Genomic DNA, 502,274 nt, shown 5'->3' on the forward strand with positions numbered 1-502,274 from the left:
GATAGGGAAATAAGAAAGATAATGAGAAGGGGAAGATGGGGAGAGATCATGAGAAAGGCATGAAATAGGGCGAGATAAAGAGGAGGAAAGATAAGGTTAAAGAAGAGAGGGAAAGAAAAAAGGGGAGAGATAATGGGGAAAGGGAAAAGCGATTGTATGTGTTTTCAAGTAAATGTGTGGCTGAAAGGACAAGTGTAAGTCAGTATGTTTCTGTGTAAGTGTGAGCTTGAATGTGTGTGTGTATGTATGCATGTGTGTGTTTGTACAGGCATGTGTAAGTGTAGTGTGTATGTGTGTGTCTATTGATGAAGTGGCAGAAGCATGTGCATTAATACACAATGCTAGACTGTGTGGGTTGTCAATGCACAGTGTTAGAATGAGCATGTGTGTGGGGGGTGTCATTGTGCAGTGTAAGACTGTTAGACTTGTTGAAGTTGGAGCACTTCCCTAAAACGGTGGATACTCTGCTTACCCACGTTCCCTGGATTGGAGGAATGGGGAGAGGCTGTCCCCATGGGCCACGCCGTGGCTCCACTTTTTTGTGTTAGTACTTCAAGAGGCCAGAATAATGTAGAGAGATTTACAGAGAAAGAGAGATGCAGAAACGCTTTTCTTTCTCTGTGGATCAGTCTGCCACCCTGTGATCACTAAGAAAGTAGACATTTATAAGCATCTGATGTCATTCAGCTCAGTCCACTCGCCTCCTGGTTCGGAAAACTCCCTCCCTGACCCCACCACTTAAATTACCCTCCAGAGGCTAGTCTTGCATGTAACGTATACTGACTAAGTGGCTCTTTACAGTTATCGTTATCCTATATTTTTCACTTTATAATATCTGCAGCTCAGATCCTCAAGATAAAAACTAAAAGCCAGATGCCCTCTTCTGGATAATTCACAATATATCTCCTCCATGCACTAACACATTTTAAATTCTAGTATATCTGCTTCAAAATCTATATGTAATTTGTTGAATTGTATGTAATGTGAGGTGGACCCTCGGTGCAGGACCCTGGCCAGAAGAGCAGTCACTGGCAGAATTATCAGGCCAGCTAGGATCTCTGGAAGGAAGCTAGTCTATGTTCTTCTTGGAAACACAGATGGATGCTGAGGCCAGAGAGCATGCATGAGATTCTGATGGACAGCCAGCAGCGACACAGACAGGTGGAGACGTGTAGATAATAGTCGGTTAGAAGTGTACTAGTCTATCTTTGTCAGAGCAACTTGGTGGTAGTCAAATAGAAAAGTATTTTGTGTGTCTGAGACTTTGTTGGCTAGAAGGAACTCTTGGTATAGTCCTGCCGTAACTGGGCGGTGACTGACCTGATGGAACATACACAATGGACAGTGGCACCTGTGGTTTTGGTAGTTGGGGTAGCAGGAGAAGGCAAAGCCTATGAGCAGATGATGGGTCACTCTGGTAGAAAACAGCTGGAATAAACTAGCCGAGGTCGAGATTAGAGACGGTCTGGAGTAGGTTTGGAGAGAGATCAATAAGCAAGCCAAGGTCAGGACTGGAGACGGTCAGGAGTAGTCAAGAGCAAGCCGAGGTCAAGACGAATCGAAACAAAAAAGGAAACCACAAAGGAGCCAAGGATGCACAAGGCACTATCACAGGCAGCCCTCCAAATCAAAAACCCCACCTCAGAGGCTGAAACGAGGTATGAGAAGCAAATGGGAGTTTGTGGCTTTTAGAAAGGCATGTACCGAGAGTGCTGCGCCTCTGTGCGGCATACAGCTGGCCGACAGGGACACGTATTTGTGAGCCATTACTAGGCCTTGGGTCTCCATGTTGGAAGGAGCATGGAGGTGCTGATCGGCGTCACCGGACACAAAGGGGCTGCCTGGTTGAAATGGAAGGCATGTAGGTAGCGTTCATTACAGTATACTGGGGTTATATACGCCGAAAACCCCTGGCATTCGAGGTGTTAAGCACAGTTATTGATGAACAAGTCTAAACTTTTAAACTGAGCGATATCCAGTACAAGTAAGGTTAAAACTTTCCGAGACAGATGGTGGTACACGCCTTGCTTTGCTGAGAATTTCACATCCTTCTAGTTGTGAAAGAGTTAAACAGTTTAACTCTTATTTTTCTCACAAGAGGAAATGCTTTCTGGTTTCTTTTATACGGCAGAAGTTCATTTGATATTTTGGATCGGTTACAGAAAGCTCATTTGCTCTTCTTATTTAATCCGCTGTGTAAGTAGGTCTGGTTTCAGACACTTCCTTCTCAGAGGCTCTGTAATTTTCCCAGTTCGCGTATTTATTTGGCGGGTTTTTGTTGTTGCTAAGGGCCTGCTTTCATAATGCCGGGCTTGATGGTTTATCAAACTTCACGTTAATTAGGCCTGATTACAGAATCAGAGACTCCCAGATAATAGCGGCGGATTCCGACTCACACGGTACAGCTGTCTCAGCCCTTGTTCGGTTTGATTCTTTCACGTTACGGAAATATTCACCCGCGAGACAGCTCGAGGCAGTCCCTATTGTTACCGTGCCAGATGTCTTGAGAGCGCCACAAGAAAGCGAGACCGATGGAGTAAATAAGCAACCCTTGGCATACGCAGAGGCATGTCATTCATCACAAAAACTTTTTTCTTAAAAAACAGTACATTTGCCTAAATTGGGAGGAAAAAAAACAAGATTGCCAGCGGGCAACCCCTTCATTCATAGAGAAGCCAGCGGACATCACACTTCCATGTACTCTGGTTCAAAGACTATGTTCTTGGACCCAGGGCTGTCTGGTTACTATGGGGCCCTGCCATAAAACTTGATTCTCTTTGTACCTCTTACAGTATAGAGTAGAGCTGCTGAGAGCCGCTAAATACATTTGCGCATGTTTTCTTTATATATTAAACCCATCAGAGACTACTGACGGGTTGGGGGGCGGCCAAACACATGGGTCCTGGAGCTTGCCCAAGTTTTATGATTAACCTCCGCGGTGTTGGACTGCTCACAGCCTGCTACACCTAATCTGTTTTTAAACACTTTCGCTAATTGAAGTCTTGACAGAAAGAGCATCCTCTCCATCATTATTGAGAATGTCCATGGACAGACATTTTGGGGGGATTCGTGCCATAGTACATTGTATAGCAGTACTTGTGCACTTGTATGGAATGTCACAAGAGGCTTACAATTAAGTAAGGATTTTAAATTAAACAATTTCTGAAAAATGCTCTTTAAAGGAACATCACATTTTTTAATGGATCTGTCAATCAAATATTGCTTTCTTCACTCTCCCTGTCTTTCCACAACAGCAGCTCATTCCGGTAGCATTTGACTTTGACTGGAGATCTCAAAGGTGGGTAGAATAACTCAGAATTGCCCCATCAGGCAGCTAGCTTGCTAGACAGGAAGGGTGCCAGGATCAACAAAGGGATCATACACAAATTGTATTTCTTGAAGACTAAATGGAATGTCCCATCCACTGCAAAACAAAAAATTGAAATACTGTATTTTTTATAATTGATTTGAACTTCTTCCCAAGAAGATATGGGAATTATGAGTCACTGGATTGTTTTCCAGGTTCTGCTAATGATGTCTCTGTCGAAATAAGTTCAGCTGTGTTTTTGTGTCCACAGTAAGAAGGCTCCTGAAGGTCTAGCTGTGTCTCTAGTCGGAATTTGGATTGGGAATGTCTAATTACTCACGCAGAGCACAATGTGACAGTTCAAACATGTTCATTACGACCGTTGCGGGGCGAAAAGTCTTAAGTTTAAACAAATACCTTATTCATCCGCATTTGGCCATCAGTGATTGGAAGCTCTGCGGTCTAAATCTCTGATTTCTTTCACGTAATCCTTTTCTTTACCTCTCGGCAGGTAGTGGTAGATGTTAACAGAGTAAGGGAATCTAGACCTGCATGGGACAGGCATATGGCTCCTGAATCTAAGACGAGACCAACAACTGATTAGGGTATGTTTCTATGCTATTAGACAAAATTACAATAAAAAGTGACATCCAATTTGATCAAAAGCCCAAGTGGTGCCAGCATTTTCCTAACACGTAATCAACACTTGTTGTTTCTGAGCAATGTTCTACGGATCATTGTGAAAAGCAGTTGTGATTGTGGTCCTCAAGCACCGAGGTTAAGCATTCATTAACAAGAACGCAACCTCTGATCCGTCAACCTACAAAAAAGTCAGATCATTTTGTTCTCTTGCAACAGACCTGGAAAATTAAGATCTACTTCTTCTCAGACCCGTTGGAATGAAGAATTGAACCATAGCCAATCTCTATAAACACCTCTTGTTTACTTATTCAGTTGGAATGATGTGGTTGGCGCCTTTAATGCTTATTACAGCAAGTGGAAGAATAAAATAATGCCTTTATACTCAGACAAACCTTAACTCCTTAACGTTGCCCTCTCCTGTGGACAATCTTAGCGCAGGCAACGAGGGTTGAGAATTTAATGATTACGTCTGACATATTTCTGAAGCATGGATCACATCGCACAGTAAACTGTTTATTCCTCCTTGGCAACGTGAAAATAAGTTGTTTTGTTGCCTTTATTTTTATAGCTTCAGGCGTATTAAATAAATGAAAGAATAATATGCCCATGAGCCTTTGAAAAAGAGAAACGCCTAGAAAAAGTAGCTGATGTATACATTTGAACAAAAAAATGGCATTGGTGTTTATATGCATCAGCGCTTACAAGGGAGTTATTCACCGAACGTGGAACTGATCTGAAAATAGTCCCGCTATGTTAATTCTTGGGAATTATCCTTGACTACGTGCAATCATCAAACCAGATCGCTGGGATAGTTGTGCAACTTTTCACGTAGACAGCCATCTCCCAAGACAAACACTGGCTGTAGAATGGGTCCTGAAGAGCCTTTGCCATGAGTCAGTTTGTGAAATTTCTGCCCTGTCCAGGTCCACAGTAACTTCTATTATTGTGAAGTGGAATCATCTAGGAGTAATGACAGCTCAGACATGGGGCTAGGACCACTCACACTCACAGAGCGGGGCTGCTGAGCTCAGAAGCGCATAGCAAGAAAAAAAGGCTCTGTCCTCTGCAGCATCACTCACTCCATAGCTCCAAACTGCCTCTGGAAGTAACATCAGAACAAGCAATGTCCATGGTTTTGGAATGGGATGTCCAACAAGCTCATATAGGTGTGATGGTGAGGTGTCCACATACTTTGGTCACTTTTGAGTCAAAAGAATGAAGCCTACTTTGTAGTATACAAAATTACACTGTTTTATAATATTGCATGGCTTAACTTACAACCTAAAAGGATGCTATATAGACAGAACTGGGCTTTTGTTTCATTAATCTTCCAAATGCCATAAATCTTAGCAATCTTTGGTAGAATACTAAGCAAAGAAATGTAAAAGAAATATCCGAAGGCAACTCTATGAAAAAAATATATTACATACATTTTACAAAACGTAAGAAAATGCAGGACGCCTAAGTGTCCCCATAGAGAACGTAAGAAAGGACACTCGCCTTGAGCCCCTCCGCTGCTTAGAAATAATTGCTCATGGAGCCATAAGTGAATATTGCCTTTTTATTATCTGGAGCACTTGTTGCAGAGGGGGGTAGATTGCGCAATTATTAAACCTCAGCACCAGCTGTTCCTTTGAACTGAGGACTGTTTTCTAACAGTGAAAGCTTATTTTATAAACGTTACTCAGAATGTGGATATATTATAACCCAGCAAACAAACATGTTTTATGTTTACTCAGAAAAAAATTCTTTATGATTCATGGTGATACATTGATGATTTGTTTCGTAGTTTCCCAGAGGGTAACAAAAGTGAGATTATTTTTCGGAACAACCAACAGGGTAACATACTGGTGGATGGTCATTTCTTCTACTACATCACCCACCACCATATGAAGGTGTTGGCAGGAAGGTGTTCTCTTACACATAATGGTCTGTGAGACGTAGGGGTACACGTGCCTCCTCTAGCCAGTCTTATCCGCACCTAACAGCCTCACTCAGGTGCCAGGTCATGATTTTACCATCTGGGCATTGTTGTTAAACATACAGATCATAATGGAATAGCAGGTGAGAGACCTGGACTGGACACGAGGATCCCTGTTCCTCAAAAACCTACCAGATAAGGTTCACAATCTCTAAGCCCCTATAATTATACCAAGTTGATCTAATTCATATTCCATTAATGATTTAAAATCATATATTTCTGCATGTTTGTCATGCATTCTTTAAAAAAGTCCGACCTTGAAATGTCCTGTGGGCCATTAAGGTCTAAGGCATAACGTTTTCCCAACTCCGCGTGTCTAATGTCCGTAATTCCATCTATTTTGACTTAATTTCCCTTAAAGAGATCCTGATGAGATTCTTCAACCTGTACAGATGTTCTAGACATGTCTACACCTTATTTACACCACTGCTCCCAGGTAGTTTATAACATTTTTGTATTTCACTAACTTTAACCTTTCCCTTGTGGCAGTAAAAGATCTCCATTTAATGACAATAGATGAGGATCCATCAAAGCTTTCTGGAGAAATATAAACATTCCAGGGTGAGTTTCTACTTCTTTCTCATCCTTACATCCAAGAAAGGGATTCTGTTGGGGATTATCTGCCTGAGTAAAGGGCAGTTGCTGTTGAGGCCATATAACACAATGAAGCATTTATTACTGCTTTCAAAATGTTTGGAGGAGCGATGCACTGGCTAGTCAAGGCGTGCTATGGAATTTAGAAGACAGGGTTCTACCCTCCATGAAAATTGACTCAATAAGAAACAGCCCAGTAGAGTGAGAATTGTTATATCTTCTTATTTCATGAATGAATTTCAAATTCCATTGGTTACCCAACCCCTGATATAAGCATGAGTACAGATGGCGCTTGTCTATATCAGGGCTGACTCGCCTCTGGCACTCCAACTGAAGTACTTTTCAAATGACGTCCAGCATGATTAGTTTAACATGTAATGTGAATACTCCGATGTGCTATAAGCCATATTGATGCAATAGAAGAAAGAGTAATAGGTAACAGTCCTAGCTAAAATATTTCCATTTTTTCCAAGGATCTGGATGATCAGTCTGCTGCTTGGGTGTTCTGGACTATTGCATTGTATCCCGATTAGACTCCTCCTGCCCTGACCGTCAATCTAGTCTTGTTTGTATTCTGCCCTGACAACGGGTAAAAACACCCACTCAGACATCCCTGTCTCCGTTCTTTAATTAAATAATGATATTTGCTCAGGATCCAGACCTCCAGCTTGTGCTTAGCTTAATAAACCCCTTTTCCTGCCCAATTTAACAACCAATGTATTCGAACAATCAATGCTCTTTACACAGTCCACACACACTGCTTCCGATCACCACAACGGCTCTTTTACTCTTAACATGACATCTGGAATTTTTGTTTAATATATAGCTAATAAAGTTAACACTTTTGATGCTTACGCATTATGTTTTATGTATGTATGTATATATATATATATATATATATATACATATATATGAAATAATTTCGTGTTTCTGTTCACATGGTTACAGAAATTGCTTGGAAACAGTTGCTTAGAAGTCAATAATAAATAGTATATACTGGAAATCATCTACATAAAGCTGTCTAACTATATGAGGAGGAGGAATGTATACATAAGGAATGGTTACAGAAGGAATGGATACAAGTTTGTTATATAATTACTATGTTATATATTAGACAGAATTCTCTTCATTATTTGGTAATCAGCTGGTTAAAGGGTTCTCTTTGCTAAGTGCCAATTGATTTTTTTTAATGCCCAGGATTAATATTTTATTGGAATAGTGGTAGGTGGATACTTTGTACGTATTAACGGTTTGAGAGAATAAATTGGTACCTTTACCTACTCCACCGCTTCATCACATGGGTTGCCTTAGCAATAGCCCAGCTTCAGTTAGATCTGCCATCAGCTGGAGGCAATACAATAACTACACGCCATTATTTATTAGTGAATAAGCCCCGGGGATTTCCATGATCCACTTTACCCCAAGTTACCCGTTATCTCCCCCCCTGGTATTATTTACAGATCCACTCATGAATTTGAACACACGCAAAGCATACGTTCATGCTAAAATATATACATGAAAATGATACAAGAGAATAATAAATCTGTGTCGCTTATCCGTCTCCCATTCTTCCACTGATGGGGGTCCCATAGATCAATGGGAGTTGATTAAGACCCTCTGAGCCCCTAGGCTCACACACACACACACACATAACACATCTTCTTAACTGTCCAGCAGGTGGCATGAGCCGTCCCTATAGTTTCGCCCACCTCTCAGTTACTAGAGCCATATTGTCTATAATGGCACAATGTCCCCTAGAGCCCAGGGGGCCCCTAGACACGTGCCAAGTGTGTCTATTAAAAATTATGGGCTTCCCTGAACTTTAAGGCCCACAACCACCTGATGATTATGTTTTTATTTACGTAGCATGTGGCTAGGCACATCCAGCCACTGGCCAGGAACTGCACATTGGGTAGGTGTGTGGCTCTATCGGCCATTAGACCACTAGCCCCTTGTGCCAGATGGCCAGTCCATACCTGGTATCATCTATGGACCTTCAAAAAACAACTTGTCATTATGATATATGCCATAAAACTTGTCTACATTCCCACATTTTTTAAATCTTGGTATTTTTAGGGTTCAACCCCGTATAAATAACAAACAGTTTCCATTTGCACCAAGAAAAATACAGTATTTCATTTTATCTATCAAAGGTCTTGAAATCTTATGTGACTCTTTTATCTTGTTCTGTCAAAACACAGACCCGCTAAGTTATCACATTGTAACTCAAAAACCTATGATGTGTGAAATATGTCACCTATGATACAAGAACTGAAATGAATCCAAGAACTAATTGTCTGATCCTGATGGTATAATTTTTTTTACGTTATTTTTCAAAAACGCAGTTTTCCGATGTTATATTTTTTACAATTGCCACAAGGTGGTGCTCTCCAAAAAGAAATCCGAAGGGAAAAAAAGAAGAAGAATTTGTATGCGGGGGATGTAAGTAAACCATGTAAGTTGGTTGAGCGAGTCTAATGTACAGCTTGTGAACAGTGAGGTTATTTTTTTTTTAATGTAAAATGTATTGCAACTGGCAGCGGCTAATGGCTGAAAACTGGCGAGTGTCTGCTTAGCGCTAATGAGGTCAATTCTTCCTTGATTTTCCTTTAGGCATTTTTCCTAGCTGGCTAATGTCATCATTTTTGCTTATCAGAAATACAAATGTGTACATTATTATTTAATTTGTTTATCAAAAATATAGGATACAAGAGAAAAATGAGAAATTATTTAGAGCCAATCTTCTGTTATCGCCATGAAAGTTAACTGGTTATTCCAAACCAAGGATGCCTAAGAAATACCTGAGAAATTAACCAATTGAAGGGCTAATACTGGAAGCAAACTGAGGAGCTTGATCAAAGTGACATAATATGGTTTAAATAACAGAATTTAATTAGTAGGGTAAGTAGGAAGTGGTGGCTTCTGTGGTCAGCTGTGATTGGCCATCGCTACTTACATTGACTTCTAAGAGAAGTGTACTTAAGTATGCTTCCTGCTTTCTGGAAAGGCATCCTGAAGGAGGAAGAAATGAGAGAGACGTCTAGTTTTCTAACCCCAGTACCTTATGAATGCATTCACTGATTTGTGTTGAAGTCTGTGCTATATGGACTTCAGTAAATGTAAAAAATTTAAAAAAAATAATGGAGGGGCTAGACTGTCCCTTTAGTAAACATCATAATATGGATGCATAGCATTTCACCCTGTAACTATCTTAGTGCACCAAGACTGGGAATGTGGTCCTGGTTGGTCCTGTGAGGATATGATGCCAGGTCCAGACAGGTAGGTAGATCTATTGTGGGCTGGTAGGAGCCAGAGGTCATCATCATCATCTAGGAGAATAGTTGCCCCCCCCCTTGGGATCAGTTTTGGGTTTCCAGAAGATCACCAAGGATGTGAATTGGTGGCCTGCTCATGAAACCGCTGATCGTTCTAATGGCCATACACTGGTTAATCATTTATCTCAGCTTATATTACAAACTACAGTCCTGATCCCTGAAGGCATAAAACATTGAACACAACATTTATTTTGTAATGTGTTAGTTAAAGATTCTCGCTTACTGCTAATGCTCCATTTATCCTGCTAGTGTAGGAAATATTAATATTTCATTTCTTCTCCCATAAGGCAGTATAATATCTGCCAGTGTACATTAGTTATTATTATTAATATAACCAAACGACTATAACCATAATTCAAACTGATATATACCATTCTTATTATTATTCTCGTGTACATATTTTGATTATTTGCATATTAAAGTTTTAGTAAATCGTTATGGTTTGGACCAGAGAAATGGAAAAGGAGCAAATCACCCAACTTTCAAATCACGCACTTTCGGTGCCAGAGGTAAGTGACACAGGAGAAAACGTCACCTGGAGCTCTACCTATTCTGGGGGAGTGGCTTTGTGTGGGGGCAGGGCTATCCCTGCATGGAGGCGGGACTAGATAACATCTCAAACTGCATGGAGACTGCAAATCCTATCATGCCCATCTGCTATGCACTATAACTCCCATTACTGCAGCTATGAACTACAAAGGCTGTGGACTGCATGTCCCGTCGAAAATAGTTAAGCAACTCTTTCACCCCCATCACCCTTAGCTAAAAGCCGTGCAAATTGGGGGTCAAGCCACAGCCGCAGCGCTAACCCATGTGTGTCCCTAGTCACATGTTCTGTAGGCGCTAGATTGGTAAACATGAGAGAGGCATTTGCAAAGGGTCCGCTCTCGCTCCAATAATTATCCAAAATATTAGGAGTTTTATATTTACTCCATTTAATCATTAACAAGTCTCCAAAAAATACCCAGTCATAGTCCAGATCGAACGGCTGACTCGTGCAACACTAGGTTATCGAAGAGGCCACAACAACTTTGGAGGATAACCTTGTTCAGAGTTTATGAGGTTATTGCCTAAAATTCCATTTTCACAGGAGATCACGGCTTAAAATTCATCTGAAAGTGTTTAAATATTCCAGACCAACGAATGACTAACATCCAGAAGTGTCCAGCTCACCCCCAAAACATTGTAAACGATGTGATCCTTAAATTATGTGACCCTCAGTGCACTCTCGCCTCCGCAAGTGAGCTGGTCCAGGACAGGCCTTGCTTGAAGAATTTGGTACGCTTGTGTTCACCAGGAGGTGTTACGTTATTAGGGGCCTTTACAGAATTAATTTCTTATTCTTGCAACCAATATGTAGCTAATTTCCAGGACACACACATACTGTCTCTATTATTTGAATGTAACGGCGTGTGTGATTTGCTCCCTTTTCCATTTCTCTGGTCAACAAAATGTAAACAATGTTGATAAATGTGAAATAATCCACTTGAAAATCCAAAGACAAAATAAAGCACTGGACTGAAGGCTTTAAGGTGGGCAGACACGCAACTCAACAAAGTGGCGGAAAAGGCAAGTAGGGCGCTGGGTTGTATAGCTAGAGACAGTAGTAGCAGCGAGAAGGAGGTGGTTATAACACTTTTAAGGTTTGAGTCTTGACAGTAGAATTAGCAGGCTGACTAGAATGGTCAAATTCCAAGCTTAATGTTTTGTCTTCGATTTAGGAGCCATATGCCTGTGCCATGCATGTTTAAATTCCCCCACTATATTAGCCTTCACTACCTATGCTGGGAGGCCACTGGGAGGCTGTTCCACGCAGCATTACACTTAAAGAGCGTCAATCAGCCAAACTCTACCGTAGGGAGACCCATATACCAAGTAACTCAATGCCGTCATACTATGTTAATTTTGTCAGTTGCTTTAAAAGACCTCACATATCAGTGGTTAAATAGTGAATTATAAACCAGGAGATCACCAGGAAGGACTGCCTCGTGTTTTTTTCCATTTCCGATACCGCTAAGCGCATGTGTTAATATTGAACAAATTATCTACGGGTAAACAGAACATTGTGTACTTGTTGGTTGATTGGTTTGCCTTTTATATTATATATTTATGCAATATCCAAGCCAAGAGGTTGCCTGCCACCCACCTACTAATAGATAGCATCCATACGCTCGATCCATCATTTTACAGCCATATGCACAGAAATATCTCTTTAATTGTGCTAAAAGGTAAAATATACATATTAAAACCCACCTAATGTACCTACTAAGGGGATAGGCATCTTAATTTCCTTATCCCTGGATCTGCATGATGTTTTCTCCGTATTAAGTAACCATTGCTATATTGCTAAGCTGCTGATTGTTGTTGACTCTTTTTCCGTGACCATATAGTTTGAAGACATTAGCCAGCAGTACTATACATACACCACTCAGCAGTATATAGAATCCATATGCATCAAGTGAAAAGGGGATAAATTGGACCTGTAGCCGGGAAGCTTCGATGAATGTCTTAGTGGATTGCGGTAGGTTACAATGGACAGAAATAATGAAGTGAAGTGGCTATAAGTAAGCTCAGCTGAGGAATGGTTGGTAGAGGTGATAAAACACTAAACAGTCCTACCTTCCAACCTTTTTGCAGCGTTAGTATTTTTCTGCTGAGAGGGGTACATCGCCCAAGACAATGCTGCTGATCCATTTACAGGCACTTTATTGTGTTAAAGGCTTCATGCTGTGCTATATTCTGTCACTCGGAATCTCAGGTGCTAACACTCAATAAGCATTAGGCGATGAAAGTAATAAAATAAACACTGACAGGTATTTCTATGGAAATCTTTGGCACCCCTGAAGTCTACAGGATGATTAAAAAAAAGACTCCAACAGGGCGAGCTCGGCACTGGTCATCAATCACTTGATAAATGTTACTGTCAAACAGTTCCCGGTTGCATCCCTCTTTGCTTGTAACAAAGTATTGCTATTTCTCTTGAAATAATGACATCATTGGCTCTCCTCAAGCAAAAATCGCATCCGCAGCTGTCGCTGTCTATAGTAAGTTTGTCTGCACTTTGCAATTAAATAAGAACATCTTCATTCAGAAAGAAGGAGACGGGAAACCGGCTAACAATAAGCATGTTCTTTTATATTCATGCTGTGATACTCAAAATATTGAAATCCCTCGAGACGTGAAGTATTTGACGTCTGTGATTTATATTGTATATGACTATTACATCGTATCTTACATTTCTCTTTAACATTTTAAAATGAGTGGCTGAACTTAAGCGTTTCGAGAAAAGTCTAGAGAGGACCACCGCGATTAAACATTTCCCTCCTGTTTAATCACTTCCTCTCACTACCATTCTGTACTTACCTTTCTCCCTCCTCCTTTCCTTTTCTTCCATCTCTTTCCTTTTTTGCAAAGTCTAGAAATACTAGATTCTGAATTTCTTCAGCTAGTGATCATTTTTCGCCTTGAAATATCATCTGCTTTGACCCCACTCCCATCGTCCTTCCTACCTTTCTCCTTTCCACAAGGTCCATGTTGTATTATCTCCAGCTCTCACTCCCGTTTTACCTTTTCCTTCCCATTCTTTTTCTTCCCTTCTTTTCTCTTCCACTTGTATTTATCTTATCTACATCAATCTTAATTGTATCAATCTCCTTTTTCTTTTATCTTTTTCTGAACTTAATGAAATATAAAAGTAACCCACCCTTGAAAACGGGCCCAAAACAACCATAAATAATAAACTACAGGTGATGATCCCCTTCTTTCCTGACAATAACGTATTCCTGTGTTTTTTAATTGAATGTATCTTGTTATTAACCAGACACCTGGACACCAATATAGTTTCTTTACACGAGATTAGTAACAGTGCAGTTAACATGCGCACACCATCCCTGCACACCATCCCTGCTGGATCCAATTACACTGCAACTGGTTGTTTGAACTAATTTGTATCATGTTGATTAGTGGATTTGATTGAAGTGCAATTAGTTCTGCGCCAAAAAAAGACATATTTTCCAGTTGAGGATTTTAGTGTCTTCTGTAAAATATAAAGTTAACCATTAACAAGTACAAAGTACACAGTGTTTCGGTAATAATATAGTCATGCTTTTCTTGGGCAGGAAAGTGCCCTTTTATTATGCTTAAATGTATATATTTCTGTGCACTCCTTACTGTGCTGTGCCCTCCGCTTTCTGGTTAACCATCAGTCATCATTATAATATCCAGTTTAATGGGGCACTCCAGCCACTACATGCCCTTTAATGCATACGATAGCTGAGTGGTCCCATTAAATTTGTGTGTGGTTCCCCTTTACAAATGCGTGGAGGGGGTTATGTGTTTGTTTATTTCCCATCCTCCTTATAGGAGATATGTTCTTGCCTGTTATTGATTGGCTGCTCTAAACAACCAATCCGTGGTGCGAAAACCCACAGAATTAGTGGAGCTGCAGCTTCTCCGGAAGGTAAGTCGCTTTTATTTTTTTCCATACAGGTTAAAGAATGCATATTAAAGTACTTACTTACCATCCCTAGACGGTCCCATCAACAAACTGACATGCTAACAACAGACTAGAATGAGCAGATCTCACGTAGCAGAGCAATGACAGCAATCTTTTTCATAGATTGAAATGTTGTGTGATACATTTTATAAGCTTCCCTAGTTAATGGAGTCACCCTATGTTAAATAAACTCACTCATCTCCTATAAAAGCAGGTCTGGCCATTCTGATTCTTCACGATATAACAGTCCATTACTAACTAGACACAGGTTTGTTTTCCTACTTGTCTTCTCGGTTGCATTCATAACAACAGCCTATCTGTACTTGGCAAAAGGTTTATCAGTAAAAAAACAGTTGGATAGAATGCGCTGTTCTGTAACTTCCATACCCAGATACGGGGTAAATGTCCAATGGGTTTCTGGACCTATTTTTGGATCCTCTGATGTATGGAAGCTGCCAAATTTGTGCAATCCATATTCTAAAAATGCTGCAAATTGTTACTTTCTCACTGGCAGAGCAGCACGGAAGACATGACTCTTCCATCATATGACATGATATTTAGGTCGTGATGTTTCCAGTGTATCAGGAAGTAAATCAACTTTTTCAATGCATGAGTTTTATGAATAAACAAATAGCCAGACATATCTTGAATCATAAAGGCTATGAAAAAGCAGGAAGCTCGAGATCCAGACCACATTTCAATGAAACAGCCAGGAAACCGAACCCTGTTTCATGCCTGAGTCATATATTTCGATAACATTACCCAATAAACCAGGACTTGTTTCATGACTAAGTCACCTTCGGGAAGGAAACAAAATACAGAAAAACTAATGATGAGACTGATCTTTTAGAAGGAACTTGATACCAGAGTTACCTTGCTTCAAAACATCATTAATCACCAAACGATATAAAGAATACACAATATTAAGTAAGCAACAAGAAATAGAAAAAGCAGCTGACTGACGGAGATCAACCCAAAGTTTTGGCAAAAACTTTTTCACTATTTTAAGAAGAAGACATTTAGAAGGCTGCCCAACTTTTTTTTGACTTGAATACCAGTTGAAAAGTAAAAAAAAAAAGAAAGAAAAGCAGCCATTAGAGATGCATATGAAGGACAAAATTACAGAACAGCGATGTAGTTAATATAGTCCTGCAGTATGAGTTTTCTATATGTATCCAGAGATACATATTTATGAGGCTTGGCCAAATACCTAGGGACGAGATAACCAGGACCAGATTACAATCACTGCGGTCTATCCAGATTCCGGAGCACTTGTCATAGGCTTAAGTGGCCGCATAGTAAGTGTAAACTATACTTTTAGTTATATGTTCCATTTGCCAAGATGCAGAATATAAATGGACATAAATCCCACTTGCCAAATATAAAAATGTAGCACTATATACATTACTAGGATATTGTGCCTCACGTACAACACAATTCACTGTAAAAGGCTTCTGGACAGGCAGTGTAACCTGCGGTTAATGATTGATGCCCCCTTTAACTAATGAAAATCTAAAAATCCACTATCGTGACCAAGCAGAGGTCATTTTACACTGGAACTGCCATTTCAATGTGAATCTCTATTAAAGGGCAACTCACATCATTTCTTTTATTACTAGATTAAAAATACATTTTAGGTAATATTGCATTCATTTCTTTCTTAAAGCAGTTGTGGTTTCTGAATGATGTTTTTAGGCAGCTGCATATCAACCATTTGTTGCTGTGTTATCTGAGCCCGATCTTCAAGACAAACACTCTGACTCGTTATCATCCTGCCTTGTAGTAAAACAATGGAATGGCTCAGTCTTAATCACCCAGTCAGACACACAGACATTCTATACATAAAGTCTATGTAGCAACTAACTTCATTAGCATTGCCTTAAAGAATCAGCTCGGTGTGTTGTTTGAGCAGGAAGTCTCCCAAAATATCACATGACTCACAACGATGGCGGCCTCCAGGTCTTCAGATAAAGAAAATTATTTGAGAAAATTTAGATAAAACCAGGATTTTTGTCCATGTCGAACTAGAGAAAAGAACTCTTTAAGGGCCAAGCTGACTTTTTCTGTAGTTCTCACTGTGTCCCTGCCAACAGGTGTGACTTTATTATTAGCCTCAAAAGTAAATGAACTCCTTTCTGTTGGTAATCCTGGGCTTTGTAAATATTTATAAAGTGGCCGTTCACCTTTATAGAACAAACACACATAGCTGCCTGGCATTTCAAAACTGTTTAGGGGGCGTGGCCAGGGGTGTGTATGGGGCGGAGCTTTACCATGTTTTTTTTTTATATGACCTCCAGATATTTATGTAACCGGGTGAGGCGTTTAGAAGAAGAATGTATTTTATTTACACAATTTAATTTAGAAACCTATTTCTTCCCGTTACTCATACATTATCGTGACCTTCAGGGCTGTAGAACGCCGGGATATGTTTATACCCACCAAACCTTCAGAGATAATAGAAAAGAGGGATGTCAAGAGAGTAACCAGGGGGTTGAGGCCAAAGGAGGGACTTCCCCTCATAAAGAGGGACACTTTTGCGGTAAAACATGTTGGTGGTAGCATTGCATTTCTAGGAGTATTCAGAATTTTATTATTTTCGGTCTACAAACTAACTTTTATAAAAAACTTGGAAGCGGTTCTTGTTCCGTGTCGTACCCATCATGGTTTTACTTGACTGCTGGAAGCGAAGCCAGTTGGCATTAGTTGTGAACCGGGATTTGGCGGCAACGTCAGGGTTATGCGCCATGAAGCTTTATTAATAACATACAATGACGCAAAATGCCACAAAACTGGGCCGCCTGTTATGATTAGCGCTGTACGGTGCGGGCGTATTATGCAGCCGTTTTAGTGGAAACACCCAGCATATAAATAGTAGGGAAAATATCATTTTTTTTTACAAAACTCTGTTTTGAGACAAAAGCTTACAGTTTTGGTTAATAACGTGTGCTACAAAATAGCAGCTAAGGAGATGTTAAAGGCTAATTACGCTTTTTATACTGACACTTGGCTTTGTAAAACGTGAGAAGCACACAATCACACGTTCCTTACGTGTGTAAATACCCCGGTGTCCTGCGACCTGCCCCTGCCGCCTGTCTATTGTAGAGGCTGAAAGGGGCTTCCTGCAAAGGGAAGGTATTTGAAATTCTCATTCGATAATAAGTTTGCTCCACAAACATTGTTCAGAAAAAAGGATGCGATAAAACTTCTGCCCCCCCCTCTGTATTTGTATCTTTCATCATAACCATATTTTGCAGCAGTCATTTGGCCCCAAAGGGTAAATATTTAATTCTGAAATTTTATATATATATATATAAATATTAAAAAATATATCAGTTCTGGTGCAAAGCTATAAGCTGGACTCGTTGCTATAGCAGCCAGTGGAATATTTCTGCTAACTGAACCATTTTATTTGGTTGCTAGGGTGATAAGACCTATTTTATGCCTTTCCGCTAAAATGTCTTTATCTATTTTTTTCAGAATTCTTGGGTATTCATGCTTCCCATAAACATGTGAAGAAATGAATGCGTGTGTCGCCCTTCTAATTGCATTAAAATGTCTCAAGAATAAATAACCCCGGCCGTTCCTGTATTTACAGATTTCTTATCCAGTCACATTTTTTATGATCTTGGTTAATGATTATTTGGGATGGTGGTATTTTTACGCTACAACAAAATATAAGACAATTGCTTTTCCAGTTCAAAGGTCATTTATGGGATTGTTTACAAGCAAAACCGGAGGAAGGACACGGATGAGGGTATTGGAGGTTCCAGCAAATGGCCCAGTAAGACATAGAAACTTAGAATTTGGCCCCATCTAGTCCACCCTTTCCTGGTCAGACCTTAATCAGTCCTCAGCCTCGTCTTATTTAGGATAACTTTATGGATATGCATGTCTAAATTTCTTCACAGTATTAGTCTCTACCACATCTGCTGGGAGGGTGTTCCACTTATTTATAACCCACTTGGTGAAGTAATAGCATGCAAATGCAGAATTTGAAAATAATTGTCAATAACAAACTGAAAAGACTTAAACTTGATGAAGAAATCACCACCACTCCTCTTTTTTTCGCAATTACAAACAATAAAGCAGCTCAGTCGTTATTAATGAGATTCTGTTAAATTTCAGTGTATTTTGTGTAAGGGGGAATGACCCAGCGGTGAAAGCTTGTATAGTTTACATAAGTTGTGTATTGTAACATGTATGTATATAAACCCCGTGGTTTATTTGTTAACCGGAACCCTTCTCTACAAGGAAGTCATGACCTTTCTATGAATATGAAACCATGACTTAGATCACGTTGTTCTGCGTTGTTGAGAAGTAGGGGCAAAGAGATGTCGTGGCAGATATTGAGTCATATTTAAGGATGGTCCCATGGGCCGCACACCGTGTATATGCCAAACTCTTGAACCTGTGCTGGGCGACCATCACGTAGCGAAGAGTAGTTGCTGGGTGAGGATGACCCAATTTACTGACCACTTCCATGGTCTCTGGTCAGAGCGTCATGGATTCCAGATTCCTCTTGTAAGCGATAGAGAAGGCAGAAGCAGGTTCCTGTTAATATCTAGCGTTTCTGGACTTTTCTGATATATTTCCACTCTGCATCCCGTTTTTAGACAGATCTCACTTCACCAAGCAAGATGAATGGACAATTACCCCACATAATTCCCACTTACACTACTTACTAGGGCTTCATATTGATGCCGTTACCCATTCTAATGGGGCGCTCTTTGTTGTTTTAAGCTGGCCTGTTCTTGAAGTAACTATAAGTACATTAAAGACTCCAACGCTACAAAAACCCCTCTTAAAAAATTTCTCACCATCTGTGCCTATTTCCATTATCTTGGCCATTGAGAGCATTTATATTTTCAGCCTCTTTTCTAAAGAGGAAATTACAGTTAAAGCACATAAATAATAGCCTTTTTATGTACGTGGTAGTCTATGCTATAATTTCATCCATTAGATGGATTACAGTTAGTGTTGGCGTGTGATCCGCGTGGACTTTCGCCTACCATTATTCCAGAAAAGAACGATGAAGAATATCAGAGGATTAGAACAGAGCACGTTTTTTGAACATTTGGGGCATGTTTGCGGTTAATTATTATAAATATATATATTTATAAATATATATTTATTTATTTATTTTTATATTGACAAACGTGTAAAACCAGTATATTTCTTGACCTCTGTTCAGTGGAATTCCATGCAGACGAGTAAAACAGTAAAAACAGTGCTGGTAAAGAGTAAGCGAAAGAAGCGAAACAAGTTAATGAGACTATAATCAGTAACCAAATCTAATATGTTGCATAACCTGTCAGGGACAACACCCCACAATGTTTCAGCCAATCAGAAGAAGCTAAATGACATTCCTCTGCATGACATCACCTTTCCGTATAAGCACACCCCACCTGATGATGTGACACACAAGAAAAGTAGATGTTTATACGCTGAAAAACCAGTAGTAAACGAGTTAGAAGCGTGCGCAGGATGGCACCGATCTTAGCAGAAAACAGCAAACCCAACTTGCCCGATGGCGACAATTATGTTAAGTAAGTATATTACACAGCGAAACGCACAGTAATGCTTGCGATCAATAAATATATATGTAAAGGGATAACTCTTTTATATATTCAGTTTCTACTAATATTTTTTGCAATTTTGTATTTTAAATGTGAACAAATATTTGCACGGAGAGATGTTTAACTAGGAGATAAATCTGCTTAATGTATTTGAAAGATGGTGATAATTGAAAAGGAATTTGATCAGCTGTGTTGAACGATGAAAGTCTAAGTATGCCATTCTCGAGTATATATGATTTGGAGTATGTATGTGTGACTGTATACATGTGTGTACACACAACATCAATGTAATACACTTAATGTGTGCAATCAATATATCTTCTGTGATCAGATAAAGAGTTAACTTTTTAAAAATCGTATGATGTCATGACATATTAAGCTGCGGAGTGTTCGACCATAAGATGTGGATTATGTGAAGCTGTTGACTCAATACCCAGTATATGAATATTCAATTTTCTTAACGTATTTCTGAGCCACTATATTTAACCATTTCAGGTGTGTCTAAATTCAACCCCCCCATCTGAAATTCATCATCTATCCAACAGCTCAATGCTCACCCACATAATAATAATAAATAGTACTCCTTAATGAAATCCCACCCATGAACCAGCATGATTTAAAAAAATGATTATAAAGATACTGGTGTGACACCAATTCCCTGTTTACCTTTTCAGCAATGGCTTTGTGAATATTAAAAACCCCCACTTGGACTTGCTCTCTGAAGACATCCTCTACCATTTTGACTTGGGAACTAAAACGCACGACCTGCCCTTGATGTTTGGCGATGTTAAGGTAATGGGGGGAACTAAGACGCATAACCTGTCCATTATGTTTGGCCATGTTAAGGTAATGGGGGGAACTAAGACGCATGACCTGCCCTTGATGTTTGGCCATGTTAAGGTAATGGGGGAACTAAGACGCACGACGTGCCCTTGATGTTTGGCCATGTTAAGGTAATGGGGGATTTAAGACGCACGACGTGCCCTTGATGTTTGGCCATGTTAAGGTAATGGGGGGAGATATCATATTGATGGCAGGTGTATGGAAATCACAGGTTTAGGGGGTTGTGGAAGCTCCATCTTTGTGATGAATGGAAACGTATTCATTAACGAATATCAGATAAATAAATCCATGCCGGCATTCTTATTTTCAGCAGCACTTTGATAATGTTATACATATATTGAGCAGAGAGTTCGCTTATAAAAACATTCGATTTTTTTGCAGTTTGTGTGTGTTGGCGGAAGCGCTAACAGAATGAGAGACTTTGCAGTTTTCATTCACAAGGAGCTGGGCTTGGAAGGAGATGGTAACAGCATAACAGACATCTGCGCTGGAACAGACAGATACAGCATGTACAAAGTGGGGCCAGTGCTTTCAATTAGTGTAAGTATCGCTTTGCTCAAATACAGACAGATAAGACCCATTCATCCCGTCTAGGCGGCCCATTTTTCTTGCCGTAAAGACTCAAACCGTAATCAGTTAGATTCAGGAGCCAAATGCCTGTCCCACGCATGCTTAAATCCCCTCACTCTATTAGCCACTACCACGTCTGGTGGGAGGCTGTTCCATTTATCTACCACCCTCCCAGTAAAGTAAACGATAGATTTGTGCGACGTGCAGAACTTCATAATTATTCTTTAACATGAATAGTTCTGCAGGACCAGGCAACATTCGGTCATCCAACTCTATTCTCCGTCACCCTCAGCTAGATATTGTTGTTACATTTTCTACTTTTGAAACGCATTCCCATGGACGTAGGTCTGGATTTCCGCCGTGTTAAAGCAAGCATGTCATTAAACGTTTCAGAGCTCTGGTTTCCTGGCCACGAGCCACAGGCGGATACAAGTTCAAAGGCAAATACATTTTGTGTTTGAAGTGCCGCAGGGCAGCGGTGTGCAGGGACGGTCGCACCAGTAAAACCGGCATTTCTGCTTCACATAAACCTCCCATTGTTATTTTATTTCCAGTCTGCAGCAGGAGGGTGCCTAGAGCTTTTATTAGCAACGAATCCAGCCCAGATTATGATCCGACATATATCTTATTCTGATACCGAGGCTTTTCCGACTGGAGCAGCCTCCATATCAGGTGTGAGGGGCCAATACATGAGTTTAATCTAGAATTCATTTGTACTTTAATGGTTGTAGATAAGTGGAACAGCTTCTGATCAGAAGTGGTAGAGGTTAATACAGCGAGGAAATTTAAACACACATGGGACAGGCATGCGTCTCCTAAATCTGAGACGCGGCCAACAACTGATTAAGGTTTTAGGAAAACCCAGGCAGATGAGATGCACTGAAAGGGTCTGATCTGACGTCAACTGCTTGGTTTCTTATATAGTTAATGCTTCATTGGGTGTCAACTTTTTATGAACACAATCTAATTGTACAGATCTGAGAATTAATTGACACTTTATGAATAATAAAAATACAACAATCACTCTGCGCTTGGATTAAACGCTTAAAATGACCTTTTGTGGTTAGATAATAATTCTATGTTTTTGCCTTAATAGCATGGGATGGGAGTCCCATCCATTTCCATAATGCTCCATGAACTCATCAAACTTCTCCACCACGCAAAGTGCCGGGACGTCACCATTATACGCATCGGAACTTCGGGAGGGATAGGTGAGCACTTCTCCTTCACCTGTTCGGAGCTCTGCGGAGGGGAGAATACTTTCATCATCTTAGATTATTAGTACGTCACCTACAGGTCTTAGTACATCTTGCCCAAACAAAGTTAGAAAGTGAAACATTTAACACCCAGATACACCTGTTGTTTGCCTGTCATTTGCCGATTGTCCTTTGAACACCGTTTAGTTGGCATTGCCTGAACCCGTTGCCTCTTTGTGTTGCAGGCATCGAGCCGGGCACTGTCGTCATTACAGACACAGCCGTGGATGCCTTTTTTAGACCTCAGTTTGATCAAGTGATTTTGGATAAAGTGGTCGTGAGAAACACCGAGCTCCACCGGGAACTGGCAGAAAACCTACTGCAATGCAGCACCGAGATCCCTGACTTTCCTTCGATTATCGGTCACACGATGTGCACGTACGACTTTTATGAAGGTTGGTACAACCCATAAGCTGTATTGTTAAATGTTTTCTTAAATGGAAACCCCTGTCGTAGGTTTTACGGCTAGTTTTACAGCAAAAGATCTTGTAAAAACATTGGGTCATCTTCTCTTTCAAAAAATCATGGATTTCAAAGAACACAATGTTACAGGAACTGCATATTTGTCTCACGGTATAATCCAAAGACACCAAGTCCTTTTCATACTGAATTAAAGGGGAGCAATAGAATGTCTCTCCTTCTTCTTCTTTGACTGATGGGCTTGAGCCAGGTGTTTGACCGTACGTTGGGTACATTGAGTCCTACAGGCTTAGATCTAGTTCTAACTGTTTATCCCCCCCAATGGCAAATGAACGTCAGGGGTAATTATGTTTTTCAGAAGATCAGTAGCCTACGCACACCATTAGCCATAGATCCCCCAGTTCTGCTTATGCTTCAGCTATGACTTCCTAACAATGTATTCAGGCTGTATTCATTAAACTGCATACACGCGAGTTGGACATTTCAGCTTCTTAGCATAACTATGCATTATGAAGGGCCGCCCACAGAAAAAACCCTCAGCCGGCCCTGTGTAATGTATAGTTAACTCAATGAGCTCTTTTTCCAGATGTGTACCCACATTGTTATGTATTGGGCAAAACTCAGCTCTTCTTAAAAGAGAAGTCCGTTGGCGTTGGCACTGCCAAAAGCATGATGAAGCCAATGAGTCGACACGCTCAATGCGCATGCAAACTCCAATTTAAGTCAAAAAGACCTCTTTTTAGGGTTGTTCGCTTGTACCTGGCCAGTGATCCAATACATTGAATATTCAGAGGGTTTGCTTTTATTGATTAAACCTTTACTCTCACTAAGCATGGAGCGCTTCTTGATTTCGCAAATTAAAAATTCTGGAACACACATATTTGCCAAACTCTAAAGCAGTGGGCATTATTTGCAAAGAGGTTTTTCTTCCTGATTTTGAACAAGCTGCTTAAGAGGAATTTGATTACAAAAAAACACATCAGCCTAGTATTTTTCTTTGCACTTGTGAAATTGTAATTTTTTAAGAGGTATGGCGGTTCCGTACCGGAATAACGCTCATATAAACAAAAACATAATGGTGTATTTGTTTGAAAGTAATGAAATATGTACAAGGAGGTAAAAGTAATTTATTTTTAAGGTCAGGGAAGATTGGATGGCGCTCTCTGTTCATTTTCTAAAGAAGAAAAGTTAGAATATCTGCGCAAGGCATACGCTGCAGGCGTTCGGAACATAGAAATGGAGTCAACCGTATTTGCTGCTATGTGCCATCTCTGTGGACTTAAAGGTATCTTTATTCCTACCATTTTTTAAATTCAATTTAATTTCAACCAGTAATTGCTTTTCGTTTTGTATTTTGTGCATAATGCAGCAAGTGTTCTTCAGACATCTGCCACGGTGTAGGTTACTTGACAATTCTCTGGTTCCTAACATGTCTGGTATGGGGTATTTTTAACCCATACATTACCTAGACCTGCTAATTTCCCAAAAATCTAAGATTTTTTAAAGAAAAGAAATATTTTTCAATGTCTTAATTCAAGTTTTTTAATCACCCACATGCACCAAAAAATATTTATTTGTTGCTTCCGTCTTAAGGGGACATGGAATTAAAACATAATTTCCATTATTTTAGATCCATCACCTAAATAATTGGTAATATGTTATATGACATCGTCTATGTCTTCCCAATTCCTCCTACATATTACAGACTATTCTTGGAATCCATTTGGTTCTATTATTTAATTCTCCCAATGCATTGATTAATAAATAATACCTACTGGAGAAGCATAAAAGGGTTTCATGATCACAATTTATCTTCTAAGGGATGATTCTCTAAACCATCTATCTTGTCCATTGCACTTTTCTAGACTTCAAGACCCTGTTTTAAACATATATATATATATATCTAGAGCTGAATTCAATGGTCCATCTGCCGATAATATATTTACTAAGTTAACATTAGATGATGTAAAGAAGACCAGGCAGACAATCGCTGTTGTGCTACATCACAACGTATTCATTTGTTTTTAGCGGCGGTGGTGTGTGTGACCCTCCTCAACAGACTAGAAGGTGATCAGATCAGCCAAAGTCACAACGTTCTCAAGGAATTCCAGACACGTCCCCAGCAGCTGATTGCCAAGTTCATCAAGAAGCAGCTTGGCTTGTGCACATAGCTAGGTGGCAACAATACACACGTCTCCCATACATCACAGCTATGTACAGTGTATGTGAAATATATATATATGTTTGTATAGTGAGTAGCAATTTTATTTGCACATCATGATTATTTTTTTATTTTGTGAACGGATTGACAGGATCCCCAGCGGGGCTGCCAATCTATGTAAAGTACACACGATGACAAAAACAAAAAGGTTCAATATGTAGTTCAAGGTTAAGTCTGAACTCCTCACACAGGTTCTGGTTCATGCACATTTCCCAACATTTCACAACCACAAGTTCTACTGCTTCTATACACATTAGGAAAGAGGGACAGGGGATATGAGACCAAAAGTGGGACACTTGGGAGGTATGCTACCACAACTGGAGCAACTCAGATGGCTAAAGTAATTTACTGTCAGGGTGCAAGCCCCCAATTGCCCCACATACGATATTGCCCTCTGTCTTCTATGATCTGTAAGGGGTTTTTACTATTTAGGCAATTGGTGAGAATTCATAATAGATCCACCAGCCAGTGAATTGTCTCCAGTTCCACCTCTCTTTATTTCACTTGGCAAAACAGCGTGTTTATGTCCCGTCAGCTGGTTAAAGCTAGTTAAGGGTCACTGACTTCCATGATTAATGAATAATGCAAAAAGAATGCTGCCAGCAGAGATATTTTTCCTGGCTGGTGTTTGGCTACATGTTGTTTATTCACAGCAGTGGTGCAAGACACGTGAGCTTTCACACTATCTTCTGTCTGCACCATCATTTCACATCTTCATCAGCATGATCCTAAAACTGGATGTTATCTGTACATTTTCACAACAAATACCTTTCCATAGGTGGAACTTAAATTTCTATATAGCAGGTCATTGTACGATTTGTGTTTTAAATATTCAATAATACAATAGAAATATGGAGGTATAGTTTTAGTTACACTTTTAAACCAATTTTAATTACTTACTTATAAAATACATTTTGGGCCCAATAGGCGAGGAGGAGATGAGGGACCTCATGATCCACCACTGTAGGTCACTTCAGACCAGGGGTCCCACTCTTTTGTTCATTTGACGTGTATCCTCATTCTGGAATTGGGTCGATACGTGTGCCTGTATCTGCTGTCCGATGCTAGTACTGCTCAATGACATGATACTACCCCCCCATTAAGGTTAAATTTTGCTAAGATGTTGGTGCTAAATAGGTTAAAAAAATAACAAAAAAATAATGGTGCTTTTTCATGGCAGAACATGCAAAACTGAAAATCCTACACCAGTAATAAAGAAGAAAATACATTAATTTTATTAAAAAGTTTAACATATCACAGCACAATTACAGCATTTTTTATTATTTTATCAACATTTTTAATTGTGAGGTTTTCTGAAGAGATTTTGAAAGACGAATTGCATTCATGTACTGTATGATATCCACATTTAAGTATTTTTGTATATTTATGTTATTTACGATTTAATAAAAATATTGTCCTACAACATGTGCTTGTATCATTCAGAAAAATGTGTTGGTCAAAAAGGTGAGCAATTGAGTTTCATTCAGTAGATGAGGCAACAATTAATGTCACATCGACCCATACAAAGTAGAAAGAAAAAGTATTTTAATCAAGGGCAGAATAATAGAATTCTGTAGATTTTAAAAGTGTTGGGGGTAGAAACAACAATATGGGTGACCATCATTGTTGCAATATGGACTAACACTTACATTATGGAGTGTAGTAACAATGTACACATAAGGGGAGGAAAATATGTTCACGTGACAGGGCTTGTGGAAGCCGTTGGTGAGGCCTTTAAAGCTGTAGATGTCTACGCCGGAGCTACGAGGACGAATTCTTCAGAATCTGGCAGATCATAAGAGGAGCTGCAGTCCAGTTGGATGGATGCGGTGTCACCTCCTATAGTTCACACAATCTGCTCTTTCTGATATTTAGTGGCTTCTGTCCGCCATGCTTTGCAGCCCCAATTTCCACTTAATCCTTGTAGATATATAAAGTGTGTCTTTACTACAGGAGGCATTGAATGCAGGTACAAACATCCCCTTTTCAAAGTGTATTGCAAACTAAACGGGTTCATGATGTTAAACTAGTTTAAAAAAAAAAATAAAAAAATACATCTTTTTTTATTTTAGTATTGCCAACAAAATCCCGAGTTACAGTAGATTGTTTGGCTTTTTAGAACTCTGATGCCAAGGACTACTTATGTTCTCTAATAACCCATTCGTTCTCACTCTGACAAAACGTTCTCCCTCACACAAACTCCACCACTGTCATCCTTAAAGACGTGCTTTCACCTTTGAGTTATGTTTGTGTGTGGATCGCTTGCTCTTTATCTCATACATGTTCAGCAATATTTTATTTCTGTCCAAACTGCATTTTGTTCCATAGTCTTGTCTGTATGCTTGTTGATATTTCAGCTTTTTGGTTGTACCTTCCTTTATAAATGAGTGATATATTTTCTTATTGCGCCAGATTCCTTAAGCCCAGGATTTAAGGAGCGAACTATAATATCGTGTTGATGGATGAACATTTCTGTGAGTCAATCAATCAATTTCTTAAGGATATCATGTTTCCATATCACTCATTCTTCCTTCATAAGCCTAGACGTTTCAGGTAAAACATTGTATGTATGATTTCCTTTTATGTTTTTGTTAAGAAATTCTATACTATGAAAAGCAAGCAGGTGAATAATGGAGCTTGTGTTGCCTGTGCGACACCGCAATGGATAATAGAGATATTGTCATACAAACACGTCCCAGCACATGCTCCATTATCCACTTTTATAGTTGTCCATAGTATGGAATTAAAAGAAAAAGATTAAATAATTTAATTGATATTTAAATAACCCAGAAAATGTTAACTACTAAAGGGTAAAAAGTGGTGGAAAATGACCTCATCACCTTATCAACCAATGGAATGTTCCTATCAGAAGGGACATTGTAGTGGCTGCTATGGGGATAAGACCACTTTTCAAATGTTTCACCGTTTTTAGACACAGACCTCTAATTCCCTTTTTTCTGCCTTTTATTTGTATGTCACACATGGCCGGATTTGATGAGTACCGGTGAGACGGGAGATACTCGTGTACACTGCCCGTGTATTATGGGGGCAAAGAATTACATTGACATCTCCTGGGCTAGTTCCTTATCACTGAAGAATGTTCGCCCGCCCCTGTGCCACACTATTAGTCTACACTGGTTGGAAGAATGTTAAGTAATATACAGAAAATAGCATACAAAGGATGATATATTACAACTTGCAACTTTTTTGTAATGAGAAAAAAAAGAACAATGTATTTTTTTGCAACAATGATAAATCAGTAATACTTCCTGTAAATCAAATTAGAACATCTAGAAAGTAACCTGGGATAAACACAAAGGGCTGCTAAATTCCACGGGAGCAGCGCAGCTGTCACTTCGGTGCCATCGCTCATTGGAAAATCCTGCCTCGCTAATCTGACACTGTATTAACCAATACAGCCTGCTGAGATTTATGTAGAGAGCAAAGCCTGGCTGTATAATGCAAACGGGAGGCAGCAAAACCCTTATCTTAAAAAACCTTTAATCATACAACTCAAAAAAGACACATTTGTATTTAGGAGGAATGAGCTATTTTGCAAAAACTGTGGACTTCATATCCTTTCGTGGAGGTTTGGGTGGCAAGATTTTAGGTAAGATTTCTTTAGCATATTCTGTCTTATGAAGTCCAGCTTCCCGAAGAGCCATCTCTACCCGAACCCGCTGGTCAGAAATGATCTGTTTGGCAAGAAGAAACATTGAGTGTAAGACTAGAACCTACTTTGAAATGCATTCAAGATGGCCAACCTTAGCAGTCAATAATGGGGCAGCTGAGCCAAGCCATTCTCCGGGATATTGTCTCACGTGTTTAAATGACCGGAAAAGTATTTGTTTTAATAAAATAAATATAAAACAGGAGTTGCTGCTCATTTAAATATTGCTACGTACCTGTTGTTCATTGTATGTACACAATTGGAAAAGTGGCTTTTGTAAGACAACCTCCTGCTCGATTCCTATACCCATCTTAGCTTTAAATGACTTTGTGTCGCTCATCATCCTTACAGGATCAAATTCAGCTATTACAGCAACCTGTGAAAATATATTCCATGATAAGCAAAGTATGCCCACATTATCTATACAAACACGTCTTACTGAGAAATATTGTGAATTATACCATTTAATGTCTTGAGCAGCTTCTGGTATACAAAGAGTTACGAATATTTTATTTTCAGCAAGTGGAAAAAGTGGCCGAACTCAGAACATGAATGACTGCAACATTTAACCGACACACAAATAAGTCTTAAAGATGCTCTCACAACAAGAAGAAGAACTAGGCTCGGAAGCCTGTGGAATAATGGACACATATTGTACAATATAATGAAGCAGGTTCTAGAAGTAGACATGATCTAGAAGCTTCCACCAACATTCCTAGAAATAAATAAGAGGGGCGAAGAGAGTGAGAGAAGGCGATTTATAGAACAATACCTGCTGTCGGAGAGCATCAAGTCTTCTCTGTCTTTCTTCTTCTTCCTTCTGCTCCAAACGAGCCAACTCTTTTCTTTCTAAAAGGCGTTGTTCCAACACTTGTTGTCTATATAAAGCTCTGAAAAAAACATTATGTTATTAGTCTTTAGTTAACAGTCAGCACAACTCCCGCTCTCCATTTCCATCCCCTTACAAGCAAAGAAGCAGTTGGACACCAAGAAACGCAGCTGGACGCCTCTCGGTAATACATTGTCCTGGGCTGGACGCCTCTCGGTAATGCACTGTCCTGGGCTGGACGCCTCTCGGTAATACATTGCCCTGGGCTGGACGCCTCTCGGTAATACATTGTCCTGGGCTGGACGCCTCTCGGTAATGCATTGCCCTGGGCTGGACGCCTCTCGGTAATACATTGTCCTGGGCTGGACGCCTCTCGGTAATACATTGTCCCGAGCTGGACGCCTCTCGGTAATACATTGTCCTGGGCTGGACGCCTCTCTGTAATACATTGTCCTGGGCTGGACGCCTCTCGGTAATGCATTGCCCTGGGCTGGACGCCTCTCGGTAATACATTGTCCTGGGCTGAACGCCTCTCGGTAATACATTGTCCTGAGCTGCCCACCGCTCTGCCTTCCCTGAAAGCAGCTCTCAGTTTGCTAGTAAGAATTATCGGTAAGAACTCAAAAAGTTCAGCCTCTACAGGCGACTCACAATACGGTTACAAACTGGTTACAAACTGAGTCATGCGAATTATATTGAAAAAGGAAAAATCCATAGCAAAAAACCCATTTGTGGAAAGGTTTTCATTTTCTAATTTGTTTAAGTAATTTGATTTGAATTTCAATTTACTATATTATACAGAACTTGGCATTATTCAGTCTAAATGTTATCATATTTAATTTAAAAAAAATACAAAAATATAAAAAAAAACGCTGCCCCGTGCACAGCTGAACACGTGCATACGGCCCAGAGGTAATGTTTTTAAACTGTATAAAAGCTCAGCTTCTCCTAGGAGCTGTGTGATGTGATTCTATCTTCTGGTGGGCAGGAGATCAATATCAACCTTTTGTTAAGTATTTCTTGACATCTCAATCCGCAGCATTACATTTTTAATTTCTCCGAGGCGATATGTGTAACCCATTGTTGCCTGGGAGTCCCACCACACACGGTTCTCTTTTAGAAAGAGTATTTGAGTGTTGGAGTGGTTACCGTTCTCTGTCTCTCTGAGCTTGCTCCGCCATCATTTCCTTCAGCTGCTCCAGGCGCTGGAGATCCCGCATTTGTAGTTCTTCCCATGCTTGCTGTTTTTCGGCTTTGTATTTCTGTATCTGATACATGGGGGTAAACATTTTTTTTAAACAAACGAATATGTGCCAATATATGTGACAGAATCAGTTTAAAATAGAAATTCCAAAACACTTCTTCTCGTGAACAGCAAAGGGCTTACATTTTCTAAAATGCTTGAAATATTTTTGGGTTCATTTCCAGTAAAAAAAAAACAATGCTTTTCAGAATGCCATCCACCCGCTCTTTCTTTAAAGGCAGAGCTGCCAGTACTCTACACTTTTCCTGAAAGACCCCTATAGTTTTCCGCAATGGTTATACATCATCACATCAAACAGGGAGCGATATCATTATTTCCATAGGGGCCATTACTGGGGTCAATCAATCCCATTAATTGTATGTAATACTGTTCATAACAATGTATACAAATGCATACATGGCAAATACAGATATTATTTCAGTATGAAGTAAAATGATGCAAAAACAATGTTTGTGTGACTTCTTCACAACTCCATCAATTATTATCTTTTCCTATCCCAAGCACAAAAAAAATAAAGTATTATGAAGCTAAATGGCGGTCTATATTCTACATATCATTATATATATATATATATATATATTTACACACATACACACACAGTATATATATATATATATATATAAGGATATACTATAAAAACCTATAGGGTTCAGCATGAGCACACAGGCTTCTTTATGATGACTCAAGCTTTTTGGTGACCCTCATTCCCTCGGTAGGAGGCCTAAGTTAAATTAGTTTTTGATACATATGGGAATATGGAATAAAACCTCTGCTAACATGTCATTTGGCGGGGATTTGCCGAGTGGTGAGAATGGTGTACTCTGCACTTTACTGTCCCTCTCGGAGCATTCCTACAGAGCCTCTAGAGCTGTCGCAGAACACGTATTTATGAAATCATTCATAATCGGTTATGTTGAAAGCACAGCGCGGCAGGGTACGGCTTAGCTCCTCCGAGGCATTATTTAGCTGTGATAGAGTGCTGTATAAACACCGGCATCCAATACGCTGCCAACAGTAACAAATAGCTTTAATAAGGATACATCTACATAGTCTGTGTAATCTCTTAACTGCTAAATGCAAATTATAAAGAAAATCCGTACCCTGGCTCTGTCGTCTGCTCTGTGAAGCTTTTCTTTCTCTCTCTGTTGCTTTTCTCTTTGTGCTTCTCGCTCTTTATTCCTGGCAGCAATAGCCGATTCTAATCTCGCAACTTCTTCATGCTGAGCTCTCAGATGCCTGACCTAGAACATGGAAGATTTCAGACCAGTTTAAAAAAAGGCAAACAAAATGAGGAATGACATGTCTGCACTGGCTAACGTCAGTTTGAATAAATTTCATTATTAGGAAAAATATAATTGAAGCACAAGGTGCTTAATAAGTACATTCTGTGTGCTTTACTCTTGATTTACCCAAAAAATGGTGTATTAATGGTATGGTCCACGCACAGTTGGCTTTATTATGAGCTCACAGCAACCTTTAACTGTAGGCTGAGTGTATGCAAAGGTCCTTAAATCCTCAACCCAACTGCAGATCCATCCTAATATTCTGTATATTATTCTAAAATATTTCTTTGTCTCCAGCCCGTTCTTTCAAAAAGTACTGTATTCACCGTAAATTTTAATCTGCACACTTTGGTATGAAAATATCATGGAACTTTGTACCAATCAATCGCAAATGTTACCCTTTGTTCCCAGTGGGGTCATGTTATACAGGACTCTGTTAAATGAGCTTTGCTATGCGAACAGCTGTACTAAATGTTTTACTTTATGGAAAAATACTGCTTTGCTTGCTCAGAAGGCACAAAGAATGTTACAAAGGACAATAATTAATTGACCAATATACAAAACCGTTCTATATGACATAATAATTTACAACATGACATGCAGGTTAAAGCTATGAGTTAAGATTGTCCATCTGAGGAACCTACAAAGCAGAGATAAGTAGAGCTAGATTGGCCAAAGAGTCTAGCGGATGTCACAGGTAGAAGTTTTTTGTAGACAGCAGGTTCTTCCCTGAATCCAGAATGTTTTCATGGGCATTTTGGGATCAGTCTTTTATTGAAATATCTCCTGCTATTTAGTAAAACAACCCCAGTCCTAGTGGGTTGCAAAAATGGCCAGGGATTATGTGGATTATGTCCAAAGATGAGTAGTTTTTTAATAGAAATGCCTATTGCCAGTCTGGGATATCCCAAAAAAACATCTCCTGTTTGCAGACCTCTTGGAATAGATGAAGCACAGGTTGGATACACAAACAAATGGCAGAAATTACCTGCAATGCCCTCATGTGGCCATATAATGAGCTAGAAGTTCAAAAACATTTTGGTAAATTCGGTGTTTCGTACAAAGCTCAGAAAAAAGGTCCAGACCCCGCCACGAAAACAGAGCTAAAAGCTTGGAATTTTTGTCCGAAATTTGGTCCACATTCACTCACACTCTCTCACATTTGCATTCTTGGTCGCTTTCTTTCTCACACGTCTTGGGTAGTTGGTGCTGTGGAAATTTGCCCCGTATTCTACTAATTTTAGTCGGTTAAATAGGAAATCCTTTAAAAAGTATCGAGCTTTTGCATTTCTTTAAAGCAAATCAGAGTTACAAAATAATCTTACTTTTGTTACAGGGTATTTTTTTTTCCCTTTTTTAAGAAATTAATTATATCCATTTGTAACATCAAAAAGGTACAAATTTGTACAAATAATGTACAAGACTACGAAATGAGCAGATATTATCTTCAAGAAACTGGTCTCTATGTAGAAGCACGAACAGAAAAGAACGTTTATTAGATAATCATAGCTTTTTATCTGTCGCAATAGGCGAAAAAAGAAAGTTAACAATGAATCCACAGCGATACGTGTGAGGCAATCAATTCAAAACAGAAATCCCAAAGCATGTTTTAAAAGTGAAGGGCTTTAAATCACTGAGATGCGTCTTTATTTCTGATTTGTGAATTGATACTGGTTATCAATCAATTATATGCAACAGTGTTTTGTAAGTAGGCGTTTTGCTTTTCCGTTTGAAAACAATGATATACTGTCCCCGCCCCTTACTTGGCTCCGCCTCACGTTAGTTACCCAAGTCTGTCTTATTATAGAGATTAGTATGAAATGAAATATTGCTACATTTAAAACACTCTATTAGGTCGCAAGCTATCATTTATTTAACGTCTAACTAAGGCTGTGTGATCTTGACGGAGAAAATAAATTCCTTATTGATTGCTTCCCATATGAGAAGCACCAGATTTTTCTCAGCTTGGTATAAAAGATGAATCTGACAAGAGAGATTTTCAGGAGCTCGGGGTGTTGCTCAACAGATGTTCTTAAGATAAATTGTACAGAGGAAATCTTGGTGTTTGGCCAATATTTCAAATAACGAGCAAATGACAAACTAACGAAGGTTTCTTAAGAGCAGAATCCGTCAGGGAAAAACAGTATGTGGGCAAAAAGAATCGATACTAAAGTTCTTTTCAAGAGGAGATTAATCAGACAAACTGTATCTTCCAAATATTTGTCAGAGAAAAAAAAATGCTACACTTTCATGGGTCAATTTAACACATTTAGAATTCCAATGGATCGACCAGTATGCTGTACAAAAGATTTTATTTGCCCTAAATCACTGTTTCTCTTGCTCAGTATTCATAGCTAATTTCAGCAATATCTTCTCACGTTCATAAATATTTTTTTTTTCTGTGAACGATACTGTCATAAGTTATAAAAGCTTTTAAAGAATAACAATGATGTTATTGTTAATAACAGAACCAAACACAAAACATTTAATTAAAAAAATCCATTAATTATATTTATTGTCACTTGGGTATCTGAATTATTGTGAATATAAATTCTGTAAATGCTAAAAAGCCTATTATTGTAATTCCTCCTTCCATCCTTTAGAATGAGTTAGGAGGAGTTCTTTTAAAAATATACTACGTATTCAGATTTACAACTCATGCCCCCCTTGGACAAAAGAGTCCGTTATCAAAGTGAAAGATGTAATGTGACAAGAGTGCACATATACTGTATATGTTGATGTAGGTGAGGGGACTTTGTAGCCACACCTACAATATCTAGCCACACCCACAATACCTAACCATACCCTCTAGCCACACCCACAACCTGTAGCCACACCCAAATAATTCTCCAAAGAGGGAGGACGTCTTCTTTGCCATGTTTTGGGGTAAAAAGGGGGAAATTTTTTGTCTATATCCAGAAATCTGGCATCTTTTCTCACCTTTTCTTTCAGCTCACTACAGATCTCTTGCTGCTTTTTCCTGTCATTTTCGAGAATCCTTTCTGTTTCGTATGCAGAACAGGCTTCATTGATGGCCATTACTGCCTTCATGATAAAGTCCTTCCTACACCGAGCCCAGTTTTCAGTCAAAGCACTTTTTTGAACCTTTGTGAAATGATGCAAGTCCCAGATCTTTTCATGGTTAACCTGGAAAAGGAACACGTAAATGTCAGAATAGCTGTTTGTCCCCATAATGAATTCTACAAATACGACCGGTTTGAAAAAAAAAACCCCAAAAAAACACCTGCCATGAAAAGATATCATGGTAAACTCAGAACGCTATTGTGCCAGTTTGTGTTGTGATCACATATTCAATCTCATATGGTTCAGAAAACATTTCATGTGATTATTAAGCTACCCAACTTTATTTGTAAAGTATTGGAAATTAATTAAAATGAAAAACATCGTCGGAAGTATGTACTGACCAGTTCCTGTCTTGATTTGTCTGGTAATTGCCTTGACATCATGTCTAAATATAAAGCTCTTCTGTTGGGAAGGTCACGTGGATATTGGCTAATAATGGACCCAAAAATCCAATGGTGCTCATCGCTCCATGTGCAGTCCCTGAAAGAAAACACAGATCTTAATGCTATCTCTATGCTACAAAGCACAAACATCAAAAGATGGTTTTATCAAAAGATATTTATTACAGCTAATTTAAGAAAAAAACATCCTTACATTGTGGTAAAAAAAAAAATATGCTCAGTTCGCAAAAGAAGAAAACATACTTAAATTCTAAGAAACTGTAAGAAAAAAAACATAGCACCTGATTTTAGTCATATTTTATCTCCCTGCATGGATAAAACTGTCACTTATTAAAATCTCAGCCTCCTACATATGTCTGCGTCCCTGGAGTGGTTTTAGAACAATCAGCGTTGGTACACTGTGTTCACGTTAGTGGGATCTCTGTTCATAAAAGGCATGTCACCATGGGAATTGTTAATAATGCTGGGAGGCAGGACTGAGGACGGTGAGACGGCCACCAAATGACATAAGTGACGCCAATGGCTGGATATGAGATGCCCCACATTACGCTTTTCTGCTCAAGCATTGTAGGGGCATTTGCCCGGGGGCTTAAAGTTGAGCTCATGGAATCACTGCTCATGGAAGGGATCGTTTCTAGCTCTCAACTTGTATACACTCACCACAAGCCCAGCTTATGCCCTATATGACAAAGCCCATAGACACCAATCCCCTGACCCTCTTTATATACAATATGGTAGACAATTAAGCCTAGAAAAGGCTATAGTCTCAGATGTCTAAAAGCATGGACATGAGGTATGGGAGCCAGGCTGCGGATGTTGTGACTATTGTCTTAGGTGTTAGTGATGTCATATCAAGTGTCAACTCCCAGGGTGACACATCAGGGCATTCTGTCTTCAAAATGACATGGCACAATGTGACTGCCAAGGAAAGTTGGGTCTGGTGGGGGGTACACGTCAGTAGAAGGAGACTTAGGGTAGATGTTGTGTTGGTGGAGGAGTGGAGGTAATATGTGAGGAGAGTGGAGAGGTATGAAGAGATATGGGAGGAACCTAAGAGATAAGATGATGTGAGATATGGAAAAAAAGAAACAAAACATAAAAAGCCAATAATTCTGCTTTGAAAAAGCCCAGTTTTTCATTGATTGTTATTTGTACCTAACTGCATATACCGTAATTAATGGCTTGCTAAATTAGAGACAAAACCTATATATGGAGGATCCATTGTTCTGTAAAACAGACAACGCTGCAAACCAAATAATTTGGACTTAAACAAAAGAGGTAGGAAGACCCTGTTCAAATGAGTTTATAATATAAGCAAAAGGTCTTCTTAAAATGTCAAGTCACAAGACTAAAATGGATTAATATATATTGTACACCATATTTAGATTGTACAGACAATAATGTATATGGTCGTGAATGACCCTGGTCATATCCTTCAGATAATACATTTCATCACAATGTCATTCTGGAGGTGTAGGTTATTAGAATGTCTGGACTGTGCAGGATTCCTAGAAGCGTTTCTTTAGGGCTGCCGCGTTATCTCTCCAGATCTCTGTGGAAATGTGATGCTGGGAGTTGGTCCAACATATAACCGCCTCATGCATTTGCATGTTCATTATCATGAGTGCGGGAGGGACACGCCAGAACAGAAGAGCTTCAAAGTGGATGCTCTACTGCTCGTGTTCTACAGAACATAGACCAGGGGTTTCCCCTGATTTAATAGGTATAATAAATAATATATAACTGGTTTAATATACACTACATGGACAAAAGGATTAGGACACCCGACCGTTACAACAGGGACTTTTATGACATCGTATTCTAAATACTGTTGGTGTAATGGTCAGCAGTCCCAATACTTTTGTCCATATAGTGTAGTTGCTACAGGAATAAGACTACATTTTAAACATTAGACTTTAATCTGTAACTCCTCTTTGGTGGTTATGTTCGTAGACATGTGACTTGAATTAGATTTGTGCATCAAAGGTTCATCAGGTAATTCAAAATGTGCGACCCCTGGCAAGGCAGCAACACAGTACATCAACATATCACTCATCATGAAATGTACTTTGCAATGATGGCGGTTCATATGATTTATGTAAAACGTCTCCTATTTAGCGCTCTCCGCTTTATATAACGCTATCTCGTAATAAGCAATTCTGAATATTTGTTTCTAAGGACACCGTTATAACAAATCACAAATGTCATTCTAGTTCATAAAGTAGAATATAAATGATTCCGTTTATTGACTGATAAATTGAATTCCATCTAGGTTGTGCTCCTAACCTGTCCTTTAATATCATTATTTCCGTGGTGACTGGCAATAGAAACATTTGCAATTCTTTTGTCTTTACAACATTAATGATTGAAAATTAGATAACAAGCCTCACTATTTCGTCGCAGTGGCGGCTCTGGTAATTGAATTTCAGATGTTAAATCATTATTTCCTATAATACTCTGGTATTAAATATAATACTCTAATTTGTCCTAAGTGAAATGGAAACATTGTTTTGCATCTATTTTGTGGATTACCTAAAATACAATTTTTGTTAATCCTTTTACAATTACTGTAGAGGAGAATTTTATATTATTTTGGCTTTCGGATAAGAATGAAGAATGCTATTATTTAATTAAGGAACGGGTCAAAAGTAATAAATATAGAGCCAATATATAAAATGTCAAGCCCTTGTATCATACAAAAAGGTAAACCCACACAAATTCCTATGGTGAATATTTCTGATAAGAAAAAAAAGGAATTATTTCCCGGATTAGACATGGCAGTCCGTGGAACCTCACGTTCACTGATGAGCAGATTATATTAACTCAGAAATGGTTACCATCCAAGGCTGTCTTTATTGATGATGGGATGGTTCACAATATTTGGATGGTGGCTCTCAAACCAGCATTTTGTGATCACCTTGTAATGTAAAAGCCTTTGTCAAAGTATTTTAACTATTTCATATTTTCTATGACAAAATAAATGATCAAAGCAACCTACAAACTTTATTTACTGAATCCTGAACTCAAGTTGTAACAGTTGTATTTGTAAGAGTTTCTATTTGTTCTAGCCATCTGGCCCATTTACATTATGAAGGACTGTAACTAGCCAGCACAGCCTCTACAGACATCATATCCAACATGTCACCACTGTAGGTACTGAAGACGCATTTGGTTGAAGATGGCTGTCTGCAGTTTTAGGCTTCTTACTTGTTATCGTCTATAGAAACAGGACCGGCAGCAGGCAAATGGCAGCAGGCAAGGGAACTGGCAGGTAATAGCTTTACAAAGGAATTGCAGATTGTAGACAATCTCTAGCACCGAAGCCAAGTGCATAGTCTGCTAAAACAGTGCAGGGAGAATCTAAAGAACATGGTTCTTGTTGTACCTGATTGTAAAACAATCTCAGTGAGAGATTGTGGGAAATTAACCCAAATTTCAAGAAGAAATTCCCTGGCTATGCTTGTGGCTGATGTCAGAAATTGAAAGTATAAATCTGAACAATGTAAACAACAGAACATTTAATAGAAACAGTAATAAAAGTGATCGATGGTTTTCAATATCTCAGCTGATACGGATCCCGTTATCTTTTGTATTTCCGCATCACATTAAATGTAAATTAAATAGTCTATTAATATTCCAGCATTGCCCTCGATGTCTGTTAACCCCGCTGAATACAGATGGGATACAGTGCTCCTGCCGTCAGTTCATACATTTGCATGTGAAGCCGCAGGGCGCAGGGAGCAGAGATAAGCCAGAATTATTCTGACCCTCCGAATACACATCAGAGGCAAAACTCACAGTTTGCCATTAATGAAATCTGTGCTGCGTCTGGGCATTGAAAGGCCTAAGGGTAACATCAGCAATCCCTTAATTAATTGTAATGTATTTTATTAGATGTGCAGGTAGAAATACATTCTTAACTCTTAAAGTGCCAACAAAGAATGCAAAGTAATGTGCTCAACGAATAGCTTTAGAGATGCCAATTCATATGCTAGATATCACAAGCTTTATTGATCTTTGTATTATTATATATATATGGATTCTTAAAAGGGGATGACAAAGCTTTTGCCATAACTAAATATAACTTTTTAAAACTACATGTAGTTTTTATTTTATCTTTTAGGCTAAAAACAATCAATATAATTTAGTTTGAACGTTCATCATGTGGATGCTGAGACCTGAGTCTGAGAGTCTTCCTAAAGTTCCCTCCCTTCTCCCCACAAAGGTTGCCCGACCCAATGCACAGCTATCAGCAACTTAACAGTAGATGAGAGATAATGTGATGGGGCGGGATAATTGTATATAATTGTAGGAATTTAGCAGACACTGGACTTAAAATGTCAGGCCTGGAGGAATAGAGGAGGACAACGGAGGATATCACAAAGGTAAAGGGGTAACGATGTTTTTTTAAGGCTGAAAATGGATTTCTATGGCTTCTCCATGGTGCTCTGCTGTCAGTGGCAACAGGACAAGAGGTATCTGAGCATGGACTTGTCCTCTAAGTACAGTGCCAAGCGCTTTCAGAATCACTTACCGGTCTATATCCTTCACTTTTATCTCAAGTTCATGAATATTCGAGAGATATCTTTCAGCAAGGCTCTGATATTCACTTAGCACAGAAGACTTCAAATCGGGATAAGGGCATTGCAAGTCCTGTAGCACCGCAGGGACCTCATTGCTTCCCTCTGCGCTTGATAATTCCTGATTAAACAAACATTTGAATGTTAAACCAGTCCGCTCTGCCTCTTGTACTTTAATAAGCCTGTTAAAATGTCTGTTCATCTTACCGTTGCTTCGTAGTCCTTAAGAGCCTCTTCTAAAATATGTTGTTCTTGATCAAGATTTGTAATCAGCGTTTTCTGCTGTTCCTTCACAGATTCTATCTATGAAAATAGAGAAATATAAAATCATCCATGAAAAGTTCCCCGTATACACCGGCAATGATACCAGTTATTAAAAATCAGTATTAAAATCACATTCAGATTTTCTATATTCTCTATATTATCTATTAAAAAAAAACATATTCCACCAGAAAATGTTATGATAGGAATAAAAATTCTAAGGAAACTAATGGTTATTTTTATTCTCATAATAATAATCATGAAAACACATCAACCTAATGATGAAACCAAATATGGTTCATTTAATTTATTCAGGCCGATGGCATTTTTATTCCTTAAATAAATGTGGGATAAAAAAAAATGTATAAATCCAGTTAATCATTTTAAGCTCTGTGATAGCTCTGATGCAAACTAATTTTATATTCATACCAACCTTTTAGCAGAAAAATCATTCCAGATTTAATAATAAGTACCGTAATGCTGAAAAAGTAATATTGTGTTATGGAACCATCAGGCTGATGTATAATTTTTAAAGAAACAAAATTTGCATGTCGGAGCTTAAAAAGCCTTAATGTTCTAAAAAGTCACACTTTCGGTGATTGTAGACGTAGCAGCATTTAACTATGTCCTATACCTTCTTAGCATCGCTGAAACCTGCTTCACTCGCTCACATGCTGGTATCTGCTGGAACATTAATTGCTTCCCTTCTTCTCCATTCATTCTGTAACTGCTAATTTAAATATCCTTTAACCCTAAGTGTGCCAAAAGGAGGCATAGCAGATGGTAAGGCCCCTGGCACTTAAACAGCCGCTATGCCTCCTGCCTGAACTGAGCCAAACAGAAGCCGTTGATCCCTCCAGGTTTGTGGTCTTACTGCTGCTTAATGATTGTAACATGTTAGCAAAACGGGAACATATGAAGTCAGCAAACATTGCTACGGACAAGGAGCGAGAAACGCCAACCTGCTGTATGATGCCGTCTGGATGAAAGTCACTTTCCATCTGCGTTTGGTGGAGAGAGTGATACCGCAGTTCCCCGATCCTGTGTTTTAAATCGTCCCTTAGTTGCCAGATGGGATGCACTGTGCATTCTTTATAGCGATCTCGATCCTCCGATAATCGCAGCTCTGCTTCCAAACAGAAAGCTTTATCACTTAATGGCAAGGAAAAAATGAAGTTGTTGAGTTCCTGCGGGACTTGGTGTGTGGCAGCACTAAGCTATGAGCTCCCTCCGGGGCCACAAGGGCACCAAAAGTTAATTATCCAATTCTTTTTTCTCTGAAAGGTTCCTTACTAACTTAATTTATACTTATTTAACAATTTAACACTTCTGCACACTCCAATGGCAATATATTCTTGTGTTCAGTTGAATGCATTTCACACTGTGAAAGTATATATATATAAATATATGTTATTTTCTACTATTTAGTACAGTAAAACAAATCTGATTAATGTATCCACCATGTCCATGACACAATCCAAGCACAATCCTCTGGCAAGATCTTACATGGTTAACTATGCACTATTTGGGTCCCCTCCTCGCAGGAGAAACTCAACAAAGTTGGCTGTAAATACAAAGTTTAGTTGGTGGTTTGGTATATTTCATATCCCCTCTGTCACGTTGTTCATGGAATAAGCCCCAATGTGACCTCAGAAGTTCCAAGTGCATCATGTGGTGACCGTACCCACGGATGGCTTTGAACCACTTCCCTGCAAAAATGGCAGATCAACCACGAAGCCGCATCTCTTGCTGATCTAAAAGCTGGGATAAATATAATGCAATAACTGATCTGAATTCTACCTTCTATTTCACGCTCACCTGCGGTTTCCAGCAATGTACTAATTTCCCTCCTTAGGCTAGTTTTTATTAGAATCGCAGCTACGCCGCGCTCCCGCGTATTACTGGCAATATGTTGTGCTGATGTAATTCCACACTCTCCTGTATCCAATATTCCCTTGCTGCTTCTCAGAAGTTTTCCTTATTGCATTGAATGGTTTCATTTTTATTTACTTTGTATTGGATTTATTCACGTTGGCGCTGTTACATACAGCTTGGATGTTTTTTATCCACGTAACGCAATAAGACATGATAAAGTGGATTTTCTTTGTATCATGTCATTCCTGGGAACTCTCCGGATGTGCCCTGAAGGCAGATGCTTGCCAGGCCTCCGAGGCAGGCTTTTGGGGATAGTTAGGTAGATTATTGAACGTGTGGTGCCAACGATTGATGTGCATTTAGATTACATCGTTTTCATACTTTTGTCAGCCTTTTTAACGTGTAGAGACGTACATACAGAAACCTAGACCAAAATTAAAATGGTCTGTTTGTGCCGGTTGACCAGATGCTAAAAAAACAATCTAGCAATATTTTCATGTGAAATTAAATATGGCGGCCATTCTGCTTGGAGTCCAGTGCATTTTTCATGCATTCATCAGTTACTGGAGTAAGAAGATAAGATTTCTGTCTTATTTAACTACTCCTCCAGCTGCATCTACGGGAAAACAGGGTGTATACGTCGGTATGCTTCTTAGATACGCTCAGCCGAAAACCCAACGCTACTCAATGAGAGCTGAGCTCCTGTTATGATTTGGAATAGCAGCAGCCAATCACGTGTATGCTATCAGAAAACCAATGACCTGCTAGCATACATTCCATTGGCCGCTGCTTATATTACTTAGTAATAGTAGTGCTACTGAGCATGTTACTTACATACTATTTCTTCTTGATAGCAATGGGTGAAGGAAAATTAATTTTCATTTTCTACCTCCAATAAACAACTCATGCTCCATATTGCGTGCAGTAAATTGCATTGAAGTAAATGTAAAATGGACTCCGATATGCATCAAAAATGAACTCGCAAGCTGATGAATGCCTGATATGCACTAAAAGTCAACTAGGATGCAACTTGGTCAACCCTAGGACTGAGCCTTGGCGGGATGAAGAGTTGTTCAAAAACTGGAGCAGGTGGGAGGGAAAGCCAAGATGGAAGGGGCAGTAAAAAAAAAAAAAAAAAGAGAAAAGTTGTACACACGGGGTAGAGCTGTAAACAAATGGATGAAAAAAGCTGAGCAGCTGCACTGGTATGTTCCTAGGGTTATTTAAGCACACAGACTGATTACGTGCCATTCATTTAATAAGGCAGTTCGGTAGCTTCGCAGGCAGTGAATTGGCTGATAAGCTGGACGTCCGCCTACATCTCTGAGCAAGCTGTCTCCGAATCCTGACCAAGTAGCTGGAAGCTGCAGCGCTGTATCTGTTATATTCTAAATCAGGGCTCGTGTTGTAAATGTGTCGGTAAGGAGGCTGTTCCATCTTCCAGCAGCCCGTCGGAGCCACGGCTTCACATAAGGTGGAATGCAACAGGAGCCATAAAAAGGTGCCGCTGGAACCCAGGATTTTCATCAAACTATCAACATTCCTATCTGTACCCCATAGAATTCTTTCTTCATCGCTACTGTTAAAAGATGTGAAAACCTCGCCGTGGGAAGTTTAAAGCAGCGCACTTGTAGTCATCAATGCCTAATTGAATTACCCGTATCTACATCTGGTGGTTTTCTTCAAGATTGCATTTTGATTTATTGGACAGTAAATCTGTATATCAAGTTTATTGAATTGGATTTAATTTAATTTGGCTTTCAGAAAGTTAAACTGGTTAGCTGGCATAATGAGCTTTATTTCCTAACATCTAAAATGGACATGAATGCTCATTTACTGAAATTGTCAGATTCAGGATAAAATCACAATTTCACAATTTTAATGGTAGATACTTGAGGCCATTGGGAAAGTTTGGGCTTCAATTCTATTAAACACCCAGCGACATGTATCTTCCGTTGCGTTACAGCACTGTGTGTATCAATTATCTCGATCAGGTAGGCTCTCAGTGTGCATTGTTGTTGTTTTATGGAGCATTTAACACAGGGTATGAAAAGCCCGTATAACAAAATGGCGGTACCTACCAAGATCATTCATTTCTGAAAAGAACTGGGATGTCAGACCACCTTCTTCCAGGAACTCCTTGAGTTGTTTTTCTACTTTATTTCTGCAAAAAAAAAAAATCAATATAAATTCACAATATAACAGAGGTTTATACTAAATATTAATGTAGAATTTATAAGAAGCCAAACAACTTTTGAAGCCAGTCGAACATCTTTTGGACGAGAGCTTAAGCTCATCAAACTATATATAGGCCACAAAGCACAAACGTTTCAGGGAGCGCTTTCTCTTTTTTTCATTAACATAATTATATAAAATTAAATAATTATAAAATATGAATGTTTAGTAGGTGGAAACGTGGCAACAATGTTACACGTTACCGAATTAATAATTATTACTTCTTAGTTGTCCTGATATTTAGGTAGAGCTTGAATAAAAAATGATAAATTTAATGGTTGCAAAATACACCCTGGGGCTCCCCACTAGAAATTTGTTGTCTTTTTTCGCTTGCGTTTCAAGCAGATGGACACTAGAGGGCAATCATTTTCTGCTGTGGGTTTAGCCCCCTGAGAGGGCAGATCTGAAAGTGATGATAACCAAACATCTTCTTCCCCGACCTTCTCACCCAGCAAATAAGCCTGCATCATATGAATGTAATGTTATTGGCTTCCCTCTGTCTAAATTCCAGAGTCTTCCAGAGAGTTCTTGCTGGAGGCAGGAGCTTAGTTAAAATTTAGACTTTTGGAAAGCCAGCTTTAATCTTTTAATAAAACAATAAAAATGTTAAAGTGTACTCGGTGCCAACGTGAGCAGAGGATATGTCAGACTTCACTCAAAAGAAAGAAATAGAAAATAGTACAGATGTTTATTTACACTCAAAGGTATAGAAAAGAATACAGATTTAAACTATCTCACGTGTTAAATTTCCAGTTGGATAAAGAGCTCTATAATTGTCCGTAATAACAGACAAAATTTACATCATAATCCAAAATAGCTTGGGCTGCGTTTCACCTCCAAAGGCTTCTTCCAAGCCTTTTTTATTTGTAACACATTGTACGCTATGATATTGTTTCTTTTTTCAAAACAAATGTGTTGTAAGAAGTTGTAAGAAGACTTTCACCTACAATATATGCTACCAGGTTATCCAAGTTTAACTGATATTTTTCTCATTTGCACTTTAGCACCAAGCGTGATTTTAACATATTTATTGTATTATTTGTTATATTATTTGTTTTGGGGGTAATTGTTCCTGTTGCTGCTGGGTAGCTTTATTCTTCTGATCCAGAATTAAGAGTGGAAGCTCTATGGCCCACATGCAAAACTATTCTATCCACAGAGCTGAACACCAGAACTATGTTTTTATTTCCAGTCAGTTCTTTTCCAGTTGCTTCTAGCTTTGTGAACTGGTATTTTCAGTTGCTTATTTCAATGTGGGGTTCCATTGAGAAAATGGACCATTAAGTGACCTTTCTAGCAGATTAAGCAAATAAACCTGGTCGTTTTATTGTTTAGTCTGAAGGTCAGCTTATTAGTTTGTGTCACATAATAATTTAGTGTACCCAGCAAACAATATGAATGAATTATGAATACTATTGTATTTTTTGGGTATAGTATTATGTAGTTCCCCGACATTGTACGGTAATAAGACCCTAATGAATTCACATTTGAGTATAATAACAGCAAAGGTTTGATGTCATGGATTTTGCAATGTGTATTCATACGGAAATGTTCCTCTGTGTAATAGATTTGGTGACTGCTTAGACATACAAATTATAGGTGGGAAATCTGGCCAGCAAACTAATTAGCAAAAAGCCTCAGTAACACCACAAGACATTTATGGTCTAATTAAATCACAATTTGTAACAGTGGTTTTGCTATAAAGGTCTTGGAAAGTACATTTGGTTTAGCGTAAAGTTTTATGTAGACCATGTCCCCAACCTGTCTTAAAACAGCATGTCGATCTACCGACCTTAAACTACGAGCGTTACATATTTTAGAATGTTCCTGTATACAAGGCGATAAATAAATGAAGCCATATGACTCCTGCATACAATAAAATAAAGATAAAAAGATCTGAGTCCATCTGAAACAAAAGACTGTTGAAGATCTGAGAACTGTCGTAAGTCCCTCTTTTGGACAATGCTAGATGCTAGAACTACTGCAGAACCTTTCAAAATAATCAAACTTATAAGATCCCGGCAATGATCATAATTAATGTAAGCATAAAGGACTTCATGGCAGAGGCTACACCTAATGTCCACAAATGGGGAGCTGGAAGGAGCTTGCAGCCTGGGTTCTTACAGCCACTTTTTGGTTTCTAACCCAAATATCGAGGGAAATATCGATTCAGCAAGCCCTTTGGAATCCTTAATGTTTTGTCTCAACTAAAGAAAATGGATAATGAGGATCGCAACGGCCATCTTTAAAAGCAATGTTGGGTAAAATCCTGGATGATATTGTAACAGTTTTTCATAAATTACATGAGCCCTTAACAGTCCATATGAACTTAATCACTCTGCTTCTCGGGTGGATTTCTCCTCTGTTTTTAGAGCCAGTGTCTTATTGTATAAATCTATACACAAAACTGGCAGATCATTTATTAAATCATGACCACACAATAGGTACCAATACACAACTCCACTGACACCACAGCTGGTAAGAAACCAGAAAAAAACACACAAAAGAAACAGAAACCGGATCAATTACCAGACACGCTATAATTATGGGTTTCCTTTGTCTTACCGACTTTCGTTCAGTCGTTCGTATTCCTTCCACCACACCTGTGACTGCTGTTTCACAAGCATTTGGTCTTTTGATATCTTTGAGGCATGCTGGGTTTTCTTGATCTAGGTAAGAAAATAAATAATTCAAAGAGGAAGTCCCATAGCATTTTTTTTCTTCTGAATATAAACCCAGCACTGTATACAGTAATGTCGATCGGCATTGACAAAAACTTGGTTTCATCTCATTTTGTTCCAATAAACGTCCTTTATCGGCAGACCTGGAGGCTGCCATTGTTGCATGTAATGTATTGACTTTCCCTGTTCAAACAGCACATTCAAGTGGTTCTTTATGCCAATGCTAAGGGAGTCTGTTGCGCCTTAGACTGTTAATTAATCAGAGTGTCAGACTGGGTGAATAAGACTGAGTCATTCTATTACTTGCCACAAGGCAGGATGATAATGAGTTAGAGTGTTTGTCTAGTAGATTAAGCCAAGATAATAGAGTGAGAACACCTACAAATCGCTAATATGGCTTAAAAAAGAAACCTATTTTTAATCTGATACTAATTCAAGAAAAAAATAGAGTGAGCCCCTCTTGAAAAGTGAAAATATATTGGCTCTGGACATTAGCATATAGATATATATATCCCCTTCATGACAAAGCCCATACATGTACAGGCTCACAATGCATTGTCCTTAATGGGTTTACGGACAACCCATTGTCCTTAAGGGGATTTAGAAGCTCAACATGTTCTGCGTTGATGAAGGAGTTAATGGATGTTAAAATGCAGGCTTTGTACGTTGGGATCTGAGACGTGTTGGATCCGTTGTATCTGGCAGTTCTCCTTACAGCTCAAACAATGGATCCATTCATTTTAATGCGGGTTCTTGTACTCCAGATATCTGGGAAGTCCCTGTACGGTACAGTATGTTATGTAAGCCGTCACTGCACCTATGTATTAAAAATATAAGCTCTTTTGTATATTGCCACCCCACAAGATTGTGATTGTACAAATTCCTAACTTTCTTCCTGCTGCACCCACCCAAGAGCTTAAAAAACACAAAACTCCTTTTCGTGGTTACTTTGAACGAATAATGTTTGTATTACATAGCAGAATCCTCTGTCTAAGGGTGTGAATTGCCCCTTTCAAAAGCCCAACTGCCAAGAAACTGCCCTAAAGGAAAAAAACGAGGAGCTTTTTCTTTATAAGAATGATAGTAATCATTAATAGTAGAAACGTAATTATCAATTAATTTGAGTATTACATTACATTTTTTTTTTTAAGGAGCCCCAGAAGATTCTGAAGGCATATAAAATTAACAGTATGTGAATATGAAGTTGATTCAATATGTACAAAAATCAGATCTTCTGAAGTCATCTAATTAGATCCTTTTGGTTAAAACGGCACATCTGGCACAATGGGCAAATGCTCAATGGACCGCTGGCCAACTCAATGTATGGCTCCAGTTGCAGATTGGGTTTAGCGGTGGGGGCCGCCGGCTGGATATACCCGACGGACAGCCGTGTATATCCAGTGCGGTCCTGGATACAAACGTGAGTAACAAGAGACCTGTGACCTGTGTTAGGAATTATAACGTTTGGCATTCACTTAAGTCACAGATAAAGAAGCGGGGGGGGGTTGTTTTACTTTAGCCTAGTGATTAAAATATATTGAATGCAATTCCAAAATTCCACAAGTAACCCAGCCTCGGTCACATGAAACAGCATCACTTTTGGTAAGGAAAACATAGTTGTAATGGAAAAAAGAAGGTTTCTTCTTCTTCAATAGAAGTGATAAAAATACAGCAGATGGTGGTGGGTAAACACAGATGGTGAACAGCCTTACGCATTTCGCACTAGAGTAGCGCTTCTTCATAGGCCTGGTTGTTGTGCCGGCCAGATATCCTGGAGACGATCCATGGAACTTATTTTTAGCCCAACCTCATTCAACACCTGAAATTTTGGGGGTAAGTTTAACTTGATATTTGATATATGAGTTACTTTCTTTTCAGGCCATTCTGTCACCCTTTTCCATTCGTCTGATTGCTCTCCTAATACGTTCTCTCCCTCTTCATTCATCTAGTCCCGGGTAATGTGTACCTCCTGAAACCTAGTGATCTTTTTTGACAGTTACACAAAGTCTTTGGATATATTACACTGTTTCGCTTGTAATGTGATCTCCTCTCAGCTTCCAAAGTATTTGCTGATGTAAGAAGGAAAACATATGCCGTTCTTGTTTGACACGGTAAAAATCATTCCTCTATTCACATACAGTACGGGGCGGACCGCTGAGCCCCATGAAAATAAATCACCCACACACGGGGAAGCACGTTTGCCGTGAGGTATTGAATCGAAGATGGATTGTCTCTTCATACAGCGCACCTGTACTTTGTAATAGCAACTTACACCTTACACCTGTTTAAAAAAAACAATGTTGGATGAAAAGAATGCATCTTTGAAATCAACATTTTAAAGAACCAAAAATTTACATGCAAGGAAAAACTTAAATTGGAGAACCGAATAGCCAGTGAGTGCAATCATTGATAATGTGAAAATTCTACAAATAATGCCGACCCTTATGTGTCTGGTGAACATCCCCCATGGGTACACAAGAGTGTGGCTTATCTCTAGATTGTAAGCTCTTTGAGCAGAGCCCTCCTCACCGGTTTCTGTAAGTAAAATTATTATCTTTATTATCTTATATACTATTTATGTCCTGTCTACCCATTGTACAGCGCTACAGAATATGATGGCACTATATAAAACAATAGATGATAATAATTTACTAAAACTTGCGTGCAAGCTGATTACATTTTATTTAAACTTTGCATTTTATGCAGGGATACCCCAACAATTTTATTTGTTTTGGGTCACCATAGACGCTGAGATGTTCCAACTGTCCTACAACTCAGGATTCAACGGATAATCTTCATAAACACCCAGAGAGGTGCTACACTGGAAGTTTGATTGTATATATCCCAGAATAGCTGAAGATGCCATCAGTTCTGTAGTGTCTCCCTCAACCTTAAGCTTTCCGGGGGAATTCAGACCTCTACGTTAAAAGACTGGATAACACGCCTATAAGAAACGACAAGCAAGTCCACAGAGGTCAGTAAGGTCCAGCTGTGGTTGATCGTAGCCCCTCTGGGAGATGGCTCGCTGCCAGCCATTTTTACATTAGCTGCGCATAACGTGACAGCTGCGAGCCGTGGTGGGTTATTGTGATCACAGAATGATGTCTTTTTTTCTGTTATGCTTCATGAGAAACCTCAAAGGCTTTCTTATATTGTTCATCGGGCCGCAGACCTCTTTGTAGCCGTCTTCTACAAGTTGTCTATCATTTCATCAAACTGAAAAATAATTGCTCCCTTCACACCTGACAAAAGGTACACCGTGATAGAATTCATCTAGAGCAATCCAACCTTTAGTTAAATACCTGCCGACAAGTCCATCAGCTAAATGAAGCACATTGGGACACTAAACGTCAACTGTATTATTAGGCCCCTCGATTCCATCCGTATTGTTGCTTGGATTTAGAAGAAATGTATTTTACGGTAACAAAAAATGGTTCAACTTTTAATCGAATAATTTTTATTACTACAATAAACTTCGATATGAACGGGTCCATTCTACAAACTATTTACAGTGTCTCACGAGCTGCAATTTCAAATTGTTTGCAGAACGTACAATTATGTACATTTTTACCAGGAACGCCAGTGACTTTCTCGGAACTAAAAAAAAGAATAAAAGACCGGCTTATATACACAACGGCTATTTAAGAAGGTAAATCTTTTCTGCGATTTTACTCATGAAAGGACCTCTATGTTTCGATGATGGAGGAAGTAGAAGCACAGAAAAATGTTTTAACTAGTAATCTAGAAAAGAAGAAAATCATAAACATTACTCCTTATCTGTACTTTTATTAAGATTGAATGTGTTTTAGTTTTTAAAATATGTTACCAAACTCTTCTTGGGTACTTGGTCCCAAATAAGGATTATAAATAGAAAATCCTTAATACATGGTTTTTGCAGAACCTTCATTTTGATATGAAAAAAATATACTTTTTCTTATTATCTTATTATTATTATATATCAATATATCTTATTTATTGCATGTATAATTTGTCACTGTGTTTTCTGGCATCTTCCATACACTGAAAATTATTTTTTATTCTCTTTCATGGCGTCCTGCAGCTGCCAAGTTTTAACTTTGTAAATACAAAAAAGAGCCCTATCGTTTCTGGCAAACTTTAATGAATCTCATTTTTCTCTCTAGCTTCCTTTCCATCAAAGCTGCAATAACAACGGGGGATGTTGCGCTGTGAAGAATCTTGTGAGCTTTACAACCAGCATTTTTCTGTCTGTAGACAAATACACAAACAAAAAAAAAACCCCAGTTATCGTAATTTCTTCTGTCTGCCCCTTTATGCGACATGCTGAGATACGACTGGTGGGGGGGGGCACCCCAGGGGATTGGGCTTTCTCTGATACATTGGATATTTAGAAAACCAAGAGACTGACCATCCCTCGACCAAACAGTTTAGGAAGGTAGATTCAGGTATAAGAAATGGGGGTCACTGTCTGTAACCAACCCCTACCCCCACACACGCCTTGTGTTACTAACAAATACCCTCATGTGGGGTTGTAAAGGAGGAGGACATTACGCAGGCTTTTTTGTTCTGTTTGTTTGACTTACAAACTATAGCAATTACAGGACACAAAACCAAAGCTCTCTCTGGTAGCTTCCTGGCCAAATAAGTGAAGAGGTTGAGATAAGCGAGACAGGAACCGACATCTCAGAGGAGCACGGAGTTCTCCGGCGTCTGTTGACAGCTGCCTAGCAAAGAGGCAGGAGGCCGTCATCCAAAGTGGCCATTCGCGTCTGATTTCTTTGACATGGATTGTTCTGCAGTCCCAAGGAAGAAAAATAAAATTCCATCCACAAGGAACATAAATCAAGCAGTTTCGTCGCTGCAAGGGGCATCGTGGAATCTGAAAACCTAATCCATTGTTCAGTTAACACGCTTAGGTTCTAGATGGCTACTAAACTGAAATCAATCGCTTTATAGACTTGTCGATGATCTCCGTAGAGTACAATCTGCTGATGTATCAAGCAGAGTTGAAATCCAGGGTCCAGGGAGCCACGTTTGGGAGTGAATAACTGATAATAGCTTCATTGTAATCTAACGAATCTGAAGTAAACACAGCATAAGGATTTAGTGAATAGTCCAATCTATCCGGTACCTATGGCCATATACTACTGTATTAATACACAATGGATTACAGAGGACCATCACAGATTCGTACCATTGCCGTTTTTATGTAAATATTAAAAATACTCTAATTTACAACTTAATTTTAATAAAAGACAAATTCAACTTTTAGTTAAATCACAGAAAACGATGTTGAGTTATGTTGAACTGAAGCTTATTGTAGCGGCTTATTGGAATGTAAGGTATTAAAGGTTTCTTACAGCTGGATATTAACATTTGCACCTGTATTTTAATATACTATTTTATTCGATATGGCGAATGTCTTAATATTATGCCATATTATTCATAAAATATCTCGTGGATCTTATTAAAAGGTAAGGTATTCTGTAATGTATTTCTCAGAAATCCCTCCGACGGGGCTCTGGGTATGGAACAGAGATTCTTTCATCTATATTACTAATTTTACCAGGTCAGGTTCATTTTTAATGATCCATAGCTGGATGAAAAAAAATATCAGCTTTCAATTTCACAGAAAGGTATGTTTCAAGGGATTATGTGCCAGTCGCTTTACTTCATTACAAAGTATTCTTTACGAGTAAAACTAAAGAAAGCGTGCAACGTGAAGCGTCGGGTCCAACGTGGTATAATGACTTCAATACGCAGATCGGAAAGGCAGAAGCCATTCGTTTTAAAAGAAGCCATTTTCTATATCATACGCTTCACGGTAGATCCATTCCAGAACCCTATCATCAATACACTGAATTCACAGTTTAAAACTACAAGTAACATTACTTTGGGTTAAAAAACATAATATCGAAACAGGCTTGCAGGTAACTAAATGTCCCTTAATATGTCACATTCCAAATCCTAACATGGCAAGAGTTACCCCAACGTACTATTCTCAGGATCCACATAATTATTCATCCTCGTTGATTCGTTGCTGGTTGTTTCTGATTGGTTCATGCTGTGTTTGCAAGAATAGGTGAGGAGAATAGAGAGAACTTTGGGAAATGGATTAGCATACCTGGGAACTTCTGGGCTCCGGCTACCCGTAGCCTTCCCTTGTGGGACGCGGCCAGTACTGCACACTGATGTTAGCAGGTGGTCCCGCTGACGTTGGTGGGCGGTCCCGCTGACGTTGGTGGAGCGGTCCCGCTGACGTTGGTGGGCGTTCCCGCTGACATTGGTGGGAGGTCCTGCTGACGTCGGCGGGCGGTCTCGCTGACGTCGGGGTTTTTTAAAGGAAAAATGGGCGTGGAGCGGGGCGGGTCAAGACTCCGCTCCAGCGACCCGGAGGATTCGGGTCTTCACTCGGAGAACCGGAGGAGCAGTGCTCACCCGGAAATCCCGGGTCAAACATGGAGAGTTGCCAGGTATGCTGATTAGATAATGCTGGCTCTGCCACAGGATGCCACTGACTTCAGGTATGTAGCTTTAATGAATATGCTTCATTATAGTTGCTCTTGCATTTGCTGCTGTAGTATAAATGTATTTTTGGACAGAAAGTATGGTTGCCCTTCTGGACATTTTTTCCAAGGCATACCTAATCTTTTATATGTTTCTGACCAAAGTTTATAAAAGGTTATAACAGTAATGCTTGTCCCGAACATTTAAAGGCTTTTCTCAGCTTTGCACATGATTTATTGCAGTGTTAACATGAGTGGCGGCCGGCTGTGTTTGTTGTATACGCTGCCCTATTGTATATTGTTGTACTTTAAGGTTTCAATTCCACGTGGCCAGCATGATGGATCAGTGAATTTATACATAGGATGCAAAAAAAAAAAAAAAAGGAGAAAAATAAAGAAACGTGATTGTTTTCTTTATAATCCACTTCATTTCATTCCAATTATTATCTCCTTTTGAAAGTGCTGTGCTGGCAAAATTATTAGGAATGAGTTACAGGCAAATTATTGCTTTATTGCTCCGTAACGAACATCTTTCCTTAGAATGAGTACCATTTAAAACTCTATAAAAGTCTGATCGGTAACAAAATGACATATTTCTTTAAGACGGAATATATGTAAATTTACAGCCTGTGCCGCCGCTTCGTTACTGAGTGTGTAATGGCTGCATTATGACTACATTATGTTATACAGATTTGACATATTGTAGGAATATAATGAAATCAAAGGAGCCTGTGGGTTATTCGAGTGTCAGTTGGAATTGTTCGCTTCTGTCCCGGTAAGACTTGCCAGTGAGATGACAAGACGTCTGTGGATTCTACTTTATTTGTGTGTTTACCCTCCAGCGTGGGAAAAGACAACACGAATCACCGTGTTATTGGACACTAGCTCGCTCCTGGCAATTAGAATGAAAAGACAAGAAAGCCGATACCAACTCACTACTGACAAGCGGCTTGTGTTCACTTCTTACGTTCAGAGCTTCAAGGATGAAGGAGAATCATAAAGTAACATTCTGATTCTTGTGTATTTAAAAAGTTCCAGGGGGGATTTAAAGAGCTGCAGAAGCAAAACTACTAACAGGGGGCAGATCAGTGAAGATGCCTTTTCTGATTATTACAATTCTTTTTTATTTATGGCGCGCTAACCCGTTCTGTCACTAGATGTGAAGTAAATATGTGATGCCAAAAAGAGTCACAACACACACTAACACTGTAAGTGGGCTTTATTTACTAAAGTGGGAGTTGGCAGCAGTTATAATTTCCAATCAAGAGCTTTGATCTCCATTTAGATAAAATCCTGATGAGCCTTAAATGTGTGGGCAGTTATCTAGAAATCCATCTTGAGTTGGGTTTCAGTACTTGGAATCACATTTTTAATAAAAATAGGGATCTGGATAAGCCACCCTTAGTCTACCTCCAGCCCAAAAGGCATCTGCCACAGAGTGATGGAGGTGGACACAGACCTCTTGGCTCTGGGATAGACTGTGAAGGAAGAACCACCAGTGGAAAAGTCTAATACAACTATTGTACAGAGTCCAGACCTCCTCCTCCATTGCTGCCTTAGCCTAACCCTGGCATCTGTTGAAGGGCCCAGGAGACACCAGAGGAAAATTGATATATGTGTATTGGTCCAAGAGAAGATGGAGTCTTTAGCGAACACTGATACTTTTTAACAGGCCATCACAAAAAAAGATGTTACATAAGCTTCTGGGACCTCAGAGGTCTTTTCTTTTTGTACGCTGCTTGATAAAAATTAATAAACCAGAAGCTGTTAATATTCACTTTCTTTAAGAATGTTCCATGTACCCCTGCAAAATGTTTATGGGAGAAAACTTATTGGAGCTTTCTGAACAGGTTATAGAATACGGAAGAACAGGCTGATGTTGATTAAGTTATTCATCAAAGACACTCTAATCCAATAATTAACTAGACAGCAAGTTGTAAAATAGAATAGGGATAGAATTTGGATGTAAACTGTAATGTTCTTTTGTGTTTCGCTCACAGGAGTATTAGGAAAAGATAAGATTTAATACACGGAGCCGGTGGAAGGCAGAGAACATTAAATATGCAAGCAGTTTCTACAGCCTCCAGCGCACGGTTTACATTCACTGCTTGATTTCATTGTGCGCCAAGGCCTTAAGCATTTAGAAGATAATATCGTTCACGCACGCAATTTCTCACATTCACTTTGTAAGAGCAGCCATTAGTTACTGAGCTGAAAAAGGTCAAATAAGGATTTTTCCTTCATTTCCAGATACCCCTCTATAATTCTGACTGTCATATGTAATAGGAGTGACATCATGATGACATAATCACACAGCGTGCAATCAACAAACTCCGGCCGCAGCCAACGACAATTGTCCACATTAACAATAATCAATGCAGCTTAAAGCGGCCTATTATTTCCATTATTACTTTTAACGCACCATTTATAGTCACAGAAAAACATCTAGAGGGCATGCTGCTGCAGAGCGCAGATCCTTTAGCACTCACTTGGCTCAAGGAGGAAGAACGGTAGACGTGGAGAGGTTATTATCAAATACCGCAATGCAAAGTGATAAGACTTAAGTGTGTGCTGGTCAAGCAGCCTCACATGTCAGTCCGTGGAACATATACCAGTACGCCTTAACATGTGTTATTCCCATTGTCAAGTCTAATGTTTGTTTGTTTGTTTACTCTTTGCCTATTGAGACTCAACAGTCTTTTAAATGAAAACTGGGGCCACAATAAACAGCCAGCAAAATGGCACATTCTATCGGGTATCTGGAATGGTTTCAATGGGAATTGTGAATTGTAGAAGCTCAATGACACAGACAAAAGTCAGAAACGCTGAGGATGAACCCATATTCATTTAACAATAAGAATATTTTCTCTCCTTGGGCTGCATTGAAAAAAAAACTCTACGAGTAGCAATAGACATCTACGGAAAAATAGAGATCCATTAATGGAGATAGAAAACATCACTGTTTTGTGTCATTTTTGCTGCTGTACCCTATGTACGGTTTGCTGATAAACTAATTTTAATAGATTTATCTCTGGTATTGAATCCAGCTCCTTATCTTGTTAAATAATATATACCTATAATATGACCGTTACAAACAGTCCAACTGATGTAGTCAGATAGAGAGAGTTCATGCTGCACAATCTGTCACGTCAGGTTATGAGAATGGTGGCATAATGTGAACAAAACAGAATGGGAATTTCAAAGAATGATGGTTTTGCATGATAAATTTTCTATAGCATATCTAGGTTCTTATAAATACAAGCTTTAAAACCTGGAGGAACAATTCCTTGGCGGCCAAGATCCAAGGATCCAATTCTTGAAGCCCTAGTAACATCTTTTCCTTATTGTGTGCCTACAACCAGTGCCCTTAGCTTTTAATTTCATTTGATGATGTCATAGTAATTCCAAGATGCTAACCAGGCAGCGAGACATTTTCTATGGACATAAGGTTCTAGACCTCACGCTTCCCAGAGGTTCTAGCATAGTCAAAGTTCAAAAGAAAAAATACTTGTACGGTGGAGCAATGTGGGTATTTCACATGCCCTTAACATTTTGCTATGGTACTATAAGCATAAATTAATAACATTAAATAGGAATTGTATCTACATCTCTTATTTTCAAAAATAGAATAATGTTGAAAAAACAAAGACAGCCGGCGAGCGTAGAATCCTACCTTTAATTGTATGCTAGCAGATGCTAACTTTTTGGCTTCAGTCTCTGCACGGAGTTGATGATAGTCAACAGGTTTATATTTTGAGCTGCCAATTCCATTTTTCATCCGAACCACCAAATTATCTGCCCAAAATGCAACATTCTTAACATTAACAAAATCAAGACTTTAGATACATTAAGATACATTGTTACCGATTCTCTCTTGTGGGTAAGTATTGTATCAAACAAGCAATCAGCAACAATATGAAGAAAACTGGCAAGCGAAATTGGTGAGCTGTATTCAAGACGGAGCGAAACATTATTTGTATAGAGCTGCTGCGAACTTCGATCGAATGGATGACCTAAGGGACAGCTACTTCAATGATTTGTAGCAGTAAATCAATGGCAGTCAAACGGATGTTACCAAAAACTCCACCGCTAAACAGTTTATACTCTTATTTTTATATTTGATCTAAAATCTAATGTCTACAATCCATAAAATGCATTTACCAATCCCAATAGATGAATCTCTTGGAAGGGAGATCTCTGGTTTCTCCAAGCAGCCCATTATATAAGCCGAGGAACCGGATCGCCCCATAAGAGCCTATGCCATGCATGCTCAAATTCTCTGATTGTATTAATTTATGGGGGTAATTTGTTCCACTTATCTCCCACCAAAGTATAACTTCCTTACATCATATCTGAGCCTCTGATCATCTAGTTTCAGACTATTATGCCTGGGAATACTAAAATTGTCATGTGACACAACAGCAGGCATTGATAGGTGGTTTCCATGGAAACTGATAGTGTCGAAGATTTCTGCGTTGTTTTAATGTTCTTAAACCTCCAGAGGAAAAATTCATATGACAGATCTACTGAGATTTATTGGCCTAACATACAATTCATATTTTGTCGAAGAGCAGCTTTAAAGATAACAAAGGGAAAAAAGGACGTTGTACAATTAAAAAGTATCATTCTATATATCAGCCTTTTAAACGAGGCACGTGAGGTTTTGAAATACACCAAATTTAATTAAAAAGAGTAGGAACATACCAGGGTTTCCGGCTCTGTGACTAGTTACGAACATCTTTCAGTGTCTTCTAGTTCTGCCTCTGTAAGAGAACTGCCAGCAAAGATACATAATAAATGAACGGGAAAGGACTAATTCTCATCTCCATTTCAAAAGGACTGGCTATTCTACTTTCTTTTCAGATCAAACCACATCATCCCCAATAGATTTAATGCATGCAGTTATTAAAGAACGGGGCTGAATTGGTTGACTCAATAAATCACCTTCCAAAGCAGAATAATATTCTACACCTTCTTTTGACATTTCATCGGTTTAACTGCGGCTTCGAGTACAACAAAGGATTGCATGCTTAACGTTATATACACACATACATAAACATGTGATCCTGGTGAAACATATCAAAAGTGGTCTCATCACCATAGCAACCAATGGAATGGACCTGCTGTGTCCACAGGTTGCTATAGTGATAAGATCGCTTTTCAATATATGAATCGGAAAGGTAAAGGTTGGGGATGCCCCCTTAAGACCGTCTCGCATTATGGAACATTTTACAAGAGATCAAGGAACCATCTTCTCAGTAATCTCTTCTTGATGGGGGCTTTGGACTTGTTTGTTTCTGTGTTTAGAGAAGATAAAGGGTTAAGCAGGAGCAAAGGGCACACAATCAGCTATCCCCGTCATGTATGATCTATTCAGTGTCACCAAGTATCACATTTTCTGTGCTTCTCCATTTACCACAAGAACAAGGATACGGAATAAGCATTAGTTTAAGCAATTTACCCAAAGAAGCCTTTTACGGTGTTAGACATAGATTCAATATATATGTGTATGTATGTATACAAGTGTTATATATATATATATATATATATATATATATATATATATATGCACACACACACTGAAACTAAAGTTATCACTGCATCCTCAAGCTACCCAGAACGTTCCAACGAGAGATGTGTATATACGTTGTGGCCTAGGGCAGCAGGTCCATGGGGGGCTCCATGGCCACCAAAACTAGGCCCTCTTGTGCTGCTGCTCAATGGCTCAGTCACAGGGGAGATCTCTGACTACATTAGAGCGCATTAAAAGACACGGAGCACTGGCATATGATGTCATATACCTGCATTATGTCAGGCCTGGGGCAGCGCCACAGCTAAATACATCACAGGCTCTACCAACTGTTTATTAGGGGTGACGTACCGTGCCGCCACTAGCAACTCGCGACTTAGGCAGCTGCCTAGAGGACTCGCCTAGCGGGGGAGCACCTTAGAATGACTAAATTGCATCATGCTCCTGACTTTCTCTGTCATGTTCCAATTTCCCTATTAAAGTTGAACTATGGACTATGGGGTCCTCAGTAGTGCTATAAATTTAATACAAGAAACAAAACCCACCTCATTTGCTGTTAATTTTTTATTCGCCGTGACAGTCTTTACTGCCTAATCTATGACAGGCCATTTGTCCTGTTCCTGCGTGAAACACGTTTTCCACGAGCACTCGGATCCCGCAGCGTGCAATAAAATGTCTGCTGTTAGGAAGTAATGCGTCTAGAATGTGTTATTATCTGCTGCCATTTGCTCAAAATAAACAAGTGAGGACAACGCTGCTCTCTCTGATGTTCTTTCCTTCGGAGCGGCTTCCAGTGGCCCCTACAAACCATTTTTCCTTCTGGTTAATAGAATCAGTGGGTTTGTCTGCACAGGATTCTGCCCTCTATACAGGGCTAACGCAGAAAAGAGCTACCGGGGAGGGGGCTGCTCTGATTTAAACATTTGGGGTCACTGTCCTCCCCCAGGCTTACATAGGGATCTCGGGCAGAATACGACAACTGGTCTTAACATAGCACCCAAAACGAATCTTCCTGCTGATTAGGGCAATCCGGGGCCCGTCTGACGAGGATGAGGCGGCCCTGCCACTTTAAGGCCAGCGGCCGGTGGATGGCGTAAGTGTGGCCAATGACTGGATATGCATGGTGGCACGCTACGTTTTTATGCTCACGTACCACCCAGCCAGGAGCAGCATTCCGGGGGAATGTCTGCCGCTGTTTGCCCGGTGTGCCGTTTTATTTAATTCTGTTACAAACCTTACATTTCAGTCCTAAACGCATCCGTGCAGGAGAGACACCGAGGTGCTTTTCATTGAGACAGAATAAGTCCCAGTGAAAATCAATAACACAATAAAATCAGGCTTACGTTTATACTCGCCACGGCACGGAGCTGCAGAGCGTTTCAAAGGAGCCAAATATGATATATACTTATATTCTAACATTCTAAAAACATGGCCTTGTACTCACCGGATATTGAACAATCTGTAGCGTTACGCTGATGATAAAACAAGCCGTCTGCTTTAACTTCAGTGAAAAACATGCAAGAGAGAAAAAAAATACTGCATTAGATCAATCAAAATATTATGGAAAATAATATTCCTTTTTTTGTGATATTCACACATTTAAGTATGTAATGTACTAACTATTTATGTGCTGACGTGCAAGGGAGTCTTACTTTACTGAGAGGTTGGTAGATGAAGGGAACAGCCATCCAGCAGAAGCGGTAGCGCTAAAAGGTATCGCTAATGCTAACCGCCATCCTTTGTTTGGGGGTCCCTGTGTTTATTCTATCATGTTTTATATCGAGTTACACTAATAGCATTCAGCTGGATGAAACTAAGTGCCTATTGTCGCTAATTGGCCAATAATTGAAAGAAGTCGTATAAAACGATATACATCCCATTGTATGCGCTTTGTAACGGACTCGAGTAGTCATTGTCCGGGAGACGTGAGCTCAGTTACAGTGAGATTTCAGCTAATGGATCGATGTTAAAGTCCTTTATCCCGCACAATTCGCTATCATTATGATTCTGTACCTTCCAGTAAGCAGAACGCCGGTAATTAACCTTTGAGACGCCATCAGATTTGCTAAATGGTTTCGTTTTAATCGTTGAGGGCAGGAGAAGCAACACTTTGCAGTGTATGCAATACCCAATACCTCCCATGTGTCCTTGTTTAAGAGGGACAGTCCTTCATTGGGATCAGAAACCCTCCATTCCTCCTCTCAACTGTTTGCGAGTATAAGCATGTTTTACAGCAATAAAAGCCACAAGAATGTGCATAAAACAGCCGGGAATATATTGTGCAAATAATCTACATTATTCTTCTTCTAGTTACACAAATGACATACACACCTCACAAAGACACACAAGATCAAGTGAGGTCACACCCCTAACCACACCCCTAACCACACCCCCAAATCCAAAAGTGTCCCTCACTGGTCATTTGTAATGGTGGGAGGTATTCACGCATACAAACCGTGCCTGTGAATGGGTGAGGATGGGCTTTAAATTCTGTATGGTATACGTATAGGTGCACTCAAAATCACCGGCTGACTGAGGGTCATGGGGGTTTGACTTCCGGCGGGTAAAACCTGTCTCTGGTTTAGCACTTTAGAAAAGTCCTCAAGACTAAAAATATAGGAGAATAAACTTCTGATCTGAGATAGTGTAATACCCTAACATAGAAAACACACAAATGGTGAAGTTCCTATTTGTAATCCCTTTACCCAAAAACATATAAAGTTTGATGATATTCGGTAATATATAATTCCAGAGTCTGCAACAAAAAGGGCTTTCTTTACATTCCCAACTTACATTAGAGGAGATCTGACATTAACCCACTTCTGTATTTATCTAGGACTGGCCTAGATTGAAACTCCCAGATGTCATTTCACAAGTTCCATTTTATTCCTTATTTCCTTTAAAAAATATAAAATTAGCCGTCTGTACTTATTTCTAAGCATAACGTTTTATTTCCGCAGTTGAGTGGATTTACAGATCTCACATGGTGGAGAAATGTGCAGAATATCTGAACGTTCAGCAGTTGGTATCCTGTAAGTCGATGCCGTGTCTCCAGAATCTAAGTTGTGAGTGACAGATATCATAAATCAATCATTTTAACGTTGGGCTGTTTTCGCTGCTCTAACAAAATGATCCCCACCTCCAGAGCTTTTAGTTCTTGACAGCAGGACAGCTGATTTCCTCTTCTGAAAGATGTTTACCGATAAGTACTAAGATGTCATCATGGGGTTTAAAACGTGTATAGGTGTGTAGTAATGAGATGACTTCTCCATAGCATTAGAACCCACACCCTAAATCATGATACTCCAGCTGGCTCTGGGACAGTTGGGAGCTACCGTGATCCAAATCCAACCATATGAACTCTTGATGGAAAGGGAAACACGTTTGAAACATTTTGTCGTCACCAGTGTGTTTCATAGAGATATGGAATTTGTTTGTTCTGATGTTTCTGGCCATAACGTATTCTAGAGCGGCAGCCCCTTGCTGCAGAACTGGGGGACAGATTGCCTTCTTGCCCAGTCAGGCTCCCTGGTGAGCGGCTGCTCGATCTCTGATCTCCCCCATAAGCGACCCATTTACATTATGGAGCCCATGTACCGGACCAGCACAGGACTCCATAGGCTCACTCCGTTAGCGGAAGGAGAACCTGGAAAGGGTGGCTTAAGGTGCTGCACTGGGTCAGGCCTATGATAAACCTGGGGGGGTTTCATGTACTTCACCGGCATATTGAACATTTGCTTTTCAATGCCATTGGCAAGTGACCGCATTCTGCAACTCAACTGCACACCACGGCTGGAAACCTAACCTGATCCAGACATGACTATCTCTACTGTGAGGGCTTTTGTGGGAGTTCCGGGGGGCAAAGACGAGCTGTGTTCCCAGAGCCATGCTTGAACATTTTCTCACCAGAATTGTCCTTATCCGCCATGCCTTCTTTTGCTCTTATCTGGGCAGAGGACCTTGATCTTTCACTGCTCTCTCCTCCACTGGCTTAATCAATAATAAAAGCTTACTCATAGGAAAGCCCAACATAAACACAGATGGTGATAAGTATGCGGCGAGCTAGAAAAATCCAGATACTTCAAGAGATCTTGCTAGAAGTTCAATCTCATACCAATAAATTGATACAATATAATTTTCTTTCCAGTTTAGGTTATGATGTTTTTACACAATTATTGTGGGTTTACACACTCATTCATAAACACAATGTTGTGCTTTGCTGTTGTATCGAAACATTATTATGACTTTTAGGACTGTAGAACACAGTGCTAGCCTCATACCCACCAAACATTCTAGGCTCTTAGAACGGAGGGGTATTAGTGGAAGAAAGGGGGTAGAGAAGGATTTTGGTCCCAACAGGGCGATCTGCTACCAGGCCCAGACTGGCCATCTGGCACATCAGGAAAATGCCAGGTGGGCCGCTGTCCGAAATCCCTCCATATGCACCCGATCAGCTGTCCAAGTGCATGGGGTCTCTCACTACCAGTCGTAGACATTTAAGTCATTAGATAGCCACACTGTCCATTGCTAGATGACTCCATGACAGCGTTAGCATGCGATCACTTTCTGTTATCTCTGTGCGACACGGAACAGAAATGTAATCAGATTTAAGCTGAGCTACCGTACAAGATGATTGAACAGCTGCCGGAGGCCTCTGGTGGCCGAAAGGGCTTCTTAGAAGATGAAGGCGAGAGACATTCAAGAGTGACACGGATTCCTCATTAACTTATATCACTGGAATGTATTCCTTTAAAACTAGTCACATTTTATTGCTGGTGTTAATGATAGACCCCTAATAAATGTTTTTCCTTAGGACCCCTAACAATCTAGAGCAGCCTCCGTCACACATACAAAATAACATGCGATTTATAAACATATGAAAACAGATCAGCTTCAGCGAAACGTGGAAACACTCGTTCTGGATGCTCTTAATAGCAATATTAAAAATCACAATATTAAATTAGATAAATTAATGTGTTTATTAAAATGGGATAATATTACAGGTCACTCTACTTTAATACAGGATATACACTGAATATATTCCAGAATATTTATTACACTCTATGGGCCATATTCCAGAATATTTATTACAATCTATAGAATATACTCCAGAATATTTATTTCACTCTATATAATATACTTTAGAATATTTATTACACTTCATGGAATATATTCCAGAATATTTATTACAATCTATAGAACATACTCCAGAATATTTATTACACTTCATGGAATATATTCCAGAACATTTATTGCATTCTATGGAATATAATGCAGTATATTTATTATACTCTATAGAATATATTCCAGAATATGGATTTTTCTGGACCCCCTGTATAGAAATATTTCAAATCACCATATCCAGCTGTGAAAGGGGGATCATGGAGCATTCTGCTGGGACTGGGGTGAATATTTTAAGACTCAGGGGCACTGAGCATTCCCTGGTATGGGTGAGGAATAAACATATTTAAAAATATTTATTTAGAGGTAATTAATTTCCTTATTGAAATGGGGTAATAAAACGACTCTTTAATGCAGAATATATACGGATTTTAGTCCAGAATATGCATCACTCTATAGAATGTGGATTGCATTGTTGTTTTATTCCAAAATAATCCGGTACTATGCATTTAATGGTATGCTCTTTAACCCTTTGAGTGACCGGGGGGGGTGTCCATGGTGAGTATAATGATAATAATCTCTTATCGTTTCGGTTTCCGCTGCTACATTTTCTAGCAGTCGGACGTGTGGGGTCGCCCTAACAGCACGATCCCCGGCTCTCCGGCCCAATAACCCACCTTCTGTAGCGATACCCACAGCGGAATGCTGCAACGGGCATGGTGGTCACTGGAATCCCTTCCACTATCGTGATATCAGTCCCGATCGCGACACAAATCCCGTGCCTGCGCTAAACCTCCTCTCGCAACTCAACAGCATCAGTAACCAAGACAACTGTTGCCCGGAATGTAATTGGACCATTTGGATGAAGGGGTGGGCCTTCCATTGAGGCGGGTACAGAGGCAGACTGGTTCTCCCCAATCGCTTTACGGGCGGAGCGCGGCTGCGCCGTGACGTTTTGGGGCGGAGCTGTCCGTGCTGGCTCCGTGTGCTCGGGAGAGGGCAGTGGGCTCCAGCGCCGCATCATGGACACGGGCTAAGCACGGGCTCGGCGGGGGGATCCAGTCCGCCCTGGGAGTGGGGGGCACCTGAAGCCGCGGACACTCATGACGCTGTGGATTCTATGAGCTGGCGGAAACTTGAGCCGACAGGTAAGTGTGTTTTACCCGGGCTGGGATCGGCGCTTATGCGGAGTTTACCTCACGGGGCACTGGCGCCTCTGTAGCTGCTGGGGACGGGGACTTCAGCCTCCCGCTCGCCTACCTTAGGCGAAATCATGTAACCCTTGTCTCTCTGACTGCTGCGGACTTACTCCCATAACCCTCAGCCAAACTCCTGGTCTTATAAGGAAATGCAGTAATCTGCCGTGTCCTTCCAGGATGTGTTCCTTAGCATCATGGGAGTTGTTGTCCCCTGGCTTAGTGGCAGAGGGTTACATGTCCCTGGCTGGCACTGGGGCCTCTCCCCTCCCCCTGGCCAGCTTCACACAGGTGACAGTGTGGGGCAGTCTTATATGTACAGGGTATGGGGTGAATGCATGGGCACCGGGTACAGGACCCGCCTCTCTTAACATGTTCCTACTTTGCCAACTTTGTGTGCCATCTTCTGTTAATCTCTACGGAGACGTCCCGGGCTGCTTAAAAAATCCAGCTGCCATCTGCAAATCCTGCTCTGATCCCGAGCCTCGCTGGACCTGTCCAGCCGTACCGGTGAAGGCGGCCGTCACGCTCAGCCGTGGATGTGCACAATGGGTGTGTGTTTGTGCAAAGCTCGCACAAGTCGCGTTACTGCGGTTCTTAATGAATATGTCTGGAATGCCGTGTTTTTTTGCTGGTTGCATCACATACTCTTTTGCCGCTTAAAAGGTTAACTGTGAATGAGCTTCAGGGGGATCTGTGACCAACACGCTGAAGGCAGCTAATGGTTACGCTGTATACTTAATGCTCAGTATACCAACTTGTGCCGCAGGTAGCCCCTTGCCCGCTCGGGCGCAGGTAGCCGCTTGGCCGCTCCGGCACATCCTAGTCCCTGCGATGAAGGTCACAACTGGCTGCCGTACAATGTGCTTCACTAAATATGCTGATTTCCCTTTGGCTGCGAATCCAGATCTCATCTGACGGCTTCTTGCTGCTGTAGATGATGATGATTGCTTCTGAGAGTCCCCGTCGGCCGTGTCCTTTATATGCTCCCAAACTATGTCCGTGGGCTAGCAGGGTTTTCCACGGTTGGCGAGCGCACAGACGCGTGTGCAAGAAACGAGCGCAGCGCTCCTCACCGCTATGCAGAAGGGAACGTGGTCGTTTCCAGCAGGTGTGCGTCTCAAGGAATTCCAAACATGCCTCGGGAAATATATCCTTCCCGACGGATCCGTCTGCAGACGCTGCGCCCGCACCATCCCAGAGAGCCATCGCAGCCGCGCAGGATCGCATTATTCCTGGCAGTGTACGGCAGCATCCCGTACGCTGCGTTTTACTCGCCGCCTGCCAGCTTAATGGCAACGCTTCAAACTAATATCGGCAAATGCACATTAACGACTCTGTAGCTTGTGAAGGTCACGGTCTCCTCTAGCAGCTAAAGAGTTAACAGGTCAGGAAGGCTGCCGTTACCCCAGACGCCTCTCCTGTTATTGTTCAATTGATGCTGATTCATTCTTTACGGAGAGATCATTTGCCAACTTCGCGCGTCGATATTATTGTACGATCCATTTGTGTGTGTGCGCGGGGCTGTGTGTGTGCGCGGGGCTGTGTGTGTGCGCGGGGCTGTGTGTGTGTGCGCGGGGCTGTGTGTGTGTGCGCGGGGCTGTGTGTGTGTGCGCGGGGCTGTGTGTGTGTGCGCGGGGCTGTGTGTGTGTGCGCGGGGCTGTGTGTGTGCGCGCGGGGCTGTGTGTGTGCGCGCGGGGCTGTGTGTGTGCGCGCGGGGCTGTGTGTGTGCGCGCGGGGCTGTGTGTGTGCGCGCGGGGCTGTGTGTGTGCGCGCGGGGCTGTGTGTGTGCGCGCGGGGCTGTGTGTGTGCGCGCGGGGCTGTGTGTGTGCGCGCGGGGCTGTGTGTGTGTGTGTGTGCGCGGGGCTGTGTGTGTGTGTGTGTGCGCGGGGCTGTGTGTGTGCGCGGGGGTGTGTGTGTGTGCGTTGCTGCGGCGCTGTGTGTGTGCGTTGCTGCGGCGCTGTGTGCGTGCGTTGCTGCGGCACTGTGTGCGTGTGCGGGGCTGTGTGCGTGTGCGGGGCTGTGTGCGTGTGCGGGGCTGTGTGCGTGTGCGGGGCTGTGTGCGTGTGCGGGGCTGTGTGTGTGTGTGCGCGGGGCTGTGTGTGTGTGTGTGTGTGTGCGCGGGGCTGTGTGTGTGTGTGCGCGGGGCTGTGTGTGTGCGCGGGGGTGTGTGTGTGTGTGTGCGTTGCTGCGGCACTGTGTGTGTGCGTTGCTGCGGCACTGTGTGCGTGGGTGTGCGGGGCTGTGTGCGTGTGCGGGGCTGTGTGCGTGTGCGGGGCTGTGTGCGTGTGCGGGGCTGTGTGCGTGTGTGTGCGGGGCTGTGTGCGTGTGTGTGCGGGGCTGTGTGTGTGCGGGGCTGTGTGTGTGCGGGGCTGTGTGTGTGCGGGGCTGTGTGTGTGTGTGTGTGCGGGGCTGTGTGTGTGTGCGGGGCTGTGTGTGTGTGTGTGTGCGGGGCTGTGTGTGTGTGTGCGGGGCTGTGTGTGTGTGCGGGGCTGTGTGTGTGTGTGTGTGTGTGCGTGGCTGTGTGTGTGTGTGCGCGGGGCTGTGTGTGTCTGTGCGCGGGGCTGTGTGTGTGTGTGCGCGGGGCTGTGTGTGTGTGTGCGCGGGGCTGTGTGTGTGCGCGGGGCTGTGTGTGTGCGCGGGGCTGTGTGTGTGCGCGGGGCTGTGTGTGTGTGCGCGGGGCTGTGTGTGTGCGCGGGGCTGTGTGTGTGCGCGGGGCTGTGTGTGTGTGCGCGGGGCTGTGTGTGTGTGCGCGGGGCTGTGTGTGTGCGCGCGGGGCTGTGTGTGTGCGCGCGGGGCTGTGTGTGTGCGCGCGGGGCTGTGTGTGTGCGCGCGGGGCTGTGTGTGTGCGCGCGGGGCTGTGTGTATGTGTGTGTGCGCGGGGCTGTGTGTGTGTGTGTGTGCGCGGGGCTGTGTGTGTGTGTGTGTGTGCGCGGGGCTGTGTGTGTGCGCGGGGGTGTGTGTGTGTGCGTTGCTGCGGCGCTGTGTGTGTGCGTTGCTGCGGCGCTGTGTGCGTGCGTTGCTGCGGCACTGTGTGCGTGGGTGTGCGGGGCTGTGTGCGTGTGCGGGGCTGTGTGCGTGTGCGGGGCTGTGTGCGGGGCTGTGTGTGTGTGCGGGGCTGTGTGTGTGTGTGCGCGGGGCTGTGTGTGTGTGTGTGTGCGCGGGGCTGTGTGTGTGTGTGCGCGGGGCTGTGTGTGTGCGCGGGGGTGTGTGTGTGTGTGTGCGTTGCTGCGGCACTGTGTGTGTGCGTTGCTGCGGCACTGTGTGCGTGGGTGTGCGGGGCTGTGTGCGTGTGCGGGGCTGTGTGCGTGTGCGGGGCTGTGTGTGTGTGTGTGCGGGGCTGTGTGTGTGCGGGGCTGTGTGTGTGCGGGGCTGTGTGTGTGCGGGGCTGTGTGTGTGTGTGTGTGCGGGGCTGTGTGTGTGTGTGTGTGCGGGGCTGTGTGTGTGTGTGTGTGCGGGGCTGTGTGTGTGTGTGCGGGGCTGTGTGTGTGTGTGCGGGGCTGTGTGTGTGTGTGCGGGGCTGTGTGTGTGTGTGCGGGGCTGTGTGTGTGTGTGCGCGGGGCTGTGTGTGTGTGTGCGCGGGGCTGTGTGTGTGTGTGCGCGGGGCTGTGTGTGTGTGTGCGCGGGGCTGTGTGTGTGTGTGCGCGGGGCTGTGTGTGTGTGTGTGCGCGGGGCTGTGTGTGTGTGTGCGCGGGGCTGTGTGTGTGTGTGCGCGGGGCTGTGTGTGTGTGTGCGCGGGGCTGTGTGTGTGTGTGCGCGGGGCTGTGTGTGTGTGTGCGCGGGGCTGTGTGTGTGTGTGCGCGGGGGTGTGTGTGTGTGTGTGTGTGCGGGGCTGTGTGTGTGTGTGTGTGCGCGGGGCTGTGTGTGTGTGTGCGCGGGGGTGTGTGTGTGTGTGTGCGCGGGGGGGTGTGTGTGTGTGCGCTGCGGCGCTGTGTGTGTGCGTTGCTGCGGCGCTGTGTGTGTGCGTTGCTGCGGCGCTGTGTGCGTGGGTGTGCGGGGCTGTGTGCGTGTGCGGGGCTGTGTGCGTGTGCGGGACTGTGTGCGTGTGCGGGGCTGTGTGCGTGTACGGGGCTGCGGCGTTGGCGTGTGCGTGCATGCAGGGCTGCGGCGCTGTGTGTGTGGCACTGTGTGTGTGCGTGCGGGGCTGCGGAGCTTTAATGCACCTGTAGATATTTCCTTTGGGCTTTATGGCAGCAGTATATCCCCGTAAAGGCCGGCCAGTATCTGTTGATTTGGCTATGGTGGCTGTTTGTGGGGAAGCCGCGTCCGGGTGGTATCTGGGCTGTAGACAGTCGCGCGCGGTGTGGTGTAACGCTCTGCGGGGAGTAGCGGTGTGGGCGCACAGGCGGAGGACTGTCTGGCGCGGGTAAATGGCCGGCCGCGATGATTAGCATCTGAAACGACACGGCGGCCCAGCAGGACACGGCGACTCCTGCGTCTCCCGGACTTAGCACTTCTGTAGCCGAGGGCAGGTCTGGCCGCTCTCTGCATAATGCGTCGAAAAGGGCAGAAAGCAGCCAGATAGAACTTGCGGATTTCTTTTGTCGAATTCGCGGGAATTGCAGACAGAGAGAGAAAAAAAAAAGAAAACATCGGTCACAAAGAATGGGAGGAAAAATGGTGGTTTTAGTGAATGAGGAGGATACGTGCGAGTGATTGGGACTCTGAGTGGGTTTTTATTGTGCCGGTGAGAGAAGCCGCATTCCCTCTCTAGAAAGGATGGATGGACACAGTTGGACAAAGTTCTTTTGTGCCAGGAGGATCGGGGTTAAAGCCGTTTGCTAGACCTCGGCGTGAAACCCTTTAATAAACCCTTTTATTCTTACTTTATGTGGACCGAGTTAATTTAGTTTTTTTTAGAGTTTTTAATGCTAATTGTGGCTGAAATAAGCACATTATACCAAAATATATTTGTGTTCGTTAGGCAGAACTGTTTAATATCTGTACAGAAAAGGCATAGTTAATTTGGTGGGACTGCAGTCCTAGTGGTTTCATATCTATTAATGTTTATTTTTTAAGCAGTCGCTATCTTTTGTCAGCATTTTATTTCAAAGTGTTGAACATAACGTTTCCATGGTTTACTGTGAGGGTGTTGATAAGTGGAACAGCCCCCCAGCAGGAGTGGTAGAGGCTTATAGGGAGTTTAACCATGCATGGGACAGGCACATGGCTGTCGTGAATCGTGAAGACGAGCGCTGTTAAGCAGACAGCCGGAATTCTGCTACATGTTACAGCCATGGGGCGGCCGGCTGCAGCTCCCCATCTATCCTGCACTACAAGTCCCGCCACTCTCAGCCATTGCACTAAAGTCGCTGAGCCAATGGCTGGCTGAGCGTTATGTGATATACTGTCTTTTTCACTGTTATTTTGGTCATTGATTAAGAACCAGGAGAGCGCGCGTTCCGACATCATAAGGCTTGCAGGGAAGGATGCTGCTGCTTGAAGGCCGCTCGGTTTGGTATGTCTTCTCATGCGCGGTTGGGTGCTGTGAAGTGAGCAGCGTGGTATCCGTGCCGCGGGGAGAGACGGCGAAACTCGGCGGGATGCTGCGTGTCGTATGTTTCTGTAAGCCGTGCTCTGCGCATGTAGCCGAGTTGACCTCTTCTGCCTCTGAGGGAAGCAGCTGGATCGCGTTCCGGGGAGAGCGAAGCCAAGTGGCTGTTGGCTCGGCCGTCGTCTTCCCCTGCATGCTCTTTGCTGCGTCTGCTGATATCGTGTGTAGCCGCCGGCTTACAATGGGCACTCAACACGGCGAGGGGGGCTCAGTCCGATAACCTGTAGAATAATCCTTTTCAGAGGCGGCGTGTGGACCTGCGCATTGATTGTCTCCGTGGCATTCCCTTCATCTTTACAGATATTGAGTAGCGGACACATAGACAGTAACGGAGTGATTACATGAACAGGGCGTCACGCGTCGTTAAGAGGGCTCCCAAGTAGGGCATCGTATAGCTTGTGGCCCGTGGCAGAGGGCAGTACCCGAAACTGTCTGCTGCCACTTCCTGTGGCGGCATCTCCAAATATGCCCGTTGTGTCCCAAAAAAACCCCAGAATATTAAAATCAAGTATAACTGTCAGAGCTGGGCGCCATTTATGTTGGACTTCATACAGTTAATGTAGCAAGAAATATCAGCAGAATCTGCACACTTTTTCTAATTTTTTTGTCGTTTTCCTTGAATTGCAAGAATATATGTTGTGGTTCATCGCGTAGCAAAGAGCGAAGCGCATGTGATGTGATATAGCGGTCTGGCCTGGATCTTCTAGTTAAGCTGATTTTGAATATTATTATTAGTAATATTTATTATTTATTATTAGTATTTGAGAAGAAAAGCATTCAGGCTCTGTAAATATAAATATCACTGATGTATGTGATTGGCGTTTATAGAAATTGTATGGCTGCCGATGACGGATACGTTTGTTTCTTGTTGGGTGTGCGGTTATGTGGCACATTGTTTCATTTTGTTACTCGTCCCTTGGTGATTTCATCGGCTATTACCTCGTTCGGGCTCGTTGGTGATGTCATCATACAGTGTTTACTAAATAAATCCCGACGCCAGTTGGGTGTCTCGGTATTGGCACCGGGCAGTAAGGCTTTCTATTTGATATAAAGGGGAATATAGATTTTATTTATCCTGTGATTAAACCTTTTTTTTTCTCACTTGGGGCGCTTTAGCAATAAACAATAATAGCCATGCTGGTGGGGGGGGGCCTGGTTAACAGGCTGCGGGATGTCGTTTGTCTCTGTAAGCCTCTTCCCTGCACGCCGTGTAAGTTTGCGGAACGCCTAATGGTTATTTAAATAAGCGGTATAAGCAAGAGATGGTCGGCGAAGACTACGTAAGAGTAAAAGTGTGCCCTGTAAGGGTTAAAATACAGTCTAGAAAGTCTTTACTAAAAGTGTGCTTTCTTTCAGCCTCTGGAACTCTGCCTTCCGTACGCTTTTGCCCCGGTGACTGCTGTTTGCCCTCATTAATGACCTGATGAATAATCCGTGTACCCCCGAGCGGTCACTTTCACGCCTGACGTTCTGCGGCTGTTGACACGGATGGCGCTGTACGTTTATCACGCATTTCACACGTTATCCCCCCGGACGCTCTATGAATGTTACCCGCTTTCTCGTTTAGCGCGCGCTGCATGGTTAGAGCCCGCTGGCGGCTTATGGCGCTCTCTGGAAGCTCGCGCCGTTGCATTTGCTCGGATGGCGGGGTCCCCGGGGAGCGTATCTCCCGGTAACGTTCATTTACTCGCTGACTGCTTTTCGGCTGGTGTTTTTATTTTTTTGTTTGTCGGCGCGGACAGCTGGCTGTGAAATAAGATCTGATCGACAAAAAAAAACGAGCTAGTGTCTCTGGTGCAGGTTTTTCACAAATTATGTATGTTATCGCGTGTGTTTATATATAATGGTTGGCGTGTACTTTCCTGCATACATATTTCTTTGTTCGGTGATATTGGAACATGCTGGAATTGCCAGTCGATGTTAGCATTAGAGGCGGTGAAATTGTCCGTCACCCGTTCTCGACAACCCGGTCAACCGCGCTTCTTAAAATCTTAATGCTGGCGCCTCGATTTTTTTTGTAGATGGACGTCTGAATTCTTCCTCCCAAGAACCTCTCGTTGGTCTCTCGATTCCGTGTATCTCGTGAACCTTTAATCAGGGGATGACAAAATTGGTTTAGAAATTAGAAGCCGCCCCCGACACATTCAGTCAACAGACCGTGACGTCAACAGCCTGCGCGATAAAACGCTCCAGACGGCGGATCCCCGCAGCTTTTCCCATTCTAATGTAACAGTACATCTTGGTACCAAGCGCTGAGTACATTGTTGGCGCTGTATAAATAAGAGAATTCATGAACTCGCTGCCAAGCTGAACATTTCAACCGCCATATCCGTTTTTTGTTTTGCGTTAACGGCGCTGTGTTTTATATTTGTGTTACCCGCGTGTTAACGGGCGGCCCCCAGGACAAGTGTTTCGCTGGTCCCGTGCAGCGCGTTGATTCGCTGCGTGGCCGCGTTCGTCTCTACATGCCGCAGTAGCGTGTTACTAAGTACCTGTGTCTACGCGGGTACCGGTATCCTTCGCGTGACGGGAGCTTTTATCATTGTAAATCTGTTATCTGGCTCTTAAAGTGTGAACCACATTGAATCCCGTTGTACAGCGCTACGAAATAGGATGGCGCTATATAAAATAATTGATTTCTGAATTCTCTCCGTGTCCAAAGGCTTCTGATTCTATCCGCTCTACAGATTCTACGATGTCTTTAATGTTTTCTCGTGGGTTGGCTCAATCGATGTTTTTATTCTGAGCGTGTAATTTATAGGCTGAGTTTAGAAAGTGCTGATTGCCATCTTCCCAGAAGTAACCAAAATACCGCAAAATGACCCCGGCTTTCTTTTGGGATATAAATGCGCGTTCGTGACTTGAGCCGCGGGCTGTGGCTTCTCTCTCTGTTAAAATGCCGTCCGTGGAGCTGGGGATGTGTAATAAAACGTATTCCTCGGTCTCATGTTACGCTCGCTCGCTGCATCCTGTTGCTATGGATATTTGGGAAACGGGTTATTCTGTAGCCTTTCAAGCCATAAGTTGGCTGGAGAAAAGATGCGGCGACCCTTTACTTTCCAGCCTCCGTCGGTATCGCTGACGGGAAGCAATAACCTGAACGAGCTACCCAATGACGCGTGATTTTATTAAATAAAGTTGTTGTTTTAAAGGGGTACTCCGGGGGTCTCAGGGCGCACGTGTGTATCTTTCAGCGTCTCTCCTATAGAACAACGTTAAACGCGCTGGAAGGCATCGTAACCTTGGAGCCATACTGCAAAGTTCTCAAGGGCACTAAATAACTTTAATTGAAAAGAGCAGGATATTTGGCAAAAATAAGCAGAAACACGGCGCTGTGTGTTCAAGTAAACACAAAATGCCCCAAGCCGTCGGCTCGAGCCAAGTGCCTGCGACCAGCCCGCTTTAGTATTTTGGCGAGTTACCCGGGCCCTTCCCGGGGGAGACGGAGATGATTAGTTTAATCTGCGAAGGCAAATATTTCACGGCGGGATCTGTTTGCGGAGCTGCAGCTTGCCTGCGGCTCGTATTCCTTCCGCGTTTTGATACCTGAAGGATCTCGGCAGGTGAATAAAGCGAGAGGAGTCCTCAGGCCGCCGGGGCCGTTTGTGAAATATGTAAATGGCCGCTCTTTGAGTACTCTGAAGGCTGCAGCTCGGGCGGGAATTCTTTCTCGTAATCTCGCAGCAACCTTGGCATGGGAATTAATCCGAGTGATTGTGAAAGCGGCGCGGCGGCAGATAAACGTCTGGGAAACGGCAGCTGTTTTGTGCAAATATTCCACTCTTCACGGTCGCTCCCGCGAAGCCCCCCAGGACCCACCTTCAGCTATTGGTTTAGTCGTTTCAGCAATGTTTGAATGAACTTCTGGTTCTTTTTAATGAATGTAAAGAATAATTATTATTGTAAAACGTTCGGGAATCTCCCCTGGTAACCCGGAATCCTCGATAACTGAAATAGTATTAGGATGTTTCATTCATGAACATCTTATTGTTTAACATGGCGCCGTCGTATTCCACAGTGCTGTACAATGGCATAAAAAGGCAAGAAGCCTGCTAAGCAGTCGCATCTCTACATTGTGCCGCTCCAATTACCAGCAAGTGTAAATGTGTCACGAAGAAGCTGCAGCTCCAGAGCTGAAGTACAACACCCCCTCCTGGTACCAATAAGTGTCAGAAAATCACCCCCATTGAAATCAGGGGCAGCGATCTGTGCGCATGCGCATCGGCTGTCATTAGATCCCCCGAAATGCTCTCCCATGCGGGAGCCGAGGCAGAGGAGAGGTTTGGCTGGACGGAGATGTTTCTTTAATTATCCTTTGGGATGTAATTTTATACAAATATTGTGTGTTTTCTTTTTGTATTTTTACTTTTCTTACAGCGTGGATGTTTTAGATGTCAGGAAAGATTAATTCGTCCGCTGCTGCGAACCTCCGACACCATTTATCAGAGGGATATAAAATTCCTAGGCTGATGAATTATCAATCATTAGCGTAGCTTCATAGAGAGTCTCGGACGTCTGCATCATGCATACAATATCAATCCACACCTTATTTACCCTGAATAAGGAATGAGAGGAGATGATGGTGCAATGGAGAGGTTGGGAGAATTCACCGGCATTATGAAGTCTGCTGTATGTATACAGACTATATGATGTTCCCTTAAGGTTTTCATGCGCAGCCAATTCCTACATTCTACTCTTTTAGAAGTTGTCAGACTACACATGTTGCCCATAACTCATTTTCTTAAAGTGGAAAATCTTCTATTAAAAACATTTCTAAGGTTTTTGTGAATAGAGTAGAGCGTTGGCTTTGACCTCTTTTAAGTGGTGATACCCAAAGAGTTTGCAGGAGAACGGTTCTAATACGGAAGGAATATTAGTAGTGATGTCACCAGGTGTGATGGGTTTAGACTAAGGGTGTATGGTGTAAAGGGGATGGTATACATTTAAATATGTAGGGCTAAAGTCTTCCAATGTTATAAATACTGCTACCCAAAGGGAACATGGTGACGGTGCCCATCTAAATCAGATTAATTTGCTTGATGGATCAGAAATGTCCTTGCGTGTGTGATGGGTCGTTTTTATAAATGCTTGCAGGCTTAGATAACAGGAGATAAGCGAAGGTCAGACTGGGTGGGACAGCAGCCTTTATCTGTAGTCTGATTCCATCAATGGTCAAGGGAGTAGCCACCTTGGGGCTATATAGATTTGCATATAGTGCTGCCACGCCTATGGAATGTGTAACTGTCATTAAAAGGAGGTGGCCGGCCACTGATAAGGCGGATTGGACTCCCTTTAGCTGCTGTTTAACCATTTGAAGTGCAGAGATTCTTTTTGCTGTTGCCCTAATATGCTGGCACAATGCGTGCACTAATTAATACCTGATCAGCCTTATACCAGGTAGTCCCAGCCTTACCCATTATTTGCCAACGGCCTCTTTAACAAAACATTCATGACCAGGAAAGCATGTTTTCTTAACCCTCCTAATCTGTAGTTTGTTTAAGAAACACTCCTGGTAAACTCACCCCCGACTGCCTCCTGATGTCATATGTTTGGTGAATGCTTGCATGTATTCCCAGTGCCTTGTGGGGGTAGATGCTCCCCATGCGCATCTCTTCCAATGCACACGTCTGCTTGCAGAATGCTGTACTGGGAAGAATTGTTCCAGTTCTATCATAACGCAGCTGCGTCTTGGTTCCTCTGTAATCTCTGCAAATTACAGTGTATTTAATGCAATAGTCTGCAGTCATGTCCTGCCTTGATTATCTTTGGGTGTCACATTGATAAATGAAATGTTATGCAGCAGTATAAATGCTGACCATTATTGGTTCTCGTAATATTTATTGGGCAGACACCAAGTATGGCTGATCCCAAAGCAATGGGAAACAATCTCACCGTACATCATGAAGGTCCATCTCTAGTGAGCTTCTGCAGCAGGAAGAGTTTAGTTGGCCCTGCGTAATGTATAGTTAGATTTAACATTAAATTATGCATTATACAGGGTGAGGTCAACCCTCCTTGCTGGAGTCACTTACCATTGTTGGCCGTTCATAATAAGTAACGAAATGGAGCTAAAACCGAAACTCTCTCTTCAGCGAATAAACCCCAGTGTCTGATTCCTGCTGGTATGCCAGACACGCCATATTTAACGTGTTCCTGGAGCTCTACACCTGGCTTTTTAAAGATAAACTTGATACATTTTTCGGAAGTCCACAGTACTTTAAAAGCCGCGTGATGTCACTGTTTGTCAGGGAGATATATTTTGTACAGTCTCTCCTTTTGATGTGGACCATTTGCGAGTGGTATGTGTTGACGTACAGCATGTGTTTCGTCCAAGTAAATTACTCGACAAATACTTAAACCGGCATTTTCCTTCCCGATTTGTAACTCGGTTGAGATTTTCATCTTTTTGCATTTTATGTCGGAATGAGACGCGTTGAGTACTGAATGATGGGTTTTCTCCCCGTTTTGCGCGGTAGATCGTGTTTTGGCTGTTGCAATATTCTAAGGGTTTACCAAAGGCCGGGATGGGTTAAACATGTCAAGAGCCATACACCAAAAACCATAGGGGGGTGGTTGCTATACCTCTAAACCCACATCAGAACTGTTAATAAAGAAACCCTCATGTTATCAGGAGCACATTGTGTATCAGCTGCTATGTGATGCATCTTTTAATGTGTTGTGTAGATTATGTTAAGAAACAGATTCAGGATAGAGTTGTGCAGATTCCAAGCCTAAGACGAGATCCGATTATGGAGTCTTTACATCAGGAAGAACTAGACTAGATGGGGCCGAGCGGCTCTTGTCAGCCCTCATATTTGGTGTGTATAGCAGTTAAGCGATAAGACCTTTTTTACTGTACAGGCCTTAGAGAGAATCATCCTCCTGGATTTGATTTGTTGAAGGGAGATTAATACTCTCGAAAGTCCCCCCCACACACACATTTCTACCCCTGGCAATCCTCAGGAACGCTACATAGAGACATTTTAAAATTCTACATAAGATCCTACTAGATGATTGAGGCAGACCGGTGGGGGTATTCTTTCCTGGGTCCTCTGCCATGAAACCGGGGGCCACTCGCGTTATTGGACGGTCAGGCTCCCCATAGAGCCACGCAACAAGGAGCCCTTTAATAGGGGCATCTCAGTTCTCCCCGGTCATCCTTTTAGCTCCTCAGAACTCTGCGCCAAGTCCCAAGAGTCCTTCGTAGGGTCCTTTTGGCTGGCGCAGCCTTAAAAAGTAGAGTGCTGGAATATGACATCCTAGCCCGATGCAGTAAGGATGGTGCGGGGAGCGACTGGTGGCAATGCCTGGGACGGCACCGAAGGTAAATATGACCCTGAGGTGGATAATGAGACATTCAGTCATCGCTCTCGTGCCAGTCATCCAGAGGAGATCGGAACTAAAAACGAAATGCAACGTTGTGTTAATAAAAAGCAGTAACGATATCTTTGAAATGGATGTCAGGCCATGTTGTCCGCATTCACAATGTATCCATGATTATCAGCACTCGCTACTTGTAGCGGATCATTGACGATCAGCAGTCGGTGCGGGAAGCCGTTTAGTTGGCTGCGGTCTCGCTCGGGGGTGACAGTCCTTTCCATGGCACAGTTTTCCTTTTAGACCGTTTTCCTTTGTAACTTTTTGGCCGACGTTTCTTTTCTTAAGTATTTACTTTGCTTCCCGTTTCTTCCCCGTGAAGCCAAATGTTTTTCTTTTGCAAAACTAAACGAAGCGGGGAACGACTTTGCGGCCTCTTCATGATTTGGTTACTTTGTAACTTTCCAGAATTAAATAGTTTTACTGCCCTGTTACCTTTCACAGATATTGAAATCGTACATCCCTAGCAGAAAGCGTCCAGCCTGCTATAGGACTTGTAAAGATTTTATATACAAATATCCGGTTGGCTCGTTGACCTCTCTATAAAACCTACGCATGGCAGGGGGCAGCAGAAATGGGTTGATAATAAATACGAGTTAAGTTTGCTGCAATAAGGGAATACATATATAGATATATATAGATATATCTATCTATATATAGAGATAGATAGATATCTATCTATCTATCTCTAACGGCTCCGTTTTTGTCGGATGTGGGATGTAAGCATGAACCCGTTGGGTGAACATAAGCGCCTGTGATCTTATAAATGGGAGCGGGTACGTCACGGGGGCTTTGTTTATCACGTTTCGTATTACTCCGTAGCAGCCACATTTGTATGATGCCGCGCGCGTTGGGGTTTCTACAGTTATCACGGTTGTTGTGTTTCATATTGAAAGGGTAAATCTGAAATCCGTCTCCAGGCAGGGAACGCTGAGCCGTGGAAAGAGTGACAATTTCCTCCCCTGCTCCGGTTACTATCAGTAACGTGTTTAAACAGGAAGGCAGACGCACCCTTTAAACAAAGCTGCTTTTTTTTTCTCTCCCCTAAACTGTATCTCATCCAAATGAACCACAGCGGCTCGCATGCCATGGAGCTGCAGATCCGTGTTATGTTCCCGTCCGCCCCGTGTTAATGTGTCAAGGCGCCCGAATGTAATAAAACGACACATTCGCAGTATTATTATTATTTTTATTCTCTGATAAGGCAATGAGCCCCGTAGACACCAGATGTGACCTTCAGCTTATCCGTTCGCATTGAGAAAACCTTTAGTATACATAGATGCCGGAAGTCTCAAATTTGCCAAAGCAGTCCTGACAAGGGTTAGGGTACATTGTCCCACCTGGTTCCTGTTGGGGTACCAAAAATAAGTATCGTGCATGTGAAAAATAGGGGGTCCTTCTGGAAAACTCTTTGTAAATACTTCATGTCCTATATGGTGTCCTGGGAAGGGAGCCTGAATATTGGTTCCTAAGACCTAATCTCCTGTTATCTCAATGAATGCTTTATGAAAGTAGCCATAGTTATCAACCCCAAAACGACCTGTTTTTATTATCGAATTGTAAAAATCTGCATAGATTTAAAGGATATTAAAACACCCATTTTCTAAAAAAAAAAAAAAAAAAAAAAAAGTTTAATAGATCTCTGCTCAGTAAATTCTCCAGATAATCTAGTTGTTTGTGATGTCACGCATAGCAGAGGGGAGATAAGGTTGTTGGTGATGTCATGCTTAACAGCGGGGAGATAAGGTTGTTGGTGATGTCACGCTTAGCAGCGGGGAGATAAGGTTGTTGGTGATGTCACGCTTAGCAGCGGGGAGAGTCACATCAGACGATAATGAATTTATAGAAATCTGCGCGCTTCTATTGATTTATGACACATTGTTACACGGAACCAGCTAAACCTTTCACAAGATCAAACATTAGCAGAGCTACAGCGAAAACAGTATTTTTAATTTAAATGGTTATTCCCCTAATGGACGCTCGTACAGACAGTAAACCAATAAAGCTCTCAAAAGACGTTGGGATTTTTCTAATGAAGCATTAAAGGTTGAGAGAATAAAATGATACGGCTTGATATTAAATGTTTCTGCTTTTTCTTGCCCTGGTTCGGTTTGGCCCTGACAGAATAGTCTGATGAAGAGCCAGACGCCGTGTCACTGAGAGCAAATCAAAGCGTCTTCGCTAATAACTAGTTGGAGAGAAATTGTTTATGTCAGCAGGCGAGACTAAGCAGCCGATCGAGCCAGGATTTCAAAGAACTTCGGGCGCTGGGATATTATAGTCTTATCCAGATTCTGCTCCGCACTCGTAATTTACATGCATTTGGAAATATGACCCAAGACATAGGCGTGACGGTTACCCTGCGAGCGAGAACCAAGCGAGGAACGTCCCCTCTGGGCAGAAGAAAGGTGCGGCGCACTTTATCCATACTCCTGTTTAAAGGGACAGTGTAATGCCCCATACACCCCACCAACAAAGAGTGCGTCTTAAGGAGATGGTCTAATGCCCCATACAGCCTCCCCAACAAAGAGTGCGTCTTAAGGAGACGGTCTAATGCCCCATACACCCCACCAACAAAGAGTGCGTCTCAAGGAGACGGTCTAATGCCCCATACAGCCCCACCAACAAAGAGTGCGTCTTAAGGAGATGGTCTAATGCCCCATACAGCCACCCCAACAAAGAGTGCGTCTTAAGGAGACGGTCTAATGCCCCATACAGCCCCACCAACAAAGAGTGCGTCTCAAGGAGACGGTCTAATGCCCCATACAGCCCCACCAACAAAGAGTGCGTCTTAAGGAGACGGTCTAATGCCCCATACAGCCCAACCAATAAAGAGTGCCTATTGAAGTACAGGTACTAATCAATACTGACTTACCTGATGAAGCTTGAGGGCGAATCATGGGGCAATAAAGTGCCCCTCCAATAAATAGAAGCACTTTCTGCTCTTTAGAGTCTTCCTCAAACCCCGTGGAACTCCCCGTGTACCTTGCTGGCTGTTGGCGTTTGCGCATGGCCGTGACTGTGCAGGGGAGGCAGGGAGGAGAGCGAATGCGTAGAGGGGATTCTCATGAGTGCCTATATGCATTCGCATGGAGAAAACGAAGGAAAATCATTTAAAGGGACCTCTCGCCCATTATATGTATTGAAGAAATGCACACGATGCTCGTAGAGCCCCTTTATAATGTCTACAAAAGCATAGACATAGCAGTAATGTTAATTCTCGTGATTTACTTATAAAAAATGTATATAAACTAGAAGATTGTATGTTATATCCATTTGATGTTTAAGGTCCCCCACCCCCCAAAAAGTAAAACAAAAAAGGATTTGCGCTTAATTAAGGATATGGCCAGGTAATTTCTAGTTTAAGCATGAAATCCGGCTGCTTAGCTGTATTTAAAATGGAATTATTGGCACGTTTAATCTATAGTCTATTTAATTAAGGGCTTTCGCTGGGCTTGTTGGGAGTTGAATGTATTTATATTTACAAGCTTTGGAAAAGTATCTGTATCCGAGTCTGTGCAGGGGGATAAATCTCCTTCCCGTCATAGACAAAGGATATTAAAACACCCATTTTCTAAAAAAAAAATGTTTAATAAATCTCTGCTCAGTAAATTCTCCAGATAATCATTTTTTTGGCGGAAGGAAAGCAAATTCTGTGTCCCTATAGATAAGACCAAATAAGATTTGAGGTTTTTTTTTTTTTTTTTTTTTTTTTTTTTTTACAGCTGGAAAAACACTATTTTTTGGGGGGGCTACAAAGTAACGCATTGGGATAAAAAACACAAACTGTATGTTAAAGACGACTGAATTTAACTTGATTGTTTAAAGGTTTTTTTTTTTGTTTTTTTTTTTATTAAACAAATATGCAGTTAATTAAATACATCTTTAGCACAATATCATTAGTGTTGTACGGGAAAAATAAACATTTGTCTCTTCTGCTTTTAAAAACAATAACAAATTACAATACAAAGACATACATAACATACAATTGATTCCATTTGTCTTTACTAAATTATTATCGATACCCAAAGTGAGTGATTTTTAGGGAATTATCTTAATAGATTACTTTCGTTTTCAGGGTCTAATTTACCGTCGGCCACAAAGTTTATCCACTCTTCCCAAAAATTATAGGTTTTGACATTCCAAACGGTTTGCACTAATATTCCTTTTTCCATATGACATTGGTGTAGTAGCTGTGATTTTATTTTAGCCCACAAGATTGGAGCAGCAGATCTCCAATTTCTGGCGGTCACTATTTTATGTTTAAAGGTTTTTACTTCTAATGCGATAGACCTCTTGAATCGGTCCCGTGTTCTTAGTGTTCCAGAACATGCATGTTTAGGAATTATTAACCGCAAATGCCAACTAAATGAGATAAAAGCTGGGCGCTGGAGAGCCGGAGGAATTTAGGAACAATAACAACATCGCTGGATTTCCTCTAGCGTGAATATGCCAGATAATCCCGGAAAAAACGCAAGCTAGCACTTCGTTTGTTCTGCTTTATAAACGTTAAGCCCGCTCTCTGCTGAGCTCGCTGTGTTTTGCTGGGGCTGCAAGTGCCATTCCTTCTAAAATCATACGGGGTCCGGGACACGCGTTGGGCTTCACGAGGGCAGCGCCAAATAGCGGCTCAATTAATGCGCAGACTACATGAAAAGATATTCCGGGGGACTCGGCCATGATGTGACGCCAAAAGCTGAACTATTTACACTCAATCCAATTATATTGGAGCTTGGGATGTACGGTGTCTTATACCTACAGAAACACAAAATACTTTAATATTGTTACTATTGGATATTTTTTCATAGGTATAGATGATACGTTGCGTGTAAATGTTATTAAATTGCTTTTACAGTCCAAATTTCACATTTGCTTAAATTGCCTTTTCTGGTGTAGCTTTTAGGAAGGAAATAATAACCGTTGCTTATTGCGCATGGTAAGGCAGACATTGCTACCATCAACATTTCCCAACGTTTTATGGGATAGACAAATTTTTGGTTGCATGGAATAAAATGTCGCTGCTCTCGGCAAATCTTCATTTATCTACAATATCAAAACTTACATAATAACAAGAAATGGCCCTGACGTTAAAAAGTATACGTTTCTCAGTGATTTCCTTAAAGAAATTTCAGGCAGGTTCTTCCAGACTACGATATTTTGCATTGGAATTAAAATTTCTCGCCGTAAGCTCATAACCTGCCAAAGGCTTTTGGAACAAGTTGTTAATGTATTAGGAACTCCGCAGGGATGGCAAACAGCTCTGAATCAAGCCCAGAAAAGTATTTTTTTAAATGTTTGTGTTCAGTCCTACAAAGGCTTCGGGGAGAAGAGTTTCTGGCGTGTGCCAAACATTTCCCAACTAAATGCTAATTTTATTAAGATTTCTGTAATGCTGGTTTTATTTTTTTGTAGAGGTCATACACCGACGCAGGATAGATCCTGTAACGTAGCCATATTTTTTATTCCTTCCTCCGATATTCTGTGTTTACTACAACCTTTATAGTCCTGGCCAGTAATTTAATTTAGCTTTTTTTTTTTCATCCAAGAAATCCTGTGTTTTACTTCTCTTAAGTTAAATTCTAATGTGGTTCCCCCCCCAAGGGTAAACATTAGCTGTTATATGTACTTAGCGTGTTATTAGGATGTAATATTAAGCCTTGACATCCTTATGTTGTGCCCATTTTTGCATTGGATTAAGTTTTGATTACATTTTGATTGGCTGTATTATTGTTTAATCTGATAATCATGTTTAATATCCTATTCTGAATGTTCTATCACAGGCGGAACAAGATCCAAAAGCAAATCTGAGTTTCCTTTTAACTATGTTAATATACAGTTTAAGAGCGTCCTCTCGGGAAAAGGACTGTGGGATGCTTTCCATGCCTAAAAAATTAATCTATGAATACATTTAAATAATAAATACCTGTTGAAGCGTCCATTTAACTCAGTGTAACACCTGTTTGGCTGCCATCTACTAAATAATTGAGATACATCCTAAAAGCACGTCAGATACACGGATACGCTGCTAGGGCACAATACATTGCATTATTAATTATTCACACAGAAATGGGAGCAGGAACGCCAATCCTCTTACACCTGTCTGTATAACGGGGGGGGGGGGCTGGCTTGGGAAATTTAAACCTATTTGCCAATATGTTTCCCAGCATGCATCTGGTCTTCCCGTTTTATTGGGGACTCATTTAGTTGCTTTTAAAGATGCTATTGCAAGATTTAGAACTTGTACAGGAAGCATGGCATTCAGATCAGTGCCCATGGTGCCCAGCGCCTAGGAGCAGGTAACTTGAGTACCTTTTACTTGCATCTTCCGAAACACATCTCTAAAGGTGGCACAATCCAAGGCAGAGAAAAGAAAACGGCTCAATTGTTTCGATCCTCCATTTCATGGAACGCTGAGGCCCATCGCTAAAATATAAGGAAATAGTTCCAGGCTGTGAGTTTAGCGGGGTCTTCAGGGTCTTCCGGAGTGTTCTTCTGCAAGGTTTCCAAAAATGCAACCTAATAAACCCCTTTTTGGAGGGGCTGTCCCAACGTGGGATCCAAACCCCCTCTGTCCCTCCTTCTTCAACGCTCAGAATGTGTTTGGTGGGTATGAGTGTATCTCCAGCCCCAAAAGTCACCATAATGTGTATTTACAATATTTAGGGGTTAAATAATGTAAATACAATCTCACTACACTTCTAACCGCAGCCGCTAAAGCAGATGTCCCTCTTTGGCCGCTATGATTGATGAGAAGGATGAGTTTATTAATCTTATCAAAAAATTATTCCCGATTTTGCTATCTTGTTGTTTGTGCCTTTATCGCTAATGTTCATCTTCTAAGCCTGCGATGAAAATAAAATATATCTGAGAAAGTTCTCTCAAGTTCAAAAAGAAGCAATAAACCAGTTTGCAAATTAGCAGCTTTGATGAAAATTGCTTGGAAGAGAACTCTGATATTTTCTGTTTTAATTGGATCTATTTGTGGATCAGAAAAAAAAGCTTCTCGTTAAAGAACATAATTTACCAATAATTTCAAATATACCATAAAAGATTTGTACAAACACGCTATTTGCGACTGTGCCCGCTTACCTCTGGGCGAAAAGGAGGTAACAAAGATGATGTGACCTCCTAAGGTATTCATGCCTATACCTAAGAACCCCTGGGTGAGCTTGGCCAAAGGCCTACCTCCCGATGGGATGGGGCTGGCCATGCTGAATGGCAACGATAAGGCCTAGAGCTGGTCTTATCTTCCATAACCTGGAACTCAAAGCCTGTGTTGGACCTACTCCCTGAGTTTAGTGACTGCTCCCAGGCATGCATGACTTGCATTAGAATTCATTTATTTGTCTGATAATGTCCATACTATTAATCATTTTCACCTTTCATTAATCAATGTCATCTTAAATGTTAACTTTCCTGGTGCCCTTGACTGATTGTGTTGTCTGAGACCTGCCGTTCACTTCTGTAGAAGGTCTGCAGAAAAAATAAACCACAAAAAGGTCTCCAGCCCTCCAAAACCATTTCTAGCGGCATGGTTTTCTTTGCTATAATTCATTGAAGCAAACAATCGGATGTTGAGGTCGTGTCTCAGAGGTTCTGTCGACTAATGTGGGTCCGTGTGGGAAGGACAGGGCAAAGATGTAACATAAATATGTACGTAGTGGTTTGTAGGCATGGAGTAACTCCCAGAAAGCACCATGGGATGATAAAGCAGGTTTTTGACCCAGGTCACCAGAGAAAGTTATGTCTGATTTCCTATTAGACAGCTTCTTCTGTATGGGCGGAGACCACTCACCATCGCCGACGCTTGAAGTAGGGCAACTCATCGTTATTAGTGGTCAAACCCCTGTAAGGGGGGCTCCGTAGAGTAACACAGAAGCTATTTTACTAATTACCTTTTTATATGTGATGATAGGGCTGAATATCCACTACACTGTCGTGCAGGGCTGGAATACAATGCGACAACAGATCAGACCCATCCGGCCTGTCTAATCAGCCCATTTCTCCCGTTATAAAGACTCAACCTAATCAGTCGTTGGTCTCATCTTATATTAAGGAGCTGTATGCCTATCCCATGCATGTTTATACCCCCTCGCTGACTTTGTAAAGTGTGTAAATGCATTTTCCCGCAGTGTTTGTCGTATAGACGGTTATCCATTAATTTCGACTTCCAGTAAACTCCTCTGCATCTATTCGTCATCCATTTAAATTACGCTTCTAATTTCTAATATCACCAGTTTAGCAGCAGTGTCACATTTATTATTCCCCGGTGAATATTACCGACAAACGACTTCCTACCATCAGAGAACTTTCCTTCATCAGATTAAAATGTTTGTGACAAGCGTCCCTTAAGACACTGACTCTGAAAATACAGCATATTCTTTTTTACATACGTACTGATTTTATGTATGGAATGAAGAAAGGTTATCCTTGATCTAACATCATTCTGCCTCCTGTAAAATGCTTTATTGAATTTCACCTTCAAGGTAGAAGATACATTTGGCTCCAGTTTGAATAAAGACATCGGTGGGGGCAAAAGGATATGTTGTCTGTGTGAACGGAGCAAAAACAATTAAGGGACATGATTTTTAACCTTCCCGAGGTAACTAAAAGGTGTTCCGCAGCTGACTGTACAGATAACAAAGGCTCATTCATCCTCATGATTCTGAAAAGAATGTTTGTAGACAGCCGAAGCAAGAATGATGTGCATTTACTACAAGGTGGGATTCTAGAGTGGTGAAAGGACACGCTTGATCTAATTTGAGAACTGATCAGGATCAATTAATCTAAAAAAAAATATTTTTACAATTGACTATGTTCCAGCAACAATTTTTGGCCCAATTTCAGATTTACAGACTTTTCTGGATGCGTATAATACTGCATGGATAAGCAAAATCCAGAACCATGCACGACCAGCTGCCCTGTGTGTACCCAAGTGGCACTTATTGTGCTATACAGAGCCTGGGGGCCAAAAGGCCAATAACACGACCTCTAACGTGTTCAGAGTCGATGGCCGTGCACGTTTTTGTATGAGCGACTGCGATTGCTGCCGGTCCTGCAGGTTAATACCCAGAAGAGAACGGCATGAAGCTATAACCCTGAAGGTTGACGGGGTAATCGGGGTATCTCTGGCCGTTTATTATATGCCTCCTTACAGTAGCGAGTCAGCACGTGTTTTTATTGCATTGAGTTTTTTCTCATTCATAATCCTATAACAGTAGCGTCCGATGTGTATGTATTTACACTGTTTAACGTGTTGTTGGGGCTGTTCTGGAGTTTATTAACGTGTACTGAATGTGTATTTGCTGGTTACTGCTCCAGACACTTTGTTGGGTTACAAGTTGCCGGATTAGTTTGCCCTACTGGATACAGCATGTTGGCTGACGATCGGGTTCATTCATTTGTTATGCTGTATGGTTTATCCCCGTTCTCTTGGCTTGTCTCTGTTACGGTGTAAAATTCCTTATTTCATGGTTTCCTCGCATAGGAGTGTAATGTAAACGCGACTGGTAAGTGGGGTCCTGGGTAAACAACCACAATTTGCTGTTAAAACAAGAATCACAAACGCTCCATCCGGGTATGGTGACGCAAAACGTGTATCGTATTGATGTGATTTTTAATAGGATCAGAATGTTGCTTCACCAGTTTAATGCGTATGATATCCGAGAGCTCCCTTTTTTGTGATGTCGGCCCTCCTCCTCTTCAAATGCATAGAAGTATCCTACTGAATTACCCCATATTGCCCCTTCCCCCTGGCTATTTTTCATGGAGTTGATGTGTTCCGCATGCGAAATACTCGCCTCCAGTCACCTTCAGCGCTGTTTTGGCAAACGCTCAGGGCGAGGGGCCGTTGCCCAGAAGTGCTCCTATCAGTTTCAAGCAGCCAATCAGTGGCAAGTATCTTGGGACCGCGGAGGAGGAGCCTGGCTACAGCGTCTTTTCATTATAGGGCTGTTAATAGACGGCAAACTTCCCTTCTGTACAATGTTTTATGGAGATTTTGGGTGCAAAACCCCTCAGGGGTCACACCTGACTGGGGAAGAAGGATTTAATTCAAAACTCTGATATAAAGCTAATGTAACCTGCATATTGGCAGGGTGCTGGTATTATGAGCCCGTGAATCTGGAGCATCCGCTGGTATAAATCACCCGTCGGCACTCCGTACATCACGGCAGCGAACAGCCCCATAAACCTCAGCCTCCCGTTCCAAGGATTTCCTGATATTTCAGCGATGGGCCTCGGCGTTCCATGAAATGGAGAATCAAAGCAATTTCCGGCGGCAGCAGCGGATTGCTTTCATTATCGGTGATTTCAGTCGAATAAACACAATTATAGGTGGGATATATAAGAAGATTAGATTGAAGTTGCTACCTTGTACGTTCCGTGTGCACACATTTCCCAAAGGTCAGCCGTTCCTCATCTCTCCCTCCGATTACTGACTTCCTTCTAGAAATTGTCTTAACCAGTTACCTGCCAGATGGAACCCACAGCCCGAGATACGCCATGTGCCGATCGGCGTGATTACCGGCAGGAAGAATGATTGCTTTATACAGTAACCGGAGCTGGGACGTCAAAGTCTGACATCAACACTGTTCAGTTCACGGTGTTTGCTGAACTATAGCCCTCAATGGTTACAGCAATGTTCCCAAGGGGGAATATATTTTGGATGTGTTCCCATTTGATCCAGAAAATGGATCTGATGGAGTGACGTGACCGCCTTAGAGGTGAGAAGATGGGGGGCCTCGTGGGCCTCTCTTCTACAAGTTCCTGTATGAGAAAGGATGAGGTGCCTCCTCGCCTGTGGCAGATAAGGTCCCCCTTGTTACATCTGATACGCATAATGGCGCTTTTTATTTCAGGAGGTTGCAATAGGATCCGTACTGGACATAAGAAGGAAACGCTGTGACCCGATACCCCTGATCGCTGCTTAGAACCACTTCAGACGGGCAGATTTCAGTTAAATATTTTGTATTGAAATATAAAACATCAGGTTTTTGAAGGCTCATCTATAGTGAAAATGTATGTCCAGGTTCTACGGGGAATGATGGATTACCCCAGCCCTGGGCAGCATGTAATCCTAAAGGATGCCATAAAAGAATCGGGTTGTGTGGACTGCAAAATGTCAACTAAGATAATTATTTGGTATAATAGACTAATCCGTCAGCAAACATAAGCAACGCTTTATCTTTTTCTTCTGATCACCCATGCATTTGCGTCACTCATCACGCCGTCATTAAACCTGTTGCTGGACACGGGTTGTCTTTCCAGCAGCCTGCCGGAACATCATGGCAATCTAGGCGCCTGCCTAAGGATTTGGGGGGCTTTATATATAAACTGCCTGGTGTGTAAAGTGATTGGGAGGGGGACACACATTGGTACCTTGCCTAGGACCCCGTGAAGCGTTAATAGGCATCTCTGCTTGTGCCGGCTGGCATTAATCTGAATCCATGCTAAGCCTCAGCGGTCTGCTTGACAGCTAAAGCAGACTGACGGCATTCATGGGAGGACAGGAACTCAAAATGACTGATTAGAAGTCATTCGCCCCCCATTTCTGCTGCTCTCCGGAATTCTGAGGCTGAGGGGGTTTTTTTTGTTGATGTCTGTACATTGCGCTATATAGGCTTCTAGCTGATGTATATACATCGTTCTAAACCTTGTGGCGCTCGGTTCCTTAATTTTATAATGTAGATTTACTCTTGTATTTCCCTGCCCCTCTCCTTGCTGTCCTAAAATCTCTACCCCTTTCTGTACTTTTCCCTTTTTATGCCCCCCCCTTCTTTCAAAACCTCTTTTATCCATACCCACCACCTCTCTACCTTCTCTCACCCCGTCTCTCCTGTGATTTCTTCTTCTGCCCTCCCTTGCTCTCTCTGAACCCCCGTGCTAGAAATTATTCTGCCTTTCTCTATTCCAAGGCTTTTTAAAATTCATTTTCTTTTACGTGCGCTCGTAACGTTTCTCGCCGCGTTTCCTTTTCTCTGTTTTGAAAGGTGCGGTGAATGCGTCTGATTGGCTCATTGTGAGGAAGGATTGGTTTCCTGCGAAAGATTTCGGAAAGTAATTTGCTTTAATGCTTCCGATAGCCGCGCAGGCTGGGGAGGATTAATGCGAGTTCACCTGGCTCTAATGCGGATTGGAATTGTCTTATTCACAGCTGGCAGGTGTGTGACACAAGCAGGCGTCTGACTGCTGACGTTGCGCAAGATCCTTTTCCAAGTGAACGATGTAAATTAGCTACTGGATATGTATGTTTTGCTGCTGGTTGATGAGTCTGGCATCCTAGGCAATGGCCTTAATATGCTTTCAGTACCCCCCTTTTAGGAGAAGCTGTAGCTCCAGAGCTGCAGATCAGCATCTCCTCTATGATCCGCCGCTCACACCACGCGGGGTTCTCAGAAGTTGCGGCGGGAGCACTGGAGCTCACTAGCGTCCCGTCTACAGTGTGGCAAATGTTCAGCCGAACACGTCTCATGCGTGGCAAATAGCTGGGGGTATTGGGGAAACCATCCATGCATCTGCAAAAGGGATGACAAGAAAATGTAACAGGATCACTAGGTTCTCGTGTGTATTAATGCGCCTATCCTTGAGTGTCCTTTTAAATCAAGTGTCATTGGAGACAAATATATTCCATGACGGTATATTACGTGCACCCATTGGTTAAAAACAGTGCATATATATATTATAATATAAAATCCGCTCAGAGGATATCTTGAAGAAGCGGCGGTACTTCCTTGGGATTTAACCAGAGCTTTTCATTAGGAGGAAGAAAAAAAAAAAGACGAGAAGAGGCAGGCAGTTATCTCCCGGTAATTATCTACAATTTCCATAGCGGTTCATCTGCAGCGTCTTCATTCTGCATTTTTTATCATTTGTAATTTTCTCTGTAATGTATTCCGGAGCCTTTTTTCCCTGAGCTTTTGACCTTGCAGTAATCATCAAGCCTTTTTTTTTGTCAGGGAGGCTCTGCTGCGTTTATTTTACTTTTATCGGCTACTGAGGGAGGTTAAGACGACACTTCATGTTTAATCAGAATGGAAGCAGCTATTCCGCCCCACCTCCTGCGCAGACTGCCTCCCGAGAAAAGCCTCCATGTGACGGCAAACAGATCACAATGAGTCGCCCTGCTTCATACGTCCGGGAGCGTCTTATACAGACACGTATATTGCATACGCTCTCCGTATACAAAGTACCAGAGGGAGATCACGTTAAAGGAGTTGAAATGTTTGAGCGACAGGTCAGAATCTAAAACTAGAGGGTCAAAGACTTGGATGTAGTGTACAGAAGTTTAACTTGACTGAGAGAGTGGTAGATAAGTGGAACAACCTTCCATCAGAGATGGTAGCGGTTGCATGGGGATAGGCATCCTGAATCTAAACCAAGACCAAGGACCGAATAGGACTGAAGCTTTTCTCATGGTTAAACGTTTTGGGCCCAATGGCTGTTGTCTGCTGTCTGCTGTCTCGTTCTATGTTTCTGTGTTGACACGGTCATTAGCCCACGTTATTGACGGACAAGGTGAATCACGCCATTAGCCATGCTCCGTGGCCCTCCGAATACGGACTCGCGAGGTTTATAGCCGTTTCTCTGTCTCCTGTATAAAATACGAAGGGATCTGCTTTTGTTTATTGCCCTTGGGGGGGGGGGCTGAGAAGGTTTGAGGCTGAACTTTCCATTGTAAATATTTGAATGTATTTTCAAAGATTTGCATTTGAGCGTCTCGCTGCATCCTTTATCAGAAATGTCATTTGTGTGAATCCATAACAAATTCCCAAATAAGCGCGGAACGCGGGATAATGAATTTCTGACCTCTCCTGCCCCACAGCTGCGGATTTCATTTCCAGCCATCAAATATAAACTATTCTCTGTCCGCGTTCGCTGCCGCACCTTTCTTTTTAGAAGCGCACAAATAAGGGTGATTGGAAATGTTTATTCTTTCAGATTGCGGCACGCATGCATTTAGATTTGTGTTTCTGCAGATGCAACATCCGTTCACGCAGCGGCTTAATCGGTCTTTATCCTGAAATCCAACTGTAGCAGAAAGGCAGTTTAAAAAAAAAATCGATACAAAAACATTTTTCTCAATCCACTTTTAAGGCTATTTTACAGGGACCGGGAGAAATAATATATTCATCTAAAAATAGCAATCATAAAAAAAAAAAAGTGAAAACTGACACAACTTTTAACATTTCAATACGTACTGAGCATTTTTATTCTGCAGACCTGGTGGTGGCGGCCACCACACTGAGCTGTTTCTTTATGGCAATGCTAATGAAGTCCGCTCCATAGACTTCTATTAGTCAGAGTGTCCGTCTGGCTGATTAAGGCAGAGTCAGTCTAACATTTTGAAATGTAATTAGTGTTGGTTTGGAGACATCGGGGGTCTTATTTTTTGATTTAAGTAGCACTAACAATAAACACAGTGCTACGTACAGTAAATACATTCAAAGGCAATAACAAGACTAGGATTAGGTGATTTAACGCTTGGGTAATCTTGGATTACATTTTATTTACGGAGCGCCGTTAGCTTCTATAGCTCTGATACAAAAAGGGAGAATAACATTAAAATTGACAATAACATGAACAGAGGATAGGACCTACCGGGGCATCGTGGTCAAAAACATCCCCGAAGCTTGTCAACCATGACATGGACGCTGAATGTTTCTCCCTCTGTCGCTTTGGGTGATTTATCGTAAAATGGATTATGCGGAAAGATGCGGAGCGCGCAGACATTGGGTCCGAGGCTCTTCACGTTATGGCGGAACGTGGACTCTTCCTCTCTGACATGGAATACAACACCTCATGTTTTGCCGAACATGTCCGCTCTTCTCTTCCAAAGATGACGTTTCTATTAATACTATTCTTTGCTCGTTCTGTATTTCTAGATTTGGGTTTGTAACGTGTTTAAGCTCTTCATGTATGTAAAGCTGCCTCACAGACTGGGGATTTTACTGAAAGACCATTTTTTTAATTGATCCAGCAGCAGTACACTGTGTTTTACCTGCAATGCTGCTTATTGTACAGATAAATTGAGTTTTTATTTAATTTTTTTCCCCTTTTCATTCCCCACACACAGTTCTGTCTATTAGTAGATTAGATTAGTAGGTTTATCTAAATCAATCAGCATCCATGCTTCCGACGCTAAAGTGAAACACTTTTTTTAAAGATTTTAACTGAATAAAAAAAAATGCAGGAAATTAATATTCACCTCCGATACATCGAAAATATGAAAATGGGGCGCCTGGCTTGGCCGTCACTCTGCCTGCGTTCTGCCTCATTCTGTAAACCATGGAGCGCGTTTCCGGTGCGATTGCGAGGCCGTCCATGCATGCTGGAAGAATCTCTCTTTCTAGGAATTGCTGAATTTCCCTTGAATGTGGGATTATTCTGTTTGCTTTAGGACTGTGAATCTATTTAGCACAGTTTCCCGCATTTGCTTTTCGTATCTTTAACCCACATATTGACGGCAACTATAGGAGCATGTTTCAAAACTAACCTTTTCATGCTACAGAAACCGTACTACAGCCCTTGGGGTTCTCTTCCTTCTCCTCTCCCACCATACAAAACCCCCCGGGACCGGTCAACAACCTAACACTAGAGATAACCGAATGCAGAGGAATAATCATTCGTATTCTGGAATGTGGTGACTACTTTTATGGCTGGGTTGTATAGTAGTATTGTGTTTTTATTTTAAATATGTGATCCCAAAAGCTTTAAAGAAGTTCCGTTTTAGTGTGTTTATCATTTGGTAAGACTGGACAAAACCGTGATGTCCATAGTTCCCGAAAGCTTAATGCTGAGGCCCAACCTTTTGGTGCTACCTTGGAACCTTCAAAGAACAGTTCTGCCCCGCTCACTCGCTTTGGGTCCCTGCGGCATTTTGGTGGCTCTCCTTGAAGACGTGAATTTTTTTTTTCACATTGTCTGCTCATCCCCAGGAATCTCCTCTCTCCGTTCCCGCCGAGCCCGTGACTCGCGTTGCTTCCTGGATCTCAGCGGCTTGTAACACCGTGACCTTTTGTCCTTGTGCGCTGGGTGGTACAGCTTCATTCAGCCTGAATTAGTTTACAGTTTGGCAAAAGCATCAAAATTCTATCTCCGAGGAATTCCTTCACATCGGCTGCGCTGTGTTACTCCCAATAAGAAGGAGCTTCTGGTGTTTCTAACTTAGAATGTTTGACAGAACTGCTAGAATCTGCTAAGCCGAATACAAATTTCCGACACCGCACCAGGCCTTGAAGATGTAGATATCTTCCGTTACGTTGATTGCTGAGAGGCCGACACGTGGATTTGTTCAAACTTGCCCCGGTCAAGCCTCTCAGAACTGTTTGCAAAAGAAAGCGAAAATATCCATAAGTTATATCACACAATGGGGGGGGGTGATTGTGCCTCACCTCCCCCGATGCGATGCGTTCGGCCGGAGAAATCTCTGCGCACGTCGTATACTTACAGTCCGCGCTGGCACTGGGTTGTGAGACCCCCATGTGAATGAACGGCAATCGCTACCATTAAACTTTAAGCCGCCCGGAATCGTCAGACCGCGGAGGAGGAGGAGAGCTTTTGCTTCTAAGGATCCATATTAAAGTACGTAAATATATGCATCCTTCAGTGGGGGTGTCGGGGACATTAAACTGCCCCTCTAATTGTTTAAACAAAGGAAGCGAACACTAATAGTTTTTACACTAAGGCACTCGTTTCCCTACACAATTAATACATGAGATGTTAACAGCCACATGAATAATCTGATACCTAGAATATATGTTAAAATACATTATAATTAGATTTAAAAATAATGTAACCTCATTAATAAATGGGTAGAAAAAACATAGAATACATACATAAAGAATACATAGAGCAGGGTTAAAAGGGTTGCGGAACATGTAAATACTGAACATTTTTTGAGAAAGTGGGTGGAGTTAATGTAAATATAAACCGTTGTTTATTATAAGCTTTACTGTATGGCAGCTCTCTGTATTATGTGTTTTATGTCGTATGGAAATAACGATTGTCAGAGGAGAATAGGATTTGCATTGAAATCAGTAGCTCAGCGAATGCACATGAGGAACACGCCAAAGACTGAACACGGAAGAGAGGGGGGGCCCGTTGACTTTAAACTGTCCCTTCAATCATATATTCTTCTGGGAAGGAACACTTATCATGTGACATGAAAGCAGGCACTGATAGGCTGTTGAAGTAGTAACAGAAGAGGCTACTTAAAAGCTTGCATTTATGTAGTTAAACCTTTAAAGCAATAAATCGACGGACATACTAAGGTTTATTTGCTTGACATTTTAGGGAGTGCCATTAATGGAAGAGCGACTGTTCTCATCCGCCATTAAGAGAAAAGTAACTTTTACCAAGCGGAGCGTTTCATTTCCTTATGTTATAGAAAGCTGTGTACATGGAGGGTCCATCCTCTCTAAAAGAGCACGGTGTGTAATAAGCCAGTCACAGACGTGTAAATGGCATGTAATATGGAGAGAACAGCCCACAGCCTTTCTCCAGTGTGTGTAAACTTGTCATAGAGGTTAATGATTACTCTCTCGTTTTGATTGCCAGGGCTAACGAGTAACAGGGAAAGTGTTTGGGCTTGCCCTTCTATAATGATGTGATCAGCTTGCTGGAAAAAGACATTAGTTGGTTCATTAAACTCTTTAACTCTTTGATTCCTGGGGGAGTGTGTGTGTTTTGCGCATTTTAAGGAAATCTGTTTTCTTGCCCTTGCTGTTCAGAGGTTAAATAATGGGTGGAAAACGGTTATTGCAAAATCCAAAGCCTTTCAGAAAGTGAATCACCGTCCCGGAGCATTGTTAGGAGTCTGTATGTTTTCAGGATGTTCCAGGCAAAACCTGGAGGACACATGACCTGGTGTTCAGATTCTAGAATATTTCAGGCTAACACGCCACCGAAGCAGATGCCGTGCACATGGAAGTACACATGAGATGTTTGCATGTGTTTGTCTTAGCTCCCTCTGCCAAAGTGCTCTACAGAAGATCGAAAAGACATTTAATATATAAAGAAGTCCAGCTGCTTCGAGCTGTTAAAAGAGAAAGCGTAACATAAGTTTGAGTATGACTCAACAAGCGCTTCCTCATCCTGTACGCCATGCATATGATGGCCAAGTGTTCCCTCTAAGTGCCGCCTCCCAGCTCCTTTGCAGGAGATCTGTTTGGCTGGATGCCCTGCGGAGTGCTTTCCTGCCTCTGATTGGCTGCTTGATGCCAACAGCGGCACATGGACAGATTACGTGTAAACCATGGTGACAGGCATCTCAATTCCCAGTTCATAAGAGCCATGCGATCGTTCTTTCCCCTTAAATTATTCCTCTCCTGTTTTTAAATTGTAATTTGTTGTTTGGCTTGGTTAGTCTTTGAGGGAGGATGAGATGAATGGAATGACTTCCCAATGAATGAAGCAGGACACTTTAGTTGGGTGGTTGAAGGCAGGGCACTGGAGCATCAAGCTGGGATATGAAGTCATATTACGGCACTCTGCCTCAAAACATTGCAAGGTGGCCATGTGGGGGCTGCATATGAGGTCTTTGGTGCAAATGCCCAGACCTGGATGTATTTCAGAGCTCTGTGAGACTGGCACGGGAGATCCTCCGATCCCCGTAACCATCCTATGATCTCTGTTCTCCGTAACATGCTATGATCTCCGATCTCCGTAACATGGTATGATCTCCGATCTCCGTAACATGCTATGATCCCCCGCTTCCTGCGTTAGAGCCGTGGCAGGTATGGACTTGGCTGATGTGTCAACGTTTGCCAAGTAATTCATCTTCCTTGAGGTTAGAGTCTCTTTTGTAATTAACTTCCTTGGAACAATTATACTGATTAGAAAAAAGGCAAGCTATAGTTACTTTAAATAAACTGAGATATTGCAGTAGATGTGAAGAAAACAGTTCCGGTATAGATCTGCCTCCCTGCCAAAAAAAATGAGTCTTATTCCGCTTAATGAATCTGATCGATCACGGCCCCTCTGTATCTGCTGTTAGATCGCGTCCTGTTGTGGAGATCTCGTCACCTATGTGATGTGACGGCACGCCGGTATCGTCTGGAATGAGGGAGTGGGGTGAGGTATTGGAAAGTTTGGAGCGTGTAAGAGAGGAGCAACGTAGGAGGATCATCCATGTTAGGTCTGCAGAAAGCAAACAAGTTCATGGTTCGTTACACCTGCCGTCACAAAACCGTTAAACGCCTAGGATGGAAAAATGAATGTGAAAATATTCTACGCTTGGTTTTGAAGTGCAGACCCAGGTTTATCTTTTGAAATATGTTCATTTAATGATTCTTCTTTGGCTTTCTGGAAACTGCAGCATGAAAGCTTAGGGATGTATTTTATTTTTAGTATTCAGTAGATCAGCGAAGCAGACAATGTTTGACCATAACTGTCTGAGAACCAGGGAACAGTTCTGCTTCCACCAGTTGCCATAGTTCAGTGAATGGCCACAAATGGGGTGTCGGGGTGTTTGCTGGTTCTCTAGATTGGTTTCACCATAAGTCAGCATATACAACGTGTTCACAGTGGGGCAACTGGGTCGCGGGGTGTGGAAGAAGGCTGAAGGACCATGGTGCTCCACAGAGTCCATAGTGAGATGGCCACATCAGAGCAACCACACAGGCCTCCACTGATATTCGGCTCCCTGGCCGGAGCATCTAACCAACCAGCCCCTGATCCCTACTGTCCTCATTCTTGAGGATGCCCTCTTAGGATCCTGTCTCTGTCAGCTAAACACATTTCTTGCTCACCGTGGCACACATGGGCTCTACACTCCAGCACAAACTCACATGATGATTCCACGGGGTCCAAGCGTTTTCCTGACAGCGATCGGCCAAATTAGGCAGCAGAAGGGCCGCTGTATGGGGGGCTCTTTGCTCCTTAAGCAGAAATGGAAAATACAAAGGCGAGCCACGCATTTATTCCAAACATCTCAACACCCTCCTGTGCCTGCAGCGAGGTGATTGATCTGATATGCCTCGTCCGCATGTTGGCTTCATTAGGCTAATGCTTTTCTTTATCAACACAAAATAATTAATGCATCGTTAATCTGTTGCCTTAGAAACCATCCCTGTTCACTCACTTTATAGTTTGCGCCTGTCTCTCATCTCCCTAGGACTGCCAGGTATTTATCTGTCCGAAACAGCGATCGAAACCGCTGGGCAATAATCAATCAATGTCACATTCGCTGCCGTATTAATGGAAAGCGTCGGCAGCGGAGAGCTGATTTCCTTGTTTTGTTGGGAGGCTGGAAGATCTTGCAGTGCATGGTGATGACAGAATAAAGACCCAGCTTTCTATTAAATGGAATCTACAACGTTATTTAAAATAAAAAGAACCACTTTGCTTTATTTGTGAAAATCTATTGTGTGTGTGTATATATATGGCTGGCCGGACACAAGAATAACACAATGGCTCATCCTTTCATATGAGGAATATTTAGTTCCTAACTATATGATTAAGCTAACGAAGTCACAGAATATAAACAGGCTTGTGTAAAATTCATTAATTGCTCTCGTGTTGCTCAGTCCTACTGGGTAATCTCGCACGAAAGTCTCTGGAGCATTCAAGAATGATGACCTCTGCTATTAACCATAAACGTAGCCATCTGAGTCATTTTTGTGCATTTATAGTGAGATAAGTTGAGGGGAAAGTCCAGTTCGGTGTAAGCTTAACCCCTTAATGACAAAGCCCGTACATGTACGGGCTTAAAATGCATTGTTTCCAATGGGTTTAGAGACCGCCCATTGTCCTTAAGGGGTTAAACAAAATTTTTTCATGCCTGAAATAAGTTGCAATAAAATAAGTATATAAATGAAACTTCTAGCAGTTAATGTAGGCTTTTGGGAAAAACTCTCCAATATAGTAACGTTTTTAGTGTTCTGGTTATATCTCCCTTCTTATAGGCTTCCCCATCATATGTTCCCTTAATATAAAATGAGAAAACACACAGTGAGAAACTCCAAACACACAGATATATGTGTGTATATATATATTTACACACACACACACACACACACAGACTCTGACACTACAGTATACACACACTACTCTTACCTTGCAGAGATTTGTTGCCTCTCTAGCACCTTAGTGTCAATTTTATGTTCAATAAAATCAGTATGTGTGTGTATGTATATATGTTATATATATAAATTTGTTTTTGTGGGTTTTTTTACATTCCTACATGATGACAAACCCAATCTATTACTAATCTGTTTTCTTTATAAAAGTGTTGTGTGGGATGTGTGGTTTCCCCTTGTGGTAACCACTTATTCCTAATTTTAAACCCTGAGCTCATTGTGACTAAATACAACTTTTTTTTTTTTTTTTTTTTTATGTAACTAGCCTTTTCTGCTTAAGTATGGTGTTTATATATAGATATAACTTTTTTTATATAGTTATATAGCGTCAAGAATTTACATTAAAAGGGAATGGCAAAGACAAACCACTGCGTTAAGAAAGATGGCCTGGTTCACAAAGCTTGCAATCTATCATATGGTTTGAGTTCTGAGTGCGTACTTTGTCTGTGTGTGTATATATGTATATGTGTGTGTGTATATGTATATACACACACACACACACACACACACACACACACACACTATATGTAATAATTAATGTTTCTGTAAAATATAGCATTTCTGTGCCTTAAAAACAGGCTTTTAATTTATCGCTATGATAGCTCATTTCTGCTGCAATTAACTTGGAGCGGTAGAAGTTTTCTTGGCACTCCAGCGCACCGTGATCCTTGCTGCTCGTTAGGCTGTCAGCGGGGTTCGGTTCATTACGCTGTCCGTTTGGGGACGTTGAAGCTAGAGGCAGTGGCGCGGTGTCTCCTCATTAATTTCTTATGATGGATCCGTTTCTCCGGCATACACACGAGCCGTTCTATTTATTAGAATCCCGTTACCTGCTTCACGCCAAACCGCCGGCCTCACACATGGAGATCGGGAGCCGCTATTCACAAACGCTTAGGAAGTTCGCCCGTTCCTGGTTAATGATATATATTTCATATAGCAGAAAACAATATTAGATATGTGCATTAACACTTTGCAGTTTTGTTAGGATTTAGACTTCCCATTGTTTTGAAAATAAACTATTTTAAAAAAAAAAGTCAACTTTTTGTAGTTTTTCAGATTAATCTATCATGGGGGGGAAAAAGTTCAATTTTAAAGTATGTTTCTTCCTCATTCATGAAAGATTAGTCGAGTTAGTTTCGGATACGTTACGTCTTCTCATCTTACAAAGTGTTTGCAATGCAGATGTGCAGAGATAGTATATCCATTGTGACCGCAGCACGGAGAGCAGTCCTTCAATGGGGGATCTGTATAGGAAGGACCGTAATAACCTATTAGTACTAATTCCTCCCTACTACACATCGCTGACGGGGGGGGGGGTCTTGTAACTGATCACTGCATTCCAGATGCATAGATTGGTTTTTATACATGTGCTCCATGTCTTAAAGGCACGCAACTCTCTCTAATACGGCCTATGCAGACTGTTGACCTGGCACAGCCTCAATAGCGTAAAGGGGTCAGTTGGGGAGCTCAGTGTAAGCGACCCATTGATTAGCGCACCACCGGGGTCCTGATCTCCCAAGAGGGCAATATGCCCCCCAGTATTGGCAGCAAGGGGACTGGTGACGGCCTGGGTTACTTTACTGTATGTGTATAAATACAGTGTATATTATGGTTTGTTTTGTGTGTAGTGCCCAGCTTTGTGATGCCCAGAGGTTCCTTCTTCAGATAGAGTAAAGAATTAGCCGAGGCTTTAAAGGTTTGCGTTCTTCAGCTACATGCGTTGGCTGCCGTGGGTCGTAGTTGTCTTCTGTAGCCCTGTCTTTCCTTCAATTGCAAATGAGATAAAATCTTTGTGTTTATTGATGAATTTAATGTTTTCAACCAACATGGAATAAAAATGGTTCAAAAACAAACCTCGGGTTTCTGATTGTATTATAAACGTGTGCAGAGTCAGCATCTGGTCCTTCGCTTCTTAACCCGGTAAAATTTAGGGAGAAAAAATGTTTTATGCATAAAATGTAATGGGGTTGTTTAGTGCTGAAGGTTGAGTATCTCGGCTTTGTTTTGTGACGTTGTGTCTCGTTGCCCATCGCAGGTGCGATGCCGGCTCCGGAGCAGACCCCTCTGATGGAGGACGGCCACCAGAAGGTCGCGCAGGAAGCTCCCCCCAACGCTGGCATGGAGCCCGAAACAACCGCCACCAATATTTTGGCATCCGTAAAGGAACAGGTAAGACTTAGACACTACTTTCAGTTCAGTCATTTTTCTGAAGCTTGGCTAAATCTGTTTTATGATGTCATACTTCCTACAGTTGTACCTTTTCTGTTCTTCTGCTTTGCTTGTAGCCGCTCCTATAATATCAGATTACATTGTTGTGCAATAGAACCCCTGGATGCAATATTGCTTTACAAAGCAATTATTCGTTTAGTAAGCACAGGTGTGTGGGTTTTTTTTTTTATATGCCGGGTTTTTAACATTAAATCCAACAAATGTCTTTGTTACATTTTATTTTGAAACATTTCTCCGTCCGTAGCCTTTGGTGCATTCGTGGCGATTAAGATCTCTGGATCAGAGTATTTAATTTCTCCAAACTGTGTGTTTTAGCATCTGGCGTTTCCCACCCAGAGATTGGTGAATTTATTGCTGTATTTTTGTAGATAAATGGTGGGACAGAATACTCCATTGTACAACTAAATGGGAGCAACATGGCTTTATCACGATGTAGAAGAAGCCAACTTTTCTTGGACTGGGAAAGGGATCATGAAAAAAAACAGAGAACACGAACAGCGAAAAAGGCTGCTTGTTTTGCTTTTAATGCAGTGAAAGGACAAGTTTGACGCTATTGTCGTAGCCGTCTTATACTAATTATATTTTAGAAGGACACCCCAGCCATTATATGCACCTTAATGCATGCGGAAGCTGAGTGTCTTTACCAGTGTCCCTGCGCGGTATCTTCCCGGACAGTAAACTGGAGACCCCCAACGCGCATTACCCCCCCAACTTCAGTCAGAGCACTTTGGTGGCTGCTGCAGCGCCTCTTCTCTACAGATTAAGAAGCAGGCTGTGTGGGGGGGTTAGACTGTCTCTTTAAGGCCTTACAGTAAGCAGATGCAAGGACTTTGGCAATCAATGGAAACAGTGATTTCATCTGCTTTGTATCCTGGCTGCGACGCTCCATTCTTGTACAATACCTGGGTTTGGTATGGGGACAAAAATGTTATCTGGCAACGAGCTCATAAAACCATATAAAGCAGACAAAAAAAACCCGAGAAATTATAACCTTTCCAAAGCAACAGCAACGTTTGTATCATCAAAAATAAACAAAAAGAAGCATCGTTTTTTATGTTTAAATGATTTGAGTTTGCGGATCCTGTCTGGGTTTCCGAATCTCTGTTTGCTTTCATTGCCTCACGTCTGTTCCATGCGCTCCATATAGCGAATCTGTTCATGTATTAGAAACATGCCAAGTATGCCTGCCACGCCAGTGACCATCTTGACATCCTGTTTGCGTGATTTCTATGATTATTCCTCCCCGTTCGCTAACTAGACTTTGGAGGAAGGACCAGCGTAAGGATTTCTGATCCGAGAAACGATATGCTAGCTTAGTCACTATTTGCCGTTGGCAATCTACTCATTGTAGACCAACAAGCACAAGCTATATCTACTGTAATAAACTCATTTGGCTGTGAAGCTGACACTTCCCCTTTACGTCCTGTTACTTTGTTTACCTTTACCACTTCTGCTGTAAGGATATTCTGCCAATCCACCACCCACTCAGTGATTCAGGTCTCAGACCTGCTTGTTCGGGCTGTGTCTGCTCTTCTTAGTGTTTCTCCTTCGTTTAGCCCCTTTCTGATTTTGAATGTTTTTTCTGTCCCGTCTCTCTTTTGTGCGGCAGAGACTTGGATGCGGATTTTGTATTCCGCCTCCCCCGCCATGTTTAATATATGTATATAATATACTCCTGCCAGCCCGCAGCAGCAGCTGCCCATGACCTAATATTATAATAAGCTTAATGCCGGGGAGACGGGGTAACTCCGCAGGCCTGTGTCACTGACACGCCATTGTGCATTGTTCGCAAAGAATGATCTTTCCCTTCCCAATTTGTTTTTAACCAACAGCGTTAAGAAAACAAACTGCAGCTCCTGCCAAGTCGGCTCTCGTACTAAGACAGCCGAGGTCCGCGGCTATTCACGGCTTTCTCCCACACAATGTATTTAGTATAATTGCTATGAAAAGGCCGCCTGTTCTTACCGAGATGCTGTGCGCTAAATGAGGAGTTGGCTGACTTCTGGACGTAATTGTGGGAAAAGTGTCGCTATGTTAGATTGTGGACTTGTATCTGCGCCGCAGGCCCGCGATGACACAAATTAGAAAAATATTCCGTTTCCGCGTCTTAAGAATGAACGCAGATAGTCTGGCCGGGTACCCCTGAGCCGCCTGAGCAGGAGCTGGTGCTGCGAGGCTAGACGTTGCCATAAGTGCTTCTCCGTGAACAGGTTGGGGTTTTTACTGTCCCGCAAATAAAGAAAGAAGAGACATTGTAACGATGATCCCCCTACAATTAATATAATAAAATAACAGATCGTGATTCCGCACCGTGGGATTCTCCCCCCAAAATAGCCCATAAAAAAAGCTAAAAATATGCTATTTATTACAAAATAAAGCAGTACTTGAGAAAAAAACATAAATATGCATATTCTTGCAAGTATAAAAACGTTTCGGTAGACGTTACAGAAACATTTTTGTATATGTTAATTTTTTTTTCTCTTGATGATGAAAATAGTTTTGCGCATGAAGTGCCGTTCTACTGCCAAACCAGACTGCCCTCTACTTTAATGGACAACTGTTTGGTTTTGAGCCATTTCACTTCTGCTCATGCGGTTCCCGGGCCGCTGCCAGCTCCGGTTACTCAGCTTCCCTTATACTTAGTGTGTTAATGATGTGTGGCCCCTGCTAACACATCGACTCTTCGGCTAGATGAATCCTTCTGACGTTTTGATGAGCACCCTAAGTTGAAGGCATGTTTCGCCTTGGAACACTTGAGTCCTTAGTGAGAAGACCCTTGGCAGCTTTCAGACGTTGCTACGTGTTCTGTTGAACCAAAGTCTTCCTCCAAAACCCTTTTGGACGGGTGCACTTAACCCGGGACAATACATGGTGACAGAGTTATAATTTACACACTTGGCAGTCGGATTTCTTTGGCAGACACCCAAGGGGACCTTTAGTGATTTGACCTTTGGTTATGGAATCTCAGCCATCACATTGTTTGCTCAGCTGTCTGTGGTTCTAACACAAGGTTGGGTCATTCTCTCCAAGCAACAAGGAAATGGAGACACGTCGATGACTGTCCCGGGGACTTGCTTGTAGAAAATGTATCTGTCATTCAATATCAATAAAACAAAGTTTCAGTTTTCAAGTATAGTTCGTGAAATAAGCTTTCAACCGGTTATCGAAATGCTCGGTGGGCTCGGCGATCGCATGGGGTAACCTCATGGGACTGATTCATTAGCCGATCATCGGGACCTGAAATAATTGTGTCGGACATGTTACTTCATCATAGGAAGGAAACCGTAATCTGTTAAGATAAAAATAAAATAGAAAAAAATATTCATTCTTAATCACATTAATCCAGTTTCCGTGTCTCTTCTATCTCTTTGGGGATAATCATCATAGACAGAATCGCATGAATCCGGTTAGAATGTTGCCCTTGATTTCCCACTTGCCTACTAGTAGATTATTATATTAATTTTGTCCCTGTATATTGTTCTAGGACTAGGTAATTTCAGCATATTAACCATTATTAGTCTTTTTTGCCCCAATCACTCATGAGGAACTTAATAAAGAAGCTGAAAAAAATCTTATTTAAAAAATAAAGCGTGATGTGAGTTTTTAAAAATGTGAAAATATTTCTTTATTGGAACACGCAGATTTTTTATTTTTTTTTTAGTATTTGTTACTCTCTATTAAACTGGCTTTCGATTTTCTTCAGCAAAGAAGGAAAAATGTAACTGCCTAATAATTTGTATGTAAAAAGATTGACTCCTCCAGAATTATTTTATTAAATGTTTGCAACAGCAGAGGAGGGAAACCATATGTTATGCTGCGGTCCTGTCATATCATGTAATCTCGAGCAGCGGTGTTTTTGTCAGAAATAATAAAATTTCTATCATTTTCCACCAGCGGTTCCTAGAGCGCTGATAATTATACCAAGTAGAGTGAAGACTAAGACAGCTAAATGTTTTTTTTGTTCTTGCCTTCTCGCTCAAATACCCATAATGGCCTTTTTAATACTTATTTCAAAATCTGTGTGAGAAGAGTGCTGTGAAAGAGATTGTGAAAAACATTAGTTTTAATACAGGGGGAAACTTTATTCCGCCCCCATCTTATTTGCGTGGCTACGTGGGCCATAAACGCATCGGCAGAGCACATTTCTAACTTTTTGATGTTCTTTCTCGTGTTGTTCCTCCAAAATCTGTGGCGATTGTGGGATATCCTTTGATTTTCTAACGCTTGTAATTTTGAATTATGGTCTGTCCAGGCTCCGGGTTTCTTCCACGAGCCCCGTGTCCTGTACGGTTTAATCCCAGACCGATGCCACATCATTTGTGACTTGGCTTCAGATGGACCACGTCTGCGAGACTTATTTCACAACTGTGATTTTGCAACATTTCGCACGGGATATGGCTGCTCTCCAGCTGTTTTTTGAGCATTTGGCATTAATAATCATAGTAAAATATACGCAATGCCCAGCATTCCTCTGATAAACCGGATCTGCCCGGGTCCATAAAATGTTAGTTGCCCGCTGTAGTGCCCATTATAATTGATAGTGACATCCGTAATTGCCCCTAGTTTGTAACTCATGTCCTTAGCACACAGGATCAGTTTACTACGTATGCCATTTAGTTAAATTAGTTTTATACTTTAATACTTTTTACTTTAAATCAAAGTTTTATGTGCTGTTTCAAAAACGAAGGCCACCCATATGGATCCCACCTGTACCTTTTGATGTTGAAAAGCCCTGGGGGGAAAAAAAACTCAACACCTGGCTGACAGTCCCGGGGCACACAGATCAAAAACCCAACGTTTTAGACACACGTGTGTGGTTTAATAATCGCAAGGTGCCAAGGAGCAGATGGACGCTGGTGCTGCGACGCTCAACCTGTTTGGTGTCCCAATTATCGTTTTGTTTTTCATTTTAACATCGAGTTTCCACCAGCTTTACAAATGATTAACGTTATTGTTGCAAAGGTTGGTGTTAAAACACACAGTTTATGACAAAGGATGTCTGTCTGGAATACGTGCTGTTGGCTGCCACTCAATTATGAGAGTTGGACGCCCGTTGGCTGGAGTGGCCCTCTTTTACAATGTGTCTGAGTGTCACTCGGAGCGGAGTTTGAGTGGCGCGATATTTCAGCTTTGTTTTGTAGGTACAGTGAACCCGGTGAAATAAATGAAGCCGTGTGGCAATCACTTGAGTTAATTATGCATCAGAGAGGAACAGTGTCGCGCAAACGCATCTTTTAGAAGCACGAGAGGGTATTCAGCTTGTGACTTGGAGGTTTCCTGCAGCTCCTTAGGCCCTCAGATGCCTCTTAAAATACCAAGATTTGATTTTTTAAAAAAGCGAAGAAAAGAACAACGTGGAAAATGTGTAGCTTAAAAATGATTACATCATAATGCGGCTCTTGAGACCTCGATGAGATTTGACTCCGAGGCGGCTGAAGTGGTCCTCGGCTCTGTCACCGGGTTAACGGCTAATTGCCACACATTCCGCTCATCGCCTGCGCTTTGTAAAGCAATGTTTGGAGTAGTGCCCGGTATCAATATTTTTTAATTAAGCTATATTGATGACTTTAATCTTTTACCTGTCATGGATATACATGCAGATCAATAAGGTACACATGGATTAGGGATATGTTTCACTTGCTTTCGGCTCCCTTTTCTTCCCCCATACAGCGAGCCGCATATTCCTCTGCTGGAATAGATGAGTTATACCCCTGCCCCGGTTATGTGGAGCAGGTCGGCAGCACCAGAGGGTTATTAATTTCATGAGCCCATAGATAAAAGAAACAGGTTTTAAAGAAAATCCTTTGACAGGACCCCATATAGGACTTGCTTGTTTTTTTTTTTGTTTTTTTTAAATTAGTAATTAAATGCATTCTTCTTCACTTTTCATTAAATTGTTATAAATGTTTATGGCTTTTAATAAATGCGCAGCAACATTTAAAGTTATGAAGTTCTGAGACTGTTGCTATGGAAACTGCAGATGCAGACATAAGAGATGCATCCTTCCAAAGTACGTCTGCGCTCGGGTGGCGTATGCGAGTGCGCTCGGATGGTGTATGCGAGCCTTTACGCAGTTCCCATTGGCAGAGGCATTTGATACGGGGGGCACGGGTTGAGGCTTTGCAGAGTATTTGAGGGACTTTTATGGGGGGTGGTTCTGCATAATACTATCATATACATTTGTCCCGTTTAATGTATATTTATGTAACGCATTTGGAATCAGAGCCCCCACCTGCCTTTGGATGCTGTACCTTCACAAAACAAAGCAAGAATTTGCCGCGCACCCAGCGAATACCATTTAGCTGCCCATCTGGAAATGTGTAATTCATTAACTGAATATAGCTCTCCATTATGAGGCTTTTTGTTATATTTTGCTATTCTTATTTATTCTATTTCATTTACATAATAATAATCTGCGTCCATTAAAATAGATTCCCAGAACAATTTCCCCAAATTCCGATCCCCGCTTGGGCTCTGGGCTATTGGCGAGTATCCGACGGTACATCGAGCTACGTTTCCCCCGTGCGTTACTCTTCAGATGTTGTGACATTAGGTTGGACCTTCGAGAAGCTTCTCTAACAAGTCCCCTGTGATTGTGCCAAAGAAACTTGTTTATCATGATTGCTTACAAGATATAAATATGCACAAGCGTTAAATCTTCATGCCAGCGCCTGATTGCTAAACGTACAGAAAACATTTAAAATATTTTTCACAAAAAAGAAACGAAGCCTATATTTAGCTTAAAAAAAAAAAAAACTCTAAATGCAAGAAAATCACCAGCAACCTTTACTGCCCAGCATTTTAATGAGTTATGTTCTGTTCCTCCTGCAAAATACATTAATTGACCCAAACGGTTCTTGCATCACATGCAAATTACAAAAATTAATAATAGCGCGTTATTTTCCTCCTCCTAATTCTGATTTCTAATCTCTTCTGCAAACAATCATTCTTTAGACTTCCCAGCAAGTAACCCGGAGGACGTTTGCAGAATAATAGGTGAAGAAAATGTTAACCTCAGCAGAATTCAGTGTTTGAGCGTTCAGGGGGAGAGTAGGCTTTTGGGGTAGGGGGCAGCGTAATTGTTGAACTCATTAGTTTGAATTATGAATATTTTTGAGTTCTCTCAGATATTTTTCTCTTAGAAACGGCCTCCCCCCGTTCTTCTGTTCATAAAGAATGCGGGAAATGCAGTAAACTTCAGCTAGACGGATGTTCTAGTCGCCCTGAACAAGTGTTCCCCCCCCCCCCCGGAACCCATCTTTAAGGAAGGTAACCGCTAACTGTGAACGTGAGAACCTTTCACGAAGGTCAAAGGTATTATTCAATGTCCTTTTAGTTTTAATTATAATTAGATGCACTATCGGTCAGGAGTTTTTCCATGGAAAACAAGAACATTTCTTGCTGTAACACAAGGGTTTTCCAACGATCAATTAACTTTTTATACTTAGACCTGGATTAGCGAACACAGCGTGCCATTGGAACACAGGAGTGATGGGAGTGATAAAGGGCCATTGGAACACAGGAGTGATGGCAGTGATAAAGGGCCATTGGAACACAGGAGTGATGGCAGTGATAAAGGGCCATTGGAGCACAGGAGTGATGGGAGTGATAAAGGGCCTCTGTACACCTATGAAGAGATTCCATTAAAAATCAGCCGTTTCCAGCTACAATAGTCATTTACAACATTAACCCCGTCTGCGCTGGGCTCGATCCATTCCATGTTGATGGGAGTTGGTATGGTTACTGTGCAACCCTTCCTCATTTTCCTCCTACATCCCATTAAAAGCAAGGCCATCTAGGTATATGAATAGACTGTAAAGCAGGGCTTAACAAATTTCATGGACACACATGGACCAGCCACAAAAGCAGGGGCTACGGCCGCGGGGGTCATAAGCTCCAGCTGAGTGCCTACATTACATACAAAGCAAAAGCTGGCTGTGGAAAAACTAGACTTAATTACTAAACATCCTGAAAGTACTAAATCCAGATTTCAATCCACAGGGCAGAAAACCGCATTGCATCCCCTCCAATACTCCAGATTCTTATCAGTTCCCATTGCTTCACACCAGCAGGGTCCTGTTAATGGAGGTATCGCTCTGAACGCAGCCCGGCAGTATGTGGGATGAGACCTGGGTGGGTACGTGGATTTGTAAATTAAAAACCAGTGCGTAGCCTCCCCACATTCTCTCCCACCGGTGTAGCCACTAGTGCCGGATACTCTGCACCTGCGCAAATACTGAGAACTGCTGGCTGCTTCCCTGGCGAAATCATTAAAGGGGCAAAATCTGTTTGCCAAGGTAAGGATATTTTTCCTTTTTTGTGATATCTCTATAAAATGTCATTTATGGGGATAAAATACTATTACACACAATGTAGTTCTTTGTCACAGTCGCTAACATGTACAGATAAGGGGATTCAGGTGGGGAACTCCATGGTAGCCTCAGCAAGTGTACAGGACTCCAATAGCAAATGTAGAAGGTATCCAGCGATTGTAACAACTATAATACGCGTAAATGTATTTCATGGAATATATATATATATATATATATATCACAGAAACACACCAAGTAACTCAGGTTTTGCCCTTACCAATTGTTTTGTAACGCCAGTTCTTAGGACCACTTGGTTCCCACTGTTAGTGATGGGCTGCTAAAGAGACTGGTGGTCATCTCGTTTAGAAAGTTTCAGGAAAGGCATACAGGATTTTAATGTATCAACAAGTTCCTTTTTAAATGACCCGACGGAACGTTAACATTTAGTAACGTTTTCACAAGCAGCTGCAGGTTTTGCTCTGGAAGGGAAAGTATTCCTGTACAAGTCCGCGCAGAAGCCGGGGATTCCTGCTGTATGTGCGGTTGGAGCGGCGGCGGTCCGTAATGCGTGTCGTGTCCTGTTTACCTACGCATTACTTTTATTTTCCTGTTTGCGGATCAGACCCTGGAGTAACCGTTGTCATTCAGCCATGACGTGACACTCAGTGTGTGAAGACTTAATATAATACTTTGTTTTTAAAACGTTACGCACAGCAATAATTCTGGAAAAGGCACTATTGTCTTGTGCCATGGCTGTGAAGGAGAGTTCAGGGACTTCATGGATCCGTTGAGTTAATGTGGGATGAGGGGCTACCTGCGCCTACATGCCTTCATTGTTAGAGAAGGCTTCAGCTTTCTGATAAAGCGTTTAGTGAAGAGACCCCCATTATCTTGTTTCAGAAAAGGTTTGAGTTGTGCGTCACAGAAAGGTGGATGATGGGGACCGCACACAGGAACATATCCCTCCTTACATGCTTTGCCTTAAATGTTATTTTCTCTTAACTAGAAGAGCCTGAATCCCAAAGCATCCAAACCAGCAAATACCGAATTTTGCCTGTCATAAGCTTGGGAAAAGAAATCTGTTTCTATACGTATTTTCTTTCCATACCCTGCATTTTTGATGACTATCATTATTATAACCATTACTATTCTCATTATTATAGTACTAACAATAGTAATTATTTTATTTATTACTATATTATTATTATCTTATTAATTACTATTATTATATCTAGGATATAAAGCGGTTCTGGGGGATATCCTTGTATCTGCCTAGATCAATCAAGAATTGGTCAATACTGGGGTGATTTTCGATACAGAGAGATATGTAAAACCCATAGTGCCGGGTGCCCCGAGGGCTGGAATTTTGAAGTCTTTGGGGGAGAATACGGGCTTCTTCATAGGCACTTTCTACTTCAAATAACGGACGTGCCTAAACCGTATGCACTCCCTTGGGGCATTTACAGTCCTAACAGGGCTGAGCGGAGTCCTATGAAATATACATGTTTAGTTTTTCTGCGGATAGCTCTGCGTTCCGGCGTTTGCTTTATGGTAGCTGTTCGGATGTCTCCTTCCATTCTTCACATACCTGCCTCGAGCTCCCTGAGGTTTCACAATTTGTTACGTGCGAAATCTAAAGGTTAAGCTGAGATTCCACGTTTCTGGTTTGTATCATTAGAGTAGAAATGTTCCTTTGTAACTGGAGACCGTGAAGAATGTAATATTAAAGTGCTTTATGAATTTACATGAAACAAATAACTTGCTTTATAAAAATCCAGTGTATTGATTAGTCTCGGATCTGGTTTTGTCGGACCCTTTGACTGTTAGAAGCGTTGCGGTAATTGTTGGTGCCATATAAAAAAGATAATAAAGGGAGGGCTGCTCCTACTTAAGTAATAAAGTAGCAACCACAGTTCCTATAAACATGCTAATAAATATGTGACGTGTTTTTGTTGCGGCTCGGGACGTGCACCCGCTAACTCGGGGGGCGAGCTGATTTTTCACCCCCTCGCGTTAATGATAGAATGTGGCAAGCCAGCCATGGGATTCTCATCTATTTTGTTCGTATTTCAGGAGCTGCAGTTCGAACGGCTCACCAGAGAGCTCGAGGTGGAGAGACAAATCGTGGCCAATCAGCTAGAAAGATGCCGGCTCGGAGCGGAGTCGCCGAGCATCGCCAGCGTCAGGTACGTTAACGGAGTTTGCTCAGCTGCGAAATGGCCAAATCAGTAAAGCGTCCGCTGTGTGGAATAACTTGAAGGGTTTTCAAGCAAATGCAGCCATTTCATCTGAAAGCACTTAAAGGGTTGGGTTTACTTTGTGAAGGTTTGAAAGAGTCGGTCTGTTTGGCGCAGTGTCTGGTTCCTGTTCTGGTTCCTCATGTCTTGGCTGAACAGGATTCTTTGTATAAGTTCATTGGTGTCTTTAGAAGTCATCCAAGTAATTCTCGGATCAAACGTTCTTAGAGCTGCTCTCTGTCTACATAAGGGAGCCCAGAGAGTCCGTCGTGAAAGAGCTCCAGCCTTTGTAGCACGGTGGAGGGATTTAGGGTGAAGAGGATGGGTTCGGTCTCTGTAAACGTAGTGTTTCTCCTCATCATCGTTAATAAGCATCATGCAGGGCCTGTCGACAGACAGCCGGCCCCTTATAATGTGTATTTATGCACTGACCATTTTCCAGGGCTAATTCTCTTACCAGTGAAACTCATAAGGCCCATTCATTCATAATGCAGAGTAAGTGTTTAAACCTACAGGGTCTCACAGCTTAGTGAATAAACCCCCAAGGTCTATATTATAAGCTTTGACTCATATATCTTCTGAAATACCAGCACGTATGTTCTGTGTATATGGATAAATTCCTGTGTACCGTATACAGAGACAGGGCTGGACTCATCAGTAGCATGAAGTCCCAGTTCCAAGTAAGCAAAGCACTTTGACCAATATACCCACACTGGCTTTATGTAAGACTATTTGTGGCACTCCTGCTGTGACCCATGGACAGGCTGAGCCACTGATATTTTTAGCTGAGAACACCAAAAACAGGTGCTTTTAAGTAACCCACTCCATGAGGATTCGTTTTGAGGAGGAGGAACCTAGATTGACTACCAGGCTAGCGTGGCAGCTCCAAAGACAGAATGCCATCGGGCTTCATTCTAAACCCATTCATGGGGTCAATGAAAATGAATGTTCTCTCCTAATAACCGCTTGTGTGAAGTCTACCTATGGGTAAGTGAACCGTTACTTAGGGAAGTATAGCAGCCTGCCTCACTGATCCTCCAGAAAAGAAACTGAGGGTTACCGTCCCTTTAACAGTCTATTGCTTTGTCTTTCGTCATACGCTTTAAATGTTTTCTAACTTCCCGCTTGCTTTGGAACATATGATTTATCATGTGGTTTCAGGGTTACGGGTAGTTCGTGGTGTAGCCGTGTCAGCCGACAGTCGCTGCCCTCAAACAATTGATCATAGTATTTTAGATTGGCTTTCTTATCCAGCGAATATTCCTCCGTACTCTGGGGCAACATTAAATGGATTAGGTGCCATCCGTATGGCCGCTCTGACAGTATGTGGTTATATGTAGGCAAGGAATTGTTGTGAAAATACATTTTAATAAGATGTAGCCTTGCAAAACATGAATTATGATAATAAAAGGACAGTCTGCATTTTTAAAAAAATATTTAAATTTTTTATCAAACTTTCTAAGGTGGGAAAAATAAAGTGACGAAAAAATGGCACGTGAGGTGAGCGACAGCACATTTGATTTTTCACCTGCTTCTGGGGTAACTTTTGCTGGAGCAACGACATGGTAAAAACGGGTATGACCTCACACCACATGTAATGCCTTGATATATTGCATGCGTGGTGATGTCACAAGCGGTCGCGTGACATAAAAACTACCGAAACAGCGTTTCCTCCACAGGAGCTTCCCTTGAATTTTGAGGAGGCTCAAAGCTTTTCATCCATCTCTATTAACAGGCAGGTTTCTTCACCCCCCTAGGAAGCAGTCTGCATGCTCCCAAGAGCCGGCTGGATGTAGAATAAATCTATTTCAATATGTGGTATTTATAAGATAGCAGTCTGATCAGCTATGGGGAGTAAATGTGCAATTTATCATGATTTATTCTGCTCTATCTCAAAATTATTTACTGTCAATGTAATATATTATTTCTAAAACATGTGCAACAGCGCCCATAGCAAGCAGACCTGTTCTAATAATGTTCATTATTTTTTACTTTCTTGAAAGTTTCATATTTTTCTGTGTAAAAATCCGTGCCGCGTGCAGAACCCGAACAAGCATACAGTAGCCAAAGCCGTAGCTGTATAGTTCTAGAGAAAGCAGTGTCTTTTTAAGTTATTTTTATATTCTATTTATTATTATTATTACGCCGCTGACTAGTGTCTAGAAGGCATTTCTGATTACATCTCCTCATTACCATGCTGATCACAAACCCTCCTGCCACAACTCAATTTCTTCCAGGATGTGTAAAGCCCGAACCGTAATGGTCCACATCAGCTGGAATTAAAAATGCAAATCGTAATCTCCTGCTGGACGGCCTTTTGCTTAAGGTGTTTGCTTGAGTCACTAACTTTTTATTAAAACGGGATTTCGGCTAACTGAAGCATGCGATTACTACTGTATCAAAGAGGAAGCGTTGGTTCTAAATCTTTGCGGTCTTTAACACGGTGTTGCTTGAACTGAGTTCTGCTGGTAACATCTTGCATATTAAGTTGCCCCGAGGACCGGCCTTTGGCTTCAACCCCGTTCTTGAAGACTCTCAAACATTTTCTAGTCTGTCTGATTAGCATGTAAGCCACTAATTAAGGCTGCGCGTCACCATATCTGGTAACAGATTTGCCCCGCTGCTCTGGGTATGGTAGTCCTTTTGGTCTCTGGAACGGTCCTTTTGGTCTTCTCCACTACGTCAGATGCCGCCACTTCAGAGTTCCGCTTTTTGCCCCGTCAGCATCTGACCTTAAAAACCCCACACCACCCCGTCCCTTGCCCTGTCACAGATCTGACCGTTGGGGCAGCATACCTGGAAAGTTCCTGGGTACGTGCCTCGCCATAATCGGCAGCCGCACCTTTCCAAAAGCCTTTTGTCCGTTCCTTGAGGTTTCCTTGAATGCACAAATCCATGCTTCCTACCATTTCTCATTATATTTTACAATAAAGGGGGCATTTTCCAGGCAGCATGCCCCCCGGCTGCAATGCAGTTTGAGAAGCCCTACCCTAAGCCTGAAGGCTTTGCTCATCTAATAATACAAACTTTTAAGATGCCTTTTTTTGCTTTTTGTGCCAGCAACCTACCAGTTCCTGCTTTTGTGACAATTATGTGTTTTTGCAAACAATACAAACGCAGCAAAATCTTACTTAAAGATGTTTTTCCTACTAGGAATGATACATTTAGCTCTAAAAGTTTAGCAGAGTCAGTGGAACAGCACCTTTACCATTGAGAATTTATATTGCGGACATACCTGTGCCACCCTACTAAAGACCTTCAGACCATTACACTTTGCGCGGGATGCCGAGCAGGTACTATCGGTGGATATCGAGCTGTTTCACTTATTTCATACCAAGATAATTATGTGAAAATGTGTGCATAATGTAATCACTCGTAGTCTGTCATTTATAATGCACATTGTTACCAATACAGCTAATTAGCACTGCCTTGTGAAAAAAAAAGTATAGTCTTCGCAGCATTGGTGCTTCCACGCAATATAATCATGTAAACAGAATTAAAAAGAGAAATACTGCTCATCCGATGTGCTATGGAAACACGCGGCTCGCTAACGAGTATTTTCCTTTTCTCGGTTTAATAACTGAGTGGGGACGGGCAGGGAACGTGATAGCATCCAGTGATTTATTAGATAAGACTTTAGGGCAAGATGGAAAAGGGGTACCTGTAATTTTGGGCCACGAGCAGCAAATAAATGCCCCAAAATAGGGTGGCCAAGTTCGCGAATGCTTGGCAATAATCAACAGAGCGTTCAGAATCCTTATGCTTTAACACATCCCGCATAAAAGAGTCACTAAACCCTGCTGGAAAGTCCACTTAACCACATAAACCAGCCATGTATGCCTAGACCACCCCTCCACCCTGGGGGGTTTACTGCTTAATCGTCGTCTGCCTCTATATTGAGTACTTTTTAACTATATTTATATATACGTTACCCAAAAAACAGTATTCACCATAATTAATTGCCACAGTTTTATAATTGTTCGCTATATCTAGAACATCCGGCCCGCTCATAGCAGGTTAGTTCCACTCCGTTATCCATAATGCAGCAAATTTGAATGTCCGTTCCTGCTTTGCTCCACTGGGCACAAAATAGAGCAATATATCGCGAAATTGATTTAAATTTAACCGGCTTGCATTCTTCTCCTTTTCCGGCAGATCGGCTTCATTCATTTTTATGGTTTAGAAACGTCAGACTGTGTATCTAGATTATGTATTATACACAATTTGGTTAATCAATGTATGTTTGTACATAATGGAGAGTTAACCCAAAAATACTATTAAATCATAGTAGACATGGCTGGGGGGACCAAAGTGATCCAAATGAATAGAGGTTCTTCCTGGTAGGGTCATCAGCTGAACAAATCAGACTAGGCACTCGCCAAAAGCAAGTATTTTATTATAAAAAATTTATTGGCACCAATGGAGGCAAAATGGAGGACTGCTCATGGCTTTGTTCTTTGCCTGCTCTCCCATATACCCTGCCTATTTTTATATACCCCCGGCTTGTTTTTTCCCTATCTACTATAAGCCACGCCTGGCCTACATAGCTTTTTTGGTTTTGTTTTTTCAAAATTGTGGCGGAGTCTGCTGGAACCGGGAATATGGATGCCGGGGCAGAGTTCTGTCTACTGATTTACATACTTGCGCTGTGGTGCCTCATGCTGTTACTTTGTTGCAGATGTAAGTTAGGCTACAACCAACGCAAAATTATTCCGAGACACAAGCGGCTTATCGCCATACCTGAGAACTTCCCAGGGTCGGCTGCCCGGAGCTCTACCTCTTCTGAGGGAAAGGGGGGTTATCCCCAGAGAGCTTTAAGCAGGCAGGGAGTTGGAGGGGAAGTGGGCGGGGACTGGGCGTGACCAAACAGTGCTATCCTGCTTGGAGAACAAGGAAACTGACCCAGAGACCCAGGGAAATTGGGCTTAACCCTGAGACTCCGTGCCAAACCCGGAGAGTCCCCAGGTGAATATCAGTTATGCAAGAAGACGTCGTGCTTAACACATCCCCAACGCAACTCATCAACTAACTTACATTCTAGTGGGAGATAATGCCGCCTTTCTCAGTTCTGCGTGTAAATATGAATTTAACAATTTTAAGCCATTTGCACATTTCAGGAATCAATTTTAGCTCTTCGTATCCACTTTAAATGTATTATGGGCTGAACATCTGTATAATTTCCTTCTGAAAGATACAAAGCTGTCTGCGTAACACGTGGAAATTTCCTTTAACTGCCTTGCTGTATGTGTGATTACGTTGTTTATTCTCAGTCGACCGTGAAAATGCGTGGTTACTATCTAAATTATTTTGTTTTTAATGTTTTCTGTTGTGAATTCTATAATAGAAAACTTTCTCAGCACATCCTGACAGAATACTTTTTTCCTCCTTTACATTTTGATGTTAATGTTGGCAAATAACTTATCTAAGTGCAGTTTTTTTTTTTCTTTATTAGGGAAAAATGTACGATTCAACAAAATGGAAAAAATCTGCATGAAAATAATTTCTTTGTAAAGGCTCGTTATTACTATGTTGCATGAGTATAATTGGGTTTAATCTTTTAATTAGAATAGGATCAAGGCAAAGGCTCAAATACATCGGAGGAATAAAATTATTCGAAACTGACGATGTTTGGGAGAGGTGGCACGGCGGGATAAACAGCATGGGAGATATTCTACAAATCTACTAACCTAAAAATGTTTTCATCTTTATTCATTTCATAAAAGCAGAAGGCATTCCTGGGAACTCTCTGGTTTTGACCCGGAGTCTCCAGGTGAAGTGCTGCTTCCCTGGGTCTCCAGGTCAATCTCATTGGAGTGGCATTTCATCACACCCACTTCCTGTCTACTTACCCTCCTACTTCCTGTCCACTTAATATTGCTTGGATAGCCCCATCCCTATGCTTGGCTAGCTGTACATGTCTAGTTCTGCCCCTTCTCAAAGTAACCAGAAGAGGGAGTGCTCCGTGCAGCAGAGAAATTTGCAGGTTCTAAATGTGGAACAATCACCATGGAAACCAGTGGGATATTTGTTCCAATTGCTCCATGTTTCTCTATGGGTATAGTATATAAGAGGATCCGATACAATACGCAAATCTAGTTTAGTTTTGCATGCCAGAATTGGCAGATTCCAGTTTGTCATTAATGGATTTTTCAACAGCAAATCATGGTTTTAGGTGGCTGGGTTAATAGTACTTCTTTTGATCCATACACGTGGAACCAGTCTGGCCAGTTTATCACACTGCAGTGTTTGCGGGAGGCAATACCAGCATTCAGATTGAGGGAAATACAGAATAAGGAAGGAAAATGTTCTTTTTCCACGCTATAGATTAGCACTGACGATTATCAGGATTACAGTCGGGGACGTTCCATGACTTTATGAATATGAGACTGTACAGGAGCAAGCGAGGTGCGAAGACTTAATGACTCCAGGACATAACATCACCAGGTAGAAGAAGTGATGTCACTTTGTGGAGGGCGTATCTTTGCACCTGTACATTGTGCTAGCCTATTGTCTAGGTGTTGTATGGGTGAAGAGTTTCTCTTTTATTAGGTCTATGCTGGGGTAGGGGTAAAAACTCCAAATGTGACTGCCGGGTGTGCTGCACACGTAACCACAATCTTCTCTGCTATGTCACATAATGCCAACCACCAGGAACCTTCATCCGCATCATTCAGGGAAATGTAACTTTTGATGTAAGTGTTTGCTTGCGATTTCTCTAGCTCGGGTGTGCAGTGGTTCTGGCTCATTGAAACACGTACTGTGCTTATCTTGTATGTACAGATAGTTTGTACTTATGTCTAGAGTACACATAAACCTGACTAATGAGGTGAACGGTTTGCTTGATTACAACAAAATTAATAACTATTGCAAGATCTGTTTTATATTGGGTTTTCCAGAAGGGATAACGCTGTTTTGTGGCCAGATGCCCGAGGAAAGTCACCCGGAGTCCCCGGGAAGCCACGCATAATCTGGAGCCTCCAGGTCAACCCTGGAGAGTTATCAGACATGCATTTGATCAAAGTAAATATACAAAGTAAAGGTTAAGCTATAACATGAATAGAGTTACAAAAACATCTGGCTTTCTGTAAGTCGTTATGACAAACACTTGTGATATATTGTCAGTTATGTTGTCCGGTTACATGGTTCTAATTTATGTATTTTTAACTATTTAATTTTGTTCTCTGAAACAGATTTGTTTTTATCTAGTTTGCTGCCAATAATCTGCAGGAATAACCTAATCCTTGGTCCACAACTCCAGTCCTCAAGGGCAATAAACAGACCACCGTTATCTGGATATCCCGTCTTGATCAAACAGCTCTATTAAAAATGAATTAAGCTACTTGTACAGACGGGATACACAGAATTCCTGGCATGCTAGTGGCCCCCGAGGACTTAAGTTGTGGAGCCCTCATCCCACAGGGGTAAATGTTATCCTGCCTCTTATTGGCTTTTCTGAATACCTTTGCTATAATGACTAGATCGGTCGTATGATTAGGTTGCACAAGTGACTGAACGTGAAGGAGCTGAGACTAAGCACTTCATATTAACCCTCATAGGGATATCGCTCTGAGCTTGTATGGTTTCCATTTTTTTTAACGATAGACGCTGGGATTGTAGACCAGATGTGTTACACTTGTTCCCTGCTTACAAATTATTATTTCCGTGATCTGCCTCTGGGTTTTGTTGGTCCCCTGGGCACGTACATAGCATGTGTTATCAGGGTTTGCAGCAGAACCTTTAGTAAACAGAAAATGGTTTGATTAAAGCACCATCTGGACCTGCATGTTCTGCCTAAGAATTGTGTTAATGGAAATGTCACGGTGTTAGCATCTTTGTTTCCGTAACGAGGAGGCAGTAATCGGGATTAGGCCACGTTCTGAGGAGTTGCTGTTGAATACCCCGGACAGATTTTTGAGGTTTAGATTAATTTTTATAAAGCTATACTTTTAATACACTTTTTTTTTTTTTGAGTGCAGAAGTACCAATAGTAGTTTTTAGGATTTTTGTTTTAAGTCTGAAGCACTAGGTAAGTAGTCCCCAAAGAGCTACGTGACTGACCATGATGTCTGTATATCCTGGACATGTGAGTAATTTAATGACTTCCAACCATTTTTATTGAGTTGCCTTTGCAGAGGCTGGGATATCTGAAGGTCCCGGTGTGTTGGTAGCCCTCGGGGCCTGGAGTTTGGCCCTTTGTGCATAGATCTTAGTTCAATGATAGAGGTGGGCCTATGATGTCACACATTTAAAAAAAAATGATGAGTAAAAGCCACATGATGCCCAGAGAGGAAGAAGAGAATTTCTATCGGCAGTTATGTCACAATACACTTAATGTCTGAGGAAATAGTCATCGATTGTGTTGTGGTATCGGCGCACCTGGGAACTCTCCTGGTTTGACCTGGAGTCTCTGGGTGAAGCGCCGGTTCTCAGGGTCTCAGTGACCCCTCTCTTTTTCCATTCAGTGGAAGCAGTGTTTAGCGACATCCACTCCTCACCCACATTCCCTTCTACCCCATAGTGTTTGGGGCTAGCCCTGCCCCACAGAGGGCTAACTCTGCCTAAATGTCCAGTTAGCCCCACACCGTGGGCATGAATGAGCAAGTGTTACGTCTCCACGCTAGTTTTGCAGTTGACGGGGTTCCTGTGGTCAAAATCATGCAATTACTTGAAGAAAACACTCTACTCGAGGGTGCGAGCGATAACTGCTGGGAAAGGAAAAAGCTCCCACACCTTGTTTGCCGACTGGTTACAAAGTGCACCAGGCTTACCGTGATAGGTTAAAGTTACAAGGGGATTGTTAAATTTACACAAAAGGCTATATGTGTGGGGAGGGGATCCTGGCCCGTAAAGCCTTGAGTGCACCTTAAATGACACCGTGTTTTAGGGCTTTAGACGTGTTCAGGCGACGCCGGTTCCTGCGTCTTCATACGTTATAAAGCAATGATTGACTGATTCCTTCCTGTCGTTTATCCAGGATCTTGTAGCAGACAATGTATGTTTCTTCTCCCAAAAATAGATGTACTTTACAGCCTGTCTGTTCATGTAATGTTTACTGTGATCACAGCTCGCTTCAAAATCTCTTATATATGTCTACCGCGTTAGCAAGTTACACTCGGTTCTTAGGAGGGTATATTATACCATTAACCAGACCTGTTTGATAAAGCGCTATCACATGCCGCAACGCTGTACTATGGGAAGACAAGACAACAATTTGATTGAAACCAGATAACACCATCCTATTCCATGGAGTTGTGCAATGAGAAAATCTGCTGTATTAAACCGGATCCTCCAGCATAGTTTTTAATGTTTCTTATTTGCATTTCCTTATTCAAAGGGCTTTAAAAGTCCATGTTTTGGTTAATTGCAAAAAAAAAAAAAACATTTGCAGTTTGGGCCAATTACAGCGTATGTTACAAAACGCCGTATATTGACCTGCGATGCAGAATTGTACTTTTGATTACAAAACAAGCAACTTGCATCAATCTGTTATCTAATTTTATTTTATAAGTGGGAATTCAGTCAGTGCTTAAAAGCTGAACCCGTTGTAAATCCACATGGCGCTGCTTTTTATTTTCTGATATTTAGGATAAAGCACAGCGAAGCGATTTGGCCACATGACAGATGCAAGAGGCAATCTTTTATCGGTAAATGAGGTTGCCTCCCCTCCGTGCCCCCTGCAAGGAAGAAAACACAAGTGGAAATAAAATCAATTTTCCTTTTCCCCTTTCGCTCTTCTTCTCCTCTCGAGCAGAAGTTCATACAAGGAAAGCTTTTCAGCGCATATTACAGTACGATTCAAGCGCTCTCTCTCTCTGAATAGAATGATTATGATAACCAATAACAGGCAGTAAAACTACACCTTTATTACTATTTATTTTATATGGCGCCATCATATTCTGTAGCGCTGTATAATGGGTAGACACGACATAAGTAGTATATAACAGAACAATTGTACTTACAGAAACAGATGAGGGGGGCTATTACTAAATACAAAAAAAATATATTCCTCCCTGACACAGGAAAAAAATAGAACATTGGAGCAGTGGTCACTGGTTTCTTTTATTTTTGTCCTGTGTCGTGGAGGAATATATTTTTAATTTTTGTATTTAGTGATAAAGACGGACCCGCCGCGCTGTTGTGTAGTATTGTGTGCTTGGCAGACCCGCCGCGCTGTTGTGTAATATTGTGTGCTTGGCAGACCCGCCGCGCTGTTGTGTAGTATTGTGTGCTTGGCTAATGTGTAATCAGCTCGAGGAAGTAACCTAGCCACCGGAATTTTTATAGGCAGATTAGAAATGTTAAACACCCCCACCCGAAATTTACCAGGCTGCGAGGTTTAATAGCGCCCTGCAATGTTGTTTCAACATCTACAATTCAAGATGTAATCAAACCCCCCTATCAAAAGATACATTATGAGGCTATTTTATATATATTTTTATTTTAAATTTTTTCTACATTTTATTTTCACTACTCTTAAAATATAAAACCATGGAATACAAATATCTTACATTATTTTTTATGTGTATAATTCCTCCCACGTCCCTCTTAAAATTCCTGTAAATTAACTGCAATGCAAAAAGTTTTTTTTCTTTTTTTTCTTTTTTCTTTTCATCCTTATTCTGCTACTGACACTTTTTTTTTTTCTTTCCTTTACAGCTCCACTGAAAAGTCATTTCCCTGGAGATCTGCAGGTATGAGCTTTCAAATGCACAATGTCTGGACATGCTTTGGTTTTCTTTTATGATACGGAGTAAAACATCGGGGCTCAGCACGACAATAATGGTTTCTGAAGTACTTTTATGCTGGCGGAATTTAACGACAAAATGAATGCAGAAAAAAAAAATCTATTTCATGATCTATAAGAAATCTCCTTAAAGTTATAATTACGGTTTATTAATAGTAACTCTGATCACAGGATTTGTGCGTATTTTAGGTACTATTTGGTGGTATGCGTCCATATATCATTTAGAATCATACCAAAAATCTGTATTCAGTCTGATTCCTGGCTGGTGAAATGTTAAAGTGCGGATTTGCTCACAGCAGCGACGGCCTGATATTAATATTATTATTTTTTTTTTCGTCATCACAAGCTTTTGTAACTTGGCGTCGCATTAAATGATTTATAAAAGTGTCATGGATGCATTTTATAGTTGATGCAATTTCTTCTTTGCATTGTGCTTAGGAGGCTGTTAGCTACGGTATAAGTGAAAAGATAATGTGAATCTTAAGTGCTTAAGCAGTAGATTATATACCGGCAAGCAGGCATGGGGTATATTGTACTCCCTGGTGTTTTTAAAAGCATCACACAATCGTTACATTTGTTTTATACATTTACTGTCGGCTTCGGCAGTGCATGGATCTTCCTCTTTGCAGGGACTGGCCATGTAGTATTACCGCTCTGACAGCCGGACATACCCTGTAACAGTCCTGTAATTCCAGCGGCATTAGTGTAGGTTAAAGTATTAAACGTTACCTAATGTTACCGTATCGTTTTCATCGTAAGCCCCGATAATTCTGAGTAGCCTGCCATCTGTTGTGCTGCTGCTGCTTACTGTGTAATAATGTGTTAAGTTAGAATTAATGAGCTTCTTTAGCGGCAGCCTGATCTTTAACCTCAATATAAAACCTGAAGCTGTTCATTTTCTCAGAGAGGTTTTTCATTTTTATTATCATCACGTTAAATGGATTTAACTTCACCGCCACGGCCTTTTGTACACAATGGAAATATATTTCCAATAAGTACTCTGCTGTTAAACTGTCCGTTCATTAGTACGAAGGCCTGGATAATGGTCTCCGGTGGCTCCCCTGTGTTTGCATCATCTAAATGTTTTCAATTAATACGTGTTAGCTTAACAGTGGGCTTCTTCTCGAAGTTTGTTCTAGGCTAGGGCTGTAATTGTTGCTACTGTAAGCTGTAAGACTACAACTCCCACAATGCCTAGCACCAATGCAGCAATATTTTTCTCCCCCCCCCCGAAAAAAAACTACGCTGTTCCTGCTTTTCTACCCTAGGTCCAACAGTTAGGACTAGATTTCCCTTAAGATAGGTTCAGTATGCGCCAAACCCCCCATTTTTATTTTACGGGAACCCTCGATGTGGCTTCATGGTACCTCTCCTCACCTGGCTAGTCATTTAAGCACGTTCTGCCCATCTTTGCTTATTTTATGGCCATTTAACCTACAAAGCCACTTAAACAGCAATAAAAAAAAAAAAACAATGTTGGACTGCAGTATTTTTTTTCATGCACCTGCAATATAAAGACCAACTGTGTAGGCCTGCGCCATGCCCCAGATCACTGCAAGGCGTAACATGGCACAGAATTATTTACCTTCATGTATGCATATGGTTTATGGGCTAGGTGGCTTTTAATGCTTCATATTAATTGTATCGTCTCTATATGTGAATGTTACTCACGTCCGTCACATTGGGCTCATTTAAATGTATGTAATTAGTGTATTTGTGCTGCTATTTCCAGCTCCCTGAGTGCTGATTATTCATATATTGATTGCCAGAATGAAGCTATGAAGTCATTTGATTGCAGTTTTCTCTGCCTGCCAGGTGGAGAGACCGCAGCGTTCTCACGAGACCGCATCGCAATGCCAGGCTTCTTTTTCCTTCTGAGTCTAAACGTGTATCCAAACACTCGCACTTTCCCTGCTCAGCAAATGCTGCATAGGTGAAATAATAATAGACAGTATCATACAGTATCAAAGTATAGCATGGATACATTTATTAGGGTTATCAACAAGTAGCTATCCAGCTGGAGCGGAAATATAACCCGAATTATTCCTAGCCACTCGCTGGCACGCGTTTTCTGTAGGATGTTGAGCAAGCTCCGTGGGAGTTTGGCTCCCTGCTGCCTGTCCCAGTGCTAAAATCATTGAGTTTGGTGCTTGGAGACGCCAGCCATAGACAATGAGACATACATAGCGCTCCTTTATAGAGAGCGATTAATACTCGGCTGTACTGGCTTTACTTGCGTTACTGCATTTCATTATGCTGCACCTGCATTTTCAGCTGTAATATTGGCATGTATTCCAATACCCTACTACTGCCTCTTGGCTAGTGCCCATCCTCCGCTATAACCTTCCACATGTAGGTCCAAACCCCTGCCAGACTCTTAGGCAAGTTACAACAGCTGCAATACAGCTGCATTCTCATTCACTAATGCCTTACCACACACTAATTCATTTACATATGTTTATTATTCATTTTAAAGAGCTTTAATATTCTGCTAGATAAAGTTGTAATATATTCATGTTTTTCTTTTACTATTGTCCTGGTGTCCTTGCATTAGTTTTATTAGGAAGAAGTCAAGTCTCGTCGTACTGCGTTGCTGTAAAAGATGCATTACCCGGATCTTCTTAGCGTCTTTTTGTATAGAATTGTGTGTAATATCTAAACCTTGTCTCTACCCATTGACCTCAACGCAACTTTCCTAAGATGCTTGGGAATATAGATCATTCTTATGTTTTAACATATCCAGAAAATAATATAATAACCAAACCAACAAATTCCTTTCAACGTGGTGTTTCAGCATTTAAGTACATGCAGTCAGCCTATTTTTTTTCTTAGACTCCATTCTACATTCAGCTCCTGGGCACAGCCATCTGGTTTTGGTGAAATGCGTCGGTTAGGTTGGATGTTGTCTTTCTCCTGACCTCATCCCGTAGCAGTGCTGGGCACAAATTATTTTAGTAGTTGCAAGTAATATTTATTATCCATTTTCTGTTTCTGTAGAACTTTCTTTAGAAATAATTTTCTTCCCCTGAAGTGCTTCCTGATTTTTTAGCAGGAGAGCAAGGGCTTAGTGCTATTCTGATCTCTCCTTAAGGTTATTCTACGCAGTCATCAGACCTGTATCAGCAACCCTTACACCTTCATCTGCCTAAAATATTTGCATAGCACTTCAAGACATCAAGCAGCAGACCTAAAATTAAATCATCCGAATGGGTTCTTGGCATTCCGCAGAATGAGTTCATTTAAAGAAATGATCCAGCGGAGATCGTCGAGCCCCCATCAGTTATATTTTTTGAGCCTTCACAGCTTGCCTGTTTCCAATTTACAATCATTTCAGCAGCAATTCAACTTTCAGAATTTGAGTGATGTTTATAATCATCTTTCTACATACACACTTCAAAGCATCTTTTGGCCCAGCGCATAAGAAGAATTGTTGTAAAACATGCAAATCGTTGTCCTCAATTCACTTTATTTTTTACTTTTCTTGAACATTGCTGATAATGTGTGTTGGATGAATTGTATATTTATCTCTTTTCCAAAAAAAAAAAAAAAAATATGAAATGGTACATGCTTATTTTTCAGTAGCCTGGGGGAAGCAGTTGTTGTTTGCACCATATCACTTCCTGTTGCAGCATCTGCTTGTACAGGAAGTGCTTTTAAAAGCAAGAGTGCAGGAAATGTCTATGCTTAAAAAAAAAAGGGGCAGTAAAAAAAACCAATTGTAATATCAAGCGTATCCGAGGAGCCAGTCGAGTGCCGTGGATTTTACATGTTTTGGTTATGTTGAAGAGAGTATTTATCAGTCTTTGGTGATGTCACTGACGTGATAAAATATAGCTTATTCCACAGATTTCAAATGCTTATAATAGGTAAATCCTCATTTCTATTGGTTTTAGTTACATACAGATGATATATTTTATTCGCAGATGTGCCAAGTGGAGGTCCAACCAAGCAGAGGCTGTCAGACTCAACAAATCCCAATCACTTCCTCATAAGATCTGAGCCAGAACCAGTTGCCATGTATTCCCCAGAGCAGACGTCGCTTCATGAAAGTGAGGGTCTGTCCTGTGTTTGCTTTCACTTACAAATTTAATTAAAAAAAAAAAAAAAACATTTTGTACGCTTTACTTCCCTCATCATAAAACTAATCTTCTTGTGGCTTTCTTGGGTCTTGTTAGGATCCCTCGGAAACTCGAGGAGTTCAACACAGATGAATTCGTACTCTGACAGCGGATACCAAGAAGCAAGTAGTTTCCACAATCACACTGTAGGGAAGTCCGAAATAAGACAGCATCATTCCTTCATGGGACCCAATAGTAACCACGTGCTGAGGAGCTCGAGGGCAGAAGGACAAACCTTTGTTCAAGTAGGTTGCCTGTTCTGACCGCTCACTTTACTCTTATTACTATTTACACCTACGTGTAAATAGACCATTGCAGTAAGAGCGTTCTCTTTCTACATGGTAGGAGTGACATACATGTTTCTATACCTATTGATTTGCCAAGCAAGGTGGACGTTCAGTGTAGGTGTTCGGTATAGAACTGGGAACAATGTCTTTGTCTACACAAAAAGTATCTTTGGGACGAGCTTGAAGGTTTAAACTGAGGTGACAAGTCTTAGGCAGCTCTCAAGTGTTGTTCTGAAAAAAATAGAGTGTTACAGCTAATCAAAGACTACACCTAGTAAAGGGTTCAAGCCAAATACCAGGATAAAAGATAATGAGGTTCCATGAGAGTAAAAGCACGGGCATTGAACATTTAAGACACAAATACATGTCAATGTTACAACACTGTAACATGTTCAAATACATATTCTACATTCCTTAGTATCTGTTGTGTTAAATCAATCTATTGTGATACAAATGAAATGCCTAAGTCTTATTTTATGTTAGGGTCCTTAAGATCCCAGCACCACTCCCAGGAAGAGGTGGGACGGAGTCATTTTGTCAGGTTAAATCAGTAGTATATGTGTTATAAAATGCTTGTAAATGCTGTGTTATGACACCTCTGTCTTTGACATGTCATAAGTTATAGTTAGGCGCCTGTATTTACATGAAAACTTACAAAAACCGATTAGTCTGTCAGGATCGGAGAAAATAGGTTCATCAATCAAAGCAAAAGCCAGTTAGTGGTTTTAAGCTACAGCTTGGCAAATGAACCGTGGGTAATGCGTCAAAACAGAATACTAGATGTATACCCCTTATTGTAATTACTGTTTAATCTGTAGTTTAAATTATAATTAATGTATAATACATTTTTGTTAATGCAGCCGCAGAACAGTATGGCAGCTAACAGAGCTGTGAGGCGTGTCAGCTCTGTTCCATCCAGATCCCAGTCACCATCTTATGTCATTGGATCTGGAGTTTCTCCATCTAGAGGATCACTGAGAACTTCTCATGGAAGTGGGTATGGCTCCCCATCTGTTACAGACCCACGGCTGCTTCCCACTTCAACCTCGTACTCTTCTACTACATTGCCTTCTCAGAGAGCAGCTTCTCCGTACACCATGCGCAGGTCTACTTCACCAACATCGGTGAGAAGAATGGGTTCCATAGCTTCTCGACAAAACTCCAACCCAAACAGCATGACTTCATCTTACCAAACCTTAGGAACCTCCGGCCGCGTTGGCTCGCCTCTAAACTTATCTGATGGGCAAAACAGAATTAGTTCTTCGTCGCAACTGCCTATGAGCTCCACCTCTTCTCCAAAGCGGGCTGGCATGACTGCTGTTCCACAACATCTCGGGACATTACAGAGGAACTTGCACGACATTGACCCATACGGTCAGCAACCTTACGATGTTTATGAAAGAATGGTTCCACCCAGGCCTGATAGCCTAACAGGTCAGTACAAGCATACTTTGTAAAGTCAGGTTGTACTTTTGCTAGAATATGGAACAACTTGGTTTATCTGATCAATTATTGACCTATACATTTTGGTAGCAGAGTTCCAGTTGAAAGTTGGTTGCATTCTCTTTATGCAAAGTGATGATTCTTCTTAGGAGAGCCAGCTTGCATGTGGGGGCTTCGAAAAGCAAACATCTGGGACCAATGTGTTTAAATCCATTCGTCCTGTCCACCTGTGCCATTCTTTTCAATCCCATTGGCCCAACGCGATATAACTTCCTATTTCGTATCTACAGCTGCTTCTAATCTTCATTTTAAAAAGCTATTCGATTGTCAGTTCCTGCGTAGCCATAAAAAAGGAAACTAGTGTATATGATCTGCAGTGATGACTCCTTACAGTGAGGTTTTTAAATAAGAAGGTATGTCTAGTCGAAGCGCTCTATTGCCATCATCTTGGCTGGACGCCCACTTCTAGGGAGAGGATCCACAGTACTAAATTGTCTCCATTTGTGGATCTGCCCTGTGCCGTGTGTGGGGATGTATAAACTCATGGAATGGAATCGTCGTTATCCATTCCTCCCATACCGCTGGTCATCAATATATAGAAAGTATACATGTCCTGGAAAATCGTGATTCTGCTTTTATAATCTATCAACGTTTCACTTCACCCATCACTGGATCTCAATTAAATTGTGAAGGATTCAATGGCTACTCAGCTTTATCATAGGAAATTAAACAGGCTATTACACGGGCTCATGTTCTTTTAATAGCTAATTCTGCATTATGACAGACCCTCTGTTATTCTGCCTTGGGGCAAAAATGTACAGTATTTCCAAACTGTAGCACATCATTCTAGAAACAATTATCCGGAAATGCAGATCAGAAAAATTAGGCCAGGTAGGAATCGCAATTATCGACAATAAATTGCTTTATTCCAGCTAGCTATTTTATTTTTCATGTAATTGCTTTTAGATAAATTGGATTCTCTGTTGAGAAAATAGTTTGTTGACTGTAATGACCGGGTGTGTATAGAAAAACAAGTATGTGTCTCATAGTAAATACCTACCAAAGCGCTTATGTACGTCCTCTTAGTATAGTTTTATAAAACTCTTGATTCGTCCAGCGAAAAGTACGCAAAGCTTTTAAAATGCAAATGCAAGGCTTTTGTTTGTTGAAAAAAAGTTATTTGGATTTTTATTAGTAACTAATAAGGAAACTGCTGTTTAAGCAGCTCGCGCTTACACTGTTTTTGCTGCAGTCTGCGCTTTCCTTAATCAATTGTCATTAGACGCCTGAGAATAGCATTACTTAATAATTAAAAATCGTTAGTCGCAAGTGACCCCGTTGGGTGTGTCGTGCGATAAGGACTCTGCTGGCTCTGTGTAATGGAAAGTGAAATACCGAGGGACTCCAAAAGAAGCACTGCTTCCCCAGGTCTCCGGGGCATTTTTTTCATCAGGCAGGGGTGTGGCATATGACCACACCCACTCCCTGCCCACATTCCCAGCCTCCAAAGCTGCTCTGGGCCTAGCTCCACCCCACTGTGTAACCACTCCCCCACGAGAGGTAAAAGTCTGCCAAGAGAAGTACCCGTGTATGTCAGACACCATTTCATAAATCCCTGCGCATTATCTATGTATTATATGGGTCAGCTCGGCCCTTCTTGCAGGAAAAGCTCAGTGAGGTTGGCCAATCATAATGCGTAGTGAACTCGGATAAAATGTCACAGTCCCCTGCCAAAGCCCTGATCCGTGATAATACTTTGGAGGTGTTTGAATTTTTTTTAAAATATAGCAGAAGCGCGTACTTCTATGTATGATTCATATTTTTCAGAAAAATGCCCTGTGTCTCCTTTTTTCTACATTTTCCACTGAATGCCCTCCCTAGGGTGCTGTCTAGGTTGATATCCCTTACTGGATTGAGCCTGTCCTATACTGTTACAGGAAAACAAGCAACTGGGGGATCATAATTTATAATTATATTATTGAATCTCACATGAGCTTGGTGTAAGAAAATCAATATATATAAATATATGCATCTGGCAGGTTTCCTGCATGTATGAGCTGCAACGCCTTCAATCCCTGCTACCCCGCACGGCACACAGGGGGGTCTCAAAGGAAAGAAATGATCTCACTGATGTATTTAATTTTTTTCTGATTTTATTTTTTTAGGCTTGAGGAGCTCGTACGCGAGTCAGCATAGTCAGCTGGGACAGGACCCGCGTTCTGCGGTATCACCTGACCTGCAGATCACCCCCATCTACGAGGGCAGAACGTATTACAGCCCCGTCTACCGCAATGCTAACCACGGAGCCGTTGAGCTACGGCAGGGCTCACAGACCGCCATTTATCGCACAGGGTCAGGTGGGTATGCTTGTTATTTGCCTGGGATTTATTTCCTAAGCTGTGCTGTTCACCATACAAGCCATTTAACTAAAAATGTATCAATATTATCCCCTACGGGCTCAAAATGCATTGTTTTCAATTGGTTTAGGGACCGTCCATTGTCCTTAAGGGGTTAAAATACTCTGTTATGTTTAGCTACTGGGCAGCAAATCAAAAGTTATCAATAGGAAAAAGGAACCGCACAGCCAGGCAGTATCAGTGCCGACCATCGAAAGTACCAAGGTGACGTCTGGATGACCTGAGTATAGAGGAGGATAGGTGGGGTAGAGTGATGTATTCTGCCCTCGGCCAACTAGCGGAGGGGGGCAGATGGCGCTTTTGGGTGATCAAGGTGTCGTGTTCCTCAATGGGCCGGTTACGGAGGTTGATCTCCTCAACCAGCCTTTTTTCCCTATGGCTGCTATGTGGAGAGAAATTTACTTAAATTCGATAAGTTCTCATGGATCTTCTTGAACCACCGATGAAGTATCAGATACTGATTTAAAGTAACTTGGGTCATCTGCGTGGTTGAAGCACTTAAATCAATATGTAAATTGAAAATTATTATGGGAAAAAAAGTGAATTTGTTTCTCCCGAAGGCCGAGGTTACATGCAGCCCGATTGTGGAAGTTAATTGATCGCTGCCCTATGAGTTTGTTTAGTTGCCATAAACCTCCGTGCTTGCGCAGCGCCTGACACTTCGATGCCGTGGGGCCGAGCTGTAATACAAGCAATTTGCAATATATAATATATTGGGTGTGAAGATGCCACGCTGCACAAAAGTCTCCTGCGCTGGACCTTCCGTAGCAAACCATTATCATGGGACCGGTAAATCAACCGGCACTGATTAAACGAGGGCCCCGTGGTAAATGATTTAGAGTAATGGTTTGATGGATGTGAAAGCAACGCGCTCCTGACAAACAGCTCTGTCGTAGGCTCGGGTTTTTAAAGAACCGTTCGGTTCTACAGGGTTCTGCTAAACTCCGGAATGATTGCGGCAAATTCCTGCGTACAGCTGGGGGGGGGTCAAATCAGAAATTAAATACAAAAGTCCTGGCTGTTAATAAATCTCTGGGGGTAAAATCTCTGCAAGCTTTATTAACTTATCAACTTATGTTCTAAAAATGACAGGAGACAGGTCTAACAGCATTATTCACTAAAGGTTCTTCATTCAGCGGGTATTTACTAACCCCTGTTCTAAGCGCTCATACTTTATCAGATCTCTCCAGCGTTTAAAGCTTTAAGAGCTTCCCGCAGCTCGTCTCACGTTAAGTTCTGGAATGAGCTCTGCAGCTGATAGTCCTGCATAGTGCATACGGAATATTCTATTATTTTAATTTTAATACACCACCTTATATGTTTCCAAGTTAAAAAATATATATATATTTTTATTGTGTGGTTGCGATCTGAGCTTTTACTACGGATACCAGGTTTATATGTTTTATATTATAATTATTATTTATATTTTTGTCAGATATATACACACACACACACACACACACACACACACACACACACACAACCTTTTGAGGTTTCTAATAGCGGGAAAGTCACATTTAGCTTTTTTTTTTTTAAGTAAAATGTGGAGTTCTTGTACAATTGCTTGCGTTTGACATGCCCATTAAAAGGTTTATCCGCTCTCGTGTGTGCTGATCCTTGACCACAGTCTTCTTGCCCACACCATTTAAATGTCTCATATTGGCAACCCCGCCAGTCTCTTCAGTGGTGTCCGAGACGGCCCTTCCATTAACCTGGCTGACCCCATGCAAATCAGCTCCCCTATTAAACATCCATTAGGTGTGATTGCCTGACAGCAGCGACTGTAATTATACCCCTGTGAGCACCCTCTTTATTTCCATCAATGACAAGTTTAATACATTGTATTTATTACATTCCCCGAAATAATTTACAGTTAACACCTTTATAGCTTTAAACATGCTGTCCTACTTCAATAAAATATCTGCTGAGCTCTCTAGTATTTTAAGCAACTCAACCTTAAAGTATCTGTCATTTTGGTTTAATCTGCCTTTGGTCACATAAAATGACTGCGTTTAGGTACAAAAGTGTTAAATCCAGCAGTGTGGGAACAGCACGAGTTCCACGGAGAAAACGAGTTGTAAGAAAAACGTTTTGTTTAACAAAGAAGTTTTGGTAATTACTGCAAACTACCATTTCTGATTTAGACTCCCTGCAAAGACACGAAGCGTGTAACACGCAAGGGCAAAGATACCGGGACAGAGACGTGAAGTGTGTAAAACACACACAGATACCGGGACAGAGACGTGGAGCGTGTAACACGCACATAGAGACCGGGACAGAGACATGGAGCGTGTAACACGCACATAGATACTGGGACAGAGACGTGAAGTGTGTAACATGCACATAGATACCGGGACAGAGACGTGGAGCGTGTAACACGCACATAGAGACCGGGACAGAGACATGGAGCGTGTAACACGCACATAGATACTGGGACAGATGTGAAGTGTGTAACACGCACATAGATACCGGGACAGAGACGTGGAGCGTGTAACACGCACATAGAGACCGGGACAGAGATGTGGAGCATGTAACACGCACATAGATACCGGGGCAGAGACATGGAGCGTGTAACACGCACATAGAGACCGGGACAGAGACATGGAGCATGTAACATGAATGGGCAAACAGATTAGTACAGAGATTTTCATGGGAAAGCGGTGTTTTGTAGCCAGCGCAGCACCGGCCCCCGGAGTGCTCAAAAGAAATCAATAACATTTAAAAAAAATAAAATAAAAGCATGTGATGTTTCTTTTGTAACGCGCTGAACTGCGTGACCCTGCTACCGAAATACACCGCGCCGAACATATCTTCTGTCATAGATTTATTCTCACTACACGACTCAATCTGGGGACATAATCGATGTGTAATTATTACGCTGCGTTCTAAGCCATTTTTTACGCTTTCAACATCCCGCTGATTTTCAGACAATGCTGGATCCTGCAAACGTGCCACGGCCAGTAGCTGCGCTGAACTCCAACTCACAGAACACTCAGCCGGCAGCAGCACTGCATGGAGTCTCACGACATTCACCATTTCGCCCTTTATTCCCAAAAATCAAATATGCCCTGCGATGGCTATCGTGAATCCGGTTCCCTTTATTAACTGGTTTCTAATGCAAGACCGTTACATTCCGCGCAGCGTTCTGAATCACTCTGTGATGAGAACCCCTTTTTAACGTAGATAAAGGCGTCCGTTCTTATACAGGATCAGAATGTTTTCTGGAATTCACCATAGGTGCCCAAATTACTGTTGGCGTCCTTGATATTGTTTTATTTTGCTAGGGACTGGTAGCCTCCAAAGAAATAATTCTGTTCTCAACACCACAGCTACCTACGCAGAGACGTACAGATCGGTCCCGTACCGACGCGCAGAACCCAACTACGGCAGAATGCCCCACGCAGCAGCGGCCGACGACGGGGCGACGAGGTCTCCATCCATCGACAGCATCCAGAAGGACCCGAGGCAAGTACTGCATGCAGATAACCCAAAAGAACCATTAAACTGCTTGGTATATGTAGCGTTAACGCTCCCCGTCTGCGGTACAGACCTGGATATCCGTTAGAACGCAGTCCGGATCCCGAGTCGTCGCAGCCTGGGGACATTTCAGTGTTGGCTGACACTTTTAGTAATAAAGAAAAAGTGTAACATTTATTTGAAAGAGACATAAAATCATGACGTATTTGTAGCAAAATTAAATTTATGGCTTTCTGCCAAAGCGCTGGAAATCCGTGCTTGTGCCATGCTATGACATGAAAATCCAAAAGAATTGGCAGAACCTGGCGGGCTGTTAAGGGCAACGCTGGCTGCTTATTAAAAATTCCGGAAAGACCTGGCTTTTTATTTATTTTTTATAAAAATGTATAAAGACAGAGCGTCCCCGTGTATCGATTTAGTCATTATGTCTCCTTTAAGCCGTGTTGTGTGGCAGTGCATGGCAGGCCAAATGGTTTTCTATGTCTCCATGTAAATTTATGGCCGTATAATCAGCGATATTTCAGTTCTATTGAACAGTCAACAAACCATTGCTTAAAGACCAGAATGAGGCCACTAAACTGATTGGATTCCACTTAAAACCATCCTTTGTGACCTTCCATCAGAATCATTTGCCTATTATAGTCCTTTGTAAAGCGTGCTGGGTTACAAGTGACACAATTCGGGTTAATCCCGAGGAAATCTCCTCCAGCAGTCGGAACAGATTGTCACCGGACAGAGTCATACAAATTCCCCTTATTTGTTGGAACCGAAGAATATGTTTTGCCTTCGGCCCCCGGGGCCGCGCATGCTGCAGCCGCTTTAAACACACATTCAAAAGAGCCAGCTGTAATCTGTCAAATTTAACTCCGTACGTTCTAAAAATGTTCCTTTTGATGTAACATCTAAAAAGTTGCCTAAATCCATCGCTTTTGTACATAAAAGGAGTCATTTGCTGCTTGAAGCAGCCACGGTATCTCCTCGCAAGGAACTCGCTGCAGTAAAAGTGTTTAATCTGCGATTAATGGGAATGTGGATTAAATTTACGGAATCCCACTGATACTGAAAATGGTTTTAAAACCAAAATCTTTCTTTGAGTTTTCCCATTGTGACGGACGAGGCCTTTACATTATGAAGTTAGAAGACTTTACATTTTTTTACTCATTTGCAGATCAATTAAACTTTTTCTGTTTAGGATATAAATAGTTTTAATGGTTTCACTTGTTATGTTTACCAACCAAGTATAATATGTCTATTAACTGATTGCAATAGAGTATGTTTACCTAGTGCGCAAATCTGTATCGTAAAAATAGCCTTTATATTAAGTATTCATCTTTTCCCAGCACTTTCAGCCTAGGCCCTTTCCTCCTGTACGGGGTGGGTGTATGTGTAATATATATATATATATATATGCACACATACATTCACGCGCACGCATACATTCACGCGCACGCATACATTCACATACACGCGCGCACACATACATTCACACACCTCCCGGTTTACACGGGATAGTCCAAATTTTTCAGACACTGTCTTGTTGTGTCAAGTAGCTGACCTGCTATCGCACTTTTGTGTGATCCTCTGCTCTCCCCGAGGAGCTGTGCAATGAGTGTTGCAGCTCCCACGTCTCTCGGCTTTAAAACATCATCCAGGGGCTCTTGGAGTAAAGTGACTGAATGGCCATGCCTCTTGCCCCCCTGAACACAGCATGTATATACACCGTGCTGTAATCATTCTTTTAACGCTTTGTCCCCAAAGAGTTCCGTTTTCCCGGAGTGTTCTTCTGGATTTTGAAAAGACTTTTCCGCTGTAACCGGTATCCATAATGTTTGCTTTCCTGCTGGCATCGCGACCCCTTTTCGGGGGTTTTATCTCAATCTAAGGTGCTGGGGCGCTCTGGGCCAATTTGTAGAAATGTCTCGGATAAACATAAAACGATTACTTTGAAAAGTTCACTTCTCCAAAATAGTTTTCCAGAAATGACTGACCTTCAAGCAAAGCTGCTCAATTTTCACATAAGCCTGTAAAGAGATGTTTAAACCTCAACGTTTTATGCGACTGCCCTTTCTAAACTTTTCATTTCATTTTATGTAGCATTTCGTTTAGACAGCCGTAGCTGGGGATATATAATCAAAGGCATCTCGCATACCGTCCGCCTGCGGCCCGGCGTCACACATTTCTTATTTCTCAGAACTTGGAACTTCCTTCATTATAATACAAATATATATATATATATTAGTAATCGCTTATAACACTAAATGACCTTAACCCTTTCTTAATGCTCGTTTTCAGATCTCAGGAATGTCTGGATCTTAATGTGGATCATGTTTGTAAATTTTCTGCAGCTCTAATTTAATTATTATTTATTTGTTATTATTCCAGCCAATTACACCACGTTTCTGAGCGGTCCTCTACAATCCGCCTTTCATGGCTGTTTTTTATGGAACGGGGCGATACACCATGATTAACACATTTGAATTTTATAAATGTCACGATTGAAACTTCTAGAAAGCCAGCCGGCAGAACTCTGTATTTTTCTGCAGGAAGGCAATTTATTTTCGCTGTTTAATATTACGTGATGTCAGAAGCGCCGTATGATTTAATATGCGTCGCCCGGCACCTTGTAACTCATTACCTGCTGAGAAATTACCTCGGCTGCACGCTCTATTCGTCTTTTCAAATTCTGAAACGGTACTTTATTACGGGGAAAGCTCCAGATCCATATATTTATATACCGTATATTTTATTTGCTTTCGTGATATTAGGTTCGTTTAGGAAACCTCTTGACCGCTGGAAAAGCTGGATCCGATTAACCGCGGAGTTGAGCGAGTTACACGTATAAACTCAAATTCGTGTTTCTCTTGATTTTTGACCTTTTAGAAGATGCCGCTTACGGAAATGCTACAAAGAGGTTCTGCAGCAGCATTAATGTTTCATTGTCCCATAAAACACTTTTGTTTTGGTGATTTGTATCTTTGACTAGAGCTGTTATTGAGCGCTTGCCAGCATTGCTGTGAAGTTAAATGGGCTTATTTATTTCTCTCTGCTTTCTAGAGAGTTTGCTTGGCGTGATCCAGAACTGCCGGAGGTCATTCACATGCTGCAGCATCACTTCCCATCTGTGCAGGCCAATGCAGCCGCCTACCTTCAGCACCTCTGCTTCGGAGATCACAAGATCAAGCTCGAGGTAAGCGTATGTTCGTAGTGACCTCTCAACCAATCTGTGCTCGCGCCAGGAATTTTCTACTTTGCCTAGAAAGCTGGGCTGGATCAGATTGATGTGAGTTTTGCAAAAACCAGATGAAATATCTTCGTTTTGCCGATTCCGCTCATACCTTCTAACTTGGTGATTAATAGTAATTATGCCAACCAGATGTTTTAAAGTCACTTGGAGTCTATAAATACGAATAACAGCTGTTAGGGTGGCAGCGAAGCAAATTACTTTATTTTCCGCCTTTAAGCTCACAAGTACTGATATATTTTTTTGGTGTTTGGGCTGAAAGGATTACCGTGATTTCTGCTTTTTTTTTTTTTTTTTTTTTTTCACGTTTTATTGATGAAGCAAAGAAACAAGTTTTCCGGCTCCTTCATTCTTAATTCTCTGCAGTTATTATACACGTGAATGGCAGTCATTCATATATGTAGCGAGAGCCGTCGTCATTCTTGCGCTGTGAATGGCTGCTGAGGGCGAGGACCCCGCCAGCATTCTCGAAAGGTTATGTCGCAAGCATGGAAACTGTATAGTGGATGCACACGCTGCCTCCATCGCACCTCTGACCTAGGCGTATGCGGGTTATTTTTCTACGAATCCACCAGGTGTTGTTGTGACGGCGTAGCTTTCGTTAGAGAGAGCAGATGTCTGGGTGTGAGAAACATTGCAAAGGGCACGCTTTGTGTGTACAACATTGTATACCTTAGTGTAGCATGACACGTCTTTATTGCTATTAATATTACTACGCTTTGTTGCAACAGTACTAGTCTAAAAAAGGTAATTGCTCCTTTATAATGTTAAGGATAACTGAAAATAAAGGATTGGGCTGTTTTACATCATGAAACATAATAGAAACAAGCAGTCGGCTCAAAATAATCACCTAAGTAATAAGTAAAATGTATAATACCCTAAAACTGAATTATGAACCGGAAATATCAAGCAAGGGTATAAGATGTGGGGTAAATGAGGGGTCATGCTCACGAACCCCCCTGTATTATCCTTGTTTTATGCTATATTTAAATCATGTGATGGCTGAAGACCACTTGGGGTTTAATCCATGAGCGAGTGTTCTCTGGCCATTAGACAGCAGGGGATGGATAATAAATAAATACGAGAGTGGAGGAACTTCACCATGGGGGCTTCCATTTAATAGGAATCCTGGACAAATGGCCACGGCGTCCGAAATGTAAAGTGTGTTAGTGCCTCGCGCCTAATGCTCGTACCGGCAGGGAACCCTGTCAGCAGCGCTAAGCGTTTTTAGTTTTTCATTCAAGCTGTGATGAGCTTGTCATTTCCTTTAGCACATGTTGTATTTGATTGATAAGCTGATATTGCTTTGAATTTCTCAATCTTTATAACAATCACTTATCAATAAATACTAATAATATGATTTGCTCTAGGAGGCTTGGGGAGCCCTTTAAAAGCTGTAAGCTGCGGGTGACCCCTGCATTTAGACGCGAGGAGAGCGTAAAGATCATCCAATCGATTGGTCTCTCGCTCTTTCCCTGCCACTGTCTGATCCAGCATGCAGGAAGTGACATCACATCCATTTCCTGCATGCTGGGTCAGGCTGCACAGAGGGAGAGAGAGACACTGGGAAGCAGTTTGGAGGGCTAAGGTGGCACAGAGAAGCTGTTTGAGGACAAAGCTGGCACAGAGAAACTGTTGCTGGGTGAAGTCGGGCCGCTCTATGGTTACGCCTCTAGTCATAAAATGAAAGGCATTTTGATAAAATCTGTAGGGGTGACGTTTATCCTTACACATTCTGGCTTTTCAGCTTGAGTTTTGTTTTCTCCCTAGGTGTGCCGGCTTGGAGGGATCAAACACCTAGTCGATCTTCTTGATAACAAAGTCCTGGAAGTTCAGAAGAATGCTTGCGGAGCTTTGAGAAATCTAGTCTATGGCAAATCGACCGATGAAAATAAGATTGCCGTGAAGAATGCTGGAGGTATTCCTGCCCTTCTGAGGCTACTGAGAAAGACGAGTGACCAAGAAGTCAGAGAGCTTGTGACCGGTACGTATCCGCAGTACAAAGTAAGCCGTGATCAGCACATGAACACGCATCGACGGACGTTTTTTATTTAGCGACTCCATATATAAAAGACTCCCATGTCTGGTTCCCTAACCAGAAAAGAATTACGCCTACCTTAGGGAATCTTTAGTAACTTTATGTAGTTAATGCTAAACGCTCTACTGGACTACAGTCCTAATTATTACACCAGCATTCCTGTCCATAGCATGACACTATCCTTTTTACTTTATTATTTGTTTTGTGTTTTTTTTTTTTGTTCCATTATGTCTATCGTATTTTCCTTCCCCCTCCAAGCGGTTCTTCTTCAGTCTCATGCAGTATTATACATTTATGTGAAAATGACAGAGTACATGGCATGGCTTCCAATTAAAATGTTACAAAGGGTCCGCTGCATCGTATTTTTGTGAAAGTGGCATCTTTTTCACTATTGTTTTTGGTAATTTGTTCCCTCTGTAATTTTCATCATTTACGATTATTTATTTAAAATCGTCGCCAAGGCCAAGTACGCTGATTATCTAAAGCATTAACACTCGCTTTCGAGCTGCTATGATATTGGCAAAAAAATAATTGAGTGTCATTTATGAATTTTCCGACCTAATGTTCTTTTCAGCCCGGTTCACAAAGGAGAGCTGCAGACTTTGCAAGCTAATGATCGATTTAACTCCCGCGGGGACTTGCGCGTTCTTTAGTGGGACGTCCACAAGTCACGTTACAAGCATACAAATGATTTGGGTTTCAGTAGTATAATATATGAGCCATTATATGAATACATATCTAGAAAATACCGTATACGTTTCTCAGAGGAGCAGAAATAAAATCTTTTTTTGTTTTGTAATATTGTATGGAGTGATGGCATTTTGACTAACTTTGTTTCTGCTATATATATATGTATGTATATGTGTATATGTATGTATGTATATATATATATATATATATATCCATGGAAAAAAATAGGAGCACTCGCAGGACTTCATATTAAAGCGCAAAAATATTTATTAGTTTAGGTCATAGCGACATTTCATGTATATTTATATATATATAAACACACACGGCTGTGGGCCAGCCTTCGGCGACGCGGTAGATAGTAGGGGGCGAGACGTTGCTCGTTCCTGCAGCCATAGAAAGACGTTATGTTGCTGTTAATGTATGTATCCAGCGTGGACGGGGTTCCCGCCTGCGTCTATCGTGCGTTTGCAGATGTCAGGTTGCCTAGCAACACATTAGGCTTGCTGATCACAGATAGGTATGCGCCTGCGTTTGTTCAATAATTCGCCTTAAAAATTAAATTAGTCATGGCGGAATAAAGTGTGACGGCCGAGTTGTACCCGATGCGCAGGGCTGCCTGATGTAGATGCATCTGCGGTCATTAGCCCGTGTTTTCATCCGGTCTGTTTCGCCCGTAACGTGTTATTCCCCGGCCGCGTGCAAACACGTGTCACGCTCGCAGTCTCCATGCACCCCTTACACATTTCATCTCTCAGAAACGGGGTATTTGAACTTATCCCAAAAAAAGCATTTCAGTGAACGCCGCCCCGCTGGGGGTGATTGGACACCCCGCACGTCATACTGTTCCTTATGTATAATTGTATGTTTAGTCCAACCGTATGTAGCATTTATATTCAGAATTTAAAGAAATGAAGTTAAGAGGCTGATGGCGCTCTTTTGTTTCTTGTCCTTTTTGCTCAATAATGTTTCTCCCCTTTTGCTGGGAGGCCGTTCCGCTTATCTACCGTCCTCTCCATAAATTAACATTTACCGTGTATGTTCATTGAAAGTCATCACACGTTACGTTGCAAATTCCACTGGATACAACTGACAACAATGAAATCCTAAGTAAGACACATTAAAAGGTATCCGCTTCCTTGTAATTATTACAAGATTACCCTCCGTTTACGCTAACATCGGGGAGAAATAAATCACTGCCGTGTACGCTTCCCGTCATTACCTGCGAGTACAAAATAACTCGTCTTCCCGTTTAATTTCTCTTTCCTAACGTTACACAGCGAATAATTGGTTGTTAAAGAAGAAAAAACACGCAAAGGAAAACGTTCAGTTCCTTCACAGGCTTATCTCGAAGCGGCCCTCGCCGGCCCCCCTCGTCTGCGCATCCTACGTATATTTTTAGTATTGAGCCTGTTATCCACTTTGGCCAATTTGGCCCTGAAGACACTTATTTTCTGTAATAACCTGCAAGATAATCCCCGCTAATCCTCACCAGCGCTTCCCAGCGTAAGGATTCTGACCTCTAATCGGTCGCCGCACGTTAAAGAAAAAACGGATCTCCTGTCCAGGATTCGCCGGCCGGTGCGATATCAGCCCTGGGAACGGGTTAAAAAGAGCCGATTTCTTCTCCAAGCTCATTCGCTCCTCTTACATTGTATGAGGTGATGGTGAGAAACGAGGCCGTCTTCGCGTGGTGTTTTTTATGAAATCGATGCATTTAGGTGCAGTAAGATCGCTGTCTGGAAGAACGCGGCGTCAAACATCTCAAATATTTCCCATTATTCTCGCTCTCCTGACTCCTCTTTTTTCCGTGTGCTTCAGAGCGTGCCGTGAATTATTCCATTCTCCACGACAATGGAAACCAAATGAAACGAGCCGGCGACTACAACAACAAGAGATCCACGGAGAAAGCTTGTAGTTGAAGTGTGTCTGGCGGAGAGCATTCTAGAAGCTGCAGCTTCAGCTAAACATGTAACGCGGGGTGGCAAATGTTCAGTAGACCTTTCATAGTGCCCACTAACGCTGTCCTCCTTTCCTACCGGAGTGCCCACTCTCCTGGCCTCTTAGTAGATGTTGATTTTCAAGGTGGTGAAGCACGGCCCCTCCTGGCTGAGGATTATGGGAGCTGTAGTTCAGTAGCAGCTGGAGACCCATTCTAGATGCTAAGAAGCTCTTCTGAAATCCTGGAGATAAATCAGTTTGTAGATCTGCAATTTCCACGCGTCGCTGAAAATGCCGCGTGCGTTAATGTCAGTGCGGCTTCGCTGTTAACGTGACCGCACTCTTTAAACGCCACCGCTGGTGGCCATGTCACCGCTGACCGTCTCATGACAAACATCATCGTCAATAATCATCAATAATAATCAATCATCATCATCTCTAAAGGATCTTTTTACTTATTTTAATTCAGTAAACTCTACCTGTAGATTGTAAGCTCCTTTGAGCAGGACTCCCCTTGCCCCTCGTTTCTGTAAGTCGAATTGCTATGTTATATGCAATTTGTTATTTATATGTATTACCCATCATACAGCACTGAGCAATACCATGGCGCTATATAAAACAATAAATAATATGCTAACTTACTGGTTTTTTTAACTCTAGAATATGATTTTTTCTTAGTTTTCAGGCACATGGCCCGGAGGAATATTATATAATTAGCTGTATGTTGCAGAGCGAGCTTCATCTTAAATGATGGGTTACGATTACAAACACAGCTTTTACTCAAGATATCTTTTACTTTGCAGCCGGAGACGAGATCCCAGAAACCGTCGTAGAAATCTCACCTCCTTTATAAACCGGATTCTAGATCATAGATTCACAAACTGAGTTTAACTAACGTGTAATTCTTTCTCTGGATAGACTTGATTGATTGAATTGTGTTTTGACTCCTCAATTTGAACCACGTAGCATGAAGAACACTGGAGGTGATTAAATCAGTCTAAATTCCAACATAGAACATCAAATTAAAAGTCAATTAAAAGTTGCCCTGGAAGTGAGCCAGCCGCGGGAAGCGAGCCAACTGCATTGATAACCACGGTAGCGATCGCTGGCGCAACGACTCCCAACAAGCCCCTGCTAGAAACGACTGGAGACGGCGGTTGTCTGATCTGATTATCGAAGTATAACATGACTTAAGGGACATTAAGAACAAACCCAGGAAGGGCGAGATGTCAAGTGAGGATTTTAATAATGTGTCTGTCAAGTCCGGTGATATTCAGCTAAGAAATAAGCAGACTAATTGCGCCGACACAATGCAGCTAAACTTCTTCTACGCTTTGTAAAACTCCTTAAAGTTTATATCATATACGGCTGGGTTTACACACTTAGTCCACAGGGTTCATCCTCAGAAATATGCATTTATTAGAAGTAAAAAAAGAAAATAATGGCTCTGTTGCAGCTTTTCAGTGGAGTACAGAGAGAGAAGTGCTGTGCAGATCCACTGAATGTTTCACGATTAGAGATCTTTTATATATTTTTAAATAGTCTGAAGAAAATCCTAATTACGTTTTTTTTTTTTTGCATAGTTGCAGTAAACAGAATCTCCGACTCCTCCGTGCTGCTGCTTAATTGGGAATTTCATACACGATAAACCTTTGTTTGAATAATAAGGATTCTGTACGCAGTTTGGGGAAATAGACGCCACTGCGTAAATATGTGGTGATAAAAACTTAAGGAGACCACCTTGGCTACTGTAATAATTTCTGATTGGAAACCGCTTGTATTCATTGTCTGTTAAAGGGACTTTTCCCTTCCTCCTGAAGATCATTTAAGCTGCTTTTTTGGGGTCTATTCACTAAAGTAGAGGTTTTTAACTCCTTCTCTTCACTATACACTATGAAGGTCTGAGCCCAATGAGCTTCTGCTGCAGGGAGCGCTTGGCTGGCCCTGTATAAAGCATAGCTGAATCAATGTCTCCTTATGCATTTAATTATGTATTATAGAGTCCCTGTCCGGCCCTTCTTGCTGGAGAAATCTACTAGCTTAATGAATAGTGACGTGAGAGAGTTGGAACCAAACTGCCCGGCCAGCTCCACCTTTAGTGAATAGACCCTCTCTGCCGGATTCAACAGCATCATTAAAATGAAGAACTATATAGAGTATATCTTATAGAAACAACGCGGTGTATGGTGGCCAAGGAGAAAAAAAAACTATTTTTGTTACTGTTCCTTTAATTCCTGCAGGTTTTTTTACTTACAATATGTTACTTTGTTACGTTGTATAAATAGCATATGGGGAATAGATGTATATGTCACGTCTGTAGAGTTAATGTGTAGCGCTTCCCATTTTATGCTTTAAAAGAGAATGTTTGGGGTAAAATGTATTTGACGAGCATAGACGACGCAAACAAGCTGCCCCCGACATGACCAAAGGACCACGTTGTCTGAGTCCAGCTGTAACTCCTGAAGCGTTCTCGGCAGACCTCGCGGTATGTTGGCTCGGCATCGGCTTAATAGAGCAGAAACTCTCAATATATCTGGCTGCCAACTGAAGCTTGCCGGAGGGCTCAGCCTTAAACGCCACTCCGCTGCCGGGATCTTTCACGGTAAATCCATAAGTAGGCATTAAGCGAAGGCTCTGAGGTAGCCAAGGCCCAGGGTTTTGGCTTTCGGCCGGGCACATGGAACTCTCCTAGCGTTGGTGTTTACGGGGGCAGCTAAGCGTATGCGACAACAGCACATATGCCGTGTTCAACGCGATGTGAAATCGCTCTGTCGGATAACGCTCCGTGCCTTGGCTGGGATTTGTGCATATTCATGCATTCGCGATTCACAGGGATTCGGGAAAAACGGCGATCAAAATTTACATGTTTATCTAGTCCGGAACCGCAGGGAGCCGCGCTGCCTCTCTGCATAATTGAAGACCAATTTTCCTCCTGACAAGTGTGGTTTCAGCATGAAAAGCAACTGGCAGCTTTCGTGGCGTCGCTCTTTCCACCGTGCCTCTTTATGTAATTAAGCTACTGTTAATTCTACCTGTGGGACAGAAATCATTATTTCCCCTCCATGAAATGCTGTCATTCACAGGAATCGGGAAACTAAGTTAATTTGTTACAGCGTTGAAGACGTGGCTGCTGTTCTTATCCAGAAAGAGTGATCCAAATGCTCCTAATTATCAATTTTTGATCTGGATTTCTTTTCTTTTTTGTTTTTTACAGGGGTGCTGTGGAACTTGTCCTCTTGCGACGCTGTGAAGATGACCATCATTCGTGATGCTTTATCTCCTCTCACCAACACTGTGATAATCCCACATTCCGGGCTCAATAATTCTTCTTTCGACGACGATCACAAAATTAAGTTTCAGTCGTCTTTGGTTCTCCGTAACACCACTGGCTGTATGAGGTGAGGCGACCGCGTAACCTTACTAATAAAAGGAGTGCTGCCTGTTTGCATCTGAAGACTCAATGAAAATCCATGAGGGGTTCTGTATACAAAGGAATTCTTGTGTACAGTTAGAAAACTGGTTTTATCACCATAGCAACCCATTGAATGGTCTCTGGTGATGAGAGCAATTTTGAAACTGTTGTGCCAGAATTGTTTTTGATACATAATAACTCCTACCATGTGGTGGTTCACCCCCAGTGCCACACGCAGTTGAGCGTGAAAGGTGCAGAGAAATGGCTGGGCCAGCCAGTCATGGCTCTTTATCAAAATGGGGATTTATGGATTGGAGCAGAATGTCATAAGGAGCCCTTTTAACTGTTTCTGTGCTGGACTGCTCTCCTTTTTTAAGGGACACTGTGCAGATAGTGTTCAGCACACTGGTTGCCAGTGAGTCTGGATCTTGAAGTGTTTGAGATAAAGCAGAAGCAGTAGATTTGGGAACATTCACGCTCCCATTCATTGACTTCCAGACACTTTAGAAATGTAAAAATGAGTTTTTGGTTTTTTGGCAGCCTTCATTTTCCGAGTCTCATGTTTATTCCTTTTTCAGAAACCTGAGTTCAGCGGGAGAAGAGGCGCGCAAGCAGATGAGATACTGCGAAGGGCTCGTGGACTCCCTGCTCTTCGTGATTCAAACCTGCGTGAACACATCTGATTTTGACAGCAAGGTATTTTAAATTCCTGGATAAAATAGCCCATTTAACACAGCTTGATCTACTACGCTTATTTCCTTACTCCTTGAATCAAATCACGCTCCCTCCTTTATGTCGGCCCGCGTCGCGCTGCACATATGCAGCACAGATTGTAAAAATAGACAAAGCTTTCCTGTGTAGTCTGCTGCCACCATCTGGCAAACAAATAGTTAAACATGCCTTCATGCTGTCGTCTCTGCTAAAAAGGAAAGACTTGTCGTGTTCTACGACCCCACAAAGGAGAACCCTCCGGCCTTTAAACCGTTAAGAGGGGGTTCATTATAACGTGCGCACGCATACAAACTAATTCCATTCGTGCGAAAAAATGCTCAACACCCCACAAAAATACTCTTACCTGTTACCCTGATCACCTTAGAGGGAACATTTAATTTTCTAGTGCCAATGTCGAGTGCCACCTTGTGCCTGTGTTTACACGCCTGGTCTGAGATCACGTGTTTATTCTCCATCTCCCCGAATCTGCCGAGACATGCACCAGGCAATAAAATAATGTGGAGGATAATTCTACGGGTCCGTCAGGATAAGTACCTCCAGCTAAATAACGTTTTGGAAGGGGGCCGACTCACTTTAATGGTATAGAGCCCTGGAGCCCCTATAACGCGGCGTATTTCTGCTGAACCCGATGCGGTGGTTTTTACACTGATTTTAGACTCCTCGAGGCTTTCATAAGAATAATTCCCACTTGCAGCCGAGAGACTTGTAAATGACCGTAATATCCAGACACGATAACATCTCCTCCTTCAGAAGATTGTCTTCCGCTGCAATGGGAAGTGTGGGAGAAACGGCTGGTTCTGAATTTCAAAGAGCGACACCTAATGTTTGCTAAAAGCGTTATCTCTCCCGCCTGCCCCAGACCGTGGAGAACTGCGTGTGTACTCTGAGAAACCTGTCGTACCGCCTGGAATTGGAAGTACCTCAAGCGAGAATGCTCGGAATTAACGAAATGGACGATTTCTGTAAGGAGTCCCCCAGCAAAGACTCAGACTCCAGCTGTTGGGGGAAAAAGAAGAAAAAAAAGAAAAAGCCGCCGCAAGAGGACCTGGTGGGTATAATAAGTGCATTGCAATCAAATTCATTAACTTCATCACCCAGACGAGTCAGTTCCGGGAAAACGTCTGTTCAAAACTCCTGTGTGTTGTGTCAGATGCATCTATCTTTTAGTAGGTTAGGGGGTTTGTTTGCCGCAGTACTCTATCATACGTTCCAGCGTTTCAAGCGGTTAGTGGTTAGTATTAGAGGTAGCCCAGCGGGAAATCCCAGCCAGGTGACCCAGTAATAAAGCAGCTCAGAGTCCATTGCAAGAAAAGAACACCCGTTGTTGGCGAGATCTAAAGCACATTAACAGAGCAGAAATGTATAAAACACGTAAAGGGATGCGGTCGTTGAGTACGTTCTTAACTAAAGGGCCAGTTATTCTAGTCTCCCTAGTGGCTGTGTTTGGAATTGCAAGTAAACATGCGATAAGGCTTCACATAGTGGCTCAAAGATCTTATTTCAGAGCAGCCCTGGTGGACGTTGCCCCGTCTGTGAAGCTTTCCCTCTCCCAGTTTGTATCCCTCCATCCATCCTCGTGTCCGTAGCATGACACTAAATTTGCTTTGGTGCCTAAAATGTGTGTTACACGCAATTTAATATGTGACATCTAAGAGTATAATGACATATGGCCATTTTCTCTTCAGCTGTGAGTGTGTTGACGGCTTTGTGTTCTCCATGGATAATTCCCTGCACTATAATCAGGCATAGGTTTAGCCATATTGCTAATGTGTATGCAGCCATCAAGTGCTTGTGTAATGCATTAGAATGAATAATATGTATGTAGCCATGGCAGCCGGTATATTATATGTATGTATATGTGGCTCTTCTGTTTCAGTGGGACGGGGTCGGACCGATTCCTGGACTCTCCCAGTCTCCAAAAGGCGTTGAAATGCTCTGGCATCCCTCTGTAGTGAAGCCGTATCTGACTCTTCTAGCCGAGAGCTCCAACCCGGCCACGTTGGAAGGTTCGGCCGGCTCTCTGCAAAACCTCTCAGCTGGCAACTGGAAGGTAAAGGAGCGTTTCATTTATTATTCACAGACCCGCATAATGCTGTCTGCTGTTCCATAATGTATGCAGAGGCTCCGGATTACAGGGCACACCAGCTCCTGGTTAAAGTTGCAATATGATTCTTACGCAGCAGATCCTAGCCTGATGCGACCGTGTATTTTGTCCCCTAGTTTGCGGCGTATATCAGGGGCGCAGTCAGGAAGGAGAAAGGACTCCCCATCTTGGTTGAGCTTCTAAGGATGGATAACGACAGAGTTGTTTCTTCGGTTGCAACTGCATTGAGAAACATGGCATTAGACGTACGCAACAAAGAGTTAATTGGTATGTATTACGTACATTTGGTTTATTGAATATGTGTGTTTGGGTGTTACAGGGAAGCCCAATTCCGTAACGAAAGGCTTTGAAAGCAAACAATGCTTTACATTGAAACACATTCTTCAAAAAGTCCTTCCTGGTTGGGTGTTTTGAGAGTTGTAGTCCTTAAGGACTGTTGGTCACTTTGTTGCTCGTTGGCACGTTCCGTGTGCTGTCATAGTGTCCCTTCCCGCTTTACAGGTAAATATGCAATGAGAGACCTGGTGAACAGACTTCCCGGAGGCAGCACTCCTAGCGTTTTGTCTGATGATACGGTGGCCGCGATCTGCTGCGCTCTGCACGAGGTCACGAGCAAAAACATGGAAAATGCCAAAGCTCTGGCGGACAGCGGCGGGATCGAGAAGCTGGTTAACATCACTAAAGGGAAGGGAGACCGGTAAGTACTCCGTGAGCATGTCATCTAACGTATCGAGCAGTTATCTGTTCTTTTACTTCTCGTGATAAGCCGGAACCCCCCTCCCCCCAGCCGCCTGTTGGTTTTAATTATTCATTTCTGGACATTACTCCTCCACGCGGGGTTTTGGTAGTAATGGACATGAAGTCATCTGGAGAGCAAAGAGTACCAAAGATAGTATCATACAGTGATATTTTTTCATGAATTCATGACCTGCCTACCTTATTAAACCTCAATGCATTCGGATCCACAGCGGGGTCTAGGAGACAAAGATTACTTCTGATTAAATCTACATTTCCGTGCCTTTTCTTAAGTTTGGATGGCAGTCATATTATTTTTCTTCTTCGAGTCCCTTTGTCTTTTTTGTTCCCTTGAACAGCTTGTGCTCTTTTTGTGCCGTATTAAACGTGATGTTTGGCATTTGTAGATCTCAGTGTGGCCTTCGATCTCATGTTCTATTTAGTACGATTTACACCCCATAATGGAAGGTGTTAATTACATTGTCCTAATTATCTTGCTCTCCCTTTTCATTCTGCAGATCATCTTTAAAAGTAGTTAAAGCTGCAGCCCAGGTCCTAAACACACTTTGGCAATATCGTGATCTCCGCAGCATTTATAAGAAGGTAAGAGAAGCGTGATGGACGGAAGGAGTTAACTTATTTTATCAGCTTTACCCTGCGTCCCGCTGTAGGCACTCATCACCGTGGCCCTCTGTGCTCATACTTCATAGACAAGTAACTTGTTTTTGGGTTATTTTATCGGTTTTTATTGAGTTTGACAGGTACCTGTTGCTCGGTTTGTGGTGCCTTTTTGTGGGAAGCCTTGGCCCAGACATACAAAGTAAATAAATGGTACTTGTTAATATATAACAATATATATATATTTCAGAATTGAGGAAAGAAAGTAAGGCTTTCCCAAGCTATTGGACCGTTTAAGGTGTTAATGGGTAGGGGTGCAGCAGGAATTCTGTCCCCGGGGCACAGATGCTTTTCTCTAGAATATGAAGTAATGTGACTGCTAAGCAAAAGAGCTTCATATTGTTTAACTATACCCAGTATGTCCTGTTAGCTCCTACTTACATAGTGATGACTTCTTTCTTTTTATAGGATGGTTGGAATCAGTCTCATTTTATTACGCCAGCATCAACATTAGAACGCGAACGGTTCAAATCGCATCCGTCATTATCCACCACCAATCCGCAGATGTCTCCTATGATGCAGTCAGGTTAGTGGCAGTTTACATTTGTATCAAACTAGGTTTCTCCGTATTGTTAGGGGACGTGTTGCGCTATGAACCCAAATGTTCCCGATAGCTCCCCATGGGGAGAATGGAAAGTGTCCCGTTTGGTTTCCACTGTGGCAGTTTTTGTAGAGAAGCAGAAGAATCCATCGGTGCCAATCCTCATCATTTAAGTGAATAGAAAAACCAGCCCTGTTTAGGTAAAATGCCATCTTTAATAAGCGGTTTAGCCGAGCTGCTGATTTTTCTGGCCGCCAGCGGGTTCCATACGGCTCAGTTTTATTTAATTTGATCTGCATCGCAGTCTGCCAGTCGTAACGGGGATTATAACTAAATCGCCACTTTACAAAGAGTATTTAGTCTGTCTCGATTGTTTGGAGCGTTGTTTGGCAGTCTTCAGAATTATTTCAGTCTCTCTCTAGAGGGTTGGCTGTACTCTCGCTTTAGTGAGTGTCCGTCTTCTGCTGCGCATGTGACAAAATAGCAATATACGCTCCGGAACGGACAAAGCAACAAGCGGCTCCATAAAGGCAGCCGACCGCCTCGGCCATTTTCAGTCTGTCGCAGGAGATAATCCCGTTCTTGTGCGTTTCTTGCCCCGGCTGTCATTACAGCCTCTCCAGGCTCTTTCCTCTCATCCGCCAAGCGCTTCACAAGAAGAGAGTCTGACGGCGAACAGATCCACAACTCTTAAGACTTATTTCTAGAACAAACAAGGACTGTCTGACAGTATGCCTTTCTTACCTGGCCATAATTTCTCTGTCCTGGAATTCAAATGATCTGTAAATAAACATAATAGTTAGTATAGGGTAATAGTTTTATGAAAGTGATTCTCGTGTTTAGTAGAAGCACATTTACTTAAATACTTTTTATAGTTTTTTGCGGAAGAAAAGTGTGTTCTTTTGAGTTCTTAGTTTTAAATATTCACGGCTTCGTCGGAGTATAAATGCGGCTGGATCAGTAAGCACGTGTACCCCGATCTTTTCCTCCAGTGGGAAGCACATCGTCGTCGCCAGCGTTGTTAGGAATACGAGAGCCTCACTCGGGGTATGAGAGAACGCAGCCCTCTATGCAATATTACAACAGCCAGGCAGACGGCGCCCTCAACAAGGACATGTACAGCGGTGAGTGGCTTCTGATCTCGCCCGGATCACATCCCTGCACCGGCTCGGCCGCCCTTATTACACCCGCTCGGCCGCCCTTATTACACCCGCTCGGCCGCCCTTATTACACCGGCTATTTTTTTTATTAGCAAAGTATTACAATACTTGTAAGAAAAACAGTAACAATGGCTACCCACAGAAAGACCTGTCCTGAAAAAAAGCAAATTGCATATTTTTAATATTTTTTATCATTTTAATGTCTTGCTGAAGTTACATACAGAGCTTGACTTTATAAATATAAATGTGGAAAGATGTTTGAACTTTAAACTTAGGAATTTAAAGACTTTTGCTCTGATACAGCTTGACAGGTGGCAGTTTTTATACATATTTGTTTACATTTTTGTAACAATTATTGAATTGTAATTACTTTGTATCTTACATAATATAACTTGTAACTTTTTTTTTACAACTACAATTTTAATAAAAGTAGGAAAATTCTTGACAAGGTTCATGATAACGTACTTTGCCTAGAAATTAGCAGTGCAATGAGTGGTGCGGAGAGCTTACAGTCTAATTTGGTTCCTTTGAGTCAGGCACATTTGCGCTGCATGCTGATACAGATGTTGATTCACGCCAGCCCAGTTAATGAGGTTTCTGATATGGTTTTACCCCGAACACTGTGGGAATAAAGCAGGGATGGAAGGCAATTCATTGCTCCTCTCGTAAGTAATGAATTGTGACAGTCGTCGGATTACAGTGAATTTGCGCAGCTGTCGGATACGTGTCTCTCCTGCAGCTTTCCCTGCAAAGCTTAGACTTAAGGATTTCATTAAGGAGAAGCAGACCCCTGGGATAGTAAGATGGCGATGCGGTTAGCGGGCGGAGTGTGATTCGTTTAAAAGACCTGGTATATTGTCTCCTTGCGTTCATAATTGGGGTGAAATATGCATAATCCACCGGATCGTATACTGAAACTGCCCTGGTCTGTTTCCCGGGGATCTACTAAGAACGTCTCATCTAAGGTGATGCTCTATGTATAAAGTACAGTCCAGCTGCAGCCATTGGTCTAAATGGGAAGTACAACCAATACCCAATGTCTGTCCATTACCTTAAATTATATTCTTTTGTGCCATTTTTGACTTTTTTTAGCAGCATTTCCAGCTTGTCCTCCCCTGTCTGCAGACAGTAGCGAGAGGCAAGGTCCAGGTAGCTGTGTGCATCAGAATTCCATAGGACAGTTTTTCGAGCCTTGAATATAAATTAAAGCTTCGAGGGTTAAGTTCTGTTATTTTTTTCAGGTTCCAGCAAACCGTCTCCCATCTACATCAGTTCATATTCATCACCAGCGAGAGATCAGAGCAGGCGGCATCAGGTGAGAAACGCTCTCTTCTGATTTCACCCCTTTGCCACAATGCTTACAGAACATACGCCATGATGAGATACTTCTCTATCGTTTGAGGTGACCAAGCTTTTCAGGCAATCAAACGGTTAAGTATAAGATGTACATGACACGGAGTAATAGTATGTTTCTTTCAGAAAGATGTTAAATTCTGTTCAGAACATGGGATTTATACTTTTAAATACATTTGTTGATAACTCCTTTGTAAATCGCCAGGTTCGGGAAGCTTTGTGTTGAGCGTAGAGAGGCGCTGTTGCTGCTTTATGTTGGTAAATGTCATGAGTTTGTTTCTTTACTGTAAATGTCACATGCCTGCCATGCTGCCTTATCCTGCTTAGATATAATCTTAGAAAACAGACTTTACCCCCTTGGTGCCAGGTAAATAATCACCATTATTATGTGTTTTTAGTACACAACCCATGTGTTAATAGTGAAAGTGAGTGCTGATCAATCAAAGTAAATGCGCCACCTACTGGCAATTAATTGTATGACGATGAGCTGGACAAACTAGCAGCGTTCAGCATCCCGTTAATAGAAAGGAGGCTAGCGTGCGGAGAGCTGTAGGGAGCCGCTGCGACTTTCTTGGAGGACCAGAGAAATGTTTAGCATCTTTTTAATTCCAGTAATATTGTTTCATTTGTTACTAGCCTCACCAGCTGTACTATTGTCACGAAGACTCAAATAGGAAAAACTATGATGCATACCGATTGTATTTGCAGTCTCCACACAGCTACGAGGACCCGTATTTCGATGAACGCGTTCAATACACATCTGCCGCAGATCAGAACGCGCAATATGGACTCAAATCAACTACAAACTATGTAGACTTTTACTCGACTAGAAGACCTTCCTATAGATCGGAGCCGTACCCGGGGTCTCCGGATTCCTGGGTGTGACACGGAACAGATGGACACTCTGCCAATAATCATGCTTGATCTGATTTATTTTTTTTCCTTTTGAATGGCCTTATTTACATTTTTATTTTATTTTACTTCTGGTTTTGTTATGATGAAGGAAACTGAAAGTGAAAATATAAGAAGGATCATGGAGAGGATCTTTTTTTCTTGCTTTTTGGAAGGGTTATCGGGAAGGAGAGAGAGATTTCGGCGAGGAAGGAGGGTGTTTTTGCTCTGTCTAGATTGTAGGTCTCAATGCTTGTAGCGCTGTAGTTTGGTGATGGTGCAAGCTATGTGAAAAATGGTATGAGTTTGGAGAAGTCGATTTTGGGGAAACTGTTTAAGTCGAATCAAGTCTTGGTCTATTTTTCTTTCCTTTTTTTCTTTCATTTTTAATGTGAATAAAGTCTTGTTCCAATAGTTTGTACAGAGGTATTGATGAAACGAATGCTTTGTTTTACCGTTATTACTAAATGTCTCCGCTATATGCTGCTCCGCCTTGTAAATTTCTCTCACTGATGTAAATAGGGTTATGCTATAAGAGATTGAAAGTGCCATCAAACTGTACTGCAGTGTCTTTCATTTTTGAATCATTGGAAGAAAAAAAAAACAAAGGTATTTAAAGCTCTATATAAATGCTAACAAAGGATCATCATTTTTAAACATAGTGTAATTCCAGAGCAGAAAATATTCTCCACTTTTCTCCATTCCCTGCCTTTCATGGAATGTTTCACTGCCATTTTCTATGCACACGGAATTCAAAATAAACGTGGAGGATTCATCCACAGAAAGCTGATCCATGGATGTGTTTGTGTTCATTCTGCTTTTATATGCGAGGAAAAGACGACACGGGAGCTTCTCTTCTATACGAAATACATGAAATTAGTTACCGAAGAGGTCGGGTATACACGAGAAGGTATTAGGGGACGAGACTGTTAAGGGCAATATTTTAATGAATCCAAAATATCGCTATATAAAGATAACATTTAGCAAAACATAACACCTTTTCTTTTAACTAAAAAAATGTTGGAATTGATTTGGGCGATGTTCACATTAAGCGGCAGTGAATTGGGGAGAGTGCACACGCGAGGCTACATTAAAGAGTTTCGCACAAATATCTTGAAAGTGAAACTTCTAAAAAAAAAATATATATATATAATGCTTTTGGTTCAATGTCAAACTTGTAAGAATCGGAATACTCGCGTTCTGCCCGACGAACAAATTCTTTGAGTTTTCAAGTAATATTCTCCGGTAACACAAAGAGAAAGTGTTTGCTGTGAGTATCTCTGCACCTGAAACGGGATGATGTCTTATTCTGGAGCGGCCGCAGGGACGGTTGTGCGCACCGATACCACAGAATGGGCAATATCCGGTATCGGGGGGGGGGGTATACAAAATGAGTAGGAGCCCGAGCTATACAAAGACATAATAGAAAGTGAGGACGTAGTCCGGTTCACTTTAGTAACCCTGTTCTTTGTTTACGAATAATTCCCTCGAAGGGGTAGATTCTGTTCCCGTTCCAATGGAGTAGAGTCTTTAGTGCTTTGCGTTTCCCACAAGCGTTATAGTCCAAGTACCCCTAAACACCACGTATGTGCCATGCTTTAGAAAAATAAGTTGAACGTGCTTTTTGAATGGACATATTCATAAAATGGGCATCGACGATGGTCTGAGAGCTTCAAGGCAGCAGGTTTGACAGCAAATGCAAGATTACAGGGGTCCGTTCATCATGGGGGGGGGGCTGAATATATAAAATCCAATGTCATTGTGCATTATTATCAGCAAACCCCTTCTGCAAGAAGAGATGAGCTGTGCCCTGTATAACATATCTTCACTGATTAAACTATACATTATGCAGGGCCAGCTCAGCACATCTTGCAGGAGAAACCCCCCCAGGGTTATCAGCCATAATGCTGACAAATGTATCACTCTGTACCTGAAACCACATCGCTGTTATGCTAAATACATTTGTGTCATTTCGAGCCATGATCATTGTTAAAATGGATACAAATAGCCATAATGGCTTCTAATTACAGGGTCACAGAGTTCGGCTTCCCCGCTATCTGCCGCGTTCACAGGTTTCAATTACATACTGGAATAAAATCTTAAAATGTGTTCCGTTTACAAAACGCGCCTCTAATTGCCACTTGTTCTCGACAAATGCTCTTGAATTTGCAAGAAGAAAAAAATACGCTCCAGATGTGGAATCTCTACTGGAAGGACGAGCGCAAGAAAAGGTTAATTGGTATCTGGCAGCTACAGCTGTGCGCTCGGCGCGTTGGGCAACGTTACCTGGCGCATCTTTCTAGAGAATGCAAGATTTATTGCCTTGCGTACAAGTACTTGATCTTTCCAGGTTGCTTCACTCGAGAGGCTTGGCGCGGTAACTGCTCCCAGAGAAAGCCGCAAGACATATTAATGATAAACCTGATTCAGCAAAGTTTCCCGTCTCATCATGGAGCATCGAACAAGGGCAAACACGTAGCTAGGGGCCAAATCAGAATAAGAGACGGGCAAACTCTCTAACGCATGAGGGGCCCAACACTTCAGAGCTGTATCTCAGGTGAACTCCCGCTGCTCCGCGACACGTCCATGGTGTTGGTTTTCTTGCCATCTTTAGTATTTTATTATTGTAGCCCATAATCCTCATAGTTTTTGCAGAACATACCAGGAAAGATTTTAAGGAAGACCGTAATTATGTACACCACGGAAAAGCAAAGGGAGAAAGGAGGCATGAAAGGAACATTCAAATATGTCAAGGGTTTAAATAGTGGAATAGTGAGGAGTAGTGTGCAACAATTCTACTTGACAGAAAGAGTAGTGTATACCTGAAATAGACTTCCAGTGGCGGTAGCAAACACGGTTAACGATTTAAATAAAAACCTGGAGTTTGCATAAAGCCATCCTAAATAACATGTAAAAGTGATTTAAAAGGGCAGATTGGATAGGCAAATTGTTGCTTTTATGCCATCACAATACTTGCTGATATCATTTATAGCTCTAAAAGTTCCTTTTTGGAAGCCAACCTAGGATGTACTTCCGATAAATTACACCAGGTGGCGCCGTTGTAGCTACCTGTTACCTGTTCTACTTTTCTTTTATCCCCAAATGATTTGTCCTGTACGGTACGGGAAGTGATACATTTCTAAAGCATTTCAAACTGGGGAAGAAATCCACAGAAAAGGACAGCGGCGTGGGGGCTCTCACAGGACTGAGTAGCACACAATATGCCAGCTGGCACAACTCATTACAAACCACTGACAGAGTGCAGTCACTGTCTGATAAAATAGCCTTTGTTACGTTTTTAAAATCCATTACATAAGCACATTACGCTGCGATTACCATGCCGTAGAATCTCACTTAGAATGTACAATGCAATAATTGGAATGATTTAGCCGCTGGGAGGTACAAGAATTTATTTTAGATTTCACGCTGGAATGTCATTTTAATTAATTAAATGGCTAAATTGAATTTCTCCCACTAGTACTTGGCTGCTATCCCCCTTTAATGACTTCAATGGTTCCCCTCTTTGCAGGACGGAGAGACCCAGAAGATCCCGTCCTCCTCCTTCTGGCCTGTTAGCAGGAGAGGGAATGAAGTGGGCTCTGTATCCCTCCGGGGACCCATGAAGAAGAAGACTGGGGACTCTGTGCTGGTGGAGCACTAAGGCTCTTCCACAAAGTTTTTTCACAATGTCTCGTCCCCTCTCAATTGAAGCTCCGCACCTTGGGCTACAAAACCGTGTCACCTTTATGAGCTGCAGGTGCCCTTGCTGTGGAACACACCTGGTTGGTGTGCAAATTCCCAGTTGGTCTCTTCATGGGCAGCATTGGGGACATTGCCTCGCACTGGCGGTACAGTTACATAAGAGTCTTGTTCTGTGGTTACACCCGGGTGCTCTTTATTGTCTTCCTCCTGTGGCTACTATTTGGGACCCTGTTTCTCGTTATTTGACCCTTAGCTCCCCGATCCCTTGGCTGATACACTGCTGCCTGCCTTGACCTGGGCTGCCCGGCTTCGGTCCCTGGGATAGCCCCTCGGTACCTCATTATCGGATCAGCTCCTCTTTCATATTTTTGGTGCCGGACCCCAATACACCAGAACCACCAAGAGAAGATTCTCTCTAAAAGAAATATGCTGCACCCCAAAGTCCTTTCTTTTCTTGGGATGGTTGTGTGCGGTCCTCGTATTCCTCTCACAAAGTCACTGTTACCTGTGGTTATTTTATTCTTCGAGGATGTTAAGGTTCTGAATTTTCTGCATCTTTTTTCAGAGGTTATTCCAATTTTTCTGTCACGGCGGCAGCGTCGTCCTTATACACACAGTGTCTGTTCTTCTTATGCCGCCAGCTTGTAAATATTTTGTATTATAAATAAAAAACAATAATATTTTTGTACAAAACAGATAATCCAACAAAAATATTGTTGTGATATTTATTTATAATAGAAAATGTTTTCTGTTTTGAATAAGAATCCAACTTCAGCATCGTCTAGTGACTGCAGGGTACTATGCTGAGCTCAGGCCCAACATTCCCCAGCTTTTAGGCATAGCGTGTGAGGGAGCAGACCTCGGCTTCCGCGCTCCCTGATCACTATGTGCCAGCGATGGATGCCAAGCGCCGGGGTGTGATGTCATATTTCTATGACAAATGTTATTCTGTTCCGGGTGACTCTGGTTACGTTACTGTACTTGTGCATGTATGTGTACTGCCGTGTTGGAGTCAGTATGTCTATAAAACATTCTTGGTGCTCAAACACCACAATGAGCTGATTCTTTATGGCAATTAAATGAAATCTTCGATCTAGACTTTCATAAGTCAGAGTGTCCAGCTGGGTGATTAAGACTGAGCCATTCTAGTGTTTCCCCACAGGCAGTATGATAAGGAGTGAGAACTCATACAAACGGCTGATATGCAGCTGCCTGAAAACATTATATTATGGGTCAAAAACTAGAAACATTTGTTCAAAAGAATCGGCGCAATGTGTTGGAAAGTTTCGTTTAGTCTGATGCGAGGAATAAGAACCGGTTGCGGTTCCCCTTTAACTGCACGGAACGGCTCAATGAGGATCTGGCCCCGCCCCCTCCACGTGACCTCACTCTGCTATTGTGCCCACAATCAAAACAAGATTCTGGGACCCCCACCAAGGGGGGATCTCAACGCGGAAGTTTATGTAAAATATCCTAACATCACAAAATCCAATGAAAAGCAACAAGGGTCTTCAGCGGCTGTATCTGCGCATGCGTGAATGCAGGAGAGGAAGAATCAGTAGTTGCAGAGTGAGAATTACAAAAAGGTCGAACATCACAAATCCCCTGCAGCCCCCACCCCGTTTCCTCTATAAAGCCTGAGAGCAGGAGCAGGGAGTAAACAAGTGTGAGGAGCAAGCAGGGTGCAGAGCAATGGGGGTGAAAGAAGCGCAAGGGTTTCCACTGAAGGGAGGGCACCTTCCCGCAGGTGAGTGGGGTGGCAGGTTAACCCTTGCACAGAACTGGGGGGTATTATGCTGTTGCTGGGTCTCAAGAGTCTTAAAACTTTTACAATTTACCTTTTTGTTTCTGTACCCACTACGTGTATCCTGTTTTCCCCCTTTGTACAGCGCTGCAGTGTATGGTGGTGCTATTTAAATCAATAAATAGTGCAAATATAGTGTAAATATGTGTTTATTCCGCCTTCCTGTTAAGTGCGTGTAAGGGGAGGAGGGCTGCACCTCCTTTGTGTAACAATGTTTCCAGTGCACACTCTTTACTGAACGCACTTGCTACGTTAATATGTAACGGGTATAATGACATCACTTATTGATATGGCGCCATCATATTCCGTAGTGCTGTTTCAACTTGATATTTTGCTGTAACATCGTAAGGGTTAAGAATGAATTTCCGTCCTGTCCATGGCATTTATTTCCTTTTGCCTGTGGCTTTCCTTTATATAAGTTTATATAGCGCATGCAGTAGCTGTCTCTGCGGGCTGGCGAGGGATTTCTCTCCTCCCTCTGATCGCTCTGTGGCGTACACGCCGTGCTGTACACGGGCCATGCGTGTCCCTCTAGCGGCAAAGTGTGAATATGGTTTGTTTGCGGGGTTATGGAACTTCTTGCTTGGGTTTTATGCAAAGATTCTTCTTGCTCCAGCAGACCACGGCTGCCTAAGGGCCACGGTGTGGAACACGCAACGCAACATGCACTGGCTTCCGGTGTCTGATTTATGTTACTAAAACCTGCATGTGCCGTGCTAGACGTGCCCACCTCTGAGGATAAGAGCGGACATGTCTTATTCTGCGCCTCCGGCAGGGCATGTCCTGGCATAAGATTGGTTACTGAACAGGCCTGGGCTTGGAGCCTAAATGTTCCTTAGTGTTTATTAATTGGGACGTCTTCTGTAAAGGTTAATGTTTCCGCTTTTTCTGTTGCAGTTAAAGCTGGTGGGATGAGAGTCTCAAAAAAACAAGGAAATGAAGAAAACAGCGCTCCAGAGAAAAACGTTAAGAAACCCATAAGCGAAAAGCCAAGGTAGTGCATAATGTGGCCCTTCTCCTCTCGTCATGTCATAAAATCGCTTGCATGATCGCTTATGGCTATGATGTCATGAAGATCTGCATTGTGGCCAATGGTGAGGCTGCTGGTTGCCTACGGAAGTCTCCATTATGTTTTAGGCCGCGGTTATGGTCTAATTGGGATAGTACTCTGTCATGGGCTATTAGAATAGAGTGTTCCTTTGCAGTGGAACATATTGTAAGGATTATTGTTTGCTCGTCTGTAATACATGTAGCTCAGCAGATCGCTGTTTCATAACTATTTTTTTTCTCTCAGCTCTTTTATGAACATGTCAAAGCTGCAAGCAATGAATCTCCTGGCAGGAGCCATAGAGAAGGTACATTCTCGTCCATTAAGCGGGTCTGTTTATGTTTCCAACCGCCCCCCCCCCCGTAACTAAATGCGGTTGCATACATGTCTGCATTTAAGAGAAGGGGAGGAAATGCATAGGTATTTACATGAAATGCAGAAGCATCGTGGTTAATATGGAGGTTTTGTGCCGGTACAGAATTCTGTTTTTTGGGGGGTTTTTTGCCTTGCAGGCGACGTGTAGCATAAGTGCGTGTTATATTCCTCCAGCGCTGGTTCACATGATGGGTCTATAGACTCTAAGCAGGGATTTATCTGTTGTGTACTGGCACCCGTCTACAGACTTGCACACTCACACCAACACTCACGCTCAGACCCTTGTACATACACGGCCATGCTAACACACGTACTTATGCTCTCGCTACACCCTTTGGTATTTGCAAGCTGCCTCTTGCATTGTCTTGCTTTGCGTGATTGGCCCAATGTTGGATGTTTTGGACTGGCCCTGGGGGCAATGGTGGCACCAGGAGCCCAATACATGATCCATATGCATACATTTGCCGCAGCCACCACATGCATATGCCCAGATGCATGCGCATAAAACCGTACCATGTGGCATTGAACACCCAACTGTCTAGGGCTTTTCTGTGGTGCTATAACTGAAGGGTAACTAATGTTAGCATTAGAATCATATATTTTTTTTTGTCTTTGTAGCTCAGCTATGAGTTTCCGGCAGAAGCTGCCCACCTGGCTCACCAGAAGCCACGGCCAACATTGGAGAAGATAGTCTTGCCGAAAAGGCTCTACATCATTCATCAGCCGCGTAGATGTTAGATAAAGCAGGTTTTGTTATTTTGTATTATCGGTTCTGCTGCATCTTGTAGATTTTTTTTCGTAAAAGGACCCTTATACATGGTTTTTGTAATATGTAATAAAGCACTTAAAGAACATGAATCTGACTCGTATGACTCTCGTATTGGTTTTCACTTCTCGCTAATGCTTTGTCCCATGTGTGGTTCTGTAACAGAAATACCGCTTGACCTGCCAGGCAGCCCTACATCTTAGTGGAAGAAGATGGTACTTAAATTCAAGAAAATCCTTGACATTCAGCTACCAATAGTCAACTATTTACCAAGCAAGTCGCCTGGAAGAAAATGTTTGGTTTTTGCTTCTGGTAAAGGGGTTGTGTGATGTGATTTCAAGGAATGGCCACTAGAGGGGGCTGACATCACAGGAAACGCTTAGTATGTATGAATAACTTCATAAACAGTCTGATGGATGCAGTCAGTGGCATTGCAGGAGACAAAGTCCCAAAATATGAGAGTGCTGAGAATAACAATGTAATGCCTAGGTATGTATCACCGATTCCCTGCCTCTGTGGTCATTCCCATGTTTTGGCTTCTTGCAAAAGATAGTCATTCGAAGTAGAACTTTGTCTCCTGCGATGCTGCTGCCTGCCTTCATCACACTGCTTCTTTATAAAGGTATAAATGCTGCCAAAAGTTCTAATCAATCTTACGTTCCATAATTAGTAATTTAAGACTTGCAAAGAAACTCAAAGTTTTCTGTGACGGATCAGACTGCGCTGAATACCTGGAGAGAGCTTCTTTTGAAGACTTTCCAAAATACCCAGTGTGTTAAAACATGTGACAACTGTAAACCCCAATTATAAAAGTTTATTGGTGCTTCAGGACAATATCCTGCGCCTTTTCTTTGTGTCTCTTAAATGTGAAAATGAACAAAGGAAAAGCCTGATCTCTTTCTGGTATAAGACTCAAAGTAACTTTAATAGCATGCAAGCAAGAGATTTCACAACCTGCAGGATCAGCCCACAGCTTGTTCTTCAGATCCAAAAGGATCGTTTTCTGTCTTAAATCCCCAGTAGGGGGAGCCTCCTTCCTTACATATAATCCTTCCTTGCTTAACCTTGGACCAACAAAGGAAGAGATATAAAGTCACATAAGCATTTGGGACCTCAGAGCTACTTTATCATTACGATGTCTTTGTTTAACTGTCTTAATGGACTGGTTTGATGCATCCCTATCTAAGAAAGCTAGAGCCAAAAATGTTTCCATACATGGACCTCCTATGTTAAATCTCTAGACTCTCACACCCAAACTCGTCTTCAGGTACGTGTCATGGTATACAACTCAAATCCTCCACAGCCATGACCCTATCCATGGAACATGACCATCGTAGATTGGCCATGACCTTCTCCATGCAACACAACAATCATAGGTCCTCCATGACCCTCTTCATGGAATACGACAATCTGTTGCATTCCAGCTGGGTGACTGCTGAAGGTTTTAAAGACTTTTGCTTTTGAATACAAGGGATCTGGGGGATTGCATTGTAGTTCTGTTTTGACTTTGCATATTTGTTCATTCAATCAACAACTTATAATGCATACTCATTACTCTTAGACAAGGTGATCGGATACTCTGTTGCTTTTCAATATGCCATTGAAATGCTTTTTTTATTATTGTAAAAATTTAATAAAATATAAACATAAAAAATGACTTTTTTTTTTTTACAGGGTCAATCTCTATATATCGCCACCCTGCAGTCTGGGGCAGTTACTTCTCTACAAAGTTCAAGAATGTTTGTCAGATGTTACACGTTTCATTCTGCATTTAATTATCCGATTTCTGGCCGGGTCCGGTTGCAATGAAAACAGTAAATGAAGTGTAATTGTAATACGATTTCAGTGTTGTTTTGTGGGATTTGATAGCAGGGGTTGGGGTAAGAGACAGTTAGGTTAGTAGGAAGTGTGTTTGTAGTTTTACCTTTCCAGGGCTCTTTGAAATTGTGGCCAAAACAAATTCTTTTATTAGCCCAGCAACAGATTATTATCTTCGTCCAAACAAGAGCCTGTTTCCTCTTGATATCAATGAATGCTGAACTTTTCAAGAAGCGCTCAGAGAAGTTAATGTCATGAGAGCTGCAGAAAAGCTATTTTTTTGTTGAAAAGGCCAAATGACCTCAATATCTTAAAAAAAAAAAAAAAAAAAAAAAAAAAAACTTAACACAAAATACGAAATATAAAAATTATAAATAATTTTAAATATTTCATTAAAATATTATTTTTTGATATATCATTTTAAAGTTATATTTGTTGCCTCTGACATCCAGATAGTAAAGTGAGATTTATAGATTTTACTTTAAAAGGAGGTTTAACCCCCAGTCCTCACTCTCCTAACCCCCCCTGTCCCTGGAACTTGTGTCATGTGTATGTTATATATATATATATATATAAGGGAAGATCTATGCAGTGACTTTCTAGATGTATATAATTCCAAGAAATGTATGTACCCAGTTTTAGATGCGTCCTTACATTCTTGACAGTTGCAAATATAGCTGTGATGGGTCCCAGTCCTCCATCAGCTTACATTTTATACATGTTTGCAGATAATAATGTTTAAAAGGGACCTCCCTCCATCATATGATAGCTTCGAATTTGAGCGTTATTTATTTTGCAAATGCATAGGGGTATTCTGCAGACCCCCCATATATGGGGGATTTGCCCCATCCCCCATATAGTTGTAGTACAGGAGATGTGTTTGGCCAAACAGTATATGAGAAGATTGAGCCGGTTCAGCATTGAATTTATTGTATCGAGTTTACATTACAATATTAAACACAAAGAATAATTGTACAGATTTTTTCAAATGGATCATTAGGTATCGGATTTTATGTAGACAGTCAGCATTGGATGAATGTAAGAAACGTTTTTAAAAACTCTTGAATTGCCTGCTTTCTTCCCTCCCGGGATATATATTTTATTCTTCGGCAGCTGCACTTAGATATTATTGGCAAGCTTAAATAGAAACATTTACGAAGTAGCTTCCAAAGGACTCTTTTTTTTTTTTTCCCGAGACGTACTTTGATCTTCATAGAGTTCAGCTACTCCTTGCTGTTTATTGAACAAAGTGAGAGCAGTAAACATTGGGAGCTCCCGGACATGCTTTGAGGTGCTGCGGGAAAAGGCATCTGTGGCCCCCACTGAACAGTAACCGGTAAAATATGCATTTAGTCTGCTACAGCTAAAATTATACAGAGGCCAGACAGTCCGAGGCTCGCCAAAATAGGAATACTTAAATAGTACACATGGAGTATGTATCAAGACTCCAAGAGACCAAATGCCTCTAGTGGTGTCTTTCAGTACAGCGATGAGCTAAGATCAGGTTTATTCAGCCCTGCATTTTAATGACCAGTGGACTTTGTTGCATCACAGATTACATTTAAGTCCCCTGGACAGGGGCAGAGGCAACATTACCCCTACAATACAAGCAGGACCCCTCAAGGTGGTTCTTGCTCACAGATAGCAACCAGTCAAAGTAATGAAGTTTACTGAGAAGGTGGTAGATAAGTGGAACAGTCATTCAGAAGAAGAGGTTAATAGAGTGAGGGGATTTAAACATGCATTGGATAGGCATATGGCTTCTGAATGTGAGACAATAACATCGACTGATTAAGGTCTGAGTCAAGATCAGGACACAGGAGAGTCCTAAAGTCATAGTTTATAAGTCAAAACACAACAATAAAGTTAAGTAAACAAAGTCATTCTTTATCGGACAGTCATAGATTGAAAAGTGAATTAGTGGTTGGGAATCCAAACTATAAATCACCTTAATGGCAGTAGATGGATAAACCCAGTTGTCACTTGCAACCTGGACATTTTTATCCATGTTTAATAGAAATATATATATTATATACATAAACTGGACAATTTAAAATGCAATGAACACAACATACAGCCTTTTGTTCTCTATTGATTATGGTTAAGTTTTCTTTGATGATAATCTTATTCTAACCCTCCCAAAAGGCCAACTCACCTGGGTGTCAAGAAACTGATTTATTGCCCCGTTTGCACTTTACACAGCTGGGGCTACTGGGCCTCGTGGCAAAAAAAGGTGAAAAAAAATCCTGGGGAAAAAGTGGTCTTGAAAAATGTAAGCGTCGAATTATCCAATAAATGTGTTTTATGAAAATCGTGGGCTTTCTCGTTTGGGGGGCGCTCTTTGGTTTTATATCACAGGGTTCAACAGCCCTAATGTGTACAGAAAGAGCGAAAAATGAGTTTGTGGGACAAAATGTTAGAAAACAGTGATTTAACTCATTACATTAATAATGATCACAATGTAACAAAGTTGAATAAAAGCTCTTAAGACACTGGCCCCCGGGTGCCCCACGAGGACTGCAACGGCATATGTTTCACGTCTGATCGCTGCATACATTTATGTGTCACGCTGACTGATATTGTACATAATATTTACACGGATATAAACGAGGGGTGGTTGGGGCGCAGTTAGTTGGTTAGAATAGTTACACAGGCACCCAACGCTAACCCAAAAAACAGGTTTGTTTGGCGTTCAATTAAAGGTGCAGTTCCATGAAAACATTGATTTTACTCTCATCTTAACTATAACCCTTAGTATAGCTGTGATTTTGTTTTTCCTTTGAAGGTTTAATCAACAAAAATAAGCTTTTCAGTTTCTATGGTAACAACCTATCCATGCCTCCTTTTAGGTCACATGACGATTAAGTATCCCCAGCAAATATTATGAAAGAAGCAACATTTTACGTGATTAAATATTTTTTTCCGGGAAGAGTTTGATGATATAACAATACTAGGAACAATGCCACACGTCTTATCTTTTTCCTTATAATCTTCGTGTTGTAAAATATACACATATTCTGCTTGTGAGCTTCTGGTTCGTGTTTTATGGAAACCGTATGATCATTCTTGGTAGATAAGGCCCATGTGCTTGCTGCTCGAGAGACAGATTAGATGTAATTGAGGTTCTTATGTTTGCAATGAGCTGTTTGAGCTATAGAAAACACAGTCAGTAAGAACCACCGATTATAAGCTATGCGAAGGACTTCAGCTGTCCTGGTTAAATACTGTACGTTTTGTTACGTGCTTCGATCGTTCTCTGGACCTCTTTGACCAGGGGTGGGTTACAGAGATCTAGAAAAAGGTGAACATTCCCAGCTTTGGTTCAGCCGTCACTGTTGGATAAACTCTTTGGGGAACTTTCAATGCCCGGGTTAGTAAATAGAGATGTCATCACCATTGTTTGGTAAATGTGTGAACGAGACGTCGTCTACCAAATATTTGAGGGTTTCAGTGTGTGAGTCTGTATGGGAAAGGGCACATTGCTTTACAAATCACGGAAGCCCTCCGAATTATTTGAAAGGGAACCAACAATTTAAATGAACTCAAATGTACTTAAATAAGATATATACCTTGTTACATCTATAAAACATGTTTAGGTGGCCGATGGACCATGCAATGGGGTGTTAGATGCTTCCCGTTAATGTAGAATCAGGTTTGAACATGGGGGGGGGTTGTTCACTGTTTAGTGGGTTTGGGGGCAAGTTGAAGTCTTTTGCCCATATAAATAATCCAGCAGCCCCGTAGCGGTACTGCGTGAGCGACTGTAACCAGGAGGCGGCTGCTCAGCGGGGTCCTGTAAGGTGACCCTGCAATAGGAAACGGGGCGACCAGCGCAAGAGAGGGTGTGAGGAGAACCATGCCTGAGATTTTAAGAGTTAGTGTGAGTCTGGGGACCCCAAATGGCAATATGTCAACGAATGGAGCAGCGTTTTGGTTTCCTTGTTCTTGATGTAACTATGCATGACCTGCGCCATGTCCCGTCATACAGCGCTGCGGAATATGATGATGATGATGCTCAAAATCCAATCATAATCCCATAAATATGGCCGACGTGACTCCAACAAGCGGCCGCACGCCTGTCATTTATAGGCTGTAGGGGTCTATGCCTCTGGCGGTCCCAGCAGCTCACCTGTGTTCTCCCCAAATGTCAATTTTAAATAAAGATGTATTGTTTTCAAAGTGGGGGACTGGAGGGGGGAGGGTGGCTTTAGAGGGCCAGAGCCTTACAAACATTGTGAGGGGAATTGGAGGGCAGCCATTTTTATACATGGGGCCTTGCCCCGGGGATGACAGCTGCCAGCCCACCGGATCCTGGATTTTTGCCCCCTGGTTAGTGCCCTACCTGCCCCTGTAATCATTCTTTCCCGAACTAACAGTTTGAAGCTTCCCCCTAGTGGCCGCTGGCGATACCGCAGGAGGCGGTGCGTCGCTTCTCCCTGCGCTCCCAGAGCCGCCCGGTGGGACAGAGCAGCCGGAGGAGAGAGAGTGGGAGCCGGGGACTTCCTGCGGTGCTCCGGCGGGGAGAGAAGGACACAGACGGACAGACAGACAGACGGACACGGGGCAGCTATAGAGAGTTACAGGAAAGTTGGGGCGGAATCAGAGGAGTTGGGGTATTGCTGGATAGAGAGGAGAGGAAGCCGGCAGCGAGGAGTCTAAAGCGGGAGCTGGAAGTGAAGCCGGGGTATAAAGCCAAAGGAGGAGACTTTAAAAGTGGGTGTCGGGGGTATTAGGGGGTCTTTGGCGGTATTAGGGGGTCCAGGAAGAGACCAACTGAGGCCAGGTCATAAGATTAACCCCCTTCGCTGCCGCCGGGAATGTCACAGCAGTGAGGAAGCCAAGGTGTCCCTTGGGGTGAGGACATGTCCTGACTGAACTCCTGCTAACCCTCCCCGGCACTCACCCGGTGCCTCTCCCCCAAGTCATCTCTCATTCCCAGGACTTCAGCTCAAGGTAAGGACTACCTCTGTGTATCTGTCTAATCCAGCTAATGAATGGACTGTAACTCCCACCACCCTCAGCCAGCGTCTGGAGTGCTAACCCCCCTTTATACTAATCAGTGATCAATGTCATCATGGAGAGTGTGTATATAACCTCTTATTATAAATATATATATATATATACACCCCTTAGGGCGAGCTGTAATATTCTGCCTCCTGGGACTGTTCTTTCTGTTTTTGCGCCCAGAAGGTCCCAGCTCAGCTGCCTCTTTAAATCAGTAGGGGTTACTACATTGGTGATTCTGCCCCCGGGGTATCTTCCCTGGACATTTCATTGTATTTAATGCTTTTTTCACGGGAATTATCGGATTCCTGAGATTCCTCGGTGGCAGGTAGTGATCCCCTCTCTGCCGGATAATTGACTTTTTTGTTTCATGTTCTTTCAGTATCTTCATTTTGAGCTTTTTAGGAAAAAAAATAAAGTCTGCACTTGTGTCTGTAATCTGGGACAGACGGGGGTGTTGGTTTATAGCAAATAATTGCCCCTTTAGCTGTTTACCACCCAAACACTTTTATTGCTGGCATTTTCTCAATATTTACGTATTTCACTCACGGATTGCGCAAGAGCTTTGGCGCAGGAATGGTTAAACACGCTTGCATTCTTCAGGGTCCGTGTCTCACTCATGTTCCTTACTATCAAAGGGCTGCAAACTCTGACAGCGACCTTTCATGTTGACTTTGGAGACATCTGTTGGGGGGGACGGGTCTGGGGTCCGCCGAGGCCGTGCTGTCATTCTGGAAGTGCTCCTGAGGCATTTGCTTTTGGAATATTACTAGCCGCCTTGTCGCTGTATCCATGAGCTTTTCTTCCCACGCGTTGTGGGTGGATGCGTGTTATCACGGTGCCCATGCGTGATCCTTTACGTCTGGATTGCGTCCGTGTGCACTCGTGCGGAATGATGAGCTGGGGGATCACGTTGGGGTTTATTCACTAAGGCAGGATAGTTGTGGTTTGAGCTCCTTGACATCATTATACGTTATGAAGGTCTACCCCCGGTGAGCTTTGGTTTGTCAGGCCCTGTATAATGTATAGTTAAATCAGCTAGATTCCTTCAGTCTCCTTACATATTGATGTATACATGAAACAGGGCCAGCTCATGCTGGAGAAACTTGCCAGTGTTGGCCCTTCATAATGAATGGTGGAGCGGGAGAGTCTCATGTCTGTCTCTTTACTTGTTATAGTTATATCCAGTTGTGTTCTTGAGCCGAGCTATCATTGTTTCCAACGTGACGGACAGAACGTTGCCGCGCATGCATACAGGGACACTGGATGCTCATCCAGGCTCTAGGTCGTCCTGTGATGTTCTTTATCACCTGGGATTTTCTGGTATAAATAATCCGGGCTTTGAGACGTCTGACTTTTACTACAGTTATATAGTGATGGACGACCTCCGGCACATTGGTGAACTACAACTCCCATCATGCTGGGAGGAAAATTGACAGTCCCGGTACCGGCACGTGCCTTTCCCTGCTTTGGGTTTGTTACGCATGAAAGTGTGGCCGGTGTGTGTTTTGGATGTTGTCGATATAAATCGTGATTATTACAGATAGAAAGATTCACTCTAACTAATCCCAGTCATGTCTGTCGTTCATACAACCCGAGCCAGATCATGCCAAGGCAAACTATGTGCCCGCATAGACTCTGATGTATGATGTAATGATTGTACGATGTAACTATTGTGTGATGTAACGGGCAGAAGGATGGCCTTCCATACGATAATGTGTAACCCTTTGAGAGGCAGATCGTCGCAGCAATGCTTTCTGTTAATCATTTTTCCTAACGATCAGTGAAAGTCACACGGATGTGCTGCTGTCCATCTCCCGGCTCTGTCTTACGTCGGTGGCCTGCTACGGCAGCAGCTCATGGTTTGACGGGGCGTGCGCTGGTAACGGCAGGATATATCGATAATTCTCTTGCGTTGTATGTATTGTAATTATAGCGAGCATCGGATGGCATATCACGCTGTTAAAGTGGGTCCGTGACGTTTATTCCACACGCTTATCTCACTTGGTTGAGCAGTACCTGAACCGGGCTACACGTATGACGGCGAGATCACACGCTTCCCCCGAGTCCTGCTTTTCGTCTCAGTGAAGCTCTCCAGATCCGTGGTAGTTCTGTGGATTACAAGCAGATTTCTGCCATGGACCATCAAATGTCAACAAGAACATGTAGCGGTGGCTCTGTTTGGAGAACTCCACCGGCAGGAACGTTGTCAGAAGGGAAACGTTATTTACAGAGGAATTTGATTTCCTTTCTTCATAAAGCAAGCAGCCCATAGGGATCTCCCCCAAAGAGACTCTTTTGGAACCAACCACATGCTCCACGCTATAGAAACCTAGAATTAAGGCAGATAAGACCCTTTTGCCCCCATCTAGTCTGCCATTTGTTCCTGATGTAATGGCTCGGTCTCGTCTTCGAGTCGGGAGCCATATGCCTATCCCATGCATGATTACATTCCCTCGCCGTTTTAACCCCTACCACTTGTGCTGTAAGGCTTGTTCCACTTATCTACCACCCTCTCAATAACGTTAACCCATAACTATGTAATAAATAAATGGGGAGAGCCTGCATGTGCCCCCCTGTATGGCGCGGTAGAGTTATAAGGGGATAGGACATACCAAGCAGTTCTCATAACGCTCAGCCACCCACATCACATGACTGGTTAAGTATTATATAGTTACAGAGATGCCTGTCGCTGACCGTTAACCTTTTCGGTTAGGATCAAGGTTCCTCTGATGATTTCCCCCCCCCCGCTCTCTCTCTGTACCATGTGGTTTGCGAGCAACATGTAGTAACAAGGAAAATACCTGTTAATAAACCCAATAACAATAGGTGCTTTTATAATAAACGCGCGGCGCCCTCCAGCCAAATAGGTGTCAGAAAATGTCGGTTTTATCTCTGATAAAATATTCATGGATTCCTAACGCATAAAAGACACAATGTCTCCAGTGTTCGATTATCACGTATCAGCCGCAGCAAAACAAGTCGCGCACAGCTGTTGCATTTCTGGTTTTTCGCTCCTTTCATAGATACCCGCGGTTTTCCGTTTAACCCCTTCTGACGCGCGGGGGCTGAGAAAAACAAAAAAGCACCAAAAATGAGTGCTAATACTTAAAAACACTTTAAATTATTTTTATTTACTTATTTTTTTTTTAATTTTATTTATTAACAGAAAACATTACTGAATTCAGAGGGAATACCTTTCGTAATTAGGTGCTCTTACTGGCTACATTTAGAACCCTTTCCAGGCCGTAGGATGTTGCTTCAGGGCCCCAAAACTCTGAGCTTCTTTCATCACAAGCTGCGTTCGCCATAAGAGCGTAAAGTCATTCCCTAAAACCAGGGCCGGCCGAAGACTTAACGCCGCCTGGGGCGAAGTTTAAAATGCCGCCCCCCCCGCCAACGCCGGGGGGGGGCGGCATTTTAAACTTCACCGACGGCCCCCCCCGCGGTGCTTACCTTTAAGGAGTCCTGCGGCGAGTCTCCCTGCTCTGCCACGGTGCCGGCTTGTAATGCTGAGCACCGGAAATTGACGTCACTTCCGGCGCTCTGCATTACAAGCCGGCACCGGGACCGAACAGGGAGACTCGCCGCAGAGGAGAGAGAGAGAGGGGGGCGCCGAGCGGGTAAGCGAAAACCACTCGCCCCTCTCACTCGCAATTGCCCCAGTCTGCCCCATTATAGGGCCGGCCCTGCCTAAAACCCGAGTAACGCTAGGTTTGGGCTCAAGGTGATTGAAATCCACCAGTTAGCATCGTTGGAATTCGCCAGTCAGTTACAAACAAAACTAGTAGAATCTTGCATTAAAGGTGCTGTTCCACTTAGTCCAGATATTAATCGCTCTCCTTCAGATGTAAGCAAATAGATATGCCATTCTATTCTTTCCTCCGAAGGCTTAATCACAAAAAACAGACAATTTAAGGTGCCTCTTTTTGTAACACGTGACAATTAAATGTTTCTGGCTGAAATCTATGAATTAATATGTTATTATTTTTTCACATTTATATTTTATTTGCTTTAATAACTCCTCTTGGGAGTTTGACAGTGCTTGAGATGCTGTTCTAATCTGTCATTTGGTAGGAACAGCACCTTTGAGGCACAGATTGAATATTTTAGCAATGGGTTGGTAAATTACAATGTAGTAATTGCATGCAGGAGTTTCATGATGGAATTGCTTTTGTAGACTATGATAATAAAATATGGCGCTCGTGTGGATGGTTGGAGAGCAGACCTTTTGGCTTACTTCAGAGGAATGCTCAAACTTTGGCCGGCTTGCCCTCGACACTCTTAATGAATTGTATGTTAACATGATCGCTCGGGAGGGAAGCAAAATAAATCAGCCAAGTACTGAAAGCTGTTCCTTCCTATAGGCTGCCAGCAAACAGCAGAGTAACCGAATAATATCAAAAATATACTAAAGATAATTTATTATTAAATAGTACTTAAATTATATATATTTTTAAAATAGCTTTTATTTCTATCTGTTTGGAGCATCTGAAATTTTTAATTATTTTTGCAGTATATTATTATCTTAAGAAACAAAATACTTTGTTTTATATCAATTTGTTAGACATTGTGTCAGTGATGCCAAGTACACCTTTCATCTATACATCTATTTGCACCATTTAGTATATACGGCATTTCTCTGTACTTTTATGCTTTTGTTTCTTAAACATCTGAGGCTATATTTTATAAACTAGCAGAACCAACTCTACTGGATCCTTGTCTGAGCTCATCCTATCTCCACCATCCTTCTTCTAAGGCCAACGGAACCATCCGGCTTCTGCTAAAAGGTCCATTAGAAATACCCACTCTGGTTCTCCGTGCCATGTGAATAAGAAGAGTAGACACAGTGTCATTTTCATAGATTCACTGTCAATGTTAGATTTGCGGGGATGGCTGCCGTGCAGCGGAATTTATCCTATGAATCCGTATTTCTATTTGACAACAAAGAACAAAGTTTCAAGGACAGCCAAACACGCTAGAATCTGTATCTCCGTGGAATGCGAGGTCTCATAATATATATCCTTAATATTAAATAGATGTTACTCACCACCCCAGTGGCTCTCAGGGGGGGTTACATGCTGTGTTCTGCCTGTAATTATTATTATTTATTGCTTTATGTAGCGCCATCATACTCCACAGCGCTGTACAATGGAATGATTGTTTCCCATGGTATGTGCCCAGTGCCCACCCAAGTTACATGGAAAATTTTATTAATGAGTGTGTTTTGTCATTTTAAGTGGTCATCTTTTTTCACAGACATGGAAACTTTTTTAGGCCGTTGTCCAAATTCTTTTGGTTTATGCCGTCCAAAACTCTCTCTTTTTTGGTTTTGGATATGTGATATGTTTTGCTCGTTTTAACGTCGTTTTTTATTTTGGCAGGTTACGGTTTGGTGGGTCCTTTTCCATTTCTTTCTCTAAAACGTCAGTCCTGTTGCTTAGCTGTTGTCAGTGGGGGTACCTGAGGTCTGCTAGGTGCAATACAGGGTCCCGCGGAGAGCCAAACAAGCAGAAACCTCTCCATCTCATGTAGGGTGCAAATTTCTAATACTGTTAAATTCTCTTCCTAGAAATAATGCTATAAGCATGTAAAATGTTGCCTCTCTCATCATTATTGCTGGGAACAGTTTATTGTAAAGTGACACAAAAGCATGCGCTGAAACATTGTTTCCAAAGAAGCTGAAAAAATTACAAAGTTTGGGGCACTTGGCTGTTTTCATTGAAAACAAGGAAATTTCTATTTGTAACATAATTGCAAAAGGGTTTTCCAACGATCAATTAGCCTTTTAAACTTAAAAAACAACGTGCCATTGGAACACAGGAGTGATGGGAGTGATAAAGGGCCATTGGAGCACAGGTGTGATGGGAGTGATAAAGGGCCATTGGAACACAGGAGTGATGAGAGTGATAAAGGCCTCTGTACGTCTATGAAGATATTCCAATAATAATAAGCCATTTCCAGCTACAATAGTCATTTACAACATTAACCCTGTCTGCTCTGGATTTCTGATACATTTCATGTTATTTTAATGGACAAAATTTGTCAAAAACATTTCTAAGTGACCCCAAACTTTTGAACAGTAGGGTCTATGGAATATCACCAGTAAATATGAAGTGTGAATAAGGAAGTCACAGGTGGTATTTGAGTTGAGCCGAGCTTGTGTCTTGCTCGAGTTGCCTTCATCGTTAACTAGGAATGAAGATTTGAAGGGAGTCCCAAGGTGACGCGGTATCGTGTGAGACATCCATTATATGGCTGGAGAAACCGATCCAAACCTTTAAATAATATGTTTATTCTGTCCTGGTCCGTTTTGTTCTTTTACAAAACCCGGATGCTTTGTAAATTGTATGGTGTGTGTTCGTCTTGACTTTAATGTTAGGCTTTTGAGCCTGTTGGCAAATCTGTTAAACATCCCCTTAATCTTCCAACAATGTTAAAAATAAGACTTTATAGAAGATAACAGAGGGTATTGCTGCGTGTGGTTTAATGCACACAACAGATTAAAGTTATGATTAACCAATTCTTCTTACATAATCCTTTATTCGGCTTGTCTATCCCATAATTAGAGCCCTCATTTGGTGCGTTTGATTCCTGTCCTATGTACAATTTTTGCTCGATTATAAGCTGACACTCCAAATTTTGATATTAATGGAGGAAAAGAAGAAATGTCCTGAATATAAGATGACCCAATTGGAGAAACAAAAATCGCTGTTTTTGCATTCGTTGCTCTCTTGCTCTCATGTAGTGAAAGGGAAGCCTTTTTGGACCTCCTGTTTCTCCGCAGATCCATCTGCAGTATTCTGGCCTCCTTGGGTTATTTCCGGAAGTAGGCAAAGGCCGTTTGCGGAGGCACCTGAAGCTGAAATCGGAGAGATGCAGACGAAGAAAGAAGACAGAAGAACAACAAGAGAAGCTGCGGAAAAGGAGGCAGGGAGACAGAAGTGTTCAGTGAGAGAGAGCGTGAGAGCACGAGCGAGTGTGAGTGACAAACCCCAAGGCTTCTGAGTTCTGAATAAAAGTCGACCTTGATTAGAAGGCAAGGTCATTTGTTCAGATAGTTTTCCTTTGTGTGGTATTTTGGTATCTGTTGTTTTGTGGGTCTGGGGATCAGTGTGCTCGGTTCATGTAAGTATGTAGTAAGCACCCCTGTTGTGAAACGCGTGGTGTTGTCTGCATGTTCGCCGCTTTCCTGTGACTTTGTAATGCTGGGCAATCTTAATCTACTTTTACTGGTGATGTCACTTTTTCTTTCAGGTAAGAATTTGTTGTTCCTATATAATATTTGATAATGGTTGCTAATTAATAAACATTTAGTGACGGTATCACTGCGCTGCTTCCTCGTGAGATTGCTGGGTATACATTTAAATGGACAATTACAGGAAAATTAATCCAAATGAATGTCTAAATCTCATTACTATCTCGACTTTAAATATATCATGTGGCTGCTATGGAAAAGATTGCATTTTATTAATTCTATTTGTATCAATCATCCCAAACAAAATATCTCAGGATAATATAATTGTAAGAGGTTATTTCTGTTCATACTCAGTTTTACGTGATTTTTTATCCACAGATTTGATCGCAATTTGGCTTCCACAATGCATAGGTTAAAAAATGAAGAGTTCCTCTATGCTCTGTCTTCGTGACGTGCTGACACAATTCATTAAGTAAGGGCCTGTCCAGCGCTGTGGGGCCTGTCCAGCGCTTCAGCTGTTTTAATTAGGAAAACTTTGAATTCCGAGATTTTGATGGACTGTCGGATAATACCGTTTGTTTTGGTCTTTTGGGGCTGATATCTTTTGGCAGAGGGTGCTGTGGTGTTTAGAATGTAGCGCCAGGAGTATCCTGATATTCCGCTATTAGCTGAAAGCATCCCGTGCCGCCGCGTAGCGTGCCATCACATTGTGTGATGCCGCGTAAAGTCCAGCACATGGTATTTTGCAGCACTTTGTAAGTCCTGCTTTGGGGTCTGGGAGAGTCTGCCTTCCTTTAACTTTATATACCAGCTGAACAAAGTGAAAATTCTTGCAACTAACTGCCCGGTTTAATCATTAATTATGGTTGCCGTTAATTGAATGATTTAACTCTGGCAAGCGTTTCTTTCTTCTTTTTTTTTTCTTCTCCCAAACAAAAATGTAAATGATTCCTTCTTTTCAAATAGCCTGAATTATAAATAGGTATTGATGTATTCAACAACTTAATCAAAATCTCAAGTGGGGGGGGGCATATACAGGAGTCAGTGTTTTAGGAAAGGAATAAACTCTTTTCTGCGGGTTGTGACATTCCAAAGGGCAAATAGTTGCAGGCATCGGGAGAGAGCTGGATCTCACCCGAGTGAGAATGGCAGAGGAAGCTTAGGAATGCCTGTCAGAGAGCTGGTGACAGATCCACATGATGGATTGGCCACTGTCTGGACTCCTCACATTTTATCATATCATTAAAATTATTTTCTAGGCTTTCTGCCCATCTCTGCTCCTCTAGCTTATCTTTAGAACAACCCTGCCAAAAGTGCTGGTGTTGTCTGGTCCCTTTGATATTCCTTGTCATGTCTGCTAGAGTCATCCGAGCCACGACAACTCAGGACTTTTATTTTGCTAACCAAGTTCGTGGTTGGTGTTACCGGATCTCTGGTGTTAAAGTGAGCCTGTTACATGGAGTCTATGCAGGGCCAGCATTGTGGGTCTGCTGCATGGGGAGGGAGGTGCGGCATGGTCAAAGTGACTGCGTGGGACCTCTTGAGATCAATGCAGGAGCAAAAGACAGACAAAAATGATGGAGGTCAAAATGTTGCCTGGAGGTGTTGGAGTTCTGTTTATTTGTGTGTTCCTGGGATGGCAGTGTCTGTATGTATGAATCAGTATTTATGTGTATAATAGTGAGTGTGTGTGTGTAAGTGTCTACAATTGCCCCATACATATATCATGCCTACAGCGCGAGTGTATGTGTGTGTGTCTGGGTGACTTTTTTTATGGATCTTGCCTAAGAGGCCTAAATGCAATAATGCAAGAGAACTATCTGCATTGAGAAACATGTTATATCTATATACCATATATATAATATACACACACACAGCCATCTACAGATCCAATAGTGCTCATGTTGACCATTGATGGTGGATTCACTAACATTCAGATTTGGAGGCCAACCAGTAAAAAAAGGATAAAAGGGTCCAAAACTATAATTATAAATCATAATTTAAATATATGGGGCACTGCATCCCATCATGTAGCTTCACGTTCATCGAGAACCGAATTACCATCGCTCACTGCGGTCTCTGAAATAGCAGATGGATTAAATAATGTAATCGATGGGAGTTTCTCCAAGTTTGAACTTTGGACATTTCCGTGGAATAAAAAGTACAAAACATGCACGTAAATCAATCACCTGGCTATGTTGGGATTAAAGCGCTTTACAGATAGTATTACATAAAAGGCATCCACTTATCTAAATAAGAAAGAAATGCAGGAATCTGGTGGGAACGGTTGTCATGGACATTCCGTAATCTTAAATTATATTTTTTGGAAAGCAGTTTCTTTCTGCAATGTCTCGGTTATTGGATTATTTTTTAACCTGTTTTTAAGCACTTTGAGGCTGTATATGGCATTACGGACACAACATCTGAGGATGATGGGCTTGTGATAAACAAGATTGTAGGAATATTCCTTACCCCGTGGCATGTAAGAGGCTGTATATAAGCCGGGCAATTAATAATTTAGTGAGTTGGGCAGATGTCGGAACACGTGTGCTGCTCTCGAATACATTGCATCAGCGTGTAGGTCGCATGTAGTCGCTGGTAGGTGAATAGAATTTAAGTCCAATTCGGTAATGTTAGGTTTTTGGGAATTAAGGTAGATAAATGTTAGGTTTTGGGGAATTAAGGCAGATTAATGTTAGGAGTGAATGTACTTTCAGGTGTGTCTGCGGTCGTTGGGGATGTTACAGGAACAGAACATCCAGACATTTCACAGATACTTACGAAGTTGACTGTTCCTTCCGTACAGTTTTAATACCACAGATTGTAACATTTTAAGTGCTCGGTGTGAAATAATTACATAGCTTATCTAAGACCGTAGGAGAGGACTGCTTGGATGTAGATGAGTTGATTGAAGCAAGGATGATACGTAGAGGTTGTTGCTCTTGCAGGTGGCTTGAATAGAATGCTGGCTGAGAGTGTTAAGAGAAAACGTTGTGTGCTTCTTGTAAAAAGGTGGGTTTTTAGAGAGCTTTTGAAATTTGAGTACAGGAGAGAAGGTCTGACGGAACGAGGGAGGGAATTCCAGAGAGCGGGACAGAAATCCTGAATACGTAAGTGTAAAAATGTAAGGATGGTAGAAGAGAGACGCATGTCATGTGGGGAACAGAAAGGCGGTGAATTTGGATGCAAGGGTAGAATGTAGGGGTGCAGAGTTGTTATGGGCTCTGTAGGTCAGGGTCAGAAGTTTGAATTTGATTCTTGAGGGTATGGAGAGCCAATTGAGTGATTGGCAAAGAGGAGCGGCAGATGGAAAATGAGTCTAGCTGCGGTGTTCGGGATGGATTGGAGCGGTGAAAGGCCGGAGAAGGGGAATTGCTCTTTAAAAAAAAACCCTTGCATATATTTATGTCATCACATTTATTTTTAGTGTTAAATTATTTTTAATGGAAGACGTTATGGGCAGAACTACACTTAAGATAAACCCACTTGACCTTAGCAATCCTAAAAATAGTCAGGGTACTTAGTTAACCAAATGGAGAATTTGACCCTGGATGTTCTCATTCTCCTGGAATTCTCTAAAATGAAAAGGAAAATTACCCATAAAATCCCATTTAATTTTGGTTGCTCCAGAGTCTCCAGATGAGAGGCATGTTGCTGTTTCGTGATCAGTAGAAGGAACATCTAAGGAGGCTTTAATCTCCCTCCCTGAACAAGATCACAAAGATAACCCAAATAGACATGCCGTCTTTACCTTGAAATATATAGAAAGTTTTTTTTAACTCCCAGAGGAGCCAACAGGGCTTTATTTTAAGTGGGTGACTGGTTCAGTCTTAAAAGGGGAATAGCCAATTACTGTGACGATACAATGCACCTCCTGGACAAAAGAGCCAGCAAAAAAAGTTCTAGAGGAGAAACAAGTTCTAGATACTTTCTTCGTAACATAATTACAAAAAGCTACATTTAACTTTCTCTTTCCGGTTAAAATGATGTTTTATTTGAGTTCCTCTTATTCATGCTCGTAAGTAGCACTCACAGGGGTAATTTTAACGCATTGTAGAATATTTTCATTTTAAGATTAGGATTTTGGCCGTGTTGGAGTCACCAGCTGAGATTGGTTTGCTTTGTGGTACTTTACCCGCGTATTAGTCACTCGCCTCTCAAGAACTTGTGACATTTCTTGTGGTTTCAGCTTCAGTAATGGAATGAAATAAGTCGATGGGGTTGAAGAACTGTGCAAATAAAGGCAAAATGTAGGCCTTCCTGGCACATGGGAGAGGTAGGCCCAATGTAAGAGCTCCATCGCACGTTCCAACTAAACAGTTTGATATCTCTGAATAAATCTGAATAAAATAAAAACCCGGCATTTTTTTTTCGAATTATACATCTCCGTTATGTAGCTTTAAAGGGGGTAATCATGCCTGTGCTACTTTTATTTCCTCTGAGATATCAGTGAAGTAGATCTTTCAAGACCTACTAGAGGTAGAAGCTGCAGCTTCCTTCCTCTTCAGTGGTCTGATGATTCTTGTCACTTATAGGCTCCTTGAAGCAACCAATCAGTGACCTTAAAGTGCTCCCAATGGGGAGCCCTGATCTCTGACACTTTGTTTCTGTGTATGTATAGAAGCTGCAGTCAGAAGCTGTGCCAGCCGGCCCCTTCTTTAATAAGCCCGTGAATGGATCTGGTGATACGTCAATGTGTGCATCGGAGAATGTGGCTTTTTATAAACCTCTGCTGGTATTATACCGACGTGGAATGTGATGGTGCTATATAAATCAAAAGATAATGTAAATTACAGAACCAGCTCCCAAACCAGGATCAGGCTTGATTCCGTGCATTCTTCAGTAATGGAAACCATTGCTTCCTAAATGTAATTAGCTAATCAAAACCACATGTTCCGCGTCTGTGTTTTTTAGATGATACGCGGTGATTTTTATAGCAGAAGACTACAATTGATTTTATTTGTGTGTTTCGGTAAAGTACAAAGCTTGGAGCTATTTACTGGAACAGGCTGAGAACGGCGTATATTAAGTTAGAATACTTCTAAAGGGTGAAGAACTTTTTTATTTTTTTTTATCTTCATGTTGGGGCATGCCTGAAATTGGGCACTCGGCTACCATTCATGATTTTCAAAGAACACACTCCTGTTTTTAGAAGCATACAAAAGCCACGTGATTTGTATGTAAAACATGTATATTCGTATATATTATATATATATATATATGCTGCAGAGTTATGCAGCATGTGTGTGAGGCTATTTTGTAAGGAAGAGACGGGATAAAAACTTTTAAAAGAATATAAAGCGGAAACTTGTATTATATAAAATATAAGATCTCTGGAGTGCATGCCTATCAGTTTTAGTTTTGTGAAATCCTTTAAATGTATGCATAGTAAGGAGCGCTGCGGAAATTGTTGGCGCTATATAAATAACATATTATTATTATTATTATTATTATGATTTAGACAGCTCGCTTGTTGCAGAGATCTAAACAAAAAAAAAAGTGTAAATAAAACGACAGCCACAATCTGTGCAACGGGGAAAAAGTTACCGAATTCCCTTCTCTGAAGCACAAAGCGTTCACAAATAGTAGGTTAGCAGTGACATTCCACACAAAGTGCTAATGTTTGAAAGGTCCCAGAACAAACATATAGCTGGACTGGTTCACTGAGAATTATTTGTTACGGCATATGGTATGGAGAATCTAAACACATACCGTACAGTGAATTAACTGTAATACAGGGGCAGTATTATCAGTGGAGTGTTTTATACTTCCTCTCCTATACATTATGGCACACACTACGGAATGGCTGATACTTCCTCTCCTATACATTATGGCACACACTACGGAATGGCTGATACTTCCTCTCCTATACATTATGGCGCACACTACAGAATGGCTGATACTTCCTCTCCTATACATTATGGCGCACACTACAGAATGGCTGATACTTCCTCTCCTATACATTATGGCACACACTACGGAATGGCTGAAACTTCCTCTCCTATACATTATGGCACACGCTACGGAATGGCTGATACTTTCTCCTATACATTATGGCACACGCTACCTCAATGCTTGTGTTTGTGACGTTAAGGCCCAGCATGACAGTACAGAGTTATGCAGCATTGCATGACCCTTCAGCATTGAGCTCCGGTCTACCCAGTGCAGAAACTGGGTGTCTGGTGCTCATTTACCAATGCTACCTGCGCGCCACACTGTACATGGGCAGGGTTTTTATGCCAGGACAGACCCGAACTTGACGAGACAGGCCTGAAAAAAATAGGAGTGTCCCAGGAAATTCAGGACCGTTGGCAACTATTTACTTTGTGACATGTTACTACTGACAGACACATACACTTAATGTCTGTATACCTAAGCAGTGATGGTAAGATCGTCAAATGTTTTAACCGTGGAACAATCAGCCCTGCTCTGTACTATTCTCACCCTCCAGACCTCTAATTATTCCTTAATAATTAACGCAGTGCTTCTTCCAGCCCCTACAAGAACTGACGGACGAGGGCGAGCCGATGCATAAAGTAAAGCAGGCCCGGCTCACAAGCTTATAATCTAGAGAAATCAAAGCCGGAACTTCATTACTTATGAGCAACGCATTGCCGCGGACCTCTTGGCGTTTCAAGGGTTACAGCAATTAAGTCAATTTAACAAAAGTAAGAGGGTGACTAATTAGAAATGTTTAACCAAGAGCTGTATGTAGATGATTACCGCTTGCGTTCAGATGACCCGCCAAAGCCTGGAACTGGTCAACGCCAAAGGAGACACCCTAAAGGAGGTTTGTTTGATGTGCGATCTTCAGAGAGGGAGTGCGAGTTCTAAAGATCAGAGGTCAACACTTTGTTGTTGTTTTTAATAAAATGCGTGGCTCTGTTTTTGTCCATGTGCAGTCTTTCCGAACAGAAGCAGTCATAAAATCATGCAAATCATGTAATCCTTTCTGTGGTGGGGAAATTATGATATGCCATACTATCCAGCCACTGAAAATAATGATAATTAACGGCCAGAGCAGGCGCTCTATGCAGCTTACCTTTTATTCTGGATAATTCAGGGCAAAATAATGTGGAAAACAGAATTTCCCCTTGCAGTCGGGGGACCAGATCATTTCTTTATTTAAAAAAATAAACAACTTTTAGTTGTATGTTTGTTGCACCCTGAAAGGGTTAAATGATCACATGATCTAATTGCCAAGTTTCCTGCTAGCCGATCGATGCAAAGCAACGCACACAAGCAAGCACATAGTTTAAATCTGCCAATGTTTGCCCTTCCGGCGTGACTCCCACGTTTGTTTGCCAGACTCCAGTCATCGTCCGCATTAATGAGACGGCAATAGAACTAATAGAGGAGCTTCTGGTGTTTTTGTTGTCCGAATCTATTTTGTGGTCACTGAATACTCCTTAGATTTCTCCTAATCACACATTAAACTGCAGGCTTTTAGTAGGTTGGATACATTTGTTTATTTTTAAAATGTATGAAAAGAAAAATATTAGTTAATGTATGTGCATCTATAATACAGACCAGTCTCTAAATACATGCCCTCTTAACCTTTTCATTGCCAAAGGGCTTCCCGACACATCAAAACAACACATTGCGCGTTCTAAACGCATACCAAATGTGAGCGGTTTTTAGAAGCCAGGATCCCATTTATAGCCACTGGAGGGGGGGGTTTAGATTGCAGAGCGACAAGATTAGCTGAAAGAGCCGTCCTGACGCCACTCGCAACCCCAAAAGTTATAGCTTGGCGGCCATGGACTTGAGGGGCAGCCATATGGGGAAAATACCGCTAGTAAATATCCATACAACTGAAGTGTTATTACAGCAGCTGCTACAGGGAGAGAATTCCTCAGACCCGTCCCTGGTTTCCTTGTCGTTGGCGGGATCGGCTGCTGTAATATGAATCCAAACTCTGTAAATGTTTACCATGTGAACTGGGATTTTCTCGATCATTTGTTTCTCCAATTATAATCCAAAGCCTTTTGTGGCAGCCCCGCTAAAGATGAATGCATGTTAAAGTACTCTGTGACCAGCGATGTATTCTGACCCTGGGCGCCAGGTCCAGGGGGGCGCGAGTCCTCCTGCTGCCAAGCAGGGGGCCATATCACCCTCTTGGGCGATCAGGCCCCCCGAGTATCCCGCCGAGTATTACACTACAGAGGCAGTGCTCACTCGGCACAGCCCCGATAGTGTGCATTATTGCGCCTTTAAGACTCTGAGCTCAGAGATATGACATCATATGCAGGGACTTCATGTCTTAAAGACATGGCACACCTTTTAAGGCAATTTCTATTGAAATGCACACAGAAATCTAAATAGGCAGGCAAAGGGGCAGCATACGGTGGTTTCTGCAGAATATTCTTATGCGTTTGCAAAAGGGACGCAACAAAAATTTAAAGGGACAAATATATCCCTTTAAAATGATCAAATAATGGCTGGAATGTCCCTTAACACAGAAGAATAAGGTATCGTTCCAGCATTCAGGAAGCAATCACTTCAGACGGGAAAGTAAAACTGATGTATAGGACGGAAGCTCGTCGGCTATATATCCCTCTCAGGACTTAAACGCATGGAAAGGATTGTTGGGTGTCTTTAAAAGTCTCGCCAGTCATCAGGCCCGGTGCTGTCTAGCACAGAGTAATTCTTCGTAAAATCTATTTTTAATGCTGTAGAATTAATCTAGAATTGCGCTGGATCTTCGCCGTTATACCCGACGCGTTGCTTACTGGTAAACAAGGCTAATTGGTTTATAACGTGATAACTCAGGAAGCGTTAAGACTGATAGGATTACGGTCTGTGGAGTGGGTGTGGGGAACTCGTGTATTTTTAGCTTTTTTTTATCCTTCCCGATAGAGACCAAACATTTCAGTGCTGTCGTGAAGTTTCTTGTCCTCCATACCACCTAAGTGTCCCTCTTTAGGAGGGGCAGTCCCTCTTATTGTTCCAAGTCCCTGTGGAGAACACTGTGATGCACCCAACAAACTTCACGCTCCTAGAAAAGTGACGTCGGTGGAGGAACGATGGTTTTGGGCTATAAGAATGTATTAAAAACAGACCAAACATAAGACCTGCATTTTGATGCAGCTTTTAAGGGAAGACCAGCTTCTAATTATATTTTGCGGATGTATTTGAGCCCCAGTGCTTGGATAGCAGTCATGCTTACATATTAATCTGTTTGTATTCATGCTGCAGTCTAATTTAGTCCCAGTCGTATTTTATCAGGGAATTAAGAATTCTGGGCTATAGTCATGTGACACAAATAGAGCCCTTGGCAGGATGACATGTTTGATGTCCTTGAACCAGGAACATTTTGTATTTTTCTGTATTAAAACCTATTGAGATAATAAAATGCCAAAACGATCAGCAGTAGATCCCTTTACCATACGCTATCATGAATTATTACGTTATCATATACAGTTAACTCTCCAATTAGAGTGTCGGCTCCTCCCGGCTGTTTAATTGGATTATTAATTAAACTATTGCGTAACGTTTATGATCCTCGAGACTCGGTGCTCCGGGGCTTATATTTCAAACGTTATATATTCACCCGGGAAGAACGAGACGTGTTTGTTACGGTCTGTGTGTATAATTATCCGTTTCCTGGGTGCGATCTGTTTGCCGTGCTGCGTAATTAAAGATCGGAGTCAGGAGGCCAAGAGACGTCTGTATGATATGCAGTCAGCAGCACCTTTTTGCTTTGCTTCACCTAATAAAGTGCTACTTTAATCCATTGTACAGCGCTGCCGAACATGTCGGCGCCATATAAAATAATAAATAATAATGCATATGATAGCTGTGTGGCCCCTTTACATTTTTTGTGATGTCCCCCTTGTAAATGCAGAATCCCCCGATATGCCTTTGTCGCTTTGCTCACAAACCCCTGCTCTTTATCGGTGACAAACCACCTGGGGCCTAGATGTGGTATGTCACCGACAGGAGTATTAATCCATTTGTCTCACAATATAAGTTTAGTATTTTGTGTTATCACAACTTGTGCGTTGATGTTTAACTCATGAAACAAAACATATCCGTTGAAATATCCACTTTAGAGGCATTGTTTGATACATTGTCTCCAAGTCCCCAAGTACATAGCGGATGGCCAACCATGAGATGTTTTGAGGTTCCTCCATCCACCTTCTGCGAGGATCTGACTTCTAATTATATTTTTCACGTTACTCTACAACTAACAGACACAAAATTGAGTAATAGCCCAGACCTCTTCCCATCTACCGGTATGTCTGGCAGGAAATTGTTACCCCAGAACCAAATATCCTTTGTTTTAACTTTACATACATAACATGCAAACCGTACTCTTTACAGTACGAGGATATGGAGTTGGCTCGTGGCCGGCAATTGTTTTGGTCAAATAAAAGTCTCGTGCTTTTAGTTTAGTGTCTCAAGCAAAATGGTTTAATCCAATCACTCTGAATATTTATATTTATAACCCATTCTGTAAATCTCATAAAACCTGTTTAATATTAATTGCAATATCAATCTGCTCTGGCTAACAATAGGCACATCAGCTACAGTAATAGCTCACAGTGTTTCAGTTCAATACCGAAGAAGTAAGAGGCCCAAAGAGAAAGAGAGAGAGAATAGAAGATCAAAGTAATTAACATTTCTTTATTAGAAAGATTCTTTTATCCTTTATATTCATAGACAATATCATTCCGAACCCTTTTATAATATATGTATTTACTTTACAATGTTAAATGGAAAGGCTGATCTGTATTTATTGGCGTTTTTGTGTTTCCCTGGGGGAACGGTCCAATTTGTTTAATAGACGAGGCCTCTATAGTGAGCGGCATTGAAATTGCTTCCAGTCTTTCAGTACCTACTAAATAAAAAAGAAATAACGTAGAGAATGCTGTTTGACTTCTGCAAGGGTCAGTCGAGAGCTTTCTAAATCACTTCGTAATTTAAAGTAGATTTATTTATTTTTTGTACAGTCTGAGGCCAGCGTAATTAACAACAGATGATTTCAGATGTCGGAATATTCTTATTTATTTATGAGGCCATCACCCATCAGTAATGTACGGCAATAAGTTATGGTATGTTAAACACATTCATACCCTTGGTCTAAACCTTTGCAGCCTTCACATGATGGATACAAATCCCAAGCATTCATGGGCCAGTAACAGGTCGGAATGCTGGACGTTTCTATCTGATCTGCTGGTTCGCACACCTGTTTGCAAAGGAGAAAAATTCAATGCTGCTTTGTGATCCCCCCCCCTCCATCATCTTGCATTCAAAGGTTTAATATGTAGAAAGTTGGTATGATCCAAAAAGCAAAGACTAGATGGGCCCACTGGATCTTCATGGCACTTTATGTATCAATAGTAATTTATATTTAATTATTCAGTTATTCGATGATGAAATAATAAAGTGCCAACGCACGGCTAGCCCCGGCCCCTACGCACGGCTAGCCCCGGCCCCTACGCACGGCTAGCCCCGGCCCCTACGCACGGCTAGCCCCGGCCCCTACGCACGGCTAGCCCCGGCCCCTACGCACGGCTAGCCCTGGTCCCTACGCACGGCTAGCACCACCAACATGTTACTGTTGGCCCTGCTCCTTCCTAAAGCCACTCTGTTTTTGAAGACCTGACTTTAATGTTGCAGAAATCCCACCTTGGTGTCCCCTTCCTGGTTAATTAACCCTTGAATTCTGCAAACCAAGGAACTTTTTGGGCAAAATCAGACAGGGAGCTCTGGCCATTTTTTGGGGCCATGTTGGGCCGACCTGTGTCTATATAATACCCATGTCTTGACTGTACCAATGATTGCTGCTTTGCGTTCCTAAGATAGTAATCTCCAAACACACTGCCAGAATTAGATTGATATAGCCATCGAGGTCTGCGATCCAACCTACTGAAAGCTTTTGAAAAGTAAAGGAAATATCAATCACTTCTTCCAACACATTTCTCGTGGAGCAGGCAGCGCAGGGATTAAGATCGTCACACCGTATAAACTTTGGCTAACAACAATTTGAAGGTATTTTGGCTCTTGGCGAGTAATTTGATAATTCCATTGGTGATCTCTCAACACAGTAGTTATTGTCAGGGAAATATGATACGGCTTGAAGAATACTAATTAAATGGGTTTGCAAATTATTGCTGTGTTAACCGTGCCTTAAAAGAAGCCTTTATAATGATCCACGAAAGAATTCAGGAGTTTTACCCCAAGAGGGTAGAGGTTGTGGGGAATTCGTTAAATGTGAGTTTAATTTTCCTTTTGCAAGCCAAAGTATGGATTTATTTTCATTTTGGTTACATTTTACTTTAACCCTTAATAAGTCAAAACATATTTTCAGGTTTATTGACAAATTTGGACATGTGGCAAAAACAAATCATATTTTAAAATTGTGTGTGTGTGTGTGTGTGTATATATATATATATATATATATATATATATATATATATATATATATATATATAATGTATATGTGTGTGTTTGTATTTATATACAGCTGATCTCTACATGTGTTCACTATTGTAATGGAGGTGTCCAGATTTTATTATTATATTATTTTAACCATTTGAATGCAGGAGGGGTGTTGTAACTGGTTCTCAGGCAGTGGATCTACACTACAGAGCATTTGGATGCAAGGAGGGCCTGCTCGCTTGGCCCAAAGATTAGTGGCATTTCACCCAAGTGGAGCTAAGCCCCCCATGCGCTCCCCCTGCAAACATCTGCTTAAGCCGTAGAAAAGTAGCAGTGTCCCCTGCCAGCTCAGTGGCGGCTGCCTAGTTAGCGTATGGTAGGACCCTAAGAGGTTCTGCAGCAGCTCTGCGTTGGCATTGCAATGAACAAGCGATTCCGCATGGCAGCCTAAGCTGTTTAAGTTTCTTCGAACCACTGGGTTTCCCACTCACAACGCCATTGATACAGCTTCTCATACCTCCGCTCATTGTAACAGAAGATAAATCGCAGAGTCTCACAGTCCAAATATAGACAGGGCAGGCTCAGCGCGATTACCCCCCCTCCATAGTTGTTTGCGTTGCGGTCCCTTTAAGGCAGTCATGACAGCGTACAGGATGGATATTACATCATGTAACAGGAAGAATAGCTGTAAATCACCGTCCTCCATAAAACACGAGTCGGCATTGTGCTTATAATCTCTGTAAAGCACAAGCGAGAAGTACTGACTTAGATCTGTAAGAGCAGGCAGACGCACACCTTCCTTTTTCTGTAGCTCTAGACAATAGAAAGATGAATGACTACATGAATAATTACACAAATCTCCCTTTTCTTACATCTGGTTTTTCTTTTACTTTACAGGATAGGCTATTCTTTTTTCTCTTTTGACAAATCCCTGAATTTATACAAATACAACATAATTACTGCTAAACTTTGGGTATAACCTGCACATGGTTACTGTGCGTACAGCCTGTCGATGGCACTTGGGTAGTTTTCATTTTCTGGAATAAAGATTTTTTTTTTCTTAGCACTTTTTGCATTATTGTAACAGATGCATATGAGAAATGCATTAAAGAGTTAACTAGCTGGGGTTCAGGAAGAGAAAATCTAAAAAAGGACATCTAAATTCCATTGGGGGGAGTGAATTCTGTCCTGAAAAGAGAAACCGGTTCACCGGAGATGACATTGTTTCTATATGTATTTCTGTAACTTCCTTGTATGCTGCAGACTATTGTGGGCATGTTAAATAATATCCCCTATATATTGTTTCCTAAATGTTTATTTCTAACTTTAGGCCATGAAACATGTAACAACAATACTTCCTGAGAATACTTACTGATAGCTGAACACTATTGTAGAGGAAATAATATATATATTATATATAGAATTCCTTATATTTCAAGGATTTTTAGTCTCCAGTTTTATATTACAGAGAAGTTGGTTTTCGAGATAAAACTTTGTACCTTTTGTCAAATATTTTCATTATGGTAGGTACTAAATATCATTACTGCAGCTTCTGTGCCACTGTGACAGGAAAGCGTTCTAATTGAAATCAATGGGGATGCTTCCCAATAATACATAACGTGGGTCTTGTTACCCCCCATAAAAGTGCTAGCTGGCGGTAAGGAAATCTTGTGTCAGGAGATGGGTGGGAGATCTGCATATGGGGGGATTCTGCAAGAACCATGTATTTCATGAACACAAGGGACCTCCCATGTATCCTATGCATTAAAGTCTATATGATAGCTGGGGTGTCCCTCTAAATTCTGCAGAGTCAGTGGAACGTCTCTCCTAAAAGGTTATGTTAAATAAAAAAGATTTATAATGCATAAAAGAATAAGATATGGATAATAATCTATAGGCAGCTTGGCTTCTTTTAAACGTAACAAAGACAACATTTTCAGAATCCTAAAATACTTTTTCGAAGTCCAATCGACGTAAAACACAACAAAAAGTATGAATTATATTCTCTTGAGGGACTGACCGAGTTCATCGATGAATCAATAATTCCTGTATACGTGATTTTTTTATGTTTTCACTTTTATCACTTTTATCTCATGTCACAGCAGGCTGTATGTGGATGATGGGAGTTATAGCCCCCTGTTTCCATTGCCAGTTTAGCATAGATCAAGGTGGTCCTAAATTAATAAGGCTTTTACTTGTGCACAAAAAAACCCTCTCGCTCTGAAGATTAGTCCACATGCTTGTGCTTTATTTGACTTTATGAAGACTTGCCGAGAGGAACAGGATATTTAGTTAACAAGCACAGCGCCCCAGGCCTGCTCTAGTTTTTCATTAAAAAGAAAAAGAAAACTATATAAAGGAATTTTTCTGAATATAATCCCTTCCTTCGCAGTCTAATCAGAAAGTTATTTTCAATAATAAAGCATGATTGCAAAGCCTTTGAATAAAAGCTGGATTCTATTACACGCACACGCATACACACATACATATATACATACACACACACACATACATACACGCACGTATGTTTTCAGCTTAATCGCTGGCATCTGATGCATACTCTCTTCAGTCACAAGAAACGCATATCCCCACCTACCAGATTTATTAAAGAATCCTAATACTAACCGTAATGGTCCATCCGACAATTACTGTACATAGAAGATGCAGAGGCGCAGCCCCATCAACGAAGATTGCATATGAACTTTTGCAATTTGCACTCAGGGTTTGCAATTCTAACACTTTGTCTTCTTCTTCAGCACCCCTCATATTTCTACAGACTATCGTTTTTAACCCTTTATAACTCGTGTACAATCATAATTAAGTTTGCTTTTCACAACGCTAATTGTTAGCAGCCAAAACACATCAAATTGACCCACATTTTCAATTAAATCGTGCAGCCCATATTAGTTTTTAAACCAAATTTTATTGAAAGATGGAATAATAGCTGGCCATTTTAATTGGAGCTCAGTTACCAAAGCCGGTTGTTCTAAAAGCTACGTCACAAACATTTCCCCTTCAGTTCTCTATAGGAGGAAAGTTAAGTAACTTTGTGAACCATATTTCTTGACCTCATCTGTGTCTTAATCAGAGGGGTACAGCTTATCATAGAGAGTATAGTCGAAAGTTGTGTGGGAATTATCCATCCTCGTAAACCAATAAGCGATCAGAAGCATCAGTCCAGCCAGGATGCCTCCTCCAATGAACCCGATGAGGATACCATTTACCAGAGGCAAGACCCAAGCTGTTGGGCTTCGAGTATAGGGAGGAAGCTGCTCTCTTTCGACAATTAGTTCCCAGTCTTCTTCATCGAAGCTGGTTAAGTCTTTCTCTATGCGTGAAAGTCCTTCAATGTCGTTCTCATGAAGTATAAGTGGTGACTTTAAGTTTTTCGAGGATTCGTGATAACTTTCCACGTACTTCCTGAGCTCCAGAAGCTTGTCCTCATTCATGTTCCTCTCCAGTTCTCTCGCCATATCTGAGCGTCCCACCATAGTCAAAGCAGTTGAGATGTGATCCCAGTAAGCAGTCTCTCCTTGGGTCTCAATCCATTGCTTTAATGCCTCCTTGCACTGTTCCGTAGTCACAATCTCCCTGCGCCTGCGTCTGAGTCCCTTCTCTGGTTCAGACAGGGAATTGATCAGTTTGTTAAGATCTGCCTCAGGTTTCTTGATTCTTTCGTAGAAATCTTGGCATTGACGCGGTGTAAGGAGTTGGGAGATGCGCATAATCATGTGAGGCCCTATATCCTCTGATGCTGTGTCTTCGCATGAAGCGTAAAATAGGAAAGATAGCAATAATGCTAGTCTCCAGTAAAGACACATTGCTGATGTTCTTCTGTAAAGTCTTCTCCTCAGAGAAAAGAAGCTTCTCCTTTCAACACTGACTGATCTCAATAACCAGTGTTAAAAAAGCACCAATGTAGACAAAAAACACCAGTATCGCTTTGTGCTTCGCACGTCGTCACCTGCTCTGTGAGCAATGACTTGTTTATGAATTTCACCCTGTACTCCTCTCATCTGCTCTTTATGACATCACAATGCAGCTGCTGGGTTGCTTTATGACATAACAGACAGGGTCTTGAATAGGCCACGCCCACTGACTGAGGCTTTTTTGACACTAAATATTTCAACTCCATTATAGTGTTTCCAATTAAATAAATACATTTGCCTGTTTCTAGCGGTGTCGGGGTTTAAATGATCTCACTGTATTAACACCTGCCCTCCTGGTGGGGATAATAATAGCTTTTATTATCATGTCAGTCAAATAAGGAATGCCATTGTAATGGAGATAAGTGTACAATGACACATGTTAATGTAAATAAAAAGTTTTTTATTCTGCTGTTTGTTTTTAACACCCAGTTTGTTCATTAAATGATTTTAAACAAATGCACCTTTAAGACATTATGGAAAACATAAGAAATGCATATATATATATCCCCTCCTTCCAGATTTATTAAAGAAGATTTATTAAAGAATCCTAATACTAACCGTAATGGTCCATCCGACAATTACTGTACATATAAGATGCAGAGGAGCAGCCCCATCAACGAAGATTGCATATTAATTTTTACAATTTGCACTCAGTTATTGCAATTCTAACACTTTGTCTTCTTCTTCAGCACCCCTCATATTTCTACAGACTATAGTTTTTAACCCTTTATAACTCATGTACAATCATAATTTAGTTTGCTTTTCACAACGCTAATTGTTAGCAGCCAAAACACATCAAATTGACCCACATTTTCAATTAAATCGTGCAGCCCATATTAGTTTTTAAACCAAATTTTATTGAAAGATGGAATAATAGCTGGCCATTTTAATTGGAGCTCAGTTACCAAAGCCGGTTGTTCTAAAAGCTACGTCACAAACATTTCCCCTTCAGTTCTCTATAGGAGGAAAGTTAAGTAACTTTGTGAACCATATTTCTTGACCTCATCTGTGTCTTAATCAGAGGGGTACAGCTTATCATAGAGAGTATAGTCGAAAGTTGTGTGGGAATTATCCATCCTCGTAAACCAATAAGCGATCAGAAGCATCAGTCCAGCCAGGATGCCTCCTCCAATGAACCCGATGAGGATACCATTTACCAGAGGCAAGACCCAAGCTGTTGGGCTTCGAGTATAGGGAGGAAGCTGCTCTCTTTCGACAATTAGTTCCCAGTCTTCTTCATCGAAGCTGGTTAAGTCTTTCTCTATGCGTGAAAGTCCTTCAATGTCGTTCTCATGAAGTATAAGTGGTGACTTTAAGTTTTTCGAGGATTCGTGATAACTTTCCACGTACTTCCTGAGCTCCAGAAGCTTGTCCTCATTCATGTTCCTCTCCAGTTCTCTCGCCATATCTGAGCGTCCCACCATAGTCAAAGCAGTTGAGATGTGATCCCAGTAAGCAGTCTCTCCTTGGGTCTCAATCCATTGCTTTAATGCCTCCTTGCACTGTTCTGTAGTCACAATCTCCCTGCGCCTGCGTCTGAGTCCCTTCTCTGGTTCAGACAGGGAATTGATCAGTTTGTTAAGATCTGCCTCAGGTTTCTTGATTCTTTCGTAGAAATCTTGGCATTGACGCGGTGTAAGGAGTTGGGAGATGCGCATGATCATGTGAGGCCCTATATCCTCTGATGCTGTGTCTTCGCATGAAGCGTAAAATAGGAAAGATAGCAATAATGCTAGTCTCCAGTAAAGACACATTGCTGGTGTTCTTCTGTAAAGTCTTCTCCTCAGAGAAAAGATGCTTCTCCTTTCAACACTGACTGATCTCAATAACCAGTGTTAAAAAAGCACCAATGTAGACAAAAAATACCAGTATCGCTTTGTGCTTCGCACGTCGTCGCCTGCTCTGTGAGCAATGACTTGTTTATGAATTTCACCCTGTACTCCTCTCATCTGCTCTTTATGTCATCACAATGCAGCTGCTGGCCAGGCTGGGTTGCTTTATGACATAACAGAATGGGTCTTGAAAGAGCCACACCCACTGACTGAGGCTCACTGTTTTTTTGACACTAAATATTTCAACTCCATTTTAGTGTTTCCAATTAAATAAATACATTTGCCTGTTTCTAGCGGTGTCGGGGTTTAAATGATCTCACTGTATTAACACCTGCCCTCCTGGTGGGGATAATAATAGCTTTTATTATCATGTCAGTCAAATAAGAAATGCCATAGTAATGGAGATAAGTGTACAATGACACATGTTAATGTAAATAAAAAGTTTTTTATTCTGCTGTTTGTTTTTAACACCCAGTTTGTTCATTAAATGATTTTAAACAAATGCACCTTTAAGACATTATGGAAAACATAAGAAATGCATATATATATCCCCTCCTTCCAGATTTATTAAAGAAGATTTATTAAAGAATCCTAATACTAACCGTAATGGTCCATCCGACAATTACTGTACATAGAAGATGCAGAGGAGCAGTGAGCTCCAGTGTCCAAAGCAGCTCCAGCAACGAAGATTGCATATTAATTTTTACAATTTGCACTCAGTTATTGCAATTCTAACACTGTCTTCTTCTTCAGCACCCCTCATATTTCTACAGACTATAGTTTTTAACCCTTTATAACTCGTGTACAATCATAATTTAGTTTGCTTTTCACAACGCTAATTGTTAGCAGCCAAAACACATCAAATTGACCCACATTTTCAATTAAATCGTGCAGCCCATATTAGTTTTTAAACCAAATTTTATTGAAAGATGGAATAATAGCTGGCCATTTTAATTGGAGCTCAGTTACCAAAGCCGGTTGTTCTAAAAGCTACGTCACAAACATTTCCCCTTCAGTTCTCTATAGGAGGAAAGTTAAGTAACTTTGTGAACCATATTTCTTGACCTCATCTGTGTCTTAATCAGAGGGGTACAGCTTATCATAGAGAGTATAGTCGAAAGTTGTGTGGGAATTATCCACCCTCGTAAACCAATAAGCGATCAGAAGCATCAGCCCAGCCAGGATGCCTCCTCCAATGAACCCGATGAGGATACCATTTACCAGAGGCAAGACCCAAGCTGTTGGGCTTCGAGTATAGGGAGGAAGCTGCTCTCTTTCGACAATTAGTTCCCAGTCTTCTTCATCGAAGCTGGTTAAGTCTTTCTCTATGCGTGAAAGTCCTTCAATGTCGTTCTCATGAAGTATAAGTGGTGACTTTAAGTTTTTCGCAGATTCGTGATAACTTTCCACGTACTTCCTGAGCTCCAGAAGCTTGTCCTCATTCATGTTCCTCTCCAGTTCTCTCGCCATATCTGAGCGTCCCACCATAGTCAAAGCAGTTGAGATGTGATCCCAGTAAGCAGTCTCTCCTTGGGTCTCAATCCATCGCTTTAATGCCTCCTTGCACTGTTCTGTAGTCACAATCTCCCTGCGCCTGCGTCTGAGTCCCTTCTCTGGTTCAGACAGGGAATTGATAAGTTTGTTAAGATCTGCCTCAGGTTTCTTGATTCTTTCGTAGAAATCTTGGCATTGACGCGGTGTAAGGAGTTGGGAGATGCGCATGATCATGTGAGGCCCTATATCCTCTGATGCTGTGTCTTCGCATGAAGCGTAAAATAGGAAAGGTAGCAATAATGCTAGTCTCCAGTAAAGACACATTGCTGATGTTCTTCTGTAAAGTCTTCTCCTCAGAGAAAAGAAGCTTCTCCTTTCAACACTGACTGATCTCAATAACCAGTGTTAAAAAAGCACCAATGTAGACAAAAAACACCAGTATCGCTTTGTGCTTCGCACGTCGTCGCCTGCTCTGTGAGCAATGACTTGTTTATGAATTTCACCCTGTACTCCTCTCATCTGCTCTTTATGACATCACAATGCAGCTGCTGGCCAGGCTGGGTTGCTTTATGACATAACAAAATGGGTCTTGAAAGAGCCACACCCACTGACAGGCTGACTGTTTTTTTGACACTAAATATTTCAACTCCATTATAGTGTTTCCAATTAAATAAATACATTTGCCTGTTTCTAGCGGTGTCGGGGTTTAAATGATCTCACTGTATTAACACCTGCCCTCCTGGTGGGGATAATAATAGCTTTTATTATCATGTCAGTCAAATAAGAAATGCCATTGTAATGGAGATAAGTGTAGAATGACACATGTTAATGTAAATTAAAAGTTTTTTATTCTGCTGTTTGTTTTTAACACCCAGTTTGTTCATTAAATGATTTTAAACAAATGCACCTTTAAGACATTATGGAAAACATAAGAAATGCAGATATATATCCCCTCCTTCCAGATTTATTAAAGAAGATTTATTAAAGAATCCTAATACTAACCGTAATGGTCCATCCGACAATTACTGTACATAGAAGATGCAGAGGAGCAGCCCCATCAACGGAGATTGCATATTAATTTTTACAATTTGCACTCAGTTATTGCAATTCTAACACTTTGTCTTCTTCTTCAGCACCCCTCATATTTCTACAGACTATAGTTTTTAACCCTTTATAACTCGTGTACAATCATAATTTAGTTTGCTTTTCACAACGCTAATTGTTAGCAGCCAAAACACATCAAATTGACCCACATTTTCAATTAAATCGTGCAGCCCATATTAGTTTTTAAACCAAATTTTATTGAAAGATGGAATAATAGCTGGCCATTTTAATTGGAGCTCAGTTACCAAAGCCGGTTGTTCTAAAAGCTACGTCACAAACATTTCCCCTTCAGTTCTCTATAGGAAGAAAGTTAAGTAACTTTGTGAACCATATTTCTTGACCTCATCTGTGTCTTAATCAGAGGGGTACAGCTTATCATAGAGAGTATAGTCGAAAGTTGTGTGGGAATTATCCATCCTCGTAAACCAATAAGCGATCAGAAGCATCAGTCCAGCCAGGATGCCTCCTCCAATGAACCCGATGAGGATACCATTTACCAGAGGCAAGACCCAAGCTGTTGGGCTTCGAGTATAGGGAGGAAGCTGCTCTCTTTCGACAATAAGTTCCCAGTCTTCTTCATCGAAGCTGGTTAAGTCTTTCTCTATGCGTGAAAGTCCTTCAATGTCGTTCTCATGAAGTATAAGTGGTGACTTTAAGTTTTTCGCAGATTCGTGATAACTTTCCACGTACTTCCTGAGCTCCAGAAGCTTGTCCTCATTCATGTTCCTCTCCAGTTCTCTCGCCATATCTGAGCGTCCCACCATAGTCAAAGCAGTTGAGATGTGATCCCAGTAAGCAGTCTCTCCTTGGGTCTCAATCCATTGCTTTAATGCCTCCTTGCACTGTTCTGTAGTCACAATCTCCCTGCGCCTGCGTCTGAGTCCCTTCTCTGGTTCAGACAGGGAATTGATCAGTTTGTTAAGATCTGCCTCAGGTTTCTTGATTCTTTCGTAGAAATCTTGGCATTGACGCGGTGTAAGGAGTTGGGAGATGCGCATAATCATGTGAGGCCCTATATCCTCTGATGCTGTGTCTTCACATGAAGCGTAAAATAGGAAAGATAGCAATAATGCTAGTCTCCAGTAAAGACACATTGCTGATGTTCTTCTGTAAAGTCTTCTCCTCAGAGAAAAGATGCTTCTCCTTTCAACACTGACTGATCTCAATAACCAGTGTTAAAAAAGCACCAATGTAGACAAAAAACACCAGTATCGCTTTGTGCTTCGCACGTCGTCGCCTGCTCTGTGAGCAATGACTTGTTTATGAATTTCACCCTGTACTCCTCTCATCTGCTCTTTATGACATCACAATGCAGCTGCTGGGTTGCTTTATGACATAACAGACAGGGTCTTGAATAGGCCACGCCCACTGACTGAGGCTGACTGTTTTTTGGACACTAAATATTTCAACTCCATTTTAGTGTTTCCAATTAAATAAATACATTTGCCTGTTTCTAGCGGTGTCGGGGTTTAAATGATCTCACTGTATTAACACCTGCCCTCCTGGTGGGGATAATAATAGCTTTTATTATCATGTCAGTCAAATAAGAAATGCCATTGTAATGGAGATAAGTGTACAATGACACATGTTAATGTAAATTAAGTTTTTTTATTATTATCTTTTATTAATATAGCGCCAACATTTTACGCAGCGCTTAATACAATACATATATTTAAGGGGTCTGACAAGACGATAATTGACAGGCTAAGACAAACCGATACATTAGGTGGAGAGAGTTCTGCTGTTTTTTTTAAACACCCAGTTTGTTCATTAAATCATTTTAAACGCACATTTAAGACATTATGGAAAACATAAGAAATGCTTTAGGGGACAGCATTCCATCATTATACCTCATGTGCAATACCGGTGGGGAGGGTTTCTGCCACTTCGCTGACCCCGTAACGCTTTTAATTGACCCAGCACTTTTTTATGACGGGAGGCAGCAGGGAGCGAATATTCGATAACCGGTTTCTTTTAGAAATTTGCCACCATATGTCACCTAAGCGGCTGACTACACTGCCGTGTACCACCGCAACCCCAGAGGTCTTTTCCCGAGCTTGACAGCTACTTAATGGTAGGTTAAAAGTCAAGCTTATGTAAAGACGGCGGTGAATTGGAGAGCCGTTGGATTGTTGCTGTAGGCAACAGACCATTTACAGCACATTGCAACATAGTGTATAAATATGGCCCTACTACACCATATATTTAGCCTGAAATTTAGACTAGACTTGGAGAATCTAATTACACATAATATAGCTTCGTGCCAGAAACCCAGCAGAGGCCATATATTGCACCAAAACACTACAGTCAAATTACATTATTTCTGTTACTCTGTGGGGGTCCGCAAAACCCAAGCACAGTTGGCTCAGGAAAGTTAAATGAAAATGTCCATCTAAGTGTATGTTTTACATTTTTAAATTATAGTCTTTAGTTGCCGTTGCCAAAATCGCACACAGTTACACAACATGACTCACAGCGAGGGCAAGTCCTGCTGATGAAGCGGATTGCGAGTTATCTCCGTGTGGATGTTCTGCAGATTGGACCTCGGGAATTATTTTAATTATGGCTCTGCTGTCCCGCGATCCTTTAATTACCGCACAGAGAAGACCCTTGCCAAGTTCTTTGCTGTTGGAGGGGAAAAAGAGCAATTTTTCTCCAGACCAAACAGTGCCAGTGACCATGACAAGTTGGAGAGGTTACAGGGAGGCTGACGCTTTATAACATTCCAACATCTAAACTTTTTAATTAATGTCTGCTAGATCGTCAGTCTGCTGATTGCATGTATTACGTAAGAACTGTCTGGAAGTTCTTTTAAGGGGACAGCTTGGAAAGGTAAAAATGTTATCGGTCTACTTTCTTGGATGGCTGGGGAGAAGAAGACAATTATAAATTATTCAGAACATTGAACATGTACACATCTGTCAACTCGTGGGGCAGAAATACATGGAAATGTTTTGTTGTCATTCATACTAACAGAGTATGTTGGCTAATGTTTTAATAAATTGTCGGTTCGGTGGTTATTTTTTCTACACATGCTTAATGTAATCCAGAAACAGTAGACTTGAGGATCCATCCGAGTTTGGGCCAGAGATTGGTTTCATGGTCTTATTTATTTAGATTGTGGACAGATTTCTTTATGCTGCTTGGCGGTATTGCTTAAGTTAGGGTCTGCCAATGGGGCACATGTGAGGATTAGTGGGCTTATTCTCTGTCCTCCCTCTGTTGTAACAGTAAGAGTTTGATTTACTGCATTCATCTTCTGTACATCAATCAGTAGAACCTTCTCCATCCCTGAGTTGCTCACTGGAGAATAAAGTTACTAAGTGTGTAAACAAGTTGTATTGTATATCTAGTAAATTGGCTACTAAACCCCTTACGCTGCGATTAGTGAGTAAAACACACCTATGGTTTATTCACTGAAGTGTAAGCAACTCTCCTGCTAACTCCCATGTAAGTGAATAAGACCCATTATGGCTGCCTGATGATACAGACTGTGTAGAGGATCTTGATATTTGTACGCCCATCTGCCTAGATTAGTGGTAACAATGTTATCGTCGTTAATACGTTTTTAAATGAACATCTCCTCTCAAATGCTATTGCATTGGGTATTTTGTCTGCTTGCACTGATAAAGGATTCCTTGGCCCCGCCAGTGACGGTATAAGTCTTGGGCCAGTGAAAAACCTTTCAAAATCTGTAACTTGTGCTTTTGTCCAGATGAAAGTATCACTAATTGAGGGTCACCTTGTTTGACCTTGCACCCTCCTTCAAAAAGCATGTGCCCGGTGCAGACGATAATGTCATGGAAGTAAGTGGGATCATTTGATACTTTAGAGTGGACTTTCTTTGTGGCATTTGATGGATTTTCAGACAGTGTGACCGGAACATGGTAACCCGGAGCACACGCGTGAATTGGCCCCGACTCGTCTCATTTCATTCACTGAGCCATGGCCCCTCACCTGGGCACTTTGGTCTGTGCAATGGGAATGGTTGAATTTTCCACTGAATAGTATCAAAAGAAAGAAAGCAATTTATCAGTTGCTTATGGGAACTGTAGCCAGATGCTGGAGAATTATTTAAGGCATTCCATTGTTACCAGCATTCGTAAGCAGTTTCAATAATCACTTTTCAAGATCACTTTTGCTCGAAGTACAAAGAAGTATTTGCCGAAGGGCAAGGTGTAAATGTTAATAGTGTGAGAAGAGATATCTGAGAAGAAAGTGTCAGAGACTCCTGCATTTGCATAGCACCTTTTAAGAAGCACTCCAGTACAATGTTAAATGCATATTGAAGTCAATTTTGCATGGACACTGGTGCATTTTTCTGCATGCAAATTGGTGCAGGCATTTTTTAGTTATTAGCATTATAAACTGAGACTGCTGTTTAATTTAACTCCTCCCCCTGACGCCTCCACTAAAAGCAGGGGGCATACTGCAATATGCTTCTCGCACATGCTCAGTAGAACCCACATTCTGATCAAAGTCTTGTTTTCTGACACTGACAATGTATTTGTTTAATAATAAACAATATTAAATAATAATCGTTTTCCACTATAGCATTGACCTTGCATGCGTTTTGTCAACTAGGTTACTATATAAATTTGTACCCTTTCACATGAATGGAAGAAGAAAGGAGAAAAAAAACATACAAAATGAATTATCGGTTTGGAGAATTTATGGGTTTTTTCAATGCATTTTTACTAGCGGTGCAGCAGATTGCAGAACTGATTTTTTTTCCTGGTTCCTTTTTATGTCACGGAAACAGATATAGTTTATTAGAAAGAACAGGAACATATGTCACAGCCCTCTGGATCCCTCGAGCAATGGAACATTTGATAATATTAAACAGATCAGACTCTCCTTCTATGCGTTTTGATCTCCGGCTTTGTGTTCTTATAGCGTTGGTCTAATGCCAAGCATTTTATTTCTTCACCAAGCTTCTAAGCAAATGATCCGTGCTGAGCCCCCGAACCCTGATAACATGTGGTATGCAGAGAACGCAGTATATGTTTTTTTTTTTTTCACCGTTTTAATCTTTTTTTTAATGTTTTACAGAGCACTACTCTGATAACGTATTTTTTCTTTAATTCTACGTTTTAAAGACTTGCTGACTTGAGTAACTCTCACAGATATGGGATACACTGGTGTTTGGAGGCTTTCTACTTATGACCGATAAGAGCTATTCTGATGGTTTTCCAGTGCATTAGGCATTTATCGTTTTAATCAAAAATGTAAAAAGCTTGAATGCTTTCTTCTTCTTTTTTTGGCATCTTATACAAAAATGCATTTATTTTTGCCCTTCACGCTCTCTACTCTTATCTTTGCGTGAGAACTACAATCATGGTGTCCAGATTTCTGCATCTGAGCAAAATTACATTTTAGTAAATAGCGGGCTTATGGCACATAGTCCTGTTTAACCTGAAATACATTAAAGCTGAGATAGCTGTTGTTTTTACAAGACAGTTGGAGTTTCTTAATGTAAGTTGTAAGCGTTATTGTTCTGTACCCGTTTCTGGTTTAAATAGAGAGTGTTTAACTGATAATGTCGCTTTATGCTCCCTAAACCTTTCTGAGGCTACTTGCTGCTAGATTTTAGCAGATAAAGACGCTTTTGTGCTTCTACTTCTTTCATCAAGGACATCTGGAGTTCTCGCTAGGGATGTATCAGAGTTAAGGCTAATGAGTGTCTCTATGAGTCCTCTACTGGGGACCACACAATAGCAAGATCTCTAGCAACATCTCCAAGTCGCTGTATGACAATGTTCGCAAAATATAAGTGAGAAATGTGGTGATGGATTAGCTTTTGCTGAGTTTTGCTGCCATTAACGTTTGCATTGCGGACCACAGCGGTGATGATTTTTTGCAAACATTCCACTACTATTTTTGTAGGGGAAAGATAAGTCCCTTTTGCGTTCCATTTGTATTAACATGAGATAAAGGGCTCAAACCACTGGTATTTGGCCGATTAAAATTATAACCAATCACATAAACACCCAAACATCAAGCACTTCATTCAATCATGACCCTAGTCCTGAAGGACCTGTAACAGTTTAGTGGACTTTGCCTTTGATGCCCCACTCCTCTGCCCCATTATGTAGCATGAAAGCTTCATTGATTGAGCTTCCAAATCCCAAGAGAGCCGCTTCTAGTTTTACTGAATCGACCTTGGTGTCGTTAATGGGCAGGTGACCTCTTCCGTCGGCCACGAACTGCATCGGTGTAACATGACATCTGGTTTAACAGTTTCCATAAAACCCGACCTACTAAGAGTAGAATGAATTCCCAAGCCTATTATGGCTTTGTGACTGTTATATTTAGCATGTGTGAATATATACAAGTACAATACTTATAACAAAACCATTTTTTTTCCTCTTCAGGACAAAGAAAGGAAAAATGTTGAAGGCCGTTCTGAAAAAGAGCCGGGAGGGCGGGCGACCAGGCAAGAAAGACTCAGGTTTGTAGTATACCAGAGCAGTTATGGTTTTAATTAAAGTAGTTGTTTTTACAGAACATAGTTTATGGAGCATGTAAACGGCAAGAAGAATTCTAGAATGTGTTCTTTTTTTTTTGTAAGCAACATGTTTTTGTCATTTGTTCCAAACGAGTTGAATCCCATTAAAAAAGTATTGGGTATTTTAAATGACTGCTCAACTTTTTATGATTAACTACACAATAGAGAGAAAGCATAATGTGGGGAATGGTCACCCCGCAGTGCTTGGGCACACATGACCAGATACTGGGATTTAGCTGACATGGTAGCCATCAGAAAACGAATAAGCAGTGTTTCCAAGCTTTGGAGAAATACTGTTAGATAGTTGGCTTCACCGTTCTCCGTGCTTCTTGTGTAGTTTAAATTGGTCTCCTAGAACGTTGGAGCCATCAACTTATTGGACATCATAAGCAATCAAAACCATCCCTTTGAGGACTAGAGTGACGTATATTGTTCAATAATGGATTCTGTGTTATTAAATAACCCGCGTGTAGGATAGAAATAAACCTTTCTTTCCGTTCAGTAAACCTGCCGTGGAGACCATTTGGGAAAGGTGTTATTAGGCTACATAAAAAGAGCACGCTTTAAAAAATGATCTCTGGAATAGAAGAGCCTCACACAACCTTGTAGCCTGTTGAGCGAGATGCTATATATAGGCACTAATCGCTCTTCCCCTGTCTAGGACGCCGTCTCGTACGCTTTTTCTTTTGGAAATAAAACTCTGCGAGAGCTGAACAGCTGTCAAAAACCATGAAAAGAAGTAATGTAATATTGGCGCAAAACCAAAATCATTTATCAGGTGTGAAAATGGAGATCGGCGGTAGGAAGGGTAGCTTTCGGAAAACATCTGTCCAGCAAAACATCCCCGTATGCTCTCAGTGTGCCTGTGTAATTATTGCATACGAGGCATCAGAAAGATAGCGGAAAACCTAACCCTATGCAACGTTAAACGGTGACACAAGATCAGGCATAGGCACCAATGTTACTCAAGGTGGCCGTTTACAATTCGCCGCCCCAAGGCATGTTCTTTTGGGGTAGATTCGTGAAGAAAGAGTAGAATTTCTGCACCTCTTTCTATGCAAATCTATCTGCATTAATTTGGTCTCTTGTGACACTTCTGCAAATGGCGGCAGCTCTGCCCTTTTGTGAAGGACTGGATCAGCCTTTCTGCGGACGAAGAAAGAAGACACGGGGAGAAGCGAACAAAGAAAGCAGACACAGGGAGAAGCAGACGAAGAAAGTAGACAGAAGAACAAGAAGAGGCAAGAGAACAACTTAATGTTTTTCACGTACAAAAATACAACTGGACTTGTCTAGTCGTTTATAAAAGTGTATCCTTCCAGGGCGACAGAAAATCATCTAAGTACCTGATAGTGTGACAAAAAGTATATCAATACCATGTTTTATTAACCTTTTACAGTTCCACTGTTGGGACAGCGTTGGTAACAATCCTTTCAGCTTTGTGTCCTGTTCGGCCCCTTGGTGTAGTATTGTGAGGGTTGATAAAGCAGCAGGGGTTGTGTGAGTCTGTTACAAGCAAAGTTCAGATCTTTTCCTGCAGCCTTTGCAGCCTACAGTAACTTAATATAAAAAAAAATTCCTAGAACAAAACTTCCTTTGTTTAATTTGAAGAACGTCTCACTGTTCCTGGCTTGTTCTGTGATGCTTTGCCCAGTTCTCTATGGCTGTAACCAATTATGGCGCAATACCCTCCCCAACTTCTACCGATACGAAACAATTGTACGACACAGGGCCGCATTTATATCGCTGGCTTCAAAGCTCTGTTTCTGAGCCATTCATTGTTGTTTTGGGTTCTTCTTATGTAACTCCTTGAAAATTAATTATTCTGCTGCCACATCGGATTCTATTTGGCTTTAATATCATGTTAAAGTAGCTTGTGATGTTTTAACCCATGTTTCAGATACAAAACATATTACGCAAGCCAAGGTTATGTATACGGTTTAGATTGAAATGAATACTATATATATATATATATATATATATATATATATATATATATATAGTTTGTGGTAGGGGTTAAAACCGTGAAGGACACTTTTACTATCCCGCGTTATTCGAAAAGCTACAGTAAATTATTTCAGGTAAACGCAGACTAAGGGTGTAGTTGCTTAATTATTATTAATTCTTTTTTTAATATAGCACCTTCCTATTCTACAGTGTTGTACAATGAGGCTTATAAGGTCTTATTCCACTAAAAAGCATTATTTTTTACTTTCATACATCCCCTGCTTTTTCAGCAGGAATCATGTGTGAACTCGCCTCTAGTATGTCACATTATTGAATCAGAGAAAGCTGACATGACACGACATGAGGACAGAGCTTGGTCACACCATAAACTCATGAGTCAGGTAATGACTCATAAACAGACGAAATGACTCGTCAGCCTTGTTAGTGACCGGTGTCTAGCGCTTCGAACTTAAAGACAAAGCAGAGAAAAACATTTATTACACTTTGTATGATTTTGTGGGCTTTTTTACATTACATTTTATCTGAATCTTTGTAGTTTCACCATTTGTACTTTTGATATGTTAATTGGGTGCCAAACATTCCAATGCAGTATGCCACACGTAGTTGATAATGCCAAGTAAGCTCGGTTAAGTAGACATTTAAAGCAACTGTATAAAACTCAAGGATGCTTGTGTCCCTGTCACCAACCTCCCGGCCGATTATAGGCTGTTTATAGGACCTTAAACACGTCACGGGACGCAATGGATAGAAATGGTTTCTCTGAAAGAACAGTTTTAATTTCTTTGACTTTTGTGGCTAATCTGGGCCCGCTGCATGTTGACAGAAGACGTATACGTCGCACGTTTCTATGATTCCATCACCAGACTTGGGACTCTCTGGGTTTGGCTCGGGGTCTCTGGTTGAAGCTCCAGTCTCCGGGCCACTTTCCTCTGTCTGAGGCTAGGCACGCCCCTACGTGTGACTAGTCCAACCTATGCATGCCTTACCACGCCTCCACATGTAGCTAGCCCCACCCACACACAAAGCCACTCCCCCAGAAGAGGCAGATGCTGCTACTTAAACTAAGTTCAGCTTGGCCAACTTTGAAATAGAGAAATTTCTTTTAGATATCGTGTTGTGGTTACATCACAGGACTTCCAGATCTTCTCAATCTCATTAGTATCAGTTTGGGTTAGCCAACTACGCATGGACAGTTTATTCCAAGACCCAAATCCCATCATTCCCAGGACCACTGCTGGAAGCGCCGGCATCTATTGGAGGAACCCAAACATTTAATAAAAAAAAGAAAAAAACATAATAGTGTCGGTGATAGGTATCCGTGAAAGGCGTTTGCTTATTTGTTTCTTGGAACGTGATCCGTTGCCTCTTTGTTCTAAACCATGTGGAACAGTAATTGATGGTCTATTTCCCGTGTTGCGCTGCTCCTGTGTACCACTTAGATCTCCTTTTCTAGTCAAATTGGAGAATTAAGGTTGGGGTTAGCAAGTACCAGTAATTTAGCTCAGAGTTACATGCACAGCGCCAATAAGGTAATAAATATCTACAGGAAAGGGTCTTGTTACTGTGGCCCCCGAAGCCATCTGGTATAGAAAAAGGCTTTGATTTATTATTTGAAACCATTCTTTACGTGGCCCTTGTACAAAAGAACGATCAAAGTCCCCACAAGGTTTCTGCTATACCAGCCTCATTAGACATTGTCAAACGTACCTAATAAATTCTACTCGGCATCGCTTTCTCTTGAACCTCCTCGTTCACGCTGTGGTTTCTCCTGAACCGTAACTGGGAAGAATGTGATTCTCATAGAGTTTCATGTGTCCCCTGGGGCACCGTGAACTGACGTTTCCACTTGTGATTAGTGAATAATATTTAAATGTAAAATATCACATACATAGAAGCGACCTTCATTATTATTAATGGTTTGATATTCTCAGTGTGTTTCAGGGAACAAGGTTGTGATTGTTTATACGAGGCTGCCGTTTCCACGTGTCACATTCAATCGTTAAAGTTCCGCTTATGGTTAGTAAAGCATATGGCGGTGATTATGCGTTTATATGATCTTACAAATAGAACGCTTTCTTCTGCATACCAACAGACTACCAAAGCCCAGCGGACAATACATGAGCAAGAATACCGGGCTTGTGTGCGTATCTTGTGTTGCCCCCTGTGTCTTGGCCAAAGTATGGGGCCATTTGTATGAGGTCCCCATGCTGGACCAGATAAATCTGCTTCTCTTTGGGATTCCTCAATGTTTTTAGGTGAACGTTATTTGCTTTTGAGGCCAGGGCGCCTCCTAAATTCCATCATTTGTAAAACGAACTGGCAAGGAAATGTCACGGCAAGATTAATCACCGCTGAATGTACACACGATATTGTGTTTATTCAAGGCACGCATAATACACGCAGGATGCCATTGTACCCGAGCACCGTTCGGAAATATTGACATTGTTGCTATAGATGTTTGCCAGACTTGTTACTGGGGAAATGGCTTGGTTTCCAGCTCTGGAGCTCTGATAAAATGCCGTGAGATACCTAGGTGGATGGAGACGGAGCTCTGACATTAACATGGAAGAGTCTCGATTGGGATAACACAGCGGCGGGAAGGGAGCCAGTGGAATTTGTGAGATGCCATTGGAGGGAATCTATTGGAAAGAATCATAGAAAAGCACAAAAAAAACAGTGCGCGACTCCAAAAAAAAAAGCAAAAGGGATGGGGGGGGTCTGCATTTTCCACCTGAGAAGCAGACACTGTGTCGCCTCTAGCGCTGCTTGTCACGCGGGGGATATTTCAATCGTCTGAATTAAAGGGTATAATTGGGTATAATTGCCAATATAAAGCACACGCTTGCAGCCTTTTTTTAATCTGATTTACCTGGATGTTGACAGTAAAATGATGTGAGTGGTTTGAGCAGGACCCTTCCAACCTTACGCTTTTGTTATGCAATCTACTACTTGCTCTGCCCTGTTCCCTCATTGTACTGCACTTCGGAATATAACTTGAGTACATTTGTAAAACCAGTCAGGGGGGCTCGCCAACTATGACAAGGCGAGGATTATGGGAGTTGGGGTTAGTGAAGCTTTTATGTGATTTTTGTTTTTTTATGGATTTTTTTTTTCCACACTTGGATTATTTCCCTCTGACTTTTGGGAACCAAGCTCTTATAATGAAAATCCATGCCGTGTATATAATTCTCTTCTGTTCTTGAGCGGGCGCACAGATACAGAGTTTAATACGTGTAACAGGCCGAGGGAGAGAGAACAAAGGGGGTCACTTGATCTCCTCTTAGTCACACTTTTAGAAGCAGCGGAAAAAACCCAAGGATAAAAATGCTATCTAAGTGAATTTTAATTCTATTGTTTATCCAAATTCCTTTTGTGTTAACAGAAAACTCCCTGAATACTAACATTATGAGAACTTTTTCCAGCAGAATAATAAAAGCCTTTGGTGACCCTGATCACCAATTAACTGGGATATCGTGTTTATTCTTTCAGTGAAACTATTTTCAAGATAGAAAAAAAGATGGAGGATTTATCCTCAAACTATGCGTTTTTTTGGATACGGTTTCATATACGATTAAACTCATTCATCTGCACCCACCGGCTCCCCAAAAATCAATCAGTACAAAAGCATTTATATATATATATATATATATATAAGGCAAATCTACTAGATACATATCTTGACTCTAAACAGTAGAATGGCTCGGTCTTAATCACCTAGTCGGACACTGACTGGTATAACGTATCGCTTACTTTAACACCAGCATCCAGTATAATAAACCTGTCGGTTGACATGGGTGTCCAAAATGTTTTGAGTTTTATCTGTGTGTTTGGAGAGGAGCGTTGGCTCCATTCTTGGGTCTCGGCCAAGCCAGAATTAGATGGCTCTGTCGGGAAATGTTTGGGGGGATTGGGGGGAGACCGGGAGACGTAATGCTAGATAAAACAGACGTGGATGGTAAAAAAAAAAAAAAAAAAAAAACTATAGGCAGCCACTTTGCTTGAGTTTATTTTATTTTTTTAGATTTATTTTCCCATCCCTCCGGTAAATCTTTCACCACTTCTTCAGGTTCAGGGGCAAACATTTTCTTCGGTATAATAACATGAGCCGTGTATTGTATTTTTACACGCTCTGCTTCCCGACGCAAATGGATTTCCTCCCCTCTCTTACTTCCTTTTTCTAAGGAACTACAAATCTTACGCTACTTTTGCTCTTATTTTACTGTACGCCTGGGACGCGGTTCTTTTATTAGACTTTAGATTTTGGAGACTGAAAGTTGCAGAGCCAAGAACTTCTATATTTGTAGAACTCCTCGGCTTAAGTGCGCATTCCGATAAACTGCTCTGCCCTATAAACTGCTCTGCCCGGACATTTAAACCGAATTATACGCTGTAGTCTGCTGGTTTCATTATTATTGTAACGGGAAGCCCCTCATACTAGCCCCTCGTCATGGCTTCTTCTTAAGGGTAAGGTCCTGGTTCCGTCTTATGGAAGCTCCTGGCTTGGCTACCAGTCAGCGCTCGTAACAATAATAAATCATGACAATTATCGCTAACTTGTAAAGTGCTAATATATGTTGCAGCGCAGTTACAAAAGTCAATGTATGAAACCCAACGGTGCAAAGTTGGGGGCATTGCGTCATTATTCTAGAATGCGGTGGGAGAGTTGAGTGTATGCAAAGATAAATGAAGACCTCAAACATGGCCACTGTCCTATAAGTCATGGCTTTTTTTTGGTGGTTCGGTATTTGTATATGTATCTCCATGGCAACCGTGAAATTCTCTAAGTGGACTATCCCTAAGGGGTCATTATTTGGAGACAAAACTCTCAGGATTATCTGGCCCCAAGGCTTAGCTGTCAAAGATGAGAAGATGGTGAGGGAAGAAAATTGACACACTCTTAATCCCATCGTAACCTCTTCTAAAAACACTTTTATTGTGTTTACGCCAACAGGAGAACCTTTTTTTCTAGCATTTAACCTATTAATTACAAGGTCATCTTTAATGTATGGGAATGTTGGCTCATTTGACAGATTATTCTTACCTTTTACCAGAAAAAAAATCCATATGTTTCTTTTGTATAAAAATGTAAATCTGTAAATATAAACTGATGTTGTTGGTCGTTTTTTTTTTAAGAAAAATGAATAAATCTTGAATGCGATGGTTTGATATTTGATTCTTATGATTCTGTTTTGGTTCTGTTTCGTTTAGTTGATGAGAGCCCACAGAATATGTTGTTCACCGGTCACAATGCAGATTTTCCGATGGGTAACCCATGCATACAAGACGATTCGTACAGAATGGGGTTCTCGAGAGGAGTTTCCGTGTCGTTACCGTCATCACCGCTGCTTCCTCGTCAGACGTACTCCGTGCAGCAGTGCAGTCACAAGAAATCGCCAGGTACGCTTTTGTAGTTTCTGAGTTATCTTCCACAATTATTTCTCATTTTGATTAAAAAAAAACCTTAGATTCAGTTTCACAGAAAACCTATACTTTAAATGATATTTTGCGTATTGAATTTTCAATTATACTTAAATTAAGTGACAGGAAGTGATGTTAACTAGAGTAACAAAAAAGGAAGTGATTAGTTATGCAGGTTTGGCATTGCATGCCTCTGAACATGATTCTGACGGGGTAAGAATTCCCCTAGATATCTCTACGACAATCACATTGGAAGTTCCAGTTGGTTGTGTTAAATCTCTTGTGTATTGTGGGTCTTCTATAGGCTGCGTTTGGCTTGTTATGCGGTGAGGAATGTCAGGTTTGTGAAGCTCTGTAAGCCAAGAAGATCGACCTGATACATTTTTGCATTCCGATGTCTGAGATTTGATACTTTTGGTAATATAGTCGTTCTGCCTATCTGAAAAGTTGTCCTACTTGTCTAAGTATTATCCCTGCATATACAGCTACAGTCTTCGGATATCAACCTGGAATGTTACCAAGAAGTGAGGTTACCGGAGGGCTGTGAGGGATGACAGTTGCCCCATTAGGCAGTTTTCTTTTTTTGCCTCCGACATGTTGCTTGTGGCTTCTCATAGAGTCGTTGGTGCCTAGTATGACACACACACAAAAAAAAAAACATTCTGGGGGAGTGGCTTTGTGAAGGGGCAGGGCTAGCTTTATGAATTGGAGGGGCTATGCCCAGAAAACCTTTTATGGGGAGGAAGTGGGAGGGAAGTGGGCATGGCCTTCTAGGAGACCCGTGGAGTGCTCTTGTGGAGACTCCGGGTCAGTCCCAGAAAGTTATGGGAGTTTTGCATGGTGTGTGTTGTATGATGATTGTGCATGGTGTTGTGTTGTATGATAAATGTGTTCCGAGTTTCTACATTACCGGCCCTTAGGGGCGGCCAAAAGGTTGCTGTAAAGAGTCTTATTGTCCTTTTTATTGCACGGATCAAGTAGAATGAATGCTTTCATCCCCATGAACAATGCTTCATAACCTCTAAATAACATTGATTGTTCGAGTGTCAATAACAGGATTATTTAATCTTTATAATACAGTAATACAATATTACTTAGTTTACTTAGACTTTTAATACTATTTTTGTATATCTGTATATGTCACAAAAACATTAAATGGACTTACATCTCAATAAAATATTGCGAGTGACCGAGTTCTGTGACCTTTGAAAGATGGACGTAACCCGTCTATGGCGGCAGCCTGAGACATCTTTTATTGATCAAGGGTTTAACAAATCACCTTGTGTAGATGCCGTTACCTGAGCCCAGTCGAGGTCAAGTACCTCGGCCGCGCGTTAGACTGGAGAACCTGTCGGGTGTAATGCATTCTGTCTATTAGAACACATCGTGATAAATTATAGTGAATATTATACTTGGTTACATGATTCTGAAGTCAGAGTTTTAACCATATCATATGTTACTAATGGACTGCGTTTGGATTTTAATGTAATACCCCCGGGCATTGGCTTACATGCCCTCGTACCTGTCTGAACTGAACCTCTCATCATCACCAGCCGGCACTTGGTTGTCTGAAGATGATGACAGTTGGGGAATGGCGCTCTTGAGCTGGTTTAGAATACATTGTTTTAATCATTTGGCTAGAGATGCAATGCTCATGCCCTCTGGCACCCGAAGGCTAGATAGACAGTGTTTATCAAGGATAATAACTCTCTATCTCTCACACATCTACACGTAACGCTTTAATCCTTGGAGAATGGCGTGAATGAGTCCAAGAAAATAGTCATTAGTGCCGCACAGTGACAAGAAAACGCAACACTTAAAAGTGGATTATTTCGCATGTTTTTCTTGTGTGTTTGTCTGGGCGGTTAAATCCATCCCTCAAGGGTCTTCGAGTAAATACAAGCTGGGGTTAATGTAGTTTCACAAGTAGCTCTGCTTTATTTAATCTTCAGAACCTTGTATCCTAATTTGTAGAGTGTTCATCAGAATGGGGAAGAGGTTTGTGCCAACGGACAATGTTTGGTCAAAAGAAAACCGTATCTGCCATCGCACTTCTTAACAGGTGGGATGGTGAGCACCTTCTCATTCTGCAAATATGTGCCTATCAGGTTATCTAAACATTAGACTCTAAATGCAAACGTCTTTGGCTAAAAATGGTGGGAGTTGTGGTCCGGTAACAACTGCAGGAACTTCCAGCTGTCCAGCCCAGCGCTTGTAAAAATAATACCGGGATATGGTTAGGATCAAAGGCCACGAGTGTTATTACAGTCGGCTGTCCAGTCTCTGTAAAGCAGTACCAAGGCACACGGAATGGGGCGGACTGGGTCCGGCCGTTGTGTCTTTAACATACCGACTCATCTTGCATATTTGGATGAAACCTGTTATTTTCACTAATGGGCTTTACAAAAAAGGGTTAACAAGTCTGCAGCTGCGGAGAAGGCTTTAGGGGCTTTTAGGTCACAGTGGCGGGATCTGCCTGGTGGTGCTTGAGTGCGGGCATAGCCGGTGCGTGATGATAGACGGCTTCTCCATGGTTCCACTCGATAGCGGACTGGCATGAATAGAGCCTGGGCACAAAAGTATGTAAGCGATGACAGATTCACTTACAGTATGCTCTATAATATATATATAATATAGTAAGTTTGTATCGGTTCGTCCAAGTCTGTCAATTCTAGACCTTTTGAATGCATGCACTGTAAGAAGTACTGGGGAAAATGTTGGCTCCATATAAATAAAAAGAATAATAATAATAATAATATATCTGAAAGAGACAGGCCCTTTCAGGTCATAAATCAACCCTTGCACAAGGTACAATGTTTGTTTGCATTTTTGTGCCAGCGAGAGCAGCCGTCCGTTGTGTTTACCGTGAATTTGTCAGCTGGAGAGGGGATGATAGCCCCGCTGTATAAATACCGCCTTTTGTAAAGTCGATCACAAGAGGTAAGATCGACAGCCTTTTCCTTTTGGAGAAAGTGCGGGTGTTTAATCAAAGCATGTGAGATAAACGTGGAGCGCATTAATCTGCACACAGGTGTAGCTGCAATTCAAGGTGCTTTTTTATATACTTTAGGGGACGTTATTTTTTTCTTAATCTTAAAGTTCCCAGGTCCCAGTGGGTACCCCAACAATAGTAGAAAGGTTGGGTATTGTCAGCACACAAGTGTTGGTTTCAGACCTGCAGTAAAATATATATATATTTCCGGTAATGCTTATACATTGTTAGCATTGTACAAAGTTGTGAGTGGCCTTGCAATGACCTTAAATTTGTTAGTTCAGCATGTTTAATAATAATAATAATAATAATAATAAATATTTTGGAAATTATGTTTACATTTACTATGTGTGTTATATGTAGTTTTTGTGTAAGATGTATATATCGCCATCTAGTGGAGAGTATGTGAATTGTTCTTGGGTAAAATCCCCTGATCTGATTGATTCTGGCCAGACTGGCAGGCAAACTGTTTTTTGCACCAATGCCTCAACAATATGAACCTGCCGTCATGTTAGGTGTCTGCGGGGCCAAGAAATGTCACGTGACAACACACAAGGCTCCATGAAGCACACGCTCTGCCGTCCATGCACCGTTAGTGTGCATTCTGCAGGGTTAGCTTCATCGTGTCTAGGAAAGGCCCGGCCCTTGGTAATGGCTCGGTGTCTCGGTGTCTGGGTTGCTAAACTTCCATCTACAGTACTGCACCGTGATAAAGAGCGACATTTTTCCTAATGTAAAGACTCAAACCTTAATCAGTCGCTGGTCTAGTTTTAGATCCAGGATAGCTTTATGCCTATCCCACGCATGTTTAAATTCACTATATTAACCTCTACCACTTCCGCTGGGAGGCCATTTCACTTATCTACCACCCTCCGAGTAACGCTACGTAACTGAAAAGCAATAGGCTCATATTTGGAGTTTTTAATACAATATGAAACTTCACAAATGTAATTTATTTAAGTAACTTGTTACATTTACGCCCAAACATATTCCACAAATATTTATGGTGCAGCAGGGGGAATTCTAACGCGTAACGCATTCCTTAACCCTTTCGGTTCCCGAGCAAAGAATGAAAACGAAGCATGGACATTAGATTTACGACGCCTTCCAGCTGCTCGTTTTTACACGCTTTGTAACGCTTTGCCGGAAATATGATCGTCATTCTTTTCTCACCATTCTCTCTACCATAAAACTGCATTGAATGAATATCGGATCACAAAATGCTGAATATGGTAAACCCCCAAAACAGCTTCTTGGGGAGGAATAACGCACAAAAGGCAAAGAATTTAATCTTCTAAATTCCCTGAGCAGGGGGCCGCTTCTCTCCCACCTCGCCAGTAATTTCTGCTGCGTCGAACAAGCAGCGCCAGGTGTAAAGTTACCCCGGTCAGCAACTGCAAATATTAAAAACAAGCAAACCAATTACACGGCCAGTTCTTTTCTCGTAAACATTGTGAATGGGGAGGAACAAGTGGGTTCATGGAGTCTGAAAGCCGATCTTGAATTATGTTGCTGTTCTGGCACTTTGAGCTTAATGTGCAGTCAGTGACAACAATAAAGCTGTGTTTAAAAAAAATCTAATAAAAAGCATAATTAGCAGCATATTGTTTTTAACCATGTGTGGGAAGCTTTATCCAGCAATTCTTCCATCTCTAGAATGATTATTGATTTATACAGTAAAGCGTCATATCCCACAGCGCTGTACAATGGGGGTATAAACCTCTCTCCCTAATATGAAACAAATACTGGCAAAAATCATACATTTCTGTAATTCATCAAAAAACTAAAATTCCAGCAGAAACCTGGTTATGGGGGGAACTGGGGAGAAATGATTATTTTCTTCCAGCGGGTACAAATACATCATCGCTTTCTGCTTCAGTAGAAACGCAGACATCTGCAGAAGTAGTGCGGAAGTGTCTCAGGAGTCAGGATATTCACTTAATGACATCAAGCTGCGGATGATGACGCCACTTCCTGTCGTGATGCAGTGATGTCACGCATGGTGAAACAAACTTTTTTTTTTTTTGTGGGTGGAATTTTCTGTTTTCACCCACCTCTTCCCACGCTTTGAGAAGGGCTGGTTCAAAATAACAAAGTAACTTGTAAGGGTTACAATTGATAGCCGGGACAAAGTTTGGTAATTTTGCCGTCAGCTTCCATTTCAATCGACATAAAAATGTAGACTACGTTTCTTCGATATCTAGTTGACCGAAGCCTGGCCCAAGAACAAAGGTTGTTTTGTGTTTACTTTAGAGGGTGGCATGTTACCTGCAGGCCTTGTTAGTCACATATAGACCCGACTTTAATGAGAACACCTTTAATAGTTTCAATGGGGAGAAAAACTCACCGTCAAGGTAGTAACATTTATCTGTTATCTTGCTGTATTCACTAATCTCCTGTGGATATTGGATAATGGGACTTGCATTCATCAGTAGCTGGGCAGCTGCAGCTTACTTTAACCCTACCAGCCTTGGAATGCATTTAAAGTTATTGCTAAACTGTTATAACTCATAGCACTTTTTGTATGTAGATGTATGTATACGTAATTAGGACCGAAATCCTTTAAAATGCAAAAATTCAATTAAGAACATAACTATGCTTCTAATAAAATAATAATAATAAAAATAAGCTGATGCTATCTTCCAAAGTAAACCTATTTAAAATACCATTTTTTTTTTTTTTTTTGCATTCTGTGCATTGCCTAATTTACACATTGTGCTAAAATGTATAATTAATTGGGGCTAACTTTATCTAGGTTTAGTTTGCTTTGAAACTGGGAACGTATTATATGGAAATAATGTATATGTAGGAATGATGTTATATAAGAATATAATATACGAGCAGTATACCCGTTTATGCGCGGAATGGTAAACATAGAAAAATATTGGGTTTTGGCTGGGGCCAGATTCTTTTTCTGTTTGTGATTTTCAGATAGTCTTGTATTGTGTTACGTAGTCTAAAGTGACGATTTTTTTAATTGAATTTGTATTTTGGGTCATTCATAAAACACAAATGGAAATAGTTCCATGTGTGGAAAGATTGATTTATTTTTGTTATTTTTATAATTGAATGTATTTTCATCCGTGTTACTGCGCATGGCCACTAGGCGGCAGTGCAGCTTGTAGTCCTTTCCTCGCCCCACAGGAAGACGTCTATTGTGCTTCTTAATTGCTTCCAGCCATTGTTATGCATTCCTTCCCTGGCTGCCGGTTAAATATGGTAACAAATGGTTAACCCTTCACGTCCGGGTAGAAGGCCAAAGGATGTTGTGTTTCTTTTCTTTATAAGGATAGATAATATGTAACATGGTTTTGTTTCTGTTCCATTGATACAAAGTACTTTCCTAAATGTTCGCTGGGTCCTATAAGTGAATTATGTTGTAAACTCTTTTTGCGATAAACTTTTAGCATAAAAATCAATACATACAGAAAGAATATTTTTTATATGTAAATTCATAGAATCCCTTGTGGGACCGGTTCACTCCCATAAGATCAATGAAATCTTTTATCCTTCTTTATAATGACTCGTAAAAGCCGTATATTAGGGAACGCTGCCCGAATTCTTGGAAAGCACTTGTGTCAGCAGAAATAATCATTGTTAATATTATTATTATTTTTATTATTCAGGATTTTATTGATAGCTATACATTTACCTTTCTGTGTCAATATCACCACAGTTTCACTCATATGAATGATAAAGGGCTCTATTCACTAAAGGGAGAGTTGGAGACTTTATAGGAGATTTGTGAATAATAATTTTCTCCTTACACATTGAATTATGCAGTATACAGGGCCAACTCAGCCCTTCATGCAGGGGGAAGCTTGTTGGTCCTTTATAGCAGATAGTGAAGTGAATTCTCTTACAGACTTCCCTGCAACCTCTCCCTTTAGTGAATAGACCCCGAAGTGTAAGAGTCTGCCCCCCTCTATTGCTATGGTATGTAAAAGCAACCCCCCTCTGGAACTGAAAGGGTTAATTTCAGCGTGGCACATTTTTATGGCTAAAGCTGTTGGTACTGACAAAATAAGAAATGGACCCCGAGATACAAAAAAAGCTCATTTTTTCTCGTTTAATTGCTGTGTTTAGATCCCGCAAATAATGTCCGAACCGGGGGGGGGGGTGTAATAAGTGCTACAAAGTGATGCTCGCAGCGCAGACGGCGTTCCCCGCTCGCTCCTCTCTGGAAGCAGTTCAAGATCCTTTCAGTAGGCTTAATTGCTTGTCATTTTCCGGAGCACGCTTACATACCAGACGTGAGCAGCCCTCAGACGGCACTCGGCTGTCAGCGTTCGCTCAGCACTTGCTTGTTGCAGGAGAAACCCTCTCGGCTTAATCTGAGTGTGAGAACTCGGGGGCCGGCGTGTAATGAAAGCTCTCGCACGTCCCGTCTGGAAGGAATAAGACATGTCCCAACCTTATTCATTGCAGGACCAATCAGGAAGCCAAAGTATGTTGAAAGTCCCCGAGTTCCAGGAGACGCCGTTGCAATGCCATTGAGAAAAGTCTCAGAGCTGCCGGATTCCAACCAGAATGGTGAGTGCTTCCCGGCTTCTGCTTTCTTTCTGCTGTAATATAACATTTATTGGAGGGGCATTGATCAGCAAAGTGCCTCCTTAATCCGCTCTGTGCCTCGAAGGGTTAAAGTTACTGCCGCACCAGACAGCTTGGACATTAACCCAGTTTTTATTTTTTATCGGAGATGCCCGGTGATTAAAGTTATAGTCGCGGCTGTAATCACAGCACCCTGTTTATTTAACTGTTCAAGTGCAGGAGCTGGAGAGCTGCATTTTCTTTAATGCAAAACTTTGTGTTTTTAGATGTTTTTATTCTTAGAAGTTGCTTGTTTAGCCCCGTACACCAGTCACCCTGTAAAGTTTGGGGAATGTAGATTGTAATGTCAGCGCAGCGTGACCGGTAAGGATAATATTAATAATCTGGGGTCGGGGTGGTGCTGATGAAATCGGCCGCATGGGACACACGGTTTAGATCTCCCACCCCCCCTTTGCACTATTTTCTCTGTTGCTACGGCACCTGTTTCTTACAGGCTCTCCCAGTCTGTCAAAGGGTTAATTGTTGCAGTTAACCCTTTCAGTCCGCCGCGGCACATAACACATTGCGAAAAGTGGCACTACGGCTACACCCCATTAATACAATTCCCATGGCAGCGGGGGCCAAAGAACATCGCCCGGAAACCGCATGACAACTTAGTGCTGGCAGGAGTCTCCGAGGCTTTGGCTTTCTGGGAGGAGAAAGAAGGAAGAGGAAAGAAAGGGTTGGGATGAAACTGTGAATGCAAATATCTGGGGCCCGTGGGAACAGCCCTGTACAGGAATAGATTTCTAGAAATGATGAAAAATAAGGTTTGTGGGGTTTTTTGTTAGTTGTCAGAATATACGAAACCATAAATGTCTGGGGAAATCCTGTTTTTTTGTTTTTTGTTTTTTTTTTAAATCTCGCAAACTACAGATTAACCACGATATTGCTGAGTCTTATGATGCCAAGCATTGCTACAGACAGCTGCTTCCAGGGGAATTCAACACCAGTGCTCGTACCTTACTCAGAGGGGCGGTAGATAAGTGGTACAGCCTCCCAGCAGAAGTGGCACAGTAAAGGCATTTAAACATACATCGGATAGGCAAATGGCTCCTGGGGTCTGATCTGCTGCTAATCCTATGATTCTACGTACTGTTAAAGGGACAGGCGCGCTGCTTTACTTAAAGATAAAACACGGCTGCCTTGGGGAGGGGAGTCCTGATAAAATGGCCCCCCGTATCCCGAACTTTATGAGCGTCCCTGTCCGGGGCTCGCGGTGACACGTCCTTCCTTTGTTGCTAAGCAGACATGTAAGCATTTTCTTTTTCATATGTGCCGGTATTTACATTATTATTATACATTGTGTCTTTACATTAACCGGCTTCCGAGTTATTATATACACAGCGTGTGATTAATGGTTTGTTAGCGCGCCCTGTCGGCCCCTCCGGCACTTAAGGAATCGGGGTGTCTGTGTGCGCGGACGGTCTGTGTACACATCGGTCGGGTTATAAATAGGGAAGTGAAGTACAGCGTTTAGATTCGCTTCCCTTTTATCTCTGCGCTTCCTGTTCCCCGGCTGCTTGCGTTCTGTTATCTGTTGAAAGCACCTGGGTACGTCCGTAGACCCCGGCTTCATCCTTTTTATGTTTTTTTTTCTGTTTATTTGGTTATTTTGTGCTCAGCAAGCAGTCTGCATTAAACTTGCCTGTCTAACTTTATCCCGGCACAGATAGGAGATGTCAGCCGGTGACAGGCGGGACGTTTTATAATCTTCTTTTGAAGTTCTTCTTCTTTCTTTTTTTCCCCCATCTTCTTTTTGAGCGATAATTAATTCGGCTGCGCAGGCTCGGCGTTCACGCCAGCATCTCCCTGATCTGACAGCGAAGCAGAGACATAATTGGAATACAACTAATGAATGTGTATGTGGGAGCGGGACGGGACGGGACTCGCAATGAGGGCTGCTTCAAGTCCTCGCCGAGCTCTTAACCCTTCGTTGACCCGCTGTGCAATGCAAGGGTTTGCCCAGCGCTAGGACCTTTCATGCAAACTCAGAGGTCTATTCACTAAGCTGGGAGTGTGCGGAAGACTTCAAGGTTTAATCTTGTCTGTTTTACCATGCATTATAAAGGCTAACGCCAAAAAGAGCTGAGCGGGCCCCGTATAATGCATAGTTAAATCAGCAAGAAATCTCATTGCATGAACTATGGGTTATACAGTGCTAGCCAGGCTAATGCATCGTTTACAGGGCGTTGAAATGTTTCTCACCCGCAAGCTCCCCGGTTAGTGAATAAACCCTTAAGACCCTCTAATGAACTTCACCACAGCCCAAGCTCTACAATAACCCCTGGATAAGTTCGTATCGACAAGAATACCGAACATCCCCTGGAAATACGGTTTGTTAGGCGTCCCGTTGGCGTCGGATGCTACATGTAGCGCATGAATGGCGGTATTATGCTGCCCGTGCGCAGTATGATGCACGCGTTGCCTTCGCTAGAACCGGTAGATACGGACACAATGAGCGCTTTCACCGCTCCTAAGCATGTGCCTGCGGAGATAACGAGCTGTTCTTACTGCCGTCTAGGATAAGTGTGAAATGTTTTGCTTACATCGTTTTATTCTGTTTAACTAGATGATTCTTAAACTGTTGGATTTCCTTTTTTCCCCCGGATCTTGAATCCAGAAGGACCACTCGATAAAAGCTCCAGCTGTTCTCCTGCAGCCCGAGAACTGATGACGAGACTGGGATTCTTGCTGGGGGAAGGCATTCCGAAATCTACTCGAGCATCCATGGAAGAAAAAAATGAAATGATGGTGAGACCGATGTGTCTTTTATAAGTTGGGCACATAGTCTACGTCCCTAATGCCCATCAATGCCTTGGGTACACTGTCTGCGGCTGGACACTATCGCCCTTCTAGGAAATCCAGGATTACAGTGTGGACAGAATGTTATTCTTCTCGTTACCGGCGAGGATTATTAAGACAAAACGTCATATTTAGTACTTTGACCCAAGAATCAGTCCAGTTGGACTGTAATATCGCTAAATGTTTGTAGCTTACAAAAGATGCCATATTTTCTGAGGCCCGCTAAGATGGTCGGTGTAGGTTGGGAATCATTATATCTACCATATTTGTGACTTTACGAAAACAACGTAATATTTTATTGCCGTCATCTCCATTCATTATCTGACCATTCACAAGCCCCCGTATCGTGCTAGCCCTACGTGTAGGTAAAGCTTTATTTTTTTTAATGCTGTTCAGAGGGTTTTCATGGTTTTCATAACGGGGTTGTGATAAAGTACGTTTTTTAGTGATGAACACTGAGCAACTGTATGGAAAATACACACAGGTAACCTTGCCTCTTTTTCATGGTAATTATTCCTCCCCAGTGTACAGTATCGAGCCATGGGATCAGTCCCTGCTCCACACTGACAGACAGCACGGCGTCTCCCTGCAATGCCAGTCCATGCTCAACCCTGAACAGCGGCATCAGCAAGACAACCACCAACAAAACCAGCCCCACCGGGACCATTAGCAGCCCCAGTTCCACGCTGGAAAGCAAAGACAGCGGGATCATAGGTAAGAGTCTGGGTCCACGTGCCAGCGGCGGACATGCGCGGGAGCCCCGCCTCAAACTTTATTTTTGCATTCTATTTTTTCTTTGATGACTCAGCCTGTCGGTATGTAGAGAAGTATAGATTTTATTTTTGAGATACCGGCTTATTTTGTTTGCAATGCTGAGGTTTACTTAGCAACGCACTGGGGGTCCCTGGAGAAACGGCTCCGTTTCCCAAGCTTGGCAGGCGACCTTGGACTTCTGCATCAGAGGTCAGAGCTTCAATCACTTGGCAGCGTCCTCTTTTTTACTGAACCGTCCGCGTCTTCGCTGATGTTTCTCCCACACAGGAATCTAGAAGCGTTGGTTTGACATCGTGTGATGCGAGAAGACACAACCAGCGTGTTGCACACAGCTCTGGCATTTCAAGTGTTAACTATAAGTCTTCCAAGTTAGGGGAGCTTCGGGAGACGGAGACGTAACGGGTTTAACTGGGAAATGCCACCGCGGGGCTACGGAGGGTCTTCACGGCTCAGAGCGTTTCATTTATCGCCTTATGAGATTTAGCTTGTGTTTGTGTCCATTCTTTCCACGTTATTTCGGTTGCGCAGGGTCACGGCTTACAGAGGCACAACTCAATGTTTCACCAAGTGGCACACATGCATTCTCATAAGGTATCGTATTCACTAAGGCAGGAGTTAACCATTTCATCCCCTCTGTCCTCACTCTACATCATGAAGGGCGACCCAACTGGGCTGCGCTGACCCTGTATGACGTATTGATACGTCAATCAGACATCACTGATTAAGCTAGGGATTACACAGGGCTCTTGGGTCTGTGGGTTGAAATTGCAGCTCTCCTGCTAGCCCCCTCTTTGATGAATACGGGTCCCCTTAAGGGCAAATTCAATAATAAAAGGAAGGTCTTTTATATCTGATTCTACAAATTGTGATAAATGCATTAGTTTTCCCTGCAGTAAAAACAATAGCGATACTCAATAATCCCCAAAGCTATTACAACAGGTTTGGGATCAGATCAGCGGGGTTATCTCCTCCTTCAGTATATGATTCCAGAATTGCAGGTGGAATTATCTTCACACCAGCTGTTTTACACTTTCTATATAGCGTTATCTGTATGCCCCACCTGAACTGCAGTTATAGGGGGTCTTTTATTTAGCCAGGGCAATCGTGCAGTCTTTGCATCGCCCGTTGCGGTTGCACTGAATGTATTTGGGTCATGAGATAATACAACCTGTCACAAAAGCAATACAAGATGTTCAGACATGCCTTTTAAAACTTGCCCTTTAAGTCTTTTATTGCCGGAGGGCTGAGCGGTCGCGCGCATCTCTAATACTCAGAAGGTTAAGTGAGTTTAAACGCTGCCGACATTTCATCTGGGTGCATTTTTTCCGGCATTTCCAAACTTCAGCAGCTAAAAACCGCGTAACGATGAAATGTAATTGTTAAGTCAGTGCCCCGGTCATGGTTACCCCGGGGAGAGAGTATTTAAATCCTCAGACTGCCTCAACCTGGGATTCATGTTTTGGGATTTTGTAACCATTATTTTATGATCATAAATATTAATACCTGTAATAAAAAAAACCACACGTTTTTGAAAGGTTTTTTTTTTTTATGTTTTATGTTTCAGGGCCAAAAAAAAAAAGTTTCCCATTTTATTTCTCAGGGGAACCTGCAGCGCGTTGTAAACCAGAACGTTTATTTGGCCGTTTTGTAATAGATACTCGTACAGAAAATTGTGAAGTGAAACAATATGAGTCTTAATGGCCCTGCCGATGATTGCCTGATTAATAACGCGTCTCGGCTAGGATAGAATCTGTAGCGTTCCACGGGCTGGCGCTTATCTTAAAAAAAAAAATAAAATAAAAAAAAGTGTAGACTCCTCTGAGCTGCGATGAAGTTTTATGTGATGGTACGCAACCGTCAAAAGTTTGGGGTCACTTAGAAATTTCCTAGTTCTTTAAGGAAAAGCACATTTTGTCCATTAAAATAACGTGAAATGGGTCAGAAATACAGCGCAGACGGGGTTAATGTTGTAAATGACTATTGTAGCTGGAAACGGCTGATTTTTAATAGAATATGGTCATAGGCGTATAAAGGCCCTTTATCACTCCCATCACTCCTGTACTCCAATGGCCCTTTATCACTCCCATCACTCCTGTGCTCCAATGGCCTTTTATCACTCCCATCACTCCTGTGCTCCAATGGCCCTTTATCACTCCCATCACTCCTGTGCTCCAATGGCCCTTTATCACTCCCATCACTCCTGTGCTCCAATGGCCCTTTATCACTCCCATCACTCCTGTGCTCCAATGGCACGTTGTGTTCACTGATTCTAGTTTGTTTAAAAGGCTGATGGATCATTAGCAAAACCCTTTTGTAATTGTGTTACAGCGAGAGATGTCCTTGTTCTCCATGAAAACAGTTAAGTGACCCCAAATGTTTGAATGGTGGTGTAAATGTGGGTCTTGAAGCATGATGGCTAATTAAAATGTGTCACAAGCCAACAAGCGGCCTGAGCTCTGGTTCATGAAAGGTTCTCTTCCTCCACCTATTCTGTTGGATGTTTTATTCTCAGCATCAGGAACAACATTTCTATAAGTGATGAATGCCCAAACCTTTCCCAGAAATAATTACTTAATCGTGTAAAATGTTGCCTCTTTGATATTTTTTTTTTCAAAGGAAGACCTCCATGGGTTGATCGTCTAGGAATTTAATAGCTTCTTCATAGTTTCTGTGTTGTTTTAAGTGATTAACCCTTCAGAGGAAAGCGATAGAACGACTGCTTAGGATTTCTTAGCATACTAGTGCATGGAGGTACTGGTTGAGTGGAACAGCGCCTTTTTTAAGGGGAAGGAATCCGCTGGTCGTGTGTGTCCTTCACAAGATGTTCTGTAGCAACTGGTAATGTTTTGGCGGTCAACCTGATTCCTTGTGGTGCTGTTTCCACCTGCACATAGATACAAGCCAGCAACCATAATCTTCTGCCCGTAGACCTACCATGAGAGAAGAGCTTGGTCTTTTTACTTTGAACTCTTTAAAGTATTGGAGCAGATGTTAGAGCTGCCCAGGGCTAAACGGTGTGCAGGATGAGCGTGTGAGAAAGTTCTCTTTTTGCTTGTAAGCAGATAAGTATCCTCCGAGTATCGCTGACAGCCTCGCTTGCCTCATCCATCTGCGTGTAAGCGCCCAAGACTTTTTTATTTATTTACATTCCTGCAACTTGAGTCTGGTCTGCTGTTGTGGAGGAGTACGATCTTGTTAGTTTCTAGAGCGAGTCTCTTATGGAAGAGCTCATCATAATGATTTCATCGGCTCTGAAATACAGCAAAGACTCGAGGGCTCCAGCCAGCAAATAACATTCTTTTAACGAGGAACAATCTCAAATACATATTAGTCATCTGAGGTTTTTCTTTTCTTCGTTCATTAAATCATGTCTATGTGTCTTCATCCATTAGCAACAATCACAAGCTCTTCTGAAAATGATGACCGCAGCGGATCCAGCTTGGAATGGTGTAAGGATGGCAGTTTAAGGGCCGGAAGCCATCAGGGGATGATTCACGAGAGGAGGATAGATAATTGCTCGCCCGTGTTGGAGGAAGAATCCTGCGGCACCATGGACAACTTGCCAAAAAACGACTCACCTGGTGGAGAAGGACCAATTTCATACACACAAAGCTCCAGCTCGTTGATGTTGCAGAGACCCAACTCTGTGGCAGGTAAAGGCTTAATCAAAGTAGAATTTTGCTTTGTAGTTTTGGGCGCATGTTGTTAGTGTAGCATTGTGGAATGCTTGGCAATTTGCAATTAAATAGATAACTTTGGTATTGTTGCCATCACTTTTACTTGTTATGAATATTTTTTTCCCCTTCCGTGACGGCTCTTATCTCCTGATCACTAGAAAGCCATACGTTGAAATCCTCTGAATATTCCATCAGTTGACCAAAGTTTGCGAATCTTAGGAGGAATCCTGTTATTGTCTGCTGAGTGATCTAATAAAGCCATCCAAAAACTAAGATTGAAAAGCTAATACATGGGAAAGGTTAGCGAGAATTAGATCAGGTCTCCGGCAAGCTTTACGTAGTGCGATAAAGGGGGCTGCCATCTTTAAAGGTCTTCTTATGTAGCGGGCGGCTTGGGGATTGTCTCTTTGATAATGCCGGGGAATTGGACATTATTTAGATGACAATGTGGCAGAGTTTTGGAGTTTTTACACAGAAAGATCTGTTCCTAAAATATCATTCTAGAAGCAGGCGCCCAGCAGTTAGCTCTGTGCTTTATATCAGGCCGATATAACTGATAATTACTGGTACTGGTAATTACTGGTGTTGACGGGACAGAATAGAGGCACACCCTGCTCATGAAAAGCCAGGGTTAGAATGGATAAAGCCTGGCGTCCCAGTCTGGTCTGAAATGTTCTTTTAGAAGGAAGAACGGAATGTAGAATTCTTGCTAGGATGCTGCAGATGTGTTATAAATAAACATGAAGATAACATAAAATACCAACACAAAAAGAATTCTTTAACCGGACCCCTTAATGGTGACCCCTTAGTGTTTGATTTGTATAGCAGTGTTTGTGTGATGGCCCATCTTGTGTGCTTAACGCTGTCTTGTGACAGTGGGGGAAATGCACATTTTAAACCGTATTAATTGTGCGGCATTCCTTCGGGATGAGCCGTCGCTGGGATTCGGTGGCTTCTGAAGGAGAGGGCCTGATACACTGGGAATTGAGTAGGTGTGTGTCTGCCCTGTTTGCTTTCTCTGCTTCATGCTGACTTAAACAGACCCGTCCCTAAATTACCGAGCAGTTTGTGTAAAGGGAGGAGAGCCGATCGAGGGGTTTGAACCACATATCAAGGAAAGAGTCTGAATAATATAGGTGGAGACCTAGTTGTTTCTGAAAGTCTTCTTGCTTTGACAAGCTTGTTGACCCACTTTATCCCGAAGGATGGCGAGGAACTATCAGTCGTATGAATGTATTCTTTGTTTTATGGAAACAAAGTGTATGTTTCAATGCGTATTCCAATACAGGGCAGGCAGGGTGAGTGCAGAACATATATGGGAAGATATATTTCAAGAATACGGCATGTTAACGGGGATCAGGAGATGTAATACGCTTTTGCAGTTAACATCACTTAAGATTGTTAATTGAGTCTTGACAAATGTTGACATGCATGGAGGCTGCGGGGCATTGCAAGGTGTTAGAGAAGATCTATCACTTTCACAAATCCTACCTTTTACAGTTCAGCAGACTTTATAAACCCATGGAATGGCAGCTGCAGGTTAAAACAGCACCGTGTGTGTATCAGAAGCTTTCTGTTCTCAGGTTCGCATCATTATTCCAACTCTCTGGTGGAATAAGGCTGGTTCTGGCAGCGATGGGGGGCATGAAGTCCACGCATGTCATGGCAAAGAAAATAAATTGTGTTCCCTTTTATAGCGTCTGCTGATGAACTCATCTTGCCCCTATTTATTAAATCAAAGAATCCAACGTTGCCCACAACAGTCATAAAGGCTGTGAGCAGTATGGTTTCCAAAATATTTCAGGTATAGACATTTCTTAATAGGACAACTTCAAGTAAAAATGGTATTACCTGGAATATTATTTCCATCATAAAAAGTATAATTTAAACAAGTAAATGCTACACTGAATAGTCAACACCAAAGACACCATTTTCCTTTAATGGATGATGTCATCATCAGAATTTTAATTAATAAAAACTGAAAAGGCTCCATCAGCCAGTGTTAGAAGACCACTACTCCGGCCAGAACACCTAAGGACAGTATTGAAGTCAAGGTCTTGATGCTCTTGGAAAGAAAGTCTACTAGTCTTTAAGTGCAAAAGGTAGATCTGCTGTCACTTCACCTGGAGGTACTTCATCTGGCCTCGGCTTCTGTTGGTTCTTTCACTTGTACTCAGCTGATACATTTATTTATTTAGTTTGCCCCAAAATAAATTGATGGATGTAGCCGGTCTCCTCGAGTACATGGGAATGCTGATGTGAAGAGCATCTGTGGGTGGGAAGCCGGCCAGAGAATGCTTGGATAATTGATTGTTATCACTTTTGATTTATCCAGTCGGGAAGCCAGAGGCCACCCAGTGTTAGGGAAACGAGGGGAACGGAAGATTGATATGAAAACCAGGAATATTTCAGCGAGTTTACGTTGGAAGCCACTCGATAAGACAGCGGTATATTGGCCAGGAAAGCTTAAGCGGAATACTGCAGTTTAATGGAGTCTTCAGTATTTACGTTGGGTTCTCTATTGTAATCGCTGCCGGTGTGTAATATCATGACAAGGTATCGGGCCGCTTCATATAACTTCACAAGCAGGGCTCGGATCCAGGATTTTTGATGGACTTTTGCTTAATTCTCCATAGGAAGCAAAGACCCCCAGAATCTTGAACCTTTACCTCTTCCTGGTCTAAAGTATAGTTTTGTGTTAATTTGTTCAGGGTCAAATGCAATGTGATTAACTTTGCCTAGCATGCTGGAGCGGTATTCTTTTAATGTTTTGTGCGGGTGAAACGGTGCTTCGTACGGCGGAGTGTGAGCTTAACACCTGCCGTTGTAGAAAGATACAAAAACTCACACAAAGGCTTCTGATGAAGAGTAACTTGACTCAGCTTTTAAGTATATAATTTTCCTTTAATAGAGCGGAGTGCATAGATTAATCACACCCAATGTTGGTTTCACGTAAGGGAAATGCAGTTTTGTCCGTGCCTGTGCGAGGTTTGCAGAAACCACACATGTTTATATATTGCACAGAAAGGAAATATCGTTGTTCTTGCAGCAACAAGCTCAACAAAACTGGAAGACTTAAGCTACCTGGATGTGCAGAGAAATGCTCCGTTGCGGACTTCGATCAGGATGCCGTGGCATAATACCGCAGGGACACGAATGCAACAGGACATCAAAGGTAAGTCCAGCTATTCAATATACTGGGGTTCTATTTACAATCAAAAGAGAAAAAAAACTTCAACCAAGTCCAACATTGTTTATATAGAGTAATCGACTAGAGTCTATTCAACTTAATGCTGTATATATGTGTATGTGTGTGTGTGTATATATATATATATATATCTATATATATATATATATATATATATATATATATATATAATATATGAAAATGTTTGCCAAGGTGGTTGGCCACCCCAGCGGCTTGACTTTAGATGCGGACCTATATTGCAAGTCTTAATAAATTACACTCGTAGAAATGACTTCTAGCATCAGTCTGGCTTCTTCTGTCGGCTGTTAAGCTGATTTATCCGGTTTTACCCCCAGCCCTCTGCCCTGCTGCTTCTGATACTGATATTTTTTGCCTTGCAGCGCGGTGTATCCCCTACAAACCCCAAGACATTCTGCTGAAGCCTTTATTGTTCGAGGTGCCGAGCATAACGACCGACTCTGTGTTCGTCGGAAGAGGCTGGCTCTTTCAGGAGATCGAGGAAACGCTGAGGAGCTCCGAGCTGCCAGACAACAGGGGAGCTGTGATTGTTGGCAACGTAGGATTTGGAAAGACGGCGATAATCTCCAAACTAGTAGCACTTAGTTGCCACGGGACGCGCATGAGGCAGATTGCTTCCAACAGTCCTTCCTCCTCTCCCAAGGGTACGTAGACAGACCGCTTAAGATCTTCAAATTAGACCTTATTGCCCCCGGCGTATTTTCTTCCAAAGCAAAGAAATGTGTATCGCTGTGCATGCGCACTCACACGCGGCTGCTGTGTCTTCACGTAAACAGGCATCGACCGCAGTCAGGAGATCCCTCTCTCCCAGACCTCGCCGCTTAGTCTCACCATGTCCAACACCATGAAGACCTCCAGCTGCCGTGGAAGCCCTCAGCATCAAAAGCTTATGGACGATTCCCTAAAGCATCTTGCTTCAAAGGTAAAAGGACACCATTTGTAACAAACAGGAGCTCAAAGTTAATGTTCTTGCTGCCCTAGGTTACTTTGTGGTCGCCCGGGGGTTGATGCCAATGCGCATGATCCCTGTAATTAGTGACCAGGTGACGTACAAAGGCTGCTATTGGTCCTCGGCACATGGAACCCGCAGGAGCCTTCACTCCTCCTTACACCACGCTAGGCTTTAAAGCCATGAAGGTGTGATGGGATTAACACGTAACTATTTATTGCAAAAGAGGTATTTTACAGCGAATTGCATGTTCCGTTTGCCATCTTCTCACATGCGATTTAATAACATTGGCGCAGGATCCGCAAGGACCCCAGAAACTGGCTGGTTTAGGATTACAGGATCGGCCCCTTGTGCCCAAGTGGTGCTTGTATTAGATCATTGTTATTAGTGTTTACAGTGTTTAAACATGAGCTTCATCAATAAACCATAACGATGGAAAGAATAAACATGTCAAGTGCACTAAACAGTGACTTAACCCTTCATGGTACACATCAGCGGAAGCCTGCCAACATCTTGCAGTGTTACTTTGAGGTTGGTCTTTCTGCTGCGTTTTAGGCAAAAAAAAAAAAAAGAAAATGTGGATTTTTCACCCTCTTGATGCTCGTTGTGTACAGGTTGTTGCGTATCATTACTGTCAAGCGGACAACACATACACGTGCCTGGTCCCGGAGTTCGTACACAGCATTGCGGCTCTGCTTTGTCGGTCACAACAGCTGGCGTCCTACAGAGAACTTCTGATTAGAGAACCGCACCTGCAGAGCATGCTCAGCCTGCGATCCTGCGTCCAGGACCCCGTGTCAGCCTTCCGAAGGGGAGTCCTGGAACCGTTAGTAAGCCTTCGACGAGGTAATAAATCCCCTTTTACACAGTTATTTTATACTTCATCGTAAGAAAAGGAAATTAGGTTTTGTTTGTGGTTAATGCATTTAATTTCCTAAAATCCAAAAAATAGTCCCTGCTGGTGTACAGTTTGGATCCCTAGAATCAGAGTCTCTTTGCTATGGTACCTCTTTATGGAATGTATTTTCTCAGATTGTTGCCAGATTTTGCCCTTTAAAGTTTATTGTAACATTATGGAGAATTCTGTAGTTCGCTAAAAGAAAAGCCCAATCGGGGGAGTTAGCTAGTTTTGCAGGTTTTATGGGTGATAACAGTAGAAATGTATTTGCTCTGCAGACGTTATCTTGCAAGCTGTAAGTCCCGGATTTATTGTGGAAGAAAACATTGCGCAATCGCGTGACATTTTCCTGTGTTTATTATTTGAATCGCAGAAAGAAAAATCCCAGAGGATGAATTCATCATTTTGGTCGATGGCTTAAATGAGGCTGAATTTCATAAACCTGACTATGGGGACACAATAGCTTCTTTTATAGCTAAAGTGATTTGCTCTTTTCCTCCTTGGATAAAACTTATTATGACAGTGCGGACAAATTTTCAGGTAATATAACATATATTTTATTTTTTTAATTATTATTGTTTATTTTATTATTTTTTTGTTATTTTTTTTCTTTAACCTGTAAATTGCTTATTAAGCCCAGATTCTTTGGAGAAAGAGGTCATATAAACACTTTTATAATTTCCAGACTGAATCATGTGTCAAAGTGTTGCTTGTTGAAACATGTTTAATATAAGCTCCTTTGAATGGAAGCGTGGGAATTAACACAGAACTTGTTTCACGGCTTTATGTTAAAAAAAAGAAAGCTTTATTTATTATTTCAGTGTTTAGTATACATTGAGTTTTAATCGTACAACTCAAATCAGTGACTGTGACCACTTTTTAAAAAAGCTTTCTGTGACTGTGCAGTGTGGAAGCTTCTGTGAATGTCATCAACGGATCCTAAAAACTCCGAAACGCCAAACTGCGGTAGAATCGAAGGGAAAAATAATCTTAGCCTAGTTGAAGGCTAATTGTCACAGGCTTGTCTTAAAAGCAAAGGAAAACGGGCAGCTGAGCGAAATCCAGGTGCACAGAGAGAGATTGCTAAGGGTGTCGGAATTCCGGTGGTCATCTTTCTCCTACAAGAAAATGACATTGAATATAAGAATTTTAAAACCCAAAAGATTTAAGCCTGCTGGTTTGTGGCGTCATCTGGATGAGAAGTAGAAGCCATTAGAATAGTTTACCCTGCCTGTCGTTGTAAAGCCCGTGGTCCGGCAGCTTGTCTGGGTTATTGTTATCCCGGTAATTCTGCGTTACTCGCCCAAATACCTCCAGCTCGTTGTGGGTCCCAGGGAACACATTACTTCTTGTTTGCCTGCCAGGCAATTTAGTAAATGCAGTTCAGGGAACAGAAAACCATCAAAGAGGGTAATCCTAAACTGTTCTATAGCACGGCTGTCCTGTAGATTAATATGTCACGTAGAAAAGCAGTTTCACTGGCTGCCGATTAAAAATAATGCTGTTGCTTTTTTTTATTAAATCGCAGGAAATAACAAGTTCACTGCCCTGGTCCAAGATTTCCTTGGATGATTTTCCAGAGAACAAAGAAATCTACGACGACCTCAGCGCCTATATCCAATACCGACAAAGCACAAGCCAGGAAATTGTGAACAATATATCTTTAAATGGAAAAGCAGACGCTGGGACCATCGGCAAACTGGCCGACCATCTGGTGACGCGGAGCCAGGGTTCCTATCTCTACCTGAAACTGACTCTCGACCTTTTCGAAAGGGGCCATTTAGTCATCAAGAGCTCCAGCTATAAAGTTGTGCCCGTTTCTTTATCCGAGCTGTACTTGCTTCAGTGCAACATGAAATTCATGACTAATTCCGCCTTTGAGAAAGCGCTTCCCATTTTGAATTTGGCCCTGGCTTCCCTGCATCCCATGACTGATGAGCAAATTTTCCAAGCCATTAATGCCGGCAATGTTTATCCAGAGCTTGCCTGGAAAGACTTTCAGCAGCGAATGGATGTCCTCTCCAGCTTCTTAATCAAACGGAGGGACAAGACGCGCATGTTCTGCCACCCGTCGTTTAGGGAATGGCTTGTGTGGAGAGCCGACGGGGAAAGTGCACAGTTCTTATGCGAACCGCGGTAAGAGAAGGACGTTCTTTATAAACCAAATTCTTGTCTCACAGTGCAATGTTTTGATGGTCAAATCCATTACGTCCTAAATGTTATAAATGAGACAAAAGGAAGCAAATAGAGCTTTATTCTGCAGAAACACCATTCATAATGTGTGCATATTGCTTGCAAGTTGAATGTCTGTATACATACTGCATTTATTGTACATCTCCTCCAGGGTAAAGTGCTAAGTACACCTGCTCTACAAAATGAACATGTTTTCCTTAGAGTATTAGCTACAGTATGTGAGAAAGAGCTGCACTCCTCCCCCTCCATGACCATGCATTGTAGGTCTGTTTTACGCATGGTTTGTAGTACAGTGACCTGCTGGGATCTCCGTGAATCCAGCGTCCGTCCCGTAGCATTAGGAATGTACTCCATGCCTGATGCGGAGGACCCGGTGGATGAGCGATGCCCTCACCTTCTGCTGCTTCCGTCTCTGGGTTTAAGGTCACACTTTGAGCTTTTAGTCCATTGTATTTTTATTAGTAGTGACTTTAAGTTCTTCCTCTTCTCCCGGCTAGTTTCAGATGCTTCCTGCTGCAGATGTCACAGTTTTCGAGCTCTGGGAAACTTTTGTAACTATGACATCAGCTTCCATATCATCTGGAGGATGGTGATGTCACAGCTTCCTACGGCATAAACTTTGGCAACTAATCTAGGTTATATCTCTGAGGGTTTACGGGGATTTAAATAATGCAGATCCACCAGGAGATTCAAAATAAATTCATGTGGCTCAAACGCACACATCTGAGCTTGTTATCCCTTCAGTTCTAGTTATTTATTTTTTGCTGTTTGTATCATCGCAGTATTCTCATTTATTGAGCAGAAAAGTAACTTCTAGGATCCCTGTAATGTTTTTAATGAGAAACAAGGTTTATACACAACAATCTAATCAATCTGTAACCTTTAACTCAAACTTGAGTATAAGGTGGAGAATCAACATGGCAGCTTTTCCAGGAGGTGGAAGACAGAGCTGTTAAGGCTCAGCCACCCTGTAGGGTCCATAACGGCCCCGCTTAGGAATAAAAGTAAAAGAAACATTTTTTGTGTGTCGTAGCTTTCATTCTCTTAGCTCCCGCAAAAGTGTTCTTAACATCCATTCTCCCCCCTTTACAAACTCCCTGCTATGCTTTTATTCTTTATAACATCGAGTCTTTTTCTTCCCGTTTAGAAGCGGCCATGCACTTTTGGCCTTTATGTTCTCTCGACAAGAAGGGAAGTTAAATCGTCAGCAAACAATGGAGCTTGGACACCATATCCTTAAAGCCCACATATTCAAGGTACGGTGTTTCCTGAAAATGAAATCCCTTTTGGGTAAAACGTTTAGCCGATTTGGTCTTTTCTTCCGTTCTGTTTGAAATGGTAACTCTGTTGGGAACACTCGTGGCTGTCATGAAGATGCCTAACAGCTAGGATGAGACGGATGTCCTATTGTGCGTCATATGCACCTTGACACCTAAATATTGATAGCCGTGTGAATGTACAGCATTAAGAATCAGCCATATGTTCTGACGGTATTCCAAGTGGACATCGATCGAGAGATGTCTTCATGTTATTCACAATGCCATGATGCACGTCATGATGTCACTTAATGGTCAATGTCTCAATTACAATGTTCACTCACAAGATTGCTATATAATGTTTCCGTATTAAATGTGTAATTTGTTTACATGTTGAATGCCAATTCTGTAGACATTTAATGGATTGCTAAAAATAATTCCGCCCCAAAAGTAAATGCTGCATTCCCGCCGTCAGCTGTCTGGCCAATCGGTGTTTGCAAACCCATCAGATGGATTTACAACCCATATGTGTTACATTTACAGGACAAAATCAATACAATGTATTTAGCGTGTGTTTAATCCTGTCTTTCAGGGTCTCAGTAAGAAGAACGGCGTCTCCTCCAGTACTTTGCAAGCCCTGTGGGTGGGATATAGCACTGATGGATTGTCGGCGGCCCTCTCTTCCTTGAGGAATTTGTACACCCCGAATGTCAAGGTATTGAAAGCTCTTTGAAATATGCTGGCCGGGCACTTTTCGAAGAAGGTATTTAGAAAATGCCCGGAGTGAATTTCCGCTCCAGTTGGTGAAACGGAGCACAAAGACCTGGCTGGCAGTCTGGATGCTCCCCGTCCCTTCTACTCTTTGGATGGTAGTCAACTGAGGAAACAGTGGGGATGTTCATCGGGATTAAACAATACCCCTGTACATCACTCGAGACGTTATGTCAGCAGAACCTGTATAACTTCACTCAGCGTGACTGAGCCTCTAGGGGAGATTTATTTTATATCGATCCATACTTTTGTGACATCCTGGTAGCCTCATCTAAGAGACATTCAGGATTAGGAATTAAGGTCAATTCTCGGGTTATATTCTGAACAAGTAGCAATCAGTGGAAACGTCAAGATCATTGCTCCATTTTAAAGCCCTTTGCACAGAACCCTGTTATATTCAATGCCATAGAGGTAGCATGGCTGGGGTATTTTATTATTACTCTTATGTGAGCACTTCGTAGCAGATATATATCTGTTTAGCCCTTGCCTTATTAATATGACTGTCCCTTTTAACTTAGTGCTGAAAGACAAACGGCCATTAAAGGGCTAGTAAAGTTTTGTATGGGATAGTTTGCTTTCCAGAATGCAACATAATTTTCCTTCCGCTTCATCTTTTTTGATGAAACCCAGGGTGCTGAATATTCCTCGGTGGGGCACTCGGCTGGTAAAATCCACGCGCCTTCCATGACATGCCTCGTTGGTAGAAGCTTTCGTTACATTCAGAGGTGGTTTATAATGAAGGCGTCTCTCTAGATTTCTAATAACAAAGCTTGTATGGATTCGGTAGAACCAGTCTGCTCTTTTTCGACAAGCTGCTCCTAATCTTTTGCTTTAATGTTCCTTTAAATGAACCAAAGTGCTTTGTATTGTTAGCAGTTCTTGTTTGTGTTGTGTTTTCCTTCCTTGTTCGCTCGCTGAGGGTGTGTAAGCAGTTTGTACAGCACATAATGGCCAATCGGAAGGGAATGTTAAATCCTTTTCCTTTTTGTCCCATTTCAATGTCAACTTTTTTATCTTTTCTTTCAACACCTTCTCCCTGTATCTCACGCTCCTCCGTGTCCTGAACCGTTTATCTCATAACCCATTCCCTTTTATCTGCCAAAACCCAGATTTTCACAATTCCGATAATACAGGGTTACGGTTACGAGGGATCCCTCCAACTGTGTGTTAATTGCAGTGTTTTGACGGGCGTGCGTTCACTATGAGTTCATCGGTTGTTACGAGCGACAATCGTATTAGCGACAGATGAAACCTTAAGCTGATTTCGTTCAACCAAACAGCCCAAGCCATCAAGATTTAAGAGATCAAATTGATCTTTTTATCATTTTCATCGTGTTTTAGCTCATCCAGATCACAAAACTTACAAATATTCTTTTTGCTTTACCAAAAACATGTGTTTCTCAATGCTTTGTGGGTGCAATTAATTTCATTTTGCCAGTTTGAGGATGTCAGAAATGGAATTCCTGTCCAGTGTTGCAACCACTGCTACGTTTATGTAGATGGACATCGGTCACGTGTTATGTTCATACCTGGGCTACCCGGAGCTCTTCTGCGTTGTGGTGCTCACCATCCATGGTGGTGGGGCTAGCCATGCCTGTTGCGTGTGAGCAAGGGGCAGGGCTAGCTCCAGACAGCCTTAAATGGGCAGGGAGTAGGAGGAGAAGTGGGTGTGGCCAAACACCCCCACCACCCCCCGCCCGGAGAGTTCCCAGGTATGGTTATGTGAGGAGAGCCACATTAAGAGGCCGGTAATATAGATTTAAGTGCATGGATGCCTGGAGTCCCTGTACCCAAAATCAGGCCCATTTCTCCTAATCAACAAAGTGGACACTGCCGGGGATTCACCATGAATGAGGACCCCTGCTGTCTAAACCAAATCTTCAGAGAATGGGATTTGCAGCAACCCCCCCGCTAGCCCCCACATCAGTGACAAAAAAAAATATTCAAGAACAGAAGGCTTTCACTTTTAAGCGGCGCGCTGGCCGGGGTGTCCGCTGCCTTTAAAATCGTTGGCTGTATGAAAGTATTCTTCTGCAGGCTTCGTTTCGCTGGATGCCGGGTAGACTTGCGGAGAGAAATTGGCAGTTGGCTGCTTCTGGATAAAAGCTTGAGAACGTTTAGTTGGAAAAGGCTGGATATAAGTTATGTGCTTTGCGGAACGGTTATTGAATTGGCATGGAAATGTCTTTTTAGTATATTCTCGCATATCGTGCTTCGCATTCCTTCGTAGTGTCTGGCAAACCTTACAGAAATGTTACCCCATGAATTCATGGAAAACACATTTTTCTTCTCAACACCTTATCGTCTGGTTCGTTGTGTTGATGTAATTCATCTAATGGTTTTGTACTTTATGAGAATATAATCCCATCTTTTAAAACTAACCAAAGGCTCCGTTACGCTGACAGCCGTTACACGATGGGCGTCCTCGTTTCCTTCGCTCATAACACCAAACGGTCGCGTTACTGTAAGGTTCTGATCCTTGGAAATATGTATTAATAGAAAAGATAGAAAACTATCTTTACTCTAATCCTAGAAGGCATTTATGGTAACATTTTTCACGCTGGAAGAAGTTGTAAAGGCAGCGGCCATTGAGACCGAGTAAGAGGCCCCAGAGCGACATCCCAGATAATGTGTCGTAAGAATTTAATCTGTCGTGTAACTTGTATTACTTTGTTACTATCTTTCCAGGTCAGCCGCCTTCTCATCTCAGCCGGAGCAAATGTTAACTACAGGACCGAAGTTTTAAACAACGCCCCGATACAATGCGCCCAGGCCCACCTTGGGCACGAAGAGATGGTCAACCTCTTGCTGGAATTTGGGGCGTCCGTTGACGGGGTGTCGGAAGGCGGCATGACCCCTCTTTGCTTCGCAGCCGCTGCGGGTCACATGAACATTGTATTGCTTCTGTGCAAAAAAGGAGCAAAGGTAAAGAAATACTGTAGATTAGGGCCATAAATAGAGCAATGGGACAGTTTCCATGGGATTTGCAGCAAAACGCCCCCGCCCCCTCGCTAGCCCCCACATCAGTGACAAAAAAATTATTCTAGAACAGAAGGCTTTCACTTTTAAGCGGCACGCTGGCAATGGGACAGTTTATGGCTTCAGAAAGTAACCAAACATTCAGAAAAGGCATGTGATTTAATCTGAGATAAAGGACATTTGATGGAGTGTGAAGTTTCGTAAGCTTTTTTAAATGCGGTTTTCATCCCCCCCCAATATAAGTGCTAGAATGATATATATATTTTAGCTTTTTATAAATATAAGGGAACTTTAATGAAACGTTTATAAATGGAGTACTATATAATGCTGGGCTCCCTTGATGTCCACGGCTTGGCCTGTGATGAATCCAGACTGCGATCACGTGTGGCCTGTGGCCAGTTCAGCTGATATGGAGGAACATGACAGTTTAACTTGATTTGGGCATTTACTTTACTTTGGGCATACTTGAAGTAAAAGTCTCGTGTTTTATTGCAGGTCGACCACGTAGATAAAAAAGGACAGAGCCCCTTGGTGCACAGCGCTCTGAGAGGACATTGTGACATCCTCAAATATTTACTGAACTGCGACTGGACGGCGTCTAAACCGCAACAAAGCCACGTGCAAAAAAGCCACGCAATGCAGCAGGCGCTCACCGCTGCAGCCAGCATGGGCCACACAGAGGTAATTCATCTTTCCTTTTTCATATATATACACACACACACACAAATGTCCTTGTTTTTGAAAGAAATGTAATTTTTGTCCGTTACAATAACATCAAATGGATCAGAAATCCAGCGTAGACGGCGTTAATGCTGTAAATGAGTATTGTAGCTGGAAACGGCTGATTTTTTATGGAATCTCTTCATAGGCGTACAGAGGCCCTTTATCACTCCCATCACTCCTGTGTTCCAATTGCCCTTTATCACTCCCATCACTCCCATCACTCCTGTGATTTAAGTTTAAAAGCCTAAAAAAAAAGCAAAAAATGTCCTTGTGTTCTGTAAAAACAGCTCAGTGACCCCAAACTTTTGAACAGTAGCCTTTGGATATATAAATATAATATTGTATCCCTTTTGTTTATTTATATAACGCCAATCTGTTCCAAAAGGATTTTCAATGGGGGTTATATGACAAGTTGCTTTTGAAATAATAAAACAAGTGTATTGATAACGCTCCAAGGAGGGTATTATGAACAGATGCCCCCAGCTGGGTGGAGAGATTCTTATTTGGCAATTAGTGCCTCGTTCTTGAGGAATTATGACTTAATTACAGCCCAGTGCGCTCCAGATCATTCCCCGCTGAGAGGAAGATAAAGGTAGTTACTGCACAAGAATAATCGCTCCATTCCTCAATGTTTTTTTCACTGAGCAGTCGAGGAGCCATTAGCGGACAGGCTCATATTTCAGAAACCAGAGACTAAAGCTTTATGGAGCCGTTGGTTCGGGGCTCAGATCAGACTTCCACGCCATCTGATATATCAGAGGCTTCAGTATAACACAATACGCAGCACCGCATGGTCATAAAAGCAGCCGCAGAGGAACATCGTAACATTAGAAGTCGCCTAACCACCCGCTCTGCAAACACTGCCAGATTTCTCTAGTACCCATTTTATAGCCATTTTAGGGGTTTATTCACTAACGTGTGAGTTTGTAGTGTAAACTCCCTGAATCCACTATAGATTATGAAGGATGAACCCCTGCGCATTTCTCCTTTGAGAAGGTCTGAGCTGGCCCTACATAAGCCATAGATAATTAATGGGCTCACAGATTGAAGTATACATCATACGTGGCCAACCCAGCCTTACTTACAGGACAGACTCGCCTGGACATTCAGTGAAGTTTCCGAGTTCAAACTGCAAATTTCTTCCAAACTCACTATTCACCAGTGTAGTGAATTAACCCCTTGGACTCTTCATTCCTTTACCTGTCCTGTGCTAGCGAGGCATGGCATATTTTGCCTCCAGTGACATCATACTCATGAATATTTGATGTCATTTCCAGCAGAGAACCGTTTCCAGATTAAAATAGGAAGTATGGAGGGGAGGGGGAGAGGGCACCTTCCAGACGCGATTGTGCAGAAGATTTAAGAGCCAGACAGAGAAAATGAGCTCACAAACTTTAAAAAGGAATCGTAAAAGCTTGGATTTTCTTTCTGTGGCACGGCGTCAAGAGACGGATTTTATTGGGAAGTCTGCCTGCCCCTCCTTCCCTGCGTTCACTACACACATCTGCTGGACTGTGTGCCCCCTGACATGGTTCAGTCTCTTATTTCACCCCGAATGCTGCTTTACATGCGCAGAACGCAGGTTTGTCGAAAAAGCCTTTCCAAACATTAAGGATACCTTGACCCATAGATTAAGATGTCTAGTAATACGTTAGTTACACTAGATGGACTATTTTTGGATGATGGGTCTGAGATTGCGCTGGTGTGACAGTGGACTTGAAGTAAGAATAGATGGCATACCTCCCGAGTGCCCAGATTTTTGTAGGACAGTCAAATTTTTTGGCCACTACTCTACTGTTGTGTGTTTGCGGGCAGTGAGGATCATGGGCTAGTTGGGAGGATCCGCTGATGTCCCTGGCCGGCCCCGGGAGCTGTAAAATCAGCGGAGGTCGGAGCTATTACGGCTCAGACCCCCATTGAAGCTCCCGTGAGACCACCTCGCGGCTCTCTGAAGCTGACTCTTGGGAATGGTGGGCGGGCCTTCCCATTTTGACCACACCTATTCATATGTCTGGCCACACCCCCTGCTTCTAGCTTCACGCCCCCTCAAAGGTGTCCCGGAAATGTTGGGGGTATTAGATGGAACGCGACCCCCACTCATGGAGGGCAAACAGCTCAGTAAAGGGGCAGCTTTGTGAGTTTTTGTAGTTATTTCTCCTACAGCTCAGTTTTACCCCAAGTAAGAAAATAAAATTCAAACCAGCTTCTAGATTTTAAATTGAAAACACTTCTGAATTCTTTAACTCCGAACAACAAACAAACGCATCCGGTTTCCATTTATCTGTCAAAAATAAAGCGACTGCCGGGGGACGTGTATTATATATATTATTATGGAAACAAATCTGCGGCAATGGACTCAAGTGAACTTGGGAGGGAGTGAATGCGGCTCTGGGCTGTAGTCGGTACATTGTATTCAGGGCTCGGCGGTAACCCGGGGTTACGGGGTACTTTGCAGCGATGAATACTGCGGCCTGAAGCTTTCAACGTTCCCATTGATGTAGAACGTCATGCCCCGTCCCCTGCAATATATATTTTCACTGAACTACAAATCCCATTGCTCCAAGCCGACTTTCAGTCTCTTTGATGTAGAGTCATGAGAGTTGTAGTCTAGTTAAGAGTAGCATCTAACGTTCACAGCCCCTCTGGTACCCACGGTGTTAAATTTCCATTCTATTGGGTGGGGCTGCGAGAAATACCCCCCATGTCACGAAATAGTTAAATCAACTTGATTTTGCTCAATAAGCTGAAATAGTCATTTACGTGATGTGTTTCTATGTTTTTTTTTAGGTGGTGGAATGTCTTCTTAACCATGAGAGAGATTACCCCGTGGATATTAATGAAAACGACACGCTTTGGGGAGAAACAGGTACAGTGATTCCTCGTATGCTTTATCACATACGTTGGTGACAGTTATAATGTATGCATTGTACAGGGTCAGCTCAGCCCTTCTTGCAGGAGAAGCTCACTGGAGTTTGGCCTTCATCATACATAGTGATGGAAACCTAGAATTTAACATCCGATAAGGACCATTTCAACTCAGTCTGCCGGCCAGTCGTTGGCCTCGTCTTATATTCAGGAGCCATATGTCTGTCCTATGCATGTGTAAACCCCTCTCTATATTGGCTTCTACCACGTCTGATGGCAGGCTGCTCCATTTATCCACCACCCTCTCAGGTCCTTAAATTACATTTAAATCTCTGACCCACGACCTCTTGTTTTAACTTTTCTCTGGTGTCGGGGAACTCTTAGAAACTCCCTTTTTTCCATAAACAGCCTTATTTTTCTGCAAACTGCAGCTTCCCGATAATAGAAAAAAGTACATTCTGATGTAAAAAAAAAATTCAACAATACAGACTCCTCCATATATATATATATACAATTCCGCATAAATGTACTTCCCCTTGAAGTGTGTGTTTAAATATTTAAGTGTTCGATGAATAATATCGAGGAAAGACGTGCAAATAACAGGGTCGTGGTTTATTATTATTATTTATTATTATTATTATAGTAACGCTGCAGGTTTCTTTAACCCTTGAGAGCGCAGAATGTTGTAATCCAGGTTAGGGCGGCATCTGGACACGACTCCTCGATAATCCATGCAGCACGCGGACCGATCGCTCGCCCCGATTCTCTCATTAAAGGACTCATTTAAAATGTTTATGGTTGAAACGAGAATGATCGGTTCTGGGAGGGGGTTGTGGGAGAGCCGGGCCGATTCATTAACCTATTTCCCTGTTCTGGGTGTATAAATATAACCCGGTTACGTGCTGTTAGACCTGTTCTTGCATGTGTTGCTTCCATTACACGTCACATTACGTGCGCTGTGATCGAGGTCATCTTTTGACGTGTAACGAGGACTCTTTAGAGCTTTTCTCTGGCGTAACACGACGTTCTCACGCCACACCTGGAACCTTCGGCACTCGAAGCTGTGATAGCCGATGCCGGCTCAGCAAAACATACTTGCAGCGAAACCTTGCGTTAGTCGATGAGCCTGAAAACCTGCACCCTCCACCCGTCGGAGAATGCAAACAGGGAACACGTTTCCATTAATAGTATTTTTGGGTGGCGTAAAACAAGGTGCCGCTCCTGTGAGAACGTTCAGCGAGAGCCCTGCTACCCGGTAAACACGCGTGCTGACGAAATGAAGAATGCCCACGGCGGGTCTGCCTTCGGACCCTCAGCTTCCGCTTTTGCCCACTTACTATAAAGCATAGGAAAGGGGGCCGCAGGATAAAGCGTCCTGTGGAGCAGGAGGAGATAACGCGGGCATTAAAGCCTGATTTAGATCTTAGAGTGTGAGCTCTTTAGAACATATTCTATCACAGAAGGTATCCTCGTTACAAACAACGGCTCTGTGGTCCCAGGTATCATCTGTTTTAGACACAAAGCTCGGCCCGTGAGCTTCCAGTCTAGATGTGTGTCACAAATGTAATGCCCCCCTCTCTGATCGCATTCAGTATGTATCTCCTCGTAATCAGTTCCCTGGTATAATGATGTCACTTGTAGCCCACGGCAGCTGCATCGCCAGATATTGGATAATGTTGGGCAAATTCACTAAATCAGACACTCTGGTTTATCACGGACGGTTTACACGAGAGGTTTTTTGATTACCGTACGAGCCCCATAGTCATCCACCAAATGTACCCTAAAAAGGCTTTGTTTTCTATTAGAGTGGAAAGTTCATAGAATATATAACTTTTTTTTTTAATACTAAAGCAAGGAGCAGAGCTGCACATTCTGGCCCACAAAGGGTTAATCGCAATGCCTAAAACCTATTGAAATAATTACCCTTCTGGAAATAGAAGCTTGCGTTAAGATCTGTCCCCGGGGCGATGCGTTTTTGTGTAACGCTGCCTCCTCTTGTACTAAACTTTGTGCCAAAAAAGGCAAAATAGGAAATTGCCAACTAATTGGCGGGGTCTCGTGAACGGACTCTGAGCAGGAATGTTTCACGCATTTAATGCCGTTTCCCGTTTTTTCGGGACATCTGTCTTTCTATCAGTCTGGATTCCGGTTGAGCAGATTATAAAACCCGTCTGCAATATCCATCAGAGGAGATTTTGGCATCGCAGCCCCATTAATCCGTTCCCGCATTAAATCGCTTTAATAATGCGAGCAGACGGGGATGTCGTATAAAAGCGAACGCGTATTAAACCGGCCGACCTCGTTTTAGATCGCCGCGTCTCTGAACGTTTTAGATCGCCGCGTCTTTGATCGTTTTAGATCGCCTCGTCTATGATCGTTTTGTATCGCCTCATTAGAAGATGGTCGCCTTATTATGTTTGTTTTGTTAGCTTTAACCCTTATGATGAAAGTAAGTTTAGTTTCTTCAATTTCTTCATCTATTTTTATTATATTTGGGTCGCTGTCATTTTTTGGGGCTAGAAACCGTCCAAATTCCCCATCTAGTTTTTGTCGTATTTGATTAAATTGTTTGTTAGCGGTTCGTCTTAGTCCGTCGGTTCTAGATCTGTCATGTGTTCTAAATGTGCTCGCTGTAAGAAACGCTGCGTTAATGACGCTATATGAATGAAAGAAGAATAATAATAATTAAACAAATTCTATCTGCTCGCGCTCCCCATCTTGCTACAGCTTTAGAGGCACAAAGAACAGTCTTTGCCGCGTTCCTTAAAGGGTCTAATCCTTAATGTACACAATGTGTTAAACTAAACAGATTTGGGGCACTCGTTTACAGACGTCCTCTTAAAATGTGACAGTAGCGGTAAGAGGCATGAATGGGGTAAATGAATGTGTCGGTGAGCTGCCATAGTTCCTGTGATCATTAATCGTCGCTGTTTACTTTACGCTCGTGTCAAAAGCCAGGAAATGTAAGCAGAGGAGCGCGATACGTTACGAGAGGAGCGTGATACGTTACGAGAGGGGCGCGATACGTTACGAGAGGAGCGCGAAACGTTACGAGAGGGACGCGAAACGTTACGAGAGGGACGCGATACGTTACGAGAGGGGCGCGATACGCTACGAGAGGAGCGCGATACGTTACGAGAGGGGCGCGATACGTAACGAGAGGGGCGCGATACATTACGAGAGCAGCGCGATACATTACGAGAGCAGCGCGATACATTACGAGATCCGCACTCCAAACGCCATCCTCACCAGTCCTTTAATCCGCCTGCCAGACAAAAACAGCCCCCCAAAACAGTTCCATCGGCGCTCCCTGTGAGGATTGCCGGCTCCGGGTCACCGATCGCATTAATCGTTTCCTTTTGGTGGATTCTCATGTCTTCTGCGGTGTAATCATCGCTATATTTAGTTCATTAGCAATAAAAATGATATAAAACAAAAATTCAAGAAAAATCAACCCTTTGTGCTCCGGGCACGGGCGCTCGGTTTGCTATCAGTGTGCGGAGGGAACGTCATTGGCATCCAAGTGGTTAATTTGAAATAGTTTCAGCCGGGGAGTCTCTGATAAGAGGTGGTTCTCGGTACAAGAATAGCCGGAATTCCTGAGCATAGCTTTGCGGTGATCCTGTTTATTTAGGAACGCTCCGGGTGAGCCGCTTTCCCCATATGGCAAACTGGATTTAGGGTGTAGCTGGCGGCTGTCGCCATAATCCACGCTAAACAACAGCCCGTAATTATCAGGAACATTCTTTCTCTTTATTGCTTTTACTTTTTTAGCTGTTTTTTCCTGGAATTCGTTTTCATTTATTTTTCTTCTAAGCAGAGCATTTTCTGTAGTTTTGGTAATTTGGCCCCCGGACCCGCTTTTGGATTTAACCTTGCATTCTTTATTATTAAGATTTTTTTTAATTGTATTAATATTTTTGGCAATATTAATGAGTCCCGCGCTGGAAATAAGCGCTCTGTGTGATGTAAGAAGGAGAGCGAGCTGTGTGCGCTGTAATGATGATGGGAGATAGTGTGTGTATAGTGTGAGCGAGTGTGTACCTGTATCTGTGTTGTGAATGTGTGCGTTTCGTATTAGTGTACAGTGTGGATGTATATGGTGTTAGATTGTATGGTTTTATTGTGTGTCTGTATGCTTGTGTATGGTGTTAGCATGAGTGCGTGTGTCAGTGTATGGTGTTAGAGTGTCAGCGATGAGCCTAGGGTTAGTGGTGAGAGGGGGATAGCGGAGGAGATGAGGAGGCTGTGAGTGTCTGTCTAAGCGTATAGAGTGAGTGTATGGGTGTTTGGACGGGTGAGTGTTAGGGTGAGTTTGCATGTTAATATGTGTATGTTGGTTACAGAAGGTGGGATGAAATACAGCACCCCTAGTCTTACCCTTTCCCACCACACCAAAAAGCCAGCCCTGCTTATAGAAAGAGCACACGATGGATCCAGGAAGGTTGCAGTGCTGCCTAAATCAGGGCTAATGTTTTATCCCTGATCTGAAAAAGTAATCAAATTCCTAGGGGCTTTTTCTTTTAAAAACACCAATAACGTGTTTAACCCGAGCTTTTCACAGCATTGTTTATTTCTCTCGTTTTCTGTGTTACCGCGTTAACCTGATTCCCAGCGCGGTCCCTCGAGTCTTATTATCGGAATCGGAGCGAGACGAACGCAGCGGTTAATGCCCCGAAGCACCCGGGGACATTTTATAATGAGCAAATTTCCAAAAGTACACAAATAATCATTACAGGAACATAATTTAATGCAAAGCTGTAATCCTACATAACACCACCCTTTCAGTGCCAGGTGGCTGTGTGGCCCATTGAAAAATGCCTGTTAACCCTTTGTCGTTGACAGCCAGTGGATCGCACACATGGCGGCGCGTCGTTTCTATCGCCACATTTACACGGATGTTTAAGATGCTTTCATGACGTGTTGTTTTGGTGTTTAAGGTCTCACAGCCGCAGCGGGACGCGGGAAGCTACAGGTGTGCGAGCTGCTTCTGGAGCGGGGTGCCGTCTTATCCCGTGTGAACCGGCGCGGGGTCTCCCCGTTATTCTGTGCTGTGCGACAAGGCAATTGGCAGGTATGAGTCTGGACTATATCTCTATGGGTGTTTCTGGGTATTTTACAGGAATAAATAGACTGATGTCTGTGGCTCTGAATAATGCATATTATGTGTAATTTACCCTAAATTGGAGAGGCTGCGATCAGCGATTACTTCTGTTACAGAGCCTGCTGCTTGAAGTGTGACTAGGAGTAATCTAGATTTCATTTCCAGTCGCGGTGTAGCGGGATGAGAAACATTGTGGAGCGTTTAGACTGCACGGGTTTCTGGAAAATCTGAATTTTCTGCAGTACAATTTGCGGGCAGCTGATAATCCATAAATGTTATTGTTTAGCGAGGAAAAGCACGTTTTGGCACAAATTTACTCTAGAAACACGATAGGAAGCATTTGTTATTCCTCTCCGGCAGAAATACTGCGATTTCCATGGGAGTTTTTTTATATCCCCGGATCTAATATATTCAGGTCTCTGGGAGCCCCATAAAAGCCGGCCAAATAATATTTCGCACCGAGAAGGGAATGAAAGGCTCGTTTGCCATACACATTCTAATGAGACAGTCCAGCTCATTGTGTCAGCAGAGTTCTCTCGCCCTTCCTTTTTGTCCGCTCGCCTCTTAAAGTGCTGACAGATCTGTTCACAATGCTCCATACAGCTCTGGGGGCAACACACGGAGCCGTATATAATGCTGCGAGGCTGACCGCTGGAGATGGGCGCTTGGAGCTCGGCCATCAAGACGTCCTAATGACCTCCAGAGCCCCATGATAAAACCCATCAGCCGCTCTACCTACAGATGACGTGTTTGTGTGACGTTAACATCCACAGATAAAAGTCATTGACCTAACATATAAAACGCTAGCGCTTTCTCTGTATAGTTTTTTTGTTTGTATGCGTTTTTTCTTATATGGTTCTCTTGTTTTGAGGGGACGGCTGTCGGCGGGGAAGGAATTCTCATCTTATTATTCAGTCCTTCTGGGCTGGAGACAAACATGAGCGTTAGCGGAACATTTGACATAGCAATACACGTACAAGCACTTAGACGTAGCAGTAGGGCGATGGCCCTGCTATGGACAGCCCTGTATATAATGTGCCCCCCGCTCTCTGCAGGTCGCCAGGTTGCTGATGCAGCACGGCTGTGACGTGAATGTGAGCGATAAGCAGGGCAGGACCCCGTTGATGGTGGCTGCGTGTGAGGGCCACTGTGGAACCGTCGAGTTCCTCCTCTCCGAGGGTGAGTAACAGATCTTCATGCATAGGATATATTTCCAGGGTCTCGTGTGTGGAATATATTGTATATTGGTTCCTCAGCCACATAGGGGTTATGTATGTGTAGATCAGTAAAGCCATTGTGTGACTGCAGGTCAAGTATGAAGACCGCCAATACCTGATGATCAGGAGAAGTGTTACGTCTACATTTCACAATAATTTACCACCTTGTAACTTAATGCCTTGGATGATAAGTTAAAGTAATATTTGAGCTGCTTAAATTATTTGACCACGTATAGTCACTAAACCACCTCATTCTCGTATATGACATCATCATCAATCCTAGTAAATTCTGATGACTGGTAGACATCATGGTTATTGTCATTCTTTGTTCCATTTGATACCAGAGACCTGTTTGTTTTTCAATTAGCTCAAACGCTGTAGCTGAGGGTCCCTGGATTGTAGACAGAATGGCAATCAATAAAATGGCTGCGTTGGAGTGTAAACAGTGTTTGTAAAGCACGATACCTGCCTGCTTGATTTCAGGTGCAGACATCGCATCTTTAGACAAGGAAGGGCTGACCGCTCTGAGCTGGGCTTGTTTAAAGGGACACAAAACAGTGGTGCAGTGTTTAGTAGAAAGAGGTTCTGCGATCGATCAGATGGATCGGAACGGCCGGACGCCTCTGGATTTGGCCGCGTTCTATGGAGATGCTGATATTGTAAGTAACCTTTTGAACTGTATGGATGGTTAGAGCTTTGAAATGTTCCGGGTCTTTACATGATATATTAGTTTTTCCACAAAGCTTGCGCAACCTCCGTGGATTGTAAAGACAGGAATTCTGCTACTGGAGTTCGTATCTAATCTTCTATTTACACGTTGTAATGATGCCAGTACAGCAAATTCCTTCCCTAAAAGCATCTCTGGCACCGCCACGCATCCCGTTAAAGAGGAATCCCCGTTATCTGTTCAAGGCTGAGGATGATACGACTTCTGTTGTTAATAGAAGTTTATCTCCAATGCTCGCCAGCAATCGCGGATATCGCAGAACAGAATAAAACATTAACGAGCAGTTCTGCCGTTACAATGACTGCCACATGAAAAATGTATTAAGAATGCTCTGTGTAGTCCGCATTAGATCGTGGCAAGGCATGGCGCTGCTTCAGGTGGCGATGTATTTATTATATTTTTTGTATTGAGGAGGTGTAATTGATTTTTCCTGTGCCGAGTTGCCCATGCGTTGCTATATAAATCCGGAGGATCGGTTAAGCTGAACCCCCCTGTCTGTTTAGGTTCAGTATCTGGTGGATAACGGCGCTATGATAGAGCACGTGGACTACAGCGGGATGCGCCCCTTGGATCGCGCCATTGGATGTCGAAACACGGCTGTTGTTGTAACGCTTCTCCGGAAAGGCGCCAAGTTAGGTAAAAAAAAAAAAAAAATTCTCAAGTGTTTATTTTGATTTGTATTTGTATTATACTTAAATATTAAATTCCGGTTAGTAGAGTTAAGACTTTTAAGGTAGTGTAATAAATTTTCAATAGGTCAGCATAAAACAGTAAATATTCCTAATCTAATCTGATGGGAAGCGTGATAAAATGATCAATTTCAGCAAGGAGCAGCGAAGTCCCTATCAGACCTGATTATATGAAGTCTTATCTATTATCGCAGTATTTATCACTCGAGTGTCTTACATATATATATATATTTCACTTCTTAAACAGGGAACGCGGCTTGGGCAATGGCCACCTCCAAACCAGATATCCTGATCATTCTACTACAGAAATTAATGGAGGAAGGGAATATATTGTACAGAGTAAGTAGCCCTCAGCGTTATACATTCTTATCACTGTATATGAGAGGCAAGTTATTCTATAGGTACAGCATTTTGTACATTTTGCTTTATAAAGTAAAATGTATGTTTCTGCTTGCAGAAGGGGAAAATGAAAGAAGCGGCCCAGCGATACCAGTATGCGCTCCGGAAGTTTCCACGGGAAGGTTTTGGTGAAGAAATGAAAGCTTTTAACGAACTTCGCGTTTCTCTGTATTTGAATCTGTCAAGGTGTCGAAGAAAAACCAACGTGAGTCGAGAACGTTCAGTGCATTAAAAAAGAAACGACACAAACGCTTGCGAGTCTTTAGTATTATAGAGAATATAAAGTGCTTTTTGGTTTATATCGTATTCATTCCTGTATGAGCCGCCCCTCTGTCCTCCGTGCATTCACAGCGATTACCTGCTGCCCGATAAACATTATTATTTACATCAGATGCTAAAATGGAAATTGAGGTGAAATATATCAGAATAGTCAAGGACAATTTTGACCCCACTCCATTTTCCCTTCAAGTTCCCTGATACCCCCCCCAATTATTATATTTAATTCCCTCTCTATAGGGTGCTGCCATGTTCTGTAAACTAGACAAAAGGGTATAATTTCTCATAGTGCACCTTAGAGTATAACGAGACCGTTTCCCAAACTGTGAGCCGAGATGCAGATATATGTTTATTCTGAAAATAGGGGGCTCCAGAACGGCCTGTAATATTGGGGTACGCAGTTTAATCATATATTGGTGAAGTATTAAGTGAGCCAAGATGATGATTATTTTTCAGGAAGAACCAGTTAACGATACACTATGTCCCCCGGATCCCTCCTCTATGTCTTGTGATTTGAAGGTATTTTAAGGTGTTTTGAAGAAACTTCCCAATATTTGAGGTCTGCAGTGTCAGAACTAAATCATTTACCGACTTAACTTCGCTTTCTTCCTCACTAATTCTTGTGCTCCGTGTTTTTACGGTCTGTCATTTTAACATCAAGCCTGTTCCCGTGAATGTGCCGGGGGGGCTGTGTTTGCAGGGTGGGCAAAGAATGAGTAAATCTTGACACAGATAAAAAATATGAATTATGTTTCCATACTGCAGGACTTTGGGTTGGCAGAGGAATTTGCCAGCAAGGCTCTGGAACTGAAACCAAAGTGTTACGAAGCGTATTACGCTCGGGCAAGAGCAAAAAGGAGCAGCAGGTAAGGACTGGAATAAGCAGACATATTAGACACAGACATAATGTATACTGCGCATGGACCTGGACCTGCAGGTCCAATTTAAAATGTTAAATGACCCCAAATAATATAATATAGTAAATATATTATTATTTTTATGTCTACTGACCTGTTTGTCGGATTACACTGGCTGAGGTCACCATGGAGTCTGTGCCTGCTAGATCTCCAACGTATAACTAGGACAGTTAAAAGAAAGATGTCCCCAACTGGCCCGTTGACCAGAATCACAATGGATAATCTTTTTGAAGGTGTTACAGACAGTTCACTCCCCCCGTCCATGAAAAGGATCAATGGGTTTTATCCATAGTGCGTTGGGGGAATGTCCCGCCGTAAATGTTGTATGAATGTTTAGCTTTGTAATGTAATTGCTCTGGATGACATATTTGAAAATTAGAGAACGGGTTATGAATGCCCTGAGCTTAAACCTGAACATCAAGCAGCAAGCAAGTAGCTAGTTCTCTGATATGTTTGTTCCCAACAGTCCTTACATGTGCTTTCTCTCTGTAGGCAGTTTGTTGCTGCTCTTGCTGATCTCCACGAGGCCTTAAAGTTGTGTCCAAACAATCAAGAGATCCGGAGATTATTGTCCCGCGTGGAAGAAGAGTTCAAGCAGCAGCAGAGGTCGCAGCAACAGAAGCTGTATCCGCCACCTCCACAAGCCAGTAACGACTCTGACCGCGAGGAGGACGAGGAGAGCCTCAGCAATCATCTAAGCTTTGAGGAGATACAAGAGGAAGAGTGTCTACAGAGTGCGGATAAATACCAAGGAATTTCACGCCCGCAGGAATCATCCAGCAGAATAGCAGAATGTGTCAATCAGAAATACAGGCCCGATTCTCCTGAGGAACACCCACCTCAGAATATAGGTCTGCAGCAAGCGCTGGTACAGAGACCGACAAAGCAGGCCCAGATTGTAAAAACCAACCAGCACATGAATTCTTTACAGTCACAATCAAAGACTGGAGGGAATATTTCTGCCATGAACAGTCCGGTCTCATCAACTTTAGCACCACCAAGCCCCCTTCCTGCAAGACAAACGGCAAACGTGGTCAACAGCAGAAGTTCTGTTGCCGAAACGACAAAGTCAGCTTCCTCGGCAGCTCCTACAACGGGACTCCATGCCTCGGTGTTTGTTGAAAAAGTCTCCACGGCTCATGCCGTTCACAAGCAGCCGACGGAGCGCTTACATCCTTTTAAAGCATCCGCATCCTTCACAAGTGCGGCCAAGACAGCCGAGAGACTTGTGGGTCACCCTGCACCTCAAGATGTAAAAGCGCCATGTAATGAAAAACAAGCTGGAGTCACAGATAGCAAAAGAATAGTATCCCACGGCTTAACATCAAGCAATAGTTTTTCAGAGGGTGTTAAAAGTCCTGATGTCCGAAGCAAAGAAAGCAAAACCAACCAGAACCTTGGTGCTGCCACCGAGCAGAGAACACGCAACATTCCGTTCATGGGAATCATGGATAAAACCGCGAGATCCTTGCAACAGAACACTCCATTGGCCCGTAGCTGGCATAATCAGCCGATTGAAAGCTTACCAGTAAACACCACCTCGTCTGGACCCATACAGCCTGCAAACCTGGAGAAGTTCCCTGCCAGGCCGGTTCTTGGTTATGGTAATCACAATAAAACCATGCCGAATGTGTATGGTGGGAATGTCCACAATGGAGTGCACCCAAAAGACACGGAGGATGGAAAGTGTCAGGCACCAAGCGTCCCCCAAGAACCAAGGGTGTCCAAGACTGTTAGCCAGTCGTTCCAAGAGGCGATGGCCTGGTCAAAATCTCTTATCTCTAAAGAAGCAAATCTAAATTCAGTTCCCTCGACAAAACCAAAGAGATCATTCATAGAGTCAAACGTGTGATACCTGCTCTCATCACAAGGCTCAGTGTGGACTGAAAACATCGTTTTGATTGCATATTTTTAGTTGCTGGAATTAATACCATTCTCGTTATCTCTGTTTTATGAGCCCTGGATAATTAACATGAACCGCAGCCCGACAGGTTGTGTACAATAAGCCTCGGTGTATTTCCTATCATTGTTTTAGTGGCAGAGTTTGGCATCCCTGTCTGTTGTTACGAATAGCGACAAGGCTGAGCAAACATGACTTCAGTGCAGCGAAATGTTATAAGTCCGAATACTTTATGTAACTACGCTGGAATTTATAGCATTTTGAACGCACGATCGTCTTTTAACGTAAACTACGCCACAAAAAAATGGAAGCGGCTGCCGGGATATTCAGCGCTGGCCGGTCTGTTATAAACCTTCCGCAATGTGGGGTTTCGACCGTTGTGTATTTCTACAACCAACGTGCTTTACGCTGCACCCGGAATGAGCTTTAAAGGGAAATTCTTGATGTGTAAGAGGAGCTTGTGTTTATCCGAATAGCAATTTGCACATCAAAGATGTTTTAGCAGCCCGCAGATTCATGTTCTGTGCTCACCGGGTATCTGAGGCCCGCGATCTGCAGGATTTATTGCCTCTCGTGGCCCATCTATGTATACAGTATGAGAATGAATGTTTAGCTGGAGGATGTCTGCCAGACAGCACCAGGGTAAATATTAGCCCCCCAGTGGCCGGCCCCCTTAAATGTGCCCTTTGACTTTAGCAAGAATTTCTTGTGCAGCTACAAATGTATTACGGCAATTCTAAAAACCACGGTGCTATCGAGAAACAGGTTAATGCGCGTTCTCCAAGCCGTGTCCCCCCAAAGTGTATGTCACAGCCGTGTCCCCCCCAAAGTGTATGTCACAGCCGTGTCCCCCCCAAAGTGTATGTCACAGCCGTGTCCCCCCCAAAGTGTATGTCACAGCCGTGTCCCCCCAAAGTGTATGTCACAACCGTGTCCCCCCCAAAGTGTTTGTCACAGCCGTGTATAGAAACTGGAAAATCAGTATTCCGAGAGATTCTGTTGGTGCCTTTTTTTTTTTTTTTTAAGAAATTTAAACAGAAAAGTAAATCTCATTTCATTTTCCCTGAAAAGAAAACGGATTAAAACCAGTATTTATTGTGTTAAGCAGAGTGCCTTAGGTTAGGAGCTATTAACCCTTAAAGCGTCAGAAGGTGTGTGCAAAGCATCACTCTCTGGCACACAGAGAGTAAAAACAGAGGGATTATGGGTTTTAAGTAAAGGATTTGTCTTTTTTCTTTTTAATTGTGGCATTCAAAGAACGGTGCAACTTTTCTCTTGCTGCCAGAGGACTGGGAGCCGAAGGGTTAGTTCTGGAAAGAAAAAAGACCACCTTAAACTTAAACAATATAAGAATTTTAGAGGAGAAGACATTAATCTCTGATCTTTGTGAACAGGTCATACTGTATAGATTGTAACATAAGTTATATTATTGCTATAAGACACGTTTGGATATTATGTTTTCACGCGTGTGGATACGTAACCTTATTTTAAATGTATAAGGAATCTATACATAGCCATATAACGCACGCATTTTTTTTCCTAAGCTTCAACCATACTGGTTATTGCACTGAGTAATATATATTGACGCAAATATCAGTTCTAACGATTATCGCACTTTATTTTTGTTTCATATAAACACCTTTTAAGGTGTTATCTAAGGAGATAATTGTATATTCATAAAAAGGTACAGGAGTATGTTAATGGAAATGGGGGAAATTAGTTATATATTTTGGCTAAAAATCTATTTTTTTCTGTAACCCCTTTTGATTGGCAGACGGGTGAGCAGATGGTTTGCAGGTTGCGTTGTTCCGGTGCGTTCCGCGCTGTTTTGTGTTTTAGGGGAGCTTTTAAAGTCTGTCAGAACTCCTATAGCATATATTTTAAAACCGGCTCTAAAATGCTTCGATTTCTGTATACATAGTAAGTGTTTAGCTTTCCTCCTATTTTTAGGACTGCGTGTATACATCGTACGTCTGTTCAGTGTAAAAATGTTAACAGAATTTTCACAGATATGTATGGTTTCTCTATATAGCTTATTTATTTTTACAACTTCAATATAATGTCTCTTTTTCATTTGGTTTGTAGCTCTCTTTGCACATCTACTGTATTTCCATAAGGAATAAAATAGCATTTTTGTATGATAACGGAGTGTACATTTTTACTTGTTTTCGTGCTGGCGATATACGATCTGATACCCAGTACTGCGATGTATATTTAAAGGGATGTTATCCTTATTAGCAAAGAATGAGTATTAAAGTACTTACAAAATACTTTAATATACTTTAGTATGCATTCATCTTTTCAGACACTCACTCTTTAAATGATCTGCAAATAAAACGTACCCCCGGCCAGTCGGCCACGCGGTTGTGTCCCCTGTGATTTGGGGCCCTTTGGCTTTGGTTCAAATATTAATCGATAGGCATGTTAATTGATATACTCCAATATCGTACCGTAATTCTTCTTGGATTCTGGACGCTATTTTAACCTTTTTACATCACTACAATATTTTCATGAAAAATAAGACAAAAAAAGTTTTGGGATTTGCCACACAATAAAACATAAATACAAATTCATTATTGTCATTAAATAATGAACACAAAACATAAACCCAATGAGAGCGTAGGAATTGTGGAGTGAAATTACTTTGTTCATTTTATTATTACACATCACACTTTAATTAAATTAACACAATATTAAATTCACTAGAAGAATTTACAAAGGAAAAAATGTCCTCTTCAAACACGATATCTTAAAATCTCTTTGTGGAAGTTGGGTGTGAGAATTAGTGCAAAATCCTGCCATAGCCGTAACATTTCCAAGTAATGATAAAAATAAGACAAACAGCCTGTTTTGGGGTGTATTATCTGCCATGAATGGCTTCTCATCTGTGAGACGGAATGTGTATTTAAATACTAGTTTCTGCTTTATCCGGATTCCTTGGTGAAATGCAGAAAAATATAAATGGCTGGTGATTACAGTTATACCCAAACTGAGTATTTATAGTACATTTTTATTTGACCCCCTCCATAAAGAAATCAAAGTTTGAAAAGCTTTTAGGAACAGAAGTATTTCAAGTTTTACAGGTCTGTCTTCATTTTCAGAGAGAATCGTTACGTAGTAGTTACATGGGATGGGATCTCCTGGCTGGTAGCCATTACTTACATGTCATCATTTGCAGTTCACTTGTGGCTTGTGTCCAGCGGTTCAGGGCCATTTTTAGTGTCCTGTTAGGTGTTAGAAGAAGATTCTCCAGAGGAAGGTTGGTCATGGGACTTGTCCGCTTAGTACTGATCCAATTTTCTATTGCAGTTCTTTCATAGGAATAACCATCTGAAAAGTAAATGAACAAAGATAACATGGCATGTCTGATTCATACAATAACTCTGTACATTATATATGTTTGGTTTAGTAATGATGTAGAAGAGGTGAAACTCAAGGTAAGATCAGGCACGGCCAAACCCATAGGCCAGGTGAACTGAGCCAAGCTAGGCGTTGGGCTTAAACCCCCACATCAGCTTGCCCTGTTTATCATCGTGGTGTTACCATCCAACGTAATGTAAATGTGATGAATAAATACCCAATACTGCACTCTGTGGGGTAAAAAGGTGTTCAGCAAAAGTCGTTTTACAAGCAGAGGTCATTTCTGGTCATCTAGCTGGCGTATAATTATTATTCTAGTATATAATGCACTATTCTATTTTATTGAACCTTTTAATCCACACACAAAACATTTAGTATTAGGCAAACATGACTTTTTCATTTTCAAGGTTAAATATAATATCGTTCCACTTATTATTATTATTGCCTCCTGACTCGCACATTGTTACTAACACATTATTCCCTTTGCGATCAGATGTTTGGCAGAAGCAGTGATAGGGAGACGGAGTGAAGAATTCTCAGTACAAATGCATTTCCATTCATGGAATAAATAATCCCCCCCCCCCCCGAGCGTTTGATAAGTGAGAAGAAAAAGAGATCCTGAGCAGATCTTTCTCTTCATTAATTACATTTCAATGTGAGCTTCAAATTGTTTTGTGAACATCCATCACAGATCTGTCAGCCATAATGTGAGCCCCCAGTCGCTCCGCGGCTTTCTTGTGTAAATAGGAAGCTAAGAAACAATGTCGTGACTTGCTGGTAAATTGTCGCTGAGAATCTGTCTGAAATTCTCATACGTGGCTGGAAAATAAATGACCTCCTAGTCTATCGCCACACGTCGTTAATATGAAGAGCATCAAATAAATGTATTAAATGGCTTCCTACACAGAACAAAGCACAGGGTATACAACAGCCAGGTTGGTATAAAATGCTGATAGGACTATTTTTAAGTAGCGACGTATTCAGGCTTGACCCCCAGCTGCCCCTCTGCAGGGTACTGGGATGGGACATCGTATCCTGGTGCTCCGTCTCTTGAAGACATGTGACGGTGGATAAAGCGGTGGCAGAGAGGCTGATGCCCCCCACCCGTCCTGCCCCCTGAGGCCAGGGCCAGAGTACATCATTGCTTTTAAGGTCAAACCGTTCATAAAATCTGTACACTTGTCAAACTTTGCCTATTATTATTATTATCACTACTCACAACACCTGGAGGCAGGGCCAGTAAAACCACTGTCCACAGGGATCAGACATCGCAAGGTTTATCACAAAGGCTCGTAAGTGAAAATATTTTGTAGACTCTGATATTAAGAGTCGCTATTTCTTTATCCCAAACTGTAAAAGCTGTTATCATCCAATACATGTTACCTGATGCCATTACAGGATCCTTCATCACCTCCCAAGTGATAGGGCAGAGAAATTCCTCCGGGACGCTGCCAGAAGCCATCTTCATTTTGCTCTTTACCTCTTCAATTTTCCTTAAGATCTTATTCCGCAAGCCAAGGGACTCTGCAAATTGGGTTCAAATAAATTAATATTCTCTGTTCAAAGCAGAGTTAAGGAGCAATTACACAGAAAAGGTCCCTTCTCTGGATTTCCTATCTTCAGCAAACTCTTTATCCTTTTTTTTCTCTGCTTTCTGCCTCTTTCGGTCTTTTTTCCCTTCTGTTGTATTCTTTCTTTTGTCTCTTTAGTTGCGCCTCACTCACGGACACCTTTTCCTCACCTTTTTGTATTTCCATTTTTTGGAACTTGCTTGTCTGGGTTTTACATTTCTCATCCTCTTTCAAACTTATATTCTGCCCCCAACATACACACGTCCAAATATAAACCAAAAGCACAAATATTAATTAAATAATTGGGAGCGTGTGACTTGGTTCTGGTGGTAAAAGGGTTAAAATTCACTGTCTGCCCTAGACCGGAAATAGCGATAAAAAAAAAAATATCCACCCTTAATACCACCTGCAATTAACTATAATGATATAACTAATTTAACGCTGCCACCACCAAAACAATTTATAAATGGGGTGTCTTGGTCCCCCAAATTAGATTAAAAACCCACACAATATGCTTTACCATAATAATTATGTGATTTCACATTACCAATAAAATGGTCTAATCAGGTAACGAGTCTTTACCAGACAAAGGCAGAACTTAATAAAGGAATATTTATTATGAACAAAAAATAGTCACAGTGCATACAAAAAAAATGATAAAAAGATTTATATACGCACACATATACACACACACACAATATATATATATATATATATATAAATGTCTGTGTGTGTGAATACACATATAAATACATACACACACAGATATATATATAGTCATCCTAGTTCATTGACAGTGTACGCAAAAAAATTATGTCATGTGATGTCATGTGGCAAAGAGGGAGGATGATTGCCACACCTTGCGGGACCCGGTCGGATCGCCACTTCATGGGACAGGTGATGAGAGGTATGGACCCATCAGAGACCCGGGGTCTTAGAGCAATTGCTCCGTGTGTTCTGCCATTAATCCGGCATTGTCTGTGTTCCCTGTGCAGCCTTCAATCATTTGAATGAAACAGTGTCCTCTCCTGTACAGGACAAACTATTACCCCAATACTCCAAATGCAGATACCTGGGGCAAATACCTACTCCGTGACAGGAGGACATGTAATAATCGGCGTGGTGTTCTTACCTATTTTGAGATCTAGCAGCAGGCTGTCCTTTGTCAGGTTCACTAGTTCTTTCCCATCAATGTTATTCGCCTGGAAAACGTTTCCCACTTCCGATAGACCTTCTTTAGACAGCCAGGTCTGGACATCTTCCTCTGACCAGCCGTCGATACGCGACACTGCCCTGCTGTGTATTCTGCCTACTGGGGGGAAATGGTTAATTAGTAATTATATATACACACACACACACACGCACACACACACACACACACACACACAATGTTTTAAATAAATAAACTCATATTTAAATATCCATTGACCCGAGGCAAGTATCTAGAACCATTTTTATCATATGAAACATGAAATGGCAGACTAAGTTGAAGCGATAAATGAGGTAAACAGTAATACAAACATCAGGACGTGCCTTCTGAGTCATGCTCCTGTTCCATTTTCCAGATGGCTACGGTCTTGTCCATGGATCCCGTGGCTAGCAGTGGATGGCTGGGAGCGAGGGCACATGCTGTGACGTATCTGTGGGGAAATAAAGCAGATCTCATTGCATTTATCAAACACGTTGAAACAGGTGGCTGTCAGCAGATACTAATCGTGCGTGGGAGATTATCGCCTTAACGCAGATATTATTATTACTATTAATATAATTTATTTATATAGCGCCAACAGTTTACGCAGCGCTTAATACAATACATATATCCAAGGGGTATGACAGACTAAGACAAACCAATGCATTAGGTGGAGAGAGCCCGGCTCGCAAGCTTACAATCTAGATACTGAACAATAACAAAAACCCTCCCTTTCCTCGAGGCTGACACTTCTTTTCCGGGTCGCTCTGCCACCGCTGGGTCTGAAATGTAAAATTCCCAACGTGTGCAGGGATCAGATTACCGTTAGAACCGTTTAATCCACACGCATATTACTCTGCATAGAAATTCTCATGTGTTTTGCTGTAAAGGTGACCACATCATCTCCCCGAACGCACTATGCAGATACAAAAGCCAACCCCAGCGAGCTCCTCCTGCGTGATGCAAAGTTAATGTGGGGAGATTCGTGAAAAAAATAAAAAACCATAACTTATTAAATATGACTATCAATAAAAGTATATTTGAAAAGAGAGAGAGGTTAAAAACCAAGAGATAGAACAACCATCACCAATACACCAAAGCGTGCGGATATTCAGCAGCAGAGTATCCAACAACTACCTCTGATGAAGTACCACGCAAGGGTATTTATTGCACATTTATTGTACCAGCTGCACAAATGGTGGACATTTAGTCCCTTATGAAGCCGGTGCATGTCAGTGAAAAGCAACTTGGGTGTTTTGTTCTGTTGGGTGTCCCGTCACATATACATTATTCAATTCAGCATTATCAAAAATACACAAGGATCTTGGGCGCACTCAGCATTGCAATATATACTATATGCACAGAATTATTGGGACACGACCATTACACCAACACAGATTTTTAGGACATCGCTGTAGGGGATATACCAAGACATTTTGGAAAATGTGCTGCTTCCATCTTTGCGGGAACAGTTTGGGGAAGGCCCTTTTATATTCCGCATGGCTGCGCCACAGCGCAGAAAACAAGGTCCATAAAGATATGGCTGGATGAGTTTGCTGGGGAAGAACTTGGCCGGCTGCAGAGAGCCCTGACCTCAACCCCATCAAACACCTTTGGGATGAACTGGAATGGAGATTGTGAGTCGGGCATCTCGTCCAATATCAGTGCCTGACCTCACAGACGCTCTACCGGATGAATGCGCAAAAATTCCCACAGAAACTCTCCAATGTCTTGTGGAAAGAGTGGAAGCTGTTATAGCGGCAAAGGAGGGACCAACCGCATATTTATGTCTTTGTATCTAGAACGCGATGTCCTCAAAGTCCCTGTTGGTGTAATGGTCAGGTGTCCCAATACTTTTGTCCATCCAGTGTAGGTTGAACCAAGATGATATATTCGGCTGGTCCGCCAAATTAACCCCCCACCAACCACCAACAGCCTTCCCCCTTACTGCGCCAAATACACTGACCGTGTGTGATGAGTCAGGGTGTGAAGAACGCATCTGGCTTTCTGGGGAAATAAAAAATACAGACCTCATATTAACGCTAAGCTCTTTCTACAAAAGTAATTTTATTATAAACTTAAAATACAGAAATCCTGCTGAAACCTCTGCATTTATAATAAACAAAAAAAGCCTTTCGGCACTCAGAAGGGCTCAAATATTGTTTCTGAGTATCTATTAAAATCTTTGGCCTTAATGTATGGACTGGTCAGTTACGCGCTTGGTAGGGTCGCGAAGCAGTGACCTTTTTTTACGCCATGTTTTTTGCACCAAAACCTTCTTTTCCCAGCTCATACTCGCTCCCTGATGTAACATCACTCCTTTCCGGGATCGTCTCACCCGCACTTACAACCCCTCTGCTAGCTTTTGTCTCGGTGAGAAGGCAGGTGTTCAGCGATGATCAAGTTCTATCCTGTTCTGGATTAGAGAACAGATCCTGATCCAGTGTGACTTCCATGGCTCGCTTACAAGGAGCCCACGGCACAGACATTCCCTCGAAGGGTGGGGAGGCCGGTGTATGCGGCAAAAGCACCCGCCTTCCGCGAAGTCTGACATACAGCTTGTGAATGCGCTTTAAACTCTCATGTGTGAGCTCAATGTCAGTACATCTGGGGGAATATATATATATATATGTAATTATAAATATATTATTCAAAGCCCCTTTAATTCCACGTGGAATCCTCGGGGCAGACAACGCAGACTAAAAGTCCTGTTACTGAATTGTAAGAATGTCATCTGATAATAAATGTAAATATTGGTTTGAGATATATATTAAATAAGCCTAAAAAGAATCGGTTGATGACATTTTTTTTTATTAGAACACTATTGTGTGGAGATCAGATTGGGTGCAACAGTTTTTAGGACTCAGGGACTCTATTGTGAGAAATATTGTCTGCTCCTCGTACTGCACAATAACGCTACATAGGGGTGAATTATCACCATTATTACAAGGCATAGGGGTGAGATCAGGGTGTGGGAACACGGACAGCTCCCTTCCACCCCATTTATTAATGCTTACATCACCCAATACAAAATTAACATCTTTGCTCAATGAATAAAATCTTCTTATTTTAAACATATCATTTGGTGATATATATATCTATACGCCAGCATTTGTTTCCATAACGCAAAGACCCCTCTAACACTTTAAGCATCATGTGAATCAAGACGCGATACTTACTACTTTGTAGATGATAACAGATTTGTCAACGGACCTAAATATATTAAAAAAAAAGAAGATAGGGTTAGGATACAAATGAGAGATATGAATGATTACAAAACGTTTTGAGATTGCTCTGTCCCGAAACCCCCCAAAAAAACATCACTTCTGTAATTTAAAAGTTTTTTTAAACTTGCAGTATTTGGTTCGGCCATGAGATTTTGAGTGTTTTTACCAGATTTACACAGAATAAGCTAAGTAACTGTGTGCTTCGAGTGGCCGATTCGTGAATCCCGGCTGCGGACTGTGCAAACAGGCCAAGGACTGGATCGGTCAAGATGCGGCCGTTGTATTGTGACAGGTATCTTAATTCCCACAATACCTGATTACCCTACAATTTGCCAATAGGCCAGAGAAGATTTTTTTGGTAAGGTGCTAATGGCTTGAACCAGCCCGGCTCAACTGAAATAGTAACATTCTGGTATTTATTAAATGTATTGAGGAACATTCTGGCTGTATTGGAACCATGGGGCTATGGCCACATTTAAAAAAAAAAGGTGTTAAATTAAGTTGATATTCAGGAATTTTGTTTTTACATGAACCCCGCTGTATTAATATGATCATCAGAAACATATTATTTACCCCAGATAATAAATTATATCTCTCTCTTTTTATGTGTGTTTATTCACCAGCATTACTAAAATATCTCGCTGACAGATGGCTTCGTTCACCTGAAGAACTTCTTATCTAATTATCATGAAAGTAAACATTGAAAAATGCAAGCTAAGCGACCATGTTCACCTACATGAATGACAATGTGAGTATGCAGTTTAACGGCATATTATACAAAACTAGTTTGAGAAGATGACCAAGAACAGACGGCCGCTCCATGGCCTGTCCTACGGTGGGTCCAATTTTGGGAGTCACCTTTACAGTTTGAGTCACCTTTACAGTTGGTTAAATACGACGCATAACCTGTCCTACTGCGCGCCCCCGCTTGGACTCAAACTTGTTTTGTATGGCATTTCACCCTTTGGGGATCTCTTGGTGCTCACCCCAAGTGTAAAGGGGAGTCTGGACGTGGATCAACTTGCTCTCCTTTGCCTAGAAGGATACCGAACGGCCCTTACTGAAGGCCGAAGAGTATGTCTGGGGTTTTTGGTTCCCTTGTGCACAGAAGGTTTGCCTTGCACGTCGGCTCCATGGGCAGGATCAGACTGATATGTTGATGGAGATTTTTCCTCCGTAGTGGCTCAGGAGAGCTCACCTGCTCGGTAAAAATCATCTTTACCCCCATGATAATCCATTGGGAGCAATGCTGCTGCTTCTGAGAACGTGGCATCTGTAGCCTTAGGACCCATCGGCTCTCCTGCTCCTCCTGGCAAACTGTATGTATATCTGTAGCCATATATATTACATCGGTCATTTCCTTTTAATGATTGGGTATAAGCTATTAATACACAATTTTACCCGCAATCATTCCTTTTCATCCTCCAAACCCTTTAAAAATACAGTTTTAACTTGAAAAACTCCCTACTCGTTTTTACACAATCAACAAAATAAGTTCTGCTTTTGTCGGTAAGCAGGAAACACGCGGGCTCGGGGCGGAGGCTCCTTTTGGTTTGCGGTAACATGGTGACATTTTTCTGGTTTGTGGCTTTTTAGACACATGTCAAGGAAATGTTATTGAAAACAATGTTTTTAGCAGAAAATTAACTCTCTGAATACTGTTACAGTGTACAATGCATTACAGAGCAGCTTTGCGGCACCAGGATTAGTGTTCCTTTTCCGAGTTTCTATTTCTCCATCTTCAGAGAGTCCGTGGCGTCTGAGGAAGTCTTTGGGGTCTCGGCTCAACCCGCTCTTGTTTGAGCAGAAAGTTAAGGACATGTGCTTATGTTCTACAGTATCTGAGAAGCGCTTCTCCCTCTTGACCTCTAGTTAGACTTTATTTTTGACAATCGCTTCCGTTATATTTCAAGCTACTAAGTGCTGGGCAGATGGCATTTTCTGCGCTCAATTCTATATTGAGTTTTTTTAATACATTCTGCCCAGTACATGTACATTCTGGAAAAGTAGAAAGATGCATTTGCTTCAGAAGCGAGTTTTGTATCTAAGAGGAGCATCTTGTGTCCTGAATAGTGATTCAAGGTATAAGGAGTAGAGCGATTCCATCAGCGAGACGAGTATCTTGTCAGAAGGATGCAGGAAGGGTCATCCGCCATTTGGAACCATAGATCAAAGAATTCTATACGATGCACATCGTAGGGAAAGTGATGGCCAACTATATAGAATTCTTTAACTCAGGGAATGAATAAAACACGATGGGCAGCTTAGTTCTGACTACTTCGTCCTCATGCCTGATGATTTATGTGTCTTATCAGCACGTACTTCTGACTGCCAAACCTCAAACTCTGCTCAGGAACAATGACACTTATTAAAAAAAAAGGATCTTTGACCCACGCGGAGACAACGTTCCTTAATCAGACATTGTAACAGATATGAGTCGGCTTCAACAATAATATTAAGAAAACATTTGTTTGGGTTTATCAAAGTGTTTGGTTACAAACGCACGGATTAATAACGTCCATCTGCATCCGATCACAGAGCATCGTTACAAATATTCGACTGCAGGATGTGGCAAGAGACGAAATCAATCTGAGGTTGTGAAATATGGTTTCAATTTAAAGGAGAACACTCCAGCGGGACTTATACTGTATATTTATATCGGTATCACTTCATGTAATCTTACGTAGTTTTATAATGTCTCCTACTGCATCGCGTACGGGGTTCCACTGTCTTAATCTAACAGATGATATGCGTCTAACGACGTGTATAGAACGAAATGACTACCTAACAATGACATAAAGCACAGCAAATTTGGGATCGTGGGAGCAAAACATTTGAGATCACATAAAACGGGGAACTCCAAGTGAGGAACTAAAGTTTAATGTAACCATCATAATCGAAACATTTTAATTAAAAGGTAAACTAGCCTGCAATTCACGTTGTATTCTATTCCCAAAATCCCCTATCCCCTGATGACCGGTTACAAAATATTCTGCTAAACATACGTGTAAACCATGTGCATAATGTATGTAGATGGCTGGATATCTATACAATCTATAGTAATGAATTCCATAACAATAATACGGCTATAGCAGGAACCCCGGATGCTTTTTACAAACACAAAGCGGCTGAGGCCCTCTGGTGTTACAACTTTGCAAAATGTAACATTAGAGGGCAGTGTCTGAAGTCACATGTACCAAAAGACACTAAAAGAACCCTGAAAACCGTATTTACGTGGAGATTTCAGAACAATTTACATGTAATTAGTGGGTGCGTTCCCCCTGTTGCTACGGCGATTTCTATAGCTGGCTCATCCACGCTCATCTGGGAGAGAGTAAAAAATCCCTGCTTTTTCCCTACTTACAAAATAATGTCTGGGATTGAAAAATGACCCCAAAGGGCAATCATATTCCACACGGCAGACATGTCCTCAGCATTTTTTTAATGTATTTTCATCAGAATTAGAAGGGACCTCTCCGCTATCATATGCATTAAAGTGCACTTCAAACCAAAAAGAATCACTATATTAACTGTAACTGTTACCTCTTACCCGGAGACAAGCGTTTGACCATCAGAAGAGAGAGAGCAGCACAGAACGGGAGCAGAATGTCCACCGACTGTCACTTTACACCACATTTCAAAACCTAAAAGAAAATGTAAAAAGCTTTGTAGTCGGCTCCAGCGTTCACTCTATTAAAATGCAAAGAGTGTACTTCATGGTAATAAGCAGGAAAAATAAGGATCCTATGGTTCCCTCAGGGCTGGAACCACGGGTACAGCTAAGTGCCCCCTCAGCCCATTGCTTCCACCCCAGTAACATACAAACTCACATACACACCCACTCACCACAACACATACACACTCACTTACACTAGAACACACTCAACTCCATCACACCCTTACCTTCGCTGCATTCATTCCGTACCCTCCGTCTGTGCGAACAGGCCAGTCCAAGTTGGAGCGGCACTGAAGGTTTTTTGACCAGCCCAGGGAACAACTGCCCCCAGCTGCCCCTTTGGGTCAGCCGGCCCCTGCGTTTCGGTGAATTTTGCACCTCCTAACCCGCGCAGTGACCTGTTTTATGGTGTATTAATCCTTCCAATACAGCTAAACTAAAAATAAATAACAGGTGATTAAGACTGATCCATTCTGTTGGTTACCACAAGGCGGTATAATAAGGAGTCGGGGTGTTTGTCTAGTAGATTGGGGCTCAGATAACAAAGCGAGAAATAAAATATTGTAATCTGATGCTAGCGACAAAAACTATTGGGAGCTCCCCTTTAAAGTGCAGCACAAGCATGTTTTTGGATCTGTTCTTCTGATTTTGCTCATCACGTACCTCTCACATTACTGAATGAGATCAGCCACAATCTGATTTTGTTGTCTTGCCCACACGATGCCATTTGGAAACATTCAATGCCGCGTTCCGCGTCTGGAAAACAAAGCAGTTATAATATTATAACAGTTGGAATCACTGATACGATAGCACGCTATCATTATTACCGACCGCATGTTACAGAATACACCGGAAATTCTAAACGCCTGCAACAAATAAATTACTAGAATAGCTAAAACACATTACTTTTCTGTAAAAAGAGAATACCCACTGATGATGGGCTAAAAAAAAAAATCAAAAGACTTGTTTAAAGAATCATTTTTAAATTAAACAATGTATATGAATGGGTTTATGTTTTTTGCCTAGGGTCTAACTCAAACCATATATTAATAAGAAGGTAATATGATTTATTGATGATTCATTTATATATGATTTAATTCTGCCATGATGTAACTTGAGGTCTGGTCTTCGATAGAAGCTTGGCATTGTTGATGTAAAATGAGAACCACCTGCACATGGGTTTCTATGTTTAAACGCACAGCATTAGTAACAGATTTTGTACCTCTATTGCTAACCTTTCACCCCAACGAGGATCCCTGACGATAAATACTGCTAGATATCAGTCCTGATATTAAAGATGAGGGTCCCCGACATTGCGTGAAGAAGCCAAAAAACAGCAGACACCTCAAGTTAAATTCGGTTTATTTTTGAAAATCTGTTATTTACCAAATATTGGTTGCGAAGAAAAGTTGCAGCACGTGACGCCCAAGTCGTGCGCTTTCTCGTTGTGTAAACACTTCATGTTCTCGTCCCAGGCTGTTATGTCTCCACACGACGAGCCAGTGACAAAAAAATTGCCCCTGGGAGAAAAGGCACATGCCACCAGCGAGCCGTCCTTCACGAAGCTCGACCTGCAGACAAGAAGCATTTAGGATAAAATCTCAACGACAGCATTCCTCGTGCAACCTCCAAATATTACCCACCGGATACGCGGCGGCGGCAGATCGCGTGGCACATTAGCCCTTGTGCCAGATGGCCAGTCTGGGCCTGTTCTGGACAGCTTAGGGGGTATATCTAAAGAGCGTTTCTGGTGCTGGCCATAGCAATCAAAGGAATGTTTCTGTAGATTGATAGAAATGAGCGAGAGGAAAGGACACAGGACGACGCGAGATGTTTATCGAGTGTCCGCTCTCATCTGCACTAAGTGAGTGTGAAGAACTATAGTTTCAGGAGGTATCTTTAGACCTGGTGCCTGCTAATATACGGCATAATGCCGGCCTTTTGGCTCACCGAGCGATGAAGCCACCATCTACTGGCGAAACCCAACGTCGGAGACCAATCTGATAATTCTATTCCATGAATGGTAAAGCTCCCCAGTAAACATTCTGTCCTGAAGACCGAGATTATTAGTTAACACTTACCTGTGAAGCTTCAATAACGGCAAATCCCACAGGACCACGGCGCCGTCGGCCGCACCGGATACCAGATACATGGAATTGGGTGAAAACCTGCAGACTCTCACTGCGCTGCCGCTCGGCTGCTCCAAGGTAGACAACATCTTCCCATCCTTCATACTCCACACGATGGTTTTACCGTCCGTGGAGCAAGATGCCAGGATGGGCTTATCCTCCGAGAAGCAGCAACAGTGCACTCCGTACGTGTGTCCTCTCAGCGGAGAGAACGGCGCCTCTTTGAAGTCCTTCAAGGAGTAAATCCGGATGGTTTTATCCAAGGAACACGTAGCGAGGAAGGAGTCGGAGAAGGCACAGGCGTTCACGTCATCGGTGTGATCGGCGATGGTGTGAATTAATTCCCCCATTCTAATCGGTCTACAAGAGGCAGGAAGAATGGAAGGTTAGCGGTGTCTGTGTGTTATTAGTGTAAGCGCATTGTGTGATTTAGATGTAGATCGGATCACATTTTATGAACAGCGGGGCCGGTGTCCTGGCTCTGTTAGGGCCACTACGCAAAGGGGTGATTCAGCAGATGATTATAGCAGATGCATGCTGCAGGGCTGCCTTGCGTGATATGCTTTTTCCCAGTAGCCATGCGGTCACCATGCTGTATCATTCTGCATGAGTCAGGCGGGGCGCATTGGGCATTACACGGGTGATATGTGATGTCACAACTACACCCACATTTTACATCACGGACTTCAGGACATGGGGCAGAATATCAGCAAACATAGCATGGCATCAACAGAAGACTGCCTCTGCTTGAGGTTTCTTGCATACATACCTCCCAAGTGTCCGGTGTTAGGAGGCACAGTCCCTCGCCTGCCCCTCATTCATACTCTGAAGCCTCTCTTTGCTGAATGTTTGGTATATTAGTGCATTACAGCGTGCTGCAGAAATTGTATTGGGAAGCCCCGCTTACACCCCAAAAACCGTTTAGAAGATGTGGCGCAGGCCGCGGTTATAGACACTTTGTGCGTAATTAGTGGGGCCCTGATATACACAGTGGGTGACACCACACTTACACCAAAGCCATGTGAGCCCCTAACCTGCCTCATAATTAAACTAAACTCTCCAATAACACTATTTCTAATGTATATCTAATTATACTGAACTATAGCGTATAAAAGCACGATAAACCGTTAAACCTGTGTCCATAAACACAGTAACAACACACACTAGCAACACAACACAAAACAAAACAAAACAAAACAAACAAACAACCAACAACACTAACAAACACATAACTCTACCACATACGACGCGGCGGGGGGCTGCTATCATTGCCTGGGCTTTCCCCACATGTCCCGTAAAGGGGTGGAGTGGGCGGGGCATAAGACCGGTCTATTTATTATTAGGCCTTTTGGTAGCATGGATGTATTTTCAGACACTAACCATTCAGGATATCAGAGAGCGAGAACACCGGATTTCCGCGTTGCGCTGCTCCTCACTGCATCCGTTTCTAAGGTTTAGAAATATAACTCCCCCTCCCGTAACGGTGCGAAGTGGGACAGTCCGGACCCCGTTGCATAGAGCGCTTGATTTACACAGCGACTGGAAAGTGCAAGGGGCGGGGCCTGCGGCTCCCTGACATCATCAACCTTGTGCCTGTCAGTGTCATGTTCAGGCACCACCCGGTGCTGTGTAACTAAAACTAATAAACTTTATCAATTCATTCTGTGCAAACACAATGCAAAAATTTATATATATTATTTGTATACGGCTGCGGTGTACAACACGATAAAAATAAAAATGCTAAACATCTGGGGTTATAATTAGCATGCAGGGCACAGGTTGGCTCATCACCCTGTACTTTGTAATAATAATTATGAGTCTGACATCATTTATATATAATATATATATATATAATATATATATATATATATATATACTGTATGTCCAACATATCATACCTCCCAAGTGCCTCTTTTCAGGAGCGACAGTCTCTTTTTTTCTCTCCCTATGTTCTATTTCCAGGAGAAAGCTGTAGAAGCGGTGAGTGTTCTGCTGCCTTAAAAGTCATGTTAATGAACCCAGCAGAACATATATTCAGAAATTAAACCATGTAAATAAAATCAAACCGACTTCTACATCCGGCACAGTTACTCCATCGGCTGCTCAGCAAGTCACAGGAACCCAGGGAAGGATCCCACAACACAATCCAGCACACCACACAACACCACAGCGCAACACGAAAGTGTTACAACAAAGAGTTTGGAGAATTAGGGTAAAGCGGGAACTATGTTTATGTAACACACACACATATTATATATATATATATATATGCATACACACACAGCACTGTTTTAGGCAGGTGTGCAAAAATGCTGTAAAAACAGACAAGTTTTATAGACATAATTGTTTATTCATACCCAGGGCCCTCCATTTGTTTCTGTAAGTCAAATTATGTTATATACTACTTATGTCCTGGTCCCTCATTGTACAGCGCTATGGAATATGATGGAGCAATATTAAAAATAAAAAATAAAAAAAATCATACACTTAACTATGTATACGCCTGTGAAAGAGTACATATAAGAATGGATGGTGCTTGGAAAGCAAAGGGTTTTATAAAGCTCAATTAGCCTTTTAAACTTAAACTTGGATCCGCGAACACAACGTGCCATTGGAACACAGGAGTGATGGGAGTGATAAAGGGCCATTGGAACACAGGAGTGATGGGAGTGATAAAGGGCCATTGGAACACAGGAGTGATGGGAGTGATAAAGGGCCATTGGAACACAGGAGTGATGGGAGTGATAAAGGGCCATTGGAACACAGGAGTGATGGGAGTGATAAAGGGCCTCTGTATGCCTATGAAGAGATTCCATTAAAAATCACCCTTTCCAGCTCCAATAGTCATTTACAACATTAACCCGGTCTGCTCCGGATTTCTGATCAATTTCATGTTATTTTAATGGACAAAATTCAATTTTCTTTCAAAAACAAGGTCATTTCTATGTGACCCCAAACCTTTGAACGGTAGTGCGTATATATATTTTTTTTATACGTACGTTTAGCAGGACAGGCCCACATCTCAGCTCCCCTGAGATAAAGCAGGCCCCATTTGAAATAAATCTCCAAAACAATTACGCTGCTTAAAAAAGAAAAAAAAAGTTACACGTAGTTTTGATAAATCACTTTAGTTCTGCTAAAAGCTACAAAGGTGACGATATTTCCATGGAGTGGAACAGATTATACGGCTTCTACCGATGCCCCTCTCCGTTCCTACACCAATACAATAGATCCTGCAGCAGGAATAATAAAAATGAGGTTCAAAACCAAAAAGAGCTTTTTGTTTATTTTTAACTGCCATTCACATCATTTGTAGATAATACAAAGTGTTGAAGTTTCGTATCATCGGTTGTATGCGGCAGAATACAGATGTGGGGAAAAAAACACACAAAAAATAAATAAAAAACGACAACCCGAGCAGATATTGCAAAAGTCTTTTTATTGTATCCGTGCCACACATACTAGTGAAAAAAAAACTATCCTTCTCACAACATTTTTGTTTTAAATAAAAGAACTTCAAGTACAATCGGTACAAAAAAGGTCTGATCGTTTTGCCTCCAACAGGCCACCATACCACACAGTAGATAAAACACAGTGGTCACGAATGCCTTTGTCTCGATAACTCTGTGGAGAGGCGAATGAAGGGAAATGTATCTATGAAAAAAACACTGTGTGTAGGAAATTGTCACAAGTTTATTTCACATGGATACAAATGATTATACTTTTCAATTTTTAGGCCCAGTTGGCTCAAACTCGTAAAACAAAATAGAAAAGAAAAGTAACTATGAATGAAAAAAACAAACAAAAAAAACGTATATCCCCCTACACCCTGTTTTGAAGGCAGGCACTACCAATATTTAAGGAGACTCCACAGTTTTGGTAGAGGATACTGTACAAGCTATAGAGTTCACCTGAAGACTAAAATTAAATGCTACAATCCTTCTAAGGCAGACATCATCATCAAATGTCTACAAACAATATGTACACATCATACATAAGACTTAATATAAACAATAATGAACACTATATACATATTTCTCAATTGGCTTCACCATCTTGAAATACAATTTAACTACACAAGTGATGCAGCAACATATGTAGATTTATATAAATGTACTTGTAACTCTACAGTAAAGTCCCGTTTCTGTGCTGCTCCAGCACGTCAGTGTAAACAGTTTACTTGGCTTTTTTTTATTTATTTTATTTTATTATTTTTTTATTTTTTTTAAACATTCTTCTTGTATCTTCAAGATTTAAAGCAATTTTTTTTCATCTCTAGTCTTCCTTTTCACAGAAAACGAAGATTCGGTCTATTGTGTAATTATAAATAATTCATAAAATTAAATACATTCACTAAAAAAAGCTACAAAATAACATAAAAAAATGGTCTTTATGGAACCGGAATGGAGATCCATTGCCTCGGTACAGCTCTGGCGGTTGACGATTCAGTGCGTTTTTATAAATTTTAATAGCTATTGCACTAGGACACCCCCCCCTTTGAAAATCTGTGAGTGTGTGTCCTTGTCCTATATTGACAGTAGTTGAAAAAGAAAAGAAAAACACACACAGACCAAAAAACATGGGCTCTGGTTTTGTTAGAAGTACAAACTTGACATTTATCTGTCTTTTGACAACGTATTTGTTGAGAAATATTCTAATAGTCCTCGCACCCTCTTGTAACGCGTTCACATTGCTGGTCTTCTTAAAAGGTAAAAGCTCGAAGAACACTTTCAGCTCATGTTGAAAATTTCTGTCCATCGTTTCTCAAAGTGAATCCTCATTTTGTGTCCGGCTCGACCAATTTCGGAGTCGTCTTCGTTGAAGGTTTCACAGTTGTTGAAGACAAGTCTGACATCGAGAGCAAAAGCCTCGAAATTAGAATATCTGATAAAAGGTAAAAGAACAAAAAAAGGTGTATGGAGGAGGAGCTACACAATTTTGCACAATTTATTTCTGAAGTTAACCAACAATTCTTTGGCAGAGCTGCTATAGCTGGAATGCAATTTCCATTAAGCGACTGTACCCTCTCTAACCTACTCTAGAAGGACATCTCGGGTGGGAAAGCATAAAGCCCCAGAGAGGGATACTCCGAGTCAAATGGAGTAGGATAAGTCATTTAAATACACTGAAAAAATAAGAATAAGTCATGGTATAAAACCAGTAGGCCAGGCGTCATAGATGTAATTTAAGAAGGCATTTTGCCACTAAGAGGGTGGCAGGTATGTAAAAGATCATGTCTTTTTGGTATCCCTCTAAAGATTTACATTATAAATAAAGAACCTATCACTGGCTACTTTTGTGTCACCTGATAATGGTGTTCCCAGCAAAAATTATTAATGCGCAAAAATTCAACTACAAAAATACTAGGGACTAGGAATGCAGAGTAAATGGAACAGCACCTTTAAAAAGATTCAACAGTTTATATTATTATTTGTTTTATATAGCGCCTTCATATTCTGTAGCGCCGTACAACGGTTATATAAGTTTGATATGGGCCGCACCTTAGAGAAAATGCAGAATAATAATTTGCCGAAGCACTAGGTTATGGATTGATTTTACTTACTGTCCGTTACTCAGCTTCTCTCTGATCGTGGCAAAGTCCATTGGTTTCTTGATAACTTTTTTGTAACCAGGAACAAGTTTCAAGTTTACAGGAAGTAGGAAAGGCCATGCATCCTCGTGGGACTCCATCTCAGCCAGGATCACGCTGCCAAAAACAACAAACAAGCCCGGTACACATCACACATAAATCTACATATAAGATTCCAGATCCCCAAATACTGGATCCGGGTTTCCAGGTTTACGTACCTGCACAGGGTTAGATCTTTTAAATCCTCCTTGGTGGATTTGGTTTTCTTAGACGGAGAACATTCTTGCTTTGAGGGGCTGTTGCTGTCTTCAGTCTTGCGCTTTTTGCTGTCCTTGCTACCCTTTTTTGCAGAACCCCCAGTCATTGCAGGATCTTCATCTTCTGTATCCCCTGGTGATTTTTTGCCTTTCTTTGGATCAGAACTTTTTTTGCCCTTTAGGTTAGCTTTCTTCATTTTTAGTGAATGCCCACTTGCCTGTGGAGCAAGAGAACATATTTTTCTAGATGGGTACAATTTGAGCTGGGACTGGTTCTTTCCTTATAATACAAGGTGCTAGCTAGTACAGCCTCCACAGCATGATATAGTTAATACGTGTAGTGCCAGGATATGACATCATATCTCAGCAGATAAGACGTCGGCCCTGGAGGTAAGTGTCAAGGGGTGGCCGACCTGCTGCAAAGTCCTGGCACACACGAACCTGCTCATTAAATATTTCCCCGTCAGTAATAATAATAAACAACAATACTAATAATCATATTATTTACCTTGGCAATGCAAGCAGGACAAAACCAGTCACCCTCGGGAATAGCTGTGATTTTTGGCCTATGGCAGTAAGTGTGACATCCTTTATCGCAGCCATCACATAAGAGCAGCAATTCCTCATTATCTCCTTTACGGCAAATTTGGCAGTACTGTAATTAATGGAGAGAAGATATACATTACTGTCATTGGCAGCCAAGGATACTTGTGGAGCTTCTAGCTTGTAACGAGAAGCTTAGCAACACCTACCACTTTCATGATCGACTTCTCCCATGCAATAGATTTTTGTAATTGCTGAATACACAGTGAAATTTGAGCGGCACTCCGGGCCTCGGAAAGCGCCTTCCTCCACACCTTCAATCCTGGGGCAATGTCATCTTCAGTTCTGCAAAAGAGATAATTGGATCCAGATGAGAATCGATTTTGCTTCCAGTTTCACGCCACGTAACGACACTGAAAGCCAGGCGGTGACAAAGCATAGATAAAACAGCCAATATGTACAAAGTTGATGCAAATTAATTCAACGTAGAGCACAGAGCAGCCGTCCGCTTTGAAGCTTAGTCACAATCAGATAAAAACGTAAAGATATAACTTTGCAGGATTATTGACATACAGAACGAAAACACTGTACAAAGCACCATGCAGCAGGACAATATCTGTTGAAGACACACAAGAAAAGACATATAAAACAACAAGCAAGAAAATATAGGCTCCAGAGACAAATAAGCAGGGTAATTGGTTATATTAATTTCAATGACCTACCCGTCACCATCACCACTAATAGATGGTGCAGGAGCAGGGACAGTAACTGTTCCCACATTATCCACTTTGATCTGAATGGTGGTACTTAAGGGACTCTTCAGGTACCTTCGCTCTATGTTCCTCTCCAAGTCAATCAGCCTGGTTACAGCTATATCTAGAGGGTTGTCACTCTTCCGTTCTAGAATATTTGAATTGTTTCCTTCATCTGCTGGTTGTTCCCCGTCATGTTCCATGTGCCAGTCATTGACTGATTTATGTTCATAATATACCAAGTCTTCTCTTTCAGAGGCAGGCTCTGGACACATCCACCCCTAAGCAGCAACAGATATGTTAACACCAACGTTTACAGATTTCATGTTATTTCCCGTTATCATTATAAAAACTGCCATTGACATGAAGTAAAATTATTGTATTTTGGAGATTTTCTATTATGACTTATTTACAATTAGTGGGACGTTTGGGAGACAATTTCCAGTTTTCACGTATCATCCCTCATGTAATTCCCTTGCTATGAGCTCTCTGACACCTAAATTGTGGCCTACGCTGAGTTCTAAAGATACTGCCTCCATTCTAGGTTTCAATAAACAAAGTTAAGAGGCATTTTATGGGGTGACTTTCTAATTTTAGTCTGGCCAGTCAAGCTCTGCAATGATACCTTTGGTTCCAGTCTCTTCTAATTAAACAACATTGTAAACATGATACCTTTATTTGCAGGCTAGCAGAAGCAACTCTCCGTTCAAGATCTTCCACCTGTTGTAGGACAGCCATGTCTACCTCCATTTCCTGGTCCTCCACACACCAGTTCTCGAAGATGTCTCGGCTCAAAGCACATTCTTCTGGGCTGTTCATTTCTATGAGAGTAGCTGAAATAGACGGAGCAGAGGGAAAGGATATCACGGCATTAAAGCGAAACAATCAACAAAAGGCAACAAGTTCTGCACTTAAAGCTGTTGTGAATATTATGAAAAATACTGTCATTGTTTTTGAAAGACATTGAGTTTTAAGTCAAAAGATGACATATATATAATGTCCTGTAGCTTTTGAGAGCCCAGATGTCTTTTCGTCAGATCTTTAACCACTTACCATCTTTAATTTTCAGGCAGGTCTGAGTGATATAATCCAAGTGCTTCTGTAGCTGCTTCTGTAATGACTTCTCACGGATTCCTCTGATATGAAGAACTTTCAGCAAAGATTTCAGATCCTCTGCATCTGTTATTCTCCACCAACCATACTGCATTTCTATTAGGATTACAGCAAAAAGAGCATAATTATGTTAGCGTGAAATTAAAGTAGACCTTTTATTTAAGTAGTAGGTAATCTATTCTAACCACATAGAATTTAAGCTAGAAAACTTCTTTTACCTTCTGGTATGGGTCTGGCACTCGGGAAATCTACTGGTTTGGGTAACTCCACGGCAGATGAGCATGCGGATTTGTCGCTCGGTGGCACTGGAGATTCACTTTTGTTTGCAGGAATGATTGGTGTCAAGAAGGAATGGCTGTTCCCTTCTGATAATCCAAGCCCTATTGCTGACATTGGTGATGAAAATGATAGGTTTGACGGCATGACTGTTGGTGGCCATCCACAGAACTGAAGTCCCAGCAAAGGCATTCCAGGCTTTACCTGATCAGTTAAAAATATGAAGTTTGTGAGATTTTTTTTATTGGCACATATAAAGTGGAAAAGTAAATCGTAATAAATCAATGGTGGTAAGTATTAACCTATATCTTATTTTTAAACTCATAAAAAAAAAAAAAAAAAAAAATACATGCTCTCAGTTTTTGTGGTCAAAGTTAAAAAATAAGACAAACAGTGAGAAAATCACAAGGTATATTTATATGATTTATAAAAAAAAGCAAATAATGCTTCAAGCTTTTGTGTGGTTAATTAAAAAAATATGTAACAAATTACTAGGTATACTTATATATTTTTATACAGACACACAAACAAACGTTTAGAAAATCACACTGAAATGTGCCAGATTTAGTTTTGCTTCCATTTAGTCTCAAGTTCGAAAAGACTACAATCCAAAAACAAATGCATTCGAGTAGGTCCTCTTACCTGGAGCGGAGGCATAGTAAATGGGTTTAATGCCATCGGGCTCTGCACGGATGATGAATTTCCAGCTGGAGATAAAACGGGTGATGGCGGCTGGGAATGAACCCGAGGCTGTGTCGTGGGTGGAAGAGGTGTGGATGAGTCTATGTGTGTTAGAGAAGTGTTATCACACGGTGACCTGGGGAGGAGGCTGAACCATTGCCTGCCTTTGTCCGTAAGAGTTTTTAGCAGCTGTTCGTTGGGAATTATTGAAGAGTTGTAAAACTTCCCAGATCCGCAAACAGGCGGAGTAAATGGATTCAAGTCAGTTTTCTCAGGATTGCTCTGAGATGTACTGGGTTGTAGACTAATGGGTGTACTCCTTGCATTATTCTGGTAGGGTAATGCTCCACCATTTGGAGAAAGAGATGCTTTTTGGAGAACACAATCCATTTCTGGAGTCATCTTTGCTACTTCGAGTAGCTTGCTAAGTTTTGAGAAGGAGCCAGGCTTTTGGAGGAATAAATTTGTGGTGTCCTTACTATCCCCATTCCCTGGGTTCAAACAATTGACCTTGTCTTGAAAGCCTTCAAAAGACTCTTCTTTAATCTGGATATTTTCTGCCTTCCTTTGTTTCTCTTGCTCTTTAGCCATTTCCTCTGGACCTAAAATATTTTAAAATGCATTTAACAAACAATAATTAAATTCACCTCCACAGCATTAATGATAAAATGTAACAACTAGGTTCCTATATGCACACATAACATATTCATTATGGTAATATGGTAATCCCTAACCACAAACATTCTAACAGAAACATATTATCGGACATAACTTTTTCACATAGCTGTTAATATAATGTATTTTATATAGCTTACCTTCTCCACTCTCCATGGCTTCCACAAAGATACCGCCGCACTGTGGCAGAACCCAGTATCTGCGTTTGTAGCGATCTTGACCAAACATCATTGACCGCAGGGAATGGGATGATTCAAATAATTTCTTCCTGATCTGATTTTGTTGCTGTTGGTACAATATATAGACATTAGAGGAAAGTTCTATTATATTATGGCAGCAGCAGACCACAAATAAAATCAGCCACATTGCTAATTTTCATTCCTGTCTTTGCATTGAGGTCACAAGTTAATGGAGGAAAAAAACAATGGTAGATCTCCAAGGAAAGAACCCTGAAGCTGATTTTGATTTGCCTATGAGCGTGATATGCAGTGCCAGATTATATAGTAAACACTTGCCTAGGGGCATCTAGCACGGTACTGAATAATTTGGCTACTGTCCGCATGGTTTCAGTAGCCGTCTAGGTATTTAGTGGAGACGTAGGGCCAAGTGCCAAGTGAGTCAGTGTTTATCTTTTTTGCCAAGGAACAAAACCAAGAGCCATACATCTAGGGGCCTCAAAAAGTCTTAATCCAACACAGATGACATGCATGGACACACTAAGTTGACCACACTTTAAAACAGCCTGTGAATGCAACTTACTACGAAACACTGTAAATGTGTAAGAGAAACAAATAATTCATGTTCTTGATTCATTACAGTATAAGTTACCTTAAGCATCTTTTCAATCTGTTTTTCCAGTTCCTCCACTGTGGCTGTTTGGTCCCCATCGTCCTAAAATAACAAAATGCCACATATTAAGACCCAGAAGATAACTACTGGAAAACCAACTTCAATAAAATAATAAATTTAAAAAGTCTAAAGCATCAAGTAATAGAAAAAAAAATGTATTGCTGGACAAATAGGATACATTCTGTCATAAGCAACGACTGACCAGGGAGAAAATATATTCTTTAGAAGGAATAAATCCTCACTTAGGGTGACTGACCTTTACTAAATATTAAATGTTTAAAATATAAAAAAATGTTTTTACCTTTACAAAAAGATATTTCCCTTTATTGTTACAATGAATTCTCGATATATGCCTGTAACCATATTTTAAAGTCTATTGCTATACCTCATCATCACAGGTTTCTGATTTTTTTCCTTTTTTGTCTTCTTCGTCCTCGTCATCGTCTTCTGCTTGTTCATCACTGTCATCATCCTCGTCATCATCATAGTCACTGTCAGCTCCCTTCCGTCTGCGCTTTCGGACAGAAGCTGGTGTTCCAAGAGAATGCTGCTCGTCTCCTCCATCTCCGCCACCTACTGAGTCACGTTTTCCTGTCTTTTTAGCATGTATCATTCTTAGCCTTTAGATGAAATAATTAAACGTCAGCCCTGCTCAATTGAAGGAGATTCAATTGTTGTTGAGATTAATACAAAATCAAGAAACACACTTACTTGCGCAGCTTGCCTTCCACCATCCATTTATCACGCCTTAAATTGGCCATGTGGTCAATACTTTTATCAATTTCACTATAAATTGGAAAAAAAAAAACTGATAAATAAAAAAAATACCAAACCATGCTCAATTAGAACATATTATTATTTTTTATTGTTTTATATAGCACCATCAAATTCCGTAGCGCTGTACAATGGGTAGACAGAAAATTGACTAACAGATATATATATATATACACACACACACACACACACACACACACACATCATCATCATCAGACAGAATTACCTGACCACGCATTTGCTGCATGCAAGTTCGTTGACAAGGAAAGCAAGAACGGAGGCCTTCTGTGATGGAGTGTGCGCTTGGAAAGCTTTGGTCTTAAGACTCTCAGTAAGTTCTGTTTGCCCACAATGAGCTTCCATAAATATCTGCAGAATCTCTGAAACATTGTCGCGGTTTATGCCAATATTCATTAAATGTTCCCCGAGAGAGGTTTTTGCCTGAATAAGAAAAATACATTTTTAAATTACCAAAAATTTATTGTATTCTTTAGTGTGCTTAGTATTCTTTACTCTGGATGTTTCATCATGTAAAAGCAACAGAAACTTTTAAGAGCTTTTTACCAACACTGAGATGAGTTACAAAGGAGTTAAGTTCAGCATTGAAACAGCCCCTTTAAACCATGCACACGTTTCCATAGATCAGTAATTCAAATAGAATGTATGCAAGGATAGGATGTGGCCAGAATATAGAAAATGTGCTAAAGTATTTAACAATAAGGATTTACCTAGATCACAGATGAGATGCTGTTTCTGTAAGTGATGATCTAATGTAACTGAATTTAACACTAAGGAAGAATATGGTGCTTTAGTTAACGGGGACCGCTATGAGTTGGGCCGATAGGCAGTAAATGATGTGAGCCCCTGGATTATTACCTTGTATCCTGGTGGGACTCCAGGGTCACAAACGGCAGCAGACAACAGCCTCACCAACAAGTCCTGTACCTCTCCCATGCTATCGGCCATATTGAGTAACCCTTCTTGGAGAACACTCAGTGAAGGGACATCGTTGTGCACATCAAAGTCAAGCACTTTGCCAAAGTTGCGCAGGAACTGGATCACCATGAGGCAGTCGGAAAATGTGTTACCAGAAAGGACTAGTCCAGGGATACGTGGAAGTTCTGGCAAAGGCTGTGAAAGAGCAGACACCTTAGATGTTACTTAGTGGCAAAGTTTTTCTTTAAGATGTTACAGGGCAAATATGGAACATATATAACTGTAGTGAATTAACCATTTATCTGGCCAACTGTAAAAAAACAAGATAATGTGAACGAGCAGCGTGGGAATTTATTGGGAAGAACGACGAACACATAGGAACCCAACACAATGCTATATAGTTTAGACTTCATTTCCCACCCAGCAGCCGATATTGCTCAAAGAGAGTTTCCCAGGGTGAAGATTTGGTGCAACTTTATACCTTGTGATCAGCTAAACACATGTCCTCTGCGGGCTTCTTTAGCTCTTTGGCCAACTCAAGCTCTAATCTTCGCTGTTCTAGTTTGCGTTCTTTGTTAAGCCTTTTTTCATCCTGTTTTTCTTGTTTTAAACGTTCTCGTTCCTTAGGAGAAAAAAATGAAAACACAATCAGAGCCATAGTACTGACTAATAATTCTATATTTATAGCTTTAGAGCGAAAAGTACAGCCTCCATGAGGAATGTTCAGGTCCCATCAGAAGAAACACTCAACTGATCATTCATACGGCGTCACTCCCCACCACTTACCTCGGCCTTCTTACGAGCCTCCACTGCCTTCAGCAGCATTACATGTTGTCGTCTCCTCTCTCGTTCCTGCCAGATGAAATAAAATCAGACCAGGTTCAACGCACAACATGCGCTATTCAGTGAAAACAGAGCCAAGAGTTGCAGACTTGGCTCCGAAACACGATGAATACTAAAAAAATACAGGACAGGTGAGGCTGAATGCGTGCTGTTTTAGTAGTGGTTTAGAATGCAGGTATACAATCAGAAGCAGCAAAGGAACGTGATGAGTAATGAAGACATATAACGAAAAGCATACGGAGTATACTTGTGGTCAGTTATGGTGTGATGCTCCTTTAAAAGCTTGCTAGCAGGACATCAAAGCATAAATATCGGCCAAAACGGGCTGATTACCTTACATCTGCTTCTGGAAGCTTGCAGACATTTTTTATTTATTTATTTATTTTTTTAAAGCCAATTGATTAAGGATCTACCTGACCGTATTTGCAGCCAAACGGTATAATTTATAAAGATACAGGTAATTGCGAGATTACGGTTTTCTTTGTTGTGGACTAAGTGACAGAAATGCAAATACGTATGGCTCGACATGCATGAATGGAAGAAGACTATTGAGAAGAACCATCCTTGGATGCATTGCATAAAACAACTAGAGCTGCAGCTAGCCTGTCTACAGAGAACACAAGATTTTCAGGATGCCTACAAGGAACAGACTCTAACATCCATATCCGAAACTACTAATGCAGAACAGTAGAGATATGTAGCATTCTGGATATATAGAAGACGACCTTACTCTGTTACGGAGTGTATAATTTGGGTGGAATTAAAACTAATTTCTACTTAAGGGAGAGAAGTGCGCCTCCGATATTTTTGTCATTTTACAAAGAAATCATTCTGTATCCGATATTTTCGTTATTTGACATTTTATTTTTCCGTTATCTTTCTGGAAGGTGATGTAGCTTGAGACGTATTATTAAGCAGCAGATGTATGCAATGCACTGTGCTGTTAAGCCATGCAGGGGGTATGCGGTATGACAGCAGCCGGCGTTTAACTTTATGCATTGCTATGAGAACCATATCACAACCAAATCACGATGCGGTGTTAGACGTACAAAAATAAACATACCCATACCATATCTAGTCTATGCCTCTCCAACTCCTGGTAGAAAGAGTTGGCACATCATTACGAAACAGAAATGAACAGAGATAAAAAAAAATACCACTTTATAAAGAAGTCAACTCCCCAAAGACCCCAATACCAAAGCAAGCTAATACATACAAAAGCAGGAATCTTTACAGAACGTGTCATAATTAATAAGACATTGCTGATTTGCTTGTTGTTGGAGGGGTTATACCCCAGCAACCTCAAAGTAGCCAAATTAAAAATTGATTGCAATGCTAGTTAATTCAGATCTAGTATGAACAGGTACAGACCTGATGTTTCAGAAGGACTGCCTGCTGCCTTCGCATTTCCTTTTCCTTTGGAAGAAAACAGAAATAAGTCTTACGATCAGCGGTCAGCCGTCACAGATAACGCGGTTATTACATGTAATCACGATCCAAGCTTTGGTGGTAAACAATGCTATTGATGACTGAGATCTGCACTAAAATACATGTATCAAGGTGATAATTGAACATTCTCACAAGAACTGATGTATATATAAAATAATAATGTACAAGCTGATCTTTTTCTAATGCGGTAAATTATACTGGAACTCCATCCTGTATCAAATTGGCTCATTTTACGCCTCTAGCAGGCAACGACGTTTAAATTGCTCTCTTTGAAATCCTGGCAGATGTTTCAGCACACCTGCACAGAAGATTTATTTGACAATCTGCAAAGCTTTTTTTAAAATATCGTTAAGTATTTAAACTTTGATGCCAATCCCAATATCCAGTTCAAGGTCTAACGCATCGGAACAAAGTATGAGTATGAGGTCTGACACGTGTTATTCAGCTGATCTAGTCTGCCTATTTTTTCTACCTGTTCGTTTCTGTTTGAGGACAACCTCTGGACATAGCAGTCATCAGGCCTGTCTCCAAGGACCTCCAGCAAGTTATTACTAACATAAGTGTGCTTATTACTAACACTTTTCTACGTCTGAAATCGGTAACTAATCATTCTGCTTGTTATTACCAAACTGGAACAATAATATTGACTGTGGCACTTTAAGGCCAATGGCTGGATAATCGCATGCTACATTGCAGAGATTGCGGCGGAATCTCGCATAAGGCCAGGCACAGGGGGAGTTAAAGGGGAGGCGATGGCAAGTACTGGCCAGCTGGGCAATGGTCTATGCCCATTACCAGTGAAATATCCCCAGTAAATGGATGGACAATGAAACATCAACACAATAACCTCCATGGCTCTAGGACCACACTCCTTTCAACTAATTTTTCAAGAATGTGCGTGTTGGTGATGGAAGGCTCATTGGTCTGTAGTTTGGTTTCTCATTGAACCTCTCATTCTTCAAACTCCACACTATGGGAAACATTGCATATTACTCTTGCTTGCTTACCCATGCTCTTGTTAGCTTTACCAACACTTGCCTTTAACAAATAACAAATTGGCTTGTACAACTTTTGTCTATTCAAGTATTGCCTATAGAAACATCGGAAGGACACACAGATGCAGGCTATACACATAAACACGGTATATGTCTGAATACACGGTAATACCTCACTAGCTACAACTTCATTCTTGGTAATAAAACAAATAATTGGATCTCAGTTCCTTCTCATAGAACCCAACGCATATTTGTTCGTAATAGACGTTTGGAATGAGAGAGGATGCTGGTTATCTAAACTAACCTTTATACGTTTCTCGGCTTCCAATAATTTGGCATTTGCTGCTTCTTCCTTCTTTTTCTTTTTAGCCTGTGCATGCAAAACAGGTCTCAAGGTCATGCAACAGCACAACTACAATCTTCAAACTTTATCAGATTCATGAAAAAAGGCTACATGCCTTCCTGGCTGACAGAGAACAATATATGATACCGCACAATGGAGCAGAATCCCTCCCGGCACGCAGCCGTTCGATTAAACAAAGTCTGTACGGTTAAAAGGTCAAACGCCTATTAGCGGAATAAGAATATCTGAATTAAAAAGACCACAAGGGCAGAGTACCGCTTACGTTTCTTTACGTAGGTGCAGCAACGTATTTAATGAAGTTCACGGGGTAACTTCATGGGTGTTGTTGAACTACAACTCCTATAATCCTTTGCTAGCTGTTGGCTAAAATACATGGGGATTATTGTTCGCTATCCACTTGAGAGGTCCTGCTTAGCTACCTGTGCATAATATGGCATCAAAATGCCGAAAGTTTCTAAACAAATTATTTGAAGGTGTTTCCCAAGTAAATAATTTAGGGTTTAAGACACAAACTTTCTCCATCAGCTACTGGTTGTGTTCGCTAATAACGTAAGTGTTTTTACTAGCAGATAAGTAAAGTGCGGCTGCTCCATTAACACACGGGACAGGTGACGCCACAAATTATGTATTAATACGTACTAAACATAACATGCAGAAGTTAAAAAGAGCAATTGTAAAAATGATCAAAACCGCCAAAAAACTTGGTTACTTTTTTACCTCTAGAATTTGTTGGGCACGAAGTTCTTTCTCCATTCTTACTTGCTCAATCCTTTTGATTTTTTCCTAAAAATTAAAAGTTCATTAAACAAGTTAATATTGAAAGAAGGAAATGCTTGAATGCTTGTTTGTATCTATATAAACAAGGCCCAGAAGAACAGCCACATACATATATAATGAACTCAACCTTACCTGTTGTTTCAAAATTTTGATTTGTTCTTTCTGTTTTCGCTTTTCTTCGGCAGCCATGATAGCTGGGAAGAGATAATTTCACATTAGAATGCGTGTGAATGAAGAATAAGATGGTGCAAGCGTCACTTTGTTCTGATGCTAACATGTCAACGGCAATCAGAACCTGAAATATTAGGGTCTCAAAGATACCCCTGAAAGACTTTGGGCTAGAGACGTCACATAACCGTAATTCAGCCAGATCTTCGCTGTGTCCCCTTTTAACCGATGCACTTATCTGATGACAGGCAGCCATGTTTGGCGCTATTACTACACATTTTGGATAGGTTTCAGGGCAGGTTCTCACAAATATAACATTGCGTTTATACCTTGCTGTTTTTTGGCTTCCTTCACAGCTCGGGCTTGTTCTTGTTTCTGAAGCTTTCGAAGAAGTTTGATTTGTGCTGCCTGTCTGGCTATTTCTGAAAATGAGGAAAACTAGGATTAATAGATTGGTGAAAGCAGAGGATCACAAGAATTATTAACCAGTTCGGAGCGTAACATACTTCTGCCACTCCGGAAACACAGAGGACCTTTACGGATTAATAAACATTGATATAACCAGACGAGAGGGCCCATTATGTGATATGGGGCTTTTCAGGGATCCTTTCTTACAGTAATTAAAACAAATAAATAATACAAACATTAAAGGGCCAGTTATGGGCAATTAACTGGCAATACTGAATATATTCCAATAACAAGAAGAGGCAGAGAGGCATAATTAAGCTGTAACGAGCACCTTGGGCTTGAAGTTTTCTCAATAGTTTAGCATCGTCGTTCATTACAAATTCAGCGCTGCCGACGTTCGGTGGTCGGCCTTTTCGCCGTCTCATCCGCGACTCTTCTCGCGCCTGTTGTCTCTCGGGATTTGGCGGCCGTCCTCTGCGGCCTTCCATGGCTCGTATACGCGGAACTATTTCTTCGTCTTTCAGAAGATACCACTGCATTCCCTTAAAACAGGTTCACAGAGACACACTGAATGAAGACTATACATGTAACCATAACACGCAACCGCACATGTGACGTTAGAGCTGAGATTTACCATGAATACAGAATACTATAATGACTTCATTTTCTATCTCGCAAACACGTGACTGTCCACCCCGTCTAAGGTAGCGATGAATGCTTTGTAGTAGTGATGTGATGATACAGAGTTAAAATATGGACAGTACAATGGGTATGACATTTTGAAGTTTGCTGCCACAATCCTTAAAAATAAAGTCATTTCTGATAATGTACATTTGGTAGTAAACCGCTGAATATATACAACCCGGGGGTTTACAAAACTAAACTGGTTAGGGTTTATGTACCAACAAAAATGTAAACATTTACAAAATGTAAAGATGTAATCAAGAAATAAAGCAATCAAGAGCATCCTCTCTATATGTTGCCATGGTGATTTAACCGCAGTTACTTATATAATCACATAGCTATAACATGGACATGGATATTTAAGGCCTTCACCCCTACAATCAAAGTTAAGTTAGGATTTCTTTCCCTCCTTTTGCAAATCATTAATATTTTAAAAAATTTTGCGAAAAACATTTTATCCCACAGTGAAAAAACAATTAGTAAGCAAACAGAAGCTACAGATGTTTGCACCATTTCAGTAAAAAAAAAAAAAAGATAAGTAAATGCAGGTAAATTGACCTTTTTATAAAGTATAGGAAGTATATTCCTTTAAAACCCATAAACAACCTCATAAGATCTGTCTTAAAAATTACAAAACCCAATATAACCCCAGGGAAATTCAACATTTGGAAAAACAAAAACATGCCCAGTGTATTTTACTTTAATTGCCCCCAATGTAAATGTTTAAACAATTAAGTATGGTGTAAAAAATTAAAAAAAATCATACATTTTCAATGAATTTTTCATTTGAAATTGTCCTTACTGAAATAAAGGGCTCCATTTTGTGTGCGGAGGCCGCAGACACATCCCCGACGCCTGCGATCCTTCAGGGTGCCGGAGTTCCAAGCGGTTAGGCAGTTGGACCTCACGGGCACCCCGAGTTTTTTTTTTTTCTCAATCTATTCAAGATTGGAAAACTTTATGAAGGGAACGAGGAGACGTAACAAAGCTGCTCCTACACCACGCAAGGGTAGTTTTATAATAATAAGCGCTGGTGCTAACGATAACACGCGCTGTTCAACATTATCTGTAAACCGAAGATCAAAACGTAAACTCCAATCATCTTTCTCCAAATTGCCGTCTAATCAGAGGCTGAACATACATCTTTAAAGCACTCATTTTGCTTAGATGTTTTTTTAATATATTTTCTGTAACCTTTCCCATGTTCTTTATTCTCCACGAGATTCTATAGCGCGTTTCCGACTTCTAAGCAATCTTTGTAAACTATCTTGTGAGATTTCTCTTAGCGCGGACTTCACCGAGAAAGGAGGTCCGTAAATGAAAATGTCACAAAATAGATCAGAAACAAATCACTGATTGCAAAACCCAGACTCATTCCTTTTAAGTGATAACTTTTAGTCTTTCACATTGTTTTATCTCCTGCCCCTGAACCCGCCAACAGTACAATCTAAAGTAGACATTGACTGAGACCTCAAGACCACCGGGCACAAGCGAACACACATTAAAATGTCCGAGATACTTTGCTACAGGCCATGATACTATAGAAAAGCCTCTTTATAAGATCAGCATGAGCCTTTACACTTATCCGTTAAAAATGTCTGCAAGCCTTCAAGAACAGATAACTGATCAGGCATTAACGATCATGGCACCAAAGTAGCATTATTTAATTAATTATTCATTAAAGGGGCTAATATGTTACAATTTATTAAAACTTGTCACTATTACGGAATAAGTGATGCTTACAGGATCTTCTAACAGTGGTCGGTCTGTCTGTCCCGAGTTAAAATTCTCTGCTTTTGAGATGGGTATTGAACTGTGATAAGGCAAGATACCCCCCCCCCGCTGCAAAACTCACTGGGGGCATCCGAAGTGCGGCCGGTGAGCGCAGGGCATGAAAAAGCAACTAGAAGGTTTATCTGTCCATAGAACCCCTACGTTTTGACTTCAGTCCATGGGTTTGATCCGGCGCAGTACACGCTACAAATACCGTATATTGTCCTGAATAAATGGCAATTTTTCCCTGCTTTTATTCACCCCTAAAACGAAGGTGTAGTTTATACTCAGAACATCCTTGCTGTAAATCAGACGTTTCCAAAAACTAAATAAAATAACATTAATATGTTTAACAAATAAAAATGTTGCATTTTTTAAATTAAATTCTGTTTCTCAAATAATTATTGCACATCACATGATTTATACAAAAGTTCAACAATTTGCGGTATCTAAACGCCTAATTACATGAACACAAAACAATACTAAAAGACAAAAAAGCAACATCACACCGCTAACACTACCACACACACACTCATTTTTATTCTAATTGTGACAATAAACCTATCACAATGGCACAAATCTAGGCTTTGAAACTTTACGGCAATCTGCATAAAATTGACGAGTAGCCAATATGGAAAAAAGGCGCATTTTTAAGAAATACGGCTTTGCAACTAATTTTTTAAACTACGTGGACTATAAAATTAAGTTTGGTTTTAAGTGGATACCTGTGGTCCATCTCGTGCTTCATAGAAGTCACCCACTCTTATTTTTGCACTGAAGCTGAAATTGTCCCTTGTGATATCCATTATTCCATTTCTGGAGAGATACTGAAAAAATCACAGATTTTTTCACTTCAGGTCGGCATGCTCTACTGGCAACGTACATACTAACACTAGAGCGTGTTATCGAAGGACTTATTGTTCTACATTCTCCCTCAGATATAGAACATGCTGAATTTATAGCTGAATAAAACCTTTACAATACTCAGATTTAAAACACAAAAATGCTTCAAAAGTTTTGTGTTTTTATTCTGAATATATATATAAAAGTGTAACAATTTGTACCTTCCAGAACAGAATACCAGGCAGCCAATGGGAGGCCAGCAGGGGAGATTCCATCTCTCATTGGCTACAAATGTGTGTATAACAGCTTATCAGCTTCCATGTCTTTAAATGGTTCTTCATTCATTATCTTTTAATATTTATTTAATCTTAGTAGTTAAAATAAAATGATCTTAATATATAGCAATTTGGGGGCGACCTAGTGTTACTCAATGAGCAGCATGTCTATATCCAAGAAAGGAATATATTCTTAGCAAAAAAGTCTTTTTTCACATCTGATTCGCACATACAAGTAGCACACCAATTCTTAAGAAATACATTATAAGAACAGCTACACCCAACAAGAAATTGTACAACACAGACATACGGAATTACTGCCCGTTTTTCAGTAGACCACGAGCTACATGAATAAAATACCTTCATTACTTCTGGGTACTGCCTGAATTTCTTTCCACATGGAGCGTAATAAGCCACTTCTCCTTGAAGACGTCCACCAAAGTTCTTAATTCTTGTTTCCCTTTGCCAGCTGTGCGAGATATGTTTGTGGTGTTAAAATAAATACTCATTCTGTACATTTCTGCAAGGGTCTTAGAAAGATTCCGCACTAAAACAACACCGTAATTCTGTTTTTTTTCTAAACCTCAAGCTGACCTGAGTGGTACCTCATGTGAAAACAGTTATAAGAAAAGGAACACGCCAGTTTATTTGGTCAGCTTCTGGAACTCAAAGGACCAAAAGATGGGACAGAGAGAGGAACACCTGCCTATGACCCATGAAGAATGTCTTCTTTGTTTTTAAGTTATTGTAACTTGTTGAGTGAGGAATGGGTATTTTAGCAATGATTCATGTTTTTTCTCTCTATTAATACACCTGCAATGCTGGCCTGTTAAAAACCCTGCAAGTTGTTAAGTTCATCCAAGATACCAAGACATTTTAACGACCCCCCCCCCAAAAGAAGGTCACCCCCCAAATATCCATGCAGACAAAGTCACTCAGAACCCACCACCCCCATGGAGGTATACTCTCATCAGCTCCTCAACGCACACACGTTCACTCAGAACCCACCACCCCCATGGAGGTATATTCTCACCAGCTCCTCAACGCACACACGTTCACTCAGAACCCACCACCCCGATGGAGGTATATTCTCATCAGCGCCTCCTTGCAGGCACATTCTCTATGCACCTCCGCATGAATATTCTCGGCTGACCCTCTGCCCCAGACACGCTCTCTTCATACCCACCGACAGCAAATCAGGAACGAAATAAATACAACAAGGTACAACATACCCATATTCCAATGGAATCCGAAGGTCCTGTTCATCAGTTACTCTTCTTTTCTTTCCAGAACCTACATGGAAATGACGAATGAAAAAAGTCACCTTGCGATACATTCTGATTATCAAAAATCTGAATGTATAAACTAACACTAACCAGCCAAAAATGCCTGTCTATTAAAGAATTTAAGTAATTACAGCTACTTTAGTTTCTCTGCATATAAGTAATTACATATAAATTAAATTTTCACTCTATTTAAAAAAAAAGGGTTTCAGATTTTGTACTGGATTCTATGGTGCTGTTATAATATTAGCTATTAGCTTTTTTTTTTTACATCAATGATTTAGGATTCAGTCTTCTAATCACACGTTATATTCGCTCCTCTAATTACATAATATTGGAGATATTTTTTGTTGAAGGAAATAGGATCCAAGAATTATTTTCTGCTTGGTTAAGATTTAAAGCTATATTCTCAAAACGTATACCTATAGTTAAAGTGTTTTTCAGGAAGCAAAATTATCTGTTATTGGTAATTTGGATACACAGGAATAAACTACCAAGACCTATATATATTTAGAAGAAAAAGAAAAAAAAAAAGGGATAATACCGCAAGGTGTATTTGGACTGAGAGTTGAAGACGTGCCGAGGAAGTCTGGGGATTGAGTCTCAGGTGAGAGAGCAGCCGGAGCAGAGCTAGGAGTCCTGACAACCTGCAGGTTGAGGGGTGTGGAGTGCGATATAATACTGTTGTTTGTGCTGTTTACAGATGGAGTCATTTTGCCAATCTTCAGCGGGGTTTTCTCTCCCTCCGTATCACTGTCTGAGATGTCTTGATCTTTATCATCATCTTCTTCCGATCCGTCGGACTCAGATTCTGAGTTTGTGTCCGATTCTGCATAAAACAGATGCAACGTTTGCTGGATTTGTGACACTTTCACAAATCAAAAATATTAAATGTCTAATATTAAATATAATACCTGTAAATGTATTCTCTGAATTGTGATAGAGCAGAATGTAGTGTGAATATTTGTTTAAAGACTAGTACATAGGCCAATACTTCTTGTCCCCGTGTCCTTTAGTTAGGGCTATAAATAGAATTCATATTTTAGAGCCTCTTGATCAGAGGAGAAATCAGATTGCCTCTTGGAGTCAAGAAGAAATTTTCCCCCCTGATGGCAGAATTCGAAGTAGCTTAGAGTTTTTTGCCTTCGTATGGATCAAGAATAGGAAGGTTAGGTAGAAGGGTTGAACTTGATGGACTTAGGTCTTTTTTCAACCTTATGTACTATGCAACCTGATATCACTACTCCTGGTAGAATAGGATGGCAGTATATAAATAATAATACATCTGTCCTTGTGTATGATGGTATGATTCATAACCATGTACACAATGAATTAGAGTATTTCTTCAATAAGTATATGTATTGTTCCATATATAGGATTATGTGACCTGTTTGTTGTTTAATAATTAATACAAACTGCACATTCTAAAAAAATAATAAAAAAATAGCGAAGTAAAGTTAACAATAGTTCTGTTGTGCAGCAAAGCAGTTCCACCTGGCAAACTAAAGGTTAAATTAATGTAGGTACTGTGCCTATTAAGATATGCACTTTGGCATCTTGTTAACTAGTACCTTTGCTCTTACATGTTACAATATACAGTAATTACACATCACATCATATTAAATATTATATTGTAATGCTATAGATGAGTAAAGAGCTTGGGCTTCAATTGTTCATTATTACTTATATTCATAGAAAAAGCACCAACCTGATTGACTATCAGAATCATCTTCATCCTCTTCACCATCATCTACATCATCCTCATCATCCTCGTCTTCGTCGTCATCTTCTTCATTGGAGTCATCTGAATCCTTGCTGCTGGGAATGTCCGAATCCGTCCCACGGAATTTGTCCAGCAGTGACTTTGCGACATTGTGACGGTGGGAAGGCTTTATTGCTGGTGTTGAATTATTGACCAGGACTTTATCTTTGCAAAAGCTTTGTACAACAGGAGAAGTGGATGTCCCAAGGACAGATTTGTTGGATGAAGAGTTCTTTTTCACGCATGAGCTTAGATTAATTGGCGAGGAAAAGGGGGATGACGGAGATGGGGAAGGGCCATCATTTAACTTGCCCTGGCTCTTTGTCTTGGTCGTAAGTGCAAGGGGGGCATCTTGGATAACACATGGAATGACTCCATTTGGTTGGTGGTTGCCCAACAATGCATTTGCCAGGAAAGGATTAGAGTGGTTGTTTTCTAAAGATGCTGGATGATGACCTAAAGAGCTAGACACAGCACTGGAGACTGGTAGACCTACAAGTGTCTTCTTCTGGTGCTTGGAACTCTCATGTGTCTTCTTTAACTGTGCTGGGAATGTATGCTTCTGCTGATCCTACAAAAAGAGAAGACAACAAAATGAATATGTATTTATGAGCAGTTATTCAGCAAACAGAAACATCAAGCTATCGATGAGCCTTCTACCTACACATGTGTTTGTCTCTTGTTTCCAAGAAGAGGGGACCTCTATTGCCAGTATCGTGAGAGTACGGTAAGTGGAGATCTTACATGTGGTAGGTTATAAATCTAAAAACCATTTGACATCAGATAAGACCCATTTGGCCCATCTAGTCTCTTGATGTAGTCTCACATGTTCCTTTGGTCATATCACTGTTGGCTTTATGTTTGGAAGATACTTTAATACTAGTAATGATACTTCAAGCCAGTGTTCAGATGACATTCTCCAACCATAAAAATTCACGAACAGAATATAAGTAAGGAGACTGTGCTGGGACACATAAAAAATAAATAAATGAGGCCCCAGTCATATTTAACACGATGCGCTCCTGTAACCTTCTCATTCCGCTCTCTGTGAAGAGGGCAGGCTTGGTTAGGAGTCACAGCTGAACGTCTCCCAAAGGGACCGTTTGAGGTAGAACCAAGTAAAACAGAGCCTATCGTCTGTAGTGTTTGAATAAATTATTTTCTCAAGAGTCATTAGCCACTGAGATTATGTTTAGATTTATGAGCATGTCAGTGATTTGATAGCAATACTGCAATTTCCTTAAATGTTTCTGTGCTGGGAATACGTGCAAAAAATAGCTGCTTTTAAGTGTTTGTCTAAATAAAGACATATAAAAACAGTCTCGCCGCCTCAAATCAAAAATGTCTGGAGCATGAAAAACACATCATAAAGCACACTATTCATTAAAAGCAGTAAAGGGGATTTTTGAGAATATTTTTAACCCACCTGCTTGAGAATACATTATTCTAATGGTATTTATGCCACCTAATTAATTCACACAAGGTTTTAACATAATAATGCAAATACACAAACATGTACCGTGTTACCAATACACAGCCGATCAATAAAACCCACAATTAAAAAGAAAATGAATCAAAGGTATCTTTTTTTTTACGATAAACTCTGAACTTTGGAACATTCCTGAGATTCCTAGACTGATGTCTAGGAGTTTTTTATATATATATTAAAGGGAGCAGAACATAACACGGGCCGCCACTTTCTACATACTATCTATGAGAAAAGCAGTGATTAAATCATAAAGGAATGTTGCTTGGCATTAGCCACTACGAATGCAAAGCGATTTTACCATGAAATAAAATGAATTCAGTAAAAAAATTAAAACAGATAACCATCAGCTCCAAATTACAACAATTATTAATTCACTGACATGAACACAGTTCTGTACCCTGACCTTTAACCTAAACAAATGATTCTGCAGATCAGATACTGCCGAGTTTATTGTTAATTCCACCGGGAGCTGATGGGTCCGGGAGGACCTGGCAAGGACTTTCTGCTACCAAGATTTCCTTTAAGAAGTAAATATATATACTTGTCACGTAGCGACTAGACAGCTTTGGCAATTAGCTACAAAGGCCAACGCATGAGTTTGGAGATCCGCTTTATTGTTTTTACTTGTTGTACGCACAATTCTTAAAATAATAATAAAAGCGACACGACGTTATCTTAAGAGAAACCGATATGTTTCTATTCGAGCAATTCTTCACATATGCAGATGGACAGTTGGACAATTTAAAATTTCTAGCTAAAATGAATGAGCACAATCCCATTAATAAAATAACACAAACACTCGTTTCTTACCCTTTTTATTCTTAAGTCACTGGGTAACTGGGTAGAGTCTTCAGAGGTATTTTTGTTCCCTGTTTTGAGTCCATCAGAAGAGGGAGCTACATGCTTCAAGCTTGCGTCCTTGTTGGACTGACCTAGTAAAGATACAGGCTTTGCGCTGGAAACCAGCCCCGTACTCTGGATTACACTTGTGTGTTTGTTCACAGCCTCCTCCTTGGCCTGAGAGCTTTGGAAAACCAGCGGGAGAGACAGAACCTGAGTGTGTTTCTGCTGGGACGGGAACGGTGAGTGCGCTGGAGGGTCAGGAAGAAGAGGTATCTGCTGGTGTGGTCTTTTCTCCTGTGACTTCTCAGCTTTAGTTCCCTCCGTTATTAATTCTGACATATTATGTAATAGCACCTAGAAAAAACAACAAAATATCAAAATAATTCAGAAAACCCTTGTAACATTGGCCTCATGGAACACAGAGTACCCGAGATGTGAATACATTTAAAGGGACAATCCAGCCTTCGCATGCACTTTTTCTGATACATGAAAGAATTCATCATAACCCATTCGCATGGTTTGCCTGGACCACAGCACCTCCGGTTAATCAGTACATCTGCTATACTCATGCAAGAGTTTTAGGGGGTCTAATGAGACTCCCCACGCAGCCAACACTGACGCAATCAGCAGAGAAGGGGATAGGTATGCAAATTGATTAGCTTCATATGAACACAAGATTATGAGGAATTGAAGATATTCACTGTAGAAATATTATATAAAGAGTCTAGAGCAGGGGCACTTAATACATAGGTGATCCTCCAGGACAACTGAAGTCCTCAGAAAGGGCGACAAGAACTGGAGCATTCTATTAAATTGAAGCCATTATTTAATTTATAGTTTTCCCCCTGATAATAGCACATAATAACAAAGTGAGCCTTGGTGTTCAATGTCCTTTAAAATGGCTTAACACTGTAAGGTTCAGAGTACCGTTAGATCCCATATACCAGAAAGGTGAAAAGGATGCAACATATTTTTAGGAGGAAACGCAATGCCGCACCTTGTTTGTCGCTTTATTTTGTGCTTCGGTCTCAGAATCGGAATCATCATCGCTATCGTCTATACTCGGGTCCTCCTCCTCCAAGTCATCAGAGTCACTAGTACTCACTCCATCGCTTGAGGTGTCAGAAGATGATCCAGAGTCACTGGAACTGGAACTTTCAACCGCTTTCTTCCTCTGCTTTTGCTGGAGAGATAAATTCATTATTCCGGTTTTTTTCCCCACCCACTAACACTCGGCATTACGGTTCCCAGTCCCACATATTTACTCTTTCCCCCATATCACTATGTCTAAGATACACTATGCCGTCTGTAATTAGGAAAGAAATACCTTGTCTTTAGTCTTTTCACTTCTAACATCCATCTTGCTCTTCTCTTGGTTACATGGCCGACCCACGATGCCCGGGGACACGCTTTTAGCTTGTCCTACAGTACTTGTGTTAGTTGTTGATAATACAGATGAACAGTTACTTGTGACTAATGTTGGGCTAATTCCATTCAAGGATCCATTTATCCCTTTAAAGAAAAAAAAACATATTTAGATTTTGCGCAATGAGATGGGCTTAAATAAATAATCTAACAAATCTAGGAATACCTTATTATAACCTACAGGGCATAAATAGAACACCATGCTGATTACCAAGGTACAGATCCATTCTATTGGAATCCAAAAAGAAATATATTTTTTGATACGTTAAATATCAAAACCCCTATCTTTATTACATGATCAACTGACCCAAAATCTGAAATACTACAAGTAGCAAAACGCAACAGAAAATCTCAGACCATAGACATCATTTTTTTGTAACAAAGGGCACATTGTACTGGTCCTAAATATAAGGTACATTTTATTCATCCTAAAGTATCTGGTGTTAAGAAAAAAAACCCCAAAACACTGCTTTCTAGGGGAAAATAAACTTTAGGCACAATTTTATTTTTAGAAAACAAAAGTTTACAAAAAAGCCGTGAATATAGAAAGTGTGCCATTTCTTGGATCTGAAAAACATCTAACATCAGGGCAGTTAACAAAAAAAACATATCTGGGCAAAAATAAAGCAAGATTGCCAAGAAGATAACACAAGGAAAACAAATCCAGCCAATTACATACCGTATTGGAGCAAATCAGAGAAATTTGCTGGAAACAAATCCTAATTACATTTCTATAGTTTAACTAATAACCATAATTACTGCGGAAACAAAGTGACTGTAACTACAGTGATAACTAATCATTATGGATGCTTATTGCATTTAAACCACCCAAATTACTATCGAGCCCGTGGAAACTGAATATTACACAGATCAGCATCACTTTTTGTTTTTTAATCTGCGGTCCGATGTCCCTTACTGTACCTTTTTCCGCGCTGCCGCGTCCATTTTTGCCTGCGGTTCGGAGGTGGAAAGAGGAGTCGTGATTTTGTGCCGGAGCACTGAATAAAGGAGGGATCCCTAGCACCGGGGGGAAAAAAGCAGCCCGGGTGTGAGGATCAGTAGCACGCCACCATTCTACACCTGGAAAGCAAACAGAAACAATTACAAGGTATTTAATTAGTAATTGATATTTATCATTATTATCTTTTATTTATATATAACAATTTATGCAGGGATTCAAGGAATTGAAAAGGTCTGACAAAAAGTGACAGATTAAGACAAAGAGTCGCTGTGACTCCTGTAAGAGAGGACAGGGGGTAGAGTGATCCAATGTCCGAATTTTGAGGATAAAGTCTCCTTACTGAGGTCCAACTCCTATTTGTGCCCAAAACTGTCCCTGCACACACCCCCTCTAGCACTCAGACGCATATACACTCTCATTCACACATCTTGCACTGAGCCTGTATTCAAAGCGGCCGCATGATTACAGAGTAAATGGGCACTTTGGAAGGGGTAGATCGGGGACCACAAGCCTGTAATCCAGGACATTTACAGATAAAAGGAAAGGATCAATTACAGCTCCATAGGTAAAGACCACTGCAGAGCGGGAGCCCCCACAAGAGCTGCGGTTTTGGAGATGCTCTGACCCAGTCGTCCCTCCATCGCAATTTGCCGCTTGTCAAAGTCGCTCAGATGCTTACGCTGTCCGTTTTTCTGACGCATCAACTTTGAGGACGAAACGTTGACTCGCTGCTTAACATATCCCACCCCGTGACAGGCGCCATGATAAGATTATAGGTGTTATTCACTTAGATAATAGGGAAAATGCAGTAAAAACCCTGCTAATTGTACATTTGCTCTATAAATGAATGGAAATCAACATATAATCCGGTAAAACTGCATCTGTGAATAAACATGTTTTCATTTTAACAGTAAACAGCGGTGGGGCAGACTTTTCATACGACTCTGACCCATCGATGTAACAGAATAAATTATAATGATACTTATTTTAATACATTTGTGGAGACATTTTCCCCCTGTTTATATACACACACGTTATTTTGAGCTCAAGTTTCAGTGATTTTGTTAAAAAGCCAGTCTAATGTAAGTCACTGCTGCGCCAACAAGCAGTTCCTCTCCCCGTGCACTAAAACCCATACATTATGGATCCTACAAGTGCTCCCGGAGGGCCACTACGCAGCCAATGACTCCAAATGTCTTCAGAGAGTCGAGGCAACATTCATTTTCTCCAAAGAGGTGGAAATAAGCAAAAACAATAAGCGGAGATTTGATAGCTTCTGAGCGTGTGTGTAAAACTCTAGGGTGCCCGAGGAGCGGTATAACACGGCACGGGGGGGGGTCGTAACAACACGCGACATAAAGAACTTCATATACCATTAAACAAGGACAAGCTGTCTACAAGCAGACGGGGATGGAGATTCACCCTTTGGATCCGGGTCTACCGCTTGTGTGTAATTTAGTAGGTTCTCTTCTTCCAGAGGCATCAGCCGGACCCATCTACAGACTGAGTCCACCTGACAGTATTTATACGTTATACTAATACAAAAGTTAAGTTATACTTAATGTATTGAGAAAATAAATGAAGTAAATGTAGTGTTTTTTGTCATCAGACGTTTTGATGATTCGGATATTAACGGCAGGTACGTTAGACAGATATTCATTATAAAACAGCTTGTTAAGTATTACAGATCTAATTCCCCGGCTCCTGAACCTCCACAGTTGCCGTGCCGGACTTGTTGAGCCCACAGAGTAATGGCGCTGGCGGCTTCACCTGTCCCCAGAGCGGCAAAATGAACACCACAGATGCCTCATTAATGGTGTCCAGAGTAGGCTTAGTCTCTTTTGGGTTAAAATGCAAAGCAGTCCCACTGATTCGCCAGACTTGGGATACTTTGACATAGTGTCGTGCTGAGCAATATATGGCGGCATAATGTGACGGAATCCCAATACATATGCCTTCTACAAAGAACAAAGCAAGAATTCAGAGCGAATACCCTCCAGAGAAGTCTTACCTGGAAAAGGTGCTAGCTGGGGGTGCGCTGCCAAGGCCGTGGCTGCCCCAAGGGTTCCCAAACCACCAAATTCGGAATGCCCTGAGCTGGCTGCGTGAAGACCGAAGACTGGATGACTGACCATTGGAAAGGCACTCGACAGATTGAACGGCAAGTGTCCTGCATTTGTGAAGAAGCAATAGATTAGTGTGATCAGCAATCCGGAAATAACAGACCAGCAGCGATGTATACACCTGCAGCGAACTGTGAGGGACATGCGGCAGAGATCCATACGGAACTTTGTAGAATAAAGAATAAGGACCTTTTGTTCCAGTTAGTTGATTTGTTATGTTACACACTACTTGTTGTGCCCGGTTTACCTATTGTACAGCGCTACGGAAAAGGATGGTGCTATATAAAGCAATACATAATAATTTGGTCAACTGTCTTCTCCAAAATGTAAAGCTTCCGCCCGGCTTTCCCGCTCACATTATGTAGCTTCGAACGTCTATTTCTCCTTGTGTTTTTTGCACCGTGTCTAGACAAAAGATCTGCGTTCGGGCAGAATCCAAGCAAGACACATAATTACGGCACTGGACCCTTTAAACCTCTGTCTGCGTCCCTTTGATACACAAAGATCATGGGATCAGGGGATCGTGTCATTCTTTACATTTATGGCGAGAATGAAAATACTCGCTGAACTTCCATAGTAATTAGCTTTCATTTTCAGTCGGCGCCTGCAAATCCCTCTCTCTCCAGCTAGAATTTTAAGATTTGCAAAGCAAATGTAATGTCTGCTAAACAGCTCGCCACGGCCCAAAACACCTTCCACCGGGAGCAGACAATCCTTATCGATGAGCAGATTCGTATCAATAGACTGCCAATATTTTCCTATCAATACACTTGGGCAACACCATCAGATAAAGCAATGCTGGGGTATTTAATAGTACAATCTCACTACTGTTTAATCCCGTTTTGGTTAAATAAATATTCAAGTAGTTTCCTTCTTTTATAAACACAGCACCCATCGCTGTTAGAAAGTCACAAATCATTTCTTGCACAAGCATCATCATGTTAATAACAGCAACAATAATATTTATTAATAATTAATAACAATAATAGCAACAAAGTTCATGGCCAGGAAAAAAAGTGTTTATTGATTTTTACACAACCAGTTCACATTTTTTTTAACTGAATAACTTAATATTGTTTTTATGATTACAGCGTAAGGTATACGGCGCTACGTAGCAGCAATACACAAAACACATGGAGAAGAGAGAAAAGCTATCGATAAGTTCCCCCCGGATACGTTTTATTTATCACCGTTAATATGGATTTATTGCTGCGATCCCTCCCTTAAAAACATGACCTAACGTAATTGTCGCTGCGTTCCTCCTAGATCTTGTTTTGCGGGTTTCATGTTGAGCTTCAGAAACATCTTTAAAGACACCGTAATGACTTTGTTTGCATGGGCTGCATCCTCCGCCGGGGCGCGGAGCCGGAGACGCTCCCAGATCTGTTCTTAATACGGAGGGGAATCATTTCCATTAACAATTATCTTTTGGTGAAGGAGAGAGTTATGGGTCCCAAAGAGGGCCTTGTTGTTTCTTCTAACCCTTTGCTCCCCGTCGCTAGTTACACACCGAGACGAAAGTCACTTAAAGTTTAAGAGCCAACCGATGCTGTGTGCCTCCTCGAATTCCGGATCGAGAAGAGTTTTTACAAGCAGAGATTCTCTTTGAAATGGGGATTTGTTTAAAGCGCGTAGTAAAAATCAGAGTCCAGACGCTCACACCCTCGTGTACTCCGCATTCTCTAGGACCCCACTGTTGTCAGATACATTTCTGCTGCTTTCTGTCATTTAAATGCTACTCCAAATGCATTGGATATACCATGCACATTAATGTACGTTATGTACAGCTATTGGGGCTTATTCACTAAATGTAGAACTGGCGGCTGTGATGTGTTTTAGGTCCTTTTCTTCACACTACATTATGAGCTTGGCTTGCCCCGTATGATGTATATTTAAGTCATCAAGGTTTCCTTACATATTGCATTACACATGGCCAGCTCAGCTCTTCGCCCAAGAGAAATTTGTTGGGGTTGGCCATTTATAACAGTGAAGGGATTTACACCGCAGCTCTCCTTTCAGTCAATAAACACCATTTTAGCGTCATCATAGGCCACTAGATTGAAAGAGTGGATTGAAAGCATGCAGTGGGTTAAGATCTAACTCTGTATCTGTGAAAACGGACTATTTCAGTCCTCTGATCGGTAGGCAATCATTGCTTTGCACAGAAGATGGGCATACAAAGTTCATTCTTGAAGGAGAAGTAAAGTGAATTATATGCCATTACCAATAAACTATCGTTTGCCAGATAATCGAGTTACACACGATTACAAAAAATCTAGTAACCCGCGGCAATGACACGGTACCTTTACCAGAACCGGTACTAATGTGCATTTCCTATGCAATGCATTTGGTTTACGGTCAATACTCCATGCAGTTATTCACCGTAATGGCTTTCTCCAGCGGGATGAAATAGAGATGTGCGCAGACTTAAACACTTTACGCTTTGTCATAAAGTTTTATAGCATGATTCATGTAATCATATTTTTGCTTATTTGGACAGACTTAAAGGAACGTTAATGATTAAAGATCATACGCCGTGCGCGCTAATGCAGCATACAGGTCATGTTATTAAGACGATCATCGGCACGGACTTGCTCTTATGTGGGTCACCTACACGAGCTGTAACACAAAGGCGTTGGACCGTCGGAGGCTTGTCTTCCCTCCGTGTAAGTTGTCCGATGATAGAAGACACGGCTACGCCGGAGATACTGCATCGATATAAAGAGGTGACCCAGTTATCTGTGGTCCCATAACGCAGGCCACCTTAACGGATCAGAGTTTCCACCAATGCAGACAGAAGTTGCGTAGTAAGGTGGACCTTCTCCAGAGATATATTTCATTGAGCGAATGAAATAAACCCAATTTAAGACAACTTGTACACGTGTGATGAGCATTCCAGATTATCCGGGGCCGGCGTGAATTGCCATTTTAACAAGTTGTCACAAGGTGTGGGGTTTTTCCCATCTCCATTTCGTGTGCCGTTCCTCTTAGACATAACAGTAATTGAGCTGTCTAACGCCTCGAGCGGATAAGCCCTGGAAGATCTGCCATTGTATGCTTTCCTCTTAACGTTAGAGACTGGAAAGGTTTCTTATAGTCTTATGACTCCCGGTGTCTGATTCACATCACATGACAATTAAGCATTCCCTGGAAAATACTAATCCAACTGGTGTAAAATTCTACACGATTAAAGAATTGGTTTGGACATGGCTTGGGTGTCCACCTAGATTAAGTATGGCGTCTCCAAGCTGTACGTCTGTCTTATTGACGGCCCGATATAAATACACAAGTAAGGTGCTAGTTACCACTCATCTGTAAAAGACAATAAATAAATAAATCAGTGAGTATTTTTTTGGGGGGGATGTTAATATGTGTGCATCGGCAACTCTCTGGCTATGTTTTAATGAAAAGCCTAAGGAGAACAGGATTTTTAAGTCTTATATTTAGGAACATATAAGAAGAGAGATTACGTTAATAAACTGTTTGCTTTATTCTGACCCTTTTCCTCAGACCTTGAGACGGTGTTCGGGAGGAGAACCGGAGGTCACTTTGGCCATCCTGAATAAAACCATCTCTCGTCTGGAAACTCATAAATTATTTGTTAAGGGAAAGATGAATCGGCCTGAAGTGACTTAAGATGCACGCCGCAAAAAGCTGTATCAGGTTTATCTTTGAATTCAGCCCGGAAAGTCGTCTTTAGATTACAAAGCAATCGCTCATTGCCTGACCAAAATGTCAACGCTCTTACAAAGCCGCGTCGCCTACAACGTGACATCAAGAAGCACCCGATGAAAGCCTGTCTCTGGAATCAGAAACTCGCCATGACGCGAGGCGCTCGGGACTTATTCATTTCAGAAGAAAAACCTAAGAACGGTTTGTAAAAAGAAAAATATATATCAGCTCTGCTCAATTTTCTAATTTGAAACATAACTCGGCCCCTTAACAATATAAACCAAGTTTAAATGCTAAAAAGACTCATTACGATAATAATTATTCTGTTTCTGTCTCATAATCTGTGTGTTAGAATATTTATGGGGATACCTGCCCCCACCCCAAGAAAATGCATGAACGCTTTACAAATTTACAAATTGTGGCCCCTGTAACTGTATATTTTATTCACTCTTCCATTGTTATTTGTAGGGGTCATACCAAAAAAAAAATTGGCACAACACAAATAAAGGGAAACATGCCAAGGAGTGAAAAGTATGAGAGCTTTCACGCGTCCAAAGAGGAAACTTCTGTAATGGCGAATACGCTCAGGGCCGTACTTGCCACTGGAACGCAGGAGTGATGGGAGTGATAAAGGGCCATTGGAACACAGGAGTGATGGGAGTGATAAAGGGCCATTGGAACACAGGAGTGATGGGAGTGATAAAGGGCCGTTGGAACACAGGAGTGATGGGAGTGATAAAGGGCCATTGGAACACAGGAGTGATCTGTACACCTATGCAGATATTCCATTAAAAATAAGCTGTTTCCAGCTTCAATAGTCATTTACATTAACCCTGTCTGCGCTGGATTTCTGACCGATTTCATGTTATTTTAATAGACAAAATCTGCTTTTCTTTCAAAAACAAGGACATTCCTAAATGACCCCAAACTTTTGAACAGTAGTGTATATCAGAATATTGCACTGTATATATAACACTGGCATAAGGACAGGGATAAGCATCTTATAAGTGTACTTTAGAAGTATATAGCAGAGGTATGTAACATCAGATTTCTCCTTCCATTCTACCCGAGTACTTTTGTTAAGTAAATAGCACTTCGCATTTTTTCTTCAATAACACTTAAAATAGTTGCTATTGTGAGCCGTTTCATGAATCTCGGTGACATTTAGCTCTGCATTCCTCTGAAATACATTTAACATGCAGAAATTGGCACACACCGAGCTCTGCGCGGCTACCTTCCCATCGCAGGCAGGGGGTCGCGCGTGCACATTCACAGCAGGGGGAAGATAACCTCCAGCAACCTTTATGCTTTGTATGGGCTGCACGTGAGGAAATATGTTATGCTTTGTAGTTGTGACCAATTTCTGTGACAATTTGGATGATAATTCTAAGCATTAATGATCATTTAAATAAAGAGTGATCACTTTGTGTATGTCAGGAGAATGAAATATGCAGAAGATCAAGGAAGCCAAAGATTTGGCAATGTGTGTATATTATATATATATATATATATATATATATATATATATATATATATATATATATATATATATATATATATATATATTCATACACACAGAAACAAATACCGTATTTGCCCGATTATAAGACTAGGGTCTTTTAAAAATAAAATAAAAATAATCAAAGTCGACATTTCTCCTTTAACAGAGCGTTACGAAATGTCAGTAAATGTGTTAATAAATAACGCGTATCACTCAATCGCTGCGGTGGGCATTTTGTTTCAAAATAGTCTTGATTTAAATGTAAATTATTGAAATATTCTGTAATCCCCGATGAAACGCATTCCTGTGGGCAGAGTTTAGCTCTCAATAGGTATATTAAGCTTATGATTAATGCTCTAGAAGAGAGCTGACATTTTAAATACTGTTTTTCCTGTAGTGTTGATGAAACTTATTCCCTCCTGAAATGTCACCGCAACGGCTCCGGCATTTCTACACAAAACCCGCAGTGCCAGGAGAAATCTACTCTAATGTGGATAAATAAATGAATAATACGGTGCAACGATGTGATAAATGACTTATAAACGCACGCGGCCATACCAAGTCATAACCTACACATCACAAGTCATTGCCGCTTACAGAGTGCCTTGCATCTGTACAGCTACATCTGGTTATTGAAATGAAACAACTTGGTGTTAAATAGTAGCATAGATCACACAAATATTCTTGTTTGTTTTGTTTGTTTGTTTTTTACACCTTTTGCAATGCCCAATCCCCAGCAGGGGGCGTCAGGGTCCAACCCCCGAGGATCGCAATTACACCAGGATATAGGAGCAGATCGTGTAAAGGCTGCACATGTTTTGCTGGGTTAACCCCTAGTGTGTCTCAATGGACAACTTTGTGTTTTGTGTAATAATAATAATAATAGGCATGAAGTAGCCATAAAGCATTGGCTAAATTGGCCTGACACTCATTACCCTCTTCAGCTCAACCCTCGTATACCAATTAATAATTCTAGTGCTAGAGTTCTGGAATCAAAGTGTTTAAGGAACACTTCTATGCCCCAGGAAAATCTATTCATTATAAGTGTTTTTTGTTTTAACGGAAACCACACAAGCGTCATTACAGACAAAGGTTAATTATTCCACCTCAGTATGATACGGCGGCTTCCTGATCTTCATTGCCGTCATCAAATTGCCAATCCCCTTACCTATTCGTAGCCCTATTTCTGCCAAAAACAACATTAGCCGGGCTTCTTTGATTAACACTGAAAATAACGTTCCTGTTTTTTGCTTTTCCATCAAATACTTTGAATAAAATAAACACCAGCAGGGGTGCTCATCCTCCTCTCCCGCCACAGAGATCTAGTTGTCCCCATATCAAGCACTAGAGTCCCAAGGACTGTCCTGCAAAGGGCTGACATATAGCAGCATTGCAAGATTGGCCCCAATGTCTAATTGTAACCTTTATTTCATTATTTGCCACAGAGTAGTCAGGGCCCACTTTACTAACACGGGCCAGGAATGGGGACTGATGAAACCTACAGTAATAAAGAATAAATCACATGGAATTTGCATTTGGCATCAATTAACATCATTATTCCTCCCTTCCAGGTATCTCCATCTCCGCGATCACATCACCTCGAAAAAATTCTCCACGAAAAATCCGTGCTGATAAAAGCATGGAGATATTCCTGCCATGAATGTTAGTAGCCACTAAATGTCACTGTTGTTCTCTCCGGAAATAAATAGTAAGCGCGTTCTTAATAATTTGCAGATGCCGGGTATAGAAACAAAAGGCGACGGGTCCGGGTACGATAAACCAGCCCTAATAACCCAATCATTTCAGACTGCAGCATGGAAAAATTCTGCCAGAATAACAAAAATGTGAATCGCAAAATAATGGCAACCGAACCATTTCCATAACAGTGACACTTTCGGCAAAATTAATATAATACAAAACAAATTACATTTTTTGGGAATTTTTGAAGAAACCAAATTTCAAAGGATTTTTTGGGCAGGGCATACAATGGCAAACTATGATTTTATCAAAATCTGATAAAAATTAGGAAAAGTTTTAGTGAAAATTCTGGCACCAATTTGAATATCAAATCAGGGCCCCACATGTATGCAAAGCCCTGTTATTACTCAGTGGTGTCCCCTCCACGTTAATTGGGGGCCAGAAACAGCTTGGCCGCTTTGTGAATGATTTCCTTATAATTGGGGGCCAGATAACAGCATGAGATGAGGCTACTGCATTCAGTCAGGTAGATATGGAAGTCATCTGAGAAGCAAACGTTCTTCATAGCCCTAAATGACTGGGGATCGGGAGTCAGTGAAGTGCACGATCCCTTAAACCTCAATTCTCTCCTCTCCAAATGTTTTACACATTTGTTTACCCAGTTGGCACCCAAATAAACTTTGTACCACATTTGAGATGTTAGCCCCGTGAAAACCCATTACTGCCGTCAGCCACGTGAAAAACCACAAACCCCAGCGTAAAGCCAACGTACCACAAGCTGTGATGGCGGAGCTGAGGGGTGACACTCCAGTGGAAAGGCCTCCTTTAGTAACTGCTGCGGATGGTGTGGAAGGCGACGAGGAGGTCGCTGATGATAAATTGGATGTTAACCTCTCTGCAGACTCCATATCTGTGAAAAGCAAAAGATAAAAAAAAAGCTGTAAGCCTCAGAGCACGTTACAGGTTTATAAGAACCTTTACTCACAGCTTTCACCTCCATTCTCAATTAAAAGGCTGGTAATAAAATATCGTGTGGTCAAGTACTCTTTGAATGGTACCCACGGAATCCATCTTTTGTTCCTATGGTCAGGGGGTGCACAGGTAGCCGTACCATATTGGCATAGGGTCTAATTTACAATATTTGTGTTTTGTCATCCGGACCCCTTTTGACCAAACAACAGGGTAGAGAGTCATAGTATATGAGTATTAGCGGGTGATTAACAAGGACTGCTGGAGAAAACTCAACTCTTACAGTGATAAGGAATAAATCGCATGGAATTTGGACTTTTTCAAAGTCAAATTAACATCAATTTCTCTGGAATTTGTATGCGTCGCCCAACGCGGAAATACGTCAACGATATGACTTTTTACATTACAAAGCCGTGTTAAGGTACAGACAGAGGACACTCTCCAAATATCACTCGCGCTGCTAGAGAATTCAGTGTACGGCGGCGGCACGGAGAATCGGGACTTTACAAGGTGAATGAGGATTTCATTTTTATATGCGATCCAAGGACTGCCAGATCAACTTCCAAAGCTACATGTGAGCGTTTCTTTATTTTATTATACTTTGTGTACATTGCAGACAAAATGTAAACACAACTCTCTGCAACTAATTGCACAACTCGCCCGCGAACAGCTTGGTTCTCATCAGCGAGGGAGAGGCCGCTCCATGGGATGAAGAACACCATGGCAGGAAACATCTTGTTGGACCTTCATCGTTCATGACAATCATTTTAATGCCTCTTCTCTTGTCCTCCTCACAGCTCCCAAGTGCCCCTCTACAAGACAGGCAGCCCCTCTTTAGGACTCAAATGTTTGCTGGGTTGAGTTCTGCTACCGATCTTTGCCTCTAACCATACCCTATAAATGTAAATGCCCCTCTGGCCATCTGAAACGAAGGGCCGCTATGAGCAGCTTCTCCTTCCACCCCACCGTTATACAGCCCTGACCCATTCCAGGACGTTCTTTAAAAGCCAAGCATTCCAGAAATAGCCCGAGACGCTCTTACAACACGCGCTCTGCTCTCAGCCTCGCTGCGACTGTTACACATCTTGTCATTTGTGAAAATGTATATAATTTTGGATAAGCACCGTAATTCTATATTCCTAGAACATTTCTGTTAAACAAGACTGCTTGAGTGAAAGCGAAAGCCGAGAGGAGGCTTTCCATTTGCTGCGAAACAATTGGAAACAGATCCTGGGGTTTATCGAGATGATGCCAGTGATTTATACCAAGCGTCTGCACTCAAAAAGGAAAGATTAAAAATAAAGAAATGCCCACGCATGTCAAACCTAGAAACCTATAAACGTGAGGGTTCTGATCCTTCAAATAATTTCAATATCCAGCGCCTTGGCTTCTTGAGACGAATTTCGTCTCCGGCCCAACTACGTGCACCTGCTTAGAATTCGGGTAGTGAAGTCGTCCCCAGCTTCAGTGCAATTCGCACTACTTGGTATTGATAGGAATTGATACATGACCCACACTAAACATTAGGTGCGACAGTGGGAGAGCCACCCCTGGGTGGGCAGGAGTTTGTTTGCCGTCTGGCGTTGTGAAAGTTCTTGGCAGGATCACACGGTATGCCCTTCGACGTGACTTCAGCACCCTACAAATATTTTCAATCCCAAAATAAATGATTGTAGCTTTCTTTCATTTGTAGCGTACCTGTTTCAAGGAACGTAGGAATTAAAAAAATATATATATATGAAAAGTTGGATATTCCCTGTATTGTAGTTTTAACCTTTTCATGACCACGTTTTACCATATCATCAAGAGATAAAAAAAAAAAAAAAAAGAACAAAAACCCCAGGAAAGCAAACTGGCCTCTATTTGGCCAATGATGTTTCACCCAATCCAAATAACGTTAACGCTCACTATTTTCGTGAAGTCACAAAGCTTCATGCGCCATAAAGGTGCTAACGGGCTATTATAATAAAAGCCCTCGTAAACACAACGTCATAAAAGATTAGTTGGCTTTTAATCATCTGTGATAACAGCAGAAGATGTCTGGTCTACAACTATAAGCATTTTATTTAAAAATATTTTACCTAAAAATACATTTCTAAAAGATGTCCCCAATCTAGTTGAGTGCGGGTGCGTGGCCGAGTGCGTAAGCTGCGCGCGGGATGCTCTGTAACGCGCAGGCCCGGAGTCAGGCGCTGATAGTCTGGTCAGGCCACGGGCATTAGGTTGAGCTCATCTAACCAGCTGCTGTTGTTGCACAATACCCGTTCATCACGGAATAATTTGTAAGAATGAGCTTTTTCAATTATTCTTCACGTATTTTCCATTCCCAGGCATTGCGACAGCCAGGAAGAAAATAGTAGTTTCCAGAAAGCAGCTTAACAGTCCAAAGTACCCTTCTCTTAACACCCCTGCCATCTGTTGACAGGGTTGTAAGCAATAACCAGTAATAAAAGGACACGTGGATAACAATGAACACTTGGTTTTAGGTTTCTACCATGTCTTATTTTGGTAAAGAGAAATTAAACATAAAATTCAGATTTTACACAATAAGCTCTGGACATAGATACATTCTTCATATTTAACAGGCAGTCATTTATTAACTTTCATATTTTTATTTGTGTTCTTTAGTACCGTACAATCCTAATAGTGATGAACGTATTTTAGATATGAATGCTAAGGTATTATCTACATGCGAGAAAATGGCTCGTCTTTTGCAAATCGCAAATGAGAACAGACGGTCGCCACCAAAATAATCCCTGCAGCGGTAATTAGTAAGAAGGAATGGTAATTACACATCAGACCGAATGTCTCTCCTACACCGGCCTTTGTGTCAGAACTTTGCATATCATGTCCTGAATCTTCTGCCATCGGCAGGAGACCATTCTTCACAAACCCGGAATATTCCTCCAGCCAACGCGCCTTTCCATCACAGCGCTGCCTCTGATATACGGACGCCGTTTGAATTTACATTTCAACGCGCATTCACGTTGGCGGGCAATAAAAATCCTTAATGGGAAAACAACTGCCGAAGCGCCATTGTTGAAACTACCGAACATCGTTTTAAACCGACGAAGGGTAATGCGTTATACTTTCACATTGGAAATGCACTCATAAAACTGTAAATGATGTCAGAGATTCTACATCTTCAGCGTTTACCCACTCCCGCAGCACAACGGGGATCCCATTTCTCTTTAATTTTATTATCATCCTGTATTTATTAAGGGCCAACATAATACGCAGCGCTGTGCAAAGATAGGGGGGTTAAACACATAAATATACATCTACACAGAGACACAACAGTTGTAGATCTCGCCCGTCAGCTTGCCATCTAGGCTTTCATACAAAATTCCTGGTAGCAATGGTGGTCTTATGAGGTTATTGAGATAAACGGTGGGAGCCGTATGGTAGATCAAGATGGTTTTTAGGTCTAAATCAGACAGATTAATAGTGACTGTGCTGTGTAAAGAAACCTTAACGACAACATGAATAATTTCTAAAAGAGCTACAAAAAAAAAAAAAAAACCTCCAAAAAAAAAAAAAAATGTAAAACCAGAACTGCAAAGAATCCACCGTTTCTGTTATTATATTTCTTGACGGTTAGTTTTACATTTTCCAGTTCTTGGCGTGTGTGTTGGAATTCGCCAATCACCCCAACAGGAAGTTGTAGGGCACTTCCTGTACCCAGGATACTTTTAGAATGAACAAGTTTGCAACAGTTTCTCTTTACAGACACACGGTACAAAAACGGGAGTATTTAGTGACTCATCCTGGAAAAAGGGTGCAATTAACAAAAGGAATCGAGCGGGTGGAATTTCCATTTCCGGATATATTTGCCGTTATAAAACGCTGGAATATAAGCCGTTAATACGTTACCCCTGCATGTTCCTTACAGCTTCTCATTTCCCGGCAGTGTCTCTCTTATTTGTTCAGTTAGTGTGAATTGGCCGTGTTTGGTGTAAAGAAGCTCCCTCTACAAAGTCCACCGGATCGATTTTCATAAGCCAACCCACGGCCTTCAGATGCTAACCACCATCTGTCACACGCCGCTTAAGTGTGACGGACGCCGGCACCCAAACCGGCTAAGGGCGGCATACCTCAGCGCCAATGTCATCAAAGCACCAACCCCGTCAATCACCAACAAACAGTTAGCGTGTAGTCAACTCAATGAGATTACCGCTCTGCAACGTGTCACGGTGTCCGTGCGTCGCGCACGTTTGATTGATGGCACGGCACGTCATTTAAGTTACATAGTAAACATTTAGAATATCTTTACAAACAGCAGAATTGCTGATGCGCCGGCAAAGCTTTTAAACTCTTCCTCTGAGTCAATATCATCTAATGGAAGGTCTATCAGGCAGGATACAATTGTAGATGCATTTTAACAAAACAAAAAATCTAAACAGCATCCACAGCTTCCATCATCAACAGCAGGATACAAACATCACATTAAAAATAATAGTGTATTTGTCTTCGTTTAGGGAGTTGAAGCAATACGTGGATCTCAGGAAAGCAAAAAAATAAAAATAACTAAAATTAGGTTTTTGAGCGCAGAATTCATTAAACAGCATCGGACAAGAAAAACCTCCAATGGGCATTAAGGATGTCTCTGCCCCATAGAGCTTACAGTCTACTACATAACTTGTGGTAGAGACATACAGATACAATCCTATTACATTAAACTTCCTAGTCACTGTTATAAAAAAAAAGCTTGTCATTTAAGAGTTAATACGCTGAAGACCTCCCGCGAGTCTGGCTGGTTTTATAAAGCTTCTTACTGACCACCAGTCGCGGTCGTGTAAAGACGCGGTAATCCACTCCATCACTCGCACGCCTCCTCCCAGACCCGTGTTATCTAAAGCCCCTAGGAGTCGGCGCAATTTAATTATTCAATGAAGCCCTGTTTGTAAGGTCCCACCGAGAGGCGCTGCAATCAAACAGGGAAGCAAAATGAATATACGGAATAAAACCGCCGATACCGGCATTTATCAGATAATCGGCAGTACACAGCTGTTAACCCTTCATTGGCAGAACAAGATTAGACTTTAAAAAGGGGGGGAGGGGATAAAACGTGAAGCTGCTATCTAAAATGCAACAATAACTTACTAATTGAGTGCATACTTGCCAAGTATCCCCTTTAGGAGGGACAGTCCCTCTTGGCCCTGATGCCCCTCTTTGGCTTTTGCTAGGTGGGAGTGTATCACAGTGTTCACAGCAGTGTGCATATAATAGAAAAGATCATTATATGTCGCATTTTAAAACACATTTTCTTCTTAGAAAAGCCCAATAAAACAGCTTGTAAAAGTCTTGGTGAATACAAAACAACCACCACCCCCTTTCTTCATCTGAAACGTACGGGGAGCCAACGAGTCCCGATCCTTTGTATGGCGAAGACAGAAAAACCACGCTGCCTCCTCTCCCAGCAACAAACTGGTTTAACATCTCTGTCCGCTCCACTCCCTGATACTCCGCTGACTAACGACATTACGCCGGATACACAGAAGTCTGAGGCCGATCACATATCATGCGCCCTACGCCTCTTATTAAAGCTCCTTATACTAATCACCGCAGCGCCAATGAACTGAATACACCTTCAGCTTCTTCATACCTGGGAACTCAGGGGTTTTACCCCAATCTCAGGCTCAAGGGGCAGACTCTCGGGGGTCACACAGTCCGGATGACTTTATAGTCTATGTTGCTCTAAGAATTTTCTACCAGTATGTTATGATTGATTTCCCTGCTTGAATGCAGGTGAATGTGTATCTTTAAATAACGACAAGTCAAGGTTTCTACATAGAATCTGAATTAATGGGCTATTAAAGGGTTTATCTTCGAGGAGCCTTAGGGTCAGCTCATTGAGAAAATTCCCAGGCGTAACAATATAAAAGGAAATCAAATATTAACATTCTGTTCAGATTTACCAACAGAGGTCTGGTAACTATGCATCCTACGTTGGCACTCTACTGGCCTGAGTTAACTTCTCCGAGTGTTACCTCGGGTCACCCTTACCTGCGGATGTTTACTCCATCAAGAGGTTGGTTCAAAAGTGAATATTTGTCATCATTTCATCCTCGGCACTTTGCAGGACGGCAGGTCCGGTAAACGCAGAAAGAAGGACACAATCTTACAGACGGCACGCAAATCAATCGGCATTTAACTGCTAAAAGCCAAAGTTCACCCGGATTTTATCTACGGAGTTAGAGCGTTAAGTAAAATATATTTGAAGTTTTGTTTAGTATTATTCTGTTTTCTAAACAAACAAGGGGAAGAAAAGGGAACCGCCGCTGTCACAGCTTTAGTAACTTCATTGTTTTAGAGCTTTGTAGTTGAAACATTACACAACCGTCACACACCCTGTCCCCGGCCAGCATCTTTTCTTTGCCAAATGAAGAAAAGAAAAAAAAAAAAAAAAGAAAAAAAGTATGCCAGTTTTCAGTTAAATTGTGAAATAATTCTGAAGCAATTGGAAAGAAAAGTAAAATAAAGCACGCTTCCTGCTGTAAAAGTGCAAACAAACCAACGGCGAGTTTAAATCCGTTTACCCAGCAAATCACAGCGTTATTCCGTAAAATAATAGTCTGCGGGATCAGGGCCGTACCGGGGTATTAAAACCGGCCCTAGCACTCAGTAACGCAAGTGAGCTGAAACTGCAACTCACCTGCCGAGTCTCGCCATAGTGGAAATGAAGGCTTTAAAAGTGTTATGTTTTAAACGATTACCGTATATTCAATATATTTTTGCATCCTCCGACGTAGCGTAAAACACAAGGTTACCAGGTAGCTCCTTAAAGGTGCAGTTCCACCAACTCTGCTTAATGTACCACTTGTATAGCTAAACACAGGTATAGAAACAATCATTCCCAGTACTGTTGAAAGCAGCTTTGCCCAATCTAGAATTTTTCTCGGGATAGTTTAAGTGTCATGTGACACAAAAGCAGGCATTGGCGGGTTGTTACCATAAAACCCATCTTAAAACGTCTATGCTGTTTCTTGATGTGATTAAACCAGTGAATATTATAAAATTATAGATCTGCTAAAAGCGTCTTCAATGCACTTAATGTGAAAGAGCACCTTAAATTCTAGGTACCTTAGTGCTCCAGACCCCACAATGGGTTAAAATAAAAGGGATCCTTTGGTGTAACTATAAGCTCGTAATTTCTTCCTCACAGTCACAACCTGACAGCTGCAGTGAAAACGGTGATTTAGTTTGGTGTAAGCGGCATAGTGCCTATTAATACTAATAATATTTAGTATTTATACACAGAGTCCCATTTACAAAGCACTTTGCAATTAAGCTTCCCCGGCACTAACGCAGCTCCCTCTAGATTTATCGCAGCTTACTTCTGGAGCTGGCATGGCTGGGAGCCTCCAGGAACGAGCCGTTCCACAAAATAGTGCTGCCCAACTTTATTATCGTGGAGGGCCATAGGCTGCTGGTGGGGGGGCCGTTATCAAATACAGCCTACTGGGTTTTTCATAAACACCATGGAAGAAAATATATAGAGTTAAGTGATTATGATGTCACCAGCATCAAAACTATATGTATATACAAAAGCTAAATGACATCCCTCTATCCACAGAATTTTCTACATAAGATCCAATAATTCATCAACCAATAATGTATTAGCCAACATCATGGGACTTTTAAAATATACCGTATTTACTATTAATAATAATATTATTCAGCCTTATCATTTAAATGACTAAGAATCATAGGGATGATGGCAGCTGCCAAACTATACGTTGTCGACCGTATACTCCCCTTTTCTGGAAGCATGCGGACCCCTGGAGCCAACCTCCTGCACAGACCACCAATCAGCTATCTGTTGCACGGTACGCTAGGAGATAATATCAGTGGCTGCTATCATGGTTTTCAAGGTGATTAATTTTATAATACTTTTTGTTATAAGAGGGAAGAACAGAATGTGTGAATTTTAATCAAATAAATGCTACTCTTGCCCATTTTCATTGCAGATTTCACCAAAATGTTAAGCATCAGTGGACAATACTTCATTTAACATTTAATTAGCTATTTCTATTCCACTGCCCTTTAAATAAAAATCCTACAAACTGTGTCTATTAAATTAGTGAGGACACCAAGTTAAAGAATTAGTGCCGCTTCCATTTGGGGGAAAAAATTGATTTATTTTTATAACATTCAAAAAGTGTGAATTTTTTTCACTTGTTATACATACATATATAATAATCTTTTTTGTAGCAGTTTTGGAGTTAGTTTACAGCACAATTTTTACAGCTTTTGCCATAATCCACACTTTCTGCCACTAAAACACAAAGAGCTATTCGGGTGTAAAATATAAAAAAGTATTAATAATATCACATAAACCAATTCTATATGTTTTGTGTTCACTGAACCATTCCAATGGTCGCCATGGAAGCCACATGTTAAACTTTTCACAGAGTCACTTCACAAATAACCCCAAATGTGCGTCTCACTTTACGGCAGAAACTCTGCAAATTGGAACAAATCTCAGAAATGTGCGTGAAAAGATTTGCTTTCTTTACACTGGAAAATGGACATTTTAAAGAATTGTAAGCAATTTTATAGAAAGAAAGAAAAAAAGAGGAATACCATCCTGCACTCTTCCTTGAATTTCAATGAAATATTTAGCATTATAATAATTACAATATTCTTAAAACTTTTTTGCAGATCTTGCAAAACTCCAGCATAAAAACCACAAAGGCTTTAGTTTAAGAGCCGACTAGAATAAAGAAATCGGTGAAAATGTAGGAAAGTTAGAGGTTGCACACTTTTCGCGAATAAATCCATTTCCCATGCAATCTACCCCAACATTCAGAAGGCTCATGAAAATAAGAGTCCGCTAATCTTTCACATTCCGTGTCCTTAAACGAGGTTTTGTTTTGCTGCTGAGTTTTTTGGTCCTATACCAATAAATGTGTTTTCCTTTTCTCTGCCAAATTCCTAACATTCTTATACTTCTGGGTGAAACTATGTGTCCCTCCGAGTCCCTTCGAAAGAATGTCACAAATTATGCCTTAAATGGAACATCAATAGAAAGTAATAATAATAAAAACGCTCCCGTATATATATTAAAAACTCCAACTAACAAGAAGTGCACCATTTGGGGAAATGTTTTTAATGTATATTTACAGTTTATAAATATGCCGTACCCCTTTTTAGAAAAAAAAAAACCTGAGTCTGACCAGAGTTACGAGGGTCCTAAAGAAAGACATCAGAGGGTATTCGCACACGGGGTCAGTCCAGGCATATAGATGAACTGGTAGAGTTCACTGTTTGCTTCTGAATTCACAGGACCAGAATATACAGTTTGTGGATAAAGCTTTCTGACCTGCGTCTCGATCTTTGGTCGGTGGTGAGATCACTTATCGGGCAATGCCATACAAAAAGAATATGAGATGCTCACCAAGAACAGACGGCCGCTTTATAGCCTTCCTCTCGGTGCGTCTCCGTTTGTGGACCTCTGTTTCAGTCTTTAGTCGGTGGGGATATATCTTAACGGGCATTTACCACACAGGGGTCTTCTTCAGATCTTAAACATATGAAGTAGAGACCCCTGAGGACCTGAAAGATTGCGTGATGTTACATCATTTTCTACAATGGCCTTTTATAAGATGTCACCTTCAACTAAAGACTCCATCTTCTCATGGACCAACATGGTTATATCTATTTTCCCTATAGTACGGCACTGCATTTACAATAGTGGTATACTAGATGGAATTATATTTCCATCCATGGCCCAAAACGTTTGTGTCATCTGGAAACGAACAGCAGCCCTGAGACATTAAGAACAAAACATTCAGCTCCAAAGAGAAAAGCCAAGGTTGCGTTATTAAATGAAATGCTGGATAGCGGGGTGAGCAGATTGGACGTAGAATAATTAGATGTGTAAGCAACATGGAAAACGTGAGATAAAACAAAACAGCAGCTATGAACCATTAAAATTCACTAAAACCACTAATTAGCCAAAAACATTAAGGGGTGAGGTTATAGAGAGTCTGCCTTATTCCTTCCCTTAAGCAATTAGAATTATTATTTTTAGCCAGAACACAAAAGAGGAATCTCACATGGCAGAATCTCTCGACTGTTACTTAACCTTATGAGTTATCAAAATTAAGGGACGAGAAGATTTGTCGAAGGCACACATACGTATTATATACACGCACACGCACACACACTATACACACCTATATATGTGTGTTTGTTGTTTTCTCCCAATGATGAGATTTAGAAGTTGTGGCATATCTTGGCCTAAGGCAGCCCATAGGCAGTGTGTTAGAGGGCGATCCCCTAGTAGACAATTGGCCTCCTTTATGCGATACGGCCCTCAACAGGCCAATTGGGGAGATCAAAGATCTCTTGTAACAGGTCAGTTTATATTATGGGGGTCCGCACAAAGCAGATACACAATGAATCATAAGATGTGGCAGGTCTCGGGGCAGCCGGGGGACTGCCCTGGGTCTGTACATAAGCAACATCACTAGTTAGAGGGGAAAAAAACTGAACGAGGAAAACATTTTTATGTATCTACATATTACACAGAAAATGTAGGTCACCTTAAAGATGCTGTTCCACCTACTCACCATAATTTAACACTTTCAAATCTAAACACATTAAAAACACCGTTCTCACACATGCTTGCCCACAACCTCACCAGAAATAATTATTTAATCGTTTTTGTTTCATTCATATTTTTCAGGGGATGCCTTTTTATCATCATGTGACACAAAGGCAGACACGGATAGGTTGTAATCTATTCATCCCGTGGATTAATTCAGTTTGTTATAAGCAAAGGTCCATAGACTACCCGAGGCAGAAATAGTCTGGGGACTATTACTGCATTTAGAAATATTTACACGTCAGTTCATGGACATAGCAATACGATTTTCTCAGTATATAATCTTATTGGTAGTAAACCTTTTCTATATACAAAAGTACTTTTTTGCCCCTTTCTTTAAGAAGAATTACGTCCGGAAAGTAAGCAAAGTCATTTTCCGCAGGAACCCATTAGTGAGATCACATATTATATTTATTGCACAAGTATTTTACAGACGCTTCTATTTGACGCATTAATACCAATCATTCTTTCTTATTACCTGTTAAGGGATTTTCAGTAATAATGCATACTATGTATTATGTAAATTCGGCTTGTCCTCTCTGGAGTAATGTTAACCCTTCATGGGTTTATAAAAAACACAATTCCAACACCCCCCCCTTAAAATGTGGACATTTGAAAGTGTTTCATGCCAGGTATAAATATGCTCTGTGAATAAGGGGTTTATACCATTTATCTATTCAGAATTTTATATCATGGATTTTTATACCTTCTATTGCAGAGTTTTATTTCTATTCTGTATATGGTGTCATCTTTTTAATTATATAACTTTTGTAAGTTTTTTGTGCAATTGTATTTGTATTTATTATTTAATATTACTTTTACTTAAAACTGTAACCAATTATTCTGTGGATCCTGGCGGCAGGTAAGGCATCCAAACCTTAGAAGGCTTATCCAACATCTTGATTTTACAAATCCACATTTCAGACTCTATTACCCGCCATTCCGTATGAAGCATGGTTTCTATTCACTAAAGTTTTAGCTACCAAGCTCGTCGGCTGACCACAGACAGAAAGTCTAATCTATCCATCTATCACTAACCAGCATCCCAATCTCCTGAGCGCTATAAACTTCACGATGAACGTGGTCCGGTCACAACCACCAAAGATGTCTGCAGAGTTCCGCTGCCAAGTCCGGGGGGCTTTTGGCGGAATTTAATTTTTATTCAAATACCCTCTTCGTAAAAATGGCCCAACATCAAGTTCCACGGAATATAATTCTGTGTTATACTTGTTCACGGCTCTATGACAAAGTGCGATATATACCACCTGAATTCCTCCTGCTTTGCCTTATTGAGTCTTGCAAATAAAACTGTCTCCGACAAATTATCGTGAATATAACCAGCTCCACAAATTCAATATGCGTTTGTCTACACCTGTACTACACGGTATATTGTATTTTAGATATATATAATGAAAAGCATATATAAGAAATGTTTCACAATATATATAAATGTAATAAGAAAGGAGCAGTAGTGAAATGGACCACAGAGTAGGCGTGAAATGCGTTGGTGTACATAATAATAAAAAGGATGTACTGTAAATGTGTGGCAGGTGAAAAATTGGGAAAGGTATATATATTTAAAGAAGCCGCATGTAAAAAATATTCATAAACAAATATTAGTGACATAAAAAACAAACGGGACATGTGTTCATAGAATAGGTCCATCCAGTGACCCTGGAAAGGAGCAGTGCATTTTAGGGTTAAAATTAACGACGGGGCATTTAAATACTAGGGTTTTGTACAGACCTGCCTTCTTCTGTTTTAACCCCTCATGCACCTAATATTTCAGCTGCTCCTCCACCCAGAACAAAGCCAAGAAGTAAAAGATCATCTAAAAGGGCAGGGGCAATATGTGACTTCAAAGAGAAGGGAGCATACTGCAGGGCGATTGCTATAAATTTGCCTAATTACTCTAACATAATCACTTCCAGGACTCCCAACATGTGCTGTATTTTTGGGGAGCATTATCCCAATGACATGTAGAGCATAACCGAAAATACAGAACTGGTAACAATCTGTTGATGCAGCAGCAAACACATAAAATAATAATCAGTCATCCTTGTAACATATAATCAAAACACAACAAAATGATTTATAAAATAACTGTTGAAAATTGTAATACACACAATGGATAAATCTAAATAAAAAAAAAAAATACTGAAATTCTGTTAAGAGCCAAACTAAGACCCTAACCCTGTGCGTAAAGGGTTAAAAATACTGGATGTACTTTAGGAGTTAAAAGGAGGACACATAGGTTAGGTAGTTTAGGGTTAAACGTACAAGATGCATTTCAGTAACAGATCATTGTTTATCTCCGGTTTTATTCTCATTGCAATCTGCATCCCAATCCCCGTCCAGAACAAAACCGGAAAACAAGAATAGATTTTCTGGGAAAAGAGAGATTTAAGATGCGGTTCTTACTGTGGATAGAGGATTAATCAGGAAGTAGCCATTGTTTCTGATGCTAACAGTGCAGACACAGCACTCCAAAACAAGCCGAGATCCGTCTTCGGTAGGGAGGGTGAAAGGAACGCTCTGCTATTATGTCCCGGTTCTTCCTGACCCCGGAGGTCACCAGATGCCTTACTCTAGATTCTCATAAAAGAAGCCATTTACAATAATCTACTTGTTCCAGCGAAAGAAAGCATCTCGTTAACGCAAGCTGCTGCTGCTTCTCCTCCCGTCTGTCTTCCCTGCGCTCTCCCTCTCACGGAGAACATGGCTGTCTTATTCAGAGATTAGCAATTATTGTAATGAGACACTGTCGGATGAGGGTCAAATAGTGCTTCCTGCGGTTTACACATCTTGATTTCCTGGTAAACAGAGCGAAAGGCAGGTGGAGCGCTAGGATCAGCTCTGAAGGAATAGTGCCGGCATCAGCATGTCCCGAGCCGGGGACCGCGCGACGAGCAGCACGGTGTTTACGGCAAGTTGGCCTCTACCTGACGTGAACGGAACTCTTTCGGTGCCGGACGGCGACTAAACAACTGGTAGCAACGGCACTGAAAGAGTTAAGTGTGGCTCCATGCACAGGACCAAACTGAACTGTCGCTGCTACCCTAAGCAGGGGTGTTTTATTACCCTTATCTGTGCCAGCTGGGGGCAAAACGTGTGATTGAACTTACTACCCCCCCCCCGACATCATCTTAAAACCACCCAAGACATTTAGAATGTCCCCAATATTTAAATTAGAAGTAAAAATAGGTTTTTATTTCCTTTGAAATGGTTGCTTTAAGGAATAAGGGATCTTTTCTGATCACCTTCTGCGGGTGTCAACCCTTTCAACACTAGTGTGGTTAATGTCCAACGGTGACTTATAGGGTCTGAAAAAGTATTAAAAACAAAAACGTCATTATCTTTATTTGTTTATGCATAACATATCTGGGCGTTTATAAGACCCTCCATTGATCTCGGTTTCCATATGCCCCCCCCCAGTAAGATCACCAGTGGCTCACAAAGGGCTGCGTATAATCATTAAGAGACCTGACCCTTATCCATATGGTGCGTTATCTCAATGGGGCTGCAGGCAGGAAGCCAATAATCAGGGTCTGAAGTGGCTTTGGGGCCAGGAGATGGCAGAGCCACATCTTCTGCACAGCTGGTAGCGATACAAATACATCTCCTAGAAACACTTTCCCTTTAAAAAGGACTTTAAAGGGACATTCGGAAGGATTTATTTCAAGTGCAGCTCTCGAGAACAAGGGGACTTGATCTATTTTCATAGATATTAAATATTTGCATTATTTTAATTCTAAAGTACAATTATATCAGTGGACGCGTTACCCGTGACCCCTCACGGAGAATGGATGGTGCGGTTGCACATGGAGCCCACCATATTTCAGGTATGCCACTGATTTTACCAGCATGATCACGTATCATTCACACGTTTGTGACTGATGGGTCGCGTTTAATGCACAATATTTACGTGGGTTTTGTAAATATTTGGCTACAGTTTTTTAAGTTGGGTTTTTGGCTGCTACAGGTACATTTCTAGGTGATTTAGTCAATTTAAGGTTAATAACGGCATGAGTTTTAGTCTAAGTTCCCGTTGAAAGGAAGGAGGCCGGAGGTTTCCAGTCCCGCAACCAAATACATCAAATTTCACAAGCATGGACAGACAGGGGCTTCTAAAAGACAGCCTGCCCCAGTAAAAAGGCGGCCTCTGGCACTGCAGCTGCCTGCCGGCGGACCGGTCGTAGAGTTTCATTCCCAAGAGTTTTCGGAAAGTACCAGCCGGCCCCTGCTAGCGTCTGTTTAGGTATCACTGCAATCATGGACTTGTAGACAAAGCATTTTATATTCAGGGTTGAGAGATTCATGTGAGAGATTCTCATCGTACTGAGTCTGCGGACTATAAACCAGTCCCTCCACTAACTGCTTTCCTCATAAGCTCCATTATGGCCCTGGGCTCAAGAGTGCTCGCTTTGCCCCTCATATGCTGACATGGATCACCAACGTTTGGACCCCCATGAGGGTTGCTGACTTGAAAAAGTGGGATATGACATAATATGCGAGTGTTGAGACGTATATTCCATGATGGGCTATATGATGTCATGGTATAAGGGTAGATGAGAGAGAGAGAGAGAGAGAGAGAGAGCAGAATATGGTTAACATGAAAGAGGGGGGGAATGAGTTAAGAGATAAGGAGGTAAAGCCAGAGAAGTGAATCGGGGTAAGGGGTAAATTGTGTATTCATAGGCAGGAGACGGGGTAAGGGCTGGTGGTAATAAATGGGAAGAAGGAATAGGGTAGACAAGGAAAAGGTTACAAGAGGCAGAAGACTAAATAAGGCCATCCAAAAAGATACACCTAGGCCGTTTTGAACCATTATCTACACCTGATAACCTGGAGATTAAAGTTCTTTAAACGACCTGGAATCCACCATCGACATTCAGAAGAATTAAACATATAGTAAGACATACAGTGGTTAGTTTAGCGATTTCCACGGGCATTTCCCTTGGGGGGGGCTCTTAAATATAAATGCAAATGACTACGTTGCCAGACCCAACACATACATGGGCAGGTGGCCCATATTTCTTATTAATCACAAGCACAACACAAATGTTACTTTGGCGCACATGGCAGCGTTACAAAGAGATCCCTGCTGGGCACTGTGGGCAGAAATGTGCCAAGATATTCGCAAGTACTTCTGCAGGAAGAAAATATGACTTTCAACCTACCAAGATGGCTCAAAAAAAACTTCAGCCACAGGCCTGGACTGGCCATTCGGCACACCGGGCCACACACTACGGAAGCCAAATAATAATTAGAAAAGTAACGTGTTATATCCAGCCGTAGGTCACACATATGTCATAAGGCAGCCAGTGGCCTTAAAGTGACGGGCGCCTCATTATTCTGTGTCGAGCCCAGGTTACCCAAACTCAGATCTTACCACAGCCAGAAACAATAGCACAAAGCGGGCAGCGTCAGGCAGCCCCCTGGGGATAGGTTCCTCCTAAACAGCACACCGCAATGGCATAGGGGCCAAGATGACAAAATGCTGGTACAGAGATATATCAGCAATCCTTAAATAATAGCAATTGTGTTCGGAGAAGGACGTTCATTTCTCTCCGGTGCTGCTGATGAGGGTAATAGATTCAGATGGGTAAATGTATAAATAGCACGGGACGCCTGTTTAGCCGTCAGTAATGTGATCTGTGACATCAAAAACGTGCAAAGCACAAATGAGAATCCATTTAGAAGGCGTATCACCGGCAATCCATTTCCTAAAGGTCAAAATCAAAATGCAAGAAATGCCGATCCCCCCCTTAAAGCCTGAGCAACAAACGACATAATAAATGCACAGAGATAGCGTCAGGAATCAAAGCCTCGCCGCCACAAATCATTTCTTAAATAATTGGAATATTCACAATGAGCGAGTATAAAAGAAACGTTTAAAAACAAGACCCTAAATAAAATTGAACGTAGTTCAAGGTCCCCCCCCCCCCCCCGGGGCAGTCCGTGCCCTCCCACTCATGCCAGGGCAACGTTCACTGTAGTTTGCCTGGCCCTTGGCCCCTGGAGAGATGGATAGAACGGTGAAGGATTCTATTCTCTAGAAATGTATTTTTTTTAAAAGCACGCAGATAGCCGTCTTGGATGCGCAGAGCTGTTAAGCGGAAGGACAGTCATTGCTTTTATCTATAAACAGGGACGGACGTGCGCACCCTCAGCCTGCGAGAATACAATATTCATTTTGCTGCAGAAGAACAGACATTGCATAACAATGAGATTTGCTAATGAAATCAACCATCAACCTGGAATACATATGTATTAAACCAAGACCTCGTGTCATTTGCTTTTTGCATCATTTCTCGACTCATTCAGGTTATTTATTTTTTTTTATTCTCCCTCAATCTTGCAATATACCGGTATATATTTTTTGCTATCGGGTTCCAGAGCTCCAAAGGAAGCTGCAAATGGAGTGCTTTGTACATTTACAGCGAGAGTTTGCCAATCGCCGTTACGTACACTGCAGGGAAACGGTTAGCGATGGAGTTACAAACAAATAAATAAATATCAGTGGGTGCTGAAGATGGTTGGGGGAGGGGAAGTGAGAAAAAACATAATTTAAAAAAACAAAGCAAAAAAAACTAATTACTTCAGTAGTTAATGAAAGCAGTAGGTCTCCCGAGTTACTGGGAATTTTTGGCACCAGTTAAAAAAAAAAAAAAAAAAAAAAATTACAAATGCTACATTACCCTTAACTTAACCCTTTCAGGGCCAAGTGAAACACGTTGTTTTTATTTTAAATGTCATATAAAAAAATGAAATCCTCATCGCAGTTTGCAAAATTAAAATTCCGTGACATCATGGGAGGGTTTCCACCTACGGGCACGTTACCCACTTGATTGCTGCATTGTCCTACATTAACTCCTTTTGGATGTTGCTCCTTTTGGCACTCAAGAGGTTAATAAAGACAAAACAAGATATTTCCATACAATGAAGGTTGTCTGCTGCTATATTTTGTTACCTCTGAAAACGTTAAACATTGACACTATCCACAAAGCTTCTGCTAGTCTACAACTGAAAAAACGTGACACAAATTTCACACAAAATGAGTCAATATTCTAGGAAGAAGAAAAAAAAGTGACAGAATGTTTCTGCTACGTGATCTGAGGAGGAAAGGCAGGGTGTATATTCCTGGAAAATCCCGCACATTATAGCTGGCTGGCTAAAAAGAAATATGTGGAAAAACTACAATTATTTTAAAATATATATATTGTTATTCGACTGCCCGATGGATTTAAAGTACGTGTTATGTATTGAAGTTTACCAAAAGCATAAATTCACAGAAACTGTTGGTAATCAATATTTTATATCACAATAACAATAATATATATATATATATATATATATATATATATATATATCGTTATTTGTAAGTGACCTCAGATACATTTCTGCCTTTCGAGACTCACTGAGGTTGCATTTATTTGGCGCAGTGAAAAAACCAAACAGACCATATAATGATAAAATATCATCAATGCTAATTTTTGTAGAAGAAAAAAAAAAAAAAAGCCTATTAAAAGAGTTTACTGGGTATTTGTACAGATCCCGGCCACTTTAGAAGATCACTCTTGCAGGCAGTAAAACATATTTATGCGGCTTTGTAATGAAACAACTCAATTTGTATTGAATTATGGCACTGTCATTTCTTTACTTTTAGGTGATAGGAACGAAGGACAATTTATTAAAACACAGGAGATCTCCTGAACGCTGGAAGGTCACCGCCTGTGAGCTGAGCTGCTAGCACAAGAAAAAAAAAAAAGCTATGATGCTCCAAAGCTGCCATTTTTCTTCCTTGACAAAGACTCCATCTGCTACGGAGCCATTTGTAGCCTCCGAGTCAGAATATCAATGATTTCCAACCATTCTGCTACTCGGCTTTCACCTTGACATCACCTCTGAATACACATATAAAGCCGCTGATACGTACGCTCTCGCAACAAGCTTTTTATCCTGGGCTTTATTCAGGCTGATACGTGTGTACAATAGGGAGAGAAACTATCTCTGATACTATGTATACAAAGCAATGTTAACATTTAACTATTTGCCTTTTATCAAGGCGACAGTTTATGAGACAGATAACATCCCCTGGATGCATTAACAGAAACAAATGCAATTTCATGAGTTTGTAAATCTATAGATTTTGCTAATTTAAAGGCACATTAATAATATAGGAATGAAAAAGTACCACAAGTATAAATCCACACACACATATACATACACACACCCACACATCTAGGGAGACAGGTACATTTACACACACAGACACATAGTATATTATATATGTTTTATTGTATGTTTTACTTTCTGCACTGATCTTATTAATTTTATTATTCAAAAGAAAATTCCATTTGCACGTAAGCCTCTCATTTTGCCATCTGTACATTAAGCCTAATAAACCACTTATTTAGCAGGAAAAGCCGTCCAACTGATGTCACCGTGATTTCAGCCCTCGCCTTCGCCCTTGATTGGAGATCCGTGAACCGGCCTCACAGTCACTTCTAATTAGCTCCGCTAATTAAAATAGCAATTTACGTCTATATGTTTGTGTAGCGAGGATTGAAAAATAAAGCCAGTCGTAGCGAGGCTGATTACGGAAATCCTACATGCCAAAAAGGTCTTTAACCTACTTTCAGGAGGCTTGGCCGCCTAAAACCCAACAGCTAGATGCATGAAAAGATGTTTTAATAAATCAGGGCGTAGATCCATGCACCCTTATAATTAAAGGGTTGCTGCAGCCATCATTCGCACTAGAATGCATAGGATAGCAGCGTGGTCCCCTTTCATGGTGATTCTTCAGACCCCCCCAAATGTATTTGCCCCCACACATATTTTCCATACATATTTTCTTACCCCCCTGGACACATGGCCAGCACGGAAAGCACTGCCAAAGATAGAAAGACCCTATTTAATGCACGCACGCGCTAGAGGTGTTCATGCTTTTCCCATGTATTGTCCCCTAGCAACTGCACCTGGAGCTAAAGCACGCTGCATCCTGTGAAATGGGATCGAAATGGTCTTAAATTCATGAGAAATGGTCTAGTGATAAAATAGTTTTATAAAAAGCTCTACATAATTTGCGGTCTTTTTGTATAAAAGTGTTTGTGTTTTTTTAAACAAAATAACAAAACAACCCTCGTAACAGATTTTAGGATCCTTACAAATTAAGAGCGGCTTGTATTTGGATCATCTCTGGTAGATAAAGTGTGTTTTCTTTGCTGCTCCTGTGACTAGCATACAAAACACACACAGCATGCTGGGCTTATGGCGTTAAAAACATGACATATGCATATTTACTGATCAATAGAAACACTCACACACCGCTGTACTCGTGAGAAATAACACATTCAGCCTCCCCGGGAGCCTTCTTCACCCTAATAAATATCTGTGCTGGCAAGCGTTACTGGAAGATAGACCGATTCCTTAAAAGCAATCACATTTCTTCCTGCTTTTAACCCTTCTAGTGGCTGACAGCCAAAAATTGCCTGCCTACGGTGCATTTAAATCCTTAGAAGGACTGATGAGTGAGACGTGTTCCGTTATAAGCTTTGGAATTTAAACGGTTAAAGCATGGCAGTGCCTCGCCAACATACGTGTCAGAATCTCAGCTTATAGGGATGCACACATGGATAGTGCCATTAAAACACCCCATGAGCGCCACCTAATAGCACTTGGAACAATTAGCAATCCATAACATTCCATGATATATACTGCTCTGGAGTGAAGCATTCTGGGATGTCACCTATCAGCATTCATGACTATCTGGCTAATTAGAGATTTCACAGCAGGGCGAGTGAGCGGAAGACTGCAGATACATTTATTTAAGAAGAATGGAAGGAAGAGTAACAAATAACGCGGAATTGGGTTCTGGAATACAATCAGAGAAGGGCATCGCTGAATGTAAATGGACAACGACATTAAAAAAATAAGCCCTAGTGCAGGATTTTCATTCATTTACATAAGTAAACAGCGCAGCCAAGTGTCATGATGATCAAGCCAATGGGTCCCCATTTCTATCCACGAGAAGCTTCCTGGTACAATAAAGGTCATAACACAGGTCACAAACGATCAATGTTTCATAAGGGAGCACCGACAGGGACAGGAGTCTCAACCAGAGAGCCCGGTTAGAACACCATCAAGGGACCATTAATGAAGGGACTTATTTGCATTAATATTTAGAAAAACATAATTATGTGGAATAAATGGGCACATTGTGGAGCACGTCCAGAGATACGGAGACGGTAACTCTCTAGCCTCACTCAAACCTTATTTGGATAGATGGGTGAGGATCACGGAGGCTCCATCTGTTGGCTGCTCCTTTTCCTAAAGCCTATGATGTGCATTTTCTTGCATTATGGAACTGATTGACGCTATATAAATAAAAGATAATTGGTATTTTTATCCAAGTTTATCCGATTATTTTTTTCTTGAAAAGAAACCTCTCTTTTCTATATTTTTTCATTCACCGTCCCCCTGCCCCCCTCCCCAACAATCTGGGAAAGAAAAGATAAGAGATTAACTTTAAAGAATTAGAAGGAGAAAACATCTTATATCTCCTGCTTACACTTGTGTCTAAACAGATTTTGCAATGTAATCAAATCCAGGAAAAACATCTCGATATAGCGAAATAGGGTTTATTATTTTTAGTTTTGGGCATAAAAACAAAAACACATTAACAGTAATAGTTCCGAGCAGGTTTGAGGAGGATAACAGGGATGTTCTTCTCAACCACACCACAAATAAAAAAACAGCAAAAAGCATTAAATAACTATAAAATACTTTCATTGGTAAACATAATAAACTAAACACAAGTATTCCAAATGCTTCTCTGATATTTAATGTCTCTCCTTGTACAGTCATATAATACATAAAAATCTTAGGAAATGTTCACAACGAGCGTGCATGAACTAATTAGTAAGGAGGATTTTTAAAAATTATAGGGATTGGAATATTCAGTGTCTGAATTCAACAAAATGACTTCTAAGAGAAATATTAGCGATTATGGACACATTAATTGTGCCCGAGGAATTGTGTATCTGACAGCCCTCCCTAGCGTTCTTGTATATTCAATACACATTACGGTACATTTCAAAAGTCTTTTTTATAAAGTCCCCCTGGGACAGATGCAGGACAGAAACACAGAATGCCCCGGCGTTCGTTTGGTATAAAGGTTGTTGATTTGAACATTCATGATTTATGGAATTCATTGTAAAGCCGTTTCATTTTCTGCTGAAAAACATAAGCATGTAGTAAATACTTTATGATGGGTATCTAAGTGCCAGAGGGGTAAGGGTTAACCCTAGAGTGGCCTTCAATTATTGAATACATAGGGAGGAAGGCACTCCTATTGAAATCAATGGATGCACTTTCCACGCAGGGGTCTGAACAGACCACCACCCCCAGTGTTCACCGTGCCAGAGATGGACCTTCCTCTGATCAGGTGCAAGCAGAAGCGTTCAACGCGTATTTCTTGTACGGAAAATTGCTGGGGATGGGGAAAGGGGCGAATGCGTATTGGGGTACTCTGCAGAATCTCAGGTATTTGCAGGGGACACAGCACTTAAACCTAAAGGGAGCACGCAGCTATTGCATGTATTAAAGTGCATGTGATGAATGGAGTATCCCTTTAAAAGGAGAACGTCCCCTTCACGGCAGAACGTCTCTGCAATGCTCTGCAGGGAGCCCAATTCTGTCCGGTAGGGGAATGCAGTCAAAGTATTCAATAGAACCAGGGCCCTAGGCGGCCACCTTTGGGGCCGGGTGGATGCTCTGCCAGGAGGTCAGTAATGGGCAACGACTTTCTAGGTGAAAACACAACTTATTTAGCCGTCAGTCAGGGATCACTAAAATTAACAGTTTACTAATCCGTGAAACGAAAATCGGGGCATTATTGCCCTTTTAAAGGTGTTTACATTGTATCCTTTTCATCGTGGAATTATATGGCACCACATGTTAAAATTAAACTACAATTACTCCGCTGCACCCTGCTATAATAATAATTGTGAGCCCCGGATTATTTCTTTCTGATAGCAAAATGAAAATTATATCCCTGCTGTTTCATAGAGCTTCACAATATGGAAATGTAAAAATGATACTTAAAAAAGAACAAATATGTTTTTGTCTCAAAATCATAGGTAACAGGAACACAAGCTATTGTTTATTTTAGTATTGACATAATACAGAATAGCAGAATCATATAATTAAGTTTGTTTTTTTAATAAACCCTACTTTAGGCAAAAGTTATAATGTTTAGCAATAGGTTGCTGTGAATTCAAGTACATTTGGCGTAAACATGCCTTTTTTTGAACAGAACATAAAATAACACACTCCAGCCATCATATACACTTTGATGCATTTAAAAGCAGAATGGTCCTTCTTAACTTTCAGCGTGGCCCCCATTCTGCAGAATCCCCCATTACAAAGTACTTTTATATGCATTCATTGTATAAAAGGCTACCTGGGACTGGACACTGGATTGCCTCTATTAGAGAAATTTAATTTGAAGGTTAATATATATATAAAATGTAATTTATCGCTGCAAGATGTCACTGGAATATTTTCTGTCCAAATGAAAATTGTCTCATCATATTCACATGTCGGGAGGTACTTTAAGAGTCTTTGCTACGTCTTTAGCGTAAACGGCACATTCTACAATGTGATTTTAGTTGGTAGCTTGTCGTTAAGATACATTCCTGCAGGTCAGGTGGCCCAGTACAAACCCGCCCGGCGTATACAATGCCTTTACACAACAAATATCACCAAGCTGAATTGAGGTACAAGATAACCACCACATTCCCTTCCTTTATGGTGCGCAAGTGCCTCGTGTTCACTGATTGGCCCTTCTGGTGAAGCCACGCCCCCTGTGACAGGTTGCTTCCGGGATGTTGTTTGCAGGGAAAGGAAGAGATGGTGGCTGGAAGCTGCAGATACAGGAGACCGCAGAATTGCGAGCTAAAGGGCAGGTGACATGTCCAGTAAAGGCTTCAGGGGACTGGAATCGTTATTATATGGCTGTTAGAACGCTACTTACGGACAGTATTGTCACTCAGTATAGAATTCTATAAAACTTTTGTTTTAAAGCAACATAAAAGAGAGTAACACACTAAGTTAATCAACTCTTAATTATAAGAATTGATACTTACCATATAGGTTGTTTTTATCTATCATATATTTGAAAGTATGAAGTAAATAGATTTTTCTAAATTTACATAAATTGTCTATTATGCAATCACACTAATTCCATACAGCAACACACACAAAATCATACGCTCATACATGCTAACACCACACTCACTTACAGCACATACTAACACTATATACATACACATACGTATTCTGACACTATAAACAAGGGATGAACTGAAATGAAAATTCTGGACCTAAGCCGAAAATTCAGGATTCACTTGGCCGAAACCAAAAATGACCCCCCCACACACACCTTAAAAAAATAAATAAAAACAACCACACTTTTATTAGAAGTATGTAACACACCAAAATTGGACAAAAAAATTCACGCATTCACGTGATTCCGCTGGGTTCCTGCAACTCCTGGTCTGTACAAGAGACGCTGCTCGCATGTAGCCTTCCAGTTGTGGCCCAAAATGTATAATAGATTTTGTACTCCTTCACTATTCATTCTTCAGCAAGAAGGGCTGAGCTGGCCCTGTACAATGCATAACTGAATGTGTGAGAAGTAACTACACATTATACAGGGCCTGCCAAGCTCACTGCGCAGAAGAAACTCACTGGGTTGGACCTTCAAAATGCAAAGTGAAGTCAAGGCGACTCTCTCTCTCCTGGCGACAACATGACTCTCCTGCAAACTCTCCTTTTAGCAGCGATGAATGAATGCGCTCCCAGCGCCTCTGAACATAAACCAGATCATAGCTCATACACTCCGAGGTGCTGCCAATTTTGAGTGAATCTTCGCTGGTTTCACAGAATGAGGGGCATCAGCGGGGCAAACAGCCCCGAGGAGCTAGGATATAATGAATGAAGACACGGTCACACGCCATGGACATACTACAGAGCCAATGGGCTGCCATCCTCCCCACGGGAGAAGGAGTCGTATAACCGACTTACAATGCATTCAAGAACATAGCCTTTATCATGACCGTCTCATAAGGACCACGGTCATCGGAAGAACCGCGGTACTCAGTTTCTCGCTGGGACAAGTATCACTTCTTAGTAAGGAAAGGATATCCATTGCACAGCGCTTTGTAATATAAACGCACAATATCTTCAATAAGTAACAAATAATAATGTTAATTGCGTCAATAAGGGACTTCAATAACCAATATTCCAAGAAATGGCTGTCCCACATTAAATTCAATATTCCCAGCTTATTCTCAGTTGAAACAAAAACTCTCCAAGAATGTGTTTAATCCATACCATTCCCAGATGTGTTTAGTTTTTTACCCGTACAAAGTCAAAATTAAGGAAGAGGTTGTTAGAAAAAAAAAGGTTGTATTATATTATTTCAGATCATAAGATGCCTGGATCTCCGATCTCAAAATGTATTTTCCACTTCAGAAAACATTTTGTTTTTTATACAGTAATTGTGTCTTTATATTATTAAAATTATCAAATTTTTTACGTCGTTTTGCTGATTAATCTAGACATTATTCTCACTTATATGGCTGTAGAACACAGTGTAACTCTCATACATACCATTCATCTCTTCTAAGCTATTGGCTGCCGGGGACTATGAGGTCTTGAAGACTAAAACAGCCCTCCCCCAATCCCATAGATAAACATACATTGCAAATAGCTGCATAACAGAACATTAAACAGAGGTGGTCTGTTCGTCATCACACATTGTATGAAAAAAACAGAGCCTGAAGAGCGATCGGTAAAGAAGTTTCGAGCTGTTTGTGAGACCATCTGTACTACGGGCTAACCTGCCTACAATGAATAGAATATCTCATCAATTGTGCCATAAAACCGTTACGGCACAAACGCCAACATGGATTGAAAAGGAACCTTTCTAATGCTGGATGTAGCATGTCTATGCCGGGGAGCTATTCAGAAAGAGGCCTCTATAAAGTACCCCAGGGTGTAGCCACTGACTGGCACCAAGGGTAAAACACCATGGGGTTTACTCACTAAATGGAGAGTTGTGGTTTCATCTCCTTGGCTTCACTATACTTTATAAAAGGGCCGACACTGCTTGGCCAAGGGCTCGGAAATCTCACACAGCTCCTAGAGAAGAGGGACATCAGGACTTGGGTTCCAAAGAGGGACTGCCACGTAATGCTTATTCCCTGTCCCGGGGTGTAGAAGGTAATACCCTGGCAGACAAATCAAGTAGATTTAGGTGTCTGTTGTTCTAGACTAGAAGATTCTGTGATCGATTACCGAGTTATTACAGTGTCCGTGATGTATTCATGTCTGTTACTGGTCCCCTAGTCTTATATATATATAATTTTATTTGTAGTACACAGCTCTCCCTCCCCTGATCTCCTTGACACTCCTTTTATCTCTTTGCATTAGAGGAATGCATGCCTGACTTGTGATTGTCTTATTCTGCTTATAATGGAAGAGGCGCTGAGCTGGCACAAATCCACGAAAAACGCAAAGCAAACCAAGCAAAGCAAAAATATTGAAGGATATCTAAAGGACTAGCAAATTACAGAGCGCCTTTCCAGATACATCTTATAATGATATCAACTGCCAAAATATTATTCGTACCCTTTACAACAAATTCTCCATTTCCAAAAGCGCTCAGGAAACCGCATATTATCGGAAGCCGCTGTATCCATGCGGTACGGAACAGGTCTGTGTGATTCCGCACAGAAGGGATTGAAGCTGGGGTGGATATGCGACAAGGAGGGAGAGAACATGGCACTCCAACTCTTTACCAGCCCAGAGTCCCTGAAGAATGGGATCTAGCTCCCAACAGGCCTGAATTTTCCAGGAAAGTCCCTACTTCTGGTATTACAGCCTGGCCGTTGGCTGTCCCAGCATTCGCCATGTTTATTGGGACCACCAGCAGATTAATATGAAAAGGCTATGGAAGTGCTCTCGAAAGCTTACCTGTTTAGTAACCTTCATAATGAACAGAGGGAGATGGCAATACATATTGTAGGGAAAATAGCGGAGAATCAGCATAATAGCTAGACATAGATAGTCTGGAGATGAAGCTTTACCTGCACAAGCCTCCATGTTTCAGCATGTCAAGAAACTTGAACATCCTTTAATACATGCGAAATTACAAATCTTAGACCATTAAACAAAAACAAATGTCATCAATATACCGTCACCCGAATTACTAGATTTCACACAACAAACAGTCTAACCACAAGGTAACGAGACTGAAAAGGACTTACTGCGGTGGATGTGGTCAGTTCTGAGACATCACTTTATCCAAAGCTGTAATGGAGAAAAAAAAAGGAATGATTAGCTGAATGTTTCTGGTCTCTATAGCATTAAGTTCCTCCAGGATCTCACGTTAACCGAGTATCCCCTGAATACCGTTTCCTGCTACCCCCTTGGTGTAGAAGGAAGCAGACTCTAGTTTCCCAGTCAAGTCATGGGAAAGCATAAAAAATAATAATAATACACCAAACCTATATAACCATGTACCATATTACGATTATAGATAATTTCAAATGAAAACATCTATAGACAGATCCCCAAACAGCCTCTGACAAAATAATTCACTAAATATGCTGCGTATTAAAATTACACGTGAATGATCCAAACACGCAACAAAAACTAGCAATATTTGTTATATGTTTTTCAGAGTAATTACCTTGAAATCTTGAAATATGAAAGTGGAATTATAATTATCTGTATTCTGATGGTTCCCTTTATACAGTGCCTTAAATATGATTTTCAGTTTAGATTTTGTTTCATGATAATGCAACATTTTAGTGCAAGACTCGCAGCAAGCAATTTGGACTAAAGCACCTTTTAACTCCCTCACCTCTGAGTGGGGCAATACTAAAGATACACAATTGTTTTTGACGCCGTGTTAATCATCTCCCAGTTTTCGGTGCATGGGAGCCCCCCAGCCAAAGGTCTCAGTGAAATTCACTTGACCTGCAAGTAATAGGAATGCCAAGGTCACCAACTGCTTTCAAGAGAAATGGCAGAAAAGGGAAAGAAAAAACCTCTGAGCCGCTAAACCACTAACTGTCTGTGTTTTAGTTGGCACTTCAAGAACCCACACGGGCTTCTTAACCATGTCCCTGGACTCATTCACACAGAGCAAGGTCTATGAACTCAAACATTAATAGTATTGGGACCCGGGTAGAGCCTCTCCAGATTAATCGTTAAACCCAGATCGACTGACACCTCCAGTGTAACTCGAACCAGAAGCGAGCGCCATGCAAGCCCAGTGTGATCAAGGCCGTCTGGAGACCTTCTGAGTCCACCCGCTGGGAAGCTTTCAGACCTAAAGCCAAAAGTTCAGGAGGGATATAATATAGAATCCTCCTCCTAACCAGCCACTTATGGATCAGGAATGGATTTATCCATCAAGATCAACAGAAACAAAAACTTAGAGGCAGCAGTAAACTGGTTGGGGAGTCCTGGCTGCCTGGCCGTACCGAAGACCAAGATCATCATTATTAAAATGATATTTATACATATATGATAAAACTATGCACATTTTATATATATTCCAGCTCTGTGACTCTGCTAGTGCATTGGAGATCAAGTTCTCTGTATCTGCTGAGCAACCGGTACGACCTAATTTAGCCTTTACTGAACATCCGCCAAGTCAGCTCAGCGACGGGAAATCACAAAGTAATTGTCATGCGGCTGTAGCTCAAAATTTTGGCACTGGCTATGGAAGATTTGCTCACATTTATTCTGAATCATTCTAGTATCAATATTATTTTGATGCGACAACAAACGTGTTTACAGATACAGATAATGAACTCCAGAGGAGCCACCGCAGGAAATTATTAAATCTATTTTTATACCCCCAGCAAAAAAAAAAAAACAACAATTTCCAAAAAATGGATGTGGCTGAAAGTAACGGTGGTAATAAAAATTTTATGAAATTGTTGGGAGGAAAGGATAAGACAGGCTGGACGATAAATAGGGCAAAAGGTGACCTCATGTGTTTAACAAAGGAACCCATCAGTCACATGACCTGGGAGAGGGCAGCCACGTGAAGGACACATTTGCAAGCATTTAAAGTTTGCATGCACAAGATTGCCTGGCTTTTTTCATTGACTCACAGAGAGGTTGGTTATGTGTAAGCCTATTAAGCAAACAGATGGATGGCAAACACTACTAAGGCAAGTCAACCACTGTGAGACCGGACAATTCATACCACTGTGAACTCCGAGGCCAAATGATGGTATTGCTGGCTCCAGTGCAATGGCGCCCCCACTGGTTCCCCATATGTTTGCACATTCCCTTTCCAGCGGGGGTCAATGATGACAAAGCATCTGTCCAGACCCTGCTGGGATTTACGACGCCCTCTGCTGGCTGATCATGTATGCTGCATTCAGGAATACAGGGCTTCATAGCACCGCTCACAATGTGATCAGCTACAGGGGAGGGGGCTATATCTGACAAATAGTAATCCAAATAAAACCATAAGCATGCACAGAATCCCCTGGAAATGGCGTGTAGGAGGCGTGTTAGGCTGAACGCATCTCCCTGCACGTGTTACATTCGCCTCCAGTCGCTTCTAGTGCTTATTCATTTAATATTGCAGGTGGGGTGTTCAGACCGTTATTTATACGTGGGAAGCGCTTCCATTGATTTCAGGAAATGTCAGACAATGGAGGACTAGGGCAGCTGCTGCAGCAGGGCTGCCTCTTCTGTGTCAGGTAAGAGCTTTACCCCGTCCCTTTAATGCAGATTTTTCTTAAATGGAATATGAGTTTTTAGAACAAAATTATGTTTCTCTCTGTTCCCCAATGCGCATTTAAGGAACCACAAAGGTGATGTATGGAAACAAAATTGCAAGTTTTCACAAAATGCAATACTAGGACTCTCTGAGAAGCCAACCTGAGAGCCTTAATGATACATATTCCTTGGCACATAGTAACAGTGAAAATATTGCCTTGTTGCCATAGTAATGTCTCCGATTTCTCTCTGTTTTTACACTTCAGCATTTTTGGCAAGTAGCAGCATCCGCTGATCTGCCTTGGAACACAATGTATAGACACGGAGCACAGCGGGGATCCGTGTACATTAACCCTATTTAACTGCGTAAAAAGAAAAGCTGCTCCTGAATAGGCGCCTGTTCGGCATCAAATTGCTCCGATGTCCCACTTGAGTTGATACTTTCAGACAAAAAATTAGAAAATGTCTCATCCCTTGCATGGGGCAAACTGCGGAGCCATTTACCCCCGTGGAAAAAAGAATGGGAAGAGGCTGAAATCAGATAATTCATCTTGGATCCTACGCCACTCAAGGACAAGTATAATATGTTTTGTTTACAGCGACCACTACCTGCTAAATATTTATAATTAAAGCCAATAGGTAGCTTCCTACAGGTTATGAATTAACAAACACACAGATTTCTGATCTTCATTTAATCGAGGGACGCAATTCAAGTAGCTACTTGTTGGCAACTCCTGTTCCAATAGAAAAACTTCTGCCTCAATTCTGGATGCTGAAGTTCTACAAAAATATGTGAATTTATAAACAAATGTATCGACGGGTTTTCTACTTAGTAACTTACTGTTGAAGGCGATCATCAATAAAGTGCTGATTTTGGAACAACAATCCGGTGTTAATGTTAAACAATCCAGTTTGATCTCTTTGGAGATCGGGATCTATTTGAACGTGTAAACTTCTCACACCCCCTGGCAAATATTAACCGTCCTTTCAAGTGAATCGCTTGTGAGATATTTTTAAAACCCTAGAATTTGTGTCATGCTGAGCAAATAAAAGCACTTTATCAACATAAACACTATTTTGGGTTTAGGTTACTGAAAAGTTAAGTTCATCCCAACATCATCAAAATATACCTGCTGATTTAACTGGAAAAAAATCAGACCTTGAGTACAATCTAACATTTCATGCGATGCTGTCCCTGTTCAGAAACGCGTTTAACGCTCTGAATCCCTACGATCAAATCACAGCTCTTAGGCGTACTACGACATAATGCATAGCCAGCCACGTATCTAGACCTACACCTTAGACAATCAGGCCCCACTGGTGTGCTGCTGCTCAATGAGCCATTACAAGGAAGATCTCTGATCTGCCCAACCGGCCCATTTACACTAAAGAGGACACAGACTGCATTTAAAACACGGATCGCCTGGATCTAACGCCATATACATAGTGAGGACGGTGGTCACGGAGGGAGCACTGCTCTAAATACTTCTCTATGTATAGCTTCGACTCCACTAATTATACCCGATCCGTATAGAAAGGTAGTTCCCTTTTAACGAGAAAACATTCTAATTTACAAATAGGAGGTGCGGGTACCGGCGATGAGGGCGCGATTACCGACCGATAACCCTTTAATAACCGGGAACTTCTTCATTGGCATTTATTTCCCATCACAAAGAGAGGCAACGTTTCAGGCTACGCCGGCTCTTCCTCAGGCCTGTTTGTTGGAAATATACATCGGAACAATTTACAAATGGAACGTGCAATAAATACCGTAAAACCCGAGCCGAGGAGGATTCCATTATCCCGATGTGACGCTTCCCCTTTAAATAAAAAATGTTCGCGGACCAACGTCTGACATAAGGCAGATATAATTTAAGCATCTGTCAAGCCTCCTTTTTTATGAGTTTATTGGTTCATAACCAGATAAAACAGCTGCTCCTTTGTATATATAATCCTGGACAACTAAAACTATGAATACTGCTATTGTGCAAATAAACAGAAAATATTATTTCTTAGAACTAAAGAATGAGAGCCTTTGAATGAACAATTTATATATGTTTTTCTTCATTTGCCCTCTCCTCCCGAGCCACCACTTTATGGCATTTCAGCCACATTTTCTAAGGTCTACCTCTATATTCATACCTCCCAAGTGTCCTATTTTTCATGAGGCAGTCCTACTGTTTGGGCGCTGTCCCATATGAAGTGGGATCGGGGATCACGGGCAAAGTGGAGAGATCCTCTGATCTGACCGATCCAAGGAGCACTAAAGTCAACGGTGCAATAGTGCCCACCTTGAGACATTCCCTTCAGACCCTCAACATTGGTGCCCTGATCTGGACACCCGAAATGATGGAGGGTATGTATGCTTGCCCTTCTCTCTCTAGATCACCTTTGTCATTCCATCCCGCTGTATCCTATCCCATTTAAATTCTGTCACATTTCAAGTCGGCAGGGCTTACACACTTAGCTGCCATAAAGGACGCGGTAAATTACACATGGCAGACATACTACAAAGGGTTAAAGAACGGAAAGCAAAAACCTAACCGGCAAAAGAAAGGAAGTATGCATTTTGGAAATGTGGCAAACGCTAATAAAAGCCGTTAACCGGAGACGAGGGAAAAATACTGAGAAGAAAGAAATATATATGGTAAAGGAAATGAACACATACGAGACAAGCTCTGGAAACAAAGTTAACCGTTTCAGGAGTTACATGCGCTCCAACACAAAATTTTTGGGGGGATGAAAGAATTATTTCTTAGAAAGGCTTGGGCATTCGTCAGGACTGGGAATGATGTTTCTAATGCCGCATTCAGTTCTAAAAATGTTAGTGGGACAGCATCTTTAAAATGCATCTCTGGATAAGATCAAAGAATGCACAAGAGAATGATATAGAATAGATATACAATCATAGAAAAAGGAAGAAAGCTTCTTCCAGCAAGAGAGCGCAAAGAAAAAGTAAAGAGATGGTCGGCAGTCTCACCGTAACTCGACGGCTCCTGTCCCCGGGGATAAGATTTCCTCCATACGCGTGTTATGCTCCGAGACTTTTTCCTCCCCGAGCAGTTTAAATAAGACGCTCTCACACGTACCCACCTAAAGAAATTACTTGCACAAAATGCCGGCCAGGAACCTTATCAAAGTGACAGCACAGAGATTCTGCGAATGTTATTGGGTAAGCGGTGAGGAAACACAGAGGTGGCCTAATCCCCGAATACACGAGACAGACGCTCGCCGAACGCTCGCTGCATATTCTGCACACAAGATCCGGGGAACCCTTCCAAAGCACCAACGCCTTTTAATCCCCGTTAAAGCCGGGGGTCTCCTCTCACACGACACGAGAGAGAAGACACCGTTTTCCCCCTTTATAAAACACAGCTGTTTGCATCACTAAATGCATTTCATAAAACTAACTGCAGCTTGCGCAATCTGTGTCATTAGCTGGCGGGGGGGGGGGTATTTTACCCCGGGATCTGTGGCAGAAGGTGGCAGAGCTTGTATATTAATTTCCCCTCCATTCTACACCCCCTGCCGTTACAAAGGCTGCCAAACACAGCCACTGTCACTAAAGGGGGCAACAGCTGGTTGGGGTGTCACCATACAGAACAGGTTAATCCGGCTGTCCCCGTGTCACACACCAGAGATGTCTTTATAATTCACATACATGTAACATTGAATAAAATGGCAGATTAGACCCATTCTACTCTGCCTGCTTCTCCTGCTGTAAAGACTCAAACCTTAATCAGTCCACAGTCCCGTCTTCGGATCCTTATATATATGCCATCTGTGTTTAAATCCCCTCACTATATAAGCCTCTTCTACTTCTGCTGGGAGGCTGCTCCACTGATCTACCACCCTGTGATGTAACAACTTGTTTAGTGCGCTGAACTAAAGTTATACAGTTCGTTTTGTGAAGACAGACTGCACAACAGAATCTTTCTTCCTGATGCTTATCTGCTATATGGCATAACTGGGATGATGAAATATAATTTCAGAATCAAACAGAATAAAAAAAAATTGTCACAAGAGCCGGTTTCCGTCACGTTGCTTTATTTGGTGTGAATTAACCCCAAAGTTGCTCCAATGCACACAATTCAGCACATAGTTACGGCTTGGGGTTTGCTCTGGGATCGCTGGTGTACGGGAGCTTCTCGACCCAGGTCCTCAACAAAGTTAAAAAGTTTGGTTCTTCCAGTTTACAGAAGAATCTCTCAGCATCAGTCACTGCCGGATCTACCGGATCATCCGAGGGGATCACGAGGACCACCTGGAAGCAGAGGAGCGAGCCCTGGTTTCTGGTAGGATACAGAAGCTTCATTGGAAAGAATGACATTGTATCCAGGCGCTAAACATGCCCAGATCCGTGTGAGCTCCTTATAGGAAGTATTTATCCATTAAACAGACCGAATTGGCAAACACTAGTACTGCGGCTATTCAAATGATACAGTATATGGATTCAATTTAACCCTTCCCGAAACTCCCAGACCCTCGCTGCCCATATCCCACCAGGAGGTTATACAATTCTAAACGTTATTTATGCACAAAGAAGTTAAAATGGATCAGATACCCTTTATTGATCGCGCTGGGTATTAAAAGGCATTTTCATTGTTGAGTGGGTTTTATTACATGGTACGGTTCCTTGATCTGAGAGAGTTCAGCTTCCAGAGGTTCTATTTATTTAAAGTGTTAATCTTATGTTCTTTTACTTCAACTTCCTCTTTGAGACGCGGGGCTGATGCTTCCTGCTTTATCCGAGCAAAAGTCTTGTATCGTTCATTACCTCACCAGAAAAATAAAGCAGATTTCACTGTAAAGCAGTTGAATGGGGGATGTGTACAGGGCTGGCCAGCTGCCGATTACATGTTGCTTTAAACTACTAAAAAATAGGGATTAGATAAGTACCCATGGGCATAAATTAGAGCCCCTCAGTACAGACGGCCCAGGTATTCGGGATCCCCCAAGGCCTCTGCATATACAAGCGTCCCCTTCGAGGCCAACACTAATAATATCTTCTAGTAATAATCAGAAAGGCAAGTAGTAGGACAGGCATATGTAAGGCCTTTATTATCACTCTTGATTGTAAGCTCCTTTGAGCAGGGTCCCCCTTACCTCTTGTTTCTGGAAGTTAAATTGTTATGTTATATACTCATGATTGTAAGCTTGCGAGCCAAGCTCTCTCCACCTAATGTATCAGTTTGTCTCAGTCTGTCAATTCTCGTCTTGTCATAACCCTTGAATATATGTATTGTATGAAACGCTGCGTAAATTGTTGACGCTATATAAATAAAAGATAATAATACTAATTGTTATGTCTGGTTTACCTATTGTACAGTGCTGCAGAATATGATGGCGCTATTACATAATAAATACATTTTAAAAAATTGTTCCTAAAGTTTATTTACACTATAAAACAAATACACATACACCATATCTCCCGTATCTCCCATGTCTCCCGTACAGCTTTTGCAGGCACTGAGGATCGGGGGTCACTCGGGGAGAGCCTCTGCATCTACTCCAAACGCCATTAACGTATACATCAAAAGCAGACTGGCTAAAAGTCTGTTATTATAATTTTATTTATTTTTTAAATTCAAGAATAGAGATTTTTTTTTAGGTTTTATTAATAGAAATATTTTTTTAAGCTTGTAGGGCCTCCTTAAGTAAGGAACATCATCCTAATAGCTTTGATGCAGCGTACAATTACTTCAGAGAAAATGGGTTATAAATTAGGGTCAGGAGCCTTAATGATAAATACATACTACAGCCAACACAGTCTTTCAATGAGATATTTCACGAGCTCTTGTTCCAACGAGTCAGCAGCCCTGCCATAAATAATAAATTGACATTGATGAACTAATTATGCTGAAATACTGCCTGACCATTTCAGATCCTGGGTATATTTTAATGCATTTTGAAATTATCTTTGTCATTATATCAATAAATAATACCATTGACCCCAATCTCGATAGCATAAACCCGATTACAACTAAATCAAATATTGATTTTTCTTAAACCACACAGAGACAAAAAAACTGGTAAGAATCAATGTTCCCTCTTAGGTGAACAGTTCAAGACTTTAACAAATGATCACAAAAACCCTGATAGTTATTATTTCGATTTTCATTAAGCGTCAGGCTGTTTTTTTCCCCCTTTGTTAATAGTTTCTGTACAATTATAAATCATAATACAGTTCTGGTTGTCATTTTGCAAAAAGATGGGTGGCAGCCAAGCCAGGATACCCGGGAACGCTCCGGGTTTGATCTGGAGTCTCCGGGTTAAGCTCCGCTTCTTTGGGTCTCTGGGTCAGTTACGGTAAAAATGTATTTTTCCTGGTTGCCTCCATAGTGACTTTATTTTATATTCCTATCATGATTTTGTACATTTTCTTTTGCATAACAAACATTTGTTCACACTTCTCATTGACAAATAGAAAATTAGTTTTTACTTTTAAAAAGTTTAAAACTACGCAGTAACTGTATCGACTTACACATCATGACAGAAAGGCCAAACCAAGCCATCCGCAAAACTGCCGTCAGGTCCCGTGGTTAATGGCCAAACCAAATTATTGTCATATGACAACCAATGCAATAAGTAACCAAGGGTACAGAGGGATGAAGCCATTTAGTGTTTTATTCCCACAGAAGAAACTTGTTTCAGATCGCTTCAACAGTGAAGCTGTACGATATCTGAAACTGTCCTTAGTCAACCACGACTCGTGCTTCTTATGTCTATTATAGGACAGGAGAAATATAGTCGGGCTTGTTGAACTACGCACCATTCTCTCTGAGTGGTTTATTTGCACGGACCTTAAACACCCTAATCACAGAACTCACAATTGGTGCCCAGGTGGAGCAAACTCGTGGCTGCCAAAACGTTACTGCTGGACCCTAACGTTTTGCGGACAATTGACTAAGACGTTGAGTAGACAGCAAACCTAATGTGAGGAGATATGAGTTGGTTCTTTACCCTCAAGGGTATTACTTACCTCACACCCAATTACACACAGGGTGGGGAGAGAAAGGAAGATCATTGACCCCAATAAGTTATAACAGGGGGTCTAGAAGATTTTTAAAGTCATATCTTCCCTGCTTCAGCTAATGGGAAAAGTTAAGCCCCCGGTGCTGACAGTTAAGACCCCCGCCACTGTTACACCAGTGTACATTAAAATTACCAAAAGAGGGAAACGAAGAAGAAAAATGAGCAATACTGCTTGTTGTGATTTGGGGTTTATTGTAATAATGGCTCCCTCAGATAATGCTTGGAATTGAACATCTGAGATTAGACTTTTGTTATTATTCCACAGCTTTTTATAGAAAGGTTTCTGGTCCTGGAAAGTAAAAAACCTCCGCCAATAAAATCTGATCTCAGATGTTTGCAATTATGGTCGCATTTCTTCAGCCTGTCTGTTTTGCTTAAATTATGCAGAAAGCAGAAAGCATTATTTCAACAGCAGTCCTGTCAGAGGATTTCACTGCGGCTGAAACGACGGAGCGAGGAGCTCTCCTAACACGGAGGTAGAGGGGATCTAGTTAATATCACTTATAGCGATCTAGGCTAAAATTGCAACGCTTACTGCAAGAGCAGCAAGTGGCTCCTGGCGACCGTATCTGCAAGCAGGAAAGCAGGAAGTGCCGCTGGTAACATTTAATGCACGTGCCGGGGACATCTAAAAATAAAAAAAGCTTTCATATAACACCTTGATGGATCGCCCTGTGTGCTCCGTATATTCAGATATTGCTAATAATAAAAATAAAAACCCCAAGGAAAAAAAAAAGAAAACAGAACCTTAATCAGTCCTCAGTTCTTTTTTTCTGTACCGATAGATTCCATTGCCATGTATGAAGTGAACGGAAAAATATGCACCTTTGGGGAACCAAAGGAAAAGCAAAAATATACAAATTGTACTGGACGTTTAAAAATGATTGGGGGGGGGGATTGGATTACTGTTCATTTCCGTATAGTTTATATTTTAACAGGGGTGCCTCAACACTAAAAAAACAAGTGAGTTCTTATGAATAATAAATAGCTTTCCAAGCTGAAGAAAGTTTCTTCAGGCAAAGATATTTTCCATTTCATCTCACAGCTGTAAAACATTAGCATGCTTTTGCATTTCCTCAACTTTTCAACAAATATCTTTCTGCATGCCAAATTTACTGTCGGGGTATGAACTGATCCTGCTATCGGTCTCGGACAATGCGGTCTCAGTTATCATGGAAGAAGAACGGGTTTAATTGCAAAACCAGCGCAAGTTGCCCTCTCTGAAATATACGCTGGGTGGATTTCACATTAAGGAGATGTTAAATGTTTTTACGGGGCAGGACATAAACTCTTTGCCCACTGCTTGCTGATTAAGGCAGAAAAAAGATCTTGTATAAGTAAAGCCGTGATGGTTTCCCCTAGATTTGCAATAGAATTCAGTGGCTTTAAGCATGCGTTTCAAATTCTGATCATAATCTCATTCAGTCCCATTCGTACAACCTCTGTCTGTTACAGTATTGCTCAAGTTTTTTTGTTGGGGCTCCCTACTCGTTTTTGGACACATATGAATTAACGAATTTGCCAAAATTCCTTAAAATGCATACAAATATGCATGCACAAGTATAGTAACACTATACAAACAGGGAATACTGAAACCATTGTACAGCACTACAGAATATGATGGCACTATATAAAACAAATAATAACCGAGCTTCTATAAACATTTAAGGCACTAAGAGAATGGGATATGTTTTCATGGTAGAAGCTTGTATAGTAAAAATACTAGTCTCTGAATTGCCCTGGTACTCCCCATTTGGTATTAAATGATGCCATTAGAAGCTGGCTGAACAGTTGGTTCGTTGTGAATATGTTCATTTTATGTGTCTGTTCATTATATGTTCATTTTATGTGTCTGTGTGTAGTGAATGGCAGTCCTAGTGGAAATATATCACAGGAAGTATAATGTGTCCTGCTCTATAACTTCCCCTATAAACTTTACGAATGATGAGAAAGAGTCCTACTAACGTTTATTCGCTTTTAAAATTTGGTTCATCTTTTGTGCTGCCTTATCATCCAGATAGTAACAGAGATTTACAAAGCTGCGATTACAGAGATTTTTCTTCCCCACCTTAAAAGCATTCAATTTATAATGTGACCCTTTGAGGGCCAAATAAGAGGTTTGCCAGAATTAATGATTCTTCCCAATTTACAGCTATTTCCATCATGAGAACACAATTTTAGGTGTGGTCACTGAGCCCTAACACAGCGAAGAAAGAATGCAAGAGCTCAAAGATCCCTCTGAAATCAGTTCAGTTGTATTAATGTATTTGACTACGTGGGAACGTCCCATGTAAGCTGTGTTGCAGGGATAGCCCCAGAGAGCATTTAGTGGGAGGGAACTGGGTGTGGCCACAGACCACACCCCTGCCTGAAGAAAAAAACTGACCTGGAGACCCAGGGAACCTGTCCCGGAGACTCCCACTCAAACCCGGAGCTTCCAGATATGTGTGTTACTACTGAGTGACAAAATAAATGAATTCATTACATTTATGAAATCAGGGTCCTATATAGAACAGAGCTTTAGTCTTAAAAATAGTCAATGCTTTAGGGTCCCCTTATTTTACAGGACAATTTACTCCTGGATAATATTCATCCCCAGAAACACTTGTTCCATACAGAGGATACGAATTGTAAAGGCCACTGGTAATATCGTAAAAATGACAATGCTTGGTGATAAGAATATATACCCAGATAATAGACAATTAAATGCCTGGGGTGTTTTAATACTTGTGAAGATGTAGTTGGTTGTTTTGCGAGTCTACAGGACTGATTGGTAGAGAACACTCAAAAAAGGTACAGCATACACAAAATAACCTACTAATCGATAAAACCCCAAATTCTCCTTCCCTCCTCTTGATATGGGGTCAAGTGTGTATGAGCAAAAGCTGGGTTTGGAAGCAAAAATCCTAAAAAAATAAAAAACTGTAATTCAAATGTAATGGCTGGGAGTATTTCAGATACACCCACAGAGCAGTTTTTATTACTGGCTCTAATGCACATTTTTATAACCTTAAATTAGAGTTATTGACTGTCAATTGCATGCTCTTTGGAGGTTACAAGAAGCCTACAAGATAAGTGAAGGTTTCATTAGTCAAAGGGTTGTAGAGAAAGAAATGCAGGTAATCGGATTTAATCTAATTATAAAAAACACTGCTGTATTTACATATATATATACTAGCTAACTGTCCCTCTGCAGGAAGGACAGGACCTCATTGGGCTCCAAATCACGATTACATTTTTCTTTTAAACGCCATTCTTTTACCTAAATAACTCCCAAAGGGTAGTAAGTCATATATAATCTCAGTAAAGCCTTTACATCTCGGCATTTAGAAATGCCGTTCTAAATGCTGACAGGTAGGCATGGTTTCCATTTTTTGAGGGACACATCTACATCTCACATGATGCAGACTATATACACATATATATTTCCCCTATAGCATGTGGGATGTCCAAACTCAAGGAGGGCGAACAGTTACTCAGTTACATCAGCAACGCGGTAAATGTGTCCCTCAAAATATGGCCATTCAAGCAAGAGTTAGAGGTAGACAACAAGGGAATCAGGAGGATAATCAAAGCTTGAGATTGAGGCCGTGTGTTTCAGGAGGAGAGCGTTCTACAGACTTACAGAGGGACCTCTAAGAGCTTAAAAGTCTATGTGACCGCAGCATACTGTAAGAATGTTGGTCTTTTTAAAAAGTATCATTAACATTTCTGGGGCCGAGACAGCAATATTTATTTTTGTGTAAAATAGAAATTGTAACAAAGGCACATTTTCTAATTGTATATGTATCACACATAGACAAAGGAGAAAGAGGGGTAGAAAACAGAGTAAAGAAGATGAGAGAACAGGGTAGAAGGATGAGGAGAGAAAGGGTGGAGAGTAGGGCATAAAAATGTAAAGAAGGAATAGAATTCGGGGAATGGCAGATGGGATGGGAAAGGAGAGGGCATGTTAAAGGAAAGATACAGACCAGTAAAAAGGGCAATGCTGTAGGGCCAGCAGGGGAAACATTAGAGAGCCCGGCAGACAGGGACAGAGTGATAGAAAAGAGTATGAAAATGGAAGGCTTGGGCACAGAAAAGGCAAAAAAATAATAATAATAAAAAAAACTTTACAATTCAACGACCACCTGTCAATGGAGGGTGCAGCAAGCAGAATTTAATGCATGATTACAGACATGACTGTTTGATATACACACCAAACGCGCACAAAGGTTCTTAAAAATGGACTGCAAGCTGTTTTCTATATGCAAGCTTTTCTTTTTCCGCCGACGCTGATTAATGCGTAATGTGCGACCTTTACATTTTACCCCTTCAAAGCCTTCATCATTTGGTGCAGCATTTACTCAAAATTAAATATTTAAAATTGCTGCTGTCCTATGTTGCAAGCGCAGCTAAAATAAAAAGGACCTCCGTCGCAGCAGTGACCAGATTTTAAATGCAGGTAGATCAATAAAAAAAATAGAGTTAAAATAAAAAGGCTGAAGCGTGTGAGTGGAATGGTTTATAATAGCTGGCAGATGACTACGTGCCTGCTGTAACCAGCTGTTCTTAAATTATGAATATGCAACCGATTCATGTAAAAGCCAACTCCCGATACTATCTCTGCATACTGGTCCCAGTGGCTTTTGTTTGTTCCGAGGCTGCTCGCCCTGTAAAAAGATACAAATGGCTGTGAGCTTTAGAACAAACAGAAGACGACTATTGGCATTTCTGGAGCCTCAGCCATTATCACAGCAGGCTCTGTCAATCACCGGAGCATCTCAGGCAACGACAACGATCTCCTAGACAAAAAAAGAAGAAGTATCTGCAGCAGACTCGCTGCCTTCCTGCCAACCTAATGCTTTTTCCCTTTCAGCCAATCAGATTTCCCCGGCCCTGACCCGCCGAAAGTCTTGCGCAGGGATTTAAAACATTTAAAAACATCAATCATAAAAACAAAAGACAGGACATTGAATTATACAGTATTAACCTCCAGGGTTTGCATACAAAGACCTTAGATTTATTTATGTCCCAGTGCGTTAAGAGCTTCGGCACACCGTTCTTTACTCCAAACTGGCTGCCAATTTGATGAACCTCTCTGCCCTCAGCAGGAGTGCGGCATCTTTGATTAATGAGTGCACGCTGGTGGAAAAGTGTAGGAACGCAAAACACGGCGAGGGGGCACAATTATTTCTCTTTACACTTATTAGACCAAGCGTTATATTCTCTTTTTCGCCTTTATTTTGTGTGTGTGTGTGCCCCCCCCCATTAAAAAACCCAAAAAACACAGCTTTTAACCCCTTTGTCATGCACAGCATTCTTTCTTTGGTTATCTCGCTCCAGGGTCTAGGTTTCTGAAAGGGTGTTTAGGTTTAGACCTTCCCCAAATCCCATTTGCATGAATGACAGACATGGAGCAGCACACATTTAGCCATTTAGACAAATCTAGGTCATTGTATTTATTGATGCTCTGCAAACGGGAAAGAGAGAAAAAAAAAAAGGAATAAAGCATTTTTGAGCAGAAAACAAAAAGAATACTCTAGTGTCAGTAAACCTGATGGGGGTCTTACAAATGCAAATGGTACTGCACAAAGAGACGGAAAAAGTAAGGAACAGGCTCTAGCACTCTGTAGCTTGATTGGAAACAGATTTTATTTAAATGCAGGATTTAGTGCACTCTATAAACATCCAGATGAATCCTTGCGTTTTTTTCCACCTTCAACCTAAATAGATTGCAAGCTCACAGGATCAGTTAATGTTAATTGGAATATTGTTTATTTTTTTGTAATAGTGCTATGGAATCTGATGGGGCTATAAATAAAAAGGATAATAATTAATTGCTAGGTTAGTGAAAAGTAATGCAACACTAGCAGAGTTCTCGCAATCCACTGTGATTGTTAACGGTGAAAGCAATAAAGCAGATCGGGTGATTTCCATGGCTGTCAATGAGAATTAACAGCGCTAAACAACCAGGTCTGCTCTATTGCTGAAATAAAACGCAGCCTCTGTACCGGTTTGTACGCTTGCATCCATTTGTACAGCTATTTGCCGAGCCTTACCATTTAATGATAAAAAATTTGACATTTCTACATTAACCTGTGACATGCCTGTGTTTGTCAGTGATTTCTATCATAAACACGTACTGCAGAACATGAATACTCGTACTCATCATCTTATCAGAAAACTCCCCATTCTGAGACGCGTATGTCATTAAAGAACAGCGCATCCTGCATCCATTTCCAAAAATACACTGCGCTTATGTATACCATGTGCAGGCGCTCAAACACCCCCTGGACAGATACCCCTCTTCCCGTCCCCTAATAGATTGAATACTACGATGCAAGAAAGAAGCTTTAGATCAGCTGCCCCAAAAATAGAAAATTTTCTCTTTCCAATTTTAAGTTCAATGTAATTTGTAGACAGTAATTCTCTTGCAGGCTGCGTATTACAGTTTGTGCCATTTGTAGATCATTTTATTAAAATAGAATTCTTGGTTATTCCGTCCCTGGTGTTATCTGTAACGTGGAGCTGCGGTGTCAGGATAAGGAGGTGTAAATCCTCCTATGTAAACCCCGTTCACACAGCTTTATACACAGTATCCAGTATAATGAGACCTTTATTATTATTATTAGTTATTGTTTCATATAGCGGCATCATATTCCGCAGCGCTTTATTTATACATCCCGCGAGGTCTTGGATACTGTGATATATCGCATGGGAATCCCAGTACATTTCTTGATGACCTGTAAATTGGACATGTCCTCTCTGCTTGCCCTAGACTTTGCTCCTTGTCCTGTGATTCTGACCCTCTACCTTCTCCGCCACCTTTCTCTGCTTTGACTCCTACGAAGATCTTTATCCAATTCCCAGTCCCGTCGCCTCTCCCATCCTAGCGATATCTCTTGGCTCCTCCACGACTCCCCAGTTAATTGTACTCAGCTGTGGAAATATTGCATCCATGATCTCTTCAGAGAGGTGAATTGTGTATGATTTGAATATGAATTACGCCGGCTATTTGTTAACCGTGTTGGCAGTACAAATACACGTGTGTTAAACCCCCATCTACAAGTGTGCATGGAATCTGTTATCAGACCAAGGAAAAAAAAGGTTATGTTCTTTTTCAGCACTAATGGACAAGAGCATCAACTCCATATAACAGGCCATACTCTGGTGCAGAACGTTAAACAACGGACAATCAGCAGGAACATTACACTGGTTTCCATGGTGACTGCTCCAAATTTAGCACTGTAGCTCAAACCTGAATTTTGAGCTAGTAAAAAAAGTATTTTGTCTGCAAAGAGGATTTACAGGGACAAGTTTCCAAGATTCAAAATGCCACGACAAAAAAGATGTTTTCTGTTATTCTATATGTAACACAATGTCATCAATCTACTCAGTGCTGGATGCAGATACCTAACTTTATAACTTTGTTATATACAGCTGCTCACTCCTCTAGAAGGCTTGCCTTCTTCCCGTAGTACATCCTGGTACCATGTGTTTTACATGCATCCACGTGATGTAAAAGAAAACGTGATTCATCCGACCAGCCACCTTCTTCCATTGCTCTGTGGTCCGGTTTTTATGCTCATGTGCCCATTGTGGGTGCCGTCTGCAGTGGACAGGGGTCAGCATGGGCACCCTGACCGGTCAGGGGCTACACAGCCCCATACGCAACAAACTGCGATGCACTGTGTGTTCTGACACCTTTCCATCAGAACCAGCATTAACTTTTACAGCAATTTGACCCACAGTAGCTTGTCTGTTGGATTTGGACCCCCCCACGTGCATCAATTATAGCAAGATTATTAGTGTTATTCACTTCACCTGTCAGGGCTCATAATGTTATGGCTGATCGGCCCAGCACACCATGATCAGACCCACTTTCCACCCATTTGAAACGTGGGAGGCTAGCCCCTCCCATAACTGTGGCTTAACCCAGCCCTTTTATTTAGACACACCCCCTCTCTTCCTCCCACAAGATTGAGAGCTCCGCAAGGACCAATCGTGTGAAGTTCCCAAGTGAGCGCGTTCTATTCATAGAAAACCTTTACATTATTTATAACATTCCGGTATTTTATAAGCCGTATCTGCTTCTTGTACAATTAATGTAATATTTCCCTGCGAGTCTCCAGCTTCCCGATCTTGATAGTAACTAAAACTTAAATCTTTTTAATCGTTATAATCTCCGTTACATTGTACGTTCCTTATAGTACGTTATATGGCAACTAGCTTTTTTTGTTTGGTTTCCATGATTTTTTTTTTTTGGCTGGATAATGTATAGTTAATGCAAGGCGATTCCCCGGAAGCCACATGGTTTAACCATGCATTATGCAGGGCCAGTTCAGTGGCTAATTTAATTCTACTGGAAATGCCAAATGGCTACAGGTGGCATTTAAAGGTGCATGTTCCACTAGACAAAACATTACTCAAACCCAGCAAATAAACCTTGGCAGGTCTGAGGTTTTATTCTTTCCTATGGGCATTTAATCACATGAAAACCAACACAGAAACGTTTTAGGAAGCGTTTCAGTTTCTAAAGCAATAACCCGAAAAGTGTTTGCTTTTGTGCCACATGACAATAAAGTATTCCTGGCAAACATTAATTATGCAGAACGTTGCTCTAGGAAAGATATGGGTATTCAACAAGACTGGGAAAAATATTTCTAATGTGCGTTTTCGGAACAGGTAGGTAGGGCATCAGCTTTAACACCCCTCTGGCACCCAAAAGATTAAGGTGAGCGGATAGTGAGGCTCTTTACATATTAACCCTTTAATAGCCCATTACATAGAATTAAATAGGGTAACACATTTGAGGAGTCGCTAACGGAAACCCTGATTAGTTGTTATTTAAATATATTCATAATTAAGTCACCCGCATTCAATCAGGGATATATACCATAACATATCGGTAGCAAAACCACTAATTAGGTGTCTTAGATATCATTAGCTCAATATATCAAGGAGTCGGATCCAGACTGCGCGACCCTGTGATTGGAGCAAAAACCCTGAGACTCCGGGTCAAACCCAGAGCGTTTCCAGGTATGTATGTATGTATGTATGTATGTATGTATGTATGTATGTATACGCACACACAGACATATACATACATACATAGAACTATTTAAATGAGTTAAATTTTTGTACGTAAATGTGTCTTTACTTAGACTCTGTGCATACATATGCATTCAAACCCAAAATAAACGTGTGCAGCGTTCGGCACGAAGCTTTGCTTGGCGCAGACATCTCAGCGATGGCAGGAGACACGGACGGCATTCCGGCGCATGGGTGAGGAAGCCGACAGCTTTATGTGAGACATTCGCTCCCCTGCCAGCTCGTTCTGTTTACTATTAAGCATTCATTTGTTTCCGATAAATCCATGGCGGGGGACAATTCCCCGCGCCCATGAACATACACGCAGAAATATACTCCCGGATGTCTGTAATAAAGATACTCGCAGATTTCTGAGCCATTTAACAAAGCACCATTCCGGCCCAGTCGTTTGCCAAATTATGTGGAAACGGCAGCGCTTACTGCAAACGTACCGCAAAGCATAGATGCCACCTGCCTGAGCTGACATCAGCAAAGATAGAAAGATGCGACATAAGTCATTCCCGCAGAGCGTCTCCTCCAGGCGAGTGCGGCCGTTACGGGCGAGCGGTAAATCCACGGCTTTCTTTTATAGATTACAGAAGCTTTGTCGTTTCAGGCATCTATCTGCGGCCTCGTCGATATAAATCAATACATCCAACAAGTTACTCATTGTGGCGTTCCTGCCTCCTGGCTGCTGCGAGTAGGAACCCATATTTATATAACCACACAGGGCTCCGAGAATGTTATTTGGGTCCAAAAGTCAAGCGAAACTTATGGTTATGACTACAGTAACTTTCAATAGGATCTCCAGGGCAGTGTTTAGACAGACGGAAGGGGGTGATGGAGGAGCGGACAGCGGCATTTAACCAATCCCAGTCATACCCCTTTTCCTCTCACACCCCAAACAGTAAGACGTTGTACCCTTTGATCATTTCATGCCTCCCCGCTGTCCTGCCTTGCGCGGGACAGTACCGATTTTGCTGGGACAGAGGAAGAGCTCGATGGGACAGCAGGATTCGGAGCCGCAAAGCTGCAGGCTTGATTTCATCGCCATACTGCAGATTTCAATGCATGCTGCGCAGAATTTGCACATGCACAGTAGCGCTGCCACTTTGTGTGACACTCTACCTCCCGGGGGGGGTATGAAGGTACATGATGGCACTTTCCAAAATCACGCAGTCATCCTCCGCTTTTGAAATGCCCAAAGGTTTGTTTGTGTCTTGTGATATTTCCATACCTCCCAAGTGACCCATTTTAAAACAGGACAGTCCTGATTTTTAAGCACTGCCCCGATGTCCTGCCAGGCTGCCCCCTGCCCCTTGTTTGCGGGAAGTAGAAATCATGGGCAGGTTAGACAGATCATAAGATCATCAAGGATTTTGCTAGCCGTATGCGTCTGTATGCCAGAGCCTCCTCGTGATCCTGTATGATTCTGCCAAACGCTGTGTCTTTACATTTTAAGGCCTGCAGGTATATTTAACCTCGACTAATGGAAAAGTCTATTACGTCACAAGGCAAAAAATAAAGTGACGACATTTCTGCGTCAAGAGGCATGCGGGGATCAAACCCAAAGCCAGCAGCCTTGGCCGGTAAATAAAAAGATCGTTGTTTCCGAAGTGATATTCCAGGTCGCTCTGCTGGAACAGGAAAAGCAACAAAGATATAAACAATTGCGGCTCAAGCCGGGAGAGACTGTTCGGTTTCAATTCAATGACACCACTAATGGCTTCTAAGCGGCTCCATGAAATCCAGCAGCTGTCAAGCCGACGCATCACGAGGAGCGGTTTTGCTCTCCCTTAAGAGGCGGCTACACATCAGGACGCTCGGCGAAACATCTGCTCCTCGGCGATACACCGGCGAACAAAAAGAGCCGAGAAGACAGAAAGAGGTCCCCAGCGCTGCTCTTACATTTTTTCTGATTATTTGGATGCAAATTACCAATATTCTATGTGATGTAACACCTTACAGAGTTACGGCGAGCGCCCGTCTACAAGATGAATGTACAAAACGGACATGCCTTTCAATTCAATTAAATGCCTTTTTATTTCAACTACAACACGGAGCTGTTTGTGTCGAGCGGCCATTAAAATAAATACAGTTACGTTTCTACCGCAGGCAGCCGACCAAACGGTAAAATAGATTTTATTTTACAAGACTTCACTCCACCTTTATTCAATTTCACGGCAATGTAGTGCATAGGATCGTGAAATCTTACCGCACAGAAGTTTATTATGATTGCTGGCAAAAGGCGATGAGAGGGCAATCGTTAGGAGGCACAAACCTTTAGTATTACATCTGTCATTTTATTCTTTCCAATGAGGGTTAAATCACATAAAGAAAATAGAGGAACCTTTTTTTTGTTTCTGTGACTGCCTATCAGGGCCTGCTTCTGTGTCATGTGACAATTAAGCACTCCCTTTAAAAATATGAATGAAGTAAAAAATGTTCCATAATTAATTATTTTTGGGAGTTGTACCGCAGTGTGGGTGGAGCAGCACCTTTAATACAGTGAGAGTGTTTTGTTGTTTTATTTTTTTATAGCCTTCTCTGCGTGTGTTTTCCATACATTTACAGGAGTTGATGTACATGGAGAGACCCGCGTATCTCACGTGAATAGAACTACCGTCTCTGTATAATCGCAGGATTATGTCAATGTTTAACCAGAATATCGGTTATCACGGTACTAACGGACTCGTATACCGACTCGTTACATACTCCTGCTCAGCTACCGGGCTCTCTGGGATTTATTTTCATTTGTTTTACAGCCGGTTATGATGTCAGGGGGATTATCGTTCATTAAAGTATTATTTGATTAAATGTGTAAGAGACTGTTGAGTTTTATTATTCTCTATGATATACAGTCCGCTGAATTCAGAGCAGAGATGGAGAAGTCAGAAGTTTCATTGATGGGGTCACCCTACTATATAGGAAGATATCAGCTGCTGCACCACATCTTGAGAAGCAGAGCCCTTCGTTACGTTCATGGCTCGTAGAGGAGATAAGTCTCTGTTCAGCCTCAGCTTAATTAAAAAAAAACAGACAGCTGGAGATTAGCCATTTTGGAACGAGTTCTCACTCTGTTATCTGAGCCCAATCTACCAAACATCCTGTCTCCTTATTACACTGCCTGCAGTAAACAATAGAATGGCTCGGTCTTAACCACTATGCCGGATATTCTGACTAATGAAAGTATAGGGAGGAAGAGACTTCATTAGCATTGCCATAAAGAATCATCTCAGTGTGGTGTTTAAGCCGGGAAAATCATCTATATATTACTTACCTTAGGGAGAAGCTGCAGCTCAAAAGCTATGGCTCCCTGTCCCTTCCGTGGTTCAACATTTCATGCCACTGATTGGCTGCTTCAGGCAGCCAATCATTGGCGAGAAAGTACTCCCATCAAAATCAATGTGTTTTCCACAAATGCACATTGTGATCTCAACATGGCGGCCTGAAGAAAACTTCAAAAGGTGGGGAAAAGGGCAAATGCATTTGGGGGCATTCTGCTGACCCCCCCCATGCATTTGCAGTGGGGCAATACAACAATTTAAAGGGACCTCTCAGCTGTCATATGTATCAATGTGCATTGGACAGGCAGAGTGTCCCTTTAAACCAGATATCTCCAAAGCAATTACACTGGTTGACAAGCAAAATGCACAAGCTATAGACAGGTTTCTATGTTTGTAGAAAAAGTCGCCTATGAGAAAGGCGAGAACATTTTTGCAGGACACCCTCCAAGTTCTGTTATGTAAATGAGTTAACTGGTTTGCTCTAAATTACTCTCCAAATCAAGATCCAGAAAATAAAGACTATACGGAGATTACATTCATGCCAAGCAAAGGAGAACATTTTTCAAGCTATACTTAGATTTCCTGTTTACAGCCGGAATCATATTTTTGAGAAAGTCCTGCTGTTTGGATAAATGTCAATTACACATTTTATGCAATTATTTTTATCATTAGCATTAAGAGACATTAAAGAACATAATGACCCAGAACACTTAGAATGCAAAGATAGATCCTGTTAACAGCGAAAGCTTAGGTGTTTGAATGAAGAGGCCACAAATTCACCTCCCGTGATTATTTGCATCAATTCATTCACATTTTTTGTTCCTGGGGAGTCCGAGCAGCTCTCTCTTGCGCATGCACAATATGAAAAAATAGACAACATCTCAGAGGCCCCCAAGTTTCAGTTTTTTTTTTTTTTTTTAGGTATTAGAAGGTGAACGATCACAGGGCTGCTTAATAAATTGGGCACTTAAAGCACCCAACCCTCTCTCCTAGCAGCCCCTGCACCTGTTACAGGACAAGTAAATGTAAAACATAGCAGCATATGTTTTAAAAATATTAACCACATTACTGTTTTATGCTCTGCCAGCAAAGCCATTTTTGGCCTATTTAGGAAAAAGTCAGGTTCACATTAACCTCTACAAACGAGCTAAAAACCGAGTCGCCATGACCTGGGGTCTGTGATGGGACTGAATTCCCTGATGGTTAAAGCCCACAAGTATAAGGCCCTTCTTTTGTGGTTAATAGTCTGGATACAATACTAGGGATAAGCCTGTCTGTAATCCTGGCATAAAGCATAATAGCATACCTCCCAGCTGTCCTAATTTGCGTGGGACAGTCCCAGTTTTGCCAATCTTTCCCTGCCCCGCCAAGCTCTACCTCTGTCGCGCTTTTCGGGACACATGCGGAACTCGGCAGGACAGCAGAATTCAATGATGCAGGGGGTAGTAGTTGGGGGGTATGCAATAGAAACGGCAGGTCGATCAAACACAACAATACATTTTATCTCAGTTATGAACAATGGTCAATATATCTCATTTTTTAACTATTCCCCCCCCAACATTGGTCTACGACAGGAGGGCTCCAACATGAACATGAAACCAAACTCAATATCTCCTCCAATTTTTAATTAAATTGTGCTGAAATCCCTACATGTAACCAAAGAAAACAAGTGCAAGACGGCATAAAAATATTATTATTATTAAAGGAAAGGTGATTGCAACACCTACTTCTGAATATCAAAAAAAAAAAAAAAAGCCATAGCGACACTCGTTTAAGAAGAAGACGAAAAAAAGGGAAGTGTCACCCTCGGAGCTCGAACATAACTCAATTCATATACCGAGAAGCCATTCACACGTTGGTGCAGTCACACATTTTTTCCACCATTTTCACGCCTATTACAGGTTTATAAATCACTCTTTATGTCTTCCATACTGGAGGATGAAGCGCTGTAATGTGCAGGCTACAGAGCAATAAAACTTTATACAAGATGAAGTAGCATATTATACTGATTACAAGCCGCACTTTGTTCTTAAATAAACAAAAAAGTTCCCAAGGAGGCCAGTTCAGGATAAGCGGGTCATGTGAGCCCAAGGCCAGGACTAGTCTAACAGAGATAGACACCAAACCAAGGAGGCAGAGGTCAGTCTGAGAAATGGAGCAAAGAACCACTGATATAGGAGAGAAGAAAGGAGGAGAATCTGAAAGCAGAGAAGAAACATTCGGCCCAACTAGTCTGCCCTTTTTTCCTTAAAGATGACAATAATGAAAGCGTGGGGACTAATAATTGATTCAGAAATACGTCAAATATAAAATGGGAAATAAAAGTGAAATAAAAGGAATCAGTTAATGGAGAGAGTGGCAAAATAAAGAGACGTGAAACTAAAATAAAAACCCAGAGAGCGAAAGAATGGTAAAAAAATGGATTTCAGTAAAGTTGTAAAATTTTGAGGCAGGGGGTTTCCACTAATCACTTATCCCCCCCCCCCCAACATTTCAGTTTCTCAGATAGCGACATCATCATTGGGAAATGTGTATGACATCATACGCCACGGCACGGCTTTAAAGAGCTGCAAGGAAGCCATGTAGCAGCTGTGATTGAGGTCTATACAGCAAAACCATGGGCCTCAATCAATTTTATCACTCAGTGGGTCTGTCAGGGAGATCTTCTGATCTCCTTTACTGGTCCACGATCCCCAACGTCCATAAATGAGGGACAATGGGGAAGCTCGATACGGAAATACCCAAAATTCAGGATTGTACCACATAAAACTGGATAGTTGGGAGGTATGGAATCAAGACAAGGTGGTAACTAATGTTCAGAAGTATATATGTAAACTTATCCGTACCTTTGCAGAATCAATTTCCTATAATGAGCTTTGTATGGAGGGCAGAATAATAAAGCTTTTCTTAGTGTTCACTTCCTGTGTTCATCTCTACTTCCTGTTAGACAGTGGACACAATATCATCTGGGAAGAGAAAAAAAAAAACATTAATCCAACGCAGAAATTGGAAACCTGCCATAGCGAATAAGCAGCAATTTGCAAATACCCGACCTGCAGCGTGCGTCTATAAACCAACTTACTACAAACGTAAACTTTAAACCAGGGGGCATTCGGAAATTAAGTGCAAACAGCTATTAAAATAAGTTTAATGGGAAAAAAAAATCTGTGAAAAGAAAAGGGAGGAAACAAATCTCAGAACAATTATCTGGTTTGCGTCTCAACCGTTTCTCTGCAAACATGATAAGAAAACCGTTGCCCATGTCCACTTACGGCCATCAGCTCACGCCGGGGAGGAACAAGCTCCTACAAGGTCTTATGTTTTATAAGCAATATGCGGACGTAGGATGCCTGGACCGGCTCCGTCCCTTAAAGCTTCTCACAATTACGTGCCACCAAATGCCACAGATGTAAAGTATGGAGAGAACAGAGTACATTTTCTGAGAACCGACAATGGGGTCTACTGAAACCCCCCCCCCCCAGCGGTCCGGGGTTCTAGAAGAATTACTCAAAGAACCAACAAGATTCACAGTGTTGAGATCGTCAGGACTTATGAGTCTGCAGATGACCGTGGGAGGAACTTGACGAGACCTAGATGTTTGTTAATTTGGTCGGCTGGACAGTTCAGAAGGCATTCGCCAAGGGACCTCTCTACATGAGAAGGAGCAAGTTTGGTTAAAATGAGCGAACACCAGAGAAGATACTTGGATAGCCGTGCGCATATTCCGTCCGTTACAACCATCTACGGCCAGTCCCGCAATCAGCGACCAGACCTGAACAATAGCGTTATATCAATACAAAAAAAAAAAACAGACATGAAGAACTAAAGCGAGAACTTGTCTTGTGAAACTTAGGACAACTGGCAGGTATATTAAAGGAAGCAATCAGTCCAATATGTCATAAAAGATCTATCTTAATGCTAATCCTTTAATCTAGATAAATGTTATTTAAAAACATCTCCTGGCGAATCATTCAGCACTAAAACAATCAATTATCCAATATGTGATTTAATAAATTGTATAAAAATAAAGCATTCATATCCATTCTTTAAACGGTAACGGTCATTACTGCCTCCGGGCCGTTGGTGGATAATTCATCATATTGACTGCTTTTAAATATCTTAGTACCAAGGAGAACACTCGGCGGCACCCAGGTGGCGGCACAGAACCGTCCCTTTACGAAGAAGGAGAAATCTCATTTCCGTTAATGTGTCTGTCGCCTGCACAGCCCCTGGCGTGAAAACGGACTTTCCCAAGAAATTGTTGTATTGACATTGAATATATCCGTTTATACAAATCAATGAGGACCCTTTAGGCAGGTACTTCCAACACACACCATCGGAATATGATTGGATCATCATTAGATCCATAATATCTTTATTAAATGGTACCTCCTCCAAATAAAATAAGAAAAAAATCCAGAGAAAATGTAAAAAAAAAAAATGATCTATGTGGTTAAAATACTGCTTTTCATACATGATGACACACGTGTAGTCTGTAGGCGTGTGCATTATACATTTAGTAGCCTTAGTTAACCCTATTTAATAAGTAATAAGGTTCTCGTGTTCCTTTAGTACTGTATCTAGACTTGATATAGTCTCACTAATCATTCAGAAGGTCGTGTCTGAAAAGTGGTCTTTTTACCATAGCAACCAATGGAATGGTCCAATCAGAATGAATATCCCATCGCTTACTGCGGTGATGAGGCCACTTTTCTGACTTTGGACAGTTTTATAATCTCGTGTTCCTTATTGGATCGCTTAAGATAGATTCCAAATGTGACTTTATGTACAGGTTACTGAAACGTCTGTCCCTCTGGCGCTCAGAATGCTTGCTCGGTATTGAGTATCATAAAAAGAACAAGTCCGAGAAGCTCACCAAGAACGGACAACCGCTTCATAGCCTGTCCTGCGGTGCCTCTCCAGTTGGGAGCGTCTCGAGGTTTAGCTCTCTTACGCCATTACAGAGGAAAAAGTTCACACCGTATCAGTCTGAAGCAGTCCCAAGGACAGTCCAGAACCTAAACAAGAGCCAAATGTCCTCTGCATGAGGGAACCAACAACCCCAGACGTATGTTTCGGTTTCAACTTCAGTGGGGTCTGGTTGGTATCCCATCAGGCCCGTTTTCCCGTTTACTTGAAAGTGCTAAATCCCGCTAATTGTTTTTCTTTCATTTGCAAAAGGATGGGGTTTATTCACTAAAGCAGCCATTTCCATGAGAATTGCAGTAGATTCTCTATACATTATGAAAGGCCAACCATGGCACGTCTGAAAGGGGCCCATATAATGCATACTTCACTCAGCGAGGAGGCCCGAGAAATAAAATATATATATATATTCTTTAATAAAAAAACACAATACAACACAGAACAGCCGCTCTCACAATCCTATAGGTGACCCAACGTTAAACAGGTGGCTTTGAATAATAATGCCAATTAATGTACGATCTCTATAGTGTGACTGAGCTTCTATTTCATGTATATTACGCCAACTCTACAGGGAAATTTTACTATTTAACATTTTCTCGCAACCTGCCAGTGATTGTCAGCTCCCAAATATTTAATACTATAGTGAATAGAATATAGAGCTATATTTTATAATTAGAGTTTATCATCTAATTAATAAAATGTATATTACATACAGGATTTGTGTATGTCCATATTGACCACTGTGGAAAGTATGTCAAATCCTTGTGTTTTCAATTAAACGCCAAAATAATAATATATATATCCATCCAAATGGTCAGATCTTTATTTAAATTACACTGGCTGACATTTACAATAAAACATCCAATGCTAAATGCCAAAGCCAAACACTAATGGACAGGGGTGAGACGGAAAGTTACCCCACCTTTCCCAGCTCCGTGGCTCGTATTGATGAGACTCACATTGTTTCATTAATATTCGCAATGTCCTCCGAGACAACAGAAAAAAAGTTCCCATTGTTAAGAAAACTCTTTAAGGAACAGTGCCTTTTATTGTCTTTTTTTCCTGACAGGGCCAGACAAGCCTGATTTAGCCGGAGGTAACACCGTGTTTTTATTTAAGGGATTCTACTTACGGCGCTCTACTCACACTCGGATTTCCCAGCCAAATACCCAGTTAACCCTTTTGCTGCCACCAATGCAGCATTGGAAAGGGATGGATACTCAATAGTAACCATACATGCCAGAAAAAAAAAGGAAAAGAAGGGGTTAAAATAACAAGCTGTTGAAAAGGAAAGGAATGTGTTAATATTTCAGGTGGCAGAATGGATTAGCTGAATTCTTGCTCCACCGAAAGCAGCAACTCCTTTTCTTGCATAAGTCTAAAGCCACCGAGTGCCAAGACAGACTGGAACATATAGCAAAGCTTCTCTACTACACGGATTAACTCTGTAAAGACCAGAGAAGCGTGTAACGGGCTACACTTTTTTTTTTTACGTTACTGAGAGAGTGGTAGGTAAGCGGAACTGCCTCCCAGCAGCAGTGGTAGAGGGGAAAGCACTAACAGAATTTAAACATGCACGATATAAGCATAAGCCGGTCCTGAATCGGAGAGGAGACCGAGGACTGATTATGGTCGGATAGATGGGCTGAATCTGTTTTCAAATGATATATACATTTATATATACAAAATAAACAATGGAAACAAAACCATTACAAATTAACAAATCGCGTTTACGACTCGTAACCAGGTGACCGACCCGCGTCCGCCGCTGGCCATTTTATTTATACACCTGTTATAAAGCTTTCACGCTTCTCAGGGGTGGAAACAGAATATTTCCCGGAGTCTGGATTCTTTAAAGTTTAAAAAAAAAAAAAAAACTTGGAAAAAAATATGTCATAGAATTAAGATGATGTCATCGTCTGCCGTAACGTTCTCTAAACTTGGAATTTTATCAATAAGGAGCTGTTTTCATGGAGAGGAGAAAAAAACCCGTAAGTCTTGGGAATAAAATGACACAAGATGGCGAGAAGCTTGTTGTTTAGAGGGCAGGGAAAAGGAGGAAAAATGGAGGATATTGTTATATACACAAAGGGATAAATTTCAACAACTCAAGCAGCGGACAGCTGCCGCTCTGTACAAGACAGCGGCACAAAAGCCGAGTGAACGAGATGAGGGGGGAACCGCTGCGAGATGCTCCCTATACAGTCACCTCGCTCACCCCTCACCCGCCGGCTACAGAATGTGCCAGCCAGGGCGTTTGGGGGGCTTTCAGGCAAAATAGTTGTAGATACTGATAGGTAGGCTTACCTCACTTAACCCCTGAGATACTGGTGAATGCTGGGTATGCAAAACAGAGGTGGGGTTATTTAGAGTTAACACCCCCTTTTAACCCTTGACTGTGCCGATTTATGAATGGGACCGAGCCATTTGGGCTTTGGGTAAAAGACAGGGTCGGCATAGAGTTGGACCATGTTAGCCGTAGAAAGAAAAGAAAGCACATTTTGGTAAAGGTGATAAGAAATATACAGTTACAGATACAGACCCCGCTCATGAGCTTACAATCTAAACATACCTTTACTAGCTGACTGAGGTATAATAGATTGCAAGCTTTTGGGACTAACTGCGTCTCTTTTTCATCCGATAGTCTTCAAAGCTTGCAATCTATTATACCTCAGTCAGCTAATAAAGGTATGTTTAGATTGTAAGCTCAGGAGCGGGGTCTGTATGTGTAAATGTATATTTGTTACGTGTGGTAACCACCCCATCTTTACATTGTACAGCGCTGAGGAATAAATAAAGGAGAATAATAATACATTTGACGAATGAGCAGTTTACGGTTACATACATTTTACATACATACATACATATTCCTAGCACTGGGAGTGTATGGTCTGCGTTACCTGAGGTAGTTCAAAACCAACAAACAGCATCCTTAAAACCCGCAAATGTGTGACGGAGAACCGCAAAAAGTGCGGCACACTGATGGATGAAACCGGAGATAAGATTTAACTCCTACCTCACAGGTCCCTCTGGCAGCGGTGGGGTTAACAAAAAGTCCCGCTTGTGGGATGCTTTGAGGCAGTTGTTTCCACAGCTGAGCGCAAAGGGTTAATGCACACCTCGGGGTCACCGCTTCCGGGCAGGGAAGGGTTAAGGGGCTGTTTTGCCAGCAGGGGACATGTTTGGGTTCCTCTTCCCCTCCTGATTCAGTCGGACTCTGGGAGGGGCAGCCCTGGCCCCAGCGGGGTTATTATGGGGACACAGGGAAAGGACCTTCGGGTAAGAGACAAGGAGAAGCTAAAGACGGGGGGAAGAGGAGCTGGAGAGCCAAGGAGGGGCAGGGTGGCAGCGGCGGGAGGGAAGGAAGCGAGCAGGGGCTGGGAAGATGGCCGAGAGAGAAAGGCAGGGGCAAGAGGCAGCTGAAAGAGAGAAATGGGGCAGGAGAGAGAGCGCTAGGAGCACAGAAGACGGTCACAGCCTGGCAAGAGACTGCCCCCTCCGCGGGGAAACTTCCACCATCCGCCAGGAGACATCCCGGGAGCCGGTCCCGATTCAGCGTCACCTCGGGGGGCATTAAACCCCCCACCAGTGCCTCCTCTCCAACAGGGTGTCACCGGGGAGTTCCAGGGTAATCCCCGCAGATTACCCCCCCTCCCCCTGAACACGGGGTACATCACCCCCCCACACACACACACACACTCCCCTGCCCCTCCCGTCCTTAGCGCCCACCTAGGGAGCTCTCACCTTCAGCCCAGCAGCGCCCGGGAGCGGGGGGTCCTGTGGTGGATGTCCTGAGGCTGGGGGGCAGTTAATGGTGACGGGGGGCTCTGTGCTCTCTCCCCCGTCTCCGCGCGTCTTCTTCCTCCTTCTCCGGGAGCGCCGGGAAAGGACAGAGAGGAGAGGCTGCTCTGTGCTCCCTCTGTGTGTCTGTTTGGTTCCTTGCAGCGGATTGAAGGAGATTCTTCTCAAGGTTTATTCAGCTTCACTTCAAGGCAAAGCTTCATCAACCAAAGTGACGTCAACCAACAAGCCTCTAACAATGAAACTTACCCGGGAGCCGAGGAGAGGGCAAAATGCTCCATTTATTCCCCCCCACATTACTGTATAGGACACGGCGAGGACCTGACACTGACAATATCATTATTTATACCCCATACGTCACTATATAATATATATATATATGTATATATATATATATATATATAATGTGCATGTATACAATAATAATGATACACCGCATCACTGCTTAGATTGTAAGCTCCTTTGAGCAGGGACCTTTTGTTTCTGTAAACCCAAATTGTACTTTTTATGCCGTGTTTCGTCACTGTCCAGCACTCTGCAATATTAATATTAAAACTAATTATTATTGATTGATATAGCGCCATCGTGTTCCGCAGCGCTGTACAATAATAATAATTTCCAAAAATGTATATATAAAAATGAAAATTTTGTATCCTTATGAAATGGTTCTGTTTTCCCTGTGTAGCATGTAAACCGATCGCGCTCTATATAAATATATGGCATCCTCTAGATTGTAAGCCTGCGAGTCGAGCCCTGCTTACCTAATGAATCGGCTCATGTCAGTCTGTCGGTTCTAGTTTTGTCAGACCATTTGAATGTATTTAGCGTAAGAAGCGCTGGCGTCGTATAAATAAAAGATAATGATACGGTATACATTAATTTATGTCTAATTGCATTCTTTTCTTCTTAGTAGAAAAAAAAAAGTAATTAGTAGGAATTTTATAATTATTTTGGGGGGGCCGGGAAGACCCCACGGACTCTTGGCGTGTTTTTTTATTGCTGTGTGTAAGAGATACCGGGGAGAAAAAACAGAGCAATGAGCAGAATAAGAAAAAAAAACAAAAAGAAAGGTCACGGGAAGAAAAAGCATCTGATCAGCAGGAAAGCTGCGGCTGGCTTGAGTAATGCTTCTTAAGTTGATCACATTCTGTCCTATTGTGTGTATTAATGCTGTACCTGCCAGACCGGCTATAAATACAGTACTGATGATGCGGTTTGTACCAAAACAGGAAATAAAATCCTCCTCCTCCTGGCTAACAGGCGCTTTCCTCGCTACCCTTGCGTCATTTTGCAAAATAAGGACACATAAAGCAGCCCTTCCCATTTAAAGCCTTCCCACGTGGGTCCAATTGTTGTTAAACCGGGGTTAAAGTACGCTGACATCGGAGGGACTTCCCTGCCGCTTACAGGACACATGACTTAAATAACGCATTCCACAATCTATTTATCCAAGCCTAATCCGATTACTCAATTATATAGCGCCACCGTATTCCACGGCGCTGTACAACAGGTAGACTTATAGAAATAAAAGGTTAGAAGGGCCCTGTTCAAAAGAGCTTACAATCTAGTCGAAGGTGGGATACAGTCGACGAGAGAGAGAATTCTATGTTTGTTTATGCGCTTGGGTAGGTGTAAAATCCAGATATGCCTCTCGTTCTGTCTCGTGTTTTCCCTTCGCAGTATTGACTGTGATTTTAATTGTGCGAGAGGATCTCCATTAGTAGATAAACACATGGGGAGACTTCACAAAAGCTGCTTCATTAGGAGAGAGAGAAAGAAAAACCCTGACACAGAAGGGCTTCCGCAGGCAGCAAGAATGTAACCCTTTTAGAGCCGGAGCGCTTGGAAGCCTTACTTTTCATCGAAGGCTGAAAGGGTTAACGGCTATAATTGTAATGCAAAAATTGGGGGAGGGGTAAGAAAGGAAAAAAAATCCTGATTTAATGGGATGTTTGGGGCGGTAAAGAAAAATACTCCTTATTTTGTACTGGCAAATTCGTAATTATGCGGTGTATTCGGTAAAAAGGCCGATGCTGCGTAAGACGGACGTATATTTGTGATTTTTTTTTTGTTTTATTTATTTTCCTGAAATTGCTCACATCTTTACAGCAGCTGTGCTTGCATTTATTGATTTTTTTTTTTTCTCTTTCTTTCACCACCACATTCCCGGAATACAGATTTTAATCACTTCACTACACCACACTCAGTAATTTCATTAAAAACTGGAACCTTCCAACCCCAGAAAGAAAAAAAAAAAAAGCATTTAATTTCAATGACACACGATTTCTCTCGTAGCAGCAAAACTGTCTGAACGGTAAAAGCTGGCCTAGGGTTCAAATGCATAATTTAATCCGGATTTTTCCATGCGCTGCATTCCTTTGAAGCTATAATTTGACTAACTACCTAATAACTGTAATATGGACAATTATTTTATTATAATACGTTATTACTTTATATTTAATTAACTGGGGGGCCAATGTCTGCGTGAATTTGATCGGATCAGTACTTTTCTAATCTTTAAATTTACTAATAAAAGTTCCCGGTATGGACCAGTACGATCCGAATAGTTGTCAATAGAGTTAATTAGCTATTGTGCTTAAAAATCTCATGTCTCGCAAGTCCGTCTCGGAAATTGATAGCACAAAACATTTGATAAGGGGATATTCCAATAAAAAACTCTAAATGCGGCTATCTGGCGGTGTGTGCGATGCCGCCGTCTAGATCCGAGTAGATCTCACATCAAGTGTTCTGGATTTTACCCTTGGCTGCTCCTTACACCAACTATATGACACCAATGGAGGCTTTTACCAAAGCTGTTAAAATCTTTAATCATCAAATTACCAAATACTTTTAATTATTTGCAGATCGGGACTGTTTATATTAATTAATGCATCACTTATTTTAGAATACTCTTAATCTTCCCCCAAAATAAAAACAAGAACGAAAGATCAATAGATGGTCTGGAGCAAAGTTCTCCTTTGTTTGCTTGTGATACGCAACCGGTTCCCAAAATGACCTTCAAGTCCCATTCCATAGCTGTAGCCACCAAGCGCTGCTCAGCCAAACCTGTGATCACGTCTTCTAGAATGTAAGCTCCTTTGACCAGAGCCTTCCTTAACCTTTGTTTCTATAAATCCACATTTGTGATGTGATGCACTTCTTGTTATGTGACTGTTTACCCAATGTACGGCGCTGCTGTATATGATGGCGCTATATCAAGGAATAAATAATATTAATGTCATCAACCCTGCATTGAAAGGATTTGAATTCACCTATTACAGGCTACTCAGATTTTTACAATTTAGGGTCATGCCCCAAAATTGCATTCTATGGAGTAGAATTGTTGCACTATATATACTTTAATGAAAAATGTATCAATAATAAAGTGAAAATAAATAAGTATGATTTTCTGATTTAATATATATATTTACAGTATATAAAATCTCAAATGTATTTATTTTAATATTCATTATCTCACATATCAGGTAGCGGTGATATTAAATCAAACAAAAACCTGTAACTGAATATAATTTAAAAACAAGTAACTTTAGAAAAAAGTCTTGACCTTTAGGTTTAAGAACAGCTCAAGAGGCATTTGTAAAAGCTATATATGTATATATATATATATATATCTATATATATAGGTATATATATTATTATTATTATTTATTGTTTTATATAGCGTCATCAAATTCCGTAGCGCTGATATATATATATATATATATATATATATATGAAAACAATACATCCCGATGTATCTAGTAGAGAAGACACTGATTTTGCAAATGAAACAATCAGACAAATAATGAGAGAAAAGAAACAAAAGAAAAAAAGAATGAAAGGTTACGCTTCTGTGCCCTTTAATGGTTGCAGATTAATTGAAAAGGAAAGACCATTAAGGATCATTGCGACATGCAAAGAATGCAATGCTATAAAATTACTGATGGAAAACATTATTTTTGGTCACATGTAAGACAATTTCATAATAAATGTCTTGTCAGGAACATTATTGATTTTTGCTCACATTAGCAATTTAAGAAAAAGGTTCTTTTTTTACGGCGTAACATAAAAAGGCCACAAAAATTCTACAGATTCCTGAAGACTGACATAATTTAAAAAAAAAAAATATGGCAAAAGGGAACTTTACCTAATATTGCTCTAGAACTATGTGTTCTTATTTTAAAACATATCCCTTTACACATATGCAAATATAAAACTACCTATTTATATAGCCAATAAATACAATGGAATAAATGTACACGGATTCATAAAAAAAATCTAGGAAAAGGCTTATATAAAAGCCAAAAACATACATATTTAATTTGGCTTGTCCAATTTAAATGCTCAGCAGTGAATCATTGTTCCGACCCCCTGTATTTGTCCTATATTCATGATTATGTCATTACCATAACCAGGCTAAATTCCTATTCTGCATAATTTATGCAAGATTAAGATCGTCTGCGAGGAAGATTTAGCAGAGGGCGTCTTCATATTTATGGGCATTAGCGATTATAGTACGAGCACTTTTGTTTATGGAACGTAGATGTATGTTACTAACCCTGACCCCCTTTTTCTCGCTTTATACCCCTGTAAAATTTTATCGCTCCAGTGTATGCGTCTGGTGACAAGAGTAGTTATGCTGCATTCTGAAAAATGATATGCCCAATCCTACCACAAGGCCAAAACAGCTGAAACCTGTTTAAAATACAAAACAGATGCATTACCATATGCTGCCCGTAAAATACGTTGCGGCACTTACTGTATAGATGTGTTTAACCCCTCGTTACGTGAGCGGGGTGGTTAACCACTTTGTTGCGGTTAACGCTCATGCTTTGGAAATGATTTGTATCTGCGTGGAGGGGGTAGGATAATGGCGCGTAAGTCCCTTATCTGGTACACAAGGGGTTAATAAAATGGCTGGCGGCAGGTAGGGCGTCTATGACGTTGGCACGCGAAGGGTTAATGGCATATGATTAGAACCGCTGCTCCGAACTGCTCTCGGTGAAATGAATTTCTCTGAAATCATTAGTAGTTTTGCAAAGTCCATGTCTCAGATAATAAATAAATCTCAAAGATCCGTCACTAGGAAGGGGACATTATAGTCAAAGAACAAGACCTGTCACCATTAATCACCGCACGGCAGCAAATAAAATCGGACAATTTCTTTCTTTCTTTCTTTCTTTTTTTTACGCAGCCCTGAAAATGCTCAGGTTAGATAGATAACATTGATGCTTTTCAGATGTTCTTGAGAAGCAACCAGATGAAACCAACCCACATGTCCTAAGTAAAGGTGCTTTCGCACTTCTCTGCAGAGACCCTAGGACGTGATTCGGTTTTCTTTTGGGAATTTTGGGGGAGGGGAGGGTGGCTTGTATTTCAAAGGAACTCTTTAAATAGAAAACCATGTGAAGGTAATGGTGTTCTGGCCAGTGTTTGGGTACGTACATAGGAACTCACAAACTGTGACAATGAGTTGGGATTTTAAAGGTCTCCAGGAACCCGACCAGAGTTCCAACATTTGAACTCTTTGAATCCCTATGCATTATCAGGGGCAAACCCAAGTGAGTGTCTTTGACCTGACCCTGCTTAGTGTATAGTTAATGTGGGAACATTTTGTGGATGTCAACTCCCTTTTGTAACTATGCGTTAGGCAGGGTCGGGTAATCCCGACTTCTGGAAGAAGCTCACTGGGATTGACCCTTCGTAATACATAGTGATTGAAATGGCGGACTCCCAGTTTAGTGAATACTCCTAAGCGTATGGGCAGCTTTCACAGTACGGTCTGTGGACAGACGCTTAGGGTATGATGGGGCACAAGATTTCAGAGGCAGAGTCTCCAAAAATATATTTTCAGGGTCTCCAAGGGAAGGCCACATTATCGGAGACTTCAAGCATATTTTGTCGTTTATAGGTAATAACGAACTGGGAATAAAACCTTAAATTCCAGCTTTGAAAATAAAAGATCAGTAATTCTTGACGATCGTCAAAGATGCTGTTCCACATGTAGAATTTAACACTTTTATAGCTAACTGCAGCATTAGAAACACCATTCCTAATGCTATTCAATATCTAAGCCAATCCACAAAATAATTCTTTAGTTATGCAAAATGCTGCCTCATTTATAATTTCTGTTGGGAACATGTAATTGTCATGTGACACAAAAGCAGGTACTGATAGGTTGTTGCCATACAAACTGAAATGGCTTCTTAAAAATCTCTGTCAGGCCTGGACTGGCCATCTGGCACAGCGGGTAAATGCTTGGTGGGCTGCCGCCTGACTGCCCCAGCGGCAGAACGGGTGCTGGAGAGTGAGGCCACTGGCCGTATATGCACACAAGCCACGAGCCAGGTGAATGGTAAAACGCAACGTGCGGCCTGACATATTCAGCACACACGTTCGTCATTAGGAGCCCTTCGGCCTTAAAGTGCTAGGGCCGCCTTGTTATTCCCAGTCTGGCCCAGGTCTCTGATATCCTTCAGAAGGTCCAAGACCATCACAGGACTATGTAGGGTTGGTAAGTGCCACATGTACAGTTAGATGCAGTAACATGTGATATACACCAAATGGGATCCATAAGACTGCCTTCACTTTATTAGTAGTATCTTTTTAATCTCCAGTTGTTACTATATGACATTATTATGATGAGTCTAGTCCCCAAGTAGTTGAGGAGGTCTTCTAGCTGTACGGAACCCATGCCATCTCTTCTAGACTGAACGCCGAACACAGTATGATTCAAGAATTCAAATACCTCCATCTACGTTGTTTGATTAATTATTGCCTATTTCTAAAATAAGCTGTTCAAAGTTCAGCTCACTGTGGGCCACGCTATTTATTTATTCCTTGTCTGTTTATTCCCAGTTTTTGCCCTCTATTGCCCTCCCTTTGCTTCATAGAGTCACTTCGTGGTTCGGTCATCTGTATTCCATGCAACATTCCGTGTGAATCTAAACTGCTTGACCCGGAGCAGTGTGTTGAACTTTGCCTCAAATATGAATTGATAATCTGAATTAAAAACGCCTGCTGCTGAAGGACATTTTTTTTTTTTTGGTAAACCGTAATACCAAAACGCAGGCGTTTTCTCTAATGATGAACCCCCTTTGCGTCCAGGGATTTTGGTATGGTTACTTAACAATGAATTCACGCTTTACTATTTAATTCACACAAATTATAGACTTTTAATTATTTATATATTTGACTCATCATTTTTCTAGTAGTGTTAAAAATAAAGTACATTTTTTAATCATTTTTTTTATAATTGCACTTTACACAGAATAGATAAGCAAAGCTTATCACCCCACCAAAAAAGGAAATCCCACCGAGAAAAGTAAAGATATAAGCGTAGAAAGTAAGCTGATCGATTACAGCAGACCCGATTATCCTGGGGGTAAAACATGGTGTTTCGGTGGAGTTTTGCCATCATGATGATGTATGGTTCTAAACTGAACTGTGCTTTTTGGGGAGAAGGTTATGCAGTTGGCTGCATGGTGAACTTTGAGGGTAGGCTCTGGGTAGCCTTCCCAGGTATGGTCATGACCTGTTATTCCGCCATTACATCAATTAAAGCTATGCTATATTCCCTTACATAGTACCCGAGCAAAGCTTTTTATCTCCTTGCTTCGGGTTCACTCTTAGAGAATGGACGTATAGGTAAGGTAAAGCTTTTTTTGCTTAAGTAAAAGTAATTACTGTACGTTCATAACTAGCTTGGCCGGGGCTCCAGACAATCACAATGGTTTTAGCGGATACAGTGGGTGCAACCCGTGTCCTGCAATTTGTTGGACATGAAATCAATACCATTAAAGTGTCCGTTACTTGAACATTCAGTCTTCAAGGCAAAGAAAAAAAGATTTGCTATTTCTTGCAAATGATCGGCTCACATCTAATCCATCACAGCTGGACAGAGAATGCGGAAAGGATTGTGTGACAGAATATGATGTTTAAACAAAATCTTGTTTGAAAAATATACAGAATGTATTTTTTTCAGCATTAAACTTTGGCAAAAATTACATTAAACTGCAAGAAAAAAAAAATGTGTTCTTCGTTAACTTTAATGATAACATTCTTTTGGTTTGAAGTCAGATGTGAAAATGCCATTTGGCAGGCAGGGACCTAACACAAAAAGCCAGGGCCTACTGGCTATGAATTTTGCTGGGCTAGAAACATCCCAAAAATCTATTGATAATGTTGTTTATGGGTTCGAAAAAAAAATGTGAATGGAGTTTTCAGTGGAAGTTGATATGTTTATTAGATAGAAAAGTTTGTTAAATGACATAAGACACATTCTTATTTAGAACATGAATAAACCAATTTAGCTCAACGGGAACAACTCAGCTCTCAACATATTCACTGAGAGGTGGGGCGGACTTACATAGACCGAAGTGTAGGGATATTAAATGTCATCAGGTTGCAGGAAGGTTCATGCTAACTACAGACTTCAAACACAATAAAAACCTGAGGCACAAGAAAAATAATTAATGTCACTGGATTCCACCTTTGCTGCAGCTTCCAGGGCAGACCGTGTTAGCGGCTGCTGGCCTTAAAGTGCCAGGGACGCTTTTCTTCATGCTATCCATGCTTCCATGGGGTCTTGGTTAGGACCCCTGTGGAAGTTTCCAGACCTGTGGTAACATTCAGCTGAAGCAATATGTATGTGTACAGATATATGTGTGTATGTATATATATATATATATATATATATATATATATATATATATATATATATATATATAATGTCTGTAGAATAGCAGTTCCTTCCCTATCAGAGCCATCAAATAACTGAAAATAATCCCCAGGAAAACATCCAGGTTACATTTTTTTCGGGAAGGGTTACGAAGGGGTTAAGATCAGTAGCTTCCAGTGCAACTTTTGATGTTTATAAAAGGATGTCTGTTCTGGGGCAGTCATCCATATTTGCTACAGGAAGCTTCAGTTTTAATGTCAATTTATTCTTGGGCCTTTCTATTAAAATTGGTAACCATGGAGACAATCTTTTTTTTTGTGCTAATTTGTCAGAAAACTATTCATCCTGAAAGGTGCTAGATGAAAAACCTGAAATATGAGGGACAAATATTATTTTCTTATTGATTTTGTATCATTGTGCTTGCTAAGACTTCTGTCTGGGGACTATTAGCTGTCCCTTGCTTTCATAAAGTCGGCCAACGCTACATAATGTAAAGTTGTTATATAATGAGGTCATAACGATAACATTTAGACCAATCCACTACAATCCTCATCATCCATTGTTCTTTGATGAAAGGGGAAACAGTACACAACAGCTGGAAACTAAAGGGGTTGTTTACTTTGCATTTAGACAAATGTAAACAATGTATTCAATGTTTAGAAAAGTTATTACATTGTACATTATTATATAACACGCAATTCTACAATTTTTTTAAAGATCTTGAGAGCAATTATGCTACATCTCGAAACCAAGGCCGTAATAGTCAGGTTCGCAGGGGTAACAACTGCAACCCCTGCATCTGCTCCTTAAGGCCGCTACATGTGGGTAATACCCTGCAGCTATCGGCCCGGAGAGAGTAGAGAGATGATCTCTCCTCCTGCACACTGTGTCTGTAACATTACATCCATTTCCGCCATGCTTAATCAGTCTGCACATAGCACGGAGAAAGAGAGACACACCACTCCTGCAGAGGTGTGGGTAGGAGCACAGGCAGGCTGTTTGGGGGGCAAAGATGACACAGGCAGGCTGCTTGGGGCAAAAATGGCACATGCAGGTTGTTTGGGGTCTTTAACAAGCTGTTTATGGGTACTGACAAGCTTTTTGGAACTATGATGGTACAAATAAGCTGTTTGGGGGCAAAGGAGGCACTCACAAGCTGTTTGAGGACAAAGCTGGCACTGTGGGACATGTTGCTTGGTTACGTCGGGGAGCTCTGTGGTTTTTGGTTATGCTTGTAACAAAACAATAAAAAATAAAGTTGAAGGCTGTCACCCCAAATCTGGAGTTTTAAATAAGCAATGTTCCCTATACTATATTTGTATAATATATATATATATATATATATATATATATACCGTATATATATATATATTAATAAAGGTGAAACTGTATTCCATAATACAGTTTTTGCCTGAAAAATGAAGCAACACATTTATAATGGTGTGGTACTTCCAAGTTTGCAAATAATTCCTTTTGAAAGCAATAATCCCTAAAAAATGTTGATCTTGCACTTCAAGTGAGTGAAATACCAGAATATCCTCGTTGTATTCACTCCTAAGAATTTCATGCATAAACCCCTTATATTAGTAGTAAAGAAACATCAGAGGACAGGCGGAACAGAAGAGGACGTTCTGAAATACAGTAGATGCTGATTCTTGTCTAATAATAAGTCCCCTTTTTCTCTTTATATGATGTTATAGCATTTTTTTCTATAAATTCGATCTTTTCCCCAATATACAGTACAAGAGAATTAACAGAGAGTTAGCAGGGACTTGTAGAACAAAAACTCACGTGATGCTTAACCGTCAAATATCCGGCATGTAGCTGGCTGAGCCAGTGAGAGTTGCAGTTCCACAACAGCACTTCATGAATGCCCATATGCACTCTACCCAAACTACTCACCTCAGCTGCCATACCAAATGTAGGTCATACAACCCAAAATCAGAGCTTTGCCTGAGTAATCTTAAACAGGAACGGTGGTAGTAGAAACTTACAGATTTATTTGTCGACCCATGTTAGAATAGTTAAGTACATCCAGTGTGAAAAGTACACAATTTTGAAACATTCTTCCGATTTAAATGATTACAGATGTTGAACATCCCCCATATGTCACTTAGTGAGAAACATTCCCCATCCATTATCTTATAGATATGTCTTTGCACAGAGTAAGGTCTAGTTGACCGATATGGTCTTGCAATGTTGAAAGCACGGGGTCCAGAATTCTTCTTAGACATTTTGCTTTACAACTGTTGCCGTCAAGATCATGGCTTATTTTATAAAACAAGGGTACCTAATTTCTTAATCATGAAGTCATACAGTATCGAGTCGGTTTGCTCAATAATGTGCGTACCTGCAAACTCTGGTGGGTTTTGTCCCTAGGTTCCATAAAATAGAACTGATAAATGGGCCTCAGTGTCACTACGTTTATTCAACAGGCATTGGAGCAGAATTTACCCCAACCGCTCCCTTTCAGCTCTCTAAAGTGCCACCACCATACCAATGCAAGGCCCCATAGCCCTGATACCACCTATGAGGAGCAGGAAAAAGGAGAGCTTCAGGGCCAAGCCTTGGGAAGCTCCCAGGTGCCAATGTCTAATATATACAAAGACTTATCTCCAGCTAAATTGGAGTGAATATTCATATTCATCAATATTCATCAATATTCTTCAATAAAAACTATTGTTGGGCTGTCCCTCAAAAGAACTGAACTGTCAAAGTGGATCGGGGGGCACTTCCGATAATGGATGTCCACGGGCTGCAGATGCCCATGTCTTCAGCCTTTGGGCAGGAGAGCAGTGTTAGGTCATGACCACTTTCTTGGTCAGATTCTGCGTACTGCAGAACTTTAACTAGGCTCTTTTTTTTGCTAATGCATAGTCCATGAAACCACATTTACTTGAACGTTTTCCTACAGCGATAACCTAACTCAGATCTCGCTCATGTAGACAGGCCTTGAAATATAGACAAAGAGGGTACCGGCACAATAAAAACACTTCCTACACATTCACATATTTTTATCATGATTTTATTGTTTCCATTCATTTGCGAATCTCTAACAAACTGATCAGCGCTGTAGAAGTACGAGAATGTTTTTACAAACATGTTGCAGCAAAGTTTCACACTTTAAAACACGAGCAATCAGTGGGTAGGACAAAAAAAGCATATATTTGCCTTCCCTTTGTATGGAAATGTGCCCCAGGGCTTCCTGAGAGCCATATTGGTACGCTTTAAGAAATTCACTCTAGCCCCGGTATAAAAACCTAAAACATATTCTTTTAAAACGTAATTCCTTTTAACAAAAGTTTTAGCCGTTCTTATCGAGAATTTTTTAAAGCTCACAAAACAGTCAATAATATATAATTACATCAATCCTATACATGCATATAGTTTTAATTGTATCTGCTTCTGAGTTATCCTAATCTCTCATAGCAAGAGGTTTTCGTTACGTTACATTTTATATTTTCTGTAAAAGAAAAGGGTTCTGTCTATGACCCTCTAAAAATGTTTTCATTTTTTTCCCCCACAAAGACCTTGGGCAAGAAGAAGCTTCCCCCTTTGTGTCCCTCTCACTTCTCGACTAATCCTATACAGACCACAACACCAGCAATACTGTGAAACAATTTACTCGCCCGTTTGTTTTGCACAATATCATTCCCAGACGTTTGACATGTGATTGCGTTACTGCTTTCAATTAAAATCCTGCTTTGAGGACGAGGGCATGCAAGGGCCGTGGGGGTCTCTGTTCTAGATACCCAAGACCCGTGCATAGAACAAGCCTTTCTACGCTAAGATAAAAAAAACAAAAGGAAAATAATTAAATATGAGCGTCTGCGATGAAAACACACTCAAATGAGAACAATATTCACAAGGGCGAGGTAAAATTAAGACACTTGCATTTCCAAAGAAAAAAGTTGGCCATTTTTTTTAAACATTTCATTTTCGGTTGTAAATTACTGTGATTACTGAGTAACATTATTGTTTGTTTGTTGAATTTGGTGGCAGCAGTAGTCATTTATAAAATTGAGTTGCCTTTTTTTTTTAACGTTCATAAATAAAATGCCACTCGAGAGGTAGCAAACAAGCTGTATTTTAATCATTTTTTATTAAATAAATAAATCATTTTTTTTAAAAAAAACCTTTGTTATCTGATGGCTTTTCTCTGGAAGTAAATGAATGCGGCACACAGAGGGTTATGTAGGTACATAGGAGTGTTTTTTTATGTTGATTGCTCAAGTTCTATCACTTTGCAGCAGAATTACGTTATAAGGATAATCCTCATTATGTCAGCTTCGCTACAAGAGCAGCTTGCAATGAGCCTTTGGCAAACTTTGGTCGACAAACTACAATTTCTATCACCTCCTTGGTCTCAGTAGTTGTGGTTGTGGAAGACCTATGGAAAAATATTGTTTTACTTGCACAAAATAAATAAATAAAAAATATCTAAAATAAATAAATAAAAATCTAGTTTTATCTAACTTTATCTAACGACCCTGTGATATTTTGGGTGATTTACCCCACCCAAACGCCACACTGATCTGATTCTTTATGGCAATGCTAACAAAGTCCTTTCCTCCATAGACCTTCATTAGTCAGTGTGTCCAGCTGGATGATTGAGACTCAGCCATTCCATTTTTTTTAAAATGCTGTTTCGGAGCTAGAACATATATATGCAGCTGTCTGAAAGCATTATATTCTGCAAAAACTAGAACTGTTTTAAAAAAGAAACATTTTTGAAAACTGATTTTTAATCTGATACTAGCGATAAAACAATTGGTGGGAATGTCTGTCTAAAGAGGCTTTTGTATTCAAAACTGTATCACATGGTCAGTCTGAAAAGGCAATTATACTGTGATTAAGCTTATAGAATTTCATATGGCGTATGTGCATCAGAGTTTCTTACACGCCATCTGCCTATTGCACATGTAAGGCAAGTCCGCAGCAATGCTTTACAGAAACATGACGGTCCTTGTATTATTTGTTGCCACCTAGTGGGCTTTTTGTTGCATTATTAGAATGTGAAGCCAAAGCATCAATTTACTTCGTCTCAGTTACCTTGTTGCATGAAAAATACTTCCATTGCAGGCATTATTTGAGAGCTGTGAAACGCAAATGAGGGGCTAACTACAAAAGCAGGTCCTTCAGCTAATCCGCTGTATATGGTCTTCAGCTCCCTTCCTGGTGTTACATGGCTTTCAGTAACATCAGATGAGTTTGCTTTAAATACGAGCTCTGAAGCCACATAAGAGTAAAAGCGCCATGACCATGCACGGTCAGGAGAGGAACAGCCTTCAGCGGTCACAGACGATGAGTTATGACACATTGGCCGTGGGGGGGCGACATTTAGTTAATTTGGTGGATTGTTCATTTTATATTCAGGGGGTCTTAACCCGGTGTGGGTACATGGACACCCTAAGGTCACGTCATGGTGTTTTATAGCCGCGGGCTGCTCTTGGTTTAAGTTCTCATTTATTCGGGGTCAGCCCTCTCCCCTCCTTTGGGTGTTTCTTTCACTATGTTTTGCTGTATTATGTTATACTATTTTGATGATTATTACGTTTTATCGCTAATGTTGTTTTCTGTCACATTATGTCATTTCATATTCCAGACTCGGTGCTGAGTTTTTATTTCAAGGTGCTTTGTGTCAACATGGTGCCCATTGCAAAGGTCATGGCTCCAAGACATCTGTGAAAGCTTCTATCTTGCACAAAATCATTCCTTCCCACTGAGAATTGTGGAACTGCATCTCCCAGCGGGCAGGCGCCTGTAAAGAAAAGAAAGAAAACAGCAAATATTTTGTTGGAAAGGTAGAATCTACAACTCTAAAAGCAGGGTATCGGCGAGTCAGTAAGGAATATCTGACTGTCTGCTCATTGCCCTGGTCTGGAACAAATTAAATGCATTATGTAATAGAATTCCAGGAACACAAATCATTGACAAATGTTTTGCATTTGATCAAATATACGATCACTTAAGATAAATACTGAGGCGTATGGTGTATAAAAGTCTAATATTAGTTTGTGTATCACCGGGTCCTGGTATAATGCTCCACACATTTAAAATCTGGCTCTGGTACAGCGTAGATCCAAACCCTAAAAAACTGACCAAATAAGTAGGAGGGGGGTGTTACGGTCTTATCTGGATTTACCATCTTCAATAACCCCATTTAATGGGTAATCAAATTTCAAACACTATTATTATTATTATTATTATTAATGCTCCAACATATTCCATAGAGAGGCATTAATCAAGAGTTAAATATATCTTGAATATACATACGATAGAGACTTTGGAAATGAAATGACGTATTTTTTAATAAATAGTAACAATTGATATTTGAATATGTTAATGATCTCTTGATGCTCTTACTAATTGCCTAATACAAAGGATGTGTGAAAAAACAATATCCATATAATTTATGAGCAGACTTCAAATCCAAATATAATAATATTAATATTTGGTGCAGCGGTGTGTGTAAACATGGCTGGGCACCAGGCACTTCTGCTCTTTGGAAGAGACGCTCGGCAGTGTCCTTTAAATTGTATGATAGGCGGTGGAAATTGTATGATAGTATGATGGAAATTGCATATAAATATATAGATTAATACATCTAGACATCTCTTAAATATTACTGGCATTCTATATAGTTAAAAAGAAGGCTTTGAAAGAGGGGTAAAATAATAAAATGAGTGGGACCTAGTGCAGAAAAGGTAGGAGAGCAACAATCCAACCATCCCTTGGACCTCCATGGCCGCCATCTTCACTGCTGATATGGTGTATCCTGTTACTGAGGACACAAGGTGCTGAGTACACCGCGCTATGGAGGCTGTGCCGGCTAGGAAAGTAGCCTGGACCTGCCACCCTATGCCAAGGCCAGAGTACTCCACGGGCTCGAGGGATACACCTGGTTTGTTTTATATAAAATATGTCCCTGCAAGTAGTTTGGAAATTGCCTCGCGTTTTGCTTTATGACAGGAGATGATGAGATTACCGCCAGACCAAAATTATGTGTAAATGGTTTATTGCGGATACTCCTCCCAAAAAAAATCTTGTTTCAGGCTCAACAGTAAATTACGGATATTACATAAAATGATAATGCATGAAGTAATAAATATAGGATTATTTTACCCCAGGGGGCCATACTATTATATTTGGGCAGAAAATGCTCACGTCTACGGGTATCTGGAATACATGAATCTATAATATTTCCGACCCCGGTTCATCTAACTTCAGTAAAAATGGTTAAAACAATTAACGTGTCAAATTATTTTCTGAAAACATTTTTAGAAATGCAATCATAGCTATAATATGTGTGTTTAATAAATGGTCAACAATAACATTTAATGTTGGGGAAATGCTGGGATCACTTCCACGCTATACGTGTTTTCTGTATTATTGTTTAAAAAAGTAATCCATAAGATTTTATGGGTTTTCTGCATTAAGGAGCTTTCCTTTCCATCATTAAAAGCGTTACTAATTTCAAACAGGACGATGTTTCACGGACCTCTGCTAAGTAGGCAACACATATGTCTGGTACACCCAAAGCCTGCTTAAGTTGCATCATCGGTGTGGAGATGATCCTGGGAGGACGCCTCACACGCTTTAATACTAGACACTTGCCCCAGCAAAGGAAGGTCTCTACAGGCATGTATCATGGTGGTAGTAAATGTGAAATGCAATTCAATGCCATACAACACAATAGTACTGAGTCCTCTTCAACTAATTCCTTAAATGTCTCAAAGCAGCTCTTAACATAGGCATCTTTCTGATTGATTAGTTATTCTCTACAAGGTCATTGCTATAGATGAATAAAATAATTATTTGGGCCTCCAGACACATCACTTTTTGGTTCAAAAACACATGTTTTTTGGGGTTTTAAAAATAACATAGTTGGTTATCCATGAATGAGCCTCTCTTCTTGGGTAGGTAATGACACATGGGAGGTTTTTCCCTCATGTTTGTGGCTCTTTCTGAGGATATCGACTTTATGAATGGACCTATGGTCTGAGAGAACCAGGGAACATGCTGAGAGTTCAGGTTTTCAGACATGACCCTTTTCAATTTAACCTCCAGGTACTGAGCCCACCAAGATTTCAGCAACTTGGAGTCCAAATACTGGCCAAATTATTGGGACAGTCAAACCAAGAAACCAATACAAATGGCTTGCAACATGGGCAGACAACCTGGTCTAAATAATCATAAAGGCACAAAGACCTAGATACATGAGTGATGTTGTAATGTCAAAGTGCGTTGTGATGTCAAAACTTGCCAAACACAAGCAAATATGTCTGGACAACTGGCCCAGTAGAAGCAGAAGGGGTGTAAGTGTGAAATACCCGAGATCATCTACGGTCGGAAACCAGGTCCTTCATAAGGGTGCATTTGGAAAAGCCTCTGGCACTTAGACTTGGTGTGTCAGAAGATGAGCACAACCCTTAGTTTAAACCTCTTAAATGACTCCATCATTAAAAACTAATTTTCTTTGATCTAAAAAAGTAAAGATTGCAAGTTACCGGTATTGTTACTTTTCAAAGCTGAGATAAAGTCTCGGATTTAAAGCATGGATCCGAAGATTGATGTGTGAGGTAAATGTTCCTGTTGTCAACAATAATCCTTGGTCACCCACCACCATCCTCATGTAGTTAAACATTTTCGTTTTTAAGTAGCTGTATTGTCTCACTAGCATAAAACTCTCAGACGAAAAGCCTAAATGTTTCTGAACTCACTGCAAATAAATGCAGGGGATTTACAAACACCTCTGGCATATATTACCAAAGACAAATCTTGACATTATTGAACAAGGATCCTACAAATGTAAATACAATTACAACATTCTGCTTAGAGAGATTATTTTCAGCCCTCCTGCTTGACATCACTACAGCCCTGTTATTTGCAGCCTTAAACTATTACATGCGACTTAAATAATTCACTCCAGGTAAACACTGGGATCCCTGGAGTTCTGGGAAACAGAGCTTCACATTGTGATCATTAAATTTGTTCCAGGATAGGAAAAAAGCCAAAGTATTTTCTGCGACTTCTCCACCCTCTTGAGCACAGCTGCATCCACCTTTACTTTTACAGCGACCTCCTGTAGAGCGAGAGCCACGGGTCAGATCTTCACTAACCGATGCCGTTCCACAGACGCAGAATAGATTCCAGAAGGTGATATTTTCCTTCAGAACTAAAATCCTTTGTGATGGAGACCCGTACTCAGGATGAGTATCTCCGCCGTGTAGGTCTTCCTTGCCGAGAATTCATTAGGCAGCCAAGTAATTATAGCTCTCATTCACCCAGTGACTTGCCAAGACACAATGCAGGATGAGAAATAGACTGAGGTTTATTGAACAGGGCATGGGTATTTATATACACTGAACCACATGAAATACAGTATGATCCGGGGTAAATATTGCACCCGTCTGCCTGGTGCCCTTCCCTCTGGCGCCCTGCTGTGAAATGTCCCGTTGTACAGAAAACCCTTATGGGGGAACCTCAAACCCTGTATATCCCTGAACGCCTCACACAATTGCCTTCCTCGTCCCGAAATAGCATACGGATTGGAAGCTATATGGGGGAGCGACAACCGCTAGAAGTTTTAGTGGAGCGCAGCGGATTCGCGGTCTGCTCAATAGTTGCAGGGCAACCCTGCTGTCCTCTAGCCAGTTGTTGCGATGTTGCGACTTCTCGCGATTTCCGACACCACCAGCAAGTGGAGCCAAAGTTACAGGCAGGGTTCATGAGAAACAAAGAGCAGTGATTACAGTCTTTTGGGGGCTGTAACCCCGTCCAGGGTCCGTAGTCTTTGAGGAAGAAGCTGGGCCTAAGGTCACCCCAGGAGCCCTAGTGACAGTTCCGTTGCATCCTTAATAGTTCTGTAACGTAAGACAATGTCTCCTTTGCATCTGCGATTGTTCTTTTTCGTTTTGCTGGCATCAAATGGATTACATTTGAACACCCCAGAAGAAGAGGGAGCACAAGCAGAAGTGACTGAAACCCACTCTATGAAGGATACCCTTAAAAACCTAGCAATATACTGTGCTATAGGTGCGGGACTGCTGCTCGTGCTCATATGCGGCTGCTGCTGCCTTCTTCGTCACTGTTTCTACAAACACAGAGACAAAATTCAACAGATCATGGAAGGCTATGGCCAACAAAAAGATGAGGACGATGATGACAAATAAAACACTTCCACCAGAGAACTCCACTCCTCCTCAACTGCTCTTGGAAAAACAAGGCGGCTGTACAGCTTGGCTCTGGAACACCCTCCTTCAACCTATCATCACAACAGAAGACCACACCACAGTCAACGAAAGTCTTGGCTCTTCTACAAGGCATCCCCAAGTGCGTAGAACGAAGATTACCCTATTTATGCACTTATATATAACTGATGTTACAATTAGGTGCAGCATATGCACTTTTTCATGGATCTCATTGCATATAATACATTGTTCAAAATTTGAGAGTCAATGTTTCAATTTATTTACTGTTTGTGTGAATAACTATTACAAAAGATGTATTATATGTTGAAGATTATCTTCAAAAGGAAAACCAATGTTTTGTACACACTGGCATAACTACAGGGGTCGCAGTGGTCGCGGCTGTGACCGGGCCAGTGCATCTAGCCTCACATCAGACCCCCTTATCTTTTTCCCTTAATGTAAAGAACCCCTTCCTTTGTTGTGTATGGAATCTCACAAGGTCAACACTATCCAGTTGTACAGCCAGACTTGCCCGATGCGAAGCAACACCACCCAAAGGGGAAGGCTCTGGGTAGTGTGTCCTCAGAAATTCCCAGGTAGGGTGTCAAAAAGTATTACACACCACATCACCACTCCACTTATGTGGAGAGGGATATTATCAATGATTGGCATTTTGTGCCTATTACACTGATTTCCAATATTCCAATAAGAGCTGAATGCTTTAAATAGTATTAAGCCATCACATAACTGACTTAAGAGTATGAGCCAAAGCAAACAAAACTCATTATGATTATGATCCTGTGATGTTCGTACAATGGAGGAAGTATGCTTTTATTTAGGTGTGTTCTAGCTTGTCTATACAGGTTCTGCCGAAATGACTAACTGAAAGAAACAGCTTAGATCACATAACACAAAACAAGTTTTTCAAGAATCGTTTGGGAACAAGAAACAGCCTCCATGATAAGCTTGTATTAAATGGAAAGAAAGTTTGGAGCCCTAGTTAAATCCTTCAGGACGAAAGCATTTTTACACTTGTGAACGACAGCATTTTCAACATTTTGCCCTATTCAACTATACGTACCCACTTTATTTAGTGCACCCACACTAATTATATTCTGTATATTGTTTCCAGGACATGCAGGGCTTTCCTTTTAACATATATTCATCTGTCTAATCCATCAGTAAGCATGAAAAAAATATAAATAAGTGAAAATGTTTGGGGAAAAACTGTTTTACAGTTATACATTTTATAAATTGTATACAGATGGGAAGGGGAATGCCTGAAAAGAGAATCAGGCATTTAAATCCCCTGAATGTGAAAGTGCTCACTTTGAGCGCAGTCACATTCAATCAGTCAGCTTGGTGGCCAAAAAAGTGACCCCAGCTAGCGGGGAGGAGAACACGCTCACAATAAGCCTCCTGTGCATAGTTCAATGTACCCTGCAACCCGACAAAAGAAGGTGCACCTCTGGAGCTCCAGCTACCTGTCTCATCCGTTGGTGATAATTCTTCCCACTGATTGGTAGTTTAAAGCAGCCAATCAATGGCAAGAAAGCTCTCACACTGACATTATTATTATTTGTTGTTTTATATAGCGCCATCATATTCGGTAGCTCTGTACAATGGGATGCATAGACCCTCTAAGAGACCCTTTGCAAAGAGCACATAGGGACTGTCTCTTCTATGGAGATACACTTGGGTGTATTCTATACAATGTTTAAAATACCCCTCTAGTTTGTTTTAAATAATTGAAATTAATGGAAAAACCCAGATGAAATAATTTAATTTCTGTGACTTCTAGATAATTACTGCACCTTCTCCACAGTAACTCCATCACATTTGTTCAACAGCTGAGTTTCTTGGCAAGCAATAAATGCTTGTTGGCTGCTTGTTTTATTTTTGTTGTAAAATGACTTGATTAGACATGGGCATTCGTTGCAAAATAATTTATTTTAAACTGTACCAGCGTAATCAATGCGGATATGCCACATTCGTTATTTTTTATGTTGATAGATAACGACTGTGTTCTAATGAATTGTACCAGGAACATTCTATGTCTCTCTTATCGCCTCTCAGGGCTACTTACATCTAATAAGTCATTTTATGATGCCGCCAGGTGCCAAGATTTGAAATGGATTGTATAGAAGTGGATGATCCAATCTGACGAAGCACAAGCAAAGCCAGGTCTGAGTCAGACCCCTGGGGATGCTTACTGGGCCAGACTCTTCTGCCAGATTATGTAATATCCCTATGGACATGCGCAGTATGGGAGAGTCTCCTCTCCTATGCTTGGTAAGAAATAGCCAGGTGTTGGGTTTCACCTATCTATAGCACAATATTTGGACCCTGTCCAGGAATATATGTGGCTCAAACATGGAATTTGCTGCCCAGTATTTAAAAACTTTGTCCAGGAAAACATATGGTATTCTAAATATCAATATGGTAGCTAAACATCATTATTACTGATTCATATTGTTACATCATTGTGTGCAGTATTTTAGAAGAAGCCGTTTGACAACATTATCCTTACTAGAGGTCAGTGCAGGCAATATAGGGCCAAGGAAAATCATGGAGGGGACCTTACTGAGAACTTAGTGTGATGTTAAATAGACTGGAGATCTTAATACAGTCTCCTACCCTGCCTTGTTATCTACTTTGGGTCACCACGATGCCATCTTACCTGGAGAAAAACAATCCAACCCATTATTTCTATAAGGTCATTCTTTCTTTAGTGGCCGGCTATTGAAATATCTGTTAGGTGGCAACCCAAATCCTATGAAATTATAATGCAGCGTGTATAGGTTGAGAGATTTTACTACTCTGTCTCTCTAAGGCAATAGTATGGTTGCTAAACACCATCGCATTATAATTTTAATGTCCTGTATCAAAATGATCTGTTTTGTTTAATATATAGAAAAATATAAATAAATGTCAGCACTAATAAAGAATTGCAACAAACCACACTTAATGTGGTCCTCTTCAATACACCCAAAAATCAAATACAATAAAACAATATTAAAGTAGGTGAGCACAAAAAACCCAAATAATATAGATCTATATAGTGGAAAATAAATGTATGCGACTCAAAAAAACCCAAAAAATAGAAAACTAGAATGTAAGCACTTTAAACTATTTATTCGTTTTATATATTTATTAAAAGATTGATACATTTTCTATATGGAATGTCGTGTCTGATACCGTAAAGCTGTGGAAGGCTCTTAGCTGGATGTTTACTTTTTAGTGCATGGGCTGATGGCATTGATGGCGGCTCATGACATCACAACGTGCTCCACCCACATTGCATCTTGGTGCTGCCTAGCATCGCAAAACAACCATTGCTTGCTCATCTCCTCATATACTACTTCTTATGTCCTGTCTACCCATTTTACAACGCTATGGAATATGATGGCGTTACAGGAAACAATAATATTTGCGCATGCACTTCTGGTACAGCGAGACAAGCGGCCTATATTTGGGACAGATGGTAAATATAGTCAACTGACTGGATTTATAAAATCAGGCGGCACAGTTTTTAGGGACATCTTTAAGTATTTTTAGCAAATTTAGTCCAATTATCGTATTTAATGGAGCTAATTTTACTGGAATTGAGTTGGAAAAATCAAGATACTATTATAATGTACCTTGTCATTATAATAAATAGAGGGGCTTCCCGTGACATAATTTTTGGCGAGAGCAAAAAAAATCGAATCAAGGGACTGTCCCCTGAAAACAGAGTCACCATAAAATGTAGGCATGTAGAATGTATATGTTTTTGAAATGCGCTAACAATACTAATTTTTTAAATAATTGGACTTTACATGGCATTAAATGATTCACTCAATATAATATGTTTTTCCCCTCATAACGTAACAATGAAAATATTGACAGTCCCTCCATAGCCCAACAGGATTTCGTTTATCTTGTCAATAAGCGCATTTCTCTCACTCCCTATCCCCATATCCGTTTTAATGTCTTAACACAGCTCAGCACCACACCCACACTGTTGCCCACACCAAAAATGGCGCATCGGACATGACTCCAGATCCTCGCGTCTTGAGCTCGAGACGGAGAGGAATGCGACGGGGCTGCGCCCGGCTGAGTCAGCTGACCGGCGTGTAGGGGCCCGTATAGAATAAAACTAGACGCCATATTTGTTTTTTTTTATTACGGGATTTGGAAGGCCGAGAGGGACAGTGCTGAGAAGGTGAGGAGCTGAACGTGGCCCGCATGCTGATAAGACTGCTTGACGATACCGTCTATATAACGATCTGTGTCCTTGGGTGAGGACCCGGCATGCTTTGCGGCTGATGTGCCGCATAAGTTAGTGTTGTTTATGGGGGGCCTACACCCCAGTACTCTGCCTTCTTTCCTGGGGCGTTTGCAGTAGCTTGTGACACTTGTGTGGGATAAGTTTGACTGTCACTGGTCCTTTTGTATTAAGTAATACATTATGAAGTAATAATAATGCAGTATTTGGTACAATTTGTCATCAAATGACAAAAAGGGGTCTATGGCTGCCCAGGTGTCAGTTACCAGCTGGTGCGATTTACTGCACTCTGGCTGTTTGTGTAAATCTCATATAACCCTCACTGTCCAGCCCTAGTAGCTGCTGTGTGATGGGGGTTGTAGTCCTAATCTAACCCTTCTGGAATGTGATGGGTTTTTTTATGCTGTCAGGGGGTATGTTGGTTTTATAAATGGAATCATGGGAGTTGTAGTTCTTCTGCCTGTGGGTGCTAATCCAGCTGTTTCTGGATGGGGGTAAAGCCGCCATGAGGTTGGGTTTTAGGTTTGTTTTCTGAAGAGGAAGAGATCAAATGTCCAAAGGGAAAAAAAAAAAATCCTGTTTGTGCGCCTGCTCGCTCCGGGAAGCTGTTTATATTTAACTCACCGCCCCATTCCTGGAGATCCTGTCACCCTTATTTTGCTTACAGAGCCGGAGGAGACATCTCTGCCATACTGGGTAATCTTCCAGCATTAAACGGGCTCTGTTTGGCCTAAAACCAGACTTATTGTTTACCAAAACTCCAAATACCCGGCATTGTCTGGCCGGAGGGATGAGCAAAGCGAGCGAGACCCAAATCAGGTTAGACGGAAGAAAGTTAATAGGTTTGACCCGGGGGAAGAATGCCATGGCGTTCCTCTACCGCAGGTGACTAACGGCAGGGCTGTCATACCTTCTTGTTGGACGTCACTTGGACTTCAAACTACGAACGTTCACTTTCTACGTAACTGGGATCGGTTTCTTTGAGAAATGAAACTAAGGAGCGCGTCCATTATTGGCTTTGGCGGCTGATCTACGATGAGTTTTAATTGGCCTTGGTAAACGTCAGATTAATAATAATTACAGCTCTCCTTCTGTACATCTGGCAGGGTGGATATGACTCCTTTTTACTTAATTACGGGAATACTGCAAGAAAAGTATTTTTGGAGGTTACTTAGACTATAGACTGTGAAAAGAGATATATATAATATTTTTTTTCTTGATCAGGCAGACTATTATGTCTTAAGACTTCCGGACTAATTATGTGTAATAATCCCTTACGTGCTTTATGCCTTTTTTTTCTTTATTCTTAAGAAAACCGGCACGTTCTTTAATGTTTACAGACGAGGCTTCGTTTTTTGCGGTGGTTATGTATGAAATAATTGCAAAATTATAACATCTTTGAAAATCGAAGTGTTTTTTGGGGGTTCTGCTGTACATTTTGTTGAATTCCTCCCGGCTCTCTTTGCTGTGTAAGCGATGCGTTCGGCACTGCGGTGAACGTGTATGAGTTACAGGTCCGCTCAGGGCTTATGTGATGTAACCTAATTTGCTGTCCTGAAGTTCTCTCTGCTTTGGGTTGGGGACACTTTCTTCCTTTAGGCGACTGTGGCAACCATATAGACGGTTTACATGTTATCTAGGCAAGCCTATATATATATATATATATATATATATATATATATATATATATATATATATATATATATATATATATATATATATATATATATATATATATAATCTCTCTATATCTATATCCCTTTTGAGATGTTTAAAGGGGAACTGAATTTTGTGTGGTTTCTTCCTTAATCGTGTAATTTTTACATAATTTCAGATGGCTAAATCATCCCCCCCGGTAAGATCTATTAAACACTTAATTATCATAGTGCCTTGTAGTAAAATTAGGATGGCTCAGTCTTAATCACCCACCCTGACACACTGATTAATAGGTCTATGGAGGGATGGACTTCATTAGCTTAAGAAATCAGCTCGGTGTGCGATTTGGTCAGGAAATATCACCAAAAAAAAATCATGTGACTGATGACAATGGTGGCCTGCAGCGCCTGGTCTGGAGATAAAGAAAGTTGGAACAAAATGTAAAAAATGTTGGCGCTAAACCGTATTTTATTTAATACTAAAAGAAAATACTTTTGTTTCCATGGGAGATACATTTATGCTCCATGGGCACCTTTAAGGCAAGCGCGGTGTTCAGTCACATAACATAATGCTATATTGGGATTCACTGAACTGGTTGAATAGATAAATAGCTTTTTTATTTTATTTTATTTTTTTTTTGGAAAAAAGTGACAGCTCTTCCTTTTTATAGCCATATAAATGTATTATTTACAGCCAGATTCTGAGTTCAATACCTATGTGGCATCAGTATTTCCAACATGGCATGTAACATCCTCTTGGCTAAATTCTTTGGTGGAACTTAATGTGGTCTAAGACCTAAATATTTATTTCTTCATTGAAATTAATATTCTAGCCAAACCCCATCATTCACTTGGAGGACGCTTGCATTGGCATATTGAATATTCTGTTGCTGAACATAGTTTTATTTCTCTGTAGTGTCATGGCAGCCTCTTGGTAAAGTGACAGATTACGGTCCCAGATAAAGAACTATTAAAGGGGGGGGGGGTGGGGGTAAAATACTTGCCAGAGCTAGAAGCTGCGTCTGCCCTCCTTGCCGCGGTCCAACAATTCTTGCCACTGATTGGCTACTTGAATGGTAGCACTTGCCATGCATGTTCATGGGGGTCTGACCCCGCTAGCTGTGTTTACCGGGCCAGTGCTGGAGCTTTCTGCCGGTAAGTATATCATGTGTGAAGGGATGTTTTGGTGGAGACACCTCCTGCACTGTATGTGCCTGGAGATCGGGATCGGGTGAATGTGCGTAGGATATAAGATCTGTGGATGAGACCTATTTGAGGTTTACAATTGGGGTTTCTCGTAACAGACATGGCTGTAGATGTTGTGCTTGTTGACGTTCATAATCCGAGAGAGTAGCTGCTTAGAGGACTCTGGGTGGCCCAATATAGCCACTTGTGGGCCGGTAACGGATCTCGGAGAGCTGCAGCATGTTCTGCGTGGGGTAAGATGAAACGGACCTGAAGCATTTTAGAATCTGCTTTGGGTCATGTGGCTTACGTACTGGGACTTCTAAGTTTAGCGTCTTGATATGTAAAAGGGCTTTAAAGCCTGATATAGACTTGCGTCGGATTACCTGGGACGCTGCTAATGCTGCAGGTAGAGCATTGCCGATGCATCACAAAGGGCCGCGAGGAGCACTGAGCCGGCCCTGTATAATGCATTTACATTCACGGGATGCTGTTCAGGGGTCTCGTTGCTGCAGCTGAGGTGTAGGAAGGACGTTTGATCTCAGCCTTTATTAAATCCTATTAGTTGCTGTTGGTGGTCATATCAGTCTAGTTGCCATGCCGCTCTTCAGCATGTACTGTTATCACCATGACCGTTTTTTATGGAATCTTTCTACATTGTAGATGTGAGAGATCTCCTTTTCAGGTGCATTTAGCCTGTTGGTCTCTTAAATGTAGCTATATTTGTCGGAGTGCAGCTCGGCGTCTGACAGTCCTTCCTGGTCACCAGCTCTTTCCTCTCCTTCCTCCTGAACACGGAGGCTGCCTTTTGTCTTCCATGGAAGCAGAGGAGCCGCCACGCTGGGAGAAATAATGCAAGCCGCCTGCCAAGCGGTTAAGAATAGGTTGCTAGAGTATTGGGAGTGATCCGCAATGTGCTTTGGCTAGCGGTTCTATCGGTGTTTGCGTTATACAGCGGTCGCACTATGGCATGCCTCCAAACTTCCCCGTGGGACAGCCCCAAGTTTTCTTGCTGCTCTGCCTCTGTCCGCTTTTTGTGGATGGCGGTAGAGCTTGGCGGGATTCTGGGGCCACGGTGTCTCAGCCCCTATTTCATTGTCTGCTGTCTGGAGAATGCATGCTGCGCATGGACAGTAGTGCTGCGTGTTTGATCGGCGCTCTGACCTCCGAAGCGCCTCACCCTGCATCCCAAATCGCCGGTAGGTAGAAGTTGGAAGGCGTTGATGTGACTGCTGCAGGTGATTTGAAACTAATGAAATTTTAACCGTCCAGGACATGCTAAGATGATCTCAAACCCCAAGTAGCATGGCGCGCTGCCTCTTATACACAGAAGTTCTATATTCTTGCTCGAGGATCGTAAGACGTTCTTTGAAGGGTGCCAGGGATTTACTTTTTCTTCCCTGTATTTAGGTTTGAAAATGGAGCCAAAGCCATCGAGGTTACCACGAAGAATAACCGTTCAGCCTTCCACCACATCTTCCTTAAGTGCAACCACGGTGAGAAGCAACCGGCTGGGTGGCCACAGTGAAACGTATCGCACGAGAGAGAGCTCACTGAGACACGACCTGGATTTTCAGGTAATCCTTCATAACGGTTTTAAGCTTTTTGTAAATACGAAAAGCTTTATTCACGTATAAAAAAAAAAAAAAAAAAAAGGGTTTATTAATGCATATTGGAGCGTGTTTTGCTGTGTTAGACATAAGGGAGACTTCTGTTTCCTCTTTCACTTGCCTGCTAGTCCTGAAGCATTAAACACACAAACAATCCAATGCATGTGGACTGGGCTGTTCCTTTAAAATTTAATTTTTAAGTGTTGAGAGATGCTTTGATGTTCCCAACCAGCCCTGTCTATGTGCAGAGACTCTTTCAGAGTATTTCACCATTTCTGTGGTCCAAGCTTGGTGTAGGGTTCCTAGCAGGCTCTGTCTTCTGATCTGGTGTGAAACAGTTTCTTTGCTGCAGTAACAGTACGAGAGGTTTGCTCATGATGATGGCTGCTTCTGCGCCGATTAAGTCATAGCGTCCAGTCTTTTGAGTCCGCAGCTGTGCACCTTATTGTAAAATCGAATGATCTATGACCTTGGCTTGCTCTTCCATCGCGTGGGGAGAAGGGTCTTGTAAAGTGGGTTGTGCTCAAGTTATACTCTCGCAATTGAAGCAGCGATAATGTATTTGGATTACTTTTTTGGAAACAGCAGACAGAGGAACTGACAAAGGCGCTTTAATGTCATTTAGTAATATAGCACTAAGTTTGTGGCCCTCCACAGGCTCCAAAAGGATGAATTGGTTTCTGCCTCAGTGTGGATCATTTAAAACTTCAGCTGTACTGAAAGATACCAATTCATGCCATTAAGGCACTGTCAGGATCAAGCTTTCAATCTCGTCGTGTCTTCTGGCAGCCAAGGTAAGACTTCAGCTGAAATCCTAACTTTTGTTTCCCCCCCAATCCCCCCCAAAAGTGCTTCCTGAAATTAGCTTTGATAACTGGCCTAATTGTAAGTCAGATGCCAGACTTGCGTGTATGTGTGCTTTGTTTTTTTTGTAAATATCAGAAAAACAAAACGTGCTATTGTCGTGAGGTCTATATTCTTTGTTTATGGAGCTTGGGAATGATCAGTCTCTTATCGTTACACTCTTAAAGCCGTGATGTATTTCCGATCACGGTCATGGCCAGTGGAAGGGAACGTGAAAATGACCTCTTAGGCACTAAATATGGTTTCCTGGTGGAAATAACAACCGTATCACTTTTCTCCTTTTGTAGGCTCACCTTTAAATAAAAACGACTGAACGCTGTAAAACAATGGATATCCAGGCACTTATTCCAATGTTTTATTATTTAGGATTCTAGTGGGCTGCATACATCCAGCAGAGACTGGACTAGACAGAGGGACAGCCTTGAGCCTTCCTGGAAGAGTACTTCTCCCTCTTATCAACGTTGCTCAGGAACATATGATCGCTCCTTGCCTGGGAGTATAGGAAGCAGAAGCCGTATTGTAAGTTGGAACTGACCTTTCCCCTCTTTACTTTACTCTTGGCGAGTTCTCTGCAGCAAGTTATTAAGCCATACATCAGTTTTGTAACAAGGTTATCGGTGCGCAATGAAAGCTTACATTTTCAAAAACGCTACCATTGTCAGAATTGGGCTGTCACTCCATTCTGGCTGCAAACAGTGTCCCATGTCATAAGTGTTTTACTAAGGGTAACCATGAAATGTCAAGCTGTGTATTACTATATACATATCTTGCCACGTGACCTAAAAAGTGACTGGTGAGACGTTTTTTTGAAAAGTGCCTTTGCCATTGTTTGCTAGGTTGATAAGACACCTGGATCCCTTCTAGACATAACCTCCATTGGTCCAGTATCTGGTGACTGACACCTTTTTTTCTTCTAGTCCGCAGTATCTTCACCTTCTCAGCCGTCTTGGTATGATCCATTGGAGAGAGGGCAGAGCTCGTATACTGGATTGCACAGCCAGCAGCAGGATTGGGATTCTAAGAGACCAAAACTTTCTTACTCTGGCTATTCTTCTTCTCTTTCTGGAATCAGAAGTACTAATAGTAGCTTCAGTTCTACACAGGGTATACAGTTATTCTTCTTCCTTTAAGTTTGACTCTAGAAGTTATCTGCAAGAACTCCTGCATACTACATATTAAAGTTGAGTTGCTTTTACTTTGATAAAATGCTGCAACTGAGATGACAACCATCAATGTAAAGTAAGCATTAACAGCTTAAAATTATAAAACCTAGACTGACGTAATGACAGACTTCCTTGAGTAGTGACCTCACAATGCCTTTAGCACGGTGATGTATGAAGCATAGGCTTAACAGATGGTTCTTGTTTGTTTTCCCCTCCCCGGTGCTGTTCTCAGATTCAACAAGCAGGTATGGGCGCTTTCCTAGAACCTCAGCCATGATACGTGGATCCGCCGCACCAGATGTCACCAGAGACAGGGAAAGGAGAACAGAGCCATCAGTGCCCAGTCTTGTGGATTACAGGCATAGAAATGGGGACGGGACACCCTCATGTGAGTATCTGAAATAGTGTCTGCTTTTTGTGATCTGAAATGTGTGAAATGGCATTGATTGTATAATCTTTAAATACACTACAGTCATAATATGCTCTTTAGGTAGTCACTTTATGCTTTCATGGAGTTTCCCTCGCAAATGGTGTCTACATGGCTCTGCATTTTTTGGGGGTAATTCGGCAGAATTGGTGCCAATACTCTAACTTATAACAAGTTTGTAATTATTGGCATTGCACTTTTTTCCACCAACAGCAGTTAATACAAAATATAGCTTAATTGTGTGGTTACTGATACAAAAGCATCCATGATAGTTCAAAAAACAAAATACTTTGTTTCTGAAGGATTAATCGCATGAAAACCATAAGCTTAACAAATAGAACCTTAATTGCACTAGTGTTTCAGCACACTTAGCATCTAGAACATTGAGCACGGTTTGTGTAGTTTAAAGTTTGTATTTTTGGTCTCCCACGCTACAGATCTTCAGGATAGAGTTTCATCGTATGCACAGGGTGCAAGACCAAAAGAGAATTCCTTAAGCACAGCACAACTTAACACATCCTCCGTCAGCCGCCAGTTGCCTTCTCAGCATAGTTCCTCCTTGCTCAGCAGAGACGTGAGCAGAGGCTCTAGAGCAGTTCCCTCTAGAGAACCTCCAAGGGACGTACAGTCTGACTTCCGCCGCTTCTCTAGTAGAAATGACAGCCCTTCGGTGTACACATCAGGACGCGCTTCACCCCCTCATAGATCTGCAACTGAGCAGCCTACGGATACAGATGGCAGGCGTACAACTAGGCACTTGCTGTCTCGCCTTGCTTCTAGTATGTCGTCCACATTCTTCCCTAGAAGATCAAGCCAAGAATCTTTGAATGGAAGAACACAAGACAGCGAAGATGCTCAACCTAGTGTCTATAATCCGTCTCCACCTAATGATGCTGTCTCTCCCACTGCTGATCTGCCAGAAAACAGAGCTTCTGACCAATCTCAGGGATTTGCGTTTCTCAGAAGGCGGAGGTGGGGTTTGTCCTCTATCTCTCCAAATCACAGTTCGGATTCTGACGCCGAGAGCTATCGTTCTGAAGATTCTGAAACCAGGACTTCTGGATCGTGGCTGCCGTCATCCATTAGGAATAGGTGTACACCACTCTTTTCGAGGAGGAGACGGGAAGGAAGGGACGAAACTGCCAGAGCATCATCTACCTCGGACACTAACAGATCCCACAATCCCTTCAGAAGTGCATCTCGAGAAGAGCCAGCTCCAGAAGCACAAACAAATTCTCGTGGAACTTCTGCAGACTCCTCGCACACTCCTGCAAGTAGTCCCTCATCTAGCGCCACCTTAGCAGATTCCCTCTTTAGTAGGAGAAATTCTGGAATTTCAGGCATGCTTCCTAGCTCGTTTTTACATTTCTCGATGCCTGCCGCGCTTGGTAATGCCTTACCAGACAATGTCATGATAACAGTAGATATCGTTCCCTCGGGCAGAGCAAATGAGGGACAAGAACATGAAAAACCTCAAAACTCTTCAAGAGATCCGGAGAAACTAAAGAAAATACAAGAAAGGTAGGTTTTAAATGTCTTATTCTGTAAGGGTTTAGCGGTTTACTGCGATCATTAAAATGTTAGCGTGTCTGGCATCCAAAGAAATGACCTGGCAGTCTGATCAGTACGGTTTTCTATCTTAATGCCAGCAAATTATCGCGTTAATATGATTCTTTTCCCTTCTATATCAGTCTTCTCCTGGAAGATTCCGAAGAGGAAGAAGGAGACTTGTGTAGAATTTGCCAGACTGGCGTGTCGACACCAAGCAATCCTTTCATCGAGCCTTGCAAGTGTTCTGGGAGTCTGCAGTATGTCCACCAGGACTGTATGAAGAAATGGCTGCATGCTAAAATAAATTCTGGTAAGTCCCGCTCACAGTGCCGCCTACAGACTTCATTAACATCATAATACAGTATTTTTCTGGATGTCTACACATTTCTAAATGTTTCATGTTTTAGAACAATTCAGAACAGACCTCATACTAGCATTACAAATGCAAGAGCACCTCCATGTCTTATTACTGTATGCCCTTTTTGCTTCAAGTTGCTAATTCTATCTGGATTTATTCATAAAATCTATTTTCTAGTGGAAGTTGTTTGCTGATAAAGCACTCGTCAGCTTTTTTCTCGGTACAGTAACTTTCGTTTTGTCACTTCTTTAAAGGATCTAATCTGGAATCGATTACGACATGCGAATTGTGCAAAGAGAAATTGGAGCTTAATTTGGAAGATTTTGACCTTCAAGAACTCTACAGGTCTCATGCAAACGAGAGAGTGAGTACCTGTGTAGCAGAATATATTTCTTACATCAAAGACAAAATGCCATCTCTGTATACCAAAAAAGTTGCCTACTCCAATGCATGTGTGATTAAGATACCCAAACATTATCAAGTTTGTTAAAATGTACAATTTTTGTTTTGCTGTAGGAAAAAAAAAATCCACTTTGTATTGGCAGGATTATATTATACATGACAAGGCCTCTTACATGCTCTTGCTGTCAGGTGTTGCGTGGAAGCCATAGAATTTCATTGCTAGTGATTCCCACTCCAGCTCTTGTCTGCTAAACCATCTCATTGTAACGGCCTTGAGAAACGCAGTTAAAGTTGGGTGTTTTGGAATCCCTGTGAATTTCATTCAGTACCACGTCAAAACTGCTATACAGAGTATTTTCAGATGCATTTTTATTTTATTCTTAATCTGCTTCAATTTTTTTGTATCTTTCTGCAGGCTGAATATGAGTTTATCAGCTCCGGCCTTTACTTGGTTGTCTTACTTCACTTGTGCGAGCAGCGTTTCTCGGACATGCTGGGAGCTGCAAATGAAGCTAGCACTAGGGTTAGAGTGAGTGAATGCTTTACAGATGTATGTGTTTTTTGCCTAAATTATCAACTATGAGGAAACATAAATTTACTCTTTAATTTTTTTTTTTTTTTTATAGTTTATAAATCTTGCCAGGACACTTCAGGCACACATGGAAGACCTTGACAGTAAGTATTTTTTTTTTGTTTTGTAGTCCTTTGCAGCAGGAGATGTTAATGGTAAAAATTGCACTTAGGATGTTGAAAAACCTGCACATAAATTGGTCTCGCGCGTAAAGTGATGAAAAATGCCAGACCTGTTTTCCTATATACTACTGATGAACCTATGCTATCGCTCCTACGGGTCATTGTACAGTGACATATCTTTCTTGCAGCTTCAGAAGATGATTCCGAAGACGAGAGAGTGTGAAACGCTGACCTAGCCAAGTGAGCGTTACCTGGAACTCAATGACTCCGTCACAGGATTAAAGTTTTTGGGAACCTTTTGAGATTTATTTGAATTTCTTTCTTTCTTTATTTGGTTTGTGTCAGTAACTGAGCGCGCCTCTCTCTTCACTGGTTGCATTTGAGAATATCAAGCGCTCTGTAAACAAAAATACACCCCCCCCACCCCCCAGTTGTCAAAGTGGTTGGGCTGTTTTTGGGAGGAGGGGATATAAAATGTAATGTCCATGATATGCCTTTTTTGTTTAAAAAAAAAATTAACTTAATGTGCTTATTTCCTGTTTGTTTCCTATAAATGTTGTCCATCTTAAATATTTATCCTGATTCCTTCTCTTAGGAAGAACAGACTGCTTTTTTTTTGTCTGAATTTCAGTTTAAATGCAGTGAACAAATTGCTTTCATTTATTGTTTAAAAAAAAAAATAATTCTGCCTTAATTTCTTTTTGCCCTGAGTGTTCTACTGTTCAGTATGAGGGTTTTTGTACCATTATAGTTAGCTGCAAGATATCAATCCAACATATACTAATGTCATATGGCAATACAAATTTTACGCATTTTCTTCCTTTATCTGAGACTTTTTTTCTCTAATTTTTGTATTTTACGAAACTTATTGAGTAGCACATTTTACAATCTGTGTAATACTTGTATATTTGAAGAGATGCAATTTGACGTTTTAATCTCCTGTAACTGCCGAAATATAAAGCCCCGTATAGTAATGTTGAACACTGACATATCTGTTTTAGTTGTACAATGGAAATAATAAAGATGTGTTGATTGATGTAAATCGTGTCATGTAGTCCCACTTGTCCTTTTTAGTTGAAGGAGCAGAAAACCGCTTGTTTCCCACGGTAAGGCACGTCCCCGATAAACGGGCAGGAATTCCGTGTATCCTTGTCCCCAAAACAAACTAAGCGATAGGAATAAAATAAGCATTTTATTTATACATAACAGGCAGATTCTGTAGCACTATTACATGCAGGGGAAGATTGGAAATTAACAATAACTTAATGTGCACTTTGTATAAAGTCAGTTCAAGACAGATGCCGTCAGCGAAGAGGACCCACAACTAAATGTATTCTAAGTACCGCCAGAAAAAATGACAAGGATGCTGCAATACATACATTGGTACAAAACTCCTACCCCCCCCCATAAAAAAACCGCCCATGGACCTTATGAGTTACATTCTGGTTCTGCCCCTGTTTCAGTTGCCAAAATGGGGCCCTGTTACATCTGATTGGCTTGTTTGAAAATTCTCAGACTGCAGGACCGTGTTTTGCAAAGCAAAATTAGGGTCTCGTGCTTGCTTAATGGGTGACTTTTCTTCACATGCTGCCCAATGACTTACTAAAACATTATGCAACAAAAGCCTTCGTGAAATGTCATTTTCCGGTTAGTGGTACTTAACATACAGAATAGTAACTATAATTTTATAACTGCAGGTGTATTATGGACTGCTGATCAGGTTTTTTTTTGTTTTTTTTTTTTAGTTGATTCAAACAGATGTATAAACTTATTACTCCTAATGAACAAGGTATATTTGGTGAATTTCAAGTAGAATCTTCTTCCATGGTATCTACTAATCCAATCTCATCCCTGTAAGGGTTAACTTGAGATGCCAAGGGCAGGTTTCTAATGGTAGAGAGGACCCTCCTCTTGTACAATATGATAATGATTGAAATAGTTGGCACGAGGAGAATAATGGAAGCAATCAATCCGATCAATAAAGCGCTTTGATCTGGGGAAGAAAAATCAGATAATTACAAAAAATGGTTAACTGACTTTCAAAGAAAATCGGTCTCAAAGGAGCCGCTTGCTGTTGTGAAAACACCACTGCTTGTAAAGACCCGGGGTGAATGTCATGGCCCAAGACTGTCCAAAGACAAAATTCTATGGTTACTTGAATTAACAGAAATAAGTTTGTAGAAGTAGAAACTTACCTGTCTGCTGCTTCTCTTTCTGTTTATCTGCAATAAAGTTTTACAGATTTCAAAAGGCAGTCATATCAACTTGCAATTTACCAATTATTGCAGTATTAATGTAGATTAGTCAGTGACTAATGTGTATCAATGGTACAGTTTGGTGTCCTTTGAACGTTTATTTTTTCCCCAAGTCCATGTTTTTATTTTAGGGATCCTTAGGTGCAGCTCTCGTAATTTCAATTTAATTTTATGTCATTTTGTTCCCCTTAAGGCGCCTGTATATGGTTACATCTGCTTACAAAAGCTTTTCACGCCAACACTTCACATGCTCCTAAACTCATTCCCCATTATGAAAACCATGATCCAACTCAGATGTGCCGGAACACAAGTGCTCCGTATTACCTCCCTACCTGTGTCTAACCACAAAATAAAAAGATTAATATCCAGCACCCTCTGAATCTGCAATCAATACCCGCTCTCTAGAACATAGATTAAGAAGATCTACAATCATGATCAATTACTCTTAAACCCATGTTAATTGTGTGACGACGGGCACATACTTGCTTTGGTTTTACACAGCGTCCCAATTTCAACAAAATTGTCGCAGCTAATCAGATCCCACAGCCCAGAGAACGTGTTCATTTTGACGCAGGAGATTAAATTCTTGTCCGTTTCATCGGCTTCTCTCCAGTTTTTAAAAGTCACTTCAGATTTGTCGTACCATTTAAGAGAGTCATCTGCCAAGAAAACAACGAAATGTGGGGTATGTCTCGTCCATAGCATGTCTTACCTACACCTTTTACTCCTAGGGGTCCCCTGCCCGTCTGACAATATAAATGTATTTGCAATTTGCTTGGAACAAAAAGCACAAAGCATATTATATTGCTCTGTGTCCCTTCTTTAGAGTGTCTCAAAACAGAATGAGCTAGAAGCGCTCCCTAAATATATATATATATAGGTAGAACAGGTAATGGACATTTTGGTAATTGAATTGTTATTTATTTTGAGTTATTACATTGTATCTTTGGAGTGTGAGCGGATTCTGTAAAGTTATAACAACGAGGGGGGCATTTCTCAGGCAAAAGAACCTGTTTTTCTGGTTAGAAGACTCCATGAAGGTCCAACCTGGAGTGGAGTGTCTCCTACTGAGACTTTGCGGTGGTGGGTTACACATACTGGCGTATTCTGTCCCTTGTAACCTGTCCAATTACACTGTACCTGGTTCCACGTGTCACCAAGAGGCGAAGTACCAGCCTATGATGTCATATGCCTGTACTCAGCAGAAAAGATGGTGGCCCAGAGGTGAGTTATTGGGGAGAGGTACTGGTTGGGTTGCTATCCTGGGTCAGGCCTAGGGCAGCCAACAGCTTAAACCCCACTGGATACACGGCTCATGTTGGAGACACACAAGAGCAGACATCTCCAAATATAAAATATTGTCTATCATAGCACCAACTTACCGTCACTGTCATAGAACAAACCCAATAATATTTCCTTAGGGCCGTTCCATTCGGTCTTAAACATTTGCAATAAGAACTTGTTTTCCTCTTCTGTATTAATACTTATGATGTCAGACCCAGCAGCTGAAAAAAATACGTATTTATGTTACAGTAAGAAACTATTTACTGTTATGGGAACAGTCATGTCATGAGTTGACAACATTTAAATACGTAAAAAGAGTTAACAAATCCCAGGAGTAAATTCTATTTCAAAGGAGGCCATAATCTAAAACTAGAGGGTCAGAAGTTTAAATGGACGGTAGAGGCTAATACAGCATTTAGACAGAATTCTTTGAGGTTTTACATTAGGTAACACAAGCAGACTAGGTGGGCCAAATGGTTCTTTGCCAAATTCTATGGTTTATTTAAATCTTATTTATGGTATTATAGTGCTCTCTATTGAAAAATAATCCCTCTGTATTCTGCCTGGATCTTCTAGGGTGCCCCCCATAGAGAGGAGCCACTGCAGTCTTCAATAGAAACACAAAGTGTCCATGAAACATGTGGATTACTGTCCCCAGTTAAAAAAAGGACCCCTCCACCACCAGCCATAGGTAAGGGCAGTTTAAGTGAGAGGGGAAAAGGAAAAACATGCAGAACAAAAGGTCCTGGATGCCGAAATGGAGGACTTACTAGCTCATGAACGTGAGGTGTCCTCACACAGCCACCGGCATGCCGACAGGCAGACAAAACCAGGAGGCATCAGGTCCCACCGGCTTCATAATGCAAATTAAGCCAGATTTGAGGCCAGAGGACCAGACTTTTCTTCTCACCAGCATTCCTTTAATCCAAGCCAAAAATGCAGAGCCATGTAGACTCCAGGCAGTGCTGGCCAGAAGATGCACTCTGGCAGCTACTTGGCTCTAGTAATGAATATATTTTAAGCGAACAGCATCTAGTATTGTATTGAGATCAGTGAATGAGTTGTCATTCTAATCCCTTCAATAAAAAAGACAATGTTGCTACTTTAAAAGGGTGTAAACGATGTTACAAAGCACAGTAAGCAGGCTGGTTTTGGGTTGGTGCCACATCATCATTGATAGATTTAATGCAGATCTGTCTATTTTAGCAACAAATATTTTCTTGTTTTTTCAATGTTACCTTTACAAAGTTCTCGAGCAGGTTCTATGCTCAGTACGGCCCGGGGTGTGGCGTAAATGAATGTGTAACAGTTGTTCTGGAACTGGACCCAGATAGAAGATGGACATTCTGTGAAATAAATATACAATTCAAACATGCTTTTAAATGTTATTTCATGTTGCATACAAAAATAATATGAAAGCAGCTCATCCACAAGCAGGCAGTGCCTAAATTACCAGCCCTACGGTGAATCCCCGCTCAGATGAGGACCACATTTTTAACCTTCTGTTTGTTGTTGCCATCACATAGAAAGAAATTCATTGACATACGAGACAACCGGCACCCACAAAGTGACTCTATATCCAAAATGCTGAGCAAATTTCCTCCGCACACAGAACCTCCTAAACATCTTGTTCCTTTTTACGTTTTCTTGGAAGCTCAAGGTATCATGCTTCCATTCATTGCGGCAAGATGAGTGACAGGGCTCCATGTGGCAAAGCCAGGCTATGGTTCCTCTCTTGGGATCACATTCCTACCCATGGGCATACATGGTTCTAGAGGGATAGCCCTCTTGGTCCTCCTCATAAGAGGGGAACCCGTGAAACCTTCAAAAGAAGTTAATGGCCAAAAGGCAAACCTCTCTACAAAAAACCCAGTTGGGTCCCTGGTTGCTGGTAATGGGGGGGGGTTTGTAATACGAGTCATGGGTATGAAATGACTGTGTGATGTGGGCTCAGTTGGTAGAATATTGGGCTTTGGGCTAAATCACTAATTTTAGCTCAGCTGCTGTGATTGTGTGAAGGTATTAACACCAAACATCGTGCAGCAGATTGTATGAATATTGAGCCCCTACCAACAACTCGGCATCTTCACAAAAGTAAAGGACTCGTTAGGAACGCAAAGCAGACCATAGGCTTCAAGAGCACTAAACAAAAAAAAAAAAAGCATAGCTACATCTAAAGCATTAGATTTAATTATAATCACACTAAAGGGTATGCTATAGGTTTTTGTAAACATATCATATAAACGTCTTGTGACTATGAAAAGTGAGAGAGACAGGGAGAAAGGAAAGAGAGAAATGGTTATATAAAAAATAAAATAATGAAAAACAAGTTAATATCTAGCTGTAGCATAATTGCCATTTCCAGTTACAATAGTCATTTACAACATTAACACTGTCTGTGCTTTATTTCTGATCCATTTCATGTTATTTTAATGGACAAAATTTGCTTTTCTAAGTGACCCCAAACTTTTGTAATTATACACCGTAGTTCCTTAATCTCTTTAGCCAAGAAAAAGAACAATCCTCAAGTTCATAAGACATTCAATAAACATTTTTGTACATTTAGTGCTTTTTGGAAGTGTTATAAATATGATGCAACGCCTGAGGAACGAACGCTTCCAAGTGTAACCCATTTAGATTCACTTACGGCATTGCGCAAGCCACCAATATTTTGATAATCCTTTATTTTATTTTTTTTCTTACTTTTCTCAAATTCATTACTAAAGGGCCTTTTAGACCTGAGATGTGCGAAACGCGTTAAGCGGGTCCGGCTTTGTGTCCTTTTGCATTTTCTACTGATAATAAAAAAAATATTAATACCTTCTTCGCTGACGATGACTGATTTTGTAGTCCGTGGATTTTGAGTGCTGCTTGCTTCTTTGGAGTGTGTGCCTTTCTGGCAGGGGGGGGGGTCTGGATCTGACAATGCGGTTTGCCAAGAACTATCCGCTTTATTGGGGGAGTTGGATTTCTCTTCTGATCTGGATAAGCCAGCGTTGGCGAGTATCCGTCTCCTTGCCTAACACAGGCCTGACATTAACCGTTTGTCCATTCGTTCTGTTGAATGGCTATTTTAATGCCTTCATGTAAACCACAGGTACATTTCATAGACAAACTCGTACCCGGGGGAATGGGTTGGACGGTTTTACTCCAGGACAGTAAAAGGAAGCCTATGGCCCTGCTAAGCCAGCACAATGTTACAGGAATACCTAGAAACTCATGTACAAAGAACTCTGTACATTTTAGGTTAAAAGGCAGAAATAAGGGGCACATGACATAAAAGAGAAACACCAATATAAAACATATCCTAAAATTCTGGCACCACTTCCTGCGTTGGCTGCCGACACGCATTGTGTTTTTGCAGCCACTCGCACACGCTAACCCTGCAGGGTGGAAATATTCTACATGCTGTATGCTGATTATTCTTCCCTTCTGTTCCCAAATCTTACCATCGCTGTGAAGTCCCGGCTCTGAATGTCCAGCAGCACAAAAAGCAGCACTCCAGAGACAGAGGAGGAGGAGGACGGCCTTCATGGGACCCCCTTCTCCAGCTTCCCCACTGTTGACTCCCATAAACACTAAGAGTTTTCAGAACTCCTCAGGATCTTGGAGTTATTTTGAGAAGCGGTCATGGAATTGTTGCCGTACACGGTCGCTTTATTCCTAGTTAATTTGCAGCTTTTGTCCAAACTGATCTTGCACAATCATGACAAAAACAACACAGCTAAACTCTCAGGACTCAAAAAAAAAAGAGAGTACGTGTAGAAGGAGGGAGGGCGGACAAAACCCACACTCGTTTCTCTTTCGAAACACACATCCCAGGCAGATGCGTTCTTTTAGATCTGAAAAGGGTTAAAGCGGACTTTGGCTCCTAGATTTGAACTGGAAACAAATAATTCTCATCACATTAAGAGTCACACTGGCTATATAATCATTAGAACAGAATACAGGCTTGTGAGGCCCGGGAAAAAAAGCTTAATAACGTCCTACCCATAAAAAAGGACAAAAAAGCATCGTTCATTACTTGGCTGCAATTTAATTTATGCTACTGTCACCCACCTTTACTCTACCCCCTTATACGCGACGGTTAGAGGAGTAGCTGTGACGAGGGAGGGTAGGCATGTCTAGCTCTGGGTAGAGATGGAAGGCCTGGGAAGAAGCCAATAGTAGGTGGATACCGGGTGACGGGAAACCAAACATGGCTCCTCTGACCCGGAGCCCCACAGAATCAGCCCCCCCCAGGGACTCCTAATGAAACCTGGTAACCAGCTCTGATCATGGGGAGACACTCACTCACACTCAAGTCTCAACCTCAGCTTTCCCATACAGACTCTTAGATGGAGCCCATTGGTCAAAATACATGATAAGTCCCCATTGACGGTAGTAATAACTAAATAAAGCTCACTCTTTCAAAGACACTTTAATGGTTCAGCAAAATATATGGCAACTTTATACAGAACAATTAATCTGTTTTTTTTTTTTTTGTAAAAAAGGCACCATACTACCTTTTTTTTTGTAAAAAAGGACAATTTAATTTTTTTTCTATTTTCACAGAAATTAATATTCCAGGATAGCAACAAAGCATGAAACGTTCACGTTGGATGGTAATACTTATGATAAAACCAAGAAATCCAAAATTTAAGCAACTGCTGCCATTTACTAAAAGCAATAAAAAAACAACAAAAAAAAAAAACAGATTGAACATATGCCTCTTTTGTATGCAAATGAAACATTACAAAATATATAAAACTTCAAATTAATATTAAACAAAAAGTGGTAATGCCTAGGAGTAAAACATAAAAATTATTATTTCTTCTTATTAAGAGAATTAGAAAAAAAACCAAAACATACAGAATTTCCATGAAAACGGCTAGTAAAGAATGCAAATATTGACATCTTTTGAGCTAAAAGCATTACTCAAAGCAAAATATCTATAGTAACATATTACGGTACTATAATATATATTTTTTTACTTGTTCTCACAATCTAATTATTTTATATCAAAAGATGCGAATATCTGAATCTTGCACCAGCCATTAGTGTCATTTTTTCAAATGCTCTGTATTTTTACAATATTTTGCTCTATTTTAATAAGATTAAACAAATTTCCATTTTGTTTTTCTTTTTCACTCAAAATTATATATTTTTTTCTGTTTAAACATTTTAAGTGCAAACAAAGACACAGCCATTAACCCTTTCTAGTGCATTCTAATGGCTTCATTGTTCAGTATTCAGTATTTGATCTTGAAAGGAAACTCGGTAGAAAAAACAAACAGACAAATACATTTTTTAAATTGAATTTAAACAGGAACGAGTCTTTGGAGTTTTTTTTATTCTTAGTTTCAATTTACCTATAAAGTCATGGTTTAGTCAATAAATAAGCTGCTACAAAATAGAACTTTCCAGGAGAAATATGTGAAAAAAGGCACATTCGAATTGTTTTTTTTTTATATTAGCACATTAATATTTTGTCAGCAAGATAAAAATAAGGAATCTGTTAGCAAACGACCTCCTCTTTGGGATGTTATGAAGGATAACGCGGGAAATGCAGCAAGTAAAAGATACAGAGCAGTGCATTCAGCCACCACCGGCATACTTGGTAGGAAAGTGGGTTTTTTTTCTTGTTTTTTTTTTCGTGCAAATCAGCATTAAAATGTAACTACAAATGGGAGTTGGGATAATTTGTGCTGGCTGAGCTGCTTTTGACATCTCTTACTGCTCATGGTCCCGCATTTGGTGCTCTATTTACTAAGAGACGGGTTTTAGTAGAGACAAGGGCTTTAAATACCCGACCTATGCTACCAACCTCTATTGTCTACCCAAAGGAATTGGATCGCCAACTGAATTCGGCAGAAGCAAGTTCCTACAGAGTTCAGCTGATCTCCCCATAAACATTAAACTCCACGGGGTCGAGGAACCTGCTAAATCCCCTTCCAAGTCCAGGAGAATCAAAACACAGATCCCTTTAGTGAATGAGGGTCCATTCCACCAATTCTCTATATACACGTCTCTAATTTCACCCGCGACATGTAGTTCTGGTAAGTTACAATAATAGCTTATGGCCGATAATAGTGGCTGATATTTTGTCGGTAGCTTCAGCGTCTGGGGATTTAGGGACAATACAAACTTTATACATAAAGGAGGTTCAAATGCATGATCTACTGTTTAGTAATCACAACCTGCATGTCGTACTCGGCCATTGTGCTTTTTAGGTTTAAAGTGAAAGCTGCAATAGAGCCTAAGGGACTTGGAAGTGGTCTGGAGCCATGCAAAAATATGCCTGATCTTGTGCCCAAGGGTAAACAGCAGCAGACCTGGGTCTTAATGACCCCAAGACTATCAGACTATCCAAAGACTCAAGGGAAGACTTTCAAAACTACCTGTCCGCACTCCGTTGACAGCATGCGGAAGCTGTGATGGTCTGCCAAAAACCTTATTGTAATTTAAAAATGGTGAGTTTTAGGTCAACAGGTAACTTTTAACGCAATCAAGAACAAAAAACACACTTGGCTTTAACGTGCTGCTCCAGAGCTTTTCATAATATTCTTTAGGACTTTATCTTTAGAAAGTAGTGGTAACCAACAGCTTGCACAAAGTCCATCAGTACGCATTTACAAAGGGGATTTACATATTAAGGCTGGAAGCGACGTGGCAGTAAAACAAACGGGGACAGCAGACAGTGAAAAACAACATGAAATCTAACAAAGCAGTGACTTTACACAAGTAAAAAAAAAAAATAAAAAAAAATAAAAAAAAAACGTTTCGCACAATTATTTTCTAGATCAAAAGCAAACGCAAGGAAAGATTATCCGCGAGAAACCAGTGCAAAACCAGTGTACAAAACCACGCAAATCCAGTGCCTGCAAGTAGAACGCCAAACAAGAACTGGATAAGTATCTCAAGTATAAAATGCGGTCTTTAAATTCCTGAGTAAACAAAAGGCACAATTTTCAACACATAAATTGCCAAAGGAGCCCAAGCACACAGTAACACATTCACAAACCCATCATTACTCATATATATGTATATATATACAGTACCAGCGTACAAGGAACTCTAGGGGTATACGGGGTCAACGAGGGTCCAGAAGACAACTACTACACACAAAGGACTACATCTGAGTGCGGCGTTTGCTTCGGAAACCCCATAAGCTGGGTTGTTGAGTTGGCGTTGATAGATATTCATACTTTGGTATAAAGTTGGCCAGAAGAGTCTGCCTTTTTTTTTTCTGAGTTTTTCATTTTAGGTATATTGTTTGTTCTCCCAAATAAAGAAATTACTTTAAGGTACGAATCATATTTTGACACAGAATGAAAACTTTCTAAGAAACAGAATTAAAATTTCAGGTCAGACAGACGAGATAAATAAGCATTCTTACATTAATTTCCGAGCACAACGAGGGCAGAGAGCATACCGACAGCGCACTTCAATATCCCTCTACTTTACACTCGACATCTCCTGGACAGATTTCTCAGGAGAAACTTTTTGTGAAGAGTAATCGAAGCTTCTATAAAATGGATAAATTCACGACTTACACCCAAATAAAGCAATCAACCAGTGCAAACATTAATTTAAAACAAGCACGTTTCATACCCCTTTCGTTAGGACACAAATATTAAAAACAGGGCCGACTTTGCCGAAAATAACAGTCTATGGCTACTGCAGTTGAACACTATCCTGCACGAGCGTGTATGTATTCATGATACATGTGTGTTTACCTTTAATATATATTGTTACCTACATCTGCGTGCAAATATAAATGTATTTACTAAACAAAAACCGTATGGTAATGTTAAATTGTCATGCCTTAACCCAGTACACGCGTGTGTGTGTGAGCGTGTGTATTGTACACATACATACAATTAAAGCAATTATAAAGTTATACGGTGTCTTACAGTGTGTAGAACGCTTTTTCTGTAAAAAATTAAAATTTAAAAAAGTGTTTTTTTTTTTTTTTTTAAGCTACAGAGCAGTTACACTACTTTGGCAGAATTGTGTTGAACTGTAGTAAACATACCCCCAATCAATCAAAATTAGCAAAGACTGCTTCACAACGTTTCATGTGTATATATACATAAAAAAAGGGTACTAAAAAAAAATAAAATACACTTTTAGTGTGGGTGGGGGCAGGAGGGGGGTTCACTTTAAAAAAACATTAAATTGTGCAACGTAAAAAAAATCCAAGAAGTAGGCCGCTTCGTTATAAAAGTTCTAAGTCGGATCCGCCAATCATTTTGTCGACGTCTTCCTCTGCGCGGCGATAACGAACCGAGGATGAAAACAGCGGACTTCGCCTTTTGTAAAAATATATAACCAGCGCGAGAACAAGAAGGATGATCGCGACCACCGCAAACCCGAGAGCCAACCCCGCTCTGTTAGAACCTGGAATAAAAGGGGGGAAAAAAAGTTACAGTTGCTACATTTAATAATTTTTTCCTCATGAGTAAGTTACATGGATTCAGGGGAATGGGGTGGTCGTGGTGGGAGGGGGGGTGTTGGTCCACCAATGATTATTAAAATAAATAAATAAAACACATATGAACAATCACTATGAAAGAAGGGTCTAACTAACCAGGTTTTCCCGACAGACAGGGATTTCACGTGAACTTACGCAAAGGTGCTTTGCAGACAACTCGAGCGTGGCCAGACGTGCAGGAGACCCTGTGCCAGACTCCATCGGCAGGCAGCAGGACCCCGCACGGCCCGCCGGCTTCCTTCTGTGCTCCGCTCCAGTTTGTGTATCCCGCCGGGGAGCCATCCTGCCATTTCAGGTCCGTAGCTGGAAGAGAAATCATGTACAGGGTTAGAAGGCTCTATCGCATTACATCATTTACCGGTGTCCAGCCTGCCCTGACCTACGTCTTCCAAAGGAATGTTGACCCCAACTTAAAAAAAACAAAAAAAAAACTTTAGGGCAAACTGGTCTGATAGAAAACCCAAGGAAACAAAGTTACGAACACGGGGTGGACTTGGACTTACTCAACTACTGCCTGCCAAAAGTCACAACAATGGCTTCCCATGAGCCAGGCATACGTTCAGAACGTCACAAGAGATGAGGGTACGAGTAAATCTCAATTAATAATGGGATTTGTTCCCATCATGTGGGATGTTAGATTATGAATGAATCATTTTTTGTTTTCCTTGTTAGAACAATGAATTACAGCGGGAAAATATTTTTTAAGGCTCCCAAAGCTCAGATTTCCCTTCATTATATATAGGGTGACCATCTTACCCGAGGAGCTCGCTGACAAGCCAAGCCAAACTCTATTGGTAATGAAGGGATCAGCCTTCAAATATTTGGCAACAAAGTCATTTTCTTCGGCACTGTCTATGGTCAGCAAAGTCGACGTAGGATCTAGGAGGAAAAAAAACCCAAAAACAATAAAACCAAGTGAGGCTTTATGAAAGATAGATAGATTATAATCTATCTAAGCAGAATGAACAATGAGATAAACCATATATGTGTTATTGCTTGCAGCTCACCCAGATTGTGGCATAAAGTACTAGCCTCCTCGCTGCTGAAAACGGAGAAGTTATATATTTTTAGATCGAATCCATAACAGAAATTGTTTCGGAGAAGCCACTGTCCAGGCCCGGGGGTATCAGAGCAAACGGGATATTTAATGTCCTGGATCTTCTGACCTGTAAAATAAAGTCGGGCGTCAGATAAAGCGAGAAGGCAGAGCTTGCACTTAGTCCTCTCGCGGTCTCAGCAGTATATAGAATGAGCATTCTTACGGGATTTTTCTAAATGGTAAACAGAAAAAGTACAATTTTACTTTTGTTTATAGGACAAGATCTAAATGCCTCAAGTATTTCCAGATTTAACCCGCAAAGATATGTTCTACTGAACACGTATCAATCTTTAGCCAATCGTATACAATTTAATAATTATTTTTCAGTATGAACCCTAAAATAGGTGCTTCCCAGTGCTTTTCTAATTATTTGTCTAGCCTCGTCAGAAATACTCTAAAAGCCCTGAGGATCTTAGTTGGAACATAACTATAGAATAAAGAAATTGATCAGATTAGAATCTTACTTGCAGATCTGTAGCAAATCGCTCCGTCCGCAGTATCCGTACAATTCTTAGAACGCCAGAACCCCTTTGTATCCAAATATACGCAGCTTCCAGCAGGATTTAACTGCGAGAACTCCGGCTCCACGTAGTCGTAGGGACTGCCGTCAGACCACTCGTAATCAGAAAGCCCTCCCTAGAAGAAGAAGGGAACACAAAATTAAGATTCTTAAGAAAAAAGTATGCATCTGGCTCTACACAGTAAGGCAGCGATCCACCACAAACATATATATTATATATATAGCTTATTGTCTCCATCCTCTCTGCCACAGATTGCTAATAAGGTTTAAAATGTAATCAATTCTAGGTATTCTAATAAATCACATTCCCAGCCTTTCATTGTTTAGAGATGCTCGGCTTCCCTCTTTGGGACCGCACAATGAAATACGGAGTGATCCACTCTGATAAATCCCGTTATATATTTCAATGCACAAAGGAGGGCGGCGTTTCCCGCAATACTTTAATATTTGGAATAAGTGGATTAACGTTTTAAGAAGACTATTAATATATTTAATACTATTTGGACCTCCCTCTCTGGCATCCTGTAATTTCTTGCAATTTCCTGTAATTGTTTGGTCATTTTATGTATTCAGAAGGATTAAACAGAATTACATCTTTATTTAAGTCTGCTTATTGCTTTATCTTTGTAATATTTGAGAATTACAAGAATTAAAAAAATAAATGTTTTTACTCAATATAGTAAAATAATTTCCTAATTAAAATCGTTGTTTCTGGTGACAACAAGGAGGTCGACTAACATGTATTATAATATTTTTTTCCTTTTAACCATTGCGACTTAATACATGAATACTCAGAGACGATAAGACAACGTTTTAATGGGGAAACCGGTTGGGGCGCAAAGGCGAGGAAAGAAGAAGAAAAAAAATACTTACGTCATGATTCGATAGGCCAATCCAGAGCGGAAATCCTTCTTGCTTCACTATATACTCCAGAAAGCCCTGCTGGATCTCGCTGTGCACGCTGGCCACATGGCTGCCGTTCAGCCTGCATTCGCGGACGGCTTCCATCCAGCTGAGCTTCTTCGGGATAACGTGATAGCTCATGTTCTCATGATGTATGATGTCTGGCAAAGACTTGTTGTAGTGCTCAGGGGATTCTATCACACACAAAAAAACAAACTGGAAATGAGCATCATTTTTACTTTATAGCCTCAAAAAATGTAGGGGCCCTCATGTAGTGGAGCCAGGGTCCTGGGTAACGAATGGTCTGGAATGAACATAAAACTAGATCTTCAACACTTACCTAAATCGATCTTACAAGCCACTATGGAGTGATGCTGAAGATATAAGACTTGTAAGCCCTGGAGATTTGTGTACATATCCCAGAAACCATCTATGTTCATAGCGGAATAAAAGCTATTGTTGGAGACTTCTGGTCTTCCAGATCTCCAGTTGGAATATTTTATGAAGGTCTGATCGTGCCAGCGAAGTCTTTTTTCTGCGTAACAAAGAAAAGTCATGAGGACACCTGGAATGCTAAAACAGTGGAGATTATTTTAGAAATACGAAGTCAGGCATGCCTCGGCTCCCGGCTCTTAATAGACAGCCTTTTAAGCATCGACATTCTACGACTCCGACAGCTTAATGATCAGAAAGCGATAAAGTGTGACACGGCCGCGTTATTATTTCATTCACCCCCGGGTTCCTGTAAGCGCCAGATTTCTATGTGATGCTCAGTGTTCTTAGCACCATTATCACTCAGTTAAGGAGCCGTAATGTAAACGACATCATTTAACATACGCATTAAATAAAACTTCTTACCTCTTCCATCGTAAACGACTCCCAGCCATACCCACTTTGCCAGATCACGGAAAGGTTTAAGCTGATTAAAAACAAAGTCGTTCTCCGCTTCATCTCGGATATTCAAGACATAGGCATCGGGATCTGAAGGAGGAGGTTCATGGGTCAGATTATCACTTCTTAAAATAAAATCCGTCCAGCAATTCTAAGGCTTTCCGACATTTAGATACTTTATGTATTCATGAGACGCAGGTCCTCAAAATAACAAAATATTTATTATAAGAGGTGCCTTGCCTACAGTTTTGTTTTTTAAAAACTACTTTATTTAGTGTACTGAACTGTAAAATGCAGGATTTGGGGAAAATCTGCTTTAAGAGCGTTTACAGTTTACAGTACAGTTCATTGAAAGCCTTTAGTGACGTAATGAACATACGCAGAGCCCTGCAGACGTGACGGGATTCTTGCGTGTCGATGGAGAGCCATCTTTTGTGAGACACCAGAAAAGTGTAGCAACTGTTCCGAAAAGGAATCCACGGGGTATCTTTGATTCTGTGAGGACACAGTTTGGTGTTCTCCGCTGGCGTCTGTTCAACGTCTTCTGGAAAAAAATAAAATAAAAATAGGACCATTGCAATATTAAAACACGCTTTATGGGGGAAATAGCAGGTAAATCTGCACGGGAGGTAAAACTAAACTACCCTAAAAAGTATGGTTACCCTTAAAATGCAGTTGATTAAACACAGTATCTCTAGAAGGTTCCCCTACTCTATGAGATAGTTGGCTAATGAATGATATATACACCATTTTATCTACCATAAAGGAAAGCATACCAGGTGCAGAGTAACAGAAGGCCCCGGGTAACATAGTATCACAATCCTCCGTCTTCCAAAAGCCATCCTCGCTCATGTAAACACATTCCTCACTTCCTTCATCCTCCTCTGACCATCGGTTAATAGTAACTTGTTTCCCATTTTGCCATCTATAATGGACTCCGTCCTGGCGTTAGGACACAAAAAGTCAAATCAATAAGAAATAGAGGATATTAAAGATCCCATTTTTTTACCTCCACCCAAAAAGGAGAAAAATAAAACAGAAACAACTTACGTATATGCTAGAAAGCCCAATCCACATGGGCCGACTCAGGAGAGCCGCCTGGACAGCCAGAAAGGAGAGCTGGTACTGATCCGTTATACTGACCAGGCTCATATTATGCTGGTGACATTGTGACAAGGCTTGGTACCACGTCAGGTTACTCTGAATGATCTTGTACCGATAGCCATGAAATTCCACTTCGTCAGCTACAGTAGCTGGTGTTTGGGATCCGTTAGTATCTGCCATGATCACAAAGAAATGAGGCGACGGAAAACCAAATTTCATAATTCATCAAAAGAAACTTAAAATTTAATTGAAGTACAGCCTTGTATGATATTAAAAGGTTGAAGAAAAAAAAAAAAAAAAAAAAAAAAACACAACAGACAATAAACCAAACAAAACACACCTTTATATCGCTGACACAGAGACACATACTGTGTTTCGGCACACGATGTAAAATCCCACGTCCCGGCAAAGGTGGAATTGGGATCATTCAGGATGAAGAGACACTGTTTGTTCCGCTCCTCTTCGAACGGCTGCCGGTTGAAAAAAGAAAGTTATATGGATGGCTGGTGGAATAAGAGTATAGCGGCTCTGGAGCGGAGCTGGACACTCACGTCAAGAGAGAACTTTTTCAACCTTCCCTGTAAGAGCGGATGAAAATTCACATAGGAAACCTCCCGGCTGTCGATCCATTTGCTCACGACGGAATCCAGAGTGAGTTTCAGCCCGATCCAAAACTTCGAGGTCATATTAGGAAGTAAGTAAGTAATGAAATCTGGCAAATAAATGCAATTAAAAGGGAATGTCAATGGATGCTTTTGGGAATAAATCTGAAGCAACTTCACCATAAAAAAGGAGGAAGGAATCCGGTTTGATATTTCCTAAAGCAGCTCTAAAAGAGCAGATCTTCTAAGCGGTTTCCGCTGCATGTACATTAATATGAACGGTGTTGTGCAAATGTATGCATGTAAGTATTTTTATCTTGCACAACAGATGATCTTGGTGCTTTACAGCTTACAGTTTAAGGTATGAATACATAATTAGTTTCCACAGTTTACAGGAGTAAGTTTATAAGTTGGTTGTTGCCCTCTCAGGACTGCGCTAATGCATGGAAAAAATATATCTAGAAAGGTCCAGATGCCCAGTTTTTTTTCCAGGGATCAATAAAGTAGATACATTTTGCTTCACAGGAGCCCGTCTTTCCATTAAAGTTTCACTTAGAAAGCAGCGGACCGAATCGTCTTAATGTGTTCTATCCCAGTGACAGTGAGGGACCGATGTGTCGCCATATATTAGAGAAAGGCTTAAGGAGAAATCAAACAGTTTTACAGCCAAGTAGAGGATCCAAACAAGGGAAATAATATCATAAAAAGTTAAAAGTTACTTCACTGGTGGGTATAAACCCAAAAATATGACAACTGAGCGTCTTTTTCCCAGATAAAATCAGAAAGAAAACAAAAGGATTCAGAAATACTTGGGTGTTTGGTGAATGAAATGGCAATTCTATTGACCCACTTTAAAAATAATATACAGCATTATAAAGAAACAAATATTCCCTTTGTGTGCGTCACCTTGTTCAAGCTGGCTTGTGATTGTAGGAAGGGTTCCTCCAAAGGTTTCACACTTTTCGTTAGCCTTTAGGAACGTTAAGTCTTCCGGGTTAACTTGTAGAAAACACTGAAAATCATAAAATGTTTTATAGCCAGCCGTTAAGTCATGATGACGCTAATATTTCCCTTACAACTGTAGGCTTTTTACCCAACAAGGAACTCTTTTAAAGTTTAGCAGCGCTTTAAGTAAAAGATCTAGTTTTAAAGAAACAATGGACTTGGAATCTTGAGAAAGCAGCTTGCACTTTAGAAGCTCCTCGCTGCTTTCTCCGGAGTGACCGGCTCTGTATGATTATTTATAATCGTTTACTTTTAGGTTGGGAACCGGTTGAATTAGTTTGGAGAAATTCCATGTCCCGAAGTTCAATTACATATTTTTGTTACTGATTTGCGTAAAATCCGTCAGAGCAGTGACAGTAAATAAATCACGTCTACCTCCATCGTAAAGAGGCACGTGCCGATGACTTCAGGGTGCATCTCAGCTGTTAGCAGACCAAAAGAAAATTCTGTCGCCATTCGATCCGACGGTTTACTTAGGTTATGTTAAAACCTTTACCAGCTTTGCTCGCTGCCTCCTGACGCGTTTCACACATTACTGCACAATCACTGTACCTTGTCTCTGAATTCAATCCAGTTTTGGGGGCAACTTCCATTAAGCAAGCTTGTTTTCGTGCGGTTATTTTCCCACGAGAGGGGGTGTTTTTCGCATATGAACGGCATTTCCTTATTGCAGTCAGCGAACTGAAAACGATCTGCAGAAGAAGCAAGCTCTTATTCAGCAAACAATAAGTACATCGGGTCCAATAGCGTGGGCCACTTGGGTGAAAGAACTACACATCATTTCAGCTTTCGGTGCCATCAATTCTATAGATCAAAACACTCAACAGCACGTACAAAGAAGAACAGAGACACAAAAAATAAAATATATATATATAAAAAAAAAAATTTAATAAAATCACCTGTGCTTGTTCGTTGTAGAGTCATAAATGGGCAGTGGCTGAATTGCATGCCTAGGAAACGATGAAGAGCTCTCCTACGACACAGAAAGAACGTACAAAATAAAAACAAATTCTATAAAACCATAAAACAAAATTAAAACTTTTCTAAACGCTCTCCTTTTCAAATAATGAAATGTATCCTTCACTAGTTCTGTTCTTTAAATATTAAATTTTAAAGATATTCTACACCAAATTTTTTTTTTTATTTAAATGATTCCAACCTACTTAGAAACACTACATATGGGCTTTGCTGCTCAACGTGTTATTTTGGGAGGACTTCGTGAGAATTATGCAAATAAAAAATCTGTGAGATAAAATAAAAAAAGGCTAAAGTAGTCTAAAAAGTGCCACCTTGGTAAACAAATAAACTACGACTTACTCTTGTTGGCTCCTGTAGTTGATAGATTTCACCCACCACATTTGGAACTGATTAAACTGCGAAGGTGCAAAAGAAAAAAATAATAAAATAAGATTTTTTGTGCAAAAAACTAAAGAAAAACCACTGGTGCCATCAAAATGTATAAAATAGGTCAGAGAAAACCATTTGCCAGTCAGACAGCTGGCTGGGATACACACACTGCGTACGAAACATATATATCAGCCCGGATACTTACTTTCATTTCATCCAACATCTTGCTTTCAATGGCTTTTCGTAAGCCGTAAGAATCGATAGACGCCAGTTCGCCTTCCACGCTTGTGCAGTACAGATCTGCCTCCTTGTAATTCAGGTGCTTCTCGTGTACAATCAGATACTCATAATCTTCAAACATGACCGAAGACCCCTGAGTATTATTCCAATCTGAGAAACGATATAGTAAAGAGATTAATACACGGCATGAGGCGGGTGACCGTTGTGTAGTCGGGGTGAACTATCTGCATGATTCGGAACCTACAGACACAATGAGATGGGCCAGTATGGGCCCTCGCCTTCACTCGCAAACTAACCAGAAAGCAACTCCTGTGTGTGAATGTAGTTTACAGTTGCCAGATTTACAGGATTCTGACAGGAAATCAAGAAACGGCTGAATTTAGGAACCCTTAACCAAACCCTGTTTACTTCCCCCCGCCGACATTCATTCTATGGCTGTACACCATTGCCTTCGGACACCCATAACACATTCACCGAGACCAAACAAGCTGGTTCTGATCACACAGGCAGAAGCGGATGAATTAGGCTCCACGTCGTGAATATGGGCTCAGGAAACTAAGGAAGGCAGAAATAAATCGCCGTCGGTTGCTCTAGAGGTAAATTATTAGTCCCAAGGTTCCTCTGTATGGTAACGCAATGTCTTGTAATGAGATGTTTGAGAAAAGTCAGCCATATTTACCATCGAGAAGTGTATTCATTCACACTCTCTGCATAAAGTATTAATATTCAGGTTACCTGTTACATACCACTCCGGAGTCTTCAACACAGCGCCTAGCAAGATTTAAAAACATTATTTTATTTCTTTCCACAAGACTGCATACAAACCACAGGTCTACTAGCACAATAATAATAAATAATAATAATAATAAACAATAATGCCTTATTTTGGGAACCAGGGGGAAGGTTGCTACGGCATATCTGTTCTATATAAAGCAAATGGGTCGTAAACAAAAATAAATCACAAATCGGTCCATAAAAAAAGCTGAAGCTGGCTCAGGAGGATATTCAAAGGCGACATGGTTTAACTTCGAGGGGAACTCAGATAAAGGGATGTAAGTTCTCCTTTAAAATTGTGATGAAATGTGAAAAAAGGAGCGCTAAAAATAAGTGTACATTTCAAACAATTGTTAAAAATAAATAAATTTAAAAAAATAAATACTTTCTTGTTAAAAACAAAAACTTCTTGAGCACTCCCACAGAGGAGGAAAGGCAGCTTCAGGCATCCAAAATGTAATAGTGTAACAGTATTTTAATAGTGTAAAATAACATTTATTATTATTACTTATTGTTTTATATAGCGCCATCAAATTCCATAACGCTGTACAATTTGGACTTTCTATTTTTCTTTATATTTAAAATTGTGGCGGTACGACGACGCGAGGGCATTTTTACCTTTAGGGATCTGGCAAACAAATTCTAGAGCAGCATCGCAGTGGAACGGCTTCATGTAATATTCCGCATCTCTTTTGTCATTGAACCAAAGTCGCCAAATACTTGCCCGGGTTGGCCGATTAACCTGTGCATTCAGGACACACACAAACATAATTAGAAGTATCGCTACAATCATTTTCCTGGTTGGAAAAAACAGCGATTGAGCGTTAATTCAGACACGAGCCTTCATTGATAAAAAGGAAAATGGAAACAATGTAGCAGGGCTACCATATTACACGCGTGCATAATTTACTTAAATGCTCCTTCTCACTGTATTTAAAGGAGACGGAACTACTATTTATAGAATTCCTGATTGCAGTTTTGTAGGATTTCTTTCCACTTGACCAACATGTCATGAATTACAGCCCATTCATTTACAGTCAGGTCGGCCACAATACAATAGTGCATGCGAGTGAATGTCGTCTCCAACCTTAAAGGCCGCACAGTCCCGGAGATCATAATCTTCCTCCTGAAAGTCATCGGGAAAAACGACAGAAGAGACCTGGAAACAGAAGATAAAAAACGAGCAACCCATTAACCAGTAGAGAAAACCCAGTTATAAACAGATCAAAAACAGGTTGTTTCACGGACCCTACTGAATTTAACCCATTTAGAAGTAAATGCGGCATTAGAAACGCCATTCCACGTATTGATGAACGCCTTAACCCTTCCCGGGGATAATCCTTTGATTATATAAAGGAACGAGATGATACCGTCATGAAAACCGAAACAATTTATAGAATTTGCAGCATCTTTAATGAATAGAACTACTTACCGGCCGACCATCGCTCCACTCCCAACTTCCATGTAATGCCATGTTCCTTTTATTTAACCCAACCCAGATCCATCGACCGTAACTATTATGAAGAGAGAAAAAGCATTATTGTTATGATCGTGATGATGTCAAAGGTAAAAAGTCAATAAACTATTAAAAGCTTGATCTCTGCTCATCTTTGGTGTCCCGTATCGCAGTCTGTCTCTTTCTGTAATGTCATGATGCTATTCGGAGGTTAGTCTCTCCAAAGTGGAACGCATGCTCTCCCCAGCCACCACGTCAGCGCCTCCTTCTTCATTACTTTAAACAAAACTTTCTCCTCCGCTGATATCCTTCAACATAGACACGACTTCATAATAACCGGCACCCTGTACCTAAATAACATTTGCCAATTTCTCTGACCAAATGCCACAAATTGTCCAGATTAACCTCTTCTCTCCACAATTCCGCTTACCTATACATTCCAGCCTTCATCACAAACTGTTCCCCTACACAAAATCAGGGTAACTTATACAGCACTGGAAAATAAACTAATCACCATTCACAACATGATCCACACTTACAGACAACATACAATAAGAACTTAATCAGCTAAATCCAGCTTTTATTACCTGCCCATGGATTTTAGGAAGGAATATAAAGAATCCATTTCTTCTTTATGGGAAAAACCTGCAAGATGCGCCCCGAACTCTTCACAGATGCCCTCTGCCTCTTCCCAGGTCCGTGTTCGGTGTAGTCGTTTGTAGTGAAACAGCTAAGTAAATTAAAAACGATGACTTAACGTGTCTGTGAAGTTCAAGGTAAGCCACGAAAAATATAGCACTTGGCAATATCAAAAAATATAAATCATTGTCCCAAAAGGCGCTTTAAACCGGGTGTCTCCTCCTAATAATTGTCCAATAACTGTTTGGAGTCCGTACTTATATATTTATATATATATATATATATATATATATATATATATATATATATATATATATATATATACATATATACACACAAAATATTTTAAATAAATAAACTATGACTATAAACGTGAGTTACTTTGTAGCACTGCGATCCCGATCCTGCTTCCCACTCTTCGGGACAGGAGCCGCTGGGTTTAGGCGCGTCTTCGGGTTTTGGAGATCCGATACTCTTTTTGCAGATGGATTGCGCTTTAAAGGCTTTGCAATTTTTCACCTCCCATTTCCCAAGATGTTGGCCCGTTGCCATAGCAACGCATCCTCCCGGAAAGGCTACAAAAAACAAATACGATGTATGGATAAGGTACGCAACACTTCAAAAGGGACACATGTTATGCTTTCAGCATCACTCCTTAAGTAAATCTAAATTTGTTTCCCTGTAAGATAACGCTCGATGATCACTCGCCCGTTTGTTACGATACCAAGGAGTCTAGAAAACTCCATGCGTTTCTTCGAGACCTAAAAATGATTACAGTAAATCTAAAGAAAAAAAAATACTTGCCTGGTTCTAGAGCATTCCAATTTGAAAACGTTAAGTCTTTTTTCCCTTCTGACGTTTGCCAATAATAGTCTAGAGATAAATCCTCCCCTCTTAAACCGGTCCAGAAGTAAGCCCGCTCGATCGGATTCTGCTCTCGGATTAGGCTATTGATAAATTCTTGTTCGAACCTAAAAGACAATGTTTTGGCTCAGGAACGGAGGGCAGAAAAAAAAAAAAATCTAATAAAACGATAAAACAATATAGAACAAACAATATAGAATATACCGGCTCGTCACGGTGAGATTGCATTTTGCACCAAACGGCACTTCGTCCTTATAAATCAGGTAGCAGAAATCTCCGTGTCGTCTCCAGTTCTATCGGAAAACACAGAGAGGATTAAAGCCTTTTACTCGCGGAGAATAACTCCTATTAACAGAAGAGTTTTTATAAATAACCTAAAAGGGAAACCGTTTCTCTATAAATAAAATCATTTATTACATCCATATATTTCGAATTCATAGAAGATTTTTAGTTTAAAAGTTTGTCTCAAGTTTCGGAAATTGAGATCTGCAGGGCAAGAGTCGATTCATTTCCCAGCTTGACTTTCTCTGGTTTCTACTCATTCCGCCTTATAATAGACTGCCTAAACCACTCAAAAACTTAACTTAATGGGGAGGAAAAATAACACAAGGCACGCAGAAACGAATGGAGGCGCGCGGTGGAATTATTTATTACCAGACACTTACTAGATCCTGGGGACAGCCGTGGTCCGAGGCGGTGTTATTTGTAACCGCGCCGGTTTTCTTGCATATGGACGCGAGAGTTTTGTTACAGCGTTGAACTCGCCACCGACCAGACTGTAAGAGTGTTAAAAAAAAAAAGAGATAGAATGAACATAAAATATATGAAGCTCTGGCCACAAGTAGCACACAGGCCAGACTGAGAGAAGGAGCCCTGACAGCGCATGGCTGAGTAGCTGAAAATCCACTAAGTGCTTAAAGGGGCAGTCCCACTGAGAAATATTCTGCAAAAAACGCAGTGCTACCTGCAGTTATTTTGTTCAGCTTAGACAGAAATTATTCATTTATCTTATTTTGCTCCAATAACCTTGATCAGAAATGAGATGATTCTTAATAGAAACAACCTTTGGCTGAGGTCACGTACCTGCGCACAGGTAACCGACCAGAAATTTTACAAAAACATTTAGATGTAGGGGTTTGGAAAAGTGATCGTAGTGTTCCAATGGCACTGACTGATTTAGTTAACATCCTCATATTGAGAAAGCAAAGAACATTTACCGTCCTCGAGAAGGACACGCAGTTAGAAGTGGAGTTGGAAGGAATAATCGGTTCATTTTGATCCCAGTATGTAAAGCGAGTCTCTTCTCCATCCGACCACGTAAACAAAGGCGGAAAATCCTCACTCCTAAACCCCGACCACATGTCTCCACTTTCTGGAAATAAACCCAAAACACTATAATCAGCATAAAACCAAATAATACAATATATACACATAGCCTCGCAAATGTCCCCGGACCCCTCAAATACCCTCATATTCCCGAATTACAAATCTTACATTAATACTACTTCATGATTTTGTCTTAAAACACTGAAACTCCGAATTTTTTTGCAAAATGGCACAGATTTTTATTAAAAACTGAAAAGTATTTAACACATAAACATGTCGGAGCGATGTGGCCTGCTCTTCTTGGCCGGATCGCCTCGGCTGGTCGGAGGTCGCTTGCGAGTAACGCGGCATTCACTCGTCATAAAGCGCCGATACATTTTAGAAGTAACGAGGGTGTCCGTGTAAACATACCGTTGCCAAACGCAGTAACAGCCATTTCAATGTCAGCCAAGGAGTGCAGACTAATCAACGTTGAATTTTCCGTCTTGCATAACCGCTCGGCATCTTCCCACACACTTGGCTGCTGCAGCTTATAACAAAATCCATTATTGGGTATCCAGTTTGAGTCACACTGGGTTTCCAAGTAAGGCCAATTATCTGAAAAGGATGGAAACGTGATTACGATTGGAGACGATTAGGGTCCTAAATCTTCGACCTCCCGGAGTTGGTCATTCTCAAACTAGCAACTTTAGCCCTATCGTTCTTAAAAAGATGGCTGCCTGGCAGATACATTAGAGACCATTCGCTAAAATTTGCATTACTGTGTATATGATGGCTGGAGTGTCTCGAACACAACATTAGAGGTTATTCGGGGGACAAACACTATACAGAGAACCCGCATACAGAGATATACATACCGGGCGACTTGGATTTTGTGCCATTCATGTACTTCTTGCAAACATAAGGCAAAGATAAACTGCAGTGCTGCTTCTGCCATCGACCGGTTTCTACTTTCAACAAACCACAATCCGAGTCATCCAGACGAGAGAAGCCACCTCCATCTAGAGAGAAAACACGGGACACGCGTTGATCAAATAGACGTCGTTTTGTATGAAACCAAACAAACCGTAATGGAACACATAATTTTCTTATACAAAGAGCAGATTTAGTCCAATATCGATGTACACAGAACACAATAAATAGATCGTTTTTTGGTCATTTTCAGTTCAGTAAATGCACGGACTTTTAGTCTTCTCATATTGTTTTCATCAAAGTCTCTGATATACTTTACACCCCTCCAAAAACATTAAAAAAATACCATTTCTAAACAACTGAAACGCTTTCGTATTTTAATAACCCAATAATAATATTATTTCATAGTCGTTGTTTTTGGCATTTGTTAGCCGGACAATAGATGAGCGAACTCACAACTCAGAACAGAGAAGAAGGGGAAAAGGCGTAAACGGCTAATTTATGCCTCGTTTTCTGTGCGTCGGGTAAAAAAACAACAACAGAAGACAGAGACGGCTTTATCCTCGGGGGACACGAGTGCTATTGTCTACCCGACTGAAAAACAAGCCTCGTCCCCTTCCAGCTCTCCAAGACCGATGGCTTAGCCGAGGTGCTACATTCAGGAGGTATCTTGATACAACATATATTATCTTTTATTTATTTAGCGCCGATAACATATGCAGCTCTTCCTACATGATATACATGGACAGAGTCTTTAGGTAAAGAGGACGCAAGCTCACCGGGGTTCCAGTTGATGAAATTCAGAGGTGTATCGTCAGACCACTGCCAGCCTCCAGAACTATCAAACCGATTCAACCCGATCCACATCATATCAGGGAGATCGTCATTAGCTTTTAATAAACAAAATTATTATTAATAACTTATCAAAGCAGAAAAACCTACTGCCTTTGGTTAGAGACAGTTGGGTTTTTTCACTTCTGTTTTGTCGAAAATATAAAAAGAAAAATATATTTAAAAAAAAAACAAAAACAATTTTTAACCATAAAAAGTATTTTTTCTCCCCCCTTCAAAATTGGGAAAGGGGTAGGCGGGGGGGGGAGAGAATAACTGAGGAAGTTAAAGTGACCACTTCCAGGGTAAACTAATACACATACTGCTTATTGTTACCCTCGAACACTGAATAAGTTACTAAGTAATATTTATATGTTTTTATGAAAATATTTATATGAAAATATGTTATTTTCAGCATTAAAAGGGTAAATGCAAATCTACCGCATTGCAGTGCAATGTTTGGCAAATACGTTGTAAACTATTGCGGTCTCGCCCATCCCACTCATAACTTTGGAGTTTTACTGAAAGAAATAAAAGTTCTGCCAAGTCAATAAGTTGTTGGAGACGTTCCAGCGGGTTATACGCCAGGAGCCAACGAGTCCCTGACAAACACCGCAGTAAACGTCGGCAGGTGATGGCACACAGGTGAAGGGGTAAACACTTTTATTCGAACTGGATGTGTAGCAAAGGTGTAGATTATTACCCCTTTGCCCTCGCTCTTCGGGAACGGATCTAGGATCGGTCAACAATGTGTCATTCGAGTAAAAAAATAACAAACAGCAAATGTCATATAGTCCCACGTAGCCAAAATATGTAATAATAACAAAAGAAAAACTCCTCTCTTACAGCAACAAACGTGTGAATATCTTGGCCACTACCGTTTGCTAGTTAAAGCCCTAGAACATTAAGGTATGGTTTATACCAAATAAAAGGGGTCCAAGCGATTGGGAATTGCATAGGCGAGCAGGTGGCCTAAATGTTACTTAAACAAAAGAAAAAAAAAAATAAGAGAAAAACAAAATCACTATAAACCACGCATTCACCGACTCACCAGTAATGTACGCCAGCTCCTCCGCATTGGCGATACTCAATAAATCGGCACCTTGGCTTCGACAAGACTGGTACGCCTCCTGCCACTTCAGGCTAGAACGAGCATTGAACTGGTAGCACGTCCGAAGCGTTGCGTTCTCCGTCCAGCCGTCAGCGCACCCATTCACTGAAGAAAACAAACACATTCGTTTAATCAGTGCGGTCACGTCTTATCAACCACCGACGGAATAAAATAACCAAAAAAAAATAAATAAAAAATTTATTCAGCTATTCCTTCCTAAAAATTCGACAGGTCTCCCACATGGAATAGCATTCACTAACATTCCCTTGCTAATTTTGGGAAGAACATACTTTAACCAATGGATCCTTTAATATGCATGAGCATCACATGGTGGGGCGGCCCTTTTGTTTAAAGATAATTAATAAAATTCAAGCTCTGGTTCGCTTCCCCCTTTTTTTTTTAGTATTATTATTATTTTTTGTAATATAAACGGAGTGTTCCTTCTAACGCAGTAAAGATCTTGCCTGGTTTTAAGCAGAGCCCCCACTTCCGATCAGACGCATAATCCGCCGTGGTGGCACACCACTCTCCTGTCCTATTGACATCAGTAATGCAGTCGTGATGCCACTTTCCATCGTGATAAAAGGGGAATTCACATCGCTCGCCATGGGAGTTTCCATCGGTTGTATAAATTACTAAGAAAATAAAAAATAAAAATTCCACTTTGAATCTGTGTTAAAGATAAATTCCAGAGAATGATCAACAGAGTTGGGTAATAAACAGGAACATTGGAGTTAAGAAGAACTCTCAAAACTATAAATATACAATTACGTCAACTCCACTCATCAAAAACTACTCTGGATGCTAATGCTGGTCAAAAGAAGAAGCAAAGCAGACCTTGAGACGACAGAAGAGAAGAGAAAGAGAGAAGACAGAAGAGAAGAGAAAGAGAGAAGACAGAAGAGAAGAGAAAGAGAGAAGACAGAAGAGAAGAGAAAGAGAGAAGACAGAAAAGAAAGAGAGAGGACAGAAGAGAAGAGAAAGAGAGAAGACAGAAGAGAAGAGAAAGAGAGAAGACAGAAGGCCAATCATTTATCATATATACAGAATAATATAGCATGTCATATAATATCATACACTTTCCTGCTTTTATTTTAACGCAGATTAAGCTGTAGTCCTGTCTTGGTGATGGTCCCTACTTTTGAAGATTGCCAGTTGGTTATTCCTGGAATTATTTCTCCTGCCCCACACCCGGGTGCCCCTTACTGCCTCCTATTCCTTGCCCTCTCCCCGTGCCTCCAAATTCTAACTGGTGCTGGCCCCAGTCCCCTGATCACAGCCAGACTACAAGGAAAGAGGGAGCCCATAGGCAGCCAACCCTGGAGAGCTCCCAGGTACGGCAGTGACCACGGAACTTGGAATACGCCGGGAATGTATTAATATAAAAGGATCGATTACACCCGATTCCCACATTAATAAACCATCTGCTTACGAGTCACGAGACCGGCTTACCGTGGTACGGCACGTGGCAGACGCTTTCAGCAGAGCCGCCCCTCCTCCACGTGTCGTTAGAAGCGTACGTCGCAGTCACGGATCCATTGTTTTCGGCCAAACCGTACATAGACGCGCCATATATGTGCCCTCCGTGACATCGCCACCACAGCATATGCTTCGAGTCACACGCAAACATTTGCAAAGGGTCTTGGGAAGTGGAGACGCCGAGTCCGAGGCACTTCTGGGAGCCCAGATTAAAGAGCCGGTGGTTAGAGCCCCATTTCCACAACAAAGACTCGTCGCCCTTCGAGCAGTCGGTCAGCGAAAGCCCGGAATCGGCACTTTTAAGGCACTTGTTGGATTGTTCAGACTGGATGGAGAACGCTGGCGGGGAGAAAATTCACAAAACAAATGTTGTTATATTTACGTAAAATCACACGTTTCATAAAATAAATAATTACAGCACGGACTTTAATGACCTTTGTGATGTCTGATAACCGTTAAAGCCAAGGTGTCACATTACATTTACATATATATAGCGCCAGCAGATTCCGTAGCACCGCTACAATACGGCACGGTGAGAATAGTCTACATAGACACGTTAAGACATGTTGCTACAGAAAGGGAGAAGGGTCCTGGTCCTGGGAGCTTACAATCTATTGTTCATGTCTAGGAAGCCGCTCTCAGACCCCATCCTGCAGACTGTAAGCAATGCTTGCTTTTCCAGAGTGTGATTTGAAATGACAAACAAACCCTACGCTGCGGGTGTTGATTAGTTTAATAAGCGAAGTGACGGACAGACTGCCGGCCACAGAAGGGTTCTGACTGTAACGGTGCCTTTGCTGGTCTCTGGCTGTCAAAACCAGTTTGCAGATAAACACGGGCCGTACAGATCCCAGAGGCCAACACCCTCAAGTCAAATGAACAAGTCACGAGTATACACTAACACCCACAAATATGGGGTCATGTCACTGTTTTCATGAAAAACAAGGACATTTCTAGCTGTCACATAAATTATAAAAAGGTTTTCTAACGATCAATCAGCCTTTTAAACTTAAACTCGGATCAGCGAACCCAACGTGCCATTGGAACGCAGGAGTGATGGGAGTGATAAAGGGCCATTGGAACGCAGGAGTGATGGGAGTGATAAAGGGCCATTGGTACGCAGGAGTGATGGGAGTGATAAAGGGACATTGGTACGCAGGAGTGATGGGAGTGATAAAGGGCCATTGGTACGCAGGAGTGATGGGAGCGATAATGGGCCATTGGAACGCAGGAGTGATGGGAGTGATAAAGGGCCATTGGAACGCAGGAGTGATGGGAGTGATAAAGGGCCATCGGAACACAGGAGTGACGGGAGTGAAGAGATTCCATTAAAAATGAGCCGTTTCCAGCTACAATAGACATTTATAACATTAACCCCGTCTGCATGAAGAGGATGTGTTATCAGAAAACATTTTAACCGCATTTCAGGAAACATTAATCTGCACATCAAGAAAAAGATAAAACATGTTATTGTTCCAAGCGTGCAGCTGTCATTAACCCCTGGCTTTCCAATAGAGACCCATGTAATGCATTCTATGCATCCGACAGCTCGCTTGCCATACCGGGGTAACGCTCAGGGTGAGGGGTCACACAGTCTGCACCGACTCATCTACGTTACATTTATTTATACGGCGCCTGCAGATTCCGTAGCGCTGTTACAACAAAATCACAAACCGGTGCAGAAGGAGAAGAAAGCCCGGCTCCCGTGAGCTTACAATCTAGTCGGTGGATCTGATATCCAAGACTCCTGCTATGGCTATGTTATAACCAACTATCCGAATGCAGGTAACTTAACTAAGAGCAACGACAAGGTTTCCACAAGGGCCGGTATTAGAGTCATTCTGTCCCTGGATAGAACCTGCATAACGGGCCATTAAAGGGTTAATATTAAGAGACTGCGCACGCCACGAACGCTCGTCCGCTAAACCATTTAAAAAAATGACGCAGCGTGAAAACGTGATAACTACGCGATCTGGTCTATAAAGCAGCTCGCTATATATTATATCTTGGTACATCTTAGCGTTAAAAGTTTCTTGGTGTGGTACGCAAAGGGTTAAAATACATCATCAATGCAAGAGCCGCTGGATGAGCCGCTGCCATGCGTGATAAGACGTTTGAGTCAGTGACTGGGGGTAACAGGGGCTTCATGACCCCCACCCAAGTGCATAAGGGGTTCAGATCCAACACCAAACCCCTACCCCCCCAAAAAAATTCAGCCCAAGAAAAAAAGTGCTGAGCGCATTATTTATGTTAAGCGGAGACTTTGTAACTTTAACAAACAAAACAATAAACAAACAGCAGCAAAGGTCAATCTGCACCATCAGAAGGCTGCCTTATGAGATATTCATCAGCAGGGGCTGCCAGGAATGTGTTAATAGACGGCAGGAGGCAGCAGTGCATGCAGGGCAGACACTCACAGCCAGCCAGGGAAAGCGAAAGCAAAACAACTGAATGGATTTGCAGACATCCCGGGGCCCAAACCCCAAAACACATATGCCTGCCCTACGTATGCTTAAATTCCCTTACTGCACTAGCCTCTACCACTTCTGCCGGGAGGCTGTTCCACTTACGTACCTCTAAAGTAAAAAAACTAATAAACGTGAACAAAACCTCCATGCAAAAGTTAATGGGCGATATCTACATAGAACCGCAGCGTTACCTGGGGACTCGGGAGATCCAGTGCTTGGTACAGCCGCCCATACTAAGAGCAGCAACAGCTGCAGCGCCCAGTCGAAGCACCCCATTCCAGCATCAGCCGCCGCACACAACAACAGGCAACACCCTCCTGCGCCTGAAAATCGTCTCTACACATGCAGCCCCGCCCACCCCTCCAGGCTCACCTGATTACAGGCGGATCGGCATGCCAGTCAAATGAGTTCATTTTTTTATTGGTTAGCCTTTCTCGTCATCTGTTGCTAGGAGAATATCTGGGTCCGTGGGTTATGACTCAGCGTCAGGGATTTAGTTTTATTTTTATTTGTAGGCAGTTTTTGACTCCCCATTCCCTGCAATCTGTATAAAATAAGCATACCTGTGATTCCTACTGTGAGGGGAGACAGTTAGTGAAGTTTAATTATGGAATATACAGTGAATTAAACATGTTGACGTGGATAATCTATTCTGAAATATTAGATTTAATTCATTAAGACTCATTTTAGGTATTGTGTTTCAAAAGGAGAAAATAATGAGGGGTGGCAATGCTGTAAATTGAGTCACTCCGGGGCCTGGGAATTACATAAATTAATTAAGATGTATTAACTGCGGAATATGATGGTGCTATATAAATATTAATAAATATTAATAGTAATAACTCTCTTAGTTTGAAAGGCCAGACAGGGACAGCGGGGAGCCCGGGACTTTATGGAGACTTTCTGACTTTAGGACTTTACTCTGGGCTAGGCATGGGGCGGCAGGGCAGCGCAGACGGCATTAAGAAGGAAAATCATATAGCTTATCTGCACAATGGATGCCCTCATAGCGAACACACGCGTGGAGCTCCTACAGGGGCATCAAGGAAGGATTTGAGTATTAAAGAGGGACTGTCCCTCCTAAGAAGGGGCGAGGGAAGGCTGGTAGCTTATGACCCAGAGGCAGCTGCAGCTGAAATCCAAGAATAAAAAAAAATGCTAATTAAAAATAATTAAAACATTAGGAAAAAATAATTAAAAACAAAATAATGTAGCAGCCTTGGAGATGTCACTATGACATCAGGGTTACCGTCCCGTTACTAACCCCAAATCCTTTTAAAATAAAAATAATTGATAGAGCCGCAGCCCACCGCTGGTTTCCCTGAAGAAGTAGTGCGTCCGATTCCTGGCTTGTGCAGGGTTGGTAGAGACAATGAAACGGGAGATACTGTGCATTCTATCACAGGAATCATTCACATCACACCCTTTAACGGCAACATCCAGAGTAACCAGTTTTGTGTTTTTTTAATCCATAGTATCGCTCCACCTTCCTAAACTGCACTACAACATGGTGATAGCAAGTCCTACCTACTATTGCTGATAATGTCAGCCGCCACAAGGTAAGCTGGTTATAAGCCCAAATCACATTGAAAAAAAAAGAAAAAATAGCAAAAATATTTTTTTATTTGGTGCATTATGTGACACCGCTTAGCTCCTCGGTTACCGGGCACCAGGGTATAGTGCACCCGCCTCACCTGCCAATTTCGTCGTTTTTTTTTATTGATTATGAAATTATATTTTTAGTAACTGAGTGTGTGCTGCTTTTGTTTATATATCTGATGCATAATTTATATGTTGAATCACAGCCATCATACCTGGGATATCGCTGGGTTTAACCCGGAGTCTCCAGGTGATTTCCGACTTCCCCTGGTCTCCGAGTCACTTTCTTCTTTCTTCGGACATGGCCACACCCACTCCCTGCCCACATTTCTACACCCAGCCCATTAAAAGTTGTCTGGGGTTTAGCCCCATCCCACTCACAGCTAGCCCGCCTCCATGTGAAGCCACACCACCTGGAGCGCAATTCTGACGAATGTATCCGTGCTGATTTACAGCAAAAAGAACAGGGCGGAATAACTTTATTATAAATAATATAAGGTTTTCAAATAATGGGATTCAGGCGTGCACATTTACAGCGGGAAAGAGACAAGACAAGAAGTTTGAAAAAAATGACATTGACTCAGGCGTCCATGTTTTAGTTTCCCTGTTGCTGAAGCCCCTTGTCACGTTCTGCTTTTAATTCTGTAATAAGGATAGTTCCTCTGTCTCCCCGGCCTCGGCGCAGGCTTGTGACCGCGGCAGCGTCGGAAGGTTTGTGGCTGTGCTGCAGAAACGCTTGTTCCGATGGAAGACGTAGCCCAGGAACAGCAAACCAAGCAGCGTCACGAACGACGCCACAGCAACCGGAATAGCCTCGTGATTTATCGCTGAAAGCAAAGAGAAAATACAGTCATTCTATTTAGTTATGTTTCGGTTTGAAAATGCCGAATGCAGGAGCTGCGGTCGCCTGGGGGTTGTCTGTCGCTGGCTGGCTGCTTATTTCAACTCCCAGTTCTCTTCCCGCTATCCACCTCAGAACCTTTCCCTGCGATTCCCCTCATATATGGACCGGCCGCCTATAATCCGACTGGTTTCTAAAGTTGCTCTGCCCACCTAGTCCTGGCGAAGGTGTCATGGGTGAAAGTGTGTGTAAGTATGTTAGTATGTTACCATGTGCGTGTACATATGTTATCGTGTGTGTAAGCATGTTACTATGGGTGTCTTTGTAAGCATATTACTGTGTGTAAGTATGTGTGTGTGTGGGAGCATATGTTTATGTATGTTTGTATGTGTGTGTAAGTGTGAAACAGTGTGTTAGTGTGTGTGTGTAAGTGTGTGTAAGTATGTTAGTATGTGTGTAAGTGTGTAACAGTGTGTTAGTGTGTGTAAGCAAGTATTTTACTGTGCGTGGGAGCAGATTGGAGGCCCCCACCGTTTGTCTTGTAGGGGGGCCGGCATTTTTGTTACTCTACTGTGAAGAAGGGGTGCATGGCAAAGGTTTAGGGATGTAGCTATACCAGCTAAATTAAGAGCAGGGGAGACATTTTTGGGGGGATTGAGGAATTGAAAAGGAAACAAATTGTTAGGGAGGGCACTCTTCTTCTTTTTGAAGGACCTAGTTAAGGTTCTTCGCTGTACGTGGCAGTTCACCCAGGGCTATTAAGGTTAAACAGCATGTTAGGATAGTTAAAAGCTAAACTTTATGGTAATATTTGTTATATCAAATGTTTAACTGACTTGTTTTCACTCTGTTTTGCTCTCCTAACCTGGTCTGATTGCGAAAAAGACGTGAGCCGAAGCCGGTTGAATCTGGTTGTGTTGTGCCAAGATTATGGAACATCATTAACGTCCGCTTTTATGTTATGTCTTGTAGACGATGCAAAACACATCTTCACACAGAATGAAAATGTGTGTCTGCGGCTGCGCTTCTGAGCTGCTTGTGCATTCACACTGGTTGCGGTCATTAGCTGCAGCGTATCTGCCAAATTTGCTAATGTCCTGGCCTCCGGTTATCCTGGCCAACATAGTCATTACCAGGACTGCCGGATATTGTGGAGAGAACATCACGACATTGCTTCGATTCAGACCCTGCGCATGGAAAAGCTACTGGCAATCCCCGTAATCTTGACATTTGATGGAGCTTTGGATGGTCAGATCATAAGCCTGGTTGTTAGGACTGTCCCAAAAAAAACAGGACCACTGATGGCTAAGGTTTACAATTATTAGCAACAAGAGCCACCAATGCTAACTATACATGTTGCCCCAGCTTCAGTAATACATACAAAGTTACAAAAAATAGAAAGCCCTTTCTCAACTTTCCTGGAGCTCCACTCTACGGCCCCTTATGCGAGTCTCAGCAAACCCGAGTTACTCTACACAGGACACATCTCACCCCGGGGGTATTTAACATCCTTTTAAAGGAAGGCAGATCTCACACGCCTCCAGTCAATTACTTTACTACACTCTCTGTATCACTGGGATGGTTCAGTCATGAGAAACGGGCAACATAAACTTGCTTTTTTTTATGATTTTCGGAATCACCGTTTCCACATAAATCCGCATCTCAGTAATGGAATGTTTTGTTGAATTGTTTTTATTAAAAGCATGAGCAAGCGTAGACTTACTTGTACCCACAGGATGGTCTACAAAACCCGTATTATCTGTAAAACATACACAAAAAAATTATATTATCTACATGAAACAGTGGGAGACGGGTGGGTGTTGGTCAAACATTTGCCCCATCTAAGTATGATCTATTCCTTGCCTATGCCCCACCAATGCGTGTATCTGAAAATGAATGGGCCAAAAGCAAAACAAAAAACATGTCTATTTTTGGGTCAATTTGCACAAGTCTATTAGTTATCCATGTCGGGGATACTGAACCTGCGTATGGACACCACAGGTCTTAAATTCCAAAATCAGAGTCCTCAGGAAAGTCTTTAGGTTTGATGACCTGGTCTATGGTGTGAGTCCATCTGTTTCTGCACCTCTGGTGAATAAATGAATAAAACCGGTCAGATCACACAAAGCCTACATACTTTTGGACAGAAGACAGACAGCCCCTTGGAGTTCATGGTCACAGTCTTCCATTCCCCAGTATCCATCAATGTCCATATAGGCACAGTTTCCACCAAATGGAGACTCTTCATCTTCCCATGCAGTGAATGTAGAGTTGGAGCCATCAGCCCATTCAAAATGGCGTCCCTTCTAATATGTAAAAAGCTTTAGTTGTAACCAAAGTTATTTTCAATAGACTGAAACTCAATCAGAAACAGTAGCTATCTGGGTCATTTAATTGTATTCTAAAATAAAAATCCTGAGAATGAGCACATTATGTATCACTTGCCAGTAAGTAGCATTGTGGTATAAACAGCTTCAACAGTAGCTCAGGCCCCAATGATTAATGGAAAAAAATAGAAATGCCTGATCAAATCTGACATAGATTTACCATAAATCTTGCGAGACCCATGTCCCGGAACTGGTTTTCCCTACCAAAGCCCCTCAGCCTGGACTCTGATATATCTATGCTCAATGGTACAACAAAATGTACCAATGTTAAAAAAGCCCATCATGACAAACTATAAAAGTATAATAATGATGAAATAAACCTACATCTACCGTGGAGAATCCAATCCAGTGGGAATAACCCAGTCGGTTTATGATGACCGTCAGGAAGGCCTGGTGATACTCATCAGTCACGCTGACCAAATCAGCCCCGTATCCCCGGCAGCTCGTGTAAGCCTCGTACCACGTTACGTTGCCAGAGATCATTTTGTAGGTTTTGTGCCCGTATTCCATGATGTCCAGCACTGGGTACATTTCAGTTTCATTAAAACTATGAGCAGCAATATCTGTTCAAATGAAAGGAAGAAGATGAACGATTCCTGGCCTGCTTACTAGACTGAGTGTGTGACCCAAACAAAAGAACATCTTGCCTTCAACGGGATACAAACCTAAATTCATATAAAATACGTTCTATAATGATATAAACTGGGTAAGCAATTACATAGAAACTGCTTGCTGTTGACCTTAACTATCAGTAACTGATCAAGAGGGCCACCCAAAGGAAGCATAACTACTGAGGAGAAGGTAAAACATGACTTTTATTAGATACTTAATAAAATAATAGAGAAAATAAATAAATTGATATAGCTTTGTATGTTAATGAACAGATACTTTGTTTCAAAACCCTATAGATGCCTAACACTGACGGGTAACAATTATAGAACCTTATGGGCACTAACTGGGGCTGGAGCAATCCTAAAAGTATTAACCCCGTAAGGTCCTATACAAAGTGAATGCACTAATACCTCCTTTGAACAGGGGTGCTAAACAGGCTGCTCTGGCATATTGATGCCACGCTAAGACCACCGAGAGTCGGTGTGAATGTGCGTATGGTTCCTTGATGGGAATAGATAGGTGTCAGCTAGGAAGATGGCATTGATGGAATGACAGATGAAAAATAGTACCTTGTCTTTTCTCACAAACTAATCCATAGCCTTTTCTATTGCACTGGTCGAGGTACCATTTCCCAGTGGCATGGCGATCACCATTGCTCGATATTACACCACACAGAGCCCGCTGGTTGTCTGAACTTCCATTAGTAATGGTTGCCTTCTCCTGGAAAAGATGAGCATAATGTATAAATCATACCTGATCTCCTCCCCGCATCACCCTGCGGTAGTAGTATTATGTCATACATCTTAAGGGAATACTCAATGAAGTTAAAACCACTTCTCTTCCATGCTACTGTGTGTATGATATTGTATTTAATGCTCAAAAGAAAGAACTTCACCTAAGAAATACTAAGTAAAATGTTTAAAAAATAAAATTTTTAACAAAGCCACAAACCGGGTTTCCCCTAAAACTTACATGAATTGACTCTACTGGAGACCAGTTGGAATATTTTCTAGAAAGACCACTTTCCCATTTTTCGTAGTCACTGTTCCGCAAATTAATCCAAAAACCATTTTTCTCCCCGAAAAGTTGAATAACCACAAAAGCTACGAAAAGGAAAGGATTACTTGTGAATAATCGTGTAACCATTATCATCTAGTCATACAATTTCCTATGCTGTACACTAAGCACAAATACCGCACATATTGCTTTGGCAATCATACAGGTTTATGATATTTTTCACGAATATATTTTTCACGCTGCATTATAGTTCTTCCCTGACGCCTTTGTGCTTGTCTTGCAAACAACGCGGACACACTGCTGACGCGGAGCATTGATCCTTGGCAGTGGGACAGCTGGGTGTCTTCTTTCAGCACCGCTTGCAACACAAACCCAAGGGTTTGGGGAAGTAAACATGGTGCGATTTTATATCAGTGTTCTACAAATTTATTGTATTTTATCTCTTTTCAGTTTTGTATCAGTTTTGTATTATTATTCTCTTATTTACTGTATACAGCGCCCACATGTAATGCAGCAGTTCTTGCGGTACATAAATTTCAGGGACATGACAAAACTACAGATTGACAGACTAAGACAAATACATTAATAGCGTAAAGGGTTAAATACCTTGTTCTATTTCATTTTCAATGCAGACAAGATTACCGCCATGGCTGTTGCAGTATTCCTGTGCATCGAACCAGCTGTCCAGTATCCCATTATCTTCACCTTTATGCACAAAGAAACACTGTTCATAAAATGGAACACATAAATATTAATTTCCAGGGCTTAGAAAATATTTATATGGTAAATATACACATACATAAAATTATGACCACCTGCCTAATATCGTGTAGGTCCCCCCTCTGCCACCAAAACAGCCCTGACCCATCGAGGCATGGACTACACTAGACCTCTGAAGGTGAGCTGTGGTATCGGCACCAAGACGTTAGCAGCAGAGCCTGTCCTTTAGGTGGTGGCCTCTATGGAATGGACATGTTTGTCCAGCACATCTGGGGAATTTGGAGGCCAGGTCAACACCTTGAACTCGTTGTTCCTCAAACCATTCCTGAACCAATTTTGCTTCGTGGCAGGGCGCATTATCCTTCTGAAAGAGGTCATCAGGGAATACCGTGTCCATCAAAGGGTGTCCATGGTCTGCAACAATGCTTAGGTAGGTGATATGTGTCAAAGTAACATCTACATGAAAGGCAGGAGGCCAAGGTTTCCCAGTAGAACATTTCCCAAAGCATCACACTGCCTCCGCCGGCTTGCCTTCTTCCCATAGTACATCCTGGTGCCGTGTGCTCTCCAGGTAAGCGATGCACCAGGCAATCCACGTGATGTAAAAGAAAACGTGATTAATCCGACCAGCCACCTTCTACAATTGCTCCGTGGTCCAGTTTTCATGCTCACATACCCATTGTCAGCCTTAGCCCCCACGTGCATCAATGAGGCATGGTCGTCGATGACCCTGTTTACTGGGTTTCCTTCCTTGGACCACTTTTGATAGGTACCAACCACTGCAGACCGGGAACCCCCCACAAGTCCTGCTTCTAACGCATCAACTTTGAGGACAAAATGTTCACTTGCTGCCTACTATATCCCCCTCCCCTTACTGACAGGTTTATTCATCTCCCATAATGGTGGTCAGCAACAAATTAGATGTGTCCTTAAAAGAAAGGCTGATTACGGCACCCCTACTGTTAACCCCTAATCTGTTTCCCATTTCACGATACCTAAGTGCAGCTTATTATAAAAGTGAGAAGATGAGTATGGGTGAGTTACGCGGGTTGGTAAATTCTCCCAGCATCTAAAATGCCCAAATGGGGACAATAACGTTTTAGAGGTTGCAGCAGTTGTGGGCCTTTTACGTTTATGTGACATTGTGACATTGTGCTATATATGTCACTGAGCAAGGTACTTAGAATAGTAATGTATTTAATTTATATATATTAATCTATAAACGCAATTTCTGCTGTTTTTTTTAATGATTGTTCTAGGGATGTAGACCCTTACTCTGCAAACATTCCGAGCTCCTAGAAAACAGGGACATCAGGAGGGACGGAGGGATTTAGATCTCAATATTAAAGTTCTGTAATGGGAAATCTTAACTCTGTCTGTTGCTGATTACCTTGCGTCCATAGTGAATCCATTGCGGAGGACAAGTCCCATTCTTGAAGTCTTCCATGGGAAATGTATAAGTTTCTTTTTCGACTTTAAATGTTTTATCTGTTCTGCAGATTCCAGGGTTCAATGCAGAACATTCCGAAAAACCCCAAAGTCCTAAAAAACACAAGTAGGAATTATAAAATCAAATAGAATCATGTAAATAAATGACCAGTCTTACCACGTAAAAGGCACTGGACTCTCAATGTACAACATCTAGATCCATCACGTTTTTTATATCTACAGTATATGCTGTGCATGTTACTGATTTATGTAACTTTTATATTTTTTAATAGCAGAAAATGTACAGTGTTTAATAATCACCAATCAGATACCACTTTATGCATTGGTTTCTTTAGAAGAACCTTCCTATTCACTTCTTGTTTGCTTATTTGCGATGGGCTTCAAGCCAACAAAAGTTCTACACAAGTTCCCTTGAACATTCTTCACCTTTCATTGAGGGCAGGGACGTCTCACATTTCTATCTTCAATGTACATTTTGAGATTATCCAAAGCTCAGTAGTTGTAGAGGCCGAGGAACATGATTGGTATCAGAAGCTCCATGCGGCTAAAACGGTTACAATGATCATCTACCTGTTCTACATGAATGAATAATTCCCTCATACAGACCTGTGTCTGAAGAAATGTAAGCACACTGTGGGACGTTCAAAGATACGTTGGTGATATCGAACGCACCCTCCCAGTTTGTGTATTTCATAGGGAGTCCGTCTGTCCACCTGCACCAAAAGTATATACAACAATGGAGTGCGCTTAGCAGAGGGTAGTATAGAAAAGACCAATCAAAGAAGACCGAAGGAGGGTTTTCTACAAGACTCTGGACAAAATGTCTTCAAGATTCTAAAATTGCTGCAGAACAATCACTTGCAAAATAAAAAAATAAAAAACTAATAAAAAAATAAAAATATATATATAAAATATTAGAAATTATTATCAATATATGTTGTGGCAATGTACTCCTAATTTGTAAATAGAGAGGTATAGGACAGGGAGAGAGGAAGAGTGTCTCAAAAACACAGATGTAATACTAGAAGAATAAAATGTATAACCAAGACGATTTAGGGAGGTGTATTAATATTATTTCACAAAAGGGAATGAGACATCGGTGGTTTACAAGGGTAGTCACCGACCGCATAAGGAAGTCTACTTAGTAAAGAGAAGCTGAATGAGAAAGGAATATCGCTTAACACATCAAAAGAAAAAACACACACACAAAGTGTTTCAGAATCCAGAAGTATATAGAAATAAATAACATATGGATAAAATTTATATAATTATATGTATTTGGCTGCCAAGTGCCCCCAATCCAAGACTCTGTCGAAAGTTAGTTCCATGGAATAATTTCCCATCCATGTGATATAGTGACATCTATCTATTTACAAGACAGCTCATAAAATAAAATAAACATACTTTCGACAGATACCTTTGCAATCCATCATGCGGGCTTTCATGGAGATGTCCGATCCACCAGTTCTGCCTCTTCTTTGATATCTGTTGATTAAGAATAGGTGTCGCAATGCTGCACGTACTGAAAGCTCGACTGTTCCTACGATTATTTCGGATTATTTCTTAAAAAAACAGACATTTTTCTTTTTCAATTTATTTTTTTAAGTGACATTTTTTAAACCTTCTCCCTAGATGTGAGGGAGATAAATATAAATGCATTAAGAACGTTAGTACCTATAAAAACAGGACTTTTTGTTTTGGAAGCAGCAGCATCATACAGTCGTAACACCTACATATACGTCAAATGACTGCTCATTGTGTCAAGGCGCATGTAATTTTTTCTTGAAAAGTGTTTTGGGGTCAATATGCAGGAACTAGCAGTTTTTGCCCACTTTTGTCCAGTTCTACCAATGGAGTGAACTTGCTCTGTTGCCTGAAGAGATGGCAGGACGGTCTATGGTCAATGGTCCACGGTCAATGGGCTGGTTATGGAGATCAGATGATACGTTGGTATCATTGGTACCTGCAAAGCAGGACCAAGTACCTCCGTAGATTGGTTCACATAGGAGGGGGACATAAATGTTCCTTCAAGGACTGGAGCGAGCGGAGATAAAAGGCCAAGGAGCACATAGAAACTAGGTAAAAAATTAAAGGGGAGAGGAAGAATTTTTTTGGGGGTAGGTAGGAGTGAGGTAGAATTGAGTTAAGAAGGTGGGAGGCGTGAAAAAAGTCAACGTGGTAAGAGAACATCAAGAAAATGGACTAACTGGGGAAATAAATAACATAGTAAGCAGGCTAGGCTTGTAACTCAGTAGTTGCAGAGCCGGCTTTGCTTCAGTTTGTGATCACCCTTCCTCCATGTGACTGATCCACCCAACTGTGCTCCGTCCTGCTTGAACCATGGTGCCTCACCTAGCAATAGCAAATTATACCATATGCATGCCGGTCTAGAAAAACCTGCTCTAAGAGGCATTTACACATGAAAGGAGTGCAGCCCGGGGCAATAGTCCAGCATTCCTCTAGAGTGCGGTGTTGGGAGAAGTCAACAGACAGCAGGAACCTTTTACCTTTTTTCAATGTCTTAGCAGATCCATCAACACTTTAAGGGGGTTACATGTTAACCCCTTAAGGACAATGGGCGGTCCCTAAACCCATTGAATACAATGCATTTTGGATTTGCATTAAGGGGTTAAAAACAGTTACACTTACATAATACTGATGTAAAGTTTACCAATGAACTGGTACATGCCGTTATAGGCAAATCCTACCTTTTTTATTCTGTTGTAAATAAAAGCTTGTTCTGCCGGGGAATGTATGGTAACCCTTTCACTCCCAAGCCAAGCACAGACAAATTCAAACCCCAGAAATTGAAAGGGTTGGTCGTAGAATAAATATTCGTATCCTTGAAAGAAAACCCAAGGAATATCTGTAAAAAAAAAGGAATTGGGTAAACCATTGTTATTTCCTATTTACCTACTATGGAGTATGATGGCGCTATATAAACCGCTGACAACAATAGTATTGGTCTAGATCCCCTGATCGGACCAAAGGTTTTGAATTAGTCAGAAAGTAATTGCAAAATTGTATTAGGTGTGGGATACAAATACAAAATGTAGATAATAAATGAATGCAGGGAACGAATACAAAACGCTTCTAATATTCTAATGTACCTCTGACATGCCACTCTGGTATCTTTGGAGTCATGCCTGTAACAAAAGATATAAGAAACAGTAAAAATAAATTGTATGACATCATAGAAATGCTATAAATCATTAGTCTATTTTTCCCCCCCTGACCTTCCGTGTCATTGGAAGGATATTCCACATATCTACTAGATTTCCTGATTTTTTGTTTTCTGAACATTAATCTAGGAAACATGAATCTACGTAATGGCTCATCAAATTGCCCAAATGTTACCCAAATATCTCCAATAGCAGCCCTCTAGAAAACCTTGACTTGTCATTATTAAAAGATGCGCTTAGTTGTGTCACCTGAATTTAAGGAGGGATATGAGCTATAGCATACTGGTAACATACTGGTAACATACTGGTAGCATACTGGTAACATACTGGTAACAAAAGCACCTATTGGGAGTCTTAGACATGATCTGTGTAGAATAGGAAGGAGTCAGCTCACCGACGATGCTCTCTATGACGATGATGTATAGAACAGACTTTTATTTTTAATTTGACTGATTTAATATAATAAATAGCTCAGTGCACGCCTTTAGGATACGAAGTGCCAGGATATGACATGATATCTCCGCACTCCATTAAGAAGACGGTGCCCGTGGAGCAGAGGCCTGGAGAGCTGCCCTGGGTCGGGCTTAGGGCGGCACCCAAAGTCAATATCTCCCTGGGTACACATTGTAGATTATATCTGGTCCTAAATACGACATATTGTTAATGTTGTCTTTACCTTTTCACTTAAGTGGTAATAAAAAGCATCTCTTATTGTTTCTTTTATTGTAGGTAGGAGCTGCTATGCTGTTGAGTCATAAGTTTTAAATTGCTTTCTTGACCCAAGATATTTGTGATTAGAGCTTTATGAAGGAACTTCATGGGTATAAACAATGTCAAGTGCCAGAGACTTGTTTATAGTCTAAACTAATGTACGTCCAGGGCGCTTGTTACAATTACCAACACCCCAATAAAATCGGCGCTGAACAGTCACAGGAGATGAAATGCAAAAAGATGGAAAAATACATAGAAGAATCTAACAGCGCTATCTAAACGTTTAGGTAAAGGTTACAAAGTAAAACCTAGAGTTAAACTGAATCAAAATGTATTTTGACATTACAAATTTCTTTTATTTACCTTTTGGCATTTTGCAGATCCATTCAAACTTTGAATCGCAGTGCACGGGGACTACTTTGTTATCGGCTCGGTAAACCGCACAGTTTAAGGATTCATCCTCATCAAACGTGTCTTCTATAAGCGAAGACACCACCTGTGTCAAATCAGTGTTCAAGTGAGATGCAAAGATATATATATATAATCCATATCAGTCTTGCCAAATGTCCTTAATTTCATACCATCCGTTCAATTTCAAAACTATTAAGAAATGTGCCTTTAATTATAAATTGAGAATTGAAGACGGTCAGAAAGAAGGACCAGGCTTAAAGTGTGGAGAGAAGGGCGGAATAAGCGAAGTCCTCTCACCGGTGAACCATCTGACCATTCCCAGGACCCTTCAGAAGATGGATTTCTTTTATTGAATCCGATCCAGAACTGTCTCTCCTCATATCTGCCATAAAAAAGATTAAATAGACATTTTAAAAAGTAATTTTAAGATGAAAAATACACATGTGCACAATTTAATAATTTCCTCTTCTGAGAAGACTTCCAGAATCAAATTAAATCGTGTCAACAGGCAGAAAGTTTGAAGCAGGAGATTCCTCCAAGGTACAAATAATATCGATACTCTCCCCGTCTCTAATCATATGGAATCTTTATGATGACGCTACATTAAATTAGACTTCAAAATAATTTTTTTTCCACGCTCACAGTACATAAACTGCATTCGACAATGTAAGTCACTAGAGGATTGAGTCTTGCACACCGTGCAGAGAATATTTGGTAAGACACTTATAGACCTATGGGCTCACTTACCCATGAAACATGGTGTCCACCAGCTCTGCCACAAATCTCTCCTCTTCTATATGTGAAAAGCTAACAAGGTGCGCACCGTACGCCTGGCAAAAACCCTCAGCTTCCAACCACGTTCTTTTCCTGATCACCTTCTCGTGATGGTAAACCTACAAAGCACAAAAGCAAAATAAGTACCTTATTATATAGTGATAATCAGAAGAGCATTCATTGTGGCGTCCTGGGCAATGTTTCTACTTCCAAAGGTCTTTACAAAGCTTGAAGCAATGATAAGATGCCATGTAATATTTAAACATTAACGCCGCTGTATAATCTCTTATGTGCCCTGGCCCATCCGATTACATTTATTCACGCAGTATACTCGTATGCTACCTTGTAACAATGATGAAAATGCGGTTCCGATTCCCATAAATCACACATATGATTTGAATCCAAAGAGTTTTCGCTGGAATCTGACGGCTTCTTTGTTACACCGGCCAATGTCTTCTTACACAGTGACTTTGCCTTAAACGAATTGCAGTCCTTTACTTCCCAGCGCCCAAGGTGCTTCCCATTCCGCACAGCGGCACATCCACCTAGGTGATCTAGATACATCTCAATCGCATGAGAATACGAGACGCGTCAAAGCCATTTTTAGACAAATGAGTTAGTTTACCAACATGCAGTACATGCCCAAACGTTTATCTGTACAGCCCTGTACATATAGTTTCTAGATCATTAAATTGTAGGTACCCTGGGCACCACGACCCATGGCTTCAATGGAAGGTCCTCTAGGAGATGTTATGAGAAACCCAACTACTGAGTAAATGATTCTAAACTTAACCAAATTTAGATTAGTGTTGTTTTAAAATTGTTTTTTTAAAATGCCAATATCTACTTTATATATAAGCATTTAATATTAACCACACTTACTGGGATGACCTTTATTCCAGTTGGTGAAGGTCACAGCTTGCTCATATGCTCCGTTGGTAACCCACATGTATTCTCCTGAATTATTTCGATCCTGTAGACCGATCCAGAAATGAGTGTCTTCGGTTTGTACCTTACTAGAGATCATACTACTAACAAAAGCTTGTTCAAACCTAGATAGAAGGAAATAAAAATGAGGGCATCAGTGAGCTTACGGTACTTGCAGGGTTAAAGTAGTATAAAGTCTATAGTCTAAGCATCAAACCCAGTAACTCATCAAGTATAGAAGTGGTCCAGATCCCCCTTTTCCCTTCCAAATGGCCACGGACAGGGCCAATTCAGATGGACAGGATTTGTGAGAATGTTTTACATGTAAACATCTTTAAGACATGTTTGGATCCAGACCTGTTAGTTATGGTTGCTAACGGGGAGGCACAGTGGTAGCCACTCGACGCCTGGTCAAATGTTCGTTCGGTGACATCAATCCGGTAACAATTTGTGCCGTATCTTTCCCAGTCCTGGAATATTAATGTTATTTGTGGTTAAAAAATCAGGGGCCCTATGCAAAATATCGAGAGGGGTCAACCCCTGAAAATGGATAATCGTACATAAATAAAGGAACATAATACTTATTATTACACGTTTGTTAATAAATGAGATACATTACAGAGATTTATTTTTAAGAGGGGTCTGTCTCACCCATCACACATCCTCTGAGGGGGGCCGTTAGACCAATGGTGGCCCTAAGAAGCTGCTTCATCTCATATTACAGCACCACCTCTGAATATAATCAGTCCACATCATCTATGAAAGATCCATATCTATTGCACTGTACAATATTTAATTGAAAATACTTGAAGTAAAGTATTTTAGTAGTTGATGGGGATTTGGATCCTGCTATTGTTTGAACATAATGTCACCAAGATCCTCGACAGATCCTTTGGAGGCTCTGAAGTTGATATCATTTGGGTCAGGGTATTATCATTTGCTAGTTATATTAGTTATGTTTCCCCTATCTAAAAATAGCCAGTGTTTGTAAACCGCGTTGCTTTACAGAGTATACATAACAAAAACCCCGAGGCAAGCGATGTTTATGAGTTTCTGAACTTTTCAAAGAGATTTCTTTAACCATATGAAATAAAACCTGGAAAAAAAAGTGAAAAGCCAGAATGCGAGGATATTTTCACAAATCGTATGAAGTATAAAGAACAGAATAAATAAATTACTGTTGGGCTAGTCCTGTTTATACAGATGGTATATATCTGTTGTTGTAACCTTTGATCAAAGTCCCAAAGGAAGCTCAAGTTTCACAGACTAGATTTCCGAAGAAGGTCCAGCCCTTGGCATGGAGTCCCGGTCTGTCACTGTGTCTAACAGATAGAAAACTTTCTTATTGACCAGCGTTAGAACTCAAACCATTTTAGAGGATCTTGCCAAACGTAACTTTCGACTTGTAATGTAGCTGTTTGACTTGTTTATCGTCCAAGGTGGTGGCAAGGCTAATCCTATCCTAAACAGCTTATTGCAATAAGGAAAAGGCATGCATGAAAACACACGTCCAAACGACCCCAAATAAACACATACACCACCCTCTCGAAGACACAAACACAAGGACAATGGGCAGTCCCAAAACCCATTGAAAACAATGCATTTTGAGCCCGTACATGTACGGGCTTTGTCATGAAGGGGTTAATAAATGGCTACTGCTGGGTGCAGCCTCTGCGGATAATTTCACCGGTGTTTTAAGTTACTGTATGGGAGCACAAAAGATTTACACTTATTAAGGTTAATAAAAAAACGTACCTTTCCACATTGATTTTCACTAATGGAGTCAAGCTGTCCTGATTTCTTACAAACAGAGAACATTTTTTCGCTACAGTTATTAACTTTCCATTGTCCGTTCTATTAAAAAAAATATTTTATGAGCACAAAGTTACAGAAAACATGTAATTGTATAGCTTGATGCAGATTTTGCTATTTTTATTTGGCCAACATTAGCTTACTGAAAAAATTGTACAGAGACATATGCTTCTACCTTTTCCTGGACTACTATGGCTATGTCCATATTCATCATTATTGTACATTTTATACAATACATCGAATTCATGATCAGAGTCCTTTTCAGGCAAGAGTGAGGACCTAATACAACGCCCCGTGCCTTTTGTCTGTTTAATACTTTTGCTATGTCTGTTGTTCAATTGGGGAAAGAAGAAATTTAATGTCCTGCACTTAAACATCAAAGAAGAGGTCTGATAGTGGTTAGTGCTGATAGCATCTGGAAGAGAAAAGCCAAAGTGACCACCAAAGAGAGTTTCAGTGAGGAGAAACAAGGAAGAGGTCAATGAAGAACGTTACACATGCAGAAAGCCAAAGAACTTACGGTTCCTTCTGCAAACACACAAAAACGATCAGCTTCTTGGGATATAAAAGGTTCATTTCTCTGCCAGTCGGTGAAGGTCACGTTGGAGCCATCTACCCACTGGAAAATAATAGGATGCTGCTGTTCTGCACTCATCCCAATCCAAGCCCGGGTCTCACTTTCTAAAATATCACAAGAGAGAGCTGCAGATAAAGAAATAATACATATACTTCCCTTACACCATTTCTATTACGGTTTTTGAGAAGTAATAGAACTGGTGAATAGAGAGGTCAGCCTCCCGCTGAAATATGTTATGTTCCATTCTCAGCAAATATAAGCGATACGTCAGAAACACAAGAAAATAAAACATATTTCATTGTCCTTTACGGTTTTGAGGGCCCTCTTGTGTTTCGGTATGGCTTAAGAAGCGTTAGACTTATTGTTAAATGGTATAGTATCAATTTTAATGTGATATTAAACTGTCACGCTCACGAAAAAGAGCTACAGAATCTACATACAGCGAATGTAATTTATAACCTGACCCCACTCCATGACAGATGTGAAAACAATAATGATTAAAGGCGAAGAGCAGAGGGCCCCATAAAGTCCTAATGAAAACTATATAGCCTCGAATAATATTAATGAATGAAGAGCTGTAACGTTGGACATGTGATGTTGGGATCATATTAGATGGGAGTCAATGCTTTGGTCTAATGATTCCACAAGTTAGATGCTTAGTTTCATGGAAATCAAAAGAATACTGCACAAAGGGTAAGGGGTAAATAGCCCAAAAATGCGATAACTCAACAGGACCGGTCTTGGCGCGAGGTGACTCAGAAAGCTGTATGGGGCACATGGACCAGGGGTGTTCTGTTGTTACACCAGAAAAGGTCCCTTACGTGGGGAGGTCGGGGCAAACAGAAGCCTCTGGAATATGTATGGGTGCACCCAAACATCTATACCTATACTGACATTATATATGTAAAAAAAACATGGCATGTGTATGCGAGGTGTGACAAAAAGGCTTCTTGCCTGGCACCTGTAACCCTAACTCTCTTTGGGCCTACTTAGACTTCAGAATTTTTGGCTTAATATCAAGTTACCTAACCAGTAATTACATTTATACAATACTCACCGCTATTTAGAACTTTCACTATGATTTCAGCTTCTGCCTGTGATGTCCAACTCGTCAATTCACTCCCGCTGAGGTGACAAGCAGCAGAAGCATTGTCCCAAGACAGTTCTTCCCTCTGAAGCTTATAACAATAACGATTGTGTGGATACCAACCAAAATCACACTTTGTTGGGTAATATTTCCATGTATCTCATGTAAAATAAAAGATACATTAATATTACAATTATGTCTCCACTTAAAAAAGGTTGACAACCTTATAATATGGTATTACCTGCTAAAAAAAAGTCATCAGAATGCTGAATGAAAATAGGCCATAATCACATCGAGATTGGGACACAGTTACAATTTTTACAACTAAAGAAAGAACACCCAAAGTCCATGAAGTTAAGTTCATATTGAGCACGGCACACAAACAATGGTGTAGCAACTAAAAGATGAATTAAGTTATATTGCAAATATAAGAAATATATCACATAGATCTGTAAGGTTCTATGTGACCCCAGCAGTATTTCGTTACGGCTGTTTGTATATTTTTTGTTTCATAATTTTTTTTTTGAACCACTTTGGTTAAGTTCTCAGGGATTTCAGAAGCAAAGGGTAAAATTCTATGATCTACAGGCATGAGATGAGATGGTTCTATCAAAGTGCCTTCTTCAATACTCAATCCAGAGAACGGTTCTCAACATATTACAATTTACCCCTGGAGGAGTTCAAATGTATTTTTTTAAAAAACACTTAAAATCTTTGTGTTTCTTACGTCAAAAGTACTTCCTAAACCACTATGAGATTTAATGATCTGAGATCAGTCAAGTCTAAGTCAACTTTTTGGGATGTTTTCTATTTAGAACTCAGTAACTTCACTATGCATTGTGAAGGACAGTCTTACAGAGGAAAAAAGCTTGGTTAACCCTGTATAATACAAAGTTAATATGGGTTGATTTCTTGAATGTCAGCTTATTCACTAACGTGTTCATTATGCAGACCAAGAGCAATGCTTCCTGCAAAACATGAGGCTTTGAATAATAAACTCAAAATTTCATACATAGGAAAAAGCATAAGCTTACCAAACGTTTCCCGTTCACTACGAGTAATATACTTCTTACACACGTAACGTGAAGGAAGATAACACGGGAAGCTTCTAAACTTGTGACTGTCTAGCATGCCGCACTGTCCATCAAATACGCGTTCAAAGACCAGAGACGGGGACTTTTGCAAATCTGTGTAAAAGACAACGGAATTTAATATCCAACCTTCTCATTCTCCACAGCACGTAAAACGGAAACTGTTCCTAAATCCGTTCAGCGCCTGAATGAGGTGAAATAGAATTGAGGCACTGAGAATGAGTCCTCTTTCATGGGCGCCCACAGTAAAGGGCATTATGGGGTACTCCAAACCCTAAAATGTCATGACAATGGCAGCCGATTCTGTCTATGTCCCATCTCTTGGATTTGGCTGATACCGCCCCACTAAAAACCCTCCTTGGACACCCAGGTCCCCTATTCCTGAAATACAGACCGGAAGAATTAAGGTTAAATTAGTAATGGATAAACTTGCTGTATTATACGTTCTCCCTGGTGTTGTCTCTTATGGTCTTCATGGGCATTTCTGTATTTTCCCTGAATTTCTTTCTTTTTTTTTCATTTTAGTCAGCCTCTGAGGCACATCGCTTGGAGTAATAGCTGCTTGCTAAATGCTATTACTACAATATATAACTCCACAAGCGCTGGGACTGCTCTACAGAAAATGCCAATAGCCACATGTAAAATGTAACTGTTTCTAGCATAACATTTAACAAAACCAAATTCTCTTATTAAAACGACTTAAAGTTTGTAATTTCCCTTTTAACATGATTTGTTTGGGTATTAAGTATTACAGTAAGGGACTCGTTTACCTCGGGAAAGCTGACGGCTGTGGACATTTCCAAGAAATTTCCCTCAGCCTTACACAGGCTTCATACATTAAACATCCAGCAACTTAACAACAGGGAAAAAGGTAATCAAGATAAATGATCACGCAGTTCCTGAGAAGTTAAGATGGCTACTCCCATAGTATCCACATCAAGTAACATTCTAATCCATAGAATTCTGATTTTAGTGAATAAAAGTATGTACGTTTATTGGGTGGAAAAGAGTAAGCTGATTCCATTTGGACTACAGACCTTCAATAAGATACAGCTTTCCCTTATGGATTACCTATCCTCCATAATGCCCCCGTAATGCATATTGGGCATTCTTGCCTATGTCTTTTGGGCCCACTGTAGCCTAGGGTTCTAATGCCACCAAAAAGGGAAGCGCCAGGGGCCCTTAGAGCAATTTTTCACTAGGTACTCCAGTATCAATAGGAAAGTTAATCAAAATCCAGTAGGACATAAAGTTCCCTTTAATGTAAAAATATCTATAAAACAAACAGGAAATGTTCAGTGGGAAAATTCTTTAAATTTGTACTGCCGAGGTCAAACTAAATAAACACAATCCAAAACAGTGGAAATATCTTAAATAAAAATGTTTTAAAAAAAAAGTTCTGTACCAGATTTTGAGGCCAGCAATGCCAAAGGTGATCCATCCGACCACTGCCAGCCAGCAGCTCCATTCAAGTCATTGATGCCGATCCAGAACCCAGTTTGATTGCTTAATCTCTCTGCGGTGTTCAATGCAAGTAAATGAATACAGTTAAGATTTGGTGTTCCAATTCCTATTAACGGGGAAGCAGTGAGTAGTTTTTGCAGGTAAGCAATGTTGATTCATAATGATCTACAACTAGGCAGCCCTGATAGTACTTGTCCGTGTCCTCAACCTGCACCGGCATATACAGAGAACACCAGCAAGTGTACCAGGTCAAACTAAACTATACAAGCCGCTTACATTGGCCCTGCGCCCAACTGTGTCTAGTTTTTTTTGCTGAAACCCCAGAAAATTGAGAATATTTCAAAGATAATTTACAAAATCAGAATATGGAGAATTCTGCATTTTTAGGAGAATGTCATATAATGATTTTGGATCAATGCTTCCCTCATCTCTACATTTTTCCCCACCATGCTTTTTCTGTAATGGGACATGGGGCGTATCGTTGTGTTTGGGCATAAGAGGTTAAAAAAGCCTTGGCAGATATTTGCCAAATTACCAGATATGTATTTCCATTCATCCACATCGGTGATACTCAGGAGATCTCCACCTTGCTCTTGACAAGAGGCACGGGCTTGGAACCAAGTGACCGAAGCGTCGGAGTTGAATTGGTAACAGGTCTGTGTAGCATTGTTCTGTTCCCAAAATAATCCACAGCCTGCTTCTGTATGACAAAGAATACAATACAAAAGAATTGGCGACACAGCGTATAGTTTGAGTTATTCTTTTATTTATATTGCAATTTGATCTGAGATGGACGAGAGGAGTAAAAGCTAAAGTACTGTAAGAAAGAATGGTGCTAGAAGAATGAATTCCATGATAACAAAATGGAATGTCGGCAATTTAGCTTCAGATAGGAAACTCTTTGTTGTCCTGAAGTAACTAATCAGCAGGGGGCGCCGTTCCAAATAACCTCAAGCGCTGGTAGCTGCCCTTTTCCCCCAAAGGCTTGCTGTCCTAAGCAGATCATCGAGTATACTCACCAGAATGTGGACAGTATCCCCATGTTCCATCCCTGTCATAATTCATTGTGGTGGAACACCAGTATAATCTGTCTTCTCTTCCACTGTTAGTACATTCATGGTACCAAATATTTTTGTATTTAAATGGAAATAAACATGGTTGACCCAAACCGTTACCCCGAAGTGAGTATATTTCTGCAAAAACAGAAAGTGGTTGTCAGAAGGGGTTGAGAACAAACTCTTACACCAGTTTTGTAATTATGTATCAAACAAAATACAAAACCTTTATTGCAAATTGAACTCTGGAACATATAATGTAAACATTCTAAAGCTCTAGACAGATCAGGAAACTTTTCAGAAAAGGCGACAAGTTCTGCTGTGTAATGGATTAGTTTTTCACAGAGCCGCCTTCCCAATACCTAAATTACACTGATTATCAGACGGCCACTCTGTGCTCATTAGAAGCCCCTTGGCTTGACACAATGCCCACCAACCCAATTATAAGTCCATCCTGACCCTGACATAGTAATCAGGGAGATAAGGAGGACTGACCCCATCCAGTCTACCCCAGAGATAAAAATAGTAGCCAAACTACCAACATGATAAACAGTTTCCTTTTTATAGATATCAGGGTACAGCTGGATCAGTGCAGACCCACCAAATTTGAGATGTTCTCAAAACCCTGTTTCCTGGGAACAATAACTCTTGTACTAATAATTCTATGAAGTGAAAAATTAAAGATTTATTTGATAAGACGTTCCATAACATGGATCTTAATGTCACCTTGGGAACTCTGTTCACAGAAGCTTTCATTATTCGGCATATACTGCCTCCACTCGTGGTACAAAGTCTTGCTGGCCACTACACGTCCGTCTACAGCCACTACCTTGTAGCCGCCATTGCCCATCAGAATGCCAAAAGTTAAGCGCCACCTCTGTGTTACATCAGGAGAGTCGCATTGCAACATCTCTAAAGGTGTGTGGGAGCCGCTCAAGTTAAGCCCCAGACATCTACTGCTCCCCATGTTGAAGAGAAGACGTCTCGATGCCCATCTCCACAACATGTTTTCCGAAAGTTGCTTGCATTCTTTTAAGAGAATTTCAGATGATTCCACTGCAATGCACTTGTGATGTTCTTTGCTTTCAATAAGAAACGTGCCTTTACCTATAAATACAAAACTAAATGTAACTTTATGAATATTATTTATTACAAGTATAATATGTAGTGCTTGGGAATCTCATAATAATGTGATCAGAATTCACCATAATACTATGTTGAATAGTGGCCAAAATTGAATTGCTTGCTGATATGATCTAATTAAAAATGTAGATATTTAAATTATTTTCTACATCAAACAGATACATTTGAGACCATTTGACATCATAATCACTCATTATTATTATGTTTTATTTATATAGCACCAACACATACCATGGCCCTGGAAATAAGTTAGAAAAATACAGGTGCCAAAGGCTCGGCCCACAAGAGTTTACAAAATAGTTGCCTTATTGCCTCAGCGCTCTTCACCGGTTTACAAATAGGGATTATTATGAATTTAAATAGAATTATGCTCATATCTGCAAATCTTTAAGGTAGGTTGAGCAATGTATTTATTTCCCATATTTCACAGAATAAAAGTTAAAAAGCAAAAATAATTTATATGTATTCTGAATACACTGTATGTGAAATTAAAGTACCTCTGGAATAAAAACTCAACCAGGAAAAATTTTTCAACCAAAATCAGACCATCAAAAATCTGCAATCTTATTGGTTAAGAATTCTGCATGTTATACCAAATTAATCATTCACTAACATTGGCTGCACCTTGATCAGAATGTTTTTAATGTATTAAATAATAATAATAATAATAATAATAATAATAATACCAGAATATGTAGATATATAGATATTCATAGATAGACAGATGTTTCTCCCACTCTCTGGCTCAGACTAATGGGAGTTGCCCATCTTCTGTAGCTCTGCAATCTGCTTTGGTAATACCCCAAATTACTGTGATCCAAGCATCTGATATGTAACATATGTTTGGATTTAAGCAAATATGAAACATTCAATGTTTTTACAAAAGTTACAAAAGTTTTGATTGACAGAAAGATACACAGAACATTAAAAAAAACATGTGATAAAGTAACTCTGTAACCAAAATAATGATGAAACAAACGAGTCTGCGATGTTCAGTACTCACAGAACAATTGGGGGAGGCGATCATCGGGACCCCCGGCATCTTCTGCAGGAATGTAAGGGAGCAGCACATAGAGAATGCCTACAAACAGCGTCACAGATCCAGGTGTGCGGGTGAGCATTGCGGAGCTATTACGTCAGAGATCCAGGATTGACGCAGAGAGTTGCTCATCAGCCTTCTGTTTAAGAGACAAACTCTTCTCGTTTAAACCCAGGCCAAGACGGGGGGAGGCAGCCCATGGAGCAAGGCGGGGCTCCAGTGTCTCTACTCCTTTTTGTTTTAGTTATTTTTCCCCAAAAATGTTGTTAACAGGGACAGGATGAAATGCAATAAAAAATGATGATCATTACAGTGCCAGACAGGGTATATCTATAAACCCCTCTGCATTTAAAGAGTTAAAGACTTGATTTTAATATAAATAATGAAGCAGGGGGAAACTAAATAAAAATAACAGCTCTGTGCTAAAAGCTTAGTAAATATACACTAAAATGTAGATTAACATCACTGCTCAAAGAGGATGCGCAGCTGCTTCGGTCTGCCCGATGTACTCACGAACGTTCCAAAGATGGGCGTGGTTATTGGTGTGGCTAAGGGGGCTGGACTTTACTGAGACCATTATGTCACCAATTATGCCATTGGACAGTTATATTTAGTTACACTAGTTCTATACACATTCCTGTGACTTTAAGGGGTGTAGGACCCTGTGATACCCTCATCCCCAGAAAACATTCTCCAAGATTTGTGTTTTTTTTCCCTTTTTTCCTTTTTAATTATTTTGGCCTTTCAGTGGCAAGACTCAAATTATTTTGTATTATTATTATTATTATTATTATTATTATTATTATTATTATATTAGTATCTTTTATTTAAATAGCGCCATCAATTTACGCAGCAGTAGAATTGACAGACTAAGACAAGCCGATACATTAAGTGGAGAGAGTATTCGCACACACACACACACACACACACACACACACACACACACACACACACATATATATATATGTGATTTTATGTGAATTATATAATTAGTATAATTACCACAGCGCTATGGAATCTGCTGGCGCTCTATAAGTAAAATGTAACGTTCCGTTGTTAATTTCTATAGCATTAACAAAAAGGCTGAGACCTTTTGAGCAAATGGCAAAAAAAAGACCTGCACAGCCTGTGTTCTCAATATGATTTTTGTTCTCACCATAAAAAAAATTGTTTTTCTTGCGCTATTGAGATGTTATTTCAGTTATTGGGATGTTTTATAGAATAACATCCTTGTTTGTTCAGACACTTATTTATATATAAACACTATTTTTTTTTATTACACAACAAAAGACTAAACTGCACATCAAAATAGTTTCGCAACATATTTATTGAAGTCATGTAAAATACAGAAACATATCTAAAAACAATAATCTGACCTAACACAAGGTCCAGCCTTTGGTCAAAAATAAAATGTACTACAAAAAAAAGGAACTTGCGAATAATTCGGTTTCAACAAATAAACAATTCTCCCCCAGCAAGAACAAAATACAAATTATAATACAGTTAAACCGCAACAAAGAAACAGAAGAAAGGTTAATTAACCAGAATATGTGCTAGAAATGCTGCTTAACCTTACTTTCATCTTGGTTTTTCCTCTGCTACTTTTATGTTTTTCCAGTTGGCTAGTGATCATATTTCAAATGTTAACATTTACTGCTTTTGTTCTACGCTTTTAACTCGTTTGGGTACAATATTCATATTTTGCATCACTGTAGCACAGGGCTGGAATGGCGATCACAGGATGGTGTCGGTGTGGCTGACAGCTGTATGTGTGCGCGGTCAGACGTTTTGTTTTTATGTGGCTTCTGGTCGCACGCTGCTGATCGGTGAGTATGGGGAGCTGAGAGCCAGCAGCCCACCGGCATGAGCCCTGTGCGCCAGTCCGGGCCTTATGAAGTACCCTTACGTTACAGTATATATCTCAAGATTTTACATTAAAAACTCTCTGCAGTAGATGTAATTCACTATTGTTGATTGAATTATACACGTCTGCATTAGTTTCTGCACCAAGAAATTCTGGAGTGTCTTTTTCTGGGAAAAGAAGAACCCATTTTCGGTTTTGATTTCCAGAACATACAATCACTAAATTTTTTTTACAAATCTGGTAAGTGCTCTGATCTCTCAGTGGAAGGAGGTAGATATAGAAAGAGTTCCAGACACCCTATGGAATTGGTATTAACAAAAAAACACGGTACACCAATCCACTAAAATAGTCCTAGTCACGTCTTAAAACATCTGGCTTATTGAGCGGGTGCACACACTGCTGCCTAAAGTCTGTAAACATTGGGGTATAAGTTGGGACAATCCTTTTTTATAATTGTAACATACCATTATCATATTCACTAATCAGTATTGGAACCACTGGCTTGATACAACAGTAGGTGCTTCGCAACACAGGGGAGAAAGAACTATTTTCGTGTTACATCATAACTGTATCGTTATAATGACAAACACCATTACTTCTACCAACTTTTAGATAATCTTTAAGCTCCTTTGCACCCACAGCCCCATAGTTTAAGGCGTGATAAGAAAAATGATAGATAAACCCACGGAGTTACAGGGAAACACATAGCGTAAATAGTGTCGTTGTTAGGTTCGAATTAGGAAAATTCTACAAATGTGCGGACTATGGTAACAAAGATAGAAAAGCCATGAAAATGTATAGATTTGTTCTTTTGAATGATACATTTTTTTGTAATCCTAAAACAATGTGGACATATTATCTTGTAGAACATGCTCTGTTTTGGGGCCAGCGCTCGTTATAAAACTTCATCCGCAGCATCCAGTGAATTGACTATTAGTCAAGTAGCTGATATTGTAAGCCTGGTCCCCTTGGCTCATTCCCTTGGCAATGGACACGTTCCCATGCTTAGAGGAACCTCAACCATTTCTACTAAAACCATTACCAGTGACAATGTTCGTCTCCGAGCTTTGTCGCTGAACGCTTTATGACATCTGAGATGCGATACCCTAAACCGTTCCATGTAGAGTCATTTGGACTTCAGTGAGAAAACTAAGTGCCGTTCACACAACAGGAGGACCGTCATAAACGTGAAGCTTTTTAGAACCTTTTGTGTGGAGACTGCACAGTCCAGCTGAAAGCAAACTCCACAGGCTATCACAGTGATACGTTATCCTAAGATCCCACTGGATTTCTTATTTACATTTTTTATCGCTATAGCCGTTACGCTCTAAAAGGTCTAGACCATAAACCCTAAAAGCAAAGTATGATAAACCAGCTATCAATAGTGTTCAACTGAGCAGACCAACAAAAGCGCAGGACGCCGTCACAATAATATTCCATCCTTCTGTTTCTCTTGCTTCCTGTACGTCACGTTTTTAAATGTAGTTGTCGAACATATGTACAGAGGGTTTGTTCCCTGGAAGAAAACAAGGCAGGTTGAGTTATTAATGGAAGCCGGAGGTAGCCACCGTTTGGCAATGCAGAAGGTGTAGGCCACAAGTCCTTGTTCTTGAACCTTTGACAAGCATAAGATGTTTCCCTGAGCTCAAGGTGTCCTATTCCATTAAGTTATTTAACCTATGATAAAAGAGGTGGAACAGCCTCCCAGCAGAAGTGGTGGAGGTGAACACCATGATTTAAATTTGCATTGGATAAGCATGAGGATAGCTTGAACGTAAGACAAGACCAAGGACTGAATAAGGTTTAGGTCTTCACTGTAGGTGAGAAATGGGCAGACTAGATGGGCCTAATTGTTCTTATCGGCGGTCAAAATGTTTTTCATAATAATAATAATTACACTATTTAAATTTGGAGGTAAAAACATTCTGTTCTCGGGATTTGTCAGAACTTTAATAATATTCTTGTTTGGCGCAAACTGATTGGCTGAACAAGGAATTATTTGGAGGAAGGCAGTGAGTTTGTGGCAAACAAGAAGAATTATTCGGACTAATAAAAGGTATCAACTTTTGACTTAGGAGACCAACTTCTCCTGGGGAAAAAAACGAATTTATTTTTCTCATTTGAAGAATGTTGTCATGGCAACATGGCTTTTTGTTATATAAAGACTTATACATTATATGTTTTCTCATAAAAGCTGACTTGGGTGTGCTCTCTAGCAACCCTCATGTGAAAAACCTTTATCCGTCACCTATATCTCTATTTGGGGGGGATATTCAGACATCTCACAGATATATGTTATGTCTTCTGCATTTTTGTAAGAGTATTACATTTTTTTAAACCCTTCAAGTACAAAAAAATCAAGATTAAAATCAGGATTCACTTTTATTTCAAAGGTTTAGCAACAAAGAGAGCGTAAAAGAGAGTGAATGAGGGTGAGTGACAACTGGAAGTAAAAAGCCCTCTGAAAACGTATGGACCAAAAACAAAACGAATCATAATTTTATAATTTGGGTTTGCAGAAAACATATATATTTTTTAGTTTTTTTGTTTTATCTGATAATAACACAGGTAATAACAAATGTGCATGTATACAAATACCTACCGTATCCCATTTGGCCTTCAGTCTCTCTGCTTCAAACTTGGCGACCTCTTTGCGGTCATGTAACGATACTAAGAGCTTCCATAAACACAGCACGCCAATACCAATCACAACAATGGCAATGGACACACCAACAACAATCATGATAATGTCCGGAACATGAGGACAATCTGAAAATACAAAGCACGCAATTCTATAACTCATTTATACAGAAATATGTTATGCAAAAATCCAATTGGTTATTACTTTAGAGGGAAACAGCGTGTCACTACTTGAAAGCTTTAGCTCGCTTGTGCAATTACAGAAGAAAAGATCTCCTTTGATATATCAGTCTGATCCAGAACTGAAATGCAAGGCAATTTTTTCTCGGCATGAAGGAACCAACGACACCAGACATGCATTTCCGCCGTCATGGGCCTCATCAGCGTGTTATAGTTGGAATCCTTCATTTGATAATTTGGTAATGCGGTATTATGGTAATTTACATGAAATGTTTTATTATCCTAATAAAGGGATGAAGTGGATTTCTCAGCAGCACAGATATTCACCAACAGGGCTCTGTGTTTAAAATAACTGGACCCCAGTTGTATTCTATCTCTAAAAAAATGTGTTTTTGGTTAAAATAGATTTGGGAAAATGTGTTCCAGCTCATGAATTTTATTAGTTTTTGAGATGTATCCGGAAGTTCTGGAATTTGACGGACTAGCCATTCCACAGACGGCCACTAGATGTCACTTTAAGCTAGAGGTCTGAAACAAACTCTTAGTAACATAGTAACATAGACTCTTGATTGATACTGTTCACAGTATCCAGAATAATGTATTTATAAATAATAAATGTAATATTACCCTATTGTTATTATTATTATTATTAATGAACCACATTTTATTTGAACAGACATACAGTTTAATTTTCTGAAATGATCTTAAAAAATACTCTGCAATATTATGTTAACTGTGTGTTCATTGCTCAGATGAATCCACCGCCTATTTAAATTCACAGTATGCTCAGTTTTTTGTGTGTAATTAGCCCTATATTAATTTAAGAGTCTTTAAGGTGAACACATAAATACAGTTTGAATAAAATAAAAAATTGTCTTTAAATAAAAATAGAAAATGTCCTAGTCCCCCACAAATGGCAGAAATGTTGCTATGTTCACGCGAGATAACAATATGAGGATAATATATATACATTGTTATCCTCATGGACATTGTTATATCACATGAACATGGCAGCGTGCCACAAGGCTGACCAACCTTCTTATTTTGGGTATAGGGTTGTCGAGGGCTGTTTTGACATTAATGTCTCGTGGCATCACATCAAGTATACTAAATTCTGGGAAAAAGTGCATGCAGTATGAAATCAATGTATGGAAGCTGTATATTTTTGGGCTTAACAATGTTAGATGGAGTTACTGGGGTCCAGAAAAACACCAGATTTCTGGGGCATTCACTTTTTTTGAAGTTGGTACCTGTTATTGGGCCAACATAGAAAAAGATGTAAAATGACATAAGCTTTCGAGATCTCATAAAGATTCCACTTTCTTTTGGGCTCATTTTCTGAGTAATTAATGAAATGGGACTCAAGTGTAGTCTTTCATAGTTTTCTGCTTCTGATAACTACTATGAAGTTGAAAAGAAAAAGAAAGATATATTGTAAATATTCTATTAATTTATGGTTAATTTATGGTTTTATATTTTGAGTTAACTTTTTTATTAACTAGTATTTCTTTGGTTGGTTAGTTGTGTTGGAATAAATACGCCAGCTTCTATTTGTAGACTTGTGTAGACCCCATGTGATCTATTTCATGCTACCAGTTACTGGTGTCTAGAGCAATATTTATCGAGTGCAAATCCCAACCTCGTTTTAGACAGTTCTTCCATTATATATATATATGTTGCAATGGGAAGAATAAGAATAATTACTCCTGGAACACACGTCCTTCAGTGAGAAGTTGGATATTTTCATTAAAATGTTGTATTCTGATACTTCCCAGTGTCACCAATCTATGAGACGGTGTGAATGCAGTAAATGGCTACATTGTGTTCGCCGAGCATTTACTAGGGGTAGCGACAATCTATCACATATCCTCTCGTCACATTATAATCTCTGACAGTCTATATTAAATGCCTACCTTTTTGGCGTATGTTATAAATGACTTTCTTTCCCTGCTCATCCGTTGCTATCCCAAATGTAATAGCACATTTATTTTCACCTTGCACGGAACAGAAAATAGATTTATCCTCGGAGAAATCTGAAGGGAGAAGAGACAGGAGAAGTAAGATGCATGGCATCAAAACAACCGACCTGATGGATTTTCATGTCAGCAAGCTCTCAAAAATGGTTAAGATAGACGTCCGGAGACAAAATTGCCAGAGAAAGTTCAATATTGCTTTCCATTTTGCTCTGGCTAGAGGGAGATAGCGTTGTCTCCTTTGTGTAATTCTTGTCTCACTACATCCCATGTGCATCAGTCAACATTGTCCACCTAATGTTCTTTTCAACTAGTGAATGGCACCTCTTTACAGCCAGTCCTTACAATGCTCCTTAGTAAGGGCCAGGAGGTATATAATAGTTTCATTCGTGGCTACAATGAAACAATATATTCTCTATTACCTAGAGTTACCCGCTGACACTGCTTTAAGAGCATAAATTCTTCCATCATGGAAACCGATACCCAGAAGCAGCTTCTGCCACTGATCTTACTACGCATGACTTGCTGTATGTTGTCACAACAGTTGGAATAAGTTAACTACAGAAAACAAGGAATGTCGGCTTGGCGTAATTTGACTCAGTTGTAGAATGATGTGAAAAAATGTTATTTTCTTCCTATGAGGTCCATCAATACCCCTGTTGCCCTGTTGGGGGAATTCCAAATGATCAGTTTAGGTAACCATTTCTTTAGGTTTTGAGGTTTTGTTTTAAGTTTAAGGATTCTTCTAATTATAGTTGCGGTTTTATTCCAGGGATCACTAAGCAAAGTTAGCGAAAAATCAAGCTGCGTTTCAATGTTTTAAGCACTGCGTTTCTGCGCATGGTTGCTTGTGCACAGGTAACCTGGGTATGACATGCCCAAGCTGCCAGGATCAGAGCTGAACCCAGAAATGTCCCCTCTAGCTGCCAGCTTGATAGCCGAGAAGTATTTCCTTTAAAATGGCCCAGGGTGGCACTTTGTCATTTTCAATAATAGGCAATTATGCCCTAAAATATTTTTACATAACTGGTCTTTTATGATGTCATTTATCAGCCACCAATAGATGACTCGCGTATGCAGCACTTACTAAAGCAAGGCTTTTTTTTGGATATAAAGCCAAATTACAATTTACGTGATTTATATTGCCAAAGATGAATCTTACGTACCAGTTAGAAGTCTGTGAATGGCATACTATGAAAACCATTGACATTGTTCATTAGGGCTAGTATGTGATCTGGGTCTATGGAGTCTATTGCCACATAACAGCTCATAAACTCCCTTTTACCCCTTTATATATCCCAGAGCAATCACTGTTCTTGGGATGAGCTACTGATTTTTTTTTTGCCCCACCGAACCCTCTGGTACATTTTAAAAAAAAAGAAACGTTTTTTTTTTTCTTTCATTATTTTTAGGCATTGTCATTAATTCGTAAATAAATAAATAAATAATGAAAAAGTCATATTTATTCCAAAAAAATAATAGAGGCATAAAAACCACTGATACCAGAGCTGCTTACAGGTGATTGGTTGGGACAGAAAACTCCATCATGTTTTTTAAAAAAAAAATACAATTATGCCTACATTGTAAAATTGGCTTTCAGGGAAACCAAAGTTATTTTTAAAGCTGAACGTCTCTTGAGTTATTCCAAACATTCCCCCCGGGGGAAAGTGGTGTTTTGAACTTTCACTAATTTGCATAACCCACAATAATACCCTTTAGGTATACGTGAAAACCTGCAAACCTTGATCTTTGCTGACCGTGGCATCCGCGAATTTACATGTCTCTGCACATTCCTGTAGCTGCTCGGCTTCAGACAACAGATGGCATTCTACACATGCCCTGTGAAAAGTAACACAGAACTTAACTCAACCCCGATGGTCAGCACCAACAATGTAAGAAGAGAAAGGAACATTGCACAGAGGGGCAGTCGTGTAACACTCATTCCTCCACAACACAACTCGACAAAAGTCTCCATTGTCTACCTTTTTCTTCCTGACCTTATATAAGTGTCAGACAGCCCTGCAGGCAACATTACTCAGACAGTCCTGCATGATAAATAGATCTTTAGTCATTGCTGAATCTCACGTGTAATTGTATTTTAAAAAATCTGATGTCATATTCTGACCTCGGTCTCACTGCTTTGGGGCTCAGCAACAGCTTATAATGTTTCTAGAACGGATCCAGGCCTGGAAGAGCCATTAGGCAAACTGTTTAAATGGTTGACTTGTGTATGTGGCCCAAAATCATTTCAGACAGTTTTAATTTAGTTTTAGGTCCATTGATTTTTTTGGACAACAAATTTTGTTTCCTGCCCATTCAGTTAGGACAACATTTGGAGGGCTTTTTGTATTGCTCAGTCCTCTTTGTGCTTCCTGCACTCTGCCCTTAGTCCTCGCTTAGCGTTACCCAGAGCCTTCTCTGCCCTCCTTCCCATGTCTGTGCCCCCCTACCTGCTCCCTCACCTTCTCCAGCCATTATCTGGTCTCCTCTGATCTCTCTATGTAGCTACAGAGCGGATACTGCCACGAGATATGGTAGGGGAGCATGAGAGGCAGGAGGGGGGCAGTATGTGAGAGAGTGTGCAGCTGCAGAAAAGATATAGACAGGAGAGATGGGAGAGAGAAAGGGGAGAGGGAGAGAGTCAGTGTGTGAGCGTGAAACTGCAGAGAAGTAACTGACAAGAGAAAAGGGGGTGCGTGTAGTGTACACAGTGCTTGCAATAGAAGCTGCCTAAATTAAAATTGTAAACCTTGCTTGTCTGTAGAAGTAAATTAATGCCTGAAGCCCCGCCCTTTTGTGGAAGTGCACCGGGAGACCTGGTTCAGGACAAAATGTCCCTAGAATTTCACCTTTTTCTTTTATTTTTGTGGAGAAACCTAACAAAAGAATTTCACTGTGTGTTTCCAGCATTATATGTTATATACCCGGCATCCCTGTAACAATCTGTTTTTTCTCTCACAAACCCAGTGGCCCAGTACCGAATGTATGTGACTTCCCAAATCTGAATACTAAATAAATTACCCGTCTTCACAAATAAAGTCCCTTTTATATTAGGGACACTCTGGAGGTATTCATTAATAATCATATTAGACGCCTGTTTATTTCTTCCCTGAGGAAGGCTCTATATATTATCACGCGCTCCCTTCTCAAGCCGCCTCGGTGCTGACCTTTATCATATTGGATTGTGCGTTAAATTCCCTCCTGAAAGGCTACTCTTTAACTTGAAATACATTTATGAGTTGCAGCGGGTGGAAAGATTTCAAGTCGCTTGGTTAGCCAAGCATTGTAAAAAGGCCAGCCCTGATGAGCTTCTTTTCCAAGAAATGCCTACTTGGCCCCAGAAAATGTATAGTTAAATTGGCGTGATCTCTTCATGTTTTTAACTATTTATTGCGGAGGGCCAAACTACCTTTCTTGCGCCTAAGGGGTTAATCAGCACCAAAAGAGAATATGCATACCTCCTGGAATTGCACGGGTCCCCACACGTAGGGCACTTCTCACAGGTGCTTCCAGAAACCCCGGGGTTGTTGCACACGCAGGTGCCGCACACGCATTCCCCTCTGCCGCTGCAGGTCGCCCCGTCCTCTGACACGCAGGCTCTTGTATCTGTTGAGCAGTTACAGTATTCTCCTGTCCACCCGCTGTGACACGCGCACTCTCCGCACTCACAGTCTCCGTGACCTGTAACACCAATGACAGGTTTATGGATATATTTCTATACTTTATTTACCTTATTTAATGTTCTTACAAGACTGACGGTCCTTTAAACGAAATTGAAATGCAAACGCATTAGAGATTATTTATTTTATATGTGATTATGGCACTTTGATACTTTTTTGCAGTTTGGTAACATTAACAGCGAAGATTTAACCACAAGGGTAGAAAAATAGACTTTGACGGCAGATAAGAACCATTCATTCCATCTATTCTGCTCATTCTTCCTGACGTAAGACCCAGGTCATCATTAGTCCTGGATCTTGTCTTAGATTCAGGCCTGGAGATCTCTATAAATCTCTATAAATTAACACTGATCATTACAAGTAGTGTATGCTCGTTGTCCTTTCCAGCATCTAAGGTCACTATGAACCAGTAACTGTCTCCAATGCACCCCTTTCCACTTCTAGATTACGTGGCAAACTGTAGTCCCACAGGACTTACTGAAGTACCACTTCCAATCACTTAGTCCGGACTGTGTGGGACGTGTAACTGGATAGTCAAAGGTTGTTCAACCCTGCTTTATATGAGACTTTAGAAGCCACATGATTGACCTGTGTAGCATGTTCTTTTCCTTACATGATCTTCCCAGCCCAACCCCAATGGCATTGGGATTTTAAAGTGAACGATGAATATAAATACCTCCACAAATGAGTCCCTTGTGTCTGACGCAGGAGAAATTGTCACATTCACAATGGGTCCCATAAATGTGTCCATAAACAGAGGGGTTGCAGATACACTGTCCACAGTAGCACTCGCCTCGCCCGCTACACGAGTCTAGCTCTGTGCACGAGCTGCTGTTGGCCGACTCTTCGTTGCATTCACACGCGGCGCCCATGAAGCCCGGATCACACACGCAGACTCCGCACTCCAGCGCTCCCTGTCCCTGGCTGCACTCGGCACTGTGCTTTTCAGCTGCTGCCTGACACGGGCAATCGCATTCAGACTGAATCTCGATCTCCAGCCGGTCTTGAAGGCCCACTGGTTTTATTACGATGTGCCTGCTTTGCTTTGCACATGATGTTGAATTGATGGTCACATTGAAAGATACCTTCAATAAAAATGTAGAAAAATAAAACAAATGAACACATTCTGATATGTACCAAACAGTTTGTTCTCATGTTATTTAATGTGGAAAACATGAATCGCTACGTACTCCACATTTGTCTCCAAAGCTGTAAGCCTGCCTAGGTTGGTCTGTTCCCAGCCCGATTTATCCTTTAGGCGTCATTCAGTAACACTGAAATGTAAACCTATGGCCATCCATATAGCAATGTTGCTCTTTAGTTAGATGAACAAGGTGTATAATTCCATACCCGTTTCTACTCAATTATCCTGAGTTCGGAGTTGGCGCTCCATAGTTTATGGGCAATTTAGCAAATTTAATGAAATCTCACTAATTTAACCAGCTAACTATGCATTATGAAGGGTCCCAGTGTACTTACTCTGTCTCCAACCCTTATCCGCTGGCACTTTTTGCTGTTCGTAATGGTGGTCTCGTTACTGCACATTGCAGTGAAGAAAATATTGAGTCCGTCTGTGTCTCCAGACACTTCAAGTTCAATTTCTGACCTTAGCTCCTGCAGAAAGAAAAGTCATTCTGGGATTTAATAGGCATTACTATGCCACAATGTTAAAGTCTGGTACCTGCAGGACCTGCAAAGAACGCTAAATGACAGATGTTCTAGATGATCCGTACATATAATGAGTGTGTGTGTGTGCCTGTGAGTATGTGTGTGCGTGTGTGTATGGGAGTATGCATGTGTGTGTGTGTATGTGAGTATGTGTGTGCATGTGTGTGTGTGCATGTGTGTGTGTGTGTGATCACCACCGCTCCCCTTCTGCACTGGATTTTACCAATACAAAGAGGAATATGGAAATCCTGTAATTTTTTGTTGCATGAAGGGAAACTAAATATGTAGTACGGAGAAAGATGAGCCTTATATATCTCACTATAATTATGTTTGGTTTCAGGATAGAACATCTGTAATGAAAGAATCCCAGACATGCTTTAGCATGTGGGGCTGGTAGATTAATCTGAAAGCTCTGCCTCGAGACATGGAAGCTGAATGCAAGGGAATTCTTCTCGTGTTCTTCTCTCTTCCACAAAGCAGGAATGCCACTTCTTTCTATAGAGGCCTTAACTTGCACTCTAATGTTTTTTATATCTCTTAGAGGACAGACTGGAAGTGCATTTATAAGTTAGCTTTATAAGAAATGTATTGCTATCCATTGCAACATTTTTGTATTTGGGTCTATAACAATGTATATTTCATATAAAAAAGAAATATCGAGTGAATTAATTAACCGAGACGTGTAACTTTTCTTAAACTATAATAATTAATTTAAAAAATAATTATTAAAATAAATATTCAGACAAATATATATATATATATATATATATATATATATATAAAACATATATATCTGTTAAAAATAAAATAAAATGTAAACAAATATATTAAATAAAATTTAAATAAATATATATATATATATATATATATATATATATATATATATATATATATATATATATATATTTCTATAAATATCATACATGACTCCCGCCATCTGGGATAGGAACAGGACTACACACATTTATCTAGCAGGTGTCTAAAGTGTGCTACAGGGTAATTGCATATTTTAATTATTTTATATCCCCATTCAGCGCGCCACCACAATATTAAGATTAAATATGCCTCTTTGTCCTACCATTTATATTTTTCAGAGTTACGCTCATATTCTGTATTGAATCCATTAATAATTTGCCAATTTTTCTTTTGCGTCCTCCATCTTTCCAGTCCTCCCAGCGATACATAATAGTGCATTCGGCGTACGCTGACATTCATAATAACCCTTTTGCTTAATACAGCTTTTCATCTTAATTTTGTTTGACATGATAAATATGATTCATTCAAAAATTCCCCCTGATGATTTGATGTCTGATTCTATTGGGAAAGCGAGTCGTAACATCGCCGACGATAGCACAGAAGCGATGTGTCACAGGTATGCTTGAGTTCGTCATGAAAGAACATTAGGGCTGCTGAAGGTACGTGGCCGATCATTATAAAAACATATATGGGATTACTTATTACAGGTTATAGAAAATAAACACGGTTTATTGATACGTAGAATTAAAAGAGGGTGGTATTGGCTCATTACGAACACCATCTGGCCCTGTTGCATACATAGCAAGAGAGCCAAGTCCACCAAGGCATGGGAGCCACCTGTCAATCCTATCCTCCCTTACCTGTAAAGCATAGGGACCCGTAATTATTCCAGCAAGGGGGTCCATCGCTGTTTTATAATAAGTCATTTTTTTAAGTGTTATTTTTTTAAATAATTAACATTGACTCCAAACTCAACCAAGTACCCTCCAGCACTATGTATAATTCATAATGCAATACTGAGTTATGGTTGCACGAGCCAAATGCATGTCATTTTTCTTTATCATGTGTTTCATACATTTTAGGAGCCCATGCAAAAATACACAAAGTGTGATAATAAGAGTTATTACATTTTTTTTTTATTTGTAAGCCCCCCCCGCTAAATGCTAAAATCTTCAAGTTATGGCCATTGTTCTCATTCTGTGCCCCATACACTCCTTGCAAGGCTGGATTCATCTATCCAAGAGAAAGTTTCATAACCTGGATAATAAAGAATATGTTTTGTTATTTTACAACCAGCACGCTAGAACATGCGAGGACCAAGCCGTGACTCACGTGGAAAGGGGGTGACTAACGATGGCTCATTCTACAAATATTTTGGGGAAAGAAACAGGTCCGTATTCTATGCTTTCTTGTACTCAAAGGTGCTGTTCCACCTACTCTGCTAAATTTAACACTTTTGTAGCTAAATGTAGCATTGGAAACATCATCCCTAGTAAATAATTATTTTCGTCAAATACACTTTTGCTTGTTCAGAATTTTGGCCACGGACATAAAACCGCCATGTGACGTAAAACCAGGCATTGATAGGTCGTTGCCATAGAATCCGAAAAAACTTCCTAGAAAGTTTCTGTGTTATTTTGATGTAATTAAACATTACAGTAAATAATTTAATGATACATCTGCTAAGATTTATAAACACAACATTATATAATGGGAATATTAATATAGATGCACCTTATAAATAATCCAGGGAATCTCCGGGTCGCGGGAGCGGCTTTACGGCACTCCTCACGACTTCCCCATCAACAAAAGCGTGTGCCACGCGTGACATCAGTGGGACCACACACAAGGTCAACGGGACCTGCTACCTGCATCCCACAAGGGTGCGCTCCTGGAAGCTGCAGCTAGAAACTTCACAGGTATTATAGCCACCATGGAATAACAGTGACGTAAGGCAGAATTCACATCAGCAGATGCTTACTGTGCTATTTTCCTTGGTTTTCTATTTCTGTGGATGTGTTTTGGGTTTGGCTGAGTAGTTCAAACTGAGAGAATGATCTGTGAGAAGTATTTTGAGCCGCTATATAATAATTGGACAACTTGGCAGGATTAGCCCCTGGGCTGAATGTTGCAGGCCCTCTCCTTGGCTTGGGTCATCATCATCATCTTCACAGCTTGACCAGGACCATGCACTTGGCAGTGATTTGTAAATGAGGTGAGTTAAGATGAGATGACATCACTGTGCATTATGAAGGGCCAACCCTGGTCATATTCTACTGCAAGGTGAACAGGCCCTGCATAATGCATACATAAATCTATCATTTTGAAACAAATCTCACTGATTGGACTATACATTATTTAGGGTTTCTTGGCCTTGCAGGAGAAACTCCTTGACTTAAAGGTAACATAAAGTCCATTGGTTTCCCTACCAGTCATTGCACTACGTGTGCTGACGTCTCTCTATTCCCTCATCAAAAACGCAAGTTTTCAATAGAAATTTGCCTTCTTTTCTGGCTTCTTAAGAACATTATCACAGTCTTAGTCAAGGGCAGCTTTATTTTGTAAGTCTGAGCCATTAACCAGCTGCTGCAGATAAAATACCGTGTCATATTATATCGCCATTAACGTCAAATGTGATTACATAGCCGAGATAGGACAGAGGAGGAGGACGCCGGCTAATGTAGGCATCCAAACAGAAGTTCATTACCGACTCTGCATGATTCAATGTTCTCTGTTATTGCTTCTGCGGCACTTAAAAGGAAAAAGCAATTTATATTATTTGGGTCCCCATGAAACAAAACGGTTCAATAGGGGAGTTGGTTAACCCTTTTGAGAAGGAGAGCAAGAAACCCTTAATATGTTCAAGGCTATCATTGCAGACAACTCTATGAATACAGACTAGAGGCTCTCCCATGGAGTTAGAGACAGACGAATACCCTATTCCAATGGGTTTAGAAGAAGAGGCTGATGTACAAAGTAGATGGGGTATTATCCGAAAATGGGTGGTAAATAAACATAGATGTTTTAAAATGGACAGAGCTCTAGCAGGGGCGCTGTTGACATTTTTAAGGTGCTGTTCCACTTATAACAAAACATCATTTTATTTTTTCCTCCGAAAGTCTGATAACATAACACAGAAACGCGTAAGAAGCTTTCTTTCAGTTTCTATGACAGCAACGTATCAGCGTCGGATTTTTTGGTCACGTGACAGTTAAGCATTCCTTTAAAAATAAAGAAAGAGGCAGAATTTTGCTTCATAAAGGATTATTTTTGGAAAAGATCTGGGTATTTTGCAGCACTAGGAATGATGCTTCTGATGCTGAGTTTAATTATATAGGTTTTAAATTCTGCAGAGTAAGTAGATTTGCACCTTCAAACAGGCAGCCATGCTCGATTTATTTTCCTTAGGGATTAGTTTTTTCGAACACGGTCACAAAGAAGACTGGAAACAGATTCAAACGGGTTTGAACATGTATCGATCTATCCATTGGATTGCAATTCTGCAAATGTGCTGAACAAAATAAATAAATAACAATAATAATGAAAAAAAAAATCCAGAACGCTTTACTTTAATACTTTTAACCTCACACTTTTATGCCTGTACCCAATACACATATTTGCACTGTTCCCGTTATAATAAAAATAGCTCATGGACGGCAATAATTCATTTGTTCTAAAAATCTTACTTTGTAGGCAGTCATAATCAGCTGCAGGATATTTCCAGAATCTTTATGCAGGTGACCGACGGTGGCACCAGGAATCAGCTTTGCGTAGTTCTGCAATGAGAGTAAAGAAGACAAAATGTTTGTAAGGAGAGGTGAGGGTACACTGGGGACCTCATAAGGAATATAAGTCCCTGTAAACTCATAATGCACAAAAAAGAAACTATACAAGCCATAAAACCATAAATGTTTCTGACGCCAAAGCTGCAGGATCTCCATCGGGGCAACGCCGTGAGAAATGATCAGGTGTCAGACCAGAGAGATTTTGGTAATTCTATACATATTTATTTTTATTCTGGGTTACTTCTGCCCTGGAATGTGATTGGGTGGCGCTTCATGCCTCCCAACTGTCCGGCTTTGTGGGGACAGTCCCGATTTTGCCCCTCTATCTCGCTGTCCCACCAAGTTCTATCTCTGTGCCAATAACTTTATAAATCATCAACTATGAACAGTCCTGGATGTGCAAGAGCCCGGTGGGCCGCTGGCCATCTGCGCCCCATAATCACCCTGGTGCTGCATTATAGTGTCAGGGCCACCATGGGATCACATGACAACCTTTCACCCGCGAGTACATTCATACACTAAACCATGCAATGAATCCTAGGCTCATATATTATACAATTGGCACGGGGCCAAAAAATAAGTCTACTCTCATAGGAACTTTGTCACGACTTGTGTATTAATTACTTATAAATATGTCTTAATATTTAATGATAGACCTTTCACAACACTAATAGGGCTTGGAACAGTTTTAGCTTTGCATCGTCTTGTATCTTTTTCAGGGACTGAAGCCAGAATAGATGAGGCCAATCTATCCTGGAGGACATACACGGGAAGTGGGTCTTCATTTGCGGGAGTTAAACATTTAGTCTTGGAATTTTAGTGAAACGTATGGATAACATAACATTACACGCTGGAGGCAATATATCTGTAACGGAACTGGGTATCTGCTTTTATTGCTGATACAGAGTACAGGGACTTTTGGATTATCCAGGTTGCCCCAAGAGCCACCCAAACCATCACGAGGCTGCATCCAACCTGTCCGATGTCTGCACGTTTCAGGCATTGCTGTAGTATGTAAAGCAGAGTCACTATGCTATATCTTGAGAAGTTTTATTGAGGCATTTATGGAAGAGAAGTTTTTTTTAAATTTTCCGATTAATAATAATAATCTAGAGATGTTTGCCACGCTACAGGACATCAACAAATATGTCTCTACATGCAGATATTCAAAATAAATGAATAAACATGCATGTGCGCTTAGTATACGACAATTAATATAATTGTACTAATAATGAATGTGACATATAAAGCACATTATAGATTTTATTTGCAATGTTTTCAATATAAATTCCTTTTTTCCAGTAAAGCAGTTTTTTAAACAATGGATAGAGATTATTTAGGGAACTATACAGAATAATTCAGGCTCATCTGGGGGATGGGGGATTTTGCAGAAACCAAATGAAAAAGGGACCACTTATCTAGCATTGGCATTAAAGTGGATACAATGACTGGAGCTGGTATATCGGGCAACAGACTTCATTAGCATTGCCATAAAGAATGAGCCCAGTGAGGTGTTTGAGCAGGAAGTCTCCCAATATATCACATGACTCACAACAATGGCTGCCTCCAGTACTGCACAGAAAGGATGTTTATTGGAAGAAAATGAGATAAAACCAGGTTTCTGTGAACTATAATATAAATTACTGTATATAGCACTGCAGGGCCGGACTGGTGATGGGCGGGCGGCTCTGGCACTTTAATGTGGCGGCTGCCTGATGACATCAGTGTGGCTGACAGCTGTTACATAGCATGTGGCTATCCAGCCGCCGGCGGCATGCTGCAGCACTGGAGTGGCAGATCACGTGAATATGTGGTGATGACAGGCAGCAGCCAACCGGGCGTTCGCCCAGCGTGCCAGATGGCCAGTCCGGGCCTGCAGCACTCTACGTTATTCTCAAGGAACATTAAAAAAAAAACATTTATCCAGAAGGACGGTGATTTTATGATGAGGTAACACTGTCTAGCTAACGTCTCCTCAGATAAATAAAGTCATAATACAATTACCTTCCCACTATGCAGAAGGAACTTAATTTAATGGACTCTTTGAGTCCAAAGCTTATTCTAGAGGCACCAAAAAGCCTACAACCTCTTTATTTCATGTTGTGATTATTGATAATGCAGAACAGTACACTAAGTTATTTTTTATATATTTTACTATTATTCCTATCTTTATTTATTTTTATTGAGTGCTTTGTTTAAGCTAAAAAAAATTTCATCTGGGAAGCTTGCCAAGACCTCGGCAAATTGATTATCTTCATTCATCGCCCCCTCTGTTTTGTATAACAACAGGGAACAGTTTTGCCCATAACAACGACACAGGAAATGTTGCCTGTTGTAATTTTTCTGTTCTCTTTCTCTCTATGCCTATCATTCCTGTCTAAGGAAAAAAACAACATTAATCATGGACTAATTCAATTCTCAGTATTAAGCCATTTAAAAGGTCTGTGAATGCCAGATTTGTCCAGCCGGTGAACAGCACACTCGCATACAACATTGTAATGTCTTTACACATTTCTTTTTCAAGAAGGATCATACACCAGGATGACAAATATCTTGATGTCATGGCAAATGCTCGTTCCTACCTCATATAATGGAACGTGGTTTTTGGTAACGGCGAAAATCAGTAGAATATTGTTTTCCACAAGCTTGTCTATGAGTTGTCCAATTGTGGGGTATTCCTACAGAGATGACACAACACATTACACATGGCAAAGTGGTCTATGGTAACAGGACAAAGACATCAATTGTTGAGTTTAAATGTCAGTCATTGCTTTAGACTGTTTCTTATTAATTAACAGTTTTTTAAACCATGTCTTTAATTGTTAAAATAGTAGAACTGGTCTAATTATTTTAGCAACTACAAGAGAAAAATGAGCGCATAATTCTTTTTTTTTAATTTTTTTAAAAAATGTTTATTGTAATTATTTGAAAAATAATAGCAGAATCATTCAATAATGGTTAGGACTCTTCTCCATAGATTTTATAGGAAAAGGAGTTTTTTTGTACTGTATTGTGGAATGAAGCTGATGAGAATACACGGATGATGTAGTCTGACATGTGACATTCTAAAGGCTAATTCTATAGTATGAAGCTGTGTATGAATGTGTGTTACTGTGTTACATTTGTAAAATGAGTAGAGAGAAGGCTCCGTACCAGTACAGTAGACATGGCGTATTCATTGTTGCTGTCCAGGTGACATTTTCCATCATTTGGAATCACAATACCGGCCAGTTTGCTGTCCATGCCATAGTGAGAATCGGCGTCCGTAACAAAAACCAGCAGATGTAGAGATCCGTTCCGCCATCCAATCCTTTCCTGAAATAGCAGCACTTTGTTAATTGTATTTAGTTCAGATATGAAATATGTTCTAAATGCGTGTTTTTTTCCCCTGTAGGAGTTGATGCATCTATATTGTTATAAATCAAGACATATACCCTTGCTGGATGACTAGCCCTTGCCAGGAAATGATTCACTTAATCGTAACAGCAGTATGACACACAAATGATGACGAGCACTAATATATGATTTTATTCATTAACTGCAGTACCCTGGACAGCTTCCCACTCTAAATGTATCATTTTATGTAAAAATAACATGTTTTCTGCCAGAGGACTCTAATAATTTAGTCTTTATAGGCCATACTGTAGCTCAGGTGATAATGCTCACCCAGTTAAAGGCACATTTGGGTATGGTGGGGTGAATTCATGAGTACCAACAACACATCAATAATTCATTTTGTATTTTAGTCCAAGAATGAATACATTAGTAGCCATTTTTAGGTTTCAATGAGAACTACAAAATCATCCATAAATGACAATGCTACATAGCAATGGCCATTATCTTAAACTGGACTGTTCAAATAAATACCTTTATATATATATATATATATATATATATATATATATATATATATAGATATGTGGCCACTGTATGAATTGACCCTACTTGTATTGACCAGTTTCATTCTGCAACATAAATACCAATATTTATCATGATCTAGCAAAAAATATATTTATTGTTACATATTTCCCTAATTCCTGCACGTACTTTACAAACAGCGGCTTGCATGATTGCATCAAATCCTCCCTCCGGTGTGTCGATATTTGCAGAAATTCTCTGCTTTTTGACAATTTCATTAAAGCTTTCTGCATTCTTGGTCAAAGATAAAACATGCTTGTAGCCAAAAGTGGGTAAGCAGTAATGGGGAACACTCCTGGAAAATGCAGAATACACCAAGGATAGGTAGTTAAGACTAATGCACAAATCCTCAAAAATAACAATAATTACATATCATAACCAAAATCTATATTAAGCACACAAAAAATTCATCAAATAAAGAGACATTAAAAAAAGGTTTTGTTTTGCAATCTTTTCATTAATACTCTCTCCCCATTGTACAAGCTTGTGTTTATTAAAGGTAATCTATCATGAAATAATATTTAACTTTAAGTGTCCAGTATAATAATAATAATAATGCTATATTCCCCAGTGTAATATTAACTATAATCACCCAGCTTATGCTTTTAAAACTTTTATTGGGCTACCAAAGCCAACTTCCTTGCTGTGTCTCATGCCACCAAAACAGCATGGGATTGTGGGACTTTAGCATACCAATACAGTTTGGACAATGCGCTGCTTCCAACGTTGTGGGAACAGTTTGAGGAAGACCCTTTTCTATCCCAGCATGACTGAGCCCCCACGCACAAAAAACAAGCTCCATAAGACTTGGTTGGATGTGTTTGGTGCGGAGGAACTTGGCCAGCTGTACAGAACCCTGACCTCAACCCCGTCCAACACCTTTGGGATGAACTGGAACAGAGATTGTGTGCCAGGCCTTCTCGTCCAACATCAGTCTCTGACCTCACAAACGCTCTACTGGATGAATGCGCAAAAATTCCCACTGAAACTCTCAGAAATCTTGTGGAAAACCTTCCCAGAAGAGTGGAAGCTGTTATAGCTCCAATGGGGGACCAACTACACATCAATGTCTATGTATTTAGAATGCAATGTCATAAAACTCCCTGTTGTATACCCCGCGTGTTTCCAGCTAACAGTCTTCAAAAGGTAAAGATAAATCACTGCTCGACTAACCAGAGAAATAAATTGCTTACTGGCAAGGGTTCTCAATTTCCTTTGGAACTGTTTTGATGTAGGGCGAAACTGGCTTTTCAACAAATGATCCAAATCCTAGGTGAAAGTTGCTAGTTAATTTTGACATTTCTCTGGAAAGGCTGGATCCTAACTCTTTTATCATGTTGAGATCATCGTCCATGGAAGCAGAGAGATCCATTAAGTAGTACAAATCTACAGGATAATCTTCGGTTTGACGAACGTCGACTTGAAATGTTATCTCGTTTCCTGCAAGCAGCCAATGATGAGTTTTAGACTTAATGCAACATGTTCATTTTATACAGTAACAATTTCTGGAGATATCTAGAACAATATCTGGATTTCTAGAAAAAACACTTCAAGCATATATCTTTTTTGTATTGTTTCTGAACAATATTTATTTTTTTTTAGAATTATTTGCTTCTGTTAATGTTACTATGAACAGAAGAATAAATAGGAAATTTACACTGTGGAAGACTGTCAACATCCAACTTAATAATGTCACACATACCATGCTCCATACACGCTATCCAAATATGTTAATCATCCAAGTTGCCCATTATCCAATTTTTTAGATATTTGAAAAGAACTATAAAGGGACAGTATAGAAAAACCAGGCATTAGAGAGGGTCTCGATACATTGTAAATGTTGACTAAAGCCCTTACTTTAGACAAGGAGATGGCTAAATGTGAACTTGGCTTTTGTCAGATTTGGAATTATATGACTTAATTTAATCGAATGGAGCTCTACTTACCAGGCCTAAGTTTAAGAACCAGCTTCTGTGGTGCAATTTGTGTAGCATGTGAATTATTTTTCTGCACACCTTCTGTGAGTGGCTTATTTTTGGTAATCTCAATTTTCGATACAGGAAATTCAATATGACTTATCAGACATCCTTTAGACAAAAGAGTTTCCACAGTAGCACATCTAGCAGCAATATCCAAGGAACCTGTAAAATTCTATAGAAACAGAGCATAAGTATAAATTATTGATATAAACACAGCAAAACAGATTTGGATTTTAATCTAGAACACTTCGTGGTAGATATCCTGATATAGGTGGTAATGCTTGTTGGATATGCATCATTGTGGTCTTAGAATAACATTTATGGGACACAACTGGTATGAGGACCTCCAACAGGACAGATCTGCTACTGATATTTTAGGAGACCTGAGAGATGCATCCCTTGCTCTCAGTGCTCGGGGGAACTACCTAAATCACGGGGTTACTTGAGGTTGAAAGAGTTTTAAGAGGTCTAAGCTGTGCTGTGTATGTATGTACATTGCAATGTGTCTGATTTTGTGGGCCAGCTCAGGCTAATATAACGCATAGTGTCTCCTTATGGTGCAAGTGACCCAAAACATTGCAGCCACAGTTGAAGTATCTAGCACTGCTCCACTGCTAAAAGGCACGTATTTGCTGGGATAGTGGCAAGTGAGTGAAGTAGGATATATATTGTAGCTACTGGGCACTAGTTATTATGATAGGATGATCCCATATTGCCAGCTGTTCTTGAATGAAGAGACAGTATCAGCCTTGGGTTTTTGATATCCCTAGATAAGAGTTTGACCTCCTACATAGTATCATATGGCAAATGGCAAAAATCTAATAGTCAGCACATCCTTGCCAACCAATGTAGTGTAGTTTATTGTCTTAAACTGGTGAGACAACCAGCACCCTAGGTGCTAAAAAAAAGAAAGTCTAGGTTCCTAAATCTCATATTTAGCTTATCCAATCATATTTGGAACACAGCAGTTTCCAAACTTACATTACTCTCTCTCGGTTCCGACTGAACCAACCCTTGACACCGTTTCTATAGCCACCAAATAAGTACACTATTTCTGTTAAAATAATCTCTTCTTCTCGTGTAAGGCTCAGTTTCTAAGATCTCAGCTCTAATTTCATAATATACATTTGCAAGTCCATACATCTTACTAATGGGCCTCTCATCACTGGCTCCTTTCATCTCTTCAGCACACATGCCTTTCAAATCATATTCACTCTTTGCTTGACGTTCTTATCATTATCCTGCTGACAATGTCCCTCTCTAAATACTTTAAAGACTTGGACAAAGTAACAACTACTGAGTGAAGTTCATTCTAAATAATTCTACAATTCCGCAATTCTACTAAAATTCCTGCTTGCAAATTGTATTTGAACATTCCGGATTCCTTGTGCCTCCCTTATTCATCTTAGTTTGCAAACTTCAGGTAAGGGTCTCTGCCTGGGAGCTTGCGAGCTACTTGTAAATCATTTTCAATGCAGGTCTTGAAATTGTAGCTTTAAATAGATTTCATTGAATGCAAGGTTGGTGACTTCTGCTGTAGGTCATGGGCTTTCGGTATCTACTGCTTCAACCGTAAACAGTATATGAAATGTCTGAACTGTTGGTTCTTGTCTGCCATCGAATCATAGAACGGTAATGTATAGTATGTCTGGTGCAAAACTTAAAAAGCCAGTTTTATTAGCATAGCAACCAAGGAAACAGTCTAATTAGCCGGAACAATTGCTTCTCTGGTGTGAAGACCACTTTACAAACTTTGCCCCATTACTCACTGGCTTCCAATCCATCTAAAATCTCATCTCACTAGCAAAAAGCTGTGTAGCCTAACTCCTTGGTCCGTCCGAATACTTCCACTGATACAAGGTTGCTAAATTCCTAGAGTAATGCTCCCCCTTCTATTGTTAGACTCCATCACCCTCAGACAGAGTTTGTGCTCAGACTCTAATGACCCTTAGACCATCCACTCAACATGTCTGTTACTGAGTTACTATACATGGGACCCAAAGTCAGAGAGTTGTTGACAGCAGACAGACTACACCTCATCAGCTCTGAATAGCCTTCAAGGCTGATGGGAGATGCATTTCAAGAACACCTGGGGTGATACATTCTGAACAAATCCGACATAACCAAATAAAAAGCAACCTTGAGAGGAGAAAGACTGTGTGTAAATCTCCAAGGCGTGTGCATCTTGTTGACTTCCGTTCAGACACAGATATTGATTCACTTTCCTTTTATCACTAAAGCAATCACAGGCCTAATTCTCTTGTGTTGTATGAATTACACGTTGCTTTCCAGTCCCTGCCAGGAAGTGAGTTCTGCTCTGAGAGTTTTTAACAGGTCTGATGAATTCCTCCCACTGATCCTTGTCTCTCTGTGATTCATGGCAGCTCTTATCAAGCAGTGAACGATACGTCTCCGTTTGATTTCATGACTTACTTGCATATTAAGCAGTGTGAATTACCCTGCTGTGAAAGTTAAGCAGAACTGGGACAACAAGGGTCATGCTGGGGTATAGGAACTATGCCAGGAGTCCTAAAGCGACCGGCAGCTATACCTTCCCTGTACTGGGGTATCAGGTGATATTGAGGGGTTATAGTTGTTACAAAGGAATAGAAACAACGTTACCATTAATTACACCAACCCCTTGCTCCCATGGTCATTCCCAGAGCAAGGTAGGAAAAGACTGCTAATCAATGACATCAGAGCCACCTTTCTCTCTGCTACCGGCCGATAGATCACTAGATATCTAGATACCCAATTAAGTTTTTTCTTCCACTGGAAAATCTTCGTGTAATTCCTCTGGAAACATTTGGTTTAAACGTAACCCGTGGAACAGCCTTCTAGCAAAAGTGGGAGAGATCAATAGGGTGAGGGAATTTAAACATGCGTGGAAAAAGCATAAAGCCATCCTGAATCTGAGATAAGATCAAGGACTGATTAAACTTTGAGTCCTTTCATCAATAAAATGGGCAGACTAGATGGGCCGAATGGTTCTTATCGGCCGTCAAATTCTAATAATCGTGGGGCATACATTATCTGACCCTCCTTCTCCTCCAACCATTTCAATGGCTGCCTCAACCAATCAACACAAATCAGCAACTTAAAAATGGTGCACAAATATGATACAGTTAAAAAACAAAATGTGCTGCAAAATGTAAAAAAAAAATGTAACAGAAATTATATTAAAACCTGTATTCCGTGTACGCAATGAACGCATCTTCTTTCATAAAACTGTTCATTTTTTCTAATAAAATGCAAGCTACTTGGCTACTGTAAAGGTGACACTAGCGACGACTCTGCTGCGAATCAAGTCCGAACCGTTGTTAAAATGTGTTTGCTTATTAGTCCTCATTAATTATCGCTTTGCATCGCGTTAGTTCCATGCATTACCTTTTGTGAACACCACGCACATTGTGGTCCTAATTTCAGGCACTCAGTACATGTCATTGTACTTCCCAAATAACAACTTCCTAAAAAAAAAAAAGCAAACCGGGAATAGGCATTTTATCATATTATAAAAATCGACCCTTATCCCAAACTGGCACCTCCAGGACTACCCACCGAGTATCAAATTCAAGCCGCGTCAGCTTCTGCATTGGATGATTGTCTTTAATGGAGTCACAAACTTGCCACAGTCATTTTTGCATTCAAGTAGTCCAGGTTATCCTTTGCCTTGATATAAATATTTAATCGTCTTTCGCTAAGCTAGTAGGCAACTTGACCCATCGAGCAGGTTTTCAGTGGAAATCCCCACTGGCATTTCCATGAAAAAGATAGGATTACATATCCTTTATATCACCCACAACATTTAATTTAATAATAATGAAGCTATTCAGAATTTTAAGAACTGAAGAAAAAGCCCAAATCATCGCCAATGACAGTTAGTTAATAATTGGCTTTTTATTGATCTCTACTGCATGACCACTCGGCATTGTTGCGATTTCTTTATTCCAACTGATGTTAATCTCTAAATTAGAAGTTTAATTTCTATTATTAATGTCCCTTAATACAAGGGACATGTTGTTCATAAAAAATAATCTTTGGAACTGCCAGATAAATAGGATAACTAAGATAATAATTTTCTACTGCAGTATTTAGTTATATTGAAACCAACTTAATAAACTAAAATGGGACATAAAATACCGGTATATATATAGATATATATATAGGTAAATAGACATATTTACCTAAATATAAAAATATAAAAAAATAATATATAAAAGTTTACTAGAACTTTAACCACAGTTTCATGTTTCTTAATCTGCATGATGTTTCTTATCAGCATTTTGTCGTAAAAGCTCCTATAAATGTTTTATCCTATTTATTCTTAAATATAGTTAAGAAACCGATGTGAAGTTTGCAAAATCCTAAAAGTGTTATTTATTTATTCATAATGTAATACCAGCCTTGGGTTATTGAAAGTGTTTGATTAATTAAAATGAAAAAAACAAACAGATGTTTTTTGTATTAATGATAATATTATAATAAAGGATATTTTGTTGGCACGTACTGCTGAATAGTAAATCATTGTATATCTTTTTAGTTTAATTTCTTTAAAGGTTTTTAAGATATTTATTAATATCATGTTCTCACTTAAGGTCAATAGCAAAGGACTCTAATCTAGTAATTAAATATTTTAGCATTATTATTATTAAAATGTTTTTTTTCCCCCAAAAAAATAACATGATAGATTTAGGTGACAGTTTCTGATTGTGACACGGATTATGTGCTGTACCTGAATTCCTCAAACAATTTATTGATAATTGGCTTACCAACCAACAATCTTTCAGTGTGTGGGAGACTTCCTCCATTTATTGAATAATAAATGTATTTTGTAACTTCCTTGTTGAAAAAAATCCCTGCTAGTTTAAAATCAATACCTACTCACCGTGTCTGAATTTCCCAACTAAATGCAAGCGCAACACTTTGTATAAAATGGCTATGGTCGATATGGCAAGGCGATGGGTTCGCTCCGCTCCTAGGCCGTAATATTAACCACAAGAATGCAGCTCGGTGTGCCTGGTTGGTAATGCCATTCAGAACGCCAACATTCCATCAGACGGTAGAAATCTATGAGTTTAAGCCACTTCAGCTTGAAGCCAATTTTGTGGCCGGAGGTATGTGTGATCTTTATGCGCTACAAGCAATGATTCAACTGTTTTGTGTACACAAGCATGCGGCTCAATGACTTAAACAGCAATGTTTGGTTCCTTACTAATGATCTACGAGGTTCCAAAACAACAGGTTTCACACAATCCCATCTTGTATGTTGTCAGCGGTTCCTTTAACTAAAGCCGGGCCGATTCCCCCGGGCTGGGAATACCCTTGATATATTTTGTACTCTTTTGATAATATTAGGTCCATATTAATAGCATAATTACTATTAGTTGGGAAATTGTAGTAAAGTTTATCTTTCTAGCGATAAGAACATTCTGTATGTATGCGCCCAACCTTCAGAGGGTTTTATTCTTTATATTATTTTTAATTATTGAACACTAATAAGTTTACTTATCTCTTTACAGCTTATAGTATAACAAAGGGGAGGAACAATAAGTGCTGTCAAATAATAAGCGATGTAGTCTACAGACCTTTTAGGATACAACATGTATGAATGTATCAGTTAAAGAAAGCCCCTGCCCCATTGAGCTTACAGTCTATTTTGTTTATTTAGTATTTATTCACTTTGCTCAAGGCGCGCTATACTGTTATCCAAACTTTATAAGAATTGGTTTTATGTTACGTTATTAAACAAATGCAATGCAAGGAAAATATGGGCACAGGAGCTTCCGTTCATCGTGACAAATATTTGGCTAACATAACTTTTTTTTTTAAAAAGAATGCAAACATTCTTGGCTAAGTTTTGCAAGAGTTAATTCCCATAGGTTACAGAAACGTCTTCCGTCTAATTCCTATAAGGAAGTTGTATGTTAAGTTCCAGTAGTTCCTCGGCTTCGCGTAAGGAATATATTTAACACAGTCAATAAAAAATATATTATAAAAGTGTCTGATAAGGAAAAAAGTGTCGCAGGACAAAGTTGGAATATTTTATCAGGTTTTAACAAAAATACAAATCAGTTTGCCTAAGCCAGTCATCTACACGTTACTATCCAACACTCAAAGTGATACGATAGTCTTAATGATTAACACGTTAACATTGTTCTTACCTTGCACATTATTCTTTCCATGAAGAAGAAAAGCAAACAGACAGATCAATCGAATCCCCATTCGTTTTTACTTCTATCTGTGTGAATAAAAGAAAAGAATTGTCGTTTGCCTTGGCATACCTTTGAGTCGGATCGAGGCTTTAATAACCAAATAAGCCAACATTTCGTGTACTTACATTCCTCCCAATGCAAGAATCTGTTAGAGCAGAAGGCACGTTTAGAAGGAATGAAACTGCCGGAGGTAAAGACATTCGTCAACCAGAATCCAGCTACTTCCTTCTTCTCCTTACAAGGAACACAGGTAAGTAGGTGGGGACGTTTAACCAGGTAGAGAACTTTTCTCACGGTCTTAAAGGCAGTATATATCTACGTACCCAACCTGTGTTCTCGGCAGAAGCTGGATTTTAAGGTTTAAAAAGTCAGGTTTCGGTCAATTCAACCTGCATGGCGCATTGCTCTTTAAAATATCTCAAGAATGTATGCTTTTGAAACTCTCAGCTCACCTTTCTATACTTCACACAAGGCTTACACACGATGCTGTGATGCAGCTGAAAGGGTTAACCAGGCAGATCACTTCTTTGTACGCAATGTTTTACGATAGCTGTGGTGTTATAGGGATATTGTATGAAGCGTCTCACTACTGGTACATTTATAGCAAATTTAATACAACTTAGCATATGATGTATAGTACGTTTATTCGGTACATGATTTTACGGTATCTCTAGATCATTTTGTTTTGTAAACAGATACAATGAATAGCTTTTAAGGACAATAGTAGAGACACATCACACTGACATGTTCTGTATAACTCACAGTTATAGATAGTAATATGGATTAATATGTTATCTAATCACTGTACCCCATACAAATGCCAAAAATATATAAATACACTTCACATAGTCTTCGCTGACCAGAAATCCCATCAGTGTGGATTAATAATTAGGCAAAATGTCGATAATGAGGCTCATTATAAAACTGTGAGCTATGGGCGTTATAGGAGGCAGTGGCACTGTCATGGCCCGACCCTGAGTACCAGTCTCAGCACCCCTCCTGTCAACCATAGTACCTGGTGGTCTTGTCAGAAAGCAACAAGGCCTGTTCCTCCATAACATAGAAGGACTGCATGCTTCATTGACACCACAACGAGGGACAGTGACCTGAGACTGATCCCACATCACTACCCAGGAGAGTGATCCGAGACTGATCCCTCATCACCACCAGGGATAATGACCTGAGACTGACCACCATCACCACCTGGGACAGTTGCCCCAAACTGATCCCTCATCAACACCTGTGACATTTACCCCAGTATGATCCTTCATCACCACCAGGTATAGTGGTAATGGCCCAGGACATTCCATCTGCAGACATATGGAGAGGAACTGTGGCCTAGGGTGTAATTGATATTGCACTGGGCAACATGCCTTCTATTCAAATATGGTCAAACGATGTTGCCCAAGGGACCCCTTTTTTTTTTTTTTTAGTAATGGCTCCTGTTCCAGAATACAGAAGATAAACTTTGAGTATTGTCTACTGACTAGGAGCATGTTACCCTCTGATCTTTAAACGGTGGCAGCTGTTAGCCACTTGTCATATAGCATCAAAGGCGCATACAATATTGCATAGCGGGACTCTGGCCATTAATAGAAAATAGATTTAAATACATTTGGACGTGTTGATGAGAGATTTCCTAAAGCAGATGTTTTAAAAGCACAAAGTGTCTAAGATATTATTTTAATGTAAAATGGCAATATTACCTATACATTCTGTTAGATGAAATATATATATAAAGATATGAACAGTAATTCAGAAAACTTGCAGTTAGCCGGGAATATTTTGTATTCTTGTATTTTGTATTCTGCAATAGGGAGCCACAAAAACAACAGGTTCAAGAATGGAGTTGAATTGAAACATATTGCTTAGAAAGACACAATACCAGCTGGTCAATTACATACTGAAACACAGGGGGCTATATTCTATTACCCGACTTTAAACTTGTCACTGCTTTTTATCTCATTTTTTATCGCAGTCTTTGGAAGAGTTGGTATCCTTTTACTTTTTTCCCTGGTAATAGAATCTACCCACAAGGAGTTCCAAAGGGGGCCAGCAGCTCTGAATGCCTTCTCATGTCTGTTCCTGGTGGTCTTGAGTGAGAGGGCATTAAGATCTCTCTTCCCCTGCTCCCTTGATAGTGAATGGGGGCAACAGGGCATGACATCATATATGGAGCAACTCTAGGAAGCGGGTGAAAAGAGATACCCCTGTTCCTTTATATTGGATCGAAGAGATTTCCATAACCTGGCCCCAGACTAAATAAGTAGAGATCTATAATTGAGAAGTGGAAGCCAAACACTGTGTGTGTTGGGAGGGGGCTATACCACTCACATGTTTGTATTAATAAGGGACGTGCAAATGTATACAAGATACCCATGGCATAAAGCTAAACACCCCTAAATTAACATTAGAATGTGGACTAAACACTGTATCATGGTCCTCAAAGTTTCAGCCACAAAAGGACACTTTTGTATTAGTGGGTGTGGTTTGGGGTGTGTCCAGGGGTGGAGCTTTACAAAGACTTCTTATATGACATTTGTGTCCCATTGATGGTTAAGGAATCTGGGAGATAATAAATGGTTTTTGTTTACAGAATATCATTTATAATCAGGTTTTCTTTTGTTTATATTTTTCTTTTGTTTTGTTATATACTCATTACCATGGCAAACATTGGAAAAGAGGCACATCGGGGGAGGAAAAAGGGACGGAGGGATTTGAGGAGGGACACTTTGGAGTAGGCTGTATATTCTCCCCATTATCCGAAGCCCACTTTCTCACCCAGTCCAGGCCCCCTCCACCTGGCTACCCTGTTCCATGCGCTACAAAGCGCCAATATGTTCAGTGCCACTAGACGTAGGGAAACGCTTAGTAGAGTGTTTCTGGTGAATAAGAGTACGACGCGGGTGACATTGTTAGTCTAGGACTCATACTTTCTATTTGGTTGGAGGCGTGGGGTAATTACTCAGGGAACTATAAAAAAATGACCCTTGCATAGATGGGGTCACATTTAATCAAACAGATTGCTGTCCCTGGCCGAAGCCTTCTATGTTATATTTATTCTCAGCAGCACCCTTGTAGGTTTAAATGGCTGCTATATATATATTGTAGTCGATCTCTGTAGGAGGCTACTATGTATCTGTGATCTGGGCTCACTCTTATTCTTGCCCGCTGTCAGATAGTTAGTTCCAGTAGTTGCATTTTCAACGAACCATCTGAGCCCAGGGGTATTTACAATACAATGTGTCATGCGCAAAGGCTAGGGGTGAAAGAGCAGGCATTCTTTGGCATCATTACATCATCTTTAACCCTTACATTTCCTGAAGGACGGACGGGATTTTTTAAATCGTATAATATGTCTCAGCTCCCAGATATCCGCCGCAGCCAGGCCACGTTAGGCACTTGCCTGCAGAGCATTTTGTTTGGGAGGGGTAATAGGAAGCAAAAGGGCAGAATGTAGAGTTAATATATGCGTGGAAGAGGGCATGAGGCAGTAAAATTACCCTGCCAGGCAGATGAAAATGGGGAGAGAGAAAAGGAGGTGGAGGTAACTAAGTAAGGCACTCAGAAGTAGTATTGTATATTTTTTTTACTTTATTTAGTTTAAGGTGGCAGGTCTAGGAAAACGAGGGCGATCAGGCCCCTTGGCGTCCCGCTGCTCAATGGGCTGGTTACAGAAGAGATCTTTGATCCCCCAACCGGTCCGTTTACACTATGGAGGCTGTCATGAGCCGGTGCAGCCTGCATTAGACTGCATTAGAGGACCCGGAGCGTCATATCCCAGCACCCGGTGTCTTAAAACACGCCAGCCCTGCAGGGGACACGCTGACCATGCGAGGGGGGGGGGTGGTTAGCAGGGGGCACTGCATTAGGTTGGGCCAAGGGCAGCACAGAAGGTAAATACATCTCTATAGATATACACATAGCCCAAAAAACATTCAGAGCTCCTCGAAAAGAGGGAGGAATGGACAGAAATGTTTGAAATAGGGACTGGCTTTCCTAAAGAGGGACACTTAGTAGCAATGGAGCAAAGTGCCTTTAAACTTTTAAGGTTGTATAGTTTTTAATCAACTTGAAAATACAAAAAAAACAAATATTCTTCAATTATATATCTTTTTTTTTTTAAATTTGACTTTTGAATTTTTAACTAATAATATCGTTTCAAAGATATTTCTAAAAATAACCTGAAAATGAAAAAAGTAATAATTTCTGGTCCAGTAATTAATGTAAAATCTCATGAATGACAATTTTTAGAACTACATATTTCATGATTGTGTCCCTTTAATGCCTTCCTCCATCATGCAGTTAAATATAATAGTAAATACAACTATGAGCTCTGGTGGCTTTTCACTAGTAATGTTGTATTTTGTTTTTAAACTGTGAGAAAAAAACTTTTACAAAATATATAATATATAATTGAGGACTTCATATAGCGCCCCCACAAGACCGTTAAAAGTATTGCACCTGAAAATAGGAGAACAGAATTTAAATCTGTCATAATTTCAAAGATCCTTCTACGTATTTTTTATTTCATATTTTTTATTTTTATTTTGGATAGTTATTCCAGGAAACAAATAGATATATTTTCATAAAATCTACCAACCACCACATTCATGTGACACAAAAATTAAGTAGTCTTGAAAGCTTGCAATCTGATCCAATTCTAATGCAATAAATGTATCGTCTTTAACAAACGTTCTCATTTTCTTTCGGTGTTCAGTCACAAAGAGCGTCACCTAGGGGTACCATAGCCATCCAGAATGGGGCTCCCACATTAGAAAGCCACTTGTTCTTCTTCAGGCTGGAAAAAGCTCGTTGACATAAGACAATACGAGATGAGGTGATAGGCTCACCATACCTGCATGCATGCGTTGGAAGGTATCTTTGTTCAGATCTCAGACTTCAAACATTTACTAGGATATATTTTCACTCCTCAGATATGCCATGTTTAGTTCATTATACAAAAAATGAATATGACCTTTGCATTTAAATGCGTAGAGTTATGATGAGAAAGACTCGTGATAAGGATGTACGTTCAGTGATAATGTACATGGTGGTACCGCTAACATAAACAACCTTTTACCTTCTAAGGTTGAGACGAAGCAAAAGTACAAGATAAGCAGACAGATCTAATGTACAATGAATGGGAAGCGTGGCATCAGGGTTAGCACATGTTAGTATGTTAGTATGGTGTACTTGTGAACGTTGTAAAAGTTTACTTATTCCCAAATCATGGTTCAAAATGAGTTTAAGCCACATTACAAATAAATGTAAACTTGTAAAGTATACAGAAATCAGATCATCTCTTTTAACAGCTGTTATTCCAGGTAATACCCGGGCGCTCACTCCACTCAAGACCATCTCTGACCCAAAATATCTGTCCCAATGCCATTGTGGTTCAATTCTGGAGCATTATCTGCAAAGTGATCCAACGCATTTCACGGTCCTCTGCTAATATGGCTTTAACCTTGTAAACTTTGACGCAGGCAGGGCCAGCTAAGCACTTTTTGTGGGATAAACATAATCGGTAACTAAAAAGCAGCGGTGACAGAGTAATAGATGTAAATCTATGTATACCCTATCATGGTTTTTTACACCGTGTATCCTGCTATGAAGTCTTTACATCTGCGTCGCATGGATTTGGTTCGCAGCTCATTAGAGAAGCAGAATGAAAGCTGGTAAAAGTGCATGAATATGTAATTTCTGGGGAAAACATGCTTAAAAATACAAAAAGCTGGCTCTGCATCTAGATTATCATTTAGGCTTTATAAAAGAAGCAGAATGGCAAGCTCGTGGAGATCTACTGGGTAGAAGCGATGTCATTTCAAATGACTTATTTATTGACGTGGAAAATTTACATAAAATTAAGGCTATGATAAGAAATAAGCTCCATCATTTTCTTATTTGTAACATTTTATAACCTGCCTACGCCAGTGTTAAGTTAACTGTGTTGCCTTTTCCAAATATCGCCCATTTCAAATGCTATATTATGTTATATTGTTATATGCCTGTTGAAGGTTTCATTTTGGTGATTAAACAAACCAAAATTACTTAAGGAATCACTACTGTGGTTACTATAGTAACACAAATCAAATTGTACCTGCATGCTGACAGCTGATCTACAAGATCCGTTTGTCAGCATGTAGATACAATTGCCTGATCGAAGGTTTAATATGTAGTTGTACCATTGTCTTATGGGCCTCTATGTATAGATATATAAGTATCCCTTGGTAAAGTGTAAGCTGTCTATAAGTTTAATATAATTATAGCAAAACTATGAAAATGTTCCCACTGGGAAAAATGTGTCCGTCCCCATGCATGAGTTATTTATCATAACATTTAGAGTTTTTATAGTACTTTTTGTACTTTTATTATTTTGTTCATTTGAAAAGATTTTTTTAGCTTTCAAATAAACCTGATACAAACAGAAGTCCAACTGTTGGTGGAATTGCTCGTACATCACACTAGAGTTGCTCTTGATGAGACATGCTATCTATTTTGTTTTACGCCACACGGCATAAAAACAGCAACTTAATAAAAGGATATTTAGACATATATTTCAAAAAATATACTTCAATTTATGGTGCAAACATTTAAGTTTTTTCCTAATTTTTATGTACTACCAGATCACTGAAAGGGTCCAAAATGGGTTTTCGTGAAAAAATGAATAAAGTCAATAAATGTTGTTTCAGAATATTCAAGCTTTTTTTGAGATAGCGAGAATATGAGATTTATGAAACCTTAAAGGATAAAACTTATTGAAAATCCCCCGGTCCATCGCCGCTTCGCTACTTCCTACAAACCAAGATGTTTATAGGAAATGTGTGAATTAACAGGCATCAGCTGTAATAAGAAATCACTCAATTTTCAGTGTGGAAAATTACTAGCCTGCCAACCCTAAAAAAACTGTGTTTTTTTAAAGGATAAAACAAATCTTTAAAAAATGACATTAACCCCCCCAATATTTAAACATGCACAGGTTAATAAACAGAATCATATAAAAAATATAGTAATGTTTGAGTAGGTATTGCTTTTTTTGTTTTTTTTTTAGATCTTTGCTACATATGGTTGTCTCCTCCTCCGTTCCTCAACTATACAAGTGATATGACTTCACATAATATAATATGACTTCACATAATATAATATGACTTCACATAATATAATATGACATCATGTAACAGTATGACTTTCTCCAGATTAAATTCCCGATGACTAAAAGGAAGTGTAATTGATGTATCACACTGGTGTAAAAGGACAGCCAGTCTTCGGTGATTTATAAATCAAATGAAACCGTTCGCCCCGTATTAAAGTCCCTGATCTGCTGTCATTTGTATTTTCAGGAACGTACTCAACGAAAGAAAATTGGAAGCGAGACTCACAGGACACACCATGTTTTTTGGGCTGAAGACAAGCACTTTGATGACTGTGCCAGACAGTTAAATAAAAAACACTTTGTGCCTCGAGGCAACGATTTATGAATCATATAAATATTACTCCAAATGTTGAGTTGACTTTTGGAAAGTACTTCTGACTGGGGTATCAAGCAGAATTCATAAAGGACATACATCTCCAGACATCTCCAGACACATATGTGTATGTGTGGGTATATATGGAAATCAAGTATGGAACAAGGCTAGTGTCCACCATGTTTATATATATATATATATATATATATATATATACATATATACCCACATATATATGTATATATATATATATATATATATATATGGAAGCACACAAAGACTTCTCGGTGAAGATGGCGCTCATGACATCTGCTGCTAATGAACTTTGTAATATATAACTGTGTCTTGGTTTGATTAGCAGCATAACATAAGTATCCATGACACGATGTATATTCACTCTCTTCAGTGCCGAGGATGTTAAATGCGTCAGTCTTGATAATATTTCATTCAAAGCTCTCCGCTACGTGGCTTCACTTATTTAAAGTACTTTATTCCATCGCTGCGTTTTCCCTGTACGGCTTTTATCCTAAAGCCAGAGAACCCCTCGGCGTATCCCCAGCCTTCACTGTCTTAACCTTTCTTCAGTACCGAACCTCTGAAACAGGCAAACGATTTATTTGACCACAGCATTAGAGGACGGCCATGTGAGGAATGGCTAGAAGAATCCATCAGCCTCTCGAAATACTTCAGGGAAATGGAAGCTCGGCTCATGAATAAGAACGCGGTCTACCTGTCTCAATCTCATTTATTACCGCGGCCTCGCAGGGCATTCTCTACAAGCCTGTATTTCATTGTTAAGTCCATCACGGGTATGACAATACCGAGGGTTCCTTAGTGTAGAACAAAGCTATAATTCAATTGTTAAGATAATTGTTTTGTTACAGTAATGTGCCATTAATTATTATTATCATTGTCAAAATTTCCAGATGTTTCCTTTATTTGGTAATGTGTGTATATATATATATATATATATATATATCTATATATATAGCTATATACTGTATATAGATATATATACAGGATATATGTGTGTGTGTGTGCGCGCACGTGTGTGTAAAAAGCATAACATAAGTCAAATAAGATGACCTATGATCTAGAACATATGAAATCCTGGGAGAATTAAAACCCCAGATTTAAAAACTCAAAGATTTAATTTGAAACTTTGGCGTGTAGATTCAGGCTCGTCCAATGATGTATATCCAGGGCAGATCTAAAGGGCCTCTTTTTCACAATGTAATTTTTTTGTAATTACTTTAAGTTGTATAACCCAAGCCAGTACCATTAATCATATTATTGGAAACCACTAGGATACTCCAGCACAATAGCTTAAGTGTCTATGCATTTATTGGAACATTACTAATCGCTATACTTGTTATCATATATCATCCCTAATGGAGTCACATGTCTATATTTATTTAGCCATTGATATTTTATGCTGTTAATTGTTTTTCGGTTTAAATCCGAGGAAGAATATAGTAACAAATGTTGATGAAGAATGTGTCAATCTTATTTTGTAGACGATGATAAGTGGACTCTTTAGTCTATTTCATCATTAGCGCCACTATGTATATTGTACAGGAGCGAATCCACCGCTAAAAGGGGGAAGGATTAACATAGAAGATAAACAAAAATGATCAGGAAGGATAGGAGATCTGGACATGGACTGAAGATTGGAGAAAGGAAACATTATAAGAATATTAAACTCACTAAAGATTTAGACAATGTAGACGAATGATGTCAGGTTAATCTTCACTATATTTAAGCATGTATGGATCGGCATGGGATAGGCATGGGATAGGCATGGGATAGGCATAGGGCTATCAGAGACATAAGTCAAATTAACGTTGAAAACGTACAAAAGTGAAAAATATCGGCAGCCTATCTTGCTATTAAATTTTACGTTTCCAATGAGCTGTAATGGTTAACCGTTCACAACCACCATAACACATCATTCCTCGGAATACTTCTGCATACCCAGTCCGATGTTAATGATTAACATGAATGAAGTTTTGATCGTAATATTCCGCTCGGTCTGAGTGGCTCTCAGAGCTCGACAAGGTTCTAGACTAATGAGTCACCGGCTATGCTGCTCTCATTTGTTTTCGGAGTACAGAAACCGGTTAGGCGTGCGCCAGTCATTTCATGCGTGTTTAATCCAGTAGTTTAGCACTAAAGTTTAGCAGACACTTTTTGTTTGCCCAGGATATCTTGGTATTATTTCTCTTGGTCTCTTTTCACCAGGACGGTAACTAGTAGACAAGGCGGCATTAGGCATGTTCACATCACAATCGACACATTGATACAGCAGATTCTTTGTGTAATCTGTTGACCTCATGCAGCTCTAAGGTTCACTTACAGCATATAAACTACTATAAATAAATGTACTGGGATTGGAAAAACAGCTCATCATTTACAAGCTACTTCATGAGTCTATAGAACTACTTGGCCCATCTTGTCTGCCCATTATTCCTGATACCTCTCATACCTTAATCAGTCCCGTCTCGGTCTCGTCTTAGATTCAGGATCGCCATATGTCTATCCCATGCATGTTTCAATTCCCTCACTGTGTTAACCTCTACCACTTCTGCTGGGAGTCTGTTCCACATGACATGTAAAGACAAATACCAGAGGGAGGCCTTATGAAGTTACATCATCTCATTCCATATTTTTCTGCCACTTACACAACGGCATTTATTTTAAATCCTACAGCAAGACCTCCTGCTTCACCGGTAACGTTCACAGCCTGTGAAGCTGCAGCATGGCCAGAAAATTAGCAATGATTATCAGAAAAGGGCAAATGTGCATGCCTATTTATTAAGAAAGTATTGGAGATTATTCCTTTTGTACCATAAATCTGTGTCCCTCTCACAAAGCATTTTCCTAGCTATAGATCAGGGGTTTTAAGAGGTGGTTGGTATATTTATGTTGTGGCGCCACCTTCTGTTGGGGCGTTCTCCATACCGCTGGTTTGCTTCTCTGTGCTTTTCTGACTTTATAATTGCTTTCTTGGACAGAATGCTTCACTGAGACGTCTTAAGTTATTGATTGGATTGGTGTTTATGGAGTAAGACATTTCGAAGAATACTAAGGCATTTATGTAATTTATAAACGTATATTCTGTTCTGTATTTACACATTATTGTGACTTCGCAATTCACTGATATGCAACAAAGTATCAACATCCGTAGACAAAGGGATAGAGGGAAATGGGGCCAAAATCGGACTATCCTTCCTATAAGAGGTATGATTGGGATGTATAGGGTAAAAATGGCACCAATATTTCACTAATCACAACTTCTTTATCACTGTGAGGTTTACGTATAAATGTACAGTTCTTTTGGAGCAGTTACACATACACACTCCATTGGTTTCCATGGTGATTGCCACACTTGAAGATTTTTTTGTACCAGAATTTCTTATTGCATGTGACCACTTATTGCTTAATGCAAGCTCTGCTTATTGGTTTGGATTAAAAGAAAGAAGACAGGAGACATGCTATTGTTGGTTTGTGTATCATGCTATTGTTAGTTTGTGTATCATGCTATTGTTGGTTTGTGTATCATGCTATTGTTGGTTTGTGTATCATGCTATAGTTGGTTGGTGTATCATGCTATTGTTGGTTTGTGTATCATGCTGTTGTTGATTTATGTATCATGCTATTGTTGGTTTGTGTATCATGCTATTGTTGGTTTGTGTATCATGCTATTGTTGGTTTGTGTATCATGCTATTGTTGGTTTGTGTATCATGCTATTGTTGGTTTGTGTATCATGCTATAGTTGGTTGGTGTATCATGCTATTGTTGGTTTGTGTATCATGCTGTTGTTGGTTTGTGTATCATGCTGTTGTTGATTTATGTATCATGCTATTGTTGGTTTGTGTATCATGCTGTTGTTGATTTATGTATCATGCTATTGTTGGTTTGTGTATCATGCTATTGTTGGTTTGTGTATCATGCTATTGTTGGTTTGTGTATCATGCTATTGTTGGTTTGTGTATCATGCTGTTGTTGATTTATGTATTATGCTATTGTTGGTTTGTGTATCATGCTATTGTTGGTTTGTGTATCATGCTATTGTTGGTTTGTGTATCATGCTATTGTTGGTTTGTGTATCATGCTATTGTTGGTTTGTGTATAATGCTATTGTTGGTTTGTGTATCATGCTGTTGTTGATTTATGTATCATGCTATTGTTGGTTTGTGTATCATGCTATTGTTGGTTTGTGTATCATGCTATTGTTGGTTTGTGTATCATGCTATTGTTGGTTTGTGTATCATGCTATTGTTGGTTTGTGTATCATGCTATTGTTGGTTTGTGTATCATGCTATTGTTGGTTTGTGTATCATGCTATTGTTGGTTTGTGTATCATGCTATTGTTGGTTTGTGTATGGCCACATCGCTGTGACACACCTTCGATAAAAATCATCCAATACTTCAGACTTGTTATTTTGTGATAAACATCAACATTAACCCTTTAAGCAGCTGTAAACTAAGCCACAATTGCCATTACACAGACTCACCAGAGGCGCCCACCTTACTAATCAGCCTCAGAGCAATACAACACCAATACAACACTCTCTGTTTTATACTAGGATTGGGGAAGAATGAGGAACATCCTCTTTCCCCCATACCGCCTCTTCGTTTCCTCTTCCTGCCCAATGCTTGGTATACCCACCCCACGGCGTCCTCACGACCCCCATCCAGTGACTCCCCAGCATGCTTGGTCATGATGCCCCTGATACCATACATTTGGATAGGCAAAATAGTGTAACGTTTTAGGCAAAACTCTCATAAATTCAAAAGGTTTCTTCTAAATATAGACATCCTGTTATTAGATTTAAAAGAGACTGTGAGTATTTGTAAGACTGGTGTAGCATTCTGAAAAATCATTGCTAAGGACAATTTCCATCCTCAATTTCTTTCAATTTTTTTTTACCATTAAAATTGGAATGCAGTTTAAGAATTGCAGCTGTCCTGTCTACTATGTTTTAAGAAAAGCCACTTGTTATTTCAAATAATCCCACGTCTAATGTCTACGAGTTCACACGGCTCACCTCTGCCAAGTACACGAGAGTCAACTCTAATCATGAGTCAGAACATTATGAGTGTTACAAAGTGTTCTGTTCTTATTATATATATATATATTTTATAAAACAGGTAGGTTTGGAATGTAACTAGTTAAAATAACCTGTAGATTTTATTATTTATTATCAGTTTATAACTATGGCGCTAATAGATGTAGAACAAATTGCAGCATCGAGAATAACTATACTAAAGGGGAAACATTCTGGATTATTCCTAATCCTAATACCTTTATATTCAATAAAACAGATTAACCCTTATTTTGTTCTACATTTAACTATTCCTTCTCTTATATTATTATATTCTGTTGAGCTTTATGTAGGAGCCACCAGCTTGCTGCCATGTTTTAAATGACTTCTTCACCTCAAGTATTTATGACGCCATCTTTTCAGAGGAGCTCTACGGTTTTAATGCAAAGTCTTTACTGAACCATCATGGGGAAATTAATGAAATTTGTGTGACATGGACTGGCTATACATTTGCATGTAAAGATAGGAAAATATAACTTAAAACATTGTGTACAAATAATCACAAAAATTATTATTTCTTTTTATTTACACCCAAATATTACTATTAGTACAGATAATATCATTAATTCCCTTATAAAAGAGTATTAAAATAATAATGTACATTTGATTTATATTGCATTCCATTAACATGTTATTAATTATCTTGGCACCGTATTCCGGTTTTGGATTTGGTTAGCATTTAGACTATACGTATTCTTTGGTGGTCAATGGGGAGCAGTGAATATTTTCTTTCCTCCGTCTGAAAATATATTATTTTTATTTACTGGTGTTTTCAGGAATTTTTTGGCAGATACATCATTTTCTGTGGGTCTGCCTCTCTATCAGGGTGTGTATGTCATGAAGCAAAGGAATGTGTTCTTTGGAGTTAAACTTGGATGGGTGCAGCTGGAAGAAAACCTAATGCTCAATCCTCGATGGGCAGCTCCCTGCTAGATAAGAAAATAATCTCAACAGCCATTTGACAAGACTAAAAAAAGTTAATTTGTGGAACAAGTTGGCATAGCTCTTGTCTCTGAATCCACCCCCACATCCCAACCTAACCCACTGCTAGGAATTCCTATCCGCATTGTCAGCCTCCCATAATCCTCGATACATTCACTGTGTGTAATTGAAGTGTCTATGTCAGATGTTGACATCATGCTTTTTGAACATTTCGAATCAAGAAGGACTGAAAGTTGGCTTTCGCTAAATTGTGTAGGAGGCAGACAGCAGATGCACGGAGAACATCAAAGAGCATGATCAGAGCTGGATTCCATTCCAGGTGCCACTAGGCACAATAACCACAAGTAATGCCCCCCACCCAAGTAAAAAAATTAGGCTTTGTAGAAGGGTCATAGACATAAACTCGCCAAAACATGATGGGAACTGGATGCAAAGTGATACAGCTTATCCAGAGCATAAGATGCATGACAGCAGCCTAAAGGTTGAAGACGTAATGAGACACTTCTATGTTTTGGTCCATTTTTGCCTTCATGGTGCAATTTTTTTTGCTATATCATTACACTTTTTTATATTTAAATATTTGTATTGATTCGCATATCTATTTAAGGACTGAAAACAGTCACGATTTGGCTTTTTTTTGGTGAGGGAGGCATGGTAACCCTTGTGGATTATTTACAAGACAAAAACAATCCAAAACATTTTGTTACAATAAGACTTAAATGTGCAAACCTCTGTATCTTTTCCCACATCAGAGGTTTCTTAGCTTGATGCATACAAATGAAACGACTTAAAAACCCAGTAACGTTCATGTCAACTTTTCCCCTTTTCCCAACTTTTCCCTTTTTAGTGCCACTGGAGCAAAAGTGTACCAAGCAACTCCCCGCTCTACCAATTTCCCAATATCACCAAATCTTCACTTCTCTCGCCACGTTCTTTGAGCCAATATTTTGGCCCCGAGCTGGATATGCCTTTTTCATAGTGTCGTCTATTTAATCTACGATCTCAGTAACTGTCAACAGAAACATAATATCCCTTTTCTGCTTACAGTGTCGCTACACATTAAAGTGCAATTTGTGGTGTAGGTGTTGATGAAGATGTCTTACAGCAGGTGTGAGTTTAAAAAGAGTATTTGTGCACAGATGACTTAATGCTGACTGCGCTACAGCAGCTGCTTTAACTTCAGCCTCTAAATCCTTACCCTCCAAACCCTCCTCTTCCCAGATTTTAATCTTTTGAGTGCCAACGAGTCGTGCATAGCTTTAAAACCCATTCCCCCCCCAAACATACAGTGCAGCTCTTAAAGTTTTAATACCTCGCCTACCATTTTTAAATCCATTTCATTCTGTTTTCTTGTTTTTTCTTTGCTAGATGGATATTGCTGCACAGTGACGGAATCTCATCACGATATAATCAAAGAGAACCTACTGGATTAAGGCGATCAAAGTGGTTTAAATGATGACCTCTTAGCCCCCATGTAAAAGCCGAGGTCTGTTTAGTAAACACAGAGTTTTGGAGAGTTCATTACTGATTGGGATTTTAAGTGAGGTTGGACTCAATTGTCCTGGAATTGAAAAATTTATTCCATTGCCCCCCCAGTGAGTTCATTGTTGTAATAAACTTGTATCCATCCCAAAATCATATTTTTTAAGGTAATCTGTTTTGACCTGATTTGCATTATTACTTTACCCAGTAATTTCTAGCATTTTGTTGAAGAAGCACTGAAGTGGACGATGGCTTTGGATATTTCTTAAGTAATGATTCTCAAAACGTTGACTATAAAGATCTAATTAAAAGAAAATATAAAAATCCTTTAAATATAAAAATGAATATTAAGAGGTCTGGTTGAGGACGGTTTACATTCACTTGAGGTCCCTTTTTGTGTACTGGGTGCATAGGACGATATTTGCCAGTGTATGTTCCTTGGAAGCTAAAGTCACATTAGAGACAAATGGAAGTCAAACTTCCCAGTCAACAAAATGGTTAAACTATTAACCCTAAAGTCTTTACCCTGACCACATTATCCACAGCCATCGCACAGCATTAGCCAAGCTGTTACCCATATTTACCCTCCAACCCAGGTATGGGTAGCCACATGCTGGGGCAAACTTTGACGGCTGTGGATAAGAACATGACATGATCGCCGGTTAAAAAGGGAAATTCAATGCCAAATAAAGTTGTGTTTAGATTATAAATAAGGCATTTTCTATTTGAATAAAGCTGCAGAATTTGACAGCGTTGTAAATTGGATTGGATGAATGTGAGGCTATCCCTATAAAATGATGTAAAGTTAATAATAAAGAAAACAATATATTTGACTGCAACTATGTCTTTTTTGAGGACACTCATAGTCCGGTGGTTTTTAATACAAAACCTAAAGCTAAAGTGCCTACCCCTAATATAGCAATTCATCACACATAAGTCATCAAAAGCACCTAACAAAGAATAGTGCATTGCTTTCCAAGATCATGGCGTGATATGTGATTTAACAGATATCCCAAATAAAACGTATCCACATCAAAAAGAGATCCACTGAGTTTACAGATTTCCCACATGAAGTGGCATGAGTCAGGGTTAATACTCATCAAGCTTAATAAAACTGCTTGCACTGCATTAAACAGAGAACATGATTTAGGGACCTAATGATATAATAACCCTTTGTGAACCGGACAGGTGGGCTCACTCTTCTGTGACATAAATAATTGTAAAAACATAAACAGCATGCACTACAGGTCTATATTTTATTTAAATGCCATGATCCATTGTTCTCCTTTAACCAAGTGTCAGCAACTGCTGCTGGGATAATGGTTTAGAACCTTGAGTGCTTCTGGTGAGCAATACAGGGGCTCCTCACCTCCGTCAACCTGAAAGGGTTAACAGGAGTTGCATAGCAAGACTATGAGTCAAGGTGCAGAGATTGGAGCTTTCAGTGATTAAGCACTGCGTCCTATCATAAAAAGGATCCCGCCAAACAAACAGGAAGGGATCGGAAGTTGGTTGCAACCACTTGTTTGATGATAACCGAACACCTGCTGGTGGGTGCGGAGATGATTACCAGGAGAGAACGTCCAGGCTGCGGTGAATGATTTACTAACAGTACTTTAAACAAGTTCATGTTTTGTTTTACAGAGATGTGTCCTTCTTGAAGATAGGTTTGGTGTAGTGTTTAGCACAGGTCTATATTTGATGCCTGAGCACTGCTTTTAAGGACGGCAGTTGCCCCTGGACTCCCATGATTTGGGTATTTTGCATCATAGTTACATAGTTACATAGTACATAAGGTTAAAAAAAGACCTAAATCCATCAAGTTCAACCCTCCTACCTAACCTTCCTACTCTTGATCCTTCTTGACTCCAAAAGGTAATCGTATTTCTCCTTGGATCATAGCCTCAACATATTCACATATAACCACTAGAATAACTAGCATACTCAGATGTTTAGGCTACATTTAGAACCTGATTCTTCTGAACCTGTTCTTCTGGACATAGGACGATGTGAAGAACCAAGTAAGAGTTGAGGTTCTTACAGCCAAAAAGATCAGCCAAGTGGTTCTCATCTTCTTTTCTCTCTGTGCTTATCGTTTTTCCATACGGTATAGTGATCAGAGAGCTTGTGTTACTAAATACATATGTAACAGGTCAGGTAGGGCAGCACTGATTTAGTTTGCCTCTGCAATTTACATTTTTATAGGAGTCCGCAGTTAAAGGAGGACATCTTATGACTTCATGTTAATGAAAAGGTAATGGATAATTGGGGAATCCAATGAAGCTGCCTGTTTTTGGCATCTTGGTCTGTCTTGTCTTCGTCTCTGAAGGTTGTCCTCGGTCCCCTGTTTGACCAGGTGGATTCCCAAGGTGTAACATTTGCTTATAAAAGTAAACTTGCTGAGTTTTGGGATTTTCTCCCGAGGTGAGAAATCCCTGCCAGGCCTCTAGATGACTAATCCAGCAACACTAACTCCCAATATACACTTTAATCAGAAAAATAGACTAATAAACAAGCACCTAATACTGTAGTATGTAACTGACCATTAAACATAGGTTTGTATTTTATATTTTCAATTTCTCTGGAATATTTTCTGTCTCTTCTTATCAAACGACAAAGCAATTTGTACTAACAAAATATGTTAATTATTCAATGTCACTGACTGTACTGAAGAAAAAAATAATTGTATATCCAATGTTCCCAGTGAGGGAGTCACATTTTCCAGATATTAAATACATTCTAAATATTGACGCGTATGTAGTATTCAGATCTTTTTCAAGACATAAATATTCATAGTGCTTCCTGTGAGATCTCCAGGGGATTAATTAATAGATTTTTTATATTACATTAAAAAAAATAATTGGAGGATATGTCAGGTAACAACTGGATATGGCGGCACATGAAGGAGATTTTATTTACTCTGAAACCAGGGCATTATGGAAAATTCCTCCTCGCTGGTTTCATTAAAATCAATATTACATTTGTATCACTATTTCACAAGCACCCATCACGCTGTGATATCCTACAGCCTCATCATACTCAAGGAACAAACCAAACCATCTACCCAATCTTCTCTTACTTTACCCGTTTGCGTCCAGCGTTCTATATACTTATTGTAAAAACTCCTCTAAGTGAACTTTCTCAGCTATGAGATAATTTTGTTCACACGTACCATGTTATTGTATCCCTTAGAATGAAGACTAGATTGACATTGAGCATCAAGTGATTGTTGGTAAAAATAATGGAAAAGTAATTTTTTTTTTTTGGATGACACTTAACTGGTGCCCTCGTTGAAAGAATGTATAATGCAGAACGATATTAAAATCATCGATCACACCTGGGTTTGGGTCTCAGAATTTCTACATGAGTCTCAGGGAGAATGGGCAGATACATTGGATCAGATATTCTTGAGCTGGTTCTCTAACGTTATTTAATACCCGAACATCGCAACTGGTGCTTCTCTCGCTGTTCTATCACAGGTGACATTCCAAAATATCTTTAGCTCTTGGCAAGTTGTAGTTTTCATAACAGCCTCTACTAGAACCACCGGTTGCCTCCTTTAGCAAATCTCTATAACGGAATCCTTGTAATGGACTATGAAAGGGCTAATACTTGGAAAGTCTAAGGGTCAGCTCATTCATAAAGTTTCTTTGTATGCACTTGATACTTTTGTTTACGTGACCCTAATTAAAGAAACCATATACTACATGAATGAAGCTTTCAAGGAGACTCCACTGAGTGCATCACCCGACCACTTTCCTGAAAGGCTTACGTTCACTCGTTCACTATAAATTATTTTTGTTCATGCACATTTTAATGTTTTTATATATATATATATATATATATAACGTATTTTAAAAAGGTTACAAAGTACGCGTAAAAAGGTAACACACCTCAGTAAGAGGGTTTATCTAGAAGCCATTTATTAGAATAATAGAAAGAAAAAAGTTTTGTACTTGATTTCCATAAACTAATATTAATAATAATATTTAATGTAATTTTTTTTAAAAAAAATAATGTATTGCAGTTAATCTTTAATCAGTTAAAAAGCTGTACCAGAGCTCATATATAAAGTCTTGATTTAAAAATTCGAACTTACCTGGAAAAGAAGACTTTTGACATCAGAAAAGGCTCCAATGGCATAAAGTATCCATCCTTGCTATGGCTTTTTGACACTTAATGAAATATCCCTGATTTCTAACATTTGGCTACTAAGAGACGGGATAAAAACAGATAAATTCTAATTCATTTGTAAATGATTGCTTGGGGATCAACCTCTTCATTTACCAGCCTCCGGGGCTAAGCTACAAGTGAATCACAGTAAGAGTGCATGAAAAGCCAAATGCAAAGTTAAAATTAGATTGACGAGAAAGTATGCTTCCAAACCACAAGCTGACAAATGGTAGAGTTATGCCAGAGCATTAGTTATTCAGGACCCCCTTATTTACCCCCCACACCTCCTGAGAATAGCGAAGCCTCAGTTAAAGGCACAGTAAAGCTTCATAAGAAATAAGCGTGATGTATGATGCATATGTGCCTCCAGGTACTCTGGGTATTTATATATAATATATATATATATATATATATATATATATATATATATATATATATATACAAAGCGCACCTTGTTTCTAATATTTGGGAAATATAGGAGAGAGTATAGGAAATGTGACACATATAGAAATAAAACTATAGTTTTTTTCATTTAATACATACAATTTCATACAATATATATATATTTAGCCACCACTTTTTGTATATGACAATAAATCCATCATTTTTGCATAAGTCCGGAGAGTGCCTGTTCATTTGTGCAATACTCGTTCACCATTTTTCTATCCATGGTGCTTGTTGCTTGTCCAGTGAATATCTATCTATCTATCTATCTATCTATCTATCTATATACTGTACTTACTATTGTTCAAAAATTTGGCGTCACTGAGCTGTTTTCATGAAAACCAAGGACATTTCTAGCTGTATCAAGGGTTTTCAATTACTCTTTTAAGCTTGAACTTGGATTAATGAACACAACGAGTGATGGGAGTGATAAAGGACCATTGGAACACAGGAGTGATGGGAGTGATAAAGGACCATTGGAACACAAGAGTGATGGGAGTGATAAAGTGCCATTGGAACACAGGAGTGATGGGAGTGATAAAGGGCCATTGGAACACAAGAGTGATGGGAGTGATAAAGGGCCATTGGAACACAGGAGTGATGGGAGTGATAAAGTGCCATTGGAACACAGGAGTGATGGGAGTGATAAAGGGCCATTGGAACACAGGAGTGATGGGAGTGATAAAGGGCCTCTGTACGCCTATGAAGATATAAGGCACTTTAAAGCTGCTGAATGATGGACGCGTGGCCACCGGCTGGACACGCTGGCTGCTCTTTCCATATTTATGCATTTCCTGCACTTAGCCAGCCATCAGCTGCACGCTGCTGGAGTGGCAGATCAGGGTATGGAGCCCAGTGTGCCAGATGGCCATACCTGGGACCTTCATTAACCCTTTCATAGCTTATCATTAAGATTCTACATAGTTACTCCCCATGTGTGTTAACCAATTGGATACCGGGCCTCACAGAAACCTTGACTTGTCGTTATTTAAAGACACACGGTCACCAAGCAGGGATATCAACCATAACACATGGATAGCATAGGCACCAACTGGGAGTCTTATATACGATCACAGCAACATAGACTAGAAAGGGGTCATCTCCAGACTGTGTGATGCTGAGTGACATCACACTTGCCCTAGTTATATAGAAATGGAAATATTGCTTATAGGGACTTTGTAATATATTATACATATTGTATGCTTTGCTTTTCA

General features: G+C 41.0%; 11 protein-coding genes and 1 long non-coding RNA gene across 33 annotated transcripts; 6 read left to right on the forward strand and 6 right to left on the reverse strand.

The window, feature by feature from the left end:
* Positions 1 to 19,754: 19,754 nt before the first annotated feature.
* On the forward strand, positions 19,755 to 25,367 carry UPP2 (uridine phosphorylase 2). Its single transcript, XM_053471584.1, has 7 exons — positions 19,755 to 19,900; positions 20,605 to 20,722; positions 21,155 to 21,313; positions 22,440 to 22,554; positions 22,785 to 22,994; positions 24,158 to 24,304; positions 25,048 to 25,367. The coding sequence occupies exons 1-7, from the start codon at positions 19,839 to 19,841 to the stop codon at positions 25,188 to 25,190; spliced, it is 954 nt and encodes a 317-aa protein (XP_053327559.1). The 5' UTR covers positions 19,755 to 19,838; the 3' UTR covers positions 25,191 to 25,367.
* A 3,073-nt stretch (positions 25,368 to 28,440) lies between these two features.
* On the reverse strand, positions 28,441 to 65,327 carry CCDC148 (coiled-coil domain containing 148). Its single transcript, XM_053471876.1, has 16 exons — positions 65,217 to 65,327; positions 60,863 to 60,919; positions 58,593 to 58,651; positions 57,562 to 57,683; positions 47,288 to 47,391; positions 44,569 to 44,651; positions 41,575 to 41,738; positions 40,559 to 40,654; positions 40,306 to 40,472; positions 35,712 to 35,850; positions 35,227 to 35,433; positions 32,104 to 32,244; positions 30,889 to 31,007; positions 29,683 to 29,800; positions 29,146 to 29,286; positions 28,441 to 28,935 (listed from the first exon to the last, which is right to left on the reverse strand). Exons 3-16 carry the CDS (start codon positions 58,624 to 58,626, stop codon positions 28,789 to 28,791), a joined length of 1,782 nt encoding a protein of 593 aa, XP_053327851.1. The 5' UTR covers positions 58,627 to 58,651; positions 60,863 to 60,919; positions 65,217 to 65,327; the 3' UTR covers positions 28,441 to 28,788.
* Positions 65,328 to 65,500: 173 nt separating this feature from the next.
* Positions 65,501 to 155,310, forward strand: PKP4 (plakophilin 4). 4 transcript variants are annotated; one of them, XM_053471872.1, is made up of 22 exons: positions 65,501 to 65,687; positions 101,779 to 101,912; positions 112,358 to 112,470; positions 123,178 to 123,212; positions 127,189 to 127,320; positions 127,441 to 127,628; positions 128,531 to 129,104; positions 131,279 to 131,470; positions 134,860 to 134,999; positions 138,066 to 138,194; positions 140,019 to 140,232; positions 146,129 to 146,312; positions 146,905 to 147,022; positions 147,918 to 148,106; positions 148,935 to 149,108; positions 149,279 to 149,429; positions 149,664 to 149,859; positions 150,416 to 150,500; positions 150,984 to 151,101; positions 152,109 to 152,240; positions 153,518 to 153,591; positions 154,266 to 155,310. In XM_053471872.1, exons 1-22 carry the CDS (start codon positions 65,660 to 65,662, stop codon positions 154,512 to 154,514), a joined length of 3,549 nt encoding a protein of 1,182 aa, XP_053327847.1. In that variant the 5' UTR covers positions 65,501 to 65,659; the 3' UTR covers positions 154,515 to 155,310. The 4 variants fall into 4 exon arrangements, with proteins under 4 accessions (XP_053327847.1, XP_053327849.1, XP_053327848.1 ...); XM_053471874.1 differs by having other exon boundaries at positions 154,338 to 155,310; XM_053471873.1 differs by having other exon boundaries at positions 127,189 to 127,314.
* A 4,527-nt stretch (positions 155,311 to 159,837) lies between these two features.
* Positions 159,838 to 162,303, forward strand: DAPL1 (death associated protein like 1). Its single transcript, XM_053471878.1, has 4 exons — positions 159,838 to 159,969; positions 160,924 to 161,020; positions 161,321 to 161,381; positions 162,068 to 162,303. Exons 1-4 carry the CDS (start codon positions 159,915 to 159,917, stop codon positions 162,185 to 162,187), a joined length of 333 nt encoding a protein of 110 aa, XP_053327853.1. The 5' UTR covers positions 159,838 to 159,914; the 3' UTR covers positions 162,188 to 162,303.
* Positions 162,304 to 168,609: 6,306 nt separating this feature from the next.
* On the forward strand, positions 168,610 to 253,091 carry TANC1 (tetratricopeptide repeat, ankyrin repeat and coiled-coil containing 1). Of its 3 annotated transcripts, XM_053471869.1 has the most exons (26): positions 168,610 to 168,986; positions 203,356 to 203,432; positions 210,666 to 210,854; positions 218,296 to 218,400; positions 221,081 to 221,211; positions 221,787 to 221,976; positions 225,429 to 225,689; positions 228,763 to 228,888; positions 229,302 to 229,583; positions 229,716 to 229,861; positions 230,503 to 230,734; positions 231,160 to 231,326; positions 232,315 to 232,922; positions 234,127 to 234,235; positions 234,828 to 234,950; positions 237,695 to 237,931; positions 238,481 to 238,666; positions 241,496 to 241,574; positions 246,514 to 246,647; positions 247,733 to 247,856; positions 248,378 to 248,553; positions 249,125 to 249,257; positions 249,558 to 249,649; positions 249,768 to 249,914; positions 250,751 to 250,851; positions 251,395 to 253,091. In XM_053471869.1, the coding sequence occupies exons 2-26, from the start codon at positions 203,372 to 203,374 to the stop codon at positions 252,752 to 252,754; spliced, it is 5,499 nt and encodes a 1,832-aa protein (XP_053327844.1). In that variant the 5' UTR covers positions 168,610 to 168,986; positions 203,356 to 203,371; the 3' UTR covers positions 252,755 to 253,091. The 3 variants fall into 3 exon arrangements, with proteins under 3 accessions (XP_053327844.1, XP_053327846.1, XP_053327845.1); XM_053471871.1 differs by lacking the exons at positions 250,751 to 250,851; positions 251,395 to 253,091 and adding an exon at positions 250,442 to 250,740; XM_053471870.1 differs by lacking the exons at positions 168,610 to 168,986; positions 203,356 to 203,432; positions 210,666 to 210,854 and adding an exon at positions 213,716 to 213,815.
* A 2,838-nt stretch (positions 253,092 to 255,929) lies between these two features.
* On the reverse strand, positions 255,930 to 269,248 carry WDSUB1 (WD repeat, sterile alpha motif and U-box domain containing 1). Its single transcript, XM_053471328.1, has 11 exons — positions 269,193 to 269,248; positions 267,907 to 268,314; positions 267,212 to 267,396; positions 266,489 to 266,581; positions 265,700 to 265,793; positions 262,102 to 262,135; positions 260,889 to 260,929; positions 259,263 to 259,373; positions 258,866 to 259,038; positions 257,546 to 257,686; positions 255,930 to 256,132 (listed from the first exon to the last, which is right to left on the reverse strand). Exons 2-11 carry the CDS (start codon positions 268,302 to 268,304, stop codon positions 255,957 to 255,959), a joined length of 1,446 nt encoding a protein of 481 aa, XP_053327303.1. The 5' UTR covers positions 268,305 to 268,314; positions 269,193 to 269,248; the 3' UTR covers positions 255,930 to 255,956.
* A 2,128-nt stretch (positions 269,249 to 271,376) lies between these two features.
* Positions 271,377 to 364,350, reverse strand: BAZ2B (bromodomain adjacent to zinc finger domain 2B). Of its 14 annotated transcripts, none has more exons than XM_053472207.1 (39): positions 364,201 to 364,350; positions 358,377 to 358,496; positions 333,655 to 333,697; positions 306,509 to 306,646; positions 298,754 to 298,912; positions 296,703 to 296,861; positions 295,684 to 295,868; positions 295,354 to 295,539; positions 294,324 to 294,710; positions 291,971 to 292,595; positions 290,807 to 291,091; positions 290,212 to 290,272; positions 289,340 to 289,448; positions 288,587 to 288,688; positions 285,736 to 285,946; positions 285,326 to 285,418; positions 284,961 to 285,022; positions 284,769 to 284,834; positions 283,992 to 284,057; positions 282,615 to 282,659; positions 282,307 to 282,339; positions 281,187 to 281,252; positions 280,882 to 281,022; positions 280,341 to 280,595; positions 279,691 to 279,905; positions 279,402 to 279,476; positions 279,076 to 279,310; positions 278,670 to 278,732; positions 277,982 to 278,126; positions 277,128 to 277,768; positions 276,428 to 276,689; positions 276,150 to 276,305; positions 275,769 to 275,929; positions 275,172 to 275,377; positions 274,554 to 274,689; positions 274,310 to 274,456; positions 273,763 to 274,019; positions 273,518 to 273,661; positions 271,377 to 272,838 (listed from the first exon to the last, which is right to left on the reverse strand). In XM_053472207.1, the coding sequence occupies exons 4-39, from the start codon at positions 306,642 to 306,644 to the stop codon at positions 272,685 to 272,687; spliced, it is 6,429 nt and encodes a 2,142-aa protein (XP_053328182.1). In that variant the 5' UTR covers positions 306,645 to 306,646; positions 333,655 to 333,697; positions 358,377 to 358,496; positions 364,201 to 364,350; the 3' UTR covers positions 271,377 to 272,684. The 14 variants fall into 14 exon arrangements, with proteins under 14 accessions (XP_053328182.1, XP_053328173.1, XP_053328176.1 ...); XM_053472198.1 differs by having other exon boundaries at positions 275,067 to 275,377; XM_053472201.1 differs by having other exon boundaries at positions 275,067 to 275,377; positions 282,313 to 282,339; positions 364,201 to 364,349.
* A 22,896-nt stretch (positions 364,351 to 387,246) lies between these two features.
* Positions 387,247 to 398,347, forward strand: MARCHF7 (membrane associated ring-CH-type finger 7). Of its 4 annotated transcripts, none has more exons than XM_053471047.1 (11): positions 387,247 to 387,334; positions 391,648 to 391,814; positions 393,078 to 393,230; positions 393,629 to 393,815; positions 394,107 to 394,262; positions 394,739 to 395,822; positions 395,993 to 396,162; positions 396,465 to 396,574; positions 397,028 to 397,141; positions 397,239 to 397,287; positions 397,494 to 398,347. In XM_053471047.1, exons 2-11 carry the CDS (start codon positions 391,656 to 391,658, stop codon positions 397,526 to 397,528), a joined length of 2,217 nt encoding a protein of 738 aa, XP_053327022.1. In that variant the 5' UTR covers positions 387,247 to 387,334; positions 391,648 to 391,655; the 3' UTR covers positions 397,529 to 398,347. The 4 variants fall into 4 exon arrangements, with proteins under 4 accessions (XP_053327022.1, XP_053327025.1, XP_053327023.1 ...); XM_053471050.1 differs by having other exon boundaries at positions 397,028 to 397,135; XM_053471048.1 differs by having other exon boundaries at positions 387,305 to 387,410.
* Positions 398,348 to 399,052: 705 nt separating this feature from the next.
* LY75 (lymphocyte antigen 75) lies at positions 399,053 to 429,203 on the reverse strand. The gene is made up of 40 exons (XM_053471230.1): positions 429,083 to 429,203; positions 426,397 to 426,762; positions 425,409 to 425,579; positions 424,885 to 425,049; positions 423,782 to 423,892; positions 422,948 to 423,091; positions 422,502 to 422,687; positions 421,982 to 422,136; positions 421,430 to 421,540; positions 420,969 to 421,057; positions 420,705 to 420,871; positions 420,282 to 420,475; positions 419,849 to 419,991; positions 419,238 to 419,319; positions 418,893 to 418,964; positions 418,424 to 418,547; positions 417,767 to 417,802; positions 416,997 to 417,181; positions 416,762 to 416,817; positions 416,344 to 416,417; positions 415,997 to 416,136; positions 415,346 to 415,451; positions 414,389 to 414,549; positions 414,178 to 414,307; positions 413,784 to 414,010; positions 413,510 to 413,675; positions 413,113 to 413,277; positions 412,701 to 412,823; positions 412,183 to 412,377; positions 411,813 to 412,036; positions 410,884 to 411,055; positions 410,328 to 410,486; positions 410,077 to 410,199; positions 409,456 to 409,623; positions 404,294 to 404,422; positions 402,083 to 402,190; positions 400,943 to 401,065; positions 400,043 to 400,219; positions 399,501 to 399,527; positions 399,053 to 399,298 (listed from the first exon to the last, which is right to left on the reverse strand). Exons 1-40 carry the CDS (start codon positions 429,165 to 429,167, stop codon positions 399,111 to 399,113), a joined length of 5,727 nt encoding a protein of 1,908 aa, XP_053327205.1. The 5' UTR covers positions 429,168 to 429,203; the 3' UTR covers positions 399,053 to 399,110.
* A 1,756-nt stretch (positions 429,204 to 430,959) lies between these two features.
* Positions 430,960 to 452,939, reverse strand: PLA2R1 (phospholipase A2 receptor 1). Its single transcript, XM_053471830.1, has 27 exons — positions 452,754 to 452,939; positions 451,334 to 451,714; positions 450,572 to 450,745; positions 450,088 to 450,252; positions 449,494 to 449,604; positions 448,032 to 448,184; positions 446,968 to 447,156; positions 445,854 to 446,014; positions 445,277 to 445,375; positions 443,879 to 443,991; positions 443,477 to 443,646; positions 442,937 to 443,148; positions 442,568 to 442,713; positions 442,118 to 442,202; positions 441,773 to 441,905; positions 440,627 to 440,662; positions 440,225 to 440,382; positions 438,934 to 439,001; positions 438,123 to 438,229; positions 437,458 to 437,609; positions 435,954 to 436,071; positions 435,303 to 435,433; positions 434,900 to 435,050; positions 434,043 to 434,281; positions 433,469 to 433,637; positions 433,055 to 433,090; positions 430,960 to 431,317 (listed from the first exon to the last, which is right to left on the reverse strand). Exons 1-27 carry the CDS (start codon positions 452,869 to 452,871, stop codon positions 431,127 to 431,129), a joined length of 3,966 nt encoding a protein of 1,321 aa, XP_053327805.1. The 5' UTR covers positions 452,872 to 452,939; the 3' UTR covers positions 430,960 to 431,126.
* A 2,162-nt stretch (positions 452,940 to 455,101) lies between these two features.
* On the reverse strand, positions 455,102 to 481,663 carry ITGB6 (integrin subunit beta 6). The gene is made up of 16 exons (XM_053471714.1): positions 481,570 to 481,663; positions 481,394 to 481,470; positions 478,620 to 478,699; positions 475,200 to 475,404; positions 474,447 to 474,693; positions 473,383 to 473,548; positions 472,489 to 472,650; positions 471,918 to 472,013; positions 469,237 to 469,326; positions 464,606 to 464,740; positions 463,803 to 464,211; positions 462,905 to 463,127; positions 461,188 to 461,285; positions 459,387 to 459,506; positions 457,256 to 457,422; positions 455,102 to 456,169 (listed from the first exon to the last, which is right to left on the reverse strand). Exons 2-16 carry the CDS (start codon positions 481,452 to 481,454, stop codon positions 456,077 to 456,079), a joined length of 2,352 nt encoding a protein of 783 aa, XP_053327689.1. The 5' UTR covers positions 481,455 to 481,470; positions 481,570 to 481,663; the 3' UTR covers positions 455,102 to 456,076.
* Positions 481,664 to 486,165: 4,502 nt separating this feature from the next.
* On the forward strand, positions 486,166 to 488,905 carry LOC128502100 (uncharacterized). The gene is made up of 2 exons (XR_008355088.1): positions 486,166 to 486,284; positions 488,785 to 488,905. It is a non-coding gene; the product is annotated as an uncharacterized LOC128502100 (long non-coding RNA).
* The last annotated feature ends 13,369 nt before the right edge of the window (positions 488,906 to 502,274 follow it).

This window comes from Spea bombifrons, chromosome 7 (assembly GCF_027358695.1).
Source record: "Spea bombifrons isolate aSpeBom1 chromosome 7, aSpeBom1.2.pri, whole genome shotgun sequence".
Classification (NCBI taxonomy): Eukaryota; Metazoa; Chordata; class Amphibia; order Anura; family Pelobatidae; genus Spea; species Spea bombifrons.

Excerpts from the sequence above, each read along its gene's own strand:
- MARCHF7 (XM_053471047.1), top strand. The coding sequence starts at position 391,656 with ATGGAGCCAAAGCCATCGAGGTTACCACGAAGAATAACCGTTCAGCCT. Across the intron at positions 393,816-394,106 it reads TAGCTTCAGTTCTACACAGG|ATTCAACAAGCAGGTATGGG; the intron begins GTATACAGTTAT and ends TGCTGTTCTCAG. Across the intron at positions 396,163-396,464 it reads GCATGCTAAAATAAATTCTG|GATCTAATCTGGAATCGATT; the intron begins GTAAGTCCCGCT and ends ACTTCTTTAAAG.
- DAPL1 (XM_053471878.1), top strand. The coding sequence starts at position 159,915 with ATGGGGGTGAAAGAAGCGCAAGGGTTTCCACTGAAGGGAGGGCACCTT. Across the intron at positions 159,970-160,923 it reads GGGAGGGCACCTTCCCGCAG|TTAAAGCTGGTGGGATGAGA; the intron begins GTGAGTGGGGTG and ends TTTCTGTTGCAG. Across the intron at positions 161,021-161,320 it reads CCCATAAGCGAAAAGCCAAG|CTCTTTTATGAACATGTCAA; the intron begins GTAGTGCATAAT and ends TTTTTCTCTCAG.
- CCDC148 (XM_053471876.1), bottom strand. The coding sequence starts at position 58,626 with ATGTTCGTAACTAGTCACAGAGCCGGAAACCCTG. Across the intron at positions 31,008-32,103 it reads GAGCAGACGACAGAGCCAGG|ATACAGAAATACAAAGCCGA; the intron begins GTACGGATTTTC and ends CCCATGTATCAG. Across the intron at positions 29,287-29,682 it reads TTGATGCTCTCCGACAGCAG|GTTGCTGTAATAGCTGAATT; the intron begins GTATTGTTCTAT and ends ATATTTTCACAG.
- PLA2R1 (XM_053471830.1), bottom strand. The coding sequence starts at position 452,871 with ATGCTCACCCGCACACCTGGATCTGTGACGCTGTTTGTAGGCATTCTC. Across the intron at positions 451,715-452,753 it reads TCGCCTCCCCCAATTGTTCT|GTAAAGGCACGTTTCTTATT; the intron begins GTGAGTACTGAA and ends TTGTATTTATAG. Across the intron at positions 435,051-435,302 it reads CTCCAGTAGAGTCAATTCAT|GAGAAGGCAACCATTACTAA; the intron begins GTAAGTTTTAGG and ends CATCTTTTCCAG.
- ITGB6 (XM_053471714.1), bottom strand. The coding sequence starts at position 481,454 with ATGGGGATTCGATTGATCTGTCTGTTTGCTTTTCTTCTTCATGGAAAG. Across the intron at positions 474,694-475,199 it reads GGTTCTTAAACTTAGGCCTG|GAAACGAGATAACATTTCAA; the intron begins GTAAGTAGAGCT and ends GGCTGCTTGCAG. Across the intron at positions 463,128-463,802 it reads CAAGGGACTCATTTGTGGAG|GTCACGGAGACTGTGAGTGC; the intron begins GTATTTATATTC and ends TTGGTGTTACAG.
- LY75 (XM_053471230.1), bottom strand. The coding sequence starts at position 429,167 with ATGGGGTGCTTCGACTGGGCGCTGCAGCTGTTGCTGCTCTTAGTATGG. Across the intron at positions 418,965-419,237 it reads AGTGGAGCGATGGTCGGCCG|GTCTCTTCTGTCGTTTTTCC; the intron begins GTAAGTAGTTCT and ends TTCTGTTTCCAG. Across the intron at positions 410,487-410,883 it reads GATTTGCTACAGATCTGCAA|GTCAGAAGATCCAGGACATT; the intron begins GTAAGATTCTAA and ends TTTATTTTACAG.
- TANC1 (XM_053471869.1), top strand. The coding sequence starts at position 203,372 with ATGTTGAAGGCCGTTCTGAAAAAGAGCCGGGAGGGCGGGCGACCAGGC. Across the intron at positions 221,212-221,786 it reads AAGAAAAAAATGAAATGATG|TGTACAGTATCGAGCCATGG; the intron begins GTGAGACCGATG and ends ATTCCTCCCCAG. Across the intron at positions 238,667-241,495 it reads CCAGCATGGGCCACACAGAG|GTGGTGGAATGTCTTCTTAA; the intron begins GTAATTCATCTT and ends GTTTTTTTTTAG.
- BAZ2B (XM_053472198.1), bottom strand. The coding sequence starts at position 306,644 with ATGGAGTCTGCAGAGAGGTTAACATCCAATTTATCATCAGCGACCTCC. Across the intron at positions 276,690-277,127 it reads TTACTATGCCTCCGCTCCAG|GTAAAGCCTGGAATGCCTTT; the intron begins GTAAGAGGACCT and ends TTAACTGATCAG. Across the intron at positions 274,690-275,066 it reads ATTAGTGGTGATGGTGACGG|AACTGAAGATGACATTGCCC; the intron begins GTAGGTCATTGA and ends TCTCTTTTGCAG.
- UPP2 (XM_053471584.1), top strand. The coding sequence starts at position 19,839 with ATGGCACCGATCTTAGCAGAAAACAGCAAACCCAACTTGCCCGATGGC. Across the intron at positions 20,723-21,154 it reads TGATGTTTGGCGATGTTAAG|TTTGTGTGTGTTGGCGGAAG; the intron begins GTAATGGGGGGA and ends ATTTTTTTGCAG. Across the intron at positions 22,555-22,784 it reads CGGAACTTCGGGAGGGATAG|GCATCGAGCCGGGCACTGTC; the intron begins GTGAGCACTTCT and ends TTTGTGTTGCAG.
- WDSUB1 (XM_053471328.1), bottom strand. The coding sequence starts at position 268,304 with ATGGGGGAATTAATTCACACCATCGCCGATCACACCGATGACGTGAAC. Across the intron at positions 265,794-266,488 it reads CTCATTCAGTAATGTGAGAG|GTTTTGAAATGTGGTGTAAA; the intron begins GTACGTGATGAG and ends ATTTTCTTTTAG. Across the intron at positions 257,687-258,865 it reads GCTGCTAGATCTCAAAATAG|AGTCCCTTGGCTTGCGGAAT; the intron begins GTAAGAACACCA and ends CCCAATTTGCAG.
- PKP4 (XM_053471872.1), top strand. The coding sequence starts at position 65,660 with ATGAGCTGGCGGAAACTTGAGCCGACAG. Across the intron at positions 149,860-150,415 it reads ACTAAAGGGAAGGGAGACCG|ATCATCTTTAAAAGTAGTTA; the intron begins GTAAGTACTCCG and ends TTCATTCTGCAG. Across the intron at positions 150,501-150,983 it reads TCCGCAGCATTTATAAGAAG|GATGGTTGGAATCAGTCTCA; the intron begins GTAAGAGAAGCG and ends TTCTTTTTATAG.